This window comes from Pleurodeles waltl, chromosome 4_2 (genome assembly GCF_031143425.1).
Source record: "Pleurodeles waltl isolate 20211129_DDA chromosome 4_2, aPleWal1.hap1.20221129, whole genome shotgun sequence".
Taxonomy (NCBI): domain Eukaryota; kingdom Metazoa; phylum Chordata; class Amphibia; order Caudata; family Salamandridae; genus Pleurodeles; species Pleurodeles waltl.
The window spans coordinates 879,459,613-880,036,328 of record NC_090443.1 but is presented as its reverse complement, the minus strand read 5'-3'; positions in this window follow the sequence as shown (position 1 = coordinate 880,036,328).

Sequence of the window (576,716 nt, the reverse complement as noted above, 5' to 3'; positions counted from 1 at the left end):
TAGAAAGGGATTAGGGAGATCATAGTAATAAAATGAGGTGTTTGGGATGAGTCAAAGGTGAGATACATGAGGGAGAATTTAGTAGGGTTATTTGGGAGATCATAGTAGTAAACTGAGCCTTGGGATGAGGAAGGAGAGGTAGAGGAGGGAAGAGTCTAGGAAAGGTTATTTTTGATATCATATTAGTAGAATGGGTTTGGGATGAGGCAGGGATAGAGGATAGATTGATAGAGGTATAGGTTGATGATGAGACAGAGTAAAGCTTTAGAGAGAGTATATATATTTTTCTTTTACAGTAGGATTAAAGTAATACATATATAGATACATTATTACATAGTAAGGGAATATATGTATAAGGAATACACTATATTGAGATTTAAATTTGTATAAACACAGACTTTCAAATGTTGCAGTATTTGAAGTTAATTTATTTGTGTACTTTTATAATATTATTTTATCTTTCCTCAGCATTTCAATAGTGAAGTATTTGTAGATAAATAGTAAAGATAATATTTACCTACTGTGATAGATAAAATAAAAACAGAGACTCATAAGCATCTAATCAAACAACGTATATAGAAACTGTGCAATGACCTATGAACATGTTAAATGTAGAATATACACACATATACATATATATACATATATACATAAATATATATATATACATGCACATGAACATATATATACATGTACATGTTGTTAGACCTGACAGCCTTAGGGTGGTCACCCACAAGTTTTTGCCTACCTACCTCCACTTTATTGGCACTGTTTTTTCTGGTGTTAGGACTCTGCACACTTTACCACTGCAAAGCAGTGCTAAAGTGCATATGCTCTCTCCCTTAAAACATAGTAACATTGATTTATACCCAATTGACATATTTGATCTATTTGTAAGTCCCTAGTAAAGTGCACTACTTGTGTCCAGGGGCTTTAGATTGAATACTACTAGTGGGCCTGCAGCACTGGTTGTGCATCTCACATAAGTAGCCCCTTAACCATGTCTCAGGCCTGCCATTGCAAGGCCTAGGTGTGCTGTTCCACTGCCACTTCAACTTGTCATTTATAAGTTAAACTCCTCTTTTTCTAAATATAAGTCACCCCCAAGGTAGGCCCTAGTTAACCCAGAGGGCAGGGTGCCGTGTAGGTAAAAGGCAGGACATATACCTGTGTGTTTTATATGTCCTGGTAGTGGAAAACTCCTAAATTCATAATACATTATCCACTGCTGTGAGGCCTGCTCCTTTCGTAGGCTAACATTAGAGCTACCCTCATATACTGTTTGAGTGGTAGATTCTGATCAGAAAGGGGTAGACAGGTCATATTTAGTATGGCCAGAATGGTAATACAAAATCCTGCTGGCTGGTGAGGTTGGATTTTATATTGCTATTTTAGAAATGACACTTTTTCTATATGTGTGAAACATATAGATAGGATATTCTCAGCTATTATGCATTTGGCTCTTAGACAACTGCCTTTAGTGTGACACAAACTGTTCTGTGTTAATTATCAGCCAAAAGGCATACTGAGTGAGTGATTTCAAGCACAAGGCCATTGTCACCCAATAACCCAAAATGATCAAATGTTCTGTGATTCAAATAGTTTTAAACTTGATAGGTTGATAAGCTACAACATAACTAAGTTCATCTAACAAAAAGTAATACACTCCAAACCTTAGTACCATATGGATAATAAAAGGAATGATATCAATGTCTATATAAAGTTAAGGAACATATAGGTCCTCTCATGGATACAACAAAGTTCAAATGATCACAATTCTTCAAGGGATGATTCCTGAAAATAGCGTCCTATCACAAAGTGTTAATTCCTAAATGAAAGCATTATCTTAGAATAGTTCTCTGCATTCAGTTCAATCTTTTGTCAACTTTCAAAGTTAAGAAGATTGCAATGTTTCAAAGCTCTAACAACAAGGTCCCAGCTGTGGTTGCTCTTTATTTCAATTGAATAAAAAAGTCCCTCTACACCACAAGAAAGTTATCCTCATTGGGTGTAATATGGCCACCACCATTTGCAAGTTGAGTGAAAGTCATACAGCTTGATTGGACATGCAGTCTTCCATGGTTTCAGTTACGTGTTTCATTTAGTGCATCCATCGAGACAGAAAGTGTCTTTCAATGGAAAACTATGACAAGGCAGTGCAAAGCTCTCAGAAGCGGTAGAGCACCGGAAAATACTCTCCCTATCACTCACATAGAACAATTATGAAAATGGTGGTTCAACACAATTTTTATTCACAGACATACCAATCTTGTTACCACCAACAGTATTCCGCTGCCTGTGAACTATCTTGATTTGACTTGCCTGGGCTGGGAAACAGCCTCAGGTGAGTTGGGACACACTCACCTTACCATGTGACATGGGGGGGGATGAACGCCCTGGATTTAGAAGCTTACTATGGAGCCGCACAGTGCATGTTCACCAACTACTGGTGTCATGGTCCTGATTACCTACCATATCTTTGGATTGAAAAGGATGCTGCTTCCACACTGTCACTCCCCCAAGCACTCTTCGCAAAGAATAACCAGCAATATAATGTGATTGACCCCCTGAATGCAATGGTCTACTCTTGCATCGGGTGTTGGAGCACAGGCTGGCTCCCTCCCGCCTTTATTCACTGCATGTCCCACTGGAGAGTTGCACATATTTTCACGTGTTGCAGGAGCGAGGAGAGGTAGGTGCCCTACTGGGGGTGGACTGACCACTATGAGAGACTTTTTTCTAGAAGTTACGATGAGTAGATGGGACCAAGTTGGTGAGCAGAGAGATGACACCTCTCTCCTAGGTCAGTTCTGCTATTTTAGAGCTTGCCATACAATGCGTGCCTTGCTTGGGGAGGATCTGCTTGACCCCCAGAACTACTGGCATTAACATATCTGCTGCAAATGGCTACACTGCAGTGACATAGTGAAGCTGTATGTGTTTGCACAGGAGACGTGAAGGCCTGGAGTCACAAAGGTTAGATCACAACAGCAAAGGAAACTGGATATCACTCTCAGTGACAAGCAGTAGATACATTGCTGCTCTATTGTGAAATTTGTGTCATTAAATACTAGTACCTGTTAATACTTTTTAAATATTTCAACAGAATGTATTACGGTCCAGCCCGTTTGTTCTGTTACGGGCTGTGGAACAGTGCTAGATGCACCCTCTGTGAGACAGATGATGCAGGGTTTGCACATGTGGCATAGTTTTGCCAGGGTATACAGCGGTTCTGGCAGGTGATACAGGATGAGATGGAGAGAATAATTGGGCAGTGTGTGGAGTTGAATCCCTTGCTTGTGTTGCTAGGATATTATAAAGATGTCCCAACCACCATCGGTTTGCTGCTTGTGAAGTGTACAATAGCACTAAGATGGGCACAGGAACTGCTCCTGACAGTGAACGAATGGCACGTAGATATGGCATACTGGAACACTCAATCGGATACCTACCGATAATTATTACTTATGTCCGAAGGATATATGGGGGCCTTATCAGGCTGCCCTGGCCTGCACGAGGGAGGAGGCAATGACTGGTGAAGGAGAGAGTGAATTTACGATGTAGTGAGTGATGGAGGCACAGAACAAACCTTTTAGAAAGTCATGTGTACGCCATGTGATAAGCGGATCTGAGGTGTCCCTACCCTGGGGGCAATGTGCTGGCCCTATAGCTGATGTAATCAAAATTGTACGAAATATGTGTACTCCTTTTTTGTACCTCACATGATGTATTCCATGATTACATCTGATCTATGCCATGCTAGTTGTGTACCCATCCTTATTCCATGTGTGGTTGTTAAATTTTAAAATAAAGTTAAAAAAGAAAGTATTGTTCAAGGTGATGCACTTATTCACTGTATACTTCCAAAATCTATACTTCTGAAGGTCAGCACTTTCAGGCAGTTCAGAATATCCTGCCTCTGTACAAGACCAGCACAAGGAGGTAAGTGCAAGCTACAACTAATAACACCAGTGCCACTTTTGAAGGAAGCCTCCAGAGGCATAAAAAGTACATACACTCACTGGATTGAGAAACATCATGAACTGGTGAGTAATTTCTAAGTAGTGATTACTTTACAAAGACATATTAGTGCGCTGCTGCCTGAGAAAATCATAGGAGGACAGATGTTAGCTAAGACAGGGGGAATTATCTGTGACATGCAGTTTATATGGTTCAGAGAGGCTAATTTCTAGTTATAGGTGAAGAAAGGAAACATCATTGAGTAACTAAGACTGCAGGTAAAAGAGCACTTAATACCATTTGTGTAGAGTGTGTGGGTCACAAACTACAACCCCTGATGTAATGCTGAAAAGAAACAAGATTGCCTAATCTTATGTTATGTTATATTATGTTATGTAATATCATGTCATGCTATGCCAACGCTATGTTATCTTTTGTTATGTTATATTACGTTACAACATGGCCTGAGTGATTATACATGACGCTGTTTGGAGTGCAATGTTATCCCCACATTAGAATCAATGACACAATATTGTGGCAAACAATATTGTTGACAACAATATTGTGTCAAACATTTCATTTACCACAATATTTTATTACTATACCTATGATGGTAAGTAAAACAATATTGGAAAAATATTGTGAACAGTGATATTGTCAAAAAACATCAAAAGTACTCATTTTGCCATACATAAATATATAGAGATTTTAAAATAGTTAATACAAATCAATTTAATATATAAAAGTAATGTATTATAAACTAAACAAATTCCACTCATGTTTAATACTATATATGTGTGTGTATACATATATATATATATATATATATATTTTTTTATGTGTGTTTGTGTGTGTGTGTATATGTATACATAAATATGTATAGTGTGACATAATTAATATTTTTTTTTTTACATTATATAAATTTTATATATATTTTAATAGTTTAAACATATTACTATAAAAAGCATTTCACTCTATCTATCAATCTCTTTATCTATATGTATATATATAAAACCTAGTGGCTGTTGCCACTAGGTTGTTATATTTAAATCCTAGGGCCATATGTACGAACATTTGGAAATGCAATTTCCTAATTGCGATTCCAGCACATCGTAATTAGGAAATCGCAATTCCAAATCTAAGAAATTCCATTGAGTTTCTTTTGAGAGTCCCGGTGGGTTGCAAATAAACCTACCTCATTAATATTACTGAGATAAGTCGCAATTTGTGACCCTCTGAGAAACGCAAAAATAACAGGGATGGTGGCCTGCTGGAGTCAGCAGACCACCATGCCTGTGATTGCTTTTAAATAAAGCAATAACTTTTTTTAAACACATCCCGTTTTTTTCCCTGAAGGAAAACGGGATGTGTTTAAAAAGAAAAAAAAGGAAACATTTCAGTTACATTTTTTAAGAGTAGGCAGTGGTCTATGGGCCCACTGCCTGCTCTTAAAAAGAGTTTTCACATGCATTCACAAAGGGGAAGGGGTCCCTCTGGGACCCCTTCCCCTTTGCGAATGGGTTAACACCAATTTGAAATTGGTGTTAACTGCAATTGTTTTGTGACCGCATTCACGGTCGCAAAACAATCATACATACCATTCAGATTCGGTATTAGGAAGGGACGCCCTGAACACGCCCCTTCCTAATACCGAATCGCAAAACCCAAATTGTGATTTGGTAACAAGTTACCAAATCACAATTTGAGCTTTGTACATCTCAAAAAGCATTTTTCTAGTTGCAAAGGGGCAGATTCTGCTAATCGACCCATTTGCGACTAGAAAAATGCTTTGTACATATGGGGCCAGATGTGTGAAAGCATTTTGCATTCGCAAATGGTGCAAATGCCCATTTGCGAATGCAAAATGCCATTTCAGAATGTATGAAATACAATCTAAACGCAATTTTAAGGAAGCGCTAAAATAGCTATTCCTTAAAATTGCGACCCTGTTTAGAGAGTTGCAAATTGCGACTCTATAAATTAGAAATCGCAAATAAGGATTCCTTATTTGCGATTTCTTAGCACATGTATGAAGCCATTCCTAAATGCGATTTTGGCATTTAGGAATCGCTAATTACCACCAAGATGAACTTGGTGGTAACCATGTGCAAAATAAAAAAATGCATTTAAAATGCATTTTTAAATTGTACATGTAAAGCACACATGCCCTTTTGGCATGTGTGCACCTTACATATTCCCCCAAAAACGTTTGGGGTGCAGCAGAGGGGGCCTTAGCCCCCCAGCACCCTGGGGTTTTGCATTTCCAATATTTTGGAAATGCAAAAAATTCGCAGATATGCTGCGAAAGGGGCCGGTATCGCAATTTGCGATTAGGTAATTGCATTTGCGATTTTTAAGAAATCGCTATTACCGATTCGCAAATGTGATACATGGCACTTTGCGAGTCGGAAATAGAGATTTCTTAAAAATTGCTATTTCCGAATCGCAAAGGGCCCACATCTGGCCCATGGCCCCTAGTTTCTATAGAAAAAGCATTTAGGGGCATATTTATACTCCGTCTGCGCCGATTGTGCGTCAAAGATTTTGATGCACAATCAGAGCAAACGTTGCCCCGTATTTAAACTTTGACGCCCGAGCCCGCGGACGACAAAATTCCGCCGTGTGCGTAATTTTTTGGATGCGGCAACCCGCCTTGCGTTAATTATATGCAAGGTAGGCGTTCCCGTCCCAAAAATGGCTTAAACGGCCGTATGTCGTATTTATGCTTTCGGGTAAAAATGACGCACGGCCGGGAGGCGGAGCCAGAAAATGACGCACAGCCCGATTTGCGTCAAAATTTAACGCCTGGGTCAGGGCAGGCGTTAAAATGGGGCAAACACACCTGTATTTAATCAGAACACACAGAACAAACAGCAGAGCAGCAGAGCAGCAACAGGGAGCCATGGAGGTGATTCTAATCCAGCGTGCACGCAGACGCAGAGCCCAGCAACAACAACAGCAGCTACAACAACACCCAGGAGGGACCCCAAAGGCAGCGCAGAAGGCAGGAGAGGATATTCCGCCCAAGAACAACCCTTCAGGGCCTCAGGGAACACAACATCATAAAGAGGTACTGGTTGAACTGGCAGGCCATTCAGCAGCTGCTGCGAAACATTGAACAGCAGTTGGCCCCCACTTTGGTGACACCCCGCACCATCCCAACAGAAACAAAGCTGCTTGTCGTACTTCATATGCTGGCAAGTGGCTCTTTTCAAACAACTGGTGCCCTGGTAGGCGGAATATCACAACCATCATTCTCCGCGTTTTTACCCAAAGTACTGGACGCCATCATTCGACTGACACCCGCCACATCTGCTTCCCTAACACACTGCAGAAGCAGCAGGAAACTAAACAGGGGTTCTACGCAATCAGTGGCTTCCCACACGTCCTTGGTGCAATCGACTGCACACATGTACGCCTTGTGCCACCTGCTGCAACTGAACACCTCTACCGCAACAGGAAGCACACACATTCCATCAACGTGCAGGCCATTGTCGATCACCAAGGAATGTTCACCAACATCGTGGCTAAATATCCTGGGAGTGTACATGACTCCTTCATCTTCCGTCACTGCACCATCAATCAACACTTCCAGGATGGACGGTATGGCAATGGACTACTTGTTGGTAAGTACAAAAACCTACATATATATACACTGCACAGCAACCCTATAGGACACACAACACATACACCACAACAGCAACATGTCAACAGGAACACACTGAGGTCCTGACATCACTAGCCGTGTTTCTTAAGTCACCATTGAACCTGTCACACATCGGATTTTACTGTACAGCCTAATGTTAAGACATTAATGAGTGTGGTTGCCTAAATGTCACCTTGCAAATTTTAAGTGTCCCAATGACCTTTACATTAATACATTGCAGAAGTCTAAAGGTATGGGATGTCCAGGGTACTTAGATATGAACGTGTTAACAACACTTTCAATTTTAACCCTGCATGGAACTGACATCTCACCCCCAGTGAAGACACACGGACACCTGTATCACAAGTCACAATGCTAGGGAGGGCACACTGTACTGAAAATCCCAAAACATACTGCTGACAAATGGTTAGCAGACAAACACTTGCTCAGCCAAGGAAACAACACAATGCAGATGGTATAGCCTACAAGTATAGGATGTCACATTAGTACACAAAAGAGACACAGACAACACAAGACAACTACTGCCATCAAAGGTCTTTTCAAAAGTGCCATTTACATCAACATGATCCCATTCATTTTCTCTTGCGGCTGATCAGGGGTATGGCATCCAGCCATGGATTATGACACCATTTGGCAACCCGAGTACAGCTGCAGAGCGTGCATACAACGAGGCCCATAGGAGGACACGCAGCATTGTCGAGCGGACCTTCGGCATCCTCAAGTCAAGGTTCCGCTGCCTCGACATCACTGGTGGTAGCCTCCTATATTCCCCGAGATGGTATGTAAGATCATACTAACATGTTCCATCCTGCACAAGATTTGCATAAGAAGGAGCATTCCCCTCCTGGGACCAGACCCATACATGCCTGAAGACGAGGAAGAGGAGGATGTTGCCCTGCAATATGAGGGGGAACAACCAAACACGGTTGCTTGAGTGCGTAGGCGACAACACATTGTGAACAATTTCTTTTAAATATAATCACCATCACCACTTTATGAACAATTGTAAATAAACACTGATAAGAAACACCACATCATGGTCTGGCTAATCATTTCTGCACACCTTTAGCTCTAACTATCAGAAGAAGAGTGTCGCCTCATGGAGCATTGATGATATAACAATCAGGACACAGAAAATCCCACTACAAATGTGATGCCTATCATACAACGGTCACATACACACACAATGTAAATGACCGACATCCTGTACAGTTCACCTTTGAAGGGCAATAGCTGAGGACCACACCTATTACACACATACATGTTGGAAACATGGTTCATCGCAGCATATGGCACACAACTAAAACACCATCACTCAAGTAGGGGAAAACAGGCCTCATACATCAGGCAGTTCACATGCTTTTACTTCAGGAACAGGAATGTATGACCAGACCCTTGACAGCAGTAAGTCCAACTACATACAATCTTTGCAAAGACTATCTGTCACTAGAGTTACACATAAGCAGAACATACACAGCACAAGTGCCACACATATGTCAAGCATCCAGCACATTACATCCCATCTACATGCCAGCCCTTTTCTAAAATCCTGACACACCCATGCGCCTGGTCACACCCCACCTGTCTGAAGAGGTGCCTGGAATACAAATATGTGTACCCTGATATTCCCTCATCTACACACACACACTAACAAGAGTCATCCAGTGTGCCACACCCTTTCCTATGGTATACCATTGTCATAGTACTATCTGACTGCATGGACGTCAGCCCAAATAATACACTGCCTTGGAGTTTATAAGGCCTGGTATCACCTGTAGATTGCTTCCCGTGTGAAAGGTACTGTAGGCCATTTGAAAGCAAATCTCATCTGACAGGACTTGTGAGACACTGATGGAGGCCACACCAGTGATCACCTCCATGCACACCACCCAAAATTACATGCACCGTCCCTGCTGATGCCTCCAACAGCATAGATGTTGACATTTTAGCAAATACACCGTTAAGCATTGCTACGAATGTAGCTGTGTAACACTGTATCTGGGTTCATGTGTCACCTTCAAAACAACACAGGACATACACAGTTTGACATGTCAACTGTCTACTGCTCCCTCCGACCAGTCTTAGTCAGACCACTGATCATGTCAATTGTGAAAGAGCTGGATCCTGATTGAACATGCATCCTGTCAGCCTGACTGGCACCTGTCCGTGGGTCACCCTAAAGATTCCCGGTGGCCACATATGGACCACACTTGCTGTTCAAAACCTCTCATTCCTCAGAGGCTAATTTGTTATTTGCCTCATCAATGTATACTCAAATACATTGTATTGCATCATCTGACTTTTATTTGTACCATATTTGTTACAGTGCCCTTGAATAGCTAAATCATGCCCCATCCCTTGTCTGGGCCTCATTAATGCCTAAACTACAAAGTGTGACAGTGTACCTGGCCCATAGACTGGAATGGTGTACGTGGCCTCCAGCAGAACCAGCAACCTCAGATAATGTCCATGAAAAGCCTACACATTTTAGGACCCTGACAGTTCACACGCTGAGTAACATTGTCCAAATAATAGAGATGGCCCGTGTGTGGTGAATAGCAGCCATATTATTCTGCACAGATGCTATGATGTTCCCAGATGCAGTTGCATCCATAGAGGCCAACCTGAGTACAAATGTTGCAATGACACATGCCGGATCCTGACACCTGAGACATTCTCTCACTCAGCACACCAAGGTTGCCCAGTTGAAAGTCTCATTACACGTCTTCAGTGACAGGGTGGGACCATCCACGTGTAGGTTACCATGTCCTCAATGACTTTACTCACATTTATCTCCCAAGGATACTCATTGGATACACAATTAGCTGCCACTAACTCATGATGAGACCTGGACGTAACAGTGACAACATACACCTTAACAGTTGATACAGGATCAACATTGGACCACACACATGAACATGACATCTCTGTGCAATAGATCACAGGAAATATGTGGACACTGGCTTCCTCGGATGCTGGTACACCACATCCACTGGAGAGGTGTGGCTCAGTTATATGTCATCAACTGTGGCCTCATAATACATATCTGCTCCACCTTTGGCTCTCTGGCCCAATTACAAGGTACCCACTTCGTCAAGGCTTTTCCCTGACTCACTGTCAGAGTCACCAACAAGTGGCCTAGAAGCAGTTTACAAATATCCAGGACAATAGGAAGGTCCGACTGTGGCCAATTCTCATTACCAAATGTCAGCCATCCATCTGGTGCATGTTTTTCCATTTGTGGTGTCTACCTTACCCAAAACCTTGGTAGGCCACACAATGGATGTTGCCACATGTATGACTCACAAATGTCCTAACGCATTTCCACATTGACTTGCATCTATGGTATGGACACATTGACTACACATACTACAAGCAAAGTTGCTATAATGCATCTTGTGATGCACACACACTGGGCCTACAACTACATTAGTGGCCACTGCACACACAGTGAGCCATAGGCATTGAGGTATTGTACCCATGTACGTTACACTGCTATCTTCTCCTGATGGCAAACATGGCCAAATTCTGCAAGACATATATGTAGCCCAGACATTTGGTCAACTAGTGCGTCAGCCAACCGTCAAACTCCAACTAAGGAAGTAGTGGTGCATTGTCAGCTGCAGTATGATGTCTCACATATGAACATAAACCACCAATCACCAAAGTGGTTGCAAGCAGCCTATCACAGTAGTGTCCCAATTGTAACCTAGCATGAAGATTGAAACATGCCACTAAACCAGGTAATGCATTTAGGGGCACATGCATCAAAAACCTAATTGCTATTATAACATATGGAACTTTAAGAATTTGCTATTAAATCAATGCTAAATGGTATGTCTGATTTTTCTAAAGCAGTAATATGGAAAACTTCAAATGGGCAAATGGTATTACTGATTTGCAAAAAGAGAATCATACTCAATTTGCATCTATGGGCCTGCTGCCAATGGTTTAGCAGTACAGAAATTGGGAAAACCGTTGATTAATTAGCAAGTCAGGAACAGCAAATCCCAGGGTGCTGGGGGCCTAAGTCACCCTCTGCTGCAGCCCAATTAGAAACTTTTTATGGACACGTGAAGCACACACATGCTTAAGGGGCATGTGTGCACTACATGTCTATAGTAAAACATTTTTTTTTCTAAATAATCTGGTAATTAGCACATGAGCACAAAAATTGTTTAGGCGTCAATTGCATTACCTAAATGGCCATTTTGCAATTAGGAAAAGCTTGATACATGTGCTCACAAATTAGCTAATAAGGACACCCTGTTGGCTCTTTCATATTTGGAGAGTCGCAATTTGCAATTATCTACATGTGTGTGCAATTATAAGTATTCTCCATTTTGGCCAATCCTTACTATTGCACTGTGAATGCCTTCCATACATTCTGAAAGGCACATTTACTTTCGCTTAGCCCAGTATTTTGCATTTAGCACTGTTAGGTAAAGCAAATCTGCATTAATCATCTGGACATAAAAAATACATAATTTGCATTATGCGTCATATTTACACGCATACAGCTTGTGCGTCATATTTTTTGACGCACAGGAGTGAAAATAATGCTGCATCCAAATATTATTAATAATTGTTAAATAATATTTGGATGCGGCATATTTTTCACCTCTGGAAGTGAAAATTATGCCGCATCCAAAATATATTTACCATTTATTAATAATATTTGGAGGCGCCATTAATTTCACTCCTGTCAAAAAATATGATGCACAAGCTGTATGCATGAAAATATGACGCATAATTGAAAAAAACAGCGGCCATGTTATGCAGGATGTGATGTAATAGGATTTCCTGTTTACAGAATCTGTACAGTGGGTGTACTTTCACTTTCACTTTGCAGTCTGTGATTCTTCTAGACTGTGTGGCTGTGTGCAGAGTGTTGTCCTGTGATTTTGTGCTTTTGTGTCCTGAGTGCTATCTTACTTGTTGTTTTGTCATTTAAATATTGTTGTATAATACTGTCTGAGTGTGTGTTGTTTACATTTGTCCAGTCCAGTGGTGTATTTATTGTCTGTGGGAGTCTGTTGTTGGTACTGTTATATAGGGGATAGTTGGGCTCCTCTAATTGTTAAGTTTACTTTATATTTTCTTACTCCTACTTTCCCCTTTTTCTCCTTTCTTCTTTTTTTCCACTACATTTTCCCTTTTTCTGTGCTGAGATGTCGGGTAGGCCACGTCTTGCCAGGATGGGTGAAGAGGAATTGGGGGGGTTCATATGGCTGTTGTGCCATTTCCTCACACTGATGCTCAAGGCTGGGGGTATGGTAATACAGGGGTATCACACTGAGGCCCGAAAAGTCCGGTGGGGGAAGGTGCAGCATCACTTGGTGCGTGTGTATGGGAGCCTACGCAATGACCACCAGCTGAAGCACCGCTGGGCTGACCTGATCTCCAGGGAGCAAGATCTGCTGGACCACCTGGGAATCATGATTGGTGCCCCTGTTGGTGAGTACAGATCATGTAAATGTGCACAATTAAAAGCTGGGTAGTGACATGAGATGATTGGTACACAATCTGCCAGATAAGTTGCTGACTGTGTGTAATGCTGAGGAAACATACAGGGTAATTGATGAACTATGTGAAGGATGACAAATGCTAGCAGTCAGGCAGCTCATGCTCTGCAAACTTACAGGATGCTTGTTGCTTAATGTAAATTAGTGCCGCCTTTGTGTCAGACAAGCTAAACATTAATGCGGCAATCATGACTCTACAGGTCACAATTGCCAGTGAAGTATGGATGTACTAACATCATACCTACATATGTTGACGCTATAGCTAGACTGACATTGGAAACCCTACATGATGCTGAAAATGAGTGCTGCCTTCACGTCAATTGATGATAGCAATGTGGTCCAGACATATGTCTCATGTGTGTCTGGTGAGTGTGTAAGGAAAGTGTTCACGGAAGTGCTATGCCTGTTAGGGATTAATGTGCTCCTTCATATTTTATTGATACATGCCAGATCTGGACATGAACCATTTTTGGAAAGGATTCAGGTGCCCTCAGCTAACATCTTAGACAGGTATTTGTTGTTTCTTGTGCCAAAATCCGATTAGGGATGGCAGTCCAAAGGTATGGACTAGGGTACAAATATATATGTTTGGTGCCAATCACCATTGTTGGGACACATCAATTTATGAAACTGTAACTACATGAGGTATTGCCAAAGTCCCTGCCCCTCTGTACAATGTACCTATCTGTCACAAATGTGTCATGACCACATAGGCTGTTTGACAGGTCTTGCAGTCCTCAAGTAACCAGCCTTTGGATGTCTCTCTTGGATGCACATGATGAGACGAATACACACCAGTATTGTTGCTGCTCACTAATGGAGGTGCATGTTTGCCACCACATGACAGTCAGGGCCACTGCATGTGTGTAGAAGTGTGTGTAACTGTAGCAGGAGACCCATCCTATGTAAATGTTGGCTGTGAGATATTCCATGCAGTATGAGCATGTCTGAAAGGGTTTCATTACTTATGTCAGCTTACACATTGTTTTTGTTATTGAAATTGTCTGTCAGTGCACTGATTCTGAGCACATTCTTCCTTCCATGCTTTACAGGTGGACCTGCACTGTACACAGTGGGAGAGGTGGCTCGTTTTGAGGACCCCGACACCTACAGTGAGTGTTAACATGTGTGTTATGTTTTGTGTTTGCTGGTGATGTGTGATGGACTCCTGTGTGTTGAACACATTGCAAGGTGTGATGCGTTCCCCAGTCATTAGTCTTGTTCCATTAGTGGGATTTCAGTTCTTATAAAATTTTGAGTTGACCAATGCTTATCCAATTGTCTGATCTAGGGTTTGTAGACCATTCCTGTAGGCCCCGCTATGAGAACTGGGGTGAGTCATGTGGAATACACTAGTTACAATAAGAGTTGCACTGGGACTCGTCTCAGACTGAGTCTGCATGTCAGACTCACATTCTCCCAGATAGCTTCTGCAAATTGCTTTTCTGAAGACTGCTGCTTCCCTATTCACCAAGGTACTGAGTACACTGTAGGTTAAACCTTCTGGGAGCATGTACTTCCACATGTTGTACTACAAGTGTGTGGAACTAGAGTGCAAAGGCCTAGGTGTGCATGCTAATCATGATCATGGGTGTTCTTGCTACTCTGTGTCTGTTGAAAATAATGCCTCACTGGAAGTATGTGATGTTGACCTAGGTCAGTACATTCTGACATGTGTGGGCCTTGGATAGGTCAAGGTTTAGCTGACTCCGATTTGTTGATAGCCCTTACTGGTGGTGTGTGTGTAGAGCCAAACACATGTTGAGCTTTCTATACACTCCTGGGTGTGCATGTAGTTTGGAATTGTTTGTTGTTCTCCCCCCCCCTCAAACACAGGCATGGGTTTGTGAATAGGGTACCTAGGACAGAAGCAACCAGTATGTTACACATACTTGTGACTATTTGAAAGTTTGTTTTGAACCTAGTGTACACACTCAGGTATGGCACATGAGTACTGTACTAGCAAATCCTATTACAAATAGCAGACCTTGTGGTTTGTGTTTATCATCACATACACTGACATATGTAGTCCAAGCAATAGGCGGAGGATGTGCTGCATGATTGTTAGCTGACAACTGTCAGTACTTTGATGGCAAGTTATTGCCAGTTGTTACCCATCATGTAGGTTTTGGATGTGCTATGTGTGAGATAACCTTTGTAGGCAGGCTTTCCATGTACTTCCTCTGAGACTTTCAAAGATCTGTATGGTGATATGAGCTGTTACAAGTACAGTAGATGTATTGTCAGATTGACCACTTGTGCTATTTCACACAATGCAGTTCCTATGGTAAATAGTTGCCCTCTGTCTTCATAGCTGCAAACATGACACCCGCCCAGAAGCATGAATTTGAGAGGCGGGCCATGAGGTACAGACACATCCTGCAGGTGCAGTCGGGGTTCCGAAGGATGGCCCGTACATACCAGTCAGATCGGGCCTCCGGAGCATGGTGGGCTTCACCACAGGGTGGCCCAACGTTGCCCACCACAGCCACCACCACCACAACCACCGGTTCTCCCCAGGTGGCCCCACCCACAGCGGTGTTGTCCCTACATCTGCAGCACACCCAGGCAATAGCATTGTGACAGCTGCAGGACAGTCCAGTGGGCTAGGCTCCACACGGCCACAGAGCACCTCGGCCGGGACACAAACGGCACCAGCACCAACAGTAGACCCAGCGGCATTCCTGGCTTTGGAACATAAGATGGACCGAGTTTTGAAGAGGGTGAACAATTTTACCCAGGATGTCAGCTAAATTAGGAGGCAGGTCAAATCGATCAGGAGCACCCTCTGGAGGGCCAACCTCTAGAAATGTATTTTTGCAATGGACATGATTCCCTCCCCTCCCTCCTCGTTCTCATGATTAGTGGGCTTGGGGGATTAGTGTTAGGTTAGTATAGGCTGTTAGTTTAGTTAGTGTTAGGGAGGGGGGCGGGAGGTCCTGATTCTTTCTACTTTTATTTATTAAGTGTGTGGGTGGGTGGATGGGGGACAATGTTGGGGTTCCTGTGTGTTTCATTAAAAAAAACTATTTGTTTTTGTGTTTTTACAAAATATGAAAAAAACAAAAAACAAAAAAATATATGATTGTTTAGGATAGTATAGTATGTATGTAGGTTAGTATGTGTTGTCCTCCATGTGTCCTGTCTCATAATGGGGGGTGGTGGGTTGATGTTTAGAACGATTTGTTACATGTGATGAGTAAGTTTAGCTTAGGTTAGTTAGGGACAGTTGTGGCTAATGAGTAGTCAGGTTAGATTAGGGTAGGTATGACTTTTCCCTTAGTTTCCTCTTGTGTGATTGGTTTTGAATAAATATATAGATAACCCTTTACATTATGTGTTAACTGCTACTTGATCATGGCCTTGGCATCAGTGTAGATGATTGTTGTTCTATGACATTTGTGTCCTATGCTACAAACAAATACAAACTGAGGTGTAGCATGGCAGCTACCCCAGAGCTGCCTTGGTAAGAATCCACCATTTGTTTGAACCACCAATCACAGTTGACAGGGATCACAAAGGATTTTTGTTGATGAGTATGTTTTCTACGTCACAAAGTGTGCTTCCAGACTTGGTATTGGGGGGACAGTTTTAGGTCTGACTGCAGTATGATGTTCAGGGACCCCTTCTAAGATGAGTTCTTGTAAACACTCTTGTCTTCTTGTCTTCATGACTCACATAGATCATTTGTGTCACTATTCAGCATGATTACCTATTTGGATGTTAACTCAGAAAGATTAATTCATGCAGTGTTTTGTAGTGTTTGCCTAGATTAGATTGACAATTCCATGTGTTAGTATTGCATGGTGACAACATTTATCAGCCACTATTAGTTGACTTTGATATCCCTTGAGAAAGCATTATTCTGTCCAACACAGCATGATGGTGTGTGGTTTCTCAGTTCATCAGTTATTCTCCTCAGGATGGGCAGGCTATGATGCAATCCTGGCCACTGTGCAGACGTATCTGACTACATGATGTCAGGACAGTTGTATTGACAAGCTACATGATTAGAACACAGGCACATTTGTGTTATCTCCTGCACAGTTGATGTGTCAAATTACACGGAGACATATTTGTTGTGCAAGTGCTATTTATTGAAAACTGCTGTAGTGCAATATGTACATTGTCCATGTTTGAGGAGTCCGTTCTAGTGAAATCTTACATTGTGATCCTACAGAAGGGGTGTAGGTAATGCTACTGACATGCTGGGGTGATGTTACAGACAGTGCAGAGGGACAGGATTTGCCGATTAGTAGGAGAGAGACATTCACTAGGCATGCTGACAAGATATACAGTGGTTAGCAGAACCGTCATTGAGTAGATTTGTTGTAAGACTGGCATTTGACAAAACGTAGGACCTTGGTAAAAGTTCGCCATGGTGCAGGAACTAGTGCTTCCGGGTACTCTTCCGTGTGAATGTGATCTGTTCCATGTCTTCTTCTTCTGATGTGTGTGTTGCCTGCTTTGTCCTTGTTGTTGTTGGTTCTGAAGGGGCAACACACACCTCACTGTTAGAAGACGTGGAGTCAGACATCCCGGTCGCTGCTCCCTGTGAAGGTCTTAAGGGCAGTACTGCAGCAAGGAGGATCTGCTGGTTCTTGAGAATAGCAGCCACATCACGATGGTAGGCAGCCAGGTCGGCCCTGAGGGAGTCATGATTGCGTTTGTGCATGCAGTGAAATGTTTGAGGTGCGAGGTGTTGTGGCAACTCCCTTACTGCAGTGGTGAATTCCTTGACAGTTTCTTGTAGTCCTTGCAGTATGGATGTTAGGGCTTGCATAGCTGCTGCCTGATCTGCAGATGACATCATGCACGAACGCACCCCCTCAAGGCTGTCTGCCATAGTTTGCATTCCCACCCGCACATCCTTGGCCAGCTCCCGCTGTACTCCAACTACAGTTCTCTCAAAGCTGGTGCCAGTGTTGTCTGAGTCCTCAGCTGTATTGGAGCTGGCAGGTCTTACAATTGGGGTGGTGGGTGGATCCTCTGCGATGGCTGCTTGTTCTGTGCTCCTCCTTGTGACTGAAGGTGGGGTCTGGAGGGTGTCAAAGACCTTTTGGATGGTCTCCTGGGGAATGTTTATCTGCTCGTCATCCATGTCATCAGGGAAATCTGGGACAGGCATATCGGCAGGAGATCCATCTTCCTCTGCAATGAAACAGGGTACAATTAGTGTGTCTGTGTTGTGACAATTTTGACGTAACGTGCCTGCCTTTTGATGAATTCACTTTGGGATCTTGTTTTATATTAATATCTGCAGTCCTTCAGATGGGCATTGTTTTAGGCCTATGGCCCACCTGTGTGTTACATGTATGTTATTGAGTTATCAGACTTGTCAGCCTCATTGCCTCTAGGTGTTGCTTTATGCCAAATAGAGAATAGCCACCTTTTTGTCCTACTCGACCCTCCGTGTATATCCATTCTCATGCTGAGACCTTTCACTGGCTGTGGGTGTTCTGATGGCCCTGGCAGCACACTTAACTATCAGGACCTGCTCCAATCCCTGATCTTTCACATCAACTTAATTGTTATTGACATGTAGTATATCCTATGCATGGCAATGTTATGATGTGATATGGATGTTGACATTGTTGATGTGTCCTGCTGATGTTGGGTAATGTGTGTTACATTGGATTGCCCTGATAATCGTATCAGTGTCCTATTTCCCCCTCTGACTGTGCAGGTGTATTTCAGTGACCAGTTACATGTGTCCCCTCCTCAATGCTGTTGTCTGACCAATATGACATTTGTGATGTTGCCTTGTTACCCAGGCACAGGATGGACCCTGACATATGCAGCATGGGTGTGACCTTAGTGCTGTGTCACTCCTATTGTTGTTTACATTGGCTGATGTTTGTGGCAACTATGGGCATTGACATTTGAGTGTACTGGGGCCTTTGTCTTGTTTCTGGAGATTGTTGCAGTTGTCATCCTCACCCCCTAACAGGAACAGGGTCAAGACTGATTTTCATATTGCTGGGTCCGAACTGGGGTGGCATGGTGAGCAAAAGAACGATGGATTAAACCCAGATCTGTGACTGGGGGTGAGTGTTTGCATTGTCAGCACTCCGTCCATCATCCTTTTGTGTTACTAATGTTGCCCTAAGTGGGAAGGGTATGCCCAGACGTGGGTCCCTTGCTCACTGTGCCACTGGAATCAAGCTAGCCTGGCTGAAGAAGGGTGATATCCTGCTTAGCTAATGGGTAGTGACTGACAAACCTCAGAAGTAATTTAGAAGGAGCACTGTTGCCCGGCTGTGAAGTGGCCTCCTTCAAGTATATAACAGTGTAAAAATGTAGGTTGCTTCTGACTGCAATTTAAAGCTATTCCAAAATACATTGTCAAATGTAGTGCTAGGGTTTTACAAAACCAATGATAGAAATTCTCTATAACGTGTGAGACAGATCGTTTACCTAAGGGCATACCTGTGCATGTAGATAGATTGTGTTGTAACACCTTATATGTTTGTTTCTCAGCTATACTTGCAGTGACACCTGCCCAGGATGAAGCAACCAATGTACTCAAAAGAGTGGCAGTATTAAATGTTTTTTTTAATTGTTAAAACAAGTTGTAGAAATGTATTGGTCATATGTAAGAGAGTGTTTTTGAGGGGTATATATTAGGGGTGTGCATAAATCCCATAATTTGCTTTTGTGTAATTATGCAAAATTTCTGAAACAATTACATGAAATCACTTGTAATTATGTCAAATGCAAGTTCATCATTTTGCATTATATTTTGAAGCAGAATGCATCCTAGTGTCAGGTTGTCATATGATTTTGCTCTAAGAAAATAGGGCAAAAGGCTGCTGTCCATGGTGCATAATTACTTAAATCAGTGTAGTGTGTTGTAATTTCAGGGATTTTGTGTAACAAACATAACCTGGAACTCTTGAAATTAAGCAAATGTATGCTGGTGTAATTTACATTTCATCCAAGCTTAGTATACATGTGAGGAGTGTCTCATAATGAAGGAGGGATATGGGTGAGTGATTGTAGGTTTGTTTTTAGAGGGAGGGTTTAGAATAGGGTTGTGTGACAGTTGCATAATTTGCTTTTATATAATTATGCAAAATTGTGGGGAAATTATGCAAAATTACATGTAATTACATGAAATGCTAGTCTGCCATTTAGTGCAATATTTTACTGCAAAATGCATACTTGCATCAATTTGTGAGGCAAGGATGAATTTCATCATAAAAAAGAGTTAATAAAACACAATTTTTACAAACGACAGGCACTCACTGTTCTCATGCTGATTATACAACTGGAGTAATTTTGTTAGTTTAACATAACAAGAGAAACATACTATTCCTAAAATGTTGTGTTTGTAATTCCTAAAATTATGCAAATTTCAATTTTGACTGTGCCTTGTTTAGAAACCTGGTATCACATTAGTGTAGTCTGAAAGAATCAGCCCATATTGCAGGTGGAGAAGACAGCCTTCTCGAGGAGGATGGGACAGAGATAGGATCCAGATAGCCCTTCACAAAAAACTTCAACCATCTGAATCCTGGAGAATTTCGCTTCCACTTGTCTCCTGTCATCTTGCCACTTCTTTTTAAAATCCCCCATGGTGCATGCCTCCTTCCCAAATTCAGTCTGTCACCTCAAGGAATAATGCTGTTTTCTGTACTACTGAGTGGTTGAATGTAGGCTGCCAGTACAATTGTAATGTTTCACCGCAAATATAACTATAAGAACTTTCTTTTTCTCAGGGAATTTATTCTTACTCCTCAGAATTGTCCATCTGCATCCATCAGGCAAAACATGGTGGTTGCAGAATCAGAATCCGCAGAGGGAAAAAGCATATCCGTTGGTAGGAGCAGTGTTTACGGTGTTGGTGGGGAATGGGTGTCAGATGTGTATGATTTATTTAACGTGTATATAATTTGCTTATATACTTCCAGGCAGAGATCTATGACCTAAGTACAGATGGGAAGTCTCTGCCCCAAGTGTGGAGGCCCCACAAAGTTGTACGGTTATTTGTAGTAACTTTACTGTTTTAAATTATGGTTCTTCTGACTCCATCCTAAACGAATGAAGTGGAGACATGTAAGCTTACACTCTGTGGTAAAGTTGCTCTTTGATGTGGTGGATAATCAAGCATAGTAAATGTACTACAAAGTGTAAGAGTACTTTCACATGCGTGGATGTACATTTGTGAATAACTCTCTGAGTTTTAGTTTTATGCACAACAATCACACACCAAGCGAAGACATCCTAAGCCTCCATAATCACAGTGAGTGAAAGCATGCCATTTGTCTGCTCAGTCTATACACAGTAGTCTAGAATAATGCTGACAATTAGATCATTGAAACCTTCCCATTTCTATGCCCTTCCAAGAGTGAAAATATGTAAATACACCTTACAGATGTCTCCCAAGTATACAACTACATTTAGAAGGACTGGCACTACCTGTCTATTTATATTTAGGCCACTGTGTAACTCGCAAAGCTTTACTCCGTGAATGCCAATGAGTTACAAAAAAACTCTGTGAGATTCCACTGAGTTCTGCTAATGGGCGGAAAAATGCTTGCGCCTTTTAATATGGCAGAAGTGCGTTTCACGCTGCAAATCAGCATGAACAGCACCAGGCATTACGCATGGGTGTGCCAATTTTGTTTTACCTGCTTTTGCTGCGCCTTGTGCTGCTGGGTCTGTTTTTAAATCTGTCTTAATCCTCACCATCTCCCTATCATCAACCCATCATTCACTTATGTTATTCATCATTCAAATGAAATTGAATTTCTGGATGTGAAAGTCAAGATAGAGAATAATAAAGTTGAGACAACAGTATTTAGAAAGCCGATTGCAGGGAACAGCATTTTACATGCGACTAGCTTCCATCCACACCACTGAAAGTCAGTATTCCCTTTGGTGAATTATTAGGAGCTAAGAGGATCTGCAGTACTGAAACTCAATTTAATGATGTGCAGGGAGAAACAATGAGGAGATTGCAGAACAGAGGATATTCAGACACAGTACTTGATAGAGCCAGTAGAAAAGTAAAAGCTTGAACTAGAGACGCTCTCTTGTTTTCCATCCAGAAGAATAAAAATATAAGTGATAAAAAGAACAAAGGGGAGAACGGAACTAATATAGTGAGATTCATTACTACTTATAATACTGCACACATGCAAGTGCGAAATTTATTGCAAAAACATTGGCACATGTTAAGGAGTGATCCAGTGATAGGAGAAGATTTAGCAAGAAAACCTCAGATAACTTTCAGAAGAGGTAAATCAATGAAAGACATATTGGTAAAGAGCAATGTAAGACAGCAAAATACTCACAAAACATGGCCAGATACACAAGATGATTTTTATAAATGTTCAAGATGTAAAGCATGTAGAAATGGTGAAAATATTAAGTGCTTATCAGTCGGAAACAGAATAGTATACACCATTAAAAGAAAGTACACATGCAAGAGTGATTATGTAATCTATATTCTTAAATGTAGCTGTCCCAGATTATATGTGGGCAGCAATAAACATCAGGTTCATAAAATGATTCTTCAACATTTAAGAGCCATTTCAAATAGAGATGAATTTTACCCGGTGGCACACCATATACATGATTTTCATGGATGAAAAGTGGAGGAATTGAGTTACAGCGTTATAGACGGAATATTAAAAGACATCAGAGGTGGTGACAGGGAAAAGGCCTTTCGTAAGTTAGAGTCGAGATATATATTATTTTTAGAAACCAAGGAACCTAATGGGTTAAATAGTAGTGAAGAACTATATATTAATTTACAGTAATGTATGAATTAAGCATGTTTTATATACCTGTCACTAGTCATGTTGATTACTAAGAAATACACATTATATATTTTGCACATTTGGATGGAATCTAGCAATGTGTATTTCACAATAAATTATTGTTACCTGGTTCATATCTGAGTACAGAGGGAATGAATTATACAAATTTACAAATGTGTTTGTTATGAGAGTACTATATGTGATCATATAGGAAGGTATATGAAAGTTATAGAAATGTTCAAATAATTACATATAACTCAGTATAGATCATAGATAAATAATCCCTTTTGGGTATAAACTTTATCATTATTGTTATTGCTTTGCCGATTCCAGGAAAACATTGGCACTTGTTTCGAGTTTGAGTATAGAGGAAATTAATTACACAAATGCGTATTTGACGATTATATTATAATTAATAGTGTAAGAACATACATGCAAGTTAATAACATGTGCAATATTATTATTATTATATATTTTTGTATAGAGCATAGACCAAATAAGTGTCAGGGTATAGATTTCATCATGGAGAATCACATTCATTATTCTGACTGGACATGAATTTTGTTGCTATAGGCATTGTTATGCTGATTTTGGGTCATTTGTAATTGTAAACGCACAAAATGTGTCTTAAGTTGGAATCTCAACTGTAGTGTATATTTTTTCTTCATTTAATGTTGAATGATTGCCTTTTTCAAAATTTCACGAATGAATTTCATTACAGTTGTGTTTTGGTTAGTGTTGAATGGGATCACGTGATATATAAACAGAGCCAAGATGGCGACCGTTAGGCTGACGAAGGCGGTTATGCCGAAATGCGTTCCTGTATGTAAATAAATCATATAACTTATCGTGCCTGTGGAGTGCCGTCCTTCCGTAATCTAGGAAGAAAGTGTGAAGATTTTGACGGGGTGGCGCGTTTCAGTTGACAGGCATCGCTGACGGTCAGGCGCAGGAATGGCACGCTAAAATGGAGTGCATATAAATAGATATTTATATATATATCTATATATGTGCATATATATAGATATATATATAAACTTACTGGCCATCACCAGTAGGTAGTTATGGTTAGAACCTAGTACCCATAGGGATAGCATTTTTTGGTTTGCTTATAACTTTGATGCCATTTGACAAATCTTCACAGAATTTTCCTTTAAAAAGTGCCCAGCTATGTCTAGTCCTGCATAGAAAGTTTTGGGGTGATCCATCAAGTGGGGGGCAAGAAAAAGGTAAAAAATGTGTGTGTTTCCCATGTTATTTCCCATAGAGATTTTAGACACGAGTGCAACCCAAACTACTGAATTGAATTACACCAAATTTGGCAGGAAGCTACATCTTGGTGCACAGATTGTGCTTTTTGTTGTTTGGTGTAAATGTGTTCAGTAGGTTTCAAGGTATTGAAGGTTACAAATATTGATATCTATGAAGGCAGAGGCCAGTGTATCCCAGAGATCTTATGGGGAGAGCTGACTGGAAACCAATTCCCCCCTAAAAAGGCAAAAAAGAAAAGCGGTAAGGGTATGAATACCCTGGCCACCAAGCCTTGGTGCTGGGGTTCCCCTGACACCCTGTCAGGGCAAAAAAAACATTTTTTTAAAACATTTTCAGTGAAATTTGTGGAGGATTCACAAATCTGGCAAAGATTTCTTTTAAATCCCACGCTTGTTCAGTATAGCCCCCTAGTGGACTAGGTCCGGGTGACAAATGGGCATATAAAAAAAAAGAGGGGGATGCGTAAACCCCCCTCCTATGGCTCTTTTGAGCCCCAGGGACCACCACTTTCCTGGGGTTTTATTCCAAACTTGGAGGGCAGCTGTGCAAATCCTCCCTTGATTGGGCTTGTATGAGCCCTGGGGACCACCACCTCCCTGGGGCTTTTTCTTAAAAATGGAGGAGGGGCCATGTGGACCCTCTTCCTGGGACTTTACATTGCCCTGGGGACCACCACCTCCCTAGGGCCAAAATTAAAACATTTAGTAGGTGGTCTGCGAGGACCCCCCTGGGGACCACACTTTCCTGGGGACAGACAAAAAAGTTAAAGTGGAAAACAGCCATGCATGTTCCTCCTTCCCGAGCCATACATGGTCCCCGGGACCACCACCTCCCTGCGGATGGCCCATGCCATTAAAGGAGAGGGGTCATGTGGCCCCCTTTCTGGGACCATTAAAGACCCTGAGGACTGCCACTCCTAGGGTCCACCGTTGGGGGATAGCTGTTTGCTTTTGTTTGGCGGGAGCTGGTGGGGGTCAGCCTGGCTTAGACTGGGAGGGAGTAGTGGTGCATGGTGTCAGGCTCATCTTGTTAGGAGGGTATTGCACCTCAGAAGTGAAGTGGACATCAACTGATTAATTCTGTTTGCAATCTGAATCTGATTCAGCTTCAGCTAGCCAGGCAGGTGCTCAGCTCTCACTTAGGCTTATTATTTAAGAAGTGATGCCAACTCCTCTGTCCTGTTACTATTAACTATTAAGATAGTAGCATATCAGGGGGTTAGTATTGTTTTCTGACCCTGTATGTAGCTCATACAGTGACAATCTCCCTGATGTTGTATGCATTGCAAAGGGAGACTGATTTGGCCCATCAAAGGAGGTAGAGAAGCAAAGATAATTTGCTGCAATGCATTAGTAGTTCCAAATGTAGTGTAAGTTTAGGAAATAAGGAATAGGGCAGTAGGCTATCTGATGTAAAAAATAAAATGCCACTGTGTATGCCAGAAGAAATGTTTTTTAAAAAGTAACTGTACCACTAATTTCTTTGTTTAATCTTCTTAATTTCTTACATCAGCACCCAAGAGCAAGAGGGCAGAGGGCATCAGAAGGCGAAGGGGCTGCAACTGCCAGCGCTGTGGTGGATGGAACCACCACCACTACCGCTGTGGCCATGGCCGATGGTTCAGCTGGCCCAAGTAAATCCTGTTTATGATTATTTCTTACTTTTCCCTCTCCCCTCTACTAAAATAATTTGGCCTTATGTATTTTTTTATAGTCTACTTTTTTCAACTCTTCTATCTAATGTTTGTTATCCCTGCATCATCCCATTTTTAGATATTTCGTATTTATGATTTTCTCCTGTCTGAAGTTGTCTATTGCTCTCTTTTCAGTAAGCTTTCATTTGCCTCTCTTTAATATGTCTTTTGGTACTGTAAGAATAAGAGAACTGATTTTGGTACTGTAAAGAAGATTGCAGGACCAAGTGAACTATTATTCACCACACATTTGTTGAGAAGGCTTTTTTGCTCAAGCAGTCAGAAAGAGAGAGTGGCCATGGACATGCCCCTCTCATCCAGTTATAATATTTTTTATATATACCAGCAGTTTTTGTGACAGTGAAGCATGGCAGGAAAGGAATGAGATCCTATTGCATTTGCCAACAAAGACCATATCTCCTTCAATTGACCACTCCATCACTACATTGCGATTGACTTTCTTCCTTTCATAGGCCTCTCCCTCCATTAGGAGAAAAACATTTTTAGTTGACTTGACTGCTTGTCTTCTCTAACATGATGTCAACCAAAAAACTTCCCAAAGTGATAGTTTCGGTAGAAGGTACTGCTAACTGAACTGTAGTGAGGTATAACTGTTGCACTTTGTTCAAAATAATAATTACGTAGATGGTGAATCTGGTATCTAAAAGTGCAAATTATTTTTTTCTAGCCGGACAGACCACCATTGCCGGGGCCAGAGCCAGCAGTGAGGCAGCAAGGTGTGTGCCAAAGGAGTCCCAGGTGGTTAAAGGGCAAGGGGTCCCTGCAGTGGCAGGAATGAGTGCTTATTGACAAATTAAGTATACCATATTTGTTAAGTGAGGCAGATATCCCATCCATCACCATCACCTCCCTGCCCAAGGCATTTTGCCACGTGTGACCTAATTGCAACTTATCTTTCTTAATCCACAACATATATTGCAGCATGTACGTCAATAATGGTGTAAGACTTAATAGTAGAGCCATACCACGTTATGGTCATTTTTGTGGCCTGGTCATATGTTTCTAATCAACCCCTGGTACTGATCATTCATGTTGTATGGCTGACTCCACTTCACACATGGCCTGATTGCAGATGGTAATTTGCTAAGGAGTTTGAACTGTGAGGAAGGGTATGTTTTTGCTTACTTGCTATAACTTAAGTTTTATCAATACTTGTTTTGGCATGGCGCACGTGGACATAGCTTTCTCCTCTTGTCTGTGTGATCCATGCAGGTCAACACCTATCAAAAAAAGGTGTGTCATCGCCAAGCAAGTGTCTACCCTGGGGGTCCACAGCCAGTGGAGCACCCAATGTAGGAAGTCTTGGGAGGAACTGAGACACTGGACCCAGAAGATCGCTGAGGCCCAGCTGGGGATGTCCTCCCAAGGAGGGAGAGGTACACATTGGACCTTGACCTGCCTAATGGCCTGCATTTTGGTGGTGGCCTACCCTGAGTTGGATGGGTGTTTGAGGGCACCACAGCAGCCACAAGGGGGTAAGTACTAACTAGACACATGTACATCCCACTGCCAGTTCAGTGTATGATGTGTAAGAATCTAAGCTGTGACAATGTGGTAAGTGCTAAAGGTAGAGGGTCTCCTAGGAACACCTAGATGTAAAGTCTATAACATTGATACACAGGTGTGGACAGTCTATTGTGTATAGGGAATTATTACTCACCTAGGTTAACCATTTTGTATAAAAGCATGTGGTGATGCACATGTGACTGTGTCATATGTGTACCACTATAGTGCTCTATATATACCCTTCTGGTCCATTTTTCTCACATACTGATCCCTACTCCAAATATTTTGTTGGTTGGTTATCCAGGCCTTTGGCCTCTGTCCATTCCAATGCCCCTTGATTGAGCTCTATGTGCATTATAGGGTCTGGCAGGTGAGAAACAGTCTATATATTCCTGAGTTGTTAAATAAATGTCAAGTGCATGTGAGGTTGTGATCTCAATCTGATTTTTCACATGGCATACTTGCTACACTTACTCAGAGCTGTGAGGAGGTGCCCCCATTGGTAACTGTGGACTGCACATTGGCACCTGTGATGTTAATCAGGATGGACATCCTACATGTAGAAAAGCATGGTGGTATTACTAGATTTCTAGTGCAAGACATATCATTGACATGAGAGTTCAGACTATTTGTGCCATGTACATGTTATTTTGAAGGTAAGTGACTACCCTGCTATTACCTTAGCCAATGTTTTGTGGCCATGCTACATAGGGCAGGGCATCTTCAATATAAGTACAATACACACTGTTTTAGCCAACATCATGTGTACATTAGTAATTCCTGCCAGTTTTCAGATTTGTGATTCAACTTTTACACACTCACTTTTGGTATTGTGAATCAGTTTTGAAGGATTTCAGTATGGCAACCCTCAATATACACTGCTTTAATTGTGTTGCAGTTGTTGTGGTTAACAATCATAAGTTGGTGGAATGGTATATGTTGTCAGTCAATTGGCTTGCCTCTAGGTGTATGTATCGATCATGATTGCCTCAGAAGTGGGTTATGTCAGTGTAACTTAACTCTAAAGATGTTAGGTTATTCATGTCTGAAGTGTGGATAGTGATCTTGGTACCTAAACAATGTTATTTTGATGTTGCCATTCATCATGAGATGTTGAATTGTATGTGGCCTTCATGAATATGACAGGTGTCCATTGTATTTAAGGTGTTGGTATGCTCCCTGGGGTTTTCAGTGGGTAAAACAGTTTTGCTAAATAGGCCCCCATTAGTGTACATGACTTTGTTTTGTAGGTGATAATGACTGCAATGAGTATTTCTACAAAGTCTCTATCAAACGTTTCTAAAACACAATTGATACAAGTGTCCAAATTTGGATATGCCAAATGGAGTAGGTGCATCTGAGCTATTTTCCATTGTGAAGGTTATCAACACAGTGATGTGTGATGTATGTGATTTCTAAGCAACATGCTGTCTTGTTTTCGGCATTTGATGAGGTAACTTTCATGTAACATAACATCTGGTAAAGCACTGAGCATGTGTAGATTTGGAATATATGTAATGTGGAAATAAATGTTAACACTAATTCCCATTGCTTGTTTGTTGTTTGACAGTGATGCTGTGTATATGGACCCATCTTCATGTTTTCAATTCATCTTGTGGTGTAATTGTTTGTGGTATAGCTGTACTGATAGGATGGTGATGTGAGGTGTGAGATAGGTGGCTTATGTGGTGGATGACATAGTTGTCATATATCGGGTTGTGGAATGCGTGTTGTTGTGATATGATGTTGGCTCAAAACGGTTTCCTGTTGTGTTTTACACAAATATGTGATGCTAGTGTTGTGTATAGTATGATGTAAGTGTATGCAAAGAATGTGATGACCCTGCCTCTCTTTCTGTTTCTCAGTATTAACATATGCAGGTGAAGGAGAAGGGGCACAGCCGAGTTGGGAGGCTGCTGGCCACGTGACACTGAGGGACCCTGTGACCCAGAGGGCGAGGGGAGTGCCATGGGGGAAGACAGGATCCACATCTTCATGTTTGGAATCCTCCTCCAGTAGACACTCAATGGTGGTGGCGAACCCATCTGGGGCCCCCCAAGCATCATCTCTGTCCACCACCCCATTACTACCACTGCCCTCCCTGTAGCTCCCCACCTAATTAGCCGTGCCCACTCACCCAAAACGGTGGACATCTCCTTTGCCACAGGTACCTCTGGCCCAGCAACTGTCAGCCCTGCTACCCTCAGTGAGGAGGATATTGACCTCCTTAAGTCCATCTCTGTGGGTCAGCCTACCATCGTGAATGACATTCAGGGGCTGGCAACGCAGATCCAAAAGAGTAATGCATTCCTAGAGGGCATTCACAGTGCGCTGGCTGGCCTACAGACATCCTTTCAGGCTCTGGCCTCCACAGTGATGGCAGCCAGTCACCCTTTGTCTACAGTCTCCCTGTCACATTCCTCTTCTCAATTCCAAATCCCTCTTCCCTGGCCCAGCCAAGGCACACAAACAGATAGTCATGCATCCATCTCAACATCAAAGGGTAGCTTAGACAAACATAAGCACCACAAGACACACCACCGGCATGCACACAAGCAACATTCAGATGCACACATAGCATCATTCAGATGCACACACAGCAACAGTCACAACCTGCCCTGACACCCCCACCACCTCCAACAATACAGACAGCACACCTGCACACCTGCAGACACCATACCAACATTCACAGATCCTGCCACTAGACCAATCCTACCCACAGACAGCACCACAGCAGACCCTCAGACATCACCCCAGTCACCACACCCGCAAACACCACAACTACTGACACGCTTACATGCAGCACATCCACCATACCTGCAGTCACCACCCCAACAGACATTCACCCACCCACCATGGCATCCCTCAACACCTCCACTCCTTCACTCACCCACCCAACAGACACCCACTACACACAACCATACCTTCCATAAACATGCACCCAAAACATCCACACAAACAATTCAGACAACCACTCCCTCACCTTCCACACCCAAACCCTTTTGCTATGACCTTCCCGTGTGTAAAAAAGCTTTCCTTTCAGAGTTTGCCCTTTTCCCTACTCCTCTGCCCGGTAATACTCCTAAACGTTCTGTTTCTCTCCCCAAGTCTGTCCCTTCCACCTCCAAAGCCTCCCTCGCAATTACCCATGCCCCTCCCCTGTCAAGAAGTGTACCCCTCCCAAAAAATGCCAACCCTCCCCAAAGCCTAAACCCCACCCTTCTAAGCCAGATCCCAAAGGCCACCCCTCCAAAACCTAAGCCCGACCCTCCCCTCCGCCACACACCCCCAGATAACCCCTGAGGAATCTGCCTGCCCCCTTGTGGAGGTTACCTGGAAGTCAGGAGTCAAGTTCAGGGCACATATATGTGCACTGTGTGCATACTGACTTTTGGATTTGGACTGACCTATGGCCTTTGAGTTGTACATTTCTAATGGCATAATATATTTAAACCTTTTCTGGGTACATCTTTGTCATGCATTTCTTCATTTCTTTCTATAGTATGGACTTGTTACTGGCTGATGTTGGTTGTGTGTCTGTATTTATGTGTATGTGTGTGGTGCTTGGCCTACCTCTGTTGTCTGGCCAGTATGTGAGGTTGTGTGCAGTGCTTTTGTCCCACAGTGCTAGGGTGTGTGTTGGGTGATGGGCATGTGTCTGTTCAACAGATTTTATAGTCATGGTATTGAGTAGTGTTTGTGTTGACATGTGTTTGTTGGTGTGTTGTGCGGCTTTGTCTGCATCTGTGTGTGTTTTATGTATGGAATGATAGATACGATGTTCTGTGTATGTCGATCAGGAAGTTGTATGGTTGTGTAATTGTGTCTGTTCGTTCCCTGTTGATTGTCCATTGTGTTGTATGTGTGATGTGTCCTTGGGTAGTGTCCTTTACGTCTCCCTGCCAATAGAATGGGGATGGTACTGTTGTGTTGTAGTTGTGACGTGGTGTGGTGTTGTGTGGCACTGTGTGAGAGTGGGCCTGTGCAGTGTTTCCGTGCGTACCTGTGTGTGTTTGTGACATGTGTGTGTGGGTGTGTGTGTGTGAGATAGTGGCATGGGTAGTGTGTTTGTGTGGGTGTGTGAATGCATGTGAGCATGGGTGTCAGTGTGCTGTTATGTGTGATCACATCTAATGTATTAAAAAATTCCAATGGCCTTAGGGGACCAGCAATGTTCTGCTAATGTGCAACTATAAATAAGTGTTTGCACAGAGCATTAAAATGTGTGTTTTCCAGTATTTTTCTTCCTTTATATGGTGACACCTACAGATGGAGCTCCACCATGCAAGCAGAGATAGCCACCTGGTTGTGGCGCCACAGGATGGAGGCCATTGTTGCAGAATATTGCTGGCTGGTTTCTTTGGAGGAGGAAGAGGCATGTGCCTCCAGTCCATCCGGCCAGCCCGGCCCGCCACATCTATCCTAGTCACACCATCGCCAGCTCTGCCAGCAGCCAGGATCCACCACTGCTGCCACCCATTGGGACATCAGCTCCTTCTCATCATCAACAACAGATCGCCTCCTCCGCCGCACCCTACGTGAGCTGGAGCTAATTTGTGTGGTATATTGAAAACAGAAGCTCTAGCCGTATAGATTCAATCAAGTAAGATTTCAACCATGTAATATTTGTAGAGCACACAGCTACTCTGCAGAGTATCCCAGTGCTAAAGGCTCATCGACCACTGCTCCAACAAATAAATTAAAAGGCACAGTTAACCAACCAGGTTTTTAGGCTGCCCTTAAAATAATGTTCATACTTAAGAGCATGCAGGTAAAGAGGAAGGGCATTCCAGCCAGAAGAAGAGGCCAGAGCAGAGAAAGAGGTACCTCTCAATTCCTTCCTCTTGTTTTTTTGGCACCACAGCCAGTAGAGCATCTGAAGAGTATAGAGTTCTTGTCAGATGATAATGTGTGAGTCTTTGGGCCAGATAGCCAGGACCTATTCTGTAAGAGGCTCTATGGGCCAACACTAGTCTCTCGAACTTCACACCCTTCCGGATTGGCAGCCAATGCAGTTCCTTGAGATTAGCATGAATTTAAGTGTTTTTCGAGATCTTTAGAATGAGATGGACCGCGGCATTCTGTCCCAACTGGAGTTACTTAAGCTGCTTAAATGGGAGACCCCAGAATAAAGCATTGATATACTCCAGCTGAGAAGTTATAAGGACATGAACTAGTATCTTCTGACAGTGAGAGGGAAGCAGGAACAAAAAAGTTCTCAAAGATCTAAGAAGACCAGAACTCATCCCAACCACACTGTCCATCTGGGAATTGAAAGGCAATTTACTGTCAAACTTCACACCAAGGGCCAGATGTATCAAGCTCCCGGTTAGCATTTCTTAAATAGCAAATTTTAAGAAATTGCTATTTAAGAAATGCATGCTGTTTCTAGAAGCCCCAGCCACAGGAACAGGCAGAGAGACCCAGCCAACCGCCAGGGAGGCAGTCTTGAGAGTCAGCCAGGACCAAACAAAACAATGGCTACTGATGATAATGTGAAGGAGAAAGGAGAGAGGAAGTGCAAACTTAAATTCAGTGAGCAGGAATTGGAGGTGCTCACAGAGGAGGTGGTCAGGAACCATGACCAGTTATTTGGAAAACACTCACTACAGGTGCTGGAAAGTGAGAAGAGAAAAAAGTGGTCAGACATTCAGACCAAAATATGCACAGTAGGTGTTGCGCAGCGCTCCATCGAGGAGATACGCAAGCGCTGGTACAACTTGCGTTCACGTGCCAAAGAGAGGGTAGCAAGCAGGCTGAAGCAGGCAAGGAGCACTGGAGAAGGACCACCCGCCCAGATGCCACCTACACCAATGGAAGACATGGTGGAGTCAACACTGCTTCCTGAAGCTGTCAGTGGTGTCAGTAACATTGACACCTCAGGCACACCCAACACCAGCAAAGGTAAGGGCAGTAATTATGTGTTTTCCCATATGTGCATGTACAAATGGCCCTTAGAAAATAGCTATGGCACTATGCAGTGTGATAAGTAGTCCATGCCACATTTTACATACAACACAACACTGCATTATGGGAGTTGTAGTCAACACCCCTAAAGTGCATCTACCACATAAATAGTGAGATAGTGTAAAACCAAATAGATAGAGGACACAAAAGGCTTTCAGAGATACTATGCCAGGGTAAATTTAATCCTATTACGCAACTGTGAGAGTACATATCCAAGTATGACATGCTGTGCATTGGTGTTGCAGATGTTCCAGGCCCTGAAGCAGCAGAAGGTGCAAATGCGGGGGATTGCGAAAGTCTGCCACAGTCCGACTCAAACACCAGTGAGTCCATCATTCAAGCACCAACTAGACGCTAGGCAAGAGTGCTACCCCTCCCTGAGTATAACCTGGACTCAGATGAAATGCCGAATGAAGTACCCACACCACCCCCAGAGGCTAGAAGCAACGACAGACAGCAGTCCCTGCCCCAGCGTCAGTCCACTTCCCTCAGGAGCCATCGCAAAGAAGGAAGACAGTGCTCAGAGGAAGGTGAGGGCACATCACTGTTTGGTGGCCTTGAGGCTTCAGTGCTGAAAGTGCAGCACCTGCAATGTAAACACATGAGGTCAAAGCACAGGCCGTTGGTGTCAATCGATCATAACAGGGGAGCAATGCACAGGCAGTTTGAGTCTCTCAATGACAACGTGGGATCAATGCATAAGAAGTTGGAGTCTATCAATGACAACATGTGCAAGCTGCATGAGGGACAGCAAGCAGCAGCAGAACACGAAAAGGAGATGACAAATGCCTTTAGGAAACTCTGCACTGTGATGCAGTAGGAGCATGTCAGCCACCGTAGGCGCCATCATCAATTGAAGGGCAGGTTGGATGGGTTCTGCAGATCTGTCAATCATCTCACTACCACAACTGCTTTGGTGTCATGACATGCTGTGGTCATGCAAGTGGAGATGGTACATTGCAGTCGGGACGTTGCACGAGGATTGTTGCAAATCACCAATGTTTTGGAGACAATGCACACATCCTGGAGTGCTACAAACAGCAAACTGGGTGGTGGGGATAGTGAGGAGCTCTCTAGCCTCAGCAGTTTCACAGCTGCTGTGATGGATCCTAGGTATCGCAGTACCAGACACAGTACTGTCCCGGAACCCACAACAAGAGGTGCCACCGAGACCACTGATCACTCAAGTGGAGTGCTTGGACGTAGAAAGTAATGTTGAGAGGTACAGGGGACTTGCATATCATGTAGCAATGCATTGATACTGTGATGCTAATAGTGTTACACTGTAACTAGGACCGGTTTGTGTATAGTGCTTACCTATGTCCTAATCACACATATATTACCTGAAGTCAAGGCAATAAAGATGCTACCTACAGCAATACATAAAAGTTGACGTGGTGTTGTCATTACTTACATCAGAAATAGTTGCGTGTGATCTCAGCACGTCTTTGTCTGCCCTTTGCTGCACTGCTTCTGTCTGCTGGCTGAAGGGGTCACAAGGGATCGTCATCCTCATCAGAGTCAAGCTCTGTGGGTTCCACTGGTATGACCATCATTGTCTCGATGTTGTGTAACATAGCACATGTAGCCAATATTTTGCAGGTGTTTTCAGGGCTGTATTGCAGTGCACCACCACTCTTGTGCAGGCATCGGAAACAGCTCTTCAGCAGGCCGAAGGTCCTCTCTACAACACTGCGTGTTGTCCTGTGTGCTGCATTATACCTCCTTTCGCCTGGCATGGCAGGATTCAGATAGGGTGTTAGTATGAAGGACTGCACTGTATAGGCACTGTCTCCTAGAATGACAGGAGAGTAAAATGAGTAATTGTTATCCATGACATCACATATACATCAAGGCCACATTGCCAACTGTTACATTACCAAGCAGGTATACTTCACCAAACTCCCCAGCAAGTAGTCTTGTGTGTATTCCACTGTGCCTGAAGATGTAGGAGTCATGTATGCTACCTGGGTATTTGACCACAAGATCCGTTATAATGTTAGAAGCATTGCTTATGACTTGTATGTTCATGAAATGTGTACTCTTTCTGTTCCCGATAAACATACTCTGTGGGAGATGGTGGACAGACAGCTACATGTGTCCCATCAATGTAGCCAATGACATGTGGGAATTGGGCAACCAGGTAGAAATTGTATTTGATTTGTTGCAAATGATGTGGGGTGTTGGGGAATCTTGTGTGCAGATGGATTTTGCTAAGCATGGCACTGAGGAATGCATTGAAGAAGCGTGAAAGCGCACCCTGTGAGACCCCTCCGGCTGCTTCTATGACCCCTTGATAGCTCCCTTAGGCTAAGAGGTGCAGGGAGCATAATACCTGCACATGGGTGGGTATGCTATTGGTCCTGTGTGTGTTTCGCTGCAGTAGGGGTTGTAGATCAGCTATCAGGTCAAGTGTCATGGCTGAGTTTAACCTGTACTTATCATATATCTCCTCCTCTGGTCAAAAAGAGTAATGGGCACTCTATAAATGCACTCCTGTCTCCTCCTCCCTCTCCTCAAATCTGCCAGAATCCTCATCCTCCTCGCCATGACGTAGAGTGCAGCCATTGTGGAAAAGAGGCTGAGTCATTCTGGGCCTTTTTATATAGATTGCACCCGTTTACCACCTGATTCCAATTCGTGGTAAATTGCACATGCAAATCCCATTCTGCGAATATTCGCAATTTGTGACTTGTTGATGCATTGTATTGCGATTTGGGTTTTTGCAAATTCTCGTTGCTATTTGCGAATCACAGTATGCGATTCGCAATATCTCGTCGCAATTGTAAGGAATCGCTATTTTAGCGATTCCTTAAAATTACACTGCAACTGCCTTTCATACATCGTGAAAGGCGATTTTGCATTTGCAAATGGTGGAATTTACTGATTCATACTGTTTGCAAATGTAAAATCCTTTGATACATCTGGCCCCAAGTTTCCAAACTACTGTGGCAGGAGTCTGAGTAGACGGAGCAGAACTAGGCCAACATTTCCTACACCCAAGAGGTGGCAGGGGTACAAAAAAATAGAATTTCTGTTTTACTGGTGTTGTACCAGAGATTACACCAGCTCATCCACTAAAATACCATTGACAAACATGCTTCAAATATGCTCTGGGCAATAGAGATGTTACAGTCCCAGGTTAGAAGAATCTGCGTGTTGTCACCATATGAGACCACCTGCATGGCAACATATTCCAGCAGGACTGGCAAAGAAGACATCTAAACATTAAACAATGATGGATGTAAGGCAGAACCCTGATGAACACCAATTTTTAAAGGTTTGGAGTCAGAGGCCAATGGTGTCATCCAGACTGATTGACATCTGTTCGACAGAAAGGAGGCTAACCAGGCCAAAGCAGCCCCACATATCCCGATGTCCTGCAAATGTTGTATAAGATCGGAAACTATTGAACACTGCAGATAAGTCTAATAGCAGTAGGGGAACTTGCTTCCCCTTGTCCACAGTCATTTTGATAGCGTCAGTGACCTCTACCAGAGTGAATTTAGTGCTGTGTCCCGGGAGAAAGCCTGATTACGATGGATTGAGCAACTGATTAGAGTCTGAGTACCCAAATAGTAGAACATTGATCAGTTTCTCAAGAATCATTGAGAAAGCAGGCAGCAATGAAATAGACCTAGAGATGGCTAAGATAGACTTATCTGCCAAAGGTTTTTTTTAACAGCAGAATCAGCTTAGCCTTCTTCCAATAACTAGGGACAGTGCTTTGATATAGAGAGTCATTTCTGATAGAATTCAGAAAAGGCTTGATGGCCTCAAAATTGACAACCAATATATGAGGGGGTGAGAGTCATCAGGGGATCTTGATTTACAGGATTTCAGGGCTTTCTCAGAGTCCTCCAAAGAAATGGTGATAAATTCTCTCAGACAGCAAGGGCATAAGGTATGAGCTGTCAAAGACTAGTCCCCTAGCCCATTGATATCAACATTGTTGTTGGCTCCAGAAATATTTAAAGCATCAACAACGACCATGATCTTATTATCGCAAAAACCTGAAAGCTGCATACATAATTTTGGGGAAGCCTTAAGGTGCTGAGCTAAGTCACTAGCATTAGAAAATTACCTAATGATTTAAAAAACTTCTTTAGGTTTATTGCTAGACATGGCAATTTCATTTGAGAAAAACATCCCTTGAGCTCACTTTATTTCCGGGTGGTAAATATGAAGTTATTTTTATGCAGTTCTTTGTCCATTGATAAATAAAACTTACACCAAGATCTTTCAAACGTTTTACATTGTTAGGGAAATTATCCTGAGTTCCTTATTAAAACAGGGAGCTGAAGCCAGCAAACCCTGTCTTAATGGGTGCCATTAGGTCTGCCATTTTGCCTAGCCAGGCATTGACTGCCAAAGCATTTGTTTCAATCACCCCAGACAGAGACACCTCTTGTGGAGAACAGACATAGGCCCTCATTCCGAGGCTGGCAGTCATGAGACTGCCAGCTATGCCGTGGTGGTCCTTCCACCGCAGAGCCGGTGGTAAGGGTCGCCACATTAAGAATTGTGAGGCTTGGCAGATGCCAAGCCTCCACAACCCCGCCTGACTCGCCAGTGCAGTTGCATCGCCACTGCTGGCGGTGAGCACCTCCAACCCGGCGGCAGGCCTTAGCCTGCCATCCAGATTATGAGGCTGCAAACCACCAGGCTTTCCGTGGTGGTTACCCCACCACGAAAACCCTGGAGGTCATGCACCTGGTGACAGGAATCTACATTCCTTTCGCTGGCACACACATGCACACATCCCTCCACCCATCCAAACACGCCCCATCACCCCCTCACACTCGCATGCATTCACATACACACCCATTCAGCATACGCATACATACACTCAGCCACCCCCACTCACTCACATTCAACACAGACACCCCCACTCACTCACATTCATCAACACATGCACCCACACACACAGGCACTTACCTTCTCTGTCAAGGAGGACATCTGGGAGGGGGTGGGTCCTGGCGGTCTTGCATCACCAGCAACACCACGCCAGCAGGACTCTGCGAAGCCGTATTACGGCTTGTAATACGGCCGGCTGCATCCTGCTGCTTTGGCAGTGCTGGCAATGCACCAGCCTCTGCACCGCCGACTATCAGCACAAGTGCTTGTGACTTTCTACCACAAATATGGCGGACTGCTGCCAGCACTCGTAGTATGGTGGTCTGCAGACCGCCAGCACTGACGGTCTGGTGACGGACTTGGCTTTGGCGTTCAGGGAAATTGACCGGCAAAGCAAAACAAGGGCCATAGTCTCCTCCGTGTTAATAGTAGCCCAACTTTGATGGGGTAATGAAGGATTAAGCCTTCCACATTTAGGACCTTGCTCTAATCTCCAACTGAAGTATATTGTTGCATGATCCAACCAAGTGTTTATCCAAACTTCTGAAACATCAACGCAACAATTAGAAACTAGCCTGCTGAATGGGTGGGTTTGTCCACAAACTGCCTCAGATTCCAAGCAGACATATTGTTCAGGAGGAGGCGCGTATGATCATCAGCTGTATCAAAATGAATTTTCAGGTCTCCCAAGAGAGAAAAGTTGGAATACTTTAGGAGATTTTTTAAAAGACAATCATCTAAAGAGGACAGAAAATGGGTGACATGGCTGGGATGGCAGTAAATGAATACTCCTGCCAATGACTTATTTGCTGCAGGGGAAAGGCAAAAGCCTAAGGATTCAGCTCTTAGAAGTTCTGAAATCTCAAAAGAGATACACCTTAGGGTTTGTTTTGTAATTATGGCAACCCCACCACTTGCCGACTCTACCATGATGGACTATAGAATAACCATCACCGATCGCTAACACAATGTCTGACGTGAGTTGTCTCTCAGCCACGTTTCAGTAGGAAAGAGGATGTCCAAACGTACCTCCCCAAGGAGCACATAAATATGAAGTGCATTCTTATGGAGGGAGTATACATGAACTAATGCCACTTGAACCATGAGTATTTGCGGAGGTCTTATTACATTTTGGGAGTGGTTGTGAAGTATTTAAGGAGTGCAACTAGGCAGCTTACGAGACCAGAGGGATCAGACCAAAATCAGAGGTGAAATTGACAAATCACACAGACATGTCCACAGTGCACCAGGATGTAATGCATGAATCTTCGTTGAGGAGTAACTAAGATTCAAACCATGCCAAGAGAAAAACAGGGCAGAATGCCTGGTGCTGAGTTTAGGTCAAAAGCAGACAGGCACAGATGGGCTTTCCCTAGACGCATGTTTCGTACAACAGCGATGCACCCACTGTGCCCGTCAGCGCACCGGCCTTTCTAATAAAGGGTAAGGACTTCCCCCTCTGTCGACTAGACAGCACACTCCAGAAAATGGCAGCCAAAGTGGGGAAAAGGTCACAACCCGACCCCCTATCAAAAACCACCAAAGAATAGGCTGGAAAGCACTCTGTAAGCATGGTGTTATCATGCCAGCAGCTGCCAAATCAATGAGCAGAATGGTGAAAATTCATGAGATTTAGCTATTTTAAAATAAACCCAATGTGCAAATAGATGTTTTTAAATGATCTAAAACAGCACACAATGGCCCTCATTCTGACCTTGGCGGGCGGCGGAGGCCGCCCGCCAAAATCCCGCCGTCAGGTTACCGTTCCACGGTCGAAAGACCGCGGCGGTAATTCTGACTTTCCCGCTGGGCTGGCGGGCGGTCGCCTTCAGACCGCCAGCCAGCCCAGCGGGAAAGAGGCTTCCACGATGAAGCCGGCTCGGAATCGAGCCGGCGGAGTGGAAGCTGTGCGACGGGTGCAGTTGCACCCGTCGCGTATTTCACTGTCTGCGCAGCAGACAGTGGAATACATGTAGGGGCCCTCTTACGGGGGCCCCTGCAATGCCCATGCCAGTGGCATGGGCACTGCAGGGGCCCCCAGGGGCCCCGCGACCCCCCCTACCGCCATCCGGATCTCGGCGGTCCGACCGCCGGGATCTGGATGGCGGTAGGGGGGGTCGGAATCCCCGCGGCGGTGCAGCAAGCTGCGCCGCCGCGGAGGATTCAATGGGGCCGCGGTACACTGGCGGGACCCCGCCAGTGGTGCCGCTCCGACCGCGGCTTTACCGCCACGGTCGGAATCCCCATTGGAGCACCGCCGGCCTGTCGGCGGTGCTCCCGCGGTCCTCCGCCCTGGCGGTCAAAGACCGCCAGGGTCAGAATGACCACCAATATCTTAAATTGCTCCCAAGATTTATTCCCAGTGGTTGACTGACCTAAGATTGTGTCCACGCACCGGCCTTCATAAAAAGGCTAGAGACATCCTCCCTTCTGCGACTAGAATGCAATCTCCTCAAGATGGCGGCCAAAGTGGGGAAAATGTCACAACCCGACCCCCCTATCTTAAACCACCAAAGAATATGCTGGAAGGCACGAAGCTCAAAAGATGGCATTATTGTGCCAGCACCTGCCACATAGATGAGCAGAACGCGCAGGTAAAAATTCACAAGATTCAGTTATTTTAAAATAAACACAGCGTTCCAATAGATTTTAAAAACTTGTCTAAAATACCACTCAGTATCATAAATTGCCCCTAAAATATGTTCCCAGTGGTTGATTGACCTAAGCCACATCAACACAGACACTCAATAACTCATGAATTGTTTTGGAATAACTTAAGAAAATTAAGAATGATTATTTAAACATTGTACCATATATGTTGCTGTGTTCTTTGTCAACCAAGACAGTGCTCTTATACAGAGCAGAGCAAGCGCCATATGGGTAAAGATGAAACGTTTGTTATCAACTTAATTTTAACCTCTTAGCTGCTGGGCCTTCCCCCCCCCCAGTGCTGAGCCTTTTTTTGGTTATTTGGGGTAGTTCGCGCTTAGGCCTTCATAACTTTTTGTCCACATAAGCTATCCACGCCAAATTTGCGTCCTTTTTTTCCAACATCCTAGGGATTCTAAAGGTACCCAGAGTTTCTGGGTTCCCCTGGAGGAGAACAAGAGATTAGGCAAAATACACATACAATTTAGTTTTTTTCAAAATAAATGGGAAAAAAGGGCTGCCGAAGAAGGCTTGTGCTTTTTTCCCTGAAAATGGCATCAACAAAAGGTTTGTGGTGCTAAAATCACCATCTCCCCAGCTTTCAGGAACAGGCAGACTTAAATCAGAAAACCAAATTTTTCAAAACAATTTTGGTATTTTACTGGGACCCCATTTTTACTATTTTTGGTGCTTTCAGCCTCCTTCCAGTTAGTGACAGGAATGGGTGTGAAACCATTACTGGATCCCGGAAAGCTAAGCATTTCTGAATAGTAGACAAAATTCTGAATTCAGTAAGGGGTCATTTGTGTAGATCCTACAAGGTTTTCCTACAGAAAATAACAGCTGAAAAAAGAAATATTGGAATTGAGCTGAAAAAAACAGCCATTTTTCTCAGCGTTTTACTCTGTAACTTTTTCCTGCAATGTCAGATTTTTTTAAAGCAATATACCGTTACGTGTGCTGGACTTTTCTGGTTGCAGGGATATATATGGCTTGTAGGTTCATCAAGATCCCTAGGTACCCAGAGCCAATAAATGAGCTGCACCTTGCAATGGGTTTTCATTCTATACCGGGTATACAGCAATTCATTTGCTGAAATATAAAGAGTGAAAAATAGGTATCAATAAAACCTTTGTATTTCCAAAATGGGCATAAGATAAGGTATTGATCAGCAGTGGTTATTTGCCCATCTCTGAATTCCAGGGTGCCCATACTAGCATGTGAATTACAGGCCATTTCTAAAATAGACTTCTTTTTTAAACACTGTCTTACATTTGGAAGGAAAGAATTTAGAGAAAGACAAGGGGCAATAACACTTGTTGTGCTATTCTGTGTTCCCCCCAGTCTCCCGATAAAAATGGTACCTCACTTGCGTGGGTAGGCCTAATGCACGCGACAGGAAAGGCAACATGGACACATCAAATTTTTACATTGAAATCTGATGTGTTTTGTGCAAAGTGCCTAGCTGTTGATTTTGGCCTGTAGCTCAGCCGGCACCTAGGGAAACCTACAAAACCTGCACATTTTTTAAAACTAGACACCTAGGGGAATCCAGGATGGGCTGACTTGTGGGGTTCTGATCAGGTTCTGTTACCCAGAATCCTTTGCAAACGTCAAAATGTGGCCAAAAAAACACTTTTTCCTCACATTTCGGTGACAGAAAGTTCTGGAATCTGAGAGGAGCCACAAATTTCCTTCCACCCAGCATTCCCCCAAGTCTCCCGATAAAAATTATACCTCACTTGTAGGGGTAGGCCTAGTGCCCGCGACAGGAAATGCCCCAAAACACAACATGGACACATCACATTTTGACAAAGAAAACAGAGCTGTTTTTTGCAAAGTGCTTAGCTGTGGAGTTTGGCTTCTAGCTCAGCAGGCACCTATGGAACCCTAGCAAATCTGCACAGTTTTGGAAACTAGACACCTAGGGCAATTCAAGATGGGGTGACTTGTGGGGCTCTGATCAGGTTCTGTTACCCAGAATCATTTGCAAACCTCAAAATGTGGCCAAAAAAACACTTTTTCCTCACATTTCGGTGACAGAAAGTTCTGGAATCTGACAGGAGCCACAAATTTCCTTCCACCCAGCGTTCCCCCAAGTCTCCCGATAAAAATGATACTTCACTTGTAGGGGTAGGCCTAATACCCGCGACAGGAAATGCCCCAAAACACAACATGGACACATCACATTTTGACAAAGAAAACAGAGCTGTTTTTTGCAAAGTGCCTAGCTTTGGATTTTGGCGTCTAGCTCAGCAGGCACCTAGGGAAACCTAGCAAGCCTGCACATTTTTAAAAACTAGACACCTAGGGGAATCCAAGATGGGGTGACTTGTGGGGCTCTGATCAGGTTCTGTTACCCAGAATCCTTTGCAAACCTCAAAATGTGGCCAAAAAAACACTTTTTCTTCTCATTTCGGTGACAGAAAGTTCTGGAATCTGAGAGGAGCCACAAATTTAGTTCCACCCAACGTTCCCCCAAGTCTCCCGATAAAAATGATACCTCACTAGTGGGGGTAGGCCTAGTGCCCGCGACAGGAATAGATCACACAACGGTCAATGTTGGTACTTACATGAGGCAACTGTTGACCCTAGGGTGATCCATTCCTTAAGCAGGCACTAGGTATAAGCACTCAAGTGGGGTAGTGTTTTTATCAGGACAGGTGAGGAATCACTGGGTGGTAGGAATTTTGTGGATCGCAGCATATTCCTGTAGTTTGTGTGGCAGAAATACAAGAAAAATAGAGTTTTTATTCAACATTTCAGCTTTGCAGGGTATTCTGGGTAAGAAAACTTTGGGGAATCCACATAAGTCACACCTCTGTGGACTCCCCCGGATGTCTAGTTTCCAGAAATGTTTGGGTTTAGTATGTTTCCCTACATAGCCGCCGAACCCAGGACCAAAAACATAGGTGCCTGCCTTACAAAACCAGTTTGTTTTGTGATAGATAATTTTGATGTCTCCACAATACAATTTGGGCAGTGGAATTCGGGGTTGAACTAAATTGGGGAGCTCCCAAGAGAGCACCCTCTCTGTGCTTTCCCCCGCATTCACCTGCTCTCTGGGTTGGGCTAACCCACTATTGGCCTGTTGCACAAACTGTGCTTGCGAAGGGACAACAGGACTGCCCTCATCACCTCCCTCAAAATTTACTGGAAGGAGTTATCCAATGGGATTCCTCCAACTGAAAAATCACTCCCAGAGTCTGAGCCATTGTCCTATCCCTCAGATGCTGTCTCAGTATCTGCTGTCTCAGTCTCTGATCCTATGTCAGAGCTGTCCTCTATAACCAGAGTGACGTCAGCGGCAGTCATCCATCAAGATGCCATCTCTGCTATTGGCTAAACTGTTGCTCTAAAACACTAGCCTACATAGACAGTCACAAAATTGCTGGTGTGTGTGTGTAATACGTGCAACAGTAGAGGCCACCTTACCTGTGCTTCTTTCCTCAATCAGCACGTCCTTTCAAGACACTCAAACACCTTGATACATACCATTCGTCACAGTCTTTAGCAACTCCTGCGCCCAGTCCAACAATCATTATTGGTGCTCCCACTTCCATTTCCTCCTCCTTGGATTCCCTCATTACCACCCAGCAAACGTGCTCTTCATTTCTCCATAGCCACCCCGCACATACATTTCATTTGTATTTTAGCACAGGTACTGGCTGACTTTACTAACGCACTCAGCTATTTATTTAAAATACAGATTTGCTCTTTGCAGTAGTCATATAAACCTTCTGTGCTTCTTTATGGCACTAAAACTGCCACTAGACAAAAGTCTGAACCTTTTGTAGCAGAAACATAATCACAAGACTTACTTGACTTCTTTAGTGCTGCCTAAAAGCTGCAGTTGAAATACGTCAGTTGAAGTATGTGCACTGCTTTGAAGACGTAAGCTGAGACAATATATATATATATATATATATATATAGATATAGATATATTTATATATCTATATAGATATATCTATCTACATGGATATATCTATATATAGATATATATATAGGTCTATCTATAGATATATCCATGTAGATAGACATATCTATCTACATGGATTGATATATCTATATATATATATATATATATGTATATATATATAGATATGTGGATATATATATATATATATATATATATCTATATATATATATATATATATATATATCTCTGTATTTTTTGTTTTGGTAGTTGTAGGGTTTCCTTGGGGCCAAAATGCCCCCCAGGGAAACCCTACAACTACAAAAAAAAAATGGACCCCACAGGGGGTCGCCCTGACTGTGGGCAACCCCCTGTCAATTTTTTTTTTTTAATTAGCCCCTGGGAGTGGCGTGATCGGAAACGCCCTAGGGGGCCCCAACATCAACAATGAAAAATATGGCCCCACAGGGGGTCACCCTGCCTATGGGTGACCCCCTGTCAATGTCCTTATTTTTTTTTCTTAAATACCCCTTGGGGTGGCACGATCGCGGGCGATCACGCCCCCCCAGGGGGCACCAACATTACATTTTTAAAAGATGGCCCGGGGGGGGGGGGTGGCCCATTTTCCTAGGGGGGCCAACGCCCCCCAAGTGAAATCCCTGGCGTCTAGTGGCATTTTCTGGGCCCCGATCGCAGCTCTGCTGCGATCGGGGTCAGGAAACGCATTCAGGAAGGCCCCGAACGTGAGGAAGGCCGTTTGGGGCCGTTTTCCCCATTGGAGCAGGAAGCGGCCCTGTGGCCGCTTCCTTCTCGATGGGGAAAACAACAGTGTGACGTCAGCGCGACGTCACAAAGGGGCGGGTGGGGGGTGGGGGGAGACACGGAAGCTCTTCCTTGTCTACCGGGAATTAAAAAGAAAAAAGAAAATCCTCAGGTGCAACGCACCCAAGGATTTTCAAACTGCCTCCCCGGTGTCGGCCACTGGTCGTGACCTGCACCAGGGAGGTAGTGCAGGCGTCGGCCAGTGGCCGACGCCCGCACTTAAGGGGTTAATAAACAAAGGTACTTTTGTAGTATATTCACAAAAACATGTTCTTTTTTACAAAACAAACACATTTGTAGTTATATAAGGCCCAATCCTTGCTGAATATAAAATGTATTGGGTAGATGGTATGATCCGGTTGTTGGGAATTTGAATACTGCCTCTGGGTAGGACGGTTAAGATAAGAGTAACAAGAGTAACAAGGTGGAGGAACTGCTCATCTCTAGAGAGTTGGAGCCTGTAGAGGAATTGTTTGTTCACTTTTATTTGAAGATCTTGTAAGGCGAACTCCTGGTGTAGAGTGTTGACCCATTTCGGCATTATGATTCTGGCCTCTTCAGGTCTATATGCAAGAGCAAGTACCGGTACACTATCTACAGGGGCTGCAAATTACATTGGTCAGCAGCAAGGTGCCATCAGCACAAAAGTATAAGAAAGTGATTAATCACTGATTGAGAGTATTCCCGTACTAATCGCTAGCCTGTACCACTGAAAGAGGTTCGGGTTGAAGATAGGACTGCCTTCGTGATCCTCACAATGCCCCGCCAGATGAGCCAGCATGTAAACACTGATCGGGGATCCCAGGTTGGGAAATGGCGGCCACTCAGCTATTGTAGCATAAACCGTGCCTGAAAATTTGTGTGCTGATTCATTTGGGCCAGCAGAACCTGGCTCAAGAGGTTGCAATCCTTCATACCTACCTGTATGCCCTGGAAAACGCCCTTTTTATAATAGACTTTTTTGGTGGGAGGAACTGTTTTGTTGTGGGCACAGAGGGTGGGAGGTGGGAAGGGAAGCTGGGGAAAGGTTTTGACATTGATAGAACAGTTGGGCTATTTCTTTGGGAGTGGGCCTCTTGTGGACAAAAAAATTAAATGGGTTGTGTTAGAAATGGGGTCTTTGGTTGGCAGTCAGGTTACCCCCTGTCCAAGCAAGGACCCTCACTCTAGTCAGGGTAAAACAGAATCACCCTCAGCTAACCCCTGCTTACCCCCTTGGTAGCTTGGCACGAGAAGTAGGCTTAACTTAAGAGTGATAGGTGTAAAGTATTTGTACCAACACACACAGTAACTTAATGGAGACACTACAAAATGACACAACACAGGTTTAGAAAACTAGAGAATATTTATCTAAACAAAACAAGACCAAAACGACAAAAATCCACAATACACAAGTCATCAATTAAAAAGCAAAAAGAGTCGTCATGTAGTTTTAAACACACACTAACCTTGGGTGCATCAAAAATAACCTCGCACAGGTGAGTGTGCAGCAAAAAGGGATTGCGATACGTCCATTTCACTCACTCACGAGACCTTGCGTCATTTCTCCTTCCCGAAGGAGAGCGATGCGTTGATCCGGTCAGCACTATCGGGTTCCGGCAGCCCTTGCATTGTTTTTACACACCCAGCGGTGTTTGCGTCGGAAATCCAGCTGCACGATGATCCGAAAACCAGGCAGCACGGGTTGCGATCTTCCAGCCTCCGTCAGCAATGCTGCGTGTCGTTTCTCCAGCTCCATGCATCAATTCTTCGGTCGCGTTACAGGCGAGCGTCCATTTTCAGCTGCGAAGGCGGCGGCGCATCGATTTCCCAGCCGCAGATCAGAGTCCGCTGGATCTTTTCCCTGCACCGCTCTCTGTGCGTGGATTTCCTCCTCTTAGGCTGCCAGCTTCTCCTTTCAGGGTCCCAGGAACTTGATGGCTGCCACAGGGCAGAGTAGGAGTCTCTCCAGAGACTCCAGGTGCTGGCGGAGAGAAGTCTTTGCTGTCCCTGAGACTTCAAACAACAGGAGGCAAGCTCTAAATCAAGCCCTTGGAGATCTTCACAAGATGGAAGGCACACAAAGTCCAGTCTTTGCCCTCTTACTCTGGCAGAAGCAGCAACTGCAGGATAGCTCCACAAAGCACAGTCACAGGCAGGGCAGCTCTTTAGCTCTTCTACAGGCAGAGGTTCCTCTTGGTTTCCAGAAGTGTTCTAAAATCTGTGGTTTTGGGTGCCCTTCTTATACCCAATTTCTCCTTTGAAGTAGGCCTACTTCAAAGCAAAGTCTCTCTTGAATGTGAAATACTGCCTTGCCCAGGCGAGGCCCCAGACACACACCAGGGGGTGGGAGACTGCATTGTGTGAGGGCAGGCACAGCCCTTTCAGGTGTGAGTGACCACTCCTCCCCTCCCTCCTAGCACAGGTGGCTCATCAGGAAATCCAGACAGGGAATCCACAAACAGACAGAGTCACAGAAATGGTATAAGCAAGAAAATGCTCACTTTCTAAAAGTGGTATTTTCAAACACACAATCTTAAAATCAACTTTAAAATCAACTTTACTAAAATATGTATTTTTAAATTGTGAGCTCAGCGACCCCAAACTCCTCATGTCCATCTGCTCCCAAAGGGAATCTACACTATAATCAGATTTAAAGGTAGCCCCCCATGTTAAACTATGAGAGGTACAGGCCTTCCAACAGTGAAACACAAATTTAGTAATATTTCAGGACATATAAAACACATTACTATATGTCCTACCTTAACCATACACTGCACCCTGCCCTGGGGGCTACCTAGGGCCTACCTCAGGGGTGCCTTACATGTGAGAAAAGGGAAGGTTTAGGCCTGGCAAGTGGGTACACTTGCCAAGTCGAATTCACAGTTAAAAACTGCACACACAGACACTGCAGTGGCAGGTCTGAGACATGATTACAGGGCTACTCGTGTAGGTGGCCCAACCAGTGCTGCAGACCCACTAGTAGCATTTGGTTTACAGGCCCTGGGCACCTCTAGTGCGCTTTACTAGGGACTTACTAGTAAATCAAATATGCCAATCATGGATAAACAAATTAACCTTACAATTTACACAGAGGGCATATGCACTTTAGCATTGGTTAGCAGTGGTAAAGTGCTCAGAGTTCAAAAGCCAACAGAAACAGGTCAGATAAAATAGGAGGCAGGAGGCAAAAAGATTGAGGATGACCCTGCAAAAGGGCAAATTCCAACAGGTTGTTTGTTTCTAATACGTATATCACTTGTAGTCTTTCTTTTGCCTTTGCACTACTTTATACTGAGAGAGAGTGGTTTAAATATTACATATATTAGATGTGAAATGCTTATATATAAATACCTAACAAAGCTGCATACAAAAACCGATCATAAAATATTATTTGTTTAAGTGTATTCTTAACATGATTATAAGTGTGAAGTTACTATTGTGCACATAAACTAATGTCAACTGTAAGAAATAATTGCTTGCATTATGATTAATTGAATATGCTAACACCTACGAGGATTGCATTTGTATTAGAACCCATAGGCCTTAAATTAGTGTGAGTTGAAGTTTTAGCCGTGTAGCTCTCATATTAAAGCATATTTTTCGGTTTTCCAGTGTGCTGACTCGTAAAAGGCCATGACCCAGCATTTGTTCCTTTTCTTTGTTTTATGTTGCTAATTCCTTCTGTTTCCCATCCGCATATTAGCTGCCTTAGTATAAGTTTTATACGTTTTGCAACAATCATAGAAACACTCAAGGACGTTTAGCCATAGCCATGGAAAAGAGAACTTTTGACCTGAAGAACGTGCCAAAGGATAACACGCTCCGGATGTGCCACCTACGAAGACGTCAATTATGAAGACCAATCAAAACGTTATAAATTATCGTGGGGTGACAATTAGGATTACCTAATGTATAATTTGATAGGTTAAAGATAGTGGGGTATAGCGGTTATCCAATAGAATTTTGGGGGAATGTATTTGGAAAAAGGGATAAAAACTCATGGCACAGAACAGTCGGAGAATTAGGTAGGGAATGATATCGATTGCATCCAGAAACTCTGTCACTCTGTTTGGTGATTTGATACTTAGACAAAACCATCTTCATCCATAGACTGCCCCTTTACACTTCTCCTCCTTATGAGGGAAGTGTCCCCTGTCCTTAGATGAAATAGACTGTCGGCGTTCTAACTGATGTCCTGAAGACGAAGACTGATCCTGTATGCTGACTTATTCCGAGGAGGGTAATTATGACAATGCTATTGTAATTTGTCTGTTTGCTTTTCCTATCTAGGTACCAACTGCTGTATTTTTGGATAGAGACCTTAGTCAGATGTTTTCCAAATTTGTGTTCAAAATGATTTTGCATGAAGTCCAACATGCTGATGCTAATCAGTGGTTAGGCTAGGTGATCACTTGACTGACGCAAATAGACGTGACTGACCTAGTGCTGTGCTGAACCGAGACGTATATGAAATCTTATGCACTCTGATCTTTGCATATCTGATTCTCTTATGTTTGTGATCTTTGCATTATTGAAGTCTTATCATAGCCGTCGTGTTGTGATTTTGCTCAATTGCTTTTTGGTTTTGAGATTAACACTTCTATTATTAGATTGTAATCAATAGGGAATAAAATTCCAATAAAGGTGTGGTTATTCATGGCTGAAAGGTCATGGTTGCGCCGATAATTTAATCAATGTCTTCATCCAAAGTAAAGTATATTGTGGTAATATATGTTGATAACGTCATTGACATATTGCTTGACATATTGATCAGTTATCTCATTCTACAGTGTCTCACCACTGGGTCAAAAGATTCATCGGCCTAAAACGAGTCCTAATGTGTATAAAATTGACATAAAGGGACGCGTTATCAGTCTGGTAGCAGAGCGACGGTTTGGCACTTGGGGGCCCTAGGACGGAGATTCATTGTTTAATTTGTTTTTCTGTGATAATGCAAATAGGAGGTATGATGGGTTTCTAAGTTCACCATGACTTTCCCGGGATCTCGGAGCCTGCCTAAGTGAGTTGGGGAATGTTCTCGGCGCCATAGTGTATGTGGTTAGGGTCTTTGCGCTTGCTTAGCTTATGCATTTTGCAGGTGATTGTGAAGGTTCGTGTGTAATTAGGCCAAAATATGTGTTGTTTAGTAGGAGTGGGCGTACTCCACAGCATGAGAGTAGGGAAGTCGGCGTACTTCATATGAGTGCGGCGCTTGGTGCTCAAAATTATCCATGTGGTTGGTCGTTATGTACGGACCTGTTGAGGTCTAAGTCTCCGGAGTATGAAGACAAATGTGGTTTATGTTGTAATCTGTGCGGTTTAATAGGTCAATCGGGCGTGGTTGACAAGTCAAGTTGAGTCATAATGTGTGTATGAAAACCTTCGATGGAGATTTGATGAGTTCTAAAGTGCACTAGAATAAGCCATTGACAAGTCTAGAGTAGAATTTGCGGGTCGAATTCTGCTTGCGTATGAGGGAACTGATAAGGAGAAAGTAGCGGCTGAGGCTTCAAGTGAAATCTCTGTAAAGTTCTGAAGCGAATGTGTTACCCTTCCTGTAGTAAACCGGCAAATTTGTGTTGTCATTTAAAGTGCTTGCAATAATCGCATTAGTTTATGTGAGATTGTATAGGTTCAGTGAGGAGCGGATGAGCCGCGAGACTTTGTCAGCTGCAGTGTGTGTGAGTGTGACGTCAGTGGTGCCGCGCTGAGATAGGTTGGTTGTCGAGAGGGGTCGCGCACGGATTGGCTGCCGTCCGTGAGAGGCAATAGATTGAGAAAGGGGGGTGAAGAGTGTCCTGGGAACTAAGTCACTTCTGATTAAATACAAAATAAGAGAATCAAAAGCATTTAAGAGCGCTCTGAAAGGAGACGTATATATTGTTGCAACCGATGGGGAGCCTACACCACCCGAGGGTACTCCAGCTTATACAGTCATGGAAGAGAAGGGTGTCGCGCCCTGTTTATGGATGAAACAGTGGCGCAAGTTAACAGAAAAGGAGGGATGTCTAGCGTTCCCAGAACATGGGACATTCAATCCAAAGGTACTGGAAAATTTGAGGTGGATGTTAAGTACACAGAAACCACCTCTGAGACCAGCTCAGTATGAGGCTTTGGCAATTTGGGACTTGATGGCTCTTAAACATAGACAAGAAAGGTTTCAGAGAAGACTGAGAAGGGCAGAGAAATCCTATGCAGAAGCTAGGTGGGATAATGAGAACAAAATGTGGAGACAGGGAATTGTAGACGGGTTGAAATTATTCCCAGCAATAACACAGGGAGAAGAGACGCAGGGAAAGAAAGCCTCCTGTAAAACCGACAAAGATTCAGGCAAATCTAAAGAGAATAAAAGATCTTGGGAAGAGGAAGATGATTCAGACGATGAGGAATTTATGGACAGATTATTACATGATCGTCCGCCACCATATGCGGTGAGCGACAATGCCCCAAGTACTAGCTTGGATCCTGGGAACCAGACGCAGGAAAAGGGAGTTACTGATACGGCACAGACTAGCGATACAGCTTCGATACAGAATGGTGTCAGTGTACCCACTGCACCAGACATACCGATACAGTTGCAGCCACCACCGCAGATACGGAGAATCTATCCTGAAGTCCCAGTGCTTGAGACGACTACGAATTTGATAGTGCCACCAGATCCGATATATACGAAGCCAAAGCTAATACAGATTGAATCTACTCTGAAATTAATATCTCAACCACAACCACAGCTGATACCAGGGTACAACCCTGTAGCAGGTCCACCATTTGTGCCGGTTCCGGGTACATTGGAACAGACCTATGGAGTTGCTGCTCCAAGAAGTCTGGGTCCGGGTCAGACACCTGCCGCTATATCGTTACCCATTACTGTCGGTCCACCAGTGCCATTGTATGCACAGGGTAAAACGGGCGTGTGTAATCAGGGAGTGATGACTCAGGAGGCGATAAGAGGAGGGTCCATGGGAACTCCACAGATAATGGCCCCCGGGGAACAAGTAATTGAACAGCCCAGGCCCTTCATGGACCTTAGTCCAGTAGGACCACCTCTCGAAGCAATGCGTCAAGCGGGTTTGGGAGTTCTAACCCCACAAACCATGAGTACGAATACCTCACATTCTCCAACGATGCATGCAGGGAACATTTCACTGCAAGGTTTTTCAGTTCAACAGTTAAATGAATGGTTAGAAAAAACATATACTTCACAGAAAGCCGCAGTGGTTACAGTCGAACCAGAGAAAGAAAAACAAGATGAATACTTGAACTTTGTACGACTAGGGGCGGAAGCTGCCGAGTTGGTAGAAGGGACAATGGGAGTAAATAGATTGGAGTCCTACACAGAGGCAGAATTGAGATACTTATGCCCCAAGATTACCAAAGAGGTAGGCAAAGTACATCAGCGATTAGCGAACTTGGCAGACAAATACAATATTGATATTGGAAACACTAAACATTTGAAAAGAAGTTACAGATTAGATTTTGATTCAAAGGATTTCGAGCACATGAGATCTGCAGGAATGAAGGCACATTTGAGAGAACTGTTACAAAGCGCACAAATTTGGGGTGCACTGGAAAAATGGGAAGGCAGCTGGGCAAAGAAAAGAGATAAGGGAAAAGGTGACAGCCCAGGGTCTAATCAAGCCAAGACCTCACCTGATTTGGAATCAGTAAAAATATTACCTATGAGAGAGACAGCTGGTGGTGTTTTAGTTCATGTGCCTTGGACTAGAGGAGATATTCTATCCTTTACTAATGATTATCCCAGATTGAGGGAGAAACCGATCGAGTGGTATCAACAAACAGATAGGTTTGTGAAACTTGCAAAGTGTCTTTGGGAAGACTTGAACACCTTGTTTGAGATCATTGTTCCGCCTGATTTGTGGCTCGAGTGCAAGAGAGGTGTTGATTGGCCGACAAAAGAACCAGCAAGGGATAAGGTGACTGGAGCACCTTCTGAAGAGGTGATGAAGTATTATCATAAAGTGATTGAGTTTTTGAAACAAAAGGTTTCGCCGAAAGTGACTGATTGGCAGAAAATCGACCGGACCTCTCAAGAGGTTAAAGAGTCAATACATGCTTATTACGAGAGATTGTTAAAAGCGTTTAAGCACTACAGTGGTACTCAGACTATTGAACCAAAGGACATGAACCACCTTGTGTTTAGATTCATCGAAGGACTGAGACCAGAACTTAGCCAAATGATGAAGAATCATTTGATTTGTTGGCAAGCTAAACCAATTGATGAGGTATTGCAGTATGCAAAGTACTGTAGTGACGAGATTGAGTTAAAGCAGAAAAAGTTGAAGGAAAAGGTGATGGTGATGCAGATAAGGGCTGCACAGGCAGGAATACAGGGAAATGGAGTTCAACAGATAATACAGCAGCAACCGCAAATGAATGGTGTGTTTCAGACCCAACTGAGGGGTCGAGGTCGAGGGTTTGTGAACCGTGGTTCAGATATGAATACTGTTGTAATTCAAAATGACACGCAAGGGATAAAGAAGATGTCACCATGTCACACGTGAGGGGCGTGGGGCACTGAAAACGGGAGTGCCCGAATATGGCGCAGGATGGTGCAGTTCAGCAGAGCACTAATGTTGGTGGATTACAAAATCCACGAGGCCCAAAAATAAGACATCAGAACCCAAATTTTCAAAACAATTTGGTGCAAATGCAAGGGGTACAGCCATGCAACAGATGCAAATGCTGCGTTTTCAGTCAATACAAATGCAACCAGTGCAGCAGCAGATTCCTATGGTGCCTAGACAGCAAATGCAATTACCAATGGCTCCAATGGGACAGCAACAGGTGATGCTTCCTCAGCAGGTCACAGGCTAGGTAACAAGTCAAAACAATACTGTACAACAGTTCCCATTACGAGGTGAAAATGGCATGAATGAAGATTGGTCAGATGACAGCTCAGACAGTGAAGAGTGCAGACTTGCAGCATCCTTAGAGGTATATCAGAGAGGCCCATACGTCGAGGGAAAAGTGATGGGATATAAGGTCTCATTTCTGGTTGACACAGGAGCCACACGCTCTACAGTCAGAAGTGCGGAAGTTCCGAAATTACCACTGTCAGGGTGTACCATACGAGTGGTTGGAGTAGCAAATCAGTATCTGACCAACCCGATTACAGATCCAGTACAGGTTGAGATCGGCAACTTCTAGGGACTACATAGGTTTGTAGTATGTGATTCAAGTCCGGTATCCCTACTGGGAAGAGACTTACTGTGCAAGACAAAATGCTCAATTAACTGTTCCAATGATGGAATTGAGGTACAGACAAATAGTGATGATGAAGGAGACGAAAGACAAATTTTTGAGGAAGAGGCAGGGACAAATGAGGACTATCCTCTGATTACTCTATTCCCAATGCATACCTTGATCGACTTACCTGTCGAATTACAAGGGACAGTAACAGAAAAAGTGTGAGACTTAACTGGGAAAGATGTAGGATTGATAAAAGGAGTAGAACCAGTTAAAGTTCAGATAAAACCAAATGCAGAGTTCCCACAAGTGCCACAATACCACATGGCCCAAGATGTTCTTATCGAAGTGTCACAAATAATTGCAGACTTTCTCAGACAGGGAGTTCTGAAAGAGGTTTTGAACAGTCCATGTAACTCTCCCATAATGGGGTTAAAGAAGCCTTGTGGAAAAGTTCGAATTGTGCAGGATTTGAGAAAAATACATTAAATTGTGATAAAGTGTTGCCCTGTGGTGCCCAACCCAGCAGTAATCATGTTTCAGGTCCCCTGTGATGCTGAATGGTTTACTGTAGTAGACCTATCACAAGCTTTCTTTTCAATACCTCTTCATGAGGACAGTCAATTTTTGTTCAGTTTCAAATTCCTGGATAAGGTGTACAGTTGGTATAGAATTCCTCAAGGGTTTTCTGAGTCACCATCCATCTTCAATCAAATATTGAAGAAAGATTTGGAGCCACTGGTGCTACCTTTCAATTCAACTCTTGTGCAGTACATTGATGATTTGCTAATTGCGTCCAAAACAAGGGACAGTTGTAAGTATGATACCATTGCATTACTGAATCATCTGGGAAAGAGCGGGCATAAGGTGTCACCCAGAAAATTACAATACTGTCAGAAGGAGGTGAAATATTTGGGACATTTGATTGAGAAGGGTTCCTGGAGAATATCAAAAGAAAGAATAACAGCTGTCTTGTAAATGAACCCTCCAACAACAAAAAGAGATGTCAGGATGTTTTTGGGAATGGTGGACTACTGTCGCCAGTGGATACCCAACTTCTCAATCATTTCAAAGCCATTAATAAAACTGACAGGAAAGGAAATCAAGGATGAGCCATACACTATAACCTTGTCAAAAGAAGAGCTCGAATAATTTATGGAACTGAGAGAATGCATGCGCAGGGCACCAGCACTAGGAATGCCAGACTATGAGAAACCATTTCTGTTGTTTTGTCATGAACGTGATACTTGTTCTTTGTCTGTCTTAACACAGGTCCACGGAGATGCAAATTGCCCTGTAGCATATTTTTCAGCTACCTTGGACCCTGTCGCAGCAGCCTTACCGGGTTGTTTGCGTGCAGTTGCAGCAGTTGGTCAGAGCCTTTTACAATGTGAAGGCATAGTCATGGGATACCCTCTAACAGTAATGGTTCCACATTCAGTTGAAATTCTGTTAACTCGAACTTAGACTCAGCACATGACAAACACACGTCTTACTAGGTATGAGACGGTCATACTGGGGTCACCAAATGTCATGCTTAGAAGATGCACTGTACTGAACCCGGCAACGTTACTACCTAATGAAAATACTGAAATCAAAGATGGGGAAGAATTTGAACATGATTGTCTTGAGGTAACTGAATTGTGCACCAAACCTCATCCAGATATTCAGGACACTCAATTGAAAGAAAATGACTGCATCATGTTTGTTGATGGGTCCTGTCTTAGAGACTCTGCCGGAACACTGAGAGCTGGTTATGCGGTATGTACTATAACTGGCATCGTCGAAGCCTCCTGGCTCGAAAGAGTGTTTTCCGCACAAGTGGCAGAACTGATCGCCCTTACTAAGGCATGCCACGCAGCTGTAAACTTGAAAGTCACCATTTATACTGACAGCAGATATGGATTCGGAATCGTACATGATTTTGGCCAACTTTGGTCACAGAGGGGTTTTATGACCTCATCTGGGTCTCCTGTGAAAAATGGGGAACAAATAAAGGATTTGTTGCATGCGATTCAGTTACCTCTTGAAATTGCCGTGGTGAAATGCAGTGCTCACATTAGATCACAAGACTTTGTGTCCATGGGAAACAGCTATGCAGATCAAGTCGCAAGATTCTGCGCATTGAACTGTATATCGTCTAAGGAACAATGGGAATTGTTACCACAAACTGAGAATGACACAAGTTTAAATCTAGCATTGCAGGTAGTTGACACATTGGACGAACTAAAAACATTACAAAGCCGTGCAAGTAAGGAAGAAAAACGCTCTTGGCAAAGAATGCAATGTGTACAAAGAGCTGATGATTTATGGGTTTCAGAGGAAGGGAAATTAGTTTTGCAAAACAGTCTTCTATCCCAGTTTGCCAGACTCTATCATGGGCAGGCACACCTGGGAAGGGACGCCATGATTAGGTCATTGTAGGCGGGTGTCATGCACCTCGCCTACCGAGATTCAGACGTGGCGTCGGCGGAGTCTTTCCTTACTATCCATTACGTGTTGTCATGGAGACGCGTGTGACTCGTTCATTTATACCTGATAACAGTTAGAAGATTAGAAGTATGCTTACTAACCTTACTAGAGATAGTACAGATTTGAAGGATTTGAAAGAACTCAGTGTTTGGGAGAAATTTGGAAAGGGAATTGCCAGAGTGTGAAGCTGGTTTACCAACATTTGGAATGGGGTACTTGCAAAAATATTGGTGGGTCTATTAATTGTTCTGGTCTGTCTATTAGGCTTATGGGGGGCATGCAAAATTAATGACAAAATAAAGAGAAATTGGACCAAAAGAACCAGGAGAAATGAAGAAAGTGAAAGAGAGAAAATGTTTAATGAAATTTGGGAAAGTTCACATAAAGGCCAGGATGTTGAAATGTGCATTTTGCGCAAGGTGAAAAATTAAAATGAAAGGTCAAAAGAAAGATTTGTGTGATGACGAGCATCATCAGAGGAGGGACTGAGAGAGCGTGGTTTAAATATTACATATATTAGATGTGAAATGCTTATATATAAATACCTAACAAAGCTGCATACAAAAACCGATCATAAAATATTATTTGTTTAAGTGTATTCTTAACATGATTATAAGTGTGAGGTTACTATTGTGCACATAAACTAATGTCAACTGTAAGAAATAATTGCTTGCATTATGATTAATTGAATATGCTAACACCTACGAGGATTGCATTTGTATTTGAACCCACAGGCCTTAAATTAGCGTGAGTTGAAGTTTTAGCCGTGTAGCTCTCATATTAAAGCATATTTTTCGGTTTTCCAGTGTGCTGACTCGTAAAAGGCCATGACCCAGCATTTGTTCCTTTTCTTTGTTTTATGTTGCTAATTCCTTCTGTTTCCCATCCGCATATTAGCTGCCTTAGTATAAGTTTTATACGTTTTGCAACAATCATAGAAACACTCAAGGACGTTTAGCCATGGAAAAGAGAACTTTTGACCTAAAGAACGTGTCAAAGGATGCACCCTCCAGATGTGCCACCTACGAAGAGGTCAATTATGAAGACCAATCAAAACGTTATAAATTATCGTGGGGTGACAATTAGGATTACCTAATGTATAATTTGATAGGTTAAAGATAGTGGGGTATAGCGGTTATCCAATAGAATTTTGGGGGAATGTATTTGGAAAAAGGGATAAAAACTCATGACACAGAACAGTCGGAGAATTAGGTAGGGAATGATCTCAATTGCATCCAGAAACTCTGTCACTCTGTTTGGTGATTTGAGACAAAACCATCTTCATCCATAGACTGCCCCTTTACACTTCTCCTCCTTATGAGGGAAGTGTCCCCTGTCCTTAGATGAAATAGACTGTCGGCGTTCTAACTGATGTCCTGAAGACGAAGACTGATCCTGTATGCTGACTTATTCTGAGGAGGGTAATTATGACAATGCTATTGTAATTTGTCTGTTTGCTTTTCCTATCTAGGTACCAACTGCTGTATTTTTGTATAGAGACCTTAGTCAGATGTTTTCCAAATTTGTGTTCAAAATTATTTTGCATGAAGTCCAACATGCTGATGCTAATCAGTGGTTAGGCTAGGTGATCACTTGACTGACGCAAATAGACGTGACTGACCTAGTGCTGTGCTGAACCGAGACGTATATGAAATCTTATGCACTCTGATCTTTGCATATCTGATTCTCTTATGTTTGTGATCTTTGCATTATTGAAGTCTTATCATAGCCGTCGTGTTGTGATTTTGCTCAATTGCTTTTTGGTTTTGAGATTAACACTTCTATTATTAGATTGTAATCAATAGGGAATAAAATTCACAAAACTCCAATAAAGGTGTGGTTATTCATGGCTGAAAGGTCATGGTTGCGCCGATAATTTAATCAATGTCTTCATCCAAAGTAAAGTATATTGTGGTAATATATGTTGATAACGTCATTGACATATTGCTTGACATATTGATCAGTTATCTCGTTCGACGGTGTCTCACCACTGGGTCAAAAGATTCATCGGCCTAAAACAAGTCCTAATGTGTATAAAATTGACATAAAGGGACGCGTTATCAATACCACAGCCTTATATTTTTTTATTGACAAAAAGCTGCCACATCGACTTTTCCCCTAGACTTTCCTTACCTTATTCTGAAGTCCATTGCCATATATCTTTTGCTAGGTTATTTACCTTACCTATATACAGTACAAACAATACCCCGCTACCAGAGTGGAAACAACACAGACTAAGGGGGTTATTCTAACTTTGGAGGAGTGTTAATCCGTCCCAAAAGTGACGGTAAAGTGACGGATATACCACCAGCCGTATTACGAGTTCCATAGGATATAATGGACTCGTAATAGGGCTGGTGGTAAATCCGTCACTTTTCCGTCACTTTTGGGACGGATTAACACCTCCTCCAAAGTTAGAATAACCCCCTAAGTCTGTCTTATTGCTTGATGAGGTTAGCTGTTGCCATTTTAGCAGCATCCAGCCACTCATCAAAGTGTATGCTAGTTAATTTTATGACAAGACCGGAGGCTCCTATTATGCGTTTCTTTTCTCGCTTTAATAAATAGCAGCAGTCAAGAAGAAACTACAAATCCCATAAGGCTCAACACAGACAGCCAATTGGATTAAAAACGTAGTACAACATATATCAACCAATGGTAATACTCCCATGCCATTGTGATGTCACTTGACTGCAAGCAGCCCTCTTTTCTTGCTGCTGCAGTCAAGATAAGTTTACTAGTTCACTTCTCTCATGTCGTTGCTCTGTTATTTAAGCTTATTCGTCTAATGTTTTCATATAATTTCTGTTTATAACATATTATGTGGTCAGCAAGTTGCCGCATGTCCTATAATTAGCACTTTCTTCGCGCTCGCGTTTGTTTATTCTCAGCCTCAGGCAGCAACGGTCGCGTTGCTCCTGAGCCGAACGCTTCAGGTTCAATGCACCCCGCGCACGCAGCATCCTTCGCGTGTCCTCTTCGCGTCAGGGAGTAACCGTCATTCAGATTGCTCCTGACGCGAAGAGATTTATGCCACAAGCCAGCGCGCTTAATTTTAGTTTACCGGCCTCAATTTTCTCGTCCTGCTGGCCCGACCGGCTTTTTCCTTGAACGCTCTCTGGCAATTATCTTTCCTTCAGCCAGCGAGTCGTTTTTCCTTTTCATACCCCACCCAGGGGAAGAGTTTCCTGTCAGTTCTTTGGTTCTTCCTCAAATTTAACCCCTGGTTGCCTGGCAGTCTATCCTTGAAGGGATAATTAGCATTCCTTTTTCATTTATTTCTTTGTTTTGTAATTTTATTCTTTCACTTAATTTTTTCTCCAACATGGAGCCCAATATTTAATCAATGGAACAGGGTGTTCCTAGTGACTTAGGGGACATAAGACACGAACTCTGTAATTTTATTAAGAGTTCTGTACATTAGGCAGTGGCGTCCTCAATACAAAAACTGTCAAAAACTTTGGAATCTAATTTTTCTAATTTATTGTCTAAATCTTCGGCCTGCCAGCCAAATCAACGGTTTTGGCACAAAAGGAAAGTGAGTCTATCTCACATATGTCAGAGGACTCGGTTCCTCATAAGGCTCCTACCAAGGAGTATATCAATATGGCTTCCAAACCCTAGTTGAAACGAAAATCTAAACAACGGAATGTATCTCTTCCTATTCCTACCGCCTCCACTCCGGATTCTGATGAGGACATTCCTGATGCGGACTCAGACTATTATGTCTCTGATAAAGATGATAATGATTCATTATCTGCTCCTCCTCCAAAGAAACCAAAGGTTTCCTCTGTTTCCCCTCCTCTTTTCGATGCAGTAGGTTTCCCCATGTTCAATCCCTCCCATATACTTCACCCCAATTCGAGGGAATGGTTCCCAGCTGACCATGTGGGTCATTATGTGGCTCCAAAATTATTTTCACCCTTAGGCAAACAAAGTAGAGCCAAGTTGAAGTCGGGATGTCCACGTCCGGTTCTCCCTCATAAGGCTACCACTACTCTATCCATTGATCAGCAGATGTTGACTTTTTTTACTAAACTGGGCAAGGACCCTCGTAAAGGAGTGGATAAAGCGTGGTCGTCCTGCCAGGACAAGCTTTTGGACGTTATTGGTCCACTTACACGGATCTTTGATATGGTCGAAGCGGCCAGGTTGGATGGTACCTTTTTAGATCCAGAGGAGTTATCCTTGTGGGTTCAGCGTTGCTTTTGTTTACTAGGGAATGCTAATTACTCTCTTATTCATGAGAGACGTAAGGGCCTCCTTATCAAATTAGACCCCAAACTAATTAATTTGGCAACTGTACAACCTCAGGTCCATACGGAGGGACAACTTTTTGGGGAATTTTTCATAAAGGATCTCAGTAAATATGTAGCCACATTCACCTCAGTGGATGTAGCCCAACAGTCCATGAGGAAAATGTTCAACCAACGGGTTTTTGCCAGGACCGGGAGAGGCAGGGGCTGCTTTACCGGCCACGGATTTGCCATTCAAGGCTCCAGAGGATACCACAAAGCCTATCAGCAAGATTTCAGACCGCAGTTCTACCCCCAGCGTGGCAGAGGTTACCGTACCAGGTCCTTCAGACAATCAAGAGCCTCCAACCTAACAGGTAAGCCCTCATGTTGGTTTCTTTCCGACAGGGGGTCGTATCTACCATTTTCTGTCAAATTGGTTAACAATTACCGCAGATGCGTGAGTTCTAGACACTGTGCAGGGTTACAAAATAGAGCTTTATTCTACCCCGGTGCAAACAATTTCTCCTCCTCCTTCCCATTTTTCCGCAGAAATGGACCATTTAATATCTCTTGAGGTAAACACTCTGTTACAAAAAAAGCGGTTTCAATCACTCGTCCTCATCCGTTGGATTTTACCAGCCTAATTTTCCTAGTTCAGAAGAAGAACAAAAAGATGCGTCCAGTTATCAACCTAAAACATTTCAATCGGTTTGTGGTATACCGACATTTAAAAATGGAAACCATTCTTCACCTCAGAGATACACTACTTCAAAATGACTGGATGGTCAGACTGGATTTACAGGATGCTTATTTAGTGGTTCCTGTACATCCGGAGTCAGAAAATTCCTTCAGTTCCAGTGGCTGGGACAAACGTATAATTTTACCTCTCTGCCCTTCGGTCTATCGTCAGCCCAAGCTCATGAAGCCCGTGGTTGCTTTTCTAAGAGCACAGGGGATAAGACTTTTAATTTACTTGGAAGATATCCTCATATTAAGTCAGTCTACTCAAACTCTTCTAGGCCACTTACAAACAGCTTGCTCTCTTTTAGAAGATTTAGGTTTCATAATAAACAAAGAAAAATCTCTCCTGATACCCTCTCAAGTCATAGAATTCTTGGGATTCCAGATCAATTCCCATTCGGCAATTCTTCTTCTACCTACGGCAAAAATAAAATCCATAAAGTCAGAAATTCTACAAATTCCTCGCAGTTCTCTCATTTCTCTCAGAACATTAGCTCGAATAGTAGGCCTTCTTTCCTCTTCTATCCAGGCAATCTTTCCAGGTCCCCTTCATTACCGGTCACTTCAAAGGCTGAAGATTCAACACTACAACAGGAAGGGGCTATCGTATTCCGACCTCGTTCCCTTAGACCTAGAGTTACGTATAGAGCTTCAATGGTGGATAGACCATTTAGATGCTTGGAACAGGACAAGTATTTTTCCATCAGCCCCAGATCTTGTGTTAGAATCCGATGCAAGTCGTCTGGGTTGGGGGGCCCGTTGTAGTCCCATCTCGACTGGAGGTACATGGTCAACCAAGGAGTCCAAATTGCACATCAATTGTTTAGAGATGCTTGCCAGAGCTTGCTAGAGTACATTGTGCAATCCTTCTCAGGATGGACAATATCTCGGCCGTCAGATATATAAATCATCTCGGGGGCCCAAAATTCAAACCTCTGGCGGATTTAGCAAAGAGTTTTTTGGAGTTTTGCCTTTCAAACCATCTTTCGGTTCATGCAGAATACCTTCCAGGAGTTCTCAACTCAGTGGCAGATTGGCATTCTCGTCATCTTCGAGACTCCAGCGATTGAAGACTTCATCCATCAGTCTTCCACAAGATACAATCATTATGGGGTCCGCTCTCCACAGACCTATTCGCATCTCGGCTGAACACACAGCTTCCTCAGTTTTACCACTGGCGTCCAGATCCCTTAGCCCCGGCATTGGATGCTTTTTTACAGGACTGGTCTCATTCCCTCAACTACGCCTTTCCCCCTTTTATCATGATCAACAGGGTCTTAGCACACGCCAGACGTCAGCATGCCTCTCTAATTCTTATAGTCCCGTTTTGGCAATCCCAGGTATGGTTCCCTACCCTGCTGGAACTCTCGGTGGATTTTCCCTTACTAATTCCGTCCTTCCCAGACTTACTGCTGGACCCTCTTCATCGTCCTCACCCCCTCATTGTGGACAATATCCTCACTCTATCCGCCTGGAAAATCTCGGGAATTCCCAATCTTTCCCTCTCATTTCGTCAGAGGCTTCCCAATACATCTCAAATTCCTGGGCCCCTGGCACCAAGAAAGCCTACAAGGCAGCCTGGTCTTTATGGGACGGCTGGTGTTTGGTAAAGCATATTGATCCCTTTTCAGCAGATGTAATTTTTGTAGTCAATTTCTTGGCCACAGAAGCCAGTAAAGGTAAAGCATTCTGCACTATCAATCTTTATAGGTCAGCCATTTCCTCTAATCATACCCATGTCAATGGGAAACCGGTAGGTGAACATCCGTTGGTATGCTGATTATTAAAGGGAGTAACATTTTTCAAACCTCCTCTACCAAAGTACAATCAATTGTGGGACGTTAACGTTGTTTTAAAATATTTGATTTCCTTGCCAGACAATTAAAGATGTTATACGCTAAATTAACAATATTATTATGTTTGGTTTCCATTGAAGGTTTATCGGATGTTAAAGCATTGGACGTCTCCAACCGGCAATTCACTCCTTCGGGGGTGCTGTCCTTGGTTGTACGACGGACTAAGACTAACTTATCGTCAGTTTTTTTTATCCTTATTTCCTGCAACATCCGAAATTATGTGTGGGCCAATGTCTAAAGGTTTATGAGGAAAGGACTGCAGATATGAGAACATCCTCCTCCCAACTTCTTATCTCTTTCAGGAAACCCTATCACCCGGTTTCGTCTGCTACGTTAGCATGTTGGGTTAGATGGATTATGTCCTTAGCAGGTATTGACATTTCCAGATTTGGAACTCATTCTTCCAGAGCGGCTATGGCTTCCAAAGCCTTCTGGGCCAGTTCTCGTTTAGAGGATATTCTAAAATCTGCAGACTGGTCTAATGACAATACTTTTAGAGTTTTCTATTGCAAACCTGTTGATAGTGTTTCATTTAATGTAATTAATATGCTTTAAACTCGCATAATAGGAGCCTCCGGTCTTGTCATAAAATGTAGATTTTCCTAGTTTATGTTGGAAAGTCTTAATTTTATTAAAGACACGGAGGCGAGTATTATCCCACCTCTGGTATAAACATTGTTTTCTCCCTCCCTTTCTTCCAGCGCCAGTTCCGGCCAATCAACCGGCGTCCTAGATGTACCTACTCGCTTCAAATGGATTCTCCGCTTCCGTCAAGTTCTGGATCGTATCCTCCTGATTTATCAGAACATACCTTCCTCTGTAGGATTTTGGACTTTTGTTCTGACGTGTTTGCATTTCTTATGGCATTGTTTATTCTTTGTTCATTATTCCCGTTATTCACCAATGATTGACTTTATTTGCAAGAAAAGAGGGCTGCTTGCAGTCAAGTGACATCACAATGGCATGGGAGTATTACCATTGGCTGATATATGTTGTACTACGTTTTTAATCCCATTGGCTGTCTGTGTTAAGCCTTATGGGATTTGTAGTTTCTTCTTTTTTACTGCTGCTATTTATTAAAGCGAGAAAATAAACGCATAATACTCGCCTCCATGTCTTTAATAAAATTAAGACTTTCCGTCATAAACTAGGAAAATCTACATTATTATATAATCCCTTGACCTACTACCCTCTATGACTATATTGCCCACTAGGGGAGCATTCCTATCACCTACAACATACATATAAAATGTTAATCTTACCTATCTCTGCTTGCCAAAAAATAAACAACTTCAGTAGAAGTTACTAACTAAACTAGTTCACTTCACTTCTTAGTTCTCTTACCTGAACAAATGAAGTGATGGGTGCTACCTCTATCAATCTTCATAAACCTTATTGCATGGTTTCCCAAGGGGCTGTCTTAATGGTGGTGGTAGCAGTAGTGGGCTATCACTAACAGGGGAGACATCATAAGCAACGTGCCACTCCCACCTAGTTGAGCTCTAATTGTAGGATTATTGAACAGGATCATCCATCGCAGGCAACTAGACGGAAAGAAAACAAAGTTAGTGGTTATTTATTATCATAATGTATCAAAGACTGAGACCAGACTACCACCATGACACAAAGTCCTGATAATATGAAAACTAGCAGCAGTATCTTCTGAGCAACAGGGTTCTACTATTCAAACAATTAAAGCTAAACTTATGAAATCCTTGAGTCAAGAGTGGACATAGGAGAAGGTTAGGCATTTTACCAACACAAGGCCTGATTCAAGTTATTATTATCTAAATGTTCTGATATCTAGGTTTTTAAAAATGCAAATTATGGAAGAGTGAACCTACACAGTTGTAAAAATTATGACTTTTAAAAGAAAAGTGGTATTGTATATAAATGCCAAATTGGGTGGTGCATCTGCATTCTTCTGGGAATGTCAATCTTGGGTGCATGGCTGAACCAGTCCGATAAGGTAAGCTTGAGTGTTGAAGCTTTCATGCAGAAGAAGAGAAAACCTGTGGACTGGAAAACAGTAATTGTTGATATTGTATAATCAATGAGAAGGTACATTTAATGAGGAGTAGACCAAGAGGCATGGCAAGAGCATAGGCTGCTGCAGTGCAATCCATTACATGAAGACTTGTGTGAATAACTGATAAGTGAGAATAAGTTTACAATCAATCCCAGATACATAGCTGCATGTACCTGGCTGATCAATCTCACAACTGTCATAATATTTAGCTAAGTGAGTCCATCATGTGACATGTCTGTATCCAGTTACAGACCCCTGACCACAACCACTTTATTAGAGGAGTTTGGCAGTTGAGCCAGTACACATTTCCCAAATCAACACACCTTTCTCCATTGAAGTTCATAAGGCTGGGTAGACCTCTTTGAGTCATGTTAGTTTCCCTTTGAACATTAAGTAGATAACTTTCTTCATCTGGCTATTGAGGTAGTCCTGCCCTGAGTTAGTCTGACTTCAAGTCCCGACTCTGTTCGACTCCCGAGTCCTAGTCCTCCTCACCTAAATGAGATTGAGAGAGACTTGTAGAGTATAGCTGGAGATGAACAAGAAGCGCAGAAGAATTTGAGCATTTTGTGTGGATTGTATTTGTTAACTAAACTGACTGGTCTCTGAACAACCTGAAAAAAGTACAGCAAGAAGTGGACCATTCAAGCAAATCTAGCTACGTTTGAAAGAAAGGGTCAATCAACTTTAGGCAGAATCACCCATCTGCCCCTAACAATGGAAATAGTCAAAATCAAGTTCATAAATGTTAGTTGAACAACACCTTCACTGTCTGCCACCGCAAACAGTCATCATCACTCACACTCACTCAATAATATCACTCATTGGGTCAATAGTTATCTGTTTGAATCCAAGCATGGTGGAACACAATTGTTTATTGTTGTGTCTCCTCTTTTCCCATGGAGGCAACACAACAGCAGTCGTATAAATTAATGAATTTTAGTGGGGCAGCCCAGCTACTGAATGAAAAAAAAAAAGGATAGGGATGTAACAGAGGCAGGCATTGTCTTCATGCCCTTTATGTGAATTGAAAGGCTTGTTCTGTTCATACTAGTCCAAATCCAATCCGGCCATACATATAAATAAATTGTGGGGGGCTGCATAGTTCAGGGACCTAGTATATAATGCTCCTCTGGCAATATCCATTTTTTTGCAAAGCAGTCAGGGAAGTAGAGTTTATCCTCACTCTCAGGGGATTCACCCAAACGTTGGTCAGCTAACACACTTGAGCCTAACCAATTGCCCTCATTCTTCTCCGATGGTGTTTCAGGAACAGTGTAATCTTGTGATATGAAGTGATATATTTTTTTTTTAAATCATGGGCAATTTCTCCACGTTTTGAGACGTCCGGTCCTGGCACATCTTCCCATACCAATAGACTAATGGTTTTTGGTCCATGTGGACCTCTTCTAGATCATCCAGATAGTCTTGGACCATCCTAAGTATGGTCATTGTTGCTGCCACTTGCTCAATCTCTGTTGCCTTCACCTCTGCATATAACTTAAGCCCTGCTAATTTAAACCAAGCCACTGCAGAGGTTGGATCCAATTCTTCTGTTGCTGGTGTTGTTGTTGTTGTGTTTGTTGATGTTGACTGCTGTGAGACAACATCACTGCCCCCACTGGAGGTTGAAGTCTGTATGCCAGAACTTCTGCCTAGGTCTCTAACTTCCATCTGTTCTTCATCCAGATCTCTAGCTTGCTAAACAATCCCCATCTTGTATTGTGAGACATCCTCTACTGAAAAAGGAATGAAAGTGTCCATAATTTTTATGCACCATAGTTCAAGTATTGTGACAGAGAAGTACACTTTGTAGGACACGACTTCCCTTTGCAGGCTTGGATTAGCGGCCTAAAGAAAGATTACACTCTCATCCAACTGATATGCTTCTGCGTTCACACCAGAAAACCTTTGGGACACCTTTTTGTGCTGGTCCTGTACCAGACGCAACAATGAGATAGCTTGGCTCATCGCACTGTCCTCCTTCTTGATTTCCCAAATGAAAACCTCAAAAGGAAGTGGCATTTGTGTCAGGCTTTTGACTAGGCCCCAATTCTTTCATCTCAATGGTCATGCTTTTCCCAGTTGCATCTTCTCCTTTTTCCCGTCTCCAGCCCGGCGGCAGTCACTAGTCTGCCTGCGGGATCATGACCCCGCATACTGCCATGGATTTTGTGGATTTTGAACTGCCACGAAATCCATGGCGGTAGGCACTATCAGTGCCAGGGAATTCATTCCCTGGCACTGATAGCGGTCTCCCTCTCCCCCCACCCCCTTCCAGAAGTCCATCCCCACAACCACGACCCCCCTACCACCCCCAAAGGTGGTAGGGCACCCTCCTCTCCCCCCGAACTCCATGGGCCCCCCCAGACATACCCCCCACACGCACGCACACACCACTCACACACATACACGTGCATATACATGCACACATACACACACGTTACTTACCCACTACGCACATCACCCCGCCGCAAACATACACACACCCACACGCACCCTCTAAACACTCACACCCCCAAGCTCGCACACACCACACAACACCCCCACCCCTTCCCCTGTCGGACGATCACCTTACCTGCCTCGGTGGTCGTCCGGGAGGAAACAGGATCCATGGGGGCTGCTCCGCCGCCAGCACCCCATCACCAGAACACCGCCACGCTGAACACTGGAACGTAATTCGGTGGGGGGTGTTCTGATGACGTGGCGGTGACGGAGGAGCAGCCTCCACTACACCGCTGACTACCAGTATGGCTGCTGACGGCTCTCCTTTAAAAAAATGGCGGAGGGTCGCCACCAGTCATAATATGGTTGGCGGAAGATCGCCAACATTGGCGGTCTTCGGCCCGGTGGAACCTCGGCGGTCTTTCAAAAAGACCGCCGAGGTCGGAATGAGGGCCTATGTATTTTTAGAAACTCCTCTACAAGCTGGTTGATACAATGCACCAGACACAGAACTCTGAAATATCAACCATCTGCCTTGGCCTTGATTATGTTACTGTCATTGTCCGTGGCAACAAATCCAGTTCTGAGACCTCTGGGTCACAACCTTTCAAACACCTTGCTGTTAAAGACTTCCAAGATGTTTGCAGCTGCATGAGATTTCTCCTTGATGAACATCGCTGATGCCCTTAAAAGTTTCTTCACCAGCGAGAATTGCAGACAGTTGTTCCCTAACCCTCACAAAAGAGCTCCAATGTGCAGTGATACACATGTAATCAGTTGCTTTACATCTGATTGACAGCATATAATCAGTTGCTTGATGTCTGTTGCCAGGTGAATAGTGTGAGAAGCTTGTCCAACCAATTGCAGCACATCGTGATGGAGTGCTGGAACAGCTACTCTAGGGAAATAGGTACTTCTGGTTCGAGCAGATGGCCATCACAAATTATAAAAATCCCACTCCTTCCACAAAAGAAAAAGGGAGGAGGTCCAGAGCTAACATTTTAGCCAGCTTTCCATTGGACAAACATGCCATTGGGTTGTTGCATTCATAGGGCCCCTACTGCCTAAATGTTCTAGTAGTAGCAACTTGGGTTGTTTTCTTTTGTGGTGCCATCGACACAGGTGACTTCTGGAAAGAACCAGTGGCAGACACAATGTGCATCTTTGGGGAAATCACTGTATGCGGTGGTGTCTCCATCTGAATCTTGTGCTATTTGGAGGTTGCTGATGTTGATGCTGGTGCACTGCTAGGGACAGGGCTGCTTTGTGTAAACCTGTCACCCTCTTCTTCCTCATCACCCCCCACCATTGTCGGAGCTGATTCCCCTCTCTCTAATTACCACCACCAGCTATTTTTTTAAGGTGCTTACCCTACCAGATTGCATGATGTTTTATTCATATGGATTGTTAGGCCTTCAGTACCATAGTGTGAACAGGCTTACCGCAAAAAAAACACTAGTGTGGTAAATGGAGCTCATTGCAATGTTATCCTCATGCCTGCTAATCGTGAAGAAGTCCTAAACTGGGGAGGAGGATTTTTTACTGTGCCACTGCCTGAAGAAAGGGAGGTAAGTGAGTGTGTTGATTGTCTGTCTGGGATGTTCTTCGTCTGAGGTAGTTATGGATGCAGTTCTCAGTGGGGGCCATACAAATAAGGAAGCTGGCAGTGGTGGTGGTGGAACCGATGCCATAGCCCTTTGAGCTGATTGAACAGGTGGAGTAATCTCTGTGTCCTCTGAGACAGCTTCTATAATGACAATCATTAGCTCTTCTTCATCCCTTTCCATAATTCTAAGGCTTCCAAAAACTTTCTGTGTCTCTTGTGGTGGATCTCGGGCTCAGCCGGGGTCCAATCCACGTCCAGATTATCAGAGGGGGGGCTTGGAGAAGATGGTGGAATACCTTTCTTTTTTTTGCTTGAGACATTGAAGTCAATGGTTCAAGAAGAGGTACATCTTCCTCAGAAGTAAGCTCAACCTCCTGTTCTGCTCCTACTTCAGGAAGAACTATTGCTGTCTGCGGGCCCTGTTGTCCACTTTGCTCAGTGTCCTGCGATGACTGGGTACTAGTTTGCGACTGAGACAAATAAAATTCCGACTCACTGCTCATTGCCATGACTGCAGTGGCTGCCTCTCTGAGAGACATTGATGCACAAATTTGCTCCCAGCATGCTGCCCAGAGGATAGAGGAGCAGGCACACCACATTTCCTGAAAAAGGTGGAAGGCAGCACACCAGTGGTGGCAAACTTCTCCACTGCACTGGCCACTTTCAAGGCAGGGACACCTTTCTTTGGGGCCACCTTCAAGCTCTGTCAGTTGACACTTAGCTGCACAAGCAGAAACAGGCAAAGGAGGACTAAGGTAGTGTGGTGTGCTGTCACTTTGTGCCAGCCTTTTGTCTGCAAATACTGTGTGTGATGACTCTTGTACATCCAGAAGCTAAGAAACACAAAAAACACTTAGTGAAATGTGGAATTTTTGCAGTTTGAATTAGTAATAGTGCAGACATTATAATTGAATGAGTTTATTCCAAATAATTAACAAAAATAGTGTATAAGTTCCAATTTACACCATAATATAATATTTCAACCAGGATAGCAACATACAGATGTAATATATTTGCTTTATGTGCCTTCCACGGGAGACACCTGTGGAAGGCAGGGAGGTGTGGGGAAAATGAAATAATCTTAAATAACAGTGAATGCTGGTGTGCGTCTATGGCAGGCGGGGGGAGTTTAAATAATCTTTAATACATGAATGATGGTGTTCACTTATGGCATGCAGGGGTGTAGGAGAAAATGGAATAATCCATAAAAAATTAATGCTAGTGTGTGCCTATGGACTTAAAGACCTATGGGAGGCAGGGAGTGGAGGGAAAATGTAAAACAAAAATGTAATTGCTGGTGTGCGACTAGGGACTATGAGAAATTCATTGGAAGGCAAGGAGGTGCAGGAGAAAAGGGGTAAAATGCAGATTATATTATATTAGATAAACACTGTTCATACATATGCTACAATGACCCTCAAGCACAACAAACTGATTTCAGGGCTAAAGTAAAATAATCAACAAAAAACAAAAAGGCATTGCCCTCTTCTATCAATGTCCCTAGAAAAAAATGGCTTTGAAAACCAGAAAAAGGGGATTTAATACAGAGACTGGATGTGCTAAATGGCCACCGGCCACATGGTCAAACAAAACAAGAAAAATGTCATGGAAAACAACGAACACATTTAGACCTATGACCGCCGGCCACATGGTCACACAACAACAAGCAAGAAGACATGGACAACAAAGAACACGTGCAGACCTATGGCAAAAGCGCACTGGTTGAATACACAAAATGGCCACCAACCACACAAGGTTATACAACAACAAGCATGGAGGCATGGACAAGAAAGAACACATGCAGGTCTATGGCAAAAACAAAAATGAATGCCTGCACAAAATGTCCACCGACCATGTAGTCAAACAACAACATCAAGCAAGGAAGCATAGACAACAAAAAACACATGTAGGCCTATGGCACACGCACACTGACTGGCTACACAAAATGGTCACTGGCCACATGGGCAAACAACAACAACAAGCAAGGAGGCATGGACAATAAAAATCACATGCAGACTTTTAGAAAGTGAGGACACAGTATACTTTGAAAGGTTGAAGGATTTATTTAAGATACATACAATGATCTCTGGTCAGTCAGTGATCCTCAGCAACTGTCCATTTGATCAACCTCTCAAAATCCACACCACGGATTCCAGAACTGGAAGCATCACTGTTGCCAAGCAACAACATTACTGTATGAGGAAATAATACATAGAATAGACGTTATCCCCTTTCCTTACAAAATTTCTCAAAATAACAGAAAATAATAATACAAAATTAGATATAATAATTTCAAAAACATGAACCTGAACATTTCATGCGCATATAAAATCCTCCAATTTTCTGGGTTTCCTTCTCTCACATGTGCTCGGTTTTCTCACTTCAGTTTCGTCATCATTGATACCTTTGCTCGTGACTTATTCACCAGGACAAGTGTTTCTTGATTCTTGCCTTTCCACATCAATACACCTAGTCACTCTCCTTATATTCTACCACTTGCCATCAGACAATCTCAATGTGTTCCCCTTTACCTCTATCACTTCTTTTGGTTCAGATAATTTGTAGGACCCCTTTCTCACCATATTTCCTAAAAGCACTCTCACCATATTTCTTACATTTTTCTCTTTATTTTTTCATTATGTTTTTCCTTGTACCGAGTTTGTTTTTTTATCTTTCCGCTTTCTCACTCAACTTACTATTCATCTTTCATCTACCTGACCTTGAAATCTATGCTGTCACAGCTACTGTACAGGTAACTCTCCCTTTCAGCAAACAAATCAACATTTCTCCTGTTATAGAGTGAGGAGTAGTTTTATAGTCCCATAACATATCCTTGACTTGATTGTTCCAACAAGAGTTACTTAACATGGCAAATTGTATACTCTCCCAGAACACATGGTTGAAGCATTCAATCATGCTGTTTTGCATGGGATGATATACAGTAGTCCTACCGTTGTTTATTCCCTATGTCTTCAGAAAATTAATAAATTCCTTATAAATAAATTGTGGACCATTGTCTCTGTAGGATATCGTTGTAGGAAATCTATCTCTAGGTAAAATATCCTCGCAAAAGGCAATTACATTGTTAGATTTTACCTCTCGTAAATGCCACCTCAGGCCATTAAGAAAAATAATCAATCATTACTATGGCAAACCTTTCATTCACACCCACACACTCAAATGGACCACAAATGTTGATAGCAACCTTCTACCAAGCATGTATTGGCAAAACCACTGGAGATATGGTATATTCTTGCAACTGGTGTGATTTGCTACCACAGGTGCACAAAACACATTCCCTTACAAACTCTCTGTCTGTCCATGCCCGACCACCAAAAGTTCACTCTGGCTATCCTTTTCATTGCTGACATCCTTCATGCCCTTCATGTAGCAATATTAACAATTTTTCCCTCAAATGTATAGGTACCACTAGCCTTTCACGTCCCAAAATACCTTCCATTACTGACATCTCCCACCACACACTCTTAAACACCTCCATTTCTCCCACCATTTCTGCCTTTGGGCATGGGGCAACACCTCTATCAATTTTACTAATAAAGGATCTAACAACACCACCTCCTTCTACTCATCTTTTCATTGGCTTCACAGACATCTGACACCTCAGCCACAATCCATTCATCCTCCTCACTTGCCAAACTATCTGCCAGTGATAATTTTGACATATAATCTGCATTGACATTGTTTACTCCCATTACATATGTCACACATGGTTGAAGCATTCAATCATGCTGTTTTGCATGGGATGATATACAGTAGTCCTACCGTTGTTTATTCCCTATGTCTTCAGAAAATTAACAAATTCCTTATAAATAAATTGTGGACCATTGTCTCTGTAGGATATCGCTGTAGGAAATCTATCTCTAGGTAAAATATCCTCGCAAAAGGCAATTACATTGTTAGATTTTACCTCTCGTAAATGCCACCTCAGGCCATTAAGAAAAATAATCAATCATTACTATGGCAAACCTTTCATTCACACCCACACACTCAAATGGACCACAAATGTTGATAGCAACCTTCTACCAAGCATGTATTGGCAAAACCACTGGAGATATGGTATATTCTTGCAACTGGTGTGATTTGCTACCACAGGTGCACAAAACACATTCCCTTACAAACTCTCTGTCTGTCCATGCCCGACCACCAAAAGTTCACTCTGGCTATCCTTTTCATTGCTGACATCCTTCATGCCCTTCATGTAGCAATATTAACAACTTTTCCCTCAAATGTATAGGTACCACTAGCCTTTCACGTCCCAAAATACCTTCCATTACTGACATCTCCCACCACACACTCTTAAACACCTCCATTTCTCCCACCATTTCTGCCTTTGGGCATGGGGCAACACCTCTATCAATTTTACTAATAAAGGATCTAACAACACCACCTCCTTCTACTCATCTTTTCATTGGCTTCACAGACATCTGACACCTCAGCCACAATCCATTCATCCTCCTCACTTGCCAAACTATCTGCCAGTGATAATTTTGACATATAATCTGCATTGACATTGTTTACTCCCATTACATATGTCACTGTAAATAAATACTCTTGAAGAAGATATAACCACTAAGCAATGTGTGGTGTGGCTTTTCCTGCAGATTCAAAAAAGAGGGGTAGGGAGGGCTTATGGTCCAGTGTATATCCTCCCAACAAGGCTATGAAAAATATATAATACACTGTTCCAATTAGAAAGAAGGGAACACATGTGGGAGTCCTAAAATTTAGGAGCAAATAACCTCACACATCCAAGAGGATGTCATGCTTCATCATCGGTACAGCTCCTCGTCAGACCGGCACTGCAATGTCTGACGGGCACCACCCCAAATGGGGGGGCTCTTTGCCGGAGATCTTTTACAATGATGGTGCCATGACCCCAGGAATGAGTAGGGAAAAAAACAGAAAATGATTAAAATTGGCTCTCAAAACCTCCAACGGGTAAGTGATTTATTAGACCAGATGGAAGGTAGGGACCAAGATTAAAAAAGATGTAGTCAAGAGAGTGAAACAGAGATAATGATCAATCACTCTATAGAAAAATGAATGGGAGGGAGGTCGGACAGTTTTCAGACCAACTCTTTTCATGGGTCAACATGTTTCGCATCCTAGTGGCCCGTACTGGTCCATTGATGCTTCGTCAGGACCTAGTTGACTATATATCTCCTAATCATAGAGGACAAGTGTGCCTTCTTAATCGAAGTACAGGGGTTACTGATAACCAAAGAGTAGTGAGAAAAATATCCAATCACTTACATCAGTCGGGAACATATGATTCCTAACTATGACCCTGTAAATGAAATTGCAAATGTTAATCATCTAACAGAGCGAATCAAAATATTAAAAAAGGGTGCAGAAAACGTGAACTCGTGTAACACAGTGTAAGTGTTGACAAGTGGGAGAGTGCGTAGACTTATATACAGACATTGCTTACCGACCCCATTAGGGGAGTGCACTCCATAGGACCACGTAGACCAATGGTCAGGCGCAGTTTAAGTCTAAGTAAAGAAGCACAACAGCATCAACGTGAAACATAACAACAAATATTTGTGATGATCGAGTTAAATATCATCAATCAGAATTCAGCCGAACAATAAAGGTGTAAACCAATTTGGTTCAAATGTTCAATGTATGTCAATAATATGTATTCTGCATGGTATCCAAATAATGTTACATTTACATAGATCACAGAGAATAGTAATGATGACATGCCCGGATTTTTATGGTAGTATAAACTGTGGACTGCTGGTCAAATTATGACCTCAGACCTCAATGGAAATGTACTGGCACCCAGAAGTCAGGTAGGGTATCATTAAATACGGCTGCATTGAAAAAATCAGCACCGTTACTTTAAAGAGGAAACATTATCGAGTAGCGTAAAGCAAAGGCTGCATCATTAAATACGGCTGCATTGAAAAAATCGACACCGTTACTAGCAAGAGGAAACAGTATCGAGTCGCGTAAAGCTGTTATAGAAAACAAATCTACTAATGGTCCATGATCCATGCAAAGTTCAAAATTCACTCCCCAAACAAAAATTCAAAAGTGTTGCACTTCCCAAGAGCATGCAAACACCTTTTTTTCAACTGTGGAGTATGTGCGTTCTACTCCTTTTAAAGTGTGTAATGCGAATGCTACTACTCTCTCTCTCCCTTCATGCTCCTGCAACATACTGCCCCAAGTCCATAACAACTAGTATCTGTCACTATCATCATCTTTTCTTCAGGATCAAATGGTTTTATGACAGTTTTCACAATGGACTCTTTCACCACTTCAAATGCACTTTGACACTTCTCAGAACTTTAGAACCTCACACTCTTCTTCATCAATTTGCGCAATGCGTGCACTTTGTCCGCACAATGGTGAACACATTTAGAATAATACTCTGCAAGTCCCAGAAATGATCTTAGCTGATCTTTATCTCAGGGGGAATGCATTGTTCTATCACCTCTACTAACCTAAATTTAGGTTTAATTCCTTCATAATTCAAAGTATGCCCTAGATATTCAACTTGCTTTACCTGACTTTTCTAGCCTATGTAAGACTTCCTTCAAAACCTCATCATCCATTTGTTTGCACTCTCTCCAAATCAACAAATCATACTTGAATACCAGTACATTCAGCATGTTCTTCAAGACTCCCTGCATTACCCTTTGAAATAAAGCTGATGAAGATACCTGTCCAGAGGGCATGCGAATAAACAGATATGCTCCCCCGGGTGTATTGAATGACGTCAAATGTCTGGACTTAGATAAGTCCAAGGTGGTGATCTACCTTCCACACAAGCATCTCTTTTGTTCCAGGAAGTGGATGGCGGTCAATCTAAATACACTTGTACATGCACATTTTCCCATTAAGTGTCTTAGCAATGACAATTGGACTTAACCATCCTGGGACTACAATGGGCTCAATCACCCCCTCATTACATAACCTTTGCAGTTCCTCCTTTAACAATCTTCTTAGAACAAGTGAAAGATTTCACACGTGGTGCACTTTCAGCACTGCCCCTACTGTGAGCACAATTCTGTGTTCCAATATCTTTAGAAACCCTTATCCTTTTCCGAATAGATTAGGGAACAATGTGGCCCATCCATTCATTTCCAGAGACTCTGTTAACAATACCTGTTTGGGATGATTTGGGTTCAAAATCATACCCAAAGCATGATGCTCCTTCCATTCCAAGAAGGACCTCCCTTTCTCAACCACATAAATGTTTTCTTTTGCTTTTCTTTCTTGAAATTGTATTTCTGCCATGAAATATCCCAAGACTGGCAACTTGTTACCTCAGTATCCTTCGAGTTCCACATCTGTGGAACTTAATTTCCCTATCTCCAAACCTTCCTAAATGTATTTGTCAAGAAGCGTAAATGGAAAACATGAATCTGCTCAAACATGGACTTCTTTTCCATTCACTTCGATTACACACTTAGGAGAATATTAAACATTCCCCATCTCTTTGGATTGTTCACATGCTTGATCATTCAACTATGATTCCATCCCACATACTACTGAAACTTCAACATCATTCTCTTCATTTACACTTGATTCCTCCTCAAAACAAGATGTTTCATATTTGTCCACTAAATTCACAGCTTTCCTTGAAATTGAGGCATCCAACATTTTACATAACCTTGAGAAGTGACCCAGTTTTTTACATCTAAAATATTTACTTTTAATTGCTTGACAATTACTTACTTCAGCTGTGTGCCTTATACACCCGCATCTAAAATATGTTTTATTTTTTTCTGAGTCTTGGGTTTTCACTTTCTTTTTATCACCTTCATTGGTTTTCCCCAAATCCTTTCTAACTGTATTTACTTTGTTTACTGTTACTAATTCAATATTCGCCTTAGGCTAAGAACCACCCAATCCCTTAACATACGGGGAAGTATTTTCCGTGTGCCTAACCACTTCAATGGTTTTGTCTAAAGTTGGATCTTATAGTCCTAACAATTTCTTTTGAATCTTCATATTATTCATCCTGTTATTCACTTGATCTCTTATTATTTCATCTCTGAGATCCATGAACATATAAACAACCGCTAATTGTCTCAAAGCAACTACATACTGATCTGTAGTTTCCCCTTGCTTTTGAGCTTGGGAAAAGAATTAATGTCTTTTGACTACTATACTTATTTTCTTCTCATAGTTTTGTTCTAAAGGCTTAAGAGCACTTTCATACTCATCTTCCTCATCAACGTCTGACACTTATCTTGTCCTCTCTCTTCTATCTCTGACTGGGGAAGGGTTTTTAGAACATTCTTTACCTAAACACCTAAAATATGGTTAAACATAGATAACTTCCTCTTTGCAATAAACACATACCCTCTAATTGCTTTCAAATAAGTCTCAAATGTTTCTTTCTACTCTTCCCATGCCAGACAAGGGTGCCCAGGATCCTGTAAGATTGTTGGGGGTGCTGGTATTGACTGTGACGAAATGACTGGCCTATACCCCTAATCACACTGCACAGTTGCGTGCATCAGTGAAAAGGTTGTTACTCAAACTGCAATATTGTACACTTTGTTAGGTTACAAAATGTTAATTTCTCAAATTTTGTTTACAATAGAGTGCACTGTTGTCCAACAGCTATGTGCATCAGTGATAGATCCACTTAGGCACGTACCATATAGTTACCATATTGTAGCTTTAAACAGCCGTGCTCATAGGCGGACACCACGTTGTTTACTGCCGTGTACACAAAGGTAATAGATTTTGAAAGTTGTAGTAAATTTCTTTCTGTTTTTGCTTTAAACAGCTCTGTTCATCAGCGTGATTTTTCACTGCACACCACGCCCTTCATAACTATGTCCATATACATAAAGAGTTGTGAGCATCTGCAAGCAGTGTATCCTTTTTACCACATCTGTAGCAAAATTTGTATAAATATAAAATTTAAAACTATGCACATCAGTGGTAAATAACCTTAAGCTATGCACACCAGTGACTGTTCTTGATGCCTCATGCTTCCAATATTCTTGAACAGTGCAGTGCTAGTAACAACTTCACGTGATCCACACCACTCTAGTTGCCTTGGAAATCCATAACACTAGTACGGTACATCTTCATTGAAACAGTTCACCACCCACATACTAAAAACAACCACAGGATCACCACAGGATTCATGCACCAAAGCCCTGACACTCGTCCACAATTTCACGGAGGCTCGATAACTTCCCCCGAATACTCTGCGCCAGTCCGCATACACAAATATACTCCTCAGAGATCGTTGATTATAACACACAGTCACTAAAAAACTAGTATTTTCTCACCTTCAGTACACAAACCTGTGTGAGACTCCTTGCTGTCTGTATTAGCACACAATTCCTTTGTTCACATATGCTACCTTATCCAGATGCAGGTCAGGATCATCATGCTGCAGGTAATCTGAGACCAGAGGAAGAAGTAATAGCTTGAACGCCAAGCTTGCCTAAACTTTAACTTTGAAATGTTCATCCACCTAGTTAAGGCACCTTATCCTTCATTATGTCCTCTTCTTTAACAAGATCCCATCCTCGTCACCACTTTTAGAAAGTGAGGACACAGTATACTTTGAAAGTTTGAAGGATTTATTTAAGATACATACATCGACCCCTGGTCAGTCAGTGAACCTCAGCAACTGCCCATTTGCTCAACCGCTGAGAATCCACACCTCAGATTTCAGAAGTGGAAGCATAACAGTTGCCAAGGAACAACATCACTGCGCCAGGAACATAATACTTAGAATCCAACAAAGAGCTATGGCAGAGGCACACTGACTGGCTGCACAAACTGCACACTGGCCACGTGGTCAAACACCAACATGGCATGGAGAACAAAGGCAACATGGTGGCGTATGGCAAACACATACACACACACGAGCCAGACAAATAAGGCATACTAAACCATAAAAAACACTACAAATAATTCAGCAATACCAAAAACAAAAATTAAGTCAGCTATGAAATAATTTACAGCAGCACACATATTCCCAAGGCATGATATTACCCCACCAAAAAGCATATTTGGAGAATAATGTGAAGTAGAAAAACCCCACATATTTCATTTAATCCAATGTCATCCCTGGCCAAAATAATAGATGTTTTAAAACAAGTTAACATATGACACAGAAACAGTTGTCATATACCCTTGACTACTACTGACTGGATGGCCCATGGGGTGACTAGGCCACTTGGTAAAATAAATAAATAGTGCAAATTTAACAAACATGGAGGAAATGTACTTAACTGTGCAACCTTTTCCTTTTTAAAAAGATAAAACATTAAATGAAAAACAATACTAGGCCCCTACTGCAACTCCAGGCCACCCCCCACAACAGCAATCAAATTTTAAAGTTGAATAATAGTGCAAATGAAAACACTAGTGCATGCCCTCTTTGAAATAACACCCTTATCCAAACGTTTTTGAAAGTACTTATTTTGATGTCACAAAAACAAAGTCATTAAAATCTAATGGTATATATGCAGCAGGAATTGCAGACAAAGAGAGTGATCATTTCAACTTTAAATCCAAATGAAGAGTAATCAGGATATAGACAAAGCACAGGGAGGGACCTTCTTTACAGAGAGAGAGGAAGTAGGAGTTTCTGGGGCACTTCCTTCCTGTTGAAAAAAAGTAAGATAAAAAAATGCTTTTTGCACTTAAAAAATGACCTCAACCATTCGTCAAGCACAATATTCACTTTTAAAGGTATTGTTGAGTTGATTTACCTGATTCTCAAGTTGAAAATCCACTTAAAGAAGCAAAGACGCAACCAGTCACGATCACCAACTTCACTAAGTGGCACTTGGAGGCTCTGTGGTAGCTCTAAATCACGTTGGTGGGTGGCACATCTCATTCGCGCTCACAAACGCATGTAAATGGAGCCTTGCATGTGCCAACACAACTATTATTCTGCCACAAGCCGGATGGCGGGATTTGACAGAAACTGTGCAATACAAGCATAATGTGGAGTACCAGAATTCCACCAACTCATGAGTGAAATTATATTTCTGCCCGGGCCTACTTATTTTAGTGGTTGTTTCATTTTTTTTATGGAAACAAACTCACATGCACGTGTCAATAAGTTAAGAAGATACCTACATACTACTGAACAGCATAAATACTGTATACTGGCATTCCTACTCACTCTCTGTTTAATTTATTCTAAGAACGAATTAAACAGCAATGTGGTAGTGTCATGTAAGTGTCGAAATATGTTCCACGCATTAGACCCAACGCAAAATATAATGTGCAATTTAGAACAGTGGTGATTTAACCATTACATATGTTTGATTGTAGATCAATCAGCCAGTGCACATGGAAATCGTTTAATAAAGTGTCAAATCTCCAAAGCATGTACTAATTCATTCTTCATTCAGTCGTTCATACATGTATTGAATTGTGATAAAGTCAGTGCCTCCTATCATCCACAGTCAGGACGAAATATCTTTTGCACTATTCTGACCTGATAGTAAATGTGCCTCAGTCAGTAAACATCAGTGAGTGGTACGTCTGCAAAGCTTCAGTGGGGGCTCTCTACTGCTGCACAAAAAGGAGCTCGCCACATTGTTAAGCAATGTTATGCTGCAAAGGAAGATACGTCTTAAATAGTTCCCTGCCAATATACAATAAAAGCATTCAGCTATCAGTTTCAATATGATTCCCATCCATTTACGTAAGCATGCTTTTAAAGTTATAGCATTTATTTTCAGAGTCACCTTTGACAATATTTAACTGGTGCCAAAGTGGATATCAGTCTTCTTTTATATCCCATGGCTCCTTTGCAGCACAAACTACCACCCAATCAGCATCCTACCTTCACTGTCATATTGTTGCACTCTCTGTGATTCCTCTGAAGCTCTGCAGTGTCTCTCTCAGACAGCTAGCCACAGGGCCAGTAGTAGTGTTGCCACTGCACCAGGTGGTGAGGCAATTTGTGGTTATTGGGGGGATGCAAATAAACATTTTCGGACAGGGCACTATCAGCGCAAAGGTGACTAACCATCACACTGGCCAAACCTCATCTGCATGACGGTGAGGTGACTCCCACTTGTCTGTTAGAGAGCTAGGTTTTTGGGATACATGTGCCTTGTGAAACACATTGTTGGGGTGTGGCAGGTATGAAAAGGTTATGTCTAGAACTGTATGTCCGAACATACATATTTTTAGGGTCACGCGCGCAAGCACTCTAGCCTGCTGTAAGCTCTCTGTGGGCTTTTAACCACGCCCAGCACATGCCCATCAGTTTCTTTGGTTCGTGGGCATGCCTTTTAAAAGTCACTTGATTTCATTTGTGAAAGGCATGCCTACGTCATGCTTTTTCCGGTGTTCAGCTATCCTCAAGTGCAGTGAGCAGCTACTGAAAACATACAAGGCTCCATGTTTTCCACATGGTTTCTGGACTACTTTTTCTTTTTATTTGTTAAGCAGCGCAATCTCGCTTGGCAGTAGTCAAGCGATTTGCATGACATCGACCCTGTTATATGGATAATTGCACTTTTGCCAATACGTTTGACTGCTAACCAACTTATGTTTCCTTTTGTGTGTCTCCTTCACGCTCATGGTGGCCGTCGGCTGGCTTATGTGAAACTGTTTTACTTTTCATTTTATATGGCAATAAAAGTCCAGCTAGGACTTTACAACGCTAATAGTTCTAAGTCGAGCAAATGCGAGACCCATTGGTTTGCAAATGCTTATGTCGGTTTGCTGTCCTCTTAGCACTTTTTTGTTGGGTATGTGTCAGCTTTACAATCACATTATTGTGCATTGGGTGAGTATGACAGGCCAATGTGTTGTTCCTTTAATAAGGAGAGCCCCAAATGTGTCAATGTACTTAAGAGAGAGCACACAGCAAGGTCTTGATGCATCAGTGGTGGCAGCGTAGTGGCTACAGCTGATATAGCATATTATAATATATGTAAAAACTGGCAAAGAAAGCGCACATCTGAATAAAACAAATTTAAATAAACCAAAAAATAGAAACTTCACCGTGCTTTTTGGAAGAACAAACCAAACTGCAGACAAAAAACAAATCTAAGAAATATGCAATATATATTTAAGACTTAACAGGCTTCACTTAGTTTTTCATGGCTCACTTTGATAGCCAGGTGAGAGGAACAAGGCAATCCTCAGAAAACAAAAATATAGTTTAGAAATGATGAGTTAAAGCTTCAAATCAAGTGTAGCTAAAAAAGAAGCATTTAATGGGTACAATACTGCAAAATGCCAAGAATAGGATCGAGTGAAATATACAGCAAAATTACAATAATAACATATGTGCACTGGGAGATTAGCAAACTCTATTAGCCAGAAAACAAAACCTTAACATCTACCGGGATAACTTAGTACTAAGATAGTTTACATAAGGACTGTTCAGAAATATCAAAACGGTTGGTGCAAATTCAGTGCGGTGAGTGTCACTTCAACATTCTTGGACAGAACTCATAGGGGGTCATTCTGACCCTGGCGGTAAAATCCGCCAGGGCCAACGACCGCGGGAGCACCGCCAACAGGCTGGCGGTGCTCCCATGGGCATTCTGACCGCGGCGGTACAGCCGCGGTCAGAAACGGAAAACCGGCGGTGTACCGCCGGTTTCCCGCTGCCCTGGGGAATCCTCCATGGCGGCGCAGCTTGCTGCGCCGCCATGGGGATTCCGACCGCCATCCTGTTCCTGGCGGTTTTGGCCGCCAGGAACAGGATGGCGGTATGGGGTGTCGTGGGGCATGGGCACTGCAGGGGCCCCCGTAACAGGGCCCCTCAAAGATTTTCAGTGTCTGCCATGCAGACACTGAAAATCGCGACGGGTGCAACTGCACCCGTCGCACCCCTTCCACTCCGCCGGCTCCATTCGGAGCCGGCATCCTCATGGAAGGGTGTTTCCCGCTGGGCTGGCGGGCGGCCTTCTGGCGGTCGCCCGCCAGCCCAGCGGGAAACCCAGAATACCCGCGGCGGTCTTCTGACCGCGCAGCGGTATTCTGGCGGTCCCAGCCAGGCCGGCGGCTTCCGCCGCCGGTCGGCGTCAGAATGACCCCCATAATATTTTGGGGGTTCATCATGGATGTTCTACTGGTGGCAGTTTCTCCGGACGCTGCCGGGGGTTGACTACATTAAAAGCTGTACACTTCACAGCTGTATCCCAACATTTATATGAACTGAACTACTGCAGTCAGTTTACTTGATATGAATGATGTATATATTCGTATGATTGGGAGGTTAAAGAAAGCTTTTGAAGAGTTTTCAAATATGTAGCAATCATCAAATACTTCAGGATGAGTTCCACGACAAAGAGCACTCGTTGCAAAATGGCCGAGGTGCACATCACAGCCATGCAGGTCTACACTGTCATTCCCAGCACCTCATAGTTCAGCAGTCCTCTTATTTTCACATGACTGTTCGGCTCCCAAAACGCGCATGTAGTAGATGATCAATTCTGTTCTTGCTCTCACAATTTATTGAGCATCTCCTCAGGAGTCAGGGCTTAGAGGTCAGATGTATTAAAGGAATAACATAGGATGAACATCAGGCTTATCTGTCCAACCTTTTAGACCTTGTTTAGCATGCCACAAACATGCATATTCTTCTTTCATGAGTTTTAGTAGGGAACCATGGCATTGGATAGGTAGTAATATGTGAACATCAAAAATTAAATTGAGATTGCCTAACATTACACAGTCTTTTGGTCACCTATGCCTGCAGTCCTGGAGGTACTACAAATAATCTCATTTTGGATCCTATGTTCTACTGCTATTTCTAATTCTAGATATTAGCCAGGGCCTGCAGGTTGATCCTCAAACCGAAACATCTAGCCGCTCATCTCCTGTTCTCTAGGCTTTAGTCACCCAAAACCTCCTATTGTAGTCTCTTCTCCAGATTTCCTTCCCTGGCTAATTAGTATCAGTTGTCGGATTCCCTTCCACAGCTTGTTTTCCTCATAGTAATTCTTACTCCTTTTCTCTGTCCATTCCTTGTCTGATCAGGTGCCTATTGCCACAAGTGAGTATCTATCAATAACTTCACTTTTTAGAGCCCCCCCTTTCTTAGCTTCATTACCCTGTCTTCCACCATCAGGCAGGTAACACCAGAGCATTGGCAGCATCTCTGTCTTGTAATTTGTCTTTGCCTTTCCCTGCACCCCCAGCTGGCTGGTAGATTCCTATGGCCAGCGAAAGATATTGCTGATTTCCAATTGGAAAGCTTTTCTTCATCCAGTCTTTCTCTTTAGCAGTCCCTTACATGCACACACTCAACTGCCAGACACCAACCCTCACACCATAACCTACCATTTCTCTTTGTCCAATTCCTCCTGGTCCCCTGTTCCCCAATTCTCACCCAACCCTAAACCAGCCTGAATTCTATGTAGTTAGCCAGACATCTCACATCTTACAATCAGCATCTTGCATCTGTTTTGGGGCTGCCTTCACATACTAAAGTTCCATCAATTTTCTCCCATTGTTCCCCTTCTCTACTCTGAAATTCAGCAATTGATATTCGTATGCCCGGCAAGCCAGCCCACAACTGGTCATCTCTCCTCTGAAAGGCAGCACAGGACCGAGATCAACTGTAAATTCACATGCCCATTAGAAGTGTCTGGTAGCAGCATGTAGAGTATTAAAATACACTTTTTATAAATAAATACACCTTATAAAATATGGATTGTAATGTATTTTTCAGATAAACAGATGTGAACTGGTTTTAATTCATACTTGCTTTAGGTGAGCATTTTGAGATTATGCTTCTGAAGTTTTTCTTTACACTTCAATGCTATTTTTATTCAGTGACATGCATTTCTATTGTCTGTAAATGTGGTCTGTGTATGGAGCTTTTCTGTAGCCAGCAATAGCTTTTTCTAAGCATTTTCAACAGCTAAGGTAATTGGCCTATATGGCGATGGTAACAACTTCAAGATTTTAACTTTTTCTGGCATCGGAAAAATATATAATTTCAATGCAAATCTCCTTGTTGCAATACCAAAGTCATTCATACAACATTAATACCTGTAGGAGAATATTAGCACTTAGAATGATGGTTAATGTATGCCACCATTCTAAGCAATGCCAATGATACCCATGGGTAACACTCCTGTGACACCGATGACCGGTGACATCGAACTCATCCTCTCCTTGATAGACAAGACAAACATCACCAAAACCAACTTCACCTACTGCATGGCCATGGTTGCAGACTGGATGAAAACCAAATGCCTGATGCCAACAAGACGTAAGTACAAATTATGGCAAAAGGACCTCCCTATTGGAATGTAGCTAGTGGCCGTTGTAACTAGGACCAACACCCACATCCACAGACCACACAAGTAATCCAGGGATCATCATAGATGACAAGCTCAACATGATGACTCAAGTCAATAAAGTATGCAATTACTACTGCTTTCACATCCTATGCATCCTTCAAATGGTTGCCTCAGAACACCAGATGGTCCATGACACAAGCACACATCACCAGCAGGACACAAGCACACATCACCAGCAGGCTGGACTATGGCAACACTCCACACCAGAATCTCAAAACAACTCCTACACATACTCCAGAGCATCCAGCACACAGCTTCAATACTCATACTTGGCCTCCCACATCACACCCACATCACACCGCACCTCAGAAAGATTCATTAGCTCCCCATTCACAAGCACAGCCAATTCAAACTTCTCACACACGCATACAAAGCCATACACAACACACAACACCAGAATACCTGAACAGTCGCATACAATTTCACCAACCCACCGGAGACCTATGCTTTACCTCACTCTCACTTGCTCACATGCCCCACAACTACAAAAGCAAAACTGGAGGTCGCTCATTCTCATAAATTGCACTCAAGAGATGGAATGACCTCCATCAACACATCAAACCTTTCTCCTCACTTATCGGGTTCCCACAAGAAGCTGAAGACCTGGCTCTTCATCTAAGCACGTTGGGACCACACATCTACACACCTTGCCAAAGAGACTGGATACTGTCTTGGGTGATTAGTGCACTATACAAATGAACATACCATACTATACCATAACATGAAATAAAATAACATAACATAGCATTGCATAACATGCGTTCTAACGTTAGCTGAGGAAACTTCAGTTCTTCTACACTACCTACTTCACACCTATGCCTCCAGCTGCGTTTGATTGGAAACAATATCAAGCCAGTACAGATGTCATAAAGTCTCTGCAAATGAAGAAGGAATGCAGCCAGTACTGGAAGGTGGCTTCACATCCATTGTGAATCATAGTCAATTCTTTTCAGCCTTTTTTTTCGTGTATGTTCAAATATCGAAAATAGTCACACAAAAATATTGTGTCAAAAATATTGATAAAGATATTGACATCTATACTGAAAGTGTGAATGATACATACATTGACAACCTAAATAATATCATAAAATTATAATATTAAACATATTTACAGAAGAAATGTAAATTACAAAAATGTATTGTTTTTTAAAACAAGTTTATCCACATTATTGATATAAAAAACAAAGTTTCCACAGATAGAGAAAAAACGATTTATGTAAAAAGAATTGATTGAATAAAATATCACTTACATTATGTAATCTAGTAATACAAATATTTGACACTTTATATGTTATTTTCATACAAGGAAATTAATTCATTTTCAAAATGAGAATTCTAAAACAAATATGATTAATAATATTTTGTTTTTTTATACAACTTTAGTAAATAATAAAAAACAGGCAACATTTTTATATAATTTTGTGTTTAATATAAAAACAATAACCTTATCTAAAGTCATTATTTTACAATACGATACGTTTAAAACCACATTCTAAATACTTGGTTAAATCTAATAAATATTTATAAAATCATTTTGAAAACTAAAACAAATATTAAACAGATGATAAAATGATGATGCATCAATTTATTATTAGCTTCAATTCTAGAAACATTTAACCACAGTAATTAATTTTCCCTGATGGTAACCACCCTCCATTTCCGGGTGCGGCAAAAATAATATTATATGCAGCTGACAGTACCCAGCGTTTACTTCTGGAAAGGCAGAACATTGAGAAGCTCTGCAAGTGATCCAGCGGTATACAAGATTAGGGGGCTATACATTGAATGTAGCTAATCATTGCTATCATTGCTGTTTAATATCCCTATTGAGGTCCTACCCTTGGATGTTAGGCACAATTATAATCTTCATCCTAAAAGATATTTGGGATATTGCTTCAGCTTTGCCCAAGTGTTAACCAAAATTCACTCACTTTTCCCTCTTTAGAAATCTCTCCTTATTTCCATGATTGGATGGGTATCGTTAATAAAGATGTCGATTTTATCTCTCATAATAATTCTCTTAATAAATGTCCCCTGCAAGCTGTAAGTTGTAGAGCAGTTTTTCATCATGAATATAGGGTAATAAATCTCTCAGGGTAAATTTAAAATATTCCAACTACCTAGGACGGAGGGCAGCCTGGCACTCCCTGGTCTCAGGAGTTATCATTTTGCATCCATCCCTGTACAGCTGCTCCATTTCTCTAAGTAGGGGTCTCATTTTGATAACTCTTTAATTTTATATATGCTTGGTTACTGTAGTAGCCAGTTTGCCAGGAGCCATTAATGAGCCCAAAATACAGAGGAAAGTCAGGTATAATATTATGCTGTATATTAGCAATCTAAAGCAACAATGTTTTGTAAATTTAAAACACCAGTGAATCATGCTGAAATACCCTTGGCATGTTGTTTCCATCTTTCTCTCTGTCTTTTGCCATCATCTTTAAGACGTGGGTAAAGATTCATATTTTTTAAATTGGAAACTTTCTGGATCAGGATAGAGTAAAGTCAGTGGCAGACATCTACTCCTGCAATACCACACATGAAGCTTCTTTTAGTTTCTTATACAGACAGATGGTCTCTGTTCTTAATAGTCTCTCTCTATAAGAGATTTTCTGCTCGGCTGGGCAGGTAGGGAAACTTTTCAGGCCCAAAAATGTAAATGATTCCCTGAGCTTTTGGTATAAGGAAATTGGGTCAGACAGCTCAATAGTTACCTCTAAAATAAAATATGGACAAAATGGTGGGAACAAACAGAGATAGAGATCAACAATGAGACTTGGTCAAAGTATTTTGAGTATGGATTTACGTAGCTCGGGGGACAAACTTCCACAGAATGATGTTCTTTAATGCTTGGATGCTCTATCATACTCTAGAGAGGCTTAACAAAATATTCCATTCATCTACCAGAAAATTCCCCAGATGTAAGAGAGTGGGAGATTCGGGTCATATGTTTAAGACTTCCAAGGCCATCTCCGAATATTGGTCACAGATATTCAAGTATATTTCACATAAGGTTGGATGTGAGGTTAAACCTTTACCCTGTAATATTTTGTTTGGCCTCACTATCTGGTTACAGTGTGGGAAACAATGTGCTCAATTTATTGTTATCACTACTTTGGTGGCTCGGTCAGTTATTACTTGTTACTAAGTCCCCACTGACACCCACATTTGAGTAGGATGGTTGGAAAAGATGAGGAAAACTAGTACGAGGGAATACTGGTATTATGTCCATGTGAATAATATACAGTGTTATGGAATGATTTGGGGGATCACCTCTGTGGTGGTACAGGAGAACTGATACAGACTTCACTTAGCACTTTGGTAATATTTAATGGCGTGTATGGCTCTCGTACTGTCATTTTTGTTCCATGGCTGTCATTCAGTTAGTAAGAAGCCAGCCTGATTGTAAAATGTACTGTATTTGTGCTGTTACTTTACTATCCTGAAATCTGTCTTGATGGAAAGGGAGGTTGCATTTTATCAGTTTTTGCACTGTCACTTTATATTGTTAGCTATTTGGTGACTGTAAGGGCCTTTTTGCTCTCACGTCCTACTGCTGCTAATGAGCAATTCGATTGTTCATGTATATTCTTTTGATCAGTTTCTGGTTTTCAGCACTGGCACTTTATTGTTTTACAAATTGGCATTTTCATCTCCTGTCGGGAGAAACTGAGGAAATGCATACTTTATTAGCACTGTCATTTTATGGTAGTCTGGAATTGATAATATTAGAATAAAGACACAACATGCTATCATTTGTTCAATTAATGGAATTTCCTATTTGAAGCAGTGGAGAGTAATATAGCGAAAATAACTTCACTCACACAATGAGGAAGGAACATTTGGTCTTCATGGATTTAAACATTATAGCCGCCAATGGTGCTCTAAAACAACCACCCATGAAAAACCAACAGCTGAAAACAGTTTACTCTGAGATGTCAGATTACAAAAAACAAGCCCAGAGTCTAGCATCTAAACTGGAGGCTAGGAAATACCCCCCAAGAATAATCAACCGAGCCATGAAGCAAGCTCTCAAAAACAACAGAGAATCCCTTCTGGACACCCTTCACCAAAAAGAGAAGGAGGAAGGACCGATACGTATCACAACATTTAAAATAGCCTCTAATTAAGTAAGCAAGATCATCAACAAACATTGGCGCATCCTCAATAGTGGCACATTAGATATTCCCAAACCCATGTTTTCACATTAACGGGGAAAGAGTTTTAGAGACATGCTTATGCACACCCACCCACGCCATTTTCATAGTAAACCAGAAGATAGCAACTACCTACCACTACCCAATGGACATTATCCATGTGGGAACTGTATTGTGTGCCGTCTAACAAAGGTCACTTTTAACAACAGCACAACATGAGACATTAGAGACTTCTCCAATTGTATTACTCAGTGAGCAGTATACATGATCACTTGTCCATGCAACCTACATTATGTGGGGATGACCACCTGCAAGGTTAAGATTCGCATCTGTGAACACCATAATAACCTGAGATGTGGACGGGCTACGACTAAAATGTCCACTCATTTCAAAGAAAAAGCACACACAGTGGAGGATTACCAGTGGGTTATCTTAGAACACCATAAAGATATTAATTGTGAGTCTACACTGTTCGAAAAAGAACAATGGGTTTATAAGTTATGCACACACCAATTTAGCCTCAATGCGTACATGCCTTGGAGCAAGCTGACGAAGTATTAACATCACATTAATCATTAGTCGGATGTACATCTCCTGAAATGAATGCTACACCTAGGCAGCGCAAAAGGTCCTATGTCCATCTCATTCCTTTATATTCCATAGTGTCACAAAGAGCAAACCCTCAACAATAAATATTAGACACTCACATATATGTCACCATCACAGTAAGAAGAGAACGAGTAACCCTTCGTGAAACACAAGAAAGAAACTCTCAAATAATTATCAAAATGATGTGGGAATCCCCAGTCCTGCCTCTGTAAGCCCATAAAGCCCCAGTAACCTCCATGTAATTACAAGCACCCATAAGGGATACCTACTTTTAGGGTCTTCACAGACCCCCCCTTCGTTCCACGGGAGGCCGCCATTGTGGGGAAGTTAACGGTCTAGTGCTGCACGCTTTAGCGTGCCGAGAAGCAAGAGCTGCTGCACATTTAAACTCGGCTCCCATGTAAGAATTCAAGTTTCAGACCCCAGCGAGGTGAGCATTAGGTACAGAGCGGGAGTGTCACTTTGAGGAAGTAAGTGCCTTTTGAACATTGTTTACATCGCGCTATAGATACGGGGAGGATGAATCGATTCTAAAAGCTTACCAAATCTTTAGAGTGTGAGCACACCCCTCTCCCAGAGGAGCTATGATATGAGAATCCAAATACTACAGAGTAGGTTACGTATGCACCAAGTGTGTGCTGTTTGGCGTGTTTCACATGTTTACATGTTTAAAAGTTTTAAATGTAGTATGTCTTGTACTGTTTTGTGAGAGTACTTTAGTCTCTCAGTCCTGATATTCACAAGTGTCGTTTCCCATGAGTGGGGTGCAGTTTGCAAATAGGTGGCACCACACCCACAAACCACATATATAGCTGCCCATTACAAATGGGGGCTATGATAACTGTGCCTCTCTTGTATTTCCACAGGTATCAATGACGTACACCATAAACTATAGGTATCATCTTATGACACCATATTAGTAAGGTGAATTGCACCATATCACAGAGCATGTATTATTTATGCTTTCATTAGAGGTAGTCAAACAAGGAGTGGCACCAGGGAGTCCACCTTGGTCCTGAAGAGAAGCCTAGGGGTAAGGCTCCAAAACATGTAGACTAGGAAGTCAGGTACATTACATCCCCCACTTCCGCAGCCCCTTTTTAATCATACCTCCTCCAAGGGATCTATTAAATCATTGGAATTACTAGGAAGACAGGTATTTTTAACTCACCCAAGACCCTCAAAGACCCCACCACTCCTATCCCTCCTGTGATTCACATTGACGAGACTACATCAGTGCTCCCGCTTATCCCATAGGTCATGATGAAGCATGCCACCAAGGGGTATCCCTGGTGGGTGAAGGTTTTTCTAATAGGAAAATCCTTTTTCCTGTCCATCCTGTGGTAGTTCTTTCAGCTGGGCCTCTTTTGTAATGTTATATAGGCTATAAGGAGGACAGCCCCAGCCCCACAACCTCCTTCTCCCTCTTTGTTTTTGTAAAATGATAACAACAATATGAACATTAAACACATAACTGTACTATGCACCAAGCTATTTTAATTCACAATATATTAATATCATTGTTATTGTAAATAATAAAAAGGTATAGTTCAAACGGGCGATAACATTTTCTACCTCCCCGCATTGGAAACATTGATTAAGGGCCTGATTCTTGTCTGGTTCTAGCCTAGGGAGTGTGTCCCCCCAAACCAGTTTTCGATCACCTCCGTCGGTGCTACAATGTCTTCCTTATATAGTTCCAAATATAATTTAACAAATGCTCCTTCAATATCATGATCTTCTGAGAACACCCTACCCGACCCATCCATCACTATGCTTTTAATAATATTTCTAGTATTGTCAGACCTGGTTTTCCAAGCTAATAGCCTCCCACTTCCTTCTCCATACTCAAAATGCTCATGTTTACTAGCTCCCCATTTGCTTCTCATAATTGATTCCAGGAAGGTCTCCAGTGAGTTTTTAGCTTTCTGAAGACAATGCTGTAAGTCAACCTGCGTCGTTGCTTCCTTAGCAGTGTCCATCTGAGCTTGCAATTTGCGGAAGTTACCCTCTAAGGTCTCTACTGTAGCTTTGGTTCTCTTAGTCCTTGGGCCCAGATGGGATCCTGGAAGAATTATATAAACTTCTGAAAAGAGAGCTTGTGCCAGTTTTACCTCAATTGATGAATTTGATATTCATAGTCTACCTCGGTTCCTTTCTCATGGAATGAAGCTATTATAACTCTAATATTAAAACCGGAGAAAGATGCTAAGAGATGTGAGTCGTATAGGCCCATCTCACTGCTTAATAACAATTATAAAATCTTTGCACAAGTACTTGCCAGGTGACTAGATAAGGTGATTGGTGATCTGGTACATAACAACCAGAAAGGTTTTATGAAAAATCAGCACTTAAGTGACTTGGTCCATGATTTGGTCTCTGCAACTGACATTTCTACCGCCACTAATATGCCTCTCACCATTTAACCAATTGATGCTGCAAAAGCTTTTGACTGGGTGAGTTGGCGTTTCTTGCAAGTAGTGATGGAACATAATAACCTAGGAGACAACTTTCTTAAGACAATTAAAACTATCTCCTCAGTTTAAAATTGAATAAGGAACACAACAGGGATGTCCCCTCTTGACCCTTCTATTCAATCCATATATTGAACCTTTGGCTAGGAGAATCAGATCAGATTTTAGAATAATATCTTTTCAGTATCAAGGGTGGGTTTTAAAGGAAGCCCTATATGCAGATGACCTATTGGTTTATGCGCTGGATCCTCAGAGCTCATTCCCGGCACTTTTTGAAACTATTGCAGGGTTTGGGGAACTTTCTGGTTATTTAGGGCCAGATGTATCAAACCATTTTGCATTTGCTTACGGTGCGAATTGCAGAATTTGGCAGTTTGCGAATGCAAAAACGTGGTCTGCGATGCATGAAAGGCATTCGCAGGCCAAAAATAAGGAATCTCAAAAATTGCGTTTTTTTGCGAAGTGACATGGTTTTGCGTGTCACATTTTGCATCTCGCAATTTGCGACATGAAATACCGAATCGCAATTAGCATTTCGCCAATTGCAAGTCGGAATAGAGACTCGCAAATACCGATTCAGTATTTCAAGTCAGAAATTGCGAGACACAAAATGCGACACGCAAAACCATGTCGCAATTCGATGCATCAAAAATTCGCAAATTAAATTTTTTTGCAGAATGGCCTTTTGCACATGCAAATTACCACTGAGTGAAACCAGGTGGTAACCAGGTGCAACCTATATAAAGAGGCCCAGAATGCCTCAGACTCTTTTCCACAATGGCTGCACTCTACGTCATGGCAAGGAGACTGAGGATCTTGGCAGGTTTGAGTAGAGGGAGTAGGAGACAGAAGCGCATTTTCAGAGTGTGCATTACCCTTTTTGACCAGACTGAGGAGGAGATATATGATAAGTACAGGTTGAACTCAGCCATGATACTTGACCTGATAGCTGAGCTACAACCCATACTGCAGCACACAACACATAGGACAAATAGCATACCCACCCATGTGCAGGTATTATGCTCCCTCCACCTACTTGCCTCAGTGAGCTATCAAGGGGTCATAGCAGCAGCTGGAGGAGTATAACAGAGTGCCCTCTCTAGATTTTTCAATGCATGTATCAACGCCATGCTGAGTAGGATACACCAGTACATCAGATTCCTCCACACCCCACAGGAAATACAACAAGCAAAAATAGATTTCTACCAGATAGCACAGTTCCCCCATGTCCTGGGTGCCATAGATGGGACACATGAAGCAATCAGTCCACCATCGGCCACAGAGTATGTGTACCGCAACCGTAAATACCAACATTCCATGAATATACAGGTGATATGCAATGTCTCCTACATCATAACTGATCTCGTGGCCAGGTACCCAGGAAGCACATGTGATTCTTACATCTTACGTCACAGCGGGATTCACACAAAACTGTTAGCTGGGTAGTTTGGTGACGGATATCTACTAGGTATTGTCCCTCTGTACACTGGTGCATTGATGGCGTTGTGACGTCAGATGGCTCACTTACTCATCATAACCTCTGTTCCTTCCAGGAGACAGTGCCTACGCAGTGCGTACCTACATGATGACGTCCTACCTAAATCCTACAACACCAGCAGAACGGAGATACAATTCAGCACACAGGGCAACCCGCAATGTGGTGGAGCGCACCTTTGACCTGCTGAAGAGCCGCTTCCGGTGCATCCACAAAAGCGGAGGGGCACTACAGTACAGCCCGGACACGACCTGTAGAATAGTGGCCACATGTGCAATCCTGCACAATATAGCTACCACCAGGGGCATACCTGTGGAAATATCGGATTCAGACTCAGATGAGGATGATGATCCCATACCCCCCTACAGCCAGCAGACAGGACCAGTACAGCAGAGGGCAGGCAAAGGCGTGCAGACATCACACACAACCATTTCAGATATAAGTCATAACAACACAACTTCACTGACATGTGTAATGGTAGTTAGAACCTTTATTACCTTAACGTCAGGTAACATAAGTGTCACTAGCAAAAAAATAAACACATGTGTCATAAAATAAGCAGTTAACAGTGTCTCACTATTTATTCATAGTTCACTGTAAAACTAAATAAAATAGACAGTCCCCTGTGGCCATTACAGTCACTTTTTACAGCCACGCAAGCCACTTGAGTGCGCAGTGGCCTCACCGGCACCTTTGGTATCTGCCTCAGTTGCATTGCTGTGCCTGGCACTGTGATGCCTACGATCTATGGTGGGCACTGCTACGCTGCTGAGGCTAGATGAGTCCTCAGTCTCCCCTAGTCCAAGTTCACTGGGTGTAGCAGAGCGGTTACCCAGCATATTATCCAGCACATTAGTTCTCTGGACCAGTCCCTGGGCTACATCCCTACTGCTGTGCGCTGTCTCCACCTGTGCGGCCACAGCACACTGTGATATGAGGGTCGTTGATGTTGTGAGGCGATTTACCGATCGTCAGAATCCACCAAACATGCCCATAAATCGCCTCTCATGCCTGCGGTGGCTGACTCTGTCATGCCTTAGCTCTGTGCAGAATTCCCTCACTGCATTGGTCAGCTCCCTGGTGTTCTCAGAAGCTGTGATCTGTCCCTCATGCAGCTTTGAAATGTTAGAATTAAGGCACTCCAACTGCCGATGCAGCCCCCCCATGTTGGCATTGTGTGCCTGCATCTGCCTATGCATTGCCGTTATCTTCTTATTTTGCAGGCGCAGCAGTTTCAGCATAGAGGATTCCAGGCCACCAAATACTGATGGGCCCTCTCTTGCTTCCACATGCTGTGTGCCTGCATACTGAGACCTCCTGTGGGGTGTTGAGTTAAGCTGGGGCTGGGACTCCTGCATTACAGTGGATCTGCCGTCTGGGGATGGAGTGTGGCCGTCATCCCGCATGTCATCTGAGTCCTGGCTCAATTTGTGGAGCGGTACAGCCCTTGCCCTGAGTCTGATAGGCGCAATATTCACTGACTCACTGGTGTTGGAGTCTGATAGAGGGTGGGTTTCAGCATCCCCCACAACGGCACATGCTGATGCTGCTGGGCCTGCACCATCTGCAACGACAATGTGCAGCATGTCATTTATGTATATATCACCAAAGGTTACACAATGGTAATAAATGTACAGTTACATCATATCACTATGTAGTGGGTGTTGTGTTCTTCTGGGTGTCGCTCTACTTAATTACATTCTATGTGCTACTTTCTGCTCTGGGTTGTGGACTACCACTCCCATAAGGCATTGTTGTGCCGCTTCTAAGATGTGCAATGGACTACTTATCACAATGCTTTGCACTAATTGCTAATTCCTAAGGGGCATTTGTACATACACATATGGGGTTACATTTCAATATTGCACTTACCTTTGCTGGTGCTTGGTGTGCCAGATGTGTCTATGTCAGTGACCCCACTGACAGCTTCTGGGAGGAGTGTCGATTCCACCAGGTTTTCCATGGAGGTGGAGGGTGTCTCGGTGGATGGTCCGCCTCCTGTGCTCCTTGCCTCCTGTAGTCTTCTGGCCACCCTCTCCTTGGCACGGGAACGCAGGTCGTACCATCTCTTTTTGATCTCCTCCACTGAACGCTGCGCAACCCCCACTGTGCAGATTTTTGTTTGTATGTCCGCCCAGAGTTTGCGCTTCTCACTCTCAGGGACCTGGAGTGAACTTTTCCCGAACAGCCGGTCATGGCTCCTCACCACCTCCTCAGTGAGCACCTCCAGTTCCTGCTCACTGAACTTGAGTTTTCTTTTCCTCTCTCCCTTCTCCTTTCCATTTGCAGAGTTGTCCATGCTATGTGCTGTCCTGCCTTGTTCACAGACTTGCTCCCTGTGGCTGGGCTGTGTCTCTCTCACTGCTCTTTTGGGTGTGGCACCTGCAAACTGCCTGGGATGACTCACTTCCTGCTTGTGATGTCATCAGGCTCTGCCAGGTGTGCGTTCTCGCAATTTGCGATTTTCAAATAACGAATCGCAATTTTTTTGCCATTCGGTTTTTGGGCCTCGCAAATCGCAAATAGCGATTTTTAAGGAATCGCTTATTCTGAATCGCAAATATGTTACATTGCATATTGCGACTCAGAAATAGCGACTTCTTAAAAATTGCTATTTGCGTTTCACAAAGGGGTTTGATCATACATCTGACCCTTAGTCAATACCGATAAATCTGAAGTGATGACTTGGGTGGCCCACAAGATAGTAGATTAGAGAAAGATGAAATTTGCTATCTTGGGGTAAAAGTGGTAAAAACATGGCAGAGATGGCACACATGAAATTTTTAAATCTTTTTAGGGAAACTAAAAGGCTTCTTATCCGATGGTCGCACCTTCAACTTTCTAGTTCAGGTAGAACAGATTTAATAAAAATGGTGATACTCCCAAAACTTACATTCATTTTTAACACTCTCCCCCTATTTTTTCAAGCTGACTGGTTACGGAAATTGCAGGGGGAAGTAGTTAGTTTTATCTGGTCATATAAAAATCCAAGAATAGTCTGGAAAAAATTGAGGAAAAGAAGCTAGATGGAGGAATTGCTCTTCCAGATTTTCAGGTTTACTACTGGGAATTCCAATTGAAAAACATCAGACCACTATTTTCTAAAGAATACGGTTCCCCCCTGTTAAGGGCATTAACAGGCAGCTTTCGGGAGCAGGCTACATATTTTCTTTATAAATTTGCCCATCCCAAATACTACAAAAATGTAAGATTAAAAGTTCTTAACTCCGCTTGTAAGATATGATTTGCAGTGAGAACGAGTTTCGGAATTCCTTATTATAGTGAGTTAGCACCAATTTGGGATTCGCCCGGTACACCAATATGTCTACAAGATGCCTTAACTACCCCACTGATAGAGGGAGGAATTGTACGATGGGGACAAATAGTTATCAGTGGTTCCGCGATCTCATGGGAGTTCTTATCTGACGTGACAAATGCTAAATTATCCATATTTAAATATGTACACATTAAATCCTGGGTACAAGGAGAGCCTGAGGCAGGGCTTGTTACGGAGTGGGAAAGTGAAATTATAGGCACCCAGAGGTTAAAGAAAGAAGTTTCAAGATGGTATTGGGTAATAATACAGGCCGAGGATGCCTCTCTTGGATTACCCGTGAGGGGTGGAAATGAGATTTTCTGACATTTGACCTTCTTCACTTTTCACAAACATCTTTGAAGACACTTTGTTTGGTGGTGAAACCCATCTCTTTGAGAAGGAATCACATGTTCACCTTCTACAGCGCTTATTGGACTCCCAGAAGGTTAGCTAAAATAGGCTTTCAAAAGAGGAGCAATTGCCCGAAGTACGGCCTAGAGGGTGTAGATGACATACATTTTTGGTGGCAGTGTCCGGGAATAAAAACATTTGGGACAATGTAGGCAAGATGATTCTATTTATTATAAAGGGTTGAGCAGAAATTAGTTTACCAATGATTGTATTTGGACTATATGAGGGTTCTGGGGGAAACATACACAATAAATTGACGAAACCTTTGGCACATCTCTTTTTTTTATCTAATATTGATAGCACGGCGGGAAATATGTACCAAGTGGATATCCAGTTTTCCCCCCACTCATATTGACTGGCTATTGTCAGTGAAGAGAATTTCTAACCTCGATTGTAGCAAAGGCCAGCTCAAACGTCAGAGAATGTGGGAACCATTTTTGAACTTTTATAGAACTGATTTTCGCGAGTAGATATTTATGGGACTATCTCTCTCCAGCTGATTATGGTAAGAGTCCAATGATTAATTTAGACGCAACAGAGAGGAGGAGGGGAGGTGGATCGGTTCTCACTTCCTTCCCCCATACCGCCTAACTTCATGTTGATGGAGGCCGCGTCTAAGGTGCCCACTCTCGGGTCTGGGACCTGATAAGAGTTGAGACATGGTAAGACCTCTCCTGTCTTTTGTTGTAAATGAGGATTTTAAAAAAAAAAGGTATAGTTGCCTTCAATATTATGTCCCACTATATTTTGTAGTAACATGATATTTTTGTCAAATAGTATTTTGGAGCAATATTCTTGTGCTCTTCCCTGATTGACAGATACAGCAGGAACCACGTTTTCTGGGGCCGTATCATGAAGGTGTATCTGCTGTGTCCTCAATTTCATGTTTAACTTGGAATTGTTTTCAAGTTAGTGCAGAAAAAATGAGGGGTAATTACCTCTCTCTCTGGGCCTGAACTCTGCAGTTCTACAGTGCATGCACTCACTCAAAGAAATTCAAAGTTGTATTGTATTGTATTGTAATGCAGCATTGTATAGCACTTACTATCCACTGTGGGGCAGTAAAGCGAATATCAAGATAGAGAGCAACCAACATCAACACTAAGTGGGTGTGAGATTTGAAGTGTGTTGGCAATCCTACGTGGGAAGTGTTTCCATATCATTCATGATGGCCTCCAAGATGTCGTTACAGTTTTATCAGACTCAGTGGTTTCCAGTTTGTTGGATGAGCAAGTGGAAATGACGGATGTACATTTTTATACAGTTTTTTGTTTGGTGACAGCTCTGGTTAGCTCTGCAGGTCCCTCACCTTATTTATAAGTTTTTTCTTCTTTGTTCTCAATCTGATTGTCTGTGCTAGCTGTGCCACGAGGTGGTCAGTTCTGCTATCTTATGGATTGGGAGGGAGGGAGGGCAATTGTTATAGAGAAAGATTGAGGGGAATTACAAATGTGCCCTGATAGACTGTGCAACAAGCCTCTTTTATATCATTGCCATCGTGAGACATCTACTAAGGAGATTTTCCAAGACGCACAGATAAGTTTTCATCTATTTTTAGCATTGATATTTTAGATGTTATATCTATATACGATATTACAGAACACTCCAATATTTTCACTAATAAGAGCTTCTTAAGTTCAATGATAATAATTCCAAGCTGCCAATAATATTAGTGTTGTTTTGAGTGACTACTTCAGACAAGATTGCATTAGTGGTCACTATATGTAAAACAACTGGCAGTGATCACGTCAGTGCCTCGAGCAAGGTTGCCAACAATAATGTAAAACAGCCCTTGTCAGTTCTGAATGCTTCCACACAGGTAATGCATAACAGCCATGGGTAATGCATAACAGCCATAACTGCAATGGCACTGGGGCCAAGTCCCCCAAAGCTCCATGATTTATCAAATATCAGCTTTAAATATATTTTGGAAATGTCCCAAAAAATCAGCAGATGAGTTCTGAAAGTACCCACATTTTCATCTTGGATGCACACTCTCAATATTGGTATACATATACTTATTTAACGAAGCAAACACTTCTGATTTAGTAGGATGGGCTGGAGATCATTAACGTGGGCAAATCTCACCAGTCTTCGCTGGTCAACTGGTTCGTTTTGAACGCTTAATTAAACGGGCTTGCCGGCTCGCCACTTGTGCTCTCCAGTTGCCAGCAAGGTTCCTCAGCTTCTTTTATTCGATGCAGTCGCTTTAGACAGCGCACGAAAATAGGGGGCAGAACCGAATGTGCACCTTCATGGTACAGCTCCTTAAGTATATGGCAGTTGATCCAACAATCATTCAGCGAATGCATCTGTGGATAGTGGGAGAGCCATGCACAGTAGAAAGTGGGGGCTCTATGTTTAGCGTTAACAGAAAGAGGGACTCTGTACCTGAATGATAATTAGAGAAGCCACACATGTTGGCATGTACACCTCCTGCTCCAGATATCATTCATGGTAAGCAAATGCTGGCAGATTGTGGGGATGAACAGAACATTCTTTTGTGGCTTTTGGTCAGTCACCGAGAGTCACGTGACAGTTTGCAAACAGCACTAGAGGCTGATTTCAAGCCACTGCCATAAGCTGAGGAACAATAGAGGCACTTATTTCAGATGAATGCCCATAGCAACAGCCAGTGGATTTGCACTTCAACTAGGACCTATGCCGAAACAAGGTAAATAATTTAAAATTTATTTAACATATGGCCTGCATCTTCAGTCAAATGATTGCATATCTGAATTTTCGTAAAATGGAGAGGCGCAGTTCTAAATAAAATCTTGCTTACATTTACTCTAAGAGAGTTTTATTTTGTATGAGCTCCACACCCTGGGTTACCTTACGAACACACATGACTTTCTTTTTTCCAAGGCACTACAGATTTTACTGACTATACATTTGATGTGTGTTCTTCTTTCTAGCGTTTATTGGTTTCCAGTGTTGCGCTTGATTCCGTTTGATTGGTGAAAGTGTGCACCACCACATTAAGAGGGCCCTCGTTAAAGGCAGATTGATCTTCTCGGATAGATAGCAGTATGCCTTGGCATCATTCCCCTTCATTATCTTTCCCTGTTCACGAAAGTTTGCTTAATCTTCTGAAACCTTCTTTACAAGGAAAGCAACACCATGCAGAACAAAACAAATTGTTTCTTTTTCAATGCTATTGATTTCTCATTTACACTGAGTGCGTTTGTGTGTGTGTGTTTCTCCAAAATGGTAAATTCTTTCGATACAGAGAATTTGTATTCATATAGTATGAAACTAGTTCTTGAAGGGAATAGGTTACTTCTCATAGAACACAGAATTTAAGTGCTTGCTGGTTACTGTTGACAGGCAAAAGTTTACAAAAGTGGGCTTATAAAATGCAACTAAATTTGAGCTCAGGCAGGTGGTCTAAGATTCTAGCATCCCAGGCCATGGGGCCAATTGACAAAGATAAAGCCAGGCATAAACCTATGTTTGTGACTGAATTTTTTTTTTTTGCAACTGGTATTAATTGAAAAGTTGATTCCTGGCAGACATAAACCCATTTACAAGCGGGGAGATCGCTGTACTTATAGCTCCCAACCTAGGGGCACGGATGTGGGTGTTCCAAGGCGTTCCACGGCATGATTAGCTTTTGGCAACCACAACCAAGTACAGTTGTGGGATTTACAAACTAGTTCAAGTTACCCTTCTCATGGAAGGGGAAGGGGAACAGATCACCCACACGTTCCGTGGATGTATAGAGGAAGAGCTTTGTCTATTGGGAAAATATCCTCCCTGCAGAGAAAAAAAAGTGTATGTTTGCACAAGGAATCCTATTCACCCTTTGCAGAGTCTCTGCTATGGCAAATTCCATTCCAGTAGAATAGGACCCAGCATGGCAAGTTACATGATCTTCCCACGACAACACCTGGAAACTTGTGCCTGCCAGAGTGAAACATTGTCAAAAAAATACGTACAGGTACAGGCGATACCAGGAGGTAGCTGGAAGAGAGGTTGGTCGTAGCTCTTTAACGAACATCAGAAGTGCACATTTCTACTGAAGAGGGAGGTAATTCCAGGGTGTTGAGAAAAGGATGAGGAGGAATAATTCCTGATTCCCTCTTTCTTTTCTTGTATATTTCCAGTCAACACTGAGCTGTGTAGGGTGCAGGCTCATACAATGAAAACATATTTTTTTACGAGAAAGTTGAGCTTCTTGGAATGGATGTCCTTGAAGTTCATTTATAGACATATATTGTATTCACACCAGAAGATCCCTGAATATGAGCTTAATGTGGTCAAGGTCTGTTTTGTGAACAGGTGGGCAATAACATGGAAGACAGAATTTGGATGGGCATCACAGAGACACAGGGGGTCTAATTCAGATCCTGGCAGAGAATTACTCTGCTGCAAATGTGACATATAACCGGTTCGCGGTTTACTATTGGGAATATTGCTAGGATATTGGCCTCTGCTTTTTTAAGGGAGTCAAGGCCAAAATCCTAGCGGGCCTGCTTTGCTCATGCCCTGGGCATGGGAAGTGCAGGGACCCCCATGGCACCCTGCACTTGCTTTCCGCCAGCATTTTTTTTGGCAGGTTCCCCACCATGAAAAGGCTGGCGGAAAGTACAGTTGTTATCAGCCAGGTGGCCCTGAGTTCAGCGCTGCCCTGGCTTGTTACAACCCCGACCACCGTCATCACTTCAGGAACTTTTTTCCTGGCGGGGACGTCAGTCTCTAAAAAGGTCCGTATGCCAAGCTTGTACCTTGGAGGTCAGACCGCCTGGAGAGCTGTCGCCCAAACGCCACCGCAAGGCTAGCAGTTCTAGGACCGCCAGCCTCATAATGAGGCCAAGAGTCTGGTACGCAGGGAACTGACATCACAGAAGTGTGATAATACGGGCTCCTGTCAGTGGATCAGGAGAGGTGGCTGGTTTTCAGGGAGGAGTTGGTGATGTCCAGGTACATGTCTTTCTGTGACTGCACTGGATAGTTTTTCTCAATGTTTAATAACATACTAACATTGTAAATAATCTACATCCTGTCAATTCCACATCCGACATATGTATAATCCACTATCTTGGAGGACTGGACATGGGTGGTCTGATTATACTGCCATAAGGATATATGCTCAATATGGGATCCATGCCACTGTTGACTATGAGTTACTGTGATAGAACATGTTATTGTATACTTGTATGAAATGATTGTACAGAACATAAGTGTTGTATATAGGCGTTATGCATCGGAGGATGCTAGCAACTAACACTCCAATATTATGCCATGACTAATCTCCCCTATGTTAGGTCTGCACATCTAGGCTGATCAAGATTAGATTATTAATTATTGAAAAATGTGGGTCACAATTGGTGTGTTTCTCTCTGGGTCTATTTATTTCACTTTTCACATCATACTTTTGACGAAACTTTTTGACAATATGTTTTTACTGCTTGATTCCTCCCGTTTCTATGCTTTTTTGCTTATTACAAGATGGCCGCCACCGGGATAGTCGAGCCAGTAAATGTTGTCCTTTCTTGTTGACAAGCATTAAATGCCCGTTTTAGGCAGCACGAGCGTCATCAGTGTTGCCAGATTGGGCGGTTTCCCGCACAAATGGGCGATATTTTTCCCATTTGTGCGGGAAAAAAACCCAATTGCGGGGACCCCGATTGTTGGGCTATTTTTAGCCCTATGTGCGCAAAAATCGCGGCGGGGCGGCGCCGCCGAAAATACTGGTGCGAGCTGTGAGGAGAGACGCAATTTCATAAAGAGAGAAGAAAGACTTGCGTTGCGCGGCTCGCGCCGCGCGCGCAGGAGGGACTGCAGCCGGAGGGGGGCAGGAAGCAGCGTGTGCGCCGCCGCGCCCGTGCAGTGTGGGGGCTGCTGTCAGTTGGTAGCGCTTTCGCGCGCTATTAGATTGACGGCCCTCTGCCCCACTGAGAGCTCTCAGTGGGGCAGAGGGCCGTCAATCTAGTAGCGCGCGAAAGCGCTACCAATTGACAGCAGCCCCCCCCCTGGTGCGACACTGACTCCAGGAGTCAGTGTCGCACCAGGGGGGGGCTGTCAATTGGTAGCGCTTTCGCGCGCTACTAGATTGATGGCCCTCTGCCCCACTGAGAGCTCGTAGCTCTCAGTGGGGCAGAGGGCCGTCAATCTAGTAGCGCGAAAGCGCTACCAATTACAGCCGCCTGGTGCCACAGACACTGACCTGGCAGGCTGGCACAGTGTACCGGAGCGGTGCGGCCTTGCTGATGCTGACTGACGGTCTCACGCCTCGGAGTCCCAGATAGAGCCAGCACGGGTCCCCGTTATCGAGCACAAGAGGGACCCCGGATAAGGCACCGCGTTCCTTTTTATAGGAAGCTTCAATTTCTGGAAAAGTCTACACGTGTTGTAGATTAAAGGTAAGCACTCAATCGCGCTGCCTTGTGTACAGGTCTATTCCCGAAAGAGATGTGTTCTACAAAAACATTTAGAATATATTTTTACTTCAGATTGCTCAGGTAAGCTTCATAACTTTGCTCAGATGGCAAATAGTGCCTCAACACCGTGTTATGTTTATTTAGGTTAGAGCATATATAGCAAAAGTTTTTTTAGAAGTACCGTTTGTCATATGTCATTTCTGGTGTGATAGAAATATGTCAACTAAAAATGTGAGTGTTATTTATACTTTTTGCTAAAACATTTCCCCAACTGATGGGATTAGATTCATCTTTGAGACGGGACCTGCGAATGTAACAGTGTTTAGTAGAGCGGTTGGGGTCTGGTATTGAAGTTTGCCTCTTGAGCACCTGCACTAATGATGCTTAAAACAAGCACTTCACCGCAACTGCATACTCGTCGACTGGTCCCCATATCAATAAGGCGATTTACAGTCAGTCCTGATTTTTCACCTAAGGACGCTGAACATTCTGACGTTTTGATGTTAATTCACATAATGAAATGAAAACAGAACTACATGTTCCTGCATGCTTTGTTTGTTGGACAAACAAGCATTAGCAGCACCATTAAGTCTAGCTTTAGCTGCCAGCCCTTAGATATTAGTTTTGTTTTGTCATGGGTTTTGCAAAACTTTGGGGAAACTGCAGGGTCCTCGTCAATCTAAAAAAATATTTTGCTAAAAGCAAACAAATTTCGATCTCGTAAATCACATATTGCCATAGTAATGCCTGCAACTGAGGAGAACTACATTGTATATGGATGTGCTCCTTGTGGATGGTAGAATGCCCTCACTAACATTAATGTTAGCCAGTTCCTGAAGTGGTCTGAACCGTTGCCCCATGCTGTATGCTGCAAAAGTCAGAAGAAAAATGCAAATGACTCAATAACAGTTCAGTTAGTTCAAGGGGCTGTCTGAACACCCTTATAAGTAAGTCAGAAGGTCTTGGCTAACTCCGGACATAATAAGGATATTTTGAAAGTTACCTACTTGACTTTAGACTGGTTGACAGGAACACATGGGCATTTGATGTGCACCAGCAGGCTTGTCAGTGTAATTACAGTGCAGAGATTTGGGGTAGTCTCTTCCCAGATGTAACTAGTAATGCAAGTTTAACCTAATGACTTACATTTGCACAATACACAATTCTCCATTGCAGCAGTGAAGATTTAATTCTGGCTTTTTGGTTACACACAGACGTTTCAGTGCATTAACTAATAAAGGTTTCATAATATACAGTGATTAACTTGACTTTTTTTATTTTAAGGCATGAGTTATGTATGTGGCTGTCTGAAACAGAATATATATATATATATATATATATATATATATATATATATATATATATATATATTTTGCCACATGTTTAACCCTGCCCCATTGCATGCAGCATCACTGTTCCCATACTTTTTTTAATGCACTTTGAGCTGTGTGCTCAGCTGATTTATTCATTTATTTCACTCCAGTTGCAGGCAGTGCAAGCACAAATGTGGTCTCATTGGCTGAGCTAAGCGAAATGAGGGTACATGGTCAGTGCACAACCTCACTGCATGGTTCTGTTCATGATCTTAGTGCCTAAATTATTGACATCACTTGTAGTCATGCTCTGCTCAGCGTAGCCATTGCTTGCATTTGACACAAAACACTAGCCTTTACCAATAATTTAAGTTCAAGTTCACGGAGTTTGGGTTACTGTGTTCTGGCCTCTGGTAGCAATTTGCAGAAGGGTGTTTATCGCCTCACACAAACAGCCTTTTTCACCTCACACAAGGATGTATGTTTCTGCAGGGCCCTGTTGACCTCCACTGTCCAGGGTAGAGGTAGCCCGCTAAAACAAATGTAGGGGTAGTGCCTGAGTACGTCCGAAGGAGGCAGGAAATGAGTGAAATGTTGGTCTGCTGCCCATTTAATGAAAAGTCCAGAAAGTAGAACAGTAGTAGAGCAGACTGCAGATACACACTGGGAATGCTAGATGGCTACTTGCATTTCACCTTTATCTACAGTGTGCACCTGAAAGGCAGTGAAAAGAACAAAGGGTGTGCTTTGAATCCATTTGGGGGGTGTTGATTATCATAGGTTAATGACTGAGCTAATGTAGCAAATGTTATCTTTGCATGTTGGGGCTGACATATTGGGATTAACAGGACTTGAACTGTAAAATGCAAAGGGAAAACAGCATTGGGTCTGCTTTCCACAAACTTGAGTTTGGCATGAAAAGTTGAGTAAGTATGAGGGGTAGTCCATTAAGATGTATAACTTTTTGCTGTTATCGGTGAGTTGTTGCTTTATTGTAAAACCAGTTTGAAAGCTAGAGCATACCTCTTATTTAACCTTAAATACGAGGGAGTTGCCATCCTTTGGCTCATTCCTCATTTCAAAACATGACAAATCCAAAGAGTCAATTGTCTGCCCTGAAACCAAGCACTTGCCCGGCGTGTGTAATGCAATGAATAATCTAGGCACTGTGAGTTTCACATATTTGCTTACATTAGAAATTAGATTTATGCTTTAAAATGTTTGCTTCAGCCTACGACTGCATTAGTTCAGTGTTAAAAGTTTGGGCTACTTTTTGGGCTGGGACCGGTTCATTTGGGCTTACTTTGGGCTGGTCGTTCAACAGCTTTGGGCTATAGAAGGCTTTTAAAATCTGGCAACACTGAGCGTCATGCGTACTCGAAGTGCTTTACGAGCTCACAGGGATGACTCTACGGGTAAGGTCTCACCTCCGCTCCTTATTGCTTTTCTTAGCCATTTTCCTTGCCGCCTTATAACTTGTATGAACCTTCAGTATAGCACGTTGCTCCCCATTTCTCACTATGTCTCCTATAGTGGAGAAGAATCAGGCAGCTTTTTCGAGAATAGTGCGCCTCTCCTTTTCCTCTTTTTTCCAAATAACGGACAGCGTCTCATAGCATCTGTATTTCGCAGCTAGGATCCATGGGCTGTGACAGATGACATTGATTGTTCGGCGCAAGAGCTTAGAACTACTTTCTCTCCTCAATGTAAGGTATGCTGGATTTACTTCATTCCAGCATGTATTCTACTCACGGGCGTAGTGTTAGGATACTTTGATATGTCTCGGGCATATATTGAGTTTTGAGCATATTTTTCACAGTTATTTCGTGCATATAACTAGACCAATAAGATGTCTTAGGATACTGATACATGTGCGGTGCTTCACAGTGCGAGAGCGCACTAGCACATTTTGTAAACAGATAACATTATGTGATGCACATTTTTAACACATATATTAGAAAGCAAGTCATACCCGGTTATATTGTCTCACATTTATTAAAACATGACTTTTCAACCGGCCCTTATTCCTTTCTTCACAAAGTGGGACGCTATATACATTAAAGATGTCCATTCAAACTATTTTATTAGCGTTTGGCATTTAGTTTATTTCTTGCTCCCTTTTTTCCTATAGTTGGACTTACCATGGTCCAGGTACGACCTTTGACATAGTCCCAAGGTGTACCCCAGAATTCAACACAACATACCCTCATATGGGAAAAGAATTTCCACTTTGAATACCACAATATGGACGTGATTTGGCACAGTTTGAATACCGTATACTATATTGTTAGAAATGGGGTTTTTGGTTGGCAGTCAGGTCACCCTCTGTCCAAGCAAAAGTCCTCACTCTAGTCAGGGTAAGCCACACACTATCCAAGATTATCCTGTGCCCACCCTCTGGTAGCTTGGCACGAGCAGTCAGGCTTAACTTAGAAGGCAATGTGTAAAGTATTTGTGCAATAAATCATACAATACCACCATATAGCACCACAAAAATACACCACACAGTGTTTAGAAAAATATATAATATTTATCAGGATATTTGTAGGTCAAAAGAAGAATAAAGTTGCAATGGAAAATTGTAGAAATATCACAGGGAAGTGATATAAAGTGTCTTAAGCCTTTAGAATATAAACACAGTCTCTTTCAAGCACAAGTACCTGGTTGGGAGTGGAAAAATCTCCTCAGAGGGCCACAAGAGAAGAGGTGTGTGGAAAAAGGGTGTGTGCGTCGATTTCTTCCCAGCACACACGGACTTGCGTCGTTATTTTCCACGTGGGGAAGTCGGCGTCGTTTTCCGGCGAGCGGACAGTCTCTTTCTGTAGATCGCGGAGATTACCAGAAGTCTCGGGTCTTTGCGTGGATTTTCCTGCTTGTTCTCCGGCGGCGCGGCGGTCTGCGGGGCTGTGCGTCGAAATTACGATCTCACGGCAGGCGTCGCGTCGATTTCTCCTCTAGACTTCGATCTGCGGGGCTGCGCGTTGAAATTACGATCTCACGGCAGGCGTCGCGTCGATTTCTCCTCTAGAGGTCGGGCGGCGTTGTCCTTGCGAGGCCGTGCGTCGGATCTTCGATCGTCCCAAGAGCGTCGCGTCGATCAGCGTCGGAGTGCAGCGTTTTCTCGCCGCGAAACAAGCTGTGCGTCAAAATTTTCGGCGCACGGAGCGTCCAAGTAAAAGAGAGAAGTCTTTTTGGTCCTGAGACTTCAAGGAACAGGAGGCAAGCTCTATCCAAGCCCTTGGAGAGCACTTTCACAGCCAGACAAGAGTTCAGCAAGGCAGCAGGGCAACAGCAAGGCAGCAGTCCTTTGTAGAAAGCAGACAGGTGAGTCCTTTGGGCAGCCAGGCAGTTCTTCTTGGCAGGATGTAGTTTCTGGTTCAGGTTTCTTCTCCAGCAAGTGTCTGATGAGGTAGGGCAGAGGCCCTGTTTTATACCCAAATGTGCCTTTGAAGTGGGGGAGACTTCAAAGAGTGGCTAAGAAGTGCACCAGCTCCCCTTTCAGTTCAATCCTGTCTGCCAGGGTCCCAGTAGGGGGTGTGGCAGTCCTTTGTGTGAGAGCAGGCCCTCCACCCTCCCAGCCCAGGAAGACCCATTCAAAATGCAGATGTATGCAAGTGAGGCTGAGTACCCTGTGTTTGGGGTGTGTCTGAGTGAATGCACAAGGAGCTGTCAACCAAGCTCAGCCAGACGTGGATTGTAAGGCACAGAAGGATTTAAGTGCAAAGAAATGCTCATTTTCTAAAAGTGGCATTTCTAGAATAGTAATATTAAATCCGACTTCACCAGTCAGTAGGGTTTTGTATTACCATTCTGGCCATACTAAATATGACCTTCCTGCTCCTTTCAGATCAGCAGCTGCCACTTCAACAGTGTATGAGGGCAGCCCAAATGTTAGCCTATGAAGGGAGCAGGCCTCACAGTAGTGTGAAAACGAATTTAGGAGTTTTACACTACCAGGACATATAACTACCCAGGTACATGTCCTGCCTTTTACCTACACAGCACCCTGCCCTAGGGGTTACCTAGGGCACATATTAAGGGTGATTTATATGTAGAAAAAGGGGAGTTCTAGGCTTGGCAAGAACTTTTAAATGCCAAGTCGATGTGGCAGTGAAACTGCACACACAGGCCTTGCAATGGCAGGCCTGAGACCAGGAGAAGGGGCTACTTAAGTGGGTGGCACAACCAGTGCTGCTGGCCCACTAGTAGCCTTTAATTTACCAGCCCTATGCACATAGAGTGCACCTTACTAGGGACTTATAAGTAAATTAATAGTCCAATCAGGTATGATTCCAGGTTACCATGTTTTAGGGGAGAGAGCATATGCACTTTAGCCCTGGTTAGCAGGGGTAAAGTGCGCAGAGTCTATAAACCAGCAAAAACTGTGTCCAAAAAGTGGAGGGAGGCAGGCAAAAAGTTAGGGGTGACTACCCTAAGGCTGTCAGGTCTAACATGTGTCCCTCCCAGCTGAAAGTGGGGAGAGCTACCCGACCTCCTGGGAGCTCTCATCGCTAAGGCGGAAGTACCTGGAGAGACCATCAGCATTGGCGTGGTCAACCCCTGGGCGATGTTCCACCGTAAAGTCCATCCCCTATAGGGAAATGGACCACCTCAAGAGTTTTGGATTCTCACCCCTCATCTGCATGAGCCATCTGAGGGGCCTGTGGTCTGTCTGAACCCGGAAGTGAGTCCCAAACAGGTAGAGTCTTAGCTTCTTCAGTGCCCAGACCACAGCAAAAGCTTCTCTCTCAATAGCACTCCACCTCTGTTCCCGTGGTAATAGCCTTCTGCTAATAAAGACTACCGGTTGATCTCTACCCTCCTCATTCAGCTGTGCTAGGACTGCCCCTATGCCATGCTCTGAAGCGTCTGTCTGCACAATAAATTCCTGGGAGTAGTCAGGGGCCATGAGCACGGGGGCTGTGCACATGGCTTCCTTCAGGGCGTCAAAGGCTTTCTGACAAGCCTCTGTCCAATTCACCAACCTAGGTTGTTTCTTGGAAGTGAGTTCTGTCAAGGGTGTTACAATGGTGCCATAGCCCTTGACAAATCTACGGTAGTATCCTGTGAGGCCTAGAAAGGCTCTCACCTCAGTCTGCGTTCGAGGTGGTTGCCAGGCCTTGATAGTTTCAATCTTGGCCTGGAGTGGCTGCACCTTGCCACCACCCACTAGGTGTCCCAAGTACACCACGGAACCCTGCCCAATCTGGCACTTACTAGCCTTGATGGTCAGGCCTGCCTGTTGCAGGGCCTGAAGCACCTCCTTGAGGTGAAGCAGGTGTTCCTCCCAGCTGGAACTGTAGACAGCTATGTCATCCAGGTAGGCTGCACAGAAGGCATCCTTGCCAGCTAGGACCCCGTTAACCAACCGTTGGACGGTAGCGGGGGCATTCTTCAACCCAAACGGCATCACCCGGAACTGGTAATGGCCATCAGGGGTTGAAAATGCGGATCTTTCCTTGGCCCCCTCAGTCAGGGCGATCTGCCAGTACCCTGAAGTAAGATCAAACGTACTCAGGAACTTGGCAGCACCTAGCCTGTCCACGAGCTCATCAGCTCGGGGGATGGGGTGAGTATCAGTCCGGGTGACTGAGTTGAGACCTCGGTAGTCCACACAGAACCGGAGTTCTGGCTTCGCACCTGGAGCCGTAGCCTTAGGGACCAACACCACTGGGCTGGCCCAGGGACTACTGGATTTCTCGATAACCCCTAGAGTCAACATCTTGGAGACCTCCTCCTTGATGCTGGCCTTCACCTTATCCGACAATCTGTAAATTTTGTTCTTCACAGGGAGACTGTCACCAGTGTCAATATCATGAACACAGAGGTGGGTCAGTCCAGGAGTAAGGGAGAACAGGGGGGAGAACTGCTCCAACAGCTCATAGCAGTCTCCTTTCTGGTTTAGAGTCAGGGAGTCAGACAGAATGACCCCGCTTACTGACCCATCACCTTCTTGGGCAGAGAGGAGGTCGGGGAGAGGTTCACTCTCCTCTTCTGTTCCTTCATCTGTGACCAGAAGCATGTTGATCTCCGACCTCTCAAAATGAGCTTTTAGTCGGTTCACATGGAGCACCCTTTGGGGATTCCTAGGGGTTTGGAGGTCCACTAGGTAAGTGGCCTCCCCTTTCCGCTCCTTTATTTCAAATGGGCCAGACCAGCGGTCCTGGAGAGCTCTGGGCTCTACCGGCTCCATTACCCACACTTTGTCTCCAGGTTGAAACTCTACCAGGGTGGCCTTCTGGTCATACCAGTGTTTCATCACCTCTTGACTGGCCTCAAGGTTACTTTGGGCCTCTTTCCAGAAGCGGGTCATCTGGCTGCGGAGGGCCAACATATAGCTGACCACATCCTGAGGGGGTGTCTTTGGAGCTTTCTCCAATCTCTCCTGGACAATGCTTAAGGGTCCCCTGACAGGGTACCCGTAGAGATGCTCAAAGGGACTGAACCCTACCCCCCTCTGCGGGACCTCTCTGTAAGCAAAGAGAAGGCATGGTAAGAGGACGTCCCACTTACGCCTCATGGCCTCAGGGAGGCCACCAATCATGCCTTTCAGGGTCTTGTTGAATCTCTCCACAAGACCATTAGACTGGGGGTGATAGGGTGTGGTGAACTTGTAAGTTACACCACACGCATCCCACAGAGACTTCATGTATGCAGACATGAAGTTAGTGCCTCTGTCAGACACTATTTCCTTGGGGAATCCCACACGGGTAAATATCCCCATCAGGGTTCTGGCCACCACCTGTGCAGTTACGGTCCTCAGAGGGATTGCCTCTGGGTAACGGGTGGCACGGTCCACCAAAACCAGGATGAACCTGTTGCCTAAGGCAGTTTTGGGGTCCAAGGGACCAACAATGTCGATGCCCACCCTTTCAAAGGGGGTGCCAACGACAGGAAGGGGAATCAGGGGGGTTTTAACCCTTGTCCCTGCTTTACCACTGGCCTGGCAGGTAGGACAAGATCTGCAGAACTTATCTGAGTGTGTCCTCATTTTGGGCCAATAAAAGTGGGTGACAAGCCTGTTAAAGGTCTTGCCCTGCCCCAAATGTCCTGCCAGGGGAATGTCGTGAGCCAGACCCAGTAGGAAGGTTCGGTAACATTGGGGGACCACCAGCATACGTGCTGCCCCAAAGGCCGGAACCTTAGGCTCACTGTAGAGGAGATAATTCTCCCAATATAGGTGGTGATTGCCAGAGGCGTCACCTGCTGCCTGGTTTGAGGCTTGCTTCCTCAAACCTTCCAGAGTGGGACATTCTTTCTGCGCCTTGCAGAATTCCTCCCTGGTGGGTCCACCCTCAACTTGCCAGCCAGCAAGCTCAGGTAAGTCACCTAGGGCGGCAATGTCTTCCCCAGTTGGCTCGGGAGCCTCCTCCTCAGGAGCCCCGTCAGCCACTGTGGGAACTTCTGGGGCCGGTTTCCCGCACCCCTGGTCCCTCCTTCTGGCAGCTCTCTGGGCCATCGTTCCAGGATCCAGATGCCCTTGACTTCCCTCTCGGTCAGCCATGGACCGTGTGGTGATGCAGACCCACTCAGGTAACCCTAACATCTCCAGGAGAGACCTGAGCTCCACTTCTTTCCAAGCAGTGTGCTCAAGATCATTGCCTAACAGACAATCTACAGGCATGGCAGGACTCACAGCTACTTTCAGAGTACCAGAGACCCCCCCCCACTCAAAGGGAACCAGAGCCACCGGTAGGTGACTCTCGCGATTGTCAGCGACTCTGACCTGGTGGAATGTATTAGGTACTATCTGCTCTGTTGACACCAGCTGACTCTTGATAGTAGTCATACTGGCTCCTGTGTCACGCAGAGCCTCCACCTTCTGCCCATCAATGGTGACCCACTGCCGGTACTTGGACGTATTTCTGGGCATGTGGGCCTTGGGCACCATTTCTCCTTCTCCCAGGGACACTAGGGAAATCTCTACCTGCTCCCCAAAGCTATTTGGGTCCATCTCCCCCCGAGCGCTACACTAGTCAACCCAGGTGCCTGTCCGGTAGTGGACGGTGCCCTCTTGGGGCATAGTGGATCGCCTTTGTAGTGACCATACTGGTAACACTCCATGCATTTGGGGCTAGATTTCCCTGACTTGTCATATGTCCCTGGCTTTTTCCCAAATTTGGAAAAGGAAGGGTTGCCACCCCCTCCCTGGGAATTCTTTTGGGGGCCTTTGGAGAGTTCCTTATCTGCAAGTTTATCTCCCCCCTCTTTCTTCTGTTGGGAACCCTGACCACCTTTGTGGGAGTCCCCCCCAGGTACCTTCTTGGACACTCTGGTGCTAACCCAGAGGTCCGCCTCCTCAGCAAGCTTCCTGGGCTCAGTCAGCTTACTATCCAGTAGGTGCTGGCGCAAATCTGTATAAGTAGTATTAAGCATATGCTCTCTCAGAATCAAGTAATATAAACCTTTATAATCTGCTACTTTGTTGCCCCGCACCCATCCATTCAGTGCCTTACTGGAGAAATCAAAGAAATCTACCCATGTTTGTGTGGTTTGTTTGGTGCTGTCCCTGAACCTCTGACGGTATCCCTCAGGGGACAGCCCAAACTTGGCAAGTAAAGTGGCTTTCTGAAGTGGGTATGTGTTTTGATCAGGTTGATCCAATGTGAGAAGTGTGTCCCTCCCCAATGGCGGCACATAACCCCACATAGCTACCCCCCATTGCCCTTCAGGAACCTCATGAGCGCTTAGTGCAACTTCATAAGCAGCTAACCATTTATCTATGTCATCTCCCACCACAAAACTGGGCACCACATTTTTGGGTATACAAACCTTTTTTTCTCCAGCAGGTCCTGTCTGTATGCTGCCACCATTATTGCTGGATTCAGATTGTCTCGCCTTGATCTCCAGTTCTTTGAGACTCAGTTCATGAGCCAACAATAGTTTCTTTTCAGCCAAAGCTCTTTCAGCTTCCACCTGTTTGGCTGCTCTTTCAGCTTCCTATTGAATCTGTTTGGCTGTTCTTTCAGCCTCAGCTTGTTTGGCTTCTCTTTCTGCCCTCCTCTCCTCCTGTTGAGCCTCAATTTTCAGTTTTGCCATTTGCAATTGGAACTCCCTTTCCTCTCTCCTTTCCTCTGCTGTCAGGCTTTGCATAGAGACACTGCTCCCTGGTCTGGAAGGGGGCACAATTGCTGTGGTAACACCATCCACAGATAGTGAAAATTCCTCTGAGGGGCCATGTTCTGGCTCCTCTTCCTCATCATCCTCCAAATGGGCTTCTGCCCAGGCCCTCAGCGCCACTTGGAAGTCCTCCTTTCTGGAGGCCCCTTGGGTGGGTACCCTCAATGCCCTGCAGAATTCTCTTAGTTGTTTGACCGTATATGTATCCAACTGGACTAGGTCAAAGTCCCCTGTCTGAGACCCAGTCAGAGACATGTTGAGTGAGGATTTAGTTTTTGAAAATTGTCAGGAAAAAAGGCGGATTTTCAAAAAAGAGATAAAAAACAAGTTGACCTTCAACTGTGGGTAGGTAGTGAAATACTTAGCTACTGTATGTCACTGCACAAATACAAGTCCTATCCTCACCGCTGATCACCAATGTTAAAAATGGGGTTTTTGGTTGGCAGTCAGGTCACCCTCTGTCCAAGCAAAAGCCCTCACTCTAGTCAGGGTAAGCCACACACTATCCAAGATTATCCTGTGCCCACCCTCTGGTAGCTTGGCACGAGCAGTCAGGCTTAACTTAGAAGGCAATGTGTAAAGTATTTGTGCAATAAATCATACAATACCACAATATAGCACCACAAAAATACACCACACAGTGTTTAGAAAACTATATAATATTTATCAGGATATTTGTAGTTCAAAAGAAGAATAAAGTTGCAATGGAAAATTGTAGAAATATCACAGGGAAGTGATATAAAGTGTCTTAAGTCTTTAGAATATAAACACAGTCTCTTTCAAGCACAAGTACCTGGTTGGGAGTGGAAAAATCTCCTCAGAGGGCCACAAGAGAAGAGGTGCGTGGAAAAAGGGTGTGTGCGTCGATTTCTCCCCAGCACACACGGACTTGCGTCGTTATTTTCCACGCGGGGAAGTCGTCGTCGTTTTCCGGCGCGCGGACAGTCTCTTTCTGTGGATCGCGGGAATTACCAGATGTCTCGGGTCTGTGCGTGGATTTTCCTGCTTGTTCTCCGGCTGCGCGTCGGTCTGCGGGGCTGTGCGTCGAAATTACGATCTCACGGCAGGCGTCGCGTCGATTTCTCCTCTAGACTTCGATCTGCGGGGCTGCGCGTTGAAATTACGATCTCACGGCAGGCGTTGCGTCGATTTCTCCTCTAGAGGTCGGGTGGCGTTGTCCTTGCGAGGCCGTGCGTCGGATCTTCGATCGTCCCAAGAGTGTCGCGTCGATCAGTGTCGGAGTGCGGCGTTTTTCTCGCCGCGAAACAAGCTGTGCGTCGAAATGTTCGGCGCACGGAGCGTCCAAGTAAAAGAGAGAAGTCTTTTTGGTCCTGAGACTTCAAGGAACAGGAGGCAAGCTCTACCCAAGCCCTTGGAGAGCACTTTCACAGCCAGACAAGAGTTCAGCAAGGCAGCAGGGCAACAGCAAGGCAGCAGTCCTTTGTAGAAAGCAGACAGGTGAGTCCTTTGGGCAGCCAGGCAGTTCCTCTTGGCAGGATGTAGTTTCTGGTTCAGGTTTCTTCTCCAGCAAGTGTCTGATGAGGTAGGGCAGAGGCCCTGTTTTATACCCAAATGTGCCTTTGAAGTGGGGGAGACTTCAAAGAGTGGCTAAGAAGTGCACCAGGTCCCCTTTCAGTTCAATCCTGTCTGCCAGGGTCCCAGTAGGGGGTGTGGCAGTCCTTTGTGTGAGAGCAGGCCCTCCACCCTCCCAGCCCAGGAAGACCCATTCAAAATGCAGATGTATGCAAGTGAGGCTGAGTACCCTGTGTTTGGGGTGTGTCTGAGTGAATGCACAAGGAGCTGTCAACCAAGCCCAGCCAGACGTGGATTGTAAGGCACAGAAGGATTTAAGTGCAAAGAAATGCTCATTTTCTAAAAGTGGCATTTCTAGAATAGTAATATTAAATCCGACTTCACCAGTCAGTAGGGTTTTGTATTACCATTCTGGCCATACTAAATATGACCTTCCTGCTCCTTTCAGATCAGCAGCTGCCACTTCAACAGTGTATGAGGGCAGCCCCAATGTTAGCCTATGAAGGGAGCAGGCCTCACAGTAGTGTGAAAACGAATTTAGGAGTTTTACACTACCAGGACATATAACTACCCAGGTACATGTCCTGCCTTTTACCTACACAGCACCCTGCCCTAGGGGTTACCTAGGGCACATATTAAGGGTGATTTATATGTAGAAAAAGGGGAGTTCTAGGCTTGGCAAGAACTTTTAAATGTCAAGTCGATGTGGCAGTAAAACTGCACACACAGGCCTTGCAATGGCAGGCCTGAGACCAGGAGAAGGGGCTACTTAAGTGGGTGGCACAACCAGTGCTGCTGGCCCACTAGTAGCCTTTAATTTACCAGCCCTTTGCACATAGAGTGCACCTTACTAGGGACTTATAAGTACATTAATAGTCCAATCAGGTATGATTCCAGGTTACCATGTTTTAGGGGAGAGAGCATATGCACTTTAGCCCTGGTTAGCAGGGGTAAAGTGCGCAGAGTCTATAAACCAGCAAAAACAGTGTCCAAAAAGTGGAGGGAGGCAGGCAAAAAGTTAGGGGTGACTACCCTAAGGCTGTTAAGTCTAACATATATCAACAAGGTATGTCTTTAGGTGTGAATTTTGGTTTCCTCTGCACAATTCTTACTAGGGTCACTGGAATGTATTTATATATCTTTTGCACTTTATGGTGTAATAATTCACTTTTAAATATTTATCCATCTTTAGCATATAATAGTATTCTTACTACCTATCTCTAGTATTATAGGGAGCACCACATAGCTGTCTGGTAACTCACCTTGCACTGTGACAAAGCTAATTAAACACTATTGAAGTGAGTTTCTTTGGCAATGTTTTTGGCCATATGAACTGGTCATACCACATTTGGGTGATAGCTAAGATCTCATACTAGACATTGGAACCATTGGCTTACTATTATATTTTGAATATTATTTCACAGCCTTGAAAAAGTCGTTGTTACGACGAAACACGTGTCGGCTGTTTGTACATGGAACATTGTAGCGGATTTTTTATTCAATGGATAATTAAAGAAGAATAAAGGACAATATTTGGAATAATTGGATGTGCCGTGGTTCTCTCAACTGTATATGTCCAGATAGGGCCTATAACTTAAGGGGGGCAGGGGTGAACCTGAATGTTGGCCAGGTCATTGGTACTGAGGTAATAGCCAATTGGGGATGCTGTTAGGGGATGAGACAGGGTGCCAGGGCTGTTGCTTTAAGTCTTAGTACTGTCAATATTGTGCTGTGTTGTATTAATTTTGTTGATGAAAAAGTGGTTCATCTTTCAGTGAAGTGAGAGATGATTGATGGCATGAGTGGACTTATACAGTGTTTGAGTACCTTCATTAGTACTTTAGTTTTATTGACAACCCTTTGCATCTTCGCACATTTGTCCAGTTTTGCAACCATTTCGCAACACTAGTTTATCTGGTATTATGACAGAGGAAGACTTGAACAGTTGCTCTTGTTGAGAGTGACTTCTTGTGCACTCTTACTCATTATTCATCAATTGCAATGTCTGTTGTTTAAGACCCCTGTGCTAGGGTTAAAGTGGGTGCAAGTACTATTTGCACCTCTTTGAGCTGTAGCCCCTATTAAGAGAGGAATACAAATTTGGCCTAGGGTGTTCTTACAACCAGTTCTAAGGATCAGGTGTAAATGTGCCCACTACTGTTCTAAACAGTCACATTTTAGTTTTCTCCTTTTAAATCATAAAACGCAACCTCTTTTTTTGCAGAGGAGCACTAACTTTTCATCATATTGAAATGTGGAACTCACAATGTGTTTATGTGAAATTACATGATTAAATATGGTTCCACGGAGCTCATCTCACTAAATAAACATTTTCTAAGTAGATCAAATGACCACATATGTAAGTGTGTCAGACTAATATCAAATGTATCTGAAAATATTTTGAACAATGTGCCAAGAAAACAAGGCTCAAGTGCCAGCGTGACAGGATGGACGAGAGGATTTTCCATTTTGCCGGCTGAGGTGGGTAAAAGTTCCAGGTGCCAATATTTTCTTTCAAAGAGATGCAGTGGTGGGACCAATTGAAAGGGGCAGAGAAAGGTTTCTTTAAAAATGGTTATAATGGGGACATAGGAGAGATAGTTTAGAAACACAGACTGTGGCAATAGATGGCTTAAGAACAGTTTTTATGGGGTACAAATGTGTGGCTTCTTTTTACAAGGCCAGGGCCACGGTGCTAGACAGAGCATGTATCTTTTTTGGCAAAGAAGGTGAGATTTTGTGCAGTGAAGCACCTGAGCAAGTATTTAGGATGTGGAACCCCATACATCATCTCTCTCTCTCTTCTTTGAAATTCTTCGAGATGAGGGGTATTGACATGCAAGACAGTCTCATGGCTACAAGATGCAGAGCAATACTACTTTGGAAAGTTGCTCAGTTCAATCACAGACAGAGGACGTTGGTGGTTTTATCAAATATCTATAAAAGTTGCACTACATTTCATGAAACAAACAACAAACTCTGCCTCCTATTACTGCAAAACACAATATGCATGTGTGTAAATTGCTTACTTCCCCACAGGTTACCCCTTAAGACAATTTGTTTATAGGGAATTCAATTGTGGTTTGGTGATGGAGACCAGAAGTGTTGCGAGTCTTCCAACTTGAATATATTTACTAACAATCAGCGGCAGCCCCTCCGCTATGGTAAAGGAGTGTTGCCCTGCTGCCGAAAGCATAAAAGTAAAGTGATAATAAAAAAAAATGTATTGTCACTTTATTTTTATGCTTTATTTAGGGTGGGCGGGGCCAGCCACCCTGATGTCACCAGGGAGGAGTAATATGTGCACTTCTTAGTGCGCATGTCAGTTTGGCTGGCTGTCCGAGGCTGGCGAACCTGACATATGCACTTAAAACTCTCCACTCAGCTGTGTTGCACAGCCGGGTGAAGAGACCAAGCAGAGGCTCCCACTCCCTCCCTGAGCGGCATTTCTGCCTGCTCAGGCCAATTCTGGTGCATCTCTTATGCTGGTAGCAGCATGAGAGAAGCATCGGGATTCGGTGGAAAGGGGAGGAAAAAGAGAAAAAGAATTGAGGCGGCAGGAGCAGCGGAGCACCGAGGCAGCAGGTTCACTGCCCCATGCCTCCCTACCCCTCACCCCTTTCTGGCAGCAGCCGCTACTGCTAACAATGCAGAAATTGCATGTACATCATGGTTATGTCAGCTGAGGAAAATATGCTTCATTATTGCATCGTTTTGTATTTTACTACACTTTTATAGGAAAGAGGTTGTGTAACATACAATTAGGGAAGATTGAGATTCGCCACTCTGACTGCAGGAACAAGCAAATAATGTTGTCCTTCCTTAAAGACATTTTGTGAACAAATATTTCTATTATTATCTGAAATTGACAGACAACACACTGAAATCTGCCTCAAGTGAACAATCCTTATGACAATTGACTAGAACATTGTTTTTGCTGCTTTCTGGCAGTATTGGAGCATGGCAGAGAAAAGAGAGGCAGATGGAGAGAGTGTCAAAGTTTCTCACCTGTCACAGAAAAGACTTGCCCTCTGGCTTTGATGCTGAAGAAGGGCTACAGAGCCAGATCCAAGCTTTCAGGACAGGGACAGGAAATAAGTCTTGATTTGAGAGGAATCAAATATGTGAGAATGCAAATGAATCACAACATACACAAATATGTGAGAAACATGACCTGATTTTCCACCGAGAGCAAGTGAAGTTTACGAAGAATTGAGGAAATATACTCTCATTTGCTGGTGTATGTGAGGAGACCGGCTACTACATTCAAGTGAACAATGCTTATGACAATTGACTAGAAAATTGTATTTGTTGCTTTCTGACAGTATTGGAGCAAGGCAGAGAAAGGAGAGTTAGAGGAAGAGAGTGCGAAAGTTTCTCGCCTGTCACAGAAAAGACTCGCCCTCCGGCTTTGGCTTTCTGATGTTGAAGAAGTGCTGCAGCACCAGATCCAAGCTTTCAGGACAGGGACAGGAAATAAAGTTTGATTTGAGAGGAATGAAATATGTGAGAATGCAAATGAATCACATTATAAACAAGCATGAGAGAACCATTTTTCCACTGGGAGCAAGTGAAGTTTACAAAGAATTGTGAAAATATGCTCTCATTTCCTGGTGTATGTGATGAGACCAGCTACTATATTCTGCATCAGTAGGAATTTATGTAACACTTTGGCTGGTTCCAATTTGGAGTGCCGTGTTGGGCAAAAAAACAATAGATTAAACCCAGTGAGTGGGGGTGAATGGTTGCATTGTTCAGCACTGTGTCCATCATTTGTTCATTTTTTTTGTTGTTGCCCTAAGTGGCAAGGTTATGCCCAGACTTGGGTCCCGTGCTCACTGCGCCACTGGATTGAAGCTAGCCTGACTGATAAGGGGTGATACACCGAAACCAGTCCCAGAATGCTTGTTTCTGGTCCAGGGAGGACCTGGCCTGGCAGTTCAGGCTGGACTGTTTCCATGAGGGACAGTGTGAAGACTGATTTGTACCTGGCTGGGTCCAAACTGGGGTGGTGTGGTAGACAACAAAAGCAATGGATTAAACCATGATCTTTGTGAATGGGGGTGAATGTTTGCATTTTTCATCATTCCGTCCATCATTTGTTCTTTTTGCTTCTGTCCTAATCCAGGCATAACTGATCTACCACAAACACAATCTGAATGGTGTATGTGGAATTTATAAAAGGAAGGGCAGAGCAGTTTGAGTTGGAAAAAACAGTACCAAGATGCTGCACTCACTTAGCACTCAAATGCAAAATTTTCATCAAAGATGATCCCTGGGGCTTGGATTTGGGAAGAGAACTGTGAGAAATTAGGTTGTTGGTTGACTTTGGTGTGAGCCCTGGTGAGGCAACAGCCGCAATCCCTTGCAGATTGAATCACAGAAAGTCACTAAATTAACCTGTGCTTAACCCTGGGTTGCTTGGCACTAAAAGCAGTCAGGCTTAAGATCGAGGCAGTGTGTAAAGTATTCATGCAGCACACAAACAGTAATAAAGTGAAAACACAACACAAGAAAAATCCCAAATCAATTCAGTAAGAATACCTTTTCATAAATAATTTGACAGCAAAATGACAAAAATCTAGTATCTAATCAGTAAAACCAGAGATATGAATTTTTAAACTTTGTTGTAAGAACTAGCAGCTAGAAGATCAAAGTGCCAACCGTAAACATCTAGTTGAGCGAGACCAGGTCAAAGTTTAAAACTATGGCTGACAGCGATGGAGAGCATTTCGGATACAAGAAGCTGGTTAGGCCAGGTCTGCGCTTATCTTTGTATTTGGAAGAAATTCTGAGAAAAAGTGTCTGATAAGATAAAGTTCAGTGAGGCAAGGCTGGAGGGGGTGTCCAAGGAGGGAGTGTCAATGTTGGATAGCCTTGGGTTGAAGCCATAGTGAAGATTTCTATGTTTGGACTTAGTCTCTGAAATGGATGCTGAAAATCCTCAGTGGGACAAGGAAGAGGGCTGTAGCCTAAGACAGTTCCACGAGGCCAGATACCCCTTTGGTGAAGGACCGCTGAAAAGGATTGCTACTGTGGAGAAGAATAAAGCCGAAGAAGTCGCAAAGTCAATCTGACCGGTGCTGCACCTCAGATGGATAGGCAGCCTTGTTGGTCCTGGTCTTCTTTTAGTTCCAAGAACAATTATTGGTCAAACATTTTCTGAGTTGACAGTTTTGGGATTTGGCCATCTGGGCACCTTTAGCATCATAACCAAGATTTCAGGACTGTTGGGACACCCCTAAGGGGATCAGGACTCACTACGGCTGCAGGTTCAAGATGGTGGGAGCCTTATGTGTCCCTGCAGCTCTGAACAAGAGGCCAGAAAACTAGCCATTGGAGTCTCTCTGTTAGTCCTGGCTTCAGGTGAAGGTGTGGGGCTCAACAGCAGGGTTGACCTCTGAGGGCTTAAGGCATGCTTCAGGCAGCAAAGCAGTCCTTCCAAGGACATCAGCAGTCAGCAGAATGCACAGCAGGTCACATCAGCAGGCAGTCCTCACAGTTTCCTTCCATAGGTCCAAGAATGAACTGAAGAGTGGGTCTGAAGGTCCTATTTTTATACTGTAGTGCCCTTCATTTGGAAGGTGGGATAAGCTTCTAGAAGGTTCTTCAAAGTGCAAATTTCCTGACTACCCTGCCTTGGCTCCAAGCAGGCTGCAGTGACAATGTGAAGTTCTAAGGCCCTTTGTGTGAAGGCTGTGCACACCCTATTCAGTTGCAAGTGGGGTTGTGCTTAGCTCCAACCTCATATCCTGCCAGCAGATGGCCCATTGAGGCACACCCAATCTCTCCATTATGTGGCTGCCTGGGAGGAATTCACATAGTCTAACAGTAAGCTACACCCAGTTGTGTGACCCAAGACAAGCTGCAGGCACAAAGGGCTAAGGGCAGGAACATTTCAAAATTGTAAAAAAAATCAGACTTCACTATTAAAGAGGTTAATCATTACAATTCAATAGACACCAAACATGGAGGCTACCTGCTCCCAATTTTAAATGAATGCTTAGTAAAAGTAGTAAAGAATCTTCTATGTTTTCCTATGGGAGTGGTAGGTCTCACCGTAGTGATAACAAATGTACGGGGTTTTCACTGCCAGTACATGCAAAACGTAGAAGTACATGTCCAACCTTTCATTCATACAGCATCCTGCCCTGTGGGCTACTTAGGTCCTACCTTAGGGGTGACATATGTAATAAAAGGGAAGTTTAAGATTTGGCAAGGGGTTCAAATGCCAAGTCAACATGATAGCTTAACACTGCAATGGCAGACCTTGGACATGTTCTAATGGGCTATGTAAGTGGGGGACACAATAAGTGCTACAGGCCCTCTAGTAACATTTAATTTACAGGCCCTGGGTATTTAGTAAACCAATCTACTAAGCACTTAAAATGAAATTGAATATTTCAATTGGGTATAAAACTATCTAACCATGTTTTAGGGGAGTGAGCACAAGCACTAGTAAAATGCTGAGAGTCATAAGGCCAACAAAAGCGAATTCAATAAAAAGTCGAGGGAAAAAGGCAAAAGGTTTGGGGCGACCCTGTAGAGAGAGCCAGGTCTAACAAACACCCTTTGATAATGGCAAGTCCAGATAATATGAGGAGAGGGATATTTTGTCAGAGACCAGAGGTCCCACATTTGATGGGTTAAGTTTTAAGAAATTTGTAAAAATAATTTGTTGGACTGGGGCAGTGGTAGAAGAAAGTTGATTCTGATCTGAGGCAGAAGGCAGGGCATTGAGACTGAAGGTTAGCTGAATATCATCCATGTGCATGTAGGGGACATTTAGCTAATGGAAGTAATTAAATGGTACGAAATAGGGGGGAAAGAATCACTTTTCAATGCAACCCATGTTGCTAGATCCGGGAAATTGAGATGAACTGCGAGAGTTGAGGACTGAGCCTTGACTACTGGTATCAACTAGCCTTTGTAGCAGCAGTGCATGGTCAGCTGTATCAAATGCTGCTGACAACTCCAAGAGAGTAACTGTGCCGACCCTGCAATTATCAACTTCCATCCTCAAGGTGTCTAGAATCGATGAGATAACCTCTGCATAGTGAGCCTAGGCTTATGTATGTTCATGTATTGTAATTTGAAGGCAACAATTAGCTTTAGACACTTTCCTAAAACAGGAAGAGGGGAAATGGGTCTAACAATTGAAAGTATGTAAGAATATAGATTACCTTTTAATAAATAAATGAGTAACTATTGTGGTTTTCCACTAACATGGTATCAGAGAGGAATGAAAAAGTGAAATTTATAGATTAATGAAAAATAATGTATTAGCTTGAAACCCCTGGTCTTGGCAGTCCCAGAAGGTTTGCCTTTTGTGGGTGCCCTGACAATGTCAGAGACTGTAACTGATGTGTAAGCTTTCTAACTAAGTAGTAGGGTGTTCATATACTACCAAAGGCAGAGGCAGAACCAGGTGTCAATGAGCACTGCATCACCTTGAAGGAGCTCCTACAGCAAATACAGGCCCGGTGGACATTGACTCTAGCAGTCCTATGTACTCGCTTAGAGGCGATTAAGCGCATATGCCCATGATGGTCCCCATGTACTGAAAATGGGGAAAATGGATACCAAGATCCATGCATACCACCATCTATCAGTAGGCTGCCTCTCCGGGTGCCAAGTGCATGAACAAGATCACATTGAGGAGCACTCTAGACAGCAATTTCTCTCCCTTCTTTCACTCTCTGGACGGGAGAAGCTGAGAGGCTGCTCTGCAATGAAGTACTCTCGGTGAGTTTCTGGTAGATTTATTGTGATGACAGCAGGACATAACAGCCTTCCTCTCTGTGCGTTTCTCTACCCCGTATCTCCACCACCAACCGCTTCCCAGCAAATCTCAGGCCCCCCTGAATTCCAATTCTGAGACAACCTCTTGTGAACGAGAGAGCGGTACGTTCTATAAAATACGACCCATACCATAAAATACGACTCAACACATCTTCCCCCCTTATAATCAAACATAAACAATTATTAAATAATAATGATTAAAAACACAAACATGCTGCCATACCTTCTTTCAATATAGCACAGTGGTCGAGATGATCGTTGCCGCACCTTCATCTATAGTTATATGCACGGTTAATAACACTATTGGTGATCAGGTCTTGAGGACCAACCCCATAGGCCTCAAATAACCATAGGTTTTGAACATTAAGAAAGGACCGGGAACATCAAAGTGTTTTTTAGTATCCAAGAACTTATTGTCCCATTTCTTTAAGATGCATCTGAAATCACAAAGTTCCACAATCCAATCTCCAGTTCAAAAAACACTTGTATTGCAATAAAGATTCATACTCAATGGTTATTAATCCAAATGTATATATCAGAAATTGTTTTTACTAAACTTGCTATTGCATATAATTAAAGGAAATGGCAGCCGTATTGAAGACCACAGCACTTATGTTCTTTTAATTAAACACTTTTTAATTACAATCTGATTGCGGATCATATATTTGTGGCAGCCTACTTCAGATGACATATATATATTCATACAGTCGCATAATTATATGCACTGTTAATTTGTAAAGTTGGATCAGTTATCAAAATTATGATATTAATTACAATTCCAATTTTTGGGGCTTTTACTGAATTCAAATTCTTGATAAAATAGACTTTATATGAATGTGCTATGTCATTCCAATAACCACAGAGACGCAATTACATTGCACTTTATTACGTGACCCTTATAGCAAATGTAATTTCAGTCAACCTACAATCCTACCTCATACGTTAAAACGTGTCACGTGCTCCCCAACGGGACGTAATTTAAGCAACATGCCACCAAAACTAATCCTGTGTTCCCACCACGTTTATATATAACTGTGAATCCTTTCACAGCCTTATTACAGACCGCATACTTATGGGGGCCATTTTGGAGTGGAGTTTACATTCATACATTAATTTATTTTTAACAAAATTGGTTTCTCATATTTAATCGATTGCAGAAATCATAGTGCTCATTATAATTTCACTGTTTTATAGCAGCCCACCATGTTGAAAAATCTTATCAATTATACCGTTACTATTAACTTGATTTTACTATTACCAGCATCAATAGAGGGTCATGTACAGATATCCTCTCATTCAAGACGATATGTCTATTATGTTGATTATACTTTCAACTAACCCGAATTCATACCTCATGATCCAAACATTTGACGCGCTCCACGGCAGAACGCCATCTAAACAATATGCCAGCAAAACTGATCGTATGTTCCTACATCGCTTATATACCTTTGAATAACCGCTTACACCTGGAGGGGCCATTACAGGACTCTCTCCAGGCCGTATATCCATGGCAGCCATTTTGAAGTGGTGTCTGCCTTCATAAGATCAAATAGTTTTTAACAAGGTTAATTGCAAGAATAAATTAATTGGAAACATGATGTTAACTCCAACTATATACCTATAGAAGTAGCCAACCTATGTACATAGCAACACATTATGTATAAGACTTTCAATATTCTTAAGATTGGTCCATAACATAATCATCAAATCTCTTAGGTGGTCTGACAACTCTGGTGGGAAACTTGCTTGGACCTGAATCTTCCTTCCTCTTTGTAGCGTTGGTAAATTTTCAGTGATCCAGGGTTCTGGATAATGAAATTTTGTCCTTCTTCCACCACTTTCCATCCTCCAGTTTCACAGCACTGTCTCCCACTCGCACTATATTTTTCCTTGCACTAAATCTCGATTGACCTTTTGAGATAATTCTCAGACACTTCACTATCACTCCATCCCCTTCCTTCCAAATGAATCTCCGATTTGTGGTGATCTTGGACATACCTCTTTTGCGCACAGCCCCTTTTCCTCATCACATCATCAACTTTATCCCATGGTACCACAAATTGACCCAGCCACTCCTTTACTAACTTGGAAGAGGGAATGCAACCTCGCAGTAATACAAAAGGTGAGACCTGTGTGTGGGAATTATTAGTAGTACGTACTGCCCATAATAATTTTTCTATTTCAGATTTACAATGCAAACCACTCACCTTGGACAATTGTATATTATCTTTTTTGACTCTATTAAGTCTTTCTACAAGACCAATGCTTCTTGGGTGGTACAAAGAAGTCTTGGTGTGTCTGATGCCTAAAAATTCTAAATATTTCTCAAATTGCTCAGATGTAAATTGACTACCATTGTCCGTCAAAATTTCATCTGGAATACCTTCCCTTGCAAAAATATATTCTAATCACTTTATTATGTTGCTAGTGTTCGGTAACTTAACAAACTTCACTTCTGGCCAGCGACCATAATAATCTGTTAAAACTAATCCATATTCCAAAATACCACTCAATAAATACATCGGTCCAATGATATTAATTGCTAGCTTACCCCACGACTTATCAGGTACCTTAACAGCTTCCACAGGACTCAGAGCAGTGATTTGAGACTTATCATTGATCGCACAACTCATACACTCTCTAACAAAATGTTCCACACTCTTGTCAACATCTGGCCACCAGAAACCTTCTCTAATTCTCCTTTTCATGGCCCGCATACCGATGTGACTCTCGTGAGCCAAACTCAAAACTTTATTCCTCATACCTTGGGGTACCACTAATGATTTCGCACGGAACAATAAGTTAACTACAGATAAATCATTGAACACATGCTTGTACTTATTACTAAGATCTTCCCCAGGATTCCACTTGGACCAACCCATGACAACCCCTTGCATTTCCAATTTAATGTCCTGGTCTGTTTCACACACATCTCTCCACTCTTGTTCCACTAAGGCTCCTTCCAACTGATCACTTATGGAACACACAACTACATCACCATCCTCACACTCATAATTGGTACCAGTTGTTACATCAGCTTCACATGAGCCAACACCAGTTAGTCTAGACAAACAGTCCGCTAACATATTTCTTTTCCCTGGAACATACTAGATCTTGAAATTGTGCTCGCAAAGTTTATATTGCCACTTAGCAATTGTGGGAGTAGCCTTGTCTGCACCTTTAGTCAAAAATAATTGTACAAGCTGTTTTTGATCTGTTCTCACCGTGAACCGAGTGCCCCAAACATATTGTTTGAAATGATTTATGCCCCACCAACACGCTAAGGTTTCTCGCTCAATTACAGAATATGTTGCTTCGGCACCCCTTAAACTCCTAGAAGCTAATGCTACAACTTCCTCTTTACCTTCTCTCTTCTGCATCAAAACTGCACCCAATCCTTTCTGGCTAGCATCTGTCTTTATTATCCTATGATCTCTGGTGTCAAAGGGTTTCAACGGTATGGCTTGAGCAATTTCTTTCTTAATGTATTCAAACTCTCCTTCACAACACTCATCCTAAATAAACTTGGATTTTTTTTTAAATAAGTTTCTTAAATTGAACATTTTCTCTGAACAGTTGGGTACAAATCTTGTGTGAAACTCGATCAAACCCATAAAGGACCTCAACTGATCTTTATTATCAGGACACGTAAAATCTTCAATTGCCTTCACTAAACTAACTTTGGGTTTAATGCCCTCTGAAGACAGTTCAAATCCTAAATAGTTTGTGGGTGTTTCACCAAAGCGGCATTTGCCTGGGCTGAGAGTTATTCCCTTCATCTTCAATACATCTAGTGCAGGGCTCAATCTCTCATCATGGTCAGACATATCCTTGCCATAAATTAAAATATCATCCTGAAAAGCTTTCACTCGTTGCATTTTCGTGAACATGCTCTCAACAGTTCTTGATATGCAGATGCCATATCAAGTAAGGAAAATATTTTCCTTCCCTTGACAGACAACATTTCCGATATGATAGGAAGCGGACATTGATCCACCCATATTTGATCATTCAAGTCACGTAAGTCTACACACATCCGTAGCGACTCATTAGTCTTCTGGACCAAAAAAAACATCTGCAACCCAGTCTGAGGATTCAATAGGCTCGATGATGTTATCCTTGCTCAGTTTGTCTAATTCCTTTTTTAAATCATCTTTCAAAGTCAAAGGTACTTTATGTGCTTTATGTACCTTTGGGTGGGCATGCCCTCTGATTTTAATTTTGGGGGCGAAACCCTTGAATAAACCCACTCCGCTTTTAAATATTTCAGGATACTGAAGTTCCCATTTATTATTCCTTATGGCCGACACTTGCATATATTCTTGTTTTATTACAACTTGTTCAGGACTATTCGGATCCAGCACCACTTCTAAATTACCTTGATCAAACCACCCAAGAAGGCATGCATTGTCCTTGGCTACATATACTGTTCCTTGAGACACATTACTTTTGAATTTTAGTTCAGCATCAAACTCTCCCACAACCTCAATAGACTTTCCACCATACCCCACAGGTTGGATTTTGGAATGTGTTACGGGAAATCCTTAATTCCTGAATAATTCATTCCATTTAGCTTCACTCAACAGCGTAAATGGAGACCCTGAGTCTGCCATGACTCTTACCTCTAGCCCGTTAATCGCCACTTGACAAAAAGGCCTTCTAGGATTTGGTACATTTAATTCATAAACTGGCGATTTATCCGCACTAACAACAAATATTTCCTCTTCTTCGCTTGGAAGGTGGGGTATTATTCAAATCTATACTATTCAGTTTGCTCGTATTTAGTTAATTCGACTTACACACCCTAGAAAAGTGTCCCTTCTTATAACATCTAGCACACACTTTATCAATGGCTGGACAAATCTTAGCATTCCCAATATGAGATATACTGCCACACCTATAGCACTCTGGTGATTTACTTGTATACTTCTTGTCAGATTTGTTGCTTGTAATCTGTTTATGACTATCCTTCTTAATGATTTTTTTATTTTTGCTTTTTATTTCAAACACATCTTGCCGCTGAGAAAGATTTTTGTTCTCTGAAATGGCCATTTGTTCCATGATATTCCTGTTAGATACTGCGAATCAAGGACTGAACGAGAGGATTCCGTGGGAAAATGCCTTTACTTAAGGTCTTTTCTTAATAGTATGATGTCATTTGGCACACAGTGGATCCCTGGGTGCATTCATTTTGTTGCTAAAGTTCTGCTCAGTGGTTTAGGTAGTTTTTGTACGACCACTGGTACATCTGTTTCTCATGTTTTAGTTTCTGTATAAGTTGAATATCTAATGGTAGTGCTCATCATTCAAGTAACATTGTATTATACAAACAGAGTGTTTTCTTCTGTCACATTAGTCTCTTGTTATTTGATCATGGCGACCATGGAGTCTCTAAGTCTTTTTTCTAGTAAGACATTCTTTGTCCGCCTTCGTTTTTTATACACCTTATGGCATTTTGGAATCGTGTTAGCTGCTTGTACCATTTAAGGTATGTGTTTCCTTTGTTTTTTTTTTAATCTAAGATATCTTTAGTCTTTTGTGTTCCTTTTTTTATCATTCTATATGCCCGCATCGATATCGCAGTATTATGTATTGGTCTGGCTGCACCTTTTGTCCTCCTTCAAGATGGCGCCTATGTAGTTTTTTGTATTCTCTCAATAGTAGGACGTACTTTGTCCGTCTTTGGTTTTTATCGGGGTGACGGCATTCCGGAAGCACGCCTGCAGCTCCGACAGTTGGGTTGTCACTTTTAAACGGTTCCACTGCTGTTCTTATTGTTTCTAATTCCATGGGGAGTTAGACCTTTGCAGTAATACCCTTGACAATGGGACCCTCAATATCGATACATTTGGACACACAATAAACAAACAGGGAAGGCATCTTTGACTGCTTCCGTGGTCACATATTGTCTCTTTTTGATTCACGGCGTCTATTGTATTTTAGGCTAGTTTATTTTTACCTGCCCTTGTGATTGAACAACATTCCTCTTACGCAAATACATCTATTTTGAGAGAATTTCATGCAGCATCTCAGCGGTAGCAAAGGAAATACAATAAGGCTTAGGTGAGATTTTGTTGTCTCCCTATTTTTTTTGCCATTTTTTTGTTATTTTCTGTAATGATGAGATATAGATTTTATCTACATCATCCCTGCTTGATATTTTTCCTTTTGTAGATATTGCAAGCCTCTTCATTAGGAGATCCCTTAATCTACACTTGTTACATCTACAATGGAGCTATAACAGCTTCTCAAGTGAGATTCTTTTGACACCTGTCATGGCACTCACATGTGGTACTATGCATGCTCACTCTGGTGACATCTTTTTTGCAACTATAGGAGCCAGCATTTGGACACCATGACCATCTCTTTTCATCACTCTTTGGCGTCTTTGCATGATGCATGATCAATGGGGTTGAATCAGATGTGGCCAATATATATACTTTTGAGATTGTTATCCTCACGGAATTTCTTTTTCTTTCTTTTCTCTTCTTTTCTCTTCCTCCTTTTTTTTCTGTATTGTGTTTATTCATTTTGTTGCTGTGGTCTCTTTTTTTGTTCTGTTTGTGTCTTTTGACTGGTGTCACCATTGTTGTCTATTTTATGGTTGTTTGTTCTTTTATGTTTGGTTAACGTTCATAAGTACTTCTATTTGTAAATATTACTATTTGTTTACCATAGGTATCTAAATGAGAATTGTAATTGTCTCCCCCCCCCCCGGGTCATTATTGACATTTAACTTAGCTGTGTGCCTTGATGAAGGTGAGTATCCTGTTCAGGTCACTCTTCACCGAAACGTACGTCGGCACCTACACACTGGGACCAAGACTTTGGATTGGATGGATGTTCCACCATAACTATAAAAGCAATTAATTTCAGAGACTTTATATCAACGTATAAAAGAAACATTGTCTTTTTTGTCTCCATACTTGATTCACAGTTTACTATCTTGATTAATATCATTAGGAGAAACATTGTTTTTCTTCACTGTTTGTTTGATGAATTTTCTTGGCTCTCAGGTGTATTTTTAGAGTGTGATTGATCTAGTATGATTGTGAATTTCTTTTGGTTTTTAACATAGGGGGTGGCTTCAATCATGTTTTTTCAGCCTATTTTTCCTAAATTTTCATCCACTGATTAGATATATTATATATTATTCACATATTGTTTAATAAATTGCATTTGATTATTTGTTGCGCGTCTTTGTGTTGTCTTCTATCTGGTTTTGTCTGTTCTTCTATGTTCAGCTCTATTCTTAGAGCTTAATGGGGATTCTGGCTATTCTGGAACCCATAGCATGAAGTTGGGGGGGTTTTTCTCTTCATTGCATTTGTTCCATGAACAACACAGTACTCTTGACTCTGGTAGCTACTTCTATTGTCTTTTGCAACGTTAAATTGGGTGTAGGCAATAAAGCTTCTTGTACTTTTTTATTATTTGTCTTTTTCACTAGTTGATCTCTTATCATTTCCTCCTCTAAATTCCTTATATTCGCAGGAAACAACTAAAATCCTTAAAGCCCCTACATAACTAGATGCTGATTCACCTTTGGCTTGTACTCTTCTATAGAATTTGTGTCTTTCTAATGTGACATTTTTGCACTTTTTAAATCTGGAATCTACCAACTTGATTGCTGTCTCATACTCATCTTCCCCACCATCTCCTTTTCCTTCAGTTACCAATACTAATTATTTTGGAATGTGTTTAAGGATTTTCCAACCTTCAGTTCCCAAACAATGTCTCAAAATTACAAATGTCCTTTTGTGAGTAAAGTTTTCGCCTTCAAGTGCATCCAAATATGCTACAAAATCTTCCTTCCATTGCTCCCATTCAAAATCAGGGGAAGCAGGATTGGGAACGAATGGTGTGGGTGGTAAAATGGACTGTTGCATAGTGTTTTGTTGCTCAATCTAGTAATTTGTCAAAAGTATGGCTAAAAACCATAGGCTGTTTTGTTGCTGAATTTAGTAATTCGTCAAAATTATGGCTAAAAACCAAAATTGCACCTTACAAGGTATACATGTGATAAATATGGCCCTGAATGATTAAACGTCTAATTGAAATGGAATCCGGTTGTGGAGTGTCATTTGTACGTAATAATGGCCAAAAACAAAAAGGAATCAAAGTTGTAACCAAGGTGTGCGTATCACCGATATCACCAATGGTATAATTGAATAAAGGTACGCTACATGTCTGGCGTACACATTAGCTGCAGAAATGCCCAATTCAAAATGGCATCGGATTATGGTGTGCGTGTCACTGTGACACGGATGGCCGTAATTCCCCACTTAAAATGGCCACTGTACGTGGTGTGATATGCGTGCTGCAGAAACGCTGCCCCACTAGTTGTGATGAGGCCACTATGCGCAACCGCAGGAACAATACACTCTTGAAAGTGCAAAAAAAAACTTACGAGAAGGTTCCTCGCCGTAGGGAAGAACAAAGCGCACAAGAGGACAAGCCGTCAGTGGAGCTCACCGTCAGTCGGGAACAAAACGCACAAGAAGAGAAGCCATCAATGGAGCTCCCCGTCAGACGGTTATTGTGCCGCACCCCCGCAGGCGTGGAAATCCTGCTGTCAAGTTAGTCACTCGTCGGCACTGAAATGAAGTACTCTCGGTGAGTTTCCAGTAGATTTATTGTGATGACAGCAGGACATAACAGACTTCCTCTCTGCACATTTCACTGGCCCGTATCTCCACCACCAAACTCCTCACAGTAAATCTCAGGCCCCCCGCATTCCAGTTCCAAGACAACCTCTTGTGCACGAGAGAGTGGCATGTTCTATAAAATACAACCCATACTATAAAATACAAACCAACATGCTCGGGGGGGGGCGTTCGGGGACACGTGAAACCCGTAGGGTTGCGAGAATATTCTTACCAGTGGGCCGACAACTCTCAGGAGCTCCGTGGCAAAAAGGCACTCCTACCTGCTCATGGTGGGAGGAGCTGAAAAAGGGGGGAGGTGTCAGAATTGAGACATGTGGTCCATGAGGGCCATAATACGAGGAGGATTGCCCCCTCTTGGGGGAGTAATAGGACTGACAGCCTATTGGTAGAGGCCCCAAAGAAGAAACTGAAGGGGACTGCACACTGCCTCAGCCATATTGAAGTGGAATTCTGGTTCTTAACCATATCTCTCTTCAGGAAACTCCACAGGAAGGAACCACTATGTGGAAAGACAGTATGTCTGTGCTTCCTGACTATATTTAGTGAACATTTAGTGGCAATAAATCAATGCCTTACATCTATGAGGCATTGATTTATTATTGAAATAGTAGTGGTGCAAGTATTGCCCTGAGAGAGACCGAGACCATTTAAAAACACCCTGTTGAATGGTACAACTTTTAAGATGCCAGTCTCAACTCAAAAAATGAACTCCATGTTCATTTAGGCAACCACAGCAATGTTGAGCCATAAACCATAAACTGTGGAACATATCCTGAACCACCTATAGGATCTCATTCCCTCCCAATTAGCCATTATGGACCCTGCTGTTGGCAATCACTGAAACTTAGATGCTTCCTGCTTGTGCTAGCGCGGGTGTATTAATACAAATTATTAATGAGTGTTCATGTATTCTGAATAAGGGGTTAATGTAGAAAATATAATAACGTAGAAAAATAATGCATGCATTAGAAAATGTGATTACGATGAGTGGCTGCCAATGTTCACAAAGTGCACTTGTTAGTAGAATTAATATTGTGAAATGTTGAACATATGTTTGACTAATGTAGTAATATGTTATATTAAGGGTTATGCATTATGTCTTAGTTTTATTAGTTTTAGGCCTTAACTTAGCGAATGTCTTGGCCTTCTTGCCAGGCCCTTTGTCAAAACTGTATTTCTTAATGTTAAATAAATGGTTGTCCTAGAGAGTTAAACTGTGATTTTCGATCTTGCCTTGTTTAAATGTCCTCACAACTGAAGTTTATCATGAGAACTAACTGCTAGAAGATGCTGCTCTTGCTAATGTAACATTTTGTGTGTAATGTGTGTGAGACTGACTTTCTCAGGAGGAGAACAATGGAGATACTGACTGGAGTGGAAGCTGCAACAATATTGTTACCTGACAAACCGGATGATGAGGACATTACAGGACAACCAATCAATGACATGTGAACTGAGTAATAGTAGAATTCATTGATTTGGAGTTTTAGTTTTATTGGACAAACTATGAACATGCGATTAACTGACCAATAGGGATTTGGGAAGTTGTTTCAGTAGTTTTAATTTAACAGAACTGCTGGGGAGAAGGATAGCTTATTCTTGCCCATTGTGCGTCTTGACAAGAGACGTGCTTACCTTTACTGCTTAAAGACTTTGGGGGTCATTAAGACCCCGGCGGACAGTGGTAAAATTGAGAAAAGTACTGCCAACAGGCTGGCAGTTCTTTTCCCCATATTATGACATTGGCAGTTTGGCCAAAGCCAAAACCGCCAATGTACCACACCGTCCGCCATGGCAATAATGAACGCCGGGCTGGAGACATCAGTCTCCAGCCAGGCGGCCGTCACTAGCCCGCCTGCGGGATTATGACCCGCCTACCGCCATGGTTTTCGTGGCATCCTTACCACCACGAAAACCATGGTGGTAGGCGCAATCAGTGCCAGGGAATTACTTCACTGTCACTGATGGGGATCTTCCCCACCCCTTCCCCTCCCCAGGTTTCCCCCCCAAACCCCCTCTCTCCAGACCCCCACGACATACACGCACCTTCACTCACCAACGTACACACGCATACACACACTCATACCCACATTCATCCATGCATGCATACATCCATTCACACACACATCCACACACACTGACATACATACATGCACACATGCATGCACACATCACAACATACACACACTCACACATCCATACACGCACACACAGACAACACGCATGACACATCCACATTCATGCATGCACAGACATACACACACACCCCCACAGACGCACCCAACACTCCCCTCCCATGTCAGAGCACCCGACTTACCTTTTGTGAGGGGGTCCTCCAACACGAGACGGGACGGGGCACTGCTGCCAGCAGCAGCATCCTCTAGCAGAACACTGCCAGGCCGTATCATGGTTCATGATAGGGTCTTTGGCGGTCCGCCGGCATCACCGCAGCCGGATTTTCACCATCCCTATGGCGGAAATCCGGCTATGGTCATAATCCGGCTGATGGCTGGCAGTTGCGGCGATGGTCTTTTGGCGGCGCGCCGCGGCGGTAGGCGGTTATTACTGCCAATTTCATAATGAGAGCCTATGGCCCTCATTCTGACATTGGCGGGCGGCGGTCGCCGCCCGCCTGGCGGGAACCGCCATATGGCCGCTCCGCGGTCGAAAGACCGCTGGGGCCATTCTGACTTTCCCGCTGGGCCGGCGGGCGCAAGCCAATATAGCGCCCGCCGGCCCAGCGGGAAAGAGGCCTGCAACACTGAAGCCGGCTCCGAATGGACTCCGGCGGTGTTGCAGGTGTGCGACGGGTGCAGTTGCACCCGTCGCGCTTTTCAATGTCTGCTAGGCAGACAGTGAAAAGCATACTGGGGCCCTGTTACCCGTTCCCGCCAGCCTCTTCCTGGCGGTAACAACCGCCAGAAACAGGCTGGCGGGAAGGGGGTCAGAATCCCCATGGCGGCGCTGCTTGCAGCGCCGCCATGGAGGATTTGGCCAACCGGGGGAAATCCGGCGGGAAACCGCCGGACCCGGTTTTCTGACCGCGGCTTTACCGCCGCAGTCAGAATGGCCCAGGAAGCACCGCCAGCCTGTTGGCGGTGCTTCCGTCATTTTAGCCCTGGCGGTCTTGGATCGCCAGGGTTAGAATGACCCCCTATGTGTTTTCTGAACTTTGATGCTGAATCCTGATGCCTTGCTGATTGACTGATGTCCTGAAGATGAAGGTTGACTGGTCCACATTGAGGAATTTATTATGAATTAGACTGTTGACTATCATGTGTATTTGTTTTTCCTTTGTAGGTACCAAATGCATTGTTTTGATAGAGCCTTATTTAGATGTTTTTCCAAATTTGTGTTACTAAATTATTTTGCATGAAGCCCAACATGCTGATGCTAATCTGATGTTAGTTAAGGATCCTCACTAATGAAATTGTGCTAAGAGAGAATAGTGTTTGAGTAATTTCTCTGTTGAACTCGAATGTACGGAATTACTCAGATGCAGTTGACTTTGTTATTAATTTGCACCATAACTTTAGAATGTGTTGTAGTTCAAGCTTTGATTAGATTACATTTCTTCTGCCGCTTTGGACAGCCAGTGTTGTTTCTGTATGTGTTTCATTTGATTTTGAGATTAATCTACATGACCTTAGCATTGTTATTATAGGGAAATAAATATTTAAGCTTTTACTAAAGGTGTGGTTATTCATGACTAAAAGGTTATGGTACGTGATAATTACTGACTCCATTGATTATTATTGTTAGTGATTGATTATTGATGTTGTGTAATGGTTATTGATTCTTGATTTGCATGTACTGGAGCTATGGTAAGAACATCTTAATTGCAAGTCAAAAGGTTCAACGACCTAGTCGCATCCCCTTGTACGTTTACTTATTAAGGTCAGACTCGCTAACACTTGCCTCCATGTTCTGATTCAAGAACACACCCTGTGAAGATACATGTAAAATTCTAAATCAGTACAAGAACTCCTCTTCTCAGAAGCAGTTGCCAAATATCTTCAAACAAACTTTCTACCTTCAGACATGTCAACACCCCCGCTGTCATAGACACAGCACCCACCACCCTGCTGAAAGAGATAATGGACACCAAGATCTCTATAGCCTCTGTAAATGCTGGAGTGGAGGCTGCAATGGCCGAAGTATAATCACTTAGGTAGAATTCACAGCCTTCATCATGCAATTAGCATCAATAGATCATAGATCATCAGATCATGGACATCAAGACGAACTTGGGCAAATAGCCGGACTGGGGTAGTGAAATTTGGCATCTTCACAAGAAAACAGTTGAGAAAAAAAGACGTTAAATATGGCCTTCTAGAACTGGTGATGATGAGCATCACCATCGAGTGGTTACGCAAGAGAATAGGAGAAACCAGAAGACCTTGAAGCTTTCTTAGACCATCTGAATGGCATGCATATGGATACATTACCTCCATGCAGCCTGTTGCACACTCGGCTAAAGTGGGCCTGGACCAGAGGGAACATATGGATCATGCAGGCCAACTGTGGTTGGAAAAGGTAATGCAGAATTGGTCTAGCAATGGCATACAACAAGGCTGTAAAAATTCAGTGATAAGGGACAAAGCCAGATTGCCCCTTAAGGTTTGACCATGAAAGATAAGTGGTGGCTTTTGATGCTTCTTCTCTTCTGCAGGTGGAGATTCTATTTTTTTTCTTACTTCAGTCTGGTTGCATGATGGCTCAGGACCACAGACAAACAGCTAAAGATGGCGTTAATTGCAAACTACATTGAGTTCCCCGGCCTAGACTATGCATCTAGTGTCTTGTAGAACCTGCTCTCTTAGTTTTCTATTGTGTCCCCCCCACCTCGGCACATTCCTCTTGAAGATAGGATACGCCTCCTGCAGGCAATTAGTACCTGATCTGTACTAATTGAAAAGTTCATACACACTAGCCTAAGACTTGCATTACTTTTTTTCATGCATAGGGCCTTTACACAGATGGATGAGTCATAACTCTAGTTCAAATGGTTCTTTAGTGGTGACACACGTCACAGCTTCTACTTGCACTCACATATCATACAGTTACGTTGCTGCACGTCACTCACCCTGCCAATGAGTTGCATTCCCATACTCAACCAGGACAGAAACATGCTGATTCCAACTGCTGGAGTCTCCCCTGCATCTGTATTTGTAGACAAGTGCCTCTTTTGACATGGTTAGCCCCCACTTTTTGCCTGGTATTTGATGTGGTTTCAAAGTTGTTAGTACTCAGGGCCCCTGCTAACTAAGTTCCCTGTGCCAGATCACTTTCTCAAAACTGTTGTGATTCATTTACACTATTGTCAACACCTTTAGCTGACAGTATAAGTCCCTACTAAATGGTACTTAGGTATCTAGCACATGGGGTATGTAGGGTAGGCCCCTGAGGGCAGAGGCACAGATTGTGCCAGCCTCAGGGACCATGCATGCAAGTGCACCCAGCACTGCCGTTGCAGGCTGAGTGTCCTGGTGCAATCCCAAAATGCAACACTGACATGGGACACAGCATGTGTGCCCTATCCACTACACACTGCATGCAATATAGGTAAGTCACCCCTAGGCAGGCATTCCAGCCCTAAGGCAGAGTACACTGTACTGCATGTTTGGGCATAGATGCATGAGCAATATGCCCCTACTGTGTCCCTGCCAAACCTTGCATAGTAAGTGAACAAATCAGCCATTTTTAATGCATGTGCTGGCCACTGGTCAGTACGAGTTTCACAGCTACATGATGGCCACTCTGCACCCTGTGTTGTTTGGTATCAAACAACTCAGAATGATAAATCCAAGCTAGTACCAGTATTGGATTTATTACAAAATGTCACCAGGGGCCACATTAGAAGAGCCCCCTGCAAAAGCTAACTACCCTGGCATGGTTGCTGGTCAGTCACAACCATCTTGCCACCACCAGACAAGATTCTGGAACTCTGAGGTGGGAGCCTGTGCTCTCAGGGTCCAAAGAACAAAGCTTTTCCCAGGCAGAGGTGTTACACCTTCTCCCCCAGGAATGTGCCCAGCGCTGCCTATGAGCTTCAAAGGGTTTACAGTCCTTGAAACTCGGTGCCCGGCACTGCTGCTAGCAGAAGATGGCTGCCCCCTTTCAAACCCCCACTTTTGGTGGGAGCAACGGCGGGAAAATGCACACAAGACAGGAGGAGTGACCACCCCCAGTTTGCACCACCGCTAAGGTGTTGCGTGCTAGGTGACTTATCAATTTAATTTTCCTCCATCTTGCATGGTATGAAAATAGCCTATCAGGGATAGGAAGTGGTCACATAATGGGTGTAGCCACCCTAAGGTAGATGACCCATTGGTCACTATGAGGTACTCCCCTAAACACCCACTAAATGAAGTATTTAGCTGCCACCCCTAAACCTCTAGATCAGATTCCAAGGACACAAGAAGGCCTGCAACAAAGAAGAACCAAGGCTCGAGAGCTGCATTCCTGCTGCACAAAGTAAAAGGCACCAAACCCTGCTTCCTGCACCCAGGACTCAACAATTGCCCCTGAAGGGTTGCTTGGTTATCAGATGGACTGTACAAAAACCCAGAGGACCTCCACCCTTCTGATAATTGCCAAAGGTCTCCCTGCAGAGTGAAGGCATCACTCCCTGCAACAAAGACCAGTGAAGTCCAGTTCACTGATCAGCTGTTGACCAAAGAACCGTACATAGCAGCCAGACCAAATTTCACTCAACAGACCTGGAGGACACGTCCTGCAAGTGTCCTAAGTTTGGTGGCACTGCAACCTCCAGTGGCTGAACCGTGCAATAGCAAAGGGGACTAGACCTCCAACGTTGAACACCCAGAAGAAAAGTCCACTCCAGACTCCAAAAGGACCAGGAGCAAGCCCCTGTAGACGGACCTCAGGACAAGTAAGAACCACCCCCTAGAGTGGCCCAGCTGACCTGCAATGTACCCTCAAAGTGACCTGCCTCCTGCTTTAAAGGGTACCTTTCCACACAGCTCTTGGCTAACCTATCTGCTCTGCACCCAGCCTCCCTGGGCCCTGCACCAGAGAACCAGCTGTGATTTAAGGGTCCACTACCCCTTGCAACCTCAACATTCCAAGGGGACCCAACTGACTAACCTTGTAGTTTGTGTGTGCATTGCTTTTCCAAGTGGTACCCTTTAGTGGTCCTGCACCAGCTCCAAGGGCTGCTCCTGCCAAAACCGGGACCCACCTGAACTTCCTCGGCTGAGCCACAGGACCTCTTGACCACGACCCAAAAACAAAAGGAGAGACTGGTAAATGCATTGTCTCATTCTATATGCATTTTGAAAGTTTTCTCCCATTGATTCCTTTGATGCGTAATTACACACAGAAACAAGACATTTTCCAAACTTTGAAAAAATCATAACCTAAAAAGCACTAAACCAATTTTGATGATCTTGGTCTTAAACATTTGATAAAAATCTGAAGTATTTTTGTAAATTGGTCTCAAGTTATTTCCTACGAGTGTGTGTCTTCGTTTATTGATATTGTGAGCACAACAAATGCTTTGCATTTCTCCGAACTTGGCCTAACTGCTCGACCACGCTACCATAAATATTTGAGAATTAAGTGGTCTAGTGTTTACCTTTGTAAACCAATGTGTGGTTGCCCGGACTCTCTGCATGGTGTACTTGGTTTTGCACACTACAAAGAGAGCCAGCCTTTTACAGTATTCACACAACATCTTTTTGAGTGATGTAGGTTGGGTTGTTACTCCCACCAATGTGCAGGCCTCTGACTCAGGATGGGACATATTTCTAAAGGACCCACCCATTATTGTTTACTGTGGTATATTGTGATCACACAGCAAACATAGATAGGCCATGTGATTGCTCCAAAACTGCTGAAAATAACTTCTCTTAAAGTTAATGGCCTGACTCACTACATCAAGAGTAAAAAAGTGCTTAAATTCAAGGGCTAGCAAAGGCTTTATGTAGCACTGGTGCTAGCAACACACTTCAACTCAGAAGAGGGTGATAAGTTACAGAGAGAATGAGTGTGACACATTATCCATGCAAGTTACCGCAGACTTTCCAACTGGTGCAGTTGTGTGACACACTATATTGGCTTCCATTACAAAGTCACCTTGTGAGAAGCCAATATCACACAGTGGCAGGGAAAACAAGCTGAAAACCACTGTAAACAGTTTGTTAGCTTTCAGAGGCTTTGAACTGCTGACGTCTATTAATGGGTGTGAAAACGCCCCAGGAAATGAGGAGCAGCCCCAGCAAGCTTCTTTTTTGGAGGAGGGTGCTTGGGGCCAGATTAGGGGCAAAAGGACCAAATAGGTACCTCTCAGCAGAAGGCCCCACCCCCTCCAAGGCCCCACCTCCTTCTTACATGGTGAGATTGTTATTCAAGTTGTCAGGTCTAATACAATTAAAAGAAAACTGCATCACATTTTACCATGGCCCGCACCAAAAACGTGGCATAGCAATACTACTTCATAAATTACTACCCAGTAAGGTACTGTGGAAGTTGGATAGTCGAGATGGGAGATATGTGTTTGCAAAACCTATGGTAATTCCCTCAAATTGGGGTGGATATATTCTCCAACAAGTGACAAAATAACCTTTCTCTTCCGCATACATAGGCTTTTAATTTCCTCTGCAAGAAGCAAAACATTAATAGGAAGGGATAGGAATGTTCATTTTTTTTCAATTCAATTCAATTGAATCTTTATTCATGATTTGGAACTCACTGAGTTCATGATTCAGAAAATAAATTTCAAGGGAGCCACATGATCATAAAATTCAATAACATCCACAATAAATGATCATAACAATAAATAATTTGTGAAACCAACCACCCCTCAGTTCTCCATCAGATATCAACTGTTAAAAATTTTAAAAACTCCTCCTAAACATTGTGACAGTTCAAATCCTAGGTAAAATGAATATGTGGTACAGAGAGAAATAAAGTGCAACATGAAAGATAATTGAATACTATACACACTCCCATACTTTCCCACACACTATAAATGTAAACAAAGGAACTCCCCCAGCAACAAATAAATATCCCTTGATATACATTCAAAGAAAACCTGAGGAATCAATAGGTTCTCGTGCAAACTACCTTTAAGAAATGTACACATGCCCCCTTCATTGCAGCAAAAACTAAATGAATATAAATTCATAAATCCCTAATGTAAGAAATGGGGTCTTTGGTTGGCAGACAGGTTACCCCCTGTCCAAGCAAGGACCCTCACTCTAGTCAGGGTAAGTCACACACAATCCAAATTATCCTGTGCCCGCCCTCTGGTAGCTTGGCACTGAGCAGTCAGGCTTAACTTAGAAGGCAATGTGAAAAGTATTTGTGCAATAAATCATGCAATAACACAGTGTAGCACCACAAAAATACATCACGCAGTGTTTAGAAAAATATATAATATATATCTGATAAGATGCAGGTCAAAACGATTAAAATGCAATAAGTATATGTTGAGGCATTACTGTAAAAGTGATATAAAGTGTCTTTAAAAAGCAATAAATGTATTTTTCAAGTGCAAAGTACCTGGTTGGCGTTCAAAATCTCCACAAAGAACCGCAGAGGAGGAGATGTGTGGCAACAAAGGGGGTTTGCGTTGATTTCTCGGGCCGCACACGGCAATGCGTCGGTTAGTTTTCACGAAGGGACGGTTGTGCGTCGATTTCCGGTGCTCGGTCGTGGATCCTCTTCGGGTTGCGGGGTTTTTGGATGCGCTGGGGTCGATGCATGGATTTCCTGAGCTGACAGGGCAAAGTCATAGGGGCTGCGTTGATCCGGTGGGCTTTGTGTGGAAATTTCTACTGCACGGCAGGCGCTGGGTCGATTCCTCTCTGGAACTCGGGCTGCGTTGTTCCGGTTCAGCTGTGCGTTGATCCAGTGGGCCGTGCGTCGAATTTCCAGTTTCTACGCTGGCGCTGCATCGATCTTCTCATTGCGAAGTCAGGCTGCATCGTTTCAGTTCGGCATGCGGTGAAGGTTTCACTACGGTGCAGGCTGTGTGTCGATTCTCGCTGCACAGGAGTCCTTCTTGTAGTGACAAAGTCTTTTTGGTCCTGAGACTTCAGGGAACAGGAGGCAAGCTCTATCCAAGCCCTTGGAGAGCACTTCTCACCACAGCCAGAGAGCAGCTAGGCACCAGGGCAACATCAAGGCAGCAGTCCTTCACAGAAAGCAGTCAGGTGAGTCCTTTGGGCAGCCGGGAAGTTCTACTTGGCAGAATGCAAGTTCTGGTTCAGGTTCTCTTCTCCAGGAAGTGTCTGAGTTGGTAGGGGCAGAGACCCTGTTTAAATACCCAAATGTTCCTTTGAAGTGTTGGAGACTTCAAAGAGTGCCTTAGAAGTGCACTAGGTCCCCTTTCAGTTCAATCCTGTCTGCCAGGGCCCCAGTAGGGGGTGTGGCAGTCCTATGTGTGAGGGCACGCTACAGTCCGTTGACATGTAAGTGTCAGACCCTCCACCTTCCCAGCCCAGGAAGACCCATTCAAAATGCAGATATATTCAAGTGAGGCTGAGTATCCTGTGTTTGGGGTGTGTCTGAGTGAATGCACAAGGGAGCTGTCAAATAAAAACAGCCAGACGTGGATTGTAAGGCACAGAAGGATTTAATTGCAGAGAAATGCTCACTTTCTAAAAGTGGCATTTCGAAAATAGTAATATTAAATCCAACTTCACTAGTCAGCAGGATTTTGGATCGATTATATGACGGAACACCGAATTAAAAACAACTACTAACCTTAACAACGAGGTCGGAACACCGACCTCGTCCTTACTACTAATGATTTTACCACGAATGCCTTAACAACGATATTTCGTTGTAAAGGCATTCCTGATAAAATCATTAGCAATAGGCACCATTCACCCTACATCCCTCACCCCACCCCACCCCCCAACCCCACCCCAAAACCTAAAACCCGCTGACCTCCCACCCACTCCCCAAAACCAAAAACACCCCACCCCCCAACCCCACCCTAAAACCTAAAACACCCTGACCCCCCACCCACTCCCCAAAACCAAAAACGCCCCACCCCCCCAACCTCACCCCAAAACCTAAAACCTCCTGACCCCCCACCCACTCCCCAAAACCAAAAACGCCCCACCCCCCAACCCCACCCCAAAACCTAAACGCCCCACCCCCCCAACCCCACCCCAAAACCTAAAACCCCCTCACCCCATCCCCAAAACAAAAAACGGCCCACCCCCCCAACCCCACCCCAAAACCTAAAACCCTCTAACCCCCACCCCCTCCCCAAAACCAAAAACGCCCCACCCCCCTAACCCCACCCCAAAACCTAAAACCCCCTGACCGCCCACCCCAACCCCAAAACCTAAACCCACCACTTACCTTCGCCAACATCCTTCTTTGTACCTTAACCACGCATGTTCGTTGTTCAGAACATATGTAGTTAAGGCACAAAAATACGAAGTCGTGGGTAAAAAAAGCGTTGTTACGCTTTCGTTAACCACGACTTTTGTAATAAAAAAGTCGTAATAAAGGATATTTCCCTTTTGTATCACCAATCTGGCCAATCTAAATATGACCTTCCTACTCCCTTCAGATCATCAGCTACCACTCAAACAATATATGACGGCAGCCCCAATGTTAGCGTATGAAGGGAGCAGGTCTCACAGCAGTGTAAAAACACATTTAGGAGTTTTACACTATCAGGACATGTAAACTACACAGGTACATGTCCTGCCTTTTGCCTACACAGCACCCTGCCCTATGGGTTACCTGGGGAATACCTTAGGGGTGACTTATATGTAGAAAAAGGTGAGTTTTAGGCTTGGCAAGTACTTTTAATTGCCAAGTCGAATTGGCAGTGAAACTGCACACATAGGCCTTGCAATGGCAGGCCTGGGACAAAGTTAAGGAGCTATTCAAGTAGGTGGCACAATCAGTGCTGCAGGCCCACTGGTATCATTTAGGCCCTCATTACAGCCCTGGTGGTCAGTGTTAAAGCGGCGGTAATACCGCCAACAGGCCAGCAGTAAAAAAAATGGAATCATGTCCACGGCGGAAACCGCCAACTCAGCCAGCCACTTTAACACTCCGACCACCACGGCGGTAGCAACAAACACCGCAGCAGTAACCTCCAACAGCCAGGCGGAAGACAATGTACTGCCCACCCCATCACAACCCGCCCATCCACCAGCTTTTCCGAGGTGGTACCAATGCCATCAAAAGCACGTCGGAAACAGTATTTGGAGGGGAAACCACTCACCTCTTGACACTCGGCGAAGAACCAGGATGCCATGGAGTCCGAGCTGCAGATCCTCCCCATGCTGGTGTACCTCCTCCTCTACCAGGAGTACGAACACCGGCGGCGACAACCACAGTGAGTACAGCTCCTAGCACACAGGGGCGGGGGAGGAAAAAGAGAGCGACACACACACGCAATACGCAACACCCCCACCCCCACCCTCACCCACAACACCATACACACAAACACATGCATCAACATTACATTTACACCCCGTAACACCCTGGAAGAATGCAAGGACAAAAGGAATTGAGTCAAATCAGTGATAGTTTAGAAATAGTCAGATATCCGTAATAATCAGAAAAACAGCATTTACAAAAATATACAATATGTACATGAGGTGGTACATTGTCCACTCAAAATGTCTGTGGGCCACTGGCCCAAAACGCATAGGCCAAGCCCACACTTGACTCCTACCTCAATACGGAGAGAACACTGCAGGGGCATCCGGTCAAAAACACACATGCACCTCAGGGGGAAGGGGAAGAGGGGGCACCTCAGCCAGAAGATGGAATAATGCCACTGCTCCTGGAGGGGGCTCCATGCCCACAGCGATGTCCTGGGGAGTGCAAGGCCCCAGTCTCTCTAGTGGGTGGGTTGACCACTGCCTGGTCCTGTGGAGTGGAAAGCCACAGTCTCTCAAGTGGGTGGTTTGCCCACTACTTGGTCCTGGGGAGTGTCAAGCCATAGTCTCTCAAGTCTCTCAATTGGGTGGTTTGCCCACTGCTTGGTCCTGTGGGGTGCAAAGCCACAGTCTCTCAAGTGGGTGGTTTGCCCACTGCTTGGTCCTAGCGAGTGCAAAGCCACAGTCTCTCAAGTCACTCAAGTGGGTGGTTTGCCCTCTGCTTGGTCCTGGGGAGTGCAAAGCCACAGTCTCTCAAGTGGGTGGTTTGCCCACTGCTTGGTCCTGGGGAGTGCAAAGCCACAGTCTCTCAAGTGGATGGCTTCTCCACTGGTTCTGGAGGGGGCTTTGTGCCCAGTGTGCTTCATCCTGCCAAGGATAGTGTGAGTGGATGCCTATCTCCACTGGTTCAGGAGGGGGCTTTGTGCCCAGTCTGCTTCATCCTGCCAAGGATAGGGTGAGTGGATGCCTTTCTCCACTGGTTCTGGAGGGGGCTTTGTGCCCAGTCTGCTTCATCTTGCCAAGGATAGGGTGAGTGGATGCATTTCTCCACTGTTCTGGAGGGGGCTTTGTGCCCAGTCTGCTTCATCCTGCCAAGGATAGGGTGAGTGGATGCCTTTCTCCACTGGTAGGGTGTGTGGATGCCTTTCTCCACTGATTCTGGAGGGGGCTTTGTGCCCAGTCTGCTTCATGCTGCCAAGGATAGGGTGAGTGGATGCATTTGTCCACTGGTTCTGGAGGGGGCTTTGTGTCCAGTGATGCAACACTTGGGGTGTGGCAGTTCACAGTCCCTCACCTGGGTGTGTGAGGCACGAGATTTGCAGGGACCAGGTTACAAGATAGTCCATGGAGGCAGGGCTAGGCTCCATCCGGCGGCTACGGCTGCAAACTGGTGGTAGTGCTGGTGCTGGTGGGGGTGCTGCCAGTGGTGGCGGGAGGCTCCAGCCCATCTCCTGCAGCCTCGGTCGGCTGCCCACTGGGGCTGCTGCTGCTGGCAGTGGTGCTACTGTCAGCGGTGCAGATGGCAGTGCTTGTGGCGGTGCAGATGGTGGTGCTACCTGCGGTGCAGGTGCCGGTGCCGGTGCTGCCAGTGGTGGAGGGAGGCTCCAGCCCTTCTCCTGCAGCATCGGACGGCTGCCCACTGGGGCTGCTGCTGATTACAATAGTGGTGCTTGCGGCAGAGCAGGTGGCGGTGCTTGCAGCGGGGCAGCAGGCGGTGCTGGCGGTTGTGCTGGTAGCCACCAGGCCTTCACCTGCAGCCTGTTGTTTTGTGCCCCTTCCTCACCTTGACAGATTGTGGTGTCACCTTGGGTCTCGCAGCTGGAGTCATTGAGGTGGCCTTGCTGGGTGGTTGCCGCTCCTTCCCGTTGCTGGATCCTGTCCCCATCTTCACCTTGCCAGGTGGTGGAATGGTTTTGGCCTTGGCAGGGGTTGGTGGCACACTGGCTGGGCTGACGGCTACCCCGTTTGAGCCTTTGATAGCTGCAGGAACCACAACAGATGACGATTTGGTGGCTGAAGTGCTGTGCTGGGTTCTGGCCAACCTGGCCCGAGGGGAAGGAAGGGGGGAGGGTTAGGGAAGAGGTCAAAGTTGGCCAGGAAAAGCTTCTTAGGGACACTGGGGCAGGAAGAGGGAGAGGGTTTTTTAGAGTGGAGGAAGAGGGAGTACTTGTAGGAGATGTCTGTCTGCTGAGTTTGGGTACAGGTCCATGGGCTGGATGCTATTGCTATTGTGAGGTGGATGGCTGTTGGGTGGATGGGTGCTTGAGTTTGTGTACTTTGGGAGGAGGGGTCACAAACACACTGGGAGAGGACACAGGGGACTTGTGCATGGATGAGGGGGTAGTGACTGCCAGTGAGGGGTTTGTTGTGATGGGCGTGCTGGTGATAGAGGTAGTGGATGAGGATGTAGTGCATGCTACTGGGAGGGAGGTGGAAGATCAGGAGGAGGGGGTGTGAGTGGAGATGCTACTGGGAGGGAGGTGGAAGACGAGGAGGAGGGGGACACAGTGGAGACAGTGGATATAGGTGTGTCTGCATGGGGATGGTGCTTGTATGAGTGCCTGTGTGATGAAGTGTGGTGCTTGTGTTTGCCTGAGCCACTTTTGTGTGTTGATTTGGGTGAATGCTGGTCTGAAGGTGTAGTTGGGATAGGCTGGGGTTGAGGGGATTGGGACTGTGTAGAGGAAGTTGGAGGGGGGAGGCTGGAGACAGGGACAAGTGCTGCCATCAGTGCTGATGCCAGAGCCTGAAATGCTCTCTGTTGGGTCGCCACACCAGAGTGAATGCCCTCCAGGTATGCATTTGTTTGTTACAAATGCCTCTCGACACCCTGGATGGCATTCAGAATGGTTGACTACCCTCAGGTATCTCGGGAGGTCAATAGCCACCTCACTAAGGGCAGCAAGACTGAATGGGGCAGGGCCTGAGGTGCCTGCGGTGAAGGAGATGTCCACCCTCCTTGGTGAGCGGGCAAGGGAAACACGTTGAGGGGCTGCTGGGAGGGTGGTGCCGGTGGGGGGTGGTGGCTGTACCTGTTGTTGGGGTGGGAACAGAGGTGTCTGCCACCACCAGGGAGCTTCCATCCGTCACCGGTGCCTCTGCTCCTCCGCCAGATGATGCTAATGCACACAAGGACAGGGTGACAAAACAAAAAGGGGGGGGTGAGAGATACACTTGGTCAATGCCAGCAACACCACTACCGTTGGCGTACACAACACACAGGGAGCAGCCCTATGCACTAGGCCATGCACTACCAGTTACTAAGATAGTCACCAGCCCATGGGGTACAATAACTAACGCCATTAGCTGCACACCTGAAACCCACAGGACCCTGCCCAGTAGTAGATGCACACTAACACTATTTGGGTAGGAGTGCTTCAGAGCCTGCCCAACAAGGGAGCTACCCTGCCAGTACGCCATGGCCTAGGGGCACCCACAGCCCACTTCCCCCACCCAGGTACAACCTTAACGCGTGCAAAGTAATTATTCAGAATCGGTACTCACCCTCTTGTGGCTGCTGTGATGCCTTTAAGCGCCCATCCAACTCCGGATAGGCCACCGCCAGGATGCGGAACATCAGGGGGGTCAGGATTCGACAGGCATCCCTTCCTCCACCATCTTCCATCCCCCGCGGCGCAGGTCCTCCCACCGTTTGCAGCAGTGGGTGCTCTGCCTGTCAAAGACCCCCAGGGTCCGCACCTCCTTGGCGATAGCACGCCAAATACCCTTTTTCTAGTGGGCGCTGACCTGCATGGAAAAGACAGCAGAAAAGGGAATTAGTCAACTGTCCGGATCGTCACACTCATGGCCCACCAGATCCCACCCATCACCTGATGCACATACATTGACCACCATACATGCTGCACACTGACCAGGACTCCTCAGCCCCCCCTACATGTGGCTTACACACACAGCACTCCATACATTCATGGCCCAAGCATCATGCTCACAGTGTACTCACCTGTTTGTCTGGAGGACCGTAGAGTAACGTGTACTGGGGAAGGACCCCATCCACCAGTTTCTCCAACTCCTCCGCAGTGAAGGCAGGGGCCCTTTCCCCAGACACATGAGCCATTATCGCTTCCAGATACAGGTCACAGAAGCACATGCAAGTGTAGGTCCTCTCCTGTTGAAGGTCAGGTAGCAAGTGAGTGAATAGATAGAAAATGGCAGTGACGTCCACAGTGGTGAGTACCGTCACCGCCGGCGTACTTCGCCATTGGCTCCTGGAACCCATAGGGCCCAATGTTAACCAATGCGAAGTTGCGCGGTGGTCGGCGACCTCCTACCGCAACGGCGCACAATGCCAGGGGAATTACCTCATTTCCACTTGTCCTTCTTCACAGGTCAGGCAGCTGCCATTTTAGGGGGGCACAGAGCATGGCGCCTAAGTGCGTCACAGCAGACATTGGCACAGCAACTGAATCTCGGATTCACATACTGGTTCTGTAAATGTAGAAATGCATCATTACTGCAATAGATGTGTGATTATGACCCTCTGCTCACCGTTTTCCTCCATAGGCTTCGACTGCTGAGGATGAATATGAGATGGAGACATCCTCCAGTGTACAGACCCATGGTGGACCTTGCGACAAGGGAGGACAGACACATTATCATTACATACTGACCTGATTGGGCCACAATCCAAGAACTGTGTTCCCAATTGGAGCCAGACCTGATGTCAGCTATCCGCCAGCCCACAGGTATTCCCCCTCTAGTGTATGTCCTGTCAGTGCTCCATTTCCTGGCAAGTGGTTCCTTCCAAACTACAGTGGCCTTGGCATCAGGGATGTCACAGCCAATGTTCTGAAACGTGTTGGCCAGAGTGTTGTCTGCCCTGCTGAAACACATGCGCAGCTACATCGTATTCCCCCAGGTGGAGGATTTGGCCACAGTGAAGGCTGACTTCTATGCCCTGGGACATATCCCCAAGATCATTGGTGCCATTGATGGTACACATGTGGCATTTGTCCCCCCCAGAGAAATGAACAAGTGTTCAGGAATAGAAAAAGTATAATTCTATGAATGTGCAGATGGTGTGTTTGGCTGACCAGTACATCTCCCATATGAATGCCAAATATCCTGGCTCTGTGTATGACACCTTTATCTTGAGGAATAGCAGCATCCCATATGTGATGGCTCAACTCCAGAGTCACCAGGTGTGGCTAATAGGTGAGCCCAAGGTGCCCACCCAGTATTAATTGGTGTTTGGGTTTGTCCCTAAGGGTTATTGTGTGGCTAACAGGTATCCCTCGAATATTTGCAGGTGACTATGGCTACCCCAACCTCTCATGGCTATTGACCACATTGAGGAATGCCAGGACAAGGGCAGAGGAACGTTACAATGAGACACATGAGACACATGGGCGAACAAGGCGGATAATTGAAAGAACCTTCGGCCTTCTGAAGGCCAGGTTCAGGTGCCTCCATTTGACTGGTGGATCCCTGTACTACTCACCCAAGAAGGTGTGCCAGATCATCGTTGCATATTGCATGTTGCACAACCTGGCCTTGAGATGCCAGGTGCCTTTTCTGCAGGGGTATGAACCTGGAGATGGACTTGTGGCAGCGGTGGAGCCTGTGTACAGTGAGGAAGAGGAGGCAGAGGAAGAAGATGTGGACAACAGAAGTAATATACTTCCAGTGACACACAGGTAAGACACTGTAACTTCACTTTACTTTTAATTTTTCTGTTGGACATTGTACATGGCAGCCTGATTTCCCTGTGTCTATGGCCACTTACTTTACCCTTTGGCATCTCTATTTTCAGAACTCTGTGGCCCACTCTGGCTCCTGGTGTGTTTACTGCTGCCCACTAAAGGTCATTCCAATGTACATTTAACTGTACATATGACTTGCAATGCTTTGAAAATTTTGAACTAATACATATTTGAATCCTTTGACAGACTCCAAATTTGTATTTGTTTCAAGGGTGTTTATTTAAGTACTCATAAGTAAAGGGGGATGTGCAATGGGCTGGGGTGATGGTGGAGGAAGGCCCTGGGTAGTGTCCAGTCTCTTGGTTTCAGAGGTGCTTTGTCCAAGGGGGCATAGGAAGTGGAGCAATGGCAGTTCTGTCCTCCTGTCCACTAGCGCCGGCAGAGGTGGAGTGCTGTTCTTCGGTGTGGCTAGTATCAGGGGCCCATTGGTGTGCCACTGCCTCCCTCATGGTGTTGGCCATGTCACCCAGAACCCCTGCAATGGTGACCAGGATGGTGTAGATGAGTTTGAGGTCCTCCCCGATCCCCAGGTACTGTCCCTCCTGCAGCCGCTGGGTCTCCTGCAACTTGGCCAGTATCTGGCCCATGGTCTCCTGGGAATGGTGGTATGCTCCCAGGATGTTTGTCAGTGCCTCCTGGAGAGTGGGTTCCCTGGGCCTGTCCTCCCCCTGTCACACAGCAGTCCTCCCAGCTTCCCTGTTGTCCTGTGCTTCTGTCCCCTGAACCGCGTCCCTACTGCCACTGACCCCAGGTCCCTGATCGTCCTGGGTTTGTGGGGATGCCTGGGGTCCCTGTAGTGGTGGACACACTGCTGATTGACGTGTCCTGGGGACAGTGGCATGGGCCCGCTGGGTGGGTGCTGTGCTGGTGTTTCCTGAGGGGGAGGCTCTGTGGTGGTATGGGACTGTGGCAGAGTAACCGACTGTCCGGAGGTCCCTGATGGGCCAGGTTGGTCATCCTGATCCAGGCGTGCAGAGCTTATGTCATCACTGTGGGCCTCTTCGGGGGGGACTGGATGTTGCTGGCAACTCCTCTACGGTGACGTTGAGTAGTAGTCCTGTGGGGATGCAAAAGCAATGTTATTGTACCTGCGTGTGGCATCTTGTGCATGGGTATGTTCCCCTCTATGGTTGTTATTCCCAAGGCAGCTTTGGCTTGTGTGAGTTGTGATTTGGTTTGCTAAGTGATTGTCACTAGTGTGCATGCTGTGCTGATGGGTGCCCATGCAGGTCTGTGATGGGTGTCCATGCATTGGTGTTGGATGCAGGGCTTGGTATTGGGATGGGTGGGTTGTGATAGTGGGGTATATGTAAGGTGGTGGAGTGATGGGGTGAGGGTAGGGGTGGGAGTTTGTGATGGCATGCAGGTAGGGTGGGGGATATAGTAGTAAAGATTTGACTTACCAGAGTCCAGTCCTCCTGCTACTCCTGCGAGGCCCTCAGGATGCATGATTGCCAAGACTTGCTCCTCCCATGTTGTTAGTTGTGGTGGAGGATGTGGGTGTTCACCGCCAGTCTTCTGTACTGCTACCTAGTGTCTTGCAACCACGGAACGCACCTTCCCCTGTGGGTCGTTCCACCTCTTCCTGATGTCATCCCTTGTTCTGGGGTGCTGTCCCACGGCGTTGACCCTGTCCACGATTTTCCGTCATAGCTCCATCTTCCTAGCAATGGACGTCTGCTGCACCTGTGATCCGAATAGCTGTGGGTCTACCCAGATGATTTCTTCCACCATGACCCTTAGCTCCTCCTCTGGAAACCTGGGGTGTCTTTGGGGTGCCATGGATGTGGTGTGAGTGATATGTTTGTGGGTGTGTGGGGTTCTGTGTTGGGGTGTGTGCTGTGAGGTGCGTGGATGGTGTATGGGTAATGGTGTTTTGTGGCTCTGATTGAGTGGGTGCTCCTGGCTTGTCTCTATCTGTGTGCTATCTTTTTTTTTCGCTGTAAGTGGTTGTGGGTAGTGTGTGTGTGTGTTTTATAGTGGTGTGGGTATGTGGGTGTTGTGTGTGTATGTGTGTCAGGTGTGTGTAGTTTGAATTGTCCAATGTGGTGTAGTTTTGTAAGTGTGTGTGTATTTTGAGCGCGGCGGTGTGTACCACCAATAGTTTACCGCGGTTGAAAGACCGCTGCGGTGATTCGTGGGTCGTGATACTGTGGGCGTATTCCTGTTGGCGTAACGGTGTGGGTTTTGGTACCCCAAGTTTATCACTGACCTTTGGTGTGGCGGACTTGTGTGGGTGTATGTATAGTAGCGGATTTCTCAGTGTGGGTCATAATACCCATAGCGGAATACCGCCGTGGTCACGGTATGTTGGCAGCCATCAGCACGCCGGTAGACGGCATTTACCTCCGGGGTTGTAATGAGGGCCTTAATCTACATGCCCTGGGCACATATAGTGTACTTTACTAGGGACTTATAAGTAAATTAAATGATCCAATTGGGTATGATCCAATGTTACCATGTATAAAGGGAGAGAGCATATGCACTTTACCAGTGTTAAAGTGTGAAGAGTCGTAAACCCAGCAAAAACAGTATCTACAAAATGGTGGGAGGCAGAGAAAAAGTTAGCGGTGACCGCCCTAGGGCTGTCAGGTCTAACACCTAAAAATTAAAGTTTGTGTGCAAATTACAACAATATTCAGAAATGAGAGACTCTCCTGCCTATGATTTTCCCATAAAAATCTCTCTCTAGTCCTATAACACGCTATAGATGTAAACATGGGAACCCTTCCCCTCCTAGCAAGAAACACATGTCCGATTGTATACATTTATAATTCCTTTCACAGTTAAAAGAAATAATGCATTAATATGAATTCCTAAATCCCTTAAAAATGTAAAAATCTTATGCAGATTACAGCATTCTTAGGGAAAAAAGAAACTCTTGCACCATTGTAACAGACGATACCCTATTCTGTAAGAACATTGGATGTAAATAGCGATGTCGTAGAGGCTGCAGAGCCGGGCAGACAAAAAGTACATGATTAAGATCTTGACATCCAAAATTACATAGATTACATGTTTTCCTCACTTCTCCATGCAAAGACCAATTTGCAATTAAATAATTTATGGGAAGCAAATTCATTCAAAATAAGGCCATAAAGCGACAAAGACCATGGTCTGGGTTTCAAAACAGATACTTCTGTGCCACTTTCAGCCCTCTATCCCTGGTTAACACCTGTAAGCTTTTTTTACCCTCACAATACATTAAGGGCCATATGAATGACCCTTTGGTATTGTGACTTGCAATTTGAAAATCTTTGCGATTAACAAATTGCGAGTCGCAATACCAAATGCACAACAGTGTAACTTATACTGCTTGAGATTCCCAGTGGGGTCACAAATGACCCACCTCATTAATATTCATGAGGTAGGTCGCAATTTGAGACCCCATTGGTAATGGCCCCACTCACAGGGATGGTGCCCTGCTGGGGAGAGCAGGCCACCATGTCTGTGACCGCTTTTAAATAAAGCAGTATTTTTTTTTGAAATGCAGTCCGTTTTTCTTAAAGGAAAATGGAATGCATTTCAAAAACACAAATGAAAAGTTTGTCTTTCATTTTTTCAGAGCAGGCGTTGGTCCTTGGCTCCACTGCCTGCTCTGAAAAACTATTTTCGCATGCATTCACACAGGGGCAAGGGTCCCATGGGGATCTCTTCCCGTTTGTGAATGGGTTAGCACCAATTTGAAATTGGTGCTAACTGTGATTGTTTTGGGACCGCATTCACGGTCACAAAATAATCATACATTGCACTGCGGCTCGCAAGAAGGAAGGGAACGCCCCTTCCTAATTGCGACTTGCAAACCCTTTTTGCGATTCAGTAAATAGATTAATGAATCACTAAATTGGGTCTGTGCATCTGGTCATTTGCGTCGAGAAAAAATCTTTGTACATGTGGCCCAAAGTCTCTCTGCTGACTAACAGTACTAGTAACGTTTTTCAACAAAGATTTCAATTCTGAATGGGAAAAGGAGGTTATATTATCTTCCTGGAGGCCTAAATATCTCAAAGCCAGTGCAAAATCTCGAGAAAACAAGCATCTTTTTCACAGAGTTCATGAGGCTTCACATAGATTCCTTATCACTATTCTTCAACTGAAAGCCCCACTAAACTGCCCTAGCCAGGCTTTGTACATAGAAGCTAGTCAGTCCGAATTCCAGCCTAATTGCTGCCATCCCAAAAACAGAATTAAAACTACAAATCTTATGTAGAATTTTCCCCTCCATCGGGTCTAGAAAGTCTCATCTATCCTGATTAACAGACTCTAAAGCATACAGTAAAAGTTGGGGGGAATTTTGCCTTAAAGACAGAGAGCAAGTGCATAAAATGCTGTTGCCTCATTGGAATATTGTGATAGACCAAATATTGAATAAATGGATTAACCTAGACTTGTGTCACAATAAAGATAGACAATGCCCTGATACAACCCTGGCGGCTACTCCATCCACGGAAGAAAAGATATACATATACTTCTTGATCACACAACATCTGCACCGGAATCGATTTTTACAACCCTACTGTACTTCATGCCCGCATAATACAGACTGGAGTCTCTGACCATCATCTCATAGTTATCCACCCAGACATAGGTATAGCCCTGATCCCTAAAGGGCCCTGGAATATGAACATATGAATATTTCCTGGTTCAGGGACCGCGAGATAAAGCAAGACTCAGTTTCTTGAAGGTAAACAAGATTTGATTAAATCTGCACATTCATATGGGAAAGAGATGGTGAAGCCTGCATTGGGGATCGCCTAATAAGAGATGCACCAATTGAGAAGAAATGCTCACGAGATGCTAGACTAGATCTGGAATCCACTGTTGACATCCTGATATACGCTACTCCAGTCCCAGATGACTAGTGCATACATAACCTGCTCAAAGCCAAAACAGAGCTTAATTACTTATGTTGGAAAGTGGACTATTGGTAAGTTCTGGTAAGTACCTGCACTTAGCAATAGGCCTCTAACCCCCACTAGTTCCAGTTAGGTCTCAATAATTTAACCCCAGCTCAACCCTTGGTAGCTTGGCAACGAGCAACAAGGCTTAACTTAGCAGACAAAGCCGGTCATTACGACCCTGGAGGTCTTCAGGGCCAGGGTGGCGGTCCGCCACCCTCAATACAACCATGGCGGTTGCACCACAGTCAGACTGCCAGCACTGCCACTTTTGGGCTGCCCAACGCCTGGCGGTACTGGCTGTCCCAGTCCAGCAGGGCAATGCTGCAAGTAGCGCTGCCCTGGGGATTACGATCACCCTCTCCGCCAGTGTTTACATGGCGCTTGCCCCGCCATGTAAAGGCTGGCAGAGACGGGGTGCAGTGGGCCCAATGAGAGTCCATGCACTTGGCATGGGCAGTGCAGGGGCCCCCATGGCCAGTCCTGTTGCTCTTTTCACTGTCTGCTTTGCAGACAGTGAAAAGCACGACATGTGCAGGTGCACCCTGCGCACTGCAACATTGGCACTGCTCAATTATGAGCCAGTGTTAATATTGTTGGCTTTTTCCCGCTGGGCCAGTGGGTGGAAACTCGTAACGGGGCCTGCTGGAAGGGGACAGCACTGGTGGTAACCTGACCACAGGAGTTTGGCGGTTGGCCTTTTCCATCCGCCAAAATCTTATTGACCCCCAAAGTCAAATCAAATCAAATCAAATCAAAAACATTTATAAAGCGCACTACTCACCCGTGAGGGTCTCAAGGCGCTAGGGGGAAGGGGTTACTGCTGCTGGAAGAGCCAGGTCTTGAGTTGCCTCTGGAATGCAAGGTGGTCCTGGGTGGTCCTGAGGTTGGTGGGGAGGGAATTCCATGTCTTGGCCGCCAGGTAGGAGAAGGATTTCCCACCTGCCGTGGTGCGGCGGATGCGAGGGATGGCGGCGAGTGCGAGGTTGGCGGAGCGAAGCTGACGGGTGGGCGTGTAGAAACTGAGGCGACGGTTGAGGTATTCGGGTCCCTTGTTGTGGAGGGCTTTGAGTGCGTGGGTGAGGAGCCGGAAGGTGATCCTTTTGTTGACGGGAAGCCAGTGCAGGTGTCTCAGGTGGGCGGAGATGTGGCTGTTGCGGGGTATGTCGAGGACTAGGCGGGCAGAGGCGTTTTGAATTTGCTGCAGGCGTTTCTGGAGGTTAGCCGTGGTTCCTGCGTATAGGGTGCTGCCGTAGTCCAGGCGGCTTGTGACGAGGGCGTGGGTCACGGTCTTTCTGGTGTTGGCGGGGATCCAACAGAAGATCTTTCGGAGCATGTGGATGGTGAGGAAGCAGGAGGATGATACGGCGTTGACTTGTTTGGTCATGGTGAGAAGAGGGTCCAGGATGAATCCGAGGTTGCGTGCGTGGTCTGAGAGGGTAGGTGCGGTGCCAAGGGCCGTGGGCCACCAGGAGTCATCCCAGGCGGACGGGGTGTTTCCGAGAATGAGGACTTCCGTTTTGTCTGAGTTCAGTTTCAGACGGCTGAGTTTCATCCATTCTGCGACGTCTCTCATTCCATCTTGTAGGTTGGTCTTGGCGCTGGTGGGGTCCTTGGTGAGGGAAAGTATCAGCTGGGTGTCGTCGGCGTAGGAGGTGATGTTGATGTTGTGTTTGCGTACGATGTCGGCAAGGGGGCTCATGTAGACATTGAAGAGAGTCGGGCTGAGCGAGGAGCCTTGTGGGACGCCGCAGATGATCTCGGTGGGGTCTGAGCGGAAAGGTGGGAGGTAGACTCTTTGGGAGCGGTTGGAGAGGAAGGAGGTGATCCAGTCCAGGGCCTGACCTTGGATCCCGGTGGAGCGGAGGCGGGATATTAGGGTCCGGTGGCAGACGGTGTCGAAGGCAGCCGAGAGGTCGAGGAGGATGAGGGCGACTGTTTCTCCGTTGTCCATCAGAGTTCTGATGTCGTCTGTGACTGAGATGAGGGTGGTTTCTGTGCTGTGATTGGCTCGGAATCCGGAATGAGAGGGGTAGAGTAGGTTCTTGTCTTCCAGGAAGTTGGTAAGTTGCTTGTTGACGGTCTTCTCTATGACTTTGGTGGGGAAGGGGAGGAGCGAGATGGGGTGGAAGTTCTTCAGGTCGCTGGGGTCCACCGTAGGTTTCTTCAGTAGGGCGTTGACTTCTGTATGTTTCCAGCTCTCGGGGAAGGTGGCAGAAGCAAACGAGCTGTTGATGATGGTCTGGAGATGCGGGGCGATGATGTCGTCGGCTTTGTTGAAGATGAAGTGTGGGCAGGGGTTCGAGGGGGCACCGGAGTGGATGGAGTTCATGGTGGCTTTGGTGTCTTCCGTTTTGATGTGAGTCCAGGCGTTGAGGGTGATGGCTGGGGTTGTAGGTTCTGTGGTGGTTGGCTGGGTCTGGTGTCGAAGCTGTCGTGTAGGTCGGTGATCAATGGAAGAAGGTGGTGAGGGAGTTGCAGAGGTCTTGTGAGGGCGTGATGGCGTTGGCGTTAGGGTTGGAGAGCTCTTTGACAATGTTGAAGAGTTCTTTGCTGTTGTGAGTGTTCTTGTCCAGTCTGTCTGTGAAGGAGTTTCTTTTGGCGGCGCGTATCAGTTGGTGGTGTTCGCGGGTGGCGTTCTTGAGGGCAGACATGTTATCTGCGGTGTGGTCCTTGCGCCAGGCTTTCTCGAGGGTGCGGCAGGCTTTTTTAGATTCCTTGAGGGTGTCTGTGAACCAGAGAGGTTTCTTGGTGTTGGTCTGTCTTGGGAGGCGTCTGAGGGGAGCGAGGTTGTCTGCGCAGTTGGTGTCCCAGTGCATGAGGCTGAGGGCTGCATCGTTGGGGTCGGTGGAGAAGGTGGGTTGGTTGTCGCTGAGAATGGAGAGAAGCTGTTCCGCAGGGAATTTGTTCCAATGTCGGCGTGGGATGGATTGTGTGCGGAGGTGGCACGTCTCGCGTCGGAAGGTGAAGTGGACACATCTGTGGTCGGTCCAGTGTAAAACGGAGGAGTGGCTGAAGGATACGTGGTTGCTGGCGGAGAAGATGGGGTCGAGCGTGTGTCCGGTGATGTGGGTGGGGGTGTTCACCAGTTGCTTGAGACCCAGGTTGGCGAGGTTGTCGAGCAGGGCAGTGGTGTTGGGGTCGTTGTTCTGTTCCAGGTGGAAGTTGAGGTCACCGAGGAGGATGTAGTTCGGCGAGGCAAGGGCGTGCGGGGAGATGAAGTCAGTGATAGAGTCGCTGAAGAGGGCGCGAGGACCAGGGGGTCTGTAGATGAGAGTTCCTCTGAGGGTGGTCCTGGGGTCTGTGTGGATCTGGAAGTGTAGGTGTTCGGCGGCGAGGGGGGTGTCTTCTGTGGAGGTGGTGACGTTGATGGAGTCCTTGAAGACGATGGCGATTCCTCCACCGACTTGGTTGGTGCGGTCTCTCCTGGAGATCTTGTAGGCGTTGGGGATGGCTATGGCGATGTCGGGGCCGAAGAGGCGTTCATCCAGGTCTCAGTGATGAAGGTGACGTCCGGTGCGGTGGAGTCCAGGAGGTCCCATAGTTCAAAGGCGTGCTTGTGGACGGAGCGTGCGTTGATCAGGATGCATTTGAGGTGTTTGTTGTCGCGTGGGCTGGCGGCCGGGGTGGTTTCACGGTGGAAGGTGAGTTTGCAGGTGTGGCATGCGAAGGGTCCGTGGGTACGTTTCGGGTTGGCTAGGAAGCAGTTGCTGGAGCGCCCCGGGTTGAGGGCGTGGAGGGTGTTGGGGTCGTAGCGGTGCTGCGAGGTTTGGGAGTGCTGGGGGCCAGGGGTCGTGGCGCTGGGCACGGTCCAGGCGCGGACGGGCGCAGACGGGCTTGCCTTTGGCGCGCCAGCGGCCGCCATAAGAGGGAGGAGGGGTCAGCTGGGGGCGGGGGGCAGGAGGGGGGTGACGAATGAGAGCGGGGGGCGGGCCGAGCAGGAGTTGGCGGCGGGAAAGCGGAGGGTGGGGGGGTCAGGTAGAGGGGAGGGGAGAAAAGATAAGGGAGGGGGGGTTACAGAGGTGGAGGGGAGTAAGGGAGAACAGAGGTGGAGGGGAGTATGGAAGAGCAGAAGAGGATGGGAGTAAGGAAGAACAGAAGAGGAGAGGAGAGAAGAGTGAAGAACAGAAGAGAGAAGAGTCAAGAAGAAGGGTGAAGAAGAAGAGGAGAGAAGAGTCAAGAGAGAAGGGAGAGGAGTCAAGAAGAGGAGGAGAAGAACACACAGGATGGGGTGCGGAGAAGAAAGAAGAAACACAGATGAAGAACACAGATGAAGAACACAGAAGAAGGACACAGAAGAAGAGAGAACACGCAGGTCGGGGTGCAGAGGAGAAAGAAGAAACACAGATGAAGAGCACAGATGAAGACCAAGGATGAAGAAAGAAGCAGAAGAGAACGCGGTGAGGAAGAGGAGCGGGGCCGAGGAAGAGCAGAACACGCAGTAAGAGGGCTGCAGAAGAGGAGCAGAGAGCGAAGGGAAGAAGGACAGCAGAGGTGCGGAGAGAGGTTGGAGGAGGGAGCGGAAGGCGGAAGACAGAGGTACAGGAGAAGAGAGGTGAGTAGCGCGGGGCTGGGCGAGGGGCTGGGTGGGGGGAGTACTTACTGTTTTTAGCAGGTCTTGCTGGGAGGTGTCAGGAGCCTGGGCTGGTGGAGCTGCAGCGGCAGGGGGAGCGACCTACCCTTGGGTCAAGGGTCGCTACCTTTCAAATATCACAAAACAGTAATAACATAAAACACAGGAAACAGCTTAAAAATCCAAAACCAATTTATAAAAATAGAAAATAGTTTCATCTTTAATTTGACACAAAAACAAATAAAATCAGATAAGGGGAACCAAAGATATGAATTTTAAAACAATTAATGTTTTTTAGCACATAGAAACTAAAAGCACCACTCAGGATATATGGTCGCACCTCAATCGGGGCAAGGTCAAAATTTAAGGCTAGCCTCAACAGAGCCGTGCTCGGCTACAGCAAGCGGGAGGTCTCGGTCAAAAGTTTACCTTCGGACTTAGGACCCCATTATGTGTTTGGTGGACAGAAAACTTGTCCACCAAACTCCAGACAGGGTGGCAGCTGCCTAAGCAGCAACCTCCCCGCCGGAGCCATTATGGGTTTCCTGCTTGGTCGGCGAGCAGAAACCTATGTTTCTTCCCGCTGGCCTAGCGGAAAACAGGCTACAGCATTGTCTCCAGCTCGTAATCGAGCCGGCGGCAATGCTGTCGCCTGCATGGTGCCCCAGCACCTCCTAATGCTCACTGTCTGCTTGCATGCCAAGTGCATGAGCAGTGCAGGGGCCCCCCTGTTGCCCCCTGCACCTGACCCCATCAGTCTTTTCATGGCGGTGCTACTACCATGAAACCACTGGCAGAGAACAAGGTTGTAATCCGCAGGGCAGAGCTGCTTACAGCACTGCCCTGGCAGATTAGGATCTCCGCCACCACCAGACCTCCAGGATCCAAGATCCTGGCAGAGCTGGCTTGTTCCCAGGCAGTCCGACTGCCAGGGTTGTAATGTTGCGGCCCAGCCCGCCACGGCGAGTGTGGGGGTCTATAGACCGCAACACTTGTGATGGGGCCCATTGTCTTTTTCTTGAAGATTTTCTTCAGCAGTACTAAGTCACAAATCTGATTCGACCTCTCTGGAGCCCTCTTTGGATACACGTCGCAGGATACCTTGGTGAAGAATTCTACCTTCAGACTTAGAGTATTTTTCAGGAACGAAATTTTCGTTTGGGCTGAAGCTAATTTAGAGCACACAGTGAAATCCTGGAAGTCTTGGGCTCTCGAGCTTTTCAGCGGGACGAACCTGCATGTCAGGCCGGGTTGCGGCTGAGGTAAGCTGGCTTGACTCTCCATAGCGGGTCGGTCCCTTTATGGAGCTTTTTATAAAAAGTTCAAAATATTCTCCAAACGTCTGGATCTTCTTTCAGAATGTCTTTGAAGGTATTTTAGGAGTCCACAGCTCACCTCAAGATTCCAGAAGCTCTGGGGGGCGTGGCTTGGCGCCATGGCGGTAGCAGCTTCTTTCTGAGGCTCCCGCCCTTCTCTCCTCGCCCCCGGGGCTATAGCACTCAGTTCGGCTCCAGATTCCACAAAGAGGGGGTGGAATGTGCAGTGCCTCCCCGGGTTGACGCTTCTCAGCCCCTGACCCCCAGAAACCACTGATTCGGGCTCCGACACGAGCGAGCCCGATATTAAGTGGAAGAATACTCAAAGCGACAAGATGGCGGCTGCCGGGCGCTCTGTGGCCTAGGCGATCGGGAGAGTGCCCTCGGGCCATGCCTCGGCTGACGGAGGGAGTCACGGAGGCCCAGATCGAACCTTGCCGATCCAAAGACGAGCAGTAGAGAAATAAGAGAGGGGAAGACCGGGCGATGTCAGAGGAAACGGCCCGATGCAGCGGTGACACTGCGAGAGAGGTGAGGAGGCCCGGCATCGGATCAGGAACGGAGGCGCGACGATCGGACACCGCAGACAGTGATAGGCCCACCGGGGGGGGCTAGCCTGAGATACCGTAGCTCAGAGGCCTGAACAGCGAGAACGACATTGAAGGTGGGGAGGGGCCCGGCGCGGCGCGGCGAGACTGTAACCCATCCCGAAACAGTGTGAGGACACTTGAGAGCACGGGGGAGACCGACCAAGCCCTGCCAGGTGGGGTTCCAGAAGAACCGGAGTAGAGGGGAGCCCCCAAGCTAGGACACTGAGAGGCGGTCACTGGGAAAATTCCGGCCGAACCAAATCTAAACAGAACCACCTAATGGAAGAGCCGATAAAGGACTAGCGATCGAATAAAGAAGGGAGTTATGGCATAGTCAACAAAACGGACTGGTTTCACCTCTGATCCCTAGTATCCAATACGTTGATAAAGCTAACCAACGGCTCAAATCCGAAAGGCTAACAGATTATCCATCGGACCAACTTAAAAATCCATATATAGGCCATTTGGCTCAATAAAAGACATGCCACCCCCCCCCCCCAAGTACTGGATCGATGTCTCCCTGTCAGGCCCTGCTTGCACCCAAAAACATCTGGAAAACTTATAAATAATCAACATCATCGGCCCCGTACTGCCCTTTCACTTTCAAGAGAATTACATCCTCTTAAAAAATAAGCAACTATCAGCAACCGTGCCGAACACCTCCCGCAATGGGTAAACCAAGCAGACGGCGAGAAACCGATAATACCAGGGATATCTCAGACAATACACCCCCAGAACAAGAGGTTGTGAGGAAATCCCCATCTGAGGATGAAAGTACTCCAAAGGAACCTACCCTGCACGATGTAATGCAAGCTATCACTGCCTCCAGAACCGTGCTCGAGGAGAAAATAGACTCTCTCGCATCAGACTTCTCGGTGCTTAGAGATGACCACCGGCGTCTAGCAGAAAGAGTGACCTCTGCAGAAAAACAGTTGAAGGAATTGGGGCCTGAGATTCAAGGCACTTCCAAAATATCGCGACAAATGGAGAAAAGAATAAAGGATTTGGAACTGAGGGCGGAAGATGCTGAAAACAGATAGAGGCGAAATCAGGATCATGGGGCTACCTGAGAAAGTCGAAGGAACCAACACGGTCAACTTCTTAGAAAAATGGCTGAAAGAGAATGTAGCGGAGGTAGGCCTATCTCCGTTTTTTGCAGTGGAAAGAGCACACAGAGTCCCAGCACGTCCTCCCCCGCTGGGCGCCCCTGCTAGACCTGTAATAGCTAAGCTATTGCACTATAAATACAGAGACCACTTACTCAACCAAAGCAGAAAAAAAGGAGATTGCACGCTGGACAACCAAGTGATTCGAATTTTCCCTGATTTCTCCCGAGAGGTACTGAGGCTGAGGGCTTCCTTCAGGGAGGCCAAACAAAGACTCAGAAATATGGGGATTCAATACGGGATGTTATTCCCAGCCAAACTTCGAATAATAACTGCAACAGGCTCACAGTTCTTTAACACAGCGGAGGAGGTCTGGAGCTGGATAGATAAACAACCTCTCAATGAGAAAAGTCTGCACCCTGAAAAGCAGCATCTAAACCTTAAAGGAAAATCTAACTACAGTAAATCTACAGGACACACCAGTCCATCCCCTCTGGAGATTCTAAACGATCGTCAAAAAGCAGTGGAAGCAGCTGCGTTCCTCAGCTGTTCTGAACAGAGTTCACCTAAGCAAACGCGCGGGGACACAAACCAATCAGATTCGGAACATGAGTCGGACCTATCACTCACGCCTACCCAGAAGGGCCCGGAGGTAACCCCGGGGACGTCAGACATCATAATCTAAAGAACAATCCTGACCCACAAACAGAGACCCAAGGGATTATGGTTTACTTAAACCTATGTAATAATCAAGATTACATCCATAGCTTCTAAAACTGCATTAAAAAACTGAAGGAGGGAATTGGCCTACTGATATCCAGATGATCGAAATCCTGGAGCCACAAAATTCCAGTCTTTCTTCCACCTAGGGGCTGAGGAGAGGTCGCCCTGCTGAGCTTCGGTTTCCTATCTGAAGCACCCCCCACGTTGTTGGACAGTTAACATTTAACACGCAAGTTTGGGCGAGAGAGGTTTGACTTTTGTCCTAGGGATGGGGAGTTGGGTAATTAATATGCTAGGGAATTTTTGGGGGTTTAATATCGGACCGAGAATCATCACAGAAATTACAAAATGGGGCAGGGAGCAGGAAAACACTAAGGGACTCATCTGAACACAAGGCTACCAGAAACCACTCCTCAGTATAACAACAAAAACACCACTATAGCTTCACCAAAATTATATAAGTTCCTTACCTGGAACATCAGAGGCATGCACTCTCTGGTCAAGAGATATAAGGTAGCATCTTATTTGCAGAGAAGGGGTATTCAAATAGCCATGCTACAGGAAACTCACTTAACATCAAAAGAAGGCAAATCCTTACAGAAAAGATGGAGAGGTCAGGCATTCTATACTACTTATTCAGCATACTCGAGGGGCACCCTGATTTAGATCCGAGCAGGGGTCCCTTTCCAGTTGACAGATAGCCTCATAGATCCAGAGGGGAGATTTGTGGCGATCAAAGGCAGGCTGGAGGGGTAAGACCTGGCTTTAATTAATGTATACGCCCCCAACACAGGATAGGGTGAATTCTTCACTCGATTATCCAACTTGCTAGCGGCATACCTACAAGCACCGGTGATAATAGGGGGGGATTTTAATTGTGTAAGCGACCTCAATGCAGATAGATCACATCCTCCCCTACCGCATTCCCCATTGGTGAAAATAGCTTGACTGTTCAACACCTGGCAAACGAACTGGGGCCTCATTGATGCTTGGCGAAAATTGCACCCTAATACCAAGGACTACTCCTTTTTCTCTGCCCTCCATGAACTCCATGTCAGATTAGACTCCTTCTTATGCTCACCAGACATACACTTACTTATATCAAACACGGAATACTTGTCTCGTACAATATCTGACCATAACCCCCAATTGCTGTCCTTAAGGTGGGGGTCCCCCACCACATGTATACCCACGTGGAGACTTAGACCCGAAATACTAGAGGATCCCCCGTTCCGAGACGATATCCGCCAAGGCATTACACGATACTTCGAAGAAAATGACAGCACCGTGACTAGCGGTCTGGTAGAATGGGACGCCTTCAAGGCAGTAATAAGGGGGAGATGCATTGCCAAAACAGTAGGAATTCGTAGGACCTTATTAGGAGAAACTGAGAGAAACAGAGAAAAATAGGCCCTGAAACCCACATTTACAACCCCAAATACAAGAGAACAGGTTAGAAGTAGCACATTGTGTCAAACATCTCAGATGCTTCGACCATAAACAATATCTTGCAAGAGTGCATGGCGAAAGAGATAAAGCGGGTAAACTGCTTGCCTGGGTAATATCACAATCAGAAAAATCCCCCCCCATAATGAGCCTGACTTCAAGGGCTGGAACCCAAATACATGACCCTGAACAGATTAACGCCCACTTCTTGGCTTTCTACGAATCACTATACCAAAAAAGATCCAACTTAAACAGAGACCTAACTGAACATTACTCAATAACAATAAATTTAAAACCCTGGGAGCCTACACCCACTGACGCACTAGAAGAGAATATTACACTAGATGAGATCAAAAGGGCTGTGAAGGATCTGGCAGGAGGAAAAACACCTGGTACTGACGGCCTGCCTGCCGACTTTTACAAAGCCTTTGCTGAAATTCTCGCACCCAGGCTAGAAAAAATGTTTAAATGCGCCATGGACCAGGGCCTCTTGCCCGAAACTACTAGGGAAGCCGTTATAGTCCCGCTGCTCAAGCCCGGCAAAGATTCAACTGGAGTGGGAGCATAAAGGCCCCTCTCCATGCTGAACCTTGATTATAAAATCCTCAGCAAGATCCTAGCAACCAGACTCCTCCCTCTGATGCCCTCTTTGATCCACCCAGACCAAGCAGGCTTCATTCCAGGACGTAAAACAGCGGGAAATATTTGCAGGCTAATTGCAGTTATGAGAGAAGTAATTCCCGCAACGGAGTCCCCGGGCATCTTGGCAGTAGATATTGAAAAAGCCTTCGATAGCCTGGAATGGGACTTCCTTTATAAAGTTATGTCCTAAATGGGAATTGGCCCTGAATACATTGCATGGGTGAAATTACTTTATACTAACCCCACAGCTAGAGTCCGTACGGGGCGAATAATATCGCCCAGATATGCAGTGGAACGTGGGACGAGACAGGGCTGCCCCCTCTCCCCCCTGTTGTTTGCACTGGCAATGGAACCACTGGCTGCGGCGGCCAGGGCGGGACAGGGAGCTCCTTGAATACTGGTCGGAAACATAGGACATTACATAGCCCTGTACGCAGACGATCTCCTGATTTCTTTGAATGACGTAGGGAGGGATTTACCCATGGCTCAACTAATGCTATCTAACTTTGAAGAACACTCAGGCCTAAAGGTAAACTGGGACAAAACAGGTTTATTCCCCCTGGTAAAACAACATCAGCCCCCACTGAATATAGGAATGGTCAGATGGATACCTGATGGGCTCCCATATCTAGGGGTGAAAGTATATCATGAGGCCAGAGATATTCTTGATGGAAATCTGGGTGGCGCTGTCCGCTCCATAAAATCCTGCATGACATTCTGGCAAACACTCCCACTATCGGTGACAGGTCGCATCGCGATTCTTAAAATGATAGTACTACAGAGACTTATACCTTTTCTCGGCCCTTCCGATATGGATTCCTAAGTCCTTCTTCAGGGACCTGAACTCAACAGTAAGCTCATTTATATGGGGTAACAGCAGGAAAAGAGTGGCTTTAACAAATCTCCAAAGACAGATGTCAAATGGAGGCCTAGCAACTCCAGACTTCGAGTCGTATTACCTTGCGGCTCAATTACAGTGGCTGGCAGTCTGGATCTCTAACAGCTTGATGTTAAAACCAAATCCAGAGACTCCCTTACCGCAGAAAGCAAGACTGTTTGAAATACTGCTAAGCTCCCCAAAAGAAGGAAAGCAAGACAGCCCAGAAATGAAAATAATCACTAAATGTTGGAAATCATACTTACGTCAAATCAAAACTAAGACTCCCTACTCAGCAGAACTCCCCCTCAGTGCGTTGCAGGCAATAACACAGAAGAGGACTGTACTTGAGCTTAGAGACTGGCTGGAGGCCGGAATTAATACTGTAGGCATATTATTCGAGAACAATAAGTTGAAATCCTTTGAGACCATTAGAGCACAATATGACATCCCGGCGAAACATTTTTTAACATACGGGACCATAAAAGCCAGTATATGCAATCACTGGCGAACAAAAAATATTGAACCATCAGCGCAAGAATTGTGCACGTACCTGACATCCTCAATTCCCAAGACTAGGGTTATTTCTACTCTGTATGCTTTGATTCGAGCAGACAGTGCAGTCCCTCTTCCATATCTAAAACAACAATGGGAAAAAACTTTTAATCGAGACATTTCTGAAATAGAGTGGAAACGTATATTACAGAACCTGCCTAAAGCTTCACGGAATGCCAGATTTAAACTAATTAATTTTTATGTCCTGCATCAAGCCTACTTAACACCTGCCCGCATTAACAAATACTTCAGTAAAACCACAGAGAGTTGCCCAAGGTGCAGATTGATAGATGCAGAATTTAATCACATGTTTTGGGAATGCCAAATACTGACATCTTACTGGACTGAGATTTGCCAAAAATTGTCCCAGATACTAAGTAAGAATGTGTCATGCTCAGTTGATACCTGCCTATTACACGCATTTACACACTCTACTAAACATAAGGCCTCAGATAGATTCCTGGACTTAGCCCTAACACAAGCGTAAAGAGAAATAGCCAGCAACTGGAAAAATCCTGTAGGCCCTAAACTAATAAACTGGAAAAATGAACTACTTAGGTGGGCCACTGCCGAGGGTACACTGCTGTAAAAAGAAGCCAAAACCGGGTTCAGACCCCCCGAAGTATCAGAAAACTGGGAAATAATTATGGATTCACTTAAAACTGAACTAACCATACAACAACCCCCAACACTCCATAACCAAGACCAAGTTACCTATACCTAAACACAAAAACAGTCAACACTCGAAAACAGAATAAGGCATTTCCATAATCAAAGGAAGAAGACCCCTACACATACAGTTAACTACTAAAGACTAATTTGAATTAACCGAAGATCTCTGGCTCTCATGTTGTAAATATAATATCACTATATAAGTACTCGGTCCGAGGGGTTAGGGTGGGATTGGGGAGGGGGGGAGTTGGAATTAGTTGCTACCAAAGTACATATTGTATACTAAATATGAACCTCTACCAGACTACGCATGCAAATAACTAAGATAAATGTGACAAACAGAAAGATGTGTAGAAAGAAATAATGTGTAAGTTGTTTTGAATTGTTTATAAAATCCATAAAATCTGGTTTGAAAAAAAAGATTCCAGAAGCTCTGAGTTGCTCCTTGAAGGCTAGGACTCCAACTCCCAGAATGAACTTGGCTCAAACTCTAAAATGACCACTGGACAGTGGTCAGCTGGTCAGTTCCTTCAGGATTTGAGGCAGGGGACTCTAGTTAGCTATTTTCCGCCTGCAGCAAGCAGGGAGTCCCTCCTTGAACCAGTTGAAGCCAGGCAAAGTATTTTTTGTGATGAAGCCCAAGTGTGCAGCTGGTGCAGTCCTTCAGAGTGCAGTGTCCAGTTGTAGGACAGAGGTCCAGCAGGGCAGTCCTTCTACTGTTATTGTTCCAATTAGAAATTTCAGATGTGGGTGCAGCTCTGCCATGGTTATCCTTGCTCCTGGGGTGAAAAGCATAGGTGGCCAACTGTCCAATCACAGGCAGGCCACCACCCTCTTGGATGACTACTTCCTGAGAAGTGTGTCAAAAATCAATCCCAGGGATCAACATTCTTTAAAAATCCAAAATGGCAGAAACTACATTTTGGAGGTTAGGTCTGGCTGAATCCACCCACTAATGTGGCTAAAATTCCTTAACACACCCCTTTCCTGCCCTCTACTAATCTAATAAAGAGGGTACCAGGTTGTCTGGGTTTGCAGAAAATGGAGAAGTTCCTGAGTTGCTCCAAATGTTCTTCCCTCCTTTTAGGACCAGTTCTGCTGCTCTCCCCCATCCTGTTTTCCCCATCTGCAGGGGCAGATCTCCTCCCCCAGGCACTGTCTTTGTCTTCAGTCCAGGCCACTTCACACCTCATCAAGGCAGACTGGCAAGGCTGCCAGAGGCTGGCCTATCAGAGAAGAGCACTACAGAGTTGACGTTGGCAACTTTTAGGTAGAGTTCTAAAACTCTTTCCTTGAATTAATTAAATTCAACAAAGGCAAGTTGTTGGATTTATTATGACAATAAGTTTAATACCAAATTTGATATATCCATCTCCTTTTGGACTTTTTTCATTAAAATAAAGTCTCTCCATTTTAGCCTATAGAGCCCATTCACTACAGTGAGGGAAAAATTAATTTTACTATTTTTCTTCACCGAGGTTTATAACATACTTTTTAAAAGGTCCCTGTTTATATTTACATAGCACCCAGCCCCAGGAACACTTAGGACACACCTTAGGGGTGACTTATATGCAGAACTTTTAATTCCGAAATCAAATTTGCATGTAACTTTAGTTTAAAAGCAGGCATTAAGGAAGGAAAGAAATTACACTCAGCACCTCAGCAGTACACCTATGGGTGCACTACGTATGCTGGGGTCCCTAAAACTACATGCCCTACCACATACCAGGGACATATAGGTAGATTGATACTGCCAATTATATTTAGCCTAATTTGCATATCCACGTTACACAGAGTACTGGGGCTGGGAATGATATAGGCAGTGCCCAGAGCACGGCCAAGAGTCAGTAACCACCAGTATCTGTCCAAAATATTTGGTGGTGACAAGGGCAAAAAATGAGGACTTTCCTACTCTGTCTCCCCCCCCAGATGAAAGGTGATGGCCACCCTGGTAGTCCTCACCAGCTAAGTGGAAGAACCCAGAAGGCCTGGAAAGACTGTCTGCATTGGCATGGGCACTCCCAGGTCTATGTTCCACTGTGAAGTCTATCCCCTGTAGTGAAATTGACAACCTTAACAGATTTGGGTTCTCCCCCATCAATTGTATGAGCCATCCGAGAGGTCTGTGGTCAGTTTGAACATGGAAGTGAGTGCCAAACAGGCATGGCCTCAACTTCTTCAGGGACCAGAACACAGCAAAGGCCTCCCTCTCAATTGCATTCCATGTCTTCTCTCTGGGGAGTAGTCCCTGGGGAGAAGCCTGCTGACTTCCCTTCTTCCCTTCTTCCCTTCTTCTGAAGCATCTGTTTACACTATAAACCCTTTGCTATATTCAGGGACTAGTAACACTGGTGCTGAACACACAGCCTGTTTTAGAGTGTCAAAGGCTTTCTGACACTCTTGTGTCCAAATGACCTTCTTGGGCTGCTTCTTTGAGGTGAGTTCTCTCAGGGGGCAACTATGGTCCCATAATTCTGAACAAACTTCCTGTAATACCCAGTCAGGCCAAGAAAGGCCCTGACCTGAGTCTGGGTTTTAGGGGCCTCCCAATCCAGGACAGTCTGGATCTTAGGCTGGAGAGGCTGTACATGGCCCCCACCAACAAGGTGGCCCTGATACACTAGTGAACTCTGCCCTAACTGGCACTTGCTTGCCTTGAAAGTCAGGCCTGCTTGGAGCAGGTTCTGAAACACTTCTTCCAGGTGGACCAGGTGATCATCCCAGGTGAAACTGAATACAGCTATATCATCCAGTATCTTCCAGATTAGCTGCCTTGAAAGATTTCCACTCAGACAAGACTCTGTTCATCAACCGCTGAAAGGTGGCAGGGGTATTTCTCAAGCCACAGGGCATCACCTTGAACTGAAAGTAGCCCTCTGGGGTGGAAAGTGCTAACTTCTCCTTAGCTTCTGGACTTAAGGCAGTCTGCCAGTATCCTGAGGTCAGGTCAAATGTACTCAGGAATTTAGCAGCCCCCAACCTGTCAATTAGGTCATCAGCTCTCGATATGGGGTAAGCATCAGTCTCAGTGACTGCATTTAGACCTCTGTAGTCTACACAAAATCTTAGCTCTTTTTTCCCATCTTGGGGATTGGGTACCCGTACCACTGGACTGGCCCAAGGACTATCAGAGGGTTCAATTACCTTTAACTCCAACATCTTAGCCTCCTCAGAGTTAATGTTGGCCTTGACCTGGTCAGACAACCTGTAGAACTTTTTTGTGAAAGGTAAGCTGCCACCAGTGTCAATATCATTGACACACCAATTGGTGAGTCCAGGGGTCAGAGAGAACAGTCCAGCAAACTGCTCCAAAACTTGAATGCAGTCTTTCTGCTGCTGGGCTGTCAGTTTAGGAGAGAGTACTACTCCCTCCAATGACCCATGTTGTGCATTGTTGGACAGGAGATCTGGAAGAGGTTCACTCTCCTCCTCCTTTCCCTCATCTATGACCATAAGAATGGTCATGTGCGTCCTGTCCTGGTTGGGTTTCAGTCTGTTCAAATGAAGGATCCTATGAGGATTCCAGGGGGTGCTAAGGTCCACCAGGTAAGTGGCCTCACCCTTCTTTTTTAAAATTGGAAGGGGCCCAGTCCATTTTGCCTGAAGTGCCCTAGGAGCCATAGGCTCCAAAACCCACCAGCTGTCCTTCCTGGGTGATACTCAGGCATAGTAGCCTTCTGGTCATGCCGGAGCTTCATGAGCTCGTGGCTGGCCTCCAGGTTGTTTCTTGCATTCTACATGTACTCAGCCATGCGTGAAAGCAGGCCTAGCACATAATCAGGCACATTCTGCTTAGACTCTTTGAGAGGCTTCTCCCAAGACTCTCTTACCAAACATAATGGGCCTCTTACAGGGTGCCCAAACAGTTAGTCAAAGGGGCTGAAGCTAACGTTTTTGTGGTACCTCCCTGTATGTAAACAGAAGGCGTGGGAGGAGAACATTACATCTCCTTCTGAGTTTGTCAGACAAACCCAATATCATGCCCTTCAGGGTCTTGTTAAACCTTGCCACCAGACCTTTGGTCTGGGTATGATAGGGGGTGGTGAACTTATATGTAACACCACACTCTTCTCACATTGCTTTCAGATAGCCTGACATAAAGTTTGTGCCCCTATCTGAGACCACTTCCTTTGGGAATCCTACTCTGGTGAACACACCAAGCAGGGCCCTAGTTACTGTGGGAGCAGTGACAGTCCTGAGGGGTATTGCCTCTGGATACCTGGTGGCATGATCCACAACCATCAAAATGTACCTGTTACCTGAGGCAGTTGGTAGGTCTAGGGGACCAAGCATTTCAATCCCCACCCTCTCAAAGGGAGTCCCGACCACTGCTAGTGGTATCAAGAGAGCTGTTGGCTTGCCCCTTGTCTTGCCACTGGCCTGACAGGTGAAGCAGAAGCTGCAAAACTCCTAGACTTTTTCTGACATATGGGGCCAGTAAAAATGATTAACCAGTCTGTTCCAGGTCTTGGTCTGCCCCAAATGTCCAGCTCAGGGAATATCATGGCTTAGATTTAGGAGGAACTCTCTATACTTCTGGGGGACCACCCCTCTCCTGGTTGCCCCTGGTTTGGGGTCCCTTGCCTCACTGTAGAGTACTCTATCCTCCCAATAAGTCCTGGTGGACCCTCTGACATTTTGTTCTTGCCCGGACACAGTCTGCATCAGACATTCAAGAGTCGGACACTCTCTTTGTCCCTGGCACAATTCTTCTCTGGTGGCCCCCCTGCCCCTTTCAATTCCGCCAAATTAGGCAGAGCTTGCAGGTGAGGAGTCCCTCCCTCAGAGGTCAGATCCTCCCCCTCAGGATTAGATTCCTCCTGTACCTCTGTACTTGATGGGGCTGGCAAGCCAGACCTAGTGCCCTTTCTCTTTTTTTTGGAGGCTTGGGCCATTGTTCCAGGGTTCTAGTGTCCAGCACTTCCGTGTTGTGCTGGCTCTGACCTGATCACAGCACACACCCACTCAGGGAGGTCCAGCATCTGCGCATGGACCCTTCTTTTCACCTCTGACTACTCAGAAGTTTCTAGATCATTTCCCAGCAGACAGTCTACCGGCAGAGCAGAAACTACAACTACCTTTTTAGGACCGGTCACATCTCCCCATTCTAAACTCACCATTGCCATGGGATGGAGCTTGGTTCTGCTGGCTGCATATGTCACTTAGTGGAATACACCAGGCAAGACCTGCTCTGGAGAAACCAGTTTTTCTGTGACCATAGTCACACTGGCACTTGCATCTCTCAAAGCCTCCACCTCAGTCCCATTGACTTATGGCCTCTGCCTATACCTCTTCATTAGGGGAGGTAAGGTGGCCATGGCTGCAATGTCTATCCCACCCACGGACACTAAGGTTACCTCTGTGTACCCTGATACCAACCCTGGGCCAACTTCCACCCCCACACATACACTAGCAGTCCCATGGGACCGCCCACCAGTGGGGGGGGGGCTCTTGGAGCAGACAGCATCCCCTATTTTATGTCTAGGCTGATGACACTCAAAACCCTTGCCGGCCTTTTCAAGTTCCTGAAACTTTCCTGCCTTAACAGGATCATAATGCTTCCCCTGGTGCCCCTTCCCCTTAGATGTGGCATGGCTTGGGGCTCCTCCACTCTGAGCAGGTTTTGGGGAATCTTGTGAAGTCTCCTTGGACTTTCCCTCTCTTTGGTTCTTTCTCTGAGAAGAACCTTGTCCTCCATTTTTCTGATCACCCCCTAGGGTTTTCTGGTTAACTCTGTTTCTCAACAAGTCATCTGTGGCCTCCCCCAGCTCTCTGGGGTCTGCCAACTTAGAGTCAACTAGGTAATGGTACAACTTCTCTTGTGCACAATTAGTGAGAATGTGCTCCCTCATAACCAAATTGTGAAGCCCCCTCAAAGGTACTTAACTTCTTGCCCCTTACCCAGCCCTCTAGTGCCTTAACTGAGATGTCCACAAAATCAACCCAGGACTGGGTAGTTGTCTTCTGGGTGTCCCTGAACTTGGGCCTGTACTACTCTGGGGTCAGACCAAACTTCTTGGTTAAGCACCTCTTCATACTAAGATAAGAGTCTGTTTCCTCCCCACTTAGGGTCAGGAGCCTACCCCTCCCAGATTTTGGGGCCAACTCCCATAGGAGTGAGCCCCAATATTGGGGCTTAATTCTTCTCATCTGGAGAGCCCTCTCAAAGGCCCCCAGCCATTTGTCTATATCATGCTCCTCTACATAAGCAGGAACAGCCCCCTTGGGCAGTCTGGGACAAAACCCCCCATCCATGGACATCTCAGCTTCTTTGTCGCTGCCACCACATCTTTTCTGTTACCTTGCCCACTTCTTCTTCTCTAGGGCCAGCTTCTCTGCATCCAAAGCTTTGTATGCCAGCTGGGCTTCCAGCTCTCTCTCTCTGAGGGACAGGTTCTCTACTTCTTGGGTCTTAGCTCAGACTGTCAGGGATTTAATCAAAGCATTTTTTCTGAGGTTATGGCTGCAGGCAACCCACCCTCTTAGGAAACAACCCCTTAAGCTGGACTACTGTCTTTGTGGGTAGGCTAGCCAGATCAAGCTCCATGGTTCCCTAGTTTTGGGTCACACACTAATTGAAATTAGTTCAAATATAAAATCAAAACAATTTTTGCATTAAGACAATTTAAAGGATTTTTTATTTGTTTTACTTAAAACTGTAGTGTGATACTGAACGCAAGTACTGGATCCCACCAAAGCTCAACAAAAATGTTGGAAAGTGGATTATTGGTAAGAGCAGGTAAGTACCTACATTTAGCAATATGCCACTAACCCCTACTTGGTCCAGTTAGGTCTCAATAAAATAACCACAGCTCAACCCTTGGTAGCTGGGCAATGAGCAAGAAGGCTTAACTTAGGAGACAAAGGGGGTAGTTATGAGTTTGGAAGTTGCAAGACCACAGTGTTTGTGGTGGCAGTCATACTGCCAACAGACTGGTGGAAAAGACTGTCAAATTATGACCATGTCGGTCCACAATAGGTCTGCAGTCAGGCCGCTATGGACAGCCGGAGACACCTTCAAGCCAGCAGAGACCATGTTTCCACCGGACAGAATATGAAGTTGCACAATGCCAAGGTTTCCATTGCGTTCGTACCATCACAGAAACCCTGGGGGAAACCAACAGTATAAAAGGAGACACTCACCTTCAGGAAGTCATACCCGCCTGGAGCCACCATGGAACCTGAACTGGATGTGGCCGCGACACACACAAATACACATTCGGTACGGGTGGTGATGGTGACACAGACACATACTACTACACTGACATGCACATTCACGCACAGCCACATACACATCGGGACAGACTCTACTGAAACACAGCTTGAGCTGCACACACACAGCACCCGTACTGTCAAACACAACACACAACACCAGACAAGTACACAACTACACAACAAAGGCACACCTCACACACACCGTCAACACTCCACCACACACACCCCCACCTCCCAATAACACACAAACTCAATGTAACAACTCAATTGCACCAATATACACTTTCACAGACCTATACAACAAGCCATACCTCACACCACGCAAATATATCTCACAGCGCTTCGGACATACCTATGACCACACACACGCACGCACACAGTACAACTACACAAGGGCAGACCACAAACCAAATAACAAATGCCAACACCAACAAATCACACAATATCAGCACAAATGAATGTCCCAAACACAGACATGCCCAACACACCAGACCCAACCATCATAGCAGACAAATGCTAAGCACACACCCACACAAGTAGCCCAGACACAACTGGTAGCACAACCACAACACCCAAAACACACTCACACACTAAAAACAGGCAAGTCCATGACTGCTATGAGGAATGAGAGGCAAGACAAAGATGTAACTTTGGAACCAAATACTGGGCATCCCAGATGTATGTATATTAAGAAATAAAATCATATTCATAAATAACTATATACAATCAAACATTGCCATTAGGCCAGTCCAAACATGATTGTGCACAATGCACAGATGGCCTATTATAGTGCCCCTACTTTACTCCTGACTGCTAATCAACCTCTATGGGTAGGCGCATCAAGGGGGCAAGCAGGCACCTCAAGGATTAGGCTTGGGAGGAGGGCTTTGGATGTTGCTTAGGGGAGGGCTGGGAACACTTTGGAGGGGTCAACTTCTCGGTGGGGGAGGGGCACGGGTAGTAGCAGGAGGGGCAGGAAAGGACTTGGAGGTGGTAGTTGTGGACTTGGGGAGGGAAACTGACCTTTTGGGGATCACACAGGATGGGAGAGAAGTAGGGAAAAGGTTCAACTCTGAGAGGAAAGATTTCTTAGACAAATGGGGATGGTAATGGCAAAAGGGTTTGGGAGTGGAGGGAGAGGGAGTGCTTGTAGGAGGTGTAGTTGTGGATGTTTGGGGGCATGTGGGTGTGAGAAATGCTTGTGTGTGCTGGGTGTCTGTTGGGTGGGTGAGTGTGGGCGTTTATGTGTCTTGGGAGGAGGGGGAGTGGAGGAGGGGTGAATGTGTGCTGGATGGTTGACTGTCCTTTCGGGTGGTGACTGCAGGAATGATGGATGTGCTGCATCTGGGTGTGTCTGTGGTTGTGGTGTCTGCAGATGTGGTGACTGGGGTGGATGCCCACGTGTCTGCTATTGTGCTGGCTATGGGTGTGTCAGATGTAGTGTATGTGAAGGTGGGGGTGGTGGGGTAGTCTGTTCAGGTAGTGCCTGTTAGTGTATCTGCAGGTGGGTGTTGTTTGTCTGCATGCTGGTGGTGGGTCTTGTGGTGCTTGTGTTTGTCTGAGGAACCCTTGGATGTTGAGGTGGATGTTGAGGTGGATGGATGCTTGTCTGTCTGTGTGCTCTGGCTGGGACGGGGAAGAGGGGTATGGGATTGGGAAGAGGAAGATGGAGGGGGGACGGAAGACAAAGGGTGACTGGCTGCCATCAGTGTGGAGGCCAGAGCCTGAAAGGATCTCTGTAGGCCAGCCAGTTTACAGTTAATGCCCTCCAGGAACACATTTCTCAGTTGTATCTCAGTTTCCAGTCCCTGGATGGCATTCATGATGGTAGACTGACTCACAGAGATCAACCTCAGGAGGTCAATAGCCTCTTCGCTGAGGGCAGCGAGGCTCACTGGGGCAGGGGCAGAGGTGTCTGTGGCAAAGGAGACATCCACTTTTCTTGGTGAGCAGGCACCGACAACTGGGTGGGGAGCTACAGGGAGGGCATTGGTGGTAAGGTGGGTGGCGAACAAAGATGGTGCTGGGGGGTCCCAGATGGGTCTGCCACCACCAGGGAGTGTCCACTGGAGGAAGATTCCCAAGATGATGATGTGGAAGATCCGATCTCCCCAGTGGAACTCTCCTCACCCTCCAGGCCAATGGAACCCTTGCTGTCTCTGGTCGCAGCACTCCTGGTCCCCTGGCCAGCAGCGTTCCTACTCACCTGTGCCCCGTCTCCTGCTGATGCACACAAGTAGAGAGAGAGGGAGGGAGAGACAGAGAGGGAGAGAAAGGGTTATCATATTCATTATACACACACATTTATACATACACAACTGTAGGTACACATCTCCGGCCTAGGCTATCCCTGTTGGCATTACATATATCCTACATCATGTCACAACATGTTACAACTATCCACCCCTTAGTGTCAACCCTCATACCCACATCTGATTCCAAGTAAGTTTGCACGACTGGAGTAATCCTGTTGAACACCTGTAAAACCAAATCAGCATGCTACTCATGCTCTGCCACAAGTAGGCACATCAAGCAGATTCCAGAGCATATCTCTCAATACGCCTATCACCTATTGGAAGAGCAGGTGACTGATCACAACGCATCATGCATTTCCTGAGATAACACCTGACCAGTCCTTTTCAAACAGCTATGTCCCTTGATAGTCTAGACTACCCTATTCGCAGACCACACAGCACCTGCCATACATATAACATGGCTGACTGACTCCGTGTACATATATGGCAACATGGGTACATGAACTGATGAAGCTAGAACAAGTGGGACTCCCGTACAGATGACACATGATGTGTTGGATACAAGGCTGGAATACAGGCATGGCATGACATTCACACATTCACAGAGGGACATGTCCTGGAACATAACACAGATACACTACCTCACTACATAAATGCACGTGCAGCTACAATGGCCTAAAAGGCACACACGATACATCCATAGGCAATTATTCAGTGCTGTCTCACAACATCTACACTTCAGACAGCTACAATTGACATCATAGGCCAGATACCATTCCACCTGACATGCAGTTACAGTTCCAGGACTTCACAACATGAGTGAACCAACATCAATCACACCATTCCTGACTAGTCTATGTACCTAACTCCATACTACCCATATTGCACACTGAAATTACATGTACACATGACGTGCACATGGACCTACATGACTGCCAGTGCATATACAACATTTCCCATTACAACAAATACCTGCAGATGAAATAGTGGTTCAAATATACCATTACATCATGATCACATAAGTAATACTAAACCTAATCCTCACCAGACTGGACACATCATTTAGGCCAAGGGTTGCAAAGATTGTCCAACTTCAAATGTTGTGTTCCCAAGTAAACATTGAGACATTATGTAGACAGCACATTACCCTGGTTGATAAGGAATGTATAGGGCATTGCCAGACATAGCATAGACATAGCAAATTATAAAAGGCAAACTCCGCAAAGGAACTCACCTCCTGTAAGATAACCCATTGGAACAGAGAAGAAATGCCCACATGTCAATCACATGGAAGAGCATGATGAGTCCAAATTCACAACTCAGACACCCAAAGTAGATTGTCCTATCGTTGCTACTTTCACATACACCGCTGAATGGAGATGAACGGACAATGGGTGTACAACAACAAGCACAGATTTGTACAGTCTTACACAGGACAAGACTGTGCTGTAATTGAGCTGGCAGTCTCACATGGAGTCCATACCTGAACCAATACTAGGCATTTATTGACCCTATACCAAATAGGGGAGTCACCCAGTCGACACAACAGGTGATCAGCACAGCTGGGAGTGGTCAGACACCTTGGAGCCATAACGCTTATATGCAGATGGATGGGCCAGGTTATAGTCAATGGGTATCGTGATGCACCAGCTCACAATCATAGGAATGTCAGGAAGGGGCAACACATGTGGTTTTGACATTTGAGCATCTCCACATGCAGTCAGAATTAAGTCTAAATAGAGGAGGCCAAGATTTACACATAGCTAACCTTGATGCTAGATCCATATATCCTACCTTTGCAAGGTGCTACCAAATGATTCATACTAGTCTACAAAAATTCCTCACCTACTACAATGTTCGAGAAGCTACAGTGAGACAGCAAACCCCATACAACCAGAGCCAAGCACGAGGAAATAGTCAGTACCTACCCCCTTATGGCTGCTGTGCTGTCCTCAAATGCCCATCCGCCCCAGCGTAGGCCACTACCAAAATGCGGGCCATTGGGGGGTCAGGGTACAAAGGGCACCCCTCCCTCACTGGGAGGACATCCCCAGCTGGGCCTTCATGGTCTTCTTGGCCAGTGTCTCAGTTCCTCCCACCGCTTGCAACAGTGGGTGCTCCACCGGCTGAGGACCCCCAGGATCCTCACTTGCTTGGCAATGGCACGCCAGATCCCTTTCTTCTAGTGGGGGTTCACCTGCATGGCTGATACAGACAAAAGGAGAAAGTCATGTACACACCCTATACCAGCAGGAGTTGAAACTACACAACTGTAACAGCAAGTGAGCACAAATACATATCCTCTCAGCACACACGCCTGTACTGCATGACACATGCGTGCATCTACTTTAACAACAGTTCACATAGCTGACTCAACGTCACACACATCACCGATCACACATGGCAAAGGCATTGGACTCACCTGTTCGTCTGGTGTCCCACATAGCTGTTCATACAGGGGTAGGACCTCCTCCCCCAGCTTCTCCAGCTCTTCCTGTGTGAAAGCAGGGGCTCTATTACCTGCAGGACGGGGAAAGGTGGCTCTGAGAGGCAGTACACATTAGCTCACATAGTGGAGGTCTTGCTAGCATCAGTGTCAGGAATCAACTGAACAAGACTGCAGAAAAAGGTGGTCACGAGCGCCACGTATAGGACCCTCACCACCAATGGTCATCACCATTGGCCGCAGACTGCTAATGTTAACCTATGACAAGTTGCACAGCGGATGCGACTGCCTACCACCATGATGACTTACGCTGACAGTCTTAGGTCAGTTCTTACTGTTCAAAACAAGAGGTCAGGCACCTGTCATTTTGGAGTACTTGTACTTAATGCATGTGCTTAAATAAGTGTGTCAGACACCTAATTGTCCTGATATCTGTGTCACTCAATGTAGTGACTTCATGGTTGTGCTACAGAATGGGCCAATCATGAGAATATGACGTGTTAAGCATAAATATACATGGATAGTTCAGTGTAGCTACTCTGAGTTACATAGGCGTCAGATAACCATAAGTTAAAATAATTACATATGTGTGATCAGTGCAGGACTACACTGTCACCTTTCCTGATTCAAATGTGTCATATATCCAATCCAACTCACATTTTTGTCAATTTGCCAAAATGGAGGTGTATGATGTGCATTTCTATGATCTGTATTGTTTGAGTCAGCACTCCTACGCATTCCCTATACATGTCAGGTCTCTGCTATTATTCCATGTGCTGCTGATGTGTGTCTACTGCATGACTCGTTGTACATTATCTCCTCTACACATAGATATCCTTTCCATGAGGAAAATGAGACAATCGCCAGTGTACCGTCTACTGGTAGACCTGGCAACCATGGAGGATAGGCATGTCATCTAGACGTATCATCTTAATAGCCAGACCATCATGGATCTATTTTGAAAGTTGGAGCCAGAACTGATGCCTTGCAATCACAATCTCTATTGCATACCTTCCCTCGTTCAAGTGTTGTCAGTGCTACACTTCCTAGCCACAGGGTCATTCCAGAATACTGTCCCTTACCTGCAGGGATGTCTCAGCCCATGTTCAGTCTGATATTGAGGGATGTACTGAGTGGTTTCTTGAAACACCTGGAGAGCTACATCAGATTTCACCAAAGACCAGATATGGCCTATGTGAAGGCAGATATTTATCGGATGGGACAGCTTCCTCATTTGGTAGGGGCCATTGACAGCACCCATGAATCCCTAGTCCCTCCCACTGTCAATGAACAGGTGTATAGGAACAGGAAGAACTACCACTTTATCAACATGCAGGTGGTGTATCTGGCAGACATCTCATAAGTGACAGCCACGTTTTGTGGTTCAGTGCATGACTCCTACATTATACCGAACAGCAATGTCCCACTCATGATGGTACAACTACACACAGAAAGGGCCTGGCTGGTTGGTAAATAGGCATTGTAATGTGAGATGTCATCACTATCTGCTTACTCACTGAACTTCAATTTGATTAGTTCTACCATTGTGTTCACAGGTGACTCTGGCTATCCAAACATTCCTTGGCTGTTGACACCTGTGAGGTACCCAGCCACGCCAGGGGAACTCAGTTTCAATGAGGCCCACGGGAGAACAAGGCGTGTCATCGAATGAACCTTCGGGCTCCTGAAGGCAAGATTCAGGTGCCTGGACCTATCTGGAGGTGCCCTCCTCTACTTGCCAAATCATTGTAGCTTGCTGCATGCTCCACAATCTAGCCCTGAGGCATCAGATACTGTTGCTAGCTGATGAATGTGAGGCAGCTGTATGTGTGGGTGTACATGGTGATATTGACAGTGAAGAAGAACCAGAGGAGGAAGAAGGAGCAGCTGACTGTGGGACAGAGCTCATTAATCAGTACTTCCAGTGACATACAGGAATGTGGGGTGGGCCTTTTCAAGTTTTGTCTGTGCACAATTAGAAGTGAATGGCTGACATTACACCTCCTGAGCTTTGGCATATGTGATGGTGTAATGATGTCCAATGCCTATGTGTTAGTAGTGAAAGCAGACAGATAGAATGGAAGGTGTATAGTATTAGTGGTTCATCTCTAACATGTATTGTAGCTACTGATTCCAACATTCTCTTCTCAAATGGACTGACCAGTTTAGACCTGCATTACCCGCATTCTCCTATTCCCATCTTCTTTCATCCACTGGTTGTGGATTTCATTTGTGGATCTGCTTTCTAAGGCTTGAGGTATACATTGTCAGTAGTCAAAGGTGATTGTGTACAGTTCTGAGAGGGGTACATGACAGATCGCTTGTTAAAAGGATCATGTGAAGGGCCAGAGCCTGGTGCTGTGTAGGTCCAATTTGGGTGCCCATGAAGACGAGTTATGCTTCAATAGTGGTGGAGTCGAATACCGGTATATGTGCTTACTGTGTCATCTTGCATTCCATCCTCATGGGACTCTCTATCTTGCTCTAATTGCAGATTACGCAACTGACATTTGCCTGGTGTTACTGTGTATTTTAAACTTACTCTCTGACATCTGTTAATGTACATTACTATTGTCATGTGTGTCCTGCTGAGGAAGCCTCCGTCCGAAGCCCATTACACTGCTACTATGCTGTAGACGGGTCTCGGTGACCGCGTCTTCCCTACCTCGGAACCGCCATCATTCATCAAGTTCCCTCGATACGGCGTTGCGTTCCCCTAGCAACGAGAAGACGCTACGCCGCGTCACCAGTACCAACTTCCTGGCTTCGGGAGTTGAAAAGAAGACGGACTACGTTTCTGAGATGGTGAACGCCACGGAGAAGACGCCGACCGGTGGAGTAACAGAACGAGAGACAGCGATACCGAACGCACAGGAGCCCTTCCGCGGAGCTGGTGACCAGATGCCGGGTGCAGCAGTCGGAGAGATACAGAAGACGCGAGATTTCCGCCACGACCCCGGAGGGTCGTGGCTTTGGAAGGTACGGTCCCTCCTAGGGGCAAGGGGGTCACCGAGAAACGCGGGCACTGGGGAAGGGAAACAGGGAGGCGGGAGAAAGGGAGGAGAGGGGCACTAATTCACAGAAAGGGGAGGGCGGAAGACCGAGAAACTGAACGGGCACCAGAAACAAACCCTTCACCGTGGCTTATCCTCACCAACCTCCCCCCCCTGCTTGCTCCCTTCCCCCTTTAGATAAAAATAGCAATATCCCGATCCCACAGAAGGACTTACCTGTTCTTTCTTTTCCTCTATGGTCCCGGAAATTGCCTGAGGGGTCCCCATCCAACACCGTCACGACAGCCCTGTGAAAGGACATAAGAAGAAAATTTGAACGAGTGACAGGAAGAATCAATTGTAATCACATCAGAGACCCTGAACCAAGTACTTTCTCTGTGACTACGTAATAGAGAATAAAAATATACGATAAGACCCGTACCCCACTTCTCCGACTAGTTTCTATATACGCTCGTATACCCCAGCCTACCACATATGCATCAGGGAGGCATTACCAGACCATACTTGTGTGGGACAAATGTTGTTAGACCATTAAACGCACATTTAGAGTACTTGGGTTCAAAAGTGATTTACAATGCAATTTAGTTTTGTTACAAGTGAAATTGATGTGAAGAACATAACAAACAGGCGATCTGTGGACTCATGGTAGATGGAAAGATCAAAGTAGCTGCTACAACATTGGGTCACACAGGCCCAGTGTCCTTGTACCAAAGGAAAATTGAGTTCTGTCTCAGTGCAGTCAATAGAGTGTCTCAGTGGCACACAACAGTGACAAATCAGGAGAGGTTCACTTCCTGGCAGTGGGTTTGGTCTTGGCATCTGCTCCAGTTGGATTTCTGAATGGACATCCACGTTTGCAGGGGGGTTCTTCAGCTACAGAAGGAGGGGTGTCTGAAGCTTGGGCCTCCCATGGCAGGGCCACCATTCCATTGGCTACAGCTGATGTAGGGGCGCAGATGTCACATTGCAAGTGAAGGGGCCTGAGAGTGGGTTGCTAAACCACACAGGTTGCTGGTCATGTCCCTCAGCACCCTTGCTATGAAGGCCATGGTGGCTGCCACTGCTGCATGACCTCCTAGTAGTACTCCCTCTGCAGCCTTTGATTTTCCCCCAACATGGTGATAATCTGGCCCATCTTTTCCTGGGAATTTTGGTATGCTCCCAGGACTTGGTAGATGGTATCCTGGTAAGCGGAGCCCCTTGGGTGTCCCATCCTCTGGCCCTCAGCATCCCTCCCATGCCCCCTGACCCCAGGTGACTGTGGCCTGGTATGGTGTGTGCCCGCTCCCAGTGTTTGCCGGACCATCATTGTCTGGGGGATCAAGGTCCGACTCTGGTCCCTCTACTGTGGGGCACACAATTGATTGAACAGTCTTTGGGACACAGGTTTAGGGGTGTTTGCTGGTCTGTGAAATTAGAGCAACAGAGGTGAGGGGATGATGTGGGCAGGGTGAGGCTGGGAGTCATCGACTGACCAGGGGTTTCCTGAATAGGCCAGGTAGGTCATCACTGTCTAGACATTCATGTGTTGTCCTCACTGGGGTCTTCATCCTGAGGAGGTTCTGGCAGAGTCTGGTATCTTCTCCATAGTGGCAATGGCAGGGTTACCTGTGGGTGGAGTGAGACACAGAGAACAGCTGAGTAAGTGTGTTTGGTTCCTTCTTTGTGAGATGCAGCTAGTGCCTTACCATGATTCCCTGCAATGACAATGACAGATGCTGCACAGAATAGCTTGGTAGTTATACAAGTCTGTGACAGGAGTACTGTCACGTAGGCTCTCATTATCCTAATGAGACTACTGGATTTTGAGCAGCAAGATCGTCCACGATGTGGGGGACTGAGTCTAGCCCACGGTGGATGACACTTGTCACTCCAAATCCGGATTTTGCTCCAGCTAACTAGCAGTGCCTCATCTCTCCCAAATGGTAGAGACAATTGGGCAGCCGAGCGCATGGCATCTTAGTACTTCTCAGGGAAGTCGTGGTCACTCAGGTCACAACCGGTTCTCTCATACATAGTACGGTCTCATATATAAATAACAAAACGCAGTATAAGTTTTATAGATGGGTTTAATAAAACGACTGCATTTTAGATAGCAAAACGTGAGCTGCAATAACCAGAACTATACAACACAGTAATATTAAAATAGTGATGATGAGAGTGAAGCACAATAATAAGGCTATCATAGTGCCACTAGGTTATTCTCTCTATAGGTCATATTTTTGAACACAGCATCTTAAGCTCTAAGCCTGCCTTTCAGGTTCCCCCGGGAGGACATCAACCCTCATACCTGAGCAAAGGCCTGTAATCTGCATCAGCATCCGCAACGGGGCATTCAGCATACAGTTGTGGGTCCCTGGCTGGAATCTCCCTCTTGACATATACTAGGACTAGAAAGTGTTTTTATAACTAACACCCAGATGTTCTAAGAAAAGTCCCTACGTAAGGATGTGTATTTTCTACGAACGCTGTAGACTAAACTTCTACCACGTTTACCGGCATGTACCAGACTGTAGCCTTGACTGAAGCACAGGGCGATCAAGAATTCATTATTTGAGAACACAGTGCTGAGATAAGCTAAACAGTGTGATAGAAGAAATTAAAAGAAGACCGTAAAAACTGGTTATTGTAAAATAACAGTGCGAAGCTGAATAAACTATATCTAGGGCAAAGTGCACAGCGGGCTAGTATATTAATCTAACGTGCATGGAGCTATATTCAAAATGGCTACACTACAGTACCATACTCTATGTTGGGTGCTGCCATCAATGATTTTTATATATGGCACTGCTGATGGGTTCTATTACTATCTGTTACTTGACATGACTATTTGACTCTGGTACCTACTGAATATTCAGGCTTGGTAGTTGTCACACAATTTGGCTGCATATTGCACCTTGATGTCCCATTGGGAACACAGTATGTGGGCATGCAGGTTGATATCACTGTCTCTGGATGTTGTGCATGTGCATGGAGTCTGGCATCTTACTTTCCAACCCAGGATCAGTCCATTACGGGCTTAGGGATATGGATCAGTGCCCATTTGCAATTGGCACTCTGCTATAGCTCTGTTTAGCCTTGGTTGTCATTGTGGTGTGCCATTGGATTGCTGTCATTACCATGTACTGGTCGTCAGTCATACAGTCTAGTTGGTATAAGTAGTACAATAGTGATGCATGCATGAAAAATGACGTGATGTGCACATTGCAGGTTTTCACATAAATCATTTGGTGCATTGTGGGAGTTGTAGTGATAGGATTAGCCTGTGGTATCCATGCCCTTACCAATGGCTGTGTGGGCAGTAGGGCTGTGTGGGGTGGTGGCATGCAGGAGAGAGGTATTAGGTGATTGGCAGGTAGGTGTAGGGAACACTCAGTGAATTAGGGGGTATTTGGGTGGTGAAGAGCCATGCAGGACATGACAATTGTGTGACATGAATGTTGTGGGTACTTATCAGACTCCAATTACCCTAGGGCTTCCAGTCAGGCCCTCTGGAGCCAGTATCTCCAAGTCCTTCTCATCCCAAGATGTGAACTGTGGGGGGGGCCCACTGCCAGTCTTGTGCACAGCTATCTGGTATCTCGATGCCATAGAACGCTCCTTCCCCCGTAGGTTGTTCCATCTCTTCCTAATGTCGTCTCTTGTGCGAGATGGCTACCCACTGAGTTGACCCTGTCGACTATTCTTTGCCATAACTCAATTCTCCTAGCAATGGATGTTAGCTGGATCTGTGCTCCAAACATTTGTGACTCTACCATGACAATTTCATCCACCATGACCCTCAACTCATCGTCGGTAAATCATGGGTACTTTTGTGGGGACATGGTTGTGATTGTGTTGATGGTGTGGAAAGGTGCAGTGTTGGGTGATTGATGGGGTGTGAGTGGTACGTTGTGAGGGATGTACTGTTGTCGTGAAATGTGTCGTTATGTGTGTATTGTATTCGGAGTGATGCATGTGATGTGTGTGAGCCTATAGTGTTAGGGTGCTCTCTCTGTGTTTGTGCCTGCTCCTTGTTTCCTAATATTGAGGATTTTTCCAAAGGATTGTGGATTGTGTGGGGTGTGTTGAATAGTGGTGTATGTAGGTGTGTCGGGTTTGCTGATATGTGTCCGTTGTGGGGTATTTAAACTGTCCACTGCAGTGCTGTGTTCTGTCAATGTAGGTTTCTGACCGCGGCAGCTCAGACCGCCAATGTTTTTCCACCATGGAAGAATCGCTGTCTTGATTTGTGGGTCGTAATATGGTGGACGTCTTTGGGCTCGGCTGGCAGTGATGGTGGTAGAACCGCCTCTATCACGCCTGCCAGTGTCCTGGCGGTTTTAGATTTTTGGCTGTTTTTTAAGAGTCTTCACAGTGTGGATCGTAATACGGCAGTCGGATGACCGCCACTGTGGCGGTCTTGACAGAATACTGCCAAGGTCGTAATGAGGCCCAAAATGTGTATAGCATTCAAACATAACAAAACAGTCATAAAGTATAACACAGGAAACAGTTAAAAAATTAAAACCAATTTATAAAAATAGAAAATATTTTTATCTTTAATGTGATACCAAGACAAAATCAGATAAAGGGAATCAGAGATAGGAATTTTTACAGAATTCATGTTTTCTATCGCATAGAAACTAAATGTGCCACCGAGATATCTGGTTGCACCTCGACCTGGACAAAGTCAAAGTTTTAGGCTGACCAGGATGGAACTCTGCTTGGTACAGCAAGTGGGACGTCTCGGTCAAAAGTTTACCTTCAGACTTAGGGAGTCATTTTGACCTAGGCGGTCGGTGGTAATGTGGCGGTGGTACTGCCAACAGGCTGACGGTACATACCGCCACATTATGACATTAGCAGATTGGCTTAAGCCAACCCGCCAATGTACCACACCGCCGACATGGCAGTAGCAGCCACCGGGCTGGAAATGAGAATTTCCAGCCCGGCGGCCGCTATTTTACTGCCCCAGGCATTTTGACCCTGCCTACAGCCATGGTTTTTGTGGCGTTCGTAACGCCACGAAAACCATGGCAGTAGGCCTTATCAGTGACAGGGAATTCCTTCTATGTCACTGATAGGATGCCTCTCCCCCAAACACTCCCTAGGTGCCCCCACCCACCCTCCATCCACGCTCCCCCCTTCCGCTCGCACCACGCAGACACCGCAGACACCGCACCACGCAGACACACCAACTCACACAGGCATACATGCATTAATATACGCATGCGTCCATTCATTCATGCACACATCCGTACCACATTCACATTGACACGCAGACACACTCACATATCCATTCCTACATGCATTCTCACACTCATACACGCACGCAAACAACACTACACATACATTCGCATTCATGCACACATCCCCACACACAACACCCCCCCACCCCCTCCCCTGTCGCAAACCCAACTTACTTGGAACCAGGGGGTCTTGCGGCAGGGGACGGGACGGGACGCTGCTACTGCCAGCAGCGCCCATCTGCAGAACACCGCTAGGCCGTATTATTTTTCATACTATGGCTGTTGGCGGTCTACTGTCATAGCGCTTTTGGTGGTAGCAGCACCACCTTAATGCCAACTGCCAGCATGGCCACAGCCAGATTTCTGCCCTTATTGTGGCAGAAATCAGGTTGTGGTCATTATTTGGTGGACGGATGTTAGCCGCGGCGACGGTCTTTTGGCGGCCGTCGCGGTAGGCAATACTTACCTTCAAAGTCATAATGTGGGCCACAGTCTTTTTCTTGAAGATTTTCTTCAATGGGACAGTCACCATTTGGATCCGACCTACCCGAACACTCTTTGGGTCCCTGGAGCCCTCCTTGGATACGCTGTGCGGGAAGTCCTAGTCAACTTTTTACATTCGGAATTTGTCACATTTTTGGAACTTTTTCTCTACGACTTCGGACGACCCTCCACAGCAAGCCGATTTCGAGTTGACATCGTCAGATTACCTTTCCAGGAGCCCGCAGTGAAATCCTGGAAGTCTGGTGCTCTGGAGCTTTTCAGAGAGATGAACCTGCAAGTCAGACCAGATCGCGTTTGAGGTAAGCCAGCTTGACTCATGAGGTCAGGTCAGACCCTTCATGGAGTTTTTTTCTAAAAGTTCGCCAAACTTCTAGATCTTTTTCCAGAAGGTCTTTGAAGGTCTCTTAGCAGTCCACAGCTCACCATAAGGTTCCAGAAGCTCTGAGTTGCTCCTTGAGGGCTAGGACTCCAACTCCCAGAATGCACCTGGTTCATACTCCAAAATGACCACTGGACAGTGGTCATCTGGTCAGTTTCTTCAGGATTTGATGCAGGGGACTCTGGTTAGATATGTTTCACCTTTAGCAAACAGGGAGTCCCTTCTTGAACCAGTTGGAGGCAGGCAAAGTCCTTTTAGTTGTGAAGACCAAGTGTGCAGCTGGTGAAGTCCTTCAGAGTGCAATGTCCAGGTGAAGGTCATGGGTCCTTCTGACGTCCTAGTAGGGATCTGAGGTGTGGGTGCAGCTCTGACATATTTATCCTTGCTCCTGGGGTGGAAAGCAGGGAGGGGCAACTGCCCAATCACAGGCAGGCCACTACCCTCTTGGATGACCACTTCCAGGGAAGTATGGCAAAAATCAATCCCAGGGAGCAACATTCTTTAAAATTCCCAAATGGCAGAATCTGAATTTTGGAGGTTAGGTCTGGCTGAGTCCAACCACTTTTGTGGTTAAGTTTCCTTAACATACCCCTCTCTAGCCCTCTCCTAATCTAATCAGGAGTGGGCCTGGCTGTCTGGGTTTGCAGGAAATGGGGGAAGTCCTGAGCTGCTCCAACTGTCCTTCTGTCCTTTGAAGACCAGTTTGGCTGCTACCCCCCATCCTGTTTCACCATCTGCTGAGGCATCTGCTCTTGGTTTCCAGAAGTGATCTAAAGTCTGTGATTGTGGGTGCCCTTGTTATACCCATTTTGCACTTTGCTTACTTCAAAGAAAAGTCCCTCTTGTTTGTGAAATCCTGCCTTTCCCACGACAGGCCCCAGACACACACCAGGGGGTTGTAGACTGCATTGTGTGAGGGCAGGCACAACCCTTTCTTCAGGTGTGAGTGACCACTCTTCCCCTCCCTCCTAGCACAGATGGCTCATCAGGATATGCAGGCTACACCCCAGCTCCCTTTGTGTCACTGTCTAGAGAGAGGTGCAACCAGCCCAACTGTCAAACTGACCCAGACAGGGAATCCACAAACAGGCAGAGTCACAGAATGGTTTAAGCAAGAAAATGCTCACTTCCTAAAAGTAGCATTTTCAAACACACAATCTTAAAATCAACTTTACTAAAAGATGTATTTTTAAATTGTGAGCTCAGAGACCCCAAACTCCATATGTCTGTCCGCTCCCAAAGGGAATCTACACTTTAATCATATTTAAAGGCAGGCCCCATGTTAACCTATGAGAGGAATAGGCCTTGCAACAGTGAAAACCGAATTTAGCAGTATTTCACTGCCAGGACATATAAAGCACATTAGTATATGTCCTATCTTAAACATACACTGCACCCTGTCTATGGGGCTACCTTGGGCCTACCTTAGGGGTGCCTTACATGTAAGAAAAGGGAAGGTTTAGCCCTGGCAAGTGAGTACACTTGCCAAGTCGAATTGGCAGTTTAAAACTGCACACAGAGACACTGTGGCAGGTCTGAGCCATGTTTACAGAGCTACTATTGTCGCGTAGGCTCTCATTATTCTAAGTAGACTACTGGATTTTGAGCAACAGCATCGCCCGCGGTGTGGGTGACTAAGTCGGACCCACTGCAGGTGACACCTGTCACTCCAATCCGGGTTTTGCTCCGGTCAACTAGCAGTGCCTCATCCCCACCCAAGGGCAGGGATGACTGGGCAGCTGAGTGTATGACATAATTGCTTTCTCAGGGAAGCCGTGGTCACTCAGGTCTTATCCATTTCTCTCAGTTACATTTAGTCTTATACATGCAATGTCAAACAGAGGCAGTATAAGTTTCAATAACGAGTTTAATAAAACAACTGCATCTCAGATAGCAAAGCATGAGCTGCAATAACCAGGACAACACAGCATGACAGTATTAAAACAGTGACAAGTAAAGTGAAGCATAAAAATAACGCTATCATATTGTCAATATAGTTGATAGACTGACTCCTACTTAGACTATAATAGAGCACAGCATGTTAAGCTCTAATTCTGCCCTTCAGGTTCCCCTGGGAAGACATCACCCCCCCCCATACCTGAGCAAAGGCCTGCACCCTGCATTAGCACCTGTAGCGAAGCACTCACCAATCAGCATACAGTCGTGGTTCTCTGGCTGGAATCTCCCTCTAACGTGTAAGGGACAGGGAAGTGTTTTATAATAAAACAACTGATCTTCTGAGAAAGTGTCCCTACATAAGGATGCGTGTTTTCTACGTATGTCAGAGACTAAACTTATACCACGTTCACCAGCAATGTACCGTGCTGTAGCACTGGAAGAAGCACAGAGTGAGCAAGAATGTCTTGTTTGAGAACAGAGTGCTGGCCTAGGCATAAACAAATAGATAAACAGAAAATAAAACAAGACCGTAAAAGTGACTACTGTAACAATGAAATAAAGCTGAATAAAATACATCTAGGTTAGAGTGCACAGCGGCTTGGCCTAGTGTGTTAAAATAACGTGCATGGAGCTACAGCTAAAATGGCTACACAACACTATTGTGGGTGGCACAACCAGTGCTGCAGGCCCACTAGTAGCATTTGATTTACAGGCCCTGGGCACCTCTAGTGCACTGTACTAGGGACTTACTAGTAAATCAAATATGCCAATCATGGATGAACCAATTACATACACATTTGAATAGGAGCACTTGCACTTTAGCACTGGTTAGAAGTGGTAAAGTGCCCAGAGGAACAAAAACACCAAAAACAGAGTCCAGCACACATCAACAACCTGGGAAACAGAAGCAGAAAGTTAAGGGAGACCATGCCAAGGATGAAAAGTCTAACAAGTGGCCTACGCTTTCCTTTATTTTTCACTTTTCTTGGGGACCCCTGTCTCCTAACCATACGTACTGCCTTCCTAGGACTTTGGGTTGGGGGGTGCCATGGGTGACCGCCCCATCTGTGATCACACTCACCTCTGGGAGGTAATTGCCCAGGATACAATCTAGGGTGAGGTCAGCAATGATCACCGCCCTAAACCGGTCAAGGATATCCTGGCTGCAGGTTTGGTGGTGACCCCACTTGTGGGTATCGTGACTCTCCTTGTCTCCCCTGGGACATACATGTCTGGGGTCACCGACCAGTCACACACTATAGTTTGACTGGCACAGGTGTCTCTCAGATCAGTGGTACAGATCCCATTCACATGGAATAGAGTGAAAGTGCCTACTCTCTCACTCAGGGATCACTAGCTTACCATCAGGACCTGTCACCTAGCCCATTGCTATGAGGAACTCATCGTCTGGGGAGTCCTCCTCTATGGCTATACTGGACAACCCAGTGCTAACCATTTTCTTTGGACAGGCTGCCTTCCCTCTGAAGTGACCTGTCTGCTGACAGTCAAAGCAGGCCTTGTTGTCCAAGAGCTTCTTTAACCCTGGGTCTCCCTGCCTCTGCATGTCAGAGTGGGAGTGGGATTCACTTCCCTCCCTCTTAGGCTTCTTGGGTACAGAGGGAGTCTCTGCAGTGGGCTTGCCACCTCTCTTTTTAGGTTTTTGGAAACCTGACTCCCCTTTCTTGGAGTCTCCGCCCTGGGACTTGACAACCACCCAGGTTCTCAACCACACATCAGCTGCCTCCCCCAGCTTTCTGGGGTTGGTCTGCTTAGAGTCCACTAGATGCTGGTGTAATGTCTCTTGGATACAATTGGTCAAGATATGCCCCCTTATGATCAAATTGTATAACCCCTCATAAGTATTTACTTTGTTACCATCTATCCAGCCCCCTAGTGCCATAAGTCAGGTATTTACAAAGTCAACCCAAGACAGGGTATTGACCTTCTGGGTGTCCCTGAACTTCATTCTGTACTGCTCTGGGATCAGACCAATCTTCTTAGTTAAACACCTTTTCATATTGGGATAGGAATCTGCTTCCTCCCCCCACCCAGGGTAAGTAGCCTATCCCTCCCAGATATTGGGACCAACTCCCATAGCAGCAAACCCCAATATTGGGGCTTAACCTTTCTCATCTGGAGAGCCCTTTCAAAGGCCTCCAACCATTTGTCTATATTATCCCCCTCTACATAAGCAGGAACAATCGACTTGGGTAATCTGGGGCATAACCCACCACCCATAGACACCTCAACTTCTCTGTCACTGCCACCATCTCTTTGTTCACTCTTTGCCCACTTCTTCTTCTGTAGGGCCAACTTCCCTGCCTCCCAAGCTACGAGGGCTACCTGGGCCTCAAGTCACCTCTCCCTGAAGTCCAGTTCTGCTTCTTCTTGGTCTGATGCCACAGACTTTCCCCTTCCACTAGCTCTGGATGGGGTGCTAGCTGCAGAAATCACAGTTAAGCAATCATCCTTCTCCTCCTGGAGGTTGGAGAGGACATCTTCCCTCTCCCTTCCTACAGCTGAAGCTTTCTATGCCTCCATCTGCATTACCAAGGCTTCAAAGAACTTGTTCATCACAGTTTTCCGAAGGTTGGTAGCAGCAGGCAATCCCCTCTTTCTGCACAGCACCCTAATCTCAGCTGCAGTGAGTGTGGGTAGGCTAGCCAGATCAAGCTCCATGGTCTCCCTTAAGTTTTGTGTTACTAAAAAACTTTGGCACCAATTGATCATAACAATGTAGAAAAAAATGAAGTAATTTAATTACGAGTCTAAATATGAAACATCAAAAATATTTTTGCTCTAGCTCAATTTAGAGGATTTTTAACTTATTTCAATTAAAACGGGACAGCGATACAAGTACTGGATCCCACCACCGCGCACCAAAAATGTTGGAAAGTGGATTATTGGTAAGGGCAGATAAGCACCTACACTTAGCAAAAGGCCATTAACTCCTACTAGTACCAGTTAGGTCTCAATAAATTAATACCAGCTCAACCCTTGGTAGCTTTGCAACAAGCAGCAAGGCTTAAATTGAGAGAGAGGTGTGTAAACCATTTAAAAATCACAAAACAAGAAATAAGTAAAACACAAAACATAATAAAAAATGTAACACCAATTTATAAAAATAAAGTATATTTTTTATCTTTAAAATAGCACCAAAAACATTAAAACTGGAGAGAAACCACAGATATGAATTTTTAAAGAAGTAATGCTTTCTAGTGCATGGAAACTAAAAGTGCCAATTTGGTCATCTGGTTGCACTAGACCAGGGCAAAGTTAAAATTGTAGGCCGACCGCAATGGAGCCCTGCTCAACTACAGCAAGCAGGAGGGTTCTGTCAAAAGTTTACCTTCGGACTTAGGCCTTCATTACGAGTTTGGCAGTATTTGGGCAAGACCGATGTGCGAAATGGCGCCACTATACCGGCAGCGGTGGTGGAATAGCGACCGCCGGATTATGAGTTACAAAACACAATCCGCCAAAATATAGACAAAAAACCAACACCGCCAGGCCAACCCACGGATCAATCGCCGTGCCCGCCACGCCGACACCATTCTGACCGTATTATTATGAATCATCCGCCAGTATAGCGGAACATACATGGCTGACTGTGTAGGCAGTTCGCACCGCGTGGAATAAAAAAGGCACTGCGGAAAGTAGCATTGGCTAGTTCAAATATCCCACACCTGATAACCATATAAACACCACGCAAAACTGACCACACCACCATATAACCCCCTCCCCCCAACAATCAATAGCAACAAACACGAGCACCCACAGCCACACCAAGACCAAGCACACATGAAACACAGCAAACAAAGATCACACAGCACACATTGCACAAAGCAACACTGCATCTAACCAGCACACAAAGCCATACACCCCCACATCACCACACACCCCGTACTCCACCCGACATGCACAACACATTCCCATTCTACAAAATCTCACGCACTAATGGTTCACCAACAATGAGTTGCAGGTTAGGTGGACAAGATCATCAGAGTAGAGCCACAGCTCATAGGAGTCCAGGTTCAACAGACATCAATAGCCAAAAAGACAAAGTTATGGCAGAGGATCGTCGACAGGGTCAACGCAGTCGGCACATACCCAGGCACATGGAAGGACATCAGAAAGAGGTCGAATGACCTCATGTGGAAGGTCTGGTCCATGGCTTCCAGGCAAAGGATAGCCAGTAATAAGACCGGCAGTGGGTCCCCACCACCTCCCCTCCAGCTGACAACCTGGGAGGAGAAGGTCGTGGACATCATGTATCCCAAGGGCCTGACTGGCATCAGCCGAGGGCTCAATACTGGTAAGTCAGCAATATCCCCCAAGAACCAACCACACATGCCCAGTATGCCACCCCACCACTCACCAACCAACTGCAACCCACCCCACTGACCCTGTCCAAAACACCTCACACCCTTCCTCTACATGCCACACCACCCCACTCCCACCATCCCTACTCGCACACCCCGAATGCACGGATGCCAACCACAATGTGAAGAACCACAGTTCCCACAATCCAATCCAAACCAATGTCTGCAGTGTAGCAGATGTTATTGCTAACACAGGGAAACATGTCGAGCCACTGCATCCTTACTCAACAGTCACACAACTAACATCTACTGTATCCATCCGCAGGTACCCCTGCCACTGACACCCTGCATAGGATTCCAGGCTCAGACAGCCCTCCCCAAGATGAAGGCCCCACAGGATGTCTGGATGAGGATGACTTGCCTGGGCCATCTGGTGACAGTGGACAGTCCACCAATGGCACACCAACCCTGGACACACCGGAAGACCCTACCCATGTGGCAACAACACCACAGCCAGACCCTGAACCCCAAACCTGTGCTCCAGGGACCCAACAATCAGAGGTGTTCCCTGTAGTACAGCGGCCAGGGTCAAGGGCACCCACCCCAGAAAATGATGGCCCTGCTGATACTGGGAGTTGGCACACTGTGGCAGGGGCACAAGCACAGGGCTAGTGGGAGGGGAACCGTGACCCAAGGGTCGGGCCAGCCACACCAACTGACTGCCCAAGTCCTGTCACGATTCACCATGGGCTTACCGTCGAGGTTGGTGAGAGGTGGTGAACGGCCCCGGTTCCTGCAGGTCCTGCTTTGGCCAAGGTAGGGGCGACCCCTTCCGGTAGCCACGGTGCTGTTTGACAATAGTAAGCCACTACAGTACGTGCCCTCCAGAAGGAGTCCCAGAGGAAAACCTCCAACAGGAACTCCCTGAAACAGAAGGAGGACACAAGGACGTTAGGACTGAAGATACTGGAGTTCAGGAATACTGGAGACGGAAGACAGGTCAAGAATAACTGGCTTCACCAGAGGAAACCAGCCGGAGCGTGACTACCACCACAGGAGTGTTGCAACGCAATGAGAAAGAAGCTAGATTCCCCGTATATACCCCTAGACAGGAAGTGAAAAACAGGAAGTAGTAATACCACCATCTTGGATTGTGGAAAAGGTCATGATTAATAATAGAGAACATGCGTCTGAAAAAGAGAAGCAATGCATGCAGGGAAGAAAGGATGTGACAGCATGCTGGGAAAGGGAAAGGCATAAAAGACAATCATGTGCAGGCATTCGGCTTTTGCCTGTGTGACCGGTAAGTGAGGGCAATGAGGATTCCCCGGGGAATCCCAAACATGTGTGGGTTAACAAAGTGTTGCACGCGCTGAACGTGCTATGCGCGGCAAGGTTTGAGACCCGACTCGGTGTCTCTTCCCCTGCCGCGCCTGCCCTGGAATCGGCGGTCTAAGAAAGGGGGCACGGCGAGTGCCGCAACCCCTGACTCGAGCCGCGGCTTCCCCCGTGGGCTGCCCGCGGGCCACCGCGGCTCCAGAGCGCTGCGCCGTGGTGGCCCGTGTTTGCAGCCGCGGCACGACAAGTCATGGGTGTGTGCTAGCACATCCAGGATACAGTGGCACAGATCCTCGCCATCACCGTGCAGGAGACACAGAGGCTGCAGGGGCAATACCATCAGTAGGCCATGCAACAGTGGCAGGCCCACAATGCCACCATGGCCTCCATTTTAGGGGTGCACAAGGATCTCACCACTGTCATGCGTGAGTCTACCACTCACCAGCAGGCCCATACCACTGGCCACATCCCATCACAGCCCTCCACATCAGCAGCAGCCAGTGGCATGGAGGTCCCGCCACAGGTCTTGCAGGGCACCAGCATCCCTACCCCTGTAGATGAGGAACCCCCATGCAAGTGAGGATGTTCAAGTAGACACCCAGCTGGACATGATGCCCAGACCAAGACCACCGCAGGAAGTGACCCTTTCCTGAACATTCTCCCTTGTGTATGACACCCAGTCGACTGTCCACTCCCATATCTCTGTCTAACCACGGCCATCAGACTGGACCTGGACTACCTACAGCCTTAACATTTTGATGATCACCACCACCATGACCCCAGTCATCACCACTCTCAATTGTACATCACAAATAAACTACAACTGAGCACAGTCCATGTCTATGTGTTTATTTGCCATGAGTGTGTATGGAACTGCCAATACATGTAGTGGCAACCCATCATACATGGGAGGGTGACAGCATGGGCAGCAAAATGCGAGGAGGCTGATTGTTGAGCAGGCAGTGGCTGGACATATGAGTCAATGGAGGCTACAGGCCAGGCAGTGAGTACAGAACACCACAACATTGTCCTGAAAGGAGAGCAAGACAGGGACAACAATCACTGTAGGAGTCACAGATGCCAACTTCACACGAATGCACTGTAGGAACAGCTATCCAGGGCAGATGTGCCAGGCAGGTCCACAACCATATGGCCAGTACCAACACACATACACAACACATACCAACCCAATGGTCCCACCATCACAACGCCCAGCGCCAGACCTGGCCCCATACCCACTGCCACCAACGACAATGTTGCACTGCCACCCAATGTCGACTCCCAGGATGGATGCTGCACACATGCAACAACCCTGCAGTGGCAACTCAGGAAACTTTAGGTTACACATTAATGACTCTAGTGCACCAGCACAGCACCTGCCTGACCATGGGCCTGACCTGTACACTGTGACTACCTCAGTCATGGGCACATGTGACACCCCCCCAACCCACCCAGATTCTGATCTGCAACCATCACTGCCAGTGATCACAGACAACAGGTGGCATCAGAGAGAAGGCAAACAGTTGTAGAGGACACATACCACACTGTTTGCACCTACCTGCATCTCAGCCGAAGTAATATCAAATCAGCTCTGCCCTGGAGTCAGCTGCATCCTCATCATCCTCCTCTTTATCACTCCCCATGTCCCTTTCATCAGCCACAGGTACAGCTTCCCCCTCCTCTGCATCCATCAATGGGATGTGACGCCTCAGGGCCAGATTGTGCACCGTGCAGCAGGCCACAATGATCTGGCACACCTTCTGTGGGTTGTAGAGTAAGGCACCCCCGGAGACATGCAAACACTGGAATCTGGCCTTCAGCAAACCAAATAATCTCTCAATGACCCATCTGGTACAACCGTAGGCCTCATTGTAACGGTCCTCAGCAGCTGAGGTTGGACGTCTCACAGATGTCAGGAGCCAGGGCAGGTTGTGATAGCCAGAACCACGTGTGTGCATAGTGGGAAGATGCATGTCAAGATCAGGACCAAGAGGGCAGTAGGGCAGGGACACAAGGGTGCAGTGAGCTGAGGGGCACACATATGCAGGGCACCTACCGATGAGCCAGCCCCGGTCCCTCTGGAGTGGTGCCATCATGTGTGGGACACTGCTGTTCTGCAGGATATAGGAATCATGCACAGAGCCTGGGTACTTGGCCATCATCTGGGAGATGTACTGGTCTGCGAGACAAACCACCTGCACATTGACTGAATTAAAGTGTTTGCGGTTTCTGTACACCTGTTCGTTCCTCCTGGGTGGCACATGGGCAATGTGGATGCCATCAATGGCCCCAGTAACATGAGAGACGTGTGCCATAGCGTAGAATGTAGCCTTGACAGTTGGCAAATCTGCACATTGGGGGAACCGGATGTAGTTGCACATATGTTTAATCAGGGCACACAGTACATCCCTCAGGACAGAGCTGAACATGGGCTGCGACATTCCACTTGCGAGGCACACTGTGCCTGAGGCAAAGTAGTGGAGGACCGAAAACACCTGCACTGTGGGAGGGATGGCATTGGGATTGTGTATGGCAAGCACCAGATTCGGCTCCAACTGGGCCACTAGTTCCATAATGGTCACACAGTTCAGGCAATAGGTCTGGATGACCTGAAGCTCCTTCAGGGTGGCAAGGTCGACTAGGGGCCTGTACACCGGTGCATTCCTCATCCTCAACCATGCATAGTACCTGAGAACAGGGGAGAGGTGTTAACAGATCATGCAGCATAGACGTATGATGCATTACATTTCACACACATCACTCATTCTAAATGTGAAATGGTTGCTGCCTGCATGGGACAAGGTGTGAGATCATCCCACCAGCGTAACATGTCTTGGTGGTAGGTGGTCACAACCGCAGTGCTACTCACTGTAGCCAGTGGGAGGCTGGATCCAATGGTGATCGCCGCTGGTGGTGACAGTAATGTCCGCGGCGGACGTGGCTTCCATTTCATGTGCTCGTGCTCACTTGACTTCTGAACCTCGTGCACTGAAGACCTCAACTGCGTGTGCTGCTCTTTACTGACTCTAGTAGCCAAGATGCCACGTCCAGCAGGAGACAGGGCCTCAGCCTTCACCCAGGAGGAGTTGGAGTGGCTTGTGGACGTGGTATTGCCCCTGTCTGGACAGTTGTATCGGGCACCAGAGCAGCAGGTGAGCCCATTGTCATTGTCCTGTATGTGAGCTGTGCACATGGGGATGGGGCCCTTGGTAGGTGGCAAGTGTGACTGGAGCATGGAAATGGGTGACAGGCCGAGGGCTACGTTGGCTGATGACGTGTGGCTGTGGAAGTGTGATGTGTGCTGTCCACTACTGTCCCAGGAATGCCACCCTACATGACTATGTTCTTCTGTCTGTGCCATCCATGCAGGTCAGCGCCCATTAGAAGAAGGGGATTTGGCATGCCATCGCCAAGCAAGTGCGGACCCTTGGGGTCCATGCCTGGCAGAGCACCTACTGTGGAAAGCGGTGGGAGGACCTGAGATGCTGGGCATGGAAGGCCGCGGAGGTCCAGCTGGGGACGTCCTCCCAATGAGGGAGAGGTGCCCATCAGACCTGACCCCCCCTAATGACCCGCATATTGGCAGTGGCCTACCCTGAGTTGGATGGGCACTTGAGTGCAGCACAACAACCACATGGGGGTGAGTACTCACTGTCACTTTTGGCATGTGTTGACATGGTGGCTCTGGGAGGGCACCATTGGGTAGCTGTGGCGTGGATGCTAGGTACACTGATATCCACCATGGGTTGTGTCCATCAGGGCAGGATTTACATCACAGTTGAAAGTGATGCCATGCTGCCAGTGGTAGCTGGCCAGACTGCTTAATTCAAAACTGTGTGGCCATCCACTTGCTGTACCTGCTTACCAGCACATGGCAACTGGATCTTCCGCCTGGGGTGTCAGGGCCCTTGTCACTTCCAGTGCTTGTGGTACCAAACCCAAGCCCACTCCCTCCTCTTCCTAGGCCAAGCCCACTCCCTCCACTTCCTTGGCCAAGCCCATGCCATCACCCCTCATTAAGCCTCACCATCAAAGGGCAAGCCCATAACGCAGCCCACTACTAAGGCCACTCCATCCAAGGGCAAGCCCATGGACCCCCCATCTAAGGGCACCCCTAAGGGTCCCCTTCCAGGCCCAGACGGAAGGACCCCCCTTCAAGCCCAAGGGCCCGTCCACCCCCACCACCCTCACCCCTGAGGTACCTGCATTCCCAATTAATGCCCCTGCCCTGCGGAGGTCTGCACTGTGCAGTCAGGAGTTAAGTTGGGGCGTCATCTTGTGCCCAGTGTGCTCGGGGCACTATGCATTTTGGACTGGCCCTTGGCCCTGTGTGTACATACACTTTATATCTTTTTTAATATATAGTTATCATGCGGCACTTCACCGTTGATGTTGTTGTTTCCTACCTAGTCCTGGCTTTCATTCATCATGTATGTGTGGCGGTGGTGGTTATTGGTGTGTGTGTTTGTGTTGGTGTGGGTGTTTGTTTGCGTGTGTGCTCGGATTCCCGTGTCATGTCTGTGTTGTGTATATGTGTACTAACGTCGTTCCCTGCAGTGTGTGCTAGGCTAGTGTACTTACTGTTGGTGTCTTGGTCATGGTTGTCAGTCTGGGAGTTGCAGGGCCAGGTGGAGTATTGGAAGGAGTTGCATTTAGCGTGCCAAGGCGCCAACGGACTTGCCTGTGTTCCTGAAGGTAGGTGTTCCCTTTATATTGTTTGTTTCTGCCAGGCTTTTGGTGGCGGTGGTTCCGCCCTGGAAATCCTGGGGGTGTGCAACCTTGTAATATGGATGTGGGATACTGCCTGTCTGCCAGGCTGGAGATGGCTGCTGCCTGGCGCACTGGCACTTCCGCTGTGGCGGGCCGAACAGTGACTTGGCTGTGTTCTGGAGGTACCTTTCCAGGACTTGTAACATGGCAGTTTTCACCACCTAGCCCGCAGTGGTGCAGCCACCAACTCCACCGCTGCAGTATACTGACTGCCAAACTCGTAATGAGGGCCTTAGTCTTTTTCTTGAAGATTTTCTTTAGCAAGACAAACTCACCAATCCGATCCGACTTTCCTGGAGCCCTCTTCGGATACCCGTTTCAGGAGACCCTGGTGAATAATTATATCTTCGGTCCTAGACAATTTGTCAGGACTTAAATCTTCGTCCGAGCTAAAGTTGAATTTGGATCCAACATCCCTGGAGGCCTCCTCAGATACGCTACGCGGGAAACACCAGTCAAATTTTTACGTTCTGACTTTGTCACTTTTTTGGAGCTTTTTCTCTCTGATGTCGGACGACCCTCCACTGCAAGACGATTTTGAGTCGATGTTGTCGGATTGCCTTTCCAGCAGTACCCAGTGAAAAAGTCTAGTGCTCCAGAGCTTTTCAGCGGGATGAACCTGCAAGTCAGGCCAGGTCACGGTTGAGGTAAGCCTGATTGACTCTTAACTTTAAGTCGGACCCTTCATGGAGCTTTTCTCCAAAAGTTCTCCAAACTTCTGGATCTTCTTCCAGAAGGTCTTTGAAGGGCCTTTAGGAGTCCACAACTCACACCAAGGTTCCAGAAGCTCTGAGTTGCTCATTGAGGGTTAGGAGTCCAACTCCCAGGATGCACCCAGCTCAAACTCCAAAATGACCACTGGACAGTAGTCAGCGGGTCAGTTTCTTCAGGGTTTGATGCGGGGGACTCTGGTTAGCTATTTTTCACCTGTAGCAAACAGGGTGTCCCTTCTTGAACCAGTTAAAGCCAGGCAAAGTCCTTTCAGTGTTGAAGCCCAAGTGTGCAGCTGGTGCAGAATACAGTGTCCAGGTGCAGGTCAGGGTCCATCCGGGCATTCCTTCTTCTTCTGTTGTTGATCTGAGGTGTAGGTGCAGCTCTGTCATATTTATCCTTGCTCCTGGGGTAGAAAGCAGAGGGGGGGGGGGCAACTGTTGAATCACAGGCAGACCACCACCCTTTTGGAAGACCACTTCCTGGGAAGTGTGACAAAAATCAATTCCAGGGAGCAACATTCTCTAAACATCCAAAATGCCAGAATCTGAATTTTGGATTTCAGCTCTGGCTGAGTCCACCCACTGGTGTAGCTAAGGTCCCTTACCACACCCCTCTCCAGCTGGCTCCTAATTTAATCGAGGGGACCTGACTGTCTGGGTTTGCAGGAAATGGGCGAGGTCCGGAGCTACTCCATCTGTCCTTCCCTCCTTTGAAACCAGTTTGGCTGCTCTCCCCCTTTCCTGTTTCACCATCTGCTGAGGCAGATCTCCTATCCTGGGCACTTTCTTTGGTCTTCAGCCCAGGCCACTTCACGCCTCATTAATGCAGCCTGGCCAGGCTGCCATAGGCTGGCCAATCAGAGAAGGGCACTGCAAAGCTGAAGTTGACAACTTTCAGTTCTAAAACTCGTAGCCTGAAGTAGTTATGTTAAATTTAACAATAGCAAGTTCTTTGATTTATTATGACAATAGGTTTGAAACAAAACTTAACATATTTTGCTCTTTTTGAGACTTTATGAATCAAAATAAAGTCTCCCCATTTGTGCCTATGGAGCTTTTTCTCTACAATAAGGGAAACATGAATTTGGCTATTTTTCCTCACCAAGGCTTATAAAATAATATTTTATAAGCTCCCTGCTTATAGTTACACTGCACTCAACACCTGGGGGACACCTAGTGCACACCTCAGGGGTGACTTATATGTAAAAAATAAGGTAGTTTAAGACTTTGGAAGTACTTTTAATTCCAAAGTCGAATTTGAAGGTAACTTTAATTTAAAAACAGCCAGCAAGACAGGCCCGCCTTTAAATTGACACTGGGTACCTCAGCAGTGCACATATGGGTGCACTACCTATGCTGGGGTCCCTAAACCTACATGCCCTATCATATACTAGAGATGTATAGGTTGGTCGATACTGCCAATTATAATTAGCCTAATTTGCATACTCATTGTAATCAGAGTACAGGCCCTGTGACTGTTTAGCAGTGCCCAGGGCACCCTTAGAGTCAGGAAAACACCAGCAAAAAGTAAACAAATTAGAATAAAAAGTTCTGCAATCAGCCCAGTTTTCTCACACCTCGCACCTGCTTTATTTGGTGTAATTTTAATTGTTTTCATAATTATATAATTTATATTTCATATCAGCTGAGAATGATTGTTTTTTTCATTTTCACAGATGATATGTATACTGCTGTTGTGAATCGTTGGATTATTGGATTATACATTGTATTGTCAGAAGATCTGAATAAATACACGTAATAAATCCTCCCCAAAGCTAGACTCCATTGTGATCACATAAAGTTAGCCTGTCTGTCATTGGTGTACATTCAGCATGTTATTATCTTTCACAGAACTCATGAAACTGTGATTGCATATAAACAACGAATTTGCTAACAAATAAACCGACACAAGTCTGCTACAAGCTACCCCAGAGCTACATCCCAAGGTTTAACAGTAGATGTGTATGTAAACAGGACACATACTTCGGGCCATCAACTTGATGAGATTCATGTTAAAGGGAACGGTGCAGCCAACTTAGCTGCAAAAGCTGCAGTGTAGACTGTTAGGTTAGTAGTCCTAACCAGATCTCAGATGAAGATTGACAAAATATCCTAGCAGTGATGCAAGCAACAATAAAGAGTGAAATGCCTCAAGTTGTCTTTCCTCTGAAATACTCCTACATCCACAATTCAGATAACACTCCAGTGGCTTCCATACCCGAAGTGGGAGGTAAGATAATTCCAAATAAGATGTGTAGATCAGACTCAATCAAATGCACCCTTTGAGGGGTTAATGCCTGCTCATGCTGGGATAAATGCTCCAGGTGGTTATATTTATTTAAACAAGTCAGACATTTTGTTCAACAATGTGATGTTTGTCAAAAGAAGAACACTTCTTGTTAAGAGACCTCACAGTCTCCAATCCACAGTTTAGAATTTCCCAATTGGGCAATGTCAGGCCAATAAATTCTGTTACCTGATATAAGTACATAGTGGTGCCAATTAATTCATGGTCTCGGTTCCTTTTGGTCTGGCTGCAGAGAAACGCAGCTATTCGAGCAATTGTAAAGGACTTGCAATGTCCTATAGCCATGGGAGCAGTCTACGCATTTTATTCAAGCAATGGTCCTGCATTTGCCTTAAAGGCTTTCAGGGATGCTATGTCTTCTCTGGGAGTAACCCTGCAATTCAGCAACCTGTTTTGATCCAAGAGTTACAGGTTAATAATAGAGCAAGCTAATGACATGCTTAAACAAATCCTGACTTCTAATGTGCTAAATTATTGTTGTCGATGGTATTATCAACTGTTTGGAGTTTAGAGAGCATTAAAAACTTTGCCTATAAGAGTATTAGGTGACTACACACCATACAAAATACTCTTCTGAGTACCTATGTATATACCTGACCTAATTACTTTGGTAGGGTGGCAGAGGAGAAAGAATTAGATGTGGACCAATGCTTCATTATCTAGCAGAGCACCCAAGAGGTCAGACAAGCCATCTAATTTAAAGCATTCTCACCACCACCAGTGACAAGATATCACCAGCTACTGACCGGTGGGTCCATCAAGTAGATTATCTAATTCAACAAAAGATCCACTATAAGCAAGATTTTGGGCCAATTTATAGACCAGTTGTCCCACGCCTTCGGGTAAAAAACACACAAACTGTAATCCTGCCTCCATTGTCTGGTTAAAAACAATAGATGTCCATTGACCACATTAAAAAGCACTATGTGGCCAATTCTGCACAACAGATTCTCCTGGACATCAAGAAGGATTTAGAGTAGAGCCTTGCAACCTCTCTCAGCTCTGAGGGAAATAACCTGTGAAGAGTGCAGTACCATCACCAACGTGAGTACCCAGAAGGGTATACTCAAGCCTGTGATGCCCACAGCTAGACATCAAACAACAGATTTCATGGAAGAATCTGATGCTGCAATTACTACAGTCATACATGTTCCAATAAATGCTGTGGTTTACTATGAAATCCCACATGAGTCAACATTGATTGAGCTGATGCTGTTCGAGAAATAAGAAAAACAATGCCTTGTGAGAATGAATCTGAGTTTTGCATGTGTGATGCTATTAATTGTATTTGACCAAAGACTTTGTGTTTCACCACTGCGCATATTAGTTGTTCAGTGCTCACTAGTAGCACATTATGGGCCTGATTCTAACTTTGGAGGACGGTGTTAAACCGTCCCAAAAGTGGCGGATATACCACCGACCGTATTACGAGTCCATTATATCCTATGGAACTCGTAATACGGTAGGTGGTATATCTGCCACTTTTGGGACGGTTTAACACCGTCCTCCAAAGTTAGAATCAGGCCTTATATGTTTTGTTCAGTTTAGCGGCCTATTGGCTTTGACATGGCATTAGCCATTACATTCTGTATTCTGCCTATTGGCTTTGACATGCTGTATTCAGTTTAGCTGCCTTTTGTCTTTGACATGATATTAGACATTACATTTTGTATTCAGTTCAGCTGCCTATTGGATTTGACATGATATTAGACATTACATTTTGTATTCAGTTCAGCTGCCTATTGGCTTTGACATGATATTAGACATTACATTTTGTATTCAGCTCAGGTGCCTATTGGCTTTGACATGATATTAGACATTACATTTGATATTTAGGCTAGCTGCCTATTGGCTTTGACATGACATTAGACATTACATTTGATATTTAGGTTAGCTGCCTATTGGCTTTAGCGTGGAGTTAGACATTGCAGTTGAAACATCACAGATGTCTGTATTCTTCCAAGCTGTGTTTTTCCACAAGATGAACCAAGCTGTTTTCTTCACACCAGACTAGACCTGATAAGAGAGAGTACATTTGGGCCCTCATTCTGACTTTGGAGGGCGGCGGATGCCGCCCGCCAAAGTACTGCCGTCAGAATACCGCTGCGGGGTCAAAAGACCGCCGCGGTTATTCTGTGTTTCCCGCTCGGCTGGCGGGCGACCGCCAGAAGGCCGCCCGCCAGCCCAGCGGGAAACCCCCTTCCATGAGGATGCCGGCTCCGAAGTGGAAGGGGTGCGACGGGTGCAGTTGCACCTGTCGCGATTTTCAGTGTCTGCTTGGCAGACACTGAAAATCATAGTGGGGCCCTGTTAGGGGCCCCCTGCAGTGCCCATGCCATTGGCATGGGCACTGCAGGGGCCCCCAGGGGCCCCACAACACCTGTTACCGCCATCCGGTTCCTGGCGGCGAACACCGCCAGGAACAGGATGGCGGTAAGGGGGTCGGAATCCCCATGGCGGCGCTGCTAGCAGCACCGCCGTAGAGGATTCCCCATGGCAGCGGGAAACCGGCGGGACACCGCCGGTTTCCCGTTTCTGACCGCGGCTGTACCGCCGCGGTCAGAATGCCACGGAAGCACCGCCAGCCTGTTGGTGGTGCTCCCGCGGTCATTGGCCCTGGCGGTCCATGACCGCCAGGGTCAGAATGACCCCCTTGGTGTTTTCCTTTCTGCTCAGCCTTGGGAATAGGAGAAGTCTAGGGGATCTGACCAGTCTCCAAAGGCTTGCGTAGTTTTCCCGAGTCTGAGAGGAGGTAGCACGCTTTTGTAAGGATGACTCTGGGCTACAGTGAGTTAGATTCGAATCTGCTTGACTTCAGGCTGGAGCTAGGCGTCAGTTGCCAGTCTCCCGTTTGGGTAGATAATCTCTTTCTCGCAGTTGACCGGAGTCATCAACTTGCAGACCCCAGAAAGATGAAGCTGAATATTTAGGCCCTGCCGCCTTGCTCAAATGGTGATGAATTTGACTTTTATGCTTTGCTTTGAATATATTATATATATGCTGTGTACATTGCAACTGAGAAGTACTGTGATGCATTTTGTTTTCTTGCTGCGACTACTTTGTGCTTGAAATCTATTAATTTGTCTCTCAAGAACTCGTGGGTGGGGAAGAATTAACAACAGGTCTTTTTTGAACTCAGAAGTGCATTCCAGAGAGGTTCTGTAAGCTCTGATATAAGTAGGAAAGCAGAACAGCATGGATGACATTTCACCACACTCCCCAGTCACACTATGCCATCAGTTTAATCTTCCTTATTATTAGCTTCATGACAGAATTTTAATATCATTGTGGCCCTATGTTTGGTTTGCTACAAGTGTGTTTCTGTTCATCCTGTGGCTGATATTGCAGACTGTTGTTCTGCTACTATTCAATGAACATTATGACCCTGAAAGAACTGTTCAACAACTCCTGGCTTCTTTCTTCCCACATAACTCAATGAGTCCTCCATGCTACAAACAGTTTATTTAGTGCCCAAGCAAGGGCATAGTTGGGGAAAGTGTTCCTTGTAAGGTTATGGGACGGATTGAGACATTACAGTTACAATGTTTTGCAAGCTTCAATGAAAGATGTGATTAGTCATGTTTCTATTTCAGATGAGCGTGACCCAGAGACTGTAAAATGCTTGATGTCTTATTTACAGGCACACACAAATATTGACAATGAAGATCCTTACTTGAATGCATTGCATATAGATTTAAAAAAAACATAGACATTAACTGAAAAAAACCAAAGGCTATAGTGACATAATAGTTAGGAAATAGATTAAAAAACATAGACATTCACTTAAAAAGCAAAGGTTAGAGGGACATTATAGTTAGTATCACATTTCAAGTGTACACAACCATAGAAATTCAGCAGTGCATTGGGGGCAGCAAGTTCTTCTATGTCCACGCACACACAACTACTCACACATTTCTTCAAACATAGATAAAACAAGTGATATACAGACATTCATTCACTTATAAGTCATTGAGAGAACCACTTAGTCACCCATACAGAACAAACCCACATATAAAGAGAATTATACAGCTAGTTACACATCCACTCATACACCTACATAGCCATGAACACACCCACTGATAAACTCATACAAAGGGTCAGAAAAAAACAATTATTACATCACTCATCTATCAACACATTCAGTGAATGCATTTTTCCATAGGGATTTTGAACAGTGATAGCGCCCAAACCACTGGTCAGAATTACACCAAATTTGGAAGAAAGGTAGCTCTTGGTCCAGAAAGCAACCTGTTTGTTATTTGGTGTTATTACGTTCCATAGTTTTCAAGAAATGAAAGAAAATCCAAAACTGTATATATAAGGCTCCACAAACCCTCCTGATCTTGTGCTGAGATCTGATTGGCTTCCAACACTTCAACAAGAAGTTGGCAGCCATGTTGGAACTCAGCTTCAGCCCAATCCCAGAAAAAAAAGGAAAAAAAGGAAAATGGGCCAAGGTAGTGACACCCTGACCCCTTTACCTCTGGTGCTGGGATCCCCGAGAGACCACCTGAGGGCAAAAAAAAAATAACAGAAGTTGCGGCGGATCCGTGGATCTACCAATTTGTTTTTTAAAACAGCAGCCCCAGAGACTGCCTCCTCCCTGGGGTACTAATGAAAACTAATGTTGGGTTCCACCCAGCCACCGCACAGCCTGGTGACTACCACCTCCCTAGGGTACTAAAATAAACTAATGTGAGGGTCCTGCCAGGCCCCCAGCAGCCCCAGTGACCACCACCTCCATGGGGCACCACAGTAAAACTAATGTGAGGGGCGCCCAGCACCCCTGCAGCCCCAGGGACTGCCACCTTCCTAGGACACTAATGAAAAGTAATGCAGGGGGGCTTCTCAGTCCCCCACAGCTCTGGGGACCGCCACCTCCTCAGGGCTAATTTAAACATCTGATCTGTCTCAGTCCCCCAGGGACCACCACCTCCCTCAAGCTATTTTAGTTGGAGGGGGCCATGTGTTCCCCCTCGGGGAGCTAATAAAGGTCCTGGGGACCGCCACCCACCCAGGGCCAACTCCTGCTATGTCCCAGGGTGCCCACCCCCAGGACATAGCTGTTTGCTGTGACTTGGTGGGAGCTGTCATAGCAAACAATCAGCTCGGATGAAGTAAAAGCTGCCAAACAGCTCTCACTTTATGCGAGCTGAGATTTTCTCTGTTTCCCTGCCTACAAAAAGGCTCCTGGCTCCGACAGGAGGTGGGGAGCCGGAAGGGAACGTGGGAGCCTTCAGTCTCCCCCCGCGGTCCCCAACATTTCCACTGGGTGCCCTGGGGGGTTGGGTTGTTATAGGCGTTATAGTGGTTGGTCACAGGGCCTAACCACAGGCCAGTCTCTGCAGCCAACTGCGCCCATGCCCGGTGGTGGTTGGATTAACGTATATTAATGAAAATTACTTTACTTTACAAAAAAGTAGAAATTCTCTGGAAAAAACAAAGGTTACAGTGTTATTATAGTTAGGAAATAGAATTTGAAAAAATAGAAATTCACTTATATAAACAAAGGCTACAGGGACGTTATAGTGAAGCTCACATTTTAAACGTACCTAACCATAGAAATTCATCAGTTATAGTTAAAGTTATCACAAGTAACTATAACCCGTGCCCTAAGGTAGCTATAACTCACACTCTCACCATGCATTGCAAATTACCACATAAAATACATCACTTGTGACATCTTTGACAACATAATTGATAATATCAGTGTAACATTTGCAGTAAAATTATTTAGCAGAAAACTGTGCATGATGGGGGAACAAGTTATAGTTACTTGAGATATCTCTAAGTATGACTGATGAATTTCTATGGTTTGGTACGTTTAAAATGTGAGCCTAACTATAACTAATGGTACATCTTGAATGGAATATCACATACACTTATGATTGCTGCTAAAGTGCATTTATTAGTGTAGTTTGCCCCAAGCCCTGACTTGTTTAAGCATTTAGCCTTGTTCACGGGTCAAAGAGCAAGCTGAATTGTCACCACCATTTACCTAAAGTCCTCATTCTCCTGGACCTCTGGTCTGCCTTCGACACCGTGTGCCATCGCACCCTAATAAACCGCCTCCGCACCACTGGAATCCTAGGACAGGCCCTAGACTGGATCATCTCGTTCCTCTCCGACAGAACCCAGAGAGTCCACCTCCCTCCCTTCTGCTCAGAACCCACCGAGATCATCTGCGGCGTACCCCAAGGATCCTCGCTCGCCCAACCCTCTTCAATATCTACATGAGCCCCCTCGCCGCCATCGCACGCAAACACAACATCAACATCATCTTCTACGCCGACGACACCCAGCTGATACTCTCCCTCACCAAAGACCCAACCACCGCCAAAACCAACCTACAGGAAGGAACGAAAGACGTCGCGGAATGGATGAAGCTCAGCCGCCTAAAACTGAACTCGGACAAGACGGAGATCCTCATCCTCGGACAATCCCCATCCACCTGGGATGACTCCTGGTGGCCCACGGCGCTGGGCACCGCACCAACCCCCTCGGATCACGCACGCAACCTCGGATTCATCCTGGACCCCCTCCTCACAATGACCAAGCAACTCAACGCCGTCTCGTCATCATGCTTCAACACCCTACGCATGCTCCGAAAAATCTTCAGATGGATCCCCGCCGAAACCAGAAAGACAGTTACCCATGCCCTCGTCACAAGCCGACTAGACTACGGAAACACCCTATACGCAGGCACCACCGCAAAGCTTCAGAAACATCAACAACGCATACAGAACGCCTCCGCACGCCTCATCCTCGACATTCCTCGCCACAGCCACATATCTGCCCACCTGAAACACCTGCACTGGCTCCCCGTCAACAAGAGGATCACCTTCAGGCTCCTCACCCACGCACACAAAGCACTCCACAACATGGGCCCCGAATACCTCAACAGCCGCCTCTCGTTCTACACTCCCACTCGTCAGCTCCGCTCAGCCAGCCTCACTCTCGCCACCGTCTCACGGATCCGCAGAACCACCGCCGGAGGAAGATCATTCACCTACCTGGCAGCCAAAGCATGGAACTCCCTCCCCGCACACCTAAGAACTACCCAGGGCCATCTCACCTTCAGGAAACTCCTCAAGACATGGCTTTTCGAGCAGCAGTACCCCCCCGCCCCCTCCAGCGCCTTGAGACCCTCTCAGGTGAGTAGCGCGCTCTATAAATGCACTGATTGATTGATTGTGTGACAATTTTAATAATCACAAACAACAAACCCATATGCCTTATTTACTATGCCAATCAGTGACCGCCATCTTAACATGGTGAAGAGCTAATTGCATTCAATACAATTTTAATATGTTGGTTTCAAAACTGATCAACGAACAACATATGTACCATCTGATTTAACATCTCTATCACTATGATGCAGTATCTTTTGCAGTTCTAAATTAAGCACTGATAATACCATTCCCTATGTCTGTCTGTGTGCATTACATTGTTACGAGTATCAAGATATGAAACAGCATACTATTTATTTTTTCTCCATCACTATGATGCTGTATCTTTTGCAATTATACATTAATCAATCAGACACCAATGAGATAATTACATATGTCTGCCTGCGTGCATTGTATTGTTACGACCCTGAGTACATAAAACAGTGTTATACTCAACTTTTGTCAACAATATGTGTTAAGCCACTTGCACAATTGAATTAAGAATTGTAGTTCATGGTATAACCAATCATACATTATGTTATATTGATTATATCAACTTTCTTGAAATAAAGCCCCAATGGGCTGCACATAGGGTGAACATATATATACACAGAGAAAGAATTGAGAAGAAATATACCTTTTGCGCAAGTAAGCGTTCTCAAAATTGAAACCATCTATACACGCTATTATAAGGGGTATGGTTACCTCTCCAGTTTCACCTCATGGGACAGGGGTAGGTCAAATCAGGCCCCAGTGGGCTAAGAACATATTGAGACTCACATAGTTGACATCAAGTCTACATCTATAACCTTTTATTTCTTGTTCATTATATAGAGGTAAAACTGCTTACTTTTAGTTTGTTATTCCAAAATATTTCAAATATACAATAAACACAAATAAAAAATCTTAGCTGAATGTTCCAATTCATGCTGAGTGAATTGGCTATCATCCAGGTGTGGCATAGATAGATAGATAGATAGATAGATAGATAGATAGATAGATAGATAGATAGATAGATAGATAGATAGAAAAAACTGAGGTTCGACTTATCTTAAATTTACTTACCTTGTATGTTGAAGGCATCGTGATAAAGGCATGCCAAGTAATACAACCATAGAATTGGCTGTGACCAAGAAAATGGACAGAGTCCAGTATCAAGTTAGAAAGAGTGGTTCACGAATCTCCTTGAAAAAAGCATACAGCTATCAAAGGACTCATTTTTTTCCGCTTTTTTCCTATTTTTCCCAAGCTGCATTATTTTAGCAATTTGGCATATTTAAACATCGTGTGTAGTTTACTTAATTATCAAACTACATCTATTCCTTGTTGATGTACTGATATGATAATATCTTTTAACCTAATACAATGTTTTATATGACTTTTGAAACATTCAAAGCCTCAACTAAGTATTTGTGTAAAGCTTAATTAATAATGTTATGCTATTTTACATATACTCTGTGCTGATTTTGATTAATTAATTTAGTTTAGTTGTGAAACGGTACATTTCCATTTTTTAAAAGCAAGAATTTTACTTTACATTTCTTTAGATTGTTCATAGGGAATAGGATCCCTAAAAATATATATGCGTGCATTCTACTATGTCATACCCAGACATACAAGCAAGTGGTGTCGTAAATTCCCAAAGCCAGACATCATTTTTGAGCACAGAAAGTTAGCCTGTCAGCCTTTGGCCCACATCACCATCTCATTATTTTTTGCAGAACTCATGAAAATGTTTGTCTAAGCAAAACCTTTGCTAACACATAAGGTGCCTGGTACCAGCTATGCAATATCTACATTTCAAGAACTGACAGTAGATGTGTGAAATAAACATGTAGTTAAAGTATTGCATAATGTTGGTTGGGACCGGTTATGTCTGTAATTGATGAAGAGTTAGTTACCCCATGTAGTTTAAAAGTCAGTGATCAAGCCTATTTAAACCCCACGAATTGACCACTGAATTTGAGAGTTCTTCATACCAGGTTATCATGAGAGGGTCCGTCAGACTGATGTAGCATCCAATCCTATGCTGAGAATCTACACAGAGAGGAAAAGAGCAGAGCATGCATTTTCCGACAGAAGGAACACTTGTCCCAGGTGATATCTGGTAAACAAAGCTGTTCTGCTATGCATAGGTATGCAGGGCACTAGGTCCCCATAAACTATAGAGGCAAATTAGCTACTCCATGCTCTCATAGTATAGTGCATAGAGGTAGTTTGCAGAGTATTGCTGGAGTGTGACGTCCTGGCAAAACTCCATCAACTGCAACGTGGCAGAGTTTTTTCTCGCACTCAGCTTGGCAGTATTAAGTTGGCAAGCACATTTGAGAATTTGCATCCTGAGAATGATTTTCAGGTACTAGAATGGCTCCAGGTAGGATTTATCAACCTGGATGCTCGCGACAGGACGCAACCGTTCACTTGAGAAAGCTGCTGATCAAAAAGAAAATCTACTCTGGTGTAGAAAGAACCAGCGCCCGCTGGCATGCCTCATGGTTCCATTCACACTAATTTTACAGCGTGGAACAAGCTCCAGGTGCTAAAAATCTGTGCAAAATGCCTGAATTCAGCCCTTTCATGGAATCTTGTGGAGTTTTTATATAACTCCAGGTAATTCCACAAAGTGAAATTCCGCGAGTTCTGCCCAGGCCTACTTATTAGATGAGCAAACTTGATAGAAATGATTAGTAGTCTAAAACCCCAGGACTCTAAATATTGTGCATGATGACTTGGAGTGAGTTGTTCAACCTAAAAAGATCTTAGTTGTAATCGAGATCACCTTCATCCAGTAGCTCCTCATCCACTCTCTGATCTCCAGAATACATCTCTGTTACCAAAGAAAAGAAAGAGCTGAATGTCACCAGCATAGATGTATGACTACAGTGGCCAGAGGATCCATATAGATTTTGAAATGGTAAAATAAAAGTGCAGATCCCTGGAGAACACTGCAGGCAATGTGGGAGACTGCTGAGGGTAAAGGAAGGAACGTGTGTTTGAATGTGTTTAAAATAAATTGGGCTATTAATTGACAGGGATGAGTACCCACCTCAAGTAATAACCACAACCATTGTCAGGGCGAACATTATAGTCGCTAAATTAATTCTGAGCTCAATCCCCAGGTAGATAGGGCAAAAAGTAGACAGGATTAATTTGGAGGCAACGGGTAAAGTATTTATGCAGTATCAAAACAGTAATAAAGTCAGAAAACAAGAAAAAATCCAAATTAATTAAAAGAAATAGATACATTTTAATAAATAAATGGCATCAAAGCCACAAAAATCTAATATGGAAAAAGTATGTGTGTATGCATCTATGTATGGATATCTGCATATATATATATATATATATATATATATATATATATGAAAATATATATATATATATATATATTTATGAAAATATATATATATATATATTCACTGAAAAAACAAAGGTCACAGGGACGTTATAGTTTGGCTCTGAATTTACTCGTACAAAACAGTAGAAATTGAGCAGTTATAGGCCATCATTATAACATTGGCGGCAAATGCCGCCTACCGCAATGGCGACGGCCGACAACAGAAGGCTGGCGGAATTCCAGCTACGGTCATGGCGGCAGATGGCGGTTAGGTGGCGCTGCTGCCAGCAGCAGCGCCACACCACTAGAACGCCGCCGACCATATCATGAACCATGATACGGCCTGGCTGTGTTCTCCTGGCGGACGCTGCTGCTGGCAGCAGCGCCCCGTCCTGTCTCCTGCCGGAGGACCCCCTGCATTCAGGCAAGTCGAGTTCTCCAACAGGGATAGGGAGGTGTTGTGTGTGTGTGACTATTTTTGTGTGCGTGCATGTGGGTGTGGGGCATGTGTAATGTGTGTGTGCATGAATGGGTGTGAGTGTACCTGTATGTTGTCTCATGTGATTGCGTGTGTGCTAGTATGTATGTTAGTGAGTGTTGCTGTGAGTGTGTATGAATGTATGCATGCGTGGGTGAATGTGGGTATTCGTGTGTGTATGAGTGTGTATGTATGTGCGTGTAGGTGTGGGTATGTCGGGGGGTCGGAAGGAGGAGGGGGTGTGTGGGGAAGGACTCTGGGGAGGGGGAGGTGTCAGGGGAGACCCCTATCAGTGCCAGGGAAGGAATTGTCTGGCACTAATAGTGCCTACTGCCGTGGTTTTGTGTGGCGGGAGAGGAGCCACGCAAACCATGGCGTTAGGTGGGGTCATAATGCCATGGGCGGCAAATTTCATAATATGGTGGTATGTACCGTCAGCCTGTTGAAAGTACTACCGCCACTATCACACCGACCGCCGGGGTCGTAATGACCCCCCCATAGTTAGAGTTCTTTTAAATAACTAAAACCTGTGCCCTAAGATAATTATAACTTGTGCCCTTGCCATGCACTGTTGTCTAATTAATAATTTTATTGCAAATGTTGCAGTGAGCATGGTGAAGGCGCTAGTAAATTATTCCACATGTGCCCTCTTTCCCTAAAATTCAGATTTCTTCCCCTGCAACTCTGCCTTTGTGGTCACTGATAACCAGTCCTGGGGGCAGCTCCTCTCCTACTGGGATAGGAGCCTAGCTGATAAGAGGGACAAGGAAGGGGCATGCCCAGGTGTTAGTTTTAATATTGTATCCAAAGGCATTGCTATGGAAGAGCCACCCTCTTACAGCGAAAATACCTTTGAGGGGCTTTTCACAAAGAGATGTTTAGTATTAAATTTCTACATGTCCTACTTTTAAATACAATGCACCCTCCTTTATGGGTTGAAAGGCTTTCTTAGGGGGTGACCTAATTTTTGAAAGGAAGGTTTAAACCTGTCGAATTGGGTCATTTTAATAGGTTGAATTTGCACGTAGGATACACATTGCAGGCCTGTAGTCATGTTTACACTGTCACTACAGTGGATGATCAATGGGTGCTGGAGTCCACTGCTGACCTTTACCCTCCAGGCCGTGTGTACCATATACGAGGGACTTATTGTTAATATGCCATGCTTGTCATGTTAAAAGGGTGAGCACAGGTACTTTACCACTAGTTAGTAGGGGTGTAGTGCACAGAGTTCTACAGCAAGCATAAACAGTCAAGACAGAAATGGGGTGGACGTGTACACCATGAAAAAGATGATAATTTCCAACAGTGTTGGTTCTTGCGAATGAATACAACCCAGCCTAAAACACAGTCTCTGAAGTCAAACTCGGTGAGCTTATTCATCAGCAGCCGGGGTCTACAGTGTCAAAAGGCAATAAAATTCCTAAGAGTATGAAAGCATAGACACTCTTGACAATGTTGTTCTCAGCCTCCACCCAGTGGAAATTTAAGGCAGCAACTTCATGTTTCAGTTAGCACAGTGGCCAGTCTGCACGCGTTCTAGAAAGAAAAGAGGAAAGATATTTGGCTATGTGCTCTTCTACATATTTAACCAGAGCAAGCAGCAGACAGATTCTGAGATGGCTATGTTGCACATTGAGATCAGACTTGGCCTTTTAGTGTAACAAAAGAACCACTGTCTAAATAATTAGATCTTGGTGGAAGAGACACTCGTCACAAACAAAATGGATAGCCTGTCGTTGATAGTATGATCTCCATAGGACATGATGGTATCATAATACTGCGGACGGGGTATCCATCACGTTTGTGATTGTGTTAGAGTATACCTCTTTGCCAAAAGCTAAATCAGGCCCTTCGTCATAAAAAACCCTTGATCTTTATGCTTGCAAGTATTGAACACACAAAGCATTTTGACATGCTAAGCAAATGCTTTAGACTTACATAAACAAACATAAATACAATAAAAGTAAAAATATACTGACCAACAACAGGTGCTATAAAGCCAGTAGTAGCCAACGTGAAGGTGCATGTATTGTGTCTATTCATTTGGAATTTATGATCTTATGGCTGATAATACATCTTCTGTTGTCAAAATAGAAAAGGAAAACATATTTGTAACCATTAAGAGGAGATCATGAAATGCTGCATTTGAAGACAAACATATCGGCCAATAACTGATCAGCCTATGTTTGTCTTTTTTTTTACAGAATCCTGTACATTCTCGTGAATAGATTTTGCTGAATTCCTTTCCATTGAGGATAGGCATAGACTAGTGGAATTGCCAATATCCCCAATTTATATCAGTTCACTGGCAACCCATGCAATTTTATCATTGATCGAATTAAACTATTCAAAGTAAATCTTGCTGTGGTATAAAATATGTTTTCATAGCTGCAATCAGGTGCATCAAGTACGTAAGCCATGCTGTGTCACCACTGCTACCTTTAACCCCTTGGCTACTAACCCTTTTTGCCTTAGAATGGTAAGCCATTGTTGGCTATTTGGGGTATTTCACTCTTAGGCCTCCATCCCAGGTAAGTACAGGTAAGTTTTTTATTTTATTTTTAAAGTGCCACAGGGGGTCCTGAAATGCCCCCCCTACATGGCACAGGGTGCAGTGGCCATGCCCAGGGGACCCTGGTCCCCTTTGCTGGCACTTGGGGTGGTGGGCATGACTCCTGTCTTTTCTAAGACAGGAGTCATGTGGTATGGATGGTTTTGTGTCAGAAAAAGACTCTAGGCAGGTTAGAGTCATTTTTATTTTTTTACTCTAACCTGCCTAACATCATCATTTTTTGGTACAAAACCCCCTTCTTCCATAACGCCAGCCCCACCCAACTAACGTATATTTTTTTACACTAGGCTATCCTTTTCACCGGCTTGCACCATTCCATAAATATGGTGCCCGGCTGGTGCACAGAAAGGGTGCAAGCCGGTACTAAACTTTTTGGTACAAAACTGCGTTAGTGCAGTTTTGCCCCAAAAGGTACAAATCAGGGCCTAACTGTGTGGCCTGCACAAGTAATAGGTCCACTTTTTTCCTTCACCAAACACCCGGTTGTACAGCTTGACTCTGCCAGAGTAGCAGAACAGTCCAAGGTTTTCTCAAGCGATGTGGTGTGGGCTAGTAATTGCCATTCACTGGCACAAAATAATACCACTCAATAGAAAAGTAAGAGTACATTTATTGCACACACACACACACACTCACACACACACACACACACACACACAATACTCAGTACTATGAAGTAACTTACAAATACAAATAAGGCTGGCGGAAGTACCTTTGGCAACATTAAATTTGACCCAAAGTGTCAGAATCCCAAAATCCATTGGATACTTCCTTCATGTACAGTACAACATTTAATCATATATAGTTTGTCAGTTTGCATTAGGTCAATGTTGTCCTATTTTAAGATTGGACTCACATGTTTTGATTATACCTCATTTCATCACTGAGGTCCCTAAACATAATCCCTCTTCATCTATTAAGACTAGTCAAGCATTGAAATCATATGCTCACATCGTGAGTAATAAATCATGACCTCCCTATATTTTAGCAATGAAGCATGACATCCCCTTCTGCACTTATTATGAGTAACCAGGCATTAAAATACAATACTCACAACATAATTAATAAAACATTGCAACGTCATAGGAATATAAATTATTATCAGTATTAACAACCCTTTAAATAAAGGTTTGTCATTGACATTTTTGTGTAAAGCAATGGGTAAGCTCATGGAGCAGAATACTTTAAAAGCAAGCATTACCAAGCTGTCACAAAAAACACTTTTCAATAAAGCACTTCAAGTCCTCCAGTAAGCATCTTTAAATAAAGCATTTTCAACACACCATGGGCCTGATTTATACTTTTTTAGCGCCGCATTTGTGTCATTTTTTGACTTACAAAATATAATTGAATTTTGTAAGTTTGCGCTGCTTTTGCATAAAAAAATGATGCAAATGTAGCGCTAAAAAAGTATAAATCAGGCCCCATGTCTTTATGACTTTTTGGGCAACCTTTAAGCAGCAGGGACTGCAGCCATAAACTTAGCTCCTAGAGGCTGCTGCACCTCACTCACAGCTGTAGAGCATGTGACAGGTTGGAGAATGTTTGGCAAGGGAATAGATTGCCTGAAAGGTTGTATTTCCTTTGACCCTTCCAACTTAGCGTGAGCACTTTTGGTAAACTCCTTTGAGTTTCTTTGGAGCACCTGTAGCTCTTCTGCTTCTCCCATATGCTTTCTCGCCATGTTGGTACCACCGTCCTGGGGCCACCACAAACAACATAAATTGCTTCAACAGTAGCAGGCCGCCCAGAGCATTATGAGGCTCTCCCTCTGAGAAGCGCACACATTTTATTAGAGGCTTAGCCATTTCTCTTTGATGTGTCACAAAGTCTTGTGCTGTGCGACTGGCTTTTTACACCCCAAAGTCCTTGGCTCGTTTGGGGAAGCCTACGGAGACCACCCCTGGCTCCCCCGTTGGCTCCTGTGCAGGGTGCCTCTCCTCTGCTGCCTGAGGGACCCTGTAGCACTCTTCTCCCTTTCCTGCTCCTGGGGAGAAAAACCCACACACAGCTCCCAGGGAGCTGTCAATGCTGCAGCAGAGCTCCACATGCTTTATGATAGCGCTGAGGGGTCAAAGGTTAACACCTTTGTCCTCTTACATCTCAGATCTTGTGGAGCCGCTCTGCAAGCAGGTGGTCAGCCCTAGCCACCTGGAGCGCTTTCCTTGGGCTTCCTGGGCTCTAAGGTGGTGGTCTTTGTGGGGAGCTGGTTCCTCTGGCTCCCTGCACCAACCTCTGCCCTCATCCTCCTCTGCTGATTCTCTCCTCCTTGTCGCAGAAGTCCAGTTCTTTTCCCAACTGGTCATCAGGGGATGTAAGTGTACCAGCTTTCCTGGTCCTGGGGAGAACCCTTCTGGTATTGGGGTCAACTGCAGACAAAGTCCTTAGTCCAGATGGACATCAAGGCGTGCCTCCTTCCAGTTATCCACAGCTGTCACCTCCTTTACCAATGTTCAGCAGTAAAACACAGCCAAGAGAGTGCTCTCCCCCTTGCACAAATCCTTTTAATTGAGGACAGAAGGTTCTTGAAGCAAGGCACCACTGGGTTTCACGTCACCTCTCTGCCCCTGTACCAACCTTCCTGTACAGCATACTGGTAAAATTCAAAATGGCTCCTTCCAGGAACCAATAGTCACATCTTCTCTGGGGACCTCAGCTCCTCCCCTCACTGACATCACTGCCAGGGCATTTCCCACTAAAACCTTAAATGGAAGCCTCCTTATGTGTTGGCTCCAGTTGTCTGGGCTTCCTTATTAGTTCAGTGCACTTGGGCTGGCCCATCCCTGTTATAGTGAGACTGGTATTTGACGGATGCAGATCCTTTAACCCCACCCCTTTCCTGCTTTTTGAGCTGAGTGAAACACTCAATTGTTCCCTTTCTTTGGTGTGGCCTTTATTTCTGCTGCTGGAGAGAACTGAAATTAACTTGGTACAGCAGGCTGACAAAAGTACTCAGCTCTGATCATTAGCTGAGCCACAGAAATATGACAGCGCTGAATGACCCATACACTATATACATGTCTTCTTGGAACTCTCATATTTGGGTGTGGCATACAGGTTCTACCCCAGTTCGATATGTCACTTGTGTCTGTAGGCCAGAAGGAGGAAAAACTGCATTCTAAGACAGCCTTCCCCATAGGTATATAATGGAGTCTCACTGCAGACAAGACAGTGAACCACACTGATATTCACTAGGGATGTACATTAACAATATGAGGTCTACCCCAGGTTGGTATCCAATCCTGCAGAATCCCCACTGTACCAGACTGCTTGTGCATAGTTATGTCACATAGAGTGTCACATGCGCAACTCCCACATGTGTGCACACATATGTGTACAGATGTTCACATATAACCAGCCAAGTGCCCCTTACCTTTACAGAATTGTAGTGACCTTATATTAAAAGGTGGTCACTGGTCTTAAAAATGCACAGTCTATTTACTGTGTGTTTACTGTGAGTTAGTCACAGTTGTGAGGCTCACCCACAGTAAAAAGGTCAAAAACCAGGTGACCAAAAGCAATTAATCTAGCTGAATTTGATGGGCAGTACCATTGTACGTATTTCAGTTAGATACAGAGTTTAGTAGCAGTGGTTATTTGTATACCTCTCAATTTGTGGGTACCCATGCTACCATGAGATTCAGAGGGCATTTTCCAAAATGTCTACTTTCTTATCACACTGTCTAAATTTGGAAGGCACAAAAGAATAGTATCAGTCCCTCCCTACCAGAGCTTTTTGTGCTAAGTAGATGTAACAGTGTTGCGGGACCCTGGTTGAAGTCACTACCCCCGGACCATCGGACCGATACACCGTGGGTACCACTGAGAACCAAAGATCAGGAACGCCCACTTCAAACCCAGATATCCAGGTTAAATCGAAGAACGAAGAGGGTCTAAAAACAATGCCGCTGTGGAAGCAGGAGGAGGAAGATGCTGAAGCAGAGACGAAAGAAGAATGACAGAGAGGACAGCCAATTCCACTACCCAGGTCAAGCTCAGACGAAGACGGAGAGCCGATAACATCACGAAGAGCGGACGTCCCAGCAACAGAGCAGATTTCGGATGAAAGCTCCTGCCACGTCCCCGAAGGGACATGGCTATCGCCGGTACGTGCCTGCTTGCTAAATCTGGCAGGATATTTTGGTGGGGCGGGAAGGGAATGCAGGTGGTGTGGGGCAAACTAAGGGAAAGAAGACTTAACTAAGCCTTCACAGTAAAAACACTAATTTCATTGTTTTGTGTCACTTTCGGGCCATACAATGTTATATTAATTTGTTTTTCCCTTTTTGACTAACATACATGAAATGTGCACTTAAGCAAACGGGCCCTGTGAAAACAACAGACTCGTGAGAGATATAACAAACCACTTACCGTTTTCTTCCTTTTCTTTATTTTCCATTGGCTTGACGGGTCCCCACTGCTCCATCCTGACGTCGACGAGATTTCATCCTGGGAAGAGACACCCTAAAAGAGGAAAAGAGAGGGGTGAGACACTAAAAGACTAAACAAGAACAACAGGAAGAACAGAGAGAACAAGGAGAAGTAAAATAAAGGAAGGGAAAGATGATAATGACTGCTAAGGACATTTAAGATATTGAAACAACCTCAAACACTAAGAAAAGGCAATTACTGCACTTTATTGTGACTCCGACAGAGTTCTTTACGTCTCCACTCCGGTATCGCTATCCCACATCCTCTACAGTGGACTAACGGTTACTGTGTGGGTGAAGTGTGCCCAACGTGCAGCGTGCCACTGGAGACTAAACGTGATATTTTACTCCTTTGCCCTGCTTCTGGTCTGTACAGCACCAGGTTGGTGGCATTCACTGTTGCAAGATCCCTTATGGCTGCCTGGATCTGGAATTCAACGTGCATCAGAGTAGGTGAAGAGGAATTATTATGTTAGTTAGGTGGGAGGGTATGGTTGAGACTCCGCAGTTAGCCAATTATGGCCCTCATTACAACCCTGGCGGGTGGTGTAAAAGCGGCGGTAATACCACCAACAGGCCGGCAGTAAAAGAAATGGAATCACAACCACGGCAGACACCACCAACACAGACAGCCACTTTAACACTCCGACCGCCATGGCGGTAGCAACAAACACCGCAGCGGTAACCGCCAACAGCCAAGCGGAAGACAATGTACCGCCCACACCATTACAACCCACCCATCCGCCATCTTTTCCGGGGCGGTACCAACGCCATCAAAAGCACGGCGGAAACAGTACACAGAAGGGAAACCACTCACATCTCATCACTCCACGAAGAACCAGGATGCCATGGAGCCCGAGCTGTACGTCCTGCCCATGCTGGTCTATCTTCTCATCTACCAGGAGTACGAACAGCGGCGGCGGCGACCACGGTGAGTACTGCACCTAGCACACAAGGGAGTGGGGGAGGAAAAAGAGAGTGACACACACACCCAACACGCAACACCCCCACTCCCGCCATCACCCCCAACACCATACACACAATCACATGCATCAACATTACATTTACACCCCGTAACCCTCTGGAAGAATGCAAGAACAAAAGGAATTGAGTCAAATTATTGTCATATTCGAAATAGTCAGATATACTTTACAATTTGAAAAACAGTATTTACAAAAATATACAATATGTAGATAAGGCGGTACATTGTCCACTCAAAATGTCCATGGGCCACTGGGCCAAAACTCATAGGCCAAGCCCACACTTGCCTCCTGCCTCAATACGGAGAGAACACTGCAGGGGCATCAGGTGGAAAACACACAGGCACCTCAGAGGGATGCAGAAGGGGTGGGCACCTCAGCCGGAAGATGGGACAACGCCACTGCTCCTGGAGGGGGCTCCATGCCCACAGCGATGTCCTGGGGAGTGCAAAGCCACAGTCTTGCAAGTCTTTTAAGTGGGTGGTTTGCTCACTGCTTGGTCCTGGGGAGTGCAAAGCCACAGTCTCGCAAGTGGGTGGTCTGCCCACTGCTTGGTCCTGGGGAGTGCAAAGCCACAGTCTTTCAAGTGGGTGGTTTGCCCACTGCTTGGTCCTGGGGAGTGCAAAGCCACAGTCTCTCTAGTGGGTGGTCTGCCCACTGCCTGATCTTGGGGAGTGTAAGGCTACAGTCTCTCAAGTGGATGGCTTCTCCACTGGTTCTGGAGGGGGCTTTGTGCCCAGTGTTCTTCATCCTGCCTAGGATAGGGAGAGTGGATGCCTTCTTCCACTGGTTCTGGAGGGGGCTTTGTGCCCGGTCTTCTTCATCCTGCCAAGGAGGGGCTGAGTGGATGCCTTCTTCCAGTGGTTCTGGATGGGACTTTGTGCCCAGTGTGCCTCATCCTGCCAAGGATAGGGTGAGTGGATGCATATCTCCACTGGTTCTGGAGGGGGCTTTGTGCCTAGTCTTCTTCATCCTGCCAAGGATAGGGAGAGTGGATGCCTTTTTCCAGTGGTTCTGGAGGGGGCTTTGTGCCCAGTGTGCTTTATCCTGCCAAGGATCGGGTGAGTGGATGCATATCTCCACTGGTTCTGGAGGGGGTTTTGTGCCCAATCTGCTTCATCCTGCCAAGGATAGGGAGAGTGGATGCCTTCCTCCAGTGGTTCTGGAGGGGGCTTTGTGCCCAGTCTGCTTCATCCTGCCAATAAGTGGCCGAGTGGATGCCTTCTCCCAATGGTTCTGGATGGGGCTTAGTGCCCAGTGTGCTTCATCCTGCCAAGGATCAGGTGAGTGGATGCGTGTCTCCACTGGTTCTGAAGGGGGCTCTGTGCCTAGTGATGCAACACTTGGGGTGTGGCAGTTCACAGTCCCTCACCTGGGTGTCTGAGCCACGAGATTTGCAGTGACCAGGATGCATGGTAGTCCATGGAGGCAGGGCTAGAGTCCATCCGGCGGCAGCTACGGCTGCACAGTGGTGGTAGTGCCGGTGCTGGTGGGGGTGCTGCTAGTGGTGGAGGGAGGCTCCAGCCCCTCTCCTGCAGCCTCGGACAGCTGCCCAGTGGGGCTGCTGCTGCTGGCAGTGGTGCTACTGTCAGTGGTGCAGGTGGCAGTGCTGGCCGCGGTGCAGGTGCCGGTGCTGCCAGTGGTGGGGGGAGGCTCCAGCCCTCTCCTGCAGCCTCGGATTGCCGCTCACTGGGGCTGCTGCTGCTGACAGTAGGGGTTCTTGTGGCGGTGCAGGTGGAGTTGCTGGTGGCAGTGCTTGCGGCGGTGCTAGCAGTGGGGCTGCTGGGGGTGCTGGCTGCGGTGCAGGTGGTGGTGCTGGTGGTTGTGCTAGTAGCCACCAGACCTTCACCTGCAGCCTCGGACAGCTGAAGTGCCTTGCCTGGTGTTTTAAGCCCCTTCCTCACCTTTGCAGATGGTGGTGTGACCTTGGGTCTGGCTGCTGGAGTCTTTGAGGAGGCCTTGCTGGGTGGTTGTGGCTCCTTCCCCTTGCTGGATGCTGTCCCCTTCTTCACCTTGCCATGTGGCAGAATGGTTTTTACCTTGGCAGGGGTTGATGGCATATTAGCTGGGCTGACTGGTGCCCCCTTTGAGCCTCTGACAGGTGGGGAACCACAGCGGACGTGGACTTGGTGGCTGAGGTGCTGGGCTGGGTTTTGGCCACCCTGGCCCGAGGGGAAGGACAAGGGGGAGGGGTAGGGAAGCGGTCAATGTTTGCCAGGAAAAGCTTCTTAGGGACACTGGGGCGGGAAGAGGGAGAAGGTATGGGAGTGGAGGAAAAGGGAGTGGTTGTAGGAGGTGTCTGTCTGCTGAGTTTGAGTGCAGGTGCATGGGCTGGATGCTGTTGTGAGGTGGGTGGCTGTTGGGTGGGTGGGTGCTTGTGTTTGTGTACTTTGGGAGGAGGGGTCACAGACACAGTGGGAGAGGACACAGGGGACGATTGCATGGATGTGGGGGTGGTGACTGCCAGTGAGGAGTGTGTAGTGATGAGCTTGCCTGCGATGGAGGTAGTGGATGAGGATGTAGTGCATGCAGGTGTGAGTGGAAACGCTACTGGGAGGGAGGTTGATGAGGAGGAGGAGGGGGACACAGTGGAGGCAGAGGATGTTGGTGTGTTTGCATGGGGATGGTGCTTGTGTGAGTGGAGTGCCTGTGAGATGAAGTGTGGTGCTTGTGTTTGCCTGAGTCACTTCTGTGTGTTCATTTGGGTGAATGCTGGTCTTGGGATAGGCTGGGGTTGAGGGGATTGGGACTGGGTAGAGGAAGTTAGAGAGGGGAGGCTAGAGACAGGGGCAATGGCTGCCATCAGGGAGGAGGCCAGAGCCTGAAATGCTCTCTGTTGGGCCGCCATGTCAGAGTGAATGCCCTCCCGGTATGCATTTGTTTGTTGCACCCTGGATGGCATTCAGAATGGTTGACTGCCCAGCAGTGAGGAATCTCAGGAGGTCAATAGCCTCCTCACTGAGGGCAGCAGCGCTGACTGGGGCAGGGCCTGAGGTGCCTGAGGCGAAGGAGATGCCCACCCTCCTGGGTGAGCGGACACGGGAAACACGCTGAGGGGCTGCTGGGAGGGCGGTGCTGGTAGGGGGGTGGTGGCTGTACCTGTTGTTGGGGTGGACACAGAGGTGTCCGCCACCGCCAGAGAGCTTCAATCAGAGGAGGAGTCTCTGTCTGTGGTCTCCCCTCCTGTCCCCGTCGTGGTGCTCCCCTCGCCCTCCGTCCCACTGGTGCCCTCACTGTCAGTGGATTCGGCCTCCAGGCCCATGTTAGATGCAGCTCCCTCCGCCGCCGGTGCCTCTGCTCCTCCACCAGATGATGCTAATGCACACAAGGACAGGGTGACAAAACAAAAAGGGGGTGGAGAGACAGAGGATACACTTGGTCAATGCCAGCAACAACACTACCCGTGGCGTACACAACACACAGGGAGCAGCCCTATGCACTACGCTATGCACTACCAGTTACAAAGATAGTCACCAGCCCATGGGGTACACTGCCTAATGCCATTAGCTGTACACCTGAAACCCACAGGACCCTGCCCAGTAGTAGATGCCCACTAACACTATTTGGGTAGGAGTGCTTCAGAGCCTGCCCAACAAGGGACCTACCCTGCCATCTTCACCCAATCCCACAGCCCACATCCCCCAACCAGGTAACCCTTAACGCGCACAAAGTCAGGATTCAGAATCTGTACTCATCCTCTTGTGGCTGCTGTGAGGCCTTCAAGCGCCCATCCAACTCCGGATAGGCCCCTTCCTGGTTGGGAGGCCAACCCCAGCTGGGCCTCCACTGTCTTCCTTGCCCAGCGGCGCAGGTCCACCCACCTTTTGCGAAAGTGGGTGCTTCACCTGTCAAAGACCCTCAGGGTCCGCACCTCCTTGGTGATGGCACAACAAATACCCTTTTACTGATGGGCGCTGACCTGCAGGAAAAATGACAGCAGAAAAGGGAATTAGTTAACCGGCCGGACCGTCACACTCACACACATACGCACATACCCTGACGCACATACATTGACCACGATACATGCAGCCCAGGACGCTTCAGCCCCCCCCACATGTGGCTTTCACACACAGCACTCCATATATTCATGGCCCACGCATCATGCTCACAGTGTATTCACCTGTTTGTCTGGAGAACCGTAGAGTAACGTGTACTGGGGTAGGACCCCATTCACCAGTCTCTCCAACTCCTCCGCAGCGAAGGCAGGGGCCCTTTCCCCAGACACATGAGCCATTGTCGCTTCCAGACACAGGTCACAGTAGCACTTGCAGTGTAGGTCCTCTACTGTTGAAGGTCAGGTACAAGTGAGTGAATAGATAGAAAATGTCGGTCACGTCCACGGCAGTGTGTACCTTCACCGCCGGCGTACATCGCCATTGGCTCCTGGAACCCATAGGGCCCAATGATAACCAATGCAAAGTTGTGCAGCGGTCATCGACTGCCTACTGGAACGGCACACAAAGCCAGCGGAATTACCTCATTTCCAATGGTCCCTCCTCACAGGTCAGGCAGCCGCCATTTCAGGGGGGCACAGGCCATAGCACCTAACATCATCACAGGAGACATTGGCACAGTAACTGACTCTCGGATTCACATACTGGTTCTGTAAAGAAAGAAATGCATCACTATTGCAATAGCTGTGTGATTATGACCCTCTGCCCACCGTTTTCTTCCACAGGCTTCTCATGAGCATGAATATGTGATGGAGACATCCTCCAGTGTACAGACCCTTGGTGGACCTTGTGACAATGGAGGACAGACACATTATCCTTACCTACAGACTTGATTGGGCCACAATCCAAGACCTGTGTGCCCAATTGGAGCCAGCTCTGATGTCAGCTATCCGCCAGCCCACATGTATCCCCCCTCTAGTGCAGGTCCTGTCAGTGCTCCATTTCCTGGCAAGTGGCTCCTTCCAAACAACAGTGGCCATAGAATCAGGCATGTCTCAGCCAATGTTCTCCAACGTGTTGACCAGTGTTGTCTGCCCTGCTTAAACACATGCCCAGCTACATTGTATTCCCCCGGTGGAGGATTTGGCCACTGTGAAAGCTGACTTTTATGCCCTGCGACATATCCCCAACATCATTGGTGCCATTGATGGTACACATGTAGCATTTGTCCCCCCCCCCCGGAGAAATGAACAAGTGTTCAGGAATAGAAAAAGCTATCACTTTATGAATGTGCAGATGGTGTGTTTGGCGGACCAGTACATCTCCCATGTGAATGCCAAGTATCCTGGCTCTGTGCATGACGCATTCATCTTGAGGAGTAGCAGCATCCCATATGTGATGGGCCAACTCCAGAGGCACCGGGTGAGGCTAATAGGTGAGCCCAAGGTCCCCACCCAGTATATGTTGGTGTCTAGGTCTGGGGTTGTCCCTAAGGGTTAATGTGTGTCTAACAGTTGTCCCTCAATGTTTTCAGGTGACTCTGGTTACTCCAACCTCTCATGGCTACTGACCCCAGTGAGGAATGCCAGGACAAGGGCAGAGGAATGTTACAATGAGACACATGGGCGCACAAGGAGGATTATTGAGCGGACCTTCGGCATCCTGAAGGCCAAGTTCCGGTGCCTCTATCTGACAGATGGATCCCTGTACTACTCACCCAAGAAGGTGTGCCAGATCATCGTTGCATGTTGCACAACCTGGCCTTGAGACGTCAGGTGCCTTTTCTGCGGGAGGCTGAGCCTGGAGATGGTCTTGTGGCAGCGGTGCAGCCTGTGGACAGTGATGAAGCGGAGGCAGAGGAAGAAGATGTGGACAATAGAAGTACTATCATACAGCAGTACTTCCAGTGGAACACAGGTAAGACACTGTAACTTCACTTAACTTTTCAGTTTTCTTTTGGACATTGTACATGGCAGCCTGATTTCCCTATGTCTATGGCCACTTACTGTGCCCTTTGGCATCTCTATTTTCAGATCTCTGTGACCCACTCTGGCTCCTGGTATGTTTACTGCTGCCCACTAAAGGCCATGCCAATGTATAAAAAACTGTACATATGACTTGCAATGTTTTCTAAATGCTGTACTATTGCATATTTCAATCATTTGACAGACTCCAGATTTGTATTTGTTCCAAGGGTGTTTATTCAAGTGCTCATAAGTAGAGGGGGATGTGCAATGAGCTGGGGTGATGGTGGAGTAATGTCCAGTTAGAGTCCAGTCTCTTGGTATCACAGGCGTATTGTCCAATGGGGATAGAAAGGGGAGTAATGGCAGTTCAAGGTGGACAGGGTGACAGAGTGGGACAGAAGGGTGACAATCAGGAGAGTCTTATTTCCTGGTAGGGGTCTTGGCAATGTTCTCTGACTTCTGCCTGGATCGCAGGGACTGTTTGAGGGGTGGTTCTCCTTCTGCAAGGGGTGGGGTGCTGGTGGCCTGTTGTTCCTGTGGCAGGGCCTCCTGTCCACTAGCTCCAGCGGAGGTGGATGGCTGTTCTTCAGTGTGGCTAGTGTCAGGGGCCCGTTGTTGTACCACTGCCTCCCTCATGGTGTTGGGCATGTGAGCCAGCACCCCTGCAATGGTGACCAATATGGTGTGGATGTGTTTGAGGTCATCCCTGATCCCCAGGTATTGTCCCTCCTGCAGTCGCTGGGTCTCCTGCAACTTGGCCAGTATCTGGCCCATTGTCTCCTGGGAATGGTGGTATGCTCCCAGGATGTTGGTGAGTGCCTCCTGGCAAGTGGGTTCCCTGGGCCTGGCCTCCCCCTGTTGCACAGCAGTCCTCCCAGCTTCCCTGTTGTCCTGTGCCCCTGTCCTCTGAACTGTGTGCCCACTGCCACTGACCACAGGTCCCTGATCGTCCTGGGTTTGTGGAGTTGCCTGGGGTCCCTGTAGTGGTGGACACACTGCTGGTTGACGTGTCCTGGGGTCAGTGGCATGGGCCCTCTGGGTGGGTGCTATGGTGGTGTTTCCTTAGGGGGGAGGCTCTGTGGTGGGTTGGGACTGTGGCAGGGTAACCGACTGTCCTGATGGGCCAGGTTGGTCATCGTGATCCAGGCGTGCAGAGCTGCTGTCATCACTGTGGGCCTCTTCTTGGGGGTGGGACTGGATGTTTCTGGCAACTCCTCTCCAGTGATGTTGAGTAGGGGTCCTGTGGGGATGCAAATGCAGTGTTATTGTCTGTCCGTGTGCCATCTTGTGCATGGGTGTGTTTCCCTGTATGGTTGTGCTTGCCCTGTCAGCTTTGCCTTGTATTTGTGGTGATTTTGTGGACTAGGTGATTCTCTCTAATGGGCATGCTGTGGTGATGGGTGTCCATGCAGGTCTGTGATGGGGGTCTATGGATTGTTATGGCATGCAGGGCTTGGTATTGGGATGGGTGGGTTGTGATAGAGGGGTATGTGTAAGGTGGTGGGGTGACGGGGGTATGGGTAGGGGTGGGAGTTTGTGATGGCATGCAGGTAGGGTGGGGGCTAAAGTAGTGAAGATTTGACTTACCAGAGTCCAGTCTTCCTGCTACTCCTGCGAGGCCCTCAGGATGCATGATCGCCAAGACTTGCTCCTCCAATGTTGTTAGTTGTGGGGGAGGAGGTGAGGGTCCACCGCCAGTCCTCTGTATAGCTACCTGGTGTCTTGCAATCACAGAACGCACCTTCCCCTATAAGTCATTCCACCTCTTCCTGATGTCATCCCTTGTTCTGGGGTGCTGTCCCACAGCATTGACCCTGTCCAGGATTCTCTGCCTTAGCTCCATCTTCTTAGCAATAGACGTCTGCTGCACCTGTGATCCGAATAGCTGTGGCTCTACGCGGATGATTTTCTCCACCATGACCCTTAGCTCCTCCACTGACAACCTGGGGTGTCTTTGTGGTGCCATGGATGTGGTGTGAGTGGTGTGTGCGAGGATGTGTGGGGTGATGTGTGGTGTGATGTGTTGGGGTGTGTGGTGTGAGGTGCGTGGATGGTGTATGGGTGATGGTGTTCTGTGGCTCAGATTGAGTGTGTGCTCTTGGCTTATGTCTCTCTCTGTTGGCAATCTTTTTTTTTCATTGAAAGGGTTGTGGGTAATGTGGGTGTGTGTTTTATATTGGATTGGGTGTGTGGGTGTGGTGTGTGTATGTGTGTCAGGTATGTGTAGTTTAAATTGTCCAATGTGGTGTAGTTTTTAAGTGTGTGTGTATTTTGAGTGTGGCGGTGTGTACCGCCAATGGTTTACAGCGGTTGAAAGACCGCTGCGGTGATTCGTGGTTCCTGATACTGTGGGCGTATTCCTGTTGGCGTAACAGTGTGGGTAACGCCAATTTATCACTGACCTTTGGTCTGGCGGACTTGTGTGGGTGTCTGTATAGTCGCGGATTTCTCTGTGTGGGTCATAATACCTGTAGTGGTATACTGCAGCGGTCACGGTATGTTGATGGCCATCAGCACGGCGGTAGGTGGCATTTACTGCCAGGGTTGTAATGAGGGCCTATGTATTTAAGTTTTTAACAGTTTTTCACCTCTGTGATTGATATTTTAGCACTGGATGTTAAATTTTGCTAATATTTTAGGAGTTTTTCTATTCATACTGTCTGGTATTTAAGCTTATAGATGTGGGCGAACCCAAATGAACATTTTTATGGTTCATTGCTATTTTGCACAGCCTTTGGGATTATAAAGATCTACTTTCCAGGGTTAATATGTGGGCCCTAGAGGTTTCATAAGATCTTGCACTCTAGCATAATACTTGTATTGTTTAAATGGAAAACTGTATTTTTAACCTTTGTGGCCTATTGCCATTTTGTATTTGAAGAGTTAGAAGATCTTGTTCTTTAGTACAACATTTGCAGTGGTCACATGAAAAATTGCACTTTAATCCCACTGCCCTGGTCCTGGGATTCCTCACTTGGGTCAATAGCCAGGAAAGGTTGGGGTAACCAGAGTCCCCTAATAGCCACACACGGTGCCTCTGGAGTTGACCCATCATATAAGGGATGCTGCTATTCCGCAGGATGTAGGCGTCATGCAATGAGCCAGGGAACACAGCATTTACGTGCGAGATGTACTGGTCTGCCAAACATACCATCTGTACATTCATCGAATGATAACTCTTCCGGTTCCTGTACACCTGTTCACTCCTGTGGGGGGGACCAGAGCTACATGGGTCCCATCAATGGCACCTATGATGTTGGGGATATGTCCAAGGGCATAGAAGTCACCTTTCACTGTGGGCAAATCCTCCACCTCAGGAAAAACGATGTATCTCCTTACGTGTTTCAGCAGAGCAGCCAACACTCTGGACAACACGTTGGAAAACATAGGCTGGGACATCCCTGATGCCATGGCCACTGTTGTCTGAAAAGACCCACTAGCAAGGAAATGGAGCACTGACAGCACTTGCATGTCAGGGGGGATTCCAGTGGGATGGCGGATTGGTGACATCAGGTCTGGCTCCAACTGGGTACATAGTTCCTGGATAGTGGCACGGTCAAACCTGTAGGTGGTGATTAAATGTCGCTCCTCCATTGCCAACAGGTCCACCAGCAGTCGGTACACCGGAGGATTCCGCCATCTCCTCACATGTCCCAGCTGACGGTGCCTAGGAAGGACAACAGCGACCACAGAGTCAAGCTACTCAGAGGTATGTACCCACAGTCTACACAGAACAGAAAACATAATCCAAATAGTTGTCTGTAAGTGTGTTGAGTCCAGGCCTAGGTATGTGTGACGCAGTTGAAAATGAAGCCATGTGGGCCCCTGAAATGGCGGCTGCCTGACCTCTAAACTGGGACAATGGGATGTGAGGTAACTGCGCTGGCGTTGTACACCGTTGCGGTAGGCGGTCGAAGACCACGGCGCAATGCTGCATTGGTTAATATTGGACCCTATGGGTCCCAGGAGCCAATGACAAAGTGCGCCGGCGGTGATGATACGCACCGCCGCGGACGTCACCGCTGCGGACGTGACCGCCATTTTCTATCTATTCAATCACTCGATACCTGATCTTCGACAGGAGAGGACCTATACTGCAAGTGCTGCTGTGACCTCGGTCTGGAAGAGACAATGGCTCGTGCGTCTGGGGAAAGGGCCCCTGCCTTCACTGCACAGGAGTTGGAGAAGCTCGTGGACGGGGTCCTCCCCCAGTACACACTACTCTACGGTCCTCCAGACCAACAGGTGAGTACACAGGGAACAAGTTGTATGGGCTATGCCTGGTTGGAGAGAGCTGGTTGTAAGAAGGAAGGGGGCACAGTTCTGCGAGCATGATGGGCTGTGAATGCATGTGCCACATGGCAAGGGTAGGGATGTGGGCCACTCACTTAGACGGTGCAGTTGATAATGACTTCTCTTCTCCCCCTGCATATGTCATGTAAGTCAGCTCCCACCAGAAGAAGGATATTTGGCGTGCCATCGCCAAGGACGTCCGGACCCTGGGGGGTCCACCAGAGACGGAGAACCCACTGCCGTAAAAGATGGGAGGACATTCGCCGCTGGAGCAAGAAGACGGCGGAGGCTCAGCTGGGGATGGCCTCCCAATGTGGGAGGGGTGCCCGTTGCACCATGACCCCCCTGATGTTCCGGATCCTGGCGGTGGCCTACCCTGAGTTGGATGGGCGCTTGAGGGCATCACAGCAGACACAAGGGGGTGAGTACAACATCATTCTGCGGAATTTGCACGCAGTGAAGGTGTCTGGGTGGGGGAGGAGGACTGTGGGTTCCCCTAGGCCAGGGCGAGTTCCGTAGGCTAGGCCCCTCCGTAATGCAGGCCATGTGGCACTCCATCCCACCTCTGTAGAGTGCCAAGTACAGGTATACATGCCCCTGTGTCATCTATGTGTGCTGATGTCCACCATAGCCATGTAGGCCATATCCCAGGAACTGCATCCGTATAGCCCTAGAGCGGGGCGTAGTGCAGGGGGCTGCTGTGTGTGTATTGTCCGCCAACTGTAGCGGTAAGCCATGCACTCAACCTGTCTTTCTTCTGTCATCCCCCCCCCCCCTTTTTGCGCTCTCCCTGTTCTTTTGTGCATCAGCATCATCAGGCGGAGGTACAGTGGCACTGGAGCACGAGGGAGCTGCATCCCACATGGCCATGGAGGGCCACACCACGGACTCTAAATGCACCAGTGGGACGGAGGGCGAGGGGAGCTTCACGGCGGTCACCGGATCAGCAACCAGCGACACGGACTCGTCCTCCGATGGGTGCTCCCTTGTGGTGGTGGCAAAATCTGTGCCCCCCACTTCTACAGGTACAGACGCCACCCCCCTACCAGCACCGCCCTCCCAGCAGCCCCCCAGCCTTTGCCCCGTGCCCGCTCACCCAGGAGGGTGGGCATCACCTTCGCCCCAGGCACCTCAGCCCCTGCCCCTGTCACCTCTGCTGCCCTCAGTGAGGAGGCCATTGACCTCCTCAGGTCACTCACTGTTGGGCAGTCTACCATTGTGAATGCCATCCAGGGTGTAGAAAGGGAGTTGCAACACACTAATGCATTCCTGGAGGGCATTCATTCTGGTCAGGCTGCCCATCATCGAACCCTGCAATCTCTGGCCTCAGCACTGATGGCAGCCATTGTCCCTGTCTCTAGCCTCCCCCCTCCAACTTCCTCCACCCAGACCCAATCCCCTGTACCTCTGCCTATCTCAAGCACACCATCAGACCAGCCTGCACACACGTCAACACACAAGGGAAGCTCAGGCAAACATAGGCACCACACATCCCATAGGCACTCACACAAGCATCACCCACATACAGACACAGCAACATCCACTGCCTCCACTGTGTCCCCCTCCTCGTCATCTCCCTCCTCCCTCCCAGTGTCGTCTACACACTCACCTGCATGCACTACCACTACAGCCACTAGGACCCGCACCAGCACACCCACCACCACACCCCGCTCACCTGCACTCACCACCCCCACTACCATTTACACGTCCCCTGTGTCCTCTCCCAGTGTGTCTGTGACACCCCCTCCCAAAGTACACAAACGCGGGCACACACACACCCAACATCCATCCACCTCACGACAGCCTCCAGAAAATGCACCTGCACCCAAATCATCAAAAGTTACACCTCCTACAACCACCTCCTCTTCCTCCACTCCCAGGCCCCCTCCAGCTACCCATCCCAGTGGTCGTCAGAAACCTTTCCTGAGCAACGTTGACATCTTTCCCACCACCCCCCCTCCAATTCATAGGTCCCGTACTAGCACCTCAGCCAAAAAATCTCCAGTACCAGTGGTGCCTGTTAGAGGTATGTGGAGTGCACCGGGCACCAGGGCAGCCAGTGTGACACAGAGCCAAAGCACAGCCAGTCCCCCCCCTGTGAAGCACCAGAAGTTGGACAGTGCCCGACGGGACAGGGGGAAGACTCCAGCTGGCAAAGCCGCTCACAAGGGTCCCGGGGGGAGTGTTGAGTCAGCTGGGACTCCTCCCAAGGTGGGGAAGGGGTAGAAGAAAGCGCCAAAGTCTGGGAAGAGCAGCACGGCGGAGAAGGCCGCCATCATCCCCGCTGCCCAGGAGGCCACCGCCAGCCCGATCGTCACTGGTCAGGAGACAACCGCCAGAGTTAGTGCCCAGGAGGGCAGTCCTATCCCACCGCCAGAGTCAGTGCCCAGGAGGGCAGTCCTATCGTCACTGGTCAGGAGACCACCGCCAGAGTCAGTGCCCAGGAGAGCCCCGGCAGCCACAGCCCCACTGGGCAATAAGGGACCGCCAATGCAAACACCGCTGCACAGGTCAGAGACAGCAAAGTCAAGCACAGCTGAACAGGGCAAAGATCGCCATGGCAAGCACCACTGCACAGGTCAGAGACAGCAAAGTCAAGCACCGCTGAACAGGGCAAGCACCGCTGTACAGGGCAAAGACTGCCATGGCAAGCACCACTGAACAGGGCAAAGACCGCCATGGCAAGCACCGCTGAACAGGGCAAGCACCGCTGAACAGGGCAAAGACCGCCATGGCAAGCACCGCTGAACAGGGCAAGCACCGCTGAACACGGCAAAGATCGCCATGGCAAGCACCGCTGCACAGGTCAGAGACAGCAAAGTCAAGCACCGCTGAACAAGGCAAGCACCGCTGAACAGGGCAAAGACCGCCATGGCAAGCACCGCTGAACAGGGCAAGCACCGCTGAACAGGGCAAAGACCGCCATGGCAGGCACCGCTGAACAGGGCAAGCACCGCCAACTCAAGCACCGCTAGCCCATGTGCGGCAGGGGCAGTGACGGAACTGGGACCGTCACGGTGAGAGTGATGCACTCTGGGCACCAGTCCCCCTCCAGAACCAGTGGAGACTGTCATCCACTTGAGAGACTGTGGCTTTGCACTCCCCAGGATATGGCAGTGGGCAACCTACCCACTGTAGAGACTTGAGAGACTGTGGCTTTGCACTCTCCAGGATATGGCAGTGGGCAACCCACCCACTGTAGAGACTTGTGAGACTGTGGCTTTGCACTCCCCAGGATGGTACAGTGGGCAAAGCACCCACTGTAGAGACTTGTGAGACTGTGGCTTTGCACTCCCAAGGATATGGCAGTGGCAACCCACCCACTGTAGAGACTTGTGAGACTGTGGCTTTGCACTCCCCAGGATGGTACAGTGGGCAACTCACCCACTGTAGAGACTTGTGAGACTGTGGCTTTGCACTCCCCAGGATAATGCAGTAGGCAACCCACCCACTGTAGAGACTTGAGAGACTGTGGCTTTGCACTCCCCAGGATACATCAATGGGCATGGAGCCCCCTCGTGGATCTGGCGTGGTGCTGTCATCTGGCTGAGGTGCCCCCCCTTCCCTTCCCCCTGAGGTGCCTGTTGTATTTCTATCTGATGCCCCAGCAGTGTTCTCTCCGTTGTGCTCAGGTATCGTGTGGGGGCCTCGCCCGTGCATTTTGGGCCCAGTGGTCCACAGACATTGAATGGTGCACACCTGCACTACTAATCGTGATGTATCTTTTGTTGGATGTGAATATATATATCTGTATATATTGGTTACTGTATTTTGGTACATTACAATGGTTGCACTCATTTCCTTTTGTCTTTGCATTCTTCCGGGGGATTTGGGGTTGTTACTGTAATGTTTGGATATGCATTGGTGTGTGTGTTGTAGTGGGTGAGGGACGGGGTGGGGGTGGGGGTGTTGCATGTGTGTGTCCATGACTTTTGCCTCCCCCCTCCCCTATGTCGTAGGTGCAGTACTCACCGTTGTCTTCGGCGTCGGCATTGATGATGATCGTTGAGAAGCAGGAAGACTATTGCAGGGAGTATTTGGAGTTCCGGCTCCATGGTGCCCTCCTTCCTTGTGGAGTGTGTAGAGGTGCTCGTTTTCCCATTGAAAAGGCTGTTTCCGCCGTGTTTTTATCCACGGAGAATCCGCCCCGGAAAAGGTGGTGGATTGGTATGTTGTGATACTGTGGGCGGTACTTTGTCTCCCGCCTGTCTGTTGGCGGTGACCTCCGCGCTGCTTGTCTGTACCACCGTGGTGGTCGGAGTGTTAAAGTGGCTGTCTTTGTTGGAGGTTTCCGCCACCGTCATAATTCCTTTTTTTTTTTCGCCGGCCTTTTTGCAGTATTACCGCCGCTTTAACACCGACCGCCAGGGTTGTAATGACCACCATAGTTTCCTCATATTTCTGTAAGGAAAACATCTGGAATATATAGGAAGCCACAAATGTCCTACCACCCAGCATTCTTCTAAGTCTCACAATAAAAAATCCTACCTCACTTGTAGTGCTCATGACAGGACAGGCCCAAAAACTCAACATGACATACAACATTTTCCACTGCAATGTGAGTACCTGTGGATTTTAGGCCCTAGCTCAGCTGGCACCTAGGGAAACCTAGCAAACCTCCACATTTTTTAAGACTAGACACCAGGGGGAAATCCAGGGTGGGGAGAGTTGCATGGCTATCCCCAGGTTTTCTTCTCAGGAGCCTTTGCAAACCTAAGACTAAAAAAAACATTTTCTTCACATATCTGGAATAGAACATTCTGGAATCTGCAGGGAGCCACAAGTGGCCTACCACCAAGCATTCCCCAAGTATCCTGATTTCCAAAAGATCAAACCAATTTCAATGAGTGTCCCTTTGCAAGGACACCTATTGACCTTAGTTAACTCCATTTCTGTCATGGACACGAGGCCCAGACACAAGTGGGGCAGAAGTTTTATTGGGACTAGTGAGAGAACTCTGGGTTATAGGAATTTAGTGAATTCTTCTTGATTCCGGATATTTATGTCACAGAAATGCAAGGAACATACATAATTTTAGGCATAGCTTGAGGTTTGCAGAGCATTGTTTGGACCCCTTCCTTTCATACGTACTAATCCTATCCACAGAGGTGAGATTTATCTGAACCAATTAATTGCCCCAACTGTGCGACACATCCTCAAAACTGGACTTCGCATCGCAAGCTGTTGTTGATAGGTCTTCGACAATGACGCAGCAGGACCTCACACCACATCCTCACTGCATCTCAGAACTGACATATCGCTTCAGTTGCATGACATATCCTTGACGCGGATCCTCGCAATGCTCCTCAAACCAGGATTTAAGGTACTCTTTTCAGCTGGCCTAACTGGGTCCCTGAAGACAGCCTATGCTCCATTGTGGTCAGCCCTAACTTGTGACTTTGTCACAGTCCAGCGCATCCTCATATACAAAGTTGATGCTTTACGACTTTTGATGCTACTTTTATTAAAATATTTCATTGGGTTCTACTGATTTTTGTTGTCATTTTGGTCTTATTTTATTTAATAAAAAAACACTCTGGCCCTCATTATGACATTGGCGGTAAGTACCGCTTACCGCCATGCTGACTGCCACCAACATACCGCCGCCGTGGCGGTTTACTGCTACCCATATTATGACATAGCAATCCATCACTATACAGACACACACAAAGGTCCGCCAGACCAAGGGTCAGTGATAAACTGGTGGCACCAAAACCCACACCGTTACGCCAACAGAACTACGCCCATAGCATTATGACCCACGAATCATTGCGGAGGACAGTCAACCACGGTAAACAATTGGCGGTACATACGGCCGACCTCAAAATACATAAGACACATAAAAAACAACACAACATTGGACAATTTGAATAACACACACCTGACACATACACACACTACACCCACACTACTATAAAACACACAAACACACATTACCCACAGCCCTTTACAACTCAAAAAAATTGACTACTGAGAGAGAGACACACCAAGAGCACCCACAGAACCAGAGCCACAGAACACCACCACCCATACACCATCCACGCACCTCACAGCACACACCCCAACACATCACTCCACACACCCTCACACACACCACACACACTATACCCATGGCACCACAAAGGCACCCCAGGTCCTCAGAGAAGGAGCTAAGGTTCATGGTGGAGGAAATCATCCTGGTAGAGCCACAGCTATTTAGATCACAGGTGCAGCAGACATCCATTGCCAGGAAGATGGAGCTATGGTGGAGAATCGTGGACAGGGTCAACGCCGTGGGACAGCACCCCAGAACAAGGGATGACATCAGGAAGAGGTGGAACGACCTACGGGGGAAGGTACGTTCTGTGGTTGCAAGACACTAGATAACTGTACAGAGGACTGGTGGTGGACCCCCACCTCCTCCCCAACAACTAACAACATGGGAGGAGCAAGTCTTGGCAATACTGCATCCTTAGGGCCTGGCAGGAGTAGCAGGAGGACTGGACTCCACTAAGTCAACTCTTTACTACTTATGCCCCCCACCTGCATACCATCACAAACTCCCACCCCTACCCTCACCCCCATCACTCCACTACCTCACATAAACCACACCATCCCAACCCACCCATCCCAATACCAAGCCCTGCATGCAACAGTAATACATGGACCCCCATCACAGACCTGCATGGACACCTACAAGGCAAAGCTGACAGGGCAATCACAATCATACAGGGCAACACATCCATGCACAAGATGTCACAAGTAGAAAATATAACACTGCATTTACATCCCCACAGGTCCCCCACACAACGTCACCAGAGAGGAGGTGCCAGAAACATCCAGTTCCCCCCCCCAGAAGAGGCCCACAGTGATGACAGCAGCTCTGGACGCCTTGATCTGGACGACCAACCTGGACCATCAGGGATCTTCGGACAGTCGGTTACCCAGGCACAGTCCCATACCACCACAGAGCCTCCCCCTCAGGAAACACCAGCACAGCACCCACCCAGCGGGCCCATACCTCTGTCCACAGAACAAGTTAACCAGCAGTGTGTCCACCACTACGTGGACCCCAGGCAACCACACAAACACAAGATGATCAGGGACCTGGGGTCAGTGGCAGTGGGCACACGGTTCAGGGGACAGAGGCACAGGACAACAGGGAAGCTGGGAGGACTGCTGTGCGACGGGGGGAGGACAGGCCCAGGGAACCAACTCTCCACGCGGCACTCACCTGGGAGCGTACCACCATTCCCAGGAGACAATGGGCCAGATACTGAAGAAGTTGCAGGAGACCCAGCGGCTGCAGGAGGGACAATACCTGGGGATCAGGGAGGACATGAGGAACATCCACACCACCCTGGTCACCATTGTAGCAGTGCAGGCTGACATGGCCAACACCATGAGGGAGGCAGTGGCACACCACCAGGCCCCTGACACTAGCCAAACCGATGAACAGCCCTCCACCTCCGCTGGTGCTAGTGGACAGGAGGCCCCTCCACAGGAACAACAGGCCACCAGCACCCCTCCCCCTGCAGAAGGAGAACCACCCCGCAAACGGTCCCTGCAATCCAGGCAGAAGCCATAGAACATTGCCAAGACCCCTGCCAGGAAATAAGACTCTCCTAATTGTCACCTTTGTGTCCCACTCTGTCACCCTGTCCACCTTGAACTGCCATTGCTCCCCTTCCTATGCCTCCTTGGACAACGCACCTGTGATGCAAATAGACTGGATTCTATCCTGGACTTTCCTCCATCATCACCCCAGTCCATTTCACATCCCCTTCTACCTCTTAGCACTTAAATAAACACCCTTTGAAAAAATACAAGTATGGAGTATTGTCAAATGATTTAACTATGTATTTGTTTAACAAGGTTTAAACACTGCAATACAAGTGTACAGTAATGTATACATAGGAATGACCTATAGTTGGCTGCAGTCAACACACCAGGTGCCAGAGTGGGGCACAGATATCTGAAAATAGAGATGCCAAAGGGTACAGTAAGTGGCCATAGAAGTGGGAGAATCTGCCTGCCATGTACAATGTCAAATACAAAACTGTCAATGCAAAGTGAAGTTACAGTGTCTTACCTGTGTGTCACTGGCAGTACTGTCATATAATAGCTGTTTTGTTGTCCTCATCTTCAACCTCTGCCTCCTCATCTTCACTGTCCACAGGGTCCACTATTCCCCACACCCATCTCCAGCCTCCTCCTCCTGCAGAAAAGGCACCTGGCATCTCAAGGCAAGGTTATGCAACATGCAGCATGCATGCCACGATTATCTGGCACACCTTCTTGGATGAGTAGCACAGGGATCCACCTGTTAGATGCAGGCACCGAAACCTGGCTTTCAGGAGGCCGAATGTCCTCTGAATTATTCTCCTTGTTCACCCATGTGCCTCATTGTAAGGTTCCTCTGCCCTTGTCCTGGGATTCCTCACAGGGGTCAGTAGCCATGAGAGGTTGGGGTAACCAGAGTCACCTGCAATTAGCGAGGGACGCCTGTTAGACACACACTAACCCTTAGGGCCCTCACCATACCCATACACCAACATCCACTGGGTGGGAACCAGGGATCACCTATGAGCCACACCCGTGCCTCTGGAGTTGAGCCATCACATATGGGATGCTGCTATTCCTTAGGAAACAGGCATCATGCACAGAGCCAGGATACTTAGCATTGACATAGGAGATGTACTGGTCCACCAGGCACACTACCTGCACATTCATTGAGTAAAAGCTCTTTTGATTTCTGAACACCTGTTCATTTCTCCGGGGCGGGACAAATGCAATATGTGTACCATGAATTGCCCCAATAATGTTGGGGATATGTACCATTGCATGAAGTCAGCTTTCACTGTGGCCAAATCCTTCACCCTGGGGGAAAACGATGTCGCTGCTCATGTGTTTTATCAGGGCAGACAACACTCTGGTCAGCACTATTGAGAACATTGGCTGTGACATTCCTGCTGCCAAGCCCACTGTCACTTGGAAAGAGCCAGTTGCCAAGAAATGGAGCACAGATAGTACGTGCACCAGAGGGGGGATCCCGGTGTGGTGACGGATAGCAGATATCAGGACAGACTCCAGTTGGGTACACAGCTCTGTGACTGTAGCCCTGTCAAGTCAATAGGTGAGGATAATGTGCCTGTCCTCCATTGTTGACAAGTCTACCAGCGGTCTGTACACAGGGGGATGTCTCCATCTCCTATTCATCCACAGTGATTGTAATCTAGGGGGCAAAATGGGGAGCGGCTGGTCAGTATTCCACATTTTCAAACACTACACTGCATTGCATGTTGTGACTGTAATAGTATGTCATTGGAAATGTCCAAATGGTGCCTATGTGTACTGTGATGCACTTAGGTGCCACGGTCTGCCCCCCGCCCCCTGAAATGGCGTCCACCTGTCCTGTTTGGTGGGAAAGGTGGAAATTAGGTAATTCCGCTGACGTTGTGCGCCACCTCCGGAGGCGGTCGAGTACCACCATGCAACACCTCATTTGTTGTCTATGGGTCCTATAGGTTACAGTGGCCAATGGTGATGTACGACGGCCGTGACGGTACGCACCGCCGTGGACATGACCGTCATTTTCTATCGGTTCACTCACTTCCTACCTGACCTTGAACAGTAGAGGACCTACACTGCAAGTGCTGCTGTGATCTGTGTCAGGAACCAACCATGGCTCGTGTCACTGGGGAAAGGGCCCCTGCCTTCACCGCTGTGGAGTTGGAGAGACTGGTGGATGGGCCTCCAGACCAACAGGTGAGTACACTGTGAGCACGATGCATGGGGCATGAATGTATGGAGTGGTGTTTGTGAAGGCCTCGTGAACCCCTCTTGGTGGAAGGGTTCTGGGCAGCGTGATGCATGTATGGTGGGCAATGTCTGTGTGTAAGTGGATGTTAGGGCTATGGTGGGCCATGAGTGTAACAGGCCGGATGGTATGACTGATATCTTTTTCAATGTATCTTTTTCTGTAGGTCAGCGCCCATCAGAAAAAGGGTATATGGCGTGCCATCGCCAAGGACGTGCGGACCCTGGGGGTCTACGACAGGCAGAGCACCCACTGTCGCAATCAGTGGGAGGACCTGAGACGCTGGACAAGGAAAACAGCGGAGGCCCAGCTGGGGATGGCCTGTCAACGAGGAAGGGGTGCCCGTCGAACCCTGACCCCCCTGATGGCCCGCATACTGGTGGTGGCCTATCGGGAGCTGGATGGGTGCTTGAAGGCATCACAGCAGCCACAAGGGGGTGAGTACAGTTTCCAACTATACTACTTGCGCGAGGTGGGGTGGTATCCAGGCAGGGGATGCGGGCCTGTGGATGCCCCTAGGCCAGGCCGGACATTGCAGGGTAGGTTCCATGTTGGACAGGGGCTGATGAACACCACCTCCAACCAAGCTAGTTGGCATCCACTGCTGGGCAGGGGTCTGTGGGTCTCAGGTATGCTGCTATTGGCGGTATGTATTACTGTCCATGGGCTGGTGACTAGCATTGTGACTGGTAGTCCATTGCCTAGTGCCTAGGGCTGTTCCCTGTGTGTGTGTGTCGGGTACGCCAACGGTGGTGTTGTTGCTGCCATTGACCAAGTGTATCCTTTGTCTCTTCCTCCCCTTTTTGTTTTGTCACCCTGTTCTTATGTGCATTAGCATCATCTGGCAGAGGAGCAGGGGCACCGGCGATGGAGGGAGCTGCATCCCACAGAGCTCATGAGGTCGAATCCACAGACGGTGAGGGAACCAGTGGGATGGAGGGCAACGGGAGCACCACAGCGGAGACAGGAGGGGACAGTTCGGACAGTGATACCTCCTCCGATGGAAGCTCCCTGCTGGTGGCGGACACCTTTATGCCCACCCCAACTACAGGTACAGCTGCCACCCCCCGTAACAGCACCGCGCTCCCAGCAGCCCCTCAGCGAGTTTCCCATGCCTATTTACCCAGGATGGTGGGCATCTCCTTCGCCGAAGGCACCTCAGGCCCTGCCCCAGTTAGCCCTGCTGCCCTGAATGAGGAGGCTATTGACCTTCTGCGATCCATCTCTGTTGGGCAGTCAACCATAGTGAATGCCAACCAGGGGCTGGCAGGCCATTTGCAACAAACAAATGCATTCCTGGAGGGCATTCACTCTGGCATGGCGGCCCAACAGAGATCAATCCAGGCTCTGTCCTCCTCCCTGATGGCAGCCATTGTCCCTGTCTCTAGCCTCCCCCCTCCAACTTCTTCTGACCAGTCCCATTCCCCTCAACCCCAAACTATCCCAAGCACACATTCAGACCAGCATGCACCCAAGACAACACAGAGGAGTGGCTCAGGCAAACACAAGCACCCCACATCATCCCACAGGCACTCACACAAACACCATTCAGATGTAGACATAACAACACCCACTGCCTCCACTGTGTCCCCCTCCTTCTCCTCATCCACAACCCTCCCAGTAGCGTCTCCACTCATACCTGCATGCACTACATCCTCATCCACTACCCCATCACCATCACGCCTATCACTACATACCCCTCACTGGCAGTCACCACCCCCACATCCATGCATACATCTCCTGTGTCCTCTCCCACTGTGTCTGTGTCCCCCTTCTAAGGTACACAAACGCAAGCACTCAGACACCCAACAAACATCCAACTCTCAACAGCAACCAGCCCATGCACCAGTACCCAAACACAGCAGACAGACACCTGCAACAACCACTCCCTCTTCCTCCACTCCCAAACCTTCTCCCTCTTCCCGTCCCAGTGTCCCTAATGTCAGGAACTCCCAAGGTGCATCCTGCATTATCTGTCAGCATCCCCAGGGATTAGGGTTAAATCATATTTCTGTTCTTGGTTAAACCTTCATGTTTCCTAGTAAACATAATGTGCTGTGTTACACAATTGGTTTTATCAATACTTGTTTTACCAATGATGTTTGCTAATGCGAGCAGGTGTAGACATGTGCTTCTAATTGGGTGTGGTGACTCATCCACATGTGGAAAATCAACTGCTTTCCTGATTGGCTATAAATAGCAGAGTGAAGCATGCCTCCCTGCTTGGCTTTGTTTTGCTTCCTGATCTCAGCATCTGATTTGGCAGTCCAGCCCCTGCTGTCATCCTCGTATTCAGGACTTTTGAGGTAATTATTTTCTTCATTCCTGTACCACCTGACACTAGACATTCCTCCAGCACTCTGGAAAAAGACTACAGCTAAGTGACTAGGATTCTCCAGGGAGTTTGTTCTTTGAGCACCGAGCTTTCCTAGAACAGCTGGTGTATTTCAGACCTCATATTTTGTCAGAGTGCTTATCTTGAAGAGACAACTGCATTTCTGAACATTCTACATTATTATTGTAGTTACTTGACTAAGAGTCAGATGTAGTAAGCCGTTTGCATGGTGCAAACTGTGAAAATCGCAGTTTGCGCCATGCAGACAGCCTTCTCTGATGCACATTCACAATTTGCGAGTCGGTACCGACTCGCAAATTGTGAATGCGACTCGCAAATAGGAAGGGGTGTTCCCTTCCTATTTGCGACTCGCATCGCAATGCAGAATTGCTTTGTGACCGCGAATGCGTCGCAAAGCAATTCACAGTTATCACCAGTGTCACACTGGTGGTAACTCATTCGCAAAAGGGAAGGGGTCCCTATGGGACCCCTTCCCCTTTGTGAATGTTGCCCAAAAGGTTTTTTCAGAGCAGGCAGTGGTCCAATGGACCACTGCCTACTCAGAAAAAACCAAACCAAATGGTTTTGTTATTTTTTTTATTTTGTAACTTGTTTTCCTTTAACCCCTTAGCTGCTGGGCCTTTTCCCCCCAGTGCTGAGCCCTTTTTTGGCTATTTGGGGTAGTTCGCGCTTAGGGCTTCATAACTTTTTGTCCACATAAGCTAACCACACCAAATTTGCGTCCTTTTTTTCCAACATCCTAGGGATTCTAATGGTACCCAGAGTTGGTGGTTTCCCCTGGAGGAGACCAAGAAAATAGCCAAAATACAGTGAAAATTTATTTTTTTCCAAAAAAATGGGAAAAAAGGGCTGCCGAAGAAGGCTTGTGGTTTTTTCCCTGAAAATGCCATCAACAAAGGGTTTCTGGTGCTGAAATCACTATGTTCCCACCTTTCAGGAACGGGCAGACTTGAATCAGAAAACCAAATTTTTCAACACAAATTTGGCATTTTACTGGGACATACCCCATTTCTACTATATTTGGTGCTTTCAGCCTCCTTCCAGTTAGTGACAGGAATGGGTGTGAAACCAATGCTGGATCCCGGAATGCTAAACATTTATGAAAACTAGACAGAATTCTGAATTCAGCAAGGGGTCATTTGTGTAGATCCTACAAGGTTTTCCTACAGAAAATAACAGCTGAAATAAAAAAATATTGAAATTGAGCTGAAAACAACAGCCATTTTTCTTTATGTTTTACTCTGTAACTTTTTCCTGCGATGTCAGATTTCTGAAAGCAATATACCGTTTTGTCTGCTGGACTCTTCTGGTTGCGGGGATATAAAGGGCTTGTAGGTTCATTAAGAACCCTAGGTACCCAGAGCCAATAAATGAGCTGCACCCTGCAGTTGGTTTTCATTCTATACTGGGTATACAGCAATTCATTTGCTGAAATATGAAGAGTGAAAAAGAGGTATCAAGAAAACCTTTGCATTTCCAAAATGGGATCAAGATAAGGTTTTGAGGAGCAGTGGTTATTTGCACATCGCTGAATTCCGAGGTGCCCATACTAGCATGTGAATTGCAGGGCATTTCTCAAATAGACGTCTTTTTTACACACTCTCTTATATTTGGAAGGAAAAAATGTAGAGAAAGATAAGGCGCAATAACACTTGTTTTGCTATTCTGTGTTCCCCCAAGTCTCCCGATAAAAATGATACCTCACTTGTGTGGGTAGGCCTAGTGCCCGCGACAGGAAATGCCCCAAAACACAACATGGACACATCCTATTTTTTTTATAGAAAACACAGCTGTTTTTTCCAAAGTGCCTACCTGTAGATTTTGGCCTCTAGCTCAGCCGGCACATAGGGAAACCTACCAAACCTGTGCATTTCTGAAAACTAGAGACCTAGGGGAATCCAAGGAGGGGTGACTTGCGGGGCTCGGACCAGGTTCTGTTACCCAGAATCCTTTGCAAACCTCAAAAAGTGGCTAAAAAAACAAGTTTTCCTCACATTTCGGTGACAGAAAGTTCTGGAATCTGAGAGGAGCCACAAATTTCCTTCCACCCGGCGTTCCCCCAAGTCTCCCGATAAAAATGATACCTCACTTGTGTGGGTAGGCCTAGCGCCCGCGACAGGAAACGCCCCAAAGCGCAACGTGGACACATCCAAATTTTTGGAAGAAAACAGAGGAGTTTTTTGAGAAGTGCCTACCTGTAGATTTTGGCCTCTAGCTCAGCCGGCACCTAGGGAAACCTACCAAACCTGTGCATTTCTGAAAACTAGAGACCTAGGGGAATCCAAGGAGGGGTGACTCGCGGGGCTCGGACCAGGTTCTGTTACCCAGAATCCTTTGCAAACCTCAAAAAGTGGCTAAAAAAACAAGTTTTCCTCACATTTCGGTGACAGAAAGTTCTGGAATCTGAGAGGAGCCACAAATGTCCTTCCACCCGGCGTTCCCCCAAGTCTCCCGATAAAAATTATACCTTACTTGTGTGGGTAGGCCTAGCGCCCGCGACAGGAAACGCCCCAAAGCGCAACGTGGACACATCCACATTTTTGGAAGAAAACAGAGGTGTTTTTTGAGAAGTGCCTACCTGTAGATTTTTGCCTCTAGCTCAGCCGGCACCTAGGGAAACCTACCAAACCTGTGCATTTCTGAAAACTAGAGACCTAGGGCAATCCAAGGAGGGGTGACTTGCGGGGCTCGGACCAGGTTCTGTTACCCAGAATCCTTTGCAAACCTCAAAAAGTGGCTAAAAAAACAAGTTTTCCTCACATTTCGGTGACAGAAAGTTCTGGAATCTGAGAGGAGCCACAAATTTCCTTCCACCCGGCGTTCCCCCAAGTCTCCCGATAAAAATGATACCTCACTTGTGTGGGTAGGCCTAGCGCCCGCGACAGGAAACGCCCCAAAGCGCAACGTGGACACATCCAAATTTTTGGAAGAAAACAGAGGAGTTTTTTGAGAAGTGCCTACCTGTAGATTTTGGCCTCTAGCTCAGCCGGCACCTAGGGAAACCTACCAAACCTGTGCATTTCTGAAAACTAGAGACCTAGGGGAATCCAAGGAGGGGTGACTCGCGGGGCTCGGACCAGGTTCTGTTACCCAGAATCCTTTGCAAACCTCAAAAAGTGGCTAAAAAACAAGTTTTCCTCACATTTCGGTGACAGAAAGTTCTGGAATCTGAGAGGAGCCACAAATGTCCTTCCACCCGGCGTTCCCCCAAGTCTCCCGATAAAAATTATACCTTACTTGTGTGGGTAGGCCTAGCGCCCGCGACAGGAAACGCCCCAAAGCGCAACGTGGACACATCCACATTTTTGGAAGAAAACAGAGGTGTTTTTTGAGAAGTGCCTACCTGTAGATTTTTGCCTCTAGCTCAGCCGGCACCTAGGGAAACCTACCAAACCTGTGCATTTCTGAAAACTAGAGACCTAGGGGAATCTAAGGAGGGGTGACTTGCGGGGCTCGGACCAGGTTCTGTTACCCAGAATCCTTTGCAAACCTCAAAAAGTGGCTAAAAAAACAAGTTTTCCTCACATTTCGGTGACAGAAAGTTATGGAATCTGAGAGGAGCCACAAATTTCCTTCCACCCGGCGTTCCCCCAAGTCTCCCGATAAAAATGATACCTCACTTGTGTGGGTAGGCCTAGCGCCCGCGACAGGAAACGCCCCAAAGCGCAACGTGGACACATCCAAATTTTTGGAAGAAAACAGAGGTGTTTTTTGAGAAGTGCCTACCTGTAGATTTTGGCCTCTAGCTCAGCCGGCACCTAGGGAAACCTACCAAACCTGTGCATTTCTGAAAACTAGAGACCTAGGGGAATCCAAGGAGGGGTGACTTGCAGGGCTCGGACCAGGTTCTGTTACCCATAATCCTTTGCAAACCTCAAAAAGTGGCTAAAAAAACAAGTTTTCCTCACATTTCGGTGACAGAAAGTTCTGGAATCTGAGAGGAGCCACAAATTTCCTTCCACCCGGCGTTCCCCCAAGTCTCCCGATAAAAATGATACCTCACTTGTGTGGGTAGGCCTAGCGCCCGCGACAGGAAACGCCCCAAAGTGAAACGTGGACACATCCAAATTTTTGGAAGAAAACAGAGGTGTTTTTTGAGAAGTGCCTACCTGTAGATTTTGGCCTCTAGCTCAGCCGGCACCTCGGGAAACCTACCAAACCTGTGCATTTCTGAAAACTAGAGACCTAGGGGAATCCAAGGAGGGGTGACTTGCGGGGCTCGGACCAGGTTCTGTTACCCAGAATCCTTTGCAAACCTCAAAAAGTGGCTAAAAAAACAAGTTTTCCTCACATTTCGGTGACAGAAAGTTCTGGAATCTGAGAGGAGCCACAAATTTCCTTCCACCCGGCGTTCCCCTAAGTCTCCCGATAAAAATGATACCTCACTTGTGTGGGTAGGCCTAGCGCCCGCGACAGAAAATGCCCCAAAACAGAACGTGGACACATCACATTTTTTCACAGAAAACAGTGCCTACCTGTGGAATTTGGCCTCTAGCTCAGCCGGCATCTGGGGAAACCTAGCAAACCAGCACATTTTTTAAAACTAGAAACCCAGGGGAATCCAAGATGAGGTGACTTGTGGGGCTCGGACCAGGTTCTGTTACCCAGAATCCTTTGCAAACCTCAAAATGTGGCTAAAATACCACGTTTTCCTCACATTTCGGTGACAGAAAGTTCTGGAATCTGAGAGGAGCCACAAATTTCCTTCCACCCAGCATTCCCCCAAGTCTCCCGATAAATATGATACCTCACTTGTGTGGTTAGGCCTGGTGCCTGCGACAGGAATAGATCACACAACGGTCAATGTTGGTCCTTACGTGAGGCAGCTGTTGACCCTGGGGTGATCCATTCCTGACACAGGCACTAGGTGTAGGCACTCAAGTGGGGTAGCGTTTTTATCAGGACAGGTGAGGAGTCACTGGGTGGTAGGAATGTTGTGGATCCCAGCATATTCCTGTAGTTTGTGTGACAGAAATGCAAGAAAAATAGAGTTTTTTTTCAACATTTCAGCTTTGCAGGGTATTCTGGGTAAGAAAACTTTGGGGAATCCACACAAGTCACACCTCTGTGGACTCCCCCGAATGTCTAGTTTCCAGAAATGTTTGGGTTTAGTGTGTTTCTCTATATGGCCGCCGAATCCAGGACCAAAAACACAGGTGCCTGCCTTACAAAACCAGTTTGTTTTGCCATAGACAATTTTGATGTCTCCACAATATGATTTGGGTGGTGGAATTTGGGGCTGAACTAAATTGGTGAGCTCCCAAGAGAGCACTCTCTCTCTGCTTGCCGCCGCATTCACCTGCTCTCTGGGTTGGCCTAACCCACTATTACCCAGTTGCACGAACAGCTTGCGAAGGGACAGCAGGACTGTCCTCATCACCTCCCTCATAATGTACTGGAAGAGGAGTTTTCGAATGGGACTCCTCTGACTGAAAAATCACTCCCAGAGTCTGCGCCATTGTCCTATCCCTCAGATGCTGTCTCAGTATCTGATGTCTCAGTCTCTGATCCTATGTCAGAGCGGTCCTCTATAACCCAAGTGCAGGCAGCAGTCATCCATCAAGATGCCATCTCTGCTATTGGCTAAACTGTTGCTCTAAAACACTAGCCTACGTAGACAGTCACAAAATCGATGGTGTGTGTGAGATACGTGCAACAGTAGAGGCCACCTTACCTGCGCTTCTTCCCTCAATCAGCACGTACTTTCAAGACACTCAAAAAACACCTTGTCACATACCATTCATCACAGTCTTTAGCACCTCCTGCGCCCAGTCCAACAATCATTATTGGTGCTCCCACTCCCTCCTCCTCGGATTCCCTCATTACCACCCAGCAAAAGTGCCCTTCATCTCTCCATAGACTTTACTAATGTACTCAGCTATTTACATAAAATACAGATGTGCTCTTTGCAGTAGGCATATAAACCTTCTGCGCTTCTTTATGGCACTAAAACTGCCACTAGACAAGTCGGACCCTTTTCCCCCCAGGGAAACCACACACATATTGACAAAAGTGATGTATATATGACAGCCAACCACCTGAAACTCAACTCAAGCAAAACCGAAATAATCCTCTTTGGCCCACACAAAAACACCTGGGACCCCCCATGGTGGCCCACCACGCTAGGCCCTGCACCCACCCCGCCAACTACGCACGCAACCTCAGCATCATCCTAGACTCCTCCCTCTCTATGACCCAACAAATCAACGCTCTTACCTCCTCATGCTTCAACAAACTCCGTATACTGAAAAACATTCAAATGGATCCCCACAGAGACCAGAAAAACTGTCACTCACGCACTCATCAGCAGCAGGCTTGATTACGGAAACGCCCTCTACGCAGGCACCACTCTAAAACTCAAGTGCAAACTACACGCATCCAGAACTCCGCAGCACGACTCATCCTCGACCTCCGCCGACACGAACACATCTCTCCACACCTCAAATCCCTCCACTGGCTCCCCATTGACAAAAGGATCACCTTCAAGATCCTCATCCTCGCACACAAATCACTCCACAACACAGGCCCTGCCTACCTCAACGAGAGTCACCTTCCACACCCCCACACGAAACGTCCGCTCAGCTGACCTCTCTCTCGCCTCTGTCCCCCGCATCAAACACACCACCACCGGGGGCAGATCCTTCTCCTACATTGCACCCAAAACCTGGAACGCACTCACAACCCACATTCTCAAGACCCAAAACCTACTTCTTTTCAGGAAGGGCCTCAAAACCTGGCTTTTTGAACAGTGAACCTACTAGCCCCTTTCCCTCCCCCTGTCCCACCCCCCGCAGCGCCTTGAGACCCTCACAGGTGAGTAGCGCGCTTTATAAATCTCTTTGATACAGATCTACCTATATATATATATATATATATATATATATATATATATATATATCTCTACATAGATATATCTATAGATATATCCATGTACCTAGATATATCTATCTACATAGATATATATAGATATAGATATATACATATATATTTTTTTTAGTTGCTGTATGGTTTCCTTGGAGGCCAAAATGGCCCCCAGGGAAACCCTACAACATCTAAAAAAAAAATTGCCCCCACAGGGGGTCACCCTGCCCACGGGCGACCCCTGTCATTTCATTTTTTTTTTTTTTTTTTATTTTTTGAAAAAAAAAAAAATCCCCTGGGGTGAGGGCGTGATCGCGCCCCCCTCCCAGGGGGCACCTACCTTTTTTTTAATAAAAAAAATTATGTCGGGGGGGGGCGGCCCGTTTTCCAGGGGGGGCGCCCCCCAAAAGTGAAATCCCTGGTGTCTAGTGGGGTTTCCTGGCCCCCGATCGCAGCTGTGCTGCGATCGGGGGCCAGGAAACCGTTTCAGAAGGCCTTGTAAGAAAGGGGAGTGTCAAGATCCTCATCCTCAGCTGTGCTGCGATCGGGGGCCAGGAAACACTTTCAGGAAGGCCTCGTAAGAAAGGGGAGACTCTCCCCTTTCTTACAAGGCCTTCCCGAACGTGTAAAAGGCCGTTTTCCCCATGAAAGCAGGAAGTGGCCGCAAGGCTGCTTCCTGCTTTCATGGGGAAAACACCTTTGCAACGTCAGCGCGCCTCGCGGCGCGCTGACGTCACAAAGGGGCGGGTGGGGAGCGGGGGGAGACACGGTAGCTTCCGTGTCTCCCGGGGGTAGTAAAAAAAATAAAATAATAAATCCTCGGGCGCGTCTTATTAATGCCCTTCCTGGTGTCGGCCACTGGTCGTGACCCGCACCAGGGAGGGTGTGTGGGCGTCGGCCAGTGGCCGACGCCCGCACTCAAGCAGTTAAGGAAAACGGGCTGCACATTTTTTTTAAAAACTGCTTTATTGAAAAAGCAGTCAGAGACATGGAGGTCTGCTGACTTCAGCAGGCCACCGTCCCTGTGAGTGCAGGGACTCGCTATGGGGTCGCAAAATGCGACCCACGTCATTAATATTTATGAGGTGGGTCTTTGCGACCCCATAGCGAGTTGCAGACGGTGTCTGAGACACCGTTCTGCATCAGGATTTGTGATTCTGAAATTGCGAGTCGCACCGACTCGCAATTTCAGAATTGCAAATTCTGACCTTGCTACATCTGGCCCTAAATGTGCTTCAGGAAATCTGCTTGAGCTCAAGTACTATAAAAAGTGACAGTGCAATTTTAAAAGATCATTTATGTGACCTTTCCGTCTCTAAATGCATAACTATTGGATTTAAATTGTGTCATTCATGCCTGTGTTTCAGGTTTGAGGAATTTGCTTTTGAAGGGTTTTTCACACACACACAGTGAAACCAAACCAAACTGTGCCACCCTAACTGTTTAAACCCAGAGTGGACATTTGTATTTCTTAGATTGTTTTTGTTCCTTTAGGTTTAACCCTATGCATGCAGGTAAGTTATATGTGATATAATGAAAGCACTTGTTTGTCTTTCTTGTGCATGATAAGTTCTAATTGTAGTGTGCAACAGTGAATCTCTGTAAAGCCAACCCTAGTGTTGAAGTACTTATTGTTATAGTACTCAGTTTGGGTTGTTGGTAATGCAGTGTTAGTACCTGTGCCAACAGTTATTATTATCCAAGAAAAGTGCTGGAGCATCCCGGTGTTCTTCTACCGCTCCCGTGCCCATATCAGAAAGAGAGATTCAGTTTCAAGGAAATGAGTGCACTAGCTCTACTATCAATCTGTCAACAGCGACCTTCCCCCCGAAGATACAGGGTGCCTGGCTGGACCAGCAAGATGTGGCAGTGTTTTGTCTCTTTCTCTTCCACTCCCCCTTTCCTTTTGGGACACCTGCCGGGATTTCTGTGTCCACCAGGAAGTCCCAAGAGGTGATCCAGGAGGTGAGGGGCATAACATTGCCCCTGCAGACATCCTGCTTTTCAGGCCCCATCTCGACATAAAGCCAAGCCACAACATACAGGGCTGCCTGGGCGATGGATTCCTCAATGGGTACTTTCAACGGTTTAGCACAGGCTTTACCAGCTGATCAGGATGCTCCATCTTTATTAGATTTAACTAGGGCCCTAGCGGGATTATAGAAGGAAGTTCTTTCCTTAAAGCAGGAGAACCTGCAGTTGCACACTGAACTACAGCAGTAGAAACTACAAGACACCCCCTGGGGAGGAGTCAAACTAAAACAAAGATCTCCAGTACTACAGGCCCCTCGGTTTGACCCGTCTAATCATGTTCCTAGACCCGATTCAGGCCCAGCGACTTCCACCACACAACCCATGCAGGTAATGGTCACAACACCAACCCCTGTGCCCTTAGCTCCTCTTGAAAGGTGTTTTGGAGATAGTGCCAGGTTCAACATTTTTCTTAATAAGTGCCAGCTCCAGTTTTTGTGTCAGGCAGCTGCATTCCCCAACGATGCAACAAAGTTAACTTTTATTATCTCTTATTGGTCTATTCCGCTGGTGGAGCGCAATGACCCTATACTGTAAGATTTCAACCGGTTCAAGGAAGCCTTGCGGAAACTGTTCGCCAAACACCTCTTCGTGCAAGCCAGTGACAATGAGTTGCTGAATTTGCACCAGGGAAACAAGGATCTACTGTCCTATATCACCTCCCTCTTCTATCGTGTCCTTCGGGACGATCTCAAGGATGTTCTAGCCCAAATTGTGGAACCTCCTATGGAGTGTTCCGAGTTCATCGACCTGGTGGTACGATTGGATCACAGCTTGAGTGAACGTAAGGAAGAAAATTTCTGGGGTGACACACACTTAGTGGTGCTCAAAACTGAGTCAACTGAGTCCACCATTCCCACTCATGATACACCTGAGCCCATGCAAATTGGCAGTGTGCGTGGCTCACTATCTAAGGAAGAGAAAGAACGTAGGAAAAACTTGAAACTGTGTTTATACTGCGGCAAGGCTGGGCATTTTGCTTGGGATTGTCCTAACAAGACTACTGCTCCAGAGAACGCCATTGGAGAGGTAACAGGGCCTGAATTCTCTCTTCCTGACCAGGCGGAAATCTAACTGGCTCAATAACTTCTGAGACCATTTTATGGAGCGCTTCTTTCGATATGGTCTCACATCTTCTGGCTAATACCACCAGTCCAGTACCTCGACATCTAACTCTTATTGTGACGTTAGTGTTGTCCCATCAGGTTCGTAAGGTCATTCCCATATTGCTTGACTCTCGGGCTACAGGAACATTTTTAGACTTGGGTTTGGCTAAAACCCTAAATATTACGACTGTCAGAAAAGACGTCCCTGAACCAGTCCAATCCGTGGATGGCTCAGAGTTGTCCTCCGGGCTTATCGTTTATCAAACAACACCCTTGTCCATTCTTTGTGCAAACAACCATACAGAACAAATTCAGTTTGACCTCATAGATACCCCAGTATTTGGTGCCATTTTGGGGATACCCTGGCTTCAGTTACACAACCCCAAAATTGACTGGGCAGCAAGGACAGTGACATTAGACTCTAAACATTGCTGGCACTCCTGTTACCAAGTCAAATCATTACTAGTGACACCCTTGAATTGTGGGTCCACACATAGTACGGCTCTCAAGGCGGACGACACACTGGCCATTCCTGCACCATATAAAGACTTCCATGATGTCTTTAGTGAACAGAAGACCGCCCAGCTGCTGCCACATAGGTCATAGGATTACCGTATAGACTTGATTCCAGGGGCAACGCTACCATGTATTAGGGTGTATGCTCTTTCTGAGCTTGAGAATCGACACCTGCGAGACTACCTGGACGAGCTATTGGCTAAGGGCTTCATTCGTCATTCAATGTCACCAGTATCGTCATATTTGTTCTTCGTGCCCAAGAAGAATTGCGAGCTGCGCGCCTGTATAGATTATCACTCAGTGAACAAAGTGATCATAAAAAATCGGTATCCACTTCTGTTGATCCCGGTACTTTTAGATCAGGTACGTCAGTCGACCATTTATAGTAAACTCGACCTCTGGGGCGCCTACCACTTGATCCGAGTGATGAAGGGGGATAAGTGGAAGATGGCGTGCCGATCTAAATTCGGACTCTTCGAGTACACAGTGATGCCCTTTGGGTTGTGTAACGCTCCTACAGCTTTTCAATTTTTCATCATTGAAGTGCTGTAGGAGTTTCTGGATATCTGTGTAGTGGTATACATAGATGACATTTTAATCTATTTGTCTTCCACTGAGGAACATATAGGGCATGTAAGAGCTGTTTTACAATGGCTTCGTGAGCATCATCTCTTCGCCAAGCTGGAAAAATTCATTTTTCACGCTACAACTGCAGAATTCCTGGGTTATGTGATCATTCCCAATGTAATTTCCATGGATAGGTCCAAAGTACCGGCCATCCTGGATTGGGTTGCCCCAAGATCCATCAAGGAAGTGTAACAGTTTTTGGCCTTTGCAATTTTGTTTCAGAAATTTATACCCCACTTTTCTACCGTGTTATCTCCCATTACTCGTCTCCTACAAAAGGGGGTTAAGTTCCTCTGGGATGCAGAAGCTGAGAAAGCCTTCCAACATCTTAAAAACACATTCACTGAAGCACCCATTCTCCATCATCCCAACCCGGCTCAGTAATTTTTCGTGGAAGCAGACGCTTCACAAATGGCAGTGGGTGGTGTCTTGTCCCAACGAGATCCTGAGTATGGGCATTTCCATCCAGTAGCTTACTTCTCAAAGAAAGTGCTACCTGCAGAGCAAAATTACACGATGGTGGAGCTGAAACTTCTAGCCATCAAGCTTGCCTTCCAGGAATGACTTCAGAACCTACTAGGAGCTAGACACACCGTAACTATTTACACAGATCACCGTAATTTACAGTTTTTTCAAGCGACCAAGGCCCTGACACCTCGTCAATTACTATGGCTTCTATTCTTTAACGAGTTTGACTTCGTAATCACCTATAGGCCTGGTACTACACAACAAAAGGCAGACACGTTGTCTAGGATGGGTTCCTCCTCTGATGTTGCGCTAAAACAGGTCAGAAGCATTATACCCCCAGAAAAAATCATGGCTGTGTGCACTTCCTAAGAGTTCCTTTAGAAAATACAGGTAGCCCGTTACAAGGTTCCCTGTCCAACTGATGTGTATGAAAAAAAGGGTTTACTATACCATGCTAATCAGATGTACGTCCCTACCAAAGAATTACGGAATACAGTGTTACATTGGGGACATGATTCTGTCCTCGCAGGTCACCCGGGTGAGAAAAAGATGTTAGATCTCTGTCAAAGATGGTTTTGGTGGCCCACACTTGTGCAGGATGTCAGAAACTACATCCAGACTTGTTCCACCTGTATTTGGGCTAAAACCCCACATACTCCAGCCACAGGATTGTTACTGCCCATGCCAATTCCGGTGACCCCATGGTATTCCATAAGTATGGATTTTATTTCTGATCTCCCAGCTTCCAATGGACACACTGTCATATGGGTGGTTGTAGATTACCTAACTAAAATGGCTCATTTTGGTCCATTAAAATGCCGCCCTACGGCTTCCAAGCTCTGTGATTTGTTTGTCCAGCACATTGTTTGGCTTCATGGGTTGCCCACCACAATTGTTTCCGATTGTGCTCCCCAATTTATATCACAGTTTTGGCGTAGCTTCTGTTCCTCGGTTGGTATGGAGGTCCGCTTGTCCTCTGCATTTTAACCACAAACGGATGGGCAGACGGAACGTGCCAACCAATCGCTTGAGAAAATCCTGAGATGTTACATTGACACATGGTCTACTGAGTGGGATAAGGCTTTACCTTTTGTGGAATTTGTATATAACAACAGTGTCCACATGGCTATAGGAGTATCCCCATTTTACTGTTTGTTTGGTCTGCACCCGAGAATGCTACCTATAACTGGGTCCCAAACATCCACCAGAGTCCCATCAGTACAGAAACACCATAAAGAGTTACAGGAGATTCAAAAACAAGTGCAACACCATTTAAAACTCTACCAACCTCAAGTAAAAAAACAAGCAGAAAAAAGAAGGAGACTTGCTCCCTCTTGTCAGATAGGAGATCAGGTGTGGCTCTCATCAACAAATCTCCATCTTGCAGGATCCAGAAAATTAAACCCCCGATTTCTAGGCCGTTTCCTATTGCCAAAATCATCAATCCTGTGGTAGTAGAACTGACATTGCCAGATGATTTCAAGGTACACCCCGTGTTTCATCTGTCGTTACTCTGTCCCTATTCCCCTGATACCTGCGATGCCCCACCACCTCCCCCGGTAAAAGTACACAGGCAATGGGAATTTGAAGTGGCCAAAATTCTTGACTCCAGGCGCGTCCGAGGTGTTCTACACTATTTATTGGCTTGGGAAGGCTATGGGCCTGAGGACAATTCCTGGGAACCCGAGTCCGCAGTTCATGCTCCACACCTTACAAAAAATTTCCATCTCCCGCACCCATCCAAGCCCCGCCCTTTGAGAGTGTCCTTGGTGGGGAGGACTGTCAGAAATCCCCAGGGTGCCTCCTGGGTATCTGTCAGCATCCCCAGGGATTAGGGTTAAATCATATCTCTGTTCTTGGTTAAATCTTCATATTTCTCAGTAAACATAGGCCCTCATTACAACCTTGGCAGTAAATGCCGCCTACCGCCGTGCTGACGGCCGCCAAGATACCGTGACCGCGGTGGTATACCGCTACGGGTATTATGACCCACACTGAGAAATCTGCCACTATACAGACACCCTCACAAGTCCGCCACACCAAAGGTCAGTGATAAACTGGCGATAGCAAAACCTACACCATTACGCCAACAGGAGTACGCCCACAGTATCAGAAGCCACGAATCACTGCGGTGAATCTTTCAACCGCGATAAACCATTGGCGGTACACACCGCCGTGCTCAAAATACACACACACTAACAAAACTACACCACATTGGACAATTCAAAATAAACACACCTGACACACACCACTATAAAACACACACCCACATTACCCACAACCCTTTCAATGAAAAAAAAGATTGCCAACAGAGAGAGACACAAGCCAGGAGCACCCACTCAATCTGAGCCACAGAACACCATCGTCCATATACCATCCACGCACCTTACACCACACATCCCAACACAGCACCCCACACATCACCCCACACATCCTCACACATATCACGCACACCACATCCATGGCACCACAAAGACACCCCAGGTTTTCAGAGGAGGAGCTAAGGGTCATGGTGGAGGAAATCATCCGGGTAGAGCCACAAATATTTGGATCACAGGTGCAGCAGACGTCCATTGCCAGGAAGATGGAGCTATGGTGGAGAATCGTGGACAGGGTCAACGCTGTGGTACAGCACCCCAGAACAAGGGATGACACCAGGAAGAGGTGGAACGACCTACGGGGGAAGGTCCATTGTGTGGTTGCAAGAAAACAGGTAGCAGTATAGAAGACTGGCGGTGGACCCCCACCTCCTCCCCCACAACTAACAACATGGGAGGAGCAAGTCTTGACGATAATGCACCCTGAGGGCCTCACAGGAGTAGCATGAGGACTGGACTCTGGTAAGTCAAATCTTTACTACTATATCCCCCACCCTACTTGCATGCCATCACAAACTCCTACCCCTACCCTCACCCCATCACTCCTCCACCTCACATATACCCCACTATCACAACCCACCCATCCCAATACCAAGCCCTGTGTGCCACTATAATCCATGGACCCCCATCACAGACCTGCATGGAACCCATCACCACAGCTACCCATTAGAGAGAATCACCCAGCCCAAAAAATCACCACGCACACAAGGCAAAGCTGACAGGCAATCACAACCATACAGGGAAACACAGCCATGCACAAGATGGCACACGCAGATACAATAACACTGCATTTGCATCCCCACAGGACCCCTACTCAACGTAACCGGAGAGGAGTTGCCACCAACATCCAATCCCCCCCCGAGGAGGCCCACAGTGATGACAGCAGCTCTGCACGCCTGGATCACGATGACCAACCTGGCCCAGCAGGGACCTCTGGACAGTTGGTTACCCTGCCACAGTCACAGACAACCACAGAGCCTCCGCCCTCAGGAAACACCACCACAGCACCCACCCAGCGGGCCCATGACACTGTCCCCAGGACACGTCAATCCGCAGTGTGTCCACCACTACAGGGACCCCAGGCAACCCCACAAACACAGGATGATCAGGGACTTGGGGTCAGTGGCAGTGGGCACACAGTTCAGGGGACAGGACAACAGGGAAGCTGGGAGGACTGCTGTGCGACAGGGGGAGGACAGGCCCAGGGAACCCACTCTCCAGGAGGCACTCACCAACATCCTGGGAGCATACCACCATTCCTAGGAGACCATTGGCCAGATACTGGGCAAGTTGCAGGAGACCCAGCGGCTGCAGGAGGGACAGTACCTGGGAATCAGGGAGGACCTCAAACTCATCTACACCATCCTGGTCACCATTGCAGGGGTGCTGGCAGACATTACCAACACCATGAGGGAGGCATTTGCACACCAACGGGCTCCTGACACTAGCCACGCTGAAGAACAGCCCTCCACCTCCGCCGCCACTAGTGGACAGGAGGCCCTGCCACAGGACCAATAGGCCACCAGCTCCCCACCCCCTGCAGAAGGAGACCTACCCCACAAACGGTCCCTGTGATCCAGGCAGAAGCCAGAGAACATTGCCAAGACCCCCGCCAGGAAATAAGACTCTCCTGATTGTCACCCTTCTGTCCCACTCTGTCACCCTGTCCACATTGAACTGCCATTGCTCCCCTTTCTATGCCCTATTGGACAATGCACCTGTGATACTAAGAGACTGTACGCTAACTGGACATTCCTCCACCATCACCCCAGCCCATTGCACATCCCTCTCTACTTATTAGTACTTAAACAAACACCCTTGGAACAAATACAAATCTGGAGTCTGTCAAATGATTGAAATATGTATTAGTACAACATTCTGAAAACATTGCAAGTCATATGTACAGTTATATATACATTGGTATGACCTTTATTGGGCAGCAGTAAACATACCAGGAGCCAGAGTGGGCCACAGAGATCTGAAAATAGCGATGCCAAGGGGTACAATAAGTGGCCATAGACATAGGGAAATCAGGCTGCCTTGTACAATGTCCAACAGAAAACTGAAAACTAAAGTGAAGTTACAGTGTCTTACCTGTGTGTCACTGGAAGTACTGCAGTATGATATTAGTTCTGTTGTCCACATCTTCTTCCTCTGCCTCCTCTTCCTCACTGTCCACAGGCTCCACCGCTACCACAAGACCATCTCCAGGCTCATCCTCCTGCAGAAAAGGCACCTGACGTCTCAATGCCAGGTTGTGCAACATGCAACGATAATCTGGCACACCTTCTTGGGTGAGTAGTACAGGGATCTACCTTTCAGATGGAGGCACTGAACCTGGCCTTCAGGAGGCCAAAGGTCCGCTAAAGTATCCTCCTTGTTCGCCCATGTGCCTCATTGTAACGTTCCTCTGCCCTTTTCCTGGCATTCCTCACTGGGGTCAGTATCCATGAGAGGTTGGGGTAATCAGAGTCACCTGAAAACACTGAGGGACAACTGTTAGACACACACTAACCTTTAGGGACAACTCCATACCCAGACACCAACTTTTACTGGGTGGGGACCTTGGGCTCACCTATTAGGCACACCCGGTGCCTCTGGAGTTGAGCCATCACATATGGGATGCTGCTATTCCTCAAGATAAAGGTGTCATGTACAGAGCCAGGATACTTGGCATTTATATGGGAGATATACTGGTCCGCCAAACACACCATCTGTACATTCATAGAGCTTTTTCCATTCCTGAACACTTGTTCATTTCTCCGGCGGGGGGACAAATGCTACATGTGTACCATCAATGGCACCAATGATGTTGGGGATATGTCCCAGGGCAATAAAGTCAGCTTTCATTGTGGTCAAATCCTCCACCTGTGGGAATACAATCTAGCTGCACATGTGTTTTAGCAGGGCAGACAACACTCTGGTCAACACGTTGGAGAACATTGGCTGTGACATCCCTGATGCCTTGGCCACTGTTGTTTGGAAGGAACCACTTGCCAGGAAATGGAGCACTGACCGGACCTGCACTAGAGGAGGGATAGCCTATGGAGGAAAACGGTGAGCAGAGGATCATAATCACACATCTATTGCAATAATGATGCATTTCTACATTTACAGAACCAGTATGTAAATCCTAGAGTCAGTTGCTAAGCCAATGTCAGTTGTGATGCAGTTAGGTGCCATGGTCTGTGCACCCCTGAAATGGCCGCTGCCTGACTTGTGAGGAGGGACAACTGGAAATGAGGTAATTCCGCTGGCGGTGTGTGCCATTGCAGTAGGCAGTCAATGACCGCCGCGCAACTTCACATTGGTTATCATTGGGCCCTATGGGTTCCAGGAGCCAATGGCGATGTACACCGGCGGTGAAGGTAAACACTGCAGTGGATGTGACTGCCACTTTCTATCTATTCACTCACTTGCTACCTGATCTTCAACAGGAGAGGACCTACACTGCAAGTGCTGCTGTGACCTTTGTCTGGAAGCAACAATGGCTCATGTGTCCAGGGAAAGGGACCCTGCCTTCACTGCGGAGGAGTTGGAGAGACTTGTAGATGGGGTCCTACCCCAGTACACCTTATTCTACGGTCCTCCAGACAAACAGGTGACTACACTGTGAGCATGATGCGTGGGCCATGAATGGATGGAGTGCTGTGTGTGTAGGCCACATGTAGGGGTGGCTGGGGAGTCCTGGCCAGAGTGCTGCATGTATGGTGGTCAATGTATATGTGTCAGGGGATGGCAGGGATATGGTGGGCCATGAGTGTGATGGTCCGGATGGTTAACTAATTCCCTCTTCTGCTATCTTTTTCCTGCAGGTCAGCGTCCACAAGAAAAAGGGTATTTGGCGGACCCTGGGGGTCTTTGACAGGAGGAGCACCCACTGCCGCAAACGGTGGGAGGCCCTACGCCGCTGGGCAAGGAAGATCGCGGAGGCCCAGCTGGGGCTGGCCTCCCAACGAGGAAGGGGTGGCCGTCGTATCCTGACCCCCCCAATGTTCCGCATCCTGGCGGTGGCCTATCCGGAGTTAAATGGGCGCTAGAGGGCATCACAGCAGCCACATGGGGGTGAGTACAGATTCAGAGTTATTACTTTGCGCGCATTAAGGTCTTACCTGGGTGGGGATGTGGACTGTGGGTGCCTCTAGGCCAGGGCGAACATGGCAGGGTAGGCCCCTTGTTGGGCTGGCTCTGAAGCACTACAACCCCAATAGTGTTAGTGGGCATCTATTACTGGGCAGGGACCTGTCGGTTTCAGGAGTGCCGCTGACGGAGTTAGGCATTGTACCCCATGGGCTTGTGACTAGCATTGTAACTGGTAGTGCATGGAATAGGGCATAGGGCTGTTCCCTGTGTGTTTTGTACGCCAACTGTAGTGTTTTTGCTGGCATTGACCAAGTGTATCCTCTGTCTCTCCCCTCCCTTTTTGTTTTGTCACCCTGTCCTTGTGTGCATTAGGATCATCTGGCGGAGAAGCAGGGGCACCGGCGATGGAGGGAGCTGCGTCCCACATGGGCCTCGAGGCCAAATCCACTGACGGTGACGGCACCAGTGGGACGGAGGGCGAGGGGTGCACCACGACGGGGACAGGAGGGGACACCACAGACAGGGACTCCTCCTCCGATGGAAGCTCCCTGGCGGTGGGGGACACCTCTGTGCCCACCCCGACAACAGGTACAGCCGCCACCCTCCTACCAGCACCGCCCTCCCAGCAGCCCCTCAGCGTGTTTCCCGTGCCCGCTCACCCAGGAGGGTGGGCATCTCCTTCACCCCAGGCACCTCAGGCCCTGCCCCAGTCAGCCCTGCTGCCCTCAGTGAGGAGTCTATTGACCTCCTGAGATCCCTCACTGTTGGGCAGTCAACCATTCTGAATGCCGTCCAGGGTGTTGAGAGGCATTTGCAACAAACACATGCATACCTGGAGGGCATTCTGGCGTAGAGGCCCAACAGAGAGCATTTCCGGCTCTGGCCTCAGCACTGCTGGCAGCCATTGTTCCTGTCTCTAGCCTCCCGCCTCCAACTTCCTCTACCCAGTCCCAATCCCCTCAACCCCAGCCTATCCCAAGCACACCTTCAGACCAGCATTCACCCAAATCAACACACAGAAGTGGCTCAGGCAAACACAAGCACCACACTTCATCTCACAGGCACTCACACAAGTACCATCCCCATGCAGACACACCAACATCCACTGCCTCCACTGTGTCCCCCTCCTCCTGGTCGCCCACCTCCCTCCCAGTAGCATCTCCACTCACACCTGCATGCACTACATCCTCATCCACTACCTCCATCACCAGCACGCCCCTCACTGGCAGTCACCACCTCCAAATCCATGCACACGTCCCTTGTGTCCTCTCCCACTGTGTCTGTGACCCCTCCTCCCAAAGTACACAAACGCAAGCACCCACCCACTGAACAGCCATCCACCTCACAACAGCATCCAGCCCATGGACCTGCACCCAAACTCAGCAGACAGACACCTCCTACAACCACTCCCTCTTCCTCCACTCCCAAACCTTCTACATCTTCCTGGCCCAGTGTCCCTAAGAAGCTTTTCCTGGCAAACATTGACCTGTTCCCTACCCCTCCCCCGTCATTCCCCTCAGTCCACGGTGGCCAAAACCCTGCCCAGCAGCTCAGCCACCAAATCCACATCCGCTGTGGTTCCTGCAGCTGTCAGAGACTCAAAGGGGATACCCGTCAGGCCAGCCAGTGTGCCACCAACCCCTGCCAAGGCAAAAACCATTCCTCCACCTGGCAAGGTGAAGAAGGGGACAGCATCCAGCAAGGGGAAGGAACCACAACCACCCAGCAAGCCCACCTCAAAGACTCCAGCTGCCAGACCCAAGGTGACACCACCATCTGCCAAGGTCAGGAAGGGACACAAAACAACAGGCAAGGCACTTCAGCCATCCGAGGCTGCCGGAGAAGGTCTGGTGGCTACCAGCAGAATCGCCAGCACCACCACCTGCACCGCGCCCAGGACCGCCAGCAGCCCCACCGCAAGCACCACCACCTGCACCGCCACAAGCACCACTACTGTCAGAAGCAGAAGCCCCAGTGGGCAGCCATCCGAGGTTGCAGGAGAAGGGCTGGAGCCTCCCCCCACCACTGGCAGCACCGGCACCTGCACCGCGGGCAGAACTGCCATCTGCACCGCCGCAAGCACCGCCACTTGCACTGCTGACAGTAGCACCACTGGCAGCAGCAGCCGCCCCAGTGGGCAGCCGTCCAAGGCTACAGGACAGGGCTGGAGCCTCCCTCCACCACTGGCAGCACCCCCACCAGCACCAGCACTACTACCACTGGGCAGCCGTAACCGCAGCCGGATGGACTCAAGCCCTGCCTCCATGGACTATCATGTATCCTGGTCACTGCAAATCTCGTGGCTCAGACACCCAAGTGAGGGACTGTGAACTGCTACCCCCCAAGTGCTGCATCATTGGGCAGAAAGCCCCCTCCAGAACCAGTGGAGAAAGGCATCCAATCACCCTATCCTTGGCAGGATGAAGCACACTGGGCACTAAGCCCCCTCCAGAACCAGTGGAAAAAGGCATCCACTCACCCTATCCTTGGCAGGATGAAGCAAACTGGGCACTAAGCCCCCTCCAGAACCAGTGGGGAAAGGCATCCACTCACCCTATCCTTGGCAGGATAAAGCACACTGGGCACCAAGCCCCCTCCAGAACCAGTGGAGAAAGGCATCCACTCACCCTATCCTTGGCAGGATGGAGCACACTGGGCACTAAGCCCCCTCCGGAACTAGTGGAACATGTGACCCACTTGAGAGACTGTGGCTTTGCACTCCCCAGGACAAAGCAGTGGGCAAACCACCCAATTGAGAGACTTGAGAGACTGTGGCTTTGCACTCCCCAGGACCAACGAGTGGGCAAACCACCCACTTGAGAGACTGTGGCTTTGCACTCCCCAGGACATTGCCGTGGACATGGAGCCCCCTCCAGGAGCAGTGGCGTAGTACCGTCTTCCGGCTGAGGTGCCCCCACCTTCCCCGTCCCTCTGAGGTGCCTGTGTGTTTTTGACCTGATGCCCCTGCAGTGTTCCCTCCGTATTGAGGCAGGAGTCAAGTGTGGGCTTGGCGTATGCGTTTTAGCCCTGTGGGCCACGGACATTTTGAGTGGACAATGTACCACCTTATGTACATATTGTATATATTGTAAATACCTTTTTTGAATTTGTAACGTATAGCAGACTATTTCTAATATGACACTCATTTGACTCCATTCGTTTTGTCCTTGGGTTATTCCAGAGGGTTATGGGGTGTATATGTAATGTTGTTGCATGTACTTGTGTGTACGATGTTGGGGGTGAGGGTGGGGGTGTTGCGTGTGTCACTCTCTGTTTCCACCCCTGTGGGCTAGGTGCAGTAGTCACCTTGGTCACCGCCGCCGTTCGTACTCCTGGTAGATGAGATGATACACCAACATTGGTAACACCTGTAGTTCGAACTCCATGGCGTCCTGGTTCTTTGTTGAGGGTTGAGAGGTGAGTGGTTTCCCTTCTGTGTTCTGTTTCCGCCGTGATTTTGATGGCGTTGGTACCGCCCCGAAAAAGCTGGACGGATGGGCGGGTTGTTATGGGGTGGGAGGTACATTGTCTTCCGCCTATCTGTTGGCGGTTACTGCTGTGGTGTTTATTTGCTACCACCGTGGCTGTCAGAGTGTTAAAGTGGGTGTCTAGGTTCGCAGTTTACGCCGTGGTCGTGATTCCATTTTTCTTACTGCCGGCCTGTTGGCAGTATTACCGCCGCTTTAACACCGACCGCCAGGGTTGGAATGACGGCCAAAATGTGCTGTGTTACACAATTGGTTTTATCAATGCTTGTTTTACCAATGCTTGTTTGCTAATGTGAGCAGGTGTAAACATGTGCTTCTAATTGTGTGTGTGGTGTAGACATGTGCTTCTAATTGGGTGTGGTAACTCATCCACACGTGGAAACTCAACTGCTTTCCTGATTGGCTATAAATAGTAGAGTGAAGCATGCCTCCCTGCTTGGCTTTGTTTTGCTTCCTGATCTCAACATCTGATTTGGCATTCCAGCCCCTGCTGTCATCCTCGTATTCAGGACTTTTGAGGCAATTCTTTTTTTCGTTCCTGTACCAGCTGACACCAGGCATTCCTCTAGCACTCCGGAAAAGACTGCAGCTAAGTGACTAGTATTCTCCAGGGAGTTTGTTCTTTGAGCTCCGCGCTTTCCTAGAACAGCTGGTGTATTTCAGACCTCGTATTTTGGCAGAGTGCTTATCTTGAAGAGACAAATGCATTTCTGAACATTCTACATTATTATCGTAGTTTCTTGACTAAATGTGCTTCAGGAAATCTGCTCGAGCTCAAGTACTACAAAAATTGACAGTGCAATTTTAAAAGACCATTTACATGACTTTTCTTTCTCTAAAAGCATAACTCTTGAATTTAAATTGTGTCATTCATGCCTGTGTTTCAGGTTGAGGAATTTGCTTTTGAAGGGTTTTTCACACACACAGTGAAACCAAACCAAACTCTGCCACCCTAACTGTTTAAACTCACAGTGGACATTTGTATTTCTTGGATTGTTTTTGTTCCTTTTAGTTTAACCCTATGCATGCAGGAAAGTTATATGTGATATAATGAATGCCCTTGTTTGTCTTTCTTGTGCATGATAAGTGCAACCACAGTTCTAATTGTAGTGTGCAACAATGAATCTCTGTGAAGCCAGCCCTATTGTCGCAGTACTTATTGTTATGGTACTCAGTTTGGGTTTTTGGTAATGCAGTGTTAGTAATTGTCCCAACAGTTATTATTATCCAAGAAAAGTACTGGAGCATCCCGGTGTTCTTCTACCACTTCCATGCCCATATCAGAAAGAAAGATTCAGTTTCAAGGAAGTTGAGTGCGCTAACTCTACTATCACTCTGTCAACAACGACCTGCTGCCCCGAAGATACAGGGTGCCTGGCTGGACCGGCAAGATGTGGCAGTGTTTTGTCTCTTTCTATTCCACTCCCCTTTTGCTTTTGGGACACCTGCCGGGGTTTCTGTGTCCCCCAGGAAGTGCCGAGAGGTGTTCCAGGAGGTCGGGGGCATATCATCACCCCTGCAGACATCCTGCTTTTCAGGTGAGTGTCCCCGTCTCAGCACCTAAAAAGCATTTCCTCTCTGCCGTTGACCTGTTCCCTACACCTCTGCCTTCCCGTCCTTCACATCAGGCCAGGGTGGTCAGAACCCAGGCTAGCACCTCAGCCACCCAGTCCACAGAAACAGTAGTGTCGGCAGCTACTGCAGGTGGGAGAGGCTCCAGGTAACCAACCATCAGCACTGACAGTGTCCCTGCACCAGCTGCCAAGAGGAAGGACAAGGAGGCACCACCAGCTGCCAATGGGAAGGGCAAGGAGGCACCACCAGCTGCCAAGGGCAAGGAGGCACCACCAACTGCCAAGGGCAAGGAGGCACCACCAGCTGCCAAGGGGAAGGGAAAAGGGCCGGCAGTCAGGACGGACAGGAGACCTGGTGCTGGGACTGATTCTGATCCCCTACCACCAACCATGGTGGTTCAGCCATCCGAGGTTGCAGGGGAAGGGCTGGAGCCTCCCCCCACCACTTGCATCCCTGACACTAGCACCACCACCAGCACCACTGCCAGCAGCAGCAGCTCCTGTGGGCAGCTGTCCGAGGCTGCAGTGGAAGGGCTAGAGCCTCCCCCACCACTGCCTGCACGGCCACCAGCACCGCCACCAGCACAACTGTCAGAAGCAGCAGCCCCAGTGGGCAGCTGTCCGAGAGTGCAGGGGAAGGGCTGGAGCCTCCCCCCAGCTCTGCCTGCACCGCCACCAGCACCACTGCCAGCAGCAGCAGCCCCAGTGGGCAGCGGTCCAAGGCTGCAGGGAATGGGCTGGTGCCTCCCCTCACCACTGCCAGCCCCGACACCAGCACCGCCACTGCCACCACTGAGCAGCCGTCACCACCAGCGGCCAGTGTGTAGTCCTACCTCTGTGGGCAGTAGTGCTTCCTGTGGGTCTGACACCCAGGTGAGAGACTGTGACCTTCCACTCCCCAAGATCTGCATCACAGAGCACAAGGCCCCATCCAGAACCAGTGGAGAAGCCATCCACTCACCCCCTCATTGACAGGATGAAGCACACAGGGCACAAGGCCCCCTCCAGAACCAATAGAAGAAACTATCCACTCACCCCCTCCTTGCTAGGATGAAGTACACAGGGCACAAAGCCCCCTCCAGAACCAGTGGAGAAGCCATCCACTCACCCCCTCCTTGCCAGGATGAAGCACACAGGGCACAAGGCCCCCTCCAGAACCAACAGAAGAAGCCATCCACCCACCCCCTCCTTGCTAGGATGAAGTACACAGGGCACAAGGCCCCCTCCAGAACCAGTGGAGAAGCCATCCACTCACCCCCTCCTTGCCAGGATGAAGCACACAGGGCACAAGGCCCCCTCCAGAACCACTGGAAGAAGCCATCCACTCACCCCCTCCTTGCCAGGATGAAGCACACAGGGCACAAAGCCCCCTCCAGAACCAGTGGAGAAGCCATCCACTCACCCCCTCCTTGCCAGGATGAAGCACACAGGGCACAAGGCCCCCTCCAGAACCAGTGGAAGAAGCCATCCACTCACCCCTTCCTTGCCAGGATGAAGTACACAGGGCACAAGGCCCCCTCCAGAACCAGTGGAGAAGCCATCCACTCACCCCCTCCTTGCCAGGATGAAGCACACAGGGCACAAGGCCCCCTCCAGAACCAGTAGAAGAAGCCATCCACTCACCCCCTCCTTGCCAGGATGAAGTACACAGGGCACAAGGCCACCTCCAGAACCAGTGGAAGAAGCCACCCACTAGAGAGACTATGGCCTTGCCCTCCCCAGGACTAAGCAGTGGGCAAACCACCCTCTTGAGAGACTGTGGCCTTGCACTCCCCAGGACCATGCAGTGGGCAAACCACCCACTAGAGATACTGTGGCTTTGCACTCCCTAGGACCAAGCAGTGAGTATACCACTCACTTGAGAGACTGTGGCTTTGCACTCCCCAGGACCAAGCAGTGGGCAAACCACCCACTTGAGAGTCTGTGGCCTTGCACTCCCCAGGATAGAGTGATGGGCATGTACCCCCCTCCAGGACCAGTGGTGTTGTACCATCTTCCGGCTGAGGTGCACCCCCATTCCCGGTCCCTCTGGGGTGCCTGTGTATTTTCGACCTGATGTCCCTGAAGTGTTCTCTCCGTGTTGTTGCAGGAGTCGAGTGGGGCCTTGGCCTATGTGATGTGGCCCTGTGGCCCACGGACATTGAGGACTGGGGAGTGTCCCTCCATTTGTATATATGTAGATACTGTTTTGATTTTGAATCACACATTTCTAGTCTTGTATCTTATTACACTCACTTTAATCAATTCCTTTTGTCCTTGCACTATTCCTGAGGCGTACCGGGTGTATATGTAATGTTACTGCATCTGTTTGTGTGTATGGTGTTGGGGTGGGGGTGTTGCGTGTTGCGTGTGTGTGTCGCTCTATTTTTCCTCCCCACTCCCTTGTGTGCTAGGCGGCAGTACTCACCGTGGTCGCCTTTGCCGGCATTGATGTTCGTAGTGAATGAGGATGTATACAATCATGGGAAATATGTGCAACTCGGGTTTCATGGCGTAGTGGTTCTTCCTTGAGTCTCCAGAGGTGAGTTTTTTGCCTTCGTGCAGTGCTTCTGCCGTGCTTTTGATGTCGTTGGTACCACCCCAGAAGAGGTGGCGGATAGGCCTGTCAGAATAGAGTGGGCGGTACATTGTCTTCCGCCCGGCTGTTGCCGCAGTGCTTGTTGCTACCGCCATGGCGATTGTTGTGTTAAAGTGGCCGTCTGTGTGGACGGTTTCCCCCTGTGGTCATAATTCAATTTTTTTTACCGCCGGCCTGTTGGCGGTATTACCGCCACTTTATCACCAACCAACAGGGTTGTAATGAGGGCTATTATGTTAGTAGCTCATGCTGCAAGATAGCATCTTAGTAACGTGTGGAAAATGTATTTCATGGAAGACCTAGACGACTGTTGTCACAGTCTTTATAATTGAAATGTGGATCGGAGCTAGGTTGATGCCTTATGGAAATTGTGTGACAAATCAATTTTTCTACATCAAAGATTTGTTATTCTCTAGTTTTTAAACACTATCCCACACATTTAAACAAGGGATTAGCCGGAAAAAAATAATACCCATACCAAATACCTTTGAGCAAATGTGTGAGGCAAGCAACCTCAACAAGTTATTGAGGATATTGCTACCCGCTATAGGAATTCTTAAATTTTTAAAATGTCCATACTTCCTTCATTTTTATCCTTCTGTCAGTCTTTTGTCTTTCTTTCTTCCCATTCTTCTTTGTGTCTTTTTCCATTCAGCTTTCCTTGCCATTTTTATCCATCCTTCCATCCATTCATCCATCCAGGTCAGCGCTGCTTAAGCGAGGAGTTATTGATGCCCCTGTTTTTAACCTCTTGGACACTCAGGATGTACTGGAGTCATCCTCAGCACCAGTGCTCAAGTTCTGAGGACGGCTCTAGCATGTCCTTGCACCCACCCACGAGAGAAGCACTGACGGTCAGAGAGACACCGGGTTAAAGGAAACAGTTTTTCCTTTTCCCCTATGTCTCTCTAATGTGCATTCCTGCTGTGGGATCACGAGTCGGGCCATGACAGTGATGCAGAAATACAATACTAGACACCAGGAATGTCTTTTTTGGTGATGGGAGGGATCCCTTGGGCAAGATTCACTCCCTAAATCATGAGAATATGCTTTGGCTGTTCTCTGACACCCTGGGGTCAGTTTGGGCAATTTTAATGAAGACCTGCCGCCAGGGAGGATGGTGTGGAAAGCCACTAGATAACAGGGGTTAGCGGCAAATAATGTTTATGGGGAGCGACCCATTGGGAAGGATCGCTCCCCTAAAGGGTGCAAATTTCAGTTTTTCTGACTCCCACAGTGCAGAGTGGCTGTTTTGAAGGCTGATCTGCCCCACTAGACACCAGGAAAACAAATAATTATTTTTATAATTCTAAAATAAAATATTTTTGTTGGGCAAGGGTCACTCCCCAAATTGAGAATATATTGTTGGGGTTGTTTTCTACCCTCTTCCATATTTCAGGCTGATCTGCCCCCAAGGCGGTAAATAAAAACTCTAGACACCAGTGATTTGTTTTATTTATGCATATTTGGGAGTGGCCCCGTGGACAAGGGTCTCTTCCCAAAAATATTGGGACATGTTTTGGCCGTTTCACACCCCTGGGGATAGATTGGCTATTTTTCAGGCAGCTCTGCTCCAGAGTTGAAGAATCACTAGACACTGGGGATTTTGTATTCATGCATGTTGGACTGCAGCCCCTTGGGCAAGGGTCACTTCCCAAAAATATTGGGACATCTTTTGGCAATTTCCACCCCCTCTGGGGGAGATTGGCTATTTTCTAGGTCAATCCACCTCTAAGGTGGTGGAAAACCAGTATACATGGGGTATTTTGTATTTATGCATGGGGAGCAGCCCCTCAGGCAAGGGTTACCCCCAAAATATTGCCACATTATGGCCATTTTCAGCCCACACCAGGGAGCAGATCAGTCATTTTTTAGGCTGATCCACACTCAAGTGAGGGAATAGGGAGTAAAACCACTGGACACCAGGCAATTTTTATTTAGATGTTGGAGAAGCAGCCCCTTGGCCAAGGGTCACTTCTCACTATTGTCCACACATGTCCTTTGTTTTCAGCTCCTCATGGGTCATATCAGATTGTATTGTAGGCCAATCTGCCTACTGGGGTGGTGGAAAACCACTAGACACCAGGAGAACTGCCATTTGGCTGTCAGTGTGTGTGAACTGACATTCAGCTAGCAGTATCTGTGGACTGGCATGTGCATGGGTGTGTGTTCAACTAGCATTTGGCTGGTGGTGTGTATGAACTGGTGTTTGGCTTGTGTTTGGCTGGCAGCTGGAGTAAGGGTCACTCCACTCTGGGGTTCCAATTTTTTGTCTTTGTTTTGTGCCCCTCTTGGGGGCAGATCAGATGGTTCTGAAGCTTAACTATCCCCAGTGGCAGACCCATTGTGTTTTACAACATTAACTGTTCTATTTCTTGTCATTATTTGCATTTGTGAACATAATGTTTTATTTCTCCTTTTTTATTATAGTTCAAAGCTTTTGATTTTTATGATGGTGATTCCTACATGCAGTTTCTGCACTGGTGGATCTGCAGTTTGTGTAATTGAATGTGTTTGGTAATAAATGTTTTTGTTTAATGATTATTTTAAATGAGTATCATTGTCTTGCTTGAATGTGTTTCTTTTTTACTGTTGTAGTGATTTTATCATGATTAGCTTTGGATTTGTACATGATGCGTATTGTGTTGTCTTGTGTGTAATTCTTTTTGTTTTTCCTTTCTAATAGGATATCTTTGGGACTTGCTGTGTCTTGCAGAGTAGGGGTCATTGATCCTCAGTCTAGCTGTCTGTGGCAAGTGAAAGGTATTTGTTTGAAGTATAAAGTTCATTGTGTGGTATGTACTGATAGTGTTATATTTACTGTTTGATACAGCCATAGTTTGTTGAGCTTGAATTTGACACAGTGCTGTTTTGTTTTGCTGTTGTGTTAGTTTCATTGGTAAGCATTATGGCTGCCTATAGACTGACTGTCCAGCAGGTTGCTGATTTGCTTTTTAAATATTCCTCTGAACATGGCTCTTAGTCTGACTCTGTATCTAAGGCACAGGACCAAGTTGAATTTTCTGGAAGTGAATTTTGTGTCTGAGAAGAATCATCTGATGATAAATCCACTGTTAGTGTTAATGAAGTGCCTATTTAGAGAGGACACTGATATGCCAGTAGTGCAGCAATAGCAAGCTGGATTACAGCCAGGAGCTGGAAGGCTTCCCATTTGAATTGCTTAACCGTGGGTCACCCCCAACATGGTGTAGCCTGTTTTGCCTGGCTTTAGTGGTGTTGAAGGGTGTAGAGTCAATACAAAAACCCTTTTGCCTATTACTTTCTTCCAACAGTTTATTGATGATGTGTTTTTGGATGATATTGTTGAGGAGACTAATTTGTATGCAGAACTGTTTTTGAGGGACAACAATGCCATACTTAAGACCCACTCTAGAGCAACCCAGTGGACTCAACATCTCTCCATGAGATTAAGCAGTTCTACTGTTTAATTGTATTGATGGGACTGCTAAGAAAACCATCACTGTCTTTATATTGGTCTACTAGACGTTTGATGGCAGCTGCTACATTTCCAGCAACCATGAGTTGAGAATGGTATCTGCTTCTGCATTGGATGCTGCATTTCCTGGATAATGTAAAGCAACTGCCACAAGATCACCCTGATTGCGACCGTCTCTCCAAGACTCGTTCTGTTCTTGACCATTTATAGATCGTTTCTGAGAGATCTGCATTCCAGGGAAAGGTATATGGATGGTTGAGTCTCTGGAACTGTTCAAGGGCCATTTGTTGTTCAGACTATGGCCCTCATTATGACATTGGAGGTAAGTACCGCTTACCGCCATGCCGACTGCTGCCAACATACCGCTGCCGCAGCGGTTTACCACTACCCATATTATGACCCACACATAGCAATCCGTCATTATGCAGACCCACACAAGTCCGCCAGACCAAAGGTCAGTGATAAACTGGTGTTACCAAAATCCACACCGTTACGCCAACAGAACTACGCCCACAGCATTATGACCCACGAATCACCGCGGAGGACCTTCAACCGTGGTAAACCATTGGCGGTACATACCGCTGAGCTTAAAATACACACACACATACAAAACAACACCACATTGGACAATTTGAATAACACACACCTGACACACATACACACACCACACCCACATACCCACACCATTATAAAACACACACACACATTACCCACAACCCTTTACGACTCCAAAAAATTGACAACTGAGAGAGAGACACACCAAGAGCACCCACAGAACCAGAGCCACAGAACACCATCACCCATACACCATCCACACACGTCACAGCACACACCCCAACCCATCACCCCACACACCCTTACACACTCCACACACACCACACCCATGGCACCACAAAGACACCCAAGGTTCTCAGAGGAGGAGCTAAGGGTCACGGTGGAGGAAATCATCTGGGTAGAGCCACAGCTATTTGGATCACAGGTGCAGCAGACATCCATTGCCAGGAAGATGGAGCTATGGTGGAGAATCGGGACAGGGTCAACGGCGTGGGACAGTATTCCAGAACAAGGGATGACATCAGGAAGAGGTGGAACAACCTAAGGGGGAAGGTACATTCCATGGTTGCAAGACACCAGACAGCTGTACAGAGGACTGGCGGTGGACCCCCACCTCCTCCCCCACAACTAACAACATGGGAGAAGCAAGTCTTGGCAAAAATGCATTCTGAGGGCCTGGAAGGATTAGCAGGAGGACTGGACTCTGGTAAGTCAACTCTTTACTACTTTCACCCCTACTACCTGCATGGCATCACAAACTCCCACCCCTACCCTCAGCACCATCACTCCACCACCTCACATATACCTCACCATCACAACCCACCCATCCCAATTCCAAGCACTGCATGCAACACCAATGCATGGACCCCCATCACAGACCTGCATGGACACCCATCACTAAAGCAGGCACAGTAGAGAGAATCACCTAGCCCACAAAATCACTGCTCACACAAGGCAAAGCTGACAGGGCAATCACAACCATACAGGGCAACACTCCCATGCACAAGATGTCACACGCAGAAACTATAACACTGCATTTACATCCCCACAGGTCCCCCACCCAACGTCACCGGAGAAGAGGTGCCAGCAACATCCAGTTCCCCCACAGAAGAGGCCAACAGTGATGACAGCAGCTCTGGATGCATGGATCTGGAGGACCAACCTGGCACATCAGGGATCCCCAGACAGTTGGTTACCCAGGCACAGTCCCATACCACCACAGAGCTTCCCCCCTCAGGAAACACCAGCACAGCATCCACCCAGCGGGCCCATACCTCTGTCCCCAGGACACGTCAATCAGCAGTGTGTCCACCACTACAGGAACCCCGGGCAACCCCACAAACACAGGATGATCAGGGACCTGGGGTCAGTGGGCACACGGTTCAGGGAACAGAGGCACAGGACAACAGGGAAGCTGGGAGGACTGCTGTGTGACGGGGGAACAGGCCCAGGGAACAGACACTCCATGAGGCACTCACCAACATCCTGGGAGCATACCACCATCCCCAGGAGATGATGGGCCAGATACTGGACAAGTTGCAGGAGACCCAGGGGCTGCAGGAGGGACAATACCTGGGGATCAGGGAGGACCTGAAGAACATCCACACCTCCCTGGTCACCACTGCAGGTGTGCTTGCTGACATGGCCAACACCATGAGGAAGGCAGTGGCACACCACCGGGCCCCTGACACTAGCCAAACCTATGAACAGTCCTCCACCTCCGCTGCCACTAGTGGACAGGAGGCCCCGCCACAGGAACAAAAGGCCACCAGCACCCCTCCCCCTGCAGAAGGAGAACCACCCTGCAAACGGTCCCTGCGATCCAGGCAGAAGCCAGAGAACATTCCCAAGACCCCCGCCAGGAAAAAAGACTCTCCTGATTGTCACCCTTGTGTCCCACTCTGTCACCCTGTCCACCTTGAACTGCCATTGCTCACCTTCCTATGCCCCCTTGGACAATGCACCTGTGATACAAATAGACTGGACTCCATCCTGGACTTTCCTACATCATCATCCCAGCCCATTGCACATCCCCTTCTACCTCTTAGCACTTAAATAAACACCCTTTGAAAAAATAAAAAGTATGGAGTATGTCAAATGATTTAACTATGTATTCATTTAACAAGGTTTAAACACTGCAATACAAGTGTACAGTAATGTATACATAGGAATGACCTGTAGTTGGCTGCAGTCAACACACCAGGTGCCAGAGTGGGGCACAGATATCTGAAAATAGAGATGCCAAAGGGTACAGTAAGTGGCCATAGAAGTGGGAGAATCTGCCTGCCATGTACAATGTCAAATACAAAACTGTCAATGCAAAGTGAAATTACAGTGTCTTACCTGTGTGTCACTGGAAGTACTGTTGTATAATAGCTGTTCTGTTGTCCACATCCTCATCCTCTTCCTCCTCATCTTCACTGTCCACAGGGTCCACTACTGCCCCACTCCCATCTCCAGCCTCCTCCTCCTCCTGCAGAAAAGGCACCTGGCATCTCAAGGCAAGGTTATGCAATATGCAGCATGCCACGATTATCTGGCACACCTTCTTGGGTAAGTAGCACAGGGATCCACCTGTTAGATGCAGGCACCGAAACCTGGCTTTAAGGAAGCCAAATGTCCTCTCAATTATTCTGCTTGTTCGCCCATGTGCTTCATTGTAACGTTCCTGTGCCCTTGTCCTGGGATTCTTCACAGGGGTCAGTAGCCATGAGAGGTTGGGGTAACCAGAGTCACCTGCAATTAGCGAGGGACACCTGTCAGACACACACTAACCATTAGAGCCCACACCATACCCATACACCAACATCCACTGGGTGGGAACCAGGGCTCACCTATTAGCCACACCCGGTGCCTCTGGAGTTGAGCCATCACATATGGGATGCTGCTGTACCTCAGGATATAGGCATCATGCACAGAGCCAGAATACTTAGCTTTGACATGGGAGATGTACTGGTCCGCCAGGCACACTGCTTGCACATTCATCGAGAGAAAGCTCTTTCGCTTTCTGAACACCTGTTCCTTTCTCCGGGGGGGGAACAAATGCAATATGTGTAACATCAACTGGTGGGGATATGTACCATTGCATAGAAGTCAGCTTTCACTGTGACCAAATCCTCCACCTGGGGGAAAACGATGTAGCTGCACATGTGTTTAATCAGAGCAGACAATACTCTGGTCAGCACTATTGAGAACATTGGCCGTGTCATTCCTGCTGCCAAGCCCACTGTTACTTGGAAGGAGCCAGTTGCCAAGAAATGGAGCACAGATAGGACTTGCACAAGAGGGGGGATCCGGGTGAGCTGACGATAGCAGATATCAGGTCAGGCTCCAGTTGGGCACACAGCTCTGTGATTGTGGCCCTGTCAAGTCTATAGGTGAGGATAATGTGCCTGTCCTCCATTGTTGAGAAGTCCACAAGCGGTCTGTACATTGGGGATGTCTCCATCTCCTATTCGTCCGCAGCGGTTGTAATCTAGAGGGCAAAACGGGGAGCAGCTGGTCAGTATTCCACACTACACCGCATTGCATTTTGCGACTGTAATAGTATGTCATTGGATAGGCCCAAATGGTGCCTATGTGTACTGTGACACACTTAGGTGCCAGGGCCTGCCCGCCCTGAAATGGCGTCCGCCTGTCCTGTTTGGAGGGACAGGTGAAAATGAGGTAATTCCACTGACGTTGTGCGCCGTTGCGGGAGGCGAACGAGTACCGCCGTACAACACCTTCTTGGTTGTCTATGGGCCCTATGGTTACAGTGGTCAGTGGTGACGTACGCCAGCGGTGACGGTACGCACCGCCATAAACGTGACCGCCATTTTCTATCTGTTCACTCACTTGCTACCTGACCTTCAACAGGAGAGGACCTACACTGCAGGAGAGGACCTACACTGCAAGTGCTGCTGTGACTTGTGTCTGGAACCGACCATGGCTGGTGTCACTGGGGAAAGGGCCCCTGCCTTCACTGCTGTGAAGTTGGAGAGACTGGTGGATGGGGTCCTACCCCAGTATCGAATGCTGTATGGGCCTCCAGACCAACAGGTGAGTACACTGTGAGCCCGATGCATGGGGCATGAATGTATGGAGTGATGTGTGTGAAGGCCTAGTGTGGGGGGGGTTGGTGAAAAGGTTCTGGCCAGCGTGATGCATGTATGGTGGGCAATGTCTGTGCGTAAGGGGATGTAAGGGCCATGGTGGACCATGAGTTTAACAGGCCGGACGGTATGACTGATACCTTTTTAAAAGTATCTTTTTCTGCAGGTCAGCGCCCATCAGAAAAAGGGTATATGGCATGCCATCGCCAAGGATGTGCGGACCCTGGGGGTCTACGACAGGCTGAGCACCCACTGTTGCAAATGGTGGGAGGACCTGAGACACTGGGCAAGGAAGACAGCGGAGGCCAGCTAGGAAGGCCTCCCAACGAGGAGGTGGTGCCCGTCGAACCCTGACCCCCCTTTTTAACCTGCATATTGGTAGTGGCCTATCCGGAGCTGGATGGGTGCTTAAGGGCATCACAGCAGCCACATGGGGTGAGTACTGTTTCCAAATATACTACTTGCGTGTGGTGGGGTGGTATCCGAGTGGGGGATGTGGGCCTGTGGGTGCCCCTAGGCCAGGCTGGACATTGTAGGGTAGGTTCCAAGATGGGCAGGGGCTGATGAACACCACCTCCAACCGAGCTAGTTGGCATCCACTTCTGGGAAGGGGTTTGTGGGTCTCCGGTATGCTGCCATTGGTGGTAGGTATTCCTGTCCATGGGCTGGTGACTAGCATTGTGACTGATGGTGCATTGTCTAGTGAATAGGGCTGTTCCCTGTGTGTGTGTGCGGGTACCCTAATGGTGGTGTTGTTGCTGCCATTGACCAATTGTATCCTTTGTCTCTCCCCCTTTTTCTTTTGTCACCCTGTCCTTATGTGCATTAGCATCATATGACGGAGGAGCAGAGGCACCGGCGATGGAGGGAGCTGCATCCCACAGGGCTCATGAGGCTGAATCCAACGACGATGAGGGCACCAGTGGGACGGAGGGTGAGGGGAGCACCACTACAGAGACAGGAGGGGACAGTCGCACAGTGATACCTCCTCCGATGGAAGCTCCCTGCTGGTGGCGGACACCTCTGTGCCCACCCCAACTACAGGTACAGCGGCCACCCCTTTACCAGCACCGCCCTCCCAGCAGCCCCTTAGTGAGTTTCCTGTGCCCGCTCACCCAGGAGGGTGGGCATCTCCTTCGCCACACGCACCTCAGGCCCTGCCCCAGTTAGCCCTGCTGCCCTGAGTTAGGAGGCTATTGACCTCCTGTGATCCATCTCTGTTGGGCAGTCAACCATAGTGAATGCCATCCAGGGACTAGCAGGCCATTTGCACAAACAAATGCATTCCTGGAGGGCATTCACTCTGGCGTGGCAGCCCAAAAGAGATCAATCCAGGCTCTGGCCTCCTCTCTGATGGCAACCATTGTCCCTGTCTCTAGCCTCCCCCTCCAACGTCTTCTGCCCATTTCCATTCCCCCAAACCCAACCTATCCCAAGCACACATTCAGACCAGTATGCACCCATGACAACACACAGGAGTGGCTCAGGCAAACACAAGCACCACACATCATCCCACAGGCACTCACACAAACACCATCCAGATGCAGAAATAACAACACCCACTGCCTCCACTGTTTCCCCTCCTCCTCCTGTCCACCACCCTCCCAGTAGCGTCTCCACTCACACCTGCATGCACTACATCCTCAACCACTACCCCCACCACCATCACGCCTATCACTATACACCCCTCATTGGCAGTCACCACCCCAACATCCATGCACACGTCCCCTGTGCCCTCTCCCACTGTGGCTGTGCCCTTTGCTCCTAAGATACACAGGAGCAAGCACTCAGACACCCAACAGCCATCCACCTCACAACAGCATACAGCCCATGCACCTGCACCCAAACACAGCAGACAGACACCTCCAACAACCACTCCCTCTTCCTCCACTCCCAAACCTTCACCCTCATCCGGCCCCAGTGTCCCTAAGAAGCTTTTCTTCTATGCTGTTGACCTCTCCCCTACCCCTCCCCCCGTCCTTCACGTTAGGCCAGGGTGGTCAGAACCCAGGCTAGCACCTCAGCCACCCAGTCCATGGCCACAGTAGTATCGGCAGCTAATGCAGTTGGGAGAGGCTCCAGCGAACCAACCATCATCACTGACAGTGTGCCTGCACCAGCTGCCAAGGGGAAGGACAAGGAGGCACCACCAGCTGCCAAGGGTGAAGGGCAAGGAGGCACCACCAGCTGCCAAGGGGAAGGGCAAGGAGGCACCACCAGCTGCCAAGGGCAAGGGCAAGGAGGCACCACCAGCTGCCAAGGGGAAGGGCAAAGGGCCTGCACCTGCAGGCAGGACGGACAGGAGGTCTGGTGCTGGGACTGATTCTGAGCCCCACCACCAACCATGGCCGTTCAGCCATCCGAGGCTGCAGGGGAAGGGCTGAAGCCTCTCCCCACCACTGACATCCCTGATACGAGCACCGCCACCAACACCACTGCCAGCAGCAGCAGCCCTAGTGGGCAGCCATCCGAGGTTGCCGGGGAAGGACTGGAGCCTCCCCCCACCACTGCCTGCACCACCACCAACACCGCCACCAACACCGCCACCAGCACCACTGCCAGCAGCAGCAGCCCCAGTGGGCTGCCGTCCGAGGCTGCAGGGGATGGGCTGGTGCCTCCTCCCACCACTGCCAGCCCCGACACCCGCACTGCCACCACTGAGCATCCATCACCGCCGGTGGGCAGTGTGTGGTCCTACCTCCATGGGCTGTAATGTGTCCTGGACCCTACAACTCCTGTGGGTCTGACACCCAGATGAGAGACAGTGACCTTGCACTCCCCAAGATCTGTATCACAGGGCACAAGGCCCCCTCCAGAACTAGTGGAGAAGCCATCCACTCACTCCCTCCTTGCCAGGATGAAGCACACAGGGCACAAGGCCCCCTCCAGAACCAGTGGAAGAAGCCATACACTCACCCCCTCCTTGCCAGGATGAAGCACACAGGGCACAAGGCCCCCTCCAGAACCAGTGGAAGAAGCCATATACTCACCACTTCCTTTCCAGGATGAAGCACACAGGGCACAAGGCCCCCTCCAGAACAAGCGGAGAAGCCATCCACTCACCTCCTCCTTGCCAGGATGAAGCACACAGGGCACAAGGCCCCCTCCAGAACCAGTGGAAGAAGCCATCCACTCAACCCCTCCTTGCCAGGATGAAGCACACAGGGCACAAGGCCCCCTCCAGAACCAGCGAAGAAGCCATCCACTCACTGCCTCCTTACCAGGATGAAGCACACAAGGCACAAGGCCCCCTCCAGAACCAGTGGAAGAAGCCATCCACTCACACCTTCCTTCCCAGGATGAAGCACACAGGGCACATGGCCCCCTCCAGAGCCAGTGGAAGAAGCCACTCACTAGAGAAACTGTGGCTTTGCACTCCCCAGGACCAAGCAGTGAGCAAACCACCCACCTGAGAGACTATGGCCTTGCACTCCCCAGGACCAATCAGTGGGCAAACCACCCACTAGAGAGTCTGTGGGTTTGCACTCCCCAGGACCAAGCAGTGGGCAAACCACCCACTTGGGAGACTGTGGCCTTGCACTCCCCAGGACAGAGTGATGGGCATGTAGCCCCCTCCAGGACTGGTGGTGTTGTACCATCTTCCGGCTGAGGTGTCCCCCCATTGCCCATCCCCCTGAGGTACTTGTGTATTTTCGACCTGATGCCCCTGAAGTGTTCTCTCCATGTTGTTGCAGGAGTCAAGTGGGGCCTTGTCCTATGTGATGTGGCCCTGTGGGGACTGGGAGGTGTCCCTCCATTTGTATATATGTATACACTGTTTTGATTTTGCATCACAAATTTCTAGTATTGTATCTTATTACACTCACTTTAATCAATTCCTTTTGTCCTTGCATTGTTCCTGAGGGGTATGGGGTGTATATGTAATGTTACTGCATCTGTTTGTGTATATGGTGTTGGGGTGGGGGTGGGGATGGGGGTGTTGTGTGTTGCGTGTGTGTCACTCTCTTTTTCCTCCCCCCTCCCTCGTGTGCTAGGAGGCAGTACTCACCGTGGTTGTCTTCGCCGGTGTTGATGTTCGTAGTGAATGAGGAGGTATACAATCATGGGAAATATGTGCAACTCGGGTTCCATGGCGTCGTGGTTCTTCCTTGAGTCTCCAGAGGAAAGTCCTTTGCCTTCTGTGCAGTGTTCCCACTGTGCTTTTGATGTTGTTGGTACTGCCCCGGAAAAGTTGGCCTGTAGGCCTGTCATAATAGAGTGGGCGGTACATTGTCTTCCGCCTGGCTGCTACCGCCGCATGTGCTTGTTGCTACCGCGTGGCAGTCGGTGTGTTAAAGTGGCTGTATGTGTGGGCGGTTTCCGCCGTGGTCATAATTCCATTTTTTACCACCGGCCTGTTGGCTGTATTACCGCTGCTTTATCACCGACCGCCATGGTTGTAATGAGGGCCAATGTCTTTTAATGTGACTAAAAAGATCAAACTATTTCCAATTAAGTCAAAGATATTAGATCTTTTTTTTAAGGAATTTGAAAAGACTAAGGATGTTACAAATGCAACCTCCCCTAAAGGAGATGAAGAGATGTACACAAAGAGATCACAAGAAAGGGGCAGAGTGAAGGCAAATCATGATCATTTAGTAGAAAACAAGGACAGAGAGGGAATCAACAGAAGAGCACAGAGAATCATAGGAAATAAACAAATGGCAAATATAGTGGTCAATATTTCAGACAAAATATGAACCAACTATCTCAGTTCTGAATAAAGGTTTACGTTTTGCACCTACCAAATAACTGGAATGAGTTAACAGCTAAGGTGGACCTTATTAGGTTCACAAGAAAATTGAAAGTTAAGAAATTCTTTTTTAACAAACCTGTCATGAGGAAACATATAGGTATTCATAAGGGGGAGAGCAGTCTAACTATTAGGCAGTTGGTAGACATATCAACCTTGATGAGTTTTGAAAGTGGTCATGAATGGGTTATCGAAAATGTAGCACAGAAATTGGACAATGGAGCAGATATTATGATAGACAGTGGTCTCAGTCCACAGTCGAAAGGTTTGCCTACCATTCAAGCAGATAATGTTATAGACATGTTTGAATGTCTGGATATAAGAGACTTGAAGACACATTGCTATGACATTGCTGAGGCAAATCTTAATAAAAGAGAATTGAGAGTAGAGGTGGTTGAAAAATTCTGGTCCGCCAGCGTAGTTCACAAAGTTTGGGCCATTGTACATTATGCATGTAATGCAGAGTTTGGGCCATATTCTGCACTCAGCTGCATGGTGAAGATTTTTCTCACACAGGTTGGCGAGCGTAAGCGAGAATTTACATCAATTTTCAGGCACTATGAGGGTAAGGGTACCAAGCGAGAATGTCCCTATGCAGGCAGTCGCAACTATTCACATTGTAAAAGCAGCTGCACAAGTAGAAAAATCTACACGATTGGCAGCAAAACCAACTCAAGGAGCAGCACCATCTGGCACAGTGCAAGGTGCCATTTGTGCTGATTTCTTAGTGCAGAACAAGCTCCTGTTCCTAAAAATCAGCGAGGATAGCACAATGTACCGATTACCGTCCATTCGTGGAACTCCATGGAATCTCTACAAGTTACACCCACCCCTAATTGAAAGCATTTCAATCATGAAATGCTCATAAGTCCATTATTGTCAGGCAAGCAGATAAAGAGGGCAATGTGGTCATTTTAAATTTCAAGGATGACAATACTGAAGCATATTGCCAATTCAATGACTGTTCTAACTGTATGCAAGTTGAAAATTCTGGACCTGGTTTAGATTTCGGCAAATGGGTTACTTTGTCACAACTGTAATACGTATCCTGTCCACTGAAATATAAATCCCGTTATTTCCTATAGAATTTATATTTTGTCGGACAGGCTTTCTGTCACCGTTTTGACGGAGTAACCTATCCATTGAAATCAAAACCAGGCCCTCTGTCTTAGATACATCCAGGCATTTCCTTAAGTCTAAATTAAAAATGTATCTTGACAAGCAACTGTTTTAAACAGATGAGTATAGCTTTTTGAATGTGGACGATCATTAAATCACTATTATCTATTTCCTACAGAAAATTATTAAGGGAAGGAGGCTACCACCAGAAAGACCGATTTTTTTTCAGGCATTTGAACTCACACAGAGAGAGTCTCAGAATATATTTATATTTATCTAGCTCCTTTTGTTAAAACCTTACCGACATACAGCAAAAATACAAAGGATTGTTTGAGAAAAATGTCAGATTTTGCTTTGGATTCCGAATATCTTGGTGACTTTGGATGTCAATAGCTTGTAAACGAGCATTGAGTATGATATTCGCTTTGAAACAATTAAGGGGCATAGCTATACTTTTTGATGCAAAACTGTGTCGGGGCAGTTTTGCGTCAAAAAGTTTAGTGCCGTCTAACGCCATTTCTTTGACCACCCGGGCGTCAAATTTATACTTTGAAGCTCTGTGGCGCAAACCCCAGGTTAGAGTCATTTTTTTTTACTCACACCATTGTGCCACGCCGTAAAGAAAAATGACGTTAACATAGTGAAAATGACTTTAATCTGGTTTACGACGTCGCAAACCAGATACACGCCTTTTTTCCCGCATTAGCGTCAAAAAGTGGCGCAAACACAGCAAAAGGGGCGAAGAATCCCCAAAATGGATCCCAGAAGCCATGAGAGACCCCAGGAAGACTCCAACCGACCAGGAATCAGCCAGGAGGACCTTGACAAGACCCAGGAGAGGGAGAAGAAGAAAAGGAGGAGGTGTTGGTTCAGTGCAGAGGAGCATGAAATACTGGTGAAAGAGATGACAGAACACCAGCATAAACTTTTTGTCACCTCAAAATTGCCAATTGGGAGGAGAGGGGCAATGTGGCAACAAATTGTTAACAAGATAAAGTGTGGCAGAAGTACTGAGAACAGTCACTGAGTGCAAGAAACGCTGGCATGACTGCAAGCGCAGGAGCAAGGAAAAAATGGCTGGGGACAGGAAGGCAGCACTGCAGACTGGAGGTGGAAGTCCAGCACCGCAGGAGGCCCTGGACCACATGGAGGAGATGGTGGCAGTCGTCATCCCAGAGGAGATCGTCACAGGGATTCAAGGACAGGACAGTGCAGACTTCCATGAAACAACACAGATGCAGGGTAAGTTGCATGGGAGACAAAAATGCCTAAGTGTTAACTGTGAGCGGGGGGGGCATACCTACTACACAATGCATGTCGGTCATGAAACTCAGGTAGTGGAAAGGGCAAAGGGGCACGTCACGGATGCATGGGCTGTGCAGGGGAAACCAGGGGCACAGCACAACACTACACCAACAACCTTTGCATGGGGGTACTCTGCCATGCCAAGGCTGTTGGAAAGGCAAAGCCAGTCCAGGAGGGTAGGGTAGAACGTAAAACTGGCCTGCTGTCACACGACAGCTGGTATTGTCACTACATGAACTAGGGCCCAATTTCCAGTCTTAGGCCATATCCTCAAGTGGTATTTACCATTGACAACAGTTGCCACTACCACCTGTGCTGTGTGTTCAGGTCAAGTAGCTAATGGCAGTTGGGTGCCCATGGATCAAACACACCCAAAATAGATGGTTCAGGATGACGATGGTATCAATCTACTGTAATTCCTAACAAAGTGCACATCCTGTCAATTGCTCATGTCTATAGGCGCAATAAATCAGGTATTGTTACTTACATTATGAAGTACACAGCATTAATGTCATACCCATGCTGCACATTTCAGGGTCTACCCTGTGTTACAAAGCTGCAAAGCCACCTTGCAACATCCCAACTGCCATACTGCTAAGACAACAGCAGTGAGGGGGAGGACATATGTGTTTAGCTAGTTAAACACACCAGCACCGTCATAAGAGGAAATGGAACACTGCCAGGACCATCACTGCAACCCAATGTAGCACACATTCCCCAACATCAACATTTCACACTACCAATGGTGACACCTGTCTCATGCCATGCCAATGCTATACATAGTATACGCTAGGTCTCAGCAACATATAGGTGTATGTGAAATATCTGAGACTGGGTCAGTTCCAGATTGCTAAGTGTGGTGCAAGTGGCATCAGAACACCCACAGCCATTGCAAGGCCTCACCATGATAATGGAAGTAGAGGAAGGGTTGAGTAGGACAATAAGGTGGCAACATACAATTTGGACAGAACCTACACCTAGAGGATGTGACGCAGACAAGTCCCCAAACTGCCCTCACTACATGTGACATGCAGGTGGGGCATAGGCCTAGGAGAATGATAATATTAATGACAGGAACAATGAACAGGAACCAAGATTACAATGTTCCACTAATAGGAAGTCAGTAATGTCACATTACAACTGCCACAGCACAGACACACTAATTGTACAACATCTCATTGCAGAGGACGATTGCTCTCCTGGGGATATACCTGTCCTGGACTTCCCTGATGACATGGATGACAAGCTAACAAACATTAGCCAGCAGCCCTCCAAGATGTCCTTGGAACCCTCCAGACCCCACCTTCAGTGGCAAGGAGGAGCACAGAAGTAGCAGCCATCACAGAGTACCCACCCACCACCCCAATAGTATGACCTGCCAGCTCCAACCCAGCTGAGGACTCTGAGGACACTGGTACCACCTTTGAGAGGACAGTAGTGGGAGTACAGCGGGAGCTGGCCAACAAGGTGCGGTGGGGATGCAAAATATGGCGGCCAGCATTGAGGGGATGCGCACGTGCATGATGTCACCTGCAGAACAGGCATCAGCCATGCAAGCGGTACCATCCATCCTGCAAGGACTACAACAATGTGTAAGTGAATTCACCACAGCAGTAAGGGAGTTACCACAACACCTGGCATCCCAAACCTTTCACTGTGTGCACGAATGCAATCATGACCCCCTCAGGGCAGACCTGGCTGCCTACCGCAGTGATGTAGCTGCTATACTCAAGAACCAGCAGCTCCTCCTTGCTGCAGTAATGCCCTTAATAGCCCCACAGTTGGCAGCTACCAGGAATTCTGACTCCACGTCTTCAAACACTGAAGTGTGTGTTGCCCCTTCAAACCCACCACCACCAGGAGCAGAGGAGACAGCACACACATCAGAAGATGAGGACGTGGAACAGATCACCTTCACCCGTAGGAGTACCTGGTGGCACAAGTCCATGCCACATGGGCACTGATATCCTAGGTCCTGTGCTTGTTAACATGCCAGTCTTGCTACAGTTGGTAACATGCACTGTTCTCCAGCACACTGTTTACCATGACACTATGCTCTGTGATTGTCTCCCACTACCTCATTGGCAATTCATGTTCCTCTGCACTGTATGACACTTCATCCCAGCATGTCCAATGACATGTCCCATTGCACTTGTGTTGCATCACAATAGAAGGTGTCACACTAATGGACTCACAATCCTGGACTATGTAATTATTCCACTACAGCATTTTAAAATAAATAGCACTTACACAACCACTTTGTCTCTGAGTAATGTGACACATCAACTGTGTAGGAGATTAGCGATGTATGTCACATGTCAATGGCCATGGATTGTCAATAAAACTGTGTTGAAAGAAAGTGGGATGATAACTATGCAATGGGGTATGGATTGTATCAACATCTGCGCTTCCTGAGGCGTATTTCTGAAGTGAAATGAAAACAAACAGTATAATGCTGTGCAGGACAGAAAAAGTCAGCTTCAAGGTATGTATAAGCTGAAACTCAATGTGGCCAATATTCCCTTCAAGACACTCTTTATGTATATGACATCTGACTATAAACTTTCATCACACACACACACCATACAGCAGGAATAGATGTGTGCGAGTGTATGGATAAATATGTAACATGGGAGTACAATGTAAGAAATTATAGGTGTGATTTATGTATACAATACTACATAAGATTATAACATCACTCAGCTTATCAGGGTTCACATGAAGATCAGGCTGCAGGCAGACGTGCCACAGTGCCTAAGATTCAATATCAGGACTCAAACGATGACAGATTTAAAAATACTTCCAAACTTCACAACACTTTGGGAACCATAGTAACCTTGAGTGGTGGGTGCAATGATGGCAGATGCATAGAGAAGTAGCTTTGGTGTAGCTGCCAATGTGACAGCACATTAGGAATTGGGAATAACCATGTCAATAATGGGATTTGGATGCAGGATGGTACACAAATACTAAATTGACACTGTTCACACATGCCAAGGTCCTGATCCCCAAGCATATGCCACATACTGTAAATGAGTATCTAAAACTTTATTTCACAGTAATAAAGGGTACTAAAACTAGGGGAAACACTTTAACTAACCTAACCTATCCCAACTACACATTACCCACAACTGGCCCTAACTACCCAAAGCGAAACTCAGCTATCACATTTAACTAAACACTCTGAACATCAACCCCCCACCCCCATTATATGACGGGACACATGTAGGACAACATATACTAACCTAAACACATACTATCTTATCCTAAACAAATATATATTTTTTTGTTTTTTTATATTTTTTATATTTTTTTATTTTTTATACACATAAGCCCCAACATCATCCCCCACCCACCCACCCACAAAAAAATATGTAATATTATAACCCCCTCCACCCCAACCCACTTATACTAACTAAACTAACAGCCTACTCTAACCTAACACTAAGCCCCCAAAACCCACTAAAGATAAGAAGCAGGAAAGAGGAGGAAGAGGAGGGAATCATGGTTGAGGATCCAAAAGTCACAAATTGGCCCTCTGCAGGATCTTCTTAATACCCCACAGTCTCCTGCTATTGTGGCACACCTCCTGCTGCAGCCTGTCCATCCTGTGCAACATTTTTTGCATGTCACGTCTCATGGTCTGAAATTCTGCATTGTCTATCAAAGCAGCTGGGGTTGTCTGTGTACCACTAGTTGATGGCACTGCTGGTGCCGGTGCCGTGCTTGGAGTGGGCGGTGCAGGAGCTGCTGTCTGTGGGCCTGGAGCAGATGAGGTTGACGGACCTGCAACAGTGGCTGTCATCCTTTGGGCAACTGTGGTCTGAGCTGTTGTGCTGGTGGTGGTAGCTGTTGTGGGCAAGGATGGCCCCCCTTGGGCAAATGCCCTCCAGACCCTGTGGCTCTCTCATGGCGATAAGGGCGTGCCATATTGTGGAACCCAGACTACACATCTAGTATGTGGTGGTAACGCATTGCCCGCCTCTGGAATTCCCTGATCTCATGGGCATTCATGTTGGCAGCTGTAAAAATAGAGGAAGCCAAACATTAGTGACATCATTGTGTGATACATCTACAGATGATATTGTAACACTTCCTCAAAAATAGCTGATACAGTCCAAATCACAGTACAGATCATAGAATGTCCCTGAGGAATGACAGGCCAACACTGCCTACACATCTACTATCTAACAGCACAGCAATGCACGAAAAGGTGTTTACCTACTTAAATGATTTGTGCATCATTGTACTGCTATTAGTCACATAACAAATGCTGCAAGTATTCCACATGTGTTAGGCCAACTAATTACTATCTTCTGGATGACAATCAAGGCCCACAAGACCTGTGATTTGTAAATGGAATTGCCCGGATGGCATGCAATTGCTGATCATGAGGGGGCATCCTAGGTTGGAACAAATGAATGTTTGAATTACATGTCTGTCTTCTACACTGGGATCCTCACACCTAGGTACACATATTTCCTAACCCTGTGCCTCAGGGGGGGATGGACATACAACACATACTTTCAAACATCAAGGACAGCCAGGAAGTTTTGGACAGCTGTCCATGAGTTTAGTCAGTCCACCACAGGTAAGGAGAGCTTCCAACTAGGATTGACTCAAACATTGGACAATCACATCCACATTTATGTTTCTAATTGCAGACAATAGTCAACACCATTAGATCTCACTGATACCTTTCCAAAAACAAGCACATAGATGCAAGCACCCATCTGGGCTTGAGCTGCACGCAGACCTATGACATTTCACTCAAGTGCCACATAAATAGAGCACAACATGTGGAGCTAGATGCTGCTAGGAAGTCAAACATACAGTCCTACATGTTTGTTAGTTAACAGGGATGCCCAAGTCTGTGGGTAATACTTCTGCCTCACTGGTCTGTGTGAATCAGGGTATGACTTGCTGACTAAATCATGAAACTGGCCACCTCAAAATTAATCATTGGCATACATGTAGCAAAAAATCACCCTGTTCACCTGCCCATGCCTATAGTGCTGCACCCAACTCCCAATATATGACTCTCCGCCACAGAATTTCCAACTCAAACATGGAACAAAATTTCAACCTCCAGTCAAGTCACATATCAGATCATGTGCCAGCACATCATACCTTGCAAAGAGTCCAACACACTGGAGTCAATCACACAACAGCTGCAAACACAACACAGGACAAACATATCAACACTTATTGGATACGTCTGGGTCCGCAAATTGAGCCACTTCACCAATTGTGTAGGGGGCTGGTCCACCTGTCAAACATGCAAGGGTGAAATGTGCTCAATGTCTGCTCCCTGTACAGAACTTGGATCAACAAATTACTGTGTGTGACATTTTATATGATAGAGCAGCACATCAGGCATGTAGACACCCCAACAGACATACTACTGCAAACTTGCATTGACACTGTCACTCCAGTGAGTGATAGACACACATATGCACATAGGCACTGGCCCTAACAATCATGTGGTGCCAAACATGATTACTCAATTTTGTGCAGAAGTATTTCTAGAGTGTACTCCATTTCATTCTTTGTCATTATGAGAGACATGAAAAGCCACATTCCTGGTGCACTGCACTACCAGTGACTCAGGTATTGTGGCTTGTGCATCAAGGGACAATCAGTTACTGTGTGATGCTCATGAGGGTTGCGTTTAGTTCTGGAATTATTGTGCTTTCAATGGTCCATTATATGTGTGACTGTGTTGTATGTAGGTTACATATGCCACATTGGCAGTGTACCCAGAGCCGTATATGCCCCCTATGACACCATGATGGCAGGGATCCTGTGAGTTACTTGATGACAATGTTACGCTAAACATGAATTGGCCATTTATCAAAATCAATGCAACAAAAAAATATATATGCTGACAGTGTCTAATTTGATCATCCGTGACAAAATGCATGGGCACAGGTGTAGTCATTGCACCTGAAATGTGTTACTCTGGGCCCTGTGTACCTATATCAGGTATTGTATATCACAGTTTGCCACATTCATTAGCTTACATTTGCCAAGTTGGGTGATCGGTGGTTATACAACCAAACTGACACTGTCCCCTAATTGAAAACTGGTTTAGCAAATGTCCTACTTCTGCAATTTTGATGAGGTATGTCTCTATTTGTAAACACCTTGGGAATAGCAGCACTCATAGGAATGCTGGCCTGCTGATCTTAACAGACAACCATGTCTGTGATAGCCTTCATACTGAGAAGTTAACAATTGTACATATGCTGCACTAGATCAGCTGGGGTGTACCAAACGTAAACTAGCAACCTATTTTGTCACTTTAAATGTATGATGGAAGCAGTCAGTGGTGCCTTGCACAACATCATGCAAATAAATATTTTCTGACCATGCATTCACAAAGTTCAGGGATCCCATGAGAATGGATTAGTTCAATCTGGTTGGGACTTTGGTCAGTTGGTTACTTTGGATCACAGCGCGTGCACGCTGACATCGGCCTTTCCGACTCCCAGAGACTTGGAGAGTACCGGTCAATGGGCTTATCAGGGCCCTCCATTGTATACCACACATAAGACTCATCGAGTGCCTATTTCTATGGCCCTAATATCATACAAAACTCACATTTCCTGTGATCAGGAAACCCCACTAATTACTTCAGGAACTAATTCATTCTCATGGTTTCCCTATGGATACGTCCTCATTTCTTTATAATTCTGCCTTGAAAAAGTCCTGTTGGCCGAAACACGTTTTGGCTGCTTTCTACATATACATTTTATATGTGTGAACATAAGGAATTAAAGTGCTTTCTCATGTGAAAACTACTCTCTGGAACGTTGGACTTTTATTCATTGTGGACTGCGATCTGGAGTGCCCTGGTATCTCTGTTTTGAAATTCATTTTCCAGCACCGCTCAAAGGAAGTCTCCTTCTCTTCTTCTTTTGATGTAGTGCAACTAATACCCTGGGTGGTTTGGGTATTTAAACCAGGTTGGCACCCATTCAAGGACTCATTGTATACATTACTGAACATTGTTCATTTGTGTTCAGATGTGCGAACACTAAGCATCAACCACCTAATTTTTCATATTACACTCCCAACAGTACAAAGACAAATCTAATCATAAAAAAAAGACAAAAACACACTTACACTGAATTACACAGACACTTACAAAAACAACAGATGACAATGGAAATGGCACACAGGAGACAAAAGCACAAAATTGTCAGACACAACTCTATACACAGCCACACAGTCTAGAAGAATCACAGACTGCAAAGTGAAAGTGAAAGTACACCCACTGTACCATTTCTGTAGACAGGATATCCTATTACATCACTTCCTGTCTTAAATGCGGTGCGTTTTTATTACGATGTGTGACCTTTCATGACGCTTAGGGGCTTTAAGTCAATATTTTTTGACGCATAAGCTTAAAAATTCCTCACATTCAAAGATCAATATTTTTTTCATGGATAACCAGTTTCACTGGATGCAGTGTTGGAATTAACGCTAGGGACCAATCGATGTATAATGGTGTGAGCGTCATTTTTTAACACATATGTGTCATATTTTGACGCATATGCGTCTTTTTTGACGCTTTCGCGTCCAAATATCTGTCTATAACTGTGTTCGTGTCATTTTTCTTTTTTTGACATACATGAAGGCTATTACTATACAAAGATAGGATGTTATGACCAGATGTGTGTGTTCTAGTGTTTGGGCATATATGGCATCCCACACTACTGCGGACCATAATATTCATGTTGTTGTGCCGGATTAGCTCTCTAAACTGACGCAACAGCAACACAAACTTTTGGAATAAATTTGGTATTTCCTAAGTTGAGCAGATGTTGCATCAATAGAGGATAGCAAGGCTATGCAACTTAAAAAATGCACTCATGGCCTGTGTGTTTATGTCTGTGAATTGGCTATTTCAATTGTTGTTGTGCCTCTGTGTGAATGTCACAAGAAGTGTTTTGCATTATGTGCTTGCATAAATGTGTTGTAATTGTGGATAACCATCAGATGCCATTCATTGAGGTACATTGGTCATGATATGTGTTTGTTATATCTGTTGCGTCTTATGCTGTGTGAACCTCCCTGACTTTGGGGACAAAACAGCTCCCATGACAAACTATACACAGGATAGATAGAGGACGGTTGATAATGGCAATGTCAGAAATGTAACCCATCACATGTAATGACATGTTGGATACCACTTCATGGTCACCTGTGTGTATACTACCCATGAGTCATACATTTGAACATGCTAGGTAGGTAAGGTGTTTTTGACACAGAGGCCCTCATTGGAACCCTGGCGGTTGGTGTTAAAGCAGCGGTAATACCGCCAACAGGCCGGCAAAAAAAAAAATGAATCATGACCATAGCAGAAACCGCCAACATAGACAGCCACTTTAACACTCCGACCGCCACGGCGGTAGAAACAAACACCGCGGCGCTAACCGCCAACAGACAGGCAGATCACAAGGTTCTGCCTGCTGTATTACAACACGCTTGTCCACCACCTTTTCCGGGGCGGTACCAACACTATCAAAAGCACGGCGGAAACAGGACTTGGAACGGAAACCACTCACCTCTCACACCCAATGAGGAACCAGGACGCCATGGAGCCCGAACTACAGGTCAACCTTGCTGGTCTACCTCCTCTTGTATCAGGAGCAGGAAAGACGCCGGCGACGACCACGGTGAGTACTGCACTGAGCACACAGGGAAGGGGGGAGGGAAAAGAGAGTGGCACACACACGCTACACCCCCAACCCCCACCCTCACCCACAACACCATACACATAAATACATGCAGCAACATTACATATACACCCCGTCATGCCCTAGAAGAACGCAAGGACAAAAGGAAATGATTGTAACAAGTGTAATCTATTAAATATCAGATAGGCCAAATTCAAAAATTAGTATATACAAATATGTACACCAACTGCACAAGTCCGGATATCATTTAAATCATTGTCCGTGGATCAGTGTCCCAAAATGCATGGACGAAGGCCACACAAGATACCTGACTCGAAACGGAGAGAACACTGCAGGGGCATCAGATGGAAAATAAACAGGCACCTCAGGGGGATGGGGGGCACTTCAGCCAGATGAACGGACGATGCCACTGCTTCACGAGGGGGGTCCATGCCCACTGCTGTGTCCTGGGGAGTGCAAAGCGACAGTCTCTCAAGTCTTTCCAGTGGGTGGTTTGCCCACTGCTGTATCATGGGGAGTGCAAAGCCACAGTCTCACAAGTCTTTCCAGTGGGTGGTTGCCCACTGCTGTATCCTGGGGAGTGCAAAGCCACAGTCTCTCAAGTCTTTCCAGTGGGTGGTTTGCCCACTGCTATATCCTGGGGAGTACAAAGGCACAGTCTCTCAAGTCTTTCCAGTGGGTGGTTTGCCCACTGCTGTATCCTGGGGAGTGCATAGCCACAGTCTGTCAAGTCTTTCCAGTGGGTGATTTTCCCACTGCTGTATACTGGGGAGTGCAAAGACACAGTCTCTCAAGTGGATAACTGTCTCCACTGGTTCTGGAGGGGGCTTGGTGCCCAGAGTGCTTCATCCTGCCAAGGACTGAAGTAGTGGATGTGATTCCCCACTGGTACTGGTTCTGGAGGGGGCTTGGTGCCCAGAGTGCTTCATCTTGCCAAGGACTGAGGTAGTGGATGTGTTTCTCCACTGGTTCTGGAGGGGGCTCAGTGCCCAGAGTGCTTCATCCTGCCAAGGACTGAGGTAGTGGATGTGATTCTCCACTGGTTCTGGAGGGGGCTTGGTGCCCAGAGTGCTTCACATGCAATGTGGCAGGTCCCATTCCCTCACCTGGGTGTGTGTGCCACGAGATTGCCTGGGAACAGGTAGCATGATACTCCATGGAGGCAGACACACACTCCACCCTGCTGCGACTTCGCCTGCCACCTACAGGTACAAACAGTGCTGGGAGTCATGCCTCATGTACGCTGGGCAGGGTCCAGGACGTCTCCTGTAGCCTCGGACGGCTGCCCACTGGGGATGATTGCCATGTCAGCTGTGGTGGCACTGTCTGAGCACATCACAGGGCTGGTGGTGTGGCTTGTGGCGGTGTCTGTGGAGGAGGTGCTGGCGGTGGTGCATGTGTCTGCACCTGTTGAGGGACACAGCAGGACGTCTCCTGCAGCCTCGGATGGCTGCCCACTGGGGATGATGCTGGGGACTGTTGCTGAGGCAGCAGACATGCAGGTGGCAGTGCTGGTGCAGGTGGCGGTGCAGGTGGCGGTGTCCACCGCCGTACAGGTTGATGTTGTGGTTGACAGAAGGGGTGACTCTGATCCCTCATCCAGAGCCACCGTGCCCTGTCCTGACCTGCTCTTCGGCTTGTGTCCCTTCCCCACCTTTGATGTCGCTGCTGGTGCCTTGCCACTGTCCACTTTTGGCTTGGAGGAGCCCTTGCTTGCTGGTAGGTGTGGCTTCTCCCTCCGGCATGTGGGCACCTTCTTCACCTTGGCAGGTGGTGGAATGGCCTGCTCCTTGGCCTCACTAGGTGGTGCACTGGCAGCCCTGATGGGTGGCGCCCGCGATGAGATCGGAGTTGCTGGGACCACAGTGCTTGAGGATTTGGTGGCTGAGGTGCTGGGCTGGGACCTGGACAGCCTGGCCCTAGGGGAAAGACGGGGGAGGTGTAGGGAAGAGGTCAAAGTTTGGGAGGAAGAGTTTCTTAGACACACTGGGACGGGAAGATGGAGGGGGTTTGGGAGTGGAGGAAGAGGTAATGGTTGTAGGAGGTGTACGTTTGCTAAATTTGGGTGCATGGGCCGGAGGCTGTTGTGAGGTGGATGGCTGTTGGGTGGGTGTGTGCCTGCGTTTGTGTAGTTTGGGAGGAGGACTCACAGACACACTGAGAGAGGAGACAGGGGATGTGTGAATGTTAGTGGGGGTGGTGATTGCACGTGAGCGGTGTGTGGTGATGGGCGTGCTGGTGATGGAGATAGTGGCTGAGGATGTAGTGCATGCAGGTGTGAGTGGAGACGAGACAGGGAGGGAGGAGGAGGACGTGGAGGAGGGGGACACAGTGGAGGCAGTGGATGTTGGTGTGTCTGCATGGGTATGGTGCTTGTGAGAGTGCCGGTGGAATGTGTGGTGCTTATGTTTGCCATGTCCACTCTTGTGTGGAGCTCCCATCAGAGGAGGAGTCACTGTTGCTGGTGTATGCTCCTGTCCCCGTCGTGGAGCTCCCCTCGCCCTCCGTCCCACTGGTGCCTTCAGACTCCGTTACTTCACTCTCCAGGGCCATGTGGGATGCAGCTCCCTCCTGCTCCGGTGCCACTGCTCCTCCGCCAGATGATGCTAATGCACGCAAGAACAGGGTGACAAAACAAAAAGGGGGGGAGACAGAAGAGACACATGGTCAATGCATGCATCTCCACTAACGTTGGCGGACACAACACACAGGGAGCAGCCCTATGCACTAAGCCATGCACTAACAGTGCAGGGGAAAAGCACATGCCCAAGGGGGACTCTGTCTAGACCCATTTCATGCACAGCTGGAACCCATGGGAGCCTGACTAGGTGTGGAGGGCAAATACCACCTTTTGGGTTGGAGTTGGAATGAGCCTGCAAGTCAATGTATCTACCTTTGCCCGTCTGCCCTGGCCTAGGAGAACCCACAGCCCACCACCCCCGCCCAGACACCTCGTCAAGCTCGCAGAGTCAGCTGAATGAGAGTGTACTCACCCCCTTGTGGCTGCTGTGATGTCCTCAAGCGCCCATGCAACTCCGGATATGCCACCACCAGGATCCGGTACATCAGGGGGGTCATGGTGTGACAGGCACCCCTTCCACGTTGGGACGCCGTCCCCAGCTGGGCTTCCCCTGTCTTCTTGCTCCAGCGGCGCAGGTCCTTCCATCTTTTCCGGCAGTGGGTGCTCCGTCTATGATAGATCCCCAGGGTCCGCACTCCCTTGCAATGGCATGCCAAGTACCCTTCTACTGGTGGGCACTGACCTAGAGGAAAAGTGAAGTTAGAATGGATATTACTCTCCCGTACAGTTCTTCTCACAAATTGCCCACAAACCTCCCACCCTGGCCCAGACATACATACACACCATCCGCACATGCTGGCCTATCCCCCCCTCCCACTTCCATACACTACACTCCATACAATCATGTGCCATCCACCATGCTCACAGTGTACTCACCTGTTTGTCTGGAGGACTGTACAGTTGCGTGTACTGGGGGAGGACCCAATCCACCAGTTTCTGCAACTCCTCCGAAGTGAAGGCAGGGGCCCTTTCCCCAGACACTGTAGCCATTGTCGCTTCAAGACACAGGTCACAGCAGCACTTTCAGTGTAGGTCCTCTCCTGTTGAAGGTCAGGTATCAAGTGAGTGAACAGATAGAAAATGGCGGTCACGTCCGCGACGGTGCATACCATCACCGCCGGCATACATCGTCATTGGCTCCTGGAACTCATAGGGCCCAATGATAACCAATGCTGAATTGCGCTGCGGTCTTCGACCGCCTACCGCGACGGTGTACAACACCAGTGCAGTTACCTCATTTCCCCTTGTTCCACCTTACAGGTCAGGCAGCCGCCATTTCAGGGGGCCACATGGCAGGCCAAATAACTGTGTCACAACTATTTAGCCCAGGAATACGGACAGACAAAGTCACATTGAGAAAGTGTAACGTTTTTGCTAAACAGTCTTGTGATACCTAAGTGTTGTATGACCATCTGCTCACCGTTCTCCTCCATAGGGCACGTCCGCTGTGGCAGGTGATGAGATGGCGGCATCCTCCAGTGTACAGACCCCTGGTGGACCTGTCGACAATGGAAGACAGACACATAATTACCACTTACAGACTTGACCTAGCATAAGTATGCCTTTTTACCTCTGTGTATGGACCCTGACTTGTCACTTTGGCTTTCCATTTAACAGATCCCGGTCCCAATTTGTGCCCTCTGCTATGTTTACTCCTGGCCTACAGCTGTGTAACATCGGTATGTGAACAAGTACATTGATATTACTATATTCCAGAGATTTTGCAATTACACATTTGTGAAAGCACAGACTGACTCCAGATTTTTGGGTGATTCAAGGGTGTTAATTTCTGTGCTAATAAGTGGAGGGGGGTGTGGAATGGGCTGGGGTGATGGTGGAGGAATGTCCATGGCAAAGTCCAGTCTCTTGGTCTCACAGGTGCATTGTCCAATGGGGCATAGGAAGGGGAGCAATGGAAGTTTAAGGTGGACAGGGTGACAAAGTGTGACAAAAGGGTGACATTCAGGAGGGTCTTATTTCCTGGCGGGGTCTTGGCAATGTTCTCTGTCTTGTTCCTGGATCTCAGGGACCGTTTGCGGGGTGGTTCTCCTTCTGCAGAGGGTGGGGTGCTGGTGGCCTGTTGGTCCTGTGGTGGTGCCTCCTGTCCACTAGCGCCAGCGGAGGTGGAGGGCTGTTCATCGTCCAGGCTAGTGTTGGGGGCCTGTTGGTTTGCCACTGTGTCCCTCATGGTGTTGACAAGGTATGCCAGCACCCCTGCAATGGTGACCAGGGTGGTGTTAATGGACTTCAAGTCTCCCTGATCCCCAGGTAGTGTTCCTCCTGCAGCCACTGGATCTCCTGAAACTTGGCCAGTACCGTGCCCATGGCCTCCTGGGAATGGTGGTAAGCTCCCATGATGTTGGAGAGTGCCTCGTGGAGTGTCGGTTACCTGGGCTTGTCCTCCCCCTGTCGCACAGCAGTCCTCCCAGCTTCCCTGTTATCCTGTGCCTCTGCCCCATGAACCGTGTGCCCACTGCCACTGACCCCAGGTTCCTGATTTTCTTGGGTTGGTGGGTTTGCCTGGGTTCCCTGTAGTGGTGGACACACTGCTGATTGACGTGTCCTGGGGACAGAGGGATGGGTGCTGTGGCGGTGTTTCCTGAGTGGGGAGGTTCTGTGGTGGTTTGGGACTGTGTCAGCGGAACCGACTGTCCAGGGGTCCCCGATGTGCCAGGCTGGTCATCTTGATCCAGGCATTCAGAGCTGCTGTCATGACTATGGGCCTCTTCTGTGGGGGGACTGGATATGTCTGGCACCTCCTGTCAAGTGACTTTGGGTATGGGTCCTGTTGGGGTGTAAATGCATAGTTTTAGTATCTGTGTGTGCCATCTTGTGCATTGGGTGAGGTACCCTCTACTCCTGTGCTTGCATCATTGTGTTTGCCCTTTTGTGATAGTTTGTTTGGGGTCTGTGTGGGTATCTGCACTGGACATGCTTTGGTGACGGTGGTCCATGCATGGGTGTTGCATGCAGGGGCTTGGTATTGAGATGTGTGGGTTGTGATAGTGGGGCATATGTGAGATGATGGAGTAATGGTAGTGAGGGTAAGGGTGGGGGTATGTGATGGTATGCAGGTGGGGGATATGGTAATTAAGATTTGACTTACGAGAGTCCAGTCCTTCTGCTACTCCTGCGAGGCCCTCAGGATGCAGTATTGCCAAGACTTGCTCCTCCCATGTTGTTAGTTGTGGGGGAGGAGGTGGGGGTCCACCGCAAGTCCTCTGTATAGCAATCTGGTGTCTTGAAACCACGGAGCGCACCTTCCAACGTAGGTCATTCCACCTCTTCCTGATGTCATCCCATGTTCTGGGATGCTGTCCCACTGCGTTGACCCTGTCGACAAATTCTCCGCCATAGCTCCATCTTCCTCGCAATAGAGGTGTGCTGCACCTGTGATCCGAAAAGCTGTGGCTCTACCCGGATGATTTCCTCCACCATGACCCTGAGCAGCTCCTCTGAAAACCTGGAGTGTCTTTGAGGTGCCATGATGTGGTGTGGGTGATGTGTGAGGTACTGTCTGTTGTGATGTGTGGGGGGGATGTGTTGGTGTGTAGTGTTTGAGGTGCGTGGATGTTCTATAAGTGATGGTGTTGTGTGTCTGTGGATTCTGGTGTTGTGTTTGCTAATCTCTCTATCTGGCCTTCTTCCAAATTTTTAGTTGTAAGGGTTTGTGGGTAATGTGTGTGTGTGTTTTATAGTGGTGTGAGTGTGTGGGTGTGGTGTGTTTATGTGTATCAGGTGTGTGTATTTCGAATTGTTCAATGTGGTTGTGTTTTGTAAGTGTGTGTGTATTTTGAGCGTGGCGGTGTGTACCGCCAATCGATTACCGCGGTTGAAAGACCGCAGCGTTGATTCGTGGGTCGTGATAGTGTGGGCCTCTTCCTGTTGGCATGACGGTGTGGGTTTTGGTATCGCCAGTTTATCACTGACCTTTGGTGTGGCGGACTTGTGTGGGTGTCTGTATTGTGGCGGATTCCGAGATGTGGGGCGTAATCCCTGTAGCGGAATTCCACTGCCGCAACGGTATGTTGGCAGTCTTCTGCACGGCGGAAAGCAGGATTTACCGCCAGGGTTGTAATGAGGGCCAGAGTCCCAAATCTAATTCAAAAATGTTTTGGCACACCACAGTTTGACTAATGTAAATGACCTATGTTTCTCCTGTGGCTGTGGAGGACCAACAGACCATGCTGCATGTGGTCACATATTTCCAGTGGTTCATTGCACAAAGGTGCAGTATTGGCCTCCATGTTGTCGTAGTTACGTGCAGGTCTAGTCATGAGTCTATGGAGCCATTCCCTCAATTAACAGAGTATCCTTCAAAGCAGATTTGCCTTAAAGCCAAAGATCAACTTATGACGCACATGATGATAGCCCAGCTATGGCACTGCAGAACTTTAATAAAGCTGCCGACAGGGCAACCTTGTTGTGCTCAAAAATGTAATGGATGAGTAATAGGTAACAGGCAGCTTTCATCACAACATGTGTACACAGGGTGGTCTTGAAAATTCCCACTGCAACAGGGAACATCAGTGCCTCTGTGCTAATTAATCTCACAGCTAGTCACCACACAAGCACCATCAAAATGTGGCGGCAGAAGTGATTGTGTGTGTGGACCGTCAGGGCACAAACATGTTTTGTCCTCACATGTACATTGGCAAGCCTTGTTTGTTGTGATGGAGGCACCATACTGAATCCATGCATACAGCCATAGCACACTGTCACTGTTTGGCAAACATAATTACAGGCAATACCAGACAAGGGATAGGGGCTGGATTAGGCCATTTGAATACATGTCCCAGAACTGATTACGACGAGTAACATGATTAAAATATACTATCTTTTTGAGGATTCATTGAAGACCTACCACCCACAATAACCCATGAGGCAAGAGAGGGCATGGAAAGCAACTATGAGACAAATGTAGCCACAGGGAACCTCTATGTTTAACGCAAAGACTCGAACCAGTCTGGCTAACAGGATGCAGGTTCTGTCAGGAATAAACATGAACAAGGAAAATACACAGTGTGCAGACTCAGACTGGGACAAGCAGGAACAACACTGTGGGAACTAAGAACAGTTTGTGCTGTGGTCTGCAATGTTACACAATCCCCCAAGGGCTCTGGTACACAAGTGATTTGTATGCCAATGCACAACAAGGACATTCTGAAAATGGTAGCTTCTAAGCAGTCCCAGGCAGCAGCAAGGGCAGGGCAGGTTCAAATGCCTGGTCTGCATGGTAGTGCTCACAGGTGTGCAGCTTCAGTCTCTCACAAGTCGTGGAGTTGAAATTCAAGTTCAAAGGGCCAAGTGGACCTTTCACATGGGAAGCAATGAACAGCTGAATACAGGTCTTACCGACTACCAGGCAATGCATTATTTGACCTCAAGTCCATGCAGACTGATGAACTATGACTATGGCATGCCACCCTGAAGTGGGAAGCACACAGGAGTCAGAATGGGAGTCTGGGTGTGTGTAGCTGAGGAATTTCAGGGTACAGATAGTCCATTTACAGGGTCCCCTAGAGAAGTGTGGGGAGAGACTTAAAACATGGCATTGGCAGGACTTATTACCTGGGATGGACTGCGCAGGGCATGTTTTGTGAGCGATGCTTGTCATACTTGGGACACTCGTGCTATCCATTTTCAGCTTAGATGGACTTCTTGTCACACATGCTCCTTGCAGAGATAGCTGAAGTCACACTTAATGCTGTTAAGGGTCTGGTCATAAATTCCTGTTACCAATGCAATAGCACATCCACTGCCTCATGTATCAGACACTTTTTTACCTTATGATTGATGGTGTCTTAGTTGTGTGTCATTTGCTGCAATGGACCATGTCGGCAACATGGATGTGTCTCGTAGCTGTGGTCCTCTGATATTGCCCTTCAAATGTGAAATAGACAGGATATATGTCATTTACACTGTGTGTGATGTTGGCTGTACATTCATACCCATCAAATGTGATGTGGCTTTTTCTGTATCCTAATCTGTATTTCTGCAATGCTCCATGAGGCTAAACTCTGATTATGATTCCTAGGGATCATGTGATGCATAAATAATTACCCAGAGAATGATTGAGTGATGAAGTGAGGTGTTTAATGACATATGATAACAAAGTGGTGATGGTGACTATAGTTAGAAGAAGTTTTGTACGATGTGTTGTCTGCGACGCAATCCTGCAGCCGTGTTTGGATGTTCCCCCTCATTTTCATGTACAGCATCCTCCTCTTCCTCCTCTTCGGGCATTTGTGGGTCTGGTTCATAGAGATGAATGTTTCTCCTTACACAAATGTTGTTCAGGAGGGCACAGGTCAAAATTATCTTGCAGACCATTTCAGGTGAATATAGGAGGCTGCCACCGGTGATGTCGAGGTACCTGAATCTGGACTTCAGGATGCCAAAAGTCCTCTCAACTATGGTGCATGTCCTATGATGTGCCTCATTATAGGCATGCTCTGCTGCTGTGCTTGGGTTGGCAAATGGGGTCATGATCCATGGCTGGATCCCATAACCCTGATCAGCTGAAAGAGAAAATGAGGGTAAATATTTGGTTGTTGGTTGCACCTTGATTATTACTTTGCCTGGCAGTTGTTATCTTGTGTCGTCTGTGACTCATCTGTTTTTGTGGTATTGTGTGGGATCCTAGGTCTCTAAGATGTTCTTTCTGTATTGGGTTGTTTAACTATCAAAACTGGTATTTGGCTGATTGACCTGATATCAGCGGTATAGTTCTAAACTTGCAGTTCATTGTGTATCTCCCATGCATTATGTCATGTGAAAGAAGTGTCCATGTGCCTTCACTGGAGGTGACATGATACTTCCACACACACAATCGATTCCACTGTGGTGATAACACGGTTGCACTATATGGGCTGAACATCCCATCAAATTCAACATATGTAATTGCATGTGAAATGCAACAGTGAGGCCCTATGATTTGGCTAGGTGACAATATACAACACATCTCCTTAAGTTGGCAGCACTGAAGTGTTCACAATTGACAATGCACAATTATCCCATGTGTGACAAGTTCTATGCAAACCTATTTTTGTGCCCTCACCGAGTTGGCTCAGGTGCAAACGTGTGCCTACACTACTAAACCTGCTCCAGGTAAGTTGGCTAATTTGGTTGTGGGGGTGAAGGTTTTAGTGTCAGAAGGTCCATGTGCCTGTACATCTGTTATGTATCTGGGGAATTGTCTCAATCCGTATGTGTAGCAGTGTGCACTTTGCATTAGTGTCACATCCACATGTTTTCATAGCACAGTCCACTTCCTTATTGCTAGTGGGCAATGTAACCCCAGGAGTGATGAGAGATGTTGGTACTGCCTCAATGCTTCCATGTCACCTTCATTAGAGTTATCAGCATCATGCTATGTGTCTCATGGTGTTTGACCTGCAGCAAAACACATTACACACCCCTTACACAGTACATATTGCTTGGAAGGGTGTGTGATTGAGTGTTATTGATGTGATATTGGAAGATTCATCTTCCAAGTTGTACTGCCAGTTAAGGCCATGTCATTGTCACTGTGTGGTTTTAAATTGTTTCCTTGTGGCTCTGGAGTGGCATCTGTTGTTATTTGCATCTGTCATTTGTCCATAGGTGTGTATCCCATTGGGTCAGGATATCAAACATGACTACCAGTGTCACAACCTCAGTGTCTTCCTGGCCATGTGTCAATGTAGTGGTGTATGTGTTCTGTGTCCTACTGGGTTGATGTGCTGTGTGTATATAACTAGGTTTCTGTACTTACCAATAAGTAGGCCATTGCCATATTGTCCATCCTGGAAGTGCTGATTGATGGTGCAGTGGCGGAAGATGAATGAATCATGTACAGTTCCAGGATACTTTGCCACGATGTTGGTGATCAATTCCCGGTGATCCACAATGGCCTGCACATTGATGGAATATGTGTGCTTCCTGTTGCGGTATAGATGCTCCATTGCAGCAGGTGGTGCAATCCGTACATGTGTGCAGTCAATTGCACCAAGCACGTGCGGAAAGCATTGATTTGATAGAAGCCCTGTTTAGTCTCCTGCTGCTTCTGCTGTGTTTTGGGGAAGCTGATGTGGCGGGGTGTGAGGGAGATGATGGTATTAAGTACCTGGGGAAGGAAGGCAGAGAATGAGGGCTGTGAGATCCCGGCAACCAGGGCACCAGTGGTTTGAAAAGAGCCACTTGCCAACATGTGCAGGACAGCTAGCAGCTTGGTCTCTGGTGGAATGATGTGGGGTGTCTGCAAGCTGGGTGCCAACTGTGGCACAATGTGGTGCAGCAGCTGCTGTATGGCTTGCCAGTTTAGTCTGTACCTCTGGATGATGTCATGTTCCTTGAGGCCCTGAAGGGTTGTCCTGGTCCTGAATATCCTCTCCTGTCTTCTGCGGTGCTTTGGGGTCCCTGTTGGTGTGGTGGAAGCTGCTGCTGTTGCTCCTGTGTTCTGAGTCTTCATGCATGCTGGATGAATAGCACCTCCATGGCTTCCTTTTTGAGTTCTGATGTTGCTTCTGTAGGTTTTTCTTAGGTACTGGTGTGTTTGCCCCATTATAACGCCTGCCCTGACCCAGGTGTTAAATTTTGGCGCAAATCGGGTTCCAGGTTTGCTCCCTCTTTGGTGAACCTCCTAATGGGTCTTTATGAGAGGGAGCCTGCCTGGACTGGCACTTGTGAAGAAAATGAAAAATGTGTATGTTGGGGACGTTACATTGATGACATTATTTTTATTTAGAAGGAGACTTTTAAAAAATGTACAATTTTCACTTAAAAAATTAATAGATTAAAAACATTTTTTAGTTTAGAGTACAGTAAGACCAATATATGCATATTAGGCTTGGAATTGTATATAGAAGACGGAAGACTGCTATGAGCCTTTGATTCTATTTTGCATGCTAGATGATGCCATCCTAAAAACAGATTAAAAAGATTTGTATAAACTTTCCAAATATCGAAAATTACATCAAGGCTTGACATAAAGGGAAGAGCAATGCACTTTGATATCCAATATAAGGACCAAGCTTAGAACACCACATTAGGATTGAATTCAGGGCAGTCTGAATTTTACAAATTATAACCTAATTCACTTGTTAAAATAAAAAAAGGTACATATTGTTTGGTTATGAATAGTAACATGGATTATGTATAGAGAAGGTGTGATCTATAGATGAACATATTGTTTTGAGATAATATCTTATTTATTCTCATTTGAATAGATGTGGTTATTCACTTTTGTAGTAGTACACAGGTTTAGGTTCCATGTTCATATATACAAAGCTTCTAGGGTATGAGGTTTGAAACATGGCTAAGCTAGTCATTGGAATTTCTTTCTTTTTGTTTTTCTCTGGTATTCTAAATGAATGATTTATGATGATAAGCAATTTCTGTAATTATTGAGATCTGATGTGCTGTCATAAGCATGAATACTTCTCATGCAAGTATTTTTCAGTGACAAATCTGAGTTTTACCGCAGCTTCAAAACATGCCACTAATTGGCGAACTGCTGCATTTCATTTCCAGGCTCAGACCCCTTTTTTTGTTTGGTGGGTAATTTTAAAAAGGGTTTACATAGGCAGCCCAAAGAGATGCACAGTTTATCATTAAGCAGTCAGATAGGGACTCTATTTTCAATTGAGGTGTAAATATAAGGTAGGCATATGCAAGGGTCAATAGGCAGTTCTTTGGCAATAGTTAGACCTGTATTGGCATTGCTATTAGTGAGGTTCAGTTCAATGAGTTTATGTACATTTTTGTCATTTATTATTATTTTCAGATTCCTTTATCTCTGGGACATATTGGATAGATTGTTGGGCTCAGATATGATTTTTGTATAATCTCAGGCATTAGGGAGTTGTAGTTTAAATCATGCTGATGGTTTGGGAAGGTAAGGTGGTAATCTTTACTTAAATATTTACTTGGAAATTTTAGTCTTTTAGAAGATTTAGTTGAAAACCAATTATGAAGTCAGAAATTGCTGACTTACATTTGAAGTGGTGTTGGTAAGTATGAAGATTGTTCTTTGAGAAGGGTATGTCTATCAGTTTTGTGGATCAATTGGGTAGTATGTTTTGGTTTTGGTAAACAATGACATGCTATACAGGTATGCCAAAATCTTTTTGACTTTAAAATTTCATCAAACTTTCATCATGAAAATCAAAATTCGATTCATTTTTTTGTGAATTTGAATTGTTGCTAGAATCTATTAGATTGTCTTTTGAGTATAATTAGCGGATCTATGATAAATCAGCTTTTTAAATAATTTTTCACCATCAATTTGTTTTATCTTATTTTGTAATAATTTTTTGAGCATACACTTGTTTTTATTTAAACGTCCTGAAGGCGTGACTGGGCTGTGAAACACATGTTGGCTGTTTTGGGATTTAGATATGGTGTCTGAAAGGCTGTTTTTTTATCTGAATATTGTTCTTGAACAAAAGAAAATTCAACTTTAAGAGATTATGGACTGCATAATTTAATGAAAGACCATTTTTCTCAAATTATTGATTGAATTTCCATCTTTTAAAATGGCATAATTATTTATTTAAAATAAATGTCATCAAGTGGGGAACTGGGTTCAATTATTGTTTCAAAATGAGAACTCTATAACTCATGAAAATGAGGCTTCAATTGAATGGAATCAATAAGCTGCATGTGTTATTACCAATTTAGGCTGTATAACAGAAAATACAACCATACCCTTCAGCTGTTGTACAAACCACATATGATGCATGTCAGTTCACTCACAAGCTTTATTCGGTCTAATTTAACCATCAAAGCAATAACTTACATCATTAAAACCACAATCTGTGCAAAATATAATAAATAAGATTAAAAAATAAAAAATCAACAATTGTACAATAAAATATTGATATAGGTCTCACATGTAACTCCCCTCCTATATGTAAGGAAGAATCATCAATCTTAGCTTCCTCATTATTGATTAGGTAAAAATCTCATTAGACTTGAAACTATTATATGAAAGAATAGTTAAATTGAATAAATTAAGATCGATGTTCAGTTAAAAACAAATCACTGTGATTTTTTTTTAAAAAGGCGTGTGCGTATGTGCCATACGGACGCAAGGAACTTGCTGACCGCACAAGTTAAAAAGGAGGAACAATCTCTCATCATCAACCTTAGGGCATCTTTACACGTTCTCAACCCCATATTCCTGCAGGTGGGGCAGAGCCATTTCTGCCGAGCAAACCCATAAGTGGGACAAATGAACATAAAGTGCACTACAGTTTCTGCAGGGCCGTTACAACTTGGGCATTGATCGGTTAGCAAAGTAGAACACCATGGGCTAGTGAGAGACTTCAGAGGTAGGCATCCATACCTGAACCGAACATACAAACCTTTGCTTAGTTGATCGAAAATTAAATCTAGAAAGGGTTCAAAGTGAGGGTACCACTTGAAATCGAGAAATTGGGATGTCAACCTACCATATGAAGTACATAACAGATAATTGTTCCTAACATGGGACCAGTAAACTGATTTCAAATGTTCCTTGTGAGCCCTCCTTAAAATGTGGGGCTGGCTCCAAAAGTCACTACTTGAGCCAAGGGATAGAAAGTACATTCGGTCTATACAGTAGATCTTGTAAAGACTCCTTGTATACAACTAATTCGGGAGTTGTCCAGAGACGAACCCAAAAAGTTAAAGGCCTTAGAGTTATTACGTCGGAAATGTGGGAGAACCCTATGTCCAGAAACTTTGGAACCAAGGGAGTACTGCGAGGACATGCCAAAAGAGATCTTACAAAGTTATTTTCCCCCACAGATAAATTGCTAGTTTTACTACAGCCCCAAACCTCTGAGCCATAGACCGCTGCGCTCTGAGCCTTCGCTAAGTAAATTTTAATGGCTGGGGAAACAACTTTCACAGTAGAGGACTTTTGGAAGCGCAGAATTGCCCCTGATCTATGTGCTAAAAGAGCTGAGATTTTTTCCACCTGGGCCTGCCAATTCATGTTGTTACTAATTCTCACCCCTAGGTAATCAATGGAGCATACCTTACTCAGAGAGACCTCATTATGTAAAATGGTGCACCGTTTGGTGCAACCACAACCAAAAATCATAAATTTAGTTTTGCTAGCATTAAGCTCCAATCCATGATCTGCACAAAACATACTGAACATATTCAGGAGAACCTGAAGGCCCATAGGTGTTTTGGAGATCAAAAGGGAGTCATCAGCAAATAAAAGGATTGGAACTTTTGAATTGTTCAGGGAAGGGGCATCATTTTGGCAGTCGGTTACAACTTGCACCACCTCATTACTGAACAAAGAAAAAAGAGTGGGTGCAAGGACACTGCCCTGGCGTACCCGCCGCCTGATGTCTATGCGGTCGGTGAGTTCCCCCTGACTGCCCCATCTTACTCGAGCATAGGTGTTCTCATGCAACCTTTGAATTAGGTACACCAGATTCCCCGGGACGCCGATTTTGTTTAGGACTTCCCACAGTTTCTCTCTTGGGACGAGATCAAAGGCGGACTTTAGGTCCACAAAAGCAACATACAGGTTTTGTTTAGCCAGAGTAACGTATTTCCAAAGTAGCAGGAAAAGCCTATATGATGCATTTGTTCCTGGATGCTCTCACTTCGGTATTACAAATCAGCCACATGGACCCTGTTGTAATCACAAATGCAGGCCATTTCTGTAGTGGGTGTGCACTCAATGTGGGTATTGCCTCATGTATATGTTAGCATGCTTTTTCTGCTTAAGCCTATGCTGGCCTTTGATGCAGAGCATGGAAGTTCACAGAGGCCCTCTGCGGGCCATGGGTGAGTATATTAAATTGTAAAAACCTGCAGAGAAGCATCATGGTTGCACATAAACTACATTTGTTTAGAGAAGGCTCTGCTAAAAAGATGAGCACAGAATCTTATACTTTCACCTGTTTCTCTGTATCTGTTTGGTACATGCTGTCTTGTACCTATGTCCCCATTCCTGTAAGTTGACACACAAGAGCCACTGCATCTATTTAGGGTGACAGTGTGTACAGCTGACGTGTGCACATGAGGCGGTCAATGTGTGGCTGGTCTTGTAAAAGCCAGGACTCTACATCACCAAGCAGCAGTTAAAAAGAGAAGCTGATGTGATATTCAATCAAGTTGGGTCTGCATGCCTAGATAGAGTTCAATATAATTGGCTAGTACTGTAAAAATGTTCAGAGAATCAGAATAAATAAGAATAAGATATTTTGCTAATAAGCTAAAAGAACAGTGTTCAAACTGTCAGCCTTAGGGTGGTCTTGCTTCCAAATTGTATGTCTCTTCCCCTCTTCTTTGACTGAATTTGTTTTTGTTGCCTTTAGCACTATGTGTACTTTACCACTTATGACCAGCACTCAAGTGCTTGGTCTCACTCCCTAAAACATTGTAAAATTGTCTTACACCTGATTAGATATTTAATTTACTTATTAGTCTCTAGTAAACTTATATACCATATACCCAGGGCCTGTAAATTAAATGCTACTAGGGGGCCTGTAACACTTATTGTACCACCCACTTAAGTAGTCTCGTAAAACATGCTTCATGCCTGCTATTGCAGCCTTGGTGCAGTTTTTTAAAGTACCAGTTCTACTTGGCAAAAGGAACCCCTTGCAAGACCTAAAGCTCCCTTTGTAACACATAATAGTCACCCCTTTGGTAGGCCCTAAACAGCACATAGCGCTTGGTGCATTATATTTAAAAAGTTGGCCATCTACTTTTAAGTTTTGCATGTCCTGGTAGTGGAAAACTCACACATTTGTTTTTCACTACTGCGAGGCCCACCTCTCTGGTAGGATAACATTGAGTTACGTTATAACATTTAACAAGTGATAACTTTTGTTTGGGAGCAGACAGATATGTCATGGTTGATGTCTAAGGAATTGTAATTTAAAACTCTTTTTAATGGTAAGGGTGTATTTTAATTCGCAATTCTAAAACTAGCACTTTTTGAAAGTTTGCATTTAATTGCCCTAAAGATTTAGTGCACGCAGCCTGTTTCCTGGGCCACATGACTAGGTAACAGTTGACCTTTGTATATTCCTCACAGACCATCACACAATGGAGGACTGGTGATAGGCAAAATGAAAGAGGCGAAGTTGTGCAAAGCCCCACTTGCACTCTAAAGACACTATGGGGGTCATTATGACCCCAGCGGTAGGTGGTAATGTGGTGGTAGTACCGCCAACAGGCTGTACATACCACCACATTATGACATTGGTGGGTTGGCTGCAGCCAATCTGCCAATTTCCCATTCCTACTGCTATGGTGGTAGCAGCCGTTGAGCCGTTGGCTGCTATAGTACCGCCGGCGGCATTTTGAGCCAGCCTACCGCCATGGTTTTCGTGGTGTTAGCAATGCCACAAAAATACCATGGCGGTAGGCCTACCAGTGACAGGGAATTCATTCCGGTCTGGTGACTGACAGGGTCATAATGATTCCCTTTATGTTTAACCTCTGGGGAAAGCCTGCAAACTTTCCATTCACAATCTAAACCCAGCCACAGGATCTGGATGACAGCTAACCCTAGATGGCTTCTCTGCCCCAAGATTTGGCAGCAGTCACTTTGCAGAGTGGCTGACCCAGTGGTGGAGACAGCCAATGGAATGCTTCTCATAGCGGCAACTAAAAATATGATGGTCAGTGGTGTGAAATCAGAGGTCCTGCAATTTGTTAGCAGAATCATGGTTGCAACCAGCCTCTAAACCAGGCAGTTTTCCTATGATTCTATACTCACAGCTCTTCCTTTCCAAGAGTGGAATGATGTGAAGTGATGAAGATCACAGTCCTAACATGGGACCTTTTATTTTATTTATTTGTTCTCTAATAGAAAGGTACAGAACAGCACCACATCATAATATTTCTAATACAGCAATTAAATACAGATTGACATCACACAAACATTCATAAAAATATTTTTCTACTCGAAAGGTATAAAATGATTTATTCATGCATGTGGCAAGCAATCTACACAAACAATAGGGGATTGATATAAAATAAAAATCAAACTTGATTGTGATAAAGAGAAAAAAAAGAGTAAGGGTGATTGTCAAAGTCGGATTCCTCGGGATTTGTGTCTTTGTTCTGTTATGATTTATTGTTGGCAATTATCACTTCAAATATCATACTCAAAAGGGAAAAAGAAGATCAGCATGAAAGACAATCTAAAGAGAAAAGTTTCTTAGACATGCATAGAAGACAATTACAAGGATATTTAAACATTTATCCAATATTTATTATAAGGCAAGTAATGTGCAAATATTTAATAATATATTCACAAAAATACTATCTGAGAAGAAATATTAATATCCTTCAAATATGTTTATCTAATAATTAAAATATAATATGAAATCTACAATGTCTTATAGTTAACATCTTTTTGTCCAAAATTGCACAATGAATTCTAAAACTGTAACTTTTCAACTTTGTAAAAATACCTATGAATCTTTCTTCTCAAGAAACACCGTGAATTCTAATGTTTAACCTTTCACAATAGAATGCGCTCTTATATTGATTCTTTCTTCAAATAAACAAAACATTTAAATAAGAAGTATTTTTAAAACATGAGCGCGCACGTGTAAATGTGTCATCTGTTTAAACATTTAAGAAAAACATAATTCAATTCAGCTGGAACCATTTATTTATATAGTCTGCAAATGACCGTGCTTAGTTTTATTTAAAAGAATCCTTTTAAACAAAAATATGTTGCACTAGAATTGTAACTAATCCCCAGGGCATATTTAAACTAAAATAACACAAAGCTTCGGCTATTCCTAAAGCACTGTTGTTAAAGGTCAAACACTCAGCTTCGCTTTTCAGATTTTTAACTGAACAAAGATACTGAAGATTAAACAAGCGATGACTTCAGTTTCCTATCCTATATGAACAATGTTACTAAACATGAAACTCTCAGCTTCGAGTCTGTCTGCAAAATAAACAATGTTATTAAAAATGAAACATTCGGCTTCGGTGCAGTCTTTCAAAAAAGAAATGTTCCTGAAAAGTAAACACTCTTACAACAACAAGTCCGTCCACTTGCTTCTTGGAACTCCAGAGACCATCCACTTCATGGCAGGGGACCAAAAGGGCAAATCCAGATGGGAATCACCAAACCAAATCCAATCCAGGCTAAGTCCAAAATAGTAAGCACAGGGAAATGGGAGTGGTCAGTTTTTATAGTAGAACCACGCCCTCAATCTGGAAAATTCCAGAAAGAACTACACCCTTAATCATGTGTACTCCAGGATGCTGGGAATTGTAGTTCCATCAACATAGACATCGTGGATTTGAGCAGTTTAACCACCACCGAGCACTCTTATTACACAAATGCATTTTTCCACATGAATAAATAGGAGAATGTTTTTTAATAGAACAAAGTGTGTGGCAAGAACGTTTGGTAGGAGAGATACTATGTTTAGAGGTATGATTACGCCAAAGTCTGACAAAACACCACCCTCCCGGGCGTGGTTGAGGACCAGGTTTATTTGGATGAAGACGATTAAACTTGGTTACCAAACGAGGAGCATGAACCTGCGTATCGGGTTCCCAGGAATTTTCTTCTGGTCCATAACCTTTCCATGCTATTAAATACCATAAAGAGGAACCACGGAATCGAGAATCTAAAATGGCACGTACTTCATACTCCCAGTGTCCTTGTACCTATAATGGAGCTGGCCGAGATGTGAATGATGAAGTGGCAGGCTTTAATAAAGATGTATGAAATACTGGAGGTATTTTCAGAGAGGGAGGCAATTTCAATCTGTAAGTTACTGGATTAACTTGACGAAGGACTTCATAAGGACCTATGAATTTAGGATTAAATGTATTGTGATCTTTGAATGAAAAATTCTTGGTGGATAACCAAACTTTGTCATGTATTTTGTAAATGGGGCCAGGTTGATGTTTCTTGTCATATTGTAACTTATAATTGTATTTGGCATGACGTAAATTAGCTTGTAATCATGTATGTACCTTTTGCATATGATATAAAATGTCTTGAACTGCAGGCATTTTATGGGATGTAACTGGTAAAGTGACAGGCAGTATTTGTGGATGTCGACCATACAGACCATAAAACGGGGTTTCTTTTATAGACGAATGATAAGAATTGTTATATGCTAATTCAGCAAGCCATAAAAGATCTGGCCATATTGTAGGGGTGTCAGAGGCATAACAATGTAAATACTGTTTCAGTGTCTGATTCAATCTTTCGGTTTAACCATCAGTTTGTGGATGGTAACTAGTAGATAGAGCAGAGTCTATTTGTAAAGCTTGACAACAAGTTTGCCAAAAGCGAGCTGAAAATTGTGTGCCTCTATGTGAAAGGATTACCTTTGGAAGTCCATGAAGACGGACAATATTTTGAAGTATAAGATTGGCTAGAGTGCTGGATGTTGGAAGCCCCTTGCATGCTATGAAATGAGCGTATTTTGTGAGACTGTCTACAACTACCAAAATTGTGTTTGTATGATTTACTGCTAGGAGTCCAATGATGAAATCCATTGTGATGTGTTCCCAAGGGTAGTTTGGAGTCGGTAAGGGAATTAATAATCCTTTTGGTTTACTATGTGTACTCTTGCAGCGAGCACAAATTTCACAGGATTGTACAAATATTTTAACATCCTCAGAAAACGTGGGCCACCAAAAATACCTTTTCAAAAGTTCCATGGTTTTTTGAGGTCCTGGGTGGCCTGCCATAGGATGAGTATGTAGCCATTGGAAAGCTGTTTGTCTTAAATCTTTAGTTGGTAAATATACTCGAGACTCAAATAATGGTAAGCCTTGTTGAATGGTATGTTTATTGCTTTCCTGTAACCAATTCTGCCACTCTGTGATATGAAAGTGAGAGCGAATGAGATCTAAAAAATCATCAGCGGCTATTAAACAGAGCACTTTGGTAGGATCTATAATAGACTGTGGTTGTTGTTTTTCATGAGAGAGAGAAGAGTCCTGTCTTGTGAGAGCATCTGCTTTTCTATTTTCAGTGCCAGGATGGAAGGTTACAATAAAATCGAACTCTGCGAAGAACAACATCCATCTTAATTGTCTGGGAGTCAATATCCAAGCAGAACTCATAAACTTGAGATTTCGATGATCAGAGTATACTGTGATTTTATGCTTAGATCCTGATAGATAGTGTCTCCATTCTTTGAAAGCGTCTTTTATTGCTAAAAGTTCTTTCTCCGCAATAGTATCGTTTTGTTCAGTGACATTCAATTTTCTGGACATGAATGCAACTGGATGGAGTTGTCCAGTGTATGGATAACGTTGTGATAAAATGGCTTCTATAGCCACATCTGAAGCATCGGCTTCCACAATAAAAGGGTCCGTGACTCTCGGGTGAGCTAAAACAGGTGCAGTAGTAAATGCCTGTTTTAACATGATGAATGCTGCATTAGCATCTTAAGACCAACAAAAAGGAACATTTTTACGTAACAGTCTAGTGATAGGTGCCACCTTATGGGAGAAATGATCTATAAACCATCGGTAAAAATTTGCAAAACCTAAAAAACATTGTACATCACGTACAGATTTAGGCGTAGGCCATTCCATTACGTCTTGGATTTTTCTTTCGGTCATCTGCATTCCTTTAGGTGTTAAAATAACTCCCAAAAACTCCACTGTGGTTACGTGAAATTTACATTTACTAAGCTTACAAAATAAATGATGAATTCTTAACGTATGTAAAACCTTTTTTACATGTTCCTTATGTAATTGTACTGAGGTAGAATAGATCAGAATATCATCAATATATACAATTACAAAAATATCAAGATATTCTCTTAGCACATCATTAAGAAAATATTGAAAAGCAGCAGGAGCATTACACAAACCAAAAGGCATTACCAGATATTCAAACAGGCCATAATGAGTTTTAAAAGCTGTTTTCCATTCATCACCTTCACGAATACGAACCAAATGATAAGCACCTCGTAAATCAAGTTTAGTATAAATTATTGCATTCTTAACTTGATCGAATAGTACTGGGATTAATGGTAATGGATATTTATTCTTTACCGTGATCTTATTCATGGCTCTATAGTCTATGCATGGTCGTAATTCACCATTTGACTTTGATACAAAAAATAGTGGAGAGGCAGCTGGTGAACGTGAAGGACGAATCAAATTATTTTCTAAACATTGATCAAGATAGTTGTGTAAAACAAGATTCTCCTTTTCAGATAAAGCATAGATTCTACAATTAGGTATGATAGATCCTGGCATGAGATCTATTTGACAATCGTACGTTCTATGTGGGGGTAAGGTACTTGCTGCTTGTTCACTAAAAACATCTTCATATTCTTTATAAATATGTGGTAAGCTAGTATCTTTTTCTGCTGCAGTAGCAATACATTGTGAAACAATTTTCTGATCATTATGAAAACAATTCTTTTGACAGAATTCTGAAAGAAAGTTAACTGTTTGTTCTTTCCAGTCGATATGTGGATTGTGTAATATTAGCCATGGCATTCCAAATATGAAACCATACTGGGGTGCTTGGATAATATAGAAAGAAACGCTTTCTTGATGTTCTTGACCATTAATGTTTTTACAAATTGTGTGAATAGGTACAGTACACATGGTAACAGGGCTTCCAGATAATTCAGTTCTGTCCACAGCTTGTACAATCTTGGGTATTTGTTTTTTTGTACATGTGAGTTTCAGTGATTTAACAGTTTGAGAATCTACAAAATTTCCAGTGGCACCTGAATCTATTAGTGCTTGAACTGTCTGCCATTTTCTTTGAACTATAATTTGTATAGAAAGTCATAAATGTCTAATATGATGACTAGTTTTGGAATGTACAGAAGGGATCATTTTTGTACCCAAGAGATCCCCTTCCTTGATTCTTGGGCCCACTACTTTTCCTCGGAATTTTCAAGCATAGCTATATGTTTCTTTGAATTAAAATTTAAATCCGATTTATTCTTTGGTTTTGATAGACAATCTCTCACAAAGTGTCCTTTCTTACCACAATAAAGACATTGTCCCTTGCGGCGACGAAGTTCTTTTTCTTCCTTAGTTAGGGGTTGACAAATTGTTCCTATTTCCATGGGTTTGCCAGTATTATCTGATGATGAAGTGGATGTAAATGTATTTCGATTTTGTGCAGAATGCCAGAAACTCCATTCAGGACGTTTTCTGTCTCCTCTTCTTTCTGTAAGTCTATGATCTAATCTTAAAGTGAGATCTATCAAATCATTGCAAGTTTTAGGTTGAGGATCAATTTGTGCTAGAATATCTTTTAATTCGTCTTTAAGTCCCTGATAGAAAATTGCGGCTCTTTTCTCCTCAGGCCAAGATGTTTCCATAACCAGACGATTAAAGTGAGAGAGGTAGGTGATAAGATCTTTTTTTCCTTGTCGTAACTCTAAAAGTTCTTTATCAGCTGAAAAGGTAACAGATCATCGATCAAAAACTTTTTCAAACTCTTGTATAAACATGCACCAATTGTATAATAGCCTACTATCTTGACGTACTACTGGTACTGCCCATGTAGCAGCATCTCCAGTTAAATATGAAATGAGAAAGGCTATTCTCAACTGTGGATCCGGAAAAGCAGCTGGACGGCATATAAAATGTAACTCCAATTGCGTGAGGAAAATTTGTACTTTGGAGGAATCTCCTGAGAATCTTTCTGGAGCAGCAAGAGGAATTTGAGTGGGAACATGTACTGAAATGTTACTGGGAGAAGGAGAAACATGTGATTGCGCAGTGGCTCCTTGTTGCATTGTTGTTGCACCATCTACCTTGGCTTGTAATTGTGTCACCTTTGTGACGAGAGCTGCTGTGGTATTTTTTGATTCTTGCAATTCTTTTTGTAATTGGTTCAAAGCTTGCATAACAGTATCCAAAGTGGCCATTTTTGAAACAGTAACACAAACCAAGAGGAAAATAAATTTCGTGGGCTTACTATTCTGTCAAAGTCGGATTCCTCGGGATTTGTGTCTTTGTTCTGTTATGATTTATTGTTGGCAATTATCACTTCAAATATCATACTCAAAAGAGAAAAAGAAGATAAGCATGAAAGGCAAGCTAAAGAGAAAAGTTTCGTAGACATGCATAGAAGACAATTACAAGGATATTTAAACATTTATCCAATATTTATTATAAGGCAAGTAATACGCAAATATTTAATAATATATTCACAAAAATACTATCTGAGAAGAAATATTAATATCCTTCAAATATGTTTATCTAATAATTAAAATATAATATGAAATCTACAATGTCTTTTAGTTAACATCTTTTTGTCCAAAATTGCACAATGAATTCTAAAACTGTAACTTTTCAACTTTGTAAAAATACCTATGAATCTTTCTTCTCAAGAAACACAGTGAATTCTAATGTTTAACCTTTCACAATAGAATGCACTCTTATATTGATTCTTTCTTCAAATAAACAAAACATTTAAAGAAGAAGTCTTTTTAAAACATGAGCGCACACGTGTAAATGTGTCATCTGTTTAAACATTTAAGAATAACATAATTCAATTCAGCTGGAACCATTTATAAAGTCTGCAAATGACCGTGTTCAGTTTTACTAAAAAGAATCCTTTTAAACAAAAATATGTTGCACTAGAATTGTAACTAATCCCCAGGGCATATTTAAACTAAAATACCACAAAGCTTTGGATATTCCTAAAGCAATGTTGTTAAAGGTCAAACACTCATCTTCGCTTTTCAGATTTTTAACTAAACAAAGATACTGAAGATTAAACAAGTGATGACTTCAGTTTCCTATCCTAAATAAACAATGTTACTAAACATGAAACTCTCAGCTTCGATTCTGTCTGCAAAATAAACAATGTTATTAAACATGAAACATTCGGCTTCGTGCAGTCTTTCAAAAAAGAAATGTTCCTGAAAAGTAAACACTCTTACGACAGCAAGTCCGTCCACTTGCTTCTTGGAACTCCAGAGACCATCCACTGCACGGCAGGGGACCAAAAGGGCAAATCCAGATGGGAATCACCAAACCAAATCCAATCCAGGCAAAGTCCAAAATAGTAAGCACAGGGAAATGGGAGTGGTCGGTTTTTATAGCAGAACCACGCCCTCAATCATGAAAATTCCAGAAAGAACTACACTCTTAATCATGTGTACTCCAGGATGCTGGGAATTGTAGTTCCATCAACATAGACATCGTGGATTTGAGCAGTTTAACCACCACCGAGCACTCTTATTATACAAATGCATTTTTCCACATGAATAAAGAGGAGAATGTTTTTTAATAGAACAAAGTGTGTGGCAAAAACGTTTGGTAGAAGAGATACTATGTTTAGAGGTATGATTACGCCAAAGTCTGACAGTGATACATCATATCTATAGAATATAACCAAGCATTAGATCAGGCAGACTTTGGGTAACAGGTTCCTCATACAACTGCCGGCTGCTTTGCCCCACTGAACTTTACCTTCTTAGGCATATTTTCCAAACAGTCTTTTAAGTCCAAAGTCAAGCGAAGACTGGGCCCAATCCTCTTCATGTATCTGAACCTCACTCCATTGCAGTCAGCTATAACTTTCAACTTGGCCCAGGTTTTGCAAGACTAGGGGGGTGATTCTAACCCTGGCGGTCGGTGTTAAAGCGGCGGCCAACCCGCCAACAGGCTGGCGGTAAAAAATATGGAATTCTGACCCTGGCGGGAACCGCCAACACAGACAGCCACTTTAACACTCCGCCCGCCACGGTGGTACAAACAAACAGCGCGGCGGTCACCGCCAACAGCCAGGCGGCAGACAATGTACCGCCCACCCTATCACAACTCACCAATCCGCCACCTTTTCCGGGGCGGGAGCACCGCCGATAAAAACACGGCGGAAACAGACTACGAACGGGAAAACGCTCACCACTACGCACTCCAGGAGGAAGGAGGACAGCATGGAACCCGAATTAAACATCCTACCTGCTCTCGTCTACCTTCTCATCTACCACGAGTACGAAGTCCGGCGCAGACGACAACGGTGAGTACTGCACCTACGACACACGGGAGGGGGGAGGACGAAAGGTTACGGGCACACACATATGCGACCCCCCCCCCCAACTATGTACACACCAATGCAGAGCAACAAGTCACAGTGACACCACCCAAACACCCCTGAAAAATGCTAGGACATAATCAAATTTGGAATAAATATTTATGTACCAAAAAGCTCCTGAAAATTATCGTACAACCATGAAAGATATTCACAAGAAAACAAATGACATACACATCAGTGTATAACTGAAGTAACAAGTCCTGCACATCCTACGAATTCATCATGTCCGTGGGCCAAAGTTTTGAGAAACAAGGGCAAAGCCCACACAGGAGACCTGAGTCCTTTGGAGAGAACACTGCAGGGGCATCAGATGTAAAAACTACAGGCACCTCAGGGGGAAGGGAAGGGGGGGCACCACAGCCACATGAGTCCACGACGCCAGATCCACGTGGGTGGGCTGCCCACTGTACCATCCTGGGGAGTGCAAAGCCACAGTCTCTCAATGTCTCTACAGTGGGTGGGCTGCCCACTGTACCATCCTGGGAGTGCAAAGCCACAGTCCCTCAATGTCTCTACAGTGGGTGGGCTGCCCACTGTACCATCCTGGGGAGTGCAAAGCCACAGTCCATCAGGTGGATGACAGTCTCCACTGGTCAAGGAGGAGGCATGGTGGGCACAGTGAACCATAAACAGTGATTGAGACGGCGGTGCCCAGCGGAGCGGTGCTTGAGAAGAAGGGCCCTGCGGAGCGGTGCCTGAGACGGCGGGGCCCAGCGGAGCGGTGCTTGAGATGAAGAGCCCAGCGGAGCGGTGCTTGAGAAGAAGGGCCCAGCGGAGCGGTGCTTGAGACGGCGGTGCCCAGCGGAGCGGTGCTTGAGATGAAGGGCCCAGCGGAGCGGTGCTTGAGAAGAAGGGCCCAGCGGAGCGGTGCTTGAGACGGCGGGGCCCAGCGGAGCGGTGCTTGAGAAGAAGGGCCCAGCGGAGCGGTGCTTGAGACGGCGGGGCCCAGCGGAGCGGTGCTTGAGAAGAAGGGCCCAGCGGAGCGGTGCTTGAGACGGCAGGGCCCAGCGGAGCGGTGCTTGAGACGGCGGGGCCCAGCGGAGCGGTGCTTGAGAAGAAGGGCCCAGCGGAGCGGTGCTTGAGAAGAAGGGCCCAGCGGAGCGGTGCTTGAGACGGCGGTGCCCAGCGGAGCGGTGCTTGAGATGAAGGGCCCAGCGGAGCGGTGCTTGAGACGGCGGGGCCCAGCGGAGCGGTGCTTGAGACGGCGGGGCCCAGCGGAGCGGTGCTTGAGACGGCGGGGCCCAGCGGAGTGGTGCTTGAGAAGAAGGGCCCAGTGGAGCGGTGCCTGAGATGGCGGGGCCCAGCGGAGCGGTGCTTGAGAAGAAGGGCCCAGCGGAGCGGTGCTTGAGACGGCGGGGCCCAGCGGAGCAGTGCTTGAGAAGAAGGGCCCAGCGGAGCGGTGCTTGAGACGGCGGGGCCCAGCGGAGCGGTGCTTGAGAAGAAGGGCCCAGCGGAGCGGTGCTTGAGACGGCGGGGCCCAGCGGAGCGGTGCTTGAGAAGAAGGGCCCTGCGGAGCGGTGCTTGAGAAGAAGGGCCCAGCGGAGCGGTGCTTGAGACGGCAGGGCCCAGCGGAGCGGTGCTTGAGAAGAAGGGCCCAGCGGAGCGGTGCTTGAGACGGCAGGGCCCAGCGGAGCGGTGCTTGAGAAGAAGGGCCCAGCGGAGCGGTGCTTGAGACGGCGGGGCCCAGCGGAGCGGTGCTTGAGAAGAAGGGCCCAGCGGAGCGGTGCTTGAGAAGAAGGGCCCAGCGGAGCGGTGCCTGAGACGGCGGGGCCCAGCGGAGCGGTGCTTGAGAAGAAGGGCCCAGCGGAGCGGTGCTTGAGACGGCGGTGCCCAGCGGAGCGGTGCTTGAGATGAAGGGCCCAGCGGAGCGGTGCTTGAGAAGAAGGGCCCAGCGGAGCGGTGCTTGAGAGGGCGGGTCCCAGCGGAGCGGTGCTTGAGAAGAAGGGCCCAGCGGAGCGGTGCTTGAGACGGCGGGGCCCAGCGGAGCGGTGCTTGAGACGGTGGGGCCCAGCGGAGCGGTGCTTGAGAAGAAGGGCCCAGCGGAGCGGTGCTTGAGAAGTAGGGCCCAGCGGAGCGGTGCCTGAGACGGCGGGGCCCAGCGGAGCGGTGCTTGAGAAGAAGGGCCCAGCGGAGCGGTGCTTGAGACGGCGGGGCCCAGCGGAGCGGTGCTTGAGAAGAAGGGCCCAGCGGAGCGGTGCTTGAGACGGCGGGGCCCAGTGGAGCGGTGCTTGAGACGGCGGGGCCCAGCGGAGCGGTGCTTGAGACGGCGGGGCCCAGCGGAGCGGTGCTTGAGAAGAAGGGCCCAGCGGAGCGGTGCTTGAGACGGCGGGGCCCAGCGGAGCGGTGCTTGAGACGGCGGGGCCCAGCGGAGCGGTGCTTGAGAAGAAGGGCCCAGCGGAGCGGTGCTTGAGAAGAAGGGCCCAGCGGAGCGGTGCCTGAGACGGCGGGGCCCAGCGGAGCGGTGCTTGAGAAGAAGGGCCAAGCGGAGCGGTGCTTGAGACGGCGGGGCCCAGCAGAGCGGTGCTTGAGAAGAAGGGCCCAGCGGAGCGGTGCTTGAGAAGAAGGGCCCAGCGGAGCGGTGCTTGAGAAGAAGGGCCCAGCGGAGCGGTGCTTGAGAAGAAGGGCCCAGCGGAGCGGTGCTTGAGAAGAAGGGCCCAGCGGAGCGGTGCTTGAGACGGCGGGGCCCTCTTCAGCGGTGGCTATCTTCACGTCGGGGCCCTGTTCAGCGGTGCTCTTCTCCACGGCGGGCCCTCTTCAGCGGTGCTCTTCTGCACGGCGGGGCCCTGTTCAGCGGTGCACTTCTCCACGGCGGGCCCTGTTCAGCGGTGCTCTTCTCCACGGCGGGCCCTCTTCAGCGGTGCTCTTCTCCACGGTGGGGCCCTCTTCAGCGGTGCTCTTCTCCACGGTGGGGCCCTGTTCAGCGGTGCTCTTCTCCACGGCGGGCCCTGTTCAGCGGTGCTCTTCTCCACGGCGGGCCCTGTTCAGCGGTGCTCTTCTCCACGGCGGGGCCCTGTTCAGCGGTGCTCTTCTCCACGGCGGGCCCTCTTCAGCGGTGCTCTTCTCCACGGCGGGCCCTGTTCAGCGGTGCTCTTCTGCACCGCGGGCCCTGTTCAGCGGTGCCTATCTTCACGGCGGACCCTGTTCAGCGGTGCTCTTCTCCACGGCGGGGCCCTGTTCAGCGGTGCTCTTCTCCACGGCGGGCCCTGTTCAGCGGTGCTCTTCTCCACGGCGGGCCCTGTTCAGCGGTGCTCTTCTCCATGGCGGGGCCCTGTTCAGCGGTGCTCTTCTCCACAGCGGGCCCTGTTCAGCGGTGCTCTTCTCCACGGCGGGCCCTGTTCAGCGGTGCTCTTCTCCACGGCGGGCCCTGTTCAGCGGTGCTCTTCTCCACGGCGGGCCCTGTTCAGCGGTGCTCTTCTGCACGGCGGGCCCTGTTCAGCGGTGCTCTTCTCCACGGCGGGCCCTATTCAGCGGTGCTCTTCTCCACGGCGGGCCCTGTTCAGCGGTGCTCTTCTGCCCCGCGGGCCCTGTTCAGCGGTGCTCATCCAGCAGGTCAAGGGAGCCAGACCTGGCCTGGACTCCCTGCTCAGTCGCCCTCGGACCGTGACGTTTCTGGACCCTTTGGGGACGGACTCCTGGCCTCCTTAGTGTCCTCCTTCCCAGCTGGGATGTGACAAGTGGGGTCCACCTTCTCCGCGCTCCTGCTGCCCTTCCGCTCCTTTGATGGGGCTCTGGGGCCCTGGCCTCCCCTAGATGGTGTGGGTGGTGAAGTGGCCGCACATTGCTCCTTGGGGGCAGCCCTGTCGGTCCTCGCACGGCGGCCCTTGTTTTTGCGGGTCCTCTTGCCGGGGGGGGGGGCTGGACGTGCCCTTGCTGCTGATCGATGTGTCACTGCTGGCAAAGGGTGGGCTCCAGAACCCATGCACAACAGTGACACCCGAAGCTGGGCTGGTGGTGGCTGCGGTGCTCTTGGGACTCTTTGAAGATGGAGGGGGGAGCTCATCGGAGGGAAAGAGGTCAAGGTTAGCCAGGAAAAGTTTTTTAGGGCCAAGGTAAAGGGTGGGAGAAGTGGAGATGGAAGTGGAGGAAGAAGAGGTGGTTGTAGGAGAGTCAGGTGTGCTGTCATTGGGTGAAGGTGCTGGTGCTGTAGGCTGTCGTGAGGTGGATGGCTGTTGGGTGGGTGGCTGCCTGCGTTTGTGTGTCTTGGAAGAGGGGGTGACAGACACAGTGGGAGAGGACACAGGGGACGTGTAAATGGCAGTGGGGGTGGTGACTGCACGAGTGTGGACTGTACTGGAGGGTGAGGTGGTGATGGAAGCACTGGCTGATGTTGGGGTGCATGCAGGTGTGAGTGTAGACATCACAGGGAGGGAGGAGGGAGACGAGGAGGAGGGGGACACAGGGGTGGCAGTGGCTGTTGGCATGTCTGCATCTGTGTGTTGCTTGGGTGAGTGTTTGTGGGATCTGTGGTGCTTGTGTCTGGATGAGCTGCTCTTGGGTGTTTAGGTGTGTGCAGGCTGGTCTGATGGTGTGGATGGGATAGGCTGAGGAACAGGAGACAGAGAAAGGATGGAGGCAGTAAGAAGAGGGAGGCTGGAAACAGGGACAATGGCTGCCGTCAGTGCTGAGGCCAGAGCAGTGAACGCTCGTTGATGGGCAGCCTGACCCGAATGAATGCCCTCCAGGTACGCATTGCTCTGTTGCACCTCCCTTTGCACACCCTGGATGGCATTCAAAAGGGTCGTCTGCCCAACAATGAGCGTCCTTACCAGGTCAATGAGCTCCGCACTGAGGGCAGCAGGGGCAGCGGGGGCTGAGGTGCCTGGGGCGAAGGAGACGCGCGCCTTCCTGGGCGAACGGGCACGGAGCGAAGACTGAGGGGCTGCTGGGAGGGCGGGGCTGGTGCGCTGGGTGGCGGCTGTACCTGTAGAGGCGGGGGGCACGGATGTTGCCGCCACCGCTAGGGAGCTCCCATTCGAGGACGTGTCGCTGTCGCTGCTCTCACCAGCGGTCCCCGTCGTGGTGCTCCCCTCGCCCTCCGGATCACTGGTGCCCTCGGTGTCTGTTCCTGGGCCCACCGGGGCCTTGTGTCCTGCAGCTCCCTCGTGCTCCGATGCCAAATCTCCTCCGCCTGATGATGCTAATGCACACATGCACAAGAAGATGAAGAGAAAGGGTGGGGGGAGAAAAAAGAAGACCAGGTTGAGTGCATGCAATGTCAACACCGTTGGCGGAGAGGACAGACACAGGAGCCTAATGCACTAAGCCGCGTATTCGGGGTACACTACTCAGTACTACTGACTAGGACAACAGGCCAAGAGACGTCAAACGCGCACATGGGAGATGCTGGACCTTCAATGGCTGTACTTGTCACCCTACAGAGGTGGGGGCCGGGGGCACAGGGCCATGCCTAAGGGAGAGGACTACACTACAGAAAGCACCCTGGCCTAATGTCACCCACAGCCCTCCTCCCCCACCCACACGCCTCCACTGCGCAGAAAGATAGGAGAATGTGCTGATACTCACCCCCTTGTGTCTGCTGTGATGTCTTAAAGCGCCCATCCAATTCAGGGTAGGCCACCGCCAGGATCCGGGACATCAGGGGGGTCATGGTGCGACTGGCACCCCTCCTAGGTTGGGAGGCCATCCCTAGCAGTGTTTCTGCGGTCTTCCTTGTTCCACGGCGGATGTCCTCCCACCTCTTGCGGCAGTGGGTGCCCCGTCTGTTGTGGACCCCCAAGTTCCGGACTTCCTTGGCGATGGCACGCCAAATCTCGATCTTCTGATGGGCGCTGACCTATTTGACATGTACAGGGTGGAAAGGAGGAAATCATCAATGACCTGCATGTTAGATGTGATTGGCCCCCCCCACCAACTTTGCCATATGGCACATGCTCTCATCTGTCGGGCGTTGCACTCCTCATTCGCCCCCCACCCCACCAACTTACATCCACCCCAATCCACACAGGCATAGCCCATTCCATGTGCACACGGTGTACTCACTTGTTGGTCTGGAGGACCGTAGAGTAGCGCATACTGGGGGAGGACCCCATCCACGAGCTTCTCCAACTCTTCAGACGTGAAGGCAGGGGCCCTTTCCCCAGTCGCAGCAGCCATTGTATCTTCCAGACCGAGGTCTCAGCAGCACTTGCAGTATAGGTCCTCTCCTGTGGATGATCAGGTCTCGAGTGATTAAGCAGATAGAAAATGGCGGTCACGCCCGCGGCGGTGCGTACCGCGATCGCCGGTGCACATCGTCATTGGCTCCTGAAACCCATAGGCTTCAATGTTAACCAATGCGGCTTTACGCCGCGGTCTTCGACCGCCTACCGCCACAGTGTGCCCCGCCAGCGCATTGACCTCACATCCCATTGTCCCACTTCACAGGTCAGGCAGCCGCCATTTCAAGGGCCTACATGGCTTAATTTTGACTGCGACACACAGGCCTAGGCCTTGCATTGCCACACATACACGCCTTTCAACCCATTGCCATTCTTTAACTGTGCAAGCTGTCTGTACGTACCTGTGGTTTGCCTGACTCTGTGCTCCATGTTGTCCTTCCTAGGCACCGCCCGCTGGGACTTGCGATGAGAAGGAGGAATCCTCGCGTGTACCGACCGCTGGTGGACCTGTCGACAATGGAAGAACGCCATATAATACTTCGATACAGACTTGACCGTGCCACTATCCATGAACTGTGTGCCCAGCTGGAGCCAGCCCTGATGTCCCCCATCCGCCAACCCACAGGGATTCCCCCTCTGGTGCAGGTTTTGTCAGTCCTCCATTTTTTGGCAAGTGGGTCATTCCAGACCACAGTGGCCATGTCATCTGGAATGTCCCAGCCTATGTTTTCTAAGATTTTGAGCAGAGTGTTGTCTGCCCTGATGAAACTCATGCGGAGCTACATCATTTTCCCAGAGGAGGGTGACTTGCCTACAGTGAAGGGTGATTTCTATGCCCTTGGACATATCCCCAACATCATTGGTGCCATTGATGGGACCCATGTGGCTTTGGTACCCCCAAAAGACGATGAGCTGGTGTACAGAAACAGGAAGAGTTATCATTCGATGAATGTCCAGGTGGTCTGTTTGGCTGACCAGTACATCTCCCATGTAAATGCCAAGTTCCCAGGGTCAGTGCATGACGCGTATGTGATGCGAAATAGCAGCATCCCCTATGTGATGGAGCAGCTACAGAGACAACGTGTGTGGCTAATAGGTGACTCTGGTTACCCCAACCTGCCTTGGCTACTGACCCCAGTAAGGAATCCCCGGACCAGGGCAGAGGAACGGTACAATGAGGCCCATGGGCGAACTAGGAGGATCATCGAAAGGACCTTTGGCCTCCTGAAGGCCAGGTTTAGGTGCCTGCATATGACTGGGGGATCCCTGATGTACTCACCAAAGAAGGTGTGCCACATCATCGTGGCCTGCTGTATGCTTCACAATCTGGCATTGCGACGTCAGGTTCCTTTCCTGCAGGAGGATGGTGCAGATGGTGGTGTTGAAGCAGCTGTGGAGCCTGCGGAGAGTGAAGAGGAGGAAGACTCAGAGGACGACACAGACAACAGGGACAGAGTAATAGAACAGTATTTCCAGTAGCACACAGGTAATAATCACCCATGCCATTTTACATTTCCTGAAAGCCTCCTGCATCTCAACTTTGTCGATTTCCCCCCAGACCTATAAACATGATGTTTGATTTTCCCTTCCCTTTTCTGTGCTGTATGAGCCACTGCGTGACCTCGGCTTGGTTGGCCCATGGACTAATGCTAAGTTACCTCGGTATGTGTAATTCACAATGTTAATTATACGTAATTGATATGTAATGTGTCATACATTTGTAAATAAGACAGGCTGAGTCCTGATTGATTTCAGTGCAATGTGTGATTTATTATTAGTGCATAGATATTGGTACATGATAGTGAAACAGTGATGGGTGGGGGTGGAGTAATGTCCATGGCGGAGTCCAGTTCTCAGTCTCACAGGTGCATTGTCCATATGCCTGTGGCAGGATGGAGCAGGGGCAGTTCAAGGTTGGACAGGGTGGCAATGTGGAACAGTGGGAGGACTTCAGGGGGTATGTGATGCTGGCGGGGGACTTGACATCCTACTCTGTCGGTTTTTTTGATCTCAGGCTCCTTTTGCGGGGCGGTTGTTGTTCAGCAGGAGGTGGGGTTCTGGTGGGCTGTCGTTGTGGTGGGGCCTCCTGTCCACTAGCGCCGGCGGAGGTGGTAGGCTGTTCCTGTTCCTGGCTAGTGACAGGGGCCCTGTGTGATGCCACATGGTCCCGAAACGTGTCCTCTATACGGTTCAGGGCCTGGACTATGCTCCCCATAGCGGTTGAGATGTTGCTGAGTTGGTCGCTGAACCCCATGTAGCGTTGCTCCTTCTGTGCCTGGATCTCCTGGAACCTGGCCAGTACCGTCGCCATCGTCTCTTGTGAGCGGTGGTAGGCTGCCATGATGGTGGTGAGGGCCTCTTGGAGAGTGGGTTCCCTGGGCCTCTCCTCCCCCCCCTGTCGCACAGCAGCCCTCCGAGTTGCCCTGTTTCCCTGGGCCTCTGTCCCCTGGACGGTGTGCCCACTCCCACTGCCCCCAGGTCCCTGTTGTTGTTGGGTTGGTGGGTTACCCTGGGGGCCCTGTAGTGGTAGACACACCGCTGCTTGACCTGTCCTAGAGACAGAGGCATGGGCCCGCTGGGTGGGAGCTGTGCTGTTGTTCCCAGAGGGGGTTGGGTCTGCAGTGGCCTGTGTCTGGGTGAGGGGAACCGACTGCCCAGAGGTCCCCAATGGTCCGGGCTGGTCGTCAGGTTCCAGGTCGACAGAGCTGCTGTCATCACTAGGGGCCTGTTCCGGGGGTGGGATGGACATTTCTGGTCCCTCCTGACCGGTGTGTTGTCGTTCGGGTCCTGCATGGGGTAAGAGGGTATGGTTATTGTTTCTGTGTGTGCATTAGCTTGCGTTTTATGGGTGCCCTTGTCCCCCAGTGCTGGCATTCCCTTGGGGGAGGTGTTGTGAGGGTGTTTTGTGGGGGGGGGTGATAGGTATGTGCAGTGGTCATGCTTAGGTGATGGGTGTCCATAGTTTGGGGGTGGCATGCAGGGGTTGGTGTTGGGTGGGTTGTGCTGGGGAGACATTCTCAGGGAGGATGTGTGCTGGGGGGTTGGGGGTGAGGGTGGGGGTTAGCATGCTGGGGGGGGGGGTGAAGTGGTTGGCCTTGTACTTACCAGAGTCCATTCCTCTGTGTACTCCAGCGAGGCCATCGGGATGCAGGATGTTGAGTACCTCTTGCTCCCATGTTGTGAATTCGGGTGGAGTGGGTGGGGGTCCCCCGCCAGTCTTCTGCACTGCGATGTTGTGTCGCGAGACCATCGAGCGCACCTTCCCCCATAGGTCGTTCCATCGTTTGCGGATGTCCTCTTGATTTCTGGGATGCTGTCCCACCGCGTTGACCCTGTCCACGATCCGCTGCCAGAGCTCCGCCTTCCTTGCTATGGTGGTGTGCTGGACCTGTGAGCCGAAGAGCTGGGGTTCCACTCTTATGATCTCCTCCACCATGACCCGGAGTTCTTGGTCCGAAAAGCGTGGGTGCCTTTGTGGTGCCATGGGGTGGTGTGTATGAGGTGTGGGGTGGTGTATGTGATGATGTGTGTGTTGGTGTGTGGTGCTTTGTGCTTCTATGTGGTGTGTGTGATGTTGCGGTGTGCCTCTGTGTGTCTGGCTCTCTATTCTCTGATGTGTCTCTCTCTCTCCTTCGTCTCTGGTTTTTGTTGGTAGGGGTTTGTGGGTGATGTGGGTGTGTGTTTTATATGGTATTGGATGTGTGGGAGTGGTGTGTGTATGTGTTTCAGGTGTGTGCCTTTCAAATTGTCCAATGTGGTAGGGGTTTGTAAAGGTGTGTGTATTTTGACCGCGGCGGTGTGTACCGCCAATGGAATACCGTGGTTGAATGACCGCCGCATCGATTTGCGGGTCATAATGGGATGGGCGTATTTCTGTTGGCGTGGCGGTGGAGGTTTGGTCTTCTCCAGTTTACCGCTGGCAGCTGATGTGGCGGACTGCAGTGGAGGGCGGATTTTCGGAGGTTTTGCAGTTGTGGGTCAGAATGTCCGTGGCGGCTGACCGCGGCCGCGGCGGTATTGTGGCGGCCTTCTGACCGGCGGTAAGTGGCTTTTACCGCCAAGGTCAGAATGACTCCCTAGATGTCTGTGGTTGGCGCATTGATCTTTTAGGCACTATTTTTCACTTTAAAATTTTTTAATTCATAACTCTGGTTCTACTCATTGCCATTTTGGTATCAAATAATTTATCAACTTTTACTCCATTTTTCTAAACTATTGTGGGGTGTTGTGTCTTCACTTTATTATTCTTTAAGTGCTGCAAACATACTTTACACATTGTCTCTACATTAAGCCTGACTGCTTTTATGCCAAGCTACCAGAGAGTTATTCACAGTTAATTTAGTGACTTTTTGTGATTCACTCTGACAAGGTTTGCGTCTCCTGCTTGAAAAGGACACACACCCAGCTCAACCAACAACCTGAATTCTCTCAAACAGGCTGCTAGATCTGTCAGCCTTTAAATCTTTGTGCTGGTTTGCCTCATATTTTTGCTGTATATCTTTGTTGGCCTTATGACTCTACTGACTAGTGCTAAAGTTCATGTGCTTCTCATCTAAACATGATAACACCGGTGTACACACAAATGGCATATTTAATTTACTTATAAGTCCCTTGCAAAGTGGTATAAAATACAGGAGGACCTGTAAATTAAATGCTGCTTGTGGGCCTGCAGCACTGATTGTGCCACCCACTTTAGTAGCCCTTAAACATGTCTCAGGCCTGCCATTGCAGAGCCTGTGTGTGCAGTTTCACTGCCACTTCAACTTGATATTAAGACCCCTTGCCATGACTTAAACTCCCACTTTATTACATATGTCACCCCTAAGGTAGGCCCTTGGTAGCACACAGGGCAGGGTGCTATGTAAATAAAAGGTAGGACATGTAATTTTAAGTTTTACATGTTCTCTTAGTGAAACCCCCCCAATGTTGTTTTCAACTACTGTGAAGCCTACTGCTTTCATAGGCCAGCATTAGGAATTCCGTAATACACTTTTAAGCTATAATTCCTAATCAGAAAGGAGTAGCTGATCTTGTTTCATATCTGGTGGTATGGTAATGATAAATCCTCTTTTGGATCTGCCATTACTATATTTGAAATGCCACTTTTAGAAAGTGGCCATTTCTCAGCTCTTACTGCTTTGTATGCCTTGCAGCCTGTCTCCAATGAACGTCTGGGATAGGAGACAGCTACGCTTTGCACATTCCTTCTAGACAGCCACACATACAAGAAGGATGGGTGTGACAGAGACTCTGAATTCTGATGTCTCTTCCTGGGCAGAAAGAGGGAGGGAGAGCTGTCACACTTCAATAGGCAGTGTCCTCTGTCCCACACAAAGGACTGATTACCCCCAACTGATAGTCTGGAGACAGGGCTGGTATGAAAGGGGGACCTGTGCACTTCAAGGATCTACTTTGAAGTCACTCCCACTTCAACGGTACATTTGGGTATAGGTACTGGGGCTCTGACCTTACCAAGACAGTACTCTACTGGACTTGTGAAGAATTCTGCCGGGACGGCTTTGCAAAATATTGGACGGGCTTTGCAAAATATTGGCCTGAATTAGAGTTTTTGCTGATGGGTTACTCAATCCATCACATAATTAGCCCATCCTTCTGTATTTATATATTTAAAACAAGATGTATGTGATGTCTGCCATCTTTGTGACACAGAAACTGGTCTATTAAATCCTTAATAAGGAGCTTTGTTTCCTGTGCTTTAATGAAATATTTTACGGATGATGAAAACTTGTACTGCCAGAGTCTCATATACATACTCCATCAAATTGGTGGTGGAAATCCCACAATATTTTTCCAGTTGTTTCACTGACCCATTGGAAGCAGTGAAATGACTAGTAGAAATTCTGCCAGGCGCCCTGAGCATTGGAATGAGGTTTTATTAATAGTAAACACCTTTCTAGTCCCCTTGACATTCTGAAGAGGTTTCCAGCATGTTGGGAAGAATGTCCCCCATTATGAGTTTTGCAGGGGGCGGATCCCGCCCGCCAAACTCGTACCACCATCAGGCCGCATGTGCGGCCTGAACACCCCTGGCCCTATTAGGAGTTCACTGCAGGGCCGGAGGGGGGAAACAGTGTTTCTGCTGGCTGGCCCTGCGGTGAACAGGGCCTTAACATTGACGCAAGGTCGTAATGGAGACGGCACCAATGTGGCGGTGATGCGGGTGCAGCAATTCGGGCAGTTGAAAGCATGACGGGACTCTCCATGGGGACCCCAGCACTGCCCATGTCAAGGGCATGGGCCTTGCAGGAGCCCCCATCGGGCCTCTGGCACCCACTTTCTGCCAGCCTTTGCATGATGGGGCTACCACCATACAACAGCTGGCAGAAAGGGGACTCGTAATCCCCAGGGCAGTGCTGACCTGGAGGATTTCAACTGGCGAGACCGCCAGGCTGTCCGCTGGCATCAACCTGGTGGTGTCAGCAGTCCGACCATGGCGGTTCCATCAAGGTCATAATGTCACAGTTCGACCGCCGCTTTGGTGGCAGTCTGACCATGACCGTTATCCTGGCGGTCTGGTAACTGCCAGGGTCATAATGATTCCCTTTATGTGCAACCTCTGGGGAAAGTCTGCAAACTTTCCATTCACAGAGTAAATCCAGCCACAGGATCTGGATGACAGCAAACCCTAGATGGCTTCTCTACCCCAAGATTTGACAGCAGTCACTTTGCAGAGAGGCTGACCCAGCGGTGGAGACAGCGGTATCTCCACCAATGGAATGCTTCTCATAGAGGCAACTGAAAATAAGATGGTCAGTGATATGAAATCAGAGTTCCTGCAATTTGTTAGCAGAATCATGGTTGCAACCAGCCTCTAAACCAGGCAATTTTCCTATGATTCTACACTAACAGCTCTTCCTTTCCAAGAGTGGAATGATGTGAAGTGATGAAGATCACAGTCCTGACATGGGACCTTTTATTTTATTTATTTGTTCTCTAATGGAAATGTATCGAAGAGCATCACATCATAATATTTCTAATACAGCAATTAAATACAGATTGACATCACACAAAACATTTTTCTACTCGAAAGGTATAAAATGATTTATTCATGCATGTGGCAAGCAATCTACACAAACAATAGGGGGTTGATATAAAATAAGAATCAAACTTGATTGTGATAAAGAGAAAAAGAAGAGTAAGGGTGATACATCATATCTATAGACTACAACCAAGCATTAGATCAGGCAGACTTTGGGTAGCAGGTTCCCAGATTTTTTTAAACCATCTACAGCGAAGATAACTTTGAATTACTGCCATTTCTAGGCCGCAAAGAAATATAAATTCCTTCCACAGAGCCAAAGGATCCGAGCTGCTTTCTGAATATAATGTCCGGCTATAAGCAACCTGGCAGGAGTTATAACAAAACAAAGACCTCCAAAGACACTGGCTGGGGCATTGGGCTCATAGCCCAGAATGATAATTTTAGGCTCTGATTCAATAGGTCTTCAATAACTGATTGATTAAGACAAAACCTTTATCCCAGTATGGTGCAATGATGTTAAAAGAAGAAAATATATGTATGGTATCTGCTGAAGATTTACACCATAGAAAACAGTTGGATGTGGCCCAAATAAAAATGAGTCTAAATGCAAGAAACATTCAAAGTGCTCTGTGCAAGTAAGTTTATGTAAGTAATTTCAGCAAGCAAGACCCCAATATTCAATTTGGCAGCCCACCTATGAAGCATTCCATCTATTTTACTAATTGTATGATTGCAATCAACCAAAATATTATAAAAGGTACATGTGTATCCGCGGCTCAGAACTTTGATACAATTTTGCAAACAAATGTTATCAGCCAGGTAAATATCATTAAGCCAGAGATATGAAAGGGAGTCTCTTGATTGAAGATATCCAAAAATTTTAGTTTTAGGGACCTCAAATTCCTCACTCAACTCCTGCTGCAGTTAATAGATAAGTATTTCTAAAACAATGGCCCAGTGTGAAGTATTGGAGACCCTTCCAACAGCTAGCAAACCTCTCAGAATAGATAGTCTAAGGTTTGCATTATACCCTAGTGTGCTCTGATGATGTAACCTTGTTATATTACCTGAAGAGCAAATAGCTCGCCAAACCATGTGGTATATTTGAAGGATTTTAAAGCATGTATGCTTGAAATAAAAAGTATCTAACAGACTATTAGGCGGTAGGATTATCTATGGAAAAGTAGTCACGGCTCGTGGCAGGGTGAGGGCGGTGCGCGGGGGGACAATTAATAATTTTTTTTTAAAACGTACCTCCTCTGTTGCCGCTGTACCGTTCCTCTGTCCCTCGTCGCTCCAGGCTGCAGGCATAGGCTCCCAGCCTGTCCTGCGGCCAATCCTGATGCTGCTCAAAGCAGCATTAGGATTAGCTGGCAGCGCCCGTGCATCAAAACATTTTGAGCTGCTATTTGATAAGATTTCTGTCTTGCCCATGTTTCATTTGTTCCCCGAAATGATCCCAAAACTAAGTGATGCAGTTTCAATAGCCAGGAACGCCTTTGTAGGAGATAATATTAATATAGCTATGGCTAACCTCTTGGAATAGGACACAGCTCCCCAGCCGCTCCACAACCTTCCATCTTCAGCCAACCAGCTTTTCTCACCTCTGCCGCCCTTCCTCACACCTCCCACACAGGCCCCACCCACCTGCGAGGACATTTAATGCCGGTCACAGCACGACCGCGCCAAAGGCAAGCTGGTCTGTGTCCATCTGCTCCTGGATCATGCCCAGCGCCAGGACCCCTGCCCTCGCTCCTTGCTACTCCTCCACGGAACTCCAGGACCTGAACACTGGATTGCTCAATACCTGCTGCTTCACAGCCTCCACATGTGCCAGCAAGGGACCTTTCAGGGTCCTACATTGGCATTTCTCCTGCAACACACACCTACCGAACTCAACAGTGCCTCAGAGCACCCGCATAAAAGGCTACAACACACCCCAAACCTCTGCAGTGCTTTCTGCTCAATGTTCTCTCCTTATGCAAACACGTCATGGATATCTTGGATACCATCACCACACTGGACAGGAACATCGCATTGATAACAGAAATATTGATCGACCCTTCCTCATCCCTCGACATCGCCACTGCTACCTCAGCAAGTTGCAAGATGCTCCACAGGAGCCGCATCAACAAACTCAGCTGGGGCATCACAATAATTTTTAAGGACTCCATCCACTGCACCACCACAGACAACAACCAAACCACCCTCATAGGCTGCCTCATCTTCATAGTCCAGACCGACGCCAACAACACCATTAGAGGCAACCTAGTCTACAGAACCCCAGGCCCATAACTAGCCTTCTGCAGTGCCATCGCCAACCTCATTGCTCCCCTCACCATCGAATCTACACAGTACCTCCTACCATGCAAGCTCAACTTCCAACTCGAGGAAACCAAGGACGACAACTCCATCGCCCTCCTGGAGAACCACAGCAACTGATCACCAAGCCCACTCACAAGGCAGGACACATGCTTGATGCAATCTTCATGTCCAGCGATCAAATCAAATTCACCCATGTCATGGATCCCATGTAGACCGACCACCACATCGTCCAGTTCTGATGCCTCCTCACTCCGTCACCAAAATCCACAGCACTCCCCGCTGCAGTTGGAACTAGGTCACCAAAGACCTTTGGACACAAACCCTTCAAACTTCACAACCCACACCATCAACTGACCTCAATCAGGACTTCACCTCCTAGATCACCAGGTTCGCCAACAAAGTCGCACCACTGAAACATACCACATCCAACAACTCCTCCAAACTAGCCAGTTGGTACACTCCTGAGCTCAGAAATGTCAATCACAGCTGCTACCAACTTGAGAAAGAATGGGCCACAACCAAGGATCATTCCAACAGAGCAGCCTTCAAGAAAGCCCTCAGTAACTACCACAACTGCATCAAGGCAAAGAAGAGAGCAGCTATCACCACCCGCATTATCACCCAGCCAACCGCTTCAAGGAACTCTTCAAAATCATCCACTCATTTGCTAATCGTGTAGCCACAGAAAACATTATCCACCCATCCCAGGAACTTTGCGACTCCCTGTCAAACTACTTCCAAAACAAAATTGCCACCATCTACAACAACTTCGACCCCCAACCCCAAGGCTCCGACCTGGGAAATCGTCCCCAAGCAGCACCCACCAGCAACACTCAACACATGGACCCCAATCACTACACTGACCATCGACAACATCATGGCCTCTGTACATTCAGGGGCACCCACCAATCCCTACCCCCAACATCTCTTCTACCTCAGATCGAGCACTATCAGCTCAGTACTGACCAGCATCCTCAAAACCTCCATCTCAACAGCCTCCTTCCCTGTTGGTTGGAAGCATGCAGAGGTTACCCCCTCAAGTAGCCCTCCAACGACCCCAATGACCTAAAATATTACAGACCTATCTCCCTGCTACTGTACCCTTCCAAGATCATTGAAAAAGTGATCAAGCAACAGCTCATTGAACCGCTAGAACAAAACCACCTGCTAAATTTCTGGCAATCAGCAATTCAAGCTTACCACAGCACGGAGGCTGCATTGATTGCAGCCACAGACAACATCATAGCCGACCTCGGAGAAATAGTGGCTCTTATATTACTGGACCTCTCCACGACTTTCAACATGGTCTGTCACCACACACTCTTAAAGAGACTCCACAACATTGGTATTCAATAAGATGCCCTCAAGTGGACTGCCTCCTTTCTCTCAGGCCGCTCGCAAAGCATCCACCTTCCACCCTTCACCTCTGCACCCAAAATCATCACCTGCAGTCTACCCAAGGATCTTCCCTCAGCCCCACTGTATTCAACATCAACATGACCCCTCTTGCAGACATTATCAGATCACACAGCATCATCCAACTGATTTTTTCTCTCACCAAGGAGCCGCACAACACCAAAAGCAACTTCCACAGTTCAATGAACGACGTAGCCTCATGAATGAAAGACTGCTCCATCAAACTCAACACCGACAAGACTGATCTCCTGATCTTGAGGAGAAACACCAACATCTGGGACCATAGCTGGTGGCTGGCGCAACTCAGGCCATCTCCCACCCCATCTGACCACGTCAGAAACCTCTGCATCATCCTAGACAACCAACTAACACTCAAACATTAAGGAAACTCAGTAGCCTCCTGCTTCCGCATACTCCAGCTGCTCTACAGAAATTTAAGTGGATCCCCACGGATGCAAGAAAAACAGTTACGCACTCATCACCAACTGCCTCGGCTATGGCAACACCCTCTATGCGGGTATCCCCTCCCAGTTACTTAAACGTCTACAGACTCTACAGAACACTGTGGCCAGGCTCTTCCTGCATCTTCCTAGATGCGCCAGCATCACCCTCCACCTCAGAGACCTTAATTGGCTCCCGGTCTGGAAGAGGTGCCAATTTGAAATCTTCACTCTGGCCTACAAAGCTCTACAAAATCATTGACCGTTCTACATCAACTACAGACTTAACCACCACACCCCCACAAGACAGCTGTGCTCTGCAACACTGAACTTTGAACACATCCCCTGCATTCATTGCTCCCATAGTGGTGGTCGCTCTTTTTCCTACATCAGAGTAAAGTCCTGGAAAGACTGACTTGTGCACCCCAGAACGGCTCCATCCTTAGCGGTGTTCAAGAAATGGCTCACGACATGGCTCTTTGACTGAGACATGGCACCTTCAGTGCACAGAGACCCTTAGGGGGTCACAGTTGCTGCGCTTTACAAATCTCTCTGATTGATGTCATCAGCATATGGTAAAACTTTAGCTTCCCAATGATCACATTTTTAGAGGAGGGTTAAAGGGAGGCAACTTGAGAATTTGTATAAATGGGTACAAATGAAGAGCAAATAAGAGTGGGTAAAGGGGGTAGCCTTACCTTGTGCTTCGATTAATAAGAATAATATCTGTGATACCACCCACGCAGACTATCCTGGCAGTTAAAGAGGAATAACTCACTCTGTAGTGTTAGTAAAGCCAGACCCGATACCCATCTATGTCATAACTGTTCACGCATAGCACTAGAAGACCATGTTGAATGCTTTTTCGGCATCAAACGAGATCATCTTGTCGGGCAGTGTTGCATGCATGCCACTTCAAGGGTGGAAATTGCCAGATTAATATGGGATGTGGTGTCCCATGAGAGAATAAAATCAGATGACATGGGATCAAATAAGCATGTTATTTCAGCTGCCAGTCGATTCAATAGAATCCATGTATACATTTTAGATTCACAATTTATTAGGAGACCAGTCGATATGGCCCCCAACTCACGGGGTCCTAACCCTTCTTGACACACACCACAGTAAACGTTTTCCCCTAGGAGCAAAGAACAGAATTCAAGAAGGCAGTAGAATTAACAAGTTCTAAAATGATGATTACTGACATAGGACTACCATAGGTCTCTTCCAATGGCTTGAAAAATGAAAGATACACACTTTTAGATTTCTCATGCTTTTAAACAATTTGTCATATTTCAACAAGGGTTACAGTAATGTGGAAATATTCGCTTTAAAACATTGTACGTTAAGAAAAAAGAATACTGTGTTTTCATGTCAAATGTCACATTTTCATGAGTTGAATAGGCAGTGACTGTATAAGAGTACGCTTTTAGTGAACACCAACAATAACTATATTTCTGACACCTTCCTCGAACCTTGATAATGAGTCTGCATGTTTACAGTATGAGAAGGACTGGATTACTCAAAATGTGTTTTTTTAATGTTTCTCTTCTGCAGCATTTTAGAGATAACCTTGGCAAGCAGGCCTTGGGAAATTTCCTGTAGTGACAGACCTTCACAAAAGTCTTTGACTGCGCTTAATATGTTCCCACCATATATCCAGTATATGCAGATCAATAATCAATAACACTCAATAACATTAGTAATCAATAAGAGTCAGTAATTGTCACACACCATGACCTTGCAGACATGAATAACCACACCTTTATGTAAAAGTTAGAATATATACTTCCCTATATTAACAATGCTAATGTCACCTAGGTTAATCTCAAAATCAACTGATAAACATAAAGAAACAACACTGGCTGACTGAAAGGATGAAAGAAACACAATCTAATAAAAGCTTGAGCTACTAAACATTCTAAAATAATAGTGCAAATTAATAACAAGAATAACTGAGCAAACAATATTACATACATTTAGATTCAGCAAAGAAAAGACATCAGCTGTTATTACTTATAGTGACATTCATCGATGCGCTCCGTAACAAACATCAGATTAGAATTAGCATGTTTGGGCTTCATGCAAAGCAATTTAGTCAACATAAATTTGAAAAAACATCTAACTATGGCTCTGTCAAAATAGTGCAATTGGTACCTAGAAAAAAAAGCAAATAGACATAGCAAACGACATCGTAGTAAATATACCTATCCTCAGTTTTCTACGAGCAAAGTGTGACAGTCTTTGTCCTCAGGACATCAGTATGGTCAGCAAGGCATCGGAATTCAGCATCAAAGGTCAGAAAAGACAAAGGCGGTCATTACAACCATGGCAGACGGTGTTAGAGCGGCGGTAAGACCGCCAACAGGCCGGCGGTAAAAAATTGCAATTACGACCGTGGCGGAAACCGCCAACAAAGACAGCCACTTTAACTCTCAGACCGCCACGGTAGTACAAACAAACAGCGCGGCGGTCACCGCCAACAGACAGGCGGGAGACAATGTACCGCCCACACTATTATGACAGGCCAATCCGCCACCTTTTCGGGGCGGATTCACCGTGGATAATAACACGGCGGAAACAGGAATTTCGAAGGGAAAACGCTCACCTCTACACACCCCACGAGGAACGAGGACAACATGGAACCGGAACTCCAAATTCTACCTGCGATAGTCTTCCTGCTCCTCTACCAGGAGCACGAACGCCGGCGGCGAAGACCACGGTGAGTCCTGCACCTACGACACAGGGGAGGCAAAAAACAGGGACACACACACGCAACACCCCCACCCCCACCCTCACCCACTACAACACACACACTAATACATGTTGATACATTACAGTTCCACCCCCCAAGCCCCCCGGAAGAATGCAAAGACAAAAGGAAATGATTGTAATCTATTAAAATCCAGTACTCCAAAATATATATATACTATAAACAAATATATACACCAATAATAAAAGTCCAGGTATTGCACCATTTATAGTCCATGGACCACTGGGCCCAAAATGCATGGGCGAGGCCCACACTCGATACCCGATCAAAACAGAGAGAACACTGCAGGGGCATCAGATAGAAATACAACAGGCACCTCAGGGGGAAAGGAAGGGCGGGCACCTCAGCCGGATGAGTGCACGACGCCAGATCCACGAGGGGGCTCAATGCCCACTGATTTATTCTGGGGAGTGCAAAGCCACAGTCTCACAAGTCTCTTCAGTGGGTGGTTTGCCCACTGTTCAATCCTGGGGAGTACAAAGCCACAGTCTCACAAGTCTCTACAGTGGGTGGTTTGCCCACTGTTCAATCCTGGGGAGTGCAAAGCCACAGTCTCTCAAGTGGATAACAGTCTCCACTGGTTCTGGAGAGGGACTGGCGCCCAGAGTGCTTCATCCTGTGAAGGACAGAGGTAGTGGATGGATGTCTCCACTGGTTCTGGGGGGGACTGGTGCCCAGAGTGCTTCATCCTGTGAAGGACAGAGGTAGTGGATGGATCTCTCCACTGGTTCTGGAGGGGGACTGGTGCCCAGAGTGCTTCATCCTGTGAAGGACAGAGGTAGTGGATGGATGTCTCCACTGGTTCTGGAGGGGGACTGGTGCCCAGAGTGCTTCATCCTGTGAAGGACAGAGGTAGTGGATGGATCTCTCCACTGGTTCTGGAGGGGGACTGGTGCCCAGAGTGCATCACTCACCCCGTGACGGACCCAGTTGCGTCAGTGCCCCTGCTGCTCATGGGCTATTGGTGCTTGAGTTGGCGGTGTCCTGTTCAGCGGTGCTTGTGCTGGCGGTCCTTCATGGCCCAGCGGGGCTTGTGCTGGCGGTCCTTCATGGCCCAGCGGTGCTTGTGCTGGCGGTGCCCTGTTCAGCAGTGCTTGAGTTGGCGGTGCCCTGTTCAGCGGTGCTTGCGCTGGTGGTCCTTCATGGCCCAGCGGTGCTTGTGCTGGCGGTCCTTCATGGCCCAGTGGTGTGCTGACGGTCCTTCATGGCCCAGCGGGGCTTGTGCTGGCGGTGCCCTGTTCAGCTGTGCTTGAGTTGGCGGTGCCCTGTTCAGCAGTGCTTGAGTTGGCAGTGCCCTGTTCAGCGGTGCTTGAGTTGGCGGTGCCCTGTTCAGTGGTGCTTGAGTTGGCGGTGCCCTGTTCAGCGGTGCTTGTGCTGGCGGTCCTTCATGGCCCAGCGGTGCTTGTGCTGGTGGTCCTTCATGGCCCAGCGGGGCTTGTGCTGGCGGTCCTTCATGGCCCAGTGGTGCTTGTGCTGGCGGTCCTTCATGGCCCAGCGGGGCTTGTGCTGGCAGTCCTTCATGGCCCAGCGGTGCTTGTGCTGGCGGTCCTTCATGGCTCAGCGGGGCTTGTGCTGGCGGTCCTTCACGGATCAGTTGGGCTGGGGCTGGCGGTGGCCTCCTGGGCAGCTGGGCTGGGGCTGGCGGTGGTCTCCTGGACAGCCTGGCTGGGGCTGGCGGTGGCCTCCTGGGCAGCTGGGCTAGGGCTGGCGTTGGCCTCCTGGGCAGCTGGGCTGGGGCTGGCGGTGGCCTCCTGGGCAGCTGGGCTGGGGCTGGCGGTGGCCTCCTGGACAGCGGGGATGATGGCGGTCTTCTCCGCCGTGTAGCTCTTCCCAGACTTGCCGGGTTTCTTGTGGCCCTTCCCCACCTTGGGAGGTGTCTCAGCGGACTCCACACTCCCACCGGGACCCCTGGGAGCGGCTTTGGTGGCTGGAGTCTTTCCCCTCTCCCGCCGGGCACTGGCCAACTTCTGATGCTTCACAGGAGGGGTACTGGCTGTGCTGTTGCTCCGTGCCACACTGGCTGTCCTGGTGGCCGGTGCACTCCACATACCAGTGACTACAGGCACCACTGGTCCCGGAGATGTTGTGGCTGAGGTGCTACTTCAGGAGCTATGAGATGGACGGGGTGAGGGAGATGTGGGAAAAAGGTCAAGGCTGGACATGAAATATTTCTTGGACATACTGGGATGGGTAGTTGGAGGGGGTTTGGGAGTGGAGGAAGAGGTGGTGGTAGTAGGAGGTATACGTTTGGTGACTTTGGGTGCAGGTGCAGGCGCTGGAGGCTGTCGTGAAGTGGATGGCTGTTGGGTGGGTGTGTGCCTGCGTTTGTGTATCTTGGGAGGGGGCGTCACAGACACACTGGGAGAGGACACAGGGGACGTGTTAATGGTAGTGGGGGTGGTGACTGCACGTGAGCGGGGTGTGCTGGTGGGTGTGCTGGTGAGGAACGTAGTGGCTGTAGAGGTAGTGCATGCAGGTGTGAGTGTAGACGAGACTGGGAGGGAGGATTGAGACGACGACGAGGGGGACACAGTGGAGGCAGTGGATGTTGGTGTGTCTGCATGTGTGTGTTGCTTGCGTGAGTGCCTGTGTGATGTGTGGTTCTTATGTTTGCCTGAGCTTCCCTTGTGTGGTGAGGTGTGTGCAGGCTGGTCTGATGGTGTGCTTGGGATAGGCAGAGGTACAGGGGATTGGGTCTGGGTGGAAGAAGTTGGAGGGGGGAGGCTAGAGACGGGGACAATGCCTGCCATCAGTGCTGAGGCCCGAGTTTGAAAAGCTTGGTGAAGGGCCGCCTGGCCAGAATGAATGCCCTCCAGGAATGCATTAGTTTGTTGCAACTGCCTTTCTACACCCTGGATGGCATTCAAAATGGTAGACTGCCCAACAGTGAGGGACCTGAGGAGGTCAATGGCCTCCTCACTGAGGGCAACAGGGGTAACTGGGGCAGGGCCTGAGGTGCCTGGGGCAAAGGTGATGCCCACCCTCCTGGGTGAGTGGGCACAGGGCGAAGGCAGAGGGGCTGCTGGGAGGGCGGTGCTGGTAGGGGGGTGGCGCCTGTACCTGTAGATGTGGGGGGCACAGATGTTGCCGCCATCACAAGGGAGCTCCCATCAGAGGACGTGTCCGTGTCGCTGGTGTCAGCTCCTGTCCCCGCCGTGAAGCTCCCCTCGCCCTCCGTCCCACTGGTGAATTCCGAGTCCGTAGTTTCGCCCTCCATGGCCATGTGGGATGCAGCTCCCTCGTGCTCCAGTGCCACTGCTCCTCCGCCTGATGATGTTAATGCACACAAGAACAGGGAGACCACAAAAAGGGGGGGGAGGGATGACAGAAGAAAGACATGTTCAGTGCATGCATTACCGCTACCGTTGGCGGACAAGACAGACACAGAAGCACCCTGCACTACGCCGCGCTCTTGGGCTCCACTGTTCAATTCCTGGGAAATGGCCTACAAGCCAATGGACGACATCTGCACACATAGATGACACAGGGGCATGAATAGCTGTACTTGGCAGTCTACAGAGGTGGGCTGGGGTGCCACATGGCCTGCCTTACGGAGGGGCCTTGCCTACGGAACTCGCCCTGGCCTAGGGAAACCCACAGCCTTCCTCCCCCACCCAGACAACTCCACTGCGCGCAAAGTCAGCAGAATGAGAGTGTACTCACCCCCTTGTGTCTGCTGTGATGCCCTCAAGCGCCCATCCAACTCCGGGTAGGCCACCGCCAGGATCCTGAACATCAGCGGGGTCATGGTGCGACGGGCACCCGTCCCACGTTGGGAGGCCATCCCCAGCTGAGCCTCTGCCGTCTTCTTGCTCCAGCGCCGAATGTCCTCCCATCTTTTCCGGCAGTGGGTGCTCCGTCTGTGGTAGACCCCCAGGGTCCTTGACGATGGCACGCCAAATATCTTTCTTCTGGTGGGCTCTGGCCTACATGAAATGTACAGGGGAAGAAGAGACGTCATTACCAACTGCACTGTCAAAGTGATTGGCCTCCATCCCTACCCTTGCCATGTGGCACATGCATTCACCGTCTTTCATGCACGCAGCACTCTGCCCCCTTCCTTCTTATATCCAGCCCTCTCCACACAGGCATAACCCATACAACATGCTCCCTGTGTACTTACCTGTTTGTCTGGAGGACCGTAGAGTAGCGTGTACTGGGGGAGGACCCCATCCACGAGCCTCTCCAACTCCTCTGATGTGAAGGCAGGGGCCCTTTCCCCAGACGCACGAGCCATTGTCTCTTCCAGACCGAGGTCACAGCAGCACTTGCAGTGTAGGTCCTGTCCTGTCGAAGATCAGGTATCGAGTGATTGAACAGATAGAAAATGGCGGTCACGTCCGCGGCGGTGCATACCGTCACCGCCGGCGTACATCGTCATTGGCTCCTAGGACCCATAGGGTCCAATGTTAACCAATGCAGCATTGCGCCGCGGTCTCCGACCGCCTACCGCGACGGTGTGCAACGCCAGCGCAGTTACCTCACATCCCATTGTCCCACTTTACAGGTCAGGCAGCCGCCATTTCAGGAGCCCACATGGCTTCATTTTCAAGTGCATCACACATACCTAGGCCTAGTCTCAACACACGTACAGGCGACCTTTTGTGTATGATTGGTGTTCTGACTGTGGGTACGTACCTCTGAGTTGTTTGAATCTGTGCTTGCTGTTGTCCTTCATAGGCACCGTCCGCTGGAACAGGTGAGGAGATGGCAGCATCCTCCGGTGTACCGACCGTTGGTGGACCTGTCAACAATGGAGGAGCGACATTTGATAATCACCTACAGGCTTGACCGTGCCACAATCTAGGAACTGTGTACCCAGTTGAAGCCAGACCTGATGTCAGCAATCCGCCATCCCACAGGGATCCCCCCTCAAATGCAGGTGCTGTCAGTGCTCCATTTCCTTGCAAGTGGCTCTTTTCAAACAACTGTGGTCATGGTATCAGGGATGTCCCAGCCTATGTTTTCCAACGTATTGTCCAGAGTGTTGGCTGCCCTTCAGAAACACATGCGGAGTTACATCGTTTTCCCTCAGGTGGAGGATTTGCCTACAGTGAAAGGTGATTTCTATGCCCACGGACATATCCCCAACATCATAGGTGCCATTGATGGGACCCATGTGGCTTTGGTTCCCCCCCCCCCACAGGAGTGAACAGGTGTACAGAAACCGGAAGAGTTATCATTCTATGAATGTACAGATGGTGTGTTTGGCAGACCAGTACATCTCCCATGTGAATGCCATGTTCCCTGGCTTAGTGCATGACGCCTACATCCTGCGGAATAGCAGCATCCCTTATGTGATGGGTCAACTCCAGAGGCACCAGGTGTGGCTATTAGGTGAGCACCTGGAAGCAAGTCATTGGGAATGGTTGTCTGGGTCTGGGGATATCCCTACACGTTAGTGTGTGTCTAACAGTTGCCCCTCACCATTTGCAGGTGACTCTGGTTACCCCAACCTGTCATGGCTACTGACCCCAGTGAGGAATCCCAGGATCAGGGCAGAGGAACGCTACAATGAGGCCCATGGGTGAACTAGGAGAGTGATCGAGCGGACCTTCGGCCTCCTGAAGGCCAGGTTCAGGTGCCTCCATATGACAGGTGGATCCCTATTCTACTCACCAAAGAAGGTGTGCCAGATCATCGTGGCCTGCTGTATGCTTCACAACTTGGCTTTGCGACTACAGGTGCCTTTTCTGCAGGAGGATGGTCCAGATGGCTGTGTTGTAGCAGCTGTGGAGCCTGTGGACAGTGATGAGGAGGAAGCAGAGGAAGAAGACATGCACAACAGGGACTCAGTGATCCAGCAATATTTCCAGTGAAACACAGGCAAGAATACAATCCTGCCTACTACATGTACTTTTACACTACTACCTCTCTCCTGTCTGTCGTTTTCACCCAGTGTATGGTCACTGAGTTGTCACTTTCCTTTACTTTCCCTTACGGTTTCACAGATGTGGGTCCCACTGTGTAACATCTGCTTAAATTCCTCATGGACTAGAGCTGTGTGACATAGGTATGTTGACATTACTATTTCAAAAACATTTTGTCACTGTAATTGCTAATACACTATTTCAAAATCACAGACAGACTCCAGATCATTTTGTGCTTTAGGTGTGTTTATTTAAATGCAAAATATTGGAGGAGATAGTTAAATGGTGAGGGGTGATGGCGGAGGAGTGTCCATGGCAGAGTCCAGGCTATTAGTCTCACAGGTTAATTGCCCAAATGGGCATAGGAAGTGGAGCTGGGGCAGTTTAGTTATGGACAGGGTGACAAAGTGGGACAGTAGGATGACAATCAGGGTGGTCTCATTTCTTGGCGGGGTCTTGGCATCATTCTCTGTCTTGTTCCTGGATCTCAGGGAACATTTGTGGGGTGGTTCTCCGTCTGCAGGAGGCGGGGTGCTGGTGTTGTGATCCTGTGGCGGAGCCTCCTGTCCACTAGCGCCGGTGGAGGTGGTGGGCAGTTCATTGTCCATGCTAGTGTCAGGGGCCCCTTGTAGTACCACATTGTCCCTCCTGGTGTTGAGTACTTCCTTCAGCACCCCTACGATGGTGCCCAGGGTGGAGCTGATGGTTCTGAGTTCCTCCCTGAAGCCCATATACTGTTCCTCCTGCATGCGCTAGGTCTCCTGAAACTTGGCCAGTACCTTTGCCATCGTCTCCTGGGAGTGGTGGTATGCTCCCATGATGGAGGAGAGGGCCTCGTGGAGAGTGGGTTCCCTTGGTCTGTCCACCCCCTGTCGCACAGCAGCCCTCCCAGTTCCCCTGTGTTCCTGGGCCTCCGTTCCCTGGACCGTGTGCCCACTGCAACTGACCCCAGGTCCCTGTTGTTGTTGGGGTGGCGGGTTACCCTGGGTTCCCTGTAGTGGTGGACACACGGCTGATTGATGTGTCCTGGGGACGGATGTATGGGCCCGCTGGGTGGGTGCTGTGCTGGTGTTTCCAGAGGGGGGAAGGTCTGTGGTGGCCTGTGCCTGTGTGAGGGGAACCGACTGTCCAGAGGTCCCCGATGGTCCGGGCTGGTCATCTAGATCCAGTTGGACAGAGGTGCTGTCATCACTGTGGGCCTCTTCTGTTGGTGGTGTGGACATGTGTGGACCCTCCTGTCCGGTGACGTTGGGTAGGGGTCCTGCAGGGGTATAAAAGGATGTTTGTTAAATCTGTGTGTGTAATGGTGTGCAACGGGTGGGTGACCGTGTACCCCAGCGCTGGCATTCCTGTGTGGGAGCTTGTGTGATGATGGTTTAGGGGGGTGTATGGGTATGTGCAGTGGGCATGCTTTGGTGATGGGTGTCCATGCTTTGTAGTTGCATGCAGGGCTTGGTGCTGGGATGTGTGGTTTGTGATGTTGGGACATATGTGAGGAGTTGGGGTGCTGGGGGTGAGGGTGAGGGTGGGGGTATGTGCTGGCATGCAGGTAGGGTGGGGGATGTAATAGTTAAGATTTGACTTACCAGAGTCCATTCCTCCACCTACTCCTGCGAGGCCCTCAGGATGCAGAATCGCCAAGACCTGCTCCTCCCATGTTGTTAGTTGTGGTGGAGGAGGTGGGGGTCCGCCGCCAGTCCGCTGAACTGCCAGGTGGTGTCTTGAGACCACGGAACGCACCTTCCCCCGTAGGTCGTTCCTCCTTTTCCTGATGTCCTCCCGATTTCTTGGGTGTTGACCCACTGCGTTGACCCTGTCCACTATTCTTCCCCATAGCTCCATCTTCCTTGCAATTGAGGTGTGCTGCACCTGTGCTCCGAATAGCTGTGGCTCTACCCAGACGATTTCCTCCACCATGACCCTGAGCTCCTCCTCCGAGAACCTGGGGTGTCTTTGCCGTGCCATGAGGTGGTGTAGGTGATGTGTGGGGTGGAGTGTGTGGTGATAAGTGTGGTGATATGTAGTGGTGTGTTGTGTGAGGTGCGTGGAAGTTGTGTGGGTGATGGTGTTGTGTGCCTGTTGATGCTGTTGTTCTTGCAGGTGGTGTCTCTCTCTGGCCTTCTTTCTGAATTTTTTGCCGTGGGGGTTTGTGGGTGATGTGGGTGGGTGTTTTATATTGTAATGGGTGTGTGGGAGTGGTGTGTGTATGTGTCTCAGGTGTGTGTATTTTGAACGCGGCGGTGTGTACCGCCAATGGAATACCGCGGATGAAAGACCGCCGCGTGGATTCGTGTGTCGTGATAGTGTGAGCGTATTTCTGTTGGCGTGACGGTGGAGAATTTGTTATCGCCAGTTTATCACTGACCTTTGGTGTGGCGGAGTTGTGTGGGTGTCTGAATTTTGGCGGATTCAGAGATGTGTGTCATAATAGCTGTGGCGGAATTCCGTGGCCGCGGCGGTGTGTTGGCGGTCTTCTGCACGGCGGTAAGCAGCTTTTACCGCCAATGTTGCAATGACCACTAAAGTCTTTTAAGCAATAAAGTTAAACATGTCTCTTCTCAAGATGGTCAAGAAAGTAATGGCGGTCTCTCCTCTCTGTGCAATCTGGCTAAGTTAGATTTCCTAAACTATTTCCCAAGTCCCTATTGGTCAAGGGATAACATGTTCATACTTTGTCCTATAAACCTAAACCTTCAAATCTAAATTTCTACTAGTCCACAGTTCACATGTCGATGATTGTCTCCTTTCTACTGTTCTCATTCATCCGGCTCATCAGGTGACAATATTGTTGCAGCTTATTCTCAAGAGAAAGTCAGTCTCACACACATTACATAAAACAATGTTGCATTAGCAAGGACAGCATCTTCTAGCGAGCAGTTCTCCTGACGAGCACATTAGGTCAGGACAGTCGAAAATCACAATTTAATTCTCTAAACAGACATTTTATTAAACGCCCAAGAAATACATGAATATCTATGAATAATTTTAATACTAAAGTCAGCGTTAACAAGCGCCAGGCACACGTAAGAAGCACAAACAGGGATAATATGCCCAAAATGCTGTACCAATTTAAGGCAGTATAATGAAAATTACAGCCATACCTTTCATCTGTTGTGCATTCTTTCCTGGGTGCTCCACACTTCAGTAGTACAAATGGGCCACATGGACCCTGCTATAACCACAAATGTAGGCCATTTCTACAGTGGGTGTGTATTCAAAATGGGTATTGCCTCATGTATATATGTATGTATGTATATTGCCGTGGGTGGTGCATTAAATAGCATGGACCTGGCAGAGGAACCCTAGGGTTGCACATAAATCACGTTTGTGTAGGATGTGCACATGAGAAAGCTGCACACTCACTAGCTCTGTATCTGTTTAGTGCACAGCCTCTTGCACCTATGCTAATATTACTGTATGTGCATGCACAAGAGGTGGTCATCTACTTACAGTGATATTCTGCACAGCTGCATTGTGCAAGTATGGCAGTCAGTGTGTGGGTGCCCTTGTTAAGAGTGGGACTCCACATCACCAAGCAGCACTCAAAAATGGAAGTTGGTGGGAGATTCAAACTAACTGGGGAACTGCAGGCCTGGATATAGAATAATTGCCTTCTCTATTTGATCCTTTGTCCAGTATAACTGTAAAATTAGAGCAAGAAGATAGTGGACCCATAGGGGCTCAGAGAATCAAACTGAATAATAATAAGATATCTTATCAGTAAACCAAAAGAACAGGTTTTGCAAAGACTTTAGCCTGATTTAGACTTTAGTGCACTGGCTACCTTTTCAGAAACGTGGCATATACCTTGTTCACTTATTACAAGTGCATTATATCCTATGACACTTGTCATGTGTTGTACAGGATGCCCATCTCATGTTTGTGATGGAGTAATTTATCTGCCAAACTCTAAATCAGCAGCAGGAGTCCCTTATATATATTCCATCACTTTGGTGGTGGAAATGCCACTGCATTTTGCCGGATGTGTATTTTCCCCAATTGCAATGGTGAAATGCTTGGCACAAATTCTGCCAATGCAAGACTACTAGGGAATGGAAATGATGGGACAATGTTAATCCCACAGTTCTGCTCTCCCTACCATTCCTGGAAAGTTTAGCGACTGTTCAAAAGTTCCTTGGAAAGGTTACAGAATGCTGGAGACACTATACTTACCTTATGGTGAAAGTATCCCAATATTCCCTTCACAGGTAAACCTTGTCAAAGTTTGTAGTAGGCAAGTCACCCTGGATTGGAAGGACTCTCTGCCACAATTTATGGCAGAGGTTTCTTTGCACTGTGGCTGACCAAATGGAGGGGACAGGTGGCTTTTAAGAATAACTGAGCAAACGATATTACATACATTTAGATTCAGCAAAGAAAAGACATCAGCTGTTTTTACATATAGCGACCTTCATCGATGCGCACCGTAACTAACATCAGATTAGAATTAGCATGTTTGGGCTTCATGCAAAACAATTTAGTCAAGATAAATTTGGAAAGACATCTAACTATGGCTCTGTCAAAATAGCATGATTGGTACCTAGAAAGAAAAACAAATAGACATAGCAAACAACATCGTAGTAAATATACCTATCCTCAGTTTGGACCAGCAAGGTGTGACAGTCTTTGTCCTCAGGACATCAGTATGGTCAGCAAGGCATCGGGACTCAGCATCAAAGTTCAGAAAAGGCAAAGTCTTTTAAGCAATAAAGTTAAACATGTCTATTCTCAAGACGGTCAAGAAAGTAATGGCGGTCCCTCCTCTCTGTTCAGTCTGGCTAAGTTAGATTTCCTAAACTACTTCCCAAGTCCCTATTGGTCAAGGGATAACATGTTCATACTTTGTCCTATAAACCTAAACTTCCAAATCTACATTTCTACTACTACACAGTTCACATGTCGATGATTGTCTCCTTTCTACTGTTCTCATTCATCCGGCTCGTCAGGTGACAATATTGTTGCAGCTTATTCTAATGAAAAAATCAGTCTCACACACATTACATAAAACAATGTTGCATTAGCAAGGACAGCATCTTCTAGCGAGCAGTTCTCATGAGAAAGACTTTTAACTACGAGAACATTAGGTCAGCACAGTGGAAAATCACAATTTAATTCTCTAAACAGACATTTTATTAAACGCCCAAGAAATACAGCTTGACATGAGGCCGTGCAACTAGGCCAAGACCCTTCGCTAAGTAAATGCCTATAGTTAATAATGCTAATACATAATGCATAACCCTTAATGTGACATAATACTACATTAATCAAGCAAAAGCTCAACATTTCATATTAATAAGCCATTAATAAGTACATTTTGTGAACATTGACGGCCACTCACGTGGTCACACTTTCAAATGCGTGCATTATTTTTCTCTAAGTTAATACATTTGATACGCAATTTCAACACTCAGAATACATGAATATCTATTAATAATTTTAATACTTAAGTCAGCGTTAACAAGTGCCAGGCACACGCAAGAAGCGCAAACAGGGATAATATGCCCAAAATGCTGTACAAGTTGAAGGCACATCGTTACAGCAAGGACACCACAGAAGCTTAGTAAATGTGGACCTATGTCTTTTAGATCTCCCAAAAAACAGATTTTCCACAAGTTACTCATTTACTAACTTGCAGCACAAGCTAGTAACTTAATATTTTTAAGATGACATCATGAATTATCTAAAATAAACATCCCCTCAAAGAGGATATGTTGTGTAAGTTAGGGGTCTATTAATGTTTTCAAATGATACCTGCATTCTTCATTGACACAAAGCGTCAATAACCTGCATTTTACCAATTTAAGGCAGCATAATGGAAATTACAGCCATACCCTTCATCTGTTGTGCATTCTTTCCTGGGTGCTCCACACTTCAGTAGTACAAATGGGCCACATGGACCCTGCTATAACCACAAATGTAGGCCATTTCTACAGTGGGTGTGTATTCAAAATGGGTATTGCCTCATGTATATGTTAAAATGCTCTTATGTCTGGTTCTAATTCTAATGTATGAATCTGGTCAAACAATGCACTAAATGGCCACACTACTCACAAGATGGCATGGAATTGGGACAGCCCAAACCAAGTTGACCTTTGGTACAGAGCATGTAAGGTCACAGAGGCCTGCTGTGTGCCATGGGTGGTGCATTAAATAGCATGGACCTGGCAGAGGAACACCAGGTTTGCACATAAATTACGTTTGTGTAGGATGTGCACATGAGAAAGCTGCACACTCACTGGCTCTGTATCTGTTTAGTGCACAGCCTCTTGCACCTATACTAATATTACTGTATGTGCATGCACAAGAGGTGGTCATCTACTTACAGTGATATTGTGCACAGCTGCATTGTGCAAGTAAGGCAGTCAGTGTGTGGGTGCCCTTGTTAAGAGTGGGACTCCACATCATCAAGCAGCACTCAAAAATGGAAGTTGGTGGGAGATTCAAACTAACTGGGGAACTGCAGGCCTGGATATAAAATAATTGCCTTCTCTATTTGATCCTTTTTCCAGTATAACTGTAAAATTAGAGCAAGAAGATAGTGGACCCATAGGGGCTCAGAGAATCAAACTGAATAATAATAAGATATCTTATCAGTAAACCAAAAGAATAGGTTTTGCAAAGATTTTAGCCTGATTTAGACTTTAGTGAACTGGCTACCTTTTCAGAAACGTGGCATATACCTTGTTCACTTATTACAAGTGCATTTTATCCTGTGACACTTGTCATGTGTTGTACAGGATGCCCATCTCATGTTTGTGATGGAGTAACTTATCTGCCAAACTCTAAATCAGCAGCAGGAGTCCCTTATATATATTCCATCACTTTAGTGGTGGAAATTCCACTGCATTTTGCCAGATGTGTATTTTTCCTAATTGCAATGGTGAAATGCTTGGCACAAATTCTGCCAATGCAAGACTACTAGGGAATGGAAATGATGGGACAATGTTAATCCCATAGTTCTGCTCTCCCTACCATTCCAGGAAAGTTTAGCGACTGTTCAAAAGTTCCTTGGAAAGGTTACAGAATGCTGGAGACACTATACTTACTTTATGGTGAAAGTATCCCAATATTCCCTTCACAGGTAAACCTTGTCAAAGTTTGTAGTAGGCAAGTCACCCTGGATTGGAAGGACTCTCTGCCACAACTTATGGCAGAGGTTTCTTTGCACTGTGGCTGACCAAATGGAGGGGACAAGTGGATATCCACCCGTGGAATGTCCCTCAAGGAGGTAACTCAAATTAGGATGGTCAAGCATGTGAGTTCTGTACTAAGATGCTACAATTTCTTGTCAGAATTACAGTGACAACCACCTTCAAAACCAGTCAGTTTTCTGGCCTTTTCACCACTCATCGCATAGGTGGGATGATGTGAACTAAGGGCTGAATGACCATATCAGACCTAACATAGGACCATTGAGATCTCTTCCAATGGCTTACAAAATATAAGATACACGCCTTCAGGTTTATCAGTTTTTTTAAACAATTTGTCAGATTTGAACAAAGGATACAGCAATGTGGAAAAATGTGTTTTAAAATCATGTCATTGTATTAAACAACAGTGTGTTTTCATCTAAAAGGCCACATTTACATATGGTGACTATTAATTCTGGCCCCTTGATACACCTCAGTAAAAAAATTGTTGCCGAGAGATTTTCATTTTTGATTTGTGTTTTAGGATCATTAGAGAAGTAATTTAGCTTGGGTAGACATTGCTGATCCAGGCCGATTTTTTATGGATGACATTTTTAAAAATGCCTGATGTGTTGTAGCGATGATTTAATATTTCAGGAACCATGAGACCTATATACTTAATTTTGGTGTCAAAACAGGTTTTGGGTGTCAAGTAGTCTCATAGAGAGAGAAATAACTTCAGAGAGCAACTCTTCCACCAGTTTCAAAAATGGTGGCTATAATAGAGGAAGAAGAGACATTTATAAAAATGAAACAAATAATAATAGTTTTTAATCTTTTTATGTATACACCAAACAATGTTTATGATCTGAATATGAAAAAAAATGTTTATCACGTCTGTTTTAGGCACATTTTACAAGTTCACTTTATATATTTGTTTGGCAATTGCTTGTGTTACATTTGCAGAATGTTGGACATTTGAGAAGAGCATATCGACGCGGATATCTTTTTGTAGCACTAGTTTTGCAAGTACATATATGTGTAAGTTCTGAAGGTAGAGGCTTTAGAAATGTCATAGGTTTTAGTACCCAATCAACATCTTCCCAAACAAATTCAAATGGATCTTTATCTACTTATGCATGATCCAAAACATTTACACATCTTCAGATCAAGTAGAACACTCTTTTAATGTCTCCAAACACTGAATATGACATAGGTGAAAGGTCACTTAGCGGGACTGATCTCTTGAACTCACTGTACCGAAGATCGTCCAATGTGTCACAATCAGAACTCGTTTTCCACACATGCACAAAGTATTTTTCTACATACTTAAATGCAGTCATGGCTTGTGGGAGGGAAAAGGGGCGGGTGTTGGAAAATGGGTTATTGGTAAGGGCAGGTAGGTACCTACACTTAGCAATAGGCCACTAACCTCCACTAAGGTCCAGTTAGGTCTCAGTAAATTAACCCCAGCTCAACCCTTGGTAGCTTGGCAACGAGCGTCAAGGCTTAACTTAGGAGACAGAGTGTAAAGCATTCAAATATCACAAAACAGTAATTAAATAAAACACAGGAAACAGTTTAAAAATCCAAAACCAATTTATAAAAATAGATTATATTTTTATCTTTAAAATGACACCAAAACAAATAAAATCAGATAAGGGGAACCGGAGATATGAATTTTTAAAGAATTATTATTTTTTTAGCGCCTAGAAACAAAAAGCACCAATCGGGTCATCTGGTTGCACCTTGACCGGGGAAAAGTCAAAGTTTCAGGCCGACCGCAATGGAGTCCTGCTCGGCTACAGGACGCGGGAGGCCTCGGTTAAAAGTTTACCTTCACACTTGGTCTTTTTTTCAAAGATTTTCTTCAGCGGGACGAACCTGCCAGTCCAATCCGACCTCCTGGAGCCCTTCTCCGGATACGCGATGCGGGAATCCTCGGTGGAGATTTTTACCTTCGGACTTAGTCGTTTTTTCGAGGTGAAAATCCTTCGATCGGGGCAAACCTGGATCTTGATCCGACGTCCATGGAGCCCTCCTCGGATACGCTGGCTGGGAGGTCCCGGTCAACTTTTTACCTTCGGACTTAGTCTCTTTTTCTGAGATTTTCTTTACCGGGACGAACCAGCAAATCAGGCCGGGTCGCGGTTGAGGCAAGCCGGCTAGAGTTGCTGCGGCGGGTCGGTCCCTCTATGGAGCTTTTTTACAAAAGTTGTCCAAACTTCTCCAAACTTCTGGGGCTTCTCCCAGATGTCCTTTTAAGGTTCTTTTGGGGTCCACAGCTCACCCCAAGGGTCCAGAAGTTCTGAGATGGTCCTTGGGGGTGCGGACTACAACTCCCAGAATGCACCTGGCACAAACTCCTTTTTGGCCACGGGACAGTGGTCAGCTGGTCACTTTCTTCAGGAGTTGGTGCAGGGGACTCTGGATAGCAATTTTTCACCTGTAGCAAACAGGGAGTCCCTCCTTGAACCAGTTGAAGCCAGGCAAAGTCCTTCTTGTGGTGAAGCCCAAGTGTGCAGCTGGTGCAGTCCTTCTGAGTGCAGGTTCCAGGTGCAGGCCAGGGGTCCAGCAGGGCAGTCCTTCTTCTTCTGTTGTTCTTCCTTGTTGAATGTGGTAGGGAACTGAGTTGTGGGTGCAGGTCTGCCAGTTTTATCCTTGCTCCTGGGTGAAAAGCAGGGGGGTCCTGCTTCTCCAATCAGGTGCAGGGTCCCTCCCCCTGTGATGACCACTTCCTGGGAAGTGTGGCAAAAATCAATCCCAGGAGGCAACATTCTTTAAAAATCCATCATGGCTGAATCTGATTTATGGAGGTTACATCTGGCTGAGCCCACCCACTGGTGTGGCTAAAAATCATAAACACCCCCCTCTCCTGCCCTCTCCTAATCTAATCAAGGGGGCACCTAGTTGTCTGGGGTTGCAGGATTTGGGGGTGTTGCTGGTTGCTCCAAATGTCCTTCTCTGGCTTTGAAGACCAGTTTGGCAGCCCTCCCCCTTCCTGCCTCACCATCTGCTGAGGGGAGATTCCTTCCCACAGGCACATTCCTTTGTGTGAAGCCAGGCCCCTTCACACCTCATCAAGGCAGCTTGGCCAAGCTGCTAAAGGCTGGCCAATCAGAGCACAGCAGCAAAAACAATGCAGGGCTGAAATTGGCAACTTTTTAGGTAAAGTTTAAAACTCTTTACCTGAACAAATTATATTAAATCCAACAACTGGAAGTTGTGGGATTTATTACAACAATTAATTTGATACCAAACTCTTGGTATGCATCATTTAAGGAGACTTTAAAAATTAAAATAAAGTCTCCCCATTCTAGCCTATGAAGGCCATTTACTACAATGAGGGAAAAACGAATTTGGCAGTTTTTACCTCACCAGGGCTTATAAAACTATTTTTATAAAGTCCCTGCTTATAGTTACATGGCACCCAGCCCTAGGGGCACATAGGGCACACCTTAGGGGTGACTTATATGTACAAATAAGGTAGTTTAAGACTTTGGAACTACTTTTAATTCCAAAGTCGAATTTGCATATAACTTTAATTTAAAAGCAGCCAGCAAGGCAGGCCTTCCTTTAAAATGCCACTGGGCACCTCAGCAGTGCACCTATGGGTGCACCACCTATGCTGTGGTCCCTAAACCTGCCTGCCCTACCATATACTAGGGACTTATAGGTAGGTTAACTTAGCCAATTATAATTAGCCTAATTTGCATATCCATTTTACACAGAGCACAGGCCCTGGGACTGGTTAGCAGTCCCCAGGGCACCATCAGAGTCAGGAAAACACCAGCAAAAAGTGGAAAATGGGGGCAAAAAGTTAGGGGGCCTCTGCAATCAGCCCTGTTTTCTCACAGTGGGGCTTCGTATGGCGGGTTAAGGAGCAGAGGGAAACAACAAAATATATTTAATTTTTTTTTAAATTGTGCCTTTCTCATTGCTCTGCGCCGTTCTGATCTGCTCTTCTGACTGCCAGTACTTGCAAGCACAGGCTCCCAGCCTGCCCTGCTGGCAGCATAAAAGTGGCATTAGTATTTGACGGAGCACCCTTACTGGGCACTCTGAGACAGGTGGAAGTCTCTGCCTGCTGTCTCTAACCCGGCAACACAGTGCCAGTTTGAAGAGAGCCTAGTGAGCATGTGTGTTTGGCTGGCCCGAGTCGGCCGGCCAAACATACATGTGCATTGAGGGGAGTGCTGTGCACTCCCCCTGGGTCTCTGTCATGCCTCATGGCCCATCACTTTTACAACAAAACCATAATAAACATAGTTTTGCTGCTGCTGGAGAGGCAACACTCCTCTGCCATAGTGGAGGAGCTGTCCCTGCTTAAATGCACATTCCTCTGCCTCAGGAACTCCTTTTAGAGACTTCACAGGTTCAGCAGTTAAAGCTTCAAGCTTTGTTCCAATTTTGCTCATAGTGTTATCATCTTTAAGAATATGTGCCTTGATAAGAATACTTTCCTTAGGAAAAGATAAGAACACTGGGCATCTCTTTGTCAAGTTCCTTGTACAGAAAATGAATCACGATTGAGTGGTTTTTGTTGCCTCTTCCATAACGTATCCGTAACTCTGACAGTCCTTGACTTATGAACATTGCAACAAACCTAAGTAGCACAATAATAACATCTATGTCATTTGACAATACAATGACTGGATTGAAACCATCTCAAACAGCCTACTCAACATGTTGAACAATACGAAGGTCAACTTCCTCCAATTTTCTGTTAAGTTCTTGAATAACATGGCCCGTATCTTTTTAATATATCCCTACAGGCCCCAACTCCTCATTGACAATCATTCCACTTGCAATAATTGGAAATTCAGTATTCACTGAAGCATCAGCAATGTGTTGGCAAGTTAACATCTCCAAGTTCATCTTGTTCGATGTTGATGACAAGAATTTTTCAAATTCCACAGGTATATGTGTCAAGTTTTTGATGCAGGCAAGGTCAATTGTAAAACCTTTCCTGAGAAAGTGACTTAGAAGTGTTGTGCTGTCGGATTTACAAGGTTTTACAGCATGAGCTGCTAACAAGTTCCTGCTTTGTACTATGTCATTATAACTCGTTGATACACCAATCCTATTCATTGAGGTGATTAGCTTTCTACTTTTGCACTCATCATAGATTGGGTGGGCAGTCATCATGTTTAGCAGAGTTTTCTTTTTGCCATGGAAAAGACTACATTTGCCCATGATAAGCCTGTCGGTTCATTGAATTGTATTCCACCTCTTCTCTTATATCCTCAAAGACATCCTCAATGGTATCAGCTTGTGTTCTGAACTCAGGAACTTTAGTTTGTAAAAATGTTGCTTTGCTCATATTAAACAATGATGTGAAAATGTTAAGAAAACATCAAACATTCTTGTTGACTTCCATGATTTGCGGAGCTTCAGGTCATCTCTACATTTGCAATTAAATCCAAAATCTAAGGGCCTCATTACGAGATTGGCTCGCTGACCATAGGCCCCCCAGATCCATGGGGAGGAGACTACTGGAAAGCTGGAGGTCTCCCGCCAGCCCTATTACAATGTTTCCACCAATCTGACCGAGGGAAACCTCTGTATTAGGAGGTTTCCACTGGTCAAGCCGGTGGAAACAGTGCAGCTGTATTGGCCTCTGCTCCTCATGTCGCAGCAGAAAGTATACATTCCGAGGGTGCTGGGCCGGTGGGCACCTGCACTGCCTACAACATGGTCCTGGGCAGTGCAGGCCCCGTGCTCCCCAGTACTTCCTTTCCACCAGCTTTTTCATGGCAGGGACCTTGCCATTAAAAGGCTGGTGGAAAGGGAAGTCTTGATCAACACAGCAGGGCTGAACTCAGTGTCTCCGTGGCTGACCACAACTCTGACTGCCGCCATCCTGATCCATGATCCTGACAGTGGCCGGGGTCCCTAGCGGTCCGACTGCCAGGGTTGTAATCTGTCAGTCGGACTACTAGGAGTGCAGTGATGTGACTGCTACTGTGAGTTTGGCAGCCGCAAGACCGGCAAACTCATAATAAGGCCCTAAATCTTTCAGGACGTTTCTTAAAATGCATACTATGATCTTATCTTGGTAGCAAGAGCTTTAGGATTCAAGTCACCTGGGAACACCATAAGTGGCTCATTCTTTTTTTTAGACTGTCAAAAATTAATTCTGTCATTGTGCATAATCACCAGAAAAATCTTAATATCATTATTATCGACCATTGTTTCTCTTAACTCACTTAGTGTGAACCTGTAGCCAGCACTCAAAAGTGGCTTTAAAACTTAATTTTCTTTTTCAAAGAGTGCAAGCTTAACTAGAGGTTGGCGGTTATGTTGCTGCTGGGAGCTCCTTGTACATTCATATTTTCGAATATGAAGTTCAGGTGGGCATACAAATCCACTGCAAATACATTCACCTCGCTGTTTAGATCAGCTGCTCGGCTGAAAACTTCATCTCGAAAGAAACTAGCTGCAGATAAAAACATATTTGCCCTTTGAGACTCTCGTACTCTGTATTTTGGTCTTTTGTCAATGCCTTTGCCCCCGTTCTTGCTAAACCACAGATAAAACATTGAAGATCCTCTACTTTATGATTAGTTGCTGGAGGTGGATGAGGGGTTGATCTTTTTAAGTGGATGAGCATTGGGTTTGGTTGTCATCACTTTCTCAGAAGACTCAGATTCTTGTTGTAACGCACAGGTTTCTGCTATTTTTTGACAATTTTTGTTTCCAGGATTTTTTACGTTGTATACAACCTGTAGCAGTTATTGTTACAATTATAAAATATTTGATCCTCTTTACCCATCAGTTTCAATCTTTTGTGAACTTCGTCTTGCTGCATTTCTGCAGCATCTCACACTGTCTTCTGTCCAGCCACAGTTGATGTTAGCTTTTCTTTCATATTAGTTTGGCATATGACACATTTTTTTTTGTTGAAAGAGTCCTCAGATGTTGTAGTTAGCAACACTCTGTGATGAGGTAAAGATCTTCTGCTACCACCTGCTTCGCTCACGTTTACACATTTGAATAGACTGAAAAACAATATTATGATGGCTAAAACACAACATTATACAGCCACCATTTTGGAAAATGGGAGAAGGGTTATTTTATGTCTCTTTAAGATTACTAGACCCCCAAAAGCTATGTTTTGACTCCAAAATGAAGTATATAGGTCTCATGGTTTATGAAATGTTACATCATCACTGCAAAACATGCACCATTTTTTAAAATGTCATCCAGAAAAAATCGTCCTGGATTAGCAATGTCTACCCAAGCTAAATTACTTCTCTAATGATACAAAAACACAAATCAAAAATGAAAATTGCTGGAGAACATTTTTTTTGCCATGGTATATCAAGGGGCAGGACTATATGTAACAGCTGCCTATTAAGCTTTTAGTAAAAACGAATAGCCTTTATACCTCGCCTGAAAATTGGCAGAGACTCTACATGTAACTGACCTTATGTTTCTGTTCTGCAGCATTTTAGAGTTAACCTTGGTTAGTAGGCCTTGGGAGATTTTCCTGTGTGATAGGCTGTCACAAAAGTCTTTTGTATCCAGTATAAATAAATAATTACACATTATTGATGCAGGAAATAATAGTTCTCTTTCGAAACACAGTCCTCTTTCTTCTGGCTCTGCCATGCATAGCTGGCAAGGTTTCATATTGTTATGTGTGACGTTTTTATAATTGCAGTGTAATTAAGAATGACATTTCCACTATGAGTGCAAGCAAAATCAAGCAATGAAGACGAGGGAAACATATAAATATCATAAATTACACCCATTGTGAGCAGCAAGAAACACCAAGAAGAACTTAAAACTGCTGCAAAGCACCAGAAATGGAAAGGCAAGAAAAGCCAACAAAGGCATACACAGCCTAGGGGTCACAGCCCAGCCGCACGCTATAATTTGTTTAAAAAACAAACACACACTGAGAAGTATAATAAAAGAGTAAGTTGCATGGGCTACTTAGTCTTATAAGCAATCAACATAATTTGCTGCACAGTTATAATGTTTACTTAGTTTAATTAGAACAACTAACCATTACCAGCGCTCATTCTCTCAGACACTTACTCATAATGCAGCATGCAGACTCTTCATCATGGCAGCTACTAAGGCGGCACCTCATACAGTTGTGCAACCTATATTTGCTGTACTGACTTCACTGACTATTTTTGTTGACACTGGCCAGCGTCACACTGAGTCACTGTCAGCCCGTGCTGGTGGGCATGTGGTCGAGTCGCGCAGGCAAGATCCCATATTCAGGCACTAATTATAGTTGATCTATCACGGGCTGTGGTGGTGGTGAGCAGCTGCTGGCTCTGCCTTGCACTGGCTCCCAGCGCAGCAGGTCACCTGCACCAGACAAAGAGATCGATCCGCCCCCGCCGTGATTCTTATATACTTCTGTTTTTTTCTTATGGGCAAATTTGGTAGGGGGATAGGAATGAGGAATTAAGAGGTGCCATTTTGGGTTAGAATTCCAGTCTCTCGTCTGTTTGTCACACCATAAAGTGAGGGCTGGGGCGCGGATGTTCCGTTAGTATGCTACGCAACCCAGCCAGAACGAGTGGAGAGCAGCTTGACCATTTTTATTTTTAAATGTTTTGTGAAATTCCTTGTTGCATTTTATCTTGGACGATTATTGTGCATTTTTTAATATGCTTCTGGTTTATTCTTACAGGGAAAATTGGTAGGGGAAAAATAGTGAGGCATTAGGAAGTGCCATTTTGAGTTAGCGCTCCAGTCCCTTGTCTGTTTGTCATGCCATAAAATGAGGGCCGGGGCAAGGAAGCAAGCCCATCTGCGCCTGTCAACTTTGAACGGGGCTGGGGACGGGGGACCCTGCTCCTTGAATTGCAGGTAGGCAAATATATTCAGCTTCTCAGCTCCTTCCCCGCAGGGGGAAACCATGATAATAGATGTTGGACCTCAGTTGATCCAGCAATGCGGCATTATAAATGTATACATTGATCCGAGTTCCTTCTAGGACCCCCCCCCCCCCCAAAGATAACCCTATTCCGTCAAGGGGAGGTATAATAAAGCAGTATTTAATTAATTGCAGGTCACTCCCAGCCCATACATTATATATATTTAATTTCTAGAAGACAAACACCTGTCTTCTTAATGGAAACATGGTTACAGGAGGGCTCTGGTCCAGGCTTGGCCCAGGCCCTGCCTCCAGGATACTACATTTGCAAGATAGATCAAGCAAACAGGAGAGGAGGAGGGATTGCTATCATTCTTAAGACAGCTTCCATTGTTAGATCAATCCCTGCTCTTTCTCTGACAGTGAAAGAGTGATATTTGCTATTTCATTCTCCTCCACATACACGTTTTCAGGAAATTTAATGTATTGACCGCCTGGCTCTTGCAAGGACCTTTTAGACTCTTTTCCAGACACAATAACAAATCTTATCCACCCAAAACCCAACTTCACTCTTCTGGGCGATCTTAGTCTTCACTTTTAGGACTCTGCAGATTCGCAAGCAGGTCATGCTTACACAGGATCTCTCTGCAATAGGTTTGTCTCAACTAGTATCTGGTCCACACACGAGAAGGGACAGCTACTTGGCCCAATCTTCTCTAATGCAATTAGGTTAAAAACCCAGGACCCCTCTCCCTTTACCTGGTCTGGCCATTTTATGATTCCTTCTAGTATAAGGTTCCCCTACATATCCCCTCCCCCGATCCTCTCTCATGTACAGAGCGCAGATGGCCAAAACTTAACAATTCTTTTAAACAGACGCTGGTAGATACAAGACTGGAGTTTCTTCATAACCCTACTCTGGCTTACACTGAATTTGCATATTGGGTCAATCAATTGCTTGATGCAGTCACCCCTAAAACCAAGCAGATGAGGAAACATGGGCTTAAAACCACTCATTGGTGTACACCTCAACTCAAGCTCCTAAAACGACTGTAAGAAGGCAGAAAGACTTTGAAGGAAAGACTACTCTCTGACTAGCAAAGCAAGATACAGAGAGACTATCTGGAAATATCAATTGGAAATTATAGCCAATAAAATAAAAACTGCTTCCAATATTCCTAGAGAGAAATTTCAGATTGCCAAAACGCTCTCTAATCCCCTTTCCAATTCCTCAATCCCTGAATCTTCATTAATCCATTGTAATGACATTGCCAAGTCTTTCATGAAAAAATCGAATACATTATTTTCTCTTTTGGCCCTAATAACTCTGACCTATAGTCACAGACCGGAACCTCATTCATTCAAGCTCCAATGATGCTCCTACAAACTTCCCAAACATTACTTTAGAGGGTATTTTAACAATTGTAATGAAACTTAAATCAAGTTCCCCAGTCGATCATGCTCCTTCGTTTATTTCAGCCAAAGTCCAAGTGCAGATTGGTCCATCTCTTTCTGAGATTTTGAACTTGTCCTTTGGAGTGGTTCCTACAACCTCGAAGCACGCAATGGTAAAAGCCCTCCTAATAAAAACACAAATTCATGGATCCCGAAGACCCTGGGAACTATAAGTCTATCTCCTTGTGCCAGGTCCAAGCAAAATACTGGAAATCCATGTTAACATCTGACTGTCTGAATTTTTAGAGAAACATAATATTATTCATCCAAGGCAGATGAGCTTCAGAGCCAAACCTTGCATGGAAACTGCTTTACTGATGGCTGTATAGGAGGCCAAAATGTGGCTTGATCAAGAAGGTATAGTTGCTATTATCTTCCTTGACCTCAGCTCAGCCTTTGACATCGTTAGCCATGGAATTCTCCTTGAAAGACTTCTAGAGGTGGGTGTTTCTGGTCAAGCCCTGACCTGCCTCCAATCTTTTCTGAGCAATAGATCCTTCAAATTGTTTGAGGGTAACTGCACAGCTGAGATCTTTCTGCTGAATTGTAGCGTTCTTCATGGATCTGCCTTAAGTCCTACACTTGACTTTTTATTTGTTCATGCGCTCACTAGCAGATGTGGTGATGGCCTACGGCATTTCAATAATCTTGTATGCTGATGACACCCAATCGGTTCTTTCTCTTAATCATACCGAGGTCCCCTGTTCAATAGCCTTAGGTCCTTGTCTCACAGCAGTGGCTAAGTGGATGAACCTATCCACTCTAAAACTGAATGGGGAGAAGACTGAACTTTTGATCTTGACCCCCACCTTTTCAGCTCAACCTTGGGAGGCCTAAAACCCCCGGTGTACCACCCTTCTCCAAGTCCACTGTAAAAAGCCTAGGGTTCTAGCTAGGTAAAGCCCTTACTATGGATACCCAGGCTGTGAAACTAGAAGCTACATGTCTCTGGATGTTCAAAACACTGAGGAAAATTCTCCACCTGCTCCATCTAAGAATAGTTGTCCACTTGTACTATCTCATCTGGATTATGGAAATTCCTTATATTAGGGAGCACCGAAGTCTACAACTAGGAAACTTCAAGAAGTTCAAAATGCGGCGGCGGACCTACTTTGTAATGTTCCTAGACATTTGTCTGCTCAGCACACTCTCAAATCTCTTCATAGGCTTCCAGTGGCACAAAGAATTACATTTAATTCTCTCTGTATTGCCCGCAGGGCCCTGGCGAACACTGTACCAACACTTTGCAACTCTCTTCTAATACCCTAAATACCCAATAGGTCTCTGCGGTCTGTGAAGGCTTTCTTAGTTGTTGTACCACGAAGCAAAAGAACTAAGAGTGGAGGCCATTAATTTCAGCTTAATGTTGCAAAGCCCCCCACTTTACGGGCTCTGAATACTGAGCTTCAGTTCCGTTAGCAGTTAAAAACTTGGTTGTTCACTCAGCCGTGCTAAACCTCCTTTCAAATGTGGTCTGCTCTACAGTATTTTCTGACTGGTGTAGCCAGCATATTCTAGCACTGGGACGCCTATTGACAGCCATGCGCTTTACAAATACCGCAATGATGATGAATGAAAAGGGCAGTCAAAACGTATGTCGCCCGTTCACACCGCAGGCTGCAACTGAGCAGTAGGACTGACCCATGACTCCCCCCAACTAGCCCTTAACTGGCTGTGTCTCTTCCTCACAGCCGGACTTACCAGTAGTCAAGCCATGTTTGGACACTCATTGCGAGACTGTGAAGTCAGTTTCTACTTGTGTGTCGGGCTCGGGGTCTGTGTTTAAATACATTGTAGAAGAGAGAACAGTGCTCCGAGCTGAGCAGATCTGAGCCAGCCCCCTTAACCTGCCAAGAGCAGCATGCACCGCGCTACCTCAGCCAGCTCGCAGTCTGACATGACTGTGCATTGTAGCAGCTCTTTGCTTTGCAGCAGGCAGCTCCATAATGTGTGGTTAATGCATTTCAGTGCAGTGATGCGGACCACCTCACTGATGCGTGGTATTTGGCAGGGCTGTCCATGTAAATGTATACTTCTTCTTGGCTACGTACAAGTCATGTTCTTTCAGTGGGTGACATGCAACCCCTTGAGGAACATGCCTCATGAGCAAGGTTAACATAACAAATGCATTTTTTTAATTATAGAAACTTGCTTACATGCTTTAAAGTGGGCATTTTTACCACATTGCACTGTGCCACATTCTCCGGTAGCAAACAAGCCCTGGCAAAGGCAATGCTTCTCATCTTTTAAAGGAGAATGCCCGTGTGTTGGCTTTGCCAATGGCTATTTGCATTGAGGATCATGTACCGACACACACGTGTACATGAGCCATGACAGCTGCCATCTGAAAATGGGAAGAAAACATGGAGAACAGGTTTACTGTGTCCCTGTAGATGCAGTGCTTAACCTTCTTAGTGTACCGTGATCAATGATACGATTCTGTTCCTCCGCTGGAGTACCTTTTCCGTTGCTCAAATTTGCATTCATCCGCAATCTGTGCCTCTGCCTTGATTTAGGCTGTTTTCATACATAAAAGCACCTTTCATAGGCATGTCGAAATAGACGCAAAAGATACTGCAAAACATCAATATACAAAACAGTAACTTCTTCATACATTGTCATTTATAATTGGCAGGCTAGTAATGCCAATAATGACACCCACAAATTAGAGGAAAATATGTGTAAAATGGTGCATATTCACAATTTGCGTCGTAACACCAAAATTCGAAATTAATCCTGCCAGATTGGTAACCAAGAACGCTGATCTGATTATCTCGAGGTCTGCTGTTGCTATGGAGAAGTACATGGCCACAGCGGACACATAATTACTTAAAAGAATAGCTATTTTAAATACCAAAAATGGAGTAATAATAGATTAGAAAACAACATATGTTTAGTGCACACATCAAAATTGCTATCCTTTTTTGCGGCTATGGAACTCAGACACAACTGAAACAAAACATTGGTACCTAGGCTATACAGAGTTCCTGACATTGAGCCCAGACAATCTGGTGCCTCATCGCCCTTGTTAGGGCGTCTGACCTTAATATTAATAAACTTACAAGTGGACGCGAATAGGTTAATGAAACTTTTGACTTGCAATTAAGATGTTCTTACCATAGCTCCAGTACATGCAAATCAATTATCAATAACCAATACACAACATCAATAATCAACAACAATCAATAACAGTAATAATCAATAGAGTTGGTAATTGTAATTCACCATGACCTTTCAGTCATGAATAACCACACCTTTTAGTAAAAGTAAAAATATTTGTTTCCCTATATTAACAATGCTAAGGTCATGTAGATTAATCTCAATATCAAATGAAACATATACAGAAACAATACTGGCTGTCCAAAGCGGCGGAAGAAACGTAGTCTAATCAAAGCTTGAACTACAACACATTCTAAGGATACAGTGCAAATCAGTAACAAAGTCAACTGCGTCAAAGCAATTACATACATTCAAGTTTAGCAGAGAAATTCATCAAGCATTATTCCCTATTAGCACAATTTCATTAGTGAGGATCCTTAACTAACATCAGATTAGCATTAGCATGTTGGGCTTCATGCAAAACAATTTTAGTAACATGAATTTGGAAAAACATCTAACTATGGCTCCATCAAAACAGTGCAGTTGGTACATAGCAAAGAAAAACAAATACACATGATAGTCAACGGTCTAATTCATAATACCTATCCTCAATGTGGATCAGCAAGCAGAGTCAGTCTTCGTCCTCAGGATATCAGTCGATCAGCAAGGCATCAGGATTCAACATCAAAGTTCAGAAAACGCAAAATCTTTAAGCATTCAAGTTAAGCATGTCTCCTGTCAAGATGCATAAGAAATATTGACATTTCAGCCAGCAAGAAAATGGGCAATGACGGTGTCTTCTCTCAGTTCAGTGTCGTCAAATCAAAACTAGTAAAACTATGTCTCAAATCCCCATTGGTCAGTTAATCACATGTTCACACTTTGTCCAATACAACTGAAATTCCAGATCTATGAATTCTACCATTACTCCTTTCACATGTCATTGATTGGTTTGTCCTGCAGTGTCCTTTTGTCAGGTAACAATATAGTTGCAGCTTCTACTCCAGTCAGAATCTCCATTGTCTTCTCCTGAGAAAGTCAGTCTCACATGCATTACACACAAAATGTTACATTAGCAAAAGCAGCATCTTCTAGCAGTCGGTTCTCATGAGAAAACGTCTGCTGTGAGCACATTTAAACAATACAATAGAAATCACAGTTTAACTCTCTAGGACAGCCATTTATTAAAAGTTAGGAAATACAGCTTTGAAATGAGGCCTCGCAAGTAGGCCAATAAACTCGCTAAGTCAAGGCCTACAACTAATAAACCTAAAGCATAATGCATAACCTTTTATATGACATATTACTACATTAGTCAAACATACATTCAACTTTTCACAGTGTTAGTATATCAATAAGTACACTTCGTGAACATTGGCGGCCACTCTTCATAATCACATTTTCAAATGCGTGCATTATTTTTCTATGTTATTATATTTCCTACGTAAACCCATTATTCAGAATACATAAACACTCGTTAATAATGGTTATTATTACACCTGTGTTTACACAGAGGCCCAGATTTGAAAAGCTTTTGCGTGTTTTGTGCCCCACGTAACTCAACGCAAATAGTTACGTCAGATTTACAAAGTGGCAAAGTAGTGGTATTGTGTGACTTCATTGAACTTGTATTGCTTAAACTCTGCATTACGTCAGTATGTATATATACATATATATATATATATATATATATATATATATATATATATATATATATATATATATGTATATATACATAACCTACTGGCAACAGGAGGTAGTTTTAGTTAGGACCATGTTTCCATTGAAAAATAGTTTTTTAACTTGCCTATATCTTTGGTGCCGTTTGTCGAATCTTCTCAAAATGTTCCCAAAAAAAGTTTTCCAGAGAATCTTGTTGTACATGGGAAGTTTCAGGGTGATCCGTCAAGCAGGGGCCGAGAAAAGGTGGGGGGGTGTAAATAAAAGTGCATTTCCCATTATAATTCCCATAGGGATTTTAAACACAGCTACAGTCAGAACTGCTGGACAGAACTACATCAAATTTAGCAGAAAGGTAGCTCTTGGTCCAAAAAGAAGGCTTTTTGTTATTTGGTGAAAATACGTTCCATAGTTTTCGAGATACTAAAAGAGAAATAAATATAGATATCTACAGACATGAAGGGTTTGCAAATAATAACAAGCTCATGCGAGGAAATGCAGAGCTCTGATTGGCTGCCAACACTTCAACTAGGAGACATGGCCGAGTCCCAGGGATGGGGTCCATGGGGCCTAAGTCAGTCCGAGAGGGAGGCCATGTGGCTCCCATCCCCTTTTCAATGAAAGCCAGGCCCTGTGGGATGGGATCCCCAGGGCTGAGATCAGCCCAGGGAGAGTGCTGCACATCATCCACTCCTCTATTAAGTGAGTTTGCTCACCAATCCCATATTTGAAAACAATCTGAAATCCTTTGTGGAGGTGAATGCATCCCTAATCTATTGGAGTGCAATCTGTATGTTACTGTGACAAGTGGGTTATTTCTTGTCCTATCCTGGTGAAAGCACAGTCCAAGGTTCTCTTTTTAAATTGCTATGAGTATGCAAATGTGCAAATAACCAGGAAGCTGCTCCCACTTGTCCCCTCACTGCCCACCTTAGTAGTATGCATATGTATTCCCATCCTTTTGCCAGGAGGATGGACAGCCTACCAAAAGGCCCCACAGTGCATTTCCCACCAATTTTGGTGGCACGTTCTTGAGGCCGAGCAATAAGAGGACATCTCCACAAAACAATGAAGCCCTTGTGTCATAAAGATAAGAGGAAGGACACTAATTTGACAGAGATTTACGTCTTTGTAGTCTTGTTGGCCTCTTTATGGGAGGATTCATGCTATCACAGAATTCTAGAGAAAGATGCAACAGGAGCAATCATGTTACCAAAATGCACACAATGTCACTGGTGACATTTCCTTGTGTTCCATTACATAGCTGTAGTGTAGATTACACACTGGAAATTTGCCCACGGAGGCAGAAATAACTACACTTGGGTGGATAAAAAGGCAGGTGAAGTTCCTTTGTGGCCAAGTCACTCACACAACTACTGACACACCCAGACAGACACTCAAACTCCCACTCACAGATGCACTCAGACACTCACTCAGATACTCATGCACCCATTCACAGATCCACTCAGACATTCATGCACCCACTCACAGACCCACTCAGAGATTCACACATCCACTCACAGACCAACTCACACACGCACTCACAGACCCACTCAGAGACTCACACACTCACTCACAGACCCACTTAGACATTCATGCACCCACTCACAGACCCACTCAAAGACCCACTCACACATCCACTCACACATTCACACACCCACTCACAGACCCACTCAGAGACTCACACACTCACTCACAGACTCATTCACAGACTCATGTATCCACTCACAGACTCACTCAAACCGTCACGTACACTTTAGCAGCCCCACTCATACACTCATTCATGCAATCATAGACTCATTCAATCATATACCTACTCAGAGACCTACTCAGACCCTCACACACCCATTAAAAGACCCACTTAGATACTCATGCACCCATTCAAAGACCCATGCGGCTCATGCACCCACTCACAGACCCACTCAGAGACTCATGCACTCACTCACAGACACACTCAGAGACTGATGTATCCCCTCACAGACCTACTCAGACACTCACGCACCCACTCACAGACCCACTCAGGCCCTCACACACCCATTCAGAGACACACTCAGACACTCATTTATGCAATCATAGACACACTCAATCACCTACCTAAAGACCCACTCAGACAGTCATGCAACCACTCACAGACATACCCAAAGAGTTGTGCATCCACTCATAGACTCATGCACTCACTCACATACCCACTCAGAGACCCATGTACACACTGACAAACCCACTGAGGGACTCATGCACACACTCACAGACCCATTTCGAGACTTACGCATGCGGGGTTGGGTGGGTATAGGGGATTACCATGACCAATGTGGCCATAGAAGGAAAACTCCAATCAGGATTAAAATTGAAAAAAATGTTTCAAGCTGTTGGAAAATGGGTAATTGGTAAGGGCAGGTAAGTACCTACACTTAGCGATAGGCCACTAACCTCCACTTAGGTCCAGTTAGGTCTCAGTAAATTAAACCCAGCTCAACCTTTGGTAGCTTTGCATCAAGCGACAAGGCTTAACTTAGGAGACAAATCGTAAAACATTCAAATATCACAAAACAGTAATTAAATCAAACACAGGAAACAGTTTAAAAATCCCAAATCAATTTATAAAAATAGATTATGTTTTATCATTAGAATGACACCAAAATGAATAATATCGGATAAGGGGAACCGGAGATATGAATTTTTAAAGAATTAATGCTTTCTAGCGCATAGAAGCAACTAGCGCTCAAAGGGTTAAAAAAGGTCACACTGGAAAGGAACAAAGTCCAGAGTTCAGGCCACCGATGAGGTAACACTGTCACACTTACTTTCAGAAGAGTTTGATTCAGGAAAGTGGTCCACCGCACCAGCCAAGGGTTCAGAGGCTCTGGTGTGACTCGTGGGGTCTGGGACTACAACTCCCATAATGCACCTCTTCAACTTATGGAATTGCTCCAAACGTCTCCAAACTTCTGGATCTTCTTCCAGAGGTTCTTTTTGTGTCCTTGAATTGTCCACAACTTGATCCAAGGTTCCAGAAGCTCTGAGTTGCTCCTTGGGAGTTGGGCCTACAATTCCCAGAATGCACCTGGTCAGAATACTCAAATGGCCACTGGACGCTGGTCAGCTGGGCTCTGCTTGCAGGACTAGATGCAGGGGACTCTGGGCAGCTTCTTTGTACCTGTAGCAAACAAGGAGTTCCTTCTTGAAGCAGTAGAAGACAGGTAAAGTCCTTCTAGTGGTGAAGCCCAAGTGTGCAGCTGGTACAGTCTTCCAGAGTGCACTGCCCAGGTGCAGGTCAGGAGTCCAGCAGGGCAGTCCTTCTCCTGTAGTTCTTCCTTGTTGGAATCTGATAGGGATCTGAGGTGTGGGTGCAGGTCTGCCAGTTTTATCCTTGCTCCTCGGTGAAAAACAGTGGGGTCCTGGTTCTCCAATCAGAGGCAGGGTCCTTCCTCCTGTGATGACCACTTCACAAAAATCAATCCCAGGGAGCAACATTCCTCAAAAATCCATCATGGCTGAAAGTTATTTTTGGAGGTTACATCTGGCTGAGCCCACCCACTGGTGTGGCTAAAAATCCTAAACACACCCCTCTCCTGCCCTCTCCTAATCTAATCAAGGGGGCACCTAATTGTCTGGGTTTGCAGGCTGTGAGGGTGTTGCTGGGTTGCTCCAAATGTCCTTCTCTGCCTTTGAAGACCAGTTTGGCAGCCCTCCCCCTGCCTGCTTCCCCATCTGCTGAGGGGGAGATCTCCTCCCCTAGGCACATCTGTGCTGAGCCAGGCCACTTCACACCTCATCAAGGCAGCCTGGCCAGGCTGCCAGAGGCCGGCCAATCAGAGCACTGCAGCAAAAACACTGCAGGGCTGAAGTTGGCAACTTTTCAGGTTTAAAACTCTTTACCTGAACAAGTTATATTAAATCCCACAACTGGAAGTTGTGGTATTTATTATAACAATTCATTTGATACCAAACATCTGGTATCTATTACTTAAGGGGATTTTTTACATTAAAATAAATTCTCCCCATTCTAGCCTATGGAGGCCATTCACTACAATGAGGGAAAAACAAATGTGGCTATTTTACCTCACCAGGGCTTATAAAACAATTTTTATGAGTTCCCTGCTTATAGTTACATGGCACCCAGCCCTAGGGGCACATAGGGCACACCTTAGAGGTGACGTATATGTAAACATTAGGTAGTTTAAGGCTTTGGAAGTACTTTTAATTCCAAAGCCGCATTTGCATGTAATTTTAATTTAAAAGCAGCCAGCAAGGCAGGCCTGCCTTTAAAATGACACTGGGCACCTCAGGAGTGCACCTATGGGTCCCCAAACCTACATGCCCTACCATATACTAGGGACTTATAGGTAGGTTGACTTAGCCAATTATGATTAGCCTAATTTGCATACTGATTTTACACAGAGAACAGGCCCTTGGGCTGACTAGCAGTACCCAGGGCACCATAAGAGTCAGGAAAACACCAGCAAAAAGTTGAAAATGGGGGCAAAAAGTTAGGGGGCCTCTGCAATCAGCCCTGTTCTCTCATCCAAGCACAGGCTCAAAGTCATGAAGACAATGCGTAGTACCAAGTTATAAAGATACATACTCACCAGGGTTTTCCAACGCATCAAAATATTCAGGCAAACTAACATCAATAAAACTAAACATTCAAGAAGAACAAGACATAAAATGAATACAAATATCTGGGACACTGATATAACGTGTTTCTCAGAATGTACAATCATTAGTCAATTCAAATTTAGCAGAGTCAATAAGTCAATAAACTTTGGCTGAGCATAGATCAACCTTATAACTAACCAAATCAGGAAAATACATGTATTGGGAGAAACACATGGCAAAAGGGAAAAAGGACAAAAATAAAAAGGACAAAAAGGACAAAAATTATTTGGAAAAAAGATAATCTCAAATGGCAGGACACTAACTAAGTTTTGCAAAAGATAAATAAAGAGGGAAGCACCAGCACATCAGATGCTCAGTCACAGGTCTTCTGTAGGGGAAAATAAAGGATTCTAAATCCAAGAAGGGCTTTTCAAGGATAAGGGCAAATGGCAGAGAGGAAGATATCTCTACAAGGGTCCAGCATTCAGGGAATCTTCATCAGCAAGACATCACGCTTAACAAAGCGTCTCCAGCCATCTGGAGCACTCTACATGCTGCAAGGAACTGCAAGAACCTCTCAGGACTGTTCAGGTAAATGCTGCAGACTGCTCACAATTGACCAAGACTGCTCAAAGGTGAAATGTCCATCAATGTTTTACACTTCCCAAAACATCCTGATTCATCAAAGGTATCAGTTCATGTCACGCTGAATAGGCTTCACCCAATGAGAATAAGTCGTATGACTCCAAATTGAAACAGTGCAGTTTCTTCCCAGGTCTGTCATGGGAAATCTCACTTTCATGTGAATCCAAACAGAGTTAAAACAAATGTATACAAACTCAGTCCATGTTCCTCCAATGTACTGTTTTCAAGAACAAATTAATACATTTTTCCTAGCTTAAACAATGGGGTCTATTACAAAGGGACTTTGTTTCTAATGGCAACAAAATCTGAAATAAGAATTCACATTTGTGAAAAAATAATAATTCAAGAGTTTTACATGACTGCAAAATGCAAGCTCTGCAGGCCTCCAATTATGATAACACAAAATCCCAATAATGCATTTCATTAATATGTTTTAGTAAAACATGTTATATGCAAACTTTTAAATTCAGCATTAATAATATTTAATCAATATGAATAATATATGTCATATAAATGGAAAAGCCTTGTTGCTGCGTTTCCAAGTAAGTACAACAGAGAACTGCATTTCTCTCACTTTGCCATATTTTTAAACTCATTAATCATTTACTAATTACAAAAAATGCAATCTTGTTTCTATATGTAGTGTTAGTCTAGAGTCTACATTACATTTTAACATCAGTTTTATCCTTCTAACGTATGATTTAATTTAAAAGACACCTAAGTCGAACTTGGAAATACAAGCAATTGCACATTTAATTCATGTGCCAGTGCAGCTTTCTTCATTAGTTTTTCATCTTTTACTTTCATAACCTTAAACTGTCACGCCTTAATGTCCTTAGTGACACGAGGGACATCACTACATTTTAAGCTCTATCAAGAGTCACAAAAAGGAGAATGTATTAAGGACTGATTTCAAGCACAATTCAAATTATTTGTTAATGGCAACACACTTATTTTAAGAATTGTGGTGAGTTCTAAGTAGAATTTAATCTATGAAAAAGCCTTCTGCTGAGATTTAATGAATCATGTTTGCTAGAAAGCAGTATTTTCATGATTTTCCCATAGAGGTTATGGAAGGTGCTCCAAATGCTAAAATGAGAGCATATTTTCTGTATATTCACACTATCTTCCTCAGTCATATGTGAAAGAAGTCTGACGTTCTCAGTAAAACATGTACTTCTAACAGGAGCAGCCTGTCAGTTGTTTCCCTTGTGTTTTACTGCAGCCTCCCAGAATGTTCTAAAGAACATCTAGAGTGCTAACAGTCTTGCTTATGACAAACGTGTGGCACACCTGAAGCCATCTTGATTGAATCAAACTGGTAAAACTTTTTCATATCTTAAAGTCAAGTCTTTGAGCTCTTCAGGAAAGCAAATGAGCCCATTCATTCCAGAACCTTGTTGGTAGCCTAGAAATCCAGAAAGTTCATCTCTACACACAACAAGCATTGCCGCGCACAATCACAAGGCTCCAGCCCCTCAGTTTGCAATGCCCAGTCTGCTCCCCGCACACTGCTGACCATCGCTAGCGACATTCCCCTTGAAAGTTACATTTCAGATGGATCAATCGGGGACTGTATCTGACCTATGCTCCAACTCAGTCAGATAGAACTTTTAATTTGACCCGGCCCCAGGCTGGGACTGTATATTGTTACTCACAAGTGGTTAGGACCAATCTCTGTCTGTGCTACTGGAGCTGCTCCCAGAACAGGATTATAGAGAAAACACTGAAAGGTACAGTCAGCTTTCATGACACACATCTGGCTTGGCTACTGTGAGAAGTTGGGATGCTGGCTATCTATGAAGTGAGCCCTGGACAATCAACAGGCACAATCTCTTGTGGGGTGAACCACAAAAAGTCACTAAAATAACCTGTGCTTAACCCTGGATAGCTAAGGCACAAAAATGTGTAAATGTGTAAAGTACTTATGCAGCATACAAACAGTGATGAAGTGAAAACACAACACAAGGAAAATCCCAAACCAATTTAGACAAGTAGAGTAAATTTAATTAATTTGACAAAATGACAAAAATCCAATCAGTAGAACCAGAGTTTTTTTTTTTGGAAAGATTTAACTAGTGCCTAAAATATCAAGGTGCCAACTGAGGCCAGCTAGTCACACAAGACTGGGTCAAGTTGAAAGTTAAGGCTAACCGCACTGAAGCGCAATTCAGAGACAAGAAATGGATTGGTCCCAATTACACTTAGAAAAATTATTGAAAAAATGTTCTGAGATGGTAAAATTCAGTGGGGCAAGTTGCATAAGATGTCCGAGGAGGGAGCTTTGTCGTCAGATGGCTTTGGGTTGGAGCCACAGTGAAGATTTCTATGTTTGAACTTAGTCTCCCAAATGGAATTAGAACATCTCCAGTGAAATGAGGCAGACAACTGTAGCTAAAGACAGTTTCACAAGGTTATATACCCCTTTGGCTAAGGACTGCTGAAATGGACTTGCTGCTGCAGAGAAGAATGTAGCTTAAGAAGACATGAAGTCAGTCCAATCAGAAATGCTCCTCAGGTGGATAGGCAAGCAGGTTGGTCATGATCTCCTTCTTGTCCACAGAGCACTTTTTGGGCAAATTTTGTTTAAGTCCTCAGTTATGGAAATTGGCCACCTGGGCACCTTTAGCACCACAACCAAGGATCTGGGATTGGTGATACACCCCTTGGTGGTTCAGGACTTACTCAACTTGGGACCAGTGCAAGTTTAAGTTTATGAGAGCCTATAATGTCCCTGTGGCTCCAAACAGGAGGCAAGCAAATGAGTCCTGGGTGCAGGTGAAGATGCAGGGCTCAACAGAAGGACTTGCACCTGAGGGTTCAAGGCAGGCTTCAGGGACCAATCGGTCCTTCCAGATAAAAGCAGCACTCTGGCAGAGTTCACAGCAGGCAACAGCAGCAGGCAGTCCCCTGAGATTCCTTCCGCAGGTCCAATAAGGATCTGAAGAGTGGGTTTGAAGGTCCTATTTTTATACCCTGGTGCTCTTCTTGTTGCTGGTGGAAGACGTTTCTGGAAATGTTGTTCCAAGTGCATAGAATTTCCTGACTCCCCTGCGCTGACTCCTAGCTGGCTGCAGTGAAAATACAGGCTTGTTAGGCCCTTTGTGTGAAGGCAGATCAATGCTATTCAGGTGTAAGTGGGGCTGTGCTCAGCTCTACCTCTACATCCTGAAGGCAGATGACCCACTGAGGCACACCGAGTCCCTTTATTATGTGATTATCTGGGATGAATTCAGAAAGTTTAACTGTCAGCTTCACCCAGTCATGTGACCTAACACAGGCTACAGGCGGAAAGGGTTGAGGGCAGGAAAATGACTAGTTTCTAAAAGTGAAGAGAACAAGAGATGGATGGAATGCTGAACAATGTCAAACATTCACCCCATTACAGAGATCTGGGCCTAAATCCATATTTTTTTCTCTCCAAGTCATTCCAGTTTGGACCCAGCCATATGCAAATCAGTCTTGATCCTGCTCCCCTTGGAAACAGTCCAGCCTGAACTGCTCGACTATGTCCTCCCTGGACTGTAAACAAGCATCCTGGGACCAAATTCAGGGTACCACCCCTCATCAGCCAGGCTAGCTTGACATCAGTGGCATAGGAAGCACTGGACTCACGTCTGGGCATACCCGTCCCTCATAGGGTGACAAAAGCAAAAAGAATTAGAGATGGATGGCATACTGAACAATGTCAAACATTCACCCCCATTACAGAGATCTGGGACTAAATCAATCATCTTTTTTTGCTGCCCATGCCATTCCAGTTTGGACACAGCCATATGCAAATCAGTTTTATCCCTGCTCCTCATGGGAAACATCCAGCCCGAACTGCCAGACTGGGTCCTCCCTGGACCAGAAACAAGCATTCTGGGACCAGCCCTCATCAGACAGGCTAGCTTGACTCCAGTGGCATGGGAAGCACAAGACCCACATCTGAGCATACCTGTCCCACTGAGGGTGACAAATGCAAAAAGAACAAAAAATGGATGGAATACTGAACATCGTCAAACATTCCCCCAGTACAGAGATCTGGGTCTAAATCCGTGTTTCTTTTGCTACCTGTGCCATTCTCCCAGGAACCATCCATATGCAATTATCTCTGGACCCTGCTCCTCATGGGAACAATCCACCGAGCACGAGGGGCTTCTAAATAAGCCTCATAGTGTGTTCAAGTTTAGGTCCTCATTTACAAGAAACTAAGGCATCGTCATCAATGCATCAGGTTTCTTGCACCTGCCACAGATCCCCTAACTATGCCATGGATCTGCTGTATTTACAATATAGAGCTCTATGGAGCATGTTTTCACAGATGAGTCAGAAATTCTGATGCAACTGTTGGTGCTAAAGTGACGCATTGCTGGAGTTGCATTATTAAACTGACACAACTCCTGCAATGCAAGGAGAGTCCCTTTGGGAAAAGCGATGCATCAATTTTACGCCTGGTCTGAGTAGGCGGTAACATTTTGACCAGTAAATCGTAGCATGACACAGGGAAAAGTTGTGCATTTCCCTGCATCAGTTCTATGTGGCTTTTTCCATGGGAATTCCTACCCTGCATACACTTTACCTGGTGCAGGTATAATGTGATGCATGGCTTTATAACCTGACACATTGGGCCCAATGCACCAGTTTGTAAATATGCAGCAGTGTAGGGCACTGCTAGCACCACTGCTGCATCAAAAACAAATATGCAGTGGCAACACAAGGGACTTGTAAATGAGGCTTACGGTACATGTATTTAATCTGTATTAATCTGACATCAAAGAGTCATACTCAATCACAGCCTGCTGCCTTCATGCACAGCTCATTTGAGAGTAGAATACAGTCACAATGGTCACCTTCTGACCTATTTCAGGAATGATTATATTTTACACTTGAAATACATTTCTGTAATTTATTGTTTGTGGCTGCCTCCTGATGGTCCACAACACATTTACCTTTAAATTCCCTTGTTATATGAATGCTTGGTTGATATTTTGCATGAACACTATTTACTACTTTCTTGATTTGATGTATTTGAATTCATTTAGTTTGTTTAAAAGTTTGCTGATTGTAATTTTTAATTTAAAATCATATTCATTCATTCATTGCCTTAGTTTCAGAATTGTTGACTCCTTTACAACTTCTATTGCAGATGTAACTTAAGGCTCCTTGCTCCCTGCTCCATCCTGTACTTAAAAGGTGGTCTTGGTCAGATGCACTTCTGAAGCTTATTGACTAACAATTACAATGATCCTGATTGTTTTATTAAGTGTCTTCTCCATCCCATCCGGTAACAATCAAATATATTGTACACATCCAGTCAACAGTTTATGTTACATTTTATAAGTAAGACTAACATATATAAGAGTATCTCACACATAGGTGGTCATTCCAACCTTGGCGGTAAAAGGCGCTTACCGCTGTCTGAAGACCGCCAACATACCGCCATGGTCATTCTGACCCACAACAGGCAAACCGCCAAAAAACAGACATCCACAAAAGTCCGCAACACCAAAGGGCAGCGAGAAACTGGCGATGACCAAACCTCCACCGTCACGCCAACAGAAATACGCCCACACTATCACGACACACGAATCCACACCGCGGTCTTTCAACCGCGGTATACCATTGGCGGTACACACCGGCGCGCTCAAAATACACACACACTTACAAAACACAGCCACATTGGACAATTACAAATACACACACCTGATACACATACACACACCACTCCCACCCACCCAACACAATATAAAACACACACCCACATCACCCTCAAACCCCCACTCCTACAGAATCGGGACCACGCACTGAGAAAAAGAGAACTGAGCACCCAGACGCGCATTTTACTTTCACCCAGCAATATTTCCACGCACTTCACACAGCACACCAATACACACCACCACACAATCCACCCCACACATCACCCACACCACCCCATGGCACCACAAAGACACCCCAGGTTCTCGGAGGATGAACTCAGGGTCATGGTGGAGGAAATTGTACGGGTAGAGCCACAGCTCTTCGGAACACAGGTGCAGAACACCACCATTGCCAGGAAGATGGAGCTATGGAGCAGAATAGTCGATACGGTCAACGCTGTGGGACAGCACCCAAGAAATAGGGACGACATCAGGAAGCGGTGGAATGACCTACGGGGGAAGGTGCGTTCAATGGTATCCAGGCACAACATCGCAGTGCAACGGACTGGCGGTGGACCCCCACCTCCTCCCCCAGAATTTACAACATGGGAGGAGCAGGTCTTGGCAATCCTGCATCCTGAGGGCCTCGCAGGAGTAGGAGGAGGAATGGACTCTGGTAAGTCTCATCTTCACTACTTCATACCCCCCACCCCACCAGCATGCCAACTCATACCCCCACCCTCACCCTCACCCCCATCACATCCTACTCCTTGCTAATGTCTCCCCATCACAGCCCACCCATCCCAACCCCAAGCCCTGCATGCGACCACAAAGCATGGACACCCATCAACAAAGCATGCCCACTGCACATACCCCCCCCCAAACCACCGTCACAAAAGTCCCCACACAGGAATGCCAGCACTGGGGTACACGGGCACCCACCCATTACACGCTATGTCACACACAAATGCTACAACCATACTTTTATACCCCTGCAGGACCCGAACGCCATGTCACCGCGCAGGAGGGTCCACAAATGTCCACTCCACCCCCAGAAGAGGCCCACAGTGAGGACAGCAGCTCTGTCGACCTGGATCTAGATGACCAGCCCGGCCCATCGGGAACCTCTGGACACTCGGTTCCCCTCAGATAGCCACAGCCCATAGCAGACCTTCCCCCCTCTGGGAACACCAGCACAGCACCCACCCAGCGGGCCCATACCTCTGTCCCCAGGACACGTCAATCAGCGGTGTGTCCACCACTACAGGGCACCCAGGTTAACCCACCACCCCAACAACAACAGGGACCTGGGGGCAGTGGTAGTGGGCACACGGTCCAGGGGACAGAGGCCCAGGGAAACAGGGGAACTGGGAGGGCTGCTGTGCGACGGGGGGGACAGGCCCAGGGAACCCACTCTCCACGAGTCCCTCTCCTCCATCATGGGAGCCTACCATCATTCCCAGGAGACGATGGCGACGGTACTGGCCAGGTTTCAGGAGATCCAGCTCCTGCAGGAGGAACAGTATCTGGAGTTCAGGGAGGAACTACGAAACATCAGTTCCGCCATGGGCACCATTGTAGGGGCTCTGAATCTGATAGTCACCACATTGGGGGACACAGTGGCACCACAAAGGGCCCCTTACACTAGCATGGACCAAGAACTGCCTACCACCTCTGCCGGCGCTAGTGGACAGGAGGCCCCGCCACAGGACCAACAGGCCACCAGCACCCCACCCCCTGCAGAAGGAGAACCACCCCGCAAGCGGGCCCTGAGATCCAGGAAGAAGACAGAGTAAGATGCCAAGACCCCCGCCAGGAAAGGATACCTCCCTGATTGTCATCCCACTGTCCCACATTGTCACCCTGTCCATCCTTAAACTGCCCCTGCTCCACTTTCCACAGGCATTTGGACAATGCACCTGTGATACAAATAGTCTGGACTCTGCCATGGACAATCCTCCACCATCACCCCTCACCGATTTGCAACCACCCACCAATATAGAGCACTGAAATAAACACAGTTATTGCACAAAACAATCAGGAGTCTGGCTGTGAGTTTGTAAAAATGTATTAGACATTACCGTGCCAAAAATGCATATTTACATTGTGATGCCAACATACCACTGTCACACAGCTGTAGTCCATGGGGAAACAAAGCAGATGTCACGCAGTGGGGCCCACATCTCTGAAATTGGAAGGGAAAGTCACAACTCAGTTACCATACACTGGGGGAAAAGGTCAGACAGTAGAGAGGTAGTAGGGGTTAAGTATATGTAATATGCCGGGTTGGAATCTTACCTGTGTGTCATTGAAAATACTGCTGTATGACTGCGTTCCTGTTGTCTATGTCGTCCTCTTCGGCTTCCTCGTCTTCACTCTCCACAGGCTCCACAGCTGCTACAACACCACCATCTGGACCATCCTCCTGCAGAAAAGGCACCTGGCGTCGCAAAGCCAGGTTGTGAAGCATACAGCAGGCCACGATGATCTGGCACACCTTCTTTGGTGAGTACAATAGGGATCCACCTGTCATATGGAGGCAGCGGAACCTGGCCTTCAGGAGGCCGAAGGTCCGCTCGATCACCCTCCTAGTTCTCCCATGGGCCTCATTGTAGCATTCCTCTGCCCTTGTCCTGGGATTCCTCACTGGGGTCAGTAGCCATGACAGGGTGGGGTAACCAGAGTCACCAATTAGCCACACACGTTGCCTCTGGAGTTGACCCATCACGTAAGGGATGCTGCTATTCCCCATGATGTACGCGTCATGCACTGAGCCAGGGAACTTAGCATTAACATGGGAGATGTACTGGTCTGCCAAACACACCATCTGTACATTCATAGAATGATAACTCTTCCTGTTTCTGTACACTTGTTCACTCCTGCTGGGGGGTACTAAAGCCACATGGGTCCCATCAATGGCACCTATGATGTTGGGGATATTTCCAAGGGCATAGAAGTCACCTTTCACTGTAGGCAAATCCTCCACCTGAGAGAAAACGATGTAGCTCCGCATGTGTTTCAGCAGGGCAGACAACACTCTGGACAACACCTTGGAAAACATAGGCTGGGACATCCCTGATGATATGGCCACTGTTGTTTGAAATTACCCACTTGAAAGGAAATGGAGCACTGACAGCACCTGCACTAGAGGGGGGATCCCTGTGGGTTGGCGGATTGGTGACATCAGGTCTGGCTCCAGCTGGGCACACCGTTCATGAATAGTGGCTCGGTCAAGCCTGTATGTCAATATGACATGTCTTTCCTCCATTGTCGACAGGTCTACCAGCGGTCTGTACACGGGAAGATTCCTCCATCTCCTCGCATGTCCCAGCGGACGGTGCCTATGAAGGACAACAGCGAGCACAGAGTCAATCAACCCACAGGTACGTAACCACAGCTTGCACAAAACACAATTCCCAATACATTGAATGGCTTGTATGAGTGTTGATGCAAGGCCTAGGTATGTGTGATGCAGTAAAAAGTAAGCCATGTGGCCCTAGAAATGGCGGCTGCCTGACCTGTGAAGTGCGACAATGGGATGTGAGGTAAATGCGCTGGCGTGGCACACCGTGGCGGTAGGCGGTCAAAGACTGCGGCGCTAAGCAGCATTGGTTAACATTGAACCCTATGGGTCTCAGGAGCCAATGACGATGTGCGCCGGTGGTCGCGGTACGCACCGGCGCGGTACGCACCGCCGCAGGCGTGACCGCCATTTTCTATCTGCTTAATCACTCGATACCTGATCTTCGACAGGAGAGGACCTACACTGCAAGTGCTGCTGTGACCTCGGTCTGGAAGAGACAATGGCTCATGCGACTGGGGAAAGGGCCCCTGCCTTCACTGCTCAGGAATTGGAGAAACTCGTGGATGGGGTCCTCCACCAGTATGCGCTACTCTACGGTCCTCCAGACCAACAGGTAAGTGCACTGGGGCCATGCTTAGTGGCCAATGCCTGTGTTGAGTGGGATGGATGAAAGATGGTGGGGAGGGGAGCGATGGAGGCATGCATCAAACGACGGACAAGAGCATGTGCCACATGTCAAGGGTAGGGATGGGGGGGCCACTCACATTGAGGGTGCAGAAGGTGATGACTCTTTTTCTACCCCTGTACATTTCACATAGGTCAGCGCCCACCAGAAGATTGATATTTGGCGTGCCATCGCCAAGGACGTCCGGACCCTGGGGGTCCACCAGAGACGGGGCACCCACTGCCGGAAGAGATGGGAGGACATCCGACGCTGGAGCAGGAAAACGGCGGAGGCTCAGCTGGGGATGGCCTCCCAACGTCGGAGGGGTGCCAGTCGGACTTTGACCCACCTGATGTTCCGGATCCTGGCGGTGGCCTACCCCGATTTGGATGGGCGCGTGAGAACATCACAGCAGACACAAGGGGGTGAGTACACTCTCATTCTGGTGACTTTGCGCGCAGTGGAGGTGTCTGGGTGGGGGAGGAGGGCTGTGGGTATCCCTAGGGCAGGGCGATTTCTGTAGGCTAGGCCCCTCCGGAAGGCATGGCCCTCTGCCCCCGCCCCCAACCTCTGTAGGGTGCCAAGTACAGCTATTCATGGCCCTGTGTCATCTATGTGTGCAGATGTCGTCCATAGGCTTGTAGGCCATGTCCCACGGATTGAGTAGTGGACCCCAGGTGCGCGGCGTAGTGCAGGGGGCTTCTGTGTCTGTCCTGTCCGCCAACGGTGTCGCCAATCCATGCACTCAACATGTCTTTATTTTCTCCCCCCCCCTTTTTTGTGGTTTTCCTGTTCATGTGTGCATTAGCATCATCAGGCGGAGGAGAAGTGGCATCGGAGCACGAGGGAGCTGCATCCCACATGGCCATGGAGGGCCATGCAACGGATTCCGAGTTCACCAGTGGGACGGAGGGCGAGGGGAGCTCCACAGCGGGTACTCGGGCAGACATAAGTGACACAGACTCGTCCTCTGAAGGGAGCTCCCTTGTGGTGACGGCAACATCTGTGCCCCCCGCAACAACAGGTACAGCCGCCACCCAGCGCACCAGCACCGCCCTCCCAGCAGCCCCTCAGCTTTTGCCCCGTGCCCGCTCACCCAGGAAGGTGGGCATCTCCTTCGCCCCAGGCACCTCAGGCCCTGCCCCAGTCACCCCTGCTGCCCTCAGTGAGGAGATCATTGACCTCCTGAGGACGCTCACTGTTGGGCAGTCTACCATATTGAATGCCATCCAGGGTGTCGAAAGTGAGGTGCACCAGAGTAATGCATACCTGGAGGGCATTCATTCTGGTCAGGCTGCCCTTCAGCGATCGTTCAACACTCTGGCCTCAGCACTGATGGCAGCCATTGTCCCTGTCTCTAGCCTCCCCCTCCAACTTCCTCCACCCAGACCCTATCACCTGTACCTCTGCCTATCACAGAGACACCATCAGACCAGCCTGCACACACCTCAACACCCAAGGGAAGCTCAGGCAGACATAAGCACCACACATCACACAGGCATTCACCCAAGCAACATCCACATACAGACATACCAACACCCACTGCCTCCACTGTGTCCCCCTCCTCCTCGTCTCCCTCCTCCCTCCCTGTCACGTCTCCACTCACACCTGCATGCACTACATCTTCAGCCACTACGTCCATCACCAGCACACACACCAGAACCCTCCGCACACATGCAGTCACCACCCCCACTGCCATTTACACGTCCCCTGTGTCCTCTCCCAGTGTGTCTGTGACCCCCTCTTCCAAGTTACACAAACGCAGGCAGCCACCCACCCAACAGCCATCCACCTCACCTGCACCCAAAGACACCAGACTTCAAACTCCTACAACCACATCCTCTTCCTCCACTCCCATACCCACTACACCTACCCCTCCCATTGCTCCTAAAAAGCTTTTCCTGTCCAAACTTAACCTCTTTCCACCAACTCCCCCCCGTCCATGTCATGGGACTCCAGTCAGCACCTCAGCCACCACAAAACCGGGCCCTGTCATGACAGTCTGCCATGGACTATGGAATCCCCCACCCTCCAGGGCAGCCAGTTCAGTACGGAGCCAAGGCACGGGCAGTCCACCCCCGGAGAAACAATCAAAGATAGGCAGTGGCCGGCGTGAGAGGGTGAAGACACCAGGCACAAAAACCCCTACCATGGCTCCGGCAGGAGGTGTGGAGACAGCTGTCCCACCGCCCAAGGTGGGGAAGGGCCACAGGCGATCAGGGAAGGCTGGGAAGGGCAGCACGTCCGACAAGACCGCCATCAGCCCAGCTGGCCAGGAGGGCCCCGCCAGCCCCATCCCAGGTGGGCAGGAGGCCACCAACATGCCCGGCACTGCAGCCCAGGAGGGCCCCGCCAGCCCCATCCCAGGTGGGCAGGAGGCCACCAACATGCCCGGCACTGCAGCCCAGGAGGGCCCCGCCAGCCACAGGACAGGTGGCAAATGAGCTCCACGCCATGGCCAGATCCGCTGAACTGGGCTCTTCATCTCAAGCACCGCTGCACTGGGCACTGCCGTCTCAAGCACCGCTGCACTGGGCACCGCCGTCTCAAGCACCGCTGAACTGGGCACCGCCGTCTCAAGCACCGCTGAACTGGGCACTGCCGTCTCAAGCACCGCTGAACTGGGCACTGCCGTCTCAAGCACCGCTGCACTGGGCACCGCCGTCTCAAGCACCGCTGAACTGGGCACCGCCGTCTCAAGCACCGCTGAACTGGGCACCGCCGTCTCAAGCACCGCTGAACTGGGCCCTTCATCTCAAGCACCGCTGAACTGGGCACCGCCGTCTCAAGCACCACTGAACTGGGCACCGCCGTCTCAAGCACCGCTGAACTGGGCCCTTCATCTCAAGCACCGCTGAACTGGGCCCTTCATTTCAAGCACCGCTGAACTGGGCACCGCCGTCTCAAGCACCACTGAACTGGACACCGCCGTCTCAAGCACCGCTGAACTGGGCCCTTCATCTCAAGCACCGCTGAACTGGGCACCGCCGTCTCAAGCACCTCTGAACTGGGCACCGCCGTCTCAAGCACCGCTGAACTGGGCCCTTCATCTCAAGCACCGATGAACCATGAGCGCCAGGGGCTGGCCCGCATCTTAGTCGGGCAGGGCTGCACCAAGCAGTCTGGGCACCAGGCCCCACCCAGAACCAGTTGAGACTGTTATCCACTTGTGAGACTGTGGCTTTGCATTCCCCAGGATATAAGAGTGGGCAAGCCACCCACTGTAGAGACTTGAGAGACTGTGGCTTTGCACTCCCAGGGATATAACAGTGGGCAAGCCACCCACTGTAGAGACTTGAGAGACTGTGGCTTTGCACTCCCCAGGATATAACAGTGGGCAGCCCACCCACTGTCTGGACTTGTGAGACTGTGGCTTTGCACTCCCCAGGATTGAACAGTGGCCATGGAGGCCCCTCGTGGATCTGGCGTCATTCACTCATCTGGCTGAGGTGCCCCCCCTTCCCTTCCCCCTGAGGTGCCTGTAGTTTTGCTATCTGATGCCCCTGCAGTGTTCTCTCCATTGGAGTCAGGTATCTTGTGTGGGCTTTGCCCATGTGATTTGGGCCCAGTGGTCCACGGACAATACATGCTACAATGCTCGGACTTGTACATATATGTACTCACCGTTGTCTTCTGCGCCGGCGTTCGTGCTCCTGGTAGAGGAGTAGGTACACAATCGCTGGGAGTATGTGGAGTTCGGGTTCCATGCTGTCCTTATTCCTCGTGGGCTGTATGGAGGTGAGCGCTTTCCCTTCGAAATGGCTGTTTCCGCCGTGTTTTTATCGGCGGGGCTACCGCCCCGGGAAAAGGTGGCGGATTGGTAGGTTGTGATAGGGTGGGCGGTACATTCTCTCTGCTTGTCTGTTGCCGGTGACCGCCACGCTGTTTGTTTGTGCCGCCGTGGCGGGCGGGCGGTGTGGTAATGTGGCGGTCTCTGTTGGTGGTTTCCGCCAGGGTCGGAATTCCATTTTTTTCCCTGCCGGCCTGTTTGCGGTTTGGCCGCTGGTTTAACACCGACCGCCAGGGTTGGAATGACCCCCATAATACTGTATATTATTAAATTAAATTACATTATAGATAACACTGATTATTTTCAAACAAGTAAAAATGGTTAGTACCACATTGTCAATATTGGCAGGTAACCAAGATAGATCCAAAACAGGTTTTTGATGTGTGTAATGAAGCAAAACACACAAAAACAAGCTACATCTAACTATAAAAAACAATAACTATTCTAAAACCTTAGTTGCTAAAACTAAAGTGTAAAATCTAAACCTATGACTGAAACTACATATACAATAACAACAATAATACCCCCTTCTAAAATACCCTATAAAATCCAATGGGAACTAAAATCAAGTACCACAAAAAAACTTCACTAATACATATAATAATACTAAACACTATCTAAACATTTAAACCCTCCCTCTAGGACACACATGTAAACTACTAAAACTTATCCTATAAAAATAACTATCTTTCCTATCCTAAACGACACTACTTCTAAAACTATTATTAACTATTCATAACAACGTACAAAAAACAAATGTTACAAAAATGTAATTCAACAATTTAAAACAATGAAAACTCAAAGTAACTAAATTTGTTGACAAATTGAATAGAACTCTAAAACCCCAATCAATATTATGGTGATTTGACTTATTTCCCCATTAAGGGCCTGATTTAGAACTTAGTGGAGGGGAATACTCTGTCACACATGACAGATATCCTGTCTGCCATATTACAATCCTATTGTATCCCATGGGGATTGTAATATAGCAGACAAGTATTCCATCAGCCAAGTTCAAAATCAGGCTCTAAGGCTTTTGCAGTATTTTGCAATGTTACGCAATTATTTATTGTACTCCATCTTGAAAGTATAGGATGAAAGATTTATTTAGACTTTGCCACTATTCTTATGTGTGATGGTAGACACTCCTTTTGCCAAAGGTGGTTGAGATGCTAATTTTGTGCCCTGGGTTGAGGTTCTAGATAGACCTTCCCCATATGTGCCAGATGATACTTGTCCATGCTACGTCGTGTGCAGATCAAGTAGTTTGTGAATCTACTTTCCCTGCCTAGTATATGCATCCTATTTTATGGAATCTCCATGCAATAGCGTCCAGCCGACAAATCTAGTACTAGCAACATGTTTTTTCTGCTTGTGATTCAAGGTATCAATATATAGAAAAAGACAAGTCATTTTAAATGGGTTGACAATATATAAAATATGACTTAACTATAATTTTCTTGTTGAAGTGAAGGTTTGGCAAAGATAAAGCATAATATGTGCATTTAAAGGAGTTTACACATTCAGTAATGTATACTAGATGTTCAAACTGTCACTCAAAAGGACTTCATTTGAAAATAAGATGCTGCACTCTAACAGATTTCTATTTAGATTTACTATGCTGTCGTAATGTAAAATTAGAACACTGAGGTTGACATATACAGAGTGTAATTAAAGCATATCTTTGTACCATTCAATATTTATATTCCAAATGTCTTATTGTGACACCAAATAGTTTTCATTCTTTATTTTGAATGGAATTGAAAACTATGAGAAGTATCTCTTTCACAGAATGCTTACATTTATATATTCATTGACATATAAGACATTGCACTTTATGTAAGAATATATTTTGCAATTGGTCTTGAAGATCAGGGCTCACCTGGTTTGTAATTTATAAATCTGTATACCATGTTTAAAGTGTATGTCTGTTGCAAGCACATATCATACAATGGATACACCTTGTTAACGTATGATGTGAATATTGGTCTGTAATACATATTGTGTCATCAAGGTGACTGTTTAAGATAGCCTTAACACACTCTGAATATTGAACCCTGGCATAAAGTGTGTACCTAAAGTTACCTTGTGTTTCAATCCTACCATTTGAGTCTGCAGAAACTATATATAATTCACATCCAAACTATTCACAAAGGAGTTTCAAAATAACATACCACATTGTCCATTTGTTTCAAAACTATTACATGTTATAGATAAAGCATATATTTTATTTGCTAGTGTGATGTTTGCAAAAATCCACTATTGCTTCCTATATATACATTTACACTTACAAGTACTTACAATCACCTTCATGATTTTGACTAAACAGACGCAAAAAATATTGATTGAGTTCCTGTTCTACACATGACAGTGTTAGTGTCAAATTCTCCACAATTTCACTATGGTCCAATTGTCAAACACTATTTGTAATCTTCAGTGTACTGTTTCTTACATGTGTGTTATCCTTTAGGCTAGATGGAAATATACATTCACATGTAACTAATGATACTGGCTCTGCCTACCTCATAAACATAATATTTGTTTCTTAAATAATTCTCTTGTATTACACAATTTTCATGTATGTTATGTTAATCAATACACATTCCAGTGTTTGGAGTCAAAACATTGTTCCTTGCCCAGTGAAAGGTTACCATTTGTGTTAAATGCCAAGGCTTATTACAACATGTGCACATTAACACTATGGTGCATGGGTGCATGTGTTGTCACATGCAGACAAATATGTATACATCAATATTGCATTACACATAAGAAACACATTTCCATACATAGGTTAATGTTGTGGTCTTTAGCTGTGGTGTTTTGCCCATGCCAAACATCAACCCACACAACCTACATTAAAAGTGCAAGTCTTTATTGAAAGTTAACCTTTATATATTTAAGGGCACCCTTTATAAAATAACAATTAAATATGTTTTCTCTAATAAATATATGTGTACTGTTTTGCAAAACACATGAAATTCAAAAAAGGAAAACAAATATTGTCCCAGAATCAATTAGCTGAATCATTAAAAAATGAAAATTTTGACCTAAATGCTGACATTTCATTTTTATGAATAATAAAATGGTACTTATTAATAAGTCAATATGCTTTGGCACTGGTGTCACCCATTATGATATGCAACCACTATAATGCCTTGTCATGAGTGTCTGCAGTATGGAAAGCATACTTTTATTAATAGAAGGACTACCTTCAAACACTGCAAGAATACTTCCTCATTTAACTAGCTTGATATGTCTGCTGGATAAAGCTTCTCACATTCCAAATGCTTAGGAACATAACATTTACAAACAATGATCCTGGCTCATCCTGCTTCAATGAGGTTTATGGTTGTGTGTATACCTTCTCTCATGGTGTTTCATTATTTATATCTGAATTCAATTATACTCACATGTGCTTCTTGAACAGCAGCTTAGCAGAAATCATGCATTTTATGCATGATGTGAAGTACAGCAAAGCATTCCATTCTACCCAAAGGCATTATTTTGGGTATACATACGTAAGGAACAATTTGAAAATACTTAGAGCTGTCTTTGTCTTAACTTTTATATGCCCACCCAATGCAAATTGTAGCTGTGTATTTGTAACTCCCAACTGCAAGTTGTAAGGCAAAATCACTCAATGGGGCCACTGCATGACATGACGGTTTCATTGGAGGTGTCGTCTATGTACTTTGCCATGCAAACACATGTTTAGAATGACTTCCCTATCAACTTAGAGACAGATTTCCTTGGTTTAGCATCAGGTCGTTCTTACTTTATGAATGCTGAACCAAATACAACATCCATATTTGTACTGTCATACCAATGCAAATTGCAATTTGCATTAGTGTGTCACCAAAATTAATGCAACACCACACAATGCTCTGCCTTGTGTTTCTTTGTGGTAAGGGTACATTTTATGGGTGGTGCATGTGTGTGCCCATCTATCCAACCATATATTTTGATGCAAATGGTTATTGACATGGGTTTGGCACAAAATCCACTGTTTCCAGGAGGAAGGATTAACTAAACAAATGTATTTAATTTCCCGTTCTTTACTTTGCATGAATGCTGCATTCTGCAGCACACAAGGAGAAATTTCAATTGAAGTAAAGTGTTTGTGTAGGAAGGGACTCTTACCATCACAAACTCTATACTGACCACAACACAGACACCCTAATACTATTTTCCAGGTGATTGTATTTGTGCATGGCTGATGAAAGTGCACCAGCATAGGGAGAGAGCACAATTGTTTAAATTAAAAAGGTATTTTGTGTTGTTCTACTCAGTCAAATTCAACCACTGCTTCACAGCAACACTACTTGCTACTCTGCTGAGAAGAATGTCTTGTCAAATGTGTCCACTACGTTACGATTATTTTTTGCTTTTAAAGTTTATTATATAAACAATGAATCTTTTTCTAAGTAAAACATTTCCATTTTTTAACATTTTAAAAATGTATTCCAAAAACGAAAAAAAATAGCTATGAGAAAAACATAAATGATATAAACATTATTAATTTAAGTATTATAATATCATTTACTTATCAACTGGACCGGCAACCTCTAGGCCAATATGGGGCAGCGGGTCTTCATCTCTGGACCCAGTTCTGCCCAATGATATACTTAGTGCACACTGTGCTCAATCTTTGCCACATAAAAAAGGTGTACTCAGATCCTCTTCTAGTGGTGTTATCTTCCTTGTAGAGGCTATCACTGCTCCACTCACTCGATATCAGCTCACATTTGAGGGAGGTACTGCATAAGTACTTTCCCTAATACACCTTCCTTCATCTCCTCAAAATTAACTAATCTCCCCCTTCCAGACATATCTATAATGGATAAACTAATCGAACTATCCCCAATTAACTCTAACACACCTCAGCTACACACACAAATCCTTAAAATGAACAATACACTGAAGAGACACACAAAGACTAGCAGACACCTTACAATAACGCACATGAAAGGCAAAGCACACAAAAAGACAAGAAACAAACAATACTTGACGGAACTGACAATCACACTACAGCAATGCTACAAAAACTCTCCAAACTCCACAAATCTCAAAACTCATAAACATCACCACAGCAATGCCTTCAAACACTCCTTAAACTGAAAACTCTTAAGAAAAACATTCTCACACCCTTTTTATTATTACGGTCTAGAGTTAGGACATTCTGCAAGGTATTGCATGAGTTTTCCAATCCAAACCAACATAATAGGTAGATACTTGACAATGCAGATGAAAAAGTGACATAGCGTTAAGCAAATGAGTAGCAAACTCACTAAACACAAGAGTGATGACACTGCACAAACTTAAAAAATGTATATGTGTGAGTCATACTTAAGTTCAAATATATGAATGTTTAGCACAAAATACAATTATATTACTTTAACTTTACATATAAACGCACAGGTGTCGATTAATAATGTTATGGTGAAAATCGTATTTGCTAATTAATTTAGTTCACAAATCTTAATGATTTGATGTTTGTAACAAGAATCTTATCTGTAAAGTTGGAAAAATGTAACATGAAAAAGTATACATAAATATGTAATGCCACCTACAAGCATGTCCTTTATTTTGCAGTTCTCTATCATGCATAAAAGTAGGAAGAAGTGCAAGTATATATTTTTTAAAAGCTTGGGTATCCCTGCTAATATTGGAACCTAAATCACATAAGTTGTAGTCATTTTATTTGAAATGCAATGTATTCTACTGTTGCAGTTATAAGCCACATTATTACTCGTTGATTTGTTTGACGATTGGCATGTTCTTACAGGGTATGTATTTCTGAATATGGAAGTGATACACACCTTGTAATGTCAACATATGTAGCATAATGAAAGTAATATCACAGTGGCCCAAAAAGGATCATTAAAATTCAAATAATACATCATTTCAATTTTTTGGGGCTGTGTAGCCAAACTTATCTGGATGTAAGTTTGACATGAGATACACATGGAACAAGGTTAGGGTACTAAGAGTAGTCTAACGGCAAGTATACTCTAAATCTACATATATTTTAAATCATGAAATAACATGGTGTTTGTGCTTAATGACATACTATATACCCCTATACAATAAGTAATTAGTGAGTACCAATTTAAATGTGTTCTTTAGACAACTTTGCAACTGCCTTGTCATGTGGATAGCAAATGAATGCACAATGAGACTTGAAATTCATTCAGCAATTATAATGATCAACATTCAAATTCAGTATTGTTATGACTTTGTGTCACACATAACAATGTACATAATAAATAATGACAGTCTAATAAACATTCAAATAAATTGTAAATATGAATATATTAAACAATCATAACATAATGATCCCTGGCATGTATATGGTATCTCAATGTTTTAATATAAAGAAATGTGTCAGATATCTCACCCGCCATCTTACAAGTTCCATAGGCTATAATGGAATTGGAATACAGCAGATGGGATATCTGTTTGTGACGGAGTAACCCCCTCTGCCAAACTCTAAATCAGGCCCATAGTTTTATGTTTTTATGGTAAGAGAGAATATTTTTTCTTTGAGGGATATGCCATGATAAAACTAAAAATAAACAATTCAGTCATTCTTCTGTTGAACATTATTTGAAAAATCATTTAGGTTTTATGATTTGATCTTTAACATTATAAAATGAAAAATAGGTGGATGTTTTGATTTTTCTAAACTACTGTATAATGTTAAAGATTAAATAGTTTTGAACTAAGGTTTTCAGTGCTGGTGTGTGAGAAGATTTATATAAGTAGGGTGTCAAGGTTAAACTGAGCCTAAATATGTTTTAAATTGCCGTGCATGACTGAAAAGTCTCACTTGATATAGTCCAACTGTTTAAATGTGAACATCAATAACACCAAAGTTGTGATCTGTGAGAATAGCACATCACCGTGGAATTACATCTGATGGCCAACAGTTCTAAGATTTACATCCACCACTCATGCCAAGAACCTTCAGGATTGAAATCAAACTTACCGTCACTGCTTCATGGTTCCATATCCTGAAAATGTTGAGGACATTTTTTAAATGGCTCTCAATCAGCACCCAGGAAGCTGGCATGCACGCCCTGATCACAAGCAAGCTGGAGTACAGGAACACCCTCTATGTCAGAATCCACAAAGAGCTAATCAGAAGCTGCAGACCATTCGGAACTTGACAGTCAGAATCACTCTCAATCTCCCATGTCTCACATCACGCCACACCTGAAGGAGCTCCACTAACTTACTATTCACAAATAAGCACAATTCAAACTACTCACCCACTTTGAAAGGCACTATATAATACTGGCCCAGCATACCTTAACAATTGCATCTGCTTTCATAAACCCTCATAGATAACTTAGCTCAGGCAGACTCCTACTTGCACAAATCTAAAAGTACAGCAAACCAGATCAAGCAGTCGAGCCTTATCTTATATCACTCCTAAAGTGTGGAACGAGGTGCCACTACTCATAAGAGCCTCCACCTCACTCTCTAATTTCTGCAAGAAGCTGAAAACCTGTCTTTTCCAGTAGTCCTACTAGGCTTTAGGCTGCCTAAACTCACAACTGATCAGCGCAAGGATACTATACCGGGTGATGGTACACTCCACAAATCTGCATAATAACATTGTAATTTATCTCCCATGTGTTACTACATATATTTCAGAAACTAATAATAAATACATCAATAGATATTTTATTGCAAACCATAATATATTTTTACATTTCCATGAAAAATATGAGGCTATACAAACAACAAAAATTAGAGAAACCAAATGTGTAAAATAACTATATATTGTTTAGCTGTTCAAGTTGATTTTCACTGTGATTGTGAAAAAAATAAATGAAAATATTATTTACAGAAGAGGAAAACTTAATAATGACAAATGAAATATGTACAAAACAATACATACTCAATTGTTCAGACACAGATTTACAAATCACCATATCTAATAAGGAACATTAATGTAAGCAATATATTGGCAAAATGAACACAGTAACTCCAAAACAGGGCTGCAGATGGACTGTCAAAAGATTGTATGATAAAAAGAATAGGGCTATGGGAACAACTGGCCAAGAACCGCTCACAGATGTGTGCTTAGAAACCTTGTGACACACAAAAATGATCACTACATCTTCTTCTGATGAATGATCATGCTCCTCATGGTGTGTTGGAGGAGAAGACAAATAAGGACATGTGTCCATTGATGATGCACCAGTGGAAGAAGATGTAGTCTGCCATGTAACTAAAACATCAGTGTAGGGATTTGGGTCACTGGTTAAGGGGATCAAACCCTACTCGAGCAATAACCACAATTCTATTCAGGGTCAAACACAGCCAAACCCCAAATTAACCTGTGCTTAGCCCTGTTAGAGCGTGACACAGAGCAGTCAGTCTTTACTTTAAAGCAATAAGTGAAGTATTTACACAACATTTCAAACAGTAATAAAGTGAACACACAACATAAGAAATACTCACACTAATTTAGACAAATAGAGGATCTTCAAATACATTATTTGAGACTAGAAGAATGAAAATCCAATCAGTAGAACAGGAGCTATGTATTTTCAAAGATGGAAGTGCAAATAGTGCCTAGAAACACAAAACACCAACTGTGGGTATCTGGTCATGCTGGACCGGGATAAAGTTCAGGTCGACCGCAATGCAGTGTGGGTTTACCACAGGGACTGTCAGGTCAAACAATCAGTGAGTGCAGTGAAAGCTACACTGAAATCCCTAGGAAGGTTCTGTTGTGATTGCAAAACAGAGACAACAGTCCTGTTCTAGACACTCATCACAGAGATGAAGGAGTCCATCTTGTGCTTGAATCCGTGTTGGAATTATTAAATGGAGGAACTAATGATCTCTAGCTGTTTTGCAATGTCTCCACTATGCAAAGAAAAAGTCTGACTGTGTTTACTCTCCTTTTTCATTACTTCTGCAATGTTAGCTAGAGAATCAATTACCTAGAGCCAAGAAAAAGTACCTTTAACAGACTGAGCTTCATTTGTGTTTGGGCTTAGACACATTTAAACTCATTCAAGGTCATTTTGGCCTATTCTACAAAGTGTAGCTCTGTCCTGTGGAATTTCCTAGAAAAGCTGACTTGAGGATCATCCTCCACTGGAGCATGCAGAGCAGATATTGCTGGAGAGAAAGCCTGCGTAGGTTCATTTGGAGACACTGCTACATTGTTGTCACTGGCAAGATGGGAGGAGAATTGTCAAAAACATCCATAAAGTCCACAAATGGTTTATCATTCAAGGAGGGCAATGTGGTATTGAAAGCATCAAACATGCCATTGTTAGATATTTCCTCAGGAGATGGATCTTCTGCCTCTGATATCCGATAATGAGAAAAATGTAATGTTACATTCTGGATAAATGTTGGAAACATTATAAAGCTGTTTTCAAAGCAAACAATTGTCAGCAATTGCCTTCTTGGAAAATATAGATTAACAATTTTAACATGTATCAAAGATCGAACTAAATACAAAAAAGATTAAGCATCTATCAAAATCCAACATTATATGCAAAATAGAGAAAGAGTACAGACAGAGCTATGAATGTTAGGTTTTGAACTATGATGGTGTTTACATTGAATGAAAGGTTATTCCAAATCAAAAGATGGTAGTCCAGTGAAGCACAAGGAACACATTTCTAATTTATTTATTTACATATATGCCTGGTGCAATTTAATGGGACAATTGTCAAAAAGGGTGCAGGGAAGAACAAAATGTATCAAGTTAATCCAAACAAATTTTTCTAAGTACATCAATGAATCAACAGAGTAAAAATTACAAACATGATTTTGGAAAACATGATATGAACAGAGTCACTTTCAATAACGTGTCCTCCAGGTATGACCAAGGTTTCGGATATCTTGTACTGGCATAATAAGAATATTACATTATAGAGTTGCTCCAGGGACCTGTGCGTACATATTAGTACTGCAAAACACATATAACACACCATTTATTATTTTGTGTACCTGACAATGCAGCAGTATATTTAAACAAAATCTGTATTCAGTGCACAATAACAATGAATGCATACTTTGTATACTTATTTACAGACTGTGACCTCAAGCCTACTTCTAAGAAAATTTGTACACAACACAAAACATTTCACAACATACAACCTTTCAGATTGGCTCCTTGTCAACCAATGAGCAGGTGTCATGAAGAAGAAGAGATTGTAATTTTGTTTTAAAATAACAATAATGGTGGAGATGGTGCATGAATACTGAAATACATCGAAACATGTTAAACATATTAAACTTTTACCTAGATTATTATTTAAAGAATTCTGACTTATTTTGAGAGTAAACAAACTAATTTTGTTAGTAAAAATGAATACATTACAAAACATAGACCTTGAGTAATATGACCATCACAAGAACAATTAATGTGTGTACTTAATGACAACATAGTATACCAAATAAAGAAATAAGTTAGGACAAGCATTACCTATAGTACAAACTTTTCAAATTTACACTGGAAATTGTAATTTAAAAAAAACGATCTACATTACAGTGCCAGCCAATACCTACAAGTATCTGAATGTTGCTATATGTGAAAGAAAAAATACATTTGATTTGCTTTACACTTACCCAGAGTTGTATATATTGCCTTAAGATTGACAGTGTTTGTGTGTCGTCTTGACTCCCAACAACTATCGTAGGTTCAATGACTGCTGCAAAATTAAAACTCCTCCATGAAGACATGACAAGTACTTTGCTGACAAATGAACAACGGTGGGTGTACCGACTACACACAGATACACAGGGACTCAATGATGATATCCTCTGGGGATAGCTAAAAAGAGACGTATAAGGGACACGGCCGATATACCCAGATTGTAATTTTGGTGACACATTGAAAATTAAAATGATCTTTGTATAAAAAATCATGTGTAGTTTGCCACAGTTAAAACAAAAAAGGGACGATGTTGCCATGCAGAATTTGGAAATATTACATAACTCTGTAATCAAGCAATGCTTCACCAATATTTCCAGATACTTTTCTGGTTTGGTTTAGGAAGGGATGGACTGAAATTGCTATACACACATTTGTGGAGTAGAAAAGACTACATTTCCCAACTCCCCTGCGGCTCACTGGCCCATCAGAGCTGTACACACACATGCGGGTAAGAAGGAACTATTTTTCCCAACTTACCTGCAGCTCACGGGCCAATCGGAGTTATACACACATTTTCATGTAAAGGGAATTATGTTTCCCAACACACCCAGAACTCTCTGGCCTTCCGATTATGTGATGCCACATATGACATCTGTGACCATACCCCAAAATGGCATATGCCATCCTAAAATAGCTGAGACAAACATTTCTTCATGTTGACAGAGTCGGCTGGTCTGAGGGAATGTTTAGGTTTTGGGCAGGTCCTCTACCTAGAAGACGTAAGTAGGTACTCATTGTCTTTTATCTGGGGCAGACTCCTTCATAATATAGATTGGGGAAATACCAGACCTTTAGAAAAATTGCCTTTTTGTAACCAAGAAAGTATGTGAGATATATAGGAGAATTTATTTTTCCTTTCACCTGACATTAAATGTATTGAACTAGACAAAAATGGAAGTTGTCTTTATTCTCCAAAGGTGCGGTAACACCCTGTTATCAATTTAATTTGATCAAAAACCCAGGGAACTTATTGATCATTTTGATCTCCTACTTGGAGTAGGGTACTATACCATGAATCTTTCTATCAACAAGTAGCCTCAATGTTTTATATATAAAAAATGTGTGCTTACAGGAGTGGCCCACCCTGACCAGACCATGTAGTAATGTTTGACCCTATGCAGGGTCAGAATATAAGCATTGGCACATTTGAGATGTTTTACAAAGTCTCATTCTGAAATGTATGTTAAGTGTTAGTGTGTTTTGCAGTCTTACATTGCACGGGTGATGTGTATCAAAATATTTTGAGCACTACCACTGCAGCATGGAGGCCAGTGGTGCAATTTCTAAATAATGTTTTTATATCCTAGGTCATCAAGCTGGAACAATAGAAGATAGGAACTTTATATCCAATGTTACTGTTAGTTACACTAACTTTGAAGATGGGGATCCTTTAAATCCCCAAGGCATACCTCTGACCTATTTTCTGGCACTTTGAGCAGGCAGAAACCTGTCAGCAGATTTTATGGATGATGATGGTTATGTACCTCAAGACTTCCAATAATTACTTTTAATCATACCTGAGGCACCATAAAATAAAGGACACCCCTTTGGTATCCCTTTAAAGATTTTTTAATTCTAGATGGATCCTGAGATTGTGCAGATAACACTTATGTTCTAAGAATTCACCCACAAATAGGACTCAAGTTCACCCTAGTAGTTTTAAGCACTCATCTGGAGGAGGAGTAAGCAGAAGAGTACACGGCGAGATCCCGACTCCCACACTAGGTCATTGGCCACCAGACTATCTCATGTCTAGATTATCTCTGCCTGTGGGGGGAAATGGAATGGAGAAAAGAAAAAGAAAAGACTGCTCTATTTTGGGACGTCATATAGCCAATGGTTAAGGACTGCACTCCTACCTCCTGTGGGAAGATAAGAAATTGGGTTTGCGCAATTTGTAATATGTGTGCCCACCTTTTCTGTCGCCGAGATAAAGGTTACTACTCTCTGATTCCCTCTTTCCTGTCTAAACAGAAAATCTAGGAACTATTCTTTAAGAGGAGTTTCTGGAATGGGCAAACCGGGGATTAGGAAGACTCAGCATAAGTAATTGAGATATGAACACCAGTTGATACAATATTGATGTGATGGTGGTCGTTATCAGAGTCTGGCTCTTCACCATTATACCATGTTGAGCATATGAGCCCAAAACAGATATAGAACATATGTATTCAAAAAAGAAAACAAAAATAATGTGAAATTTAACAGTTCAATCACCTATATGCCATGGTGATATAATTTACGAAACATAAATACAAATTCATTAAACATTACTTGTATCTCGAAACTTAGTATCCCACAATGTGTTTCTTTGTTTGCGTGCAGGATCACACATAGAAGTCAAAGATGTGCAAGTGAACTGAAGATACACACAAAAAAGCTAAGTAGCACAGGCGAGTGCGCACGCTGCTAGCGTTCAAAAACAGTGATGTATTCTTGCCTTCTTTTTAACAGGTAATAGCAGTAGAAATCGTCTGAGGAACTGAAGAGGAGCTGAGCAGGAGACTCAAGGCAACCCCAAGAGTGCCAAGAATCTAAGGATTTCAGCCCTCAAATAAAAAAAATTCCCGTACTGCTGAAGACGTTGAGAAGTTAAAGCATGTCCGATTGCACACAAGGTCGAAACACTAGAACGTCAAGTGCTGCGCTTTCATACCTCACTTTTCAAATTACCTGCCCATCAAATAAAACTGCCATGCTCTCGCTCAACTGGTTTCTCATGAGTGTCCTTCCTCAGTTTCTAGGACTCCTGAATACAGCTCACTAGCTTCTGTGGCCACCGGGATAGTAATCCCGCATGCCAGGCAAGGCAGGCCCAACAGCGATATCCTGGGGAGTGCAAAGCCACAGTCTCTCAAGTGGGTGGCTTGCCCACTGCTTGGTCCTGGGGAGTGCTAAGCCACAGTTCCTCAAGTGGGTGGTTTGCCCACTGCTTGGTCCTGGGGAGTGCAAGGCCACAGTCTCTCAAGTGGGTGGTTATCCCACTGCTTTGTCCTGGGGAGTGCAAAGCCACAGTCTCTCAAGAGGGTGGTTTGCCCATTGCTTGGTCCTGTGGAGTGCAAGGCCACAGTCTCTCTAGTGGATGCCTTCTTCCACTGGTTCTGGAGGGGGCTTGGTGCCCAGTGTGCTTCATCCTGCCAAGGATAGTGTGAGTGAATGCCTTCTTCCACTGGTTCTGGAGGGGGCTTGGTGCCCAGTGTACACCACATGGGGTGTGCAAGGTCACAGTCACTCACCTGGGTGTCAGCTCCACACGATGTTCTGTGCGCAGGATGCATGACACACCATGGATGCATGACTACAGTCCATCTGCCGATGGGAACGGCTGTACAGTGGTTGCAGTGCTGGTGCAGGTGGCAGTGCTGCCAGTGGTGGGGGGAAGCTCCAGCCCTTCCCCTGCAGGCTCGGACGGCTGCCCACTGGTAGGCTGCTGCTGCTGGTGGCGGTGCTGCTGTCCGCGGTGCAGATGGCGGTGCTGGCTGCAGGGCAGCTGGCCGTGGTGGCCACGGTGCTGGTGGCGGTGATAGCTGCGGTGCAGCTGCCAGTGCTGCCAGTGGAGGGGGGAGGCTCCAGCCCTTCCCCTGCAGCCTCGGACGGCTGCCCACTGGCGCTGCTGCTGCTGGTGGCAGCGGTGCTGCTGTCCGCGGTGCAGGTGACGGTGCTGGCTGCGGTACAGGTGGCAGTGCAGGTGGCGGTTCTGCCAGTGGAGGGGGGAGGCTCCAGCCCTTCCCCTGAAGCCTCGGACAGCTGAAGTGCCCTGCCTGGTGTTCTGTGCCCCTTCCTTCCCCTGGCAGATGGTGGCGCCTCCTTGCTCCTGCCAGCTGGAGTCTTTGCCTTGGCCTTGCTGGCTGGTTGTGCCTCCTTCTCCTTTCTGGATGCTCTCACTTTTTTGCCCTTTATTGGTGGCAGAACATTATTGTCCTTGGCAGGTGTTGGTGGCATACTGGCTGGGCTGATGGGTGCCTTCCTAGAGCCTCTCTGAGTTCCAGAAACCACAGTGGATGTGGACTTGGTGGCTGAGGTGCTGGGCTGGGTTATGTCCACCCTAGCCCGAGGTGAAGGACGTGGGGGGGAGGGGTAGGGAATAGGTCAAGGGTGGCGAGGAAAAGATTCCTGGGGACACTGGGGTGGGAAGAGGGTGAAGGTTTGGGAGTGGAGGAAGAGGGAGTGGTAGTAGGAGGTGTCAGGCTGCTGTGTTTGGGTGCAGTTGCTTGGGCTGGATGCTGTTGTGAGGTGGATGGCTGTTGGGTGGATGTGTGTTTGCGTTTGTGTACTTTGGGAGGAGGGGTCACAGACACAGTTGGAGAGGACACAGGGGACATGTGCATGGATGTGGGGGTGGTTTCTGCCAGTGAGGGGCGTGTAATTATAGGCGTGCTGGTGATGGACGTAGTGGATGAGGATGTAGTGCATGCAGGTGTGAGTAGAGACGCTACTGGGAGGGAGGTGGACGAGGAGGGGGACACAGTGGAGGCAGTGGATGTTGGAGTGTCTGCTTCTGGATGATGCTTGTGTGAGTGCCTGTGGGATGATGTGTGGTGCTTGTGTTTGCCTAAGACACTTCTGTGTGTTGATTTGGGTGAATGGTGGTCTGAAGGTATACTTGGCATTGGTTGGGGTTGAGGGGATTGGGACTGGGTAGAGGAAGTTGCAGGGGGGAGGCTGGAGACAGGGACAATGGCTGCCATCAGTGCGGAGGCCAGAGCCTGAAATGCTCTCTGTTGGGCTGCCACGCCAGAGTGAATGCCCTCCAAGTATGCATTGTTTTGTTGCAAATGCCTCTCGACACCCTGGATGGCATTCAGAATGGTTGACTGCCCAACAATGAGGGATCTCAGGAGGTCAATAGCCTCCTCACTTAGGGAAGCAGGGCTGACTGGAGCGGGCCTGAGGTGCCTGGGGCGAAGGAGATACCCTCCCTCCTGGGTGAGCCGGCACGGGAAACACGTTGAGGGGCTGCTGGGAGGGCGGTGATGGTGGGGGGGTGGCGGCTGTACCTGCTTTTGTGGTGGGCATAGAGGTGTCCGCCACCACCAGGGAGCTTCCATTCCATTGAGGAATGCCAGGACAAGGGCAGAGGAATGTTACTATGAGGCACATGGGCGAACAAGGAGGATAATTGAGAGAACCTTCGGCCAGGTTCAGGTGCCTCCATCTGACTGGTGGATCCCTGTACTACTCACCCAAGAAGGTGTGCCAGATCATCATTGCATGTTGCATGTTGCACAAACTGGCCTTGAGATGCCAGGTGCCTTTTCTGCAGGAGGATGAGCATAGAGATGGTCTTGTGGCAGCGGTGGAGCCTGTGGACAGTGAGGAAGAGGAGGTAGAGGATGAAGATGTGGACAACAGGAGTTCTCTCATACAGCAGTACTTCCAGTGACACACAGGTAAGACACTGTAACTTCACTTTACATTGCATTTTTCTGCTGGACATTGGACATGGCAGTATGATTTCCCTATGTCTATGGCCACTTTCTGTACCCTTTGGCATCTCTATTTTCAGATCTCTGTGCCCCACTCTGGCGCCTGGTGTGTTTACTGCTGCTCACTACAGGTCATACCAAAGTATATATAACTCTACATATGAATTGCAATGTTTACAGATTGTTGAACTTATACATATTGCAATCAATTGACAGACCCCATAGTTGTATTTGTTCCAAAGGTGTTTATTTAAGTGCTAAAAAGTTGAGGGGGATGTTCAATGGGCTGGGATGATGGTGAAGGAATGTCCAGTTAGGGTCCAGTCTCTTTGTATCACAGGTGCATTGTCCAGTGGGGCATAGGAAGGGGAGCAATGGCAGTTCAAGGTGGACAGGGTAACAGAGTGGGACACAAGGGTGACAATCAGGAGAGTCTTATTTCCTGGTGGGGGCCTTGGCAATGTTCTCTGGCTTCTGCCTGGATCGCAGGGACCGTTTGCGGGTGGTTCTCCTTCTGCAGGGGGTGGGGTGCTGGTGGCCTGTTGTTCCAGTGGTGGGGCGCCGTGTCCACTAGCATCGGCGGAGGTGGAGGGCTGTTCTTCGATGTGGCTAGTGTCAGGTGTGCCACTGCCTCCCTAATGGTGTTGGCCATGTCAGCCAGCACCCCTGCAATGATGACCAATATGGTGTGGATGTGTTTGAGGTCCTCCCTGATCCCCAGGTACTGTCCCTCCTGCAGCCGTTGGGTCTCCTGCAACTTGGCCAGTATCTGGCCCAAGGTCTCCTGGGAATGGTGGTATGCTTCCAGGATCCCTGCAAGTGCCTCGTGGAGAGTGGGTTCCCTGGGCCTGTCCTCCCCTTGTCGCACAGCAGTCCTCCAAGCCTCCCTGTTGTCCTGTGCCTCTGTCCCCTGAACCGTGTGCCCACTGTCACTGACCCCAGGTCCCTGATTGTCTTGGGTTTGTGGGGTTGCCTGGGGTCCCTGTAGTGGTGGACACACTGCTGATTGACATGTCATGGGGACAGTGGTATGGGCCCACTGGGTGGGTGCTATGGTGGTGTTTCCTGAGGGGGGAGGCTCTGTGGTGGTATGGGACTGTGGCAGGGTAACCAACTGTCCAGCGGTCCCTGATGGGCCTGGTAGGTCATCGTGATCCAGGTGTACAGAGCTGCTGTCATCACTGTGGGCCTCTTCTGTGGGGGGGACTGGATGTTGGTGGCACCTCCTCTCCGGTGACGTTGAGTGGGGGTCCTGTGGGGATGTAAATGCGGTGTTACTGTATCTCTGTGTGCCATTTTGTGCATGGGTGTCTTTCCCTGTATGGTTGTGATTGCCCTGTCAGCTTTCCCTTGTGTGCGTGCTGATTTTGTGGGCTGGGTGATTCTCTCTAATGGGCATAATTTAGTGATGGGTGTCCATGCAGGTCTGTGATGGGTGTCCATGCATTGGTGCTGCATGCAGGGCTTGGTATTGGGATGGGTGGGTTGTGATAGTGGGGTATATGTGAGGTGGTGGAGTGTTGGGGTGAGGGTAGGGGTAGGAGTTTGTGATGGAATGCAGGTAGGGTGGGGGATATAGTAGTAAAGATTTGCCTTACCAGAGTCCAGTCCTCCTGCTACTCCTGCGTGGCCCTCAGGATGCATGATCGCAAAGACTTGCTCCTCCCATGTTGTTAGTTATGGGGGAGGAGGTGGGGGTCCACCGCCAGTCCTCTGTATGGCTAGCTTGTGTCTTGCAACCATGGAACGCACTTTCCCTCGTAGGCTGTTCCACCTCTTCCTGATGTCATCCCTTGTTCTGGGGTGCTGTCCCACGGCGTTGACCCTGTCCATGACTCTCCGCCATAGCTCCATCTTCCTTGCAATGGACGTCTGCTGCACCTGTGATCCGAATAGCTGTGGCTCTACCCGGATGATTTCCTCCACCATGACCCTTAGCTCCTCCTCTGAAAACCTGGGGTGTCTTTGGGGTGCCATGGATGTGGTGTGAGTGGTATGTGTGTGTGCTGTGAGGTGCGTGGATGCTGTATGGGTAATCATCTTCTGTGGCTCGGATTGAGTGGGTGCTCCTGGCTTGTCTCTCTCTCTGTTAGCAATCTTTTTTTTTCATTGAAAGGGTTGAGGGTAATGTGGGTGTGTGTTTTATAGTGGTGTGGGTGTGGTGTGTGTATGTGTGTCAGGTGTGTGTAGTGTGAATTGTCCAATGTGTTGTAGTTTTGTAAGTGTGTGTGTATTTTGAGCGCGGCGGTGTGTACCGCCAATGGTTTACCGGGGTTGAAAGACCGCCGCAGTGATTCGTGGGTCCTGATTCTGTGGGCATATTCCTTTTGGTGTAACGGTGTGGGTTTGGTACCACCAGTTTATCACTGACCTTTGGGCTGGTGGACTTATGTGGGTGTCTGTATAGTGGTGGATTTCTCTGTGTGGGTCATAATACCCAGAGCGGTATACCGCCGCGTTCACGGTATGTTGGCGGCCGTCAGCACAGTGGTAGGTGGCATTTACCACCAATGTTGTAATGAGGACCTTAATATCCTTCTTCTGTAAAATTGGGTTTCCCCTTCCTTCTATCCTTAAGGAAAGTCCCTCCTTCAGACCAAATGCCCCTCTGGGTAGCATCCTCCAGCCTTGCCATGCTGAAAGTGTGGAAATGCTGCAACTCTGCTTTGTAACCTTTAAAGTGCCCCATAATTATTCTGTCTCCGGTAACACATGACCATGCATATTTACCGGAACTCAAGCTGACGCATACATGATATACATTCAGTGTGAAAAGGAGCCACTGTTTCAAAGGGGATGGCTTTTCCAATTCGTCAATAATGTTGTGGACTTGAATGTTACGTATGGCAATACAAAAAGTGTGGAATCATAACAATGGTTTTTATTACATGCATTTTTAAATTTATCTAACTGTGTCCTAACATCCCCTAAGTACCCATTAACGCTTACCAATTCTGTATGCTTAAAACTAGAATTATCCCTTAATATTACTCTTACCTAAACCCTAAAAACCCTTACTAACCCCTTACTAACTAAATCAATTTCAGAACCTATGAACTCCTTAAGACGCCTTATCACTATCCTTCCCTGAGTCCTAAAATGTCTTACTACCCCTTTGCACACTCTTCCCTGAACCCTAAAAACCATTACTACCCGTTAATGATACCCTTCCTTGAACTCTAAAAGCCCTTACTATACCTTAATGCTAACCTTCCCTAAGCCTAAAATCCTCTTACTTCCCCTTATTTCTACCTTTCCTTAAACCCTGGAACCCTTTATGGCCCCTTAACATTCCCTTCCCTGAATCCTAAAAAGCCTCTCACTATTTCACACTGCCATCTCTGAGCCCTGGAACTCAGAGCCACTCCTTCATATTACCCTTCCCTCAAACCTAAAAAACCTTGCCACCCCTTAACACTACACTTCTGTTACCGCATCTGACCTTTTTTGGATAATCTATAAGGGGACCCGTTTTAAGTCGATGGACCTTTTGACTGCGCTTTGAGTAGTTCCCACCATGTAACCCCATACCAATACAAATCAATAGCAGTAACAATCAATAACATCAACAATCAATATGAGTCAATAATTTCCACACACCATGACCTCTCTGCCATGAATAACCTCACCATTATGTAAAAGTTAGAATGTTTATTTACCTATATTAACAATGCTAAAATCACATAACTTATTCTCAAAATCAAATGGTAAGTATACAGAAGCAATCGCAGTTTAATCAAAGCTTGGACCACTACACATTCGATGGTTACAGGACAAATCAATAGCATGAATAACTGTGCGAGAGAAATGGCATACATTTAGATTCAGCGAAGAAAAGACATCAACTGTTATTACATGTAGCGAGCATCATCAGTGAGTACCCTAACTAAACTTCAGATTAGAATAACATCTAACAAAAATTGGGAAAAACATCTAACTATGGCTCTATCAAAATTAGCGGTTGGTAGCAAATAGACACAACAATCAGTAACATCGTCTTATACCTAGCATCAGGATGGTTCAGCAAGATGCAACAGTCTTCGTCAATTGGACATCAGTTTGGTCAGCAAAGCACTGGAATTCAGCATTAAAGTTCAGAATAGAAATGTCTCAAGAATAGATATACTGAATGTCACTTCTAAGCAACAAAGTTAAGGAAAGTTGAGCATGTTTCCTCCCGGGACGGTAAAAGAAATAATGGAGAAGTGTGTTCTCCTTTCCGTGCAGTCTGGCTAAATTAGATTTCCCAAAACTACTTCCCAGATTGCTATTCAAAGAATTGTGCGTTCACATTTAGTCCAATGAAAGTAGAACCCCAAATCTAAGAATTTACTAGAACACGGTTCACATGTCGCTGATTGGCTCCCCTTCTCCTGTTCCCGTCGTTGGGCTTTTCAGATATCAATATTGTATCAGCTTATACTTCCGTCAGTGCGTCCATTGTCTGCTCCTTGGAAGGTCGCCTTTACACACAGTACATAATGCATTGTATCCCTAGTTATTACAGCATATTCTAGCAAGCCGTTATCATGGGAAATAATTTCAGCTACGAGCATTTGGTCAGTACAGTGGAAAATCACATTTAATTTCTGAAAGGAGCCATTTTGTCAGTCGCCTAAGAAATGCAGCTTGACCTGAGTCTGTGCGCATAGGCCCAAGACCTCGCTAAAGTTAAGGCCTACGATTAATAAAGCTAATACATAACCCTTAATATGACATACTAGTACATTAATCAAAACATGAGCTCAAAATTTTAAATTAGTAAGCCATTAATAAGTACACTTCGTGAAAATTGGTGGCCACTCAAGTAGGAGCCATTTCAAACGTGTGCATTATTTCTCTACGTTAACTCATTTTCTTTGCAAATTCAACACTCAGAATACATGAATATTCATTGGTAAAATTCAGCGTTAACATTCCCTCCTCTGGTGACTAAGTATGTCATCACGCCAACATCTTCCCAAACACAAATTTTCTGTTTCAGCTAAAATGTTGCCATCTCTATCCCTCTTAATCTTCGTTCCCTCTTCGAATTTTCCCTAAACAAATTTTCCTTTTCCATTTCTTCTCTCCTCTGATCATTTTTAATCTTCTTTAATTTGATCATCCTACACAATTTACATATTCCCCATTCTCCAACTATACAAATGACAATAATCTATATCCCTTGTATTATTTTCAATGTTATCCCTTTCCCAATGTTGCTGAGCCAATTTCCCACTGAAACAAATCCTTTGCCAACGTTAACCCAAACGCCTGGTTCTTTCAGCTCTTTCAAATCAGCACTTGCATTAGTCAGATTAATTAGTAAGCTTCTAATTTCTTTGCTATTATCAGGAATATACAAGCAGCAATGCTTTGAATTAAGCTTTTTGCAAATACTGGATTCTTTTGCTAAAAGAATGTCTAACACAGGCGGTTCTGAAGAGTCATAGATCTTACCGCAGCCATTTCTGTATCCATTAGGATCATGGCTCCTGAAACCTTTGTCAATATGTTATCCACAATAGTAGACAACTTTTGAATCTTTGTAGAATTCAGAACTCCTACTGAAGGAATCATTGCTCCAAATATATCTCCCACTATACCAGAAGGAGAATCTCTCTTTTGTTTAATAGGATGTAACTCAGTAATTTTCAGTAATCTTTTCAAGTCCTCAAGTTGGGATAGCTTTGGGAAAACTATCCCCAAATAACATGTGCCATACCATGCTCCTGGAAGAAGGTAATAAGCATTTGGTCCACAGATGTAATATATACCAGGAATCGCTGAATTCTGTCCCTTCAACATTAATGTCTATTTACTCTAAAACAAAAACACATGTCTACATTCACTTGTTCCCAAAACAAATTGTCAGTACTAGTTTTAGGCCTATATACACAAAGCTTTTCCATGTATTGTACATCTAAAGCTAATCTCCCAATTGTTTTTATTTCACTGAGTGCGTAATCATTTCTAAAAGTCATTTTCTCTAAACCCTTTTCTAACTTCTCCTTTAATGCCTTTCTCCTGTCATCTGTCTGATCTAAGAAGCTCTTTTCTAATGGTGCAAGCAAGCATGTAAAGTTATTCTTGTGTGCATATGCTGCCCCAAAAGTTAATGTAGGCTCAAAGAATCCTCTCACTAATTCTATATTATTCTGCTTAGCTACTCTACTCAGATACTTAATTATGGGGACAAACGAAAACATGACATCATGGTTGGAATAGAAATACTGAATGTACTCCTGGTCATCGAATCTTGTTAGTAACAGACTATAATTATCCCATAAGTGAGGGGCAAACTATGATAGGTAACTCCTTCTTCGACTGATGAAGGAATCTGCGTACATACATAACATTTCTCACATCTATCGTCTCAACATACTCACTCAATAAACAATAGAAAACATTAAAAGAAAGATCCCCTTGTGCATTGTCTACGTGCAGATACTTCTCATCTAACCTGAACTTCTCTGTTTCTGTAATGGAAGTAGTTGTCTCTAAAGCTGAAGTATGGTTGGCTTCACTCTTGTCAAGAACAGTCAATCCCACACTCAATATCAAACAGATTATCACTCACACAATTGCCAAACCAATACTCATGTATTTACAGCACCTATTCTTCCTACTCTGCTGACTAAAGTTACCCATGATCTGTAAAGAATCAGAAAGTAGAAGAGAAAACTTTAGTAACTATGCAGCAAAAATCAAAAACAAAATCTTAAATCTTCTTTCAGTAGTTATTTACAGCTTTCAATCTCGCTTCCAGGACCCTTGGTCAAAATGGGTAAGGTTGTCAAAAATTTGGTTTAGTAGCTTGCCAAATCAGGTTATCTTGTCAAATCAGGTTTTCAAAATCTTTTCCAGTTACTTTCAACAGTCTCTTTTTCTCCTTTGTACTTTTCTCAGCTTGTAATTTCAACAGTTCAGGTCATTGATCTCCTTCAAGTGCCAAAATGTTGACCTGGGATGTCTTGATCAAAACAAAAAGACAAAAATTATCTTTGCCATTTACTTGTTGCATACGCCCATTCAGGACCAGTGTACCTTTGACTTGCTATTTTCTTTCTTTTCAAAGTTCGATCTCCATTCAACTCTCCTTCACTTGGGTCTTCTCTCCTTGTAGTATCTACTTGTTCCTAATAGTCTTCACTGCAACTGATTCCTTTTTTCTTTGATTGTGACTCCGGCCACTCATCTCATTTCAGTGGACCCTTGGTCAATGCTCTTTTCAGTGTTGAACTTGAAACTTTTTTCTTGCTCTGCAGGATTTTCTCTTGATGGACCTGCGACTGGTTCAGGAGGAGTCAGACCACATTTGCTTTGATCCGCCTCAACTCCTTACCAGTCGGGGTCTGGCGTTTGCTCTTTTTGTCTCTGAAAATCATCTACTTCTGGGAGAGGCCTCCTCTGACTAGACTCTCCTGCTGCACCAATTGAGATTGGCTCACAGTCACTCTCCTAGAGGTCTTCTCTTTCATCTCTCACAGGAGTGACTGAACAGTTCTCAAAGTGGTCAGATCCGGTCTCAGTTCCTCTTTCTTCTCTTTCCAGGCCTGAGGTTGATCCGGTCGATGTTGGTACTCTCAACAACTCATCCTCATTGTCCAGAGGACATGCCACTTTTCTCATATGGCTTGCGTGGATCCAGTTTGGAAGTTCAGCGCACTTTACAGCTGCGGTAGTGATCAGACCTACCTGGAAAAGGGCCTTCCCATCAAGGTTCCAAAAATGCCTTCCTCACGTGTTTTTGGATCACAACCCAATCACCAGCTATCAGGTTGTGTCCTTGATCTTGAGACCGTTGTAGTGTGATAGCTTCCACCTGATGAGAAAAAGAGCGAACCACATCAGCCAGACCTTTGCAGTAGTCCAACACCATATCATCTGTTGTGTTAACATGAGCATTTGTAGGAACCGTTGGCAACCTCATTGCTCTACCCATGAGGATCTCATGCGGTGACAATCCTGTCTTCCTGTTGCGTGTGTTTCTCATTGTCATCAGAATTACCGGTAGTGCATCAGGCCATTTCAGATTAGTGGACGCACACATTTTCACCATTCTTGATTTCAAGGAATCATTCATCTGTCCCCAAGTCCTGAGGCTTCAGGGCGGTAACTACAATACAACTTCTACTCAATGTTTAAGGCTGCACATAATAATTTGACTACTTCATTGTTGAAGTGACTTTCCCTATTTGGTTCTAAAGCAATCGGAAACCCAAAACATGGTATCAGTTCTCTAAGCAGTAATTTCGCTACTGTGAGGCTGTCATTTCTTCGTGTAGGGTAAGCTTCAATCCAATGACTAAAGATGCAGACACTCATCAACATATATCTCAATCCACCACACACAGGCATCTAAATAAAATCCATTTGCATTCTGCTGAATGGATCAATGTGGCTCTCTTCTGAAACCCACATGTCATCCTGTCGCTGCACACATTACATTTTGCTCCATGATCTTTTTTCCTACCTGTCAACATTATTCTGCAGTGTTTTCAGTTCTTCCAATGTATCTATTACATGCATTGCATAGTTTGGACATGTTTCATCTTCTTTAGGTAACAATTCCCACTTACCCTTGAACGATATACAAATGCAAAACCTTGTGACTTGATCTGCATATCCACGCTTCACCACAGCAATCTTTTCAGGGATTTGGATAGCTTGCAACAACTCTTGAATTCTCTCACCATTTCTTACTGGTGAACCAGAAGAGGTCAGGAAACCTCCCTGTGACCACAACTGGCCAAAATCAAAGACAATTCTAAATCCATACAGGCTATCCGAATAGATAGTAACTTTAAGGATTGCAGAAACACTGCACGCTCTAGAAAGGGCTACCAGTTCTGCTACTTGTGCAGAATATACTTCCCAAAGCCAGAACACTTCAAATATACCAGAAACTGTGCACACAGCATATCCTGCTCTTAGTACTCCCGTATTGTCCCTTATACAGGAACCATCAACAAAGATAATTTAGTAATTTTCTTCCAACCAGGTGTCTCTAATATCAGGTCTAGGTTCTGTGCACAGATCAGTTACTTCAAGACAATCATGCTCAATGTCTTCCAATTTTTCAATGTCAGTAAGGTTGTCGGGTTAAGCACTGTACATCTTTTCAATGACACTTTTGGTGACCCTAAGCTGCTTGTCTTGTAGCAAGTCAATCTGGCACCTGTCAAGTACTGCATTTTGGTCCTTGTAAGTAAAACCTTAATGGAGTGAGGGACCATAATTGTCAGGGAATGTCCATCACAATGCCTTCACGCTGTGCAAGGCTCTGTCCAACCGCTGCAACTGCACACAAGCAGCCTAGTAAAGCTGCTGCAACTGGGTCCAAAGTAGCTGAAAAATATGCTACTGGGCGGTTTACACCTCCACTGACCTTAGTCAAGACAGACAAAGAACATACATCATGCTCATGACAATACAACATGAAGGACTTGGTATAGTCAGGCATTCCTAAAGCCGAAGCTTTACACAAACTCTCTCAATTCAGAAAATGCTTTCATACAGGCCTAGTCTAACCTTAAGGGATCAGTGACTTCTTTGTGAGTCATCTTCTGCAATGGGTTGAAAATGACAAAAAAATTAGTAATCCATTGGCGACAGTATCCTACCATTCCCCAAAAACATCCTGACATCTCTCTGTTTGGCTGGGGGATTCATCTGCAATATGGCTGTGACCTTTTCTCTGGATTCTTTCCTTATTCCCTTCTCAATCTGATGACCCAAATACTTCACCTCTTTATGACAGTATTGTAATTTAAGTGGGGACACTTTATGACCATTCTTTCCCAAATGGTTCAGCAAGGTAATCGTGTCATACTTGCATTCTTCCTTCGTTTTGAATGAAATCAACAAATCATCAATGTACTGCACGAACGTCGATTGGAAAGGCATTTCCAGTGACTCCAGATTCTTTTTCAAAATCTGATAGAATAAGGAACGGAACACTGAAAACCCTTGAGAAATTCTACAACAAAAAAACTTGATCCAAAAATTTGAAACAAAAGAGAAATTGACTATCCTTGTGAGGAGACACATAAAAGAAGGCTTGTGACAAGTCTATGACGGTGAACCATTCAACATCACATGGAATCTGAAAGAAAATCATGGCTGGATTTGTCAATACGGGACAACATTTGATCACAATGTCATTTCATTTTCTTGAATCCTGGACAATCCAAACCTTCCCAGAAGGCTTCTTCAATCCCATTATTGGGGAATTACATGGGCTGCTCAATACTTCTTTCAAGACCCCTTGGTTTACAAATTCTGCAATTATGAGAGCAACCTTCTCAATGATATCCTGTGGCATGTGGTACTGGAGAATCTGGAGAAAACAGGCGCTCGGCTTTATTGGAACTTTAACTGGCTCAACTCCTCTTATCAGGCCAATCTCTTTCCCAATCAGACACCACACTCTCTCTTTAACTGTTCCCTGTAAGTCAGGAGGAAGATCCTTTACTGTGAACCATGGAAACAAAATAATCAGGGGTACTCATTTATGGTCTCACACTCTGTCGCTGGAGCTGGGCCATCCTCATCATCACTGTTCATCTGTATCTCGATTCCATCATTTGAACAAGTAATCGAGCGTCTGGTTTTACACAGCAGGTCTCTTCCCAATAGAGATATTTGACTTGAATCACAGACTACACATTTGTGTAATCCTTTAAAGTTGACAGTTTTAACCTGAACTGGTTCTGTTATTGGATTGGTCAAATACTGGTTTGTAACTCCTACAGTCTTTCCTGAAAGGGGCAGGTTTGGAACTTCTGCAGTTCTCACTGTAGAGTGTGTAGCTCCTGTGTCAACCAAGAATGAAACTTTGTGACCCATTTCCTTTCCCTTCACTTATGGTCCCTTCTGATCTTCTTCTAAAGAAGCTACAAGCACACATTCCTCTTCATACAAACTCTTGCTCACTCAATCATCGTTTATTCCATCCTCACTGTTTAAAGGCAATTGATGTACTGTGTTATTACTTTGGGTAAACTTCTGACCTGTGACCTGTTGAGGAAGCATCACCTGCTGCTGTTCTATTGGGGCTTGAGGTATTTGGATTTTCTGTCTAGATACTATTTAAACCTGCTGTTCCATTGGCTTCAACGGTGTCATCTGTACACGTGGATTTGCACCTGCTGCATGGGTTGCAAATTTTGCATCTGATTCACATTGTTATGTAAATTTGGATTATGACCTCTCATTCTGGGTCCTCTCATATTTTGGAACAAATTGATGTCACTTGTTTGTTGAACAACACCTTCCTGTACCATCATCGGACACTCCCGCTTTCAATGTCCGACTGCTCCGCAACAGTGACATGGAAACAATTTCTTAATTCCCTGCACATCATTCTGAACCATTACAGTACCTAAATCAGGACTACGGTTTCCATTATCAATTCCTTTGTGACCTCTACCGCTCATCTGATTTTTAAATACCACATTTCCCTGCTGATGCTGTTGCTGCTGTTGTGGAAAATGTCCCTGCATCCCTGTTTGTGCTGCATTAATCTGCATCACCATTGCCTTTTCTTTCAGCTTCCTCTGCTTCAACTCAATCTCGTCACTACAGTACTTCAATATCTGCAATATCTCATCAATCAGCTTTGCTTGCCAGCAAATCAAATGGCTTTAATCATCCAGCTAATTTCAGGTCTCAATCCTTCCACAAAACTAAACACAAAATGAATTATATCTTTCGTCTCGATTGTCTCTGTACCATTGTAATGCTTAAACGCCTGCAGCAATCTCTCATAATATGCACGTATTGACTCTTTCACTTCCTGAGATGTCCTGTCTATTCTCTGCCAGTCAATCACCTCAGGAGATGGTGCACCTGTAGTAGGATCTCTCTCTGGTTCTATTGTCGGCCAATCTATACTCCTCTTGCACTCCATCTGCAAATCAGGTGTAACTACTATCTCTGATAGAGTGTTCCGATCTTCCTAGAGGCATTTTGCAAGTTTCCCGAACCTGTCTGTCTGCTGATACCATTCTACTGGTTTCTCTCTCAACCTCGGATAGTCATTTTAAAGGACAGATTGTTACTTCTGCTCCAAGGGAAATGAACAAAATTCCCTCCTGAAATTGCCCTCAGTGGTAAAAATTCCTCATATGCTCAAAATCCTTTGAGTCAAAATCGAACCTGTAACTCCTCTTCAAATGCTTGGTTTTTTCTATTTCTATTCTGTACTTCTCTGCCAGGTCTGCTAACTTCTGATGCACATTGCTCACTTCCCTCAGAATTTGTGGGCACAGATATCTCAATTCTGCTTTGTGTAGTATTCTAGTCTGTTCACACCCATAGTTCCTTCAATGAGCTCACCCACATCCATCCCTAGTCTTGTATAGTTCAAGTACTCCCGTCCCCTAGAAGCACTCTGGGGGGTATTCAGCTTGTCTAACCAGTCAGTCAATTTTTGGGCAGTCAAACCTTGCAGTGAAATGTTGTTGGACTGACTAGTTGGCAACAGTTGCACAAGTACATTGGGAGACTGCAGTGTCAGTAATTTCAGGCTATGACTAATGTTCAACCCTATTACAAGTATCCGAAGGAACTCTGTATGGACTAAGGTCTAGCAATGATCATGTTCTGTCAAAGGCTTGTTCCACGGGAGAAACTCCTCGAGTATTCTCATTAAGTCCTCTCGTCATTGATTTTCTGACAAAGAAACTCTATTTGTACTGTTATTGTCTTGTGCAAACAAAGGTACATTTGGGCCAATGGTGACAGGTACAGATACAGCATCCGGGCTTGGTGTAACATTTGTCTTCTGTGAGTGCATAATTCCCGTATTCTGGCTCATCAGTACAGACATATCTGTCTGAGTCCGTGTTATCGGAGTGTACTTTGGCATTGCTTGTGGCTGCACTTGAGGCAGTAAGAGTGGAGTCAGTTCTGTCTGAACCAATGTCTGTTTCGGGAAAACCTGTCCTGTTGGCACTATTAGGTTTGTGAGGGTTTCCACAATAGGTACATCAGGGTAAATTCTTGGGACATTCAGCTGTGGCATCTGATTTTGTACTACCGGTGTAGCAGGCAGATTAAGACTGCTCTGCATTGGGGTTTTCTGCCATGCTAGGATTAATCTGCACTGGACTTGTTGTCATGTTAACCTGTGTCGGTGCTCAAGGGTTTATACTAGTGTTTGGACCGCTCTCTTGTGCTGTATATGGTGGGGGACGGTTTCTCAATAATTGTAAAATGAACTCATTGTCATCTGACTCTTACTCAAGTGTAAAAGATCTCCTAGACTCTTTTGATCTCTGCTCCCTACTCTCAGAAGGGCTTCTCTTTGTCTTTCTAGTGGCTTTCCTTCCTTCTTTCTTGCTGTCCTGTGTAGTTGCAGAAAACAACGTAATCCCCTGCCAAGTCTTGGTTCTCCAGAATTTCTTACCCCCCCTTCATCTAGCCTTTGCTTGTGCCTTCTCTGCCTTTCTCATTCTCCTCTCAAACGTCTGTTGCTGTTGCTGTCTAGCTACTAATTCCCTGATTGCTAAAGCCTCGAACTGTGCTGGTCTTGGAGGAAGTTTCAGATCATTCAGCACCCTCCTCATATTCTCTAAGCTCCTCAAATTAAATGTTGCATGGGCAGAAAACGCTAAACTCCCAACTTTCTCTGTCAATTTGCACCATTGTTTCAGCCAAAGACATGGAGCAGCACCCTTTTCTTTGATTACAATGTAAGCTGGCGTACCTTCTGGTGGTGTAATATCCCCTATACTCATTGTGATGTATGTATCTCCCCTTAAGGCACTCTTTAAAGCTTTGACAAAATAAATTCCTGCAATCTTAATGTTATTCTAAATCAAATCAGGAAGTGACTTCTAATCCCAGAATCCTCTTCACCAGCCTTCTCAACCAATTGCACTTCATGGCTGTCTGACAATCCTTGTGCAACCCTTCTCACTAACCAACCTATCCCAGCGCAGCTCCAATGACATCACACTCACATGTACTGTGGCTGACAAAGTCTTGCGGCGTGTCCTCCTAAACTCAGATTCACACGTAACTAATGCAAAATGATTGCGAGCACTAAACAAAATCAAAACCCAATTTGTCCATTTACTACAGGTAGAGTAACACAATCGTTTCGGAAATCTTACAGATTTTTCACTAACGCCATTTCACTCTAACAGCTACTCCTTCTTTCTCAATTTCCCTTATTAGCAAGCAAAATTTGACCTACAAATTTCACTCTCAATTGATCAGTAGGTCTGTCCTGGTGCACATAGGACTCACCAGATCTCAGTAGAAAATTCTTTCACTCACTTTGATTCACTCTCTAACTTGTTGACCACGCCTGATCGACCTATTAAACGTAACATATTACTACAAAACCCAAGTTTCTCATACACTTTTCAATATACTCCGGAGTCTTAGACCATGCAGGGTCCATATACCAACAACCAGATGGACAATTTTTTAGCACCAAGCACCACACACATGTGAAGTTCGACGACTTCGGTATACGCACACTCCTTCTACAACTTGATTATGCAAACTCCCTAAACCCTCACAAATATCACAATTCACCTGCGATTTGCATAAGCTGTGCAAGCTCAAAACCTACTTCATTCATACGATCACTAGAATACCGGGAACATCCTCAAACAATCATTGACAAGCTCCAAGGTTCTGGGAAAGTCACTCTAAGTACTTAGGGGCACATTTTCTCTCCACTTTGTGTCATCGAATCTGAAAAAATCCAAACTGTCACCAATTTCTCTTACCAAATCTCTGAATTACTCTGCTTTTTGCAGGAGACTAACCCTTATCCTACTACGATCTCTGGGCAACCCTGATATTCCTGTCTGGTGGGCACTTAAGGAGACTGACCATGTACTGGGCCTCTATGATGGGCTCTTAAGGAGACAAACCATGTACCAGGACTCTATGATGGGCTCTTAAGGAGAAAAACCATCAAACTCTGCTACTATCTCTTTTAGCGCGTCTGCCCTTATTTAGTTAATCTATAAGGGGACGCAGTTGTAGGTCGATGGACCTTTTGACTGCGCTTCGAGTAGTTCCCACCATGTAACCCTGAACCAATACAAATTAATAGCAATAACAATTAATAACATCAACAATCGATAGGAGTCAGTAAATTCCACACACTATGACCTCTCGGCCATGAATAACCACACCTTTATGAAAAAGTTAGAATGTTTATTTCCCTATATAAACAATGCTACCACGTAAGTTAGTCTCCAAATCAAATGGTAAGCATTTAGAAACAATACTGGCTGCCCAAATTGCCTAAAGAATCATAGTTTAATCAAACTTAGACTGCTACACATTCTAATGTTACAGTACAAATCAATAGCAAGAAATAGCATACATTTAGATTCAGCTGAGAAAAGACATCAACTGTTATCACATGTAGCAGACATCATCAGTGAGTACCCTAACTATATTTCAGATTAGAATAACATGTTTGGCCTTCATGCAAAAGCACTTTAGTCAACACACATTTGGAAAAACGTCTAACTATGGCTCTATCAAAATTAGCAGTTGGTACCTAGGGACAAAAGCAAATAGACATACCAATCAGTAACATTGTCTTATAAATGGCCTCAGTATGGTTCAGCGATCTTTGACAATCTTCTTCAATTTGACATCAGTTCGGTCAGCAAAGCATCAGAATTCAGCATTAAAGTTCAGAATAGAAATGTCTCAAGAATAGACATACAGAATGTCACTTCTAAGCAACAAAGTTAAGGAAAGTTGAGCACGTATCCACCCGGGATGGTCAAGAAAATAATGGTGAAGTGTGTTCTCCTCTCAGTGCAGTCTGGCTAGGTTAGATTTCCCAAAAACAACTTCCCACATTGCTATTGGTTAAAGAATTGTACGTTTACATTTAGTCCAGTGAAAGTAGAACCCCAAATCTAAGAATGTGCTAGTACACGGTTCACATGTCGCTGATTGGCTCCTCTTCTCCTGTTCACGTCATTGGGCTTGTCAGGTATCAATATTGTATCAGCTTATTCTCCAATCAGTGCATCCATTGCTCCTCGGAAGGTCACCTTTACACACACTACATTATGCATTGTATCCCTAGTTAGTACAGCATATTCTAGCAAGCAGTTCTCATGGGAAATAATTTTTTAGCTACAAGCATTTGGCCAGTACAGTGAAAAATCACAATTTAATTCTCTAAGCAGCCATTTTATAAGTCGCCTATGAAATGCAGCTTGACATGAGTCCATGCAACTAGGCCCAAAACCTCGCTAAAGTTAAGGCTTACGATTAATAAAGCTAATGCATAATAAATAACTCTTAATATGACATACTACTTTAATCAAAACATGAGCTCAACATTTTACATTAGTAAGCCATTAATATGTACACTTTGTGAACATTGACGGCCACTCAAGTAGGCACAATTTCTAACGTGCATTATCTCTCTACGTTAACTAATTTTTTCTGCAGATTCAACACTCAGAATACATGAATATTCATTAGTAAAATTCAGCTTTAACACTTCCTTGAACCCTAAAAGCCCATACCTACCCCTTGACACTACCAATCCACGAATCCTAACAATCCCTTACTAACTATATTGTTACCCTTCCCTGAATCCTAAGTACCCTTTACTAGTCTCTGGCCCCTTCCCCACCTTATAGCTCCTTTCCACTTAGCCAGGAGGATACCACCCTGCCCTTGCTCCCAGACCACTTACCTTTGCCCTACAAGGCATTACATGCTTCTATTTGTTTGTAGCCAGACATTTTTTAATTATATTTTTTCTGTAGACTTTTTTCCGTGCAATTTTTCCCATGATAATGTTTTGCAGTCTCGGTGCCCTTGCGTTTCATGGAAAATGTAGTCAATTAAGGTTTAGCTTATGTTGTCCTTTTGGTAGTATTTAACAATTTTCTTCCTAGAATAGTTGACGTCATTTAGAAAAATATTTCAACAGCTCAGGTGTGCAATGTGAACTCAAAATTGCAATCACATCAAGATGGCCGAGAATAATGTACATGCAGTTCCTTTAAAGGATACATGAATTCTACAGAGCAGTCCTTGTCACTCCCTTTTCCCAGGCTCGAAAATAAACCAAAAAGAAGTTCACTCTCAGAAGCTATACTGAAAAGTCCACAAGCATTAGGTTTGCGTCTATGGGCAGGGTGTAGCCACCAGTGGTGCAGCAGGGTTAGTAGCACTAAGACCTAGAAGTGGGAGGCCCAACCTGCTCAGCTGCAGTTGTTTAAGAGTCTGCCAGATCAGACGTTCTTCTAAACACAGCGCCTGTTGCACAGAGGGAGTAAAGGATACTCGAGAAGTGGAAAGAGAGAGGGGACAGAAATGAAAGTGAATGAGAGGATCCAAGGAAGGAGAGGAGTTAGAGGGCAACAGAGAAACAAATGAAGAGATAGGAGCATGAAAGGGGGCAGAGGAGAGGAGAGAGGGATAGAGGTTGGGCGCAGGAAAGAAAAGGCCAGGTAGGTAGAATAACTTTTAAAGCTTAACCAGGGATGTAACTCATATTAGTGCAACAGGTATAGTGAATCCAGGGCAGGGTGTTAGGGCTCCACAGTTCCAGGCTATATGCAATATATGTGGCCCAGACTTGGGGGGTCATTCTGACCCCGGCGGTCCGAGACCGCCGGGGCCAGGGTCGGCGGGAGCACCGCCGACAGACCGGCGGTGCCCCGCAGGGCATTCTGACCGCAGCGGTTCGGCCGCGGACAGATGCGGGAAACCGGCGGTCTCCCGCCAGTTTCCCGCTGCCCTGCAGAATCCTCCATGGCGGCGGAGCGCGCTCCGCCGCCATGGGGATTCTGACACCCCCTACCGCCATCCTGTTCCTGGCGGGTCTCCCGCCAGGAACAGGATGGCGGTAGGGGGTGCCGCGGGGCCCCTGGGGGCCCCTGCAGTGCCCATGCCCATGGCATGGGCACTGCAGGGGCCCCCGTAAGAGGGCCCCACAAAGTATTTCAGTGTCTGCTATGCAGACACTGAAATACGCGACGGGTGCCACTGCACCCGTCGCACCTTCCCACTACGCCGGCTCAATTCTGAGCCGGCGTCCTCGTGGGAAGGTTGATTTGCACTGGGCTGGCGGGCGGCCTTTTGGCGGCCGCCCGCCAGCCCAGGGCAAATCCCAAAATACCCTCAGCGGTCTTTCGACCGCGGAGCGGTATTTTGGTGGGGGAACTTCGGCGGGCGGCCTCCGCCGCACGCCGAGGTTAGAATCACCCCCTTGATCTTAAGCTTGCTTTAATGTTACAGTGGACTTCATTCCTTCATGGTACAAGGCACTGTTGATCATAAATGCAACTCTCTGTCTGATATTAGTGCGTAAACCAATTATCATCCAGCATCCCTGGAAAAAAGTCCTCATGTGCATACGGACTGGCACATCGAGTCCATATACACTATGACATTGATACTTGTGTATCCCGCTGACATGATAAAGAATATTACACTTCCTACAATGGGGTACATGAAATTACACTATTAACTTATACCTGAGCTTTGAAGTGTCACACAGTTGAGAGAGCTTCCAATCAAACCATTAGAAAATCTGACTTAGCTTTGCTGGAAAGCTGTGATTTTGCTCCACAACAGTATTCACTATTTTATTTAGGGGCAGATTTAAGGAAACTGGCGCTGCACTCAGTGACGCACCACTTTCCTTGCGCCCTTTGGCGACCCCCTATGCCACCATGTGTGTGCCGTTATTAAAATACGGCACACCATGGCGCAGGGTAAGGGGCAGTAGCAACATATTTTGTGACACTACTGATGTACTCTGCAGGAGTAATGCCAACATTTTGGAACTAATCCTGCAGAGTACATACAGGCCCATTATCAATAATGGAATGTCTCCTTTTAACGCCTCCTCGGAGCAGCCGTTAAAAGTGCCGAAAAAAAGCAGCAAGGAAATCTCCTGGCACAGGCATAATGTGGTGCAAGGGTTTACAAAGTGGTGCAATGCATCATTTGGAAAGTCATCTCCAACATCACAGCTGCTTATCTTACAGACAAACTCATAACTGATGGCTCCCAGAACACCCACAACCTGGACACCATCAGGCTGCAAACTGAGAAGCGCAGAAAAGTGAAAAACAAGGCAGCAAGCCTTTGCAATATATGCTCCCAAGACGTGGAACAGCATTACCTTATCCACCCAGCCCGCCTCAATGCTGCTTCACTTTCGGAAATAGTTGAATGCTGATCTCTTTAAAGAGCACTACATCACAGTGCGTTGAGCACAGTTGCGTGTCTTGAACATTTTTTACACACAAAAAGGTGTATCTTCCTGGCCATGTTTATAATGATAGTGCTTGGATTTCCAAAATTGACGCCTCTCCCTCCTTTTCACTTTGGATACATTGCTCCCCTCCTTTATTTCCATGGCATTCAAACTTTTTACAGCCCCTCCACTGCCCGGTAATAAAAAATAATCATTGGGGGCATCCCAAAATGAAAAAGAATATTTGTTCACAATTATTCTTTAAAATTGGAAATTCTAAAGCTATGCCACTATTCACACGTTGCACATATCTTTAATTACCCCTTTTTAAAATGCAATCTAATAGATGATCCCCATAATGTAATGGGAAGCCTGGTCATCGTAAAGTGTGAAAGTATCTGCAGTATGATTCTCTATCACAAAGGCCCTCATTATGAGTTTGGCGGTCCTGCCCCGTCACGCCGGAGGTGGCGGTCAGACCACTGACAGCGTGGTGGGGCAGCACCACCAAATATGATCGCGGTGGTGAACTGGCTGCATCACAGCCAGTTCACCACCTGTACCACGAGGGCGGTGGGACCGCCTGGCAGAAGGTTGCCCACTTTTGACACAGCAGTCCACCTAACACCCGCCCGTGGTATTATGAGTATTCTTTCTGCCAGGGATTCCGTGGTGGCAGCCCTGCCACGGAATCCCTGGCAGAAAGAATACTGGTGACAGGAATTCAAATTCCTGTCACCACAACAGAACTCCCCAACCCCTGACCCCATCACAAGCCCCCCCTCCCAAGCAGCAAAGCCCCTGTTCTCCCCCGTCCCCGTACTGATCCTCCCAACCCCCTGATCCACACATGCACACACCATACTTACATACATACATGCACACAGCTACACTCATTCATACACACACGACCACAACACCCCCGCATACACGCACTCATACTCTCCCCACCCACTGCATACATGCATTCACACATACACACAGACACTTGCAAACACACGCACACAAACATACACATCACCCCCTTCCATTCACACACACGCACCCCTATTCATGCGCAAAACACTCAAAACCCCCTCCCCTGTTGGCCAATCACCTTACCTGGTGGTCGCGGTGGTCATCCGGTAGGGAACGAGGTCCATGGCACTTTCTCCACTGCCAGCGCCCTGCCAACACAACACCGCCACGCCATTTACAGTGTTGTAATATCACGGGCAGTGTAATGGTGATATGGCGGTGGCGGTGGCGGTGGCAGTGGAGCAACCTCCCCTAGACTGCCAGCATGGCTGCTGGAGGCTTTCCACCCAAATTGTGGCAGAGAGCAGCCAGCCTTCATAATATGGAGGTCCTTGTGGGAGTGGGTATAGCGATAAGAAGGACAAAGGTACTCAGTCAGAAGGGTGAATAAATGTGATTTATTGTATAAAGTATTCCATTTTGCAAAGTCCAATGTTTTACGGTCTGATGGTTGGCAATCTCCATTGTCCTCTTCTCCCTCAGGGTTCTGGATGACTGGAGGTGGTTTTCCCAACGGTGTTTCCAGGGAGACCGGAAAAACAAGAGGAACGGAAAGACCGGTAAGTTTAGGGTTTATGGGTTTGGGGCGTGTTTTTGTGAAGAGAGAGAGAGAGAGAGAGAGAGAGAGAGAGAGAGAGTGGCATAAGGGTCCTCTCCCCACAGAATATAGTGGTAATGGTAGGTTCAGGGGTCCAGTGAAGTCACCTCTGTGGGTTGTAATGTGTTTAACAACTTCTCTTTGTCTCGGTGCCCATAAATGGTGCTTAGGTGCCCTTCTCAACCCCCACTCCTCTCCTCCCCTTTTCTCCCTCCCCCACCCCCTTCTATTCCTCTCCTCTCGTCTCCACCAGCCCCCTCCCTCCCCACCATATAACAAAGGCAAACAGGACTGTACCTGACTGAGCCACATCCCTCCGGGGACGTGGCGGCGTTCAAGCTCCTTGGGGTCCTCCCGCCCCGTAACAGTATCTTCTGGCCCGGTGTTCGTCTGCTCCTCCGTCGGTGCTTCTTCGTGGATCGTCTCCTTCCTTTCGCCTCTCTCCGTCTCTCCTACGTCAGCGTCTCTTGTTTGCAACGCGTGCGCCGCGCGTAGTCCGTCATCCGTTTTTACCCTCTCGCGAACCCGGATATCCGGGTTCCCAGCCTAGTCTTCGCGTCTTGCAGGTACGTTTTCGGGAATCCTGCCCTCCGGATTCCCGCTATCCTTATTTTCTAGTCTGAAGGGGTCGGTAGAGCGGCGTGCCGCTCCCGGTTTTATATCCGATGTAGTCGGGGAGTGAAACTCCCGGCTACAGTCCTCAAACTGCCAACACTAGCGGTCATATGGCGGGCATGAGTTCGGCAGTCTATGGAATAGACCGCTGAACTCATATTGAGGGCCAAAGTGAGGGGACAGCTAATCCTACCCAGGACATGAGTAACAAAATGTATTACTGATGGTTCTTTCCATAGTGGCTCACTTTTTCTCATGTTTGTTTACTTTACAGAAATGCAGTGCTGACCTTGAGGTGCTCTGTATCCTAAGGATATTGAAGCAATAGTGAATAGCAACACTACAATGGTCCTCTAAATAGCAAATGAAGACAATTCTTACGTAATTTTGGGTTGAACAAGATTCACGTATCACCACCTGTCACAAATTCCTTCAAATCCATTTAGCATAGGTACCCACAATTAATTACAAAAGAACAATTTGTAAAAAAAATATTTGAAAATGTCTTTAGTATTTGACATTCAATGACCTGAAGAGGTTCCTCTGGTTCGCAAAGGACTTAACATTTGAAAGATAAAAAAGTATTCACATCTGAGTGCACCAGATAATAGCTTTCTTAAAATTGTATGCCCACTCATGATTGATTACTTTAATCTGATCATTAGTCTAAAAGTTATCTAGGCTATGGAGGAATATTGGAATGTCTATAGATAAGTTCAAGCACTTCTATACCATTGCTTGTGCACATGCACAACTGAAGATAATCTCAAAGGAGCATATTTACTAATGTTTCCCGTACCCACCAGGCAGTAAGCAAAGTTGCCATGCTGTGTTGCATGAAACGGAGAGAGCAGAAATGGGCCATGTCTTCTAAGATACAGTGCACTTTTGCTCCCTCCTTGTGCTGGCTCACTGTGTGCTGCCTAGTGCCAACACAGGAATTTCTGTGCCATGCTGCAAGGGTGCCTGCATTACGGGCAGGATTGTTTTTCTGCAGGCATTTTTCTCATCCTATGGGTGATGAAGACTGCATCATGAACAGAAAGAAGAATTAAAGGGTTGAGAAAAAAGATATTGTTTTCCTTTTAATGCCTCCTCTGGTTGGCATACTGATTTGATGTAATCCCAGGTTTTCAAACATTTTTAAATCTGGAATGGCATCAAATCATTGGGTGGATGTACATGAATGCTCACGCTCCACCCATGGAATGCCTACCACCTCGAAATGTAACTTAACTCAGTACAAGACACTGTGTTGCATTAAATTGGCTTACAAAGCCACAAAAGGCGGCAAGAAAAGCCCCTTGTCTAGCTTTGTAAATGTTACTAAAGCCCTTGCAATGCATAGACTTAGTAAATCTGGACCTAAATGTATATATATCTTAGGGACAGATTAGGATAGGGCAAGAGAGCATTGAGAATAAAGGACAACACTTTATGGTTTTCTGACTAGGCATGCAGTCAAATCTTAACGTCACTGTCAAGCTGAGAAATTTGTGGGTTTCACCGCATAATTGAATGGAATTGTAAATTGGTGAAAGGATTGACATAAGAGATTGAGGTCCTCATTACGACCCTGGCGGTGGGTGATAAAGTGGCGGTAATATCACCAACAGGCTGGCGGTAAGTACAGCCAAATTATGACCATGGCATTGATATCTCCGATAGACAGCCAATGTACCACACCAACCGCCAGGGTGGAAACAATAGCCTACACGGCAGTAGCCGCCAACAGCCAGGCGGAAGTCAAAGTTCCGCCCACCATATTAAGACCCTGCAAACCACCACCTTTTCCGGGAGGGTACCAACGCCAACAAAAGCCTGGCGGAAACAGAGCACAGAAGTGAAAGGACTCACCATTGGAGACACAGGGAAGAACCACGCCGCCGATGATCTTCTACGTTATGATCCACATGGAACCTCGACGAATAAAATGACTGTGAATACAACCACCTAGCACACAAGGGAGGGTGGGAGGAAAACAAGAGTGACACACACATGCACCACACACACCCGACACACACACACACCATACACACAACCAGCTGCACAAGAAAAACAATTTGACCCCGAAAATCGGCAAAACAATGCAAGGACAACAGGAATTGACGAAAGTGATTTCAAAATCAATAATGCGATTTGGCTATGAAACAGATATGTACACTTGAATAAAAAAAGGGACACTGCCCAGCCCAAAGTTCAAAGGGCCCACATGGCCACAGGGCACAGTAGAAGGTACAACTTGAGTCCTGACCACATCCAGATAGAACACTGCAGGGGCATCAGTTTGTAAATAGGCAGGCACCTCTGGGGGAGGGGGTACACCTCAGCCGGATACAGGAACAAACCCTCTGGTTCTGGAGGGGACAACATGCCCATTGCTTTGTCCTGGGGAGTGCAAGGCCACAGCCTCTGGAGTGGGTGTCTTGTGCACTGATTCTGGAGGGAGAAACATGCCCATTGCTCTTTGTCCTGGGGAGTGCAAGGCCACAGTCTCTGGAGTGGGTGCCTTGCCCACTGGTTCTGGAGGGGGCAGCCCGCACAGTAGGCCCTGGAGGCTCCTGTGCAGCCCCTACATGCAGTGATGGCTGCATGCTGGTGGTGGTTGGGGGAGGCTCCTGGGCAGCCCCTGCACTCACTGATGGCTGCATGCTGGTGTTTGTTGGGGAGACTCCTGGGCAGACCCTGCACTCACTGTTGTCAGCACATCCACGGCTGGCAGTGGGGGCACTGTGACAGCTGGTGGTGGTGGCGATGTTTGCCTGACAGCTTCCACTGGTGTTGAGTGCGTCTTGTCCTCCTGGTCTTTGTTTGGGGATCCCTTACCCTTCCTGGCAGGGGTGGATGGGCTCTTCCCCTCTCTGCCTGGTGGTGCGGTCTCCTTCCCCTTCCTCACAGCTTGTGCAGGCTCCTTCCCCTTCTTCACAGCTGGTGCAGGCTCCTTCCTCTTCCTCACAGCTGGTGCAGGCTTCTTCCCCTTCTTCACAGCTGGTGCCCGACTCTTCCCTTTCATCCCACCTGGTGCTGCCTCCTTCCCCTTCAATGTTGTTGGTCTGGTATCCCTACCACCACGAGTAGGTGGTGCTACCATTGTCCCCGTGGACTGTTTGGCTGAGGGGCTGGGCTGTGTCCTTGATCCCCTGCCCATACGTGAAGGATGGGAGGAGGGGTAGGGAAGAGGTTAATCTGGGAAAGGAAAAGCTTTTTAGGGACATTGGGGTGGGAGGATGGAGGGGTTATGAGAGTGGCGGATGAGGGAGTGGTTGTCGGAGGTGTATGTCTGCTGGATTTGGGTGCAGGTGCCTGGGCTGTATGCTGTTGTGAGGTGGATGGCTGTTGGGTGTCTGAGTGCTTGTGTTTGTGTCCTTTAAGGGGGAGATGGACACGGTGGGAGAGGACAAAGGGGAAGTGTGCATGGATGTTGTGGAGGTGTCTGCCAGTGAGGTGTGTGTTCTGCTTGGTGTAGAGATGATGCTGGTAGTGGATATTGATGTAGTGCATGCAGGTGTGAATGTGGACGTAACTGGGTGGGAGGTGGAGGAGGGGGAGACAGTGTTGTTTTATGTGTCTGCAACTGTATGGTGTTTGTGTGAGTGCCTGTGGGATGAGGTGTGGTGCTTGTGTTTGCCTGTGCCACTCTTGTGTGTTGTCTTGTGTGCATGGTCGTCTGCCTGTGTGCTTGGGATGGGTTGGGGTGAGGAGAATGGGACTGGGAAGTGGAAGTTGGAGGGGGGGACAGTTGAAACAGGGACAATAGCTGCCAGCAGAGAGGAGGCCAGAGCCTGAATCGATCTCTGTTGGGCCGCCAATCCACCGTGAATGCCCTCCAGGAATGCACTGCAATGCTGCATCTGGGATGCCAGGCCCTGGATGGCATTCACAATGGTTGATTGCCCTACAGAGATGGATCTCAGGAGGCCAATAACCTCCTCACTCAGGGCAGCAGGGCTCACTGGGGCAGGGCCTGAGGTGCCTGGGGCAAAGGAGATGCCCACCCTACAGGGTGAGAAGGCACGGGCAACTCGCTGAGGGGCTACTGGGAGGGCGGAGCACGTACGGGGATGGTGGCTGTACCTCCAGCTGGGATGGTCACAGAGGTGTCCACCACCACCAGGGAGCTCCCATCAGGGGAGGTATCAGAGTCTGTGTTGTCTCCTCCAGTCTCCGCTGTGGTGCTCCCCTCGCCCTCCATCCCACTGGTTCCCTCAGCATCGGTGGACTCTGCCTCCAGGGTCCTGTGGGATGCAGCTCTCTCTTTTTTTGTGAGTACTTCTGCTCCTCCGCCAGATGATGCTAATGCACATAAGGACAGGATGACAAAACAAGAAAGGGGGGCAGAGAGACAAAGGCTACACTGGGTCAATGACTGCACCAACACCACCGTTGGCATACACAGCACCCTCACACACAGGGAACAGGCCTACGCACTATGTATTGCACTACCAATGAAATGGCTATTCACCAAGGCATGAGGAGGGGCACACACCGCCAACTACAGCACACTTGGGACCCACGCAGCCCTGCCTAGAATTGATTACTAACAAGCTAGGTAACCAGTATTTTCCATTGAACCCTTAGCCTCCAGAAGACCTACGCTGCTATGTCTGGCCTGGCCCAGGGGCACCCACTAACACACAAAAACCACCTGGATACCACCCAACTAGCTGTAAGTTGTAATGATAGCCACTGTACTCACCCCCTTGTGGCTGCTGTGATGCCCTCAAGCACCCATCCACCTTAGGGTAGGTCACCGCCAGTATGCGGGCCATCAGGGGGGTCAGGGTCCAACGGGCACCCCTTCCTCATTGGGAGGCCATCCCCAGCTGGGCCTCCGCGGTCTTCCATGCCCAGCGTCTCAGGTTCTCCCACTGTTCCTGACAGTGGGTGCTCCGCCTGCCATTGACCCCCAGGGTCGGCACCTCCTTGGCGTTGGCACGCCATATTCCCTTCTTTTGATGGGCGCTGACCTGCAGAGGCAATACAGACAGGAGAACACCATTAGACAAACAGTCCAGCCTGTCACACAAATGGCCCACCATACCCGTTTGCATCGCCACTGTCACACACATAGCCCAGCACACAACATGTACAGAAGAGGACATCCACCCCCCCTTATACAATGTCTTCACACACAACTCCATGCATTCATGCCACATGCATTGTGCCCACAGTGTACTCACCTGTGGGTCTGGAGGCCCATACACCAGTCCATACTGGTGTAGGACCCCATCCACCAGTCGCTCCAACTCCTCCGACGTGAAGGCTGGGGCCCTTTCCCCGGTCACACGGGCCATGGTAGGTTCCAGTCACAGGTCAAAGCAGCACATGCAGTGTAGGTCTTCTCCTATGGAAGGTCAGGAAACAAGTGAGGAATGTGAAATAAACGTCCACGGCGTAGATCCCCATTGGCCACTGTGCCCCATAGGGCCCAATATAATCCAATGAGGAATTGCACGCCGATTCACAACCACCTAATGCATGGCGCACCACGTCGGCGGCATTACCTCACTTCCACCTGTCCCTCCACACAGGACAGGCGGTCGCCATTTCAGGGGCGGTGAACAGGCCTATCTATAATTTCTGCATCACAGGATGTATAGGCACAGACTTTTAAATTACACTGTCCCAAAACATGATTGCCCGATGTGGACTGCTGTTCTGGTATAGTTGTACAAATTGTGACAGCCTACTCACTACTGTGTCCCTTAGATACCTACGGCTGTGGATGAATAAGAGATGGAGACATACCCCCATGTACAGCCCCCTGGTGGACTTGGCTACACTGGAGGACAGGCACATTATACTCACCTATAGACTGTAGAGGGCCACAATCACAGAACTGTGTGCCCAGTTGGAACCTGACCTCATCTCAGCTATCCGTCATCCCACTGGGATCCCCCCTGTTGTGCAAGTTCTATCAGTGCTCCATTTCCTGGCAACTGGTTCTTTCCAAGTGACAGTGGGCTTGGCAGCAGGAATGTCACAGCCAACGTTCTCACTAGTGCTGGCAAGAGTCTTGTCTGCCCTGATAAAACACATGTGCAGCTACATTGCTTTCCCCGAGATGGAGGTTTTGGCCTCTGTGAAGGCAGGATTTTATGCAATGGGACATGTAATTGAGGCGATCAATGGAAAACATATTGCGTTTGTCCCCCCCCAGCAAAATGAACAGGTGTTCAGGAATCGTAAGAGTTTCAACTTCTTGAATGTGCATATGGTGTGCCTGGTGGACCAGTACATCTCCCACGTCAATGCTAAGTATCCTGGGTCGGTGGATGATGCCTTTGTCCTGAGGAATAGCAGCCTCCCAAATGTGATGGCCCAACTAGAGAGGCACAGGGTGTGGCTAATAGGTGAGCCTTGGTCCCCACCCAGTATATGTTGGTGACAGGTGGATACTCACCCAAGAAGGTCTGCTAGATAGTAGTGGCATGCTGCATGTTGCACAACCTGGCCTTCAGATGACATGTACCTTTTCTGCAGGAGGAGGAGACTGGAGATGCCCCTGTGGCAGCAGTGGGCCCTGAGGACAGTGAGGATGAGGAGGCAGAGGATGAGGATGTGGACAACAGAACATTGGTGATACGTCAGTACATCCAATGACACACAGGTGAGACAGTGCAACTTCACATTTCTATGACTATTGGTGTATTCTGTGTGGCATTGGCATGTTGGCATCACCCACGTCTTTCCCCTACTTACTATTACCTATGGATAGTCATTTTACAGATGTTGGTGATATGACAGCAATGTCCTGATGTGATCACAACAGCCAGCAACATGTCATTCATTCTATGCTCATACTATGTACAGTTCATTTACAATGGTTGTAGCTGTTTCAATCAATACAGATTTGCAATACATGAAATACTAGTAGTCAAATTTTATCCAAGTGCTAAAATATAGAGGGTAAAGTGCAATGGAATGGGGTGATGATGAGTAAAGTCCAGGGTATTATTCCAGTCTGTTTGTAGCACAGGTGCAGTGTCCATGGGGACATAGGAAGGGGAGAAATGGCAGTTCAAGGTATACAAGGTGACTGAGTGGGACACAAGGGGGACAATCAGGAGAGTCTCATTTCCTGGCAGTGGTCTTGGCAAGTGCCTCTGGCTTCTGTCTAGTTCACAGGGAACGTTTGTGGGGTTGTTCACCTTCTTCAGGGGGAGGGATGCTGGTGGCTTGTGGATCCTGTGGCGGGGCCTCCTGGCCACTAGCAGCAGTAGAAGTGAAGGGCTGTTCTGATGACTGGCTAGTGGTGTGCTGTTGCCTCCCTCATGATGTTCGCCATGTCTGCCAGCACCCCTGCTATGGAGATCAGGGTGGTGTTGATGGACTGCAAGTTCTCCCTTATCCCCTGATATTGTCCCTCCTGCAGCCACCTGTTCTCCTGCATTGTCTAGGATCTGGCCCATCGTGTCCTGGAAAAGTTGTTAGGCTCCCAGGATCTTGGTGGGTACCTCCTGGAGAGTCGGTTCCCTGGGCCTGTCCTCCCCCTGACGCACAGCAGTCCTCTCAGTGTCCCTGTTGGCCTGTGCCTCTGTCCCTTGAACTGTGTGCCCACTGCCACTGACCCCAGGTCCCTGACTGTCTTGTGTGTGAGGTGTGGCCTGGGGTCCCTGTACAGGTGGGCAAACTGCTGATTGACGTGTCCTGGGGACAGAGGGGTGGGTACGCTGGGTTGGTGCTGTGGTGTTGGTTCCTGATAGGGGAGGCTCTATGGTGGTCTGTGAGTGGGCTTGGGTGACCTGCTGTCCAGTGGTCCCTGATGGGCCAGGTAGGTCATCCAGATCCATAAGTCCAGAGTTACTGTCATCACTGGGGGTTCTTCTGTTGGGGGACTGGATAGGGGTGGCACCTCCTCTCCACTGACATTGACTGGGGTACCTGTGGGGATGTAAATGATGTATTATGCGTCAAGTGTATGACATTTGTACTTCTGTAGCTTCCCCTCTATGGCTGTTGTTACCCTGCCAGCTTTTGCTTGTGTATGTTGGTGTATTGTGGAATTGTTAGTTTCTCTATGCTGTGCATGCTTTAGTGATGGGTGTCCATGCAGGGCTGGGAGGGGTGTCCATGCATTGGTACAGCATGCAGGGCCTGGCATTGGGATTAGTAAGATGTGTTGGCGGAGTGTGTGGGATGTGGTGGAGTGATGGGAGTGAGGGTGAGGGTGTGTGATGGCATGCAGGTATGGGAGTGATAATTGTTCAAATTTGACTTGCCAGTGTCCAGTCCTCTGCTAACTCCAACGAATCCCTCAGGATGCAGTATTGCCAGTACCTGCTCCTCCCATGCTGTGAGCTGTGGGGGAGAAGGTAGGGGTCCACCACCAGTCCTCTGTATGACAAGGTGGTGTCTTGCTGCTATGCAACGTACCTTCCCCCGTAGGTCATTCCACCTCTTCCCGATGTTGTCCTTTATTTTGGGGCGCTGTCCCACGGCGTTGACCCTGTCCACGATTCTTCACCATGGCTCCATCTTCCTTGCTATAGATATTTGCTGTACCTGGGCTCCAAAGAGCAGTGGCCCTACCCTGACAATTTCCTTCACCATGACCCTTAACTCCTCCTCAGTGAAATGGGGGTGCCTTTGTGGTGCCCTGGCTGTTGTGTGATATGTGTTGGTGAGAGTGTTTTTAGTAACGTGGTGGGGTGTGTGATGTGGAGTGCATGAGGTATGTATGGGTGTGAGTGGTGTGTTTGTGTCTAGTTGTCCCTGTGCTCTTCTTCTCAGTTTCCTGGTGGCAATTGTTGTACGTAAGGGGTTGTGGGTAATGTGAGTGTGTGTTTTATAGTGGTGTGGGTGTGTGAGTGTGGTGTGTGTATGTGTCAGGTGTGTGTATTTGGTATTGGCCAATGTAGAGTTGTTTTGTATATTGGTGTCCATTCTGAGTGCGACGGTACGTACTGCAAATGGTTTACCGCCGTTGAATGTCAGCCATGGTGATTTGTGGGTCATAATGTGTATGGGTGTTGTTCTGTTGGCATAACGGTGTGGGTTTTGGGACCGCCAGTTTATCACTGACTTTTGGTTTGGCGGATTTGTGTATGTGGCTGAATTCTGTCGGATTGGTGTGTGTGTCATAATATGGTGAACAGATATTCGCCGGTGCGGCAGTAAGTAGGCGGCCGTCAGCGTGGTGGTAAGAGGGATTTACCGCCAATGTCATAATGAGGGCCTTAGTATTTTTACATTTGTTCAGTTTTCGTATGTACTTAACAATTACATTAGGAATGTCTACAGTTTTTCTCCTGATTTTCAATAGTGGTATTTTACGCACACCTTTCAACAATTATTCCATTAGTAGTCCTTATGATTTATAAGTAGTACTAGGATCATTGCTAAATTAGTAATGCTTACGGAATCTATTAATAAGAACTTTTAGTAATCTGTAGGTTAGAAAATTCTGTAATTCAAGAACAATGTTGGAGAGATATTTTAAAAGAAAGCAGTTGGTCACTTTCAGTTGATCAATGAAGGTTCCACAAGTTCTCAATTTTTCAGTCAAATAAACTGAATGTTCTAGTTTATAGAGGTGATAGAAATTTGTGTTATTAATATAAATTCCTGGTATTAGCGGTGGTATTCTACGAGTTTCAATAAAGCTGGATTCTGTGGTACATTTCTGTACTTTTATTGTTCTTTCCCACTCCTCTCGGAAAATATGCCTCTGGCTTTCGCGATTATAAAAGCAGCAATTGATTGTCGACTCATTCAACAAAATACCTAATTGTCCTGGATAAATCAATAATCTTATTATTAATCAATCAGTGCAGTAAAAACCAAAATACAAATAAAACGAACCTGGCAGTTCAAAAAACATTTGTAATAATAAAATAAACATTTTGTTCCTGAATAAAAAACATTGAAGTGCTAAAACTGTGATGAAAGAGTGCACTAAAACTAACTGACTCAGTGAAAAGTAGGTATACGAACAACACCCACCTCACGACTCAATAGCAGTACTTGAAATGCTCTTCTTTGGTACTCTAATTGAATGTATTTCGATGACCTAGCAACCTTACCAAGAATTTAGAAGTGGTCATCAGTACAATTAGGGATAAAAGAACTAGAAAGACAGCTAGAAGGCAAAACTCACTGTATCAGTAAATGTTGATGGAAGTACAAAAAAAATGAAACCAAAAAAGCCTGAGGTTCTTGGAGAATTATTATTGCTGATTCCTGTGCCTGGAAGATACCAGTATATGATAAAGGGTGATGAATAATGACCAAAAACAGCCTCAACAGGTGTCCAACAGTCCAAGGCAACAGGCAGCATGGTAGCGGCACGTGAAGTCACAATATCTCAGTTCACTGAAGCATGGATCCATGACCCATCATCACCAGAACGTCGACTGCATAATCTCTGGTAGCACTAAACGCTACAGACATTTGCCTACCAACTGTGTTCGCACGTTTCAGGCCAGTGCACATACAGTACGTTTTGCCTGGCTACCATTGCCTGTTGGATCCCTAACCCTTAGTCCAAAACCTTTGTTAACAGATGGTGAAATGCAGTCTTTGCATTTTTTTTTCTGGTTTATCTGAAGAAATAATACAATGGAAAGTCCCCCATTGACCATCACTCATGGCAAAAATTCTGCCAAGAAATGGGAGCATTTTAAATGTTCTCTGAATGTTGATTTATACATCAGTGCCCATATACCTACACTTCATGTGACACTATGCTAAAGATTCAGTGAAAGTCCACCCATGTTTGGCAAATTTTCACAGAGGGAAAATCTGTGGATATGGTGTTGGTTTTTAATATCAATATTCCACAACTAAATTGCTACTATTTTCCACTATACAAACGTGTACAAAATGTGATGCTTGAGCTATTCTCAGCCACTGGTAATAATATAGGTCAAATCACTTCATCAACCTAGGACCACACTTCAGCAAAAAAAAAACATATAGGCCCTCATTATAACCTTGACGGTAAGTCCTGCTTACCGCCATGCCATCTGCCTCCAACATACTGCGACCACGGCGGCATACCGCTACCCATATAATGACCCACACATAGCAATCCGTCACTATACAGACACAAACACAAGTCGATCAGCCCAAAGGTCAGTGATAAACTGGCGGTAGCAAAACCCACACCGTTATGCCAACAGAACTACACCCACAACATTATGACCCACGAATCACCACGGCGGACATTCAACCGCGGTAAACCATTGGCGGTACATACAGCCGTGCTCAAAATACACATACACATGCAAAACAACACCACCTTGGACAATTCAAACTACACACACCTGACACTCATACACACACCACACCCACACACCCACACCAATATAAAACACACACCCACACCACCCACATCCCTTTACGACTCAAAGAAATTGAACACTGAGAGAGAGACCCACCAAGAGCACCCACAGAACCAGAGCCACAGAACACCATCACCCAAACACCATCCACGCACATCACAGCACACACCCTAACACATCACCTCACACACCCTCACACACACCACACATACTACATCCATGGCACCACAAAGACACCCCAGATTCTCAGAGGAGGAGCTAAGGGTCATGGTGGAGGAAATCATCCGGGTAGAGCCACTGCTATTCGGATCACAGGTGCAGCAGACATCCATTGCAAGGAAGATGGAGCTATGGCGGAGGATAGTGGACAGGGTCAATGCCGTGGGACAGCACCCCAGAACAAGCGATGACATCAGGAAGAGGTGGAACAACCTATGGGGAAGGTGCGTTCTGGGGTTGCAAGACACCAGATAGCTGTACAGAGGACTGGCGGTGGACCCCCACCTCCTCCCCCACCACTAACAACATGGGAGGAGCAAGTCTTGGCAATACTGCATCCTGAGGGCCTGGCAGGAGTAGCAGAAGGACTGGACTCTGGTAAGTCAACTCTCTATTATTATTACCCCCCCTACCTGCATGCCATCACATACCCCCACAGTTACCCTCACTCCCATCACTCCACTACCTCCCACACACCCCACCATCACAACCCACTCATCCCAACGCTAAGCCCTGCATGCCATACCAATGCATGAACACCACTCACAGCCCTGCATGGACACCCATCACCACTGCATGCACACTAGAGAGAGTTACCTAGCCCACAAAATAACTAATCACACAGGGCAAAGCTCACAGGGCACTCACAACCATACAGGGCAACAGACCCATGCACAAGATGTCACACGCAGAAACAATAACACTTAATTTACATCCCCACAGGTCCCACACCCAATGTCACTGGAGAGGAGGTGCCAGCAAAATCCAGTCCCCCCCCAGAAGAGGCCCACAGTGATGACAGCAGCTCTGCTCGCTTGGCTCTGGATGACTAACCTGGCCCATCAGGGACCTCCGGACAGTCGATTACCCAACCACAGTCCCATACCACCACATAGCCCCCCCCCTTAGGAAACATCAGCACAGCACCCACCCAGTGGGCCCCTCCCTCTGTTCTCAGGACACGTCAGTCAGCAGTGTGTCCACCACTACAGGGACCCCAGGCAACCTCACAAACACAGGACGATCAGGGACCTGGGGTCAGTGGCAGTGGGCACACAGTTCAGGGGACAGAGGCACAGGACAACAGGGAAGCTGGGAGGACTGCTTTGCTACAGAGGGAGGACAGGCTCAGAGAACCGATTCTCCACGAGGCACTCACCAGCATCCTGGGAGCATGCCACCATTCCCAGGAGATGATAGGTCAGATACTGTACAAGTTGCAGGAGACCCAGCAGCTGCAGGAGGGACAATACCTGGGGATCAGGGAGCACCGCCAGCAGCACCACCACCAACACCGCCACCAGCACCACTGGCAGCAGCAGAAGCCCCAGTGGCCAGCCATCCAAGGCTGCAAGGGAAGGGCTGGAGCCTCACCCCACCACTGGCAGCACCGACACCAGCACTGCCACCACTGTACAGCCATCGCCGCCGGTGGATGAACTGTAGTCCTGCCTCCATGGAGTGTCATGCATCCTTCCCACAGCAAATCCCGTGGATCTGACACCCAGATGAGAGACTGTGACCTTGTACTAACCATTTGCTGAATCACAGGGCACAAGGCCCCCTCCAGGACCAGTGGAAGAAGTCATCTACTCACTCCTTCTTTGCCAGGATGAAGCACACCAGGCACAAAGTCCCATCCAAAACCAGTGGAAGACGGCATCCACTCACCCCCTCCTTGCCAGGATGAAGCACACTGGGCACAAGGCCCCCTCCAGAACCAGTGGAAGAAGGCATCCACTCACCAACTCCTTGCCAGGATGAAGCACACTGGGCACAAGGCCCCCTCCAGAACCAGTGGAGAAGCCATCCACTTGAGAGACTGTGGCCTTGCACTCCCCAGGACCAAGCAGAGGGCATGTAGCCCCTTCCAGGAGCAGTGGCATTCTACCATCTTCCAGCTGAGGTGCCCCCCTTCCCCCTGAGGTGCCTGTGTATTTTCGACCTGATGCCCCAGCAGTGTTCTCCCCGTATGAGGCAGGAGTCAAGTGGGGCCTTGGCCTATGTGATATGGCTTTGTGGCCCACGGACGTTATGGACTAGCCAGTGTCCCTTCATTTGTATATCTGTAAATACTCTTGTGATTTTTGTGGACGTATTTCTAGTATTTTACATTATTACACTCACTTTCTTCAAATCATTTTGTCCTTGCATTATTCCTGAGGGGTGGTGGTGTGAATATGGGGTATTATTGCATCTGCTTGTGTGTATGTTGTTGGGGGTGAGGGTGTTGCGTGTGTGTGTCACTCTCTCTTTCCTCTCCCCTCCCCTGTGTGCTAAGCGGCAGTACTCACCATGTTCGTCATCGTTGGCGTTGGTATTCCTGGTGTAGGAGGAGGTAGACCAGCATGGGGAACACCTGCAGTTCGGGCTCCATGGTGTCATGCTTCTTCCCTGAGTCTCCAGAGGTGAGTCCTTTGCCTTCTGTGTACTGTTTCCGCTGTGCTTTTGATGGCGTTGGTACCGCCCTGGAAAAGGTGGCGGATTGGTGTCTCATAATACAGTGGGCGGAACTTTGTCTTCCACCTGGCTGTTGGCGATTACTGCTGCGGTGCTTGTTGCTACCGCTGTGTCGGTCGGTGTGTTAAGTGGCTGTCTGTGTTGGCGTTTTCCGCTATGGTCATAATTCCATTTTTTTACCGCCATCCTGTTGGCGGTATTCCCGCCGCTTTATCTCCGACTGCCAGGATTGTAATGAGGGCCATAATATCCTAGCAAAGATCATCAAACATACTCCAAACGACAAATAGAGAGATATCTTAGCTCTTTTGCCCCTGCACTGTAAAGGCATCTGTATTCATCCTGTATAGAAACAAAAATTCAATAAAGCATGAGTCCTAAAGTAGGTTTCACACCATCTGTTAAGAAGAGTAAAGAGAAAAACACAAGGAAGCTAATGCTGTGATAACCACTAAATGTCTCCCTCAAGGCAGTACACTACAGAATAGGGAAAGCAATAATAACCCTAGTCACCTAGATGGACATGCATTTCCTCATCTGAATTCAGACCTATAGGCTGTTGAGTATTGTATGTGATTATTAACTTAGATTTCAAGATTCAAAGTTTAAAATTTTGCCTCCTCTTATACTGTGTTCTATCGTAATACACAGAATTGCAACTTGTTGATGTTATCAGAGTGAAAGGCTTTGAAATGTCTTGCCTCAAGATATTGTCTATCTCCATTAGTGATAGCTCTAAAATGTTCAAGTACCCTCCCTTTGGCTGTATCAATGGTGCTCCCAATATTAAACTTATTACATGTATCGTGTAGACCATAAATGCAAATATCTGAGTTACAAGAGAGAAATTTCCTAATTAGGAATTTTTGGGGACTGAAGGGAACTATATTTTTTTTACATTTTCACTGTTCTTACAGGCCTTATACTTCCCACACCTGAAGAACCCCTTTATCTTCATTTGCCTATTACCCTCTCTGAACCAACTGTTCATCCCTAAGTGACCTGCTTCTTCTTTTTGTTATTTTAGGATGCCTGTCCAGGTACTTATTAAGTATCTGGTCTGTGTGCAACACATGCCAATACATTTGTTAGCGCTACCTCACATTGAATGCTTTTTTGTTGTAGGGTGTTCTAAATCTTACTATTTTGGCTTCTTGTTCCTTATCCTTCTTTTTTTTGATGAAGATTATCCATTCTGCACTGTTCCACTCTCATTATCGCTTTCTGAATAACAGATTCAAAGTAACCCCTCCCCAGAATCTATCTACTATGATTTTGTACTCTTTTTTAAAGGAATTTGAAGTACTGCAATTCCTTTTGGCTCTATGAAGTTCACCAAAATGGATTCTCGGGACTAAGTTCCAGGGGTGACGGCTGGTAGCATGTAGTAGCATGCACCTAGCTGTGTCTCTTCTATATAACTCAATTTCCAATGTCCGTTGTTGACTTTTACTCTTGTCTAAGAACGCAATGCTGCTTTACTCCAACTCCACATGGACAGTGAAGCTAAGATTCAGGGAACTGATATTGAGGGTTTCAATGAACTACTCAGCCACCTTCTTGGTGCCTTTCCATATACAGAAGGTGTCATTTATATACCTCACCCAAAGGACTATGGCCCTCATTTTTACATTGGCAGTAAAAACCACCTACCGCCATGACGACGTCTGCCAAAAGACCGTCGCTGCAGTTACCAGCCGTCTGCCGTATCATGACCACAGCTGGATTTCTGCCACAAGAAGGGCAGAAATCCGGCTGTGGCCATACCTGAGGATGGCGGTAAGGTGGTGCTGCTGCCACCAGCAGCGCCACGCCAGTAGACCACCGCCAGCCGTATTATGGCCAATAATACGGTCTGGCGGTGTTCTGCTGGTGGGCTCTGCTGGTGGCAGCAGCGCCCCGTCCTGTCTCCTGCCAGAGGACCCCTGAATAGAGGTAAGTCGGGTCTCCGACGGGGGGGTATTATGTGTGTGGGGGGCTTTGAATGTTTGTGTGTGCATGGATGCGGGTGTGTGTTGCGTTTTGGATGCATGTGTGCATGTATGGAGGTGTGAGTGTGTTTATGTTGTGTGATGTGAAAGCGTGTTTGTGTAAGTTTGAAAGTGTGTGCGGATGTGTGTGTGAATGGATGTATGCATGAGTGAAAGCATGTGGGAATGGGTATGTGTATGCGTGTGTGTGTGTGTGAAGGGGGCGTGAATGTATAGGGGGTGGGTGGCTTTGGAGAGGTAGGGGGGTGGGGAGGCACCTGGAGACGAGGGGGGAAGACCCCTATCAGTGACAGGGTGGGAATTCCCTGTCACTGATATGGCCTACTGCCATAGTTTTCATGGCATTATAGACGGCACGGAAACCATGGCGGTAGGCGGAGTCATAATCCCGCAGGCGGAACAATGACAGCCGTGTTACCACCGTGGCGGTTGGAGTGGTACATTGGCAGATTGGTTTCAGCCAACCCGCCAATGTCACAATATGGCAGTACAAACCCCCAGTCTGTTGGCAGTACTTATCGCCATATTAACGCTGACCGCTGGGGTTGTAATGACCCCCTATGTGGTCATCAAAATGATAGATGATACTGACCACCTCTTCCTTCCACCAACCTAGGTAAAGACTCACGCAGCTGGGAGTGAAACAAGTTCCCATTATAGTCCCCCGGATTTGGCAATAGATTTAATGATTGTAGAGAAAATAGTTGTTAGTTAAACAGTACCAAATCATGTCCAAAAGCTTCTCTCTGTGCATGAAATAAGATAATGTTCTCACATATAAGAAGTGGCGACATGCATGTACTCCTGTTCATGGGGGTTGCAAGTATATAAGCTGTTCATACCTAAAAACATAAGAAGATAATCATCTTCCCATGACATTCCTTTAGTGACGTGTAGGAAAGCTCCTGTATCCTTAAGAAATGACTAGAGACTTTCAACAAATAGTCTGAGGAAAAAGTCATCATAGTTCAATGTATTTTCTAGAAGACTTCCATTGGATGAGACTATTGGTCTATTTCGTGGGTGCTGAAGGTTTCCGTGTAACTTGGAAAGGAAGTATATCAGAGGAATTTTAGGAAAATCGCTTTTTAGAAATTGATACTCCTCCTATTCTAGAACACCTTGATCTTTTCAGTCTAAGAGCATGGCAAAATATTTTTTGTTGGATAAGTGAATATTGGTCCAACCAGGAAGTGCTGGCAGCCATCCTGGGTCTCAGCTTCAGCTGAATCCCAGAATAAAATGCAATAAAAAAGAAAAGGGGCCAGGGTAGGGACACCATGACCCCTTAGCTCTGGTGGTGGGGTCACAGAGGGAACCCACCAGACCAAAAAAGCAATTTTTAAAAATGTCTGCAGGAATTTGTGATATCCAGGAATTCGCAGCAAAAAAAGTATAAGAAAAACAAGCGCAGGCTGCCGCGCTTATCTTTTTTTTTTTAATCCCAGGGTGAGCTAGGTCCAGGGGGCATTTATAACTTTGAATATGGGGGGTCTCCCAGCCCTCCCACAGCCCTGGGGGCCACCACCACCCTGAGGTGATTTTTTTTATATGTGCGAGAAGGCCTTCCGGGCCCCCTCGCATGCCAGAGACAACGACCTCCCCAGGGCAAAATGCTTTTTAAGTGTTGAAGGAGGCCCGTCGGCCTCCCTCACAGCCCCAGGGACTACCACCTCCCTGGAACAATAAATAAAATATGTGCCTGACGTTCCACCCACAGCCCTGGGGACCACCACCTCCCTGGCGTGACACATAAAATATATGTGAGGGAGCCACATGGTCACCCATGCCCTGGGGACCATCACCTTTCTGGCGCATTGTTAATTTCAATGAGGGGGGGGCTGCACACACACACACAGCCCAGGGGACCACCACCTCCCCGGGGCAAAACAGATTGTTGGAGGGGTAACCCCAAGAGCTGACTCTTGCTTTGTCCCAGGGTGCCCCCCCTCCCGGACATAACTGTTTGCTTTTGGTTGGTGGGAGCTGACTGCTATTCAACTGCAAATAATTAAGGCTCATACAGAAAGGTGATTTTACTCTTTTCAAAACTAAACTTTGGTCAGTTAATCTGCTGACTTGAAAGAATCAGAGAGATCTGCCAACCGGGGGTGGAGAAAAGGGGGGTTCCCAAAACACTTTTTCCCCATTCTAGGTCAATGGTGTTTTTCAAACTTTTGAAAACAATTACAGCCCGAACCGCTGAACAGAATTACACCAAATTTGGCAGAAACTAACTCTTTATCCAGAGAGTGTGCTGTTTGTGATTTGGTGTAAATCCCTCCAGTACTTTGGAGATATTAGAGTTTTAAAAAATATAGATTCCTAGGGACGCGGATCCTCTACAAATCCAACTGTCCCTGTGCTAATATCTGATTGGCTGCCGACACTTCAAGAAGGAAGTGCTGGCAGCCATCTTGGGACTCTACTTCAGTCGAGTTCCACAAGAAAAGTGAAAAAAAGAAAAGGGGCCAGGGTAGTTTCACCCTTAGTCTAGGGGTCCCTCATTGACCCTGCTAAAGCTAAAAGCACTTTTTTTAAATGGTGGGAAAATCCATGGCTCAGCTGGGTGGACCAGGTCCTGGGGGGCATTGGGGACTTTAAAAAGGAAGTGGGCACACGGGACCCCTAACATAGGGCTTCTATTAGCCCCTGGGACCACCTCCTCCAAGGGGCGATCATAGATAAAAATGTGGGGGGCGCAAGCCTCCCCTCGGCCCACGTACTGCCGCTTTCCTGGGGACAAGATAGAATTGTATGTGGGGGGCTGCATGGCCCCCCTGCAGCACCACCTCTTCAGGGCAATGATTGAATTGTATACAGGGACTGTGCCACCCTCCGGCAGCCCCTGAGACCGCCACTTCCCTGCAGCAATGATTGAATTGTATGCAGGTGGGCCACATAGCTGCACCCGCAGCCCCGGGACCCACCACCTCCCCGGGGCTAAAATAAAAGAATGAAGGGGGCCTGTTGCAGACCCTTGACCCTGGGGTCCACCACTTCCCTGGGGCTATATAAGTTTGGAGGGGGCAGCCATAGATAGCTCTGGGGATTGCCACCCCCAGGGCTGGCTCCTGCTATGTCCAGGTGCCCTCCCCGGGACATATCTATTTACTTTTGCTTGATGGGAGCTGACAGCGTTTTCATCTGTTTCCCTGCACGCAAATATGCTTGCAGGAGCAATGCCAGCTCTTGCAGGAGTCGGGAGCCAGCTAGGGTATGGATTAAAGAGAGAGAGAGGCAGATTGTTATGACAATCGCTTCTCCATAGAATGATTTCAAAGTGTCACACCAGCGAGATGTTTAATCAGAATGTTATAATTATTGTTGGACTTTTTTGCTTATGCAGGTTTATCCCCAATCTTTTTGCCTCCTGCATCCTATTTTTTCTGACCTGTTGCTGTTGGCTTTTGAACTCTGAGCTCTTTACCACTGCTAACCAGTGCTAAGGTGCATATGATCGCTGTGTAAATTGTATTGTTGATTGGTTTATCCATGACTGGCATATTTGATTTACTAGTAAGTCCCTAATAAAGTGACCAAGAGGTGCCCAGGGCCTGTAAATCAAATGCTACTAGTGGACCTGCAGCACTGGTTCTACCACCCACATAAGTAGCTCTGTAATCATATCTCAGACCTGCCACTGCAGTGTCTGCGTGTGCAGTTTTTAACTGTAAATTCAACTTGGCAAGTGTACCCACTTGCCAGGCCTAAACCTTCCCTTTTCTTATGTGTCAGACACCTTTAAGGTAGGCCCTAGCTAGCCCCAAGGGCAGGGTGCAGTGTATGGTTAAGGTAGGACATACAGTGATGTGTTTTATATGTCCTGACAGTGAAATATTGCTAAATTAGTTTTTCACTGTTGCAAGGCCTGTCCCTCTCATAGGTTAAAATGGGGGTTACTTTTAAATATGATTAAAGTGTAGATTCCCTTTGGGAGCGAATGGACATGTCGAGTTTGGGGTCTCTGAGCTCACAATTTTAAAAATACCTCTTTTAGTAAAGTTGATTTTAAGATTGTGTGTTTGAAAATGCCACTTCTAGAAAGTGAGCATTTTCTTGCTTATACCATTTCTGTGACTCTGCCTGTTTGTGGATTCTCTGTCTGGGTCAGTTTCACAGTTGGGCTGGTTGCACCTCACACTAGACAGTGGCACAAAGGGAGCTGGGATGTAGTCTGCATTTCCTGATGAGCCATCTGTGCTAGGAGGGAGGGGAGCAGTGGTCACTTACACCTGAAAGGGCTGTGCCTGTCCTCACACAATGCAGTCTCCGACCCCCTGGTGTGTGTCTGGGGCCTGGCCTGGGCAAGGCAGGATTTCACATTCAAAAGAGACATTACTTTAAAGTAGGCCTACTTCAAAAGAGAAATTGGGTATAAGAAGGGCACCCAAAACCACAGACTTTAGATCACTTCTGGACATCAAGAGGAACCCCTGCCTGGAGAAGAGTTGAAGAGCTGAGGAGAAGTGCTGCCCTGCCTGTGATTGTGCTTTCTGGAGCTATCCTGCAGTTGCTGCTTCTGCCTGTGCAAGGGGACAAAGACTGGACTTTGTCCCATATACCTGCTGGAGAAGGACTCTCCAAGGGCTTGGACTGAGCTTGCCCCCTGTTCTAAAGTCTCAGGGCCATCAAAGACTTCCCTTACCAGCACCTGGACTCTCTGCTGAGACTCCTACCCTGACAAGTGGTGCCCTATCCAGTCCCTGGGCCCTTGAAAGGAAAAGCTGGTGAAAATTCAAGGAAATCGACTTCGGACGACTCCGGACCGACTCCGCTGCTGAATCTGGTGACGCCACCTGCAACCAACTCGGTGATCTTTGCTGGAACGCAACGACCTTCGCAGGCCCGACACCGCTGCAGCCCCGCCGAAGTCCACGACTCCGTGGAAGTTGCCACACCACATCATGACTGACGACGCTCGAAGTGCGCGGATTCAACATTTCGCACAGACGCCGTGATCCCCTACTTCATGCATCAGCTTGTTTTCACTCTTCACCACATGTACTGTACCTGGGGGTCCGCGTGACTCCGTGGCCGATGCCGCTGGTGTCGGATTGTTGGGAACGACTCCGCCATGACGCCGTGTTAACACCTCATCAAAGCATTTTGTGTTTCTAAGAGCTATTTTTTAAATTAATCTTAAAAAATTCATAACTTGACTTGTGTATTGTGGATTTTTGTCGTTTTGGTCTTGTTTTGTTTAGATAAATATTTCCTATTTTTCTAAACCTGTATTGTGTCATTTTGTAGTGTTTTCATTAATTTACTGTGTGTCTTGGTACAAATACTTTACATCTAGCACTCTGAAGTTAAGCCTACTGCTCTGCCAAGCTACCAAGGGGGTGAGCAGGGGTTAGCTGAGGGTGATTCTCTTTTACCCTGACTAGAGTGAGGGTCCTTGCTTGAACAGGGGGTAACCTGACTGTCAACTGAAGACCCCATTTCTAACAGTTATGTTTTGCTGCACAGCATAACAGAGTCACCTGTGTCCTAGTGGTAAAGCGCATGGACTGTCACTCTGTAGGTTGAAGATTCGAGTCCATGTATCTCATTGTAGTATGTCTGTTTACTTAGTAGTTTTTTTATTATTAAGAATTCCTAGTGCTGGAACATTTACGTCTTTTTCTCATAAAAATCTTTGGTTTTAATGTCATAGTTATGTCTTGAGACAGCATGGCAGAGTGTCACCTGTGGCCCATTTGCTTAGGTGTTTGATCTTCAGGCTGAGGGTTCAAGTCTAGGTGTGTCACTTGTTGTTTCCCTTTTTAAATTTCTTTTCAATGTCAAACAATTAAGGTATGTACTGAAAGGTGACCTCACTCTTTTTAGTTGGCAATTAAATTGTTCCTTTCAATTTGTCCCAACATATATCATTCTATCTATATAATTTATTAAAGATTGGAAAAACTCACTGGGTGGTTACAGGGAGTTGGCCTCAAGACCTGGGCACAGGCCAGGCCTTGCAGCCAACCCCTGCCGTGCACATCTGAAGGCTGTGGGTGGCACTGTAATGGGTGGTTATTGGCATTGGCCACAGGGCCTGGCTACAGACCAGGCCCTGTGCCCAATACCTGCAGCTAATGGCTGAAGGCCATGTGCGGCAAAGGGTTGGGTGTTTATAGGGGCTTGGTAACAGGGCCTGGCGGGCATGGCAGGTCCTATGGCCAACCCTGGCTGTGCACAGCCAAAGGCTGTGTGCATTGCAGGGCTGGATGGCTATAGGGATTGGCTGCAGGGCCTGGCCTGAAGCCAGGCCCTGTAGCATACCCCTGCCATGCAGGGCCTTCGGCCATACATGGCCCAGGGTTAGGTGGTTATAGGGGGTAGAGTTGGGTGGTTATAGGGACTTGGCAGGAGGCAGCGGTTGGAGTAACATATAGTAATTTATATTTATTTACGTTAAAAAAACATAGCAATTCACTTAAAAAAAACAAAGTTTACAGGGGCGTTATAGTTAGGAAATACAATTTAATAAACCATAGAAATTCACTTTAAAAAAGCAAAGGTTACTGGGACGTTATAGTTATGTCCTGAATTTACCAGAGAAATTCAGAAGTTATAGCTAGAGTTATTTCAAGTAACTACAACTTGCGTCCTCACCATGCAAAGCCAATTACTCTACAAATTACAGCACTGATGACATCTTTGATAACATCATTGATAATGTCACTGTAACAGCTGCAGTAAAATTATTGCTCAGATAACGGTGCATGGCAGGGGCGCGAGTTATGATTACCTTAAGGCATGAATTATAGTTACTTGGAATAAGTCTCAGTTTAACTTCTGAATTTCTTTGGTTTTGTGCAAGTAAATTCAGAATATAACTATGGCGACCCCTCTAACCTCTGTTTTTTTCCACTGAGATATATATATTTTACCTACAGGGGGTCGCCAGTAGGTACTTATTATTAGGACTTAGGTGGTCCTTATGAACATGGCGGGAAACACCGTCGCCAGCCGTGGCGACGGTGAACAGAAGACCGCCATTGGCGGTGACAGAAACCCGCCAAATAATGATGCCAAAAACAGAAACCTCCAAAAATTCTGCTACCTCCAGCCACCGCCAGGGCCCCTGATGACGGAAAGGCTGCACACCCCACCCACCACTGCCAAGCAGACAAATCACCCTCTCTCCAAATAATGATGCACAAATGACAGCAGCGGATAGTGGATGTCGAACAACCATTGGCTGTACGGACTGCCACAGCCAGCAAGTGGAACCAACAACAAGAAATGCACACATTAACACGTTTAAAACCCACACACCTGACACACATCCACAACACTATAAAACACTCACAGACGCACCTCATAATCTTTTGCATTGCCAATAGGACATCTAAGACTGATAACACAACATGCATACACTGAACGCAAGATCACACAAGTCACACACCCAACCACACAACAGCACCCTCACCAATATCACCACCACACACCACCCACAACACACACCATGGCACCCCTTAAGCACCCACACTTCACAGATAGGGAGCTAAGAACAATGGTGGATGAAATACTGAAGGTCGAGCCACAAATCTTTGGGGCACAGGTCCAGCACACACCCATCGCCAGGAAGACAGAGCTATGGCAGATGATTGTAAACAAAGTCAACACAGTGGGAAACCATCCACGTATGAGGGACAACATCCGCAAGAGTTGGAACGACCTGTGCAAGGGTGAGGTCAATGGCATCCAGGCACAACATTGAGGTCCAGAAGACTGGGGGAGGACCCCCACCTACAGCCCCTGACTACACCGGCTGGGAGGAAAAGGTACTGGCCATCCTGCACCCTGAGGGCCTCACTGGATTCACTGGAGGAATGAACTCGGGTAAGTCATCTACACCTACTCCATATCCACCACACCTGTAATGCATGCACCACCCCACCCCTCCAACTACCACCAGGACCACTACCCCACCCAGGCCACAATCACTACATCAAGTCACCCTGCATACCCATCACTCTCGTCTCCTCTCAGAGGAAGCAGGTCTGGATATACAACACCCTCCTCCTCTAGTAGGGGGATAGCTTTCCTCACAGCCACGTTGTGCAGCATGCAGCAGGCCACAACTATTCTACACACCTTCTCAGGGCCATAGCACAGGGATCCCCCAGAGAAATTAAGGCAACAGAATCTAGCCTTCAGGTGACTATGGTGCGCTCTAACACCCTCCTAGTACGTCCATGGGCCTCATTGTACTTCCTCTCTGCATCTGTCCTGGGATTCCTCACAGGTGTCAGGAGGCATTGCATGTTGGGGTAGCCAGAATCACCTGCAAAAGTGTTTGAAATAGGACTGTAACAAACTGCCATTACTTGCAGACATCCTGGCTGTCAGCTATATACTGATCCAGTGTCATACACACTCACCTATGAGCCATCCTCTACCCCCTTGTAGTTGATCCATCATGTGTGGTACACTGCTGTTTCTCAGGACAAATGAATCATGGACTGATCCTGGAAACATGGCATTCACATGTGAAATGTACTGGTCTGCAGTACACACCAATTGTATTTTCATTGAGTGGAAGTTCTTCCTGTTTCTGTACAACTGTTAATTTACTCTTGGGGGGATGAGAACTATGTGGGTGCCATCGATGACACCTATCACATGGGAAATGTTAGCAAAGGCATAAAAGTCTGACTTGATGGCAGGGAGTTCATCCCTTTAGGGAAACTTTATATATGTCTGCAGATGTAGTACAAATGCATCCAGGAATTTGAACAGGATGAGGCTAAACATTGGCTGTGAGAACCCTGCACCCATGCCCACTGTTACCTGAAATGAGTCCGCAGCCAAGAAATGGAGTACAGAGAGCACTTGCACTTCAGTAGGGATGGCATGCTGATTCCGATTAGCCGGTCTCAGTACAGGATCCAGTAATGCACATAGCTCATGGATTGTTGTACGATTGAGTCTGTAGGTGACGATGATGTGACGTTCTACCATGGTATCCGAATCAACAAGAGGTCTGCACACAGATGGGGCCCTCCCTTGCCACTTGGGTCTGTACCTAGGGGGAGGAGAGAACACATCTGAGGGACACACATACACATGCAAAACATGTTGTGTATGAACAACTGCTGTTCAATATGTAGGTTACACACACAAGCGATGTATAATGTACAACTGTAGGGACATGTATGCAGTGATACATCTGGACTGATGTGGGGAACAAACACTCATGTGGGCATGTGACTAAGGGCTGGGTTCATAGGGCCTGAATGGGGCCCATGACCAGGAAACATGTATGTCGTACTAGCAAATTGGCAGCCTCCTGCCATCCAGATATGTAGGAGTGGAAGTGACCTCAGTCTGCTGGCGGTTGTTGTCATGGGGTAAGGCGGTGTCCACCGCTGTGCATCCATTCATTGGTTAACATGGTTGTCAATGGGGAACCTGGGCCTATCATGATCTCTGCCGGCAGTGAAGGTGCACACCACCGCAGAGCGTACGCCTTGTCGTCACCCCAATTTCACTTGACTCTTGGATCCTGTGCATGGAAGTACTCCACTGAGTGTGTTGCTGTGTCCTGACTCTGGTTACTCAAATGGCATGAGTCACAGGGGAAAGGGCCCCAGCCTTCACCACGGAGGAGCTGGAAACACTGGTGGACGGGGTCCTACCCATGTATGCCAAGTTATTTGGACGACCAGAAGTGCCGGTGAGTAGGCGGATGATGTGCATGGATGTGTGCGATGGTGGCAGATGCCTGTATGCATGTGTGGTCTGTATGTATCTGCATAGGCGTAGATTGTGTGGCAAGTACTGTGAGTGAGGTGGTGAAATGATCTTGTGAAGTGTCTGTCCCATGGGGGACGTATAGTCAGCGGTATCACATGGCCATATCCTGAACTCTGTTATTCTTTTCTGTGTGTCCCCTACAGGTCAGCGTCCATCAGAAGAGGGCACTCTGGCAGGCCATCGCCAGGGAGGTGCGGACCCTCGGGTCTACAACCGGCAGAGCACCCACTGCAGGAAGCGGTGGGAGGACCTGTGGCGATGGGCCAGGAAGACCTGGGATGCCCAGCTAGGGAAGTCCTCCCAACGAGGAAGGGGTGCCCGTCGGACCCTGTTCCCCCTAATGTGCCACCTTCTGGCAGTGGCATATCCAGAATTGGATGGGTGCTTGAAGGCTGCACAGCAGCCACAAGGGTGTGAGTACCAACACCATTTCATGCCTCTTTGATGGATGTCTGAGGGTGCTGTAGTATGTATGCTGTCTAATGCCAGGAACTCTGACAGGTGTCTACCAGCAGTCCTGCATTGATGGGCACTGTGATGATTAGGGGCAGGTCTGACAGTTCATCAGGTCCTTGTGTCATGTGGGAGAAGAGTTGTAAGCTAGGTTTGTGGCCACTAGTCAGGGGCATAGGCATGACTATAGTTGTAGGTGCTGCGTGTTGGTGTGTTGGCCGGGTGGGAGTGTGTGTTGACCAAGTTTGTACATCCATTCAGGTATTTACAGGTATCTCTCATGTTTTGTCTCCCCACACCTGTACTCTTGTGTTGTCTGTGTACATCAGCAGCATCTGGCGAGGGAGCAGTGGCACCAACGAGTGGGGAAGTAGCGGCCCACGGTTCCAAGGAGGCAGAGTCTACTGGCGATTAGGTGACCAGTGGGTTGGAGGGCGAGGGGAGTACCACAGGGGAGGCGACTACCACTGGAGGTAGTGACTCTGATACCTCCTCTGATGGGAGGTCTCTGGTGGAGGCGGACCCTAGTGGGCCCACCCATTCTGTGTCATCATCTGCCCCCCCATACTATCACCACCCTCCCAGTTGCTCCGAACCCAGTTGCCCTTGCCCGCTCACCCAGAAGGGTGGGCGTCTCCTTCGCCCCAAACACCTCATCCCCTGCCCCAGTCAGCCCTGCTGCCATCACAGAGGAGGCTATTGACCTCCTGAGTACATCTCTGTAGGGCAGACAACCATTGTGAATGCCATCCAGGGGCTAGCATCCCAGATTCAGCAATGCAATGCATACCTGGAAGGCATTCATGGTGCCATGCCTGGCCTACAGAGATCTTTTCAGGCTCTGGCCTCCTCTTTGACGGCAGTCAGTGTTCCTGGTCTTTCCGTCCCCCCTCCAACCACCTCTGCCCCTTCCAGCACCCTACTCCCTTCACCCATCCCAAGCACACGTTCAGACAGCCATGCACACACCTCAACACACAAGAAGCACACAGAGAAACACAAGCACCACACTTCCCACTACAGGCATACACACAGCCAACACACAAAGGCACACACAACAGCATCCACTTCCCCCAGTGTGTCCACCTCTCCCGCTTCCCTATCCGTCACCTCAGCATGCACACCCACAAGCACTGCACCCTCAGTCACTGTTGCTGGCACCATTCTTGCAGTCACTACAACATCAGACATCCAGTTATCCACTCCAGACACCACACCTGCGCTCACCACAACGACATTGACTGACACATGCAGCACACTCACCAGACCTGCAGACACCCAGACAACATCCATTTACACTGGTAGCCTGTCTTGTCCCACTGTATCCACCCCTCCTCCTCCCAAAACACTCAAACGTTCCCAGACACCCACCCAACACACATCCACCACACCTCAGCATACTGCACAGGCACCTTCATCCACGTCCAGCACACCTACACCAGTTACTAGCACTCCCTCTACCTCCACTCCCACACCTTCCTCCATGTCCACGCCAACTGCCCCGAAAAAACTTTTCCTTTCCCGTGTTGACCTTTTCGAACCCACTGGCCCACCCCGTCTCTTCCCTAAGCGCGCCCATCTCCTTGCCCTGTCCACTCCTTCCACATCTACGTCCGCCCCAGTCCACCCTTTCCATTCCCGTGCCCTTTCCCCAGAGGGCAATAAGCCCCTTGCTGCCCCAGGTCCATCTGCCACCCCATGGTCCAAGGCCACTCCCCCACCTCCCAAGGGCAAACCCAAACCCCTTCCACCTCCCAAACATAAGCCCAAGCCCCCCCTCCCAGATGTAAGTCCCAACCCCGCCACCCCTGCTCCTGTTCCCTGAGGTGCCTGGCTGCCCCATTGATGTCCATTTATGATGGAGTACCATGTGCACATGTGGGAGTCAAGTTCGGGCCATTTGGGCCCTTCAGCCTGTTACAGTTGGACTGGCCATTGGCCTTATTTGAACATTGCATTTTTTGTTTATTTACTAAAGTTTGTGTGCCCAGTGTTGCTGTTGGCACACTCTGGAGACGTAGTTCATCATTTCATTGTGAGGGTGTGATGTGCACATGTGTGTGCTTTGGGCACGTTGTATTGGCCTTGTGTCGGGTAAGTACCTCTTGTTCTGGTGTGTATGGCTTGTGATGGTGTGAGGGGTTGGGGATGCATTGCAGATTGGGTGGGTGTGTAACTGTGCCCATTTCTTCCCTTATTTAGTAGGTTGCGGTACTTTCCATCGTCATCTTTGTCGGCGGTCATGGTCGTGGAGGTATATGGCAAGGAGCAGCACTGGCATGATTTCCAATTCTCTCTCCATGTCTGCTTCGGCGTGTTGTGTGCGCTTATGGTGAGTGTTTCCTTTTATTTGGTTTGTTTCCGCCACCCCCGGAACTGACAGCAGTCTTGTGCTTCATTATTTGTTGGGCGGGTGGGGCCTTTCTGTCGGCCTGTGGGTGGCCTATTCTGTCGATGTCTCCACTCCTATGCTGGCAGTGTGTGGTTTTCACGCTGGCTGTTTCTCATGTGCTTCATTATTTGGTGATCCGAACCACCAGCCTGTTGGCGGTAGTTACCGCCACCGTCGGCGGTGCAGTGTTTACTGCTGTCAGAGTCACCAGATCCTCGGTGTCTGCACACGTTCCCAACACGTCCACCACTGAACAGCTCCAAGACTCTGATAGATAAATCACAGAGGCTAAGAGAGTTCAAGAGGGGAAGAGGGGATTAGGAAGGGAACAGCTGGGAAGGAGACCTGTAGTAAGAAAAAGATTAAAACACACAATATGAAAATTACATCTCATGAAATCAATACTAGACTATGACTCTAAGCCTAGTCATTCTGAAAACGTGAACAATCTAAGACTTAGGCTTAAAATGACTAAGTTTCAAGATGGCCAGATACCTGTAAGGAAATCAAGATGGATTAAATGAAACTTTCAAATTCAAGTACTTTCCTTTACATGAGAATCAGGAAAACATTCTGAATAAGTTTTAAACCAGTCATATGAATCTTTTTTTTTGAGAATGCATACTAGGACCATGCAATATTGCATCTAGAAACTCTGGCCTTCTGTGTTCTCTTGAAATATTTCAACACAAATTGCGCACATTGCAGATTTTTATATATATATATATAGTAAACACCATAAAAGAATTGTGCACCATGAATAACACAATATGGATTCAGGAAACAAATCACACAACTTGTCAACTCGAATATTACCTCATAAATGTCTTAGAATAGTGCCATACAATGAACAACATGAATTAAGCTCGAGGAGAGAATTGTGCGTCTTGCCGATTCGAGTGCCACCATGTAAAATGTCAAGAAATGGTAGCACGCAATGAATATCAAGGTTAAATCACCATTAAACGAATTGCACGTCTTGCCGATTTGTAAGCCACAATGTAAATGCCAAGAAATAACAGCGCGCAATGAATAACAAGATTAAAGCACCATGAAACGAATTGCACGTCTTTTGCCGATTCTTAAGCCACCATGTAAATGTCAAGAAATGGTTGCGCGGAATGAACAACAAAGTTAAATCATCATGAAACGAATCGCGCGTCTTGCTGATTCGTAAGTCACCATGTAAATGTCAAGAAACGGTATCGCGCAATGAACAACAAGGTTAAAGCACCATGAAACGAATCGCGCGTCTTGCCGATTCTTAAGCCACCATGCAAATGTCAAGAAATGGTAGCGCGCAAAGAATAACAAAGTTAAAGCACCATGAAACGAATCGCGCGTTTTGCCGATTCGTAAGCCACCAGGCAAATGTCAAGAAATGGTAGCGCGCAAAGTAATCTGTTAATCATTAAAGAATTAGGCCAAGAATATGAAAGTTCTCGATAACGGCGTCGGGAGGTCAGCCCAACCACCGTCTTACTGCCCAGAACAAGGATCACCAATGAAGAATGAAAGGCAGAGGCCTGGAAGATCAAATAGGCCACCGGGACAGGAGCTCAAGAAGTAGCTGCTGCTCTGCACCGGGACCTCTGAATAGTGAGCACTTGGAGCTGGCCTGGCTCCCTTTTATTGAGTCTTGGCCCAGCCCACAAGCACACCCAGTCATGCTGCAGGGAAAGTCTCTGGAAAGCCCTGGAAAGGGACCACACCCTAACACACTCTGAAAGCTTGCAGCAATACATTGCAAATGAACAGTATTTGTAAACACATTAAAAATAAGCCTTCAGGATTAAACTCTGCAATGCAAAAGGTTAAACAACAACATATCAGCACAATGCATAAATTACGTTGTTTTGAGAGTGCTGGGTTTTTGCATTCTAGTTGCCAATAGAGCACGCACCGCCCTGGTGTTGACAACTCCCATGTTCATAATGAGGGCCTTATTTTCTATAGAAAAAGCATTTTTTTTACTTGCCTACATCTTTAATGCCGGTTGACGAATCTTCAGGAACATTTTCCCAAAAATGAAACGCTCATGTCAGCTCAATGTTTCAATGAAGATATGACACTGACAATTATTCATGTTCAAAGAATACATATTTTATTGACAATGTTAAGTGTGTTCCTTCAAACTGATAGTCCAACATGGCATTTTAACATAAGTAAAGGTTTTGACATGAATGTTGACCTAGACCTCCTTTTGTGAGGGGCAGGGGTGATGACGCAATTTCACCAAAAAGCATTTCCATAAAAATGTTAAGTATATTTGTAAATTGCTGCATAGTACTGAGTACGGTGTGTGTATTAAAGGTACTTTTCCCTTTGAAAAAGAAAAAGCACAGACTGCACAATCATTTATTGAGTATTATTGTTTATCTGTGAATGGGGATTACTATCCCACACCACCTCCCCTGAGTAGGCCTTGGACTGCTCCGCTTCGCTAACCTGAGAGAATCAAGTGCTACAATGGGGTGTTTAGTTCCCAGTGGAGGATAAATGTGGACCCATTAGCTGTGCAGGCCACACAACTAATGACCCATTTCTAACATAAACATAAACTTACACAAAAGTGTAAATTTATCTTTGTGAATCAGGCCCAATGTGTCAAGCTGAGATGCGCAGGTAGTTAGCAAAGGTGGTGATGGTGACATTGTTGTGGAAGAGTTAACTGTGGCACCATGCTCTATTCAAGTTATTACCGTAGATTATCTAGTCCAACTGCCAGTCTTCCTACAGATGATGAGGAGCCAGTCTCAGAGTAACAGCCTATGTGCTTCCGGGCAAGTTGAGTTTATTAGTATGGAACCTTTCAGGATGTCGACAGATGTGCCAGGATTGTTGGATGCGCCGTGAGGCTACATCAGAGCTTCATGGGCCAGTGGCACAGTCAAAGCTTACAGGTCAGCCAGGGAAGTATGGAAGGGCTGGTGTATGGAATACGCTATGGATCCTGTTTCATTTGATGGTGCAGTGATGTTGAATTTTATAGTATCCCTAATGGCAAGACAGTACTCTTACAGGAAGAAAATGGGTATATGTCAGCATAGAATCAGAAAGTTGATAAGAAACCAATTGCTGTGCAGCTTGCTGAAAGGGATATGTTAAATGAATCCTACCAAGCCAAGGTATTCAACCATGCAGGGCATTAACTTCACTGATGAGAAACCAGTTGGTGTGCAGGTTGCTGAAAGGTGTATGAATCCTCCCAAGGAAAGTATTCCACTATGAGGGGTTTCAACTTTTATGTTTGAATCATAGGATGATAAAGAGCATTGATCAGTAAAGTTTGGTATCCTTTAAAAGGGTGCTAAAAGTCGGGGCCCTAGATGTTTCTGTTCTGCAATTTTCCTGTTAGTGCTCATTTTTAAATTATGAGGCAGACTAAAACACATCTACGTATGTGGAGTTTTCAATCTTTTCTTTAGAACCAAAACAATTGTGTAATGAGGTGTCCCAAGCAGAAAGGACATCTACACCTCAGTTAATGATAGTTTTAAGGAAACCGTTTGCTCCAGCAACATCAGCATCGTTGAATAGATGGGAAAAGAAGTGATGACAAAGGTTTATACAGGACCATTTGTGGCGCATTCAGCCAGGCGAGCAATTGCTTCCAATGCTTTTTTGGCTAGAGCATGATTAGAGGTCATCCTGGAAGCAGCGGTCTGGCCTAGAGTGTCAACTATTAACACATTTTAATGTAAATGTGTTGATCATGCGGTAATGACAGGTGTTAATATGTTTTGAACATGCATATGGTGAGCCTTTGGTCTTGTAATAAAATTGCAGATTCTCCTAATCAGTTGTGAAGGAGAGTATAATTTTATAAAAGACAAGGGAGGCGAGCACTATCCTACCACTGTAGGTTAGCTATCCTGGGAATGACCATCAATGTACATCATTTGATTATCGCTAGCTCAAGAGCAGCCAACTAGACCGCAATCTGAGATGTCAGAATCTAGGCAGACTGGAGGAGCTGACCAACTGGTTACTGAGATGTGCCAAGGCCAAAAGGACTCAATGTGCTTTTCTTCTGTTGTTTTTGTTGTTATGCTTTACGCATGGTCTATTGACTTTGTGGACGCATCAAGAATGGAGGAAATAATCTGCTGGCTATAATCATACTACATCTAATTGTTCTGTTTTATGTTATTTCCTAGGTAGATATGCAGTATTATGGGTACTGTGGTGTGTTGAAGTGCTGTGTAAATAAACAATAAGAAAAGAGACGGCATAATAATTGGCTCCCCTTCACATCTGGCTGGGAAAATCTGCAATTATATTGCCTTGTATCCCCCCAACTCCCCGTCAGGGCACTGACCCTGTGGGGAATCCCAGGGGATATGAGGTTGTTTTAAGGTATATCTGCTTTTTCTTCCAGGCTTCTTCCTCTGTCGAAACAGGCCACCATTCCCCCCGTCTGTTGGGGAGAACTTCTCTCCCACCACGTAATTGCTCTCACCTGAGTGGGCAAGGAGGCGAGGCTTGTGTAGGTGGGACTGCACTCTAGACTACAGCAGTACAGCGTTGACTACACTGAATCAGGACTGAAGCAAGCATATTCTCCAGCCTCATGCTGATGTTCCAGTCCACTGAGTAAGCACGGTGTCGGGCACAGAGATACAGTGCTGACAGTGAGAGATGGTGAGAACCTGTCACTTATAATGGAGAAAAAATTGTGCAAATTTCCGTTTGTCCAGTTCTGCCTGGCATCAATTAACTAAGTTTGCTGACTTCAGTTTGATCTCCAGAAGTGCATAAAGGAAATCCAGTGCCTGTGATTTATGCTGTGTAGGGCTCCAAGATATGTTTCATGTTTTACATTTATGTCCGGCATCAAATGAAGCTAGAGCCAAGTGTCTACTGCTGCTGATAAAACGTTATAATTTGGATACATATCGGGCTATAATTGAATTGTTAAAGAACCCGACAAATGAATTTGCCTGTTCTAAAGTGTATACTTTTTTTTTATTTTTAACATTTTTTGATGAAGGGTTGTTATGAGTTTACAGTGCAAATTCTGTAGGATGGTGGTTTTATAGGGAGGGTTGTGTTTATTATATATTTATTATGTCTTTTAACATCTTGATTGTAGACATCGGTGGAAGTCAACAACGATGAATGAAAAGTTGATGTTGCATTGAAAACTAAATACACCAATATTTAAAAGTGATAAAGTTGTCAGAAGATAAAGCATAATTGGAACGTAGATGGAGAGAGAATGAGTGTGTATTAGAGATGTCAAATTGCTATTGCAAAGTCATGTCAAACACGTGTACATCAATGAAGGAACTCTAGGATACCCAGAAACGTGTCTATTGTTTTCAAGAAAGGTAGAGCAAAGGTTAGGATCCACACTCGTCATATCACCGTGGGTACCACTTTGGAGAGTCAGGGTTGGAGGGTAGTTTGTTACCTAAAGGAGGTTGAGGGAGTACTGGAGACAGGCAACAGAACAGCCGCTTGATAAACACCATCGCAAATGTGCTTCTTCTTTTTCTGAAACTTACTGATAAAACCCACGTGCTACTGATCTTGATTGGGCCTTGAATTGCACAATTTTTCATTTCTGTATCTAGTTGCTTAATCAATAACAACCACATATTTATTTGTCTGGCTAATAAATACCAATTCCAACCCTTAAAAAGGTTACCATGTAGGTTACATCATTTATGGAATTATAAATATCAAATCGGTCCTGTGTATACCTGCAGATGCATGTTTTTCTCAATCTGTCCAGGAAATTCAGTGCCTCGCGCTGCACTGACGAAGATTGTAATAACTACTACTATTATTATTCTATCTAGTTGCAGCTAATTAGTTATGTTTTATCTGTTCAATAAACGTTTCGTTTATGACTGTTAGTTGGAAGGCCTTTCTAAACGAAAGAAAATAAGCACTGGCAAAGTGTAGATGTCTATTGTTAATAAGGTACAAATAAAAACACAGACATGCGCAAAGGTTTAAATGCGTTTCTATGTGTTATCTCAGTACGGGAAAGCAAGACATAGGCTTTGACAATGTTTGCGTTTTGCTTATTTTCGTATGCTTTGCTTATCTATAAAACTTTTTTTTTTCACAGACGAGTCAGCAACTGAAAGCAGCATAACTGTTCATCATGTTTTTGTTGAGGATCATAGAGTCCAAAACGCACTCATCATTTAACATTTCGTATTTGTTTCTATGATCGGTTGATTGGTCCACAGTTTATAAGCTGCATTGCACCTTTTAGAAATACATCTATACTGATCGATGTTCAATGTTATATAGTACAACATTTATGCCCCTGTGGAGTGTAATTCATTGTTATCAACTCTTTGCTCAGCTCTAGGCTAGACTCCTAGGATAAGCGTAGGAGCTGTGCACTTCTGTGCATACAGTTTATTTTTCTTTAGATGGCAATATAGCTCAGGTGGTAAAATGCTTTCGACAGGTATATGGAGTTGTATTCAAGGAAACAGTTAATGTCCATGGCTACCTTGGGTGGCCATATATTATTACCACAGACATCAAGCACACTAAGGGGCATATTTAGAGTGCCCTGGTGCCACCTTGCGCCACCTTGCGTCACATCAACATCATTGTTTTTTACGTGAATGGGGCCCAACAAGGCCGAAATCCCCGCACCTTACTTACAGGGTGGCGCAATGCATGTATTACGCCACCCTGTAATCCTTTGTGCTACATTATCCCTGCACCGGGCATAATGTATGCAAAGAGGGCGTTCCCCTGTTGGAGGAGCCAGAAAAATGGTATAAAGAAACTTATGAGAATTCCTTATGCCAATTTGTACCGCACTTTTAACAGCTGCTCAAGAGCAGGCGTTACAAGGGGGCTTCCATTCTTTACAATTGGGCCCCTTCCCTCATCCAAACATTCAATTCTCGCCATCCCATTTCCTTCTGTTCTTTGCTTTTCCTTGCCAACTTAACCATCGCTACCCTGTATTCCCTATGCCATGTCTACCATGAAAGGTCCCCAACCTTCCCTGCCTGTGGCAAGCTCCTCCATTTCTGCTACCAGGAAAAAGCCCTGACAAGGTGTTTTTCCTTCCCCTCCCATTTGTTTCTTGAAACCATCATATTAATATTTAACATCAAACCAACTACTTTTGGAGCCAACAAAACTCAAAAAACTTTGGCTGTCGCCAAAACTGCATTAACACCAACTTGTCTTCAATGCCAGATCTTCCTCATCACTGCCAAAACCTGCCCTGCTGTCAACCAAGAACCATCCTTGTGGTTAAATATGAAAAAAACCTTTTCCCCAACCAACTTAAACCATGCCATGCCTCCACCTCCAATCTTGTGTAAAAAAATCAACGCCCCCTGTCCTACGGAATCTGTTATTGATTTTGCCCAGAAGATCTTCCTCACCCTAATATACCACATTTTCCACCCTCAGCATCCCCCCTTTACTTGTAGTTAAAAGCTCAGGAATCCTGAAAGCCTCAGCGGACGTGGTTGAGTGCCAATCAGGATGGATGCACCGTAACTAAACTCCTGCAGCAGACCATCTGCCGCATATATCCACCCCACAAGTAGGCACATTGAGCTCCTGTGTTAGCCTGCAGCCAGGAACCTGGGGAACTGTTGGTGCAGCCTCGCAAGTCTACAGAGCTGTGCCCGACCACAGGGGCCTACCAGCCTGCCTGAAGCCACAGTCTCGATTTGCTGAGACAATTTGACATGCACGCCTTGGGCCCGTTGCAGCGCACTGAAGAGACCCACCAGAACTGGTGAGTTCCTGGGTGGCTTGGCCAATATTTGGGGCATATGTGTCACCACCTGGGGCAGACACTGAGGGAGTTTGAGAGAAGAATGCCCCTAAAGAACACCTTGCCATGAAATGGCGACAGTGCTGTCAGAGTTACCAGCATGCATGCCCGAGGTGGCCTGCCTCGACACTCGGCTGCAATACGCAGAGGCCTCCACTTGTGGTAAGGTGCCTGGCCTGAGGCTATGTGAGGACAGGCCATAGTCCCCAGCAACATTTGGAATTGGTCCCCAGACCTCGAGGGGGATGCGAGAGAGCCAGAGCATCCTGGGTCCCAGACATGGCCTCCCATAGGCAGAGCCACATTTCCCCACTACAAAACTGCCACTGTGTCACAATGAAGGCCCCAGACAAACTACAATCACGTGCCTGAGACTACAAGTCCTGCCCTGGCTCGAACCTCTTGCTGCCAGGCAAGGTGAGCAAATATCGAAATACCTGATGTCTGTAGGTAACTGTTGTTGGGTGGAGCCCGCACGTACTACTGCCACTGCCATGCTGATGGGGCGCTGATGGTCTGCACTTGCGGGGATGGGATTGCTAGCCCTGCTGGGGTGTGTTTAGTTGGGAGTGACACGGCTAGTCTTGACTCCTCCCCTCTCTTCCTGCGTAGTATTTGTCAGTTACTGAGCCTGTCGCTGAGAAGGGCTGCAGAATTCCCACCAGTCCTTGAGGTGTTACCTGGACTGTGGCTGGGGTGTTTATATCAATCAGTCTACAGCATGAGTTTCCCTCCTCTTGGGACAGCTGTGGTAGAGAGATACTTCCATATTTTATTGAACTCCAGTAAGACTCTTTCAACCCAGGTGACTCTGGAGGGACGGGTCCGAGTTTTTGGGGCCAAGAGGTGTGACAGCCAACTGGCCCCAGGGGAGACGGAGGGTACGCCACCCCCACCCAATATTTCTTCCCTGGCAGGCAGCGGCAACTACCCTTGCAGGCCCTCTTCTCTCTCCCTCTTTCCTTTTTAACTGCATACTGTGCCCGCTGCTACTACGATAGGGAGAAGAGTGATAGAGGGGTGCACCAAATCAAATTAGACAGATTCACTCAGCCTAAGGACTCCTTTGTGGCCACTGTGGTGGACAAGGTGTGTTCTGTGACAGACCAGGCTCAATCGAAGGGGGGCCATTTTACTGTGAAAGACATAATGGTGGCCATACAGCATGTACGTAGGTCTCTTGAGGCAAAAATTAATACTGTCTCAACGAAGGTCACACTCCTGAGAACGGATATCTGAAACCCGGGAGCCAGGGTTAAAGACGCTGAATGCTCTTTGATGGCCCTCAAAGACGAATCCACTACTCTCAAGGAACAAGTCAGGGTACTAAAAGCCACCACCGAAATGCTGGGGGCAAAACTAGAGGGCTTCAAGGGAAGCTTCCACGGAAATAATGTGCGCATCATTGGTGCGCCCGAAAAATCCAAAGGATCAACTGTTGATCTCTCTGTCGAGGACCTCCTCCTGGAACAGTTGCAACCATGTGGCCTTTCTAAATACTTAGCTGTGAAGAGAGCTCATCACATCCCGGGCACCCGGGCCAAATCTGGAGGAACACCCTGCCCAATTATTGCTTGAATCTTCAACTACCGGGACAGGGATGTGTCCAGATGACACGCAATGCTCCTCCGCTCCAGATCGAAAATGCCAACATCACCTGCTTCCCCATCTTCACACCTTGCATGCAGAAATTATGCTGCAGTTTTCTCGAGGTGAGACTGAGACATTAAATATATAATGCTATTTTCTGCAGAACTCCGAGTGGTAGCCAATGGTAAAACTCACTTCTTCTCTGCAGGTGACTTGGGACTGGTTAGATGGCTGGCAGGAGGTTGGTGGATAGGGCATCATGACCAACTGAAAAAGCATTGAGGGGGCAACTTCTCCTCGAATCGCCAAAGGCCTCCTGACAAGAGGTCACAACAAAGCCCCACACTGCCAAGCCTGGAACGTTGCCCTTCTCAACAGGAGCAGACTCAGGATGTGCAGAGAGTCTGGTTTGAATCCACAGATTGATATCGTTGGCATAAGGGACTTTTTGATAATGTCAACTCGGAGATCCAGTATGACTACCAGACAGCCTGGCCCTGGTCTATGGAGAGAGAGATGTTCCAGGGATCGCTGGCTACTGACTGTCACACTGTCAAACTCGGTAATGACATTCCTGTTTTTGAGACTGGGTGGTGGAGATACTGGGATGCTGCCATGGTATCTTATTAGTTTTATGCTTTGTTGGAGCAACAGGCTTTCCGCACAGTTGGGGAGGTGGGTAGTTCTAGGTCTGCAATGCAGGGAGGTAGGATGAGGCATTTGTTTGTCACAGGAAGTTGTCTGTTTCTTATTGTCGTTTATGTTAAGGCAAGGTACACATTTGCTATCACCAACACAAGGGTATCGTCCTTTTATTTCTGGTGCCTGACTGTCCCCTCCTTACTGCTCATAGCCTGGACATGTCCTCCCCTCATAGGCTGTAGATTCTACAGTATGACCTGAGAAAAGACAGCTACCCAAGGCCTTTTATCCTGGAGCGTCAGTGGGCTTGGGGACAGGATCAAGCGGGGAGTAATCTTGCAATACTAAGTCTCTCTGAAAGAGAATTAATAATGGGAGCGGACTTCAACGTTACACTTTGCACTAAAATTGATCACTACCCCTTATAAAAGACGGAATATTGGAGGTTTTCGTGACATACTATGCCTGATTATACTCCCCAGGGGTCCCTGCCACGAGGGAGGACTCCCCAAATGTTCTAAAAGACATCCACCTCCGGAGCTTCAGTAGAGGAAATAGTAACAGCATTACTTGAAATCCGGCAGGGCGATAGGCCACACTGTGGTCCTGATAGAATTATACAAGCTCACAGCCACTAAACCTGCCCCTCACTTTAAAAAGATATGTGAGGAAAGCCGTGAACTGGGATTGCTCCCTATGGACCAAAGGCTGGCCTCCATAGTGGTCATATGTAAAGAAGGGAAGCTGGAAGATGACTGCTGCTCCTACAGGCACATATCTCTTCTTAACGCCAAATTGAAAATACTAGTTAAGGTGTTGGCCTCCCGACTTATTCTGATTATTCATACACTGATTAACCCAGAATAATCTGGCTTTGTGTCAGCTGTAATATAGCACTGAACCCACGCAGACTCCACAGTGTCCGTGGCCTGATCAGGACATTACAGGAATATGCCCTTGTCCTCTTACCCGATGTCTGTATGGCCTTCAACACTGTGAAATGGCCCTACCTGTTTGACGTGCTGGAGAGATTGGGTTTTGGCCCCCGCTTTAGAGCATGGGTATGGCTCCTATACACCTCCCACCTGGCACAGATAGTGGTCCATGGTGCAAAATCAAGGGCCTTTTCCCGCCAGCGTGCAACCCGACAGGGATGTCCATTCTCCCCCCTTCTTTTTGACCTGGTATTAGAACCCCTAGCAGCTTGGGTCAGAATGGATCCACTGATTTACAGTGGACTGAGCAGTGGGAAAACATAGGGGAGGTACACCAATTACCTAGGGGCTGCACTGAGGAAATAGTAGCTGACAGATTTAAATATCTTGGAATTTACATCACCACTGACCCAGTTGATTCTATTCCTGTAATTTGATCCTCCTATTGACTCGGCTCAAACATGACATGTCTACCGTTGTCACTTGTGGGAGGGCAGCTCTAAGATGATGGCCCTACCACACTTTCTAGATGTTCTGCACAACATGCCCTAAGCAATAGACAGTGAACTTAGAACTCTATTACAAGAAGGGTCTCAGTAAGGATAGCATTGGCCAAACTAACCGGAGGGTGGTGCAATGGGGGGATTGCTCTTCTCAAAATTAAGAAGTACCACTGGGCAGCGCAACTTACGACCATCAACTATTGGGTCCACACTCCCCTTGATGAACCGGCTTACCTATGGGCAGACTTCTGATGCAATCAGGAGGCTACATGTGGGCCATATATGCAACCCCCAAACAGACATGCATTACCTCCCAACAGCGGTAACAATCAGCCATTGGCATCCAGCACTCCATGCGCTAGGAGGAGAAGAGAAGCTAACACAAGCCACTCCCCTCTGGGATTAAAAGTTGCTTGGCACTGTGGGCACTCTTCCGAGATTGATAAATGGAACCTTATAGGCCTCTCCAAGGTGCGAGACCTTTGGACACAGGGCCAAGTTCTTTCTTTCACTGACTAACAGAGGGAGTTAAAATTGCTACTTCTATCTTCAGGTGTGACATGCACATCAATCTGTACTTCCCAAGGTGATTGAGTTACCTGAATCCTTCCCGTTAAAGAGCAGGTTGCTGGAGGAACATCAACATAAGAGAGCCATATCCCTCACCTACCAGAAATTGATTAATAACTCCCCAGACCCATTAGATTACTTGAGGACACAATGGGAGCAGGATGTAGGAATCCTTGATGATGATCAATAGTGCAAAGTCTTGGCCACCCTGCCGAAGGTGGGGATTAGATCCAGGTTCCACTTGAAAAATCCTTCATAGATTTTATCTTTCATGGTCTGTCAAGGCCAAAATGGGCCAATCGCCAGATGCACTCTGCCTTAGAGGCTGTGAAAGAGGGGTCCTTCCTACACATAATATGAGGCTGCCCAGTTATACATGGTTATTGGTGATAATTAATTGCATGCATGAACAAGCTATGTGGGAGTGAGGTGGAAACTTCAGTGAAATTGTGTTTATTAAACTTATGAGATGCCACAGACTTCTGGAGAATTGAGATACTATGGATTACCCTGGGACTGGCCAAAAGAAAAATATCGAGGCTATCGAGGCTTCCTCATGCATCGCTGCTGAGACACTGGAAACAGGACATGGATTGGTGCATTCTGGCCGAGAGGATGACATATAAAAGTTGTGGTTACCCACAGAAATGTTTGAAAATTTTGGGAAAATGGAAAGTTCACAGGGAAGCCCATGTGCCTCCCATCCCCTACATCCATCTGCTGGGTCGATCTCTGAACACCAGAACACCACTGTACTGCCCTACAGAGTGGGGGAAGAGGTTAGAGCATCATTCATGTGCTGAATTTTATGGTTAGTATGTTTCTTCTACTAGTGCGAGTTTTCATAACATACTGTTGTGTGTACAGTATACACTTGCCTTGTTTCTAATAAAAAGATATTTTTTAAAACAAATCCTGAAAGCCCCAAAAAACAACTAAGCCATACAAAGCCTGAAAAATATAATTTTAAAAGCAGAGTAACAGAAACTCCCCTTTAATCATTGTTACCCTTTTCTTCATGGATATCGGTTGCCTCATGGGCTGACCCGTCTTTAGTTCCTTCGACCAACCTGTCAAAATCCTCTACCCAACTCACCTGCTAAAGGTTCATAACCCAAAAGAACTTGCCATCAATGCCAATACCAGCCAATTTTCTTCCAATGGTGAGAGCGGATACTCTTCTATTAATATTATCCACAATAAATTGCACTACATCCTCCTGTCTAGCTAGCATGCCTGAATTTTATAACAGTTTGATGATTCTTACTCTGCCAATTTCCACACCTCTTGTGGTACCTGGGTCTTCTGCAGATGGTCTCTTGGTGTCAAACCATGCAAGCATCTGTAATATTATAGTCCACACCTGGCACATGTCTGACTCTGAATATAATGTTATACACCAAGCAGCCTAACACGAATCTCTGCAGAAGCTTCAACAATCTCTTCTCTTTCACCGTTTGACCATTCACCAGGACCACCACTGTCCTGTTGTACACACAAAAAGTGACTGTCTTGTGTGCCACCTGTTTGCCACATGCTGCCAGAGCCACCAACAAAAGAAATAACTCAAAGAATGCTTTACTCCTGCCCCCTGTTTTCCACTGCAAAGGCCACTGTTCAGAACACCACTAGCATTTCAGTAAATTCCAAAACCTGCGGCTCCTGCAGCATCTGAGAAAATCTGGACCAACCAAGCAAAATCTTTACTCATTGACCACATTGTGACTAAATTGAAACCCTTCAGGAACAATCGCCACACTTCAAAATCTGCTTTTAGTAGTACTGAAATTCTCACCTTATGATGTGGCAATCTCGCTCCAGCCATCACAAAACCAAGCCTATGAAAGAATGCCTGGCCTGCTCACACAACCCAACATGCAAAATTGAGGTTTCCTAACAATTTCTGTAGCTGCCACAAATTACGTTTGTTAGCAGCCACTGCTTGCTCCAACAACCCTCCCAATTTCTATACCCTCTACCGAGGCAACCTGGCCTCCATCTGAACCGTGTCCAACTCAATGCCTGCAAAGGTCAAACATGTGCTGGGGCCCTCTGTGCCCTTTGTTTTTCTAGTGCTAAAGGAACCCCCATGACATCTGCTAACTTCTGAAAAGATTGTAATGCTGCCTCACATGATCCATCTCCGCCTGCACTAATGAACAGAAATCATCCAAATACTGAGTGACTAGTTCATGACCTGTGCTGAATGAGAAATACCAATGTATGAAATTGCTGAAAGTTTCAAACAGCCTGCAACAATTGCACAACCCATGAGGGGTGCTTTGTCCATGTACCACCTACTTTGGAATTGAATTCCCAATAGAGAAAAGGCACTGGGGTGAATAGGAAGCAACCTGAAGGTTGACTTTATATCACATTTAGCTAGCTAGGTCCCAGGGCCCATGCTCCTCACCAAGACAATCGCCACATCTAAAGATGTAAACTTCACCACAGTATCCTCTTGTGAAATGAAATCATTAACGAAAAACCCCTCTGGCCATGACAAGTGTTGAATTAATCTGAATTCCCCTGCAGTCTTTTTAGGGACAACCCACGGAGGAGAAACCATCAAGTTTGGCAAATGCCATACCTGAAAAGGGCCTGCCATTCTCCTTTCTTTTATCACTTTGTCATGTTTCTCCTTCACTACTTCCGGGTGTTCTTTTGCCAATTTCAAGTTGTCTGCAAACCTCCTCACCCTGCGACCTTGGTAGCCTAAACGCAAGCCTGTTTCAAAACCCCATTCCACCAGCAATGCTTCTTCTCTATTGGGATAGCAAGATAGCCACTACTTAAAAATCTGTAATTTAATTGGAGTAAAAGCCTTTGTTCCTGGCTGGGTAGAACTCTCTCCCCCTACATTGACTACCTCCATTGATGTTGGCTTGCTCTGCAAAACATTGCAGCACTGCATGTCTGCCTCCACATTTAGCACACTCGTGCTTGTATTTACAGGGGTTCCTCAGGCAAAATTTCCTGTTGAAACTCCAGGATGCCCCTGGGTTTGTGTTCTGGCATCTGCCCCATACCCCCCCCGAGGTGGGCCTGTTCGGAAAGGTAAGATACTGCACTGCCAACCCACTTGCAGTATGGTTGGGGGCAGTCTCTGGGGATATATTAATTGCACCCACAATTCTTTATCTACCTCACCCCATTGATTATCCGACTTTAGGACAATCCTCGCCATGAACTCTTAATCATAATGTAACCATGCAGAACACCCAAATTCCATGTGTGCCTTGTGATTAGTGTCTATGTACTTGCAAATTGAGACAAAGCATTCTGGTTATTTCTCACAATAAATGATGGCATAAATAAAAAATGCTGACATTCATTTGTGAATTGTAGTTGGAACCCTTGGTCTCTTGGCCAGTTCCCAAGCTTCCTCCCTCAACCCCTCTTTCAACTGTATTTCCCTGTGTAGCTTTTATATGCATCCACAAACTCCCCCTTTCAAATATTTTCTTTCATTGCAGTGTATAGATACTCTCCCGAGGGGCATAGAAACTCCCATGAAGGGTAAATATTTTAAACCTTGGATTTTACTTTTCTCATCCGACTCCCCTGATTTCATTTCTTTCCTGTGTCTGGTTTACGGTCTACTGTTCCTGCTTTGTTCCCTGAGTCTCTCCCTTCAACCTCAGGCTGAACTTTTTTATTCTTGACTCCAGACTCCGGTTGACTTACCGTTATGACTTATGCTTCAGTGCCCACCACTTCACCCTCTGTGGATGTCCCCACTCCTATAGCCACTGGTACTGTTTCTTTTGACTTGCCCCATTCCCAAGAACCTTACCAATTTTTCTCTTCTGGTCTTTTCCTTGACCCCTCTCCTGATGCCCTCCTATGCTCATTTGTTCCTCTCTGGTACTTCCGAATTCCTCTGGACTGCACTACAGATGGTATGGCCCCTATTTTTCTAGCATCTACACGCTAGCTTCATGTCAATGGAGAATTTCCCTAACTTCAAGTTCCTCTTCCTCCTCATCATAATCAAATTTGCTTTCACTTACTCGCTTGTCCCCATATCCACTCACAACAGGCCATTCCCCATCCCTCACCCCGCCATCACAGCCTCTCCAATCAATGTTCCTCGCATCAAGCATCTTCGCCGCAGGTAGGTGGCTATCCCCCATTGTCGGGATGGTTGTGCAAAGTGCTCTCTGTCTTTGGGCCGGTTGACCCAGGTTGCCCCAGACCTGGCCAGGTCTGGCTTACTACAGCTTCTTGCATCATGCAGTGTTCTTCCATAGTGGCCCTGCAGGTCACTCCAACCTGTGGGATCTGTGAACCTGATCCCTACCCTGCCTACCAAATACTACCTGACTCTTGGCCGCCTGATCCTACACTCACACCCATCTACCTGCCAGTGCCCGGGCTTGCTGCAGTGCAGCACCCTGTGTAAGTCTGCTGTAAAAGTACCCTTCCTACCAGAGCTCTGCCTGCTTTTCACACTATCAGCTGGAAATTGCGCATTAGCAGGCTCAATATGTGTACCCTTTATGAAACATACCACTCTCTACCAAACTAAGCAAAGCTGCTTTACTTACCAAGGCACGATCATGCCCAAAATGCATCCGTTTTGCATGCAGGCCCACCTCCCTTTCACCAATTACCTGAGAACTAAAACTCATGCACGAGAGCTCTGTTGTCCCCTGCTGTTTCATATGCTCAACCAAGGAAGTGCTTGAACTGCTATTGTGTGAGTACTTTGCTGAACCCTGTCAGCTGCCTATTGACACTGGCGTATGCGCGGCTGGGGCTGATGCAGCTCATGCCTTTCCCAATGATATCTGCAGAGCTGGTGCCAACTGTCCAGCACTTACCAGGCTTTTACCCAGAGTGCCATGCAGATGCACCCAATCTCTCAACAGAGCACTCCGGGCCTCCTGAAGCTCCTGGATAAGCCACGAAGTCTCATTAGCATGAATAGGCTCTTCTGAAGCCACGTCTGATTCCTTCTTAACAATACACCAGCGCAGCCACCGCTACACCACTCGTGGCAGATCGTTTAGTCCTAATGAGGCCTACCAACTCCTGTGACAGAACTCCCAGCTGCATCAGGTCTTCCCTCCCAGCATCGCATAGCTATTGAATGCTTCTCGTAACTGTGGTTACTTTATCTGCCATTATTTGAGTTAATTAATATGTTAACAGAAATAAATACATGTCTCCTCACCTAAACCTAACCGTGACAAAGGGCCAGATGTAGCAAAGGTTTTTACCCATTCTGTGTCTATGGGAAAAAGTGTTCGTACATATGGCCCAAAGTTCCTAACACTCCTCCAGGACCACAGTGACACCAACTGGGCCACACTCCAAGTGACCTGTCACCAAGGCCGACCCCCCCCCCATGCCATCTTCCAAATGGTAATCCTTGCTGGGCTCAAATGCACTATCCGCCTGAAGAACCTCGGGGGAGGACATCCTTTGGATGCCACCTGTGACACCCATCATGTGGGCTTCAAACATTTGACAGTTAGTAATAGCATAACCATTGCTATTGTTAACAATAAAGATTATAGCCCACTGCGAAGGGCTAAACCAATTGCTACTAACCCTCTATCTGAGTTATAAGTGAGAGCCATTGGCAAGGACCCTGTGACAAACACCTGATGTCCTGATGGAAGTCCCATTATAACCTGCCTCCCCCCCACCCGCGGTTCATCCGAATAGCCACCTGTAAGGGAGAAAGAAACGAGAATGCCAGAAAAGGAAAACAGATTATGGGGAGCGGGGACAAAAAAGGCACAATAGAAGGACTAAGAAGGGATCAAACATGAAAGGAGGACTATAAAAACCTAAACCTATACCTACAGGGGAGAAAACAAGAGGATGGTAAGGAGAATGCTGCCAGGAACCAGGAAGTCATCGCACAGGACCAACCTATCCAGTGGCGGTGTTATCTTGATAGGCTTTGCCTCCTCAGCAGAGTGCTTGTTTTAGACACTTACAAAATATAAAATTAATTCATTTAAGCTGATATTTTTCAGAGTTAGTGCTTCATTTCCAGATAGTACAGTCTGAAACAAGGAACATCAGATACCTCTTTTTGGTGCTGATCTATGCTGTCTTACAATAAAGTCAACCCGAATAGCACTCACAATAAGTTAGAGGCTGCTGCGGGGCCAAGGGAGGAAGAAGGGGTGGAAATCAAAGGAACAAGGGTGCCCTTTTTAGTCGGTGATACCAGTGCTGCTCTATGAGTCTGGAGTGACAAGGAGGATACCAGCATTCCCTAGGGGTGGTAGGAGTTAGCCCTTGTTACACCCGAAAGAAGTCCTTGACAGTGACCAGTGTCTGATGGAACTGCTACTACCATTATGATTTTTAGGAATAGCGTTTCACCCCTTGCATTGCAAAATCAGTCAACTACAGTAGCTTTCAACAATCTATCAGTATAAAGGTTTTCACGCAAAATGTAGCTTGCTCCAATCAACGAGGTGCTGCAGTGGCAGCTGGTGACAACTGAAAGTGGTGGGGTGAGTAAAGTTACTGGTACTAAGAGTACTCAGCAATGCCTTTAGGCTGAGTGCCAAAGCTCTCAACCGCGGCTCCTTAAAAACAGAGTTTATAATGAGCCACGAAGGAGAGCTCTGAAGTTGAGGCTGCCGCCAGTGCGAGTGGGTCAAATAGGTGCCGACTCGGACTGAAGGAAAATGAAAAAAATGTTGCGTGCAATAAACACTAACTAAATTGCTGACATGCATTAAATTAACGTTTTAAAAATTAAAATGTTTAACTTTAAAACATTACTGTAATACATGTCAGCAATCCAGTTACTAATTACATTTACTAAATATTTAAAAAGAAAAATGTAATAGTCACTTACCTGGCTGCACATTGTCCCTTCCTAGTGTTCTTCTCCAGTCATCTAGGCCCCAGGCAACACCACTAACCAGTCCAGATGCTTCTCTCATGCTGGTAATCAGGCCCGTGCCTCCTCTCCAACCAGCTGTTTAAGACAGCTTTGGTTGTCTAGGTTGAAAGTGTGCATGTCAAGCTGACCGTCACAAGACAGACAGCCAGTGACATGCAAAATTGAAATTGCTTTAGTCGGACTCCATTCCTTTCTGCAATCACTCAGCAGCAATGGCCCCACCTATCCTCACAATCAGCTCAGGCTGGCAGAGGGAAAAATTAAATTATAATAAAATAATTTTATTATCATTTTTTTTTCTTCACTTTTTCCGCACTCTTAGCTGGGAGAGGGTTAATGATCCTCAGCCCAAATGGAGAAGCTGCTCCTGGCATAGCAGTGACCTTATGTTCTGTTTCAACAAAATATACTCCAAAATGTAAACAATTTGCATCTGCACAATTCTGTTTGTCCAAACCACCTTGGATTTGGAAAGTCCATTTTGGCAACAAACAAAAAAACACTGATTCAAATGTGAGAGCTGGCAGTGCAAAGCAGCCTGAGTTGGGTATACGATGCTAACAGGAAGTGCTAAGGATCTTTGCAGGAACAAATCACCTAACCTCAGCAAAGTGAGCCATGCATACCAAGAAGCTTTAAAGCACTAAATACAGACCCTGATTGCAAGTAGTCCAGATAATTCCGATCCCTGCACAAATCGATGTTTGTACAGTGGTCAAACTTATGGACTTTATCATACCCAGTAATTCTCAGGTGTGATAAAGTCCATATCCCATATTAAATTTTCGCTTCTCAATCTTACTGAAAGTAAATAAGAAAGAAAGAGCTGATAACTACCAGGATATATTTTGCTGCAGAAAGAACTAACTCTGCATGTTAGACTCTATTTTTGACGGCTGAACTAATAATGATGAACATTGAACTCCTTGATCTTAGATTTAATTGGGTGCAATAATTATCGCAAATCCTTTTGGATCCCTCATAATCAGGACCATAATAGAAAAGCACTCAGCTGACAGCTTGAATATAGAGCTAGGGCAGGTGACTGAAATGTTAGCTGCTTTTGTTTATTATCTTGATAGCTTTTGGATGAGGTTTTAGTATGATAAAAACAAAATAATCGCCTTTATCTGCTGTGGCTACTTCAAGGATTCAATATTGGGACTCCTGCTACAGCTCTGGCGAAGCTGGGTCAGTATATTTTGATAACATAGGAATTTTTTTTTTTTCTATTCAGTGAATCTTGGTGTGGTATCCTATATTTAGGACTGGAGTGTTAGAACCTTCCCAGAGAATGTAATTATGTAATAGAATTAAATGTGGGGACTGCAGAGGCAGAAACTTTGGAGTTATGTAAGCTGTCTAGGGGCCGACACCTTAGATGAATAAACCCTATTTGTTCTTCTTCAAATTCCCACTTTGTGTGCTTTCCTACTACTTCCTAGGTGGGACATCATCCATTACTAAACTGGCAACAAGAGTGGTTGATCTACCATGTATGTTGGATGCACATTTTATCCCTCTCTGGATTCTTGTATTGCACCTCAAACCCAAAGGTGAGAAAACCATTTTCAATTTTGTGCAAAACAGAGCAATATTTTGATGTTGCCCAACTCTATTATTAGGAGATGTTTAATGTATTAAAGTCTATGACTACTATGCTAAGTTGTTTTTCACGTAAAAGAACAGTTATGATCAACACTTATCAACAAGTCTGCATGAGCGTTAGACTCAAGGATCAACTAGCAAGAGGTTCAAGGAGTGTGGCTCATTCCTCGCTGACGGAAGAACATGAGTGTTGCCTCATATTTTCTGATTTCTTTTTGTTGGCCATAGGACTTTCAATCATAACTGACCAGTGCTAAAGTGCATGTGCTCTCTCCCTAAAACATAGTTTGATTGGTATATACCTAATTGGCATATTTAATTTAAGTATGAGTCCCTAGTAAAGAGTACTACATGTGCCTATGGCCTGTAAATTAAATGCTCCTAGTAGGCCTGCAGCACTCCTTCTGCCGCCTACTTAAGTAGGACTTTAAAATATGTCCCAGGCCTGCCATTGTAGCCTGAAGGCTACATTACACTTCTGTGTTGTCTTGGCATTTAAAATCCCTTGTCAAGTGTCACATTCCCTTTTTATTACATGTAAGTCAGCACTATGTTAGGACCTACATAGCCGTCAGGGCAGGGTGCTATGTAATTAAATTACAGGACATATACTTTTAAGTTTTACATGCCCTGGCAGTGAAAAGCTCTCAAATTAATTTTTCACTACTGTGAGGCCTACCTCTCCAATAAGATAAAATTGGATATTCCTTATTACTTTTAATAAGCTGGAATTCCTGATTGGGAAGGAGTAGACCTCTCATGTTTAGTACCTATGGAATTGTAATGATAAATCGTCTTTAATGGTAAAGTTTGATTTATTGTTACTTTTTTGAAAATGTCACTTTAAAAAAGTTGGCATTTTCTTGCTCCTAACCCTGCATGGCTGTAACCTGTCTCCAATAATGGTCTTTGAAGGGTGACAGTTGAACTTTGGACATTCCCTCTAGGCAGCCACACACAAAGGCATCTTAGGGGTGACTGATAGGCCTTCAACATGCTGATGGGTGATCCTGGGCAGGATGAAAGGGAGGAGTTGGGCACAGCCTCACACATACATCTGAATAGACAGGGTCCTGTCCCCACACAAAGTGCTGCATATCCCCTGTAGTGAGTCTGGAGCAAGAGCAGGAAGAAAAACCCTTCTTTGGAGTCACCCTCATTTCAAGGGCACAATTGGGTGTAAGTCCTGGACCTCTGCACCTACCAACTCAATACACTACAATCTTATTTAAACTTTAAAAAGTAATGTCTCATGGTGTACTTATTGGAGTTTTGTTTTTTTGGTCTTGTTTTGATCTTAACAATCTAATCTATTTTCCTTAACTGGTGTGCAGTCTTTTTGTGATGTTTTCACCAAATACTTTACAAATTGCGTTTTCCGTTAAGCCTGTCTGCTCTGTAACAAGCTACCAGAGAGTGAGCACAGGCTCATTTATGGTGCATATCTGAATTTGCATTTATCTCAGACAACCACAAACACAGGATGCTCAGTCACACTTGCACACATCTGCATATTGAATGGGTCTTCCTGGGCTGGGGGGGTGGAGGGCCTGACACTTACATATCAAAGGACTGTAGCCTCCCCTCACACAAAGGACTGCCACACCCCCTACTGGGACCCTGGCAGACAGGATGGAACTGAAAGGGGACCTTGTGCACTTCTCAGACACTCTTTGAAGTCTCCCCCAATTCAAAGGCACATTTGGGTATTTAAGCAGGGTCTCTGACCCTACCAACTCAGACACTTCTGGACAAGACACCACTGGAGAAGAATCCCTGAACCAAAACCTGCATTCTGCCAAGAGGAACTGCCTGTCTGCTCAAAGGACTGTGGTTCTAAAAATTCTGTACACATGTAATTTACTTTGCCACAGCAGTACGATTTTAGTATCAAAAGACCGATAATGACTAGTACACTAAGCATGAGCATTTTCGCTCAATTCCAGCAGCGTTTTCACCTCGAAATCGCCATTTTCGCCCTGCACTCGTGGCTCCCATTTTATACACGGCAGCCATTTTTAAAAGTTGCCCTCACATAGGCTTATAATACAGTCAGATTTGATTCCAAGGACACGTACACCTTGATTGACTTTTCTCTGACCTGGGCAAGCTGGAACCATTGCCTCAGGCCAAACCTGTTTGGTCAGTCCCTCTCCCAGTGGCCGAATCAGATAGCATCAAGGCACACCATGCCATAAAACCCTTATTATCGCTCACACACCCTGCCTAATCTTGCTCACACCTGCACCTGCTCTTTTCTTCTTCTTACTTTACGAGGGGGAGGTGCCCATTTTTATTGGGGGTCCACACTTATCTGATGTAAAATACTAGGCCTTGCTGGGTAATTTATTATGGGTTGGATGACATGAAATATGAGGTTTCATCATGACACTGTTTTTTCCTTTGTAGTGAAAACATGTGAATGACCAACCAAAATGTCAAGAATGTTTGCCTGAAGCTTAAAAAACTGTATATAAGGAAACCTGACTTTGCATTGAAACACAGTCTCCTGAGAACATACAAACCGTGCTGTTGTACTTCTAGGACGCTTGTTACTTGGCTGCAGACAATAAATTCGATCTTTGACTTCACCTAGAAGACTCTGAGTTTCTGTGGTCTGAATCAGGAAAGTACCCGAGGTCTTTGGGTGTACCCTGGCACCGCTGGGTTACCGGATCAGTACCGGTTCTGAAAAACCCAGTACCTCAGGACTCACCTGACTGCTTTTCTGCAAAGGACTGCTGCCCTGCTGTTGCCCTGCTGCCTTGCTGTCCTCTGGCTCTGCTGAGTAGTGCTCTCCAAGGGCTTGGATAGAACTGCCTCCTGTTCCTTGAAGTCTCAGGACCAAAAAGACTCCTTGTGCAGCGAAAATTCGTCACACAGCCTCCAAGAAACAACGCACAGCCTGCATTGTGGTGAGAAAATCACCACATGCCGAACTGGAATGACACAGCCTGGCTCCTGGAAGTGGAGATCGATGCAGCACCAGCGTTGCAAACAGAACTTCGATGGCCCACGGAATCGACGCAAAGCCGAGCCTGAAGGACGCAGCCCAATTTCCGGAGAGGAATCGACGCAGCGCCTGCTGTGTGGCAGTAATTGCCACACATCGCCCACCGGATCAACGCAGCTCCTGTGACTTCTTCATGCGCTCCCAGGATTTTAACGCATCATCCCCCGGGCGACTGAAAGCCCCGCAACCCAAAAAGGATCCCAGTCTACGCGCCGGAAATCGAGGCAAAGCCTGCTCTGCGTGAAAACTCACCGACGCATCATCGGTGTGCACCAGAAAAATCGACGTACACCTCCCTGTTTTTCATCCATCTCCTCCTCTGCGGTCCCTAGTGGAGAATTTCAACGCAAACCAGGTACTTTGTGCTTGCAAGAGACATTTGTTGCTTTTTAAAGACTAAAGACTTCTTTTATCATTTCCTACAGTGATAATTCAAAGTGTACTTATCAAAACCTCTAGTTTTTGACCTGCATTTAACCAGATAAATATTGTATATTTTTCTAAACACTATGGGGGTCATTACGACCCTGGCGGCCGGCGGAAAGCTGGCGGTAACACCGCCAACAGGCTGGCGGTGTTCTGCCAGCTATTATGACCGTGGCGCAATAGCCACGGCCATACCGCCGGCCCCTCCATCATACCGCCAGGCTTCTCGCCTGGCGGTCATAATCCCCAGGGCAGCGGTGCAAGCACCGCTTCCCTGGGGATTATGAGTCCCCGACCGCCATGGAAAGGCTGGCGGTAAGGGGACTTGGGGTGCCCCTGGGGGCCCCTGCACTGCCCATGCACTTGGCATGGGCAGTACAGGGGCCCCCAGGCATAGCCCCGTCGCGCATTTCACTGCCCGAATTTCGGGCAATGAAATCCGCGATGGGTGCTACTGCACCCGCTGCACATCAGCATTGCCGCCGGCTCTATTATGAGCCGGCAGCAATGTTGATGTGACTTTTCCGCTGGGCCAGCGGACGGTAACACTGTACCGTCCGCTGGCCCAGCGGAAAAGTCATAATAGGGAGCCAGGAATACCACCGGCAATGGCGGTATTCTGGCTCCCGCAGCCTCGGCGGTCTTTTAGAAAGACCACCGAGGTTGTAATGAGGCCCTATGTGGTGTATTTTTGTGGTGTTATACTGTGTTATTGCATGATTTATTGCACAAATACTTTACACCTTGCCGTCTAAGTTAAGCCTGACTGCTCAGTGCCAAGCCACCAGAGGGTGGGCACAGGATAATTTGGATTGTGTGTGACTTACCCTGACTAGAGTAAGGGTCCTTGCTTGGACAGGGGGTGACCTGACTGCCAACCAAAGACCCCATTTCTAATAGTGGGTATAGTAGGATGCATATGAAATGGCAGGTGTCAGAGGAGAACACACCATTGTTGCATCAGCATTGTTAGGAGAGGAATCCAAGGTTCACGGCTCATAGGGCTGTGGTGGAGTAGTGGTGAGAGGAGGAGGGTGGGAGGAGGACCCGGGCTTCTCATACCGGGTGTGGGGGTTGAGGACAGGTGCAGGCAGACTTGTCTTCGGAGCACCTTCGGTGCATCAGTATTGCACCATCAACACATGTCCACTGTGCGTCTGCACTGAGGCCTCCATTAAATTAAGTTCTGGAAAGAATCCAGTGATGTCACTTCCTGTGCAGATGGATGATGGGAAATCCAGTGATGTTACTTCTTGTGCAGATGAATGATGGCAATGCAGTAATGTCACTTCCTGTGCAGGTAGATGATGGGAAATGAGTCCTCATATTTGCCTTCTTCTTTTAAGAACAGTTTTGGCGGGGAACCAGTTACTTCCTGTGCAGATATATGAATGGAAATGAGTCCTCTTGCTTGGCTTCTTCTTTTAGACAACTTTGGTGGGAAACTAGTGATGTCACTTCCTGTGCAGATGGATGATGGGAAATACTCTGATGTCACTTCCTTTTCAGATGGATGATGGGAAATCCAGTCACTTCCTCTATAAATAGATGATATTAACCTAGCTGGGGACAGGGAGACCTGCTGATTCCTTTCAGATGGTGTGCTTGTGCCATGTGGTGATGGATGTGTGTTTGTTGTTGCAAAATTATTGAGTGTGCTGCCTTATATCCTGCAATCTGAAACACAGATTCACAAATTAGCTTGACAATATTGAATGATGCATGTTAACATAGGGTGCACATGACCTTAATGCTGTTTTAAAGACTCCTGCAGCAAACATAAGACTGCCTTTTCCTTCAAAGAGAACTTCTGTGACAGCTAATTATTTATGTTAGAGGTCAAGTTGACCAGTTCTCCAGAATTTTGAACTGACAATCGAGTTTGACTAGTGATTGCCATATACAGTGTGTATACAGAGACTTGTTCAGAGGCGTTGCTTAGTCAGTGACATTTGAGATGTGTGAAACTTAAATTTCCCAATTTAAAAAGGGGTGGGCCACTGGATAGAATGGTGGCACAACCAAGGTTGGGATGGACTTTTTCCATGAGGAACAGTGTCAGTACTGATTGCATTAGGTGGGCCTCTGTATAGACTGACACAACGGGTAAAAAACAATGGATTGAAATGCTACCCTGAGCGACTGCAAGTGGTTAGACTATTAGCAAACATTTGTCCCATCACCTTTGGACTGTTTGATTGCCAGTACTACATCTGGAAAACTGAGACACTGGAGAAGAGTCAAGACTGATTTACATAAGCCATGTCCAAACTGAGGTGGCATGGCTTGCAAAATAGCAATCGACTGGGATGTGGCCTGAGTAATTACCAGTGGCTTGAGATTAATTCATGCATACAATCCATTGCTTTTTTGTACACTTTAGTGTAACTCCCCTAAGTGGGACAGGTATGCCTAGACATGGGTCCTCTGCACACTTCTGGTACTAAGCTATACGAGGCTGATGATCTCTAATAAGGGCAAAAAGAGTCCTGGGTTGCTTGTGTTCTGGTTCAGGGAGGACCTGACCTAGCAGTTTAGGCTGGACTCTTCCCATTGGAGCAGGCCCAGTCTGACTTGCATATGGTTGTCTCCAAACTGAGGTGGCATGGTGTGAAAAGTAATGATGGACTGGGATGCAGCCCCACTAATTACCAGTGGATGTGATCAATTCAAACATTCTATTCCTCACTTTTTTGTATACTTCAGCGTGATGCCCTAAGTGGGACAGATATACCCAGACGTGAGCTCCATGCACACTATGCCACTTTATCTCAATCCTTAGGGCCTGATTACAAGTTTGGTGGTCTATGCACCGCCATGGTGGCAGAGGCGGTTGGACCACCATCGGTTTGGCAGTCGGAACACTGTAGTATGATGCTGGCGGGCCTATAGAGGAAAGACTGCAATGGTCCTGCCGGCACCGCCAGGCAACACAGACCGCTACGATGATGAGGCAGGGCAAACTGGTCGGCGGAGCCTGTATTTCCTCTGGACTCATTATGATGTTGCAGACCACCAATTTGATCATGGTGGTCCAACCACCAATCCCCAGCAAGCAGAAACGGAGAACATAAAGGAAGCAACTCACCTCCAAACAGCGTCACACGTCCTGTACTGCCATGGAACTCTTCACACATGCTGCAGCACATCAAAGGTTCACAAAATCAATGCCACCATGGACACAACCAATGGTAAGTACACACACATACCTGTGTCATTACGCTCAACAACAGATCATTGTGCCATCATCCACATGATATGGAGCTCACTCTACAGGCACCAAGTACACGTGTCATTGTGCCCACAGTCGGAGTCATTCACAAAGAATGTTACATCCACAGCCATTAAATGCCCCCTTTGGACATGTCACTGACACTGTACAGCAACGCTACACAAAATATCATGTCTGCCCGTCTCAGGCACAGGGAATTATGGATACTGTGTTCCCCTCAAATGCCCATCAAGGTCCAGGTAAGCCACCACAAGAATGCCGGCCAGTAGTGGGGTCATGGTCCGACATACGCCCTGCCAACACTGGGAGGACAGCCCCAACTGCACCTCTGTGATCTTCTGGGTCCAGCATCTCAAGTCCTACCACCTCCTGCGACAGGTGGCGCTCCACTGGCTACGGACCCCCAGGGTCCGCACCTTCTGGGAGCAATGGCTCTCTAAATCTCCTTCCTCTGATCGACGTTTACCTGTATGGATGCAAAAGACAAATCAAGCAAATACAATCAGAAGTTTTTGTGTCACACACATCATAAATACTAAGCAAAAGATGGTCAATTTGTCAACATACCGCATGTGTAAAGCACACATGCCAATAAGTACAGGGACATGACTACACACTTTTGTATCCATCTGCAGGCTACCCACTACCCTGCTCATGGCCTACAATGACTGAGCAAGTCTACTCACATCAGGTAGTCCAGGCTCCAGCAATAAGTAGTGTGATGTGAGCCACAATAAAATATTACACACAAATATGACTTCTAAATGGTATACTCCTTAGGCCTGACTGGACCAACACATTCACAGTCTGCAAGACTGCGTCACTGCATACAGACCCTACAGACAACTTCCATAGTACAGACTTCATCCCTACACTTGAGTGACAATGAAGTGGCTGGCATGGTGGGACAGAGAGTGTCTTCCCTGTACATTTGTGGACATCTGGCCTACCAAATGCAGACTTATGCCACTTCAAGGGGGAGGAGTTCTGTGGTATGTATCTGTACCACAGGACACTCCTTTGGACATGCGTGTCCAAAATACAGAGATGGTATCCAACATACAAATGTATGTTCTGCTATGCTATTTCAGCAAGCTTCTGAGTCATATGTCATGGCCGCCCAAGAATCTACACACTGTCTGCACTGTAGTTCTGTCATTTGTGCAATAAGGCTGTACAGGACAATTTTGACAAAAGAGCTGTGGGAGTAAGGGACCTGTCAAGAGTCAAAGACACACATTGACAAAGATGCAAAATGCACATATGGACTAGTTCAGAGATGTACCTCAATACCCATTGCTAATCTAGTCAATGGACTGAGGCATTCAGGGTAGGTTTTGTCACCAAAGCATCATATTGTTCACATGACAGAATCTACTGGTGTACAAGGAATGGGCACAGTGCCAAAGTTGCATACCCACAGTGACTCCTCCACAGCCTGGACTATGTCCCATACTAGAAGATACACTTTACAGGCTCTGGTCTCTACAGGTTGTGCATACAGAACCTACATTACACCCACATTTCCCTCACTTCAATGCATGACAGTACATTATGTGCCCATCAACAATGAGGCTTATGTTTTGTGTGATACCCTGAAGGGCACAGTGAGTCATGATATGCCTTCCAAACAACAGTATTGCAAGGCCAGATGTGGGCTGAAAGTTCTGTGGCATAAACCACATTGCTTACAAGATCCTCAAATGACTCGAACAAGATGCATACACATCTCATTCTGTCATGCTGATACATGTTGTGTAACATTTACAGCCATCATAAAGAAAGAAATGTAATTGGATGGCAGTAAAGTATCCTTGCCTAGTTATGTGCATACAATACAAGAAGGATCTAGGACCCCAAAAAACATCACACAACATAATGTTAATGAACACAGCATATAGTACTGTTCACAAATACCTGCGCATTATACATCCCATTGATGCCACACGGACTGCAACAACAGGCACACAAGAATTTCAACTGCAACACAGGGGCACATTGTAGCCTTTGAGGAGGGAAAGGGTGGTATTGAACAGACTCAATTGTGCATATGTGGTACTGACCTGCTCCTCTGGTGAGGCATAGAGCTGTCTATACAGGGGAAGAACCTCTTCTACAAGCCTCTCCAGCTACCTGGAGAGAAGGCATGGGCCCTATCACCTGCTGGACATGGCATAATTGCTCCCAGAGGTGTCACACAGCTACTGAAGTAGTGAAGGTGTTGCTGGTAGCAGAGTCAAGTGAATGAATTTACAGAGCATGGCGGTCATATCCATCACGTACATGATCATCACCACCAACGGACAGTCATTGGGTCACAACAGCCACAGGCAATAACGTTAGCCTATGGCTCTGTACGCTGTGGTTGGAACCACCTATGACACGGACAACTTCCGTCAGCGGTTGCAAGCTGTTCCTAATGTCCAGTGGGTTAGGTCAGGCATCCGCCATTTTGGTGGGTGAGTATACTGTATAAGGTTGTGTAAACTGCATCACACATAGGTGGTCATTACAACCCTGGCGGTCGGTGTTAAAGCGGGGGTAAAACCGTCAACAGACCGGCGGTAAAAAAAATGGAATCACGACCATGGCGGAAACCGCCAACATAGACAGCCACTTTAACACTCCGACCACCACGGCGGTACAAGCAAACACCGCGGCGGTAACCGCCAACAGACAGGCGGAAGACAATGTACCGCCCACAGTATTACAACCAATCCGCCACCTTTTTCGAGGTGGATTCACCGGCGGAAACAGGAATTGGAAGGGAAAACGCTCACCTCTACACACCCCACGAGGAACCAGGACGCTATAGAACTGGAACTCCAGATTCTCCCTGCCTTTGTCTTCCTGCTCCTCTACCAGGAGCACGAACGCCGGCGGCGACGACCATGGTGAGTACTGCACCTATGACACAGGGGAGGGGGGAGGGAAAAATGAGTGACACACACACGCAACACCCCCACCCACACCCCCACCCTCACCCACTACGACACACACACTAATACATATTGATACATTACAGTTACACCCCCCCAGCCCCCCCGGAAGAATGCAAAGACAAAAGGAAATGATCTGAACGTTTGTAATCTATTAAAATCCAGTACTCAAAAATATATATACACTACAAACAAATATATACACCAAGAATACAAGTCCAGGTATTGCACCATTAAAGTCCGTGGACCACTGGCCCAAAATGCATGGGCGAGACCCACACTCAATACCCGATCAAAACGGAGAGAACACTGCAGGGGCATCAGATAGAAATACAACAGGCACCTCAGGGGGAAGGGAAGGGGGGGCACCTCAGCCGGATGAGTGCACGACGCCAGATCCATGAGGGGGCTCCATGCCCACTGCTGTATCCTGGGGAGTGCAAAGCCACAGTCTCTCAAGTCTCTCCAGTGGGTGGGTTGCTCACTGCTTTATCCTGGGGAGGTCAAAGCCACAGTCCCACAAGTCTTTTTAGTGGGTGGGGTGCCCACTGCTTTATCCTGGGGAGTGCAAAACCACATCCTCACAAGTCTTTTCAGTGGGTGGGTTGCCCACTGCTTTATCCTGGGGAGTGCAAAGCCAAAGTCGCACAAGTCTTTTCAGTGGGTAGGTTGCCCACTGCTTTATCCTGGGGAGTGCAAAGCCACAGTCTCACAAGTCTTTTCAGTGGGTGGGTTGCCCACTGCTGCATCCTGGGGAGTGCAAAGTCACAGTCTCACAGGCCTTTCAAGTGGGTGGTTTGCAGACTGCTTTATCCTGGGGAGTGCAAAGCCACAATCTCTCAAGTGGATAACAGTCTCCACTGGTTCTGGAAGGGGCTTTGTGCCCAGAGTGCTTCATTCTGCCAAGAACTGAGATAGTGGATGTCTTTCTCCACTGGTTATGGAGGGGGCTTTGTGCCCAGAGTGCTTCATCGTGCCAAGGACTGAGGTAGTGGATGTCTTTCTCCACATGTTTTGGAGGGGGCTTTGTGCCCAGAGTGCTTCATCTTGCAAAGGACAGAGGTAGTGGATGTCTTTCTCCACTGGTTCTGGAGGGGGCTTTGTGCCCAGAGTGCTTCATCCTGCAAAGGACTGAGGTAGTGGATGTCTTTCTCCACTGGTTCCGGAGGGGACTTTGTGCCCAGAGTGCTTTATCCTGCCAAGGACAGAGGTAGTGGATGTCTTTCTCCACTGGTTCTAGAGGGGGCTTTGTGCCCAGAGTGCTACAACCTGCTCATGGCGGCCTCAGTAGCGTCAGAGCTTTCTGCGCTCATTGGCCTGAGGTGCTGGTGGCGGCAGTGTCCTGTGAAGCGGTGCTGGTGGCAGCGGTGTCCTGTGAAGCGGTGCTGGTGGCTGCGGTGTCCTGTGAAGCGGTGCTGGTGGAGGCGGTGTCCTTGACAGCGGTGCTGGTGGCAGTGGTGTCCTTGGCAGTGGTGCTGGTGGCGGCGGTGTCCTGTGAAGCGGTGCTGGTGGCGGTCTTGTCCGCCGTGCAGCTTTGTGGCGACTTGCCTTTCTTTCTGTGCCCCTTCCCCACCTTGGATGGTGGCGCAGCTGTCTTCCCACTCCCAACTGTACTCCTGGGAGAGCCTTTGGTGCCAGATGTGTTGCCTTTCTCCTGCCGGGCAGTGGCCAACTTTTTATGCTTCTGAGGTGGGGGACTGTCCATGGTCTGGCTCCTTGGCACACTGGCTGCCCTGCTGCTTGGTGCACTCCAGAAGCCGATTACTGCTGGCACCACTGTTCCCAGTGATGTGGTGGCTAAGGTGCTGGGTTGGGACCTGGAAAGGGGGGCCCTAGGGGACGGAAGGGGTGGGGGAGGTGAGGGGAAGAGGTCAAGGTTGGACAGGAAAGGTTTTTTGGATACACTGGGACGGGTAGATGGAGGGGGTTTGGGAGTGGAGAAAGAGGTAGTGGTTGTAGGAGGTGTACGTTTGCTAACTTTGGTTGAAGGTGCATGGGCTGGAGGCTGTCGTGAGGTGGATGGTTGTTGGGTGGGTGTTTGGCTGCGTTTGTGTACCTTGGGAGGTGGGCTCACATACACACTGGGAGAGGACACAGGGGATGTGTGAATGGTAGTGGAGGTGGTGAGTGCACGTGAGCGGGGAGTGGTGATGGGTGTGCTGTTGATGGACGTAGTGGCTGAAGATGTAGTGCATGTAGTTGTGAGTGGAGACGAGACAGGGAGGGAGGAGGGAGACGAGGAGGAGGGGGACACAGTGGAGGCAGTGGATGTTGGTATGTGTGCATGGGTATGATGCTTGTGTGAGTGCTTGTGGGATGTGTGGTGCTTATGTTTGCCAGAGCTTCCCTTGTGTGTTGAGGTGTGTGCATGCTGGTCCGATGGTGTGCTTGGGATAGGCTGAGGTACAGGGAATTGGGGCTGGGTGGAGGAAGTTGGAGGGGGAGGCTGGACACAGGGACAATGGCTGTCATCAGTGCTGAGGCCAGAGTCTGAAAAGCTCGCTGTTCGGCTGCCTGACCAGAATGAATGCCCTCCATGTATGCATTGGTCTGTTGGAACTGCCTCTCTACACCCTGGATTGCATTCAAAATGGTAGACTGCCCAACTGTGAGGGATCTAAGGAGGTCAATGGCCTCCTCACTGAGGGCAGCAGGGCTGACAGGGGCAGGGGCTGAGGTGCCTGGGGCAAAGGAGATGCCCACCCTCCTGGGTGAGCGGCCACGGGGCACACGCTGAGGGGCTGCTGGGAGGGCGGTGTTGGTAGGGGTGGGTGGCGGCTGTACCTGTAGATGCGGGGGGCACAGAGGGCCCCACCACCGCAAGGGAGCTCCCATCAGAGGAGGAGTCTGTGTCGCTGGTCTGAGCTCCCGTCCCCGCCGTGGAACTCCCCTCGCCCTACGTCCCACTGGTGGCTTCAGACACCGTTGTGTCGCCCTCCAGGGCCATGTGGGATGCAGCTCCCTCCTGCTCCGGTGGCACAGCTCCTCCGCCTGATGATGCTAATGCACACAAGAACAGGGAGACCACAAAAAGGGGGAGGATGACAGAAGAAAGACATGCAATACCGCTACAGTTGGAGGACACTACAGACATAGAAGCCCCCTACACTATGCTGTGCACTTTGAGTACCCTAATTAATAACAGGGACATGGGTTACAAGGCCTATGCCCGATTGCTGCACACATAGAAGTCACGGGAGCCTGACTAGGTGTAGTTGCCTCTGAACACAGGTGGGGGGTGCCACATGGCCTGTCTTACGAAGGGACCTTGCCTATTAAACACTCCCTGGCCTAGGGGAACCCACAGCCCACCTCCCCCACCCAGACACCTCCAATGCGCGCTGAATCAGCTGGATGAGAGTGTACTCACCCCCTTGTGGCAGCTGTGATGCCCTCAAGTGTCCATCCAACTCTGTATATGTCACCGCCAGGATCCGGAACATCATGGGGGTCATGGTGCGATGGGCACCACTCCCACGTTGGGAGGCCATCACCAGCTGGGCCTCCGCCGTCTTCTTGCTCCAGCGGCGAATGTCCTCCCATCTTTTCCGGCAGTGGGTGCTTCATCTGTGGTGGACCCCCAGGGTCCTGGCTTCCTTGGTGATGGCACGCCAAATATCCTTCTTCTGGTGGGCGCTGACCTACAGGAATAGTATAGGGGAAAAGGAGAAGATATAACAGTCTGCACTGTCACGGTCATTGGCCTGCATCCCTACCCTTGCCATGACGCACATCCACTCACTGTTGTTTCATGCACGCCTCATTCTCCCCCCCATCTTCCCTCCACACCATTCCACACAGGCATTGCCCATACAGCATGCTCACAGTGTACTTACCTTTTTGTCTGAAGGACCGTAGAGTAGCGTGTACTGGGGTAGGACCCCATCCACTAGTTTATCCAACTCCTCTGTGCTGAAGGCAGGAGCCCTTTCCCCAGACACATGAGCCATTGTCTCTTCCAGACTGAAGTCACAGCAGCACTTGCAGTGTAGGTCCTCTCCTGTCGAAGATCAGGTATCAAGTGAGTGACCAGAGAGAAAATGGCAGTCACGTCTGCGGCGGTGCGTACCGTCACCGCCGGCGTACATCGTCATTGGCTCCTGGGACCCATAGGGTCCAATGTTAACCAATGCAGGATTGCGCCACGGTCTTCGACCGCCTATCGCAACGGTGTACAACGCCAGTGCAGTTACCTCATATCACCTTATCCCACATTACAGGTCAGGCAGCCGCCATTTCAGGGGGCCACATGGCATTCATTTTAAATGTGTCACACATATCTAGGCCTTGCATACACAATAAGACAGGCACATAGCGGATTTAAAAATTTGTGGAATAAAGTTATGTTTTCGTACCTCAGTGTTGGCTGACTCTCTGCTCGCTGTTCTCCTCCATAGAGCACGTCCTCTGGGGCAGGTGAGGAGATGGCGGCATCCTCCAGTGTACAGATCGCTGGTGGACCTGTCGACAATGGAAGAGCGACATGTAATTGTCACCTACAGACTGGACCATGCCACAATCCAGGAACTTTGTGCCTAGTTGGAGCCAGACCTGATGTCAGCTATCCGCCATCCCACAGGAATCCCCCCTCTAGTGCAGGTCCTGTCAGTACTCCATTTCCTGGCAAGTGGGTCTTTTCAGATGACAGTGGCCATAGCATCAGGGATGTCCAAGGCTATGTTCTCAAACGTGTTGTCCAGAGTGTTGTCTGCCCTGCTGAAACACATGTGCAGCTACATCGTTTTCCCTCAGGTGGAGGATTTGCCTACAGTGAAAGGTGATTTCTATGCCCTGGGACATATCCCCAACATCATTGGTGCCATTGATGGGACACATGTGGCCTTGGCCCCCCCCGCAGGAGTGAACAGGTGTACAGAAACCGGAAGAGTTACCATTCGATAAATGTGCAGATGGTGTGTTTGGCCGACCAGTACATCTCCCATGCGAATGCCAAGTTTCCTGGCTCAGTGCATAACGCTTACATTCTGAGGAATAACAGCATCCCTTACATGATGGGGCAACTCCAGAGGCACCATGTGTGGCTATTAGGTGAGGACATGGACCCTATACAGTCTGACTAGGTGTCTGGGTCTGGGGATATCCCTAAGAGTTAATGTGTGTCTAACAGTTGTCCCTCGACATTTGCAGGTGACTCTGGTTACCCCAACCTGTCATGGCTACTGACCCCAGTGAGGAATCCCAGCACAAGAGCAGAGGAACGCTACAATGAGGCCCATGGGCGAACTAGGAGGGTTATAGAGAGGAACTTCGGCCTCCTGAAGGCCAGGTTCAGGTGCCTCCATCTGACTGGTGGTTCCCTAGTCTACTCACCAAAGAAGGTTTGCCATATCATCGTGGCCTGCTGTATGCTTCACAACTTGGCTTTGCGACGACAGGTGCCTTTTCTGCAGGAGGATGGTCCAGATGGCGGTGTTGTGGCAGCTGTGGAGCCTGTGGACAGTGAAGACGAGGAAGCAGAAGAAGAGGATATTGACAACAGAAACACGGTGATTCATCAATACTTCCATTGAGACACAGGTAAGAAGACATCACTGCCTGCTACATCTGATACCCTTGTTCTACCTCTCATCTGTCTGTCACTTTCACCCAGTGTATGGACCCTGAGTTGTCATTTTCCCTTTCAATTTCACAGATTTGGGTCCCACTGTGTGACATCTGCTTTGTTTCCTCATGGACTTGAGCTGTGTGACATATGTATGTTGACAATACAGTGGATATAGCAGTTTTCCACAGTTATTGCAAATACACATTTTCGAAAGCACAGACTGACTCCAGATAGTTTTGTGATTTAGGGTGTTTATTTAAATGCTAAATAGTGGAGGGTGTTGTAAAATGGTCAGGGGTGATGGTGGAGGAATGTCCATGGCAGAGTCCAGTCTATTAGTCTCACAGGTGCACTGTCCAAAGGGGCATAGGAAGTGGAGCTGGGAGAGTTTAAGGATGGACAGGGTGACAAAGTGGGACAGTAGGATGACAATCAGGGTGGTGTCATTTTTTGGAGGGGTCTTGGCATTGTTCTCTGTCTTTGCCCTGGATCTCAGGGACCGCTTGCGGGGTGGTTCTCCATCTGCAAGGGGTGGGGTGCTTGTGTCGTGGTCCTGTGTTGGTGCCTCCTGTCCACTAGCGCCGGAAGAGGTGGTGGGCAGTTCATCATCCAGGCTAGTGCCAGGGGCCTCTTGTTGTGCCACAGTGTCCCTCCTGGTTTTGACAAGTTCCTTCAGCACCCCTACAATGGTGCCCAGGGTGGTATTGATGGATTTGAGTTCATCCCTGAACCCCAACTACTGTTCCTCCTGCAGCCGCTGGGTCTCCTGAAACTCGGCCAGTACCCTTGCCATCGTCTCCTGGGAATGGAGGTAGGCTCCCATGAAGTTGGAGAGGGCCTTGTGGAGAGTGGGTTCCCTGGGCCTGTCCTCTCCCATCGCACAGCAGCCCTCCCAGTTCCCCTGTGTTCCTGTGCCTCTGTCCCCTGAACCATGTGCCCACTGCCACTGCCCCCAGGTCCCTGGTGTTGTTGGGGTGGTGAGTTAGCCTGGGTTCCCTGTAATGGTGGACACACTGCTGCTTGATGTGTCCTGGGGACAGAGTTATGGGCCCGCTGGGTGGGTGCTGTGCTGGTGTTTCCAGAGGGGGAAGGCTCTGTTGTGGCTTGTGCCAGTGTGAGGGGAACCAACTGTCCTGAGGTCCCAGATGGTCCGGGCTGGTCATCTAGATCCAGTTGGACAGAGCTGCTGTCATCACTGTGGGCCTCTTCTGTGGATGGAGTGGACATGTCTGGAACATCCTGTCCGGTGACGTTGGGTAGGGGTCCTGCAGGGGTGTAAAGGCATGATTATTGCACCTGTGTGTGCCATGGTGTGCAATGGGTGGGTAACCCTGTACCCTAGTGCTTGCATTCTTGTGTAGGACCTTGTGTGCTAAATGTTTAGGGGTGTGTGTGCATTGGTGATGGGTGTCCATGCTTTGTTGTTGTTGCATGCAGGGCTTGGTGTTGGGATGTGTGGTTTGTGATAGTGGGACATGTGTGAGGAGTTGGAGTGATGGGGGTGAGGGCGAGGGTGGGGGTATGTGATAGCATGCAGGTAGGGTGGGGGATGAACTATTTAAAGATTTGCCTTACCAGAGTCCATTCCTCCAGCTACTCCTGCGAGGCCCTCAGGATGCAGTATAGGCAAGACCTGCTCCTCCATGTTGTTAGTTCTGGGGGAGGAGGTGGGGGTCCGCGGCCAGTCATCTGAACTGCAATCTGGTGTCTTGAGACCACGGAATGTACCTTCCCCCGTAGGTTGTTCCACCTCTTCCTGATGTCATCCCTAGTTCTTGGATGCTGTCCTACTGCGTTGACCCTTTCCACCATTCTGCGCCATAGCACCTGTGATCCGAATAGCTGTGGCTCTACCCGTGTGATTTCCTCCACCATGACCCTGAGCTCCTCCTCAGAAAACCTGGGGTGTCTTTGCGATGCCATGGGGTGGTGTGGGTGATGTGTGAGGTGGTGTGTGTTGTGCTGTGTGAGGGGATGTGTTTGTGTGTGTTGTGTGAGGTGCGTGGATGTTGTGTGAGTGATGGTGTTGAGTGCCCGTGGATGCTAGTTTGTAGATGGTGGTGTCTCTCTCTGGCCTTCAGTCGCAATTGTGGTCATAAGGGTTTGTGGGTGATGTGGGTGTGTGTTTTATATTGGATTGGGTGTGTGGGAGTGGTGTGTGTGTATGTGTATCAGGTGAATATCCTGTACATCCCAGAGGAGGAGGAGTCTGCAGTCCCACCGAGAAAGAATCCTGAAATGCCAAGTGAAGATGACAGTGGTGAAGAGGAAAGAGCTGACTTGCGAGATGATGTGATCTACAGCTACGTCTCATGAGTGTATGTCATGTGATGTCATTACTGTGACTCTACAATGAACTGTAGTTGTGAGGATGTGTGGAGTCCAGTGTTTCGGAAACATCTACTGATACTCTGCAAAATTCAGCCAAAGGCTGCTTGATAAGATTTTTTGACACATCTCCACCTTGATGAAGTTGCTTTGTTTGTGTCAGTTTCCTTGCACTGTAACTTGTTTTGCAGATGCTCGCTAAGTGACTTGCGTCATTTGTATGGTTTCAGGTCTATACTCATTGTTTTGCTCTTTTACAGGCACCTTCACCATGACATCTTCATGTGGGAATTTCAGAGAGTTGTGACATTGGCAGGTATGTGATGCTGTTCTGACATACAAAGTAGACATGGATTGTTCAAGGTCATGTAATTCGCAGAGTTTGGGTGCATGAGACCTGTATAAGACAGTTTGCACAGTGTTTGGGTGGAGGTTCAGAAGTGCCTATTGCACTTGTTTTGTGTCCTGTGGTGGGACTGATGCATCATGTGTGTCATCATGTGTTTATCACTTATGTAGTCCTAGTTACCACCAAGTCATTGTCCCTTCACATAGGCTGAACACTTTTTGAATGACCTGTATGTAGCTGTAGATGTGTTTCGTCATTGTAGGCCACATTGCCATAACACTATGGCAGTCATTATGACCCTGGCGGTCTTCTGACCGCCAGAGTTAACATGGTGGTTTCATCGCCAACAGGCTGACGGTAATGAACGCCAAATTATGACCATGGCGGTGATCCCTCCCATATACAGCCAATGGACCAAACCAACCACCAACGTGGTACGATCACCGAACACGGCGGTAGCCACCTACAGGCAGGCAGAAGACAAGGATCCACCCACCATATTATAACATGGCACACTGCCACAATTTCTGGGGTGGTAGCAACAACACCAAAAGCCTGGTGGAAACAGATAATTTAAAAGGAGAGACTCACCTCAAGGGACACACAGGAGTCCACGTCCGCCATGGAACCTGAACTGCAAGTATTTCCAATGCTGTACCACGCCATGTCCGTCCTCGAGCACCAATGCTGACAAAAACGACGACGATGATTAAAGCTACATAGCGCATAAGGAAGGGAGGGGGGAGAGTGAAACAAACACGCACAACACGCACCACACACCCAGTAACATATGCACAGGAATAAATAATAACAGAATCCTGGATGGAAAATGCAAAAACATGCACAACTGCAGAAATAAAGAAATGCAGGCCCAAAGGCCAGTCCAAAGTCTCTAATGCCCACAGGGCAAAGGCCAAGCCCCAACTTGACTCCTGACAACATCGGGACTTCACTGTTCAAGGACATCATGTTGGAAATGGGCAGGCACCTCAGGGGGTAGGGTGGGTGGGGATTGGAACTCATTGTGAGGGGGCTCCAAGCCCACCGGTTCTGTAGGGGGCTTCCTGCCCACAGGATGAGGAGGGGCCGGCTACCCACAGGATGAGGAGGTGGCTGGCTGCCAACTGGTTCTGGAGGGAGTTGGCTGCCCACTGGTTCTGGCGGGGGATGGCTTCCCATAGGATGAGGAGGGGGCTGGCTGCCCACAGGATGAGGAGGGGTCTGGCTGCCCACATGATGAGGAGGGGACTGGCTGCCCACTGGTTCCCGATGGTGCCCCTTGACCTCTGGTTCCGGATGCTGCTCCTTGGCCTCTGGTTCCAGATGCTGCTCCACGGGCACTATATTGTGGGCCTCCTGGTCCAGGGATATCTATGGGGCCTCCTTGTTCAGGGATTCCTGGGGCTCCTCCTTGTCCAGGTATTTCTGGGGTTCTTCCTTGTCCAGGGATATCTGTGGGGCCTCCTTGTCCAGGGATTCCTGGAGTTCCTCCTTGTCCAGGGATTTCTGGGGTTCTTCCCTGTCCAGGGAGTTGGCTGCCCATTGGTTCTGGAGGGGGATGGCTGCCCATAGGATGAGGAGGGGGCTGGCTGCCCACAGGATGAGGAGGGGGCTGGCTGCCCACTGGTTCTGGAGGGGGCTGGCTGCCCACAGGATGAGAAGGGGTCTGGCTGCCCACATGATGAGGAGGGGACTGGCTGCCCACTGGTTCCCGATGGTGCCCCTTGGCCTCTGATTCCGGATGCTGCTCCTTGGCCTCTGGTTCCGGATGCTGCTCCTTGGCCTCTGTTTCCAGATGCTGCTCCACGGCCACTATATTGTGGGCCTCCTGGTCCAGGGATATCTATGGGGCCTCCTTGTTCAGGGATTCCTGGGGCTCCTCCTTCTCCAGGTATTTCTGGGGTTCTTCCTTGTCCAGGGATATCTGTGGGGCCTCCTTGTCCAGGGATTCCTGGAGTTCCTCCTTGTTCAGGGATTTCTGGGGTTCTTCCCTGTCCAGGGATTACTGTGGGGCCTCCTTCTCCAGGGATGTCTGGGGCTCCTCCTTGGCTTTGGATGTCTGGTGGGGCTCCTTTGCCTTTGATTTCTTGGGCTCCTCCTTGGCCTTGGATGTCTGGGAAGCCTCCTTGGCCTTTGATTTCTCGGGCTCCTCCTTCGCCTTTGATTTCTAGGGCTCCTCCTTGGCCTTGGATTTCTTGGGCTCCTCCTTGGCCTTGGATTTCTGGGGGCCTCCTTGGCCTTTGATTTCTTGGGCTCCTCCTTGGCCTTGGATATCTGGGTGGGTTCCTTGGCCTTTGATTTCTTGGGCTCCTCCTTGGCCTTTGATTTTTGTGGGGCTTCCTTGGGCATGGATTTCATTGAGGCCTCCTTGACCCTCGATATTGGAGGTGGCCCCATGGTCTTGCCAGTCTGTTTGGGTGGGGCAGCACTTTAGCCCTCTGTTTTGGGGGGGAGGGGCCAGCTTCTCACTCATGTGCACCTTAGTGGCAGCTGGAGACTTTAGGGGTTGAGCTGTGTCAGACTGGGTGCTTGAGGTATTGAACTGGGGTGGTGTGACCTTCCTCTTACGGGCAGGACAGTGGGAGGGAAGAGGTCAAGGCGGGCAAGGCAAATGTTCTTAGGAACAATGGGGCAGGATGTGTGAGAAGAGATGGGAGTGGAGGTAGAGGGAGTGGTTGTAGGAGGAGGAGGTGTGCTAGACTTGGGTGCAGGTGCATGGACAGTGTGCATGTGTGAGATGGATGGCTGTTGGGGGTCTGAGTGCCAGTGTTTGTCTGTACGAGTCTTGTGTGTTGTTTTGGGAGCATGCTTGTCAGAATGTGTGCATGGGATTGGTTGGGGTTAAGGAGAGTGGTACTGGGTAGTGGTAGTAGGAGGGGGGACAGATGAAACAGGAACACTGGCTGCCGTCAGTGAAGAGGCCAGAGCCTGAAAAGATTTATGTAGGGCTGCCAGCCCACCGTGGATGCCCTCCAGGAAGGTATTGCATTGCTGCATCTGGAATGCCAGCCCCTGGATGGCATTCACAATGGTTGACTGCCCTACAGAGATGGATCTCAGGAGGTCAATAGCCTCCTCACTGAGGGCTGCATGGCTGACTGTGGCAAGGCCTGGGTTGCCTGGGGCGAAGAAGATGCTCACCCTCCTGGGTGAGCGGGCATGGGCAACTTGGTGGGGGGCTACTGGGAGGGTGGTGCTGGTACAGGGGGTGGCGGTAGAACCTGTAGCTGGGGTGGTCTCAAATGGGTCTGCCACCACCAGGGAGCTCCCATTGGAGGATGATTCAGAGTCAGTGGTGTCAGCTCCTGTCCCCGTCGTGGTGCTCCCTTCCCTCTCCATCCCACTGGTCCATTCGGCATCAGTGGACTCTGCCTCCTGGGTCCCGTGCGCTGCAGCTCCCTCACTCGCCGGTACCCCTGCTCCTTCACCAGATGATGCTAATGCACACATGGACTGGATGACAGGAGAGAGAGGGGAGAGAGAGAAAGGGAGCACAGGGTCAATCTCAGCACCAACAGAACAGATGGTAGACACATCACTGTCACACACTGAGAATGGGCAGTATGGACCACAATGGCATACCATTGGCTAGGTACCACAGCAGGTAGGAGCCAAACACTGCCAGCCACATACCAATTGGGACCAGCTAAGCCCTGCCTGACATGGGACGTCACCTACCTAGCTATCTAATACATGCTTTCAAGCCTATTATCCTGAGCTGGACAACGCAGCAATATCTGAACTGGCATAGTAGGGCATCCACTGCACCCTGCACCCAAATCCCATGCCAGGCAACATAGATGGATGACATGCACACTGTACTCACCCCCTTGTGTTTGCTTTGATGCCCTCAAGTGCTCATCCAGCTCTGGGTAGGCCGCTGCCAGTATGTGGGCCATCAGAGGGTCAGGTTCCACCCCTCCCTCGTTGGGAGGCCATCCCCAGCTGGGCAGTCTTCCGGGCCCACCGTCTCCGGTGCGCCCACCGTTTCCTGCAGTGGGTGCTTCGCCAGCTATAGACCTTTGCGATAACACATTACAATCCCTTCTTCTGATGTGCGCTGACCTGCAGAGGAAACTCAGAAGGTGGGACACCATGAACCTGACAATCCAGCCTGTCACACATATGGCCCTCAAAAAGCACTTCCCCTCATCAGCTTCACACATGACCCGTACCACTGCATTAACGCTGCCACCAGCCATTCCCCCCACCTGGCACACTGCCAGCACACACACATATCTCCATACGGTCATGTTGCATGCAATGTACCCATAGTGTACTCACCTGTTGATCTGGAGGCCCATACAACTGGCCATACTGGGGTAGGACCCCATCTACAAGGCACTCAAACTCCTCCGACACGAAGGCTGGGGCCCTTTCCCCATAGCACGAGCCATGGCAGGTTCCAGACACAGATCACAGCAGCACATGCAGTGGAGATGTCGTTCTGTGGAAAGTCAGGAATCAAGTGAAGTGGTAGAAAGGAAATGGTGGTCACGTCCGCAGCGGTGAACACCGTCACCACTGGCGTTGATCATCATTGGTTCCCATACTCCATGAAGGGCCATGTTAGCCAATGAGGATTTGCACAGCGGTGCGGACTGCCTTCCGCCATGACGCCAACGGCAGCGGTGTGAGGTTACATCCGCCTGTCCCTGAATACAGGACAGGTGGGTGCCATTTTCTAATACTGGTGCACATGTACAGATTAATAAGTGCGTCATTGTAGTCAAATGTACTCACCTACATAGTTCCAGTGTCCAAAATACAAACATGCTCTGTGTACACTGCTGTAGTGTGGTCATGGTTCCTGTTGCTACTCCTTTTCTACATTTGGGTCCCTTGGGTACCAACCACTGCGGAGGAATAGGAGGAGGCAAACACCGGTGTACAAACCCCTTATGGACATGGCTACACTGGAAGACTGGCACATCATACTCACCTACCTTTTGGACAGGGCCACAATCACAGAGCTGTGCACAATTGGAGCCTGATCTGCTCTCTGCTATCTGTACCACCACAGCAATACCCCCTCTTGCGCAGGTACTCTCAGTGATCCATTTCCTGGTAACAGGCTCCTTCCAGGTGACAGTGGGCTTGGCTGCATGGATGTCACAGCCGATGTTCTCTATTGGGCAGTCAAGGATTTTGTCTGCCTTGCTCAAACACATTGTTGTGTAGCCATTGTAAGTATAGCTCCATGCACGTTAGTTTAATATACTAGGCCGCTGTGCACCTTGACCTAGATATATTTTATTCAGCTTCGCACTGTCATTTTACAATAACCAGTTTTATGGTCTTGTTTTAATTTCTTCTATCAAACTGTTTAGCTTAGTTCAGCACTGTGTTCTGAAACAATGCATTCTTGATCGCCCTGTGCTGCAGTCAAGGCTACAGTCTGGTGCATTCCCGGTAAACGTGGTAGATGTTTAGTCTCCAACATTTGTAGAAAATACACATCCTCACGTAGGGACATTTTCTTAGAACATCTGCTGTGTTAGTTATAAAAACACTTTCTAGTCCTACTACACATTAAGAAGGAGATTCCAACCAGGGAACCACAACTGTATGCTGAAGGCCCCGTTGCAGATGCTACCGCAGATTACAGGCCTTTGCTTAAGTCTGAGGTTTGATGTCCTCCCGGGGAAACCTGAAAGGCAGGCTTAGAGCTTCACATGCTGTGCTCAAAATATAATTTAGAGAGGGAATAATCCATCGATTCTAGCTGCACTATGATAGCCTTATTTTTGTGCTTCACTCTCATCTTTACTATTTTAATATTACTGTGTTGTGTAGTTCTGGTTATTGCAGCTCACGCCTTGCTGTCCAAAATGCAGTTGTTTTATTAAAACCAATTTTTAAAACGTATACTGCCTTTATTGTCATTTATATATGAGACCGCACTGTGTATGAGAGAACCGGTTGTGACCTTAGTGACCACGACTTCCCTGAAAAGTACCAATATGTCATGCGCTCGGCTGCCCAATTGTCTCTACCATTCAGGAGAGATGAGGCTCTGCTAGTTAGCCGGAGAAAAACCCGGATTTGGAGCGACAAGCGTCATCCACAGTGGGTCAGACTCAGTCCCCCACACTGTGGATGATCTTGCTGCTCAAAATCCAGTAGTCTCATTACGATAATGAGAGCCTAAGCGACATGACGCCGCCAACGTTTGGTCAGGCTCTAATTTTCGGGTCCACCGGAGTATTTCAGTCTCATTTTATATAATGACACCTCAGTTCCGTATACGGAGACTTCCGTGGTACTGAGGATTTCTACCACAGCCGTATAAGTAATCCTATTTCAGCTGGCGGTTGTTCAAGCTTGAACCTTAAAAGGAAAACCCCATCTTGGTGTGCCTTCTCTGAACTCTTAGTGCTTCTATGATGGCGAATCCCCAGGTTGTACAAATAGCTGTTAACATGAGACAACCTCTCACAGCACACTTACTAGCAAATGGCCTCACGGCCCAGGGAGGTCCAGACACGTTTGTGGTGGATGCCCACGCAGCTTATAGAACAGAGCTTTTTTACTCTTGGGTCACATTTCCAGCAGTTGATGGGAACACAAATACATTTCACACATATACAGTTGCGAACGCGCATGGACAATACAGAGCGTACGCATATTTAGAGATACCTCTATCTTATCAAGAACATAATAATTGGCTTGATGGCGCCCTACCCCATACAATATTACCAGTTAGGTTAGGTCCACTAAGTAATGATGGTCCTACCTGGCCTTTATTGGCCACTTATACACCACATCCTGCGGTTGCAAATTTAGCAGTAGCTGAGGTTCGTCGCTTATACATTGAATTAATTGCAATATACAGATGATCAGTGCAATTTGTGATGCAAACTTTAAATACAAACCCAGCGCATGCTGCTCCAGCACAACCACATACAGTAACACCAGGTATAAATCCGGTGACTGTACATTCAATTATGGGTAAGGTACCGGCCAAACGAGTGGAGACTCCGTTTTGGCTAGCACAGAAAATTAATAAACTGGAAGCAGTATTTCCCCATACGGAACCTCAGGATAAACATAGAATATTAACTATGTGCTTGCCCATTGGGATGGTCCCTACAGTTGAAAACTGTAATACATGGGGCACGGTATTTGCCGCGCTCTATACAACTGCACACAGTACACCGATCCTTGCCAACCTACCGGAAGTGCTTAAACAAATTCAAGATGAATACGGGGCTGCCCCGGCCCTAGATTTGGGAATGCAACTGATGGGCAATTTTGCCACAGTTTCTTCAATCATCTTAAGTAATCTTAAAGGGGAAGCAGTTGCACTCACAGTGCGCATACGGCTCCGTGACGTTCCAGAACAAGATCAGGAACGAGAGCTGCCTAAAATAATAGCGGAAACATATTCGAGTATCGGTCGAGATAGCCTAGGGGCTAGACCACAAAAACCTAAATTTCGGGGTAAAATTAATAAAGATAATTCTAAACAACAACCTGAAGGTAATGAGAAACGCTGGGATAAAAAGCAACAAACGCCTAAAAAAGAAAGGGGAGAATCTCCACGTACGGAGACCCCACAGAATAGGTATAATCTCAGGAATAGAGGTAATATAAAAACGCCTGATAGATATCAATATACTGATACACGCTAATCTGGTTCCTTTCAGGACTCATCGGAAAAAAGAAACGAGAGAGGTGAATGATCAGAGCAAAGAACAGAGTACGTGAAACCGAGACAGGAATCACAACGCTCTTCGGAGGTTTCTGTTAAAAAGGAAGAGAAACCTGTACAACAAAAACAACAATTTAAAAAGAAAAAGCTGGAAACAGTCTCAGTTCGACATGCCACACAGGAAGAGGGTCCTCTTGAAGAACAAGATCTGGGCTCTAGCATTGCTAGACAGCGCGGCAGAGGTCACAATAGTTCCCCGGAATCTTCTAGAGCATCTGAAGGTGAAAGCAACTGATAACTTTATACAAGTAGAAACAGCGGACATGCGTGTCTCCGAGCCTCATAGGGCATACAAAGTAACACTACAATTAGAAGGAGACATTGAACGCACGATACAAGCAATCTTTTGGGATCGCATAGTCAAAGTGTATGACATCTTGTTGGCCGAACAAGATTGGCTGCCTGACTTTGTCCGCACCTGCCCATATGGAGAAGATGTCATTAAAGCTTCTTTCTCGCCCCTTGTTCCGGAGGAACTCGCTGAATCCTATTCTACAGAATGGGCTCTAGCACAGGCACCCACGTTATACAGAAATCACGTAAGGTGGGATAGGGACTCTCCCTACCATGTCATTCCCATTAAAGGTGAACTTCAGCCACAACCGCAGCATCCCATAAAACATTAAGCAAGGGCACCGGTGAGAGAGATGCTCACGCAATTAGAATACCAGGGTGTGAATGAACCCTGTGTCTCTCTGATGAATAACCCTTTATTTCCTGTAGCTAAGCCGGACCATTCATACAGAATAGTCTTAGACTACAGACATTTAAACGGACATACACGTACATATGCTATACAAAATTCACATAGCACTGCACTAATGAGCAAAATACAAAACAACTTTAGACATTTTGAATGGGTTTTTCTGCCAGAATATAGTGCCTGAAGCAGGGACGTAACAAGCTTTAGCGCATTAGGCTCTCAGAAAAAGTTCTGTTGTTTGCCTCCGGGGTATAAGAACAGCCCAGGACTGTTTGCGGCTCTTGTGTCTGCCATTTTACACGAGATTGACTCTGAAGCATTGTCATATTGTCATATGTAGATGATATATAAATCTCACGGATGATGGCTTACTACAACATTTAAGATGGGTAGCCCACATTGTTGTAGGGTTTGCCGAACTTGGCTACAAATTAAACTTTAAAAAAACAAAAATTGCCTTCTTCAGCGTCGTGTTCCTGGGATATGAGCTGTCGAGTGAAGGGAAGAGCCTAGCGCCACAGTTTTTAGAAAAATGTGCACAATTACAACCACCGATTACGATAAAAAAACTCAAATCGTTGTTGGGTGTCCTAAATTTTGGCAGAACCTACATTCCCGATTATGCAACGCGCATAAAACCTTTATATGACTTAATACGTCCCGATTTTTCAAGTAAATTCTGGACAGTTGAACATACACGCACTCTTTGAGAATTGTAGACAGACATGCTAGAAACATTTATATACAAGGGACAACAAAACACATTTGGTCATCAAGGTAATAGCTGGGGCCATGGGTTTCACCTATGTGACATTTAATGAAGGTGAGACAGTCCCGATTGCATACAAATCACATTTGTATTCAGCAGCTGAACAACGCTTTGCACCCACGGAGAAAATGCTCACTGCTGTACAGATGGCTGTTATTAAAGAAAGACCTCTTGCCCAAGGGAAATGCATTATTGTTGTTTCTCCAATTCCAGCCCTAGAGGCTTTTTACAACAGCTAGCTTTCCAAACGGAAAAGCACTACATCCACGTTGGATACAATGGGCTACGTCTTTAACAGCCACGGATGTAGACTACATTTTTGATCCAAAATTATAAACTCAAGAATTTCTATAATATGAAGTGGAATATCCAGTTCCAGCGAATACTTTGCCTATCGATCAATATTATAGAGTCATGTACACCAATGGCTCTGCGCAACTGGCGATTGGAACTAAACATCAATACTCTGCTGCTTGCGCAGTCCTAAGTGGCTTTATGGAGGGGGAGAAATTCTGTCCCCTACATACCTCTACACAGACCTTAGGGGATTGTACGGCACAAGTGGCTGAGCTAAAAGCTCTGCTGATGGCACTAGAACATACGGATCTGGTGCTGCCTACTTGGTTGTCTGTGATTCATTATTACTGTGTATGGTCCTTTAGTGAATAGCAGCATTATTGGTGGCAGAATGGGTTCAGAGATTCTAAAGGCAACACCATAAAACACAGACTCCTGTGGGGGAAGGTAGCAGACCTGAAAGAGACGCTACCAAAAGTCCATGTTGTGCGTACACTTGGACTCCAGCGCGTTGGAATACACGTTGCTGGAAATACTTTGGCTGATGAAGACGCAAAGTCAGCAGTGGCAGTAGCCACTGTAGCAGCATTGACTCGTTCGAGTTCCAAACCAGACACGGACACTTTGACTGCCATAAAAGCTATGGTTAATGGTACGCCACATCCTAAAGGATTCCCTAACAAATATCAATACTATATGGAAGTATGCTGAACGCTGAAGTTAAAATTCCAGGCGTAGGCGTACGTGATGTCTCCAACAAAGATATAAGCCCAAAATTGATCAAAGCAGCGCATGAGGGAGTGGCATCTGCACATGCTGGTGTGGCGGCTACAATTTCACTCTTAAAGGCCCGTTATTGGTGGCCTGGTCTCTACAAAGAGAATAAGCAGTATGTCCTTTGTTGTGACATCTGTCAACAAATTAAAGTTTCCACGGCCAAGCACCCGCCGCAGACACCCCTCTTAATTTCTGACAGACTGTTACAGTGTGTGTACTTGGACCACTGTGGTCCACTAACACCTGATAGTGCATACAAATACATATTAGTCGCTGTTGATTCATGCTCCAGATTTGTATGGGTGTGGCCACAACGCTCGGCTGATGCTCGGACTGTTATTAAAGATTTGCGAGTCTTTATCAGTACATTTGCAGTTGCGGCGTTCCATTCCGACCAGGGCCCTGCTTTCACCTCAAAGGCATTCAGGGACACCATGGCTTTATTGGGGGTCCAACTGCAGTACTCGTCTCCATTTCATCCTGAGGGAAATAGTGTCGTGGATCAATTAAACCGCAATTTAAAGCAATCCTTAAATGCCAGAGTCTTAGGTACGGGTCGTAGTTGGCTTACCCACCTGTATGGAGTTCAGAGAGCACTAAATAACCTGCCTAGAAGGTCCCTGGGGGGTCGTACTTCATATGAGTGCCTGTTCAGAACACAAATGTTTGTTCCGGATCTTGATGGTCCTGGTGTGGATGCAGCAGAAACACATTTTGATATAAATGACCGTGTCACTGTTTTACAGAAATTACAACAGTTTCGTGAAGATAACTCTTCTAAAAGTGCTGCCTTCACAGGATTTAAGGATGTGCCTGTAACATCTACCAGCTGGATTCCCAGGGTTGGGGATCTTGTACGTGAAAAGGTCGCAGTGAAAAAATAATTTGGCCCTTCTTATCGGGCACCAGTCCCTGTACTGGGGATGCACGGTATCAGAACTGTTATTCTACCACTGTTGCCAGGTGCCAAAGAAAATCGTTTTGTTTCGATTGACAATGTCAAACTACAGCATGTGGCCGATTCTGCACAGCCGACCAAGAGGAACATCCAGTAGTTCCCGAATCCCTCTCACTACTGGAGAAGAAGTTTTGCTACAAGTTGTTTATACTAACACTGATACCTCTCGGAGCTTGGGGAGGGTGAATGATGATGATCTTGCACTAGTTCCACTAACAACAAGCAATTTAGAAACATTTGATCAAGTCACCTCGACTACTAGCCAGACGGATGGTGCTGTCTACAGTGTGCCACCACAGGAAACACCAACTCCACCATTGACCACGGCTATGCCATTTGCACAAACTGCCTCTGGTTACTTTGCCGACTTCAACGACGGTCTATCGGACTCGTTCGCCTCTTCGACAGCTGACCTGTCAGGTGCACGTAAGCTAATGTATTGGCTCAAAGAAACATATTTCATTTTTCCATGGAACTATGTATGGCTTTCCTTTACTGTCCTAGCCTTTCTGCTTTGGATTAGTTTTGTTATTACCTTTTTCTTGTTAATGCATGATCATTTTCTTCCAGAGAGATCAGCGGTTGAACAGGTGGAGGAGGTTTTGAAACCACATTTTTCATCACATTAGGTCCGAAGAGACTTATCATTTGTGAACATCTCCGCTGTACCAATTCCTGATGGGATTGTTTTGGACAAAGTAATGTTTGATATATATGGTCCCACGGAAATTATTCAAATACCATATGTGTTAAAATTATCTATGGATGATATGGTCATACCAGGCATTGTATCTGATGATTGGGATGTGAAAACAGTTGATTCTATGATGACAGAATTGCAATATTATACTGTCTTTGAAAACGAAGATGTTTACCAATTCAAAGAAAATTATGGTGATATGTTTTGCTATAATTATTATGGGCACCACTTCATACATAGAGCAAGTAGTCCTAAAACTATATTTAATTACACACAATGGGAACATTGTCCAACTCCACTGCAAGGGAGTTCTAAAACTTATACTGAAAAGTTTGCATATTTTTCTGGGCATCGTCAAAAAAATGCTGATTCATATTGTTATAAAGTAACTCCTACTAAGGATATACATATGTTATTGACCAATACGAAATTTATATATTCGGAATCCTTTGTTTTCCGGTTATCAATAGAAGGTTATGAATATTGGTTATATTATACCTGCCCCTGCAAAATTTTACAACTGGAAAAAGTACAAGAATGCAACAATAGATGAGCTCAATGAGTGGGTCCAGAATGGTGCGTTTAATGCTTCACTGACACGTCCAGGCGGGTGGTTATTGTGGCTCATAGTTACCAACGGGTGTCATCAGCGTTTTTTCACCTCCTCTGGGGGTTTCAGGACGAGTAGGCCAGACCCTCGCTATATATCACCAGAACATGCTGACATAATTACAACATTTAGGGCCAGATGTAGCAAACTTTTGCGAGTCGCTAATGGCCCGAATTGCTATCTGCTACTCCGCAAAATCGGAAATGGGATGCAATAATCCCATCGCAAAAATCAATGCGAGCCGTTACCGACTCACAAAATGTGCGACCCCATTTTGCGACCCGCAAATAGGAAGTCGCAATTTGCGAGTCTCAAACAATATGCAATAGCAACTCGCAATTTGCGACTAGTCGCAAAAAGCCCAGTTTGCATGTTCAATTTACCACTAACTCAGAGCAGGTGGTAATCATTACCAAAGTATAAAAGGAGACCCAGAAGGCATCTGGTTTACTCAAGATGGCGGAGATATACCTTATAGCAGTGAGGAGGAGAGCCCACGCAGCCCAGCAGAGGAGGAGGAGGAGCCAGAGACAGGTAAAGATTTACAGAACAAGGCAGACTCTTTTCCAGCAAACTGAGGAAGAAATCTACTATAAATACAGACTTAGCAGCGCAGCTATACTAGATTTAATTGAATTACTCAAACCACAGCTAGAACGCCAGAAGCTGCGTGGCTGCGCCATCCCTATGCATGTGCAAGTGCTATGCTCACTGCACCTCTTGGCCTCGGGGAGCTATCAGGGGGTCATTGCTGTGGCAGGTGGGGTATCACAAAGTGCACTATCAAGGTTCCTCAGGGCATTCCTAGATGCCATACTCACACACATGTCCCAATACATATACCTACCCAGGAATGAGGCAGAAATTAACAGCACCAAGCTGGACTTTTACCGGATTGCCAACTTTCCCCATGTCATAGGGTGTGTAGATGGGACACATATTCAAATATGCCCTCCTGCAAACCTGGAATATCTGTTCCGCAATAGAAAGTGTACCCACTCACTCAATATTCAGGTTGTTTGTGACGCCCATTATGTCATCACTGACATTGTAGCTACATTTCCAGGCGGTACTCATGACTCCTACATTTTTTGGCACAGTGGGATACACCAACGCCTGGAACGTGGGTAGTTTGGAGACGGATACCTCCTAGGTAGAGCTGCATACACCATGTAGACACACACACAGATCAATGTGCACACCAACCAGGACTTTCTAACAGTGTACGTTTTTGTGCCCAACAGGTGACAGTGCATATGCACTACGGCCATGGATAATGACTTCATACTTAACACCCAGCAATGAATGTGAGAGGTGATACAACAGTGCACATAAGAGGACCAGGAACCTGATTGAACGCACCTTTGGATTGCTGAAAGCACGGTTCAGATGCCTCCACCGAAGTGGAGATGCCCTCCAGTATACCCCCATAACGGCATTCAAAATAGTTGTCGCATGCGCTATCCTGCACAACTTTGCCACCCGACGTGGGCTACCTCTCACCCCTGCAGACCCAGATTCTGAGGATGAAGAGCAAGAGCAACCACATCGCCATCATGAGGATCGGAGCATTGCACATCAAGGCAGACTGAGACGGGAACACATCGCAACACAATACTTTGGAAGGTACGTGCCAACGTCTACCATACTCACCTATTGACCAAAAACTCCATTTGTTAAGTGGAACAAAACAATTATTTAATATGTGCAGAATTCAAACTATTTACAATGAAAAACTGTTCAGGGACTTCATAAAGCCAACCTGGCATGGGGCACATTGCCATCATGTGCTCCAACATCAGGGACAGTGTTTAGTTTATTGCCTACGGCGGCCTCTGCCAGCCTGGCTGGTCCCAGGTTGGTCTGCAGTGCTCTGCCTCGTACTCCCACTCCGGAGCACCCTGGTGTCACCAGCAGAGACACTGCTCACAGTGGAGCCCTCTTCGCTATCTTGTGGGGTGTCCCCTGTACCCCGGGACACTTGCCGTGCCTCCATCAGGTCGACAACATGTGTGATCCGGCCCAGGCCCCTTGCCACATCACCTGCAAAGTGGCCCATTTCCACCTGGAGGCCCGCTGTTCTTCTTGACAGCCCAGTAGTGTTCACTGCCAGTCTGCAAATAGAGGAGGCCATCCTGTCCAGCCTTTGGAGCAGCTGGCAGTCCCTGCGCCTCGCACCCTCGCTCTGTATTAGGAGTCCAGCCACCAGTTCACGCATGGACAGGGCTAGGTCACCAGTGTTGTTGCCTATTATGTCCAGTTGTGCATGGAGCTGCTGCATGCTGTTTTCATTGCTCCTTACGAAGCGGTGCAGAACCCCACTAATCCACCCTAACATTTGATTTTGCAGGCGCTGACCACGTAGCAGTTGTGCCTCTGTCAGTGTGGTGGACGGATGCCCTGACTCTGCCTGCAGCCCTGCTCTCCTCATCCTGCGTCGCCTGCGCAGCGGTGGATGCAATGTGAGATGTGCTGTGGCACTCCTGCCTGTTGCTGGTGCTGCCTCCGAAACCACTGTTGCAGCGGGTGTTGTCATTGAGGGGATGGTGTTGGTGATGCAGGTGGGAGTGGTTGCTGCTCCTGTAGTTTCCTCATGGGGCTGGCTGACTGTTGGCACCTGGCTGCTGTGGCTGGTGGTGGGGTCTTGTGGGAGACCTGTGGGACATGGGGAAAACACTGTCAGTGTCTACTTTCTGTTGCACACTTCCTAATAAACATTTGCCTAATAACTGCCTACTTGACAACATTGCCCATAATGCATCATGCTGGTATCTGCAACTCTGAAATGGAGCTATCTTGGTTGTGCATGCCCCTGTGTACATGGTGGGTGGGGGTATGGCATTGATGGGGGTACAGGCATCTCACATGGTACTCACTGGATGATGTTCCAGGCTCAGAGGTGTCCAGATCTCCGAATCCTGTTACAGCCTCCTGCTCCAGGGTCTCCTCCACCCTTTCCTCCAGGGGTGTGGGTGGTGGTATGGATGATGGTCCCCCTCCTGTGCCTCTCATCTCCTGGAGCCTTTCTGCCACCCTCTCCTTGGTCCGGGAGCGGAGGTCATACCACCTCTTCTTTATCTCCTCAACACTCCTGTGGCTGACCCCCAGGGAGTTCACCTTTTCCTGAATTTCCTGCCAAATTCTTTTTTTTGTAGAGTCTGGCACATTGAGGGCTGCCTTCCCAAATAGTTCATCATGGTGCTGACAGCATTCCTCTGTGAGCACCTCCAGCTCCTTCTCAGCAAATTTCAATTTCCTCTTTCTGGGAGTGTCAGCCATGGTTGCTGTTGCTCTGTTAGCTGTGCAGCAGTTAAAAAGGGTGTGGTCCTCCCTCCTCCCAGGTGTATTTGTAAACTTCCTGGCTGTGATGTCATCATCATGTGCCAGGAAGTGTTTCCAGAGTGTTCTGGAGTGGTTTCTGGAGTGTTCTGCAGCACCTGCAACCAATTTTCATTAAAATCACAATTTGCGACACCCTCTCGCAAATTGCGAGTCCGTTTTTTGCGCGGTCGCAAAAAGCGGACTCGCTATCTGCGGTGCGACTCCGGGTGCGAGTCGCAATTTGTCTCCGCAAATTGTACCTGCATTCCTGTTAGTGACACGCAAATTGCGAGTCGCACATGCTCGCAAATTGCGAGTCGCTAATTTTTTTGTACCTACATCTGGCCCATAGTGTAGGAAAATTGTGCCAACAGTGGCTAAAATCATCCTCACTAGATGCGGTTAAAGCACACCTCAATATCTTGTCTTACAACACTGACTTACAAGATTTCTTGTCAGGCCCCAAGATACCACGTAGGAAGTGTTTCTTGTATGCAGTATACAATGAGATATGGAAACTTTTCCAACAGGAGGCTGCAGCCCGGTTAAGGCAAATAGACCAGGAAAATTTGAAAAAGGCATTAGCTGTTGTGAATAATGGGATTAACACCTTGTCCGACCGAATATATACAATTAACAACATTGTTTCTTCTGCTATAGACATTGTACGATCATGATATGTCTTCTTTATACCATGGACAGAGTCAGACCAGGTCCATTATGCAGTTGGGTTGGACTCTTCAAATATTGAAAGCGGGTCGCGTTCCGTGGTAGCACATCAGTGCCAGGGAAATATTTTTTTCCTTTAATTTAAAGCACCAACAACAACTTAATGCCTAAAAAAGAAGAGACTTATGTCATGCTTAACATTGAAAAAATAGAAAGACTGCCTTTTACCGTGGCCGAGATCCCTTCTGCAGAGTGGTTAATACACTGGGTTATTAATCTGCCTATTTCAACATTACAACTTACTTCTTGTCTGAAACATGTTCCTGTAGGCAGATATGAAAAGCTCGGAGATAGTTACATCCATGAGGTGTGGGAGCTTCCCTTCTCGTACAAATGCCTCAATGGCACGAAAGAGGTCTTTCTTAGCGGTAGTGAATGCGAGACTTCAGTCAGCCATTCGATGCTTTGTAAGCTGCTGTCCTTGCATGGGGCGCGTAACGCCTCGGTTGCAAACTTGGCTTGCTATCTGAAGGGAGTTCCAGTCCCCTTGATTAAACACATGTTCCAGGTGCTTTCAAATGGCAGCTACGTCCTTCTCAATAGTGAAGACTGTTGTGGCATACGGGTCGGAATAGTTTACGTTGTTTCGGTCTCTAAGGTCATTACATGCTGCGGGAACGTGTTGTTCCCCCCCACTAAATTAAGGGAGGCAGCTGATATCTGGCCTCATATTGCTACTTCAAACGTGGATTAGCACATTTTTTCAAAGCTGTTGGTATTGGTTTTGTTCACACCTTCCCCTCTATATTCGGTTTGATACCTTCAGCTATTCACTCAATTTTCGGAAGTATTTTGGGGGGATTTCCGATAACTTTGGCTTTATTAGCCGGCATTTAGCTATTGCTGTTGTTTTTCTGCAATGGCTGTCCCGCCGCAACAAAGACAAATTAAGGCGCTCCCATCAGCGCAGCTCTGTCGTGAACGCATGATGCAGCAATTTGGAGCAACACACCTGGAACATTTGGGGATTGGAAGATCTCCTGCTTTCCATGACTTGTGCTTGATTCGGAACTGTTCTAAATTGACATTTTTCTTTTAACTCGGCTCTAAGCCGCATGCTCATTTTTAAAATGTCAAGTAGTATGCTTGTGTGTTCTCTTAACTTGTCAAAATTAAGCAGTGTTTTAAATATAATTTTGTTTAAGATATTTTAGCTTTGGCTTGAACCACTTTCTACCGACAAGGGGAGGGTGTTGTGTAGCCATTTTAAGTAGAGCTTCATGCACGTTAGTTTAATATACTAGGCCGCTGTGCACCTTGACCTAGATATATTTTATTCAGCTTCTCACTGTCATTTTACAATAACCAGTTTTACGGTCTTGTTTTAATTTCTTCTATCAAACTGTTTAGCTTAGTTCAGCACTGTGTTCTCAAACAATGCATTCTTGATCGCCCTGTGCTTCAGTCAAGGCTACAGTCTGGTACATTGCCGGTAAACGTGGTAGAGGTTTAGTCTCCAACATTCATAGAAAATACACATCCTTACGTAGGGACATTTTCTTAGAACATCTGCTGTTTTAGTTATGAAAACACTTTCTAGTCCTACTACACGTTAAGAGGGAGATTCCAACCAGGGAACCACAACTGTATGCTGAATGCCCCGTTGCAGATGCTGACGCAGATTACAGGCCTTTGCTCAGGTATGAGGGGTGATGTCCTCCCGGGGGAACCTGAAAGGCAGGCTTAGAGCTTAACATGCTGTGCTCAAAATGTAATTTAGAGAGGGAATAATCCATTGATTCTAGCTGTACTATGATAGCCTTATACTTGTGTTTCACTCTCATCTTTAATATTTTAATATTACTGTGTTGTGTAGTTCTGGTTATTGCAGCTCACGCTTTGCTGTCCAAAATGCAGTTGTTTTATTAAAACCAATCTTTAAAACTTATACTGCCTTTATTGTCATTTATATATGAGACTGCACTGTGTATGAGAGAACTGGTTGTGACCTGAGTGACCAAGACTTCCCTGAGAAGTGCCGATAGGTCATGCGCTCGGCTCTCCAATTGTCTCTACCATTCAGGAGAGATGAGGCACTGCTAGTTAGCTGGAGCAAAACCTGGATTTGGAGCGACAAGCGCCATCCACCGTTGGTCAGACTCAGTCCCCCACACTGTGGACGATCTTGCTGCTCAAAATCCAGTAGTCTCATAAGGATAATGAGAGCCTACGCGACAACATGTGCAGCTACATTGTAGTCCCCCAGGTAGATGACTTACCCACTGTGAAGGCTGGATTCTATGCAATGGGACATATACCTCATATTATTGTTGCCATCAATGGGACCCATAGTGCCTTAGTTCCCCCCACCCCCAAGCCATTGAACAGGTGCACAGGAATCAGAAGAGTTTTCACTCACTCAATGTCCAACTAGTGTGCCTCGATGACCAGTACATATCACTGCCAAGTATCCAGGGTTGGTGCATGATGCCTTTGTCCTGAGGAATAGCAGTGTCCCACAGCTGATGGCACAACTACAGAGGCACAGAGTGTGGCTTATAGGTGAGCCTGAGTCCTCACCCAATGTATGCCAGTGTATGCCCTCAGGAGTAATCCCCCCTGCCTATGTGCAAGACTAATGTGTGTCCCTCACTTCTTGCAGGTGATTCCAGCTACCCAAACCTGTCCTGGCTTATGACCCCATTAGGAACCTGAAAGCAGGGGCTGAAAATAGGTATAATGATGCCTATGGGCGTACCGGAGGATTGTCGAAAGGACCTTTGGTCTCCTGAAGGCTAGACTCAGGTGCCTCCATCTGATAGGTGGATCCCTATGCTACTCCCCTAAGAAGGTCTGCAGAATCGTTGTTGTGTGCTGCATGTTGCACAATTTGGCCCTCAGACGGCATGTACCCTATCTGCAGGAGGAGGGGGGTGACAATGCAGCTGTGGCAGCAGTGGACACAGAGGATAGTGAGGAGGAGGAAGCGGAGGAGGATGTGGACAACAGGTCACAGTTGATCCAGCAGTACTTCCAATGACACTCAGGTAAGACTGTTGAACTAAGCAAGACTACATTTAATGCAGCATGATGCCAGCCATTCCCTTTGCATCCCACCTGACTGTCACCTATATCTTCCCTTATTGCAGATGTTGGCATTGTTACAACAGTGTACTGCTGTGATGTGTACAGACTGCAGAGTCATTTGTTGGATGGGTCAACATGTTACTGGACATTTACACAGGATCATGCAGTTCATTACAGTTTGTTACATTGTACATTACCTATAGATTAAGCACTATGACAGAAGTTGTGTCTGAGGGTGTTTATTGAAAATAGTTCTACAATGCAAAGTACAATAGAGTGGGGTGATGGTTGAGAATAGTCCAGGGTATTTACCCAGTCTGTTTGTAGTGCAGGTCCAGTGTCCAAGGGGCCATAAGAAGGGGAGCAATGGCAGTTCAAAGTGGACGAGGTGACACAGTGGAAGGCAAGGGGGACATTCATGAGGGTCTCATTTCCTGGCGGTGGTCATTGTCTTGGCAAGTGTCTCTGGTGTCTGTCTGGGTCAGAGGGAATGTTTGCGGAGTGGGTTCACCTTCTGCAGGGGGAGGGGTGCTGGTGGCCTGTTGGTCCTGTGGCAGGGCCTCCTGTCCACCCAGCTGCAGCAGATATGGAGGGATGGTCAGTTGACTGGCTAGTGGAAGGGGCCCACTGGTGTGATATGAACTCCCTCATTATGTTGGCCATATCACCCAGCACCCCTGCTATGGAGACCATGGTGGTGTTGAGGGCCTGCAATTCTTTCCTGATCTCCTGGTGGTGTTACTCCTGCAGCCGCTGTTTCTCCTGCATGATGTCTATCACCTGACCCACCTTGTCCTGGGACTGTTGGTAAGCCCCCAGGACATTAGTGAGTGCCTCCTGGACAGTCGGTTCCCTGGGTCTGTCTTCCCCCTGGTGCACAGCTGTCCTCCGAGCGTCCCTGGCCCCCTCTGCCTGTGTCCCGTGAACGGTGTGCCCACTGCCACTGACCTCAGAACCCTCATTGTCTTGCCTGTGAGGTGTGGACTGGAGTCCCTGTAAAGGTGGGCACACTGCTTATTGACTTGTCCTGGCGACAGAGGTCTGGGGACGTTGGGTGACTGCTGTGGTGTTGGATACTGAGGGGGAGGCTCAGTGGTAGACTGAGTGTGGGCTGGGATATCCGACTGACCAGTGGTCCCTGATGGGCCAGGGAGTTCATCCAGATCCAGAAGTCCAGAATTTCTGTCATTACTGGGGGCATCTTCTGGTGGGGGACTGGGCAGCCGTGGCACCTCCTCGCCGCTGGCAGTGGCTAGGGCACATGTGGGGATGTAAGTGGTGTAGTATGCTACATGTCTGTGACATATTCTCATCCTTAGCTTCCCCTATATCATTGCTGTAGCCCTGTCACCTTTGTTTGTGTATGTTGATATATTGTGGGATTGTTAGTTCTCCATGCTGTGCATGCATTAGTGGTGGGTGTACATGCAGGTCTTGAAGGGATGTGCATGCAGTGGGTATGGCGTGCACAGCTTGGCATTTGGGTTAGTTAATTGTGGTGGTGCACTGTGCGGAATGGAGCGGAGTGATGTGTTTCAGAGTGAGGGGTGGTGTTGACATGCAGGTATAGTGGGGTGATAGGTAGTAAAATTGACTCACCAGTGTGCAGTCTTCTGGCAACTCTTCCTGAGTCCCTCAGGATGCAGGATTAACAAGACTTGCTCCTCCCATGCTGTCAGCGGGGGGGAGGTGGGGGTCCACCACCAGTCCTCTGGATGGCGAGCTGGTGCCTTGCTGATATGCCTTGGAGGTAGTTCCACCTCTTTCTGATGTCGTCCCTTGTTCGTGGATGCTGTCCTCTGCCCTAGCTCCACCTTCCTAGCAATTGAGATCTGTTGGATCTGTGCTCCAAACATCTGTGGCTCTACCGTGACTATTTCCTCAATCATGACCCTCAACTCCTTATCAGTGAAACGGGGTGCCTTTGTGGGGACATGGGTGTTGTGTAGTGTGTGTGTTGTGCAGAGGGTGTAGAGTAATGTGGTAGGTTGTGGGGTGTGTGGTGCATGACGGATGAATGGGTGGTTGTGGTGTGTGTGTGTGAAGTTGTCGTTGTGATTTGCGTGGCAAGCTATTGCGGTCTTGTTGTGTTGGCAAAGGATTGTGGGTGATGTGGGTGTGTGTTTTATAGTGCTGTTGGTGGGTCTGTGTGGTGTGTGTATTTGTGTCAGGTGTGTGTTTTTAGTTCCGGCCAATGTTGTCTTGTTTTGTCTTTGGGTGGCCTTATCCGTCGCTGCAGTGTCACCACCAATGGTTTACCATCATTGAATGTCCACCGTGGTGAATGGTGGGTCATTATTTGGAGGTCGTAGTGTTAGTGGCGTAACAACATTGTGAAAATACCGACAGTTTATCACGTTCAGTGGGTCTGGCTGATTTGTGGTTGAGGCTGTTTTCTGTCGGTTTTGGATGTATATGTCATAATGTGGTGGACGAATGAGCGCCTCCGTGGTGGAATGTTGGTGGCAGTCAGCACGGCGGTATTCGGTTATTATCGCCAATGTCATAATGAGGGCCTATATGTTTGTGTCATATCACCAGATAATGGTAATTGGATTATGATGGCCCTGTGATCAGGGACTGTTGTACTGCCATCTGTCTATATCTTGGATTATGTGATGTTGAATTACTTAGGTGTGATATGTGATAAGGCTCAAGCTGATGGCATCAACCACATCAATGTTTGCCTATTCTACAGGATAATATCTGTAAAATCCTTTCATTCCGTGGTCTGGGGGTCTGCACCTGTCAATATGTTTATTTACTCAAATATGAGTCAATCATTATTGACTTCCAACAGTTCAGATGTATTGACAGCCTATGTGCTGCACACTATAATAAATATTTTGGTTTGAGCAGACACTTGGAACACTGGTATTTATGTGTTTGTGTGTTAGGGTTGTAATCCTGAGCTGGACACTGTGTACATGCAACATATCCCATATTGAACAAGTACTTTGGATCATCATTGCATGATACACATGGTCTGACATGTCTACGTGGCTAAATAAGGAATTAAAATCAGCAAAGAGTCAGCGAAGGGGGATTTTATTGTGCAGCTATGACTAACATAAAATATACATGACATAACTTAACCAAAAAAACAAGTGTGAAGGGGGCAGTCATGGCCAGTGAAATCGTTGGAGTAGATGTCACACCATTAGGAGTTTTAAAGTCCAAAAGCATCCTCCCATTAGAAATGGTAGGTGGTTCAGGATCAGTCCAGAGTGAATGTGTGCCACACAAAGGAGATCCTGAAGGAAGAGGCTTATTACAGGCTTTGGTGGGTGTCTTGCCATCCTCACCTCCTGAATTCTTTGCTAGACATCCCTGCTTGCAGGGGGGGATCTGATGCTACAGGGGCAGGGGTGTCTGGGGCTTGTCGTTCCTCTGGCAGGAACTCCCTCCCAGTGGCTGGCACTGATGTTGATGGGCCTGCTGTTGATGAGCCAAAGGAAGGGGTAGACTGTTTTTTAAAATCCCTGCTCAGGTTGATGTGTATGTGCCTCAGCACCCCTGTTAGGGAGGCCATTGTGGGCTTTTATCTGTTCATGCCTGTCTTTATGCCTGTCCCTAAGTAGCTGTTTAATTTCCCGGAGTTTGTCAACACAGGGCCCATCATGCCTTGGGACTCCTGAAAGACTCCCAAGACATGGCTGATGGTGTCCTGGCCAAGAGAAGCCGGAGTGCCCTCATCACGCTGGCCCACAACATTCTTCCCATGCCCTTGCCACAGGTTGCCCTCTCCAACTTAGTCCTGGACCCTCATTGTCTGAAGTGTTACGCTGCAACTCAGGATTCAGTACTAGGGAGCACAAGATGGTGGACACTGTGCTTGGGACACAGGTTGTGGGGCAAATGGTTGCCTGTGATGTTAATGCAACAGGGCTGGAAGGTGAGGTTGTGGGCACAGTGAGACTCACTTTTGCCATCTGACCAAGTTGCCCACATGGGCAGAACCATCCTCCGCATCCACAAGTCCAGGAGTGTCGTCTTCACTTAGGACTTCATCTAGGGGGTAGTGGCAGTATGTTCTCTGGTCTCTGTGATCCCAGCAGCAGCTTGACCTGTTGATGTAAAACATACAATGTTACTGGTTGTATTCTGACATCTACCTCCAACGGTTTAGAGTTAAAGTAAGCAGAGCCCTTGTACAAATTTAAGTTGTAGTTAATCCTATTGTGGCAAGAAACCATGGTATTGGGTGTATTGACATGACATGTGTGAAGCATGCCAACCCAATTTGACTCAAGCAGCTGCTGAGATGTGTATATGAGTTGCCTTGGGAGGATGGCCTGAAAATCACATCTTGCCACCAGTGCAGACAAAACAGTGGCTAGGCAAGATATGGCTTTGACTATTTGGAGGCCTAGTTGGTTGTGAAGCAGACAAGCCAGGACTTTGTTGTATATGTGAGTGGAGCCCTCATGTGGGCAGTGCTGTGTCAAAGTGTCTACTGCCAATTTCAATCTTGTGATTAATCTTGAGGCCTTAGGTATACTTTTTGTACACAATGAGTAAGGTATCATTCATGCCCTCAATAAATTCATCTTGGGTTAGCATTTCTAAATGGAGCTATTTCCGGACACGTCTCTGATTTGTGCATGATTTGTGCTTGATCACTCCCAGGTGAGTATACTTCATTTAGCAGTTGAGAAAAAGGGGTCTTTGGACAAGTGACCACTGTGCTGTTGTTTGGAGTTACCGACACAAGGCCTGTTGGGAGTTGCAGTTAGGTCACTCTCTCTACTAAACACAATATACAAATGTTATCCCTCCAGGTGAGTACACTCCAATCGAGAGTTGTACAGAAGGGTATTGGGCAGGTGGCCGCTGTGCTGGTGTTTGGAGTTACAGACACAACCCTGCTGGGAGCCGTAGTCAGGTCACTCTCTCTAATTCACACATGTTATTCCCCAGGTGGGCACATTTTATTTGGGAGACAACATTGTACTGTTGTTTGTAGTAACAGAAACAGTGCCTCCTGGAAGTTGCAGTCAGGTCACTTTCTCTACTCCCTAATACTTGACCAATGTTATCTCCCCAGATGAGTACACTTCATTTGGGAGTTGACAAACAGGGGTCTTTGGACAAGTGGACACTGTGCTGGTGCTTAGAGTTCATGAACCAGGCCCGCTGGGAGTTGCAGTCATGTTACTCTCTCCACTACTCACACTAAACAAATGTTATCCCCCCAGGTGAGTACATTTCAATTGAGAGTTGACACACAAGGGTATTTTATTTGGACAACTGCACACTGAGCTGGTGGTTGGAAGTACAGACACAAGGCCTGCTGGGAGTTGCAGTCAGGTCTCTCTCTCTAATACACAGACTATACAAATATTATCCCCTCAGGTGAGCACACTTAGGTGGTCATTACAACCCTGGCGGATGGTGTTAAAGCTGCGGTAATACCGCAAACAGGCCGGTGGACAAAAAAAGGGAATTACGACCCTGGCGGAAACCGCCAACTAAGACAGCCACTTTAACACATCGCCCGCCACATGTCACGGCGGTACAGGCAAACAGCGCGGCGGTCACCGCCAACAGACAGGCGGAGGACAATGTACCACCCACACTATCACAACACACCAATCCGCCACCTTTTCCAGGGCGGATTCACCGTGGATAAAAACACGGCAGAAACAGCTTGTGCTATGAGAAAACGCTCACCTCAACACATCCCACGAGGACCGAGGACACCATGGAGCCGGAACTACAAATCTTACCTGCCCTTGCATTCCTGCTCATCTACGACCAACAGCGACATAGGCGCAGAACAAACCAGTGAGTACAGCACCTACGACACGGGGAGGGGGGAGGCAAAAGTTACGGGGACACCTACCAAACACCCCCACCCTCGCATATTACAACATACACACCAATGCAGTCACAAAAATCACAGTAACAACCCACAATCCCCCCGGAAGAATGCAAAGACAATGCAAATAGCGGTCAAACTTTGTATTGTGCCAATATACTACTCATCAAAAAATTAACGGATATATATTTCACAAAATCAGTCATAAATAAATGTACAATACAAGAAGTAGTGCAGAGATGTACACAACAATGTCCGTGTGCCAACAGTCCAAAAATGCATGGGCGACGCCCACAATAGATACCTGACCAAAATCCGAGAGAACACTGCCGGGGCATCAGATAGAAACAATACAGGCACCTCAGGGGGAAGGGAAGGGGGGGCACCTCAGCCAGATGAATGCGAAGCCAGATCCACGACGGGGCTCCATGACCATTGATGTATCCTGGGGAGTGCAAAGCCACAGTCTCTCAAGTCACTTCAGTGGGTGGGTTGCCCACTGTGCCATCCTGGGGAGTGCAAAGCCAAAGTCTCTCAAGTCTCTACAGTGGGTGGCTTGCCCACTGTGCCATCCTGGGGAGTGCAAAGCCACAGTCTCTCAGCGGTGCTTAGCCATGGCGGTCTTTGCCCTGTTCAGCGGTCTTCACCATGGCAGTCTTGGCCTTGTTCACCGGTGCTTTGCCATGGCGGTCTTTGCCCTGTTCAGCGGTCTTCACCATGGCGGTCTTTGCCCTGTTCAGCGGTCTTCACCATGGCAGTCTTGGCCTTGTTCAGCGGTGCTTTGCCATGTCGGTCTTTGCCCTGTTCAGCGGTCTTCACCATGGCGGTCTTTGCCCTGTTCAGCGGTCTTCACCATGGCAGTCTTGGCCTTGTTCAGCAGTGCTTTGCATGGCAGTCTTTGCCCTGTTCAGCGGTCTTCACCATGGCGGTCTTTGCCCTGTTCAGCGGTCTTCACCATGGCAGTCTTGGCCTTGTTCAGCGGTGCTTTGCCATGGCGGTCTTTGCCCTGTTCAGCGGTCTTCACCATGGCGGTCTTTGCCCTGTTCAGCGGTCTTCACCATGGCAGTCTTGGCCTTGTTCAGCGGTGCTTTGCCATGGCGGTCTTTGCCCTGTTCAGCGGTCTTCACCATGGCGGTCTTTGCCCTGTTCAGCGGTCTTCACCATGGCAGTCTTGGCCTTGTTCAGCGGTGCTTTGCAATGGCAGTCTTTGCCCTGTTCAGCGGTCTTCACCATGGCGGTCTTTGCCCTGTTCAGCGGTCTTCACCATGGCAGTCTTGGCCTTGTTCAGCGGTGCTTAGCCATGGCGGTCTTGGCCTTGTTCAGCGGTGCTTTGCCATGGCGGTTCTGATACAGATATTGGTGTGTGGCATGACGATCTCCACACTGGACATTGGTGTGTGGCATGACGAACTCCACACTGGACATTGGTGTGTGGCATGACGAACTCCACACTGGACATTGGTGTGTGGCATTACGATCTCCACACTGGACATTGGTGTGTGGCACGACGAACTCCACACTGGACATTGGTGTGTGGCATGACGAACTCCATACTGGACATTGGTGTGTGGCATGACGAACTCCACACTGGACATTGGTGTGTGGCATGACGAACTCCACACTGGGCGTTGGTGTGTGGCTTGACGTTCCATCATTGCCCAGCGGGGCTGTGGGATTCTGGACCCTCATGGGCTGTGACTCCGGCGGTGGTCTCCTGACCAGTAACGATACTTGGGCTCTCCTGGGCTATGACTCTGGCGATGGTCTCCTGACTAGTAACGATACTTGGGCCCTCCTGGGCTATGACTCTGGCGGTGGTCTCCTGACCAGTGACGATACTTGGGCCCTCCTGGGCGATGACTCCGGCGGTGGCGGTTGTCTCCTGACCAGTAACGATACTTGAGCCCTCCTGGGCTATGACTCTGGCGGTGGTCTCCTGACCAGTGACGATACTTGAGCCCTCCTGGGCTGTGACTCCGGCGGTGGTGGTGGTCTCCTGACCAGTAACGATACTTGAGCCCTCCTGGGCTATGACTCTGGCGGTGGTCTCCTGACCAGTGACGATACTTGAGCCCTCCTGGGCTGTGACTCCGGCGGTGGCGGTGGTTTCCTGACCAGCAACGATACTTGAGCCCTCCTGGGCTATGACTCTGGCGGTGGTCTCCTGACCAGTGACGATACTTGAGCCCTCCTGGGCTGTGACTCCGGCGGTGGCGGTGGTTTCCTGACCAGTAACGATACTTGGGCCCTCCTGGGCTATGACTCTGGCAGTGGCGGTGGTCTCCTGACCAGTAACGATACTTGAGCCCTCCTGGGCTGTGACTCTGGCGGAGGTCTCCTGACCAGTAACGACAGTGCTGGCGGTTGTGTCTGGACTGCCGGAAATGATGGCGCACTTCTCCGCCGTGACACTCACAACAGGTTGGGGAGACTTCCTCGGGACCTTCCCCATCTTCTTTTGAGTTACAGATGACTCACCAACCGCCTTGGATCCCATGTCACTGTTTGTCCCACCAGGAGTCTTGACACGGTCCCGTCGTCCACTCTCCAATTTCAGAGCCTTTACAGGTGGGTGGGCTGACAGTGCCTTGGCTCCGGGTCCTACTGCCTGCCCTGGTGGACGGGGCACTCCAAAAACCTGGTACACGCACCACTGGTACTGGAGGCTTTTTGGCCGAGGCGCTACGACGGGACTGATGAATTCGAGGGGTGGTGGGGGCAAAAAGGTCAATTTGATATAGGGACAGTTTCTGACGTACACTGGGATGGGTAGCTGGAAGGGCTCTGGGAGTGGAGGAAGAGGAGGTGGTTGTAGGAGGTGTCACTTTAGCTGTTTTGGGTGCAGGTACTGGAGGCTGTCGTGAGGTGGATGGATGTTGTGTGAGTGATTGCCGGCGTTTGTGTACTTTGGGAGGGGGCGTCACAGACACACTGGGAGAGGACACAGGGGACGTGTAAATGGCAGTGGAGGTGGTGAGTGCAGGTGAGCGGCTTGTGGTGCTGGGTGTCCTGGTGCGAGTCCTAGTGCCTGTAGATGTGGTGCATGCAGGTGTGTGTGTAGACAACACTGGGAGGGAGGAGGGAGAAGAGGAGGAGGGGGACACAGTAGAGACAGTGGATGTTGCTGTGTCTGTGTGGGTCTGATGCTTGTATGAATGCCTGTGGTGCGTGTGGTGCCTATGTTTGCTTGAGCTACTTGTGTGGGTTGACTTGTCTACATGCTGGTCTGTAGGTGTGCTTGGGATTGGCTGGGGTACAGGGGATTGGGTCTGAGTGGAGGAAGTTGGAGGGGGGAGGCTGGAGACAGGGACAATGGCTGCCATCAGTGCTGAGGCCAGAGATTGCAGGGTTCGCTGAAGGACAGCCTGACCAGAATGAATGCCTTCCAGGAATGCATTACTGTGTTTCAACTCTCGTTCTACACCCTGGAAGGCATTCACAATGGTAGACTGCCCAACAGTGAGTGACCTGAGGAGGTCAATGGCCTCCTCACTTGGTGCAGCTGGGGTGACTGGGGCAGGGCCTGAGGTGCCTGGGGCGAAGGTGATGCCCACCCTCCTGGGTGAGCGGGCACGGGGCGAACGCTGAGGGGCTGCTGGGAGGGCAGTGCTGGTAGGGGAGGTGGCGGCTGTACCTGTAGAAGTAGAAGTGGGGCGCACAGATGGTGCCGCCACCACAGGGGAGCTCCCATCGGCGGACGAGTCCGTGTCGCTGTTTGGTGATCCTGTGGCCGACGTGAAGCTCCCCTCGCCCTCCGTCCCACTGGTGAATTCAGAGTCTGTGGTGTGGCCCTCCATGGCCATGTGGGATGCAGCTCCCTCGTGCTCCGGTGCCACTGTACCTCCGCCTGTTGATGCTGATGTACAGAAGGACAGGGAGAGCAGAAAAAAGGTGGAGACAGAAGTGGCATGGCATACCGCTACCGTTGGCGGACAAGACAAACACAGCAGCCCCCTGCATTACGCCGTGCTCCTGCCCTCTTCACATGCAATTTCTGGGATATGGCCTACATGGAAATGGTAGAAATCTGCCCACATGGATGGCAAGGGGGCAACTATACATAAATTTGCCTTTTTTTTGGAGCTGGGGTAGAGTGCCACATGGCCTACATTACGGAGGGGCCTTGCCTACCTAACTCGCCGTGGCCTAGGGACACCCACAGCCCACCTCCCCCACCCAGACCCCTCCACTACGCGCAAAGTCAGCAGAATGAGGTTGTACTCACCCCCTTGTGTGCGCTGTGATGCCCTCAAGCGCCCATCAAACTACGGGTAGGCCACCACCAGGATCCGGAACATCAGGGGGGTCATGGTGCGACGGGCACCCCTCCCACGTTGGGAGGCCATCCCCAGCTGAGCCTCCGCCGTCTTCTTGCTGCAGCGGCGAATGTCCTCCCATCTCTTACGGCAGTGGGTGCCCCGTCTCTGGTGGGCCACCAGGGTCCGGACTTCCTTGGCGATGGCACGCCAAATGTCCCTCTTCTGGTGGGCGCTGACCTACATGACATGCACAAGGAAAGAGGAACAGTCATTACCTACAGCACCGTTGTTGTAATTGGCCCCCTCCCAACTCTATCCCTGTGGCCCATTCATCCCCATGCATGACTGTTCTATGTACTCTGCCCCCTTCCCTCATCCACCCAGCCCTCTCCACCCAGGCCTAGCCCATACAACGTGCTCCCTGTGTACTAACCTGTTGGTCTGGAGGACCTTAAAGTAGCGTATACTGGGGGAGGACCCCATCCACAAGTTTCTCCAACTCCTGTGCAGTGAAGGCAGGGGCCCTTTCCCCAGACGCAGCAGCCATCGTCGCTTCCAGACCGAGGTCACAGCAGCACTCGCAGTGTAGGTCCTCTCCTGTCGAAGGTCAGGTATCTAGTGATTGAAGAGATAGAAAATGGTGGTGACGTCCGCGGCGGTGACGTCCGCGGCGGTGCGCATCATCACCGCCAGCGCACCTGTTCACTGGCTCCTGGGACCCATAGGGTCCAATGTTAACCAATGCAGCATTGCGCCGCACTCTACGACCGCCTACCGCGACGGTGTACAACGCCAGCGCAGTTACCCCACAATTCCAATGTCCCAGTTTAGAGGTCAGGCAGCCGCCATTTCAGGGGCCCACATGGCTTCAATTACTACTGTGTCACACATACCGAGGCCTACACTCAAAACCTTTCCCGGATGGGTTAATTGTCTGTTGTAGTCTTGTGTGTGACTGTGGGTACATACCTGGAGGAATGCTGACAGTTTCTTCGCTGTTGTCCTTCTTAGGCACCGTCAGTTGGGACATATTGGAAGGTGGCGGAATCCGCCGGTGTACCGACCACTGGTGGACCTGTTGACAATGGAAGAGCGACATGTCATCGTGACCTACCGGTTTGACCGTGCCACAATCCAGGAACTATGTACCCAGTTGGAGCTAGACCTGATGTCACCAATCTGCCATCCGACTGGAATCCCCCCTGACGTGCAGGTGATGTCAGTGCTCCATTTCCTTGCTAGAGGGTCTTTTCAGACAACTGTGGCCATGGCATCAGGGATGTCCCAGCCTATGTTTTCCAACGTCTTGTCCAGAGTGTTGTCTGCCCTGCTGAAACACGTAAGGAGATACATCATTTTCCCTGAGGTGGCAGATTTGCCTACAGTGAAAGGTGACTTCTATGCCCTTGGACATATCCCCAACGTCATAGGTGCCATTGATGGGACTCATGTAGCTCTGGTCCCCCCACACAGGAATGAACAGGTGTACAGGAACAGGAAGAGTTATCATTCCATGAATGTCCAGATGGTCTGTTTGGCAGACCAGAACATCTCGCAGGTAAATGCAATGTTCCCTGGCTCAGTGCATGACGCCTACATCCTGCGGAATAGCAGCATCCCTGATATGATGGGTGAACTCCAGAGGCACCGTGTATGGTTATTGGGGGACTCTGGTTACCCCAACCTGTCCTGTCTACTGACCCCAGTGAGGAATCCCAGGACCAGGGCAGAGGAACGGTACAATGAGGCCCATGGGCGGACTAGGAGGGTGATCGAGCGGACCTTTGGCCTCCTGAAGGCCAGGTTCAGGTGCCTCCATATGACAGGTGGGTCCCTATTCTACTTACCCAAGAAGGTGTGCGACATCATCATCGCCTGCTCCATGCTTCATAACTTGGCATTGCGACGCCAGGTGCCTTTTCTGCAGGAGGATGATCCAGATGACGGTGTTGTTGCAGCGGTTGAGCCTGTGGAGCCTGTGGACAGTGATGAGGATGAAGCTGATGAAGATGAAAACGACAACAGGGAGTCAGTCATACAGCAATATTTTCAAAGAGACACAGGTGAGTACAATTTCATGTTTCACATCATATTACATTTCACACGTCTACCTCTATCCTGTACCTAAATTTCACTCCCTATTTGGTTAATGAGTTGTCCCCTTCCATTTCTTTCTCAGTAATGTGGTAACCTACGTGTCAACAGCTTGCACCCTTGAAAGGCTTGTGATGTGTGACATTGGTATGTTGACCTTCCAATGGGTAACCTTTTTTAACACTGTAATTGACAATACAAAGTTCACAATCATTGACTGACTCCAATATTATTGAGGTTTCAAAGGTGTTTATTGAAGTGCATAAAAATGTAGGGGGGATGTGAAATGGGGAGAGGTCATGGTGGAAGAATGTCCATGTTAGAGTCCAGTCTATCAGTCTCACAGGTACATTGCACATCTGGCCATTGGAAGTGGAGCTGGGGCAGTTCCAAGCTGGACAGGGTAACAAAGTGGTACAGTGGGGGGACAATCAGGGAGGTCTTATTTCCTGGCGGGGGTCTTGCCATCTTGCTCTGTCCTGTTCCTGGATCTCAGGGCCCGCTTTCGTGGTGGTTGTCCGTCTGCAGGGGGTGGGGTGCTGGTGTGTTGGTCCTGTGGCGGGGCGTCCTGTCCACTAGCGCCGGCGGAGGTGGTGGGCATTTCATCGTCGTGGCTAGTGTCAGGGGCCCCTTGGAGTGCCACGGTGTCCCTCAAGGTCTTTTGAAGGTCCGTCAGCACCCCTACGATGGTGCCCATGGCGGAGGCGATGGTCCTGAGCTCCTCCCTGAACCCCAAATACTGCTCCTCCTGCAGACGCAGGGTCTCCTGCAACTTGTCCAGGACAGTTGCCATCGTCTCCTGGGAGTGGTGGTATGCTCCCATGATGGAGGATAGGGCCTCGTTGAGAGTAGGTTCCCTTGGCCTGTCCTCCCTCTGTCGCACAGCAGCCCTCCCAGTTCCCCGATGTTCCTGTGCCTCCGTCCCTGGACCGTGTGCCCACTACCACTGCCCCCAGGTCCCTGTTGTTGTTGGGGTGGTGGGTTAGCCTGGGTGCCCTGTAGTGGTGGACACACCGCTGATTGACCTGTCCTGGGTAGGGAGGTATGGGCCCGCTGGGTGGGTGCTGTGCTGGTGTTACCAGAGGGTGTAAGCTCGGTGTTGGGCTGTGGCTGGGCAAGGGGAACTGACTGTCCTGAGGCCCACGATGGTCCGGGCTGGTCATCAAGATCCAGTAGGGCAGAGCTGCTGTCGTCACTGTGGGCCTCTTCTGGGGGTGGAGTGGTGTTGTCAGGACCCTCTGGTGTGGTGACGTTCCTTCGGGTTCCTGCGGGGGTATAAGTACATGATTATTGCATGTGTGTGTTTCATGGTGTGCAATGGTTGAGTGTGCGTAAACCCCAGTGCAGGCATTCCTGCGTGGGGGCTTGTGTGGTGATGTTTGGGGGGTGTTGTGGGTGTGTGCAGTGGGCATGCTTCACTGATGGGTGTCCATGCTTAGTTTTTTCATGCAGGTCTTGAGGTTGGGATGGGTGGTTGGTGTTATGGGTAGATTAGTGAGGAGTTAGGGTGATAGGGGAGGGTGTGAGGGTGGGGGTGTGTGATAGCATGCAGGTAGGGTGGGGGATATGATAGTGAAGATTTGACTTACCAGTGTCCATTCCTCCAACAACTCCTGCGAGGCCCTCAGGATGCAGGATGGACAAGACTTGCTCCTCCCATGTTGTTAGTTGTAGGGGAGGAGGTGGGGGTCCGCCGCCAGTCCGCTGTACCACGATGTGGTGCCTGGATACCGTGGAACACACCTTCCCCCGTAGGTCGTTCCACCTCTTCCTGATGTCCTCCCTATTTCTTGGGTGCTGTCCCATAGCGTTGACCCTGTCGACTATTCTTTGCCATAGCTCCATCTTCCTGGCTATGGATGTGTACTGTACCTGTGAGCCAAATAGCTGTGGCTCTACCCTGATGATTTCCTCGACCATGACCCTGAGCTCCTCCTCGGAGAAGCGGGGGTGTCTTTGGAGTGACATGGGGTGGTGTGTGTGATGTGTGGGGTGGTGTATGTGTTGATGAGTGTGGTTAGTGCAGTGGTATGTGGTGTTTTGTGCGTGGATGTTGTGTGGGTGATGGTGTAGTGTGCCTCTGTGTGATGGTGTTATCTATTCTGTGCTGTCTCTCTCTGGCCTTCGTCTCTAATTTGTGGTCGTAGGGGTTTGTGCGTGATGTGGGTGTGTATTTTATATTGTGTTGGGTGTGTGGGAGTGGTGTGTGTATGTGTATCAGGTGTGTGTATTTGTAATTGTCCAATGTGGCGGTGTTTTGGAGCTGTGTGTGTATTTTGAGCGCGGCGGTGTGTACCGCCAATGGAATACCGCGGTTGAATGACCGCCGCGTGGATTCGTGTGTCGTAATAGCATGGGCGTGTTTCTCTTGGCGTGGAGGTGGAGGATTTGTTTCCGCATATTTATCGCTGACCTTTGGTGTGACGGACTTGTGTGGGTGTCTGAATTTCGGCGGAATCCGTGATGTGTGTCATAATAGCTGTGGCGGTCTCCCGCTGCCGCGGTGGTGTATTGGCGGTCTTCTGCACGGCGGTAAGTGGCTTTTACCGCCAATGTTGTAATGACCCCCTTAATTTGGGAGACAACAAACACGGGGATTTGGACTGGTGGACACTGTGCCGGTGTTTGTAGCAACAGAAACAGTGCTTCCTGGGAGTTGCAGTCACTCTCTCTACTCCCCAACACTTGACAGATGTTATCCCCCAGGTGAGTAAACATAATTTGGGGGATGGCAAACAGGGGTCTTTAGACAAGTGAACACTGAGCTGGTGTTTGCAGTAAGAGAAACAGTGCCTCATAGGAGTTCTAGTCAGGTAACTCTTTGTTCTACACAATTGACAAATGTTGGGTATAACATATCTGTATGCAGACTGCATTTAGGTTTGGGCATACATTTACATGGTGAGACATACCATGAGTCCAGGGGTTATGTTTGTACATTGAAAGACTTACAGAGACCATTTCGACATCAGGCATGTGATGATACTTGGTAGCTGTGCTGTTGGGTCCAACAATACAGAGTGACAGTGTTAATACTCAGATACTCTGGGTATTGAATGTTGGTGGGGTACATGGACAAGACAGTGGCAAATTGTGAGCTATGAGCATGCATGACATTGCATTTTTGTGACATTTTTTGCATTATAACTTGCCAGACTACACTCCCCCAGGTATTCCTGTCAAGGCCTCAGGATGCAGGATGGTCAAGACCGTCTCCTCCCAGGGAAAGAGTATTAATGAGGCACTGGGAGGGCCACCATAAGTCTTCTTGGCCTGCAGCTGGTGCCTGGAGACCAGGGAACTGACCTTGTCCCTAAGGTCGTTCCACCTGTTCCTGATGTCCTCCTTTGTGCGCAGGGTGGTGCCTATAGCATTCACTCTGAAGACTATCCTGCCCCTCATTTCCATGTTCCTACTGAGAGGAGTATCCTGAACCTGTTCTCCAAACAATTGTGACTCTACTCTTATGATTTCACTCACCATGACTCGTAACTCATCTTCTGAAAAATTTGTATTTTTTTTACATGACATGGTGGAACAAATCAGCAGGTGACAGGGACTTACTTAACAGGGGGAAAGCAATGGGTGTGAATGGACAAAAGTGTGTGCAGGGTTTTCTATGGGATGGCGAAAAAAGGGGTGTCTAATCGATGAAGTCTATGAAAAATAAGGTGCTCGGGCTTCTGTGCATTGCGTGGGAAATGCTATGGGTTGGGGTTTGTGAATGGTTGTGTTTTATAGTGTCCTTTGCGGGTGTGTCCATTGTGTAAATGAGTGTCAGCTGTGTTGCTTTTAAATCCATCCAATGGGCACTTGTGTGTTACTTTGCTGATCATGAACTGCTGTGGTCTGAACTGCCATTGACTGACCGCCACAAGGGGACCACCACGGTAACTGTGTAATTGTCTTGAGCTCAGTGGCTGGCCACAGTGCTGACGGCGCTGGAGGTCAACCGCCTATTTCCAGGCCACTGTACTGCTGCAGTCTGCCATTTTTGCTTGCCAGTCAGCGGTCCTGCCTTTATAACTCATAATAGCGCGGTCTGGAAGGCCGCTGGCGTGGTGGTATTTTCGGTAGTCTGGCGGTCTGAATCTGACCATCAATGTTGTAATGAACCCCTTAATCTCCATTACCTGATATCTTTGCTTTTTGTTATCTTTTCATGTGACATCATGAGGATCATATTTCCCGAAATATCACTGTGAGAAGAGTAATTTCGCTTTTGCTATCTTGGCAGTTTGGTGAATTCACATCGGTGGAGAAACTATACGAAAAATTATGTTTTAAATCTTTATGGCTTTCAAAAGAGAAAGTACTGCATTAAAACTTTTGAATGGTTTCCAAAAAGAGCATGAAGGTGCAAATAATGAATGTATATTAAACATGGGCTCTTAAACATCCAACTCTCACCCCTTGCAGGGGAAGTACTTAGGCCCAGCTATAAGAGGGCCTAGCGTCTCCTTGCGCCACATTAGCGTCATTTTTTTTTTACTCTAATGTGGCCCGAGGCCAAAATCGCTGCACCAGATTTACAAAGTGGCACAATGCATGCAGATCTTTGTAACCCCTTGCACCACATTATGGCTGCGCCAGGCATGATGTATGCAAAGGAGATGTTCCCCTGTTAGGGGGCTGAAAAAATGACACAAAGACATCTAAAAGATTTCTTTGCGCCATTTTTTCTGCATTTTTAATGCCTGCTCAGAGCAGGCGTTAAAAAGGGGCATACCAGTATTTATAATGGGCCCCGATGTACTCTGCAGGATTAGCGCAAACATTTTGGTGCTAATCCTGCAGAGTACAACAAAAGTGTAAAAAATGTTGACGCTATTGCCCCTACCCTGCACCATGGTGCACCGTATATTAAATACACCACACACTTGGTGGCAGAAGGAGAGGACAAGGGGCCGCATGAAAAGTGGCGCTACATGTAATGTACCGCCACTTTTCTTAAATCTGGCCCTTAATGTTTCCAAAAGTGCGCAATGCACAGTAAAATGCAGAGAGGACTGTCCTCTGATAGATGTGAAAAGCACAAACTTTTCGTAGAGCAGTTGTAAAAGGCATGCCCAGGAGAAAGGGCAAAGAAGGTTGATTATTTTGAAGAGTTTGACTACACTGAGGCAGGCGAAATGCGCAGAGAGAAATTGAATCTCACCTTAATGTAGCATTTTGTCAGCTTTCAAGGTGCGTCTGAAAGCTTGTTAACAGAAGGGCAGCAGGACGTCCCCAACCTGATATCGTAAGTGGTACTTTCAGTGTGGCACTTAATGAAGACCTTTTCAGTGGAATAACAAGACAAATTTAATAATGTGTGAAAAGAACGTTGTTTTCTGGGGATACAGTTTTCCAGTGCGACCAACATGCTTTACTGTCCACAATTTCAAACAAGTAGCTTTTAGCCTGCGGCACCCGCCGTCCTTTTGCCCTTGTCTTTCACTCTTTCTCTTTTCTTAATCCTCGTTAATCTCATTTGGCTTGCATCTAATTTTTCGAGTTTTTGTCTTGCTTTTTGCTATTGCTATTTGGCTTACTCATTCATCACACATTTTCAAACATTCTATATCTCTCCTTAACTTTACCATTCATTCACCTGTAGCGGTTGATGCTTTTAAAAAGCGGAGGGGTAGAAAGTGTATAAATAAATAAATAAATAAATAAATAAAACAGGTACTCACCACTGGTCACCACGGCCTAGAAGCACACTCTTAGCCGGACACGACACAAACTACTCGCTTCAGAAATCACATCCCCGCACTTCCTTTTGAGCACCACTCGTCATTGTCACGTCACCGCAGTCTCCCTTCACTGCTCTTAAAGCAATCCGTTCCTTGCTCTCATGCTGATTTACTAATAACCAGAATGAGAGCAAAGCACGGATTAGTGTGAACAGTAGAACCCAGGGGTCCAAAGGAGACTGGGGCAGCTGTACTGCGTTTCCTCCTTGCTCCTTAACAGCCTGGTTCGGAATGTCCAATCCAGCAGGCTTCAACTACTGACTGAGAATCAGCAGCGTTGGCCAAGCCCTGTCCTACCCAGACACGGCATAACGGATTTGAAAAACACAACTCACCTGAGGTAAGTAAATAATCTATGCCAAATTGGCACTTTCTAATGTCTGTGTGACTTTGGGGGCAGAAGAGGTGGCGGGTAAACGTCCCCACACCTAAATGAAGAAACCGCCGCTGCCCTTCACCTATTACAAGTCTTTCTCCCATTCTTATGCTGCCACCATTTCCCCCTCGGAACACCCCAACAGCTGGTCTTGGCTCTGTAACTGCCAGTATTTGTTACTCCTTTGCTGCTACTCTTCCATTTGTTAGCCTTTATCCTTTTTAGTACTTTATCGTTCTTCTGTTACTTTTTTCCTCAAACTTATTTATTGAGTTTATTAAGGCACCTACTATTATAGTGACAGGACTCAATTGTAGGAGACCTTAATTATGCATCGAGATTGCTACTATAACACAGAGTTTCAACAAGATACTGGTCTTTCGGTTAGAAACATGCTAGCTATGTGAACTACCACCACCAATTTTGGATTAAAGTCCAATAGAATAATTGGCCAAGTTAATCTCCCTGCCAATTGAACCCAAAATTAACAAACATGAGTGTATATTCCAACCCAGCAGATGATGTGGGAGAAACATGGGCCCTTAACACTGGGAGGGCCATTAAAGTAGAGGCCAATGTTTCCAGAGGGCGGACGATGTGCCCCACTGACTTTTAAATCTGAAAAAAATGAAGTTCTCTGGTATGCATGGAGTACGTAAAGAGTGGGAGGCCAGTTGAGAGGAACTGCACCAGTTGGCACCAAGTATACTCAGTAATTTGTAATCCTCTAAAAGTATATTGGTCATCGGCTCCATAGATATGACTTTCCAAAGTAACGCATGCTATTGGGACATCGAGGGAGCTTCAGTCTTCTTTCAGGATGCAGTCAGTGCCGCCTTAGTTACTCCAAGGCACAGCCACAGGCTCAAACGGCCTCCTGAGGTCCAATATTTGAGTATCTCATTGTGCAGCCCCATGAGGGCAAACCCAGGAATATTCGGAAGTGGATAGTCTAGAATAGCCTTTGTCTGGCCCAGTACTTTGGACCAGAAGGATCTAATAACAGGTCATTCCCACCAAATGTGTTTAAAATTCCCAAGTAGCCCACAGTCCCTCCAATATAAACCAGACCTAGTCGAGTAGATCCTTTAAAGTTCAGTAGGGTATAGATACCAATCAAAAAGCACTTTGTAGTTTGCAACTCTCATTACCATTCTGTGAGCAAATCTAGGAATGTGCTCCAAATCTTACGCCACTTCTCTTCAGTGATTGTCTTATTCACATTTTGCTCCCAAAAGGCATATGGTGAGATGTGGTAGTGCGGGTGGAGGTAATGAGTAGTGAGTATAAAAATAAAATACAGCCCTGTGGCCAACCTGACTTCCTTACAAACTTGTTGCCTAGTAGCTGCTAGCCTCATCTCTGGCTGGAGTACTCAATGTTTTAACTGTATATCGGTACCTCTCAGCGACCAGTAGATCAAACTCCTGTTGACAATTTTCAAAAGTGAGGATGTCCCATCCGTGGAATACATCAGATATAGTAAGGCAGCCCCCTTTCCACCATAGATCAAAAGGCTGAGTCAGAAGCTCAGGTGTTAAGACTGAATTAAGTGTACAGGAGTCTAGGGTGAAGGGAACGTTGTCCACCCAGGAGTCAGTTTTCCTCATCCCCCACTTTAAGGGTGGTCTTGGTTTGTGTACTAGAGTAAACATTAAGAGGTCTGTCCGGCTTTGGTTTCCATATTACACTCCAGATGTATTTATGCTCTAGTGCTCTAGCCATGTGTAGCCAGTGTTTGTCTGACACTTTTAACGACCATTTGGAGATCACTCTCAACTGCGCTGGTTTATTGAATAGTGTAAAGTTGGGTAAGGCGAAACTTGCTCGATAAAGATTGGCCACTTATGGAATTATCCTAATCCTCAGGTAAGTAAGTTCTTTTTTAGCCCAATAGAAAGGATTGGACACAACTACTGACCATCTTGTTGGTGGAAAGAGCCAGGTTCAGGAGAAAGGATTTGTGTAGATTTATTTGAAAACCTGTCAGTTTCTCATAATTTTTAAGTTCATTTTGTTGGGCAGTAAGAGATGTTTGAGGGGATGTAAGGGATAGCAGAATGTGATCTGTGAACATGGATATTTTATGTTCCACAGAGCCGAATGGCAGGCACTGGATTGATTGCTTTTCCCTCACTTTAGCTGCCAGGGGCTCAATGCTAAGGGTAAATAAAAGCGGGGATAGTGGACACCCATGCCACACTCCATGCTAAAAAAGTCAGAGCCATCCCCATTCACCATAACACATGATGGTAGCTGAGTGTAATTGGCCTGAATCATGGGTATAAAGAGTTCCCCAAACCTGAATCCTCTAAGTGTATGAAAGAAGGAGAGCCAGTCCACCCAGTTAAAAGCTTTTTCAGCATGAAGTGCCAAAAGAACAGCTGGATTGAGCTTTTTACTAGCCTTTTAGACCAAATGGCCCACCCTCCGCAGGTTATCATGAGTTTGGCGTCCTTTAATGAAACCGGACTGATCCGGGTGGATCAGGTCTGGAATGATGTCTTCTAGCCTAGTGGACAGTATCTTTGTATATAGTTTGGCATGCATATTCAATAATGTAATGGGTGAATAGGAAGCACAAAAGTGTTGATCTTTCCCCAGATTCGGTCTGACCAAGATCAAGACTTCGCCCATCGTGTCTGTCACCCAGCAGGTGTCTGCTTTTGACATAAATAGGGTAGTCAAATGAGGCACCAGACCAGAGCTAAAACTCTTATAAAATTGGGCTATGAAGCCATCTGGCCCAGGTGATTTGTGAAGTTTAAGAGCATCAGAGGGTGCCTGGACTTCATCTTCTCTAATAGGACCCTCTAAGACCTCGCTTTGACGGCTGTCACCTGAGGAAGCATCACACCCGCTAGATAGTCCAGCTACACAGTCTCATCTAAGGGCCTAGAAGAGTATAGTTGTTTATAAAAGTCGTGGAAGACCTGGGCCTTGTCTTCCTCTATAGTAGCAGCCTTTCTGGATTCAGGTGAAGTTGACCAATGTATTGTTTCTCATGTGTGGCCCGAAGCTGCTATGGCAGGTGTGAGCCAACCTTATTCCCCTGGCCATATGTTGTTTTTTAATGCTCAATACCATAAACTCTGCTGTATTTGTGTGAATGCCATTAAGCTTCCCCTGTAAAGTCATGACCTTTCTTTGCAAAAGCAGGTTAGGGGAGTCTTTGTTGGCTCAATCTGCTACCTGAAGTTCACCCTCAAGTGCTAATCGATCCTGAGCCTTCTGTTGTGATAGAGTAGACATCAATGAGATACATTTCCCTCTAATTACTACCCTAAAGGCATCCCAGGTGATGGAGAGATAAGTATCTTGAGGTTTGTTCAGTTTAAAAAAGTCCTTGATAACCTTACGAAGCTTACCTCAGGAAAGAATCACAGTCAGAATTTGGATTCCAAGGCATTCCACTCTAGTGTAATCCCTACAGGAGCGTGATCTGAAAGTGTAATAGGGTAGAATCTGGCCTCCATAAAAGTGTGTGTCAAGGATTGGCTTATGAAGAATCAAGCCGAGACTACATGCGATGGGAGTGAAAGAAAACGATGTAGTCTCTGGCTGTAAGATGAGAAACTCTCCAGGCGTCTATCAAGACCATGGTGGTCATTATGACCCTGGCGGTATCACCGCCGACAGGCTGGTGGTAATGACTGCCAAATAATGACCATGGAGGTGAACTCTCCCATAGACAGCCATTGTACCACACCAACCGCGAGCGCGGTATGAACACTGAACATGGCGGTAGCCATCTACAGGCAGGTGGAAGAGAAGGATCTGCCCACCATATTATGGCATAACACACCACCAGGGTTTCCAGGGCGGTAGCAATGACACCAAAAGCATGGCGGAAACACATCATATAAAAGGAGACGCTCACCTCCAGGGACACACAGAAGTCTGTGGCTGCCATGGAACCTGAACTGCAGGTCTTCCCAATGCTGTACCATGCCATGGCTATTCTGTAATACCAACGCCGACGAAGACAACAACGGTGAGAGCAGCTGCCTAGCACACAAGGGAGGGAGGGAAGGGAGAGTGACACACACACACCAGAACCATCTGCGGAGCAAAACAACAGTAACAGAACCCCAGAGCAAAGAAAGCCAGGACACATACACTGTTCCAACCACTGTAATCCTGTTAGATGAATATTCAAAATGCAAAAACATACACAACTGCATATATAAATACATTCAGGCCCTAAGGCCAGTCAAAAGTCACAAATGCCCACAGGGCAAAGTCCAAGCCCCAACTTGACTCCTGAAACATCGGGACTCCACCGTTTAGGGGCATCATGTTGGAAATGGGCAGGCACCTCAGAGGGGACACAGGGGCATATCATTGGGAGGGGGCTCCTTGCCCACTGGTTCCAGAGGGGGGTCCTAACCCACTGGTTCTGGAGGGGCTCCTTGCCCACTGGTCACTGAAGGGGCTCCTTGCCCACTGGTCACTGAGGGGGCTCCCTGCTCACTGGTTCTGGAGGGGGCTCCTTGCCCACTGGTTCTGGAGGGGGCTCCTTCCCCACTGGTTCTGGGTAGGGGCTCCTTGGCCTCTGTTTTGAGATGGGGCTCCTTGGGCACAGTTTTGTTCGGGGCTGTATGAGTGCTTGTGGGAGCTGAAGTGTGCTGCCTGTGTTTGCCTGTGCAAGTCTTGGTTATTGTTTTGGGTGCATGCTTGTCAGAATATGTGCATGGGATGGGTTGGGGGTGAGGAGACTGGGATTGAGAAGTGGTAGTTGGAGGGGGGACGGATGAAACAGGGACACTGGCTGCCATCAGTGAAGAGGCTAGAGCCTGAAACAATCTCTGTAGGGCCACCAATCCACCGTGAATGCCCTCCAAGAAGGCACTGCATTGCTGCATCTGGGATGCCAGCCCCTAGATGGCATTCACTATTGTTGACTGCCCTACGGAGATGGATCTCAGGAGGTCAATATCCTCCTCACTGAGGGCAGCAGGGCTGAAAGGGGCAGGGCCTGAGGTTCCTGGGGCGAAGGAGATGCCCACCCTCCTGGGTGAGCGGGCATGGGCAACTCGGTGGGGGGTTACTGGGAGGACGGTGCTGGTAAAGGGGGTGGCAATAGAACCTGTAGCTGTGGTGGTCCCAGAGGGGTCCGCCACCACCAGGGAGCTCCCGTCTGATGAGGAATTAGAGTCAGAGATATCAGCTTCCACTGACTAGTAACCTGCACCCAAATCCTATGCCAGACAACAGAGACGGTTGTCAAACACAGCTTACTTAACCTCTTGTGGCTGCAATGGTGCCCTCAAGTGCCCTTCAAACTCTGGGTATGCCACCGCCAGTATGCAGGTCATCAGTGGGATCAGGTTCCGACGGGCACCCCACCCCTCCCTCATTGGGAGGTCTCCATGGTCTTCCGGGCCCAGTGTAGCAGGTCCTCCCACCGTTTCCTGCAGTCGGTGCTCCACCTGCTATAGTCCCCCAGGTCCACATGTCCTTGGCGATGGCACACCACAACCCCTTCTTCTGATGGGCGCTGACCTGCAGAGGAAACATAAATGGTGGGACAACATTAACCAGACAATCCAGCCTGTCACACAGATGGCCTACAAAATGCATCATCCCCTCATCAGTCACACACATGACCCGTATCCCTGCATTAGTGCTGCCACCAGCCATACCCCCCATATGACACACTGCCAGCACACACACACACATCTCCATGCAGCCATGTCACATGCAACATGCCCATGGTGTACTCACCTGTTGGTCTGGAGGCCCATACAACTGCCCATACAGGGATAGGGCCACATCCACAAGCCTCTCCAACTCCTCAACGTGAAGGCTGGGGCCCTTCCCCTGTGGCACGAGCCATGGCAGATTCCAGATGCAGGTCACGGCAGCACACGCAGTGGAGATATCGTCCTGTGGAAAGTCAGGAATCAAGTGAAATGGTAGAAAGAAAATGGCGGTCACGTACTCGGCGGTGAACACCGTCACCCCTGGCGTTGATCATCATTGGTTCCCATACTCCATAGAGGACTACGTTAGCCAATGAGGAATTGCCTGGTGGTGCTGACCACCTTCCGCCATGACGCGAACGCCAGCGGAGTTAGGTCGCTTCCGCCTGTCCCTGCATACAGGACAAGCAGGTGCCATTTTATAATGCTAGTACATATGTACAGATTGAAAAATGTGTCACTGTAGTCGAATGTTCTCACCTATACACATCCAGTGTCCAGCATACAAGCATGCTCTTTTGTACACTGCTGCAGTGTGTTCATGGTTCCTGTTGTCACAACCTTCTTACTTTTGGGTGCCTTAGGTACCAACCACTGTGGAGGAATAGGAGTAGGAGGCAAGCACCCGTGTACAGACCCCTTGTTGACTTGGCTACACTGAAGGCAGGTACATCATACTCACCTATCGCCTGGACAGGGCCACAATCACAGAGCTGTACACACAATTTGAGCCTGATCTGCTACCTGCTATCCGTTGCACCACAGTAATACCCCCTCTTGTGCAGGTACTCTCAGTGGTCCATTTCCTGGAGCCTGGCTCTTTCCAGGTGACAGTGGGCTTGGCTGCAGGAATGTCACAGCCAATGTTCCTATTGTGCTTGCTAGGGTTTTGGCAGCCTTGCTCAAACACTTGTGCAGCTACATCGTATTTCCCCCAGGTACATGATTTATCCTATATGAAGGCTGGATTCTATGCAAATCGACATATACCACATGTAATTTGGGCCATTGAAGGGACCCTTATTGCCTTAGTCCCCCAAGGGCCAATGAACAAGTGTACAGGAATCGGAAGAGTTTCCACTCACTCATTGTCCAGATGGTGTGCCTTGCTGAACAGTACATATCCCACATCACTGCTAAATATACAGGGTCGGTGCATGATGCCTGTTGGACTTTTTTGCTTTTTCAGGGTCATCCCCAATCTTTTTGCCTCCTGCCTCCTATTTTGTTCTGACCTGTTGCTGTTGGTTTTTGAACTCTGAGCACATTACCACTGCTAACCAGTGCTAAAGTTCATATGCTCTCTGTGTAAATTGTATTGTTAATTGGTTTATCCATGATTGGCATATTTGATTTACTAGTAGGTCCCTAGTAAAGTGCACTGGAGGTGCCAGGGCCTGTAAATCAAATCCTACTAGTGGGCCTGCAGCACTGGTTGTGCCACCCACATAAGTAGCTCTGTAATCATGTCTCAGACCTGCCATTGCAGTGTCTGTGTGTGCAGTTTTAACTGTAAATTCAACTTGGCAAGTGTACCCACTTGCCAGGCCTAAACCTTCCCTTTTCTTACATGTCAGACACCCCTAAGGTAGGCCATAGGTAGCCCCAAGGGCATGGTGCAGTGTATGGTTAAGGTAGGACATATAGGGCCTCATTATGACCCTGGCGGGCGGCGGAGGCCGCCCGCCAGGATCCCGCCCTCCATTATACCGCTCCGCGGTCTGAAGACCGCGGAGGGTATTATGAGTTTTTCCCTGGGCTGGCGGGCGGTCTCCAAAAGACCGACCGCCAGCCCAGGGAAAAACTCCCTTCCCACGAGGATGCCGGCTCGTAATCGAGCCGGCGGAGTGGGAAGGTGCGACGGGTGCAGTGGCACCCGTCGCGTATTTCAGTGTCTGCAAGGCAGACACTGAAATACTTTGCGGGGCCCTCTTACGGGGGCCCCTGCCGTGCCCATGCCATTGGCATGGGCACGGCAGGGGCCCCCAGGGGCCCCGCGACCCCCCCCTACCGCCATCCTGTTCATGGCGGCTTTCCCTCCATGAACAGGATGGCGGTAGGGGGGGTCAGAATCCCCTCGGCGGCGCAGCGAGCTGCGCCGCCTTGGAGGATTCTAAGGTCAGTGGAAAACCGGCGGGAGACCGCCGGTTTTCCCGTTCTGACCGCGGCCAAAGCGCCGCGGTCAGAATGACCAAGGGAGCACCGCCGGCCTGTCGGCGGTGCTCCCGCCCCCGTTGGCCCTGGCGGTAGAGAACCGCCAGGGTCAGAATGAGGGCCATAGTAATGTGTTTTATACGTCCTGACAGTGAAATATTGCTAATTTCGTTTTTCACTGTTGCAAGGACTGTCTCTCTCATAGGTTAATATGGGGGCTACCTTTAAATCTTATTAAAGTGTAGATTCCATTTGGGAGCGGATGGACATGTGGAGTTTGAGGTCTCTGAGCTCACAATTTAAAATACATCTTTTAGTAAAGTTGATTTTAAGATTGTGTGTTTGAAAATGCCACTTTTAGAAAGTGAGCATTTTCTTGCTTATACCATTTCTGTGACTCTGCCTGTTTGTGGATTCCCTGTCTGGGTCAGTTTGACAGTTGGGCTGGTTGCACCTCACACTAGACAGTGACACAAAGCAAGCTGGGGTGTAGTCTGCATTTCCGGATGAGCCATCTGTGCTAGGAGGGAGGGGAGGAGTGGTCACTTACACCTGAAAGGGCTGTGCCTGTCCGCACACAATGCAGTCTCTGACCCCCTGGTGAGTGTCTGGGGCCTGGCCTGGGCAAGGCAGGATCTCACATTCAAAAGATACTTTACTTTGAAGTAGGCCTACTTCAAAGGAGAAATTGGGTATAAGAAGGGCACCCAATACCACAGACTTTAGAAACACTTCTGGAAACAAGAGGAACCTCTGCCTGGAGAAGAGCTGAAGAGCTGCCCTGCCTGTGACTGTGTTTTGTGGAGCTATCCTGCAGTTGCTGCTTCTGCCAGAGTAAGAGGGCAAAGACTGGACTGTGTGTGCCTTCCATCTTATGAAGAAATCTCCAAGGGCTTGATTTAGAGCTTGCCTCCTGTTGTTTGAAGTCTCAGCGACAGCAAAGACTTCTCTCTGCCAGCACCTGGAGTCCCTGGAGAGGCTCCTGCTCTGACAAGTGGTGCCCTATCCAGTCCCTGGGCCCTTGAAAGGAAAGCTGGTGAAAATCCAAGGAAATCGACTTCGGACGACTTGGGCCCGACGCCGCTGCTGAATGCGGTGACGCTGCCTGCACCCGACTCCATGATCTTTGCTGGAATGCAACGACCTTCTCAGGCCCGACATCGCTGCAGCACCGGCGAGGTCCGTGACTCTGTGGAAGTCGCCACACCACGTCGTGACCGACGCCACTCGAAGTGCGCGGATTCAACATTTCGCACAGACGCCGCGATCCCCGACTTCACGCTTCGGCTTGTTTTCTCTCTTCACCAAAGGTACTGTACCTGGGGGTCTACGCAACTACGCGTCCGGCGCCAATGGTGTCAGATTGTTGGGAAAGACTCCGTCACAAAGCCGCATTAACACCTCATCGAAGCATTTTGTGTTTCTAAGCGCTATTTTTGAGTTTAATCTTTAAAAATTCATAACTTGACTTGTGTATGTCGGATTTTTGTCATTTTGGTCTTGTTTTGTTTAGATAAATATATCCTATTTTTCTGAATTGGTGTTGTGTCATTTTGTAGCGTTTTCATTGAGTTGCTGTGTGTGTTGGTACAAATACTTTACACCTAGCACTCTGAAGTTAAGCGTACTGCTCTGCCAAGCTACCAAGGGGGTAAGCAGGGGTTAGCTGATGGTGATTCTCTTTTACCCTGACTAGAGTGAGGGTCCTTGCTTGACTGTCAGCCAGAGACCCCATTTCTATCTTGTTTGATGATCAGTGGTTGTGATTTGGACTTGTATTTGTGCTTGACATACAATGATGAAGTGTACACTACTGTTTGAGTTCAGACCACTACGTGACCATATACTACTTGTCTTGTGATTCTGCTTTTTGTTCTCTGATGTCCTCCTGTAAATATTGCTAATATTTTTGGACTCTGGTTTTCGGTCGTGAAGCCTTTGCAGAATGGAAGTCAATTTCTGGCACCTACTTATTTATAAAAAGTGGCAGCTTAAAGCATTCTGCATGGAAAGGGGACTGGCTGTGAACAAAAAATCCAGAAGGGAGGATCTTGAGTCAGCCCTGTTTCAGTATGAGTTGAAACGTTGTCAGGCAACACCACCAAATGAGTCTGAGGAGTAGAACTACTCTGAGGAGGAGGACTACTCTGAGGAGGAGGGCAGTGGGCCTGAGGAGGGAAGAGAAAGAGATGATTGGCTCCTAGCTCGAATCCGGAGTCAGGAAGAGCTAGAAGCAGAGCTTGAGAGGGCTGAGGAGAAGAGAGCCTTAGCCCTGGAAAAAGAAAGGTTGGCAGATCAAAAGCTGAGCTGTGAAGAGCTGAAACTGTAAGCCATGAGGGCTGAGTCCAGTTCAGATGGTGGCAGCAAAAATCTTACATCCGATGCTGCTGAAGAAGTGCACATGCCCAGAGATGTGGTGCCCTACTTGAAGGAGGGGATTAACACACACCAAGAGGTTCATGGTTATGAGGTAGCTCCAGTGATGCGCAGGGTCCCTGAGGTGGATTGGGGAACTGGCACGGGGAGTCATATTCCTACTGGTGGGAGGGCCACTCTACTGACTCTAGGTGAGAGTGACAGGGAGAGGGGTTTGCCCCAGGTAGAAGTCCTGGTTATGGAGTGTGAAGACATCCCAGAAGAGTGTGGGTTGAGTGTCCGGGACAGTGAAGTACTGTCTCACCAGTCTTAGGAGGGTGATGGGGGGTGCTTTTTCAAAGAAGAGTCACTGGATGGTTGGGTGAAGGGTACTTTGGTTAATTTATGCGAGGGGCTGAGTGATGTAATTGCTGGAGAGCATATGTCTAGTCCTTATTTTCCAGAGCTATGCCAGAACCAGGTTGTCACAATGTCCTTTCCTCAGGATCTGCACGTTGCTGAACAAAAGGCCCACCTTCTGGCGTCATCAACTCAGAAAGCTATTATAGCACAGAGTTATGATGAAGCCAATCGGGGGAAGGGAATTAGGGTAGGGAACAGCAGGAAGAGAGAGATCTGAAAAGAAAAAGGTTAGAAAAAATATGCATTTACTCATTCATAGGAATATAACTCATCAATAGACTCTTGACTAAATGTGTCTCTGAGATATCAGATGGAGACCCCTTTTGAAATGAGGGCAAAGCCCCTTCTTTGAATCATGGAACAAGAATAAACTATGACCTCAGAACCAAGAGATGACAAGAACTTTGGACTATGATCATACTCAGAATATCAATCCTGTAACATCTATGCATTCATAACATAAACCTTTGATCATGACCTAGAACATCTCAAAGAATTAAATATGTTTTTCACATATTATGCTTTTCAAAAAAACAATGAAAACTATGATTTGCTTATTTCCAAAAATACTTTCACTTTCACAACTATAAAGGCCGAAAAGTGTTTTACTCATCGAACTTGAAGCACTTTAATTATAATACCAGGAAGCGCTTTTTACTTGTCTCGCCTGAAGCACTACGCTTGTTATGCTAAGGGGGTGCTTTACTCATGTGGCCTGAATCACTTTGATTGTTGTGCCAAGAGCATTTTACTCCTGTGGATTGAATCGCTATGATTGCCGTGCCAAGAGCACTTTACACCTGTGGACTGAAGCGCTTGAATTGCCGTGCCAAGAACGCTTTACACATGTGGACTGAAGCGCTTGAATTGCCGTACCAGGAGCGATTTACATCTGTGGACTGAAGCATTTGAATTGCTGTGCTAAGAGCGCTTTACACCCCGTGGACTGAAGCGCTTGAATTGCCATGCCAAAAGCAATTTACACTTGTGGACTGAAGCGCTTGAATTGCCGTGCCAAGAGCGCTTTACACCTGTGGACTGAAGCGCTTGAATTGCCATGCCAAGAGCGCTTTACAATTGTGGACTGAAGCGCTTGAATTGTCGTGCCAAGGCTGCTGTACTCTGGAAACTGAAAACGCTTTGCTCGTTGTGCTAAGGGGCGCTTTACTTCTGGAAGTAATGACTTCCTACAAAATTGGATTCATCAAGGCCTTACTGCTACAAGTACGACCTACTCGTTTTTGAATTCACCATGGAAACAAGGATACTTCGATTGGATACCCCTCTGCCATGCAGGAACTCTGCTCTTCTTCAGAGAAACCCCCACGAGGTCTGACTGCATCAAAGTCTTCAAAATAGTGAGCAACGTGCTTTGGGTGTGGCTGGGCTTTATAGGCCTGCCACACCCCAAGATGGCTGCTGCCTCTAAAAACATGGGAATTGCAGTCCCTTCTTCGAATAGCACCAAGTGCATCTTGTCCACCAATGTCCTGAACCTGCAGCTCTATGAGCTTTGCCACAGGGCGGACGACGCTGATGGGCACCTTTGGAACAAGAGGGGATGACAAGTGGTGCGCATAAAGCGCCGCAGAGCCGCGCAGGGGAGTTTCAGGCGGGACCTGGACAGCGCATGGCCTTATTCCTGACACAGTTGAAGTGTGAGTTCTCTGACCCCAGGGAACTTACACTGGAGGCAGACCTCTGGGTGAGTACCAGAGAGTCTGAAGAGGTATTTGGGGTGCTCCGGAGAGGAGTGGTCTAGGTAATTCCCAACCAGGTGAGGTAGGGAAGGATTGTAGTGTCCTAGGTAGGTCCCAGTGTAGTGGGATGGATGAGGGACCCCATGTCCAGTCTCAGAGAAGAGGGAATGGGGATGGGTTGAGGCCCAAGGTGCCCGAGATCCGGTCCCAGGTCCTGGAGGGTTCCATGAGGGAACACCAGGAGATGAGTCTAGCCTGTACCCTAGGGCCATCTGTTGAGGGAGACCCCACAGTGTCAGGAGAACTTTGAGGGGCAGCTGTAGCCAGTGTCCCACCAGTTCTGGTGTCTGGCACCAGACAAAGTACTCCTAGTGAGGGGGTGCAGAAGTCCAGACAGAGGGTTGAGAGGGGGTTGCGGACCCCAGTGGAAAGCCTGGAGGGTCAGGGGTGAGCTCTGATGAGCAGAGCTCCCAGGAATGACCTTGGTGAAACCATTTCTGGGTTGGGGGGAATACAGACTCTGTCAGATGGGCAAAGGTCAGGAGACCTGCACCAGCAAGACTCTTGTGTGGCCCTTGGGGACGGTGTGTCGCTTAAGGGGGGTAAGTGTGCCCCCCTGGAAGTCTTGGTGTGCCAGGAAATGGTTCAACCGCAGGGTGGTGACTCTGGGTTGAATGATCAGGGGGTAAACTCTTACCCGATGGGGGTGGGAGTGCTCCCAAGAAAGTTGTGGTGCGCAAGGCAGTGGTTCAACCGCCGGGTAGTGACTCTGAGTTGGATGACCAGGTTCAGAGGGTAAACTCTGACCTGGTGGGGGGTAGGTAGATTTACTCTACATGCCCCCCAGGAAGTACTGGGTTGCCAGGCAGTGGTCCAGTCTGGCGGTACAGACCATGGACTGGAGGATCAGGTGCAGGGGGTAAACCCTGACCTGAAAGGGGGGGTGGTTTGCCCAATCACACCCCGGTGTGATTTCAATGGGTATTCTCCCTGAGAGGGAGGTGCAGAACCCTGAGAGTAGGGAAAGGGGAGAGAGAGACTCACCCCTGACCCCAGTGCGATCTACTGCTAACAGTGCCCCTACCATGTTGTCTTCTGGGGGGGAGGGGAGGGGGAGGGAAGCCTCACCCCTGGACCAACCTGAAGGTACAGACCCCAGGTTGGAGGACCAGTTGCAGGTTAACATCCCTGCACTGGTGGGAGAATTGCGCAGGACTGCTTCTACAAGCACCCTGATAATTGTTGACTCGAGGGTGCCGCTCCTGGAGGGAGGGTGCAGAGCCCCAGAGGGGAGGACCAGGGTCAGGTTTTCATCCCTGACCTGGTGGAAGAGAGAGTGGTCAAAGGGTGCCAGGCACCTGGGACTACCGCCCCCCCACTCTTCACAGTCACAGTGGTTAGAGAGGCCTAAGGTCGGGCTCTCATCCATGACAGTTGTCAGGGGTCACTGTGGCTTGCTGTCCTGGTCGACAGAGTTGCCCCTGGGGGGGGCAAGAGTCACCCCCCCCGGGTGGAATGGGCAACACCAGTGTGTTGGCCCTGGTGGTACTATCTGCCCATTTGGATACATCTGTGAAGTTAGTTGCTGCACAGATGGTATCTGCAAATGTGGAGAAGGGTTCCCCATGGGTTAGCTTAGTGGGCCCTGAGAGTATGGACAGAGGGATCCAACTGGAGTCAGGAAGGCGTAGAACTGGAACATGCCCCTGCTGCTGTGGGGCTGGGTCCTTGTTCTATCGCCCCAATCAGGGAAGTACATCAAGGTATTGATTGTTCTCCCCTGGCTTTGGGCTGGTAGGGAGTCGTGTTGGAGTTTTTAACTTATGCAGGGTCATCCCCAATCTTTTTGTCTCCTGCCTCCTATTTTATTCTGACCTGTTGCTGTTGGTTTTTGAACTCTGAGCACTTTACCACTGCTAATCAGTGCTGAAGTGCACATGCCCTCTCTGTGTAAATTGTATTGTTGATTGGTTTATCCATGATTGGCATATTTGATTTACTAGTATGTCCCTAGTAAAGTGCACTGGAGGTGCCAGGGCCTGTAAATCAAATGCTACTAGTGGGCCTGCAGCACTGGTTGTGCCACCCACATAAGTAGCTCTGTAATCATGTCTCAGACTTGCCATTGCAGTGTGTATGTGTGTGCAGTTTTAACTGTAAAATTGACTTGGCAAGTGTACCCACTTGCCAGGCCTAAACCTTCCCTTTTCTTACATGTCAGACACTCCTAAGGTAGGCCTAGGTAGCCCCAATGGCAGGGTGCAATGTATGGTTAAGGTAGGACATATAGGGGATCATTCCAACCCTGGCGGTCATCGACCGCCAGGGTGGATGACCACGGAAGCACCGCCAACAGGCTGGCGGTGCTTCCCTGCCCATTCTGACTGCGGCGGTAAAGCCGCGGTCAGAAAAGGGGATCCGGCGGTTTCCCGCCGGATTTCCCCTGTCTGGGCTGAATCTCCATGGCGGCGCTGCATGCAGCGCCGCCATGGAGATTCCGACCCCCTTCCCGCCACCCTGTTTCTGGCGTTTTTTACCGCCAGGAACAGGATGGCAGGAACGGGTGTCGTGGGGCCCCTGGGGGCCCCTGCACTGCCCGTGCCAGTGGCATGGGCAGTGCAGGGGCCCCCTAACAGGGCCCCAGCATGATTTTCACTGTCTGCTTAGCAGACAGTGAAAATCGCGACGGGTGCAACTGCACCCGTCGCACCCCTACAACACCGCTGGCTCTATTCGGAACCTGTTTCTGGGTTGCAGGGCCTTTCCCGCTGGGCCGGCGGGCGGTCCCTTGGCGGGCGCCCGCCGGCCCAGCAGGGAAGCCAGAATGGCCTCCGCGGTCTTTTGACCGCGGAGCGGCCAATTGGCGGTTTCCGCTTGGCGGGCGGTGCCCGCCGCCCACCAATCTCGGAATGACCACCATAGTGTGTCATTACAACATTGGCGGTAAAAGCCGCATACCGCCGTGCAGAAGACCGCCAACACACCGCTGCAGCCGCTGAATTCCACCACAGCTATTATGACCCACATCTCGGAATCCGCCAAAAGTCAGACACCCACACAAGTCCGCCACACCAAAGGTCAGTGATAAACTGGCGATAACAAATCCTCCACCGTCAAGCCAACAGAAATATGCCCACACTATCACGACACACTAATCCACGCGGCGGTCTTTCAACCGCGGTATTCCATTGGCGGTACACACCGCCGCGCTCAAAATACACACACCCTTACAAAACACAGCCACATTGGACAATTCAAAATCCACACACCTGATACACATACACACACCACTCCCACACATCCAATACAATATAAAACACACACCCACATCACCCACAAACCCCTACTACCAAAAATTCCGAAAGAAGCCCAGAGAGAGACACCACCAGCAAGAACAACAGTATCCACAGGCACACAACACCATCACCTACACAACTTACACGTACCTCACACAACACACCACTACATATCACCACACACTCCACCCCACACATCACCTACAACACCCCATGGCACGGCAAAGACACCCCAGGTTCTCGGAGGAGGAGCTCAGGGTCATGGTAGAGGAAATCGTCCGGGTAGAGCCACAGCTATTCGGATCACAGGTGCAGCACACCTCCATAGCTAGGAAGATGGAGCTATGGTGAAGAATAGTGGACAGGGTCAACACAGTGGGACAACACCCAAGAAATCAGGAGGACATCAGGAAGAGGTGGATCGACCTACAGGGGAAGGTGCGTTCCGTGGTCTCAAGACACCACCTGGCGGTTCAGCGGACTGGCGGCAGACCCCCACCTCCTCCCCCACAACTAGCAATATGGGTGGAGCAGGTCTTGGCGATTCTGCATCCTGAGGGCCTCGCAGGAGTAGGTGGAGGAATGGACTCTGGTAAGTCAAATCTTTCACTACTTCATCCCCCACCCTACCTGCATGCTATCACATACCCCCACCCTCACCCCCAGCACCCCAACTCCTCACATATGTCCCAACATCACTAACCACACATCCCAACACCAAGCCCTGCATGCAACAACAAAGCATGGACACCCATCACCAAAGCATGCCCACTGCACATACCCATACACTCCCCTAAACCATCATCACACAAGCTTCCAAGCTCCCACACAGGAATGCTAGCACTGGGGTACACGGTCCCCCACCCATTGCACACCATTACACACACAGATTTAATAAACATCCTTTTATACCCCTGCAGGACCCCTACCCAACGTCACCAGACAGGAGGGTCCACACATGTCCACACCACCAACAGAAGAGGCCCACAGTGATGACAGCAACTCTGTCCAACTGGATCTAGATGACCAGCCCGGACCATCGGGGACCTCTGGACCGTCGGTTCCCCTCACACAGGCACAGGCCACCACAGACCTCCCCCCCTCTCGAAACACCAGCACAGCACCCACCCAGCGGGCCCATACCTCCGTTCCCAGGACACGTCAATCAGCTGTGTGTCCACCACTACAGGGAACCCAGGATAACCCACCACCCCAACAACAACAGGGACCTGGATTCAGTGGTAGTGGGCACACGGCCAGGGGACGGAGGCCCAGGAACACAGGGGAACTGGGAGGGCTGCTGTGTGACAGGGGGCGGACAGGCCAAGGGAACCCACTCTCCATGAGGCCCTCTCCTCCAACATGGGAGACTACCACCACTCCCAGGAGACGATGGCAACGGTACTGGGCAATTTTCAGGAGACCCAGTGCATGCAGGAGGAACAGTATATGGGCTTCAGGGAGGAACTCAGAACCATCAGCTCCACCCTGGGCACCATCATAGGGGTGCTGAAGGAACTACTCAATACCAGGATGGACACTGTGGCACTACAAGGGGCCCCTGACACTAGCATGGACGATGAACTGCCCACCACCTCCGCCGGCGCTAGTAGACAGGAGGCACCGCCACAGGACCACCACACCAGTACCCCACCCCTGCAGAGGGAGAACCACCCCGCAAACGGTCCCTGAGATCCAGGACAAAGACAGAGCACGATGCCAAGACCCCCGCCAAGAAATTAGACCACCCTGATTGTCATCCTACTGTCCCACTTTGTCACCCTGTCATGATTAAACTGCCCCAGATCCACTTCCTATGCCCATATGGGCAATGCACCTGTGAGACAAATAGACTGGACACTGCCATGGACACTCCTCCGCCATCACCCCTCACCATTTCACTACCCCCTCCAATATTGAGCATTTAAATAAACACAGCTAAAGCACAAAATGATCTGGAATCTATCTGTGATTTCGAAATAGTGTATTAGCAATTACAGTGACAAAATGTTTTTTAAATAGTAATGTCAACATACCTATGTCACACAGCTCTAGTCCATGAGTAATCTAAGCAGATGGCACATAGTGGGACCCACATCTGTGAAATCGTAAGGGAAATTGACAACTCAGTGACCATACACTGAGTGAAAACAACAGACAGGAGAGAGGTAGTGGTGTCAAAGTACATGTAGTAGGCAGGTTTCTATTCCTACCTGTGTCTCACTAGAAATATTGCAGGATCACTGAGTCCCTGTTGTGCATGTCTTCTTCCTCTGCTTCCTCCTCATCACTGCCCACAGGCTCTACAGCTGCAACATCACCGCCATCTGGACCATCCTCCTGCAGAAAAGGCACCTGCCGTCGCAAAGCCTAGTCGTGAAGCATACAGCAGGCCACGATGATCTGGCACACCTTCTTTGGTGAGTAGAATATGGATCCACCTGTCATATGGAGGCACCGGAACCTGGCCTTCAGGAGGCCGAAGGTCCGCTTGATCACCCTCCTAGTTCGCCCATGTGCCTCATTGTAGCGTTCCTCTGCCCTTGTCTTGGGATTCCTCACTGGGGTCAGTAGCCATGACAGGTTGGGGTAACCAGAGTCACCTGCAAATGGCGAGGGACAACTGTTAGACACACACTAACCTGTAGTGATATCCCCAGGCCCAGACAACCATTCCCACTGTCTTGCTTCCAGGTGCTCACCTAATAGCCACACACGGTGCCTCTGGAGTTGACCCATCACATAATGGATGCTGCTACATCCCCAGGATGTAGGCGTCATGCACTGAGCCAGGGAACTTGGCATTCACATGGGAGATGTACTGGTCTGCCAAACATACCATCTGTACATTCATAGAATGATAACTCTTCCGGTTTCTGTACACCTGTTCACTCCTGTGGGGGGGGGACCAAAGCCACATGGGTCCCATCAATGGCACCTATGATGTTGGGGATTTGTCCCTGGGCATAGAAATCACCTTTCACTGTAGGCAAATCCTCCACCTGAGGGAAAACGATGTAGCTCCGCATGTGTTTCAGAAGGGCAGACAACACTCTGGACAATACGTTGGAAAACAAAGGCTGGGACATCCCTGATGCCATGGCCACAGTTGTTTGAAATGACCCACTTGCAAGGAAATGGAGCACTGACAGCACCTGCACTTGAGGGGGGATTCCTGTGGGATGGCGGATTGCTGACATCAGGTCTGGCTCCAACTGGGTACACAGTTCCTGGATTGTGGCACTGTCAAGCCTGTAGGTGATTATCAAATGTCGCTCCTTCATTGTCGACAGGTCCACCAACGGTCGATACACCGGAGGATGCCGCCATCTCCTCACATGTCCTAGCGGACGGTGCCTTTGAAGGACAACAGCGACCACAGAGTCAAACAACTCAGAGGTACGTACCCACAGTTTACCCAGAACACCAATCATACACAAAAGGTGGCCTGTATGTGTGTTGAATCTAGGCCTAGGTATGTGTGACGCAGTTGCAAATGAAGCTATGTGGGCCCCTAAAATGGCGGCTGCCTGACCTCTAAAGTGGGACAATGGATTGTGAGGTAACTGCGCTAGCGTTGTGCACCGTCGCGGTAGGCGGTCGAAGACCGCGGCGCAATGCTGCATTGGTTAACATTGGACCCTATGGGTCCCAGGAGCCAATGACGATGTACGCTGGCGGTGACGGTATGCACCACCGCGGACGTGACCGCCATTTTCTATCTGTTCAATCACTCGATACCTGATCTTCGACAGGAGAGGACCTACACTGCAAGTGCTGCTGTGACCTCGGTCTGGAAGAGACAATGGCTCGTGCGTCTGGGGAAAGGGCCCCTGCCTTCACATCGGAGGAGTTGGAGAAGCTCGTGGATGGGGTCCTCCCCCAGTACACGCTACTCTACGGTCCTCCAGACAAACAGGTAAGTACACAGGGAGCATGTTGTATGGGCTATGCCTGTGTGGAGAGGGCTGGATGTAAGAAGGAAGGGGGCAGAGTGCTGCGTGCATGAAAGACGGTGAATGCATGTGCCACATGGCAAGGGTAGGGATGGGGGCCAATCACTTTGACGGTGCAGTTGGTAATGACTTCTCTTCTTCCCCTGTACATTTCCTGCAGGTCAGCGCCCACCAGAAGAAAGATATTTGGCGTGCCATCGCCAAGGACGTCTGGACCCTGGGGGGCTACCACAGACGGAGCACCCACTGCCGGAAAAGATGGGAGGACATTCGCCGCTGGAGCAAGAAGACGGCGGAGGCTCAGCTGGGGATGGCCTCCCAATGTGGGAGCGGTGCCCGTCGCACCATGACCCCCCTGATGTTCATGATCCTGGCGGTGGCCTACCCGGAGTTGGATGGGCGCTTGAGGGCATCACAGCATACACAAGGGGGTGAGTACACTCTCATTCTGCTGACTTTGTGCGCAGTGGAGGTGTCTGGGTGGGGGAGGAGGGCTGTGGGTTTCCCTAGGCCAGGGCGAGTTCCGTAGGCAAGGCCCCTCCGTAAGGCAGGCCATGTGGCACCCCACCCCACCTCTGTAGAGTGCCAAGTACATCTAGTCATGCCCCTGTGTCATCTATGTGTGCAGATGTCGTCCATAGCCTTGTAGGCCATTTCCCAGGAATTGAACAGTGGAGCCCAAGAGCGCGGCATAGTGCAGGGGGCTTCTGTGTCTGTCGTGTCTGCCAACGGTAGCGGTAATCAATGCACTCAACAAGTCTTTCTTCTGTCGTCCCCCCCTTTTTGTGGTCTCCCTGTTCTTGTGTGCATTAGCATCATCAGGCGGAGGAGCAGTGGCACCGGAGAACGAGGTAGCTGCATCCCACATGTCCCTGGAGGGCGTGACTACGGACTTGGAATTCACCAGTGGGACGGAGCGTGAGGGGAGCGCCACGCCAGGGACAGGAGCTGACACCAGCGACACGGACTCGTCCTCTGATGGGAGCTCCCTTGTGGTGGCGGCAACATCTGTGCCCCCCGCATCTACAGGCACGGCCGCCACTCCCCCTATCAGCACCGCCCTCCCAGCAGCCCCTCAGCCTTCGCCCCATGCCCGCTCACCCAGGAGGGTGGGCATCACCATTGCCCCAGGCACCTCAGGCCCTGCCCCAGTCACCCCTGCTGCCCTCAGTGAGGAGGCCATTGATCTCCTCAGGTCCCTCACTGTTGGGCAGTCTACCATTTTGAATGCCATCCAGTGTGTAGAAAGGCAGTTGCAACAAACCAATGCATTCCTGGAGGGCATTCATTGTGGTCAGGCGGCCCTTCACCGAGCTTTCCAAACTCTGGCCTCAGCACTGATGGCAGCCATTGTCCCCGTCTCTAGCCTCCCCCCTCCAACTTCCTCCACCCAGACCCAATCCCCTGTACCTCTGCCTATCCCAAGAACACCATCAGACCAGCCTGCACACACCTCAACACACAAGGGAAGCTCAGGCAAACATAAGCACCACACATCCCACAGGCACTCACGCAAGCAACACACAAATGCAGACACAGCAACATCCACTGCCTCCACTGTGTCCCCCTCCTCGTCGTCTCCCTCCTCCCTCCCAGTCTCGTCTACACTGACACCTGCATGCACTACCTCTACAGCCACTACGTCCCTCTCCAGCACACACACCACCACACCCCGCTCACGTGCAGTCACCACCCCCACTACCATTCACATGTCCTCTGTGTCCTCTCCCAGTGTGTCTGTGACGCCCCCTCCCATGATACACAAACGCAGGCACACACCCACCCAACAGCCATCCACCTCACGACAGCCTCCAGTGCATGCACCTTCACCCAAAGTCAGCAAACGAACAACTCCTACAACCACCACCTCTTCATCCACTCCCAAACCCCCTCCAGCTACCCGTCCTAGTGTGTCCAAAAAACTTTTCCTGTCCACCCTTGACCTTTTTCCCACACCTCTCCCACCCGTCCATCTCATAGGTCCAGAAGTAGCACCTCAGCCAAAACATCTCCGGGACCAGTGGTGCCTGTAGTCACCGGTATTTGGAGTGCACCGGCCACCAGGACAGCCAGTGTGGCACGGAGCCACAGCACCGACAGTCCCCCACCTGTGAAGCATCAGAAGTTGGCCAGTGCCCGGCGGGAGAGGGGGAAGACTCCAGCCACCAAAGCCGCTCCCAGGGGTCCTGTTGGGAGTGTGGAGTCAGCTGTGACACCTTCCAAGGTGGGGAAGGGCCACAAGAAACCCGGCAAGTCTGGGAAGAGCTGCATGGCAGAGAAGACCGCCATCATCCCCGCTGCCCAGGAGGCCTCCGCCAGCCCCAGCCCAGCTGCCCAGGAGCCCACCGCCAGCCCCAGCCCAGCTGCCCAGGAGGCCAACGCCAGCCCCAGCACAGCTGCCCAGGAGGCCACCGCCAGCCCCAGCCCAGCTGCCCAGGAGGCCACCGCCAGCCCCAGCACAGCTGCCCAGGAGGCCACCGCCAGCCCCAGCCAAGCTGCCCAGGAGGCCACCGCCAGCCCCAGCCCAGCTGCCCAGGAGGCCACTGCCAGCCCCAGCTCAGCTGCCCAGGAGACCACCGCCAGCCCCAGCACAGCTGCCCAGGAAGCCACCGCCAGCCCCAGCACAGCTGCCCAAGAGGCCACCGCCAGCCCCAGCACAGCTGCCTAGGAGCCCACTGCCAGCCCCAGCCCAGCTGCCCAGGAGGCCACCGCCAGCACCAGCCCCGCTGGGCCATGAAGGACCAACAGCACCAGCCACGCTGGGCCATGAAGGACCACCAGCACCAGCCCCGCTGGGCCATGAAGGACCGCCAGCAGCAGCGCCGCTGGGCCATGAAGGACCGCCAGCAAAAGCCCCGCTGGGCCATGAAGGACCGCCAGCACCAGTCCCGCTGGTCCATGAAGGACTGCCAGCAAAAGCCCCGCTGGGCCATGAAGGACCGCCGTCTCAAGCACCGCTGAACAGGCCACCGCCAACTCAAGCACCGCTGAACAGGGCACCACCAACTCAAGCACCGCTGAACAGGGCACCGCCAAGTCAAGCACCGCTGAACAGGGCACCGTCAACTCAAGCACCGCTAAACAAGGCACCGCCAAGTCAAGCACCGCTGAACAGGGCACCGCCAACTCAAGCACCGCTGAACAGGGCACCGCCAACTCAGGCACCGCTGAACAGGGCACCGCCAACTCAAGCACCGCTAAACAGGGCACCGCCAACTCAAGCACTGCTAGCCCATGAGCGGCAGGGGCACTGACGCAACTGGGTCCGTCACGGGGTGAGTGATGGACTCTGGGCACCAGTTTCCCTCCAGAACCAGTGGAGACATCCATCCACTACCTCTGTCCTTCACAGGATGAAGCACTCTGGGCACCAGTCCCCCTCCAGAACCAGTGGAGACATCCATCCACTACCTCTGGCCTTCACAGGATGAAGCACTCCGGGCACCAGTCCCCCTCCAGAACCAGTGGAGAGATCCATCCACTACCTCTGTCCTTCACAGGATGAAGCACTCTAGGCACCAGTCCCCCTCCAGAAACAGTGGAGACATCCATCCACTACCTCTGTCCTAAACAGGATGAAGCACTCTAGGCACCAGTCCCCCTCCAGAACCAGTGGAGACTGTTATCCACTTGAGAGACTGTGGCTTTGCACTCCCCAGGATGGAACAGTGGCCAAACCACCCACTGTAGAGACTTGAGAGACTGTGGCTTTGCACTTCCCAGGATGGAACAGTGGGCAAACCACCCACTGTAGAGACTTGAGAGACTGTGGCTTTGCACTCCCCAGGATTGAACAGTGGGCAACCCACCCACTGTAGAGACTTGAGAGACTGTGGCTTTGCACTCCCCAGGCTAAAACAGTGGGAAACCACCCACTGTAGAGACTTGTGAGACTGTGGCTTTGCACTCCCCAGGATAGAACAGTGGGCAAACCACCCACTGTAGAGACTTGAGAGACTGTGGCTTTGCACTCCCGAGGATTGAACAGTGGGCAACACACCCACTGTAGAGACTTGAGAGACTGTGGTTTTGCACTCCCCAGGATGTAACAGTGGGCATGTGGCCCCCTCGTGGATTTGGCATTGTGCAATCAAGCGGCTGAGGTGTCCCCCCTTTCCCTCCCCCTGTGGTGCATGTTTAGTTGCTGTCTGATGCCCCTGCAGTGTTCTCTCCGTCATGGTCGGGGATCTTGTGTGGGCCTCACCCGTACCGTGTAGTCCCAGTGTTCCACGGACTTTCTTTGTGCAGTACCTGGACTACCATGCCTGGTATATATTTTGTACATGGTGTATATATATATATATATATATATTTCTGCCTACTTGTTTGTAATATATTCCGATGCTTACACTCATTTTCTTTGGTCTTTGCATTCTTCCGGGGGGGTTCGGGGGTGTAACTGTGATGTATTGATATGCATTAGTGTGTGTGTTGTAGTGGGTGAGGGTGGGGGTGAGGGTGGGGGTGTTGCGTGTGTGTGTCCCTGTTTTTTGCCTCCCCCCTCCCCTGTGTCGTAAGTGCAGTACTCAGTGTAGTCTTCGCCGCCGGCGTTCGTGCTCCTGGTAGAGGAGCAGGAAGACTATCGCAGGTAGGATTTGGAGTTCCGGTTCCATGGTGTCGTCGTTCCTCGTGGAGTGTGTAGAGGTGTGCGTTTTCCCTTCGAAATTCCTGTTTCCGCTGTGTTTTTATCCGCTATGAATCCGCCCCGGAAAAGGTGGTGAATTGGCCTGTAATAATAGTGTGGGCGGTACATTGTCTCCCGCTTGTCTGTTGGCGGTGTCCGCCGCGCTGTTTGTTTGTACCGCCGTGGCGGTCGGAGTGTTAAAGTGGCTGTCTTTGTTGGCGGTTTCTGCCACAGTCCTAATTGCAATTTGTTTACCACCGGCCTGTTGGCAGTCTTACCGCCGCTTTAACACCGTCCGCCAGGGTTGTAATGACCGCCATAGTAATGTGTTTTATATGTCCTGACAGTGAAATATTGCTAAATTTGTTTTTCACTATTGCAAGGGCTGTCCCTCTCATAGGTTAACATGGGGGCTACCTTTAAATCTGATTAAAGTGTAGATTCCCTTTGGGAGCGGATGGACATGTGGAGTTTGGGGTCTCTGAGCTCACAATTTAAAAATACATCTTTTAGTAAAGTTGATTTTAAGATTGTGGTGGTCATTACAACCTCGGCGGTCTTTTAACAAGACCGCCGAGGGACCGCTGTGCGGAAGACCGCCAGTAGTGGCGGTTTGCCGCTCTGCGTATTATGACTGTTGGCTGCTCTCTGTCCTTTTTATGACGGAGAGCCACCAACAGCCATACTGGTGGGCAGCGGGGAAGTGGAGGTTGCTCCACCTCCACCGCCATGCCAACAGAACACCGCCCAGCGAATCACGTCCTGTGATTCGGCGCGGCGGTGTTCTGTTGGCGGTGTGGTGTCGGCGGAGCAGCCCCCATGGCTCCCGTCCCCTCCCGGAGGATCGATGGACAAGGTAAGTCGATCGTCCGTTAGGGGAGGGGGGTGGGGGGGTGTTGTGTGTTGTGTGGGTGCATGGGGGTGTGCGTCTGTGTATGTAGAGGGGGTGTGTGAGTGCGTGTATGCTTGCGGGTGTGTTGGAAATGTGTGCGTGTATGTCTGTATATGGGTGTGCGTGTCTGACTGAGTGTGTGGATGTAGACATGTATGTTGGTGTGTATGTGTGTAGGTGGTGCCTGCGTGCGTGTCATGTGTGTGTGAGTTATGTAATGTTGGGGGTCGGGGTGGGGAGGGGGCCCTGCCACCTTTGGGGGATGGCAGGGGTGGTGGGGGGTGTAGGGGAGGGAGTCGGGGTGGGGGTGGGGGAGACCCCTATCAGTGCCAGGGAAGGAATTCCCTGGCACTGATAGGGCTGACCGCCATGGATTTCATGGCGGTTCCTACTGCTGGAAATCCACGGCGGTAAGCCGGGTCAAAATACCGGCAGCGGTATTGTGACGGCCGCCGGGCTGGAGACCCAGGTCTCCAGCCCAGCGGTCATCTCCGCCCTGGCGAGCGGAACGGTGAAGCGTAGGATGACCATGGCGGTAACCGCCATGGTCATAATACTCAAAAAAAGACCGCCAGCCTGTTGGCGGTCTTACCGCCGCTTTAACACCGTCCGCCAGGGTTGTAATGACCCCCTGTGTGTTTGAAAATGCCACTTTTAGAAAGTGAGCATTTTCTTGCTTATACCATTTCTGTGACTCTGACTGTTTGTGGATTCCCTGTCTGGGTCAGTTTGACAGTTGGGCTGGTTGCACCTCACACTAGACAGTGACGCAAAGGGAGCTGAGTGTAGTCTGCATTTCCTGATGAGCCATCTGTGCTAGGAGGGAGGGGAAGAGGGATACACCTGAAAGGGCTGTGCCTGTCCTCACACAATGCAGTTTCTGACCCCCTGGTGAGTGTCTGGGGCCTGGCCTGGGCAAGGCAGGATTTCACATACAAAAGATACTTTACTTTGAAGTAGGCCTACTTCAAAGGAGAAATTCGGTATAAGAAGGGCACCCAAAACCACAGACTTTCGAAACATTTCTGGAAACAAGAGGAACCTCTGCATGGAGAAGAGCTGAAGAGCTGAGGAAGAAGAGCTGCCCTGCCTGTGACTGTGCTTTGTGGAGCTATCCTGTAGTTGCTGCTCCTGCCAGAGTAAGAGGGCAAAGACTGGACTTTGTGTGGCTTCCATCTTGTAAAGAAATCTCCAAGGGCTTGATTTAGAGCTTGCCTCCTGTTGTTTGAAGTCTCAGGGACAGCGAAGAATTCTCTCTGCCAGCACCTGGAGTCCCTGGAGAGACTCCTACTCTGACAAGTGGTTTCCTATCCAGTCCCTGGGCCCTTGAAAGGAAAGCTGGTGAAAATCCAAGGAAATCGATTTTGGATGACTTCGGACCGTTGACGCCGCCTTCAACCGACTCCATGATCTTCGCTGAAACGCGACGGCCTTCCCAGGCCTGACATCACTGCAGCTTCAGCGAAGTCCTTGACTCCGTGGAAGTCGCCGCACCACGTTGTGACCGACGCCGCTTGAAGTGCATGGATTCAACGTTTCGCAGAGACGCCGCAATCCCCGACTTCATTGGGTTGTTTTCACTCTTCACCAAAGGTACTGTACTTGGGGGTCTACATGACTCCGCGTCCGGCACCGCTGGTGTCAGATTGTTGGGAACAACTCCGTCACGAAGCCGTGTTAACACCGCATCAAAGCATTTTGTGTTTCTAAGCGCTATTTTTTTGTTTAATCTTTAAAAATTCATAACGTGACTTGTGTATGTCGGATGTTTGTCTTTTTGGTCTTGTTTTGTTTAGATAAATATTTCCTATTTGTCTAAACTGGTGGTGTGTCATTTTGTAGTGTTATCATTGAGTTACTGTGTGTGTTGGTACAAATACTTTACACCTAGCACTCTGAAGTTAAAGGTACTGCTCTGCCAAGCTACCAAGGGGGTAAGCAGGGGTTAGCTGAGGGTGATTCTCTTTTACTGTGACTAGAGTGAGGGTCCTTGCTTGAACAGGAGGTAACCTGACTGTCAACCAAAGAACCCATTTCTAACAATGCCTTTGTCCTGAGGAATAGCAGAGTCCCACAGCTGATGGTACAAATACAGAGGCACAGAGTATGGTTTATAGGTGAGCCTGAGTCCTCACCCAATGTATGTCAGTGTATGCCTTCAGGAGTCATACCCCATGCCAATGGGCAGGACTAACGTGTGTCCCTCACTTTTTGCAGGTGACTCTGGCTACCCTAACCTGTCCGGGCTCCTGACCCCTGTTAGGAATCCGAGAACAGGGGCTGAGAATAGGTAAAATTATGCTCATGGGCGTACCAGGAGGATTGCTGAAAGGGCCACCGGGCTCCTGATGGCTAGGTTCAGGTGCCTCCATATGACAGGTGGATACCTAGGCTACACCACTGAGAAGGTCTGCAGGATTGTTGTTGTGGCTGCATGTTGCACAATTTGGCCCTCAGACGGGATGTGCGCTATCTGCAGGAGGAGGGGGGTGACAATGCACCTGTGGAATCAGTGGACACTGAGGACAGTGAGGAGAAAGAGGAGGAGGAGGATGTGGACAACAGGACTCTTTTGATCCAGCAGTACCTCCAATGACAGTCAGGTAAGACTATTGAACTAAACATTTCTCAATATCAGTGTTGTGCTGTGTGGCTGTAGCATTATGCTATTCATAACCTTTGCATTCCACCTGACTGTCACCTATGCCTTCCCTTATTGCAGATGTTGCTGTGGTCACAACAGTGTAATGCTGTGATGTGTACAGACTGCTGAGACACATTTGTAGGATGGATCAACATATTACTGGACATTTAAACAGGATCATGCATTTCATAACAGTTCTTTACATTGTACATTACCTTCAGATAAAGCACTATTACTCAAGTTGTGTCCAAGGGTGTGTATTAAAAATGTGTATACAATGCAAAGTGCAATAGAGTGGGGTGATGGTTGGGAAACGTCTAGTGTATTGGGCCAGTCTGTTTGTGGCACAGGTCCAGTGTCCAAGGGGCCATAGGAAGGCCATAGGAAGGGGAGCACTGGCAGTTCAAAGTAGACAAGGTGACACAGTGAAACACAAGGGGGAAATTCAGGAGGGTCTCATTTCCTGGCGATGGTCTTTGTCTTGGCAAGTGTCTCTGGTGTCTGTCCGGGTCGCAGGGACTGTTTGCAGGGTAGTTCACCTTCTGCAGCGGGAGGGGTGCTAGTGGCCTGTGGGTCCTGTGGCAGGGCCTCCTGTCCACTACTGCAACAGATGTGGAGGGCTGGTCAGTACACTGGCTAGTGGAAGGGGCCCGCTGGTGTGCTGTGTAGTCCCTCATGATGTTGGCCATATCACCCAGCACCCCTGCAATGGACACCACAGTGGTGTTAAGGGCCTGCAATTCTTGCTTGATCTCCTGGTGGTGTTCCCTCTGCAACTGCTGGTTCTCCTGCATGATGTTTATCACCTGACCAATATTGGCCTGGGATTTTTGGCAAGCCCCCAGGACATTAGTGAGTGCCTCCTGGGCAGTCGGTTCCCTGGGCCTGTCCTCCCCCTGGCACACATCTGTCCTCCAACTGTCCCCGGCCCCTGTACCTGTGTCCCCTGAACAGTGTGCCTATTGCCACTGACCCCAGGACCCTGATTGTCTTGCCTGTGAGGTGTGGACTGGGGTCCCTGTACAGGTGGGCACACTACTGATTAACGTGTCCTGGGGATAGAGGTCTGGGGACGTTGGGTGGTTGCTGTGGTGTTAGATTCTGAGGGTGGAGGCTCTGTAGTGGACTGGGTGTGGGCTGGGGTATCTGACTGATCAGTGGCCCCTGATGGGCCAGGGAGTTCATCCAGATCCAAAGCTCCAGAGTTGCTGTCATCACTGGGGGCATCTTCTGGTGGAGGACTGGGTAGCTGTGGCACATCCTCGCCTGTGGGGATACAAGTGGTGTATTATGCTACATGTCTGTGACATATTCTGCATCACTAGCTTCCCCTATACTATTGCTGTTGCCCTGCCACCTTTGTTTGTGTATGGTGATGTATTGTGGGATTGTTAGTTCTCCATGCTGTCCATGCATTGGTGGTGGGTGTGCATGCAGGGCTGGAAGGGATGAGCACGCAGTGGGTATGTCATGCAGGGCTTGGCATTAAGGCTTGTTAATTGTGGTTGTGCACTGTGTGGGATGGAGTGGGGTGATGGATGTAAGGCTGAGGGGTGTTTGTTGCATGCAGGTATGGGGGGTTGATAGGTAGTAAATGTTGACTCACCAGAGTCCAGTCCTCCTGCTACTCCAGTGAGTCCCACAGGATGCAGGAATGCCAAGACTTGCTCCTTCCATGCTGTGAGCTGTGGGGGAGGACATGGGGGGGTCCACCACCATTACTCTGGATGGCGAGCTGGTGCGTTGCTGCAATGGAATGCACCTTCCTTACCTCTTCCTTATGTCATCCCTTGTTCGTGGATGCTGTCCCACGGCCTTCACCCGGTCCAAGATCCTCTGCCATAGCTCCATCTTCCTAGCAATGGATATCTGCTGTAGCTTTGCTCCAAACAGCAGTGGCTGTACCCTGACTATTTCCTCAACCATGACCCACAACTTCTCATCAGTGAAACGGGGGTGCCTTTGTGGGGACATGGGTGTTGTTTGGTGTGTGTAGGTTGTGCAGAGGCTGATGTGTGATGTGGTGAGGTGTGTGGTGTGTGTGGGATGAATAGGTAGTTGTGATTTGTGTGTGCAGTTCTCTTTTGTGTTTGTGTCACAAAGTGTAGCCGTCTTGTTGTGTTTGCAGAGGTTTGTGGGTGATGTGGGTGTGTTTTTTATAGTGCTGTTGGTGGGTGTGTGGGGGTGTGTGTATTTGTGTCAGGTGTGGGTTTTTTGTTCTGGCCAATGTTGTCTTGTTTTGTTTTTGGGTGGCCATATCCGCTGCGGCTGTGTTCACCACCAATGGTTTACTGCCGTTGAATGTCCGCCGTGGTGATTGGTCGTCATTATTTGGAGGGTGTTGTTTTGGTGGCGTCACGGTATGGGTGGTACTTCTGTCAGTTTCTTATGTTCAGTGGGTCTGGGGGATTTGTGGTTGTAGCTTTTTTCTGTTGGATTTGTGTGCATGTGTCCTAATCTGCCGGCAGATGCTCACCTCAGCAGCAGTATGGTGGTGGCAGTCACCGCGGCAGAATTTGGAATTTACCGCCAATGTCATAATGAGGGCCTATATCTAGGATTGCTTGTTTTAGGGATTTAGAGAAGTTCCAAGTGTGGGTTCTATGAGAGGGAAAACTATCCAAGGCAGAATCCCACGTAGAGGTAAAATCACTAATCAGAATAATCTCTACTTCCACAAAGCCTCCAAGAAGGGATATAAGTGATTGGCAAATGTTGGCTTGACCCGTATTGGATGCATATATCGAAGCCAGTGTATACATCCGCCCCCTTAATGATTCCTTTATTCATCACAATTCTCCCTTCTGTTTCTACCCTACTTCATACTGGTTGGAACTTTAAAGAAGAATGGAAGAGGAGAGTTACTCCATTGTGTTTAGTAGTTGTTAAGGATTTACATCAGGGGATATGCTTTGTGTCGTAGTCTGTGTTCATCTCCTCATTTAAGATGTGTTTCCTGTAGTGCTACTATATCATATCTCTGGTCCAGTATGTATTTCCAACTTTTGTGTCCTTTAACCAGAGAGTTTAGGGTTTTGGCATTCCATGACAGGGTTGTTAAAACCATAGAGTCAATACATTAACATTTGTATGCAATAGCCACAGACCTGGCGTGGGCTGTATTATAATCTCGCTCCCCTTCAGTCTGCTCAAAAAACAAAAAGCTGCTCTAGACTCCAACTCCTGTGCCTCACGCTGCCCCCGTCCCAAATTGTACAACGTATTGTCCAGTCATGCAATATAAACAAAAACAGTGAAACAGTAAAATCTGGGAACCTAGTTCCCCAACAATGACTTGTAATAACATCTGCATATTAGAATCAGGCATTTAGGTCATGAACTGCTAAAGTATTCTAGAGGATGCAAGCAAAGATCAAAGTAGACTGGTAGAAGTGCATCACATCGGCTGTGTGCAGGAACACCTTTCAGTTCAGAGTGCTGCCTTCAGCATCAAACAGGGCCTGCAGCCATACCTGTAGCTACTATATCCCCCTCAAGTATCTCATATGGGAGAAGCAGGGAAAGAAGAACAGTGATAGTCATCTGATGAGGTCTGTCCTTACAAAATGTTCTGGTCAGGTTGTGTCCCTCTGACATTTGTGACCCAACTCCAGACCCCACGTTTCCCCTGATGTTTCATACGGTGCTGCAATTGCCTTTGCTCCTTGCCAGAGCCACTCGCTGATCCCATGGACATTTCTCCCAGACCTCCATCAGCCCCTTGGCTCTCAGGAACCGGTATCCCAATAAGGCTGCATCTTCAGTCAGGTCCATGAAGTGGTGAGACCTGTTCTGGTAATAATTATCAAAGAAGAGACCAAAGGGGTAGGGATCTGATGTGTTCTCCATGGATCTTAACTGTGACTTGCTTAAATTGCAATCACCTTGTTAGTGTAAGGGGGAATCTCCTGAAACAGCGAGCACATCGCTCCCTGGAACTAGACTGTTCGGCTTGTAAAAATAAGTCTTCAATTTTGAACAAGTGAAGTTTTGCTAGTACAATACAGGGGCGCCTACCCCTCTCCAGGAGCCAATGGACCAACTCTGTGCACCCCAGCCACTCTAACTTTGGTATGTTCCCTCCCAGAAGTTAAAAAATTATACCCACCATGAAGGTCTCCAGGTCTAGACCTTCAACACCCCAGTCCAAATTACATATTTGTCTCACCTTGAGGGAGTTTCTAGATCTTTACATTGTAAAAGGATAGTATGCAGTTAAATCCATAGTTTTTCTGAGGAATCCTCCATCTTCCAGCACATTGTTCCAGTCCTGGGAACTTTGATTTTGAGGTTCCAGGTTTGGGTGCCCACCAAGTCAACATCTTGCTGTAGGGAAGCGATCCTGGAGTTAATATTGAACTTGAGAGCTTCAAAGGCGGTAGTGAGGTCTGCTTTCAATTCTTCTCTTAGCTCTCTCATGAAGTCCTGGAGTGAGAAAAGAAGGTCTTCCTTGAGCAAAGTCGCAGTCTTGCTGAAAGTGGTGGTGGGGCATAAGCCTCTTGTCTCAGCTAGCATAAAGTAACCCACTTGCATACCGGTTTGTGTTTTTTTGGGAGGCATAGAGGCTGCAGGCAAACATGAAGTTTGGAGCCCCAAGGGCCGAGAGTCGAAGGCTGCCCTTCAGTGAGCTGTAGGAGTGTGAATAGATTGTCACTCTTCCCCACAGTTATAGGTTGATCCTTTTATTAAGGAGTAATTGGTGGATATGGCCTCTGTGGCAGGTCTCAACCTTGATGGGCAAGGGCCCGTTCTCTAGCACCCTTTCATTGCAGTTGTCAATGGTCTTTGAGTGCCCTGCTGCCAAATTTTATAAATTTACTGGTATCTGGTCAGAAGGGCCCCTGCTACAGGCTAGAGGACTGCAAGAGTGTATGCCCCTATGAGCAAAGACAACAGTTCCGTGATGTTGGGCAACACTTGGCTCACCACTGCCCTCAGCAGCCGCTGGACCTCTCAGTCATTTGTCCTTCGCAACAAAGAGGAGACAGCCTCCACAGTGCACCCTTTTGCCTTAGGAAGTAATGTTTTAACATTTATCCTTGTGCATACAACCGTGCCATTGATTCTATCAGCTGTGTGGTGGTATGTTGTAAAGATAAAATCAGCTACACTGATAATTTGCAGTTGCACTGTAGTAAATGACCAGTCCAAATGTAATAGATGAAGTGCTGCATGGTAGCCAGTATGGGACAAGGATCCAGAAAAGGGTGTAAGGAGCTTCAGGTGCAATTATAGTGATGTGGTCATGTAGCTGATGAAATGGGAGTGTTAGGCTTGAATTCTGTGTTCATTGGATTCTGAGAAAGAGGTAATCACTTGCCTCTAAGTATAGATGACTGAATTACTTATTCATGGATAGCACAAGCGCAAGAATGGCAAATTTTATTGCAGGAATCTAAAATTAGGGAAACTTCCTCAAACGAGTTTCAGCATATGGAGGTAAGACTTGTCTACTGGTTACCCTAAAGTGCTATGTAGAGACTGGTGTCTTTTGTAACTCAAGTTTTGTAGCACTACTAGCAGGTAAGAGGAGTTCTTGTTGCTGTGGTAATTGGACCTGCTGTAAGGAAAGTGAGTAAATAGACCAGATCCTTGGTCTGAAAATGTTGTGACTTATAAAATGTTTTTTATTGCAAGAAAGCATGGTAAATAGTCACTGGTATTGTCTCCAGACATAGCTTCACAATGGGGCAGATCATCAATTTGCAAATTGCAAAGAGAGCAAACTTATAGAAATATAATTTTACACCCCCACACATTGTGCCCTCAAATCCCCAAATTGAGTATCCTCTAAGGGGAATTATCGAAGATGAAAAGGAATGATTCAACAGTGTCTGATATAAAATGATAAAGCCTCCAATAAGTGGAAGAGATGAATTGCTAGTTTTCCAGTCAGCTGAAAGTAAAGTCCAAACCACAAAATACATGGCCGCTTAATTGTTTTTAGAAACCCAAACGAGTTGTATCACTATGTACACCAGAGGCAGTATTTAAATTTATGGTGTATTAAATAATTATTTAAACAGACTAGCTGTATCATTACCTATGTGATTGTGTAGACTTTACACCATCTATCTTTTTGTTTTTGGCTGCTATTTTGATAACTAGGAAAGACTTATGCCCTAAGAAAGAGAATAGGTTGTCATATCCAATAATATGGCTTCCTATATGTACTTTATGTAAAATATGAGAATATTGATGAAATAAGAGTAAAATAATAACAAATGTAGTCACTAACTGAACCTGTGGTGCTATAAAAACAGAGCCAATTTGCAGTCTATGTTCTGGCTTTTCCTTATGACTTGATTCATATAGGGACTGCTACATGCCTACTTAAGGTTCATATTTTCTAACATATTAGGGCAAAACGTGAACCCCAACTGTCTGGTAGTGCTATATTTGTTACATAAACATTCCAGTAACCTGGAAAATCTTAATGTGGTTTTTACTGAAAATTACTAAGGGGTTCATTACAACATTGGCGGTAAATGCCGCTTACTGCCGTGCAGAAGACCGCCAACACGCCGACGCAGAATTCCGCCACAGCTATTACGACCCACAGCTCAGAATCCGCCAGAATGTAGACACCCACACAAGTCCGCCACACCAAAGGTCACTGATAAATTGGCAATAACAAAACCTCCACCGTCACGCCAACAGGAATACACCCACACTATCATGACCCACGAATCCACGCGGTGGTCTTTCAACCGCGGTATTCCACTGGTGGTACACACCGACGCGCTCAAAATACACACACATCTACAAAACACATCCACATTGGACAAATCGAAATGTACACACACCTGATACACATACACACACCACTCCCAAACACCCAATACAATATAAAACACAAACCCTTACGACCACTATTGCGACTGAAGGCCGGAGAGAGACACCACCATCTACAAACTAGCATCCACAGGCACTCAACACAATCACGCACACAACATCCACGCACAAAACACCACACACCCCTAAACATCACCCCACACATCACAACACACACCACCGCACACATCACCCACACCACCCCATGGCACTGCAAAGACACCCCAGGTTCTCTGAGGAGGAGCTCAGGGTCATGGTGGAGGAAATCATCCGGGTAGAGCCACAGCTATTCGGATCACAGGTGCAGCACACCACCATAGCTAGGAAGATGGAGCTATGGCGCAGAATCGTGGACAGGGTCAACGCAGTAGGACAGCACCCAAGAACACGGGATGACATCAGGAAGAGGTGGAACGACCTACGGGGGAAGGTACGTTCCGTGGTCTCAAGACACCAGATTGCAGTCCAGAGGACTGGCGGCGGACCCCCACCTCCTCCCCCAGAACTAACAACATGGGAGGAGCAGGTCTTGGCTATACTGCATCCTAAGAGGCCTTGCAGGAGTAGCTGGAGGAATGGACTCGGGTAAGGCAAATCTTTCACTACTTCATCCCCCACCCTACCTGCATGCTATCACATACCCCCACCCTCACCCCCATCACTCCAAGTCCTGGGAACCCATCTGGGACCTCGGGACAGTTGGTTCCCCTCACACTGGCACAAGCTCCCCCCTCTGGAAACACCAGCACAGCACCCACCAAGCGGCCCATACCTCTGTCCCCAGGACACGTCAAGCAGCAGTGTGTCCACCACTACAGGGATCCCAGGCTAACCCACCACCCCAACAACACCAGGGCCCTGGGGACAGTGGCAGTGGGCACACCGTTCAGGGGACAGAGGCCCAGGAACACAGGGGAACTGGGAGGGCTGCTGTGCGACAGGGGGAGGACAGGCCCAGGGAACCCACTCTCTACGAGGCCCTCTCCTACATCATGGGAGCCTACCACCATTCCCAGGAGACAATGGCAACAGTACTGGCCAAGTTTCAGGAGACCCAGCGGCTGCAGGAGGAACAATATTTGGGGTTCAGGGAGGAACTCAAATCCATCAATACCACCCTGGGCACCATTGTGGGTGTGCTGAAGGAACTCGTCAACACCAGGAGGGACACTGTGGCACAACAAGAGGCCCCTGACACTAGCCTGGACGATAAACTGCCCACCACCTCCGCCGGCGCTAGTGGACAGGAGGAACCACCACAGGACCACGACATCAGTACCCAACCCCCTGCAGATGGAGAACCACCCTGCAAACGGTCCCGGAGATCCAGGACAAAGACAGAGAACAATGCCAAGACCCCTGCCAAAAAATGAGACCACCCTGATTGTCATCCTTCTGTCCCACTTTGTTACCCTGTCCATCCATCAACTGCCCCAGCTCCACTTCCTATGCCCCTTTGGACAATGCACCTGTGAGACTAATAGACTGGACTCTGCCATGGACATTCCTCCACCATCACCCCTGACCATTTTACAACATCCTCCAATATTTAGCACTTAAATAAACACCCTTAAAGCACTAAACAATCTCCATTGTCGACAGGTCCACCAGCGGTCTGTACACCGGAGGATGCCGCCATCTCCTCACCTGCCCCAGCGGATGTGCTCTATGGAGGAGAACAGCGAGCAGAGAGTCAGCCAACACTGAGGTACGAAAACACAACTTTATTCCACAATTTTTTTAATCTGCTATGTGCCTGTATTAGTGTGTATGCAAGGCCTAGATATGTGTGATGCATTTAAAATTAATGCCATGTGGCCCCCTGAAATGGCAGCTGCCTGACCTGTAATGTGGGACAAGGGGATATGAGGTAACTGCGCTGGCGTTGTACACCGTCACGGTAGGCGGTCGAAGACCGGCGCAATCCTGCATTGGTTAACATTGGACACTATGGGTCCCAGGAGCCAATGACGATGTACGCCGGCGGTGATGGTACGCACCGCCGCGGACGTGACCGCCATTTTCTCTCTGTTCACTCACTGGATACCTGATCTTCGAGAGGAGAGGACCTACACTGCAAGTGCAGCTGTGACCTCAGTCCGGAAGAGACAATGGCTCATGTGTCTGGGGAAAGGGCCCCTGCCTTCACCATGGAGGAGTTGGAGAAACTAGTGGATGGGGTCCTCCCCCAGTACATGCTACTCTACGGTCCTCCAGACAAACAGGTAAGTACACTGTGAGTATGCCGAATGTTCCGGATCCTGGCGGTGGCGTGTCCGGAGTTGGATGGCGCTTGAGGGCATCACAGCAGCCACAAGGGGGTGAGTACACTCTCATTCAGCTGATTCAGTGCGCATTGGAGGTGTCTGGGTGGGGGAGGTGGGCTGTGGGTTAACCTAGGCCAGGGCTAGTTTAGTAGGCAAGGTCCCTTCGTAAGGCAGGCCATGTGGCACCCCCCCCACCTGTGTTCAGAGCCAACTACACCTAGTCAGGCTCCTGTGACTTCCATGTGTGCAGCAATCGGGCATAGTCCTTGTACCCCATGTCCCTGTGATTAATTAGGAAAATGAAAGTGCATGGCGTAGTGCAGGGGGCTTCTGTTTCTGTAGTGTCTGCCAACGGTAGCGGTACTGCATACACTCAAAATGTCTTTCTTCTGTCTCCCCCCCCCCTTTTTGTGGTCTCCCTGTTCTTGTGTGCATTAGCATCACCAGGTGGAGGAGCAGTGGCACCGGAGCAAGAGGGAGCTGCATCCCACATGGCCATGGAGGGCGACACAACGGAGTCTGAAACCACCAGTGGGACGGGGGGAGGGGAGCTCCATGGCGGGGACAGGAGCTGAGACCAGCGACACGGACTCCTCCTCTGATGGGAGCTCCCTTGTGGTGGTGGGCCCCTCTGTGCCCACCGCATCTACAGGTACAGCCGCCACCCCCCCTACCAGCACCGCCCTCCCAGCAGCCCCTCAGCGTGTGCCCCGTGGCCGCTCACCCAGGAGGGTGGGCATCTCCTTTGCCCCAGGCACCTCAGCCCCTGCCCCTGTCAGCCCTGCTGCCCTCAGTGAGGAGGCCATTGACCTCCTCAGGTCCCTCACTGTTGGGCAGTCTACCATTCTGAATGCCATCCAGGGTGTAGAGAGGCAGTTGCAACAGACCAATGCATACCTGGAGGGCATTCATTCTGGTCAGGCAGCCCAACAGCGAGCTTATCAGACTCTGGCCTCAGCACTGATGGCAGCCATTGTCCCTGTGTCCAGCCTCCCCCCTCCAACTTCCTCCACCCAGACCCAAACACCTGTACCTCAGCCTATCCCAAGCACACCATCAGACCAGCATGCACCCACCTCAACACACAAGGGAAGCTCTGGCAAACATAAGCACCACACATCCCACAGGCACTCACACAAGCATCATACCCATGCAGACATACCAACATCCACTGCCTCCACTGTGTCCCCCTCCTCCTATTCTCCCTCCTCCCTCCCTGTCTCGTCTCAACTCACACCTGCATGCACTACATCTTCAGCCACGACGTCCATCACCAGCACACCCATCACCACACCCCGCTCACTTGCACTCACCACCCCACTACCATTCACACATCCCCTGTGTCCTCTCCCAGTGTGTCTGTGAGCCAACCTCCCAAGGTACACAAACGCAGCCACACACCCACCCAACAGCCATCCACCTCACGAAAGCCTCCAGCCCATGCACCTTCACCCAAATTCAGCAAACGTACACCTCCTACAACCACTACCTCTTCCTCCACTCCCAAACCCCCTCCATCTACCCGTCCCAGTGTGTTCAAAACACTTTTCCTGTCCAACCTTGACCTCTTCCCCTCACCTCCTCAACCCCTTCAGTCCCCTAGGGCCCACCTTTCCAGGTCCCAACCCAGCACCTCAGCCACAACATCAGCGGGAACAGTGGTGCCAGCAGTAACTGGCTTCTGGAGTGCGCCAAGCAGCAGGGCAGCCAGTGTGCCAAGGAGCCAGACCACGGACAGTCCCCCACCTCAGAAGCATAAAAAGTTGGCCACTGCCCGGCGGGAGAAAGGCAAAACATCCACCACCAAAGGCTCTGCCAGGAGTACAGTTGGGAGTGGGAAGACAGCTGCGCCACCATCCAAGGTGGGGAAGGGGCACAGAAAGACAGGCAAGTTGCCGAAAACTGGCACGGCGGACAAGACTGCCACCAGCACCGCTCCCAAGGACACCGCCGCCACCAGCACCGCTGCCAAGGACACCGCCGCCACAAGCACCGCTGCCAAGGACACCGCCGCCACAAGCACTGCTTCGCAGGACACCGCTGCCACCAGCACCGCTGCCAAGGACACCGCCGCCACAAGCACCGCTGCCAAGGACACCGCCGCCACAAGCACCGCTTTACAGGACACCGCCACCACCAGCACCGCTGCCAAGGACACCGCCGCCACAAGCACTGCTTCACAGGACACCGCCACCACAAGCACAGCTTCACAGGACACCGCCGCCACAAGCACAGCTTCACTGGAGCCCCCTTGTGGATCTAGCATCGTGCACTCATGGGCTGAGGTGCCCCCCCTTCCCTTCCCCCTGAGGTGCCTGTTGTATTTCTATCTGATGCCCCTGCAGTGTTGTCTCCGTTTTGATCAGGTATCTTGTGTGGGCCTCGCCCATGCATTTTGGGCCCAGTGGTCCACGGACTTTTATGGTGCAATACCTTGGACTTGTATTCTTGGTGTATATATTTGTTTATAGTGTATATATATTTTTTGAGTACTGGATTTTAATAGATTACCAACGTTCAAATAATTTGCTTTTGTCTTTGCATTCTTCCAGGGGGCTTGGGGGGTGGAACTGTAATGTATCATGATGTATTAGTGTGTGTGTTGTAGTGGGTGAGGGTGGGGGTGGGGGTGTTGCGTGTTGCATGCGTGTGTCACTCTCTTTTCCCTCCCCCTCCCCTGTGTCGTAGGTGTAGTACTCACCGTGGTCTTCGCCGCCGGCGTCCGTGCTCCTGGTAGAGGAGCAGGAAGACAAAGGCTGGGAGAATCCGGAGTTCCGGTTCCATGGCGTCCTGGTTCCTCGTGGGGTATGTAGAGGTGAGTGTTTTCCCTTCCAAGTCCTGTTTCCGCTGTGTTTTTGTTCGCGGTGAATCTGCCCCGGAAAAGGTGGCGGATTGGACTGTTGTAATACTGTGGGCAGTACATTGTGTTCCGCCTGTCTGTTGGCGGTTACCGCCACGGTGCTTGTTTGTACCGCCGTGGCGGTGGGAATCTTAAAGTGGCTGTCTATGTTAGCGATTTCCGCCACAGTCGTGATTCCATTTTTTTTACCGCCGGCCTGTTGCCGGTTTTTCCGCCACTTAAACACCGACCACCAGGGTTGTAATGACCACCTAAGAGTAAATTCAGTTGCAGCAGGATTCAAAAGCAATCGGGCATATGATAACTATAGTCATTTGTTGATGGTTGCAAATGTTTTCTGAAGTAACTTTTGGTCATATAGATAGTATCACAAACACCTAGTCTTACAAATCTAGAGGGAACGATGAAACAGATGATGTATATTTGCATAATACATAGAAATTAAAAATGAGGTTTTAATTTGTATTTCATCTGACTCTTAGAAAATTCCCCTTGTTCAATAAATAACGTGAGGGAAGAATGACTCCTGGAATTAGATTATTTTTTGGTAGAATCTCATGTGAACAATCAAATTTGTGAATACTGTATGGTTAATGGAATGCCATATATTTAGGATGAAAACCTCAGAGATGAAATTTACTAAAATCTTTTGTAATATTTGTAAATATGACAAATAGATTGTACGTTTGAGTTGGTGGTTGAATTTCAAACATTCGTATATGAACTACGGTCTGTTTTCAACATTTGTAGACATTTAACTTAATACACAGGAGATGGGAGTAAGTAGAGCAACAAAAAAAAAAAAAACTTTTACAAGATGTCAACTAACTACCTCTAATGAAGACCTTCGAGTTGGTTAAAATATCAGGCTTAGCCAAGAGGCTTTTACTCAGGGCTTAATGAAAAGATGTATTTTTTTTTAGATGATGAAAGAAAGAAGGTTCAGTTGTAAAGCTGACATTCGTGTTCCGGTCACTTTTTCCGCTGTGATTTGAAACCATTCTAATTCAAAACTACTGGTAAGCTTCTGAGCCTTGTGTTTTTGGATTCTGTGACCATAGTGAAATGTCAAGAACTTGTGTTCTAATGCTGCAGCATTGAATCTGATTATGAGACCATGTAGTTCTCTTGTTAAGAATGAACCGTTAATTTCAGACATTGACCTTCTTCAACTATTCCATGATCTCTTCTATTGTGTTTCACAATGATCACAGAATTGTCTCTGGGCTCTCTTATAACTGCAGTGATTAGGGTATATGTTCCTACCCTTATCTTCCTACTGTGTTGAGGTATTGTATCATCTGTTCATGTTTCGGAACAGAAACGTGATCCATCACTGTCTCCGTAGACCATTCAACACCCACTTACAATATGTCCACAATTTGGCTACCAGGATTTTTTTTTGGGGGGAAAAATGATCACATATCTCCTGGCCTGCATCCTTTGCACTGGCTCCTACTAATGGAGGGTCTTTGACTATGGTTTGTGCAGCATGCCATCAATAATGCAGGACCCATTTTCCTTATTTCTATGGTGTATCCATTTCATATAAGAGGTGCAAGCATGTTCTGTGGGTTTAACTAACACAACACAAAAACAAACTGAACTCCAGAATAATTCATTCTTCATGGACCTCATTTAGGGACACAGCTGTGATCCCCTGGCTTGTCTATTGAGACTCTTGTCTCAGTGGTGACAAAATCAGTGCCAAGCACAGAAGATAAATAGTGTCTTGAGGACCACTGTTTACTTTCTGCAGCTTCCATTTGGACTGGGACATTAATTGAGCTGGCAATACACGTACTCTTGTGATTAACTAAAAAATTAAATAAAAAACAAACAAACATGTTGTTCAACAAGTTGTTGCCATTTTTCTTTATAGGTAATAAGTAAAAAATGTGATGTTTGAACAAAACCTTCAACTCCATGCTTTGCAAGAGTGGTAGTGCCTTATATGTGAACATAAATCAACATGGATTAAGAATAAGGAGTAATTTAAGCCAGTAACTTAGTTCATATGCAATACATGGCTCATATAAATTAATTGAGGTTGACATAACTACTAATGTGTTTTTAGGTCTGTTGTTAGTTTCTTCCGGTGAGTTATCAATTATTTTCTCTTTGAAGCATACACTAAGGGAGCCATTAAATCATCAGTGTTTGTAGCATGAATATTTTAGGATCTCATTGGTGGTCTGTGTCGTATCCTCCGCTTCAAATGAACAAATAATTTTTCATTTAATGTGGAACAGCGTAGACTGCTCTATCCCCTGATGTCACAATATTGGTCCATATCTGACAATATTATAATCAAAATGTGTGAACTAATAGAGTACTAAATGTAAAGTGGTGCATTCAAATCGTAGAATGGAGTGCATTCACTATAATAATAGAAGGAAATATACTGTGTGGTATAACCATATTATTTGAAATGTAATTATTTATTATAGTTGTATAACAATCCCTACATTATTTGAGAGTGTTCACCCTTAAAACAAAAATAGCTTGCATTACCATGTGCATTAATAACATTGAGAAATGTAGCTCCCCATTGTATTCACTCACATGTATTAACAATGTATTTTGTTTGTATTAACTGTAACATGAAATTTAACTGAGAAGGTACAACTGACATTGTATAATGGAAAGTTTATGTGCACAGCACAGCACAGTATAACAAGAAGTAAATGTGCCAATGAAATATTACTTGAGCTTCACTCAATTAAGCTTAATGTTTCTTAAGGTGAGAAACTGTTTTCCGTTTTCTGCTTTAGTTGCAGGTATTTTACAGAGAAATGTTAGTTTGGAAATAGATACAAACTGTTTGTGCGGCAAACATGCTTCTCTTGTTTTCCTTGTGTGGTTTCTGTGTTACCTTTTAATGATCTGCTTCTGGAAAATAAGTAACATCACATGACTTTCTGACAGTGCAGGCTTATTCATTCTACAACTAAGTGCAATTCATTAAATGTTTGTCCTGTTTTGTTTGTTTTCAGATTTCATTTTGTGATTCAAATCCATCTGACTACAGCTCCCTTCTTAACAATATTCAGATTTCCACTTTAAATGCATTATGTATCTTAAGCTGCTGCCTCAGACCGATTGTTTCCTTTCTTTTCTTAATTGTCACTACTATCCCAGGTTCACACTTGACACCTATAGTGTTGGCATTTTCAGTATGCATTCTTCTCATCATGCGCTTGGGAAGTATAGTTATGGGAAATGGCAAACTATAGCGGGCTAGACATGGAGGACAGCAAAACAACTTCCTGGACTGGCTTTGATGACCTGCTTAATACCACTAATCCTGTACTCAGTTTCTGTTCTGTTAATTAACGAATGTCACTGTCCATCATGTTTCACCAAGAAGTCTAACGGGTGAATTTGTAGGTCTGATATCTGTGTCTGTATATCAGAAAATACAGACTAGAATTGTGCTACTTCATTGGTGTGTACAAGTGTTCGACTACTTTCACCCACACAAGCTGCCCATGTTCCCTTTGCAGCCAATCATATATTGATGTATCCTTTGTCACAGAATCTAACTCTCTCACATCTCGTGAAAATCTGCTTATAACAACCTTCACCTAGAATCTGTTACTCACGACACAGTTATTTGTGTCGAGATATTTCAATACTCTGTATGTGTGTCTTTTACCACAGGAACAGTACTACAATGTCCCTGATAGAAATTGAGTTTTTGGTTGAGGGTGCTGAGAATCCTTCTAAAGCAGAAACCATAATCCCTGTCACGGTGCACCACGAGCTTGGCACAAAATCAGTCAGGCTTAGCTTTGAGGCAGTGTGTAAAGTATTAATGCAGCACTTCAAAAGTAATAAATTGAAGACACAACACAAGAAAAATCCCACACCAATTTAGGAAAATAGGGTAAAATTTAAGAAGTTATTTGAAACACAGTTTCAAAGACTATGGGGGTCATTATGAGTTTGGCGGTACCAGGACCACCATGTAGGTGGCAGCAGCCGTACCGCCAATGGGCTGGCGGAGAAGACTGACAAATTATTACCATGGCGGTCTTCTCAACAGGAAACAGCCAAACCACCGCTCCCGTACTGCCAGTGCGCTCATAACACCATGAATGGCGGTAGCCACCTTCATGCCGGCAGGCACCATGTTCCCGGCGGACATGTTACGAGGCTGCACACCGCCAAGGTTTTCACCACTGTTGCACCACCACAGAAACCCTGGTGGAAACCAACTCTATAAAAGGAGACACTCACATTCTGGAACACATACATGTCTGGACAACAACAACTGTGAGTACACACACCTACCTGACACTGTAGGGAAAACCCAAAGTACACACGCACACACAACATACACATCCGGGACAGCAGGTGACACAAAGACACGTAACCACACACCCACATACAAACACCCACCCATACTACACACACCACGGCCAACACACATGTACAATACACACACCAACCCACAGACACACAGCACCAGCACAGTCCAACACAACAATACACAAAACCAGTGATTCACACAACTACACCACAACCGCACCAACACAAACGCTTTGGCAAGCTAACACATTACACACCTCCACATGACACTATATACATACAACAACACGTAAC